The sequence below is a fragment of the Mobula hypostoma genome, chromosome 6 (assembly GCF_963921235.1).
Source record: "Mobula hypostoma chromosome 6, sMobHyp1.1, whole genome shotgun sequence".
Lineage (NCBI taxonomy): Eukaryota > Metazoa > Chordata > Chondrichthyes > Myliobatiformes > Myliobatidae > Mobula > Mobula hypostoma.
Window position 1 is genome coordinate 139,870,377 of NC_086102.1, and position 418,319 is coordinate 140,288,695.

At 42.0% G+C, this 418,319-nt stretch overlaps 2 protein-coding genes across 11 annotated transcripts; one reads left to right on the forward strand and one right to left on the reverse strand.

The window, feature by feature from the left end:
• Nucleotides 1-112,433: 112,433 nt before the first annotated feature.
• On the reverse strand, nucleotides 112,434-191,085 carry LOC134348439 (collagen alpha-3(VI) chain). Of its 3 annotated transcripts, none has more exons than XM_063051810.1 (10): nucleotides 190,963-191,085; nucleotides 183,692-183,787; nucleotides 150,930-151,532; nucleotides 148,231-148,839; nucleotides 146,869-147,471; nucleotides 138,938-139,552; nucleotides 133,689-134,294; nucleotides 128,795-129,379; nucleotides 116,529-117,113; nucleotides 112,434-113,011 (listed from the first exon to the last, which is right to left on the reverse strand). In XM_063051810.1, the coding sequence occupies exons 2-10, from the start codon at nucleotides 183,762-183,764 to the stop codon at nucleotides 113,004-113,006; spliced, it is 4,287 nt and encodes a 1,428-aa protein (XP_062907880.1). In that variant the 5' UTR covers nucleotides 183,765-183,787; nucleotides 190,963-191,085; the 3' UTR covers nucleotides 112,434-113,003. The 3 variants fall into 3 exon arrangements, with proteins under 3 accessions (XP_062907880.1, XP_062907881.1, XP_062907879.1); XM_063051811.1 differs by having other exon boundaries at nucleotides 133,689-134,069; nucleotides 146,869-147,474; XM_063051809.1 differs by having other exon boundaries at nucleotides 146,869-147,474.
• A 2,349-nt stretch (nucleotides 191,086-193,434) lies between these two features.
• LOC134348440 (melanophilin-like) lies at nucleotides 193,435-395,884 on the forward strand. 8 transcript variants are annotated; one of them, XM_063051815.1, is made up of 16 exons: nucleotides 193,435-193,477; nucleotides 281,689-281,781; nucleotides 324,216-324,372; nucleotides 338,109-338,330; nucleotides 345,415-345,551; nucleotides 349,334-349,387; nucleotides 352,588-352,673; nucleotides 355,175-355,303; nucleotides 359,211-359,421; nucleotides 364,231-364,475; nucleotides 365,946-366,029; nucleotides 371,888-372,121; nucleotides 388,536-388,628; nucleotides 390,759-390,825; nucleotides 392,484-392,584; nucleotides 393,969-395,884. In XM_063051815.1, exons 3-16 carry the CDS (start codon nucleotides 324,263-324,265, stop codon nucleotides 393,993-393,995), a joined length of 1,800 nt encoding a protein of 599 aa, XP_062907885.1. In that variant the 5' UTR covers nucleotides 193,435-193,477; nucleotides 281,689-281,781; nucleotides 324,216-324,262; the 3' UTR covers nucleotides 393,996-395,884. The 8 variants fall into 8 exon arrangements, with proteins under 8 accessions (XP_062907885.1, XP_062907883.1, XP_062907887.1 ...); XM_063051813.1 differs by lacking the exon at nucleotides 193,435-193,477 and adding an exon at nucleotides 278,214-278,548; XM_063051814.1 differs by lacking the exon at nucleotides 193,435-193,477 and adding an exon at nucleotides 278,964-278,984.
• Nucleotides 395,885-418,319: the final 22,435 nt, after the last annotated feature.

Genomic DNA, 418,319 nt, shown 5'->3' on the forward strand with positions numbered 1-418,319 from the left:
CTATCTTTCCAACCACCACCCGTGTTACTGAAGACAGACTTTTGCTGACCTTGCAATAAGATTCAAGTTTGCTGATGACACCCCTGTCATAGGCTGATCAAAGGTGGTGTCAGATCAGCATATAGGAGGGAGATGGAAAATCTGGCTGATTATCGGCATCAAGAGGAGGAAGCCAGAGGTCTATGATCCAGTCCTCATCAGAGGATCAGAGATGGAGAAGGTCAATAACTTTAAATTCCTCAGTGTTATTATTTTGGAGGGCGTGTCCTGGGCCCAGCAAGTAAGTACAACTACAAAGAAAACATGGCAGCACCTGTACTTCTTTAGGTTTTGTGAAGATTTGGCATGACATCTAAAACTTTGACAAGCTTCTATAGATGTGTGAAACAGAGTATATTGACTGGTTGCATCACAACCTGGTATGGAAACACAATGCTCTTAAAATGAAAATCCTGCAAAAAGTAGTGGATACGGTCCAGTCCATCATGGGTAAAGCCCTCTCCACCATTGAACACATCTATATGAAACATTATTGTGGGAAAGAAGCATCCATCATCAGAGACACCCACCACCCAAGAAATGGTCTCTTCTCGCTGATGCCATCAGGAGAAGGTATAGGAGCCTCAGGACTCACGCCACCAGATTCAAGGACATTTATTACCCATCAATCTCAGGAATCAGGCTCTTGAACCAAAGGGGATAATTTCACTCACCTTCACTTGCTCCATCATTGAAGTGTTTCCACAAACAACAGACTCACTTTCAAGGACACTTCCTCTCATCTTCTTGAAATTTATTGTTAGTTTATTTATTATTGTTATTTCTTTCTTTCATTTTGTACTTGCATAATTTTTGTCTTGTGCACTTTGGTTGAATGCCCATGGACTTTCATTGATCCTATTGTGGTTATTATTCTATTATGGATATATTGATTATGCCCAAAAGAAAATGAATCTCAGAGTTTATATAGTAACATACATGTACTTTGATAACAAGTTTACATTGAACTTTGAGATTATTCAGCCACTTTAATGGATTCAAAGGATTATTAAACCATTTGAATTAAACAAATCTTGAAAATTGGAAGCCTGAAAACCTTTTAAGTAGTTTATTTAAATGAAAAGACAAAAGAAAAAAAATTCTAAACTAATCTAACAAATGATTGTGAGACCTTTTTTACTATCTTTTTACTTTAACAACCCATGGAAAGGATTTGAAAAATATTTTTAAATTAAACAGCTTTTGGTGACATTCTAAAAAAAACTTTGGAAAGATTTTAAAAAATTTTTTAAATCTCCTCCTTGCTAACATTCCACACAGACACATTTCAAGGATGCTTGCTTCATCCACTGCTCATGACTTACCACAATTATGAGTGATTTTTAATGTATTGCAACATACAAATTTCATGACATATGTCAGAAATAATAATCCTCATTCTGATTCGATATTAGCAAGTCATTGGAACGGCTTTTAAGAACGTTAAACAACAAGCCATTGTAAACCAATCACAAACAAGAGAAAATCTGCAGTTGCTGGAAATCCAAGCAAAACACACAAAATGATGGGGGATCTCAGCAGTATCTATGGAAAAGAGTCAGTCGGCGTTTTGGACCAACACCCTTTGGTAAGGCTGGAGAAAAAAAAAGTTGAGGAGTAGATTGTGAATCCAAGCCATTGTAAATGATTTTTTAAAGAAATATTTCCCTAATACTTGGTTAATTAAAATCTGCCATTTCTACCATTCTATTCACTTAAAGTCACTTTGAATGGCAGAACATAGAGGCACCTTCATAAACCTCCACAGCTCCCAACGCCGCATGATTTCAGTCTCTGAGGCTGAAGTAAGAGCAACCTTCAGGAGGATGAGTCCTTGAAAGCCATCTGGCCCAGCCAGTGTACTTAGCCAAGTACTGAAGACCCTTGCTAACCAACTGGTTTACTGACATCCTTAACCTCTTGCTTCGGAAGTCTGAGTTTCCCAGCTGCTTCAAACCGGCATCAACCACACTGGTGCCCAAAAAGAATGCGGTTCCTACCTCAATGACTAGTCCAGTAAAACGAGACTATCACAGTATCACTTACATCTACCAGGATGAAGATCTGAAGGAGATGAGAACTGATAGAGGAACCACAGAAAAAGGGCAAGGTCTTAAATGAATATTTCTCATCCGTATTTATTACAGAGAAGGACATGAAAGCTAGTGAGCTCAGGAGAGAGGACAATGATAAATAGAAATTCTGCTGCTCTTTCTAGCCATTTTGAGTTTCCATGTAGAGACCTGAGACAGTGCAGGGTGTTTTCTGGTTTTCACCTCTGTCATTATAGGGCGACTTTCAATTTACATTAGGCAGAACACATCAAGAGGAATGTCGTCTTTTGTAAATTTTTCCGATACTTTCTTTTCCAAGGGTAGACAGGACAATCCATCGGCACTTCCATGATTAGTCATCTTCTTGAATTCGATCTTGTAATTATGTCATTCAAGAAACAGATCCCATCTCTGCATTCGTGCTGCTGCTATTAGTGGAACATCCTTCTGTGCGTTGAAAATGGACACTAGTGGTTGATGATCAGTAATGAGGGTGAATTCTCTCTCATAAAAGTACTGGTTGAAACATTTTACAGCCCAAATCAGACTCAAGCCCTCTCTGTCAATCTGTGTGTAATTTTTCTCTGCAGTGGTAAGGGAATGTGATGCAAAGGCGTTCACTTCCATCACTCATCACATGTGACATGACTGCACCTGTACCATAAGGTGTCACAGACAAGCTTCACTGGATGATGTAGATCGTAACATGTGAGTACAGTGTCTGATGTTACTATTCATTTTGCCTTTTGGGAAGTCACCTCACACTGTATTGTTCATTGCTATTTTTTCCTGATCTGTAGTAATTGAATTCAAAGGGTGGAGCACAGTAGCCAGCTTTGCTAGTAATTGACAAATCCTAAAAAGAACTGCAACTGTGATGTGCCCTTTAACATTGGGGCATCCACCACTGCCTGAATTTTCTCAGCACACTTGTGCAATCCTTGTGTGTCAATGGTGTAACCACAGTAATGATGCTTGGTTTAAAGAATTCACACTTGTCATGTCGCGCTCTAGGCCCATAATCTTCTAATCTTCTTAACACTGTCTTGAGACTTTGGAGCTGCTCCTTCTCATGCTTACTGGAAACAATGATATCATCCAGGAGTCACTGAGTGCCTAGGTAGTATTGCAGCACCTGCACCTGTCAGATTGCAGGTGCAGATGCTACTCCAAAAATAAGCCTATTATAGTGATAAAGTCCTTTGTGAATGTTTATGGTGAGGAACACTTTGGACTCTTCTCCCATCTCCATCTGTAGGTAGGCCTCAGCAAGGTCCACTTTGTTGAAGTGTTTTCCTCCAGAAAGGTTTGCAAAAATATCTCCTAGTGTGAGCAGAAGGTATTGATCTACTTTCGTTACTCGGTTGGTGGTGATCTTAAAAGCACCACATATCCTTGACAGACTTATCCTTCTTGGTTACTGGGACCATTGGCATTGCCCATGGGCTCCACTCAACCTTGGAAAGAATTTCTTCAAACTCCATGTGATCTAGCTCACTGTCTACTTTATCATGGATGGTATAAGGAACTAGATAGGCTTTATGAAACGGGTGTGGCATTTTCATTTAACATTATTTTACCCTTGATATCTTTGAGTTTTCTGATGTTATCCTTGAACGAGGCTGTGGTATTATCCTGTACCTTTCTTAATTTGCTTTCAGTTGACTTTTTTTTTGCAGGAGATATGATATGCAAATAGTAGCTGGATCTCCAATCAAGTAGTAGTTGTCTCAGCCAATCACAGTCCCACATTGCTGGCCCTCCTGTTTTTACCTCATACAAGCACAATGTGGTGTGTGGTGGTTGTATCTTAATATTGCCAATGTCATTCCCACAGGAATTGTTTTTTCTCTAGTATAAGTTCTTTGTCAGATATCTGCAGGGTTCAGTTCAATATCTATGAAATGTCATTCCAGTTCATTTTGTGGAATGACTGAAATACCAAGCTAGTGTCCAATTCCATTTTAATTAATTTGACATTCACTTCTAATGTGTTATATTGCTTGTCTCTCGTTAGTTTTCACACTTTAAATCTCAAGACTACCTAGTCCTGTGTCACTCTCATCATTATCAGATTTTTCATCAACAGCATGCAGTTTAGTGCTGTTTTCGAAACTGTAGCTGGGCCTTTTATCCTTTTCTGTTCGCAGTGCAGTCCATTTATTTTTGTCTGCCTGACATGATCTTTGTATGTGTCCTGCCTTGTTGCATTTTCTGTAAGTTTCACCTTCAAACCTGTATTAGTTTTGTACGTGTGAACCCCTGCCACACTGGTAACAGAATTTGTTCAGCCAAGCAGGCTTCTGTTTCAATGTTACAATTTTGTTCACACTCACCATCAATCCTGACTGCAACTCAATTGTGTCTCAGGCTGCTATTTCCATTAATCCAGCGATTTCAAATGCTTCTTTAAATGTGAGATCTGCTTCAGTTAGGAGCCATTTTTGAATGCTTTCTTGTAAGATTCCACAAACTATACAATCTTTCAGTGCCATTGACCCCATCACTGAATTGACAACACTTATTCAATTTCTTCAGTTGAGTCACGTAAGCTGAAATAGTTTCCCCTTCCTTTTGATTACACTTATGAAACCTAAAGCATTCTGCGATCAACAATGGTTTGGTTTGAAATATTCCAACATTGCGTTCACAATGTCAGTAAAGCTTCCTTAAGCTTCCAAGCAAACTGATTGTGTTTCCACCTATTGCACTCAGCAACACTGGCACTCATTTTCCATTGGCTACTGGTGCTGATAGACATGATGTGATAGGTTGAAGGGCTACTTCCTCACTATACATTTCTATGACTTTATGATTTAAAGGGGATTATAGATTATGGAAAACAGAATGTGGGCAAAACAAAAAATCCTTAACATGACAGTGATATAAATCTGTAGACTAAATGTAGAAGAGTTCCAAGGAATTACAGGGGAACTGACTGGGGAGCACCTTAGAAAACAGAAGTGGAGGGGATCAGAGATTCAGGCTCAGGAGGCTGAAACTACAGTTATCATTAAACAACTCGTTAAATTCAGGTTTGATTAATTGGCCAGGATTAAAGGAATCCTAAATAATTTAGAGGAGAATTAGTAATACACCCTGAGCCAAATCGTAGCTAAAGCCAACGAAGGCTAAGCTCATGGACACTCAACTAGGCCATGGTGACATCAGTGAATAAGCTGTCTCTGGAGACAGAAACAGTGAGATCAAGAAAGGTATAGGTCCCTATCAGTTTTGCACATCTGGACACTGCAATTTTGCTCCATTGTTCTTTACAAAACTGCTCAAGCTCTGTCAGGTTGTATGGGAATCATGAGTGAGCAGCCCTTTTCAAGTCCAGCCACAAATTCTCAATGGATTGAGGTCTGGACTCTGACTTCATCACTCCAGGAAATTAACTTTGTGTAGCTTTGACTTTATGCTTGGGGTCATTATCTTGCTGCTAAACAAATCTTCTCCCAAGTCACATTTCTCTTGCAGACTGCATTAGGTTTTCATCCAGGATTTCCCTGTATTTTTCTGCATTCATTTTACCCTTGTTGGCACGTGGCCAGGTGGTTAAGGCATCGGTCTAGTGATCTGAAGGTCACTAGTTCAAGCCTCAGCTGAGGCAGCGTGTTGTGTTCTTGAGCAGGGCACTTAACCACACATTGCTCTGTGACGACACTGGTGCCAAGCTCTATCGGCCCTAGTGCTCTTCCCTTGGACAACATCGGTGGCGTGGAGCAGGGAAACTTGCCTCATGGGTAACTGCCGGTCTTCTATGCAACCTTGCCCAGGCCTGCACCCTGGAAACCTTCCAAGGCACAAATCCATGGTCTCAAGAGACTAACGGATGCTTATTATTATTATTATTATATTATCATTTTACCCTCTACTTTCACAAGCCTTCCAGGGCCTGCTGCAGTGAAACATGCCTACAGCATGATGCAGCCTCCACCATACTTCACCAAAGGGATGTTGTGTTTTTGATGATGTGCAGTGCTTGGCTTACACCAAACATCGCATTTACTCTGATGGCCAAAAAGCTCAATTTTGTTTTCATCAGATCACAGAACCTTTTTCCAGCTGACTTCAGAGTCTCCCACGTGCCTTCTGGCAAACCCGAGCTGAGATTTCATGTGAGTTCTTTCCAACAGTGGCTTTCTCTTTGCCACTCTCCCATAAAGCTGTGATTGGTGAAGCACCTGGGCAACAGTTGTTGTATGTGCAGTCTCTCCCATCTCAGACATTGAAGCTGGTAACTCTTCCAGAGTTGTCATAGGTCTCTTGATGGCCTCTCTCACTAGCCCCCTTCTTGCACGATCACTCAGTTTTTGAGGACAGCCTGCTCTAGGCAGATTTACAGTTGTACCTTATTCTTTCCATCTCTTGATGGTTTGCTTAACTGTACTCCAAGGGATATTCAGTGACCTGGAAATTTTCTTGTATTGATTTCCTAACTTGTGTTTTTCATTAACCTTTTCGCAGAGTTGGTTGGAGCGTTCTTTTGTCTTCATGGTGTAGTTTTTGCCAGGATATTGACTCACCAGCAGTTGGACCTTCCAGATACCGGTGTATTTTTACCACAATCAATTAAAACACCTTGACTGCACACAAGTGATCTCCATTTAACTAATTATGAGACTTCTAAAACCAATTGGCTGCACCGGTGATTTGGTCTGTCATATTAAAAGGGTGAATACCTATGCAATGAATTATGCTGTGTTTTGTATTTGTAATTATTTTAGACCACTTTGTAGAGATCTGTTTTCACTTTGACGCAAGAATATTTTTCTGTTGATCAGTGTCAAAAAAAGCCAAATTCAATGTTGTAAAACAATAAAGCATGAAGACTTCCAAGGGGCAGGAGGTGAATACTTTTTATAAGTACTGTATATTTCAATCCCTATCATATCCAACAGGATAGGCTGATGGTTATTTGTGGGAACTTGCTGGGCACAAACTGACAAAGTTCATAGTAGCAGTATCTGCACCAAAGTAAAGTTGCTTCATTTGTTGTAAAACGATTCAGGAATAGGTCATGAAAATTCTGTATAAATAATAGTCAATTTTTCATTTCAGCAACAGGCTCTCTGAGTCTCTCTTTTTCCCAGGGCAAGACTTGGTTTCATTCACAGCAGAAGATCTCTGGTGTTTAAACCAAATGCTAATTTGCATCACTTGCCAATTAATATAAACTTCCAGAACTTTAGCCAGCTTTTTATCTGGCACACAGACACAGACCCAGACTGTCAAATATAGGCCTCTAAATTTACAGTGAAATTTATTTGCTTGTCAGTCTAGTTCAAACTTGTTAACTATAGTCTATGTGAGATCAACTAACAGCAATCGCTGGTGATTGAACATGGCACTTTCTCAAACTGTTTAGTTTTACTCCAACTGAAATGGTGCATCATGTGTAGACACAACATCACTTGGCCAGGGTATATTCAATGGTACACAAACTCTGATAATAAGTGGAAATGGATTGCATGGAATTTGGCCAAAATGCCTGTGAATATGACCACCACAGCACAAGAACAATATAAACATTCACACTTCAAGTTCAAGCTTAATTATCATTTAATTAACATACATGAATACTAATGAATACAGCTAAATAAAACAGCGTTCCTGTGGGGCCACGGTGCAAAACTCAGTGCCAACAGTCATACACTATACAAGGCACATACAGCACATATGAGATAGCAGTAAACATACAGCCACACACAGAAATATGTAATGTAACCCAAGTCTCCGAGTATCATGTCCTTTAGATTGGTGGTGCGCTGATGACTGTCGGCCAGAACAAACCCTCAGCAGTCCATAGATGAGCTCACGCCACAATCCATCTTGTCTTCCACCAAGCAAACACTGCTTATTACTTGAACCTGTTGTATCACTTTACATGGGATGGCATAGAATTCATGGAATATATCACACAGTATTTTTGGAAGCTATTTCGGAATACTCAGTCACCATGGGTTACTTTCATAATTTTAGTCTTAAATTATGTATGAATTAATACACAGTTACCTATAATGATATTTTATTCTTATTCCAGATAATTAAAGTTGTTCTTTTCCATTATTAACAACATTGTTCAGATTAAGTGAGCTCAAATGCTGCATGGGGTCAGTCTGTCTTACCTTGCTGAAGGGAATCAGTAACAAAGAATGAGAGAAGCAGACCATAGGTAGCTAGGAAAGTGACTGAGGGCTGCATTTTCATTGTTGGGTCAAACCATTGGCTGTGCCACCTGGAAGAGACAAGAATATTAACTGTACTTGAAAGTCAGAGGAATAGGTATTAGACAATAAAGGATTTTGGAAAACCAAAATGAACTAGAAAATGCTGGAAACAACTCAGGTAGTTAAGCATCATCTGTTAAAATGGGAAGAGAGTTAATAATTCATGTGAAAGATCCTTTGCTAGAACTGGGAAAGAGAGGTTTATGATTGCCAAATGTACCAAAATACAATGAAAAGCATACTTATTATACAGATAAAATCATTACACAGTGCATTGAGCTAGAATAAGGTAAATCAATAACAATAAATAATAAAGTGTAAAAGCTACCGAAAAGTGCATTGCAGGTAAACAATTAAGTGCTAGATTGTAACCGGGTAGATTATAGCTTGTGAGGCAAAGAGTCCATCGTATTGTACAAGAAATCTGATCAAGAGTCTGATAACAGTGGGATAGAAGCTGTCCTTGAGCCTGGTACTACAAGCTTTAAGGCTTTTGTATCTTCTGCCTAATGAGAGAGGGGAGAAGAGAGAATGTCCGGGCTAGCTAGTGCCTTAGATTATGCCGGCCACCTGACTGAGGTAGTAAAAAGTTTAGAGAGGCCATAGAGGAGAGGTTGGTCCCTGTGATGTGTTGAGCTGTGTCCACAACCCTCAGCAGTTTCTTCTGGTCACATGCAGAACAGTTGCCATTCCAAGACATTATGGATCCAGACAGGTTTTCTATGAATTGTTGATAAAAAATTGGTAAGGATCGACAGGGATATGCTGAATTTCTTTGGCCTCCTGAGGAAGCAGAAGAATTGGTGAGTTTTCTTGGCCATGACTTCAATATGGTTGGACCAGGACAGGCAATTAGTAATGTTCACACCTAGGAACTTGAAGCTCTCAATCTCAATCTCAGCGCCATTGATATAGACTGGTACATGTGCATGATTCTCCTTTCTGAAACCAATGAGCAGTTCTTTTATTTTGTTAACATTGACAGAAAGATTGTTGTCATGACACCACGCCACTAAGCTTTCTGTTTCCTTCCTACACTCTGACTTATTGTTATTTGAGATGTGGCCAACTTCAGTTGTATCGTCTGCAAATCTGTAGATGGAGCCAGAACAGAATCAGGCCATGTAATCACGAGTGTACAGCGAGTAGAGTCGGGGCTGAGGACGCACCATTGTTTACAAAAGTAGTGGCAGAGGTGCTACTGCCCATCCTTACTGATTGCAGTCTATTGCTCAGAAAGCCAAGGAATTGGCTATAGAGATGGTGAACCTGTAGGTGGGGAAGTTTTCCAAAATTCACTGAACTCTGGGATAGTACTCAATGATTGGAAAATGTAAATGTGACTCCTTTGTTCAAGAAGGGAGGAAAATAACAATCAGGAAATTATAATACATTGGTTTAACTTTATTGTTGACAAGATGATAGAGTCACTAATGAAAGAAACATGATTTGTGAAAGCTCTATCTAACCAAATCTAGATTATATGAATCTATGAAAGAAAAATCATATTTAAGAAATTTTGAGAGTGCAACAAACAGACTACTTAAAAGGGAATATATAGAAGGGGTGCATTTGGACAACCAAAAGGCACTTGTCAAGCCCTTTATTTGACATTCATGTATACTCTGGTATTCAATAGATCATGGCTGATCTTTTACCTCAGCAATCCTCCCCCACATTACCCTTCCCGTTCTTCCATTAATACCTACAATTATTTGGGTTTAGAAAGAGGAAGAGCACTCATCTCTCTTTAGACTGTGCATTTTGAAGTAGCTGAATATTACAACCATTTTTATTTGGCATACAGACCTTCAGGTGTAAATTTGAATATTGTGGTTTTCTGTATTGTTAAGATATTGTCTGAGGGACCAATAAAAGGTAAAATGGAGACCTCAACCCACAACTTGAATTCTGCCTCTACTTCTCCATAGCATTCAGAAATGAGAACTCCATTCCGTGTAAAACCAACGCACATTAGGATAGCTGTGTATATAGGGATTAAAAATATTGCAACATGTCATGTTCTCTGATTTTTTTAATGCCATGCATATTTTAGTATTCCACAAGCATTCTTCTTATCTGGCTGTGGTGTAAATAATGGTAAGCAGTCTGGTCTTTGCAGCATTGAATTGAGAAGAGAGGGTAAGACACCCTCTCTCTCTCTCTCTCTCTCTCTCTCTCTCTGTCTCCTAGAAAAGAGATAAATGCATCTATAAAGCCAGGGTTCATGATTCTACTGAACTTTGAAAGAAATCCATACCCAATACATCTTCACATCTGATTTTCATAAGGAACTAGGAGCAGGGGTAAGCAATACAACCCCTCTCACCTGCTGAGCTATTCAATAACATCAAAGTCTATCTGATCTAATCCTCAGCCTTAAATCCACTTTCCAGTGCTGATCCCTATAATTTTTTATTTGGGCCACGTACATTACTTTTGTGCAAATTGGATGCTTGAGATTATTTCACTGAGTGATATGTCAGACAGAGACACACACAGTCGCCACTGGAAGACTGGTGCATGGGAAAATCTCCTGCAGGGAAATTAAGCTTTAGAGGTCAAATCTAGAATCTGACTGAGTAAATTTTGTTATTGTTAAAGTGGTGCAAATACTAAGATATGAAGGTTATTGGTAAGTATCACTTGGTTTCATGAACCACTTATTCATGTTCTGTGAATAAAACTGAACGCCGCAAGGGAAGTGGTGATGTACTCGAAAGCTCAGTGTTGAAATCCATTACTTTTTTTCCCAATTCACATCAATGACTTGGATTCAAAACACAATGCGCGTTCTCACACAGGATTCAATTGAGAGGGAGGAAGTATCATGGTCACCATTTTATACATGCTCCTTTTGGTTTGACCAAGAGTGCACTTATATGTATAATCTAATTTCACACATAAATGCCAGGCTGGCGGATGTGCAGCTTATGAAAATATGCTCAAAGCATGGCCTTCACATCCTGTGAGCTCTGTCTTCTAACAATGCTAGAGTGGCACATGGTATGAATTTTACCTTCCATAAATACATAACCATAAATGTATTAAACACAGATGTGAAAAGATTGCTGGCTCCACACAATGAAGCCTTGACCAGAATTAGCTTGAAAACCACTTCTCTTGCTCAGCAACATTTTCAAGTTGTTTGTTCTCAGCATTTCCAACAGGAAAATTGTGCCAAGTATTCCACCAAAAATGCAAAGCTAACCTTAAAGAAAGATCTGTTCTGTATTACAGAGAGGCCACATGTGGCCCACATTTCCCTCTTTTGCAAAGGAAAGAACATTTTCTTTTTGAACACCACCATGAATGCTTTAGCAGAAATAATGGCAACTACTACTTCTATCATGTTTCCCATAAACTAGAATCAAATTGAACTATAAGTGCCAGTGTGCAGATCATTCATGTATTCCATATAAAGGGTTAAGAACGTTTTCCCATAAAATCCATTTTTCCCAATTTGGATAAATATTTGCCTCCTTCACTTTTTTAGCAGCCAGCCATACATTGTTTTGAAATTGAATGCCTAGAAAATAAATTGCATAATGCTGTGCTACACGGTCCAATGTCAATTTTACTAAAGTAAATCATGTGAGTGATGTGAAATTACAGCCATTTCAAATGTGGACAAAGCTTTTCAAGTCACGGTTCAAGTTGATGAAGCTGATATGTTTCCCCGGGAGAAAGATATTAATCGATGCACAGCATTTTAGTCCCTGCCCACATCCAGCTCCCAGACTGTTGACGAAGAGACACAAGTATCAAGGAGCACTACATAACATGTAGGTCATTCACCCCATTTAAAAAGACATCCTGCTTACATTAGGGATTTCAGAAGGCAGCTCCAAAACTCACTTGAAATGGTTTATGCCTTACTAAAATGCTTCTGTCAAATCTGAAACAAAAAACAAGTGTTTTCTGGAGAATATAACTAACAGGCTTGGAAGTCTGAGTGACCTACCACTGTTCCTAATTTATGCCTTTGTACAGTGTTAAAATGCTACATTTGACTCTGAATATCCCACACACAACGTAAGTGTGGAGTAGGTGGGAGAACCGATCGCAGGAGGGTAGCTGACTCCAGAGCAACATGCACAGAGTTGCATAACTTTAGAGACCCTCTCAGCTGCAACGTTCCAGACTGTGTGCTGTTGGTGTCTGGGTGGCATTGGAATCATGCTTTAAGAACTCTCTATTTTTAAACAGCAGTGTTCAACATAGAACTGAAAGCTGGTACCTCTCTCACCTGGACTCACCCCAATGGCAATATAATACACCTTTTGGGACGTGAATTATGTTAACAGTCTTGCACACTCTTTTTTAAACCAATTTCACTCTTTATGAGGGAAAGCTGAAATAACAGTGGTGTTAAGCCGGAAGGAAGTGGCCTTCAGGATGATGAATTTACAGTGGCACAACTGTACATTAGTAAATATAGTCTGAACTGAAGAGCATGGCAGAACACTATACGCAACTAAAGAGCGCGCACGTTGAGAGTAACCAGAAGTTAGAAAACAATGAAAGGGAACTGGTAGCTTGTCAACTTCAAATCTCTCGGATGATTGATGGAATAATTCAAGGATGGCTAGTTAATTTGCACCTTACTGAGAAAGGATGTCCAATCACAAACAAGAGAAAATCTGCAGATGCTGGAGGTCTGAGCAACTCACACAAAATGCTAGAGGAACTCAGTAGGTCAGGCAAAAGAGTACAGTCGACATTTCGGGCATTGGAGAGGGTCCAGAAGAGGTTCATGAGAATAATCCCAAGAATGAAAGGGTTAATGAATGAGGAGCACTTGATGGCTCTGAATCTGTACTTACTGGAAGTTTAGAAGAATGGTGGGGGGGGGGCAGGGAATCCTACTGAAACCTATCAAATATTGAAAGGCATAGATAGAGTGGACACGGAGAGGATATTTCCTATACTGGTGGAGTATAAGACCTGAGGGCACCTTCTTTAGAATAGAAGGATATCCCTTTAGTACAGAGATGAGGAGGAATCTCTTTAGCCAGAGTGTGGTGAATATGTGGAATTCTTTGCCGCAGCTGGTTGTGGAGGCAAAGTCAATTGGTATGTTTAAGGCAGAAATTGAAGGATTCTTGGTTAGTAAGGGCATCAAAAGTTGTAGGAAGAAGACAGGAAAGGGGTAATAAATCAGCCATGATGGAATGGCACAGTGGACTTGATGGGCTAAGTGGTCTAATTCTGCTCTAATGTTTTATTGTCTTAATTCCAGCTGTATACACAACAAATCATTGGAAAAGATGTGAAGCTACTTCTGGGAAAGATTTCCATGTCAATGTAGTGCAAATCACAACTGATTCTCAATCCCACCCAGTTCCTGCAGCAAACACTCCAAATCACACCCTATGTAATTCTATTTTAAAGACTGTACAATAAAATAAAACAATATTTAGATAGTAAAACAAAAATTTTGAACTATAAAAGTAAATCAACATTGTGTCTAATTTAAGAAATTAAATTTGAAAAATAGGAATACAATCTTGAACAGAAAACAAGAGAAACCAAGCCAAATATTTGTGTCATACTCAAGAGTTGTATTGCATTTCTATTTTTGCCCAATTGCTTTTTGCTCCATACCCCCTCCAAAAATGAGGTAATTATCATAAGAGATGTCAAAGGTTAATCATTGTGTCCAGAGGTTTGTTAAATTAATCCAGCTGTAGCACTCTACATATTGAGCCAAATAATGCAAGCTGTGGCCAGAAGTTCTGAAGGAAATTGCCAGCATTCAGTCATACACATGGAAGTAATCTCTGGATTTATGTGGACCCTCTACATCTCCAGGACCCGCTGAACAGCTGATGCCACCACACCTGTCACTCTGCTTTCTCTGGGCTCCAAATGTAATCTGACAACCGGGCACTCCCTCTGGGGTTTCCCTACATTACAGAGGAAACTGTCTCTCAAGACCCATGCCAATCAATCCTGCGATTGGGTCAGAGACACTATCATTTCACTTTTGATTCTTGGCCTGGAGAAAAAGGGACATAAAGATAAGTTTTTATTTAGAAACACAAGTAACTGCAAATGCTAACATCTGGAGCTGAACAACAGCTGCAAGAGGAATTCAGCCAGTCAGGCTGCATGTGAGGAGGGAAAGGAACAGTCAACATTTTAGGTTAAGACCCTTCATCTTTGGTACCTTGTGTTTCCTCTATGGAAAAAATGGACAATCGGTGTCAACATTCCTCTTCACCTTCCTTTCCTATCAGATTCCATTGCTTTTAGTCGTTTATTGTCTCCACCTCTCACTTCTCAGCCTCTGTCATTAGCGCTCTTCCCCCCACCTCAATATGACTCCATCTACCAATCAACCAATCTTCATATGAATCTACCTATCGCTTGCCTGCTTTTACCCCAACCCACCCACTCACCTCTTTATATTAAGTTTTATTTTAACCTGTTTTATTTTCTCAGGGCATTTAGCTACTTTTAAGGATTGTTTCTAGCAAACATAACTTCAACCCCTTTGAATATCTGAAGCATTTGAAAACTGTAAAAGCATCTCAGAACTCTGAGTGGGTGACAAGCCACCTCCTTTTAGGGGATGTGGCACCGGCTGAGACCAACTACCAGTTATGGCCTTGTTATCGCCTCTTCACCAGACTATCAGGTACAGAGGTATAACATTCAAAGTAAATTTATTACCAAAGTATGTAAATTTACCTTGATATTCATTTTTATCCAGACATTCATAGTAAAACCCCTCTTAGATGCACTGAAGAAATCCTGCTCCATCTAAGCTTCTTATATTAAGGAAGTTCCAATCAAAACTGGTAAAGTTAAAGTCCCTCACTATGACAACTCTGATATCCCTGCATCTTTCTGTAATCTTTGTGCAAGTTGGTTCCTCCATCTCTCAGTGGTTATGAAGGGTGTATTTTCACCTATCCTATTTCTGAGCCTCACCCAAATTGCCCTCTAGTAGTCCTAAGCATTGCTGTGACATTCTCTCTTATCAGCAGTGCAACCCCGTCAACTCTTTTGCCTCTCTTTTCTATCATATATAACAAACAAAACAGGAGAATTGAGCTGCCTGTCATGTCCTTCTCACAACCAAGTATTTATGATGGTAACAATATTGTAATTCCATGCTCTGATGGTGAATTTGTAGAATTTGTTGCCACATGCAGCTGTGGAGGCCAGGTCTTTGGATGTATTTATGGTAGAGATTGATAGGTTCTTGATTGAACATGCAATCAAAGATTACGAGGAGAAGGCCGGGAAGTGGGGATGAGGAGAGATTAAAAAAAAAGATCAGTCATGATTGAAAGGTGGAGCAGACTCAATGGGCCAGATGGCCTAATTCTGCTCCTGTGTCTTATGGTCTTATGGTCTGATCCAGGCTCCAAGTTCATACCCCCTTCCTTATCCATAATACACCTAATATTGAAGTAAACATTTCAATCCATTAATTCTACCATATTTATTAACCTGTCCCTTGCTGCCTTTCCTATCAGTCTGATTTGTCATACCATTTTTCTTGCCCTCAACCCTACCATCTGTTGCCCTGCTGCTGTGCTAGCTTAAACCTTCCAAATAGCACAAGAAAGTCTCCCAGCAAAGATATCTGTTCTCCTCCAGCTCAGATACCTGCTAACTTGTTTATATCATTCTTAATGCCCTGTAAGAGAGCCTGATCATCCATAAATCTATAGTCATCCCTCCGGCACCAGCTGCCTAGCCACATACTAAACTAACCTGTTTCTCACCTCACTAGCACACGGCTTTGGCAGTAATCTTGAGATTACAATCCTGAAATTTCTGCTTTATAAGCTGCCTCCTAAATATCCCTTCACAGAGCTCATCCCTGCTACTGCCTATTGAACCATGACCTCTAGCTAATCATACTATTTTCTCAGAATGTCTTGTTCTTGCTTACTCCTTGACCCTAGGACTATGGAGGCAACACTCCATCCTGGAGTCTCGGTGGCAGCCACAGAAACACTTATCTGCTCCTTTTACTATCAGGTCCCTTGTCACAATCATTCTACCCAACTTCATCCTTTCCTTCTTTGCCTCAGTGCCAGGCACAGTGCAACTAATGCAGCTACAGGTGCTGGTCTCTGAAAGGTCAACCCCCAACAATATCCAAATGGGTAGATCTTTTACTGAAAGCAATCCTGCACAGCCCGATAACTCCCCTTACTTCCCCTGGTGCTCACCCATTTATAGCCCTGGCCCCAGCCCTAGTTGGAAAAGCTTCAGGATACTGTGCTAAGGCCTGTAATATGTTAGAATTCCCAGCCATCTGTCATTATGTCTGGATACATTACCTTCAGGTTATGTTTAAATACTGTAATACTTGTACTATACACGTCTGAAATCTGTTCAGTGTTTGTAAACACAATTACTTTCAGACTTACATTACAAATAATGACCCTAATTTCAACAGCACAATGAATGGCTTAGTTGTACTGCAATTGTATGGGGATTAAAATACATTTTAAATTCAGTAACTATATGAGGGAATCACACTTAAGAGTATGTTATTCATTTTTAAAAAGAATGCATATACAGAATAAAACTACTTTTAATTCAGTGTAATTATTGGAATTACAAAGGATTTCGATACAATGTGATTCAGAACAGATTTGAAACCAGAAGCAACTGTGAAGAGTTCCAAATTTTATATTTTTCAAAAATTTGTGATGTTATCAACCTCTAAAAATGTGGAATATCCTAAAAGTTAAGTGTCCTAACTCCAGGTATGCTCGCAGCCTAAGTCCTGATGAAGGATCTCGGCCCAAAGTGTCAACTGTTTATTCATTTCCATAGATGTTGCCTGGCCTGCTGATTTCCTCCAGCATTTTGTGTGTGTTGCTCTGGATTTCCAGCACCTGCAGAATCTCTTGTGTTTATGTACACAGTCTACCTATGCAAAAGTCTCTAGATGGTTGCTATACGCAAATACTCCAGATGGCTCTTGATGTGAGTTGGCAACAGCACATGACGAACGTCGAGCTCTATGATGACCTACCGATGCTCACCACTAAAATCGAGGTGAGAAGACTGCAACTAGCAGGGCACTGACTGCACCACCTCGAGCTACCTGCCAGCCGAGCCATCATATGGGAGCCCAAGCATGGCAGGATGAACCCTGGGCACCCTCCCAAGACTATGACCAACACGCTCCTAGAAAACGGCGGCGCGGCTAATGTAGATGAACTGAACACACTAATGAGGGAGAGGGAGAAGTGTAGAGTCTGTCATTGTGCCCGACCCCAGCCTCTAGGCCTGAGTCGACGTAGTAGTACTACCTAATGGTGATTACCAGCAGTAGTTTAACCAGAGTGTGGGATCAAGAGACATTACACAACTGACTCATCGGAAAAGCTCCCAATTGCCTGATCAAAGATTGATCATGTGACCGAAAAATATTGTTGAAGTTGTGATAAATCTTTGGAAAGAGGGAAGAATTTCCTCCAATATCCCATTTTGCAAGAACATTGAAATATATGTATAAACACTCGAAAACTTCTATAGATGTACATTGGACAGCATTCTGACAGGCTGTATCACTGTCTGGTATGGGGGGGGTGGGGGCTGCTGCATAGGACAGAAAGTTGTAAAATTGGTTAGCTCCATCTTGGGTACTAGCATCCATAGACATCTTCAAGGAACAGTGTCTCAGAAAGGCGCTGTCCATAATTAAGGACCCCCATTACCCAGGGCAAGCCCTCTTCTCATTGTTATCATCAGGAAGGAGGTACAGAAGCCTGAAGGCACACACTCAGTGATTCAGGTACAGCTTCTTCCTCTTTGCATTCTAATTTCTGAATGGACATTGACCCATGAATACTACCTCTCTTTTCTTTATAATATACATTATTTCTGTTTTTGTACTATTTTAATCCATTCAATATACATATATATACTTATGCAATGTATTTGTTTGTTTATTTATTTATTTATTTTTTCAGCCCAGTTGCATTCACCCCCATCATTGCAAAGTGTTTTGAGAGACTGGTTCGATTACATCTGAAATCCTGTCTGCCCACTACCCTGGACCCCCATTAATTTGCCTATTGCACCGACAGATTTACAGAGGAAGCCATCTCCACGGCACTTCATTCTGCCCTGACCCACCTGGACAGCCTCAACTCTTATGTCACAATGCTGGTCATTGACTTTAGTTCGGCATTCAATACTGTGATCCCCTCCAAGCTGATTGCCAAACTTCGCCAGCTTGGTATCAGCTCATCCCTCTGTAATTGGACCTTGGACTTTCTGACTAACAGACCCCAATCTGTTAAGTTATACAACCTCTCCTCCTCCATACTTACCCTGAACACTGGCGTGTCTCAAGGCTGTGTGCTGAGCCCTCTTCTGTACTCCCTTTTCACCTATGACTGTGTTCCTGTACACAGTTCTAACTCCATAATCAAGTTCACAGACGACACCACGGTGGTTGGCCTGATCAGAGGAGATGATGGGACGGCCTACAGGGACGAGGTCCAGCACCTGACCACGTGGTGTGCCGACAACAACCTGGCCCTTAACACCCAGAAGACCAAAGAGATTATTGTGGACTTCAGGCATGCTAGGAGCCACACTCACATCCCCATCTACATCAATGGAGCTGCAATGGAGCGTGTATCAAGCTTCAAATTCCTTGATGATCTCACCTGGTTCTTGATCTCCTCCATCCTGATCAAAAAGATGCAACAGCGCCTTTATTTCCTGCGGAGCATCAAGAAAGCTCACCTCTGTCCCAGACTTTTACCGCTGTACCATTGAGAGCATACTCAACAACTGCAACTCAGTGTGGTATGGCAATTGTCCCATATCGGACCGCAAAGCACTCCAGCGGGTGGTGAAAACTGCCCAGCGGGTTATCGGCACCCAATTGCCCACCATTGAGAACATCTACCACAAACACTGCCTGGGCAGGGTGAAAAGCATTATCAAGGATGCATCTCACCCTAACCATGGACCTTTTACTCTCCTCCTATCCGGTAGGCGCTACAGGAGCCTCCGCTCCCACACCAGCAGGCACAGGAAGAGCTTCTTCCCTGAGGTTGTGACCCTGCTGAACCTCACATCACAGCGTTAAGCAGTATTGCGCCCATATTGGACTGTCTCAGTACTTCTATATTTGTGTGCTGTAGCACTTACTTTTTATTCGCAGTTATTCTGTAAATAATACTATTCTGTTGGACTTCTGGTCAGATGCTAATTGCATTTCATTGGCTTTGTATCTGTACTCAGCACAATGACAATAAAGTTGAATCTAATCTAATCTAATCTAATTTTTTCTTTGTATATTATTATGTATTGCATTAAACTGTGCCACTAAGTTAACAAATTTCTCAACACATGCCAATAATGATAAACCTGATGCTGATTCTGAAATGTTTCTCAACGCTTCTTGCCACAAAAGCCAAAAGCCCCTTCATCCTGTCATGTCTAGTGAGCATGACCTACTGAGCTATTTGCACGCAACACACTGGTCTGCTGCCCCTCTGACAGAGGGAGACAGAGGTATCTCTGGCATGGGAGATACTGTTCGGCTGTGTTCCTCTGGTATTATTGGAGAACAACCATACAAAATGTTTGCTGGAGCCAAGCATAATTGATCCCATAACTGATCTCATAATTTTCCACCATGCTCTTGCAATGGACATTTCAAAAATGCATCAAAATGTTTCCAGATTTCTAGCATCCATATGAAATGTGGTGATAAATTATTCTAATGTACTTCCTTAAAATAAATATTAGCACTACATAGAAATTTTCCAAATAGTATGTTAGTAAGATATAGTTACATTCATAGAAATTCTATTCCCCTTGACCTACCAACTGCATGTAGTGTTTAAAGTTACATGCTGCTGCATTTGATCCATTCATGTTTTTCCTTCAGATAAGTGCTAACTAAGCATAGAAACCCACTGCCAATGAACCGCAATAAGTTCTACTTCAGATAATGAGTCGGAAGATTAGGGTAGCTTCCAAATGCAATTTATATTTGAACATCAATCATTTACATAATCATTTAACCTTGCAGATTCTAACAATGATTTGTGTCTTTTGCCTGACCACATCCATGATAGTGTCTCCATTGCTTATGGCCAAAGCTTAAGTGCAATTTTATCAATGAACACCCTACATCTAATACACATGTAGGTGTTTTGCAAAGTCTGCTTTGATTTACTTCCATGTTAAGAAGTATGAAATAAAATGAAAATATTTGGTACTATAACCTGCAGGATTACAACTATCCTGATGTTCTGTGCTGGAGAGGCAAACATCAAGATTAATTAGTCCCAGTGCTGCTTATTACATATTGCCCTCTTACATTTCCAATGCTGGAGAAGCCGCTGAAGGAGAAAGCAAAAGCTTGGCTCTGGAGCAAGAAACCAAGGTTTCAACCATGTGATTATCCACAGCATGAACATTTATTGCAATCTTGGGCACACAAATATTTTTGACAATGACCAAGTCACCTGTTTTCATTTTGATGATGATGGTAGAGTGATTCATTTTGGCTTGGATAATGGAGACTATTCATCCACGCTTCTTCAAAACATTGCTACAGAATACCTTCACATTAATGTAAATGAACCTTGATGCCTTCCAAAAGGGAGTCCCGCAACACTGGAACACTCCATCAGCACAAATGCAACATTGGAATGTGACTTTGGAATGTTTGCCTAGACTTGATGCTCTAGTTTCAGATTGGTATGTCAGCCCACAAGCCATTGACAAGTGCAGATTGCCAAATTCATTGCAATGCCTCTAAATTAGGACTGGATAAGTTCTTTTCTTGGACTCCTATTACAATGTTTTGAAGGTATGGTTGGGGGAAGTCTTTAGGAATGCTGCTTCTGAGTGATACTCCAGAACTTCTATTAAACTTCTTTAAACATTAGATTTGTTTTCTCGAAATAGTGTATTTTATAAAATCTGTTCTGTTGCCTCTTCTGAGAAATTTTACAAAGGTAAGGGGAAGGTACTCTCAGGTTGGAGGAGCAACACCTCATATTCCATCTGGGTAGTCTCCAACCTGACTGCATAAACACTGGCTTCTATCATTTCTGTTCATTTCTTCGCCCTCCCTTTCTCTCTTCCTCCATTCCCCATTCAAATTCCCCTCTTACCCCCTCTTTTCTCTTCACCTGCCCATAACCTGCCTCCAGAGCCCATCCTCCTTCTCTTTTTCCCATATTCCATTCTCTTCTACTACCAGATTCCTTCTTAATAGCATAATTCCACATTATTTTATCATGCCTTATGTCAGGAAAGAAAAATATAACTCACTTTATTTTTCTAATACTCTGCGTTCATTTTGTCTAGCTCTGACACCTCTCTCTTGACGGCTGTAAATAGGTGACACCATGGTTTGAGACCTTGTCTTCACTACAACCTAAGCCACTCAGCTCCCCTGATATCCACCTCGGCTCACCGCCAATCAATCAGTGAATCACACTTGCAGCCTTCCACGTTAGCAAGGATCTTGCGATCACAAGACAAGTGACCAAGACAGTCACTCACTATGAGTGTACGTCTCCTTCGACGCAGGCAGCAACACGATGCGCACCTCCTTCATTTTCTCCTCCAATGAGTGACTCACCCAAGGGGTAGACCTGCCGTACTCTAAGTTTAATTAAGTCCAGCAGGATCTTGCGATCATAAAAAATACATTTAAAATGGACGACAGCACATTTTTTGACCTCTTAGAAGCGGCTGTGATCGAACATGCTGTCATTTTACCAGAAGCTGCTGTTATAATATAATTTTAAAGATGTAGACATATGAACTTCCACACACAAGAAGATATAAATATCCATGCAAACTGCCAACAGCCACTGAAAGTGTTTGTCTTCAATGACTTTGAAGGTCTGATTCTACATAAGTCAACTAATCTCCTATTAGTTGTACCATATTGCACTTTACCTATGTTATTTAGTGAAAACAATAGGAATATTAGCTCTCTAGTGAGCTTGTTCTGAACAATCTCTTACACTTAGATATCCAGTGATGATTTGCTTCTACCCCAATATTTTGAGGTTTCTGCACAGATTTCTTCAGCACATCAGCTACCACCACCTTAGTAAGCCCAAGTGCAATGGTAAGAGCCAAGGGCAATTAAAGTCTAGCATAGGCAGTCACTCACATACAGATTACTAGGTGCAGTCCAACACAGACACAAGTTTCTATGACAACTATATTAGCAATGAGAAAGCTTATAACAGAAACATATTGCTTCAATGATATACTCATCAAATCAAAATCCCAGCAAGATTTTCCTATGTTCCAATGAGAGTAAGCACATGAGGACTAAATACAAGTTTAGAAACTGTTCAGATCCATTGGCCTAATGAAAATATTATTTTTCAGATGAAAATGGTTAACAGCAAGAGGCCTCTTGTATCAATTTCAACTAATGAGTCTTTTTCCAAGCGCTTACTTAAACAGACCCAAACAGCTCAAAAATAGGGGAAGAAACTTTGAGTGGTTTTTCACACCAACAAGAATGAGTGCAACAAATCATCAATTTTTTGTTCAAATTTTAATAGTCATACTTTATTGATCCCGGGGGAAATTGGTTTTCGTTACAGTTGCACCATAAATAATTAAATAGTAATAAAACCATAAATAGTTAAATAGTAATATGTAAATTATGCCAGAAAATAAGTCCAGGACCAGCCTATTGGCTCAGGATGTCTCAGAGGTCAAAGCTCTACCTCTCCTCACAGAACTTGAAATCCACAGGGATACATCAGCATCGTGTCATGCTGCATTGGCACTATTGAGTGGAACTCTGAGCAATTGCAAGAGCTGAAAGTGAGCAAACATGAATGTTGCAAATTTGAATCAAGAGTGGGAAAGGATTGACCACTCAGTCAGTGTTCGGAAAGAAACAAGTATGTTAGCATCTCAAGGCAAGATTAGTAGTACTCCTTTGTAGAATTAGAAAAAACTATACAAGTAACCAACTGCTTTAAATATTATTTCTTGTTTTCTTTTACTTGTTACAAGTTTTCATCATTCACTGATTTTATTTTATTTATGTCCTTGAAAATCCAATCTGCATGTTTGATGCAAAATCTATATTGGAAGACAATATGTGTAGATGGCGCTCGTGCTTAAGAAACATCGATGAAGTTTTCGCAAACAGATTTTCCCACCATTTTCAGGAGAGAAATAATTAATAATCCAGGACTTAAACATGTAAATGCAATATTTCTGATTTATAGGAAAGGCTGTCTATTAGATGAGTTATTACAGGTCTCCATTGCAAATGCCATGGTGAGCTGAGTGATAGACACGCCCAGTGTAAAATGGAAATATTTTAACTTGAATGAGAATCCTCGCCTGGAGGTTAGAAAGGTAAAGATAAATTTTGATATTTTAGACATTTATTGCATTTTAATGTGACAAAAATGTATTCATATTTTAATGAGTTTCTTCAATTTTAATAACTTATTTTAAGTATTTAAATAAATATAAGTAGTTTGTGAATTTTACCCTCACTAAAAAACTTAGACAGAAGGCAAAACTCTGTCCCCAACATCGCCCCCCCCCCACCGTCCCGCCGAAAGATGTCAGAGGTTTCTGGAGGGGGTAATTGGGGTCCCAGTAGTACGCCATCTGAGACCCACTCTGCACTTGTGGGCTCACTGCTTGTAAAATGGCTCCAGGATCAGGAAATACTGAATAATTGGACTCAGTCTAACTGAGTATTTACCCTGACTCTTCCAACCCCAGTCAAGGCAGAGAAGTCAGTGGAGAACCAAATCAAGGGGAAGTCACCAATGAAACTAAAAAATTTCCATGTGGGAGAGAATGAGTTGGATGGAGGACAAAGCATTTGTTTTCCGTTGGCAGACCAAATTGAGTATGATGCTTTCCTTCGCAAAATCAGCTTAATATATTAGATCTTGTGGCTGTATTTCACAGAGATTGGGTAGATTTTCAACCAACCCAACATCTTTCCTCTGTCAAGATCACCATGCACAATTCAGCTCACTCATCTGGTTTTCTTTGCCATTTACAGGAGCTTGACTGATACAATCATCTCTAAAACTACATGATTCCACTTCAAAAATAAATTATTTTCATTCCTTTCTGTTTAAAATAGCAATTCAACATATTTTACAGTATTTAAAGTAATATGGATTAGATTGCATTCTTCATAACTTCCTTCAGATCCTCTGTGGTATCATGAATCTGACAGTGAGTGTTTCCACAGGAAGCTGTAATTCACGTGCACCTAATCCAAATGGTGCTAATTGACATGAGGGCCTAGATACAGTGGGGCTATTTTCCTCTTCAGTCGGTAGTGCAGAACAGGTGGAAATATTAGCTGCCAATTGTGCTCACTTCTGTTTGACAGCAATGGAGCCAGTGAAGGGAAGGTAGTCCATCAAGCAGCTGAAATTCTTGCACACATTTAGCACAAGAGATCAAAGCTGAAGTGTCCCATTTGAGAATTTTTAAGATAGCCAGCATTGGAATGCATTGTGGCTCAGCACAATCAGTTTCAGGCCAGCAACAACATTTGTGTTTTCCAGGGTTGACAGAAGTCAGGTACCAGAAACATGCCTGGCATCTTTTCTTTCTCCTTGTCCAGCCCTATGATGTTGTAGCCAACTGTAATGTGGTTACAGCTGAAATTCGGCAACTTAACGCACACCCCCTCCATATGACACACAAGGACAGTGAATGCAGAAGGAACACAATTTTCATTTTTCTGGCTGTAATGAAACATTTTTACACACTTGCTGCAAATAGCACACAGAGGCATCCTTGACCGCCCGTTGGTATGCTTCCCCAGGTTTCTGTCAGGACAGCTTTGTTTTTAGCTTCCTGCGTGCTCTTCAAACTTTATATATATATTTTTTGCTTCACTTAAAATGTAAAGATCCCAGCATTCGGAAGTAATCAGAATTATAAAATCTTATCAATAATGGAATCTCTGTATTAAAGTTAAAGATAACATGTTTATTCTTAAATGAAGGGAGATCTAAACGAAAAACACGGACAAGCCATGGTTTTTCTCAGCATTTCTTCATGGAGTTAATAAATACAGCTGGGTGCAATAAAGTACTCACAACTTGTGAAAAGAATACAACCAAAGATTTCAGAAAAGCACTCTAATTCATTGCATAATTTAAAGCTAAAAATAAATTTCACATAGCAGTGAAATGTTTTCAGAGAACTAACTTCTTACTGACTAGTCAAAGATATGAAATGTTCACTTACAGCTGAGTAAGTACGTGTAGAATGGAATTGTCCGTGTCATGTACAGTATGTGTTGCCACTCGATGTTTCTCCTGTACAGTGTACTATTCATTTGTGTTCATGCTTACAGAGGAGACAAGTAATGAGCTGAAATATCAGCCTACTCATTGGAGGATTTTGCTCCAAGCAAATGTAATTCTTCTGTTAAATGACAGATGAAATTCCATTTCATTGAGCTCGCCCATGTCCCTCCCCTTGCATCACTCTTTCCAAGGACTGCATGAATGTTGGATTTACTGTTGCCAGTACTTGGTCCAGGCCTGCCTGAAGTAATCAATTGAATCACTATTATCGGGATTTTTACGTCCAAAACAAATAGATGTCAACTGACTGCACAAAACAGCATATCGTCAAACTAAGCTGAACCGCAATCGATTTGTAGAAACTGTTACTATTTAATTATTTTAATCATCTCATGGACTTGTTCTCATTTTTAGAATGTGACGGTAGAACAAATAGTTCCTCATTTCCCTACCACATTTCCCTTCAACCCTTTACAGTCATCCTCCGCTGTCCTTTGCAAATATCACCCTAAGTAGTCACATTTAATGCAATGTTCCATTAAATGAAGCTAAATATGTTGCGCGGAGCACCACATTTGCTGATTTGGCACAATCTTGTTAATGCTGACTTCATTAACTTAGTTCGCTCCTTCCAGCACATCGTGCCAATGAAGGCCAGACTGAGAAGTCGAGGATTGGAAGGGAGAAGACAGCATGTGATCATGGTTAAGGCTATCAAGCCAGAGTCTGCGAGTTCAAATAAAACTTGCAAAGACTAACACCAGAACACATAACCATGAAGGCAACCGCCGATAAATCCTACTAATATCCACAAGAAAAAAAGTGTACTTGATTAAGGTACATGACAAAGGTAGCACGTTATTCTATTTAACTAGTAAAAGCACACTAAGCCCGCAAAAAAGTAATAGGAAATTCAGGAACAAGTTATCAATGACCTAAATCTGAATCTGAATCTGAAATTTGTACGTCATGCGTACTGGGGGAAGGACATCAGAATATAGTGCAGGTGATTGGACATCCTGGACTTAACATTGCCCTCACTCACCACTTACATTCTCTACCTATTAAATTTACATTCCCTAAAGGTTAAAGATCAACCAAGCTGACACTCTGCTCTCAAGAACCAGGATCCAAGTGCTGAGTAAGCCTCAGGCAGGGCATTGCTGGAGGCCGCAGCCAGAGCAACACCCTGAAAACTGGCAGGCAAAAGCATTTGTCAGAGATATTGAAACATAATCATGAAGATTTGCATAATTACAGTAATTATTTATGAAATGCTTAAAAATAATTCTATTTTGTAAGGTATCAACAAATATTTAAAATAAAATATAGAAGGATGTAAAGAAAGTAAGATAACTGAAACACTTCCCTGCAGGTATATTTCTCCATAGGGTCGGTAGCCCTATTCAGATGAATGGAATCACCATTCCCATACCAACTCCTGATGTCAAGCTGAAGTGTTGGACGAGGTCAGTTTGGCTCCTTTCTTCCCTTCATGACATGTCTGCTTTTGCATTTCAGTATACACATGTGAAATCCTAAATTTCCTGAACATGAATTGGCAGATAGCCAAAAGCTCCCTCTGGTTGGAGTAAGTTTTAGAGAGATATAACAAGGAAATAGGACATTCGACCCACTGAATCTGTGTTGAATATCAATCACTCATTCACAGAAATCCTACATTAATCTCAATTTTATTCCCCCCGACATTCCCATTAACTTCCCCGTTTCTACCACTCACCTACATATTAGGAGTGATTTAGAATGGCTAATCAACCTAGTAACCCACACATTTTGCAATGAGGAAGGAAACGTTGCAGCCACAGGGAGAAGTGTGAAATCCACACAGATTGAACCCAAGGTTCCGTAGTAGCGTAGAAGATGGTTGGATCACAAAAGAGTCAGAGGATCACATAGATTTAGACATCATTAGAAGTCAGATATAGTCAGAGATCATGCCAAGGTCATATGTTATGTGGGAGATTTTTTTTTTATTAAAGCATTATAAGTCAAGAGAGACCACAAAATAATGGCATCCGGGAATTTTTAAAAGGTGTGAAGAGCAGAAAGTCCCAGGGTTCTAAGCATGGCTTGGAATGAAGTTGTCACTCCTGCTCCTACTGACCCAGAAGCCATTCATTCCAAGCACTCACCCAGGGATTCAACCCTTCTCATCTTCATTCTCCTGCCTAGTATACTGAAGCCAGGATGAGTGACGTTACAGATTGAACAAACAATCACATTTTAGGATAATAAAACCCTCTCCACTCTGTTTTCTTTAACAGCATGGTAACTGGTTCTGAAGGGTAAATCAAATGGGATCCAGGATGAGATAGAAAATTAGATTAAAAAATTGGCCTTATGAAATGAGTCAATCATTGGTAGGGGAGACCTACGCCATTAGTGGGTCCTCAGGATCTGTGCTGGGTCCTCTAATGTCTGTCATATATATTAACAATTTTGATGAGAATTTCAGTGGTATGATTAGCAAGTCTGTAGATGACACCAGTACTGATAGTAGGCAGTTAAGAAGGTTTCTAAGATTACAACAGGACCTGGATCATCTGGAGTTGTGGCAAAAGGCTAGCAGCTAATTACATAGTGTCCAGTGAGGAAGGCTAACAAAGACTGCGGCGGGATCTGGACCAGATGGAAAAATGAGCTGAAAAAAAAGCAGATGGTATTTAATGCTGTCAAGAGTGAGGTGTTGCACTTTAGGAGGACAAACCAGCCAGGGACTTACACAGTGAATCGTAGGGCACTGAAGAGTGTGATAGAAATGAGGGATCTGGGAATTCCTATCCATAATTCCTTGAAAATGGTGTCATAGGTAAGCAGTGTCACAAAGAAAGATTTTGGCACATTGGTCTTCATAAATCAATTTGGATGTTATGTTGAATGTGTGTAAGACTTTGGTGAGGCCAAATTTGGACAATTGTATGCAGTACTAATCACCTACCTACAAGAAAGATATCAATAAGATTGAAAACATACAGAAACTTTACAAGGATGTTGCCATGACTGGAGGACCTAAGGGGAAGGCTGAATAGAGCATAAGAGAGTGAGGGGAGATTCGATAGAGGTATACAAGATTATGAGAGGTGTAAATAAGGTAAATGCAAGCAGGCTTGTTCCACTTAGGTTCAGTGACACTAGAAATAGAGGTCATGGATGAAGGGTGAAAGGAGAAATATTTAAGGGGAACTTCCTTACTCAGAGGGTGGTTGGAGTGTGGAATGAGCTGCCAGTGGAAATGGTGAATGTGTGTTTGACTTCAACATTAAAGGAAAATTGGGATAAAAACATGGATGGGTGTAGTATGGAGGGCTATGGTCCATGTGCAGGTCGATGTGACGAGGCAGAATAACAGTCCAGCAAGGACTAGATGGGCCAAAGGGCCTGTTTCAGTGCTGAGGTGTTCTATGACTCCATGGCATGCAAAGTAATGGATTTTGGGAAATTAAACTAGAGCGGGACATAAACAACGTCCTGAAGAGAGTTGTAAGGAAGAGAGACTTAGAGGGTACAAGGACATAGTTTCTTAAAAGTGGCAACACAGATAGGTAAAGTGGTGAATAAAGCATATGGTATGCTTGCCTTCATTAATCGGAACAGAATACAAAGTGGTACAAAGTGCTATAGCTGTACAAGATGTTGGTGGCATTGCATTGCAGCATTGTGTGAAGTTCTGGTCACTATCCAACAGGGAGTGTGTGATTAAGCTAGAGAGAATGCAAAAAAAAACCATTCACAACAGTGCTGGGACCGGGGAACAAAGAAGGCTGAGGTGATCTTATAAAAGATTTATAAAATCATGAGAAGCATAGATGAGGTGGGGGGGGGCATTGACTTAGTCCCAGTATAATTGAACCTAAAGTTAAAGTCAAGTTCTGAAAAGTCTGATTTTGACTTTTGAGGGATAGAGGTCAAATGCAGGCAGATGGGAATAGCTCAGACAGTAACATTGGTTGGCATGCACAAGTTGTCTCCATCCTTTATAATCTATGAATCTATAATATGTGTTATTTTTATCAAAATGATTTTCTAACTATCGTGAGTGAATTAACACACTTGATTTTCCTAAATTTCTTTGTGTACAAGATAATGAACAGTGGGTGATTGCATCAAGATTTAGTACACCTGAGAAAACTGTCCCATTTGAATGGATGAAGTGTCCTAGACCCCATCCCAATTTCTTGAGATGTACTCACCATGCCACAGTTGAAGTTCAACATTAGGAAACCCCCACATCATACCCCCTCAGCTCTGCTGTACTGAAACAAAGAGAGCTGAAAAAAAGACAAAACCACATTAAAAGCCAAAAAATAGGAGGATTAGAAACATGATTAAAAACAATCATAGTGATGGGGAGATTTGTTTTAGTGGGAAGATCTGGAAGATTATGGTTGAGCCAGAGAATATGATTTTGATTTTGGAAAGGTCAGAGAGAACAGAAGAGACAGAAGGGATATGCAATATTGACTAAGTAAGATGGAATGATTTACATAGAATTGCAGAACAATTACAACACAGACCCAAAAACCTCACATTAATTCTATACTCAAGCCTCTACTCATCTTTCTTGATATCACACAATAAACATATCTATTGATTCCGTTCCTCCTTTCCACCTATCTAGCTTCCTGTTCACGCTCTGGATTGTTTTCTTCAACTAGTCCTTGTGCCAAAAATTACATGTTCAATGCATTAGTCATTAAGTGCTGGAAGAACTCAACAAGTCAGGCAGCATCTATGGAGGGGAATCACCAGTCAACCTTTGGGGCTGGGATCTTGAGATATGTAGAGATACAGCATGGTAACAGGCCCCTCCAGCCTAACAAGCCTTTACTGCCCAATTACACACATGATATGGTGGTAGATTTGTGAGAAAGATTAATGAAATGGGCCTGTGGGAGGCAGATGCCATTATTGGGTGAAATCTGGTTCATGGGTTCAGTGAATGGGGCCTGAAGACACTCATTACCACTACATAAGTTAACTATTTATTCACAGTAAACCTGTCAAGTTAAATAATCAGAAAATCCATCAGGTTATACCCAGATTCAAATATCAATCCAAAGTGTGCCCTCGTACCCACTCCCACTGCAGCACACTTTCAATCAGAAGACAAGATTGACACTTACTGCAAAATTCCACACCTCAAAAGATGCAATACCATGACATTTGACCCGCAGGTTAATATAACCCCCATGGATGCCCCACTATACAACACACAAAACGTAACACTAGAATACCCTGAATTATCAGCCCACCATTTGTCTTTAAGTACAAAAGGAAGCTTCCTGTATGCATGGACAACAAGAGTCACTGTCTCATCTACATGAATTTTGTGTTCATCAGGTAAGCATCCAAGTCCCTCAAGGACATCTGCATACTCTTCTATGAGTGTTGTGTGGTCATCTTTGGTCCATGAAGCCACTACAAAAGTTCTTTTCACCAAGTTGAGTTGTTTAAATGCACTCAGACCGAATATTGGCTGTATTCTCTTTTCTACAATCAGCAGCGGTGACTTTAGGTGCTCTCCCTTGTGCTTGAAGGTCACTATACAGCCCCCTTCTACTTTTCTGTGAGAGTCTTGGAATCATCCATGGATAATAGATTCACCTGGGCTCCAGTGTCAAACTTGAATGGAAGTACTGTTTCATTCACAGTCATTGGAATGACCCATTTGGTTTTACCAGGACCTGCTGTCTGTAGAGAATCCTCCACTTCCTCATCACCTATGTGCACCTTGCTTTTGGTAGTCCCAGTTTAGCACTTCGCGAAATGGTTCTTATTCCCACAATTCAAAGGTTCAAAGGTTCATTTGTTATGTATCTAAATACAACTCTAAAATTTGTCGTCTCCAGATAGCCACGAAACAAACAAAGAACATGAAAGTCGTTCAAAGGGAAACATCAAACCCACTCCCCCCCACCGGCACAAAAGATCTGCATCTCAATCATCAACCCCCAAAAACCACCTCCCCTTACACAATATGGAACAGGAACTTTGACCCCCCCCCCAGAAAGCCACCCCTTCCCCACACAAAAAAAACTAACAGAACACAACTGAATATCCACCACCAAACACCCTCCCCTTACAAAGTGGAAAAGGAACAGGTGATAAAAAACACAGAATATAAAAACCATATGTCTATAAATGCAATAGACCAACCTACAAATGCAGAAGCACAATACTATCCTCTGATATCACCGATATTCATTGAAAGAGAGGAACACCACAGGAGTCTGAGACGCCCACCCGCCTGCCGCAGTCAGCGGCACAGCGATAGGCTACTCACAGGTTCCTTCTCTGGCAGCAATTAAAAGGAAGGCAGTTGGTACTGAAGCTCTCACGCACCTTCTACATTCACCTCCATGCCTCAATCTTCCTCAACACTTTAATCAGCGATTAATGGATGCTTTAACCAGTAAAATGGAGCTAAACATTGGCTCTTGCCCCATCTCAAAGTTTCTTCACGTTGAAGCCGTCTGAGTACGCACTCACTTCCCGGAATCTTCTAGAAGACAGCAAAGCACTGGATCATTCAAACAATCTTCAAGCTGTAAATTGCAGGCTCTGACTGTCCCAGATTACTGCAGGACTTTCGATAAGCGTCTTTGGAATATGACTACCTTCACATTTATTGCATTTGCTGTTTGAGCCTTCCTCTTTGCTTTGCTGTTGCTTTGGGAAATACCTTGTGTGCTGCTCCTCTGTTTCCACAGCATGCACTATTTATCCACCTGTGCAGCTCCTTAACTTGTGCTTATGTTTTCTCTGCTGCCCGACACAAACTCACAGTAGTCTTTCTCTGAGTCCATTATCAGGAATTCCACAAACTACTCTGTCTCTAACAAGTGAGTTTCTCAAATCTCTAAATTCACAGGACTTACTCAGTGCGAGAAGCTCAACTAAGTAGCTCACACCTCGAAGCTAACACCTTGCTTCTGGTCACAGGAAAATAAACTTATTTCTATCAAACATGATGCTTTTACTTAGAACAAAATACTCCTCAAATTTTGTCATCAGAGTGTCCAACATAAAAGCTGTCTCATCAATTTGAAAGCTGTTATAGATGTCCAAAGCATCTTTGCCAAATTCATTGCAGAAAAATACACTTACAATATTTCATCAATTCTTCCCACTCTGCTAGCAGCTAAATATATATTGAATCACTGTTTGAAGCATTTCCTGTTATCTGTTAGATTTTCGGTAAACTGCATAAGCGTGGGAAGACTTAGCCTATCCATGACAGAAACTCTTGGCCTCTTACTTGAATCCAGTGACTACCGAACTTCAGGAACAATGTGCTGTCTCGTCTCGCCTCGCTGGCCAACTTCTCTCTGTCACTTGCTGATGGCACCTTTCGAAGTCATGCAGTCTCTTTCTCAGTTTCACACGGTATTCATTTACTCTCCCTGTTTAGGCCTCACGCCTTCTTCTAACACCATGTTATGTTCATTCTTAAGAAAGCAAACTTGGCATGGGTTTATGTTAGAGCATTTTATTACTGAACTGTTGTTCAACTCCATGACCGCGCAACTGTTGCAGCTTCTGGTTCCGGGTGAAGCCCACACATTGGCCACTGAAAACTGAAGTTCTTTATTATGCACACATAATAACACAGTATGAACTATAATTAGTTAAAATATCAACATATTTACTCTTGAAAGTGTAGACTCCACCTTACAATGTCCAGTTCTAGTCAACATGAAGCATAGGATGCATTTCATCACTTGAAGTAACACAGAGAATAGCTATGCACCTCATTCTCTCATTAAGTATCTAGGTCATTAGGGAGAAAAAGACTAAGGTTTCATAGCACAGAAACAAAGCATCTGAAAGGTTAATAAACAAACTTTAATCAAAGTTCAAGTCAAAGTCAAAGTTGACTTTATTGTCATATGCATATGTAAACATAAATGCAGTGAAAAGTTACTTACAATAGCATCACAGGCATATAAAAATTCATATTAACTGCGTTTGCAAGAAAGATATAAATTAATCAGAATCAGGTTTAATATCACCAGCATATGTCATGAAATTTATTAGCTTAGCGGCAGCAGTATAATGTAGTACATGATAAATATAGAAAAAATTGAATTACAGTAAGTATATATGTATATTAAATAGTTAAATTAAAAATAGGACAGAAACAGAAACAATAAAAAAATTGAGGTAGTGTTCATGGGCTCAATGTCCACTTAGAAATTGAATGGCAGAGGGGAAGAAACTATTTCTGAATCGCTGAGTGTGTGCCTTCGAGTTTCTGTACCTCCTTCCTGACAGTAGCAATGAGAAGAGGGCATGTCCTGGGTGACGGGGTCCTTAATAACGTACGCCGCCTTTCTGAGGCACCGCTCCTTGAAGATGTCTTGGATACCACGGAGGATAGTACCAATGATGGAGCTGACTAATTTTATAACTTTCTGTAGCTTCTTTCAATCGTGTGCAGTAGCCCCACCCCACCCCACCCCCATACCAGACTGCAATGCAGCCTGTCAGAATGCTCTCCAAGGTACAGCTGTAGAAGTTTTCGAGTGTTGTTGGTAGCAACCAAAATCTCCTGAAACTCCAAATGAAATTAAGTATACGTTAAAGAATTTTCACAAGAAATAGAATTAGAACAAAAAAGTCCATTTTATTGCAAATTGATTAAGTGGTCATAGTGTTGTTTATCTGTAGCGGTTAGAATTTTACCAGTTGGTTCAAGAACTGAATGGCTGAAGGGAAATAACAAATCTTGGACCTGGTGATGTGGGACTTCAGGCTTCAGCACCTCCTTCCTGATAGTAAATGCAAAAAGCTGGCATGGTCCAGATGATGGATGTTGCCTTCCTCAGTCACAGCCTTCTGTAAATACTATCAATGATGGAGAAGGATGCATTGAGCGGAGTCCACATGTCTCTGCAGCTTTTTATATTCCTGCACACTCAAATTGCCATCGCAGTCCATGATGCAACCAGTCAGGATATTTTCAGCAGTACATCTGTAGAAGTTTGCTAGTTGGCTTCAGTAACAAGCCAAACCTCATTAATCTCCTAAAAAGTAAGGACACTGATGTACTTTTCTTATCTCTTGTGTTAGAGTCTGAGTCACAAAAGAAAAGAGGTTCAGATTTTATGATGCTGAAAGAAGGCATCAGAAAGCTTAATAGGTAAACTTAAATCCGAGATCCAACGTCAAATGAACCACAGGAGTCAAATGAAGGATTAGTTTAATGCTGTGGAAGATAATTCTGGAACTGATACCAAGAAACAGATCTCCAAAGGGAGTGCAATGAAAATAAATCTCAGAATAATGTAAGCACCAACTGGATGCAGCACCACGAAGAAAGGAAAGTTGTTCTGGATTGATACATTTATTTAACCCAGAAGGTCCACTTCCTCATCATCCTGTGATCAATAACTTGGTAAAATCTACAACTCTAATAACATATTGAGGATTTTATTCTGTGTCATTTGAAGATCATGTAACCGTGGTAAACAGAAAAGATCCTGCAGATTTTTCCACTTAATTACTTCTTCAAGACATCTGGAAAGCTTCAAAATAAAGCTATGAATAATGTCTCATGTTTGATTTCAAAAGACCAGTCCAGAAACATCTGCTAAATCTCAGTTAAGTATTAAATGAAAACAGTGAACAAGTTGCAGCAAGATCAAAAGAAAATTTAATCCAATTCTTTGCCAGTGAGTCAGAGATACATTAAAATAAAATTCTATTATGTGTCTCATTTTGTTAGTTTCATGACAACAGTCAATTACATATATGTCATTCTTCAGCCACCTTCAATTAAGTAAACAACATCAGCTTGTAGTTTTATCGTGTCTATCAAGCCTGATAGAGTTCTTTGAGGAGGTGACCAGGCATATAGATGAGGGTAGTGCAGTGGATGTGATCAACATGGATTTTAGTAAGGCATTTGACAAGGTTCCTGGGCATCAGTGTTTCCATAACAGGCCATGATGCAGCCAATCAGGATGCTCTCCGCTGTGCATCTATAGAAATTGGTCAAAATTGTAGATAACATGCTAAATCTACACAACCCTCCAAGAAAGTAGAGGTGCAGTCGTGCATTCTGTATGATGGCACTTACATGCTGATCCCAGGATAGATTCTCTGATATGATAATACCAAGGAATTTAAAGTTATTGATCTTCTCCATCTCCGGTCTGTTAGTGAGGACTGGCTTGTGGACCTCAGGATTTTTCCTCCTATAAGCAATAATCAGCTTTTCAGTTTTGTTGATGTTGAGTGAGAGGTTGTTGTTGTGGCACCATTCAGCCAGATCTTCAATCTCCCTCCTCTATACTGATTCATCATCACCTTTTATTCAGCCAACAGCAGTGGTGTTTGCAGCAAACTTAAATATGGTATTTAGCCACATAATCATCGGTATAAATCAAGTAGGGTAGGGGCTAACTACACAACATTTTGATGCACCTGTGCTGTTGGTGATTGTGGAGGAGGTGTTGTTGCCAGTCTGTACTGATTGAGGTCTGCAAGTGAAGAAATTGAGGATTCAGTTGCACAGGGAGGTATCATGGCCTAGGTCTTGGAGTTTGCTGATTATTTTTGAGGGAATTATATTGTTGAATGCTGAGCTGTAGTGAATGAAGAACATCCTGTTGTATGTATCTTCATTGTCCAAATGATCCAGAGCCAACGGAATTGCACCTAGTGTTGACTTGTTGTCATAGCGAGTGAATTGTAGCAGATCCAGGTCACAAACTGGAGTTGATGTGCTTCATGACCAATTCATCACGGTGGATGTAGGAACGACTGGATGACAGTCACTGAAGCAGATTACCTTCTTGGGCAATAGTATAATTGAAGTCTGCCTGAAGCAAAAGGTTGAAGATGTCCATAAACATTCTTATGTCTGCCTTAGAGATTGAAATCACAGGGTCGTCAGAGACTGTGGGGATTCGCGAAGGTGCCTCCATATTCTGTCAGTCAAAGGGAACATGAAAGGCATTGAGCTCATCTGCATGTGAAATCATATTGCCATTTATGTTGTTTGGATTTGTTTTGTAGGAGGTAACGACATTTAAGCCATGCCACAGCTGTCGAGCATCCTTTGGTGTTTCAAGTTTAGTCCAGAATTATTGAGGGCTTAGGGTTGGGAAAGACACTGAATAATTTTGACTGAGGGGACAAACTCGACCACAAGTGTCTTTATACAGTCTGTGACAACCATGGTATTTTCATTCAGGTCCTCTAATGAATCCTTGAATATGGCCAAGTCCACTGACTTGAAACAATCCCTTAGCTGCTCCTCTGACTACCTCCTTGTTGTCCTTATCCCTGGTGCCTTATTCCAGTATCTGCCTAGATGCAGGTAGGAGGAGGACAGCCAGATGATCAGATTTCCCAAAATGTGGTTTAGGATGGAACACAATGCATCCTTGATGTAGTGCAGCAGTGGTCAAATGTATTGGGTCCTCTGTTTCTGTAGGTGATGTGCTGATGGTATTTGGGCAGAGATTTCTTCAAGTTAGCCTGAGTGAAGTCCCAGGCAAGGAATAGCATCTCATCTTCTGACCAACCATTTATCAGCCCTTGGAATCAACGTTGAGTTCAATAACTTCAGGTAAGCTAGCTTTTCCATTCTGTAACATAGCGGTCGCCAACTGGTCGATCACGATTAACCGGTCGATCTTTGAAACTTTCCCAGTAGATCCCGAAAAAAATGAAAAATAAATACACAAATGCAGTTGTACTGTGAGCATTATAAAAATAAGTAATACTAATTAGGATAATGGTAATATAGCAATACTTCCACTACTGAAAGCCATTTGTAAAGAGTGATTCTTTCCGGGTTGTGGGGTTTTAGTTCCGTTCTTTCTGCCCAGCGCGCATGTGTGTAGCTCCCCCACCAGGCACCGCATTAGAAAAGACCAGAAGTAAAACCCCGCAACCTGGAAATACTATCATAATTAGTATTACTTGTTTTTATAATGCTCACATTACAACACCTTTAATTCCATGTTTCATTATTTAATTTTATTTCGACATGAATAAAAATTGACTGTTGCACTCAGTGTAATGACTGGGGCTGAATGCTTTCTGCTAGTTCCCTGAAATTTGACTCATAACTACAGACAGCCAGTTTGAGACAGTCTGTGAGGTGTCTGTCGGTAAGACAGCTCCTGTATTTAGAATTCATAATTTTTATCTGTTACAGCACAGTGACCTCGCAAACCTCCTGACAGACTGAATATTTGAATGGACAGTTTCCTTTGTTAGACTGAATGTTGAATCTGCCACGTTTTTCAGGTGTTTTGTATTGGTAAACTGTTACTGAGACATTAGTACAAGTTTCAGAGGTATGCAACATAATGATACCACTGTTTTTTGTTTCCCAGTTCTTTTACATTTGGGGAATGTTGGAATTTAAAGGGGGAGAAGTGTTGTAATGTGAACATTATTAGGGTAAGTTAATACCTGTGGGCACGTGACCAAGTGGCTAAGGCATTGGACTAGTGACCTGAAGGTCATGAGTTCGAGCCCCAGCCGAGGCAACGTATTGAGCAAGACACTTAATCACACATTGCTCTGCGATAACACTGGTGCCAAGCTGTATGGGTCCTAATGCCCTTCCCTTGGACGACATTGGTGTCGTGGAGAGGGGAGACTTGCAGCATGGGCAACTGCTGGTCTTCCAGAGTGAAGACTTTCCAGGCGCTGATCCATGGTCTCGCAAGGATGCCTTTACAATACCAATTAGGATAATGGTAATATAGCAATACTCCCGCTACGAAAAGCTGTTTGTAAACAAAGGTTGTTTCTGGGGTTGCAGGGTTTTACTTCCGGTCTTTTCTGCGCATGTGTGTATAAGCCCCTACGCTGCATTGGTTTTGCCATCCCAGATAAAGTTGTTCCTTTGGGCATGAAGTTGTCGAGTGGTCCTTTTTCAAAGTAGAAGTTACTACAAAAGGTATAAAGTATTGTAAAGAAAAACAGCTATGGCCTATCTGATATGCTAGTTACTGTGTTTCCTTGGTTGAATTAATTTGAAAGTTTGACAAAAGCATTTTATGTAATTCAAATATAATTAGCCCAAATTAACAGCCTCAAGTTGGAAGTACAATCTGAGTTGTTTTTTCTCTAAAGATTTAGTGGGTGGATCTTGCCTTTCACTAAGGCTGAGGAAGGGGATCTTGGGCTCAGAAAGGTTGGCAACCACTTCTGTAGCAGAAGGGTCACAGTTCTGATGAACATTCACCAACCATGTATTCTGTTTTCTCCTCTACCTGCAGAACCCCTCTTATCTGCTGAGTATTTCCAGCAATTATAGTGTTTATATTTCACAGCTCCAGCATTGTCTTTTACCTCTCCACTCTGCCTTCATTCATCTCCTCTGGTTTACATCTCCTCCAGACAGATAAGCTGCTGTTAACAAGTTTTCACCGTTCATCCAGAACCACCGCTACCTATGTCATTCAGACTCTCTTGCTCTCTACTTTATCGTAAACATTTACTTTGTTCTCTCCATCTTTCCCTCTCTATAGAATTTAAAATATGTTTGACTTCTAACTTATCCCAGTTCTGATGAAAAGTCCATGACCATAAGAAATAGGAGCATAATTAGGCAATTCAGTCCCTTGATTTTGCTCTACCATTTCATTCTCAACCCCATTCTCATGCCTTCTGCCTGTGACCTTTGATGCCCTTACTAATCAAGAACCTATCAACCTTCGTTTTAAGTATACCCAATGACTTGGTCTGAACAGCCATCTGTGCCGATGAATTCTATGGATTCACCACCGTCTGGCTAAAGAAATTCCTCCTCACCTCTGTTTTAAAGGGATGTCATTCTATTTAGTGGCTGTATCCCAGATCCTAGAATTTTACACTACTGGAAACATCCTCTCCGCATCCACTCTATCAAGGCCTTTCAATATTCGGTAGGTTTCAATGAAATACCCCTGGATTCTTCTAAACTCCAGCGAGTGCAGACCCAGAGTCATTAGGTGCTGCTGGAACCATTGAACGTCTTCAGCATTTTCTGTTTTGATCCCAGGTTTTCATCACCTGTTGTTTTTCTGCTCTTCAGACTTCTTAAGGAAATTGTATGCAGGTTGTAATTATCACACTCCTGTGGTATTTACTTGTGTTTCACATCTTTCTCAATTCTCACTTACTTTATTTCAATCATTTATTCCAGCACTAAATTGAGGAAAAATATATAGGAGGTTGTCCGAGTGGTAGAGAGTGCTAGCTGCTCAAAGAAGACTAAAAGAGATTGATAACTTCTTGATTAGTAAGAGCGCCAGACATTACCGAGAGAAAGAAGGAAAATAGGATCGAGGGAAAATATATCAGCGATGATCGAATGCCAAAGCAGACTCTGTGGTTTAAACAATGTTAATTCTGCTCCTATGGTTTATGATCTTAAACCCATTCAAGTCATTAGAAAATCTTATGACCATTTTATTCAATGCTTTCTGAGGTACAGTATATCTAAAAGCCATGGTCGGTAGAGATACCAAAAGGGCGAAGGCTGACTAACATCTTTCTATTGATACGGGGAAGCAGAACATTAAGGCAATGAGGTTCATTATGAATACAGAACTTCTCAAGTATAAGGAATGTCCTACTGTGACCATGCCTTTTGTTCCATTAAAGGCTATGCCACTGTGAGCAGGCTCCTGGTCACAATGCTGCAGCCTTATTGAACTGCAGAATATTCCATATTAGGAGCACCAGCTGCACTAGACCAGATTGAGCTGACTACGGCTGCCATGCAAACTTAACAAAATGCCTCTCACACAATATGATATAATTTAATCCCAGGCATTAAGTACAAATCTAGGTTTGAGGAAGCTGTTAAAGTAATAGCAACAGAACATGGATTTAAACTCCAGTAGAAATTTTGATTCAATTAGATTAATTTTATAAATGTCAGGCCTGCACATGCAGGCATCTCCCCAGTCTTTACTCAGCTAACGGGAGTCACCTGCCATTCAGTTCCAACTCATCACCTGCAGCCTACTTAAACCCAACTCTCATCCACAGTCTTCATTCACCCATCGAACCAGCCAACCTTAACCAGTTGCTCCTAACCATCAAGAAACTTTGTTGCCTTGTTGTGTTAAGTATCCACCCTCTCTTGTTTTGTGACCCGTCGTGTCTTGTTCTTTTGAAGATTCTTATTAAAGTAGTTTCTCACTGCTAAATCATCTCCATTGCTCTGTATTTGGGCCAAGACTCCTCTACATTTCCTGACAGGATGTGTGAACCAGCAGCTGACCCAGCAGAGTTTGCTCGCCTAAAGGAAGTCAGCTGCTGACATGAATACAGAATCCAGAAGCAGCAGGAAACCATTGACTTTCTGCTCGCCACTCTCTGTCTAGTTACAGCAACCCTGCTCCAGTCAACCTCTTCCCTCAAAGCCCTAGATCATGGTGCCCGAATGCCTCAACAGATCCTAATCTGATGCTGAAACTTCCTGTCCCAGTGCATTTTTCATTTCCAGCTGCAGCTATCTCCGTATTCTAGGGACCAAGCTAAGACTACCTTCTTCATCTCTCTCTAGACTGGGCAATTTCTAACGGGGACAATGAAACCACTGCCTGCAATAGATATCAGGAATTCACCGCTGAGGTGCGCCAGGTTTTTGACCATCTGAGAAGTGGAAGGGAATCAGTGGATTGGATATCTGCATGTGTCAGGATTCACAGTCAGTGCCGGATTACACCATGGACTCCAGGACACTCGCAGCAGAGTGCAACTGGAATGCAGGAGTGTTGCTGGTCTATTACCATCATGGCCTCTCAGAGTGCTTGAAAGATGAGCTCTCAACTTAGGTGACTCTCACTGACCTTGAAAGCCTCATCACTTTTTCCCTCCAAGTTGACAAGGGTCTGATAGAATGACCCTCCAAATCACCAGTTAGAACCCCAATTCTATTCCCAGAGCTATTTCAGGCTGGAGCATGAATGTCAGTGGAGAAACAAGTTGGGTGCTTACTGCAGAGCAGCTGATCACCCACACATCAAATGCCCACTGTGCCTAGAAAAATGGCTCCACCAAGTAAAGGCAAGGGGCCTTCTATCTAGTAAGCTTCCTCTGGCACCTTGTTCCAGTACCATAGCCTGACTCACTCTCTCTGTATGCCTGCACAACCTGGCGTACCTACACTGAGTCTCTGGTGGATTCCAGTACAGCAGGCAACTTTCTGGACCAGATCTATGTGTGCAGCTTGAACTCCATATTGAGTCTTTCTCTTGCCCCTTCTACATCATGGTCAAGGTATCATCATGATACATCATGGTACATATTGGTACCAAAGACATATCAAGGAAAAGGGAGGAGGTCCTGAAAGCAGACTACAGGGAGTTAGGAAGGAAGTTGAGAAGCAACACGTCAAAGGTAATAATCTCAGAATTACTGCCTGTGCCACGTGACAGTGAGTATAGGAATAGAATGAGGTGGAGGATAAATGTGTGGCTGAGGGATTGCAGCAGGGGGCAGGGATTCAGATTTCTGGATCATTGGGACCTCTCCTGGGGCAGATATGACCTGTACAAAAAGAACGGGTTGCACTTGAATCTGAGGGGGACCAATACCCTGGAGGGGAGTTTTGCAAAGGCTGTTGGGGAGAGTTTAAACTAGGATTACTAGGGGGTGGGAACCGAACTGAAGTGAAGGAGGAAAGGGAGATTGGCTCATAAATAGAGAAAGCTTTGAGACCGTGCGAAAGGGAGAATAGGCAAGTGATAGAGAAGGGATGTACTTAGACCGATGGTTTGAGAGGTGTGTCTATTTTAATGCGAGGAGTATTATGAATAAAGCTTGGAGCGTGGATCAGCACTTGGGGCCATGATGTTGTGACCATTACAGAGGCTTCGATGGTGCAGGGGCAGGAATGGCTACTTCAAGTGCTAGGCTTTAGATGTTTCAGAAAGGACAGGGAGGGAGGCAAAAGAGGTGGGGACGTGGCCCTGTTGATCAGAGATAATGTTACGACTGCAGAAAAGGAGGAAGTCATGGAGGGGTTGTCTATGGATTGTCTGCGGGTGGACGTTAGGAATAGGAAGGGGTCAATAACTCTACTGGGTGTTTTTTATAGACCACCCAATAGTAACAGGGACATCAAGGAGCAGAAAGTGAGACAAGTTCTAAAATGGAGTAATAATAACAGGGTTGTTGTGATGGGAGATTTTAATTTCCCAAATATTGATTGGCATTTCCCTAGAGTGAGGGGTTTAGATAGGTGGAGTTTTTTGGGCATGTTCAGGAATGTTTCTTGACATAATATGTAGATAAGCCTGCAAGAGGAGAGGCTGTACTTGATCTAGTATTGGGAAATGAACCTGGTCAGGTGTCAGATCTCTCAGTGGGAGAGCATTTTGGAGATAGTGATCACAATTCTATCTCATTTTTAGATTAGATAAGATTCAACTTTATTGTCATTGTGCCAAGTACAGGTACAAAGCCAATGAAATGCTGTTAGCATCTGACTAGAAAATGCAAAGAATTGTGTTATTTACAAAATAACTGCGAATAAAAAGTAAGTGATACAGCACACAAATATAAAAGTACTGAGACAGTACAATATGGGTGTAATTCTGTTTAGCGCTGTGATGTGAGGTTCAGCAGGGTCACAGCCTCAGGGAAGAAGCTCTTCCTGTGTCTACTAGTGCAGGAGCAGAGGCTCCTGTAGTGCCTACCGGATGGGAGGAGAGTAAAAAGTCCATGGTTAGGGTGAGATGCATCCTTGATAATGCTTTTCGCCCTGCCCAGGCAGCGTTTATGGTGGATGTTCTCAATGGTGGGCAATTGGGTGCTGATAATCCGCTGGGCAGTTTTCGCCATACACTGGAGTGCTTTGCAGTCCGATATGGGACAATTGCCATACCACACTGAGATGCAGTTGGTGAGTATGCTCTCAATGGTACAGCGGTAAAACTCCATACCATAGCATTGGAGAGGGAAAGGAACAGACAAGTTAGGGAAATGTTTAATTGGAGTAAGGGGAAATATGAGGCTATTAAGCAGGAACTTGGAAGCATAAATTGGAAACAGATGTTCTCAGGGAAATGTACGGAAGAAATGTGGCAAATGTTCAGGGGGTATTTTCATGAGGTTCTGCGTAGATACGTTCTAATAAGGCAGGGAAAGGGTGGTAGGGTACAGGAACCGTGGTGTACAAAGCCTGTTGTAAATCTAGTCAAGAAGGAAAGAAGAGTTTATGAAAAGTTCAAAAAACTAGGTAATGATAGAAATCTAGAAGAATATAAGGCTAGCAGGAAGGAGTTTAAGAATGAAATTAGGAGAGCCAGAAGGGACCATGAGAAGACCTTGGCGAATAGGATTAAGGAAAGCCTCAAGGCATTCTATAAGTATGTGAAGAGCAAGAGGGAAGCGAGGGAGGAGATTGCTGAGCCTCTGGCAATGATCTTTGCATCATCAATGAGGACGGGAGAGGTTCGGGAGGATTGGAGGGTTGCGGATGTTGTTCCCTTATTCAAGAAAGGGAGTTGGGATCGCCCAGGAAATATATAGACTCGTGAGTCTTACTTCAGTGGTTGGTAAGTTGATGGAGAAGATCCTGAGAGGCAGGATTTATGAAAATTTGAAGAGGCACAGTATGATTAGGAATAGTTAGTATGGCTTTGTCAAAGGCAAGTCGTGCCTTACGAGCCTGATTGAATTTTTTGAGGATGCGACTAAACACACTGATGAAGGTAGAGTCGTAGATGTAGTGTATATGGATTTCAGTAAGGCATTTGATAAGGTACACCATGCAAGGCTTATTGAGAAAATAACGAGGCATGGGATCCAAGGGGACATTGCTTTGTGGATCCAGAACTGGCTTGCCCACAGAAGGCAAAGGGTGGTTGTAGATGGGTCATATTCTGCATGGAGGCAGGTGACCAGTGTTGTACCTCAGGGATCTGTTCTGGGACCCCTACTCTTTGTGATTTTTATAAATGACCTGGATGAGGAAGTGGAGGGTTGGGTTAGTAAATTTGCTGATAATGCAAAGGTTAGGGGTGTTGTGGATAGTGTGGAGGGCTGTCAGAGGTTACAGTGGGACATTGATAGGATGCAAGACTGGGCTGAGAAGTGGCAGATGGGAGCTCATCCCAGATAAGTGTGAGGTGGTTCATTTTGGTGGGTCAAATATGATGGCAGAATATAGCATTAATGGCAAGACTCTTGGCAGTGTGGAGGATCAGTGGGATTTTGGGGTCCGAGTCAATAGGACACTCAAAGCTGCTGCGCAGGTTGACTCTGTGGTTAAGAAGGCACACGGTGCATTAGCCTTTATCAATCGTGGGATTGTGTTTAGGAGCTGAGAGGTAATGTTGCAGCTATATAGGACCCTGGTCAGACCTCACTTGGAGTACTGTGCTCAGTTCTGGTCTCCTCACTATAGGAAGGATGTGGAAACCATAGAAAGGGTGCAGAGGAGATTTACAAAGATGTTGCCTGGACTAGGGATCATGCCTTAAGAGAATAGGTTGAGAGAACTCGGCCTTTTCTCGCTGGGCACAGCACACAAGTGCAATTACGAAGATAACCCTGCAGCACCTCTACTTTCCTAGAAATTTGCAAAGATTTGGCATGACATCTAAAATTTTGACAGTCTTCTATAGATGTGTGGTGGAGAGTACATTGACTGGTTGCATCACAGCCTGGTATGGAAAAACCAATGCCCTTGAATGGAAAATCATACAAAAAGTAGTGGATATGGTCCAGCTGATCACAGGTAAAGCCCTCCCCACCACTGACCACATCTATATGGAGTGCTGTTACAGGAAAGCAACATCTATTATTAGGGACCTCCCACCACCCAGGTCATGCTCTCTTCTTGCTGTAGCCATCAGGAAGAATGTACAGGAGCCTCAGAACTGTCATCACCAGGTTCAGGAACAGTTTTTGCCCCCAACCATCAGGCTCTTGAATCAATGAGGTTATCTTCACTCAACTTCACTTGCCCCATCACTGAACTGTTCCTACAACCTGTTTCCTACGGCTCATTTCTTGAACTTCTCCAACTTTTACCACCATTTCATCAGGAACTACAGCCAAATTGCTGCTCCCTTCACATCCCTATGGGTAACCTGGTCTGCTGCCATAGAACATACTTTCAAGGACCTCAAGAGACACTTCACCACCACTCCCATTCTCTGCTATCCAACCCCCTTCGGACCTTGTGTGTAAGAGTTGGATGGATTTGCCATGGGCACTGGGGCCATCCTCAACCAGCAAGGAATGGATGGGAAGACACAACCATGAGCCTTCTCGTGCAAGTTCAACTTTACACAGTGCCACTTTGGAGTAGGAGGCAGGAGGCTACTCACCATTAAATGGGCCTTGGAGGAGTGGAGACATTGGCTGATGGGGAACACTGAGCCCATTCTGATCTGGACTGATCACTAGAAACTGATATCCATTCAGCAGACAGGCCATTTCAACCCACGTCAGGCTCGCTAGGCTCTCTTCTTCGAGCAATTAAACTGCACCATCTCCTCACTGACTCAGTCACCAAGAACACTAAGGTGGCTACCCTGCATTGACTGTTCAACCCAGCTGAAACTGAAACTGATACTCTGCCCATTATACCGTCCTTGCAGATGCTCACACCGGTCATCTGACATCTTGAGAACCAGATCTTCCAGGCCCTACAGCACATTCCTGCTCCAGCCAACACACCCGACAACCACATATACATGGTGGCTGTGTTGCACTCTGAGGCACTCCAGTGGGCCCACTCTCCAACCATCCAGGCGCACGGTGGCCCCTGGATTTTCTGCCATGCCATGTCTGGTGGCCCACAATGATCACAGAGGTACGTCAGTTAATTTCTGTCTGCCCTCAATGTCTTCCTGAGGAACAGGCACCCTGTCAGGCCACAGCCAAGGTGAGGAGGACTCTAGCCCAGGTAAACCCACGAAAAGCTGCAGGGCTGGACAACCTACGCCGGTCAAGTGCTGAGGGACTGGGTGGCCCCGCTAACAGAGGTCTTGTATTTATTTTTTTTTTAATTTAATGATACAGAGCAGAGTCGGCTGTTCTGACCCTTCAAGCCACGCCACTCCAGCAATGACACAACCCCGATTAACTTTGACCTAATCATTAGACAACTTACCCTGACCAACTAACCTACCCAGTATGTCTTTGGACCAGGTGAGGAGACTGGAGCACCCAGGATTAACCCATGATTTCCAAGGGGAGGACATAGAGAGACTCCTTACAGAACGGTGTCAGTACTGAATTCTGAAGTCTGGAATGCCATGACCTTTAATAGCTTTGCACAAACTGCTGTGCTAATGTGGCTTATCTCTCTGAATCATCCACTGTCCCAGCAGGCATCAAGGCAATCACCATCATTCTGGTGCCCAAAAGAGCAACAGTAACTGGCATAACTGATTACCACCCAGTGGCACAGACTTCAACAATCATGACGGGCTTTGAGCAGCTTGCAATGGATTGTTTAAAATCCCACCTTCCAGCTACATTGGACCCTTTTCACCTCACCTACCAATCAGACCAGACCACTGATGATGCCATAGCTTTGGCCCTCCTTTCTGTCCTGTCCCATCCAGAAAAGGATGCCTCATGCACCAAGATGTTGTTCATCAGCTTCGGCTCGGCATTCAACACAATCATTCTTCAGAGGTTGGTGAGTAATCTGTCCCTGTTGGGACTCAGCGCCCTTCTCTGTAACTGAATCTCAGACTTCTTGCTGGAAAGACCCCAGTTGGTCTGAGTTGGCAGCAACATCTCGGGCTCCTTCACGCTAAGCACGGGTGCACCACCCAGGGTTGAATGCTCAGTCCGCTACTGACTCATGACTGCACGGCCACATTTGCTAATGTTGCTGCAGCAGTTGGCCTCACCAGCAACAATGATGAGTCGGTATACAGAGGGGAGATAGAGAGGCAAGAACAACAACCTGATTCTCAACATGGACAAGAGAAAAGAGATGTTTGTGGACCAAGGAGGCACAGCTTGACCACTCTATATTGTACATCAATTCTCTGCCGTGGAAAGAGTGAAGAGCACTAAGTTCCTTGGGTGTGCATATAATAGATGATCTGGATCCACATCACTTCCTCGCTAGTCAAGATGGCACAGCAGAGTCTAAGCCTTTTGAGGAGATTAAGACAGGTGAAGCTCCTGCCTCCATTCTTTATACAAGAGCACCATCAAGAATGCCCTTCCTGACTGTATCATTGTGTGGTACAGAAGCTTCAAGGCAAAAGACCACAAGCCCCTGCAGAGGATGGTAAAAAAACGCTCACCCATATTTATGACATCTACCAGGAGCATTGCAGGCGGAGGGCCCAAAACATTGTTGAGGATCCCTATCACAATCTCTTTGACCTCTCCCCCCACCCCACTGCTGTCAGAAAGAAGGTACAGAAATATCAAGCAACATACATCAAAGTTGCTGGTGAACGCAGCAGGCCAAGCAGCATCTATAGGAAGAGGCGCAGTCGACGTTTCAGGCCGAGACCCTTCATCAGGACTAACTGAAGGAAGAGTGAGTAAGGGATTTGAAAGCTGGAGGGGGAGGGGGAGATGCAAAATGATAGGAGAAGACAGGAGGGGGAGGGATAGAGCCGAGAGCTGGACAGGTGATAGGCAAAAGGGGATACGAGAGGATCATGGGACAGGAGGTCCGGGAAGAAAGACGGGTGGGGGGGTGACCCAGAGGATGGGCAAGAGGTATATTCAGAGGGACAGAGGGAGAAAAAGGAGAGTGAGAGAAAGAATGTGTGCATAAAAATGAGTAACAGATGGGGTACGAGGGGGAGGTGGGGCCTTAGCGGAAGTTAGAGAAGTCAATGTTCATGCCATCAGGTTGGAGGCTACCCAGACGGAATATAAGGTGTTGTTCCTCCAACCTGAGTGTGGCTTCATCTTTACAGTAGAGGAGGCCGTGGATAGACATGTCAGAATGGGAATGGGATGTGGAATTAAAATGTGTGGCCACTGGGAGATCCTGCTTTCTCTGGCGGACAGAGCGTAGATGTTCAGCAAAGCGGTCTCCCAGTCTGCGTCGGGTCTCACCAATATATAAAAGGCCACATCGGGAGCACCGGACGCAGTATATCACCCCAGTCGACTCAAAGGTGAAGTGATGCCTCACCTGGAAGGACTGTTTGGGGCCCTGAATGGTGGTAAGGGAGGAAGTGTAAGGGCATGTGTAGCACTTGTTCCGCTTACACGGATAAGTGCCTGGAGGGAGATCAGTGGGGAGGGATGGGGGGGATCGCTCCCTACACAACTCCCTTGTCCGTTCGTCCCCCCCATCCCTCCCCACTGATCTCCCTCCTGGCACTTATCCGTGTAAGCGGAACAAGTGCTACACATGCCCTTACACTTCCTCCCTTACCACATTCAGGGCCCCAAACAGTCCTTCCAGGTGAGCCATCACTTCACCTGTGAGTCGACTGGGGTGATATACTGCGTCCGGTGCTCCCGATGTGGCCTTTTATATATTGGTGATACCCGACGCAGACTGGGAGACCGCTTTGCTGAACATCTACGCTCTGTCCGCCAGAGAAAGCAGGATCTCCCAGTGGCCACACATTTTAATTCCACATCCCATTCCCAATCTGACATGTCTATCCACGGCCTCCTCTACTGTAAAGATGAAGCCACACTCAGGTTGGAGGAACAACACCTTATATTCCGTCTGGGTAGCCTCCAACCTGATGGCATGAACATTGACTTCTCTAACTTCCGCTAAGGCCCCACCTCCCCCTTGTACCCCATCTGTTACTCATTTTTATGCACACATTCTTTCTCTCACTCTCCTTTTTCTCCCTCTGTCCCTCTGAATATACCTCTTGCCCATCCTCTGGGTCACCCCCCCCCCTGTCTTTCTTCCCGGACCTCCTGTCCCATGATCCTCTCGTATCCCCTTTTGCCTATCACCTGTCCAGCTCTTGGCTCCATCCCTCCCCCTCCTGTCTTCTCCTATCATTTTGCATCTCCCCCTCCCCCCCAGCTTTCAAATCCCTTACTCACTCTTCCTTCAGTTAGTCCTGACGAAGGGTCTCGGCCTGAAACGTCGACTGCGCCTCTTCCTATAGATGCTGCTTGGCCTGCTGCGTTCACCAGCAACTTATGTTGCTTGAATTTCCAGCATCTGCAGAATTCCTGTTGTTTACGGAAATATAAAGACTTGGTCTCCAGCCGGGATAACACCTTCTTCCCTCAGGCTGTGAGACTAATGAATACCCTGCCACCACTGATGTCTCGTCACCAGGACAGTGAACTTTTTACTGTAATGTTTACTGTTTACCTGTCCTTTGGCTTACTACATGTGTTTTGAATTATATTCTATTAACTTATTTGTAGAATTAATATTTTTAGTTTATGTGCTAAGTGTGATATACATGGTGTGGGTTCACCGTGGTCCAGAGGAATATGGTTTCGTTTGCGTTGTAGTCAGATGACAGTAAACATGAACTTGAACCTTCTGATTGGGCCATGGTGATCATGACAGTGGTGGACCGGTTTGTCACACTTCATTGCTCTCTCCAAACTTCCATCAGCCACTGAGATGATAAAACTGATTCTCGAATACATAGTTCACCTCCATGGTTTTTTTTAAGGCATTGTGTTGGACTAGGGCTCACAAATCATCTCCCCCACTTCTGGGATGCCTTCTGCTCCCTCCCTCCTCTGCACCTCAATGAGTTTGTCCTCCTGCTATCATCTACAGACCGATGCTCATTCAGAAAGAGCCAATCCTCAAGTGTAGAAGTTTCTGCACTGCTTCACAGCCTCTAAGCTTTCCACAAGGAAGGGTATCTGCTCTGGATCGAGCTGTCCCACAATCTACACACCTCCTGTGCCACGGGTATGTCACCCTTTGTAGTGCATCAAGGCTAGCAGCCCGCATTGTTCCCTGCAGAGAAGCCAGTGACGGAGGTGCCATCCGCCTGGGCCTTGGTTCACTGCTGCTGGAATGCTTTGAAGAGTGCACGGAGGGCATGCTAGCTGCCAATGGTGCCAGCTGCTGCCAGGCCAATTGCCATCAGCACCTAATCACACTATTCTGGCATGGGGACTATGTCTGGCTCTCCACAGAGATTCACCTGCAGATCAACTCCTGCAAACTCTTGCCCTGGTTCATCAGTCCCTTCAAGATCCCCCTTTGCATCAATCCAGTCACCGACCATCTCCAGCTGCCACCGTCCCGCAGGATCACACCTACCTTCCACGAGTCCTGCCTCAAGCCCGTGTCCATGGACCATTCAACACTCTGGAACCTAGGATGGTGGAAGGTAATCCAGTGCACACAGTTCGCAGATTGATGGATTCGCCTAGTCTTGGATGTTGTGTGCAGTACCTCATCAACTGTGAAGGGGTCAGTCTGGAAGAGAGGTCTCATCTTGTTTCATCTTGCATCCATCTTGTGGGGGGGGGGGTGACCTGTTAGAGTTTTATACACTGACCTCCCACATCATGAAGACTCCTGGAGAGACTTGTTCTGGAGCTGCTCTGGCCTATGGTCAGACCACACTTAGATCCCCTCCAGTTCGCCTACCAGCCCCGACTAGGAGTTGAGGATGCCATCGTCAACCTGCTGAACTGTGTCTATGCCCACCTGGACAAGCCAGCGAGCACTGTGAGGGTCATGTTTTTTGACTTCTCCAGTGTGTTCAACACCATCCACCCTGCTCCACTGGGGGAGAAGCTGACAGCGATGCAGGTGGATGCTTCCCTGGTATCATGGATTCTTGATTACCTGACTGGCAGACCACAGTACATGTGCTTGCAACACTGTGTGTCCGACAGAGTGATCAGCAGCGCTGAGGCTCCACAGGGGACTGTCTTGTCTCCCTTTCTCTTCACCATTTACACCTTGGACTTCAACTACAGCACAGAGTCTTGTCATCTTCAGAAGTTTTCTGATGACTCTGCCATAGTTGGATGCATCAGCAAGGGAGATGAGGCTGAGTACAGGGCTATGGTAAGAAACTTTGTCACATGGTGTGAGCAGAATTATCTGCAGCTTAATGTGAAAAAGACTAAGGAGCTGGTGGTAGACCTGAGGAGAGCTAAGGTACCGGTGACGCCTCTTTCCATCCAGGGGGTCAGTGTGGACATGGTGGAGGATTACAAATACCTGGGATATGAATTGACAATAAACTGGACTGGTCAAAGAACACTGAGGCTGTCTACAAGAAGGGTCAGAGCCATCTCTATTTCCTGAGACTGAGGTCCTTTAACATCTGCTAGACGATGCTGAGGATGTTCCATGAGTCTGTGGTGGCCAGTGCTATCATGTTTGCTGTTGTGTGCTGGGGCAGCAGGCTGAGGGTAGCAGACACCAACAGAATCAACAAACTCATTCATAAGGCCAGTGATGTTGTGGGGATGGAACTGGACTCTCTGACGGTGGTGTCTGAAAAGAGGATGCTGTCTAAGTTGCATGCCATCTTGGTCAATGTCTCCCATCCACTACATAATGTATTGGTTGAGCACAGGAGTACATTCAGCCAGAGACTCACTCCTCCGAGATGCAGCACAGAGCAGGAACAGGAAGTCATTCCTGCCTGTGGCCATCAAACTTTACAACTCCTCCCTTGGAGGGTCAGACACCCTGAGCCGATAAACTGGTTCTGGACTTATTTCAAAATTTACTGGCATAATTTATATATTACTATTTAACTATTTATGGTTCTATTACTATTTATTATTTATAGTGCAACTGTAATGAAAACCAATTTCCCCCGGGATCAATAAAGTATAACTATGACTATGACTATCTCTCAATCTCCACACAGCTAACAGGAGTCATCTGCAATTATTTCTAACTCTTTACCTGCAGCCTATTTAAACCCTGCTCTCATCCATACCCCTTGTTTTTCCATCAAACCAGCTAGCCTAGGTGGCTTCAAGCCTTCAGCTACCTTGTTGTTAAGTATCCATTCTCTCTTGTTTTGTGGCCTATCACGGCTTGTTATTTGCATTTTATTATCAAAGTGATTGCTCCCTGTTAATTTGTCTCTACTGCTCTATGTTTAGGTCAAGCCTCCTCTATAGTTCCTGACAATAAAAGGTTAGGGAGTATTTACCCAGGGATAATGTGAAACAGAGATATTTTACTTCTTTCTTCCTTCATTGTGAAATCCTGATGCTGTAAATGAAATGATTTTGGAAAATTCGGTGTCTAACTTGCACGATTATCCCCTCATAAATTGTAGTGATGTGTTCAGAAAGCAGAAAATAATATATCCTGAATATGTAAATGCCCCTTGGCTAAACTTGTAACTGGTACTCGTGCAGAGTGAAACGTCTCTGTTGTTTTTCTTTCCTTCTCACAGCTTTTGGGAATGGTTTAAAACCTCTGTGAATGACCTCATTTCTAGATCTCCATCTTCCAACAGTGCACAGCCGTACTATTCTACTCTGCTATGTGTGATTGAGAGGACCTTTGGCTCCTTGCTAATGCATTTCAGATGCTTTGACTATTTGCAGGATGTAGAATCATCAGATGTCTGAAACAAATTTTATTCCACGTAGATTACATTATCACCCTTCGGCAGAGTTAGAGGAGGACAACATTAATCAATCTGGAGTTGATATTGAAGGTAAGGGCATTTGACAAAAAACTGTGGCACAGTCTCCAAGGACAAGAAAGTTTTACTTGGACATTAGTATAATTAATGGGCTTTTTAACTGAAAAGATTACAGAAAACAGGAATCTAATGACTCATTCAGAAATCTTAGCTGAAGTGGAGCCAGGACTTTTGCAGTTCCTCTCTGGCTGGTTCCAACTCTGGAGAGTTGGTCTCATTCGATTCAGCAGGATCAGCTTTAAATATTTTAGGATACATTCACCTTCTTTAACATCAACCAGCAGCAAACTGTTAAGCAAAATGTACATTGTCTTCCTTTGGATAAGTTGCATAAACTGTTTTTTTCCAAGTACTGAGAAGCGATTTCAATAAGCTGTTTCTTATAAGATCATAAGACATGGGAGCAGAATTAGGTCAGTCGGCCCATTTAGTCTGTTCTGACATTCCATCGTGACTAATTTATTATCTCACTCAACCCTACTCTCTTGCCTTCTCCCAGTAACTTATGATGCCCTTAATAATCAAGAACATATCAACCTCTGCTTTAAACATACCAAATGAATTGCCCTCCAATGCCATCTGTGGCAATTAATTCCACAGATTCACTACACTTTGGCTAAAGAAACTCCTCCTTATTTCTGTTCTAAAGGGATGTTTATTTCTGCTGATCTGATAACAGCATCACAGGGGCATGTTTCCATATATCTACGTTATTTTTGATTAATGGAACAATTAGCTGTTTTACCCATTTTGTTTTATAATCCAGTAGAAAACTTATCATCCACAATTAGGTAAAGTGCATTATATCATTGAGTCTGCATTATATTCCAAATAACTTTCCAAGCAAGTTTCAGAACATTATTTGTCAAAGGTGTGAGTTAAAATATTTGAGCTTGAATTATCTAGTCCAATAAATCAAATTTTTTTCTCCTCTCCGTAAGATTCGCTCTTCAACCAAATCCTCTCGTTATTGGATGTGCACTTGGAAAACAATATTTTCCATTTAAATTCCTCAAAATTTAAAGCAAACTGTTTTAATTTCCCTTTGACCTTCAAAAAGAACCATTTCTGGTTTCCTAACCTTTCCACAGAACTGAAGTGCATATTCCTGAAATCATTCTAACAAATATTTCTCACATTATCTTCATGGAATTCATAAGCTTCCAACAATGTGGTGCTTACAAAAAGGCACAATGCTGCTTTGGGGACAAAAGCAATATATTCCAAAAGTAAATAAAAACAGCTAATGCTGGATAAAGTCAGTAGTCAGGAGTATTTGCACAAAGATAAACAGAGCGAATATTTCAGTTTCACAACCTGTCATCAGAACACCATCATTGTCTATTTTTATTTTCTATTCCATTTGAGATGTGACACTTGATTTATTTACATCTTGGGTAACTTTCTTGTTTTTGTATTTCACATCTACATTTATACATATAAAGATATATTTTCTCTTAACTGTTTTATCTACTTGCCCTGCCACTTACAAGGCTTTGTTCATGTTTTTTTCAGAATTCCCTTTATCTGTTCCCTTTTTAAAACTGTAGGATGTAGTTTATTTTCATCAGTTCCTTGTAGGATGCATCACTTCTCACTCTGTTATTAAAATTGATTTTTCTTCTGATCTATTAGTTTGAAAGTTAGTGTACCTTTATGATCCTGTCCTGATTGCTATTCATGAAATTTTCATGTAATGTGTCAATTGAAAAAAATTGTAAGCTCCCTGATCACTAACATGTATTGGAAAGTACAGAACTACTCTTTGGGGAGCACCTCTGTATAATTTCTCTTCAGACAAAGAAAACAACTATTCACCACTACTCTTTGTAATCTATCCCTTAACCATTGTTTTCCACTGTCTTTATAATCCTTTGGGGATCATGGATTGCTAATGTCTGTGCAATGATACTTCATCAATTATCTTTCAAGAGTCCACTGATTAAATTAACAAATGCTTGAAAACTGAGATATATGCATGAGCAGCTTTTTATTTCAGAGTCACAGTCAGAATCAGGTTTAACATCACTGGGATGTTTTGTGAAATATGTTGTTTTGCAGCAACAGTACATTGCAATACATAATTTAAAACATTATAAAATACAATAAATTAATCAATAAACAAATAAGTATTTAAAAATATTTATTTATTTATAATAAATTTAAAATTGGTGCAAATATAGAGTAAAACAAGAAAAATAAATAATGAGATAGTATACAGGAGTTCTTTGTCCATCACATGGTAGAGGGGAAGATTCAGTTTTATTATCACTAACATATGCCATGAAGTTTGTTCTTTTGTGGCAACAGTAGTTTTTAGTTTTTAGTTTTTCCACTCATATAAGCAACAAGTTCTATGGGGAAAAACTGTACTGAAACTATTAGATCTCATACACATTATCTTACAATATATAGAGACCTTCTGATCCATTGATTCTATGCTGGATCTCAGAATAATCCCATTGAACCCACTCCTCTATTTATATCCCAGCCACCTTTGTTGTCAATTTCCATCAATTCCACTCTGAATTTTTGACATCACTTATATTAAGAGTGATTTGGAATCATGAATTAACCTACCCACCACGTCTCTGGAATGTGGAAAGAAATCGGAGCTCCCAGGGGATACCTACACAGTTGCAGGGAAACTATGTCATCTCCACACAGCCAGCATCAGAGGTCAGGATTCAATGCTGGAGCTGTGGAACAGCGGCTTTTACTACTGATATCCAAACCTGATGTGTTCAACTGGCTGGGATTAATGCTACTGTCATTTTACTCTGTACTGACTGATCAGTCATAGCCCATTTTAAATCATTTTACCATTTCTTGTATCTCTGATATTGCAACAAATTCTTCTAGCTCATAATCTGCTTTGGGAAACTATCTGTAGTGAGGCTGCAGCGTGTCGGAACAATTATATCATTACATACTGCAGCAAACTATGTGGCTAGGGTGTTCTGGGATAAGCATTAAAAGCTGTTCTAGTTTTTAAGAAAGGACTAGTTACTTTGTTTTAGCTGGTAAAGATTTTAGCCATTTGTCAAAAAGTTAAACATGTTTTAATTAAATTAGGCTATCTAATTCTCTGTGACAGATAGTTTAATACTTACGTTGTGAATATTTTTAATGCTGAAAATAATTTGTCCCATTCATAGAAAATAGAGCATTCCTGTTTTTCAGAGACCATGTGGGCATTGTGAACTGCAGAAATTCCTCAGCAGGAAATTGCTGGGGATCTATACTAACAGCTAATAATAAACTAGGGCCATGCTGTTCCTTCACTGCTTACAACACAAGTTTCTTCCACTGGTACTTGCTTAATTTATATAAATGCAAAATCACAAATAGGGACAAAATTAGTTGATTCACTGATTACATGCCATTCAAAAATAGTGCCATCATACACAGAATTGATCCTTTTCCCACTAACCATACTTGAAACCTCACCTCTTCCCACCACTGCAAATAATCTCCTGCTATGCACAACTCATGAAATCTGGGAAATTAACTCTTTATGATCATGACCTTAGCAAATTCCACTCTGCAAGTGTAAATGTACATTTCATGCAGGAATAAGTCTGTTTCCCTTTTAATAATGTGCATTGAATCTAAAATCTAATTGCTAGACTTCTGTTTCTTCAAATATCTTTAATCATTAAAGAATCTCCTCATAAGTAAAAGCAATTAAGCTTTGGTATACAGTAGTCACAATATTCTTCACCCTCTGCAAAGTTCACAATTGGCTGCAATTTATTAAAACACATAATGCTAAAGCTGTATAATATAAAGGAGGGTATAGAAGCAATTTACAATCTCGATTTTCAGCACTGAAGTGTTTTTGTTTTCAGAAGTTATAGTGTATGTTTTCTTTCACATCAGGCAGACTGAAATGCAGCAAATAGTCAAGATCTCTTTCCTTCAACAAGAGGTCAATAACTACAGTATAGGGCTTTGATTGTAGTAGTTGATAGAAGGATTACAGGAATTTTCTGGAACTTGCCACCTAAAAGGCAGGTGAAGACAGAAATCCTAAAAATATTTAAAATTGTAGCTGGAGGAACACTTGGAGGGCCCTAACCTTGAAACTGTGCACTGGCTGGAACTGGTCTGAACAGCCCTTTTATTCTTACTAATAAACCTCCATTTCTATGGATTTGTGTTTAAATAAATGTTTAGATTAGGTTAGATTCAACTTTATTGTCATTGTGCCAAGTACAGATACAAAGCCAATGAAATGCAGTAAGCATCTGACCAGAAATGCAAAGAGTAGTGTTATTTATAAAATAACTGTGAATAAAAAGTATGTGCTACAGCACACAAATATACAAGTACTGAGACAGTACAATATAGGTGTAATACTGCTTAGCGCTGTGATGTGAGGTTCAGCAGGGTCACAGCCTTGGGGAAGAAGCTCTTCCTTGTGCCTGCCGGTGCTGGAGCGGAGGCTCCTGTAGTGCCTACCGGATGGGAAGAGAGTAAAAAGTCCATAGTTAGGGTGAGATGCATCCTTGATAATGCTTTTCGCTCTGTCCAGGCAGCGTTTATGGTAGATGTTCTATATGGTGGGCAATTGGGTGCCGATAATCTGCTGGGCAGTTTTCATCACACGCTGGAGTGTTTTGCAGTCCGATACGGGACAATTGCCATACCACACTGAGATGCAGTTGGTGAGTATGCTCCCAATGGTACAGTGATAAAAGTCAGTCAGTATCCTGGGACAGAGGTGAGCTTTCTTGATGCTCCGCAGGAAATAAAGGCGCTGTTGTGTCTTTTTGACCAGGATGGAGGAGTTCAGGGACCAGGTGAGATCCTCGGAAATGTTGACACCAAGGAATTTGAAGCTTGATACATGCTCCACTACAGTTCTGTTGATGTAGATGGGGACGTGAGTGTGGCTCCTAGCATGCCTGAAGTCCACAATAATCTCCTTGGTCTCCTGGGTTTTAAGGGCCAGATTGTTGTCAGCACACCATGCGGCTAGGTGCTGGACCTCGTCCCTGCAGGCCGTCTCGTCATCCCCCCGATCAGGCCAACCACCATGGTGTCTGCGAACTTGATTATGGAGTTAGAACCATGTACATGAATGCAGTCATAGGTAAAAAGGGAGTACAGAAGGGGGCTCAGCACAGAGCCTTGAGGCACACCAGTGTTCAGGGTGAGAGTGGAGGGGGAGGGTTGTCTAAATTAACTGATTGGGGTCTGTTAGTCAGAAAGTCCAAGGTCCAGCTGCAGAGGGATGAGCTGATACCAAACTGGCGAAGTTTGGTGATCAGCTTGGAGGGGATCATAGTATTGAATGCCGAACTAAAGTCAATAAACAGCATTCTGACGTAAGAGTTGGAGCTGTCCAGGTGGGTCAGGGCAGAGTGAAGTGCCGTGGAAATGGCGTCTTCTGTTGACCTGTTGGTGCGATAGGCAAATTGATGGAGGTCCAGGTTAGTGGGCAGACAGCATTTCAGATGTGATAGAACCCGTCTCTCAAAGCACTTTGCAATGATGGGGGTGAGTGCAACTGGGTGAAGTCATTCAGGCCCGTGGCAGTCGAATGCTTCGGCACTGGCACAATGGTGGTGATCTTGAAGCTTGTGGGGACAACTTTCTAGGCCAGGGACAGATTAAAAATGTCCATGAAGACCCCGGCCAACTGCCCTGCACAGACTCTGAGCACATGGCCAGGTATTCCATCCAGACCAGCTGCCTTCCGTACATTCACCCTGCTCAGGGTGGCGCAAACATCGCAGGTGGAAAGTGAGAGAGGCAGTTCACCAGGTGGGAGATCCGCATTGAGGGTGACCTCCTTGTTCTCTCGGTCAAAGCGAGCGTAGAAGTAATTGAGCTCATCAGGGAGGGAAGCAGAGCTGGAAGGGGGCACAGTACTAGATGGTTTGAAGTCTGTAATGCCAAGCCACATGCACCGGGGGTCCGAGGAGTTGAAATGCTCCTCGATTCTCTGTGTGTTTAGCCTGAGAGATTCCCCTCCTCAGGTTGGCCCTGGCTGAGCTATAAGCCTCCTGTTCTCCAGTCCTGAAGGCTGAATCTCTGGCTTTGAGTAGGAGGCGAACTTCTCTGTTCATCCATGGTTTCTGATTGGGGAAAACTTTTATTTGTTTTTGTGATGTCACTCTATCTACACACTTGTTGATGTGCTCAAGGACAGAGTTGGTGTATGTTAATCTGAGAGTCTGTGGTGGCATGGGCAGCAAACACGCTCCAGTCTGTGTGCTGGAATTGGTGCTGAAGAGCAGAGTCAGCACCCTCCAGCTAGATCTTAATAGTCTTCATTGTGGGTTTCACACGTTTAATGACCGGGCTATACTTGTGAATCAGAAACAATGAAAGATGGTCAGACTGTCCCAGGTGGGGGAGGGTAGTAGTTTTGTAAGCGTCAGCCACATTTGTGTAGACATGATCTGAGGTTTTATTTCCCCTTGTGGTGCAGGATACATTTTGGTAAAATCTTGGAAGCACGGTACATAGGTTACAATGATTAAAGTCCCCGTATGGATGCAATGTCTGCAGCTTGCTAATAGCAGCACTGAGGTCTTTCATGGCTACTTTAGCATTAACATCCGGTGGAACATTAACTGTGACAGCAATGATGCATGTAAACTCTCGAGGTTGATAAAAAGTTCTGCACTTAATTATCAGGTATTCCAGATCAGCAGAGCAATAAGTGTCAGCAATGGTAGAGTTAGTGCACCATGATCGGTTCACATAGATGCATAAACCACCTCCTCTACTTTTACCTGTCGCTGTTGCAGCTCTGTCAGCCCTGAAGACCATGCTCTCTTCCAGTTCCACCATGTTGTTTGGGACATCACTGTTTAGCCATGTCTCCGTAAAAAACATGATGTTGCAATCTTTGTGTGAGGGTCCAAGTCCTTTGTTCATCCAGCTTGTTCGTCAGAGATCGAACATTGGCGAGGTAGATGCTAGGTAGCACTGGCTGGTGTGGTTTAAAGGCTGATTTATACTTGTGTGTATTAGCTTACACCGTAGCCTACACAAGTGGGCTACGCCTTTGTGAACATTTATACTCGTGCGTTGGTGTGCCTGCGTCACTCTGCAATTCACCACCAAAACGTTAGTTGGCAGTGGGATTTCTATGCTACTGTGTTGAAACTCAACATGAAGAAACTCAAACTTCAAACAATGGCGACTGAAACTGAAGGAGGGTGAATTCTCTGTGCTTGTCCGGCCACTGAGAGACTTGGATGAGGAAATGCATTTCAAATATTTTCGGATGTCGGCAGGTAGATTTGATGATTTGGTTCATCATCTCCAACCATTTATTTCACATCAGTGTACGCACAGTATACTCAGAGACTGGCAATCACCATTCGAGTTTTAGCTTCAGGTGGAAGTCAACAGGCTGTAGCAGCTAGCTACAAACCGGCGTCAAGCACAGGGTCCTCCATAATTTCAGAGGTCTGTAAAGCTTTATGGAAAGCATTGCAGCCAGAGTTCCTTCCCTGCCCTTCAGTCACCCAATGGGAAGCTATTGCAACGTAGGAGGAAATGCAATGCTACCAAGTGGACCAATCACAGTTGTTGCGATCTGCGTCACCGTGACGCGTAGTTACATTTTTGGGGAGGTGCACGTCAGGCCACGGCGTAGGGTACGGTGTAGGGTATGCGGCTACGCCGTACCTACAGCGTTGATTTGACATACAAGTATAAATTGGCCTTTAGCCTTAGCCTAGCATGCAAACCTCCACACTTCCCCCGTCTTTGTTTACGGTCTTGACACTGACGCCGGGCCCTTCCAGTTGGAGAGAGAAGAATGCAGCTCTGCGGTGTCCTTACTGACTCCAGAGGTAGTTGGTCGAAGTTGAATGGATAGATCAAAACTGTGTCGGCACATCGATAGTTAATATGACTATTTACTACATATTAACATTTTCATGAAGACCTTAGAGTGTTAAAAAAAGAAATATGTTCCTTAATTGACCACAGACATTAGCTTAATTTCACTTAATCCTGAGATGATCAAAGTTTCCAAACACAATTGCTGTTTCTTTACATATTTCCATAAACAGTTTGCTCAATGTTTTGTGGCACATATCAAGAGCTATTAGCTCCACTTCCTATTTCTCGACTTATTCCATATGTTTTTTCTTAACAATCCTAAAATTCAGAGTGGTACTGTAGTGCATTGGTCAGTACAACACTTCACATTGCCAGCTGTAAGATCAGGATTCAATTCACACTACTGTCTGTAAGGAGTTTGAATGTTCTCCCCATGACCACGTGGCTTTCCTCTGGGTGCTCTGGTCTCCAACGACTTACAGGTTAGAGTTCGTGAGTTGTGGGCATGTCACACCGGCACCAGTGACATGGCAACACTTGTGGGCTGCACCCAGCACATCCCTGAGACAAGTGACACATTTCACTGCGTTTCCATGTACACGCGACAAATAAAGCAGTTCCCTTAATATTTTATTAATACAGGCACCCACCACGTATGCGATAGTTTAATTCCCTAAAATTTATGAATTTCAGCTTGGAGCTTGAGTGACATCTGCATTATCGTCGGTATAATCCAACCCAAGTTATTAATGATACTAAATCTTCTTTATATCTCTGAATAGTTTGTGAATTCACATATCTATCACTCAACTTAAACTCTTTTTTATAAAGAACATTAATTTTTTGTCCCCTGTTAATTCGTACAAGCATTTAATATTCCATAGCCATTTTCACAGTATTTTTATTGTGCTTTCACATCTGTTTCTCTCGCATTCCTCCTCACATATATTGTCCCACTGTTGATTTCAGATAAGCCTCCCGAGCCAAGAAGTTGGATATCACGTTCTTTTGGCACACTTAACTTGAGCTTTGTATAGCACTAATGCCCAGTCAAATCTCATGCAAAAATATGTGAAACTGGCCAGAAGTCATTTAAAAGCAGATCTGTGGCAGTTTGCACATAGAATCACACATTAAAACTGGACTTGCCCTGTTCCCATCAGGAATTGCTTAAAAATCTTGCAGCTGCTGAGTGATTACCTTGCTTATCCTGGGATAGGATCTGACCTGAAAGTAATGCTTCACAGAACACGCCGCTCAAAACCTGCCAGGCACGTTAGAGGACCTCGCATCTAGTGAGTAGTGAATAGCTGGAAGAACTAAGTGTGCGTCAAAAAAGTACTACAGGAGAAGCTGAGGAGCTAGCACATTGATAATTATGATTAAACTAAAGAAGGTCCAAAAAGGATTCACAGGAACGTTGTGGATGGCACAGGAGTATAGCAATTAGTGTAATCGTTTTACAGTGCCAGCAATCTGAGTTCGATTCCTGCTGCTGCCTGTAAGTAGTTTGTGTGTTCTTCTGGTGAACGCATGGGTTTCCTCTGGGTTCTCCAGTTTCCTCCCACATTCCAAACATGTCTGAGGCAGTACGTTGATTGGTCACATGGGAATTACAGGAATTATATTAATAAGGTTGAAAGAGTGCAGAGAAGGTTTACAAGGAAGTTGCCGGGACTTGAGAAACTCAGTTACAGAGAAAGGTTGAATAGGTTAGGACTTTATTCCCTGGAGCATAGAAGAATGAGGGGAGATTTGATAGAGATATATAAAATTATGATGGGTATAGATAGAGTGAATGCAAGCAGGCTTTTTCCACTGAGGCTGGAGGAGAAAAAACCAGAGGACATGGGTTAAGGGTGAGGGGGGAAAAGTTTAAAGGGAACATTAGAGGGGGTTTCTTCACACAGAGAGTGGTGGGAGTGTGGAATGAGCTGCCAGATGAGGTGGAAAATGCAGGCTCACTTTTAACATTTAAGAAAAACTTGGACAGGTACATGGATGAGAGGTGTATGGAGGGATATGGTCCAGGTTCAGGTCAGTGGGACAAGGCAGAAAAATGGTTTAGCACAGCCAAGAAGGGCCAAAGGGCCTGTTTCTGTGCTGTAATGTTCTATGGTTCTATGGTTCTATGGGAGCAATTGAGCAGTGTGGTCTCACTGGGCCAAAAGGGTCTGTAACTATGTTGTATGGACCAGCACCAATATGGCCTGAGTAACAAGCAGAAGAGACCAGCCAGTCTGTTTTCCCTAGAGCAAAAGAAGCTGAGGGGTGACAGTTCATAAAATCTGGGGCATAGATAGGGTAGATGGCCAAGACCCGTTTCGCAGAGTAGGGGTGTCTCAATCTAGAGAGCTAGGTGAGAGGAGGAAGATTTAAAGGAGACCTGAGTGGTAGATTTTTCACACAATGTATTATGGGTATGTGAAATGAGCTACCAGAGGAGGAGATAGAGGCAGGTAACAATTAAAATGTTTTTTAAAAATTTGGACAGTTATATAGATAGGAAGGGTTTAGAGCAGCCTTTCTCAAGCTTTTTGCCCTGGTGGAACCCTTGAAATAATTTTCAGGTCTCAGGGAACCCTTGCATAAAAATTATTATCTCTAAAACTCACAGTACATGAGTGTGAGCAGTAAATTGTAAATATAATAATCCAGAAATAATTTTCAGAGAATGAATTTTTAGCTAACCTGTCTTGAAAAAAATGGGTAGTTAAGCTTAGCTTACCTTTCTTGAAATTAATCTATTTCTTTCCCTTTCATAAATTCTAAAAACTCACAAGGCAAATATAATAAATTTCTATTAAATAACTAGCTTAAGCCAAAATGGGATTTAATTTTTCTAAAGGTACGCTCAGTAGATTTAATTTAAATAAAGGTTGTAAGTTGATTTTAATTAAAGCTATTTACAACATGAAAATATATTTGCAATGTTGTACCAGTGTGTTGTGACAACGTCAGGATTTTCTTTTTTTTCTTTCAAGAGAGACTAAACCTCTCATGGAGCCAAACAGTACAGACGCCAACACAGTTCTTCCAAGACAGAACTTTTGTTTCCAGATATGAAAGCAAGCCATTAAATATATCTTGGCCTTTGCTTGTTTTGGGAAGCTCTTTGCAAAAGAAAAAATTTTATTGAATTTCACCATAATTTACAAATCTTACAAATGTTACAACATGACATTTACTGGTGAAATCTGTTGACTCCTCAACCTGCATAGAGAAGCGGTTGTCTTCAGTTTATCACACAAAACTTCTTCAGCATCATGTGACATGTCATCAGTACGTTGTGCTGGCATTATTAGGTTCTCACCAACTCTGTGACTTTTCCTTTTCGAGGTAATAATTTCTACTACTCAATAACTTGCTTCCTGTTGTTTTTTTACTGTGATTTTATTAACAAAAGCTTTTCTCTGTTTGTTTTGAGATTCCAATAGCCATTTAAAATAATCAGCACTTTTACGTGCCATTTGGCTGTGATTTGTAGTTCAGTGTCTTTTCAATTTTGCTGGAGCCATTGCTGCATTTGTAAGTTGTTTACCACAAGACTAGGCACAATGGACTAGGACAACTTGGATCATCAGTCCATGCAAAACCCATTGATAAGTAGCTTTCATTGTAAATATTGACTGTCTTTGTGTCAATTGTTGCATAATAAGAATGGCATAATAAACAACTAAATGAGAAAACCACAAAAAATACAAAAACTTCACAATGCAATTTGCTTCTAACATACACAATCCACCTTTTGCAATGTTTACAACAACAGCAAAGTGGCAATTCAGCAGCTGCGTTGCAGTGCGTAAAAAATTCCTTCTTTAGAATGAAAATTTCCTTCCAATTTTCTTCTACGCTGGTAGAGTTTGTTCGCTCCCATAAGTCAGCTGGCAGTGTGTAAGAGGAAGCTGGGGGAGGAAATTCAGGAGGAAGAAGCTGACGTCACAGCCCAAGTTGGGCGAGTCCATTCAATGCTTGGAAAATGTACTTCACACTCCTCATGAGCCTACCATCCTCCCCTCCGTACAGTACTCACCAGTTCTCAGACTACTGTCCTCCCCTCCGTGCAATGCAGCGCTCACCAATTATCAATGGCCTCCCCTCTCACATCAAAAACAGAGAATGGACTCAAATAAACACAGTCAACTATGCACTATCATACTGAGCTCCAACGAGATTGCTAACAGAGCTGCTCGGTCACTGCTCACCACTGGTTAGCATTGTTAGCATCACACAATGCTCAAAGTTCAAAAAGTGATGTTTCATTTTAATCATGATCTCTCACGGAATCCCCAGTGACCTCTGCTTAGTGTTCTGGGGAAGCCCAGCTGAGAAACCCAGCTTTTGAGGGATGTGGGCCAAACCTTGAGCAGCTGGGATTAGTCCAGATAGGCATCTTGGGTGCTGCATTACTCATTGAATCTAAGAAATCTCAAGGACCTCCTGATTTGGAGACAATGTCAAAACAGGTCCTTCAGCCAACCCTGTCCATGCCATCCATGTAGTATCCACCTAAACTAATCCAATTTGCCAGTACTTGGTCAGTATCCTTATATGCCTCTGTGATTCGAGCACTCATGTTGTGAGATTCTCTGCCTCTACCATCCTCTCAGACAGTATACGCCTAACTCCAATTACTCTCCGGATAAAAGGAAATCTTCCCCCTTCTCCTCTCTGCCTTAGCTTCAAACTACTTCTCTGGTCATGAAGCTTCTGCTATGGGCAAATATCTGTTCTTGTGTACTCTATGTATGCCTCTCCTAATTATTACAGGCCCAGCAAGTGCTCTCTCAGCCTTTTTTGCTCCAAGGAAAACAAACCCAGTGTGTTCCATCTTTCCCCACAACTGAGGTATCCCAGAGTTCTGAAAGAGATGGCTTTAGAGATACTGGGTAATTTAACTATCAAGTCCTTTCATTCTACAGATTCTGGAATTATTCCTTTGGATTAGAAGGTGCGAATGTGACTCCACTATTTACGAAAGGAAGGATGGACAAAATGCAGATCTACCAACCTGTTAGCTTAATGTTGGTGATAGGGGAAATGCCAGGATCTAAAATGAAGTATGCAATAATAGGACTGATTGAAATAGATAATAGTGTAATGGGTGTTCACTTACAAAGGCCCCAAGGGGCTTATTGCTAACCTCAGCTTCCAGCAGCATGACATTTCTAGGGGTCAGAGTTGTTTTTGACAAAGTTAAACCTGGAGCCAATATTCCTTACTCAGCCTCTAGTCATAAACAAAGGAACAATGAGTTTCTTGTCCGCCCATGATTTAATCAATGGCCTAATTAAACATTGCATTCATTTGGCCTGACGAATGAAACTGAAAACATCACATGCAGGTGATGTCAATTAGAGGCAAAACTGTATAAATGTTAGAAAGTGGTTAGGAACAACAGGGAGAATGGCAGAAGCATAGGGTGATTAAAAAAAAATCTTGAACTCATTCCACAGCCTTTGTTTTCATGACAGATGACTTGTTTGCCTGAAACTTATTGGTACGTCCTTTTGATTTGCAAGAATTGAACCAGCGTTTTGAAATCTCTTTGCCTAAATTTAAATGTCTATCATGAAAACTGAAATCAACTATGTTTGAACTATGTTAGCTGGAAGAATCCTCTCATTGGTAGGGGGTGGTGAGGGGATGCAACACTTAAATGGTGGGTATTGGCAGCTGGACCTCCCAGAGAGACTAAACATACTTCAAAATTTGAAGTATAGGTTGATACATTCTAATCTCCCTACAGCGAGGGGGCTTGTAGATACCTATATTGGACAGGGGTTAAAAATTTCTTTATGAGTCTAGAACTTCATGAGCAACAAACACAGTATCATCACAATGGGTCTGAGCATCTCCTGGTGTTCTTTGAGAACGTGATGAGTAGTATAGATGGGGGTATGGTGCTTTTGGGGCAGGAGGTGGGAAACAAGTAAATGAGGTGCATTTGGATTTTCTTGGACTATTAAGTAACGCGGATAAGGTTGATCAAGGAGATGAGGGCACGTGGAATTGGGAATAATGTATTAACAAGAGTTGAGACTGGAATTGGTTTATTATTGTCCCACACCAATGCACATTGTAAAGATTTTATTTGCATGCCCTCTGGACAGATCACTCCAACATATTTACAACAAGCTAATAAAAAGAAACGTGTGGGCACGTGGCCAAGTGGTTAAGGCATTCGACTAGTGATCTGAAGGTTGTGAGTTCGAGCCCCAGCTGAGGCAGTGTGTTCTCTCCTTGAGCAAGGCACTTAACCACACAGGGCTCTGCGACGACACTGGTGCAAAACTGTATTGACCCTTGCCCTTCCCTTGGACAACATCGGTGTCGTGGAAAGGGGAGACTTGCAGCTTGGGCAACTGTCGGTCTTCCATACAACCTTGCCCAGGCCTGTGCCCTGGAGAGAGAAGACTTTCCAGGCGCAGATCCATGGTCTCGCAAGACTAACGGATGCCTTTAATAAAAAGAACAATAGAAAGCAGATATACACTCAGTGGCCACTTTATTAAATACACTGGTAAACCTGCTCGATAATGCAAATATCTAATCAGCCAATTTTGTGGAAGCAAGTTAACGCCTAAAAGCATGCACACATGGTCAAGAGATTCAGACCAGACATCAGAGTAGAGAAGAAATATGATCCCAGTAATATTGACTGTGGAATGATTGTTGGTGCCAGATGGGGTGGTTTGAGTATCTCAGAAACTACTGATCTCTTGGCATTTTCACACATGATAGTTTCTAGAGTTTACAGAGAACGATACAAAGAATATCCAGTGATCGGCAGTTCTGTGAGTGAAAATGCTTCGTTAATAAGAGAGGTCAGAGAAAAATAACTAGACTGGTTCAAGTTGACACGAAGGCGACAGTACTCATAACCATGCGCCATAACAATGGTGCGCAGCAGAGCATCTCTGAACACAGCACATCGAAACTTGAAGTGGATGGGCTACAGCAACAGAAGACTACAAACATTTTTATTCCCATACTTAATTACCTTATCTCTTCTAGTCATCCCGCTTAAAAAATAAATGCATTATGTATTTTATACAAAAATAACTCTTACAATCGCCGGGCTCTTTTCTCTCAAGTATTAATTCCAGTAAACAAAATATATTATGTGGTCTAACCCATGGCTGGATTTCCATTGAATCTGAATTTGCACACACCTCTGGCCTTCCACTCTTCACTGACCTCTCAGTCTCTCAGTCACTTGTTATTCAGCTTGTATTTTGCAGATCTTCATCAAATCAAGCTCGTGCTATAAACTAAAATAATGGGAAATCTGCTGTTAATTATAGCTCTTTTTCAATGAATTTGAAATTGACATGGTCTCTTTTAATATGAGTATTGCCTTTGGGTCAGCAACCTAGAAACTGAATTGCATAGTCTCAAATTTTTTCACTACAACATTTGATTTCAATCTGAAAAATCAATTGTGATGCAACAATCAGACCTCCTATTGAGTAATAGGGGCACCACAGTAACACTATTGCAGCTCAGGGAATTGGAGTTGTCACGTGATTGGCAACAATGAATTATTAATTGAGGCAGGTTTTATAAACAAACATTTATAAAACTCTGCTCAACAATAGCGGAAAAATATTTAAACGACTTACTTAACCGGAAGTTAACTGCTATACGGTAACTCTGGAACAGTTCTTAAAAGGGTAAATTCGAACACAGTCTTAAAAGGGTAAATTCGAAAGTCCAAGTGATTTACACAGTCAATAAGGAGAGAATTCTCTGGAAACGGATTTCTTCGAAGACGTGACGTTACTGCTGATTCTCCAAAGGATTCACGACGAAGGAAATAAAACGGCTTAAAGGAACTGACCTTTTTCTGGCGAGTGAACACTGCACAAACTTCCCTGCTCTTGCAGGAGTTATCTCAGATACAAGTCACTTTTCTGAACGAAGACTTAATAAGGTTGATCCTTCATCAAACCACCTAAAGACTCCAACTTTATTCCGATCCTTCAGGTTCCCGTCCTTTAGTAAGGTCTTCACTCTCCAATACTACTCTAAAGGAAAAATTACAGTTGCAACACACTAACCTGGCAGCAATTGACGAAACTGCCAGCACCAATCTTTGCACCTTGAAATAGAAAGGAAAACTCCGTTTTAAAACAAAACTGCGTCATGAGACAAATACGCAGCATAACGGAGTAACTGACGAACTAACACAAAACCAAACTGAAAACTGACTGCGTCACAACAGGGTTTCCCTTTATATACCTGTTGAGAACATGTCATCACATGACCTCACACTGGCGGGAAGATTACATCATGCGACCTCCACAAGACCATTACATCATGCTCATAAGACAGTCACAAGATACCCACGGGGTATGTAACAGAGTTCAGGTTTCAATTCCAGCATCCTCTGTAAGAAGTTTATATGTCCTTCCTGTAAATGTGTCCAAAGACATCAGTAGGTTAACTGGTCATGGTAAATTGTCCTGTAATTCAGTAGCGTTAAATAGGTGGGTTTCTGGGCAGTGTGGGTCATTAACCCAGAAGGGCCTGTTCCTCGCTGTATCTCTAAATAATAATGTAACGCCCTGGTAAAGGTTTTACTGCTAATGTTTTAAGGTATTTCCTGTAACATTCTTTCTGTAAAAACAGTGTTTGGGTTACTGTTAGAGACAAGGGATGCTTAGGAATCTGGGCCATCCGATCAGGAGAGTGGAACGGGGAGAAGGTTCTAGAGAAGGCTGGGGGTGCAGTTTTGTGACTGACACTGGTATGTGTCTTTGTCTTTGTTCAGCAGGAGATGAAGAGAGAAGACACTAGAGAGAACCAGTCATAGGATTGGATCTGGTGGGAAAATGCAATTCAATGGAGCCAAGGCATGGAGGTCTACCAAGGATTGATGAATATGGCTTTTGGAAGATTTGAGCTCCTACCTGTGCATGTTTGACTGTTTAATTATAATTGGCCCTTTTTGTTTTTTTACTTTCTTTTCATTACTAACTCTTTGGTTAAATTAACATTTCACAAATATACTTCTTTATAATCATATGCCGTATGCGATTTCTTATTTCCTGCCGATGGGCTATTGTAGGGCAGTAAATCACAAAGCATTCACACAGACTGGGGTTTGGATGGGCGAGACATCCCACTCTCACAGACCTGGTGGGACCAAAGTTGTATTCACCCTAGACGTACGAAGCCAGAGAAAGGTGGGTTTTCTCGGCACTGAATCCAGTAGCTGTGGGTGAGGGTCTAACGAGCCATTTCTAGAGACACCCAGGTAAAAAGTGGTTTTATTTTGGGGGCTTTGTCCTAGGATTGAGTTCGTTGGATGCCCTGAGCATTGATTAAGTGGGTTTGTGTTTAAACCTGTGTTAAACTATTGTCCTGGAAAGTGATCAAATACGTGGTTATGGACGCTACAGAGATTAAGCTTTGGTGCGATTCAAAGAGATTACCCGTAGCTAATGCTTGTGTTCTGAGCAAGGTGAATATCCGCAACCCAGATGAATTGTTGATTAGGGTTTTAAGCACTGTTAAAGCATTAGGAAAAGTTATGATCATAGAGTGGCAGTTTGACCAAGCAGCGAGGAAAAATGTAGTGTTGGTTCAGACTAGCACTGACGTAGCGGCGGTTGATCTTTTTGTTTCCACTGAGGTCCCAGGACAGGTAGGCCCATGGGTTGTCCATACTTTCCAAGAAGAGGGGAGAGTGGGCGAGGATGCTGGATTGGATGACGAGTTTCCCATACCTGAGGATGAAGACTTTATAGACAAATTGCTCTCATTTCTGCAGAGCGAGGAGAAGGCGTGGGCTGATGTGGAAGGTTGATTGAGTGCTCCAGCTAGGGGTGAAAATTCTGTGTTGGTATCGGCCCATACATCCCTGGCGGATAAATAGCAAAGTTCACTGGCGGAGAGTCGAAGTTATCATACGCTGAGGATGCTCTCGGGAGTGAATCCCATCCCCGAGGAGGAGGAAGAAATGCGACTTGGGTGGAGCAGACCTCTCAGATGCTGGGTGAGTGGCAGTGCTCTGGTAATGTGAAAAGAGGTCCGGCTGCTGAAATAGTGAGGTTGTTAAAGGCAGTTAACCCCTTAGCTACTTCTGTGGGCTACATGGAAGCACTAGAAAACATTTTTGGCATGACAGGAAGCCCACTTGAGCTTATGACGGGGTTTAGGAGCATGTTTCAGCAGAAGAGGGAGGAAGTCTCTGCCTGCATTTTTTGGCCAGAGAGACAGCTGCATTGCTTGCGGCCTAGGGGGGCCATCGAAATGGCTGAGAAGTGGCGAAAGATGCACGGTCACAGGACATGATCGCTTTCAGCCTCCAGATGCCTCCTAAGGTGCACCCCTCCTCACTTGTTGAGTTGATCAGAGAAGTAAGAGAGGAGGAAAATGCAATGGAGGACGGGGAGACCTCTGTCAGCAGGGTACAGTCCTCGGTAACAGCCTCTGTTCTGAAGTGACCCCTGATGTCCCACAAACAGGTGTGTTACAGGAGTTTGTGGCAGATTTTAGAGCTGAGGTATCTCGGTTGTTATCAGAGGGTGGGGCCACCAAGCATGACAAAGCCGATAGGAAGCCGGACCCACTGATGGGAAGTACTAAGCAGAGGGCTGCTAGGGAACAGGGTCCCTTGACAAAGGGGGCAGCCAGTATCGTCTATTACAAATGCAGTGCGGAGCAACACTTCAGGCAGAAGTGTGAAAGATGGGAATACCTTGGGAAAGTGAGCCCGTAGTTACTTCAGCAGAAAGGAAAGTCGGGAAACCAGGGAGACCCAGTGAAGGAACAGCCTGGCGTCTCAGGGGAACATGTTTCAATCAATGTGTCAAGGAAAACAGTAAAGTGAAAAACCCAATTCACTTTAACAAGGAACTGTGGGCACACCCAGTCTAAACCCATCGTGTTATGGCCTGGGAAAGTAGGTGGAGTGACAGGAAACGGCAAACTTCCTGGAATGCCTGATACCGAGGCACACTTGGTGGATGCTGCAGAAGTCCGTAAAGTGGAGTCACGCTTACCTGCTGGTGAGGCTGGCACTGGCGAGGCCCAAACTGCAGAAGCCATCAGTTGTACAGGTAAACAGGATGACAGTGATTGTCAGGAACACCTCGGAGAGGGAGCTCACCCTCAGTCTGGGAATGCCAATGGCACACCTTTTTCTAGTGATTGTAATGTCTAGTTTCCCTGTGAGACAAGCAGGAGAGAAACCATCTCATGGAAAGGGAAAGCTGACAGCCAAGTCATTCACCTTTGGTGACTCCCTGGTACCTGGAGGTTGGAAGAGGTGAATGACAGAGAAGATGTCGAAGTTCAAAAATGTCTTATCTACTGACGAGTTTGATGTGGGTTTTTCCCTGAGTGCTTGTCACACCATCCAAGTGACGGAGGATATCCCTTTCAGAGAAATGTCTCGGCAGCTGGCACCAGCCGAGGTGGAGGATGTTTGGCAGCATCTGTGGAAGCTGGGATTATCACTGAGTCCAAGAATCTCTATGTGTCCCCCATTGTGGTGGTGAGGAAGAAGAATGGGAAGGTACAGATGAGCATGGACTATCGGACTCTAAGCAGGAGTACAGTCCCCGACCAGTATGTGGTCTTGAGAATTGAGGATGCGTTGGCCTGCCTGAGTGAAGTGAAGTGGTTCAGTCTGCTGGACTCATGAGTGAGGCTGACAAAGAGAAGATGGCATTCATATGTCCACTTGGATTCTTTCAGTTTGAAAGGATGTCCCAGGGCATATCAGGAGACCCGGCTATTATCCAGCATGCCATGGAGAAAACTGCTCGGGATATGAACTTGCTTGAGGTGCTGATGTACCTGGATGATCTCATAGTGTTTTGGTCTAACTTGGGATAGCATGAGGTGAGGCTACTGAAGGTGTTAGGCTGCCTGAAAGCTGAAGGGTTAAAACCATCTCTGGACAAATGCCAGTTCTGCAAGAAGTCTGTCAGCTACATTGGGCACATAGTCTCACACAATGGAGGAGCTATAGATCCATCAAAGATGGAAGCGGTGACCACATGGCCAATGCCCACGAATGTGAGCGCCCAACACTCGTTCCTTGGATTCTGTGAGTACTATTGAGAAGGACTATTCTACAGTGAGTCACCCTTTCAATCAGCTTCTGTGCAGTTATCCTCCCTCGGGGAAGAATGGGAGCAGGATGAAAGAGAAGAAGAATGGGAGCAGGACGCGAGAAGATGGTAAGAGTATCTTAGCTCTTCAGAGTCTTTTGGAGAAAATGGGATGCAAAATATGAAGAGGCCTGTGACGAAGGCCCGTCACTGATTACGGACAGCATATGGCACACTCGGTAAAACACTCATTCCCTAGCAGTAATAGTGACTGGATCTGAAACAGAGCTGCTGCATAGAGCCACCTCATATAGAGGCAGCAGCAGCCTGCACAGGTGTGCTAATGGTGGAGGATACTATCTTTAATTGGATAATTGAGTTAATTAGCTTTTGGTTGGTTTAGGCGGAGGGGCTTAGCAATTATAAGCCTCAGGTTACCAAGGCTTTGGGTTTTTTTTTTCTTCTGTGTTTAGTCTGAGTGTGGTTATATATATATATTGTATTTTCCCCAGTTTTTTTTTCTTGTTTTGAAGTAAATAAAAGCACCTCAATCTATCAAGCCATCCTGTTATTTTTCTTAAACAGTTGACCCACAGTTTTTTGTGACAAGGCCTTTCAGTTGCTGAAGGAGCTGCTGATGTTAGCACCTGTGTTGGCTTCTGCAAACCCCCAATTTCTGTATATATTGCATATAGATGCCAGCTGAGAGGTCTTAGGAGGCATTCTGTATTAGGATTAGGACACAGGGTATGAATAGGGTTGTGACCTATCACCTTTTTCAGCCAGAGTGTGTCACCCTCCAAATGAAACTACCCCACGCACACAGTGCAGTTTCTGCTATTGAAATGGCCTATGGTGCATAAGTTAAGTGAATATGGTGTCAAGTTCAAGGGGAGGAAGGACAACAACCCATTTACTTATATCCTGACCTCAGCGGGACTGGATGTCACAGGCCATCGTTGGTCGGGATTTCAGCCTGAAGTACCAGCTGAACAGCCAGAACATTAATGCGGATACATTGTTCTGATGTGTGCATGAAAGGCTGGAAGTGGATGGAGAGTAGGAAAGAGTTCCTGCCCTGGAGTTGGAGCAATATGCCAGTTTTCCATCACAGGGAAGTCAGAGACAAGGCAAGGGCAGGATCGAGCGGTAGGTCATTTGGGAGCTTCTGGTTGTGCCTTTCACAACCTGACTGCTCTGAACACAAAGCAGTTGCCTGAGTTGAGTCCAGGAGAAGTGGCCACGACTCAGTGAGATGATCCTTGTATTGGTACCATTTGGTCAGCTGTTGCAGAAGAGGATATCAGCCAAGCTGAAAAGGTGAAACCCCCTGCCATATCTCTACTGCTGAGAGAATGGAACAAACTGGAGTTGAGGAACTAGATTCTAGATCGGGTCACATCTCCTCCAAACAGGCCTCGGCGTTTCCAGATAGTTCTGCCTAAGAAATAACGGAGGAATGTGTTGAAGTCACTTCATGATGATTCTGGTCATCTGGGGTTGGACAAGATCTATGGATTGGTCGGAGATTGGTTCTACTGGCCCAGAATGAAGCCTGGGGTCAAAGAGTACTGCAGGTTGTGCATTCAATATATTCAGAGGAAGATGCTGCCTATGAGGGCTGCTTCTTTATCCCATTTGCAGAGTGAGGGCCTCTTGATCTGGTATGTATGGATTTCCTCTTCATAGATTCTGATTCCAGCAACACAGCGAATGTCTTGGTTATTGCTGATCGCTACACCAGATATGCTCAAGTCTTCCCTGCAAAGGATCAGAGGATGTCCACCATGGCCAAAGTATTTTGCTCATTATGGCCTACCCAAATCATGTTTTTGCATGAAATTTAATCTATTCAATATATGTATACTGTCATTGATTTACTTATTTATTTATTAGTATTTTTTCTTCTTCTGTATTATGTATTGCATTGAACTGCTACTGCCAAATTAACAAATTTTACGACACATGCCAATGATGATAAACCTGATTCTGATACATAGCAATCAGGGAAAGGACTTTGAGAGTAGACTCATACATGAGTTACTGAGCATGCCTGGAGTAGAGAAGTCAAGGACTACGCCTTATCACCCTCAGGGTGATCTCCAGCCCAAGCGGTTCAACTTGATATTGTTAGACATGCTCAGAACCCTGAAGATCGGCAAGAAGAACAAATGGAGTCAGCATATTGGGCAACTGGGCCACTGCTACAACTGTACACAGAATGAAACTACTGGACACTCGCCGTATTATTTGATGTTTGGGTTTGAAGCAAAGTTACCTGTTGATCACTATTTTGGGACTGGTGGGGAAAATTTGCCACAGAAGACCTATCTGAAGTATGTGTCTGACATGAGGAGGGAATTACAATGGGCTTATGAACTAGCAGAGGCCTTTGTTATCAAGCAGAAACAAGGAAATAGGCAAACTCCCCAATAATTGACAAAGAGATTCATGAACTTCCCCACACTGATGTCGATGAAATGGAGGGGACTAGTAGTGGACAGGCAGGCTTGCAGCTGGACAATAAAGGGAGACTGGGTACTAAAGTGATTGGGAATGAAGTTGAGCTCAGCCATGTGATGGGGGACTTGAGTTGCCAGAAGGCATGAGTAATGGACAGGTAAAGCCTCTCCATGTAGACAGGAAAGATCCCAGGGAGTGTCTGAAACCAAAGAGTGGATGATGGAGTAAGAAGGTCTCAAAGAGTCAGGAAACCTCCGGATAGGCTGGCCTGTGTCACACTGAGAGAACAGAGTGCTGTGCCTATTCCCCTAGTGAGATATGTCACTACTATTTACAAATGGATTGGAGGTTCTGACAGCACAAAATTGCTTTGAGGAGATGATAACTTATTTCAAAGTCATGAGGACATGACTAGTTTGGTGGGAGGGGGGTGAGCGTAAGGTTTTAATGCTAATGTTGTAAGATATTTCATGTAATGATATTTCTGTAGAAACAGTATTTGGGTTTCTGTTAGAGATGAAGAATGCTTCGGAATATGGGCCATCCTATCAGGAGAGTGCAACAGGGAGAAGGTTCTAGAGAAGGTTGGGGTGCGGTTTTGTGACTGACACTGGTGTGGGTCTTTGTCTGAGTTTGATAAGTTATACATGGAGGAACTTGAATAGATACAATGCAAGGCACACTAAACTCTTCTGTGACTCTGATCCATGGTTGATTGTTAAAACTCTTCAGCTGACATCTGCTACCTTGATAGTTAAAGGGGATGTGCTTGAGCAGGCTCAAATTTGTGAAGACTGGTGACAGAAATCCACCTCAGAGAGATACTCTTTAAGCAAAATACTTGTTCTTCATTAGCAGAAGATCTAACCAGGTGAAGAAGAAAAGCAGTAATTGTGGTTAGATTAGAAATGTTAATCAGGATAGCTAATTTACTGGGACTGCACAGTACAAAATGTCAACCGTATCATATCTGCTCTTCCAAGGAGTTATCGTGGACCCAACAGGTGAAAAAAATCTCCCTCTGTCTTGTCAATTTTCATAATTCTGTTAATTATTTAACTTTACTTCATGCCAGATTATAGTTAATATAGTTTATTAATCTTCTTGTAGTTAATAATCTCTAGAAATAAATTAGAAGAAAATCAATTGGCAAAACAAGAAAAGCTCCATTACAATTTATATATTTTCTGTGCCAGGAACAGAGCACTAAATCTGTGACGTGCAGCTGGGCATTAGATGCATTGTGGCCTGTTGTTTATATTAAAAAAAGAATCAGGTTGGTTTATTGTTATATACACCAGGGTGCAATTACGTTCCTTGCTTACATGAAGCTTGCAGAATAAGCAGTATACATGGTTAAGGTAGTACTTATAAGAAATACTGTAAACAATACACATGGTCATAAAATTATAAGAGACACAAGAGATTCTGCAGATGTTGGAAATCTTGGGAACACACACAAAATGCTGCAGGAACTCAACAGGTCAAACAGCAGCCATGGGAGGAAATAAACAGTCAATATTATTTCCATCCATGGATTCAAATGGCCAGCTAAATTAATCCCTTATACCTACACACTGTTCATGTCCTTCCATTTTCCTCACATTCATGCAGCTATCTAAACATCTTTTAGAAGTCCTTAATGTACATGTCTCTAGCACCACCTCAGGTAGTGCATTCCGGTAAACCCATGACTCTGTTTTTAAAAAAGAAGAAACTTGCTCCTCACATCTCCATTGAAATTATCACTCTCACCTTCAAGCATGCCCTCTGGTATTTGAAATTTAGTTCGTCTTTTTTTAAGTTTGCAAGCTTGTAGGGATGGTTTTGGGAACAGAGAGGGGAGTTAGGGTTTGTTCTTCTTTTGCAGTTTAGGGACAGGGATATGGAGGAATCGGAGGAAAGGCCAGAGTCTAAGTTTAAACTCTGCTCTGCACTTAAAGGCCAGTGGCATGGGCATGGTTGGATGTTGAGCCGGCAAATTGACGAGGAAAGTTCAGAGTCCATCCTCTAAGAGATCAGAGTTCGAGGCCTAATTTTCAGGGTTCTGTCATCAGCAAGTACAGCATTTAGCTGGGAGCTTAATGTCCAAGGATACACATTATACCTAAAGAAAAAGCAGATAAAGGGGAGGGGGTGGCAGTGTTGGTTAAAAAATAAAATCAAAATATTAGAAAGAGGTGACATGTGGAAGATGTAGAATCTTTGTGGATAGAGCTAAGAATCTGCAAGGGTAAAAAGACACTGATGGGAGTTATGTACAGACCTCCAAACAGTAGCGAAGATGTGATCTACACATTGCAATGGGAGATGTGTTTTCTATCTCAAAAGGGTAATGTTAAGAAAGTCATAGGAAATTTCAATATGCAGATAAATCGTGAAAATCAGATCAGTGCTGGATCCCAAGAGAGAGACTCTGTAGATTGCCTACGAGGTGGCTTTTTAGAGCAGCTTGTGTTTGAGCCCACCATGGGATCAGCTATTCTGGATTATGTATTGTGCAATGAACTGGAATTAATTAGAGAGCTAAAGGTAGAAGAACCCTTAGGAGTAGGCGATCATACTATGATACAATTTACCCTGCAATGTGAGAAGGAGAAGCTAAAGTTAAATGTAACAGTATTGCATAGAGTAAAGGGTATTACGGGGCATTGGAGAGAGCTGGCCAAAATTGATTAGAAGTCAACACTAGCAGGGATGACAACAGAGCAGCAATGGCTGGAATTTCTGGGAACAATTCAGATGGCACAGGATAGATACATATCAAAGAAGAATAAGTATCCTAAAGGCAGGGTGATGCAACCATGAATGATAAGAGAATTCAAAGCCAACATAAAAACCAAAGAGAGGGCATATAATAAAGCAAAAAATAGTGGAAAGTTAGGGGATTGGGAAGATTTTAAACCAACAAAAGGCAACTGGAAATATCATAAAGAAGGAAAAGATGGAAAACATCTTTCAAAGGTAACTAAAAACAAAGGTAAGCTAGCCAATAATATTAAAGAGGATACCAAATGTTTCTTCAGATATATAAAGAGTAAAACAGAGGGGAGAGTAGATGTCAGACTACTGAAAATTGATGCTGCAGTAGTAGTAATTGGGGGGAAAGGAAATGGCCGACAAATTGAGCAAGTATTTTACATCATTCTTCACTATGGAAGACATTAGTAGCAGGCCGAAAGTTTGAGAGTGTCAGGGGGCAGAAGTGTGTGAAGTTGCCATTTCTAGGGAGATGGTGCTTGGGGAAGTGAAAGACCTGAAGATAGATAAGTTGCCTGGACCAGATGGTCTACAACCCAGGATTCTGAAGGAGGTGGCTGAAGAGACTGTGGCTGTATTAGTAATGATCTTTCAAGAATCAATAGATTCTGGCATAGTTTTGGTGGAATGGAAAATTGCAAATGTCACTCCACTCTTCAAGAAGGGAGAGAGGCAGAAGAAAAAATTATAGTCTGACCTCAGTGGTTGGGAAGATTTTGAGTCAAATGTTAAGGATGTGGTTTCAGAGTACTTGGAGGCACATGATAAAATAGGCCGTAGTCAGTATGGTTTCCTCAAGGGAGAAACTTGCCTGACAAATCTGTTGGAATTCTTTGAAGAAATAACAAGCAGGATAGACAATGGAAAATCAGTGGATGTTGTGTACTTGGATTTTCAAAAGGACTTTGACGAGTTTCTACATATGGGCTGCTTAACAAGTTAAGAGTTCATGGTATTACAGGAAAGATTCTGGCATGGATAGAGCATTGCCTGATTGGCAGGAGGCAAAGAGTGGGAATTAAAAAAAGCCTTTTTTTCTGATTGGCTACAGGTGACCAGTGGTGTTCCACAGGGATCTATGTTGGGACCACTTCTTTTTACATTACATGTCAATGACTTGGATGACAGAATTGACTTTGAAGAGGGTTCAAAGGAGATTCACGAAAATGATTCCAGGAATGAAAGGCTTATCATATGAAGAGCGTTTGATGGTTCTGAGCTTCTACTCACTGGAATTCAGAAGAATGAGGGGTGACCTCATTGAAACTTCATCAATAGAGTGAACGTTGAGAAGATGCTTCCTATGGTAGGGGAGTCTGAGGTCAGAGGACACAGCCTCACAATAGAGGGATATCCATTTAGAACGGAGATAAGAAGAAATCCTTTTTGCCAGAGCATGGTGAATCTGTGGAATTCATTGCCACAGGCAGCGGTGGAGGCCATGTCATTTTGTATTTTTAAAGCAGAGGTTGACAGATTCTTGATAAATCAGAGCATGAAGGGACATGAGGAAAAGGCAGGAGATTGGGGCTGAGAGGGAAATTGATCAGGTATGATGAAATGGTGGAGCAGACTCAATGGGCCAAATGGCCTAGTTCTGGTCCTATATCTTATGCAGTTATGGTTTGAGGCCTAGTGTTCAGGCCTTCATCCAGGGTGCTCATTTGTTATCATCCGTGAGTCTCAGGTCGAAGCCAAAGCCCAATGATCAATCTGATGTCTGGATTGAAGCCAAATGTCTGGAGCCACAAGTCTGTGAATCCACAAATCTGCTGAGAAAGTTGGGATCCAGTGTCTGCAAATCCACTGGTCTGCTGGAGGCCAAAGAATGCCTTTCCTGGGGTTAGAGGACTGTGTGTGTGTGGGTGGGTGGGAAGACATAACGGGGCTTGTTTCACTTTGTTGTTTTGCTGCATGTTATGTTGGCACTGGAATGTGTGTTAAACTTTGTGGGCTGCCCCACCACTTCCTGGGGGTGTATTGGTTGTTAAAGCAAATGATGCATTTCATTGTATGTTTCATTGAGCACATGATAAATGAATCTGAACTCTACCAATGTGATCATGATGTCATCACCCCAATTTACTAGTGCACTCTTGCACCAGTTAGTTTGGGGGGTGGGGGGGGGCGGTTGGATGCATAGGCTCATGATCACATTGGTTGAAAGCCAAGAAGGAAAAGTAAGTAAAGATTTTAAAGGGGGCTTAGAAGAACATGGCTCATAGACCTGGACTCCAGGGTCTTGGTCTGGTTTTCCAGTAAGGTTCTATTACATTGTGTATTAGGCATTATGCTGTGCAATAATTTCTAGTAATGCACATTATGCATTTTAATTGTCACAGAAGTTGCTATAATGTACGCAGCATTGAAAGAAGTAGTTTGCTAGATCACAACTTGCTGCTTAAGCACATTTCTTCTTGATTCCTTCCTTGATATTTTTTTGCCAATCACCTTTATTTCTATGTTCATCTAAACACAGGAAAAGGGATCCTATTGACTCTTCGTAATTTAGATCACCTCTAAACACCCTTTTCTCTACATTTTTGATCCCGAAGAGCATTGTAATAAATTTCCTTGGGATTACTTCTAAAGCTTTGGCTTCTCTAAAGCGCAGTGTTCAAGAACGGACACAATGTTCAGTTTCAGACAGGAAGAAAGAATACAAACAGTAAGTGGAATCAAAACATGAATTTATCTTATTGATGGAAGGAATTAGTCAGCCATCCTGGATCAGCACTGGAAAAGAAAAAAAATTGCTCCCCCAGTTTCCTGTCTCTGGTATAAAGTATCACAATAACATTCTCGTCAGTTAAATCAAAACCATGAGCATATAGTATACAAAGTAGCATTTTGCCGGGAAGTTAAGTGATTCTACCAGTTAAAAAACAAAATGACCATAAACTATTGGCAGTCTGTAATGAGCACCTGTTGCCGTAGCTATCCATTACATTAATTTCACAAAGCATAAATTTGCAGTTTTAAAATTAGCTGAACCGTAAACAATTATAAAGTTTGTTTTTGAGGGAAAGTGCATTACAGCTAGGTCAAGCATCTGAAACTAATAAAGTGGTCTTTATTTAAGTACTCTCGTCTAAGATTATGGATAAGAATGCAGTATGGAAGTTTCCAAGTTAGATTTTCCAGATGTCAGTATCAGTACTTCACTGACCCATGCACCTGTTATAAATATCCTGTGCACTGGATCCTAGTGGGAGACTGGGTGGTGCGCTATCTCAGAGTTATCCTCTTTTATGACCGAGAAGTTGTTCAGAACCTTAACTAATGAACTAAAGCTACTTATCACAGTTGCCATTAAAGTTTATGTGCAAACTAACTACGGAGTTAATCTTGCCTCAGTTTAAACTAGGCTGACAGCATACAACTGTCGATATAGTACAGGATTATTGTATATAATTGCATACTTTATCAGGGACTATGTCAAAACTGGTGTAAGAAATGGAAAGCTTCAAACTGGTGCAGAGCAGTGCTATATGGGGCAGGATATTTGATAAATAAGTTTTATCTGTAACTGACTTGAACCAGATGCTTTACAGGGCAGGTTTGAAAGACTTGCATTCCCTATCCATCTCATTCTGTTTCTGACAGTGCTGACAGAGGACATTCACCAAGTTAAGCCACCCCCAGAAAGGGTCTCTCCAATTTTGAAAATTCTCCCTACACACGTATTCGACTCCCCTTGAGAAAAGGTTGGGCAATGAATTATTATAGCGCTATAAAAATACTAGCATTAATAAGCAGCTGGAAAAAAGTAAATTGTCAGGGCAAGAATCCATAGTCAATTATTTATATTCTTCTAAAATACATAAAATTTCTTGTTTGTCCAGCTGTAAACTGTTTTATTTAATGAAGCAAGCAAATGCCTTACATCATATTTCCACATAATCTGCAAAAGACTCATTGCCAAAATTATTTGAAAAGTGGCTATATTGCATTTCAGTAGCTGACTTGATATAATGAAGAGGATAAGGATCAATTTCACTGTGATAATCCGGACAAATCCAATGGGGGGAAATCCTATTCCTGCAAGTCAGTATGTAAAATGTTAGAATGGACTCCAGGAGAAAACTGGGACGAGGTTTTCAACTGGGAATTCCATCTTCAGGTGCAACCAGTGAACCGAGAATTATGATTCCAACTCAGACAGCTCTCGCCAAAAACTATGGCACTCCACCTCATACTATAAAATGGCTAACATCCTGGTTTCCAGCTGTTGCGTGGACAAATACTGGTTAATATTACAGATGTGCTAATAATATAACAGTGACATGGGATAATACCCAGCCTTCTTCTCAGATTGAACATGCTGAATATTTTATTCTTCAAATCAGAAACTAGAACAATAAAGGGATTGAACATAGAGTAGGATTCAGAATAGACAGGTCAAACCCTGCTGTATGACTTGCTGGATGCAGACCACCATAATTTGTAACTGATCTCAACAGTGTAGCAATAATTTGTGCCTGAAGACAACAAACTGGCCTCTTTTAGATAGAAACAAGCACCCAGGTGGAGACCATATGCTTATGGGATAGAAACACGAGTAAATCTGCAGAAGCTGGAAACCCAAGCAACACACACAAAATGCTGGAGAGACTCAGCAGGCCAGGCAGCATCTATGGAAAAGAGTACACAGTTGGCGTTCTGTGCCAAAACCCTTCATCAAGAGTGGGAAAAAAGAGGAGATGTCAGAGCAAGAAGGTGACTTCTCATCTTTTTGTTCCAATCTTGATGAAGGGTCTCATCCTGAAATGTTTACTGTTTACTCTTTTCCATAGATGCTGCCTTGCCTGCTGAGTTCCTCCAGCGATTTGCTGTGTGTTGCTATATGGTAGAACCTGGTGACCCATTTCTCAATCTTAATGCATGGGGATATCATATATTCCTTCTGGGCACACGTAAGGCAGGGCCCACAGCATTAAACCACAGAGGAACTAATGAAGCCTGGCGAACAGATGCTTGGCAACATGCACTAGAATTACTAAAACGATTGACTATAGCCAGGAAAAGAAGAACGCAGGGATAGGTTTCTGTTCAGGGAGCCAATGCAGCTTTCCCAGGACAAACTTCCCTTCAAGTTTTCAGATCTTTGACTATTCAGAGTTTGCAGGCAGCATGTGCCACACCTCCAGTTATTCTGAAGGAATTCTGAAGTGCCAGGAGGCTACAGGCCTTCAAGACCACTCATACTCCCCAACATATTCAGCGGTTCTTATTAATGTTATTTCCCATAGCCTTGATACCACCTCCACGTGAATGGGAAAATCCATATCAGATCTACAAGTGGATTTATAAACGAGTAAATGCTGGAGATGTACGCAAAAGGCTTGGTACTGTATTGAGTAAAATAGTTCAAAGCCGAGGTTAATAACAACTGATATGATCAGGGAACAAATGGCAAGGGCAGGTTGGGACCTCGTTCATTCTATAATGTTACCCATTTAGCCTAGTGAAAATCTTTCTTACCATGTGCAGAATAACCCTTAATCAACACCCAATAAATGAACAATTTCAGGTTGTTGAAAAGTTTCTGTGCACCTAGGTAGTGGTAGCAGGATTATCACTCATTCCCACACAAGGGTGATGAGGTGCGGGCACAAAGTCTTCCCCTTTCCCCTCTAAAGGTAATGTAGGGTCAGTAACTAAGTTATCAAACCAGCTTCATTCCTCAGATCAATCACATTTGCAGCATTCCTCTATACTAGCCCCTCAGCATGGAAGATGTAATCAAGTAACCAAACAAGTTCCCTGGAAACTGCCTGCCTTAGGAAGAGATATTTATCCTCAACCTACAAGTTCAAAAAGTTAAAAGTTCAAAGTAAAATTTTACGTAGCAAATCTGTAGAACAGTAACGGTAAACTGTAAACATCAGGAACTATAAAACGTAAACAAACTGTGCAAATGTAGATATAAATAAATAGCAATAAAGAACAAGCATGAAGCAGCTATGTAACAGAGTCCTTTAATGACTGTAGGTATCCCCTTTTGTTCAAGCGTCTGATGGTTGAGGGGTAGTAACTGTTCTTGAACCTGGTGGTGTGAGCCCTGAGACAACTGTACCTTCTACCTGATGGCAGCAGTGAGAAAAGAGCATGGCCTGGGTGTGGGGGATATTTGATGATGGATGTTGCTTTTCTACTGCAACGTCTCATGTAGGTGTGCACAATGGTGGGAGGGTTTTACCCAAGATGTAGTGGGCTGAATCCACTACATTTTCTAGGATTTTTCACTTAAAGGCATTGGTGTTCCCCATACCAGGCCGTAATGCAGCCTATCAGCACACATTCCACCACACATCTATAGAAGTTTGCCAAGGTTTTCGATGACATGCTGAACCTCCGCAGACTCCTGAGAAAGTAGAACCGCTGTTGTGCTTTCTTCATAATAATATTTGCATAATGAGTCCAGATGGCTAAGTACTAGAAAAAAGCCAACATTAATGTAATTGAAACCGAACTGAAATTTCAGCAACAACTCTACTCAAAACGCTCCAACTGTCAAATAGGATACAGACATACCTAGTCTCACCTTTCCATATGCCAAAGCTCCTACTTCTGGCAACATTCAACCCTGCCATTTTGATATGGACGTGGACATTTCAATGCTCATTTCTGATGTTATTCAAGAATCATCTACTTTCTGATGTTTATATTGGAAATAACTCTTAGAGTAATGTGATGATTTAGTCTACGTTGCACAACTCAAACAGAAGCACAAGTCCGGTTTTAAGGAACGATTTATGATAGATCCTACAAAGAATGTTGTAGAAAGACTCGATATTCGTCAACAAAAGCTAGAAGAAACTCAGTTAAGTATTTCTCTATATATTACGGGAGTATCTAAATGGATAAAATCAGATGAGCAAAGCATCTCCTTTTCACAAGCTTCCTTTGCAGACTTGAACTGGGCCCCGAATGGCTTAATGCTCTAGCTGAAACCATATCTAAGACCTTTACAGCTGTTGCACATTTAGCTTCTGCAGTAGCAAATACAGTTTCCAGGTGGATTGGCACTACTTTAAATTGGATTAATGATTTTTTTGCAGTTTTCCAACAGACAATTCCCTTAGCCATAGGAATTATTTTTACCGTGCTCCTGGTGTTGAGATATTGAAGCCTGCAAAGACTGAAATTTGGTAACTTCTGCTTTTCATATAATGGCTCCACCCCTCAGACTCTGTTAACTCTACTGTCTGACCTGCACTACCATTGATTATTTCTTGTATGATTGCTTTGCTATACATTGCCTCATAATCGCCTCTTTCCCTGTTCCCCTGGTTTGCCCTCAACCCTGGAAGAGTGAAGAGAGGGACTTCCCTGATCCTGTTATCCTTGTTCTTCTCCTTTTCCTAGTCCTGATCACTAACGTAGCGTACGGGTGTTCATGACACTCACCTCATCTTGCGGGGGATGGGGAGAGGGACGATTGAGATGTGTCTGTCATGAATAATTAGTCTAATAACACAGTCCCATGGAAAGGTGAAACGACAAGTGTTATTTTTAAGCACCTTGATATTACATATTTAATTTTTAACATGAGTAACAGTTTATATAAATATGGTTCTTAAGATTTTATTTAATGTACTTTTGTAAATGTTCTGTTTATTTCTAATGATGACATTTTACTATCATGGTTTACACCTTTGACTTTCATATTCAAACCATCAATCTTACTGTATTTCTTGTGTTGTTTTATACCATGATAAAAAACTTAACAGGGGGAGAAATATAGCAACCCCTTTTACCTACTCTGTTGCAATTTCTTCGGAAATGGCAATGTAATCCTCGGGCCTCTAAGATCTACAAAGATTCTCCTTCATATATCCTGCTTGATATTTCTTCAAAGAATTCCAACAGATTTGTCAGGCAAGATATTCCCTTGAAGAAAGCATGCTGACTACAGCCTACTTGACCATGTGCCTCCAAATACTCCAAGATCTTATCCTTACTTAACAACTCCAACATCTTCCCAACCACTGAGGTCAGACTAACTGGCCAAAGGTTTCCTTTCTTCTGTCTCTCTCCTTTCTTAAAGAGTGGAATGACATTTGCAACTTTCCAGTCTCCTGGAACATTTCCAGGATCTAGTGATTCTTGAAAGATCACTATTAATGCCTTCACAATCTCTTCAGCAATCTCTTTCAGAACCCTGGTCACCATCTGGTCCAGGTGACTTATCAACCTTCATAGACCTTTTAGTTTACAAAAAATCTTCTCTCTGGCAATGATATCTGCACACACTTCATGCTCCCTGGCTCCTAGGACTTCCACCATACTGCTAGTGTCTTCCACATTGAAGACTGATGCAAAATACTTATTCAGTTTGTCTGCTGTTTCAATGTCCCCATTATTATCTCTCCAGCATCGTTTTTCAATACTCCGATATGCACTCTTGTCTTTTGGTATCCTCAAAGTTTCAAAGGTTCATTTATTATCAAAGTATACAACTTGAAATTCTTCTTCTCCGGGTAGCCATGAAACCAAGAAAGAAAAGAAAGGCAGCATGATATTCCACATGTATCAACCCCCAAAATCCCCTTCCCACACAAAAAAACAAACAAAACTGATACAGGCACATCAACCCCCAAATTCCTCATCCCTCACAAAAAAAAAGAACAAAATGGAACAGACACATTGACCCCCCCCCCCGCCCCACAAATCCTTCCTACCGCACAAAAAAGCGGACAAAACGGACCAGGAACATCAACCCCCAAATCCCTCTTTAATATTATTGCCTAGCTTACTTTTCCATTCCATCTTTACCTTCATAATGACTTTTTAGTGCTTTCTGTTGGTATTTAAAAGCTTGCCAATCCCTAAACCTCCAGCTAATTTTTGATCTCTGGTTGCTTTTACGTTGGCTTGACTTCCTTATTAGCCATGGTTGTGTCACCTTGCTTTCAGAATACTTCTTCCTCTTTGGGATGTACATATCCTGTTCATTTCAAATAGCTTCCAGAAATTCCAGCACATCCTTTCTTAGATGAGGAACCCAGAACTGTTCACAATACTCAAAGTGACACCTCCCCAGAGCCTTATAAGCGTCCTTGCTCTTGTATTCTAGACCTCATGAAATAAGTGCTAATGTTGCATTTGCCTGCCTCACCATGGACTTTACCTTCAAGTTAACCTTTAGGACTCCCAAGGACCTTTGTATCTCTGATTTTGGATTTTTTCCCCCATTTAGAAAATAGTCTGCTCATTTAGATCTACTACCAAAGTGCATGAACATGCATTTTCCAATGTTGTATTTCATTTGCCATTTTCTTGCCCATTCTCCTCATCAGTCTACGCCCTTCTGCAGCCTACTTGTTTGCTCAACACTACCTGCCCCTCCACCAATATTCGTATCATCCGGAAATTTGAGAACAAAGCCATCTATTCCATCATCTAAATCATTGATAAATAGCATAAAAAGAAGCTTCCCAACACCAGCCCCTACGGACACTGCTAGTCACTGGCAGCCAACCAGAAAAGGATCCTTTTATTCCCACTCGCTGCCTCCTACCAATCAGCCAATGGTCTAACCATGTTAGTAACTTTCCTGTAATACCATGGACTCTGTGTGGCTCCTTGTCAAAGGCCTTCTGAAAATCTAAATGTAACAACATCCACTGCATCATCTTTATCTATACTACCTGTAATCACCTCAAAGAATTTCAACAGGTTTGTCAGGCAAGATTTTCCCTTAAGGAAACCATGCTGACTTTGTTCTATCTTGTCCTGTGTCACCAAGTCCTCTATAACCTTATTCAAAGGTTCAAGGGTTCAAAGGTCCAACTTAATGTCAGAGAAATGTATACAATATACATCCTGAAATGCTTTTTCTTTGCAAACATCCACAAAAACAGAGGAGTGCCCTTAAGAATGAATGACAATTAAATACATGAACCCCGAATTCCCTTCCAGCACCCCTCCCTCCTGCATGTAAGCTGCAGCAAGCAACGATCCCTCTTCCTCCCACTGGCAAAAAAAGCATACCCATTACCAAGCAAAGCATGAGCAAGGCAATAGCAAAGACACAGACTTGCAGTTCCCCCAAAGACTTCGTGATTCACCCGATAAATCGACATATTGCAGGCTCTCTCTCTCTCTAATAAGGGAGAAAGAGGTGACTCCATTTTCCCAGCGAGTGGGGAGATATAACAAACAACTCGCTGGGCTTCGATGTTAAAAGTCCGTTACGTCATTTTTACCGAGCTCTGTGCCTGAAGATCACAAAGATCCCGGATCTCCAGGCACACAGCAGATATCCAAACTCCCTCGACGACACGTGGGTCTCCTGCTGTGACACCGACCCTTGATCCTCCCGTCTCCAGAACCCTGAGATCATAGGCTTCCAAATACGAGCGAGACTCTCAGGCCAAACGCTTGGCATGCCGAACAACAACGGCCAGTCCTGAAACCCTGAGAACCGGTCCCATTCCTGCAAAGAACGGAAGTCAGTGTATAACTCCAGGTCAGGGTCTTCAAAAGATCTCTAGAAGGGAAAAATGAAGATATTAAAGATGGAAATAGAGCTGTTTCCAAAGATGCAAGCAAAGGAGTTGCCATTTACCACCATCATAACTTCACTCCGCCTTAATAATTGACTCCAACATCTTCTGAACAACTGAGGTCAGGCTAACTGGTCTATAACTTCCTTTCTGCTGCCTTCTTCCCTTCTTAAAGAGTGGAGTGACATTTGCAATTTTCCACTCCATGTTTTCCATATCCAGAGGAAGAATCTGGGTTAGAATTCTTCAATTAGCAAGAGGGGATGTGATGGATATTCACTTCCTGGGTCAGTGGGCCTCTTCTTTTTGCCAAGCTTAGCTTTCTAAATATAGCCACTGCCACTTGCAAAGATCAAACAGTTGTAGTTATTTAGCTTCTGGTTGTAAAGAGGAGCCAGTCTTCAGTTAATAAAACATATATAGATGGAAAGCGGTAATAATCTAGAAGTTTGGAAATCAGCTCTGCAAACAAGCTTTGTAAAGAGTCATGGACTTGCTGGCTTGTAGCTTCTGTCTTATTGCTGAAGAAATGCAGTACAAGAGAATGAATTATTTAATTTGCTTTGTTTGAAAATGGACAATGCTGGCTAAGTTGCTTAGTTCAAGGAAGCTGGTTGACCAGTTGGAGACAAAAGACTTAGCATATTAGTAACTGATCTATTAATGTTGGAAGCACTCAGAAAATTTAGCTTCACAACATTAATTGCGGGTAGCTGGGAACTGTCTCCAAAAAACTTTTAGACCATAAAAAGGGCGTCTGTGGAAATATATACCTGTGAAGTCACCAAAGTGGCAAAGAAATTGCATCAATGTGGAGAGCAGTTCAGGCTTATTAGAAATGAGATAAAGAACATCAAAAAGCATGAAAGAAACACGGGGTGAATTAGAATCCATTCTTCTGGCTTCAATTTCTGCAATGGACAGTTCATTCATCTGCATCTTTGGTATGTCTATTTAGCTGATGTCCTTGTACCTATGTTTTAGTAATGGTTTATAATTTAAAAATGTTTGATAAGGCAGAAAGCCTGTGACCTCTAAATACATTTTAAGAATGTTTGGATTTAAATGTGTATCACTGAAAATAAATAAACTACTTTGTTAGCTGGAAGCATCTTCTCCTTGGCAGGGAGGGGGGAGCTACTGCTCAAGTAGTGGGTATTGGCAGCTAAACTCACCATGGAAAACATACTGGGAAGTGAACTAGTCTTTTAAGATTGGGTAGTTACAGCATAACCTCACTTTAGTGAGGGTATCCTTGAGCAAGAAGTGTCTAAGTCAGTCACTTGCTGTTAGACCGCACACCTCTTTCGTGCACCCACTCCAACGCCACTCTGACAAAAGCAACAGCACAGTCCGCACCAAGTCCAGCTCCTTCAGTTTCCCCGTCAATGAGTAACTCGCTAATGGGGTAGACCTACAGTATTTTAGGTGTTCAATGTCCAACAAGATCTTTTGATCATAAAACATAAGTTTTAGGAAAGGCAATAGCAACCTTTGGTTGGCCCTTGTGACGAGAATACACATAAAATTAAGATGTTTGCTGGCCTGGGTTAGCATCAGTGACATCAGCAAGTGGTCTGCCACCTGCCCTCAGGGGAAGGAGAGATAAGGAACAATGGAGCAGCGTCTGGAGATGTGTAATGAAGGGACGTGGGAGAGAGAGAGCTGTCTGGAGCGGCTCCTCCTTTGAACCCTGAACTGTTTGAAGTGATGGACAGGCGATACCCCAGCAGGGGAATAAAAAGGGACAGGTTCGCTAAGACAGACACACACACCACCCGAGGTAACGAGACCCTGGAAGCGGTGCGCCTCTCACGAGTGGGTGAGAAGTATCAGACAACGACCAGGGTGGAAAGGTACGATCAGCGGGAACCCGGTGTGTGTCTGCCCTTGCCTGAGTGCCGGGTTCACTGCAGAGGATCGACCGCATCTGGAGGAGGGGTCACAGTCGGTGACCTCAGGTGACATCACCAAGGACCCGCCCAAAAGCTGCTTGTGAGCAATCTCGCCGGTCTGTGAGTGAAGCCGTGTCTGAATGATCAGTTGTTCCTATTCTCTCTCTCTCTCTTCCCCCACGTTGTCCATCGCCATGGCAACGATTACTGCGAACTGAATTGGACTGAACTTTGAGTCATTTTGAAATTTGGTCATGTACCCCTAGACAACGATAGAGCTTGATTGATGCTGTTATCTTAATTCTGTGCACATGTGTGTTTATCATCGCTGAACTGTTGCATTTATTATCCTTTCGATTACTGTGTTGCTTGTTTCTTTAATAAAACTTTCTTAGTTCTAGTACTCCAGACTCCAACTGAGTGATCCATTTCTGCTGGTTTGGCAACCCAGTTACGGGGTACGTAACACCCTGTAGAAGCCATTGTGGCTGAGCATCATACTGGAAGAGACACACACCTGTCCATATAGAGACATCAGAAGCAGAAAGAGTGAGCAATTTCAGGTTCCTGGCTGTCAATATTTCTGTGGACCCAACATATTGATGCAGCTACAAGAAGGCATGACAGTAGATATATTTCATTAAGAGTTTGAGAAGATTTGGCACTATATTTCACCAAAGACACTCACAGATGTACTCTGGAGAGCATTCTAACTGGCCGCATCACTGTCTTTTATGGGGGCTGTGTCCTACTGCACAGGATTGAAATAAGCTTATAAACTTAATCAGCTCCATCATGGGCTCCAGCCTCCCCAGCATCCAAGATATCTTAAGGAAGCAATATCTCAAAAAGGTGGCACCCATCATTAAGGACTCCATCATCCAGGTCATGCCTTCTTCTCATTGCTGCTATCAGGAAGGAGGTACAAAGGCCTGAAGGCACACTCAACAGTTCAGGAGGAACTGTATTTCATGTTTATTTCTATTTCTATGTATTATTATGTATTGCATTGTACTGCTGCTGCAAAGACAACAGATTTCATGACATATGCCCGCGATATTAAACCTGATTCTGATTCTGAACCCTCACCAAAGAAAGCAGCAACAGCCAGATCTGTGACACCATGACTAATTTTGCTGAGCAGTAAGTGAGTGAGAAAGTCTATACCAGCAGCAGTGAAAGGTACTCAATAGTCAAGGTGGTGGTGGGGGTTGGGGGTTAGACAAGTGTTGCTATTGCTTCCAGCAAGATTCTAGGATGGTGGGTTGCCTCCTAGGTGCCAAGATCAAGGTTGGCTCAAAGCAGGTACAGAACCTTCAGAAAAGAGCTGGTGAGCAGCAGGAGCCCGTTGTTCATATTGACAGTAACGACGTGTGGGGAAAAGGATTGAGGTCTTACAAAGGGACTTTGGGAATTAATGTAAAAGGCTGAAAAGCAGGATCTCTACAGGATTTATTCCCTGTGCCACTTGCTAGTGAGTATAGGAATAGGAAGATGGGACAGATAAATGTTTGACAAAAGAGTTAGTGCAGGAGGGAGCGATTCAGGTATTTTTGGATCATTGGGATCTCTTCTGGGAGGGATGATCTGTACAAGAGGGTGACTGCACCTGAACCAGAGCAGATAAATATCTTCACAGTGAGGTTTGCTTGTGCCACCCAGGAGGGCTTCAATTAGTGATGTAGGAGAGTGGGACCCAGAATAGAGCAAAACAGGCAAAGAAGCTCACTTGTATGTAGAAAAGAGGTTCAATTGCTTTTTGATACAAGGGTCCTCACTGGTCAGTTGCTTGAGCTGAACATAAAGATCAGCTCATAGGATTAAAACCTGGTAAAGAGAAGATAGGACTGGCAGCTCATTCTTCTAGAATACATTTCCGGGGTGTGGAGGGGCTGTACTTGACAAAAAAGGGGATGTTGCTCTGTAAAAAGAGAGAATTATGGCAAAAATACATCACACTCAGATGTAGAAGGGTTCTTCATTGCCTCTGGCACAGAGTCTGGCCCTGTGGCTCAGAAGGGTAGGGAAAGGAAGACGATAGCAGCAGTGATAGGGGACTCCATAGTTAGGGGGTCAGACAGGTGATTCTGTGAACGCAGGAAAGAAACACAGATGGTAGTTTGCCTCCCAGGTGCCAGGGTCCGGGATGTTTCTGATCACGTCCACGATATCCTGAAGTGGGAAAGAGAACAGCCAGAGGCCGTGGTACGTATTGATACTAACAATATAGGTAGGAAAAGGGAGGAGGTCCTGAAAACAGAATACAGGGAGTTAGGAAGCAAGTTGGAATCAGGGCCACAAACGTAGTAATCACAGGAGTACTGCCTGTGCCACATGAGCAATAGAATGAGATGGAGGATAAATGCGTGGCTGAGGGATTGGAGAAGGGGGCGGGGATTCAGATTTCTGGATCATTTGGACCTCTTTTGGGGCAGGTGTGATCTGTATGTACAAAAAGGACAGGTTGCACTTGAATCTGAGGGGTACCAATATCCTGGCAGGGAGGTTTGCAAAGGCTATTGGGGAGAGTTTAAACTAAGATTGCTGGAGGGTGGGAACCAAACTAAAGAGACAGAGGAGGGGGCTATTGGCTCACAAATAGAGAAAGCTTGGAGACAGTGAGAGAGGGAGGATAGGCAGGTGATAGAGAAGGGACACACTCAGACCGATGGTTTGAGATGTGTTTATTTTAATGCGAGTATTATGAACAAATCAGATGAGCTTAGAGCATGGATCAGTACTTGGACCTATGATATTGCAGCCATTACAGAGACTTGAATAGCTCAGAGACAGGAATGGTTACTTCAAGTGACAGGCTTTAGATGTTTCAGAAAGGACAGGGAGGGAGGCAAAAGAGGTGGGGGCATGGCTCTGTTGATCACAGATGGTGTCACGGCTGCAGAAAAGGAGGAAGTTATGGACAGATTGTCTACGGAGTCTCTGTGGGTAGAAGTTAGGAATAGGAAGGGGTCAATAACTCCACTGGGTGTTTTTTATAGACCACCCAGTAGTAACAGGGATATCGAGGAACGGATAGGGAGACAGATTCTGGAAAAGTATAATAAGAACAGGGTTGTCGTGGTGGGAGATTTTAATTTCCCAAATATTGATTGTGATGTCCCTAGAGCAAGGGGTTTAGATGGGGTGGAGTTTGTTAGGTGTGTTCAGTAAGTTTTCTTTGACACGATATGTAGATAAGCCTACAAGAGAAGAAGCTGTACTTGATCTGGTATTGGGAAATGAACCTGGTCAGGTGTCAGGTCTCTCAGTGGGAGAGCATTTTGGAGATAGTGATCACAATTCTATCTCTTTTACCATAGCATTGGCGAGGGATAGGAACAGACAAATTAAGAAAGCGTTTAATTGGAGTAAGGGGAAATATGAGGCTATCAGGCAGGAACTTGGAAGCAAAAGTTGGAAATAGATTTTCTCAGGGAAACATACGGAAGAAATGTGGCAAATGTTCAGGGGATATTTGCGTGGGGTTCTGCATAGGTACGTTCCAATGAGGCAGAGAAAGAAAGGATGGCAGGGTATGGGAACCATGGTGAACAAAGGCTGTTGTAAATCTAGTCAAGAAAAAAAGAAGAGCTTACTAAAGGTTCTGAAAACTAGGTAATGATAGAGATCTAGAACATTATAAGGCTAGCAGGAAGGAGCTTAAGAATGAAATTAGGTGAGCCATAAGGGGCCATGAGAAAGCCTTGGCGGACAGGATTAAGGAAAACCCCAAGTATGTGAAGAGCAAGAGGATAAGAGGAGGAGGAGAGGATGGTGGCGCAACGCAGTGCGCGCGGCATCTCCGGTGAATGATATCTGTAATCTGTCAAGTAGGGGACCGTGCACAATTCTGATTTGATGGAGACAGACATGAGAGTACGGAGGAACATCTGGAGAAACTTCTGAAATGCCCGCTTCGCTGCCACTGCTACTGTGTGGTAACTGGCATCGCTGGAGCAGAAGGCCCTGAATCCTCGGCTTTGCTTGTTTCGGCGGCTGGGGATAGGTCAAGGGCACTCGGCATAGGATGGCGCTCGGGAGGCTGTACTGGAGGGGCTGGTTGGAGGCTCGAAGTTTTCGGATGGACGGACTCAGTGTCAGCTGTGGTCGACTGCTTCCAAGACATCGGCAGTTGTCGGTGCCTTGGAGGTTTATGGCAGGGAGTTTCTCCCTTTTGCCGCCTGCTACTGGGGACTCAGGAGTTGATGGGGACTTGAGACATTTTTTTACCGTGCCCATGGTCTGTTCTTTATCAAATTATGGTATTGTTTTGCACTGCTGTAACTATGCGTTATAATTATGTGATTCTGTCAGTGTTAGTCTTTGGTTTACCTTGTTTTCTGTGATATCACTCTGGAGGAACATTGTATCATTTTTTAATGCATGTATTGCATTTCTAAATGACAATAAAAGAGGACTGAGTGTTCTCATAATCTAATCTAATCTAAGATGTGAGAGAATAGGACCAGTCAAGTGTGACAGTGGAGAAGTGTGTATGGAACCGGAGGAGATAGTAGAGGTCCTTAATGAATACTTTGCTTCAGTATTCGCTACGGAAAAGGATCTTGGCAATTGTAGGAATGACTTACAGTAGACTGAAAAGCCTGAGCATGAAGATATTAAGGAAGAGGATGTTCTGGAGCTTATGGGAAGCATCAAGTTGAATAAGTCACTGGGACCAGACAAGATGTACCTCAGGCTACTGTGGGAGGAGAGGAAGGAGATTGCTGAGCCTCTGTTGATGATCTTTGCATCATCAAAGGGGATAGGAGAGATTCCAAAGGATTGGAGGGTTGTGGATGTTGTTCTCTTATTCAAGATAGGGCATAGAGATAGCCCAGGAAATTATAGACCTGTGATTCTTACCTCAGTGGTTGGTAAGATGATGGAGAAGATCCTGAGTGGCAGGAATAATGAAAATTTGGAGAGCCATAATATGATTAGAAATAGTCACAAGGCTTTGTCAAAGGCAGGTCATGCCTTACGAGCTTGATAGAATTTTTTGAGGATGTGACTAAACACATTGATGAAGGTAGTGCAGTAGAGATAGTGTATATGAATTCCAGCAAGGCATTTGATAAGGTACACCATACAAGGCTTATTGAGAAAGTAAGGTGGCATGAGATCCAAGGGGAAATTGCTATGTAGTTTCAAAACTGGCTTGCCCACAGAAGGCAAAGTGTGGTCATAAATGGGTCATATTCTGCATGGAGGTCGGTGACCACTGGTGTGCCTCAGGGATCTGTTCTGGGACCCCTACTTTTCGTGATTTTTATAAATGACCTGGATAAGGAAGTGGAGGGATGGTTTAGTAAATTTGCTGATGACACAAAGGTTGGGTGTGTTGTGGATAGTGTGGAGGGCTGTCAGAGGTTACAGCAATTCATTGATAGGATGCAAAACTGGGCTGAGAAGTGGTAGATGGAATTCAACCCAGATAAGTGTGAGGTGGTTCATTTTGTTAGGTCAAATATGATGGAAGAATATAGTATTAATGGTAAGACTCTTGGCAGTGTAGAGGATCAGAGGGATCTTGGGGTCCAAGTCCATAGGACACTCAAAGCTGCTGTGCAGGTTGACTCTGTGGTTAAGAAGGCATACGGTGTATTAGCCTTTATCAATCGTGGGATTGTGTTTAGGAGCTGAGAGGTAATGTTGCAGCTATATAGGACCCTGGTCAGACCTCACTTGGAGTACTGTGCTCAGTTCTGGTCTCCTCACTATAGGAAGGATGTGGAAACCATAGAAAGGGTCCAGAGGAGATTTACAAGGATGTTGCTTGGATTGGGGAGCATGCCTTATGATAATAGGCTGAGTGAACTTGGCCTTTTCTCCTTGGAGTGACGGAGGATGAGAGGTGACCTGATAGAGGTATACAAGATGATGAGAGGCATTGATTGTGTGGATAGTCAGAGGCTTCTTTCCAGGGCTTAAATAGCTAGCACGAGAGGACACAGTTATAAGATGCTTGGAAGTAGGTACAGAGGAGATGTCAGGGGTAAGTTTTTTACGCAGAGAGTGCTGAGTGCGTGGAATGGGCTGCCGGTGATGGTGGTGGAGGCGGAAACGATAGGGTCTTTTAAGAGACTCCTGAATAGGTACATAGAACTTATTAAAATAGAGAGCTATGGGTAACCCTAGGTAATTTCTAAGGTAAGGACATGTTCAGCACAGCTTTGTGGGCCGAAGGACCTGTATTGTGCTGTAGGTTTTCTATGTTTTTATGTTTCCATAACAGTTTTGTTTGACTAATCAGGGTTGTTAGTCCTGAATTGAACCCCCAAACCTAGAGGATCGGTGGACCACTAGTAATCTGACCTCTACCCTTTCAACTGTTTGACATGGGTGACCCTATCAAGAGCCAAAGCACAAAGCACAGACTCCAGCCAACAAAGCTCTCCAGATCATTCAGTCACACAAGCCTCCAAACCACACAAAGTTGTGGTCCTTTTGCAGGATTATGGAATTAAGTAGGGAAGATATCCTGGAAGGATTGGCCATTGTGGTCATAGAGGTAGAATTTTAGGAAGTGCGGTTACTCTAAGGTTATAATATAGGATTCCCAATGTTTAGTAAGAATCAGAAGAACAGAAAAGGGGAGAGGAGAAGATGGCAGCGCAATGCAGCTCACAGCTGCCACTCCGGTGTTGATATCTGTTATTTGTCAAGTAGGATGCCGTGCACAATCCTGATTTGATGGAGACGGACGTGAGAGCACGGAGGAACATCTGGTGAAACTCCTGAAATGCCTGCTTCGCTGCTGCTGCTACTGTGTGGTCCAGAATCTCTGAGGGGAAGGCCCTAAGTCCTTGGCTTTGCTTGTTGCTTGGCGGCCAGGGCGGGGTCGAAGCGCTCGGCAGAGGATGGTGCTCGGAGGGGCTGGTCGGAGGCCCAAATTTTTTGGACGGATTCAGAGTCCACTGTGGTCTGGTGCTTCCAATGATGCTGCATCAGCAAGTTGGCAACGCTTGGAGGTTCATGGCAGGGAGAGTTTCTCCCTTCTACCACCTGTGTGAGATAATGAGGCTATCGGGACTTTGAGACTTTTTTTACCATGCCCATGGTCTGCTCTTTATCAAATTATGGTATTGCTTTGCACTGTTGTAACTATATGTTATAATTATGTGGTTTTGTAAGTTTTAGTCTTGGTTTGTCCTGCGTTGTTTGTGATATCATTCTGGAGGAACGTTGTATCATTTTTTAATGCATGCATTTCTAAATGACAATAAACGAGGACTGAGTGTCCTCATAATCTAATAATCTAATCTAATGTAGGCAGATTGTAAGAAGGTGCAAGGGGTTTAGAAGGGCTGGAATTCATGAACTGCATTCAGGAGGGTTTTTTGAAGCAGTGTGTAGGGCAGGGGTCCCCAGCCTTTTTTGCACCGCGGACCGGTTTAATATTGACAATATTCTTGCGGACCGGCCGGCCGGTGGGGTGTTCAAGTAGGGTTAAACTCACCTCAACATGTCTTTTACAGTTAGGGTTGCTAATTTTCTCACTCCCAAATAAGGGGCAAAAGTAGCAGTCAAATCCCGGGACACTTTACCCCAGGAAAGACTACCATGACCATGAAGCCTTGCGCGGGCACTTGTGTGCGCATGCGTGAGTGACGTACGCATATGTGATGTGCGCATGCGTGTACGTGCTGATTTTTTTCCACAGATTGGTTTTGGTTTAATCTTCCCGACTACACTGTACATATTTTAGTTCTACTTTATATAGGCTGTGTATTTATCATATCATTCCTGCTTTTACCATATGTTGGTATTATTTACGGTTTTATGTGTTATTTGGTATGATTTGGTAGGTTATTTTTTGGGTCTGGGAACGCTCAAAAATTTTTCCCAAATAAATTAATGGTGATTGCTTCTGCGCTTTACGCCATTTCAGCACGAAAGGTTTCATAGAACGCTCTACCTTAGGGGGGGAAATACGGGACAAACCAATTTAGCCCAATATACAGGATGTCCCGGCAAATACGGGACAGTTGGCAACCCTATGTTCAAGTTCAACAGTGCGTGACAGGGAATGAGGAAGTGTGCAGCTGACTCACATCGTTTCCTCGCGGCCCGGTAGCACATGCTTTGTGGCCCGGTGGTTGGGGACCGCTGGTGTAGGGAGTCCCAATAGGGAGGGGTTTTACAGGGATTGAGCTTAAGGGAATTATGTCAGATAAGTGAATAAAGTGTCCGTGGAGAAATCCTTTGGTAATAGTGACCATATCTTGCTAAGGTTCAAGGTAATCACGTAAAATGTTAAAGCTTGCCTTTGAGTTAGGGAAGAAGGTGGATTTCAATTAGAATTAGGATCAGCTGCAGGGAAGCAAAACAACATCTGAAAAGTAAATTGAGAGGTGTTTAAAATGAGACGGCAAGAGAGCCTATCCCTGCAGGGATGAGAAGTTCAGAGAAATTTGTCTCAGAAGCCAACACCAGAACATCTTTCAAGAGGATGAACCCTTACAAGACATCAGGCCCTGATGGTGTACCTGGTAGTGCACCGAAAGCCTATGACAACCAACTGGCAGAAGTGTATAAGGACAGCTTCAGTCTCTCGCTGCAGTTAGAGGTTTCCATATGTTTCAAAAGGACGACAATCAAAACCAGTGCCCAAGAAGAGCAGGGTGAGCTGCACAAATAGCTATCGCCCAGTTGAACTCACATCTACTATGATGAGGTGCTTTGAGAGAGTGATCAGCTCCTGTAGGATCAACTTAAGCAAGGACCCAGACCTGCTGCAACTTGCCTATTGCCACAATAGATCTTCGGTAGATGCAGTCTCACTGGCCACTGTCAGTGTGGATCAGAAATAACATCTCGCTGATGATCACCCATGTCTGTGTGCCTATGCACAGCTCAAACACCATCTATAAATTTGCTGATGTCATAATGATTGTTGGCAAATTTCCAGATAGTGATGATGAGGTGTACAGGCACAAGATAGGTCAGCTTGTTGAGTGGTGTTGCAACTATGACCTTGCACTCAATGTCAGTAAGACCAAGGAATTGATTGTGGACTTCAGGAAGAGGAATCAAAGGAACACACACCAGTCCACATAGAGGGAGCTGCAATGGAAAGGGTAAGCAGTTTCAAATTCCTGGGTGTCAAGATCTCTGGTGATCTATCCTGGGCCAAATGTATTGATCCAATTATAAAGAAGGCACAGCAGCAGCAATATTTCATTAGGAGTTTGAGGAAACTTGATATGACACCAAAGATTCATGTACCATGGAGAACATTCTAACTGGTTGGATCACTATCTTGTATGGAGAGGCCACTGCTCAGGATTGGAATAATCTGAAGAGAGACATAAACTCAACCATCTTCAGCATGGACATCAGCCTCCCCGGCGTCCAGGATACCTAGCAAAAACACGGCATCCATCATTAAGGCACCCAGGGCATGCGATTTCCTCATTGTTACCAGCAAAGAGAAGATACAGGAGCTTTAAAACACACTCTCAACATTTCAGGAACAGCTTCTTCCTCTCCACCATCAGATTTCTGAATGGACAATGAACCCATGAACACTAACTCACTTTTTATTTTTGCTCCCTTTTTGCAATACTTATTAAATTAAAAGTTCTATATGCACAATAGATTCCAGTTAATTGGGTCATCACTTAATTAGAGCAGCCACTAATTTTGGAAAACAATTAAAAAAACAGAAATTAATCAAGAAAATATCTGGGATTGTGTTTGGGACACTATGCCATTTAATTGCTGAACAGTTTCTAACTAATGTCAGTTACACACACTTGTGTGGCCATTAGATACTATACTGTGCTTAGAGTGAACAGTTTTTAAATAGCATCACTTGCATGTGTTTCTGTTTAAAAAGAAGTGATTTTTATCACTCATAGTTGGCGCGAAATAAGCAGTAAGACAATTCAGAACTATTTTGCTTACAGTGGTTTTAAGTATTCAGGCTTGGAGATGCCAGAAACGGACAGGAGTGAAAAGAAAATTATTTCACAACTTCAACAAGTTAGGTACTACAAGGAATTTAAAGGTATCAATAATCATCTTGAATGTACAATGAAAATGAAGATCTGGAGGATGCAATCATCAACAGCATTGATTAAGGCAAACCATTATCTGCATTAGGTGTCTGCACAGATATTGTTCATTTACAGCCAACCAGAAAATCATAACAGCATCCACCAGATGAATTCCTCTATCAATAACTTAAGGGAACTAATAAACAATTTTATAGCACTGTGGTAGTATTGGTAGTGTTTGAAATTGTTCCGTATTTCATTTAAATACATAATTTGTTACTCAGTTAAATAGGTAGTAGTTTGTCTTTTTTTTAAATACCTTTTTAACTGTTTCCGTGGAACTTCAGCTAATTTGGGCAGCCACGTAATTGGGCCAAGTTGTACTGATCCCAATTAATTAGAATCCCTTGTACTTATTGTAATTTATAGTTTTTTCAATATTATAATTGGCAATGTACTGCTGCAACACAACAGATTTCACAGCGTAAGCCAGTGATATTAGACCTGATTCTGATTCTGATCATTTTCAGGAACTTGTGGAGTCAATAGGAGTTAAGTTTGAGATTCCAGCGATGAACTGCCTAAGAAGTACAACCATGCAGGGAAAAAAAAAGGTACAGGCAGGCATTAAAAGTAAAGTTCAGAAGCATTTCTGTGTATGAAAAAGGTCGAAGTCTGGAACCTTAATTATACCTTGGAAGTAGAGTTAGCCCACTTGGCCCTCTCAATCCTACTCCAGGATTCGAAAGATCAACTTTGATCTTCCCCCTAAAAATGAAAAAGTTTCATCCCTTTATTCACTGCCCTTTGAGAAGGAATTACAAAAAAAAAAGCATATCCTCCAAGAAGTCTTAAACGGGCATTAAACAATGACCCCTCATTCAAGATTCTGCCACAAGAAGCATTCTCTTCACATACACCTTAGAATCATTTGTCGTTTAAGCAACTCCAGTGAACTCAAGCCTAGACTCTTATAAACCAGTCTGCCCATTTCTGCCCTTCCTTAGAATGGTAAATCTTTGCTTAATTGTTTTCAGCAAATTTACATCATTGCTCAATAGAGTAAGCATAACAAGACAGTACACAGTGCTTGAGATGTTGTCTCATCAATACCTTTTATAACTGAAACTTAGCCTCACTACATTTGCATACAATGTCCCGAGCAATAAATGCTAACTTTATATTAATTTTCATGACAATAAATCTAACGTAGATTTATCGTTCCTTGAGGTTGTTATAACAGGGAGTGGCAATGGGGACAAGCTCCGACTATCTATTAAATGCTCCCAATGTCGTGCGCCTCCTGTAACCTCTAACAGCCAGGTCTAGCTCCTGGCCTTCGCGTGTGTCTTAGCTACTAAGCCTGGCAGAACCATTTCTTCTGACAGGAGAAAGGGTAAAGATGGGTTACTGGCGCCTTAAAACCAGTCACTTCAGGCAGATGGGGCCATGGCTGACAGCTCATCTAGGAGAAGGAAAACTCTGATCTCAACCCTCCACTGCCTTGCAGCTATACCCGCTTAAGGGGAAGGCTCCAGCAATTAGCCTTGAGGGAAAAAACCTGGAGATAGTCTCTAAGGCAGTCCTACATTGAGTTCAGTATTGACTGGCAACTCCTGCAATGGCACTGGAACCTAACTGTATCAGTCTCTGCCATTCCTTTGGGTTCATCAGATGCATGGAGAGGGGGAGCTTGCTACATGGGCAACAGCTTGCTCTCCATATCGTACTGCCCAGGCTTGCGTATCTAGACAGCTGGGATGCAACATCCGCAGTCAACTCTAACCGACAGAGCCCTCAGAAATCTAACGTAGATAGACTTCTGTTAAATGAAGTTATTTACATGATTTGTGGTAAAAACAGAAGTGAGTTACAAATTTGCCAAATCTCCTTGAATGGTGGGACACATGCAAGTAGCCCACTCCTTTCTCCATGTGTTTGGAATCATGGGTTAATATACAGGCAAGATTTAAAGGATCATGTTAGGTTATGAATCATTTGAGCTGTAGATAACAGCAAACTTACTTCAAATAATAAAGCAGTCCACCAGCCAAATAAGCCTCCAGATGTTCTGGATTGAGGCAGCCAATACCACAGGTAGTTTTAATTCAATCCTGAGCAGGCACCACAGCAGAGGCAGAGAACCTCCTGGGAGCATGTTGGCTGTAATTAATTACCCTGACTCACAAATAAGGGAAGGTGCAAACAAAATTCCTGCCACAATGTGGCTTCCAACAAAGCAATATTTCTCAGCCATTGGACACATTGGCGTAAGTATTTTTTCAGTGTGTCTTTGAATCATTTCTATCCAACACCAGTGCACGGAAATTAACGCACAAAGTTCCTGGCTCTTCTCCCTAGTTTCTATACAGAATGCTGATGTGGCCTTAATCATATCCTGCTGTATTTTCTCAATGTAAGCCCTGGAGATATCACTGTCAGATGGATTACAGCCTTTCACATTTGTACAATGTGACTTAATGTTCTATTTCATTTGCAGCCTCTTCCATCCCAGCACCCCTCCTTTTCATTAGTTTCCCTTGCATGAGCTTTCCACACAGAAGAATGGATACTTAAACAGTGCTGCCAAGTAGTCACCTGCAAGGAGGTCCACAAGAAGAAGCCAAGATTATTTCACCCTCTAAATTTCATCACAGAACGGGCTGAGGGCTGCAGGGTGAGGGAGGGAAAGAACTGGGTTACCAAGCACTTGGCAGTACATGCAAAATTAGGAAGTTAATGGTGAATCATTCTTCAACTCCGTACTGGTTTGCAAGGTGTATCTATCGCTTCTTAGTAAAAGCAGCAGTTATTGTCCATTATCAGTTATTTATAATAGTGTTTCACATAAGGCACTATAGCAGGAACTGTAAAAGCCAGTCTGAACACTGATTGCATAAATACATAACCTGCTTAATAACTCAAACCATGAAGATTCCATTTCCAAACTTTGACCTACATTTGGTTAAGCAACACACATCAAAGTCGCTGGTGAACACAGCAGGCCAGGAAGCATCTCTAGGTAGAGGTACAGTCGACGTTTCAGGCCGAGACCCTTCGTCAGGACTAACTGAAGGAAGAGTTAGTAAGAGATTTGAAAGTGGGAGGGGGAGGGGGAGATCCAAAATGATAGGAGAAGACAGGAGGGGGAGGGATGGAGTCAAGAACTGGACAGTTGATTGGCAAAGGGGATATGAGAGGATCATGGGACAGGAGGCCCAGGGAGAAAGACAAGGGGGAGGGGGGAAAAACCCAGAGGATGGGCAAGGGGTATAGTCAGAGGGACAAAGGGAGAAAATGGAGATAGAGAAAAAGTATTTGTGTATATAAATAAATAACGGATGGGGTACGAGGGGAAGGTGTCTTTCTCGTATTCCTGGTGTATACATTTGGTTTGCCAGTCTCAGCTAAGTTACTGGCTGGATTTCTGACAAGTAGCTGGAAGCTTCTTTACCAGGGTCATGTGTGTAAAATTGCTGTGGACAGATCTAGACATAGCTGAGTTTGCACTTGATTGAAGGTCAATTCAGTGAGGCAATGGAGAGCTGGAAAAACACTGTCATATCATGACCAGAAAACAAGGTGGTGTTTTTAAAGAAACTTTCAGTAGAGGGAGTCAGAGTCACAAAGAATTTTGAGCTGTTACAGTGTCAAAATGGGTTATGTTTCGTAAATCTGCTCACGAGGACACATCTTACTTTATTGAAAGCAGTCAACACTCAACTATCAACATGACAGTATATCAAAAGTCATACACACTCAGCGGCTTCTTTGTTAGTATTAAAGCCTACTGTTGTCTCTTGCCTCTCTCAATCGCCTTGGGTATATCCCATCAGGCCCTGGGGGATATTCATCTTCATGCTCTTTAAAAGTTCCAATGCTACCTACTTCTTTTCCTTGAAAATCCTAGTGTATTAATACACTTGGCACTGATCTCCTTATCCTCCACATTCTTCTCCTTTGTAAATACTAATATAAAGTACTCATTTAGGATCTCACCCACATCATCTGCATCCAAGCAAATATTTCCCCTCTTTAACTTTGAGTGGTCCTATCCTCTCTCTAGTTATCCTGTTCTTTTTGATGAATTTATTGAGTACGTTGGAATTCTCTTTAATCCTCCATGCCAAGGATTTTTCATGGCCCCTCCTGGCATTACTGATTCCCTTTTGAGTTCTTTTCTGGCTTTTTTATAATCGTCGGGGGAGATAGAGACACAATCAGATGCAGACCAGTTGTGGCAGGGTTTGCATGCTATTGCTTCCTGTAAAATGAAACCTAACACTATAAATGGTGATGCTCTACTCCCCAATAAGCTCAATGCCTTTTATGTTTGCCTTGAAAGTGAGAATAACACTATACTTGGGCCAATCCCCACAGCTTCCAAAGACCCTGTGAACTCAGTCTTGGAGGCCAAGGTCAGAAGATCCTTCAAGAGGGTGAATCCTCTCAAGGCATCCGGCCCCAATTGTGTAACGAGCACAATATTGGATATCTGTACTGGACAAACTGGTTGCAGCGTTCAAGTACATCTTCAACCTCTCACTGTTGTGGTTTGAGCTTGACTTCATCAAAAAGGTGGTAATCATTCTGATGCCAAAGAAGAACAAGGTGGGCTACCTCAATAAATATCTCTCAGTAGCACTCACATCTACTGTGATGAAGAGCTTTGAGAGAGGTTGGTTATGGCTAGAAATAACTCCTGCCTGTACAAGTACCTGGATCCACTGTGATTTTACAACAGCCACCACAGTTCTACAGTGGACACAATCTCACTGGCTCTCCACTCTTCTTTGGAGCACCTAGACAAAAGCAAAGCATACATCAGGCTGTTGAGCTCAGCATTCAAATCCAGCATCACCTCAGTGCTAATCAACAAGCTTTAAAACCTAGGCCTCTGTAAATCCCTCTGGAACTGGATCTTTGACATCTTTGTCAGGAGACCACATTTAGTGTAAATCAATAATAACATCTCCTCTTCACTGACTGAGTAATGTCTCCATTATTAAGGACCCCCAGCACCCAGGGCATGCCCTTTTCTCGTTGTTACCATCAGGTAGGAGGTAAACTTCATGAAAGATGCCAATGATAATAAACCTGATTCTGATTCTGAATCAACACAGGCATACCTCAAGGATGCCTACTTAGCCTACTGTCGTGCTGTCTCTACACTCACGCCTGTGTGGTTAAGCACAACTAAAAGGCCATTCATAAAATTGCTGATGACACTTGTTGTTGGTAGAAACTCAGATGGCAACAAGAAGGTGTACAAGAGTGAGATAGATCAATTGGTTGAGTGTTGTTGCAACAGCAACCTTGTACTCAATGTCAATAAGACCGAGAAATTGATTGAGGACTTTAGGACAGTGAAGTCAGAACAAGAACACACACCAATCCTCGTTGAGGGGTCAGCGTTGGAAAGAGTGGGCAGCATCAAGCTCCTGGGTGCCAATATTTTGGAGGATTTATCAACAAAGTGATGCTATTACAAGGAAGACACTCCAGCAGCTTTATTTCATTGGAAGTTTGAGAAAGTTTGGTATGTCACCAAGACCTGTTGAAATTTTTTACAGGTGCACAATGGAGAACAACCTGCTCTGGAAGATCCAATGCACAAGACTCAGACAGCTCCATTCTGGGCACATCTTTTCCCAATATTGAGTACATTTGCAAGAGCTGGTTTCTCAAGAAGGTAGCATTCATCACTAATGACTCTCACCATCCAAGACATGCTTTCTTACTACAACCACTGGGGAAGAGGAACAGGAGCATGAAGAGCCACACTCTAAGATTTAGGAATGGCTTCTACCCCTGCACCATCAGACTTCTGAACAGTCCATTATCTCATGAACACAACCTCATTATTCATAAACACAAGGCATTTTTCAGATTCTGGAGATCTTGAGCAATCACAAAACGCTGGAGGAACTCAGAAGGTCAGGCAGCATCTACAGAGAGAAATATACAGTCAACATTTTGGTCTGAGTCCCTTCATCAGGACATTGAAATATTAGGTGTCCATTTCCGTCCATCGATGCTGGTGACCTGCTGAAATCCTCCAGCATTTTTATATGTGCTCCTTCATTAGGGTGCCGATGCTTTTTTTTTGCCAGTGGGGGGGAGGGGGGGATTGTTGCTTGCTGCCGCTTATGCATGGGAGGGAGGGGAGCTGTGGGACTTTGGGATTCTAACACTTAACTGTCATTCATTCTTCGGGGCTCTCCTCTGTTTTCGTGGATGGTTGAGAAGGAGAAGCATTTCAGGATGTACAAGTCGCCCACCAACCCCTGATTTAACCCTAGCCTCATCACAGGACAATTTACATTGACTAATTAACCTTCCAACCAGTATATCTTCAAACTGTGGAAGGAAACACACATGGTCACAGGGAGAACCTACTCCTTAAAAACAGCAGCAGGAAATGAACCTGGCTCACTGGTACTGAAACGCATTCCAGCCTCACCTTGCCTCGTCTCCAGCCTCCAGCCTCACCTTGCCTCAAGTCTCCAGCTTCCAGCCTCACCTCGCCTCTAGTCTCCAGCCTCTAGCCTCACCTTGCCTCGTCTCCAGCCTCCAGCCTCACCTTGCCTCAAGTCTCCAGCCTCCAGCCTCACCTCGCCTCTAGTCTGCAGCCTCGCCTCACCTCTAGTCTCAAGTCTTCAGCCTCCTGCCAAGCCTCGACTCTCTCTTGCCTAGTCTCGAGCCTGTAGACTCCAGCCTCTAGCCTCTAGCCTCTTGCCAAGCCAAGCCAAGTCTCTAGCCTCTAGCTTCTAGCCTGAAGACTCCAGCCTCATCCTGCCTGCCTGCCAAGCCTCGTCCTTGCCTAGTTCTGGGGTCCGAGTCAGAGGCAAGACCCAGGTACTGGGTCCTTGTCCAGTCTCTGGCTCGGAGTCCAAGTCCGGGCTCCTAGCTCTCTTGTTCAGTCCTGTACCAGGTTCCTGGTTTTCCTGTCCATGTCTTTGCCACCGCCCTGTATCCTAGTCCTGTCCCTAGTACTTCAGTGTCTGTGTCTTGCACTTGGGTCCGTTCCCAGCCACCGCCCTTATGACAATTTCATTTCAGCATGGTCTCTTTGAAACTGCAACTTGACTTTTTATCTTTTATCTCTTGTGCGGTCCATATATTTTTACGTGCTCAAAATGCTCTTTCTATTTGCCCTACTTTGTTGTATTTTATGTAAGTTTTGTCTTTAAACCTTCCTTGGTTAGGTGTATGTGAGCCCCTGCCACAATGGTAACACAATTTCTTCAGCCAGCCTGGTTTCTGTTTAGACATTGCAATTTTGTTCACGTTCACTTTCATTCCTGATAACAAATCAATTGTCTCTCTGGCTGTGATCTCCATTGATACAGCAATTTCAATTGCCCTCTTAAATGTGAGTTGTTCTTCAGTTTGGAACCATATTTGAATGCTTTCTTGTAAGATTCCACAAACTAAATGATTTCTCAATGTGGCAATAAGCCCATTACTCAACTGGCAATGCCCAGAAAATCGCTTCAGTTCAGCCGCATACACAGAAATGGACACCTCTTCCTTCTGATTCCATTTAATGAAGCTTAAAGTGTTCTACAATGAACAATCAGTTCTAAATGTTCCTGCATTAGTTTCATGATAACAGCAAAGCTCATTACAGCTGGTTTGGTTGGAGCAGTCAAACATCGAACCAAACAACATGCCTTTAAACCCAATGAACTCAGCAAAATCGATACTTGTTTCTCATTGGATATTTAATTTGCTTCAAAATACTGGTCAATCCATTCAGTATTCAACATCCAAATACCTGTTGTGCAACCAGACATGTCTATCTTTTCATTGTAGCCAGCCATTTCTGCTTTTTAAAAATATTTATTATTATTATCACCCAGGACTCACTGTTTATGACCCGTTGGGTTTCATTCATTTTCTGCCTTCTCTCTCTCTCTCTCTCTTTACATATGAAACACTTTGGTTTCCTTGGCTGCATAAGTCTAAGGAAGACACCCTCAAGTCCCGCCAAACTCATGAGATTGAGAAGGAGGAGGGGACGCAGGGGGAAGTGATAAGCAGATGAGAAGAGCTAAAAGGTCAGAGTGGGGAATAGAGGAAGAGGGGAGGGAGGGTGGGGAATTTTTTTTAAAGGAAGGAGAAATCAATATTCATGCCATCAGGTTAGAGCCTACCCAGATAGAATATAAGGTGTTGCACTCCATTCTGAGAATGGCCCCATCTTATCACATGTCGGCATGAAAATGGGAATCAGAATTAAAATGTTTGCTCACCAGGAAGTTCCTCCTGTGGCAAAGGCAGCGGAGGTGCTTGACGAAGTAGTCCCCCAATATACGATGGGTGCACCAGACACAATTCCAGCAGATTTGAAGGTGAAGGGGTTCGGACCCTGAATGGAGGTGATGGAGGAATTGTATGGGCAGGTGCTGAATTTAGGCTGCTTGCTGGGATACGTGCCATGGAAGGGATAAATGGACAAGGAAATCCCAGTGGGAGTGATCACTGCAAAAGTAAGAGAGGGGTGGGGAGGTAAAAATGTGTTTAGTGGTGGGATCCTTTTCGAGATGGCGGAAGTTTCGGAGGGTGATATGTTGGATGTGGACTCTCATGGGGTGGTAGGTAAGGACAAGAGGAGCTCTATCACTATTAAGGCAGCGGAAAGTTAGAGTGAGCATGAATGCTCTGGAAATGGAGGAGATGTGTTATGTGACCACGGTTTCGTTTACTGTGGGTGTCACTTTAAAACCTGGATGAGGCAGGACTAGGACTTCAGTATAACAAGCTGCAACAGACCGCTGGGACTTTAGAGGAGAGGAGAGAGAGAGAGAGAGAGAGAGAGAGAGAGTGTGTGTGGAAGCTTTGGACCACAAGCTGCTGGAGTAGCTTGCTGTAAAAATGGGTAGAGTCTGATACTTCTTCATGCCCAAAAGATGGAGTTGATTAACAGCACACCGTGCACATTGGATGTGTGACTGTCACTTCGTATGATCCATAAGTGGATTTTGTTGGAGTATCCTGTGGCGACCACTGTTGTTAACCCTTACCTGGATTTGGGTGTGTTAAGTGGTAACCACTTGTGTGAAGGGATATTCTGCGACTGTCACCTTTGGGATATTTCTACGTGGATGGGAGATGTATGGAGGGATATGGTTCGTGCGCAAGTCAGTGGGACTAGGCAGAAAATGGTTCAGCACAGCCAAGAAGGGCCAAAAGGCCTGTTTCTGTGCTGTAGTTTCTATGGTTTCTATGGTTTCTATGGATTTCGGAATGACTCGACAGATAAGATCTTCGGCGACTGTTACTTCGTTTTCCCAGTGTGGAACCTGTGGAATTTTTCAGAATTGCCTCCTCTCTACATTTTAATGTGGATTTACAAGTTTCTCCCCTCATTTATTCCGTGGATTACTGTACCTTTCTAGTTTGCCATCTTAAGACTTTAAGAACTGTTCCTAAGCTTGATGGTTTGGGAGCCACACACACGCATAACACTGTCAATTTCTGTTTATTTTGTTTAAGTTTCTACATTTTTGAGCGGATACTAATAAAGATAGTGGTTTAACATTGAAACCCGACTCAATTTGTGATCTATTGCAGCTGGTACATAACAGATGTGTGTGTGGCTGTATCGATAGTGAAGGGAGGGAAACCCCATTCTTTGAAGAAGGAGGACCTCTCTGATGTCCTAGAACAGAAAGTTGTATCCCGAGAACAGATGTGGTGGAGGTGAAGGAACTGAGAAAAGGGAATAGAATTTTTATAGGAGATAGAGGAGGAAGAGGTATAATCATTATAACCGTGGGGATCAGTCAGTTTATAAAAGATGTCAGATGGCAGTTTATCTCCAGAAATGGAGGCAGAGAGATCAAGAAAGGGAGGGAGGTGTCAGAGATGGACCAAGTGAATTTAAGGGCAGGGTGCATAGAAGTTGACAAAATTGACAAGCTAAGTTAGGTGCATGAAGCAGTATCAATCCAATCATTAGTGTAGCGGAGGAAGAGTTGGGGAGTATTACAGGGAAAGGTTTCAAACAATGGACTGTTCTAGCTAGCCAATGAAGAGGCAAGCATAGCTGGGGCCCATGTGAGTATCCATGGCTACCCCACGTGTTTGGAAAAAGTGGGAGGAGCCAAAAGAAAAATTGTTGAGGGTGAGAACTATTTCTGCCAGGTGGAGGAGGGTGATGAGGAGGGAAATTGGTTGGTTCTTTTGTCAAGAAAGAAGTGGAGAGTTTTGAAGCCTTCTTGATGGGTGATAGACATGTATAAGGGAACGAGATGAAACAAGATGAAGGAGGGGTGGGAGGGTAGGCCAAGGGAGAAGAAACACAGGTAGAAAGGTATGTGGGTGATAGGAGGATGGAAGCGGCAGTCTTTGGTGAAAATGAGGCAGTCAATTGAAAGTTATTGAGGAGATCAAGCGCATGAGAAAGTGCTATGGATATAGGTGGGAAGTGAACGAACCAAGGAGAATAGAATGGAATCGAGGTATGAGGACACAGGTTCAGTGGGGCAGGAGAAGGCAGGGTTCTCCAGAATTGATGAGTTCAGTGATTGTGTTGGTTTTCTAGGGTAGGAGGTACCTTTTTACCTTGTCTCTTCTGTGGACCCAGGCAATTCCCCTTTGAAGCAGCAATTTACTTGCACTTCTTTCTGATCCAGATTCTTCCTACTGTATCTCCAGATTAGGGTTTCCATCACTTGTCTCTATTGACCATCCTAATTTGGACCTCCGCACACGAAATGCTGGAGGAACTTAGCAAGTCAGGTTTGGGGGGGTAGCGGGGAATAAACAATCGATATTTTGGCCTGAGGCTATTTTCAAAGACTGCTACTTCCATCCTCCCATCACCCACATACCTTTCTACCTGGGTTTCTTCTCCCTTGGCCTACCCTCCCACCCATCCTTCTTCTTGTTTCATCTCGTTCCCTTATTGTTCCCTTATCTTATACCATACCACCTTCCAGCCTTTTTGTCAACCCTATCTCTCCTCTACCCTTTTCCTGGCTTCGATAAAATACTTACATTAAGTGCTGAAGCGTAATATATTGTTTTAAGGAGTGATAATGACTGCATAATTGAGAATTATGTGAGAAGTCTCTCATTGCTTGATGATTGAACAGACAGCATCAGTAACATGAAAGTGAAGTAAATAAATAACAATTTCAACATCTTATTTGACACCTTTGTCCCTGAAGTCAGGTATTGAGAGTGCAGATGAACTGTATATTTATTTCATGAAGGAATCCCTATTATTCTCATTTCACACACCCAACATAGCAGTGAATGAGAGCTCCTCATTTCTTCCCTACTTTACGAGCATCAACATCAGACAAAGAAGTAACTGCAGAGTTAAATTTCATGTATTTCGGCATGCCAGTGTGAGGTTACCCCAATTTCGAGACAACGACTGTCACCACCTGCTCTGGCATTTCCACTTCTCATATACAGAAACTTAGTTTAAGTCTCTCCATCAACTTTACTGTTTATTTACACTTAGCATTAAAGTTAGTAAGTTTTTCGTTATCATAGGCCCACATTCAACTGATGATAGATTAGTTGAAACTATGCAAAATGACTTGGCAATCAAACCTTACAGATGGCATACTATAACCCTAGAGCTAGATTTAAATCCATCAACTGTTGGCAAATTGTGTCGACACAAATATTTATCGTATATCTTCTGTCTGACAGCCTCAGTTTTATTGAAAGCCAAATACATTAAAAAAAAGACCAGAAGTGATGGTTCAAAAAGCAATGTTTATTTTGGAAAAAAATCAACTCTATATATCAACTTTATATTTGTTTTTTATATATATTTATATTTCAAAACTTACTCTTCTCGGCACTCCTAGTTTAACAGAGAAGGTAAAACATTTGTTACAATTATTGTGATGTTCAACAACTATTATGTGTGAGCTCCTCTGACAGCACACAAATATAATCAGAGTGGGCCTAGCATTAACAGAGTACATGATCTTACATTGCATTTACATTGAAGCCTCTTGATCTCATGCACACTAGGTAAGTTGTGCACACCAGTTTTTCCATTAAGTACAGATTGTTTCTTTTTAAATATACAGAGAATAGATAATGTTCTAAATTTGTAGTAGCAGCAATCACTGAAAGACTAAAATTCTTAACACAACAACACTCAAAGACATGATAATCCTGCTGTTTGACTTGCAATTGAGTTTGAACCAATTCCTTTCTCAGTGATCGCCTTATTGGTCTAGTTACCACACAAAGTTTGGAGGTTGCTTATTATAAACCAATAAATTCACACAGCCACAGCCACCTGGAAAGTCATTTATTTGTCTGTAAAGAAGAAAAGAAATGAGTTACTCATAATGTTTTACTTATAGTTCCAATGCTTATAGCTAACTGTCCGAAATATTAGTGCCAACAGCAGTGCAGTTCATTGTTTATTTCCTGTCATGGAGAGGATTTTGAACCTGGGAAACAGGAGAAGGTGGTGGGGATGTAGGAAGTTGAGGGCTGAAAGCACATTTAAAAGAAAACTACACTTATCAGAAATTTAATAGAATAAAAAGAAACTGCTGGAAATGCATCATCAGCATTGCAAAAATAAAAGACAGATTTTGATGCCTTGAGGATCTTGGGGTCCAAGTTCATGGCTCTCCAAAAGTGGACATGCAAGTTCTGAAGAAGGCATAGGGAATGTTTGCTTTCATCACTAGGGACATACTGCATAAGCATCAGGAAGTCATATCGCAGTTATATAAAACTTTGAGGAGTCTGTACATTGAGTATTTGCATGCAGTTCTGGTCATCCTATTACAGGAAACATGGAAAGGATTTGGAGAGAGGTGAGTATGATGCCGCCTGTATTAGAGCGTACAAGCAATAAAGAGAAGCTGAATCTTAGATGGTTTTAGGGAAGGTGAGGGATGGGGAATAATGGAACATGTGCAGTCAGAAGGGATTCGTTTAATTTAGCCTCATGCTCAGCACAAACATCATGGGTTGTTCCTGTACTGTATTGTTCGATGTTCTGTGATGAATCTTAGTTGGATGGTTTTCTCTGAATCATTGAGGCTGAGGGAGACCTGATCAGTTAATAAATTTATGAGAGGCATAGACAGTGTAGATAGCCAGAGTCTACGTCCACATGTAGGAATGTCAAATTCCAAATGGCATAACATTAGGGTGAGACTGGGGGTGAGGGGGGGGGGTGGAAATAGATTAAGAGAGATGTATAGGGCAGGTTATTTTACATGGATGTATAGGTGCCTGGAACATGCAGCCAGGGGTGAATGAGGAAACAAGTGTAAGTCATAATCATGAAAAAGCTGGAGAAACTCATCAAGCCAGGCAGCATCTGTGGAAAAAAGAGCTGTCAACGTTTCAGACCGAGACTCCAAAACATCAACTGTACTTTTTTCCATAGATGCTGCCTGGCCTACTGAGTTCCTCCGGCATCTTGTGTGTGTTGTTTGGATTTCCAGCATCAGCAGATTCTCTCTTGTTTGTGATAGATGTCATCAAGAGGCTTTTTATGAATATGCAGGGAAGGTGAGGGATGGGGAATAATGGAACATGTGCAGTCAGAAGGGATTCGTTTAATTTAGCCTCATGCTCAGCACAAACATCATGGGTTGTTCCTGTACTGTATTGTTCGATGTTCTATGATGAATGCAAAATCTTTGTTTGGAACAGTATAATGACTGCAGTTTCCTACGGTGGCATTACTATTGCTGTGGTGATATGTTATACTTCTGTTGGTAAAGGGCAAAGAAAGCCAGTAACCATGAACAAAAAAGGTTAATTTCTATTGCCAATTTTCTTGAATCACAAGGATCAATCTGTGAACTTAACTCAAGTCTTTTCATTTTGATCCATCCACAAATACCAACTTAATTCTGCTGATCATTATACTTTTGTCACTGGCCAAACTTAGGCAATGGTACTGAGAGTGTAGGAAATCAAATGTTCAAAGCTGAGCTGGATGCTAACAGAACATTTCAAATCACAACAACCGAACTGCGGTAACCAGGCCCTTCCTATTGATGTCAATCATAAATGCTTTCTGAATGTTGGGAAAGAGGAATATTTAGTTGTTCTTATTTTCCTGCAGTTTCTATCTCACAACCGACAAGAATGTGACCGCTGGTGTAGCAATCTCTTTCTTTTTCTCAAAATTTTCTTTCCGATATTTCCTTCTAACTCTCCCGCTCATCATATATATTATAATATTCATTGGAATGCAATGTAGCTAAAGTTTCAAACAGTTACGAGAAAGGCCTCCTTTAACCATTATTATGGTCCCGAATGTTTGCTTTTCTGGGAAGCTGCTGTACAAGCTTCTTTTGAAGTAACTTTAACAGGTAGTTGAGCACTCAGTATATATCAACAACATAGTCTGTTTAAAAACATATTTGTGGTTGTGGCATAAATAAATTATTGTATTATAACCAAAGACGTATGACGGCTGTAAGATCACTAGAAAGACACAAGATGTCACCAGAACAGACTCACAGTCGAGGTCCCACATGGCAGACTGATCTGGAAGATTAGGTTGCATGGGATTCTGGGGGAGCTAGCAAGGTGGATTCAGAACTTTCCTGATGACAGGAGGCAGAAGATGATCGCTAAAGTTGATTCTCCAACTAGAGGCCAGTGAAAAGTAGGATACCCCAGTGGGGACCTCTGCTATGCATTAATAATGTAAATTTGCTGATGATACAAAATTCTGGAGCTTTGTTGACAGTGAAGTACATCACAGTGAATTACAGAGAGATCTTGATCAGTTAGGGAGATGGGCTGAGGAATGGCAAATGGATTTCAACATGGGTCAATGTGAAGTGATGTATTTTGGATTTTCAGATCAGGGTAGGACCTGAACAGTGAATAGCAGAGCACTGACGAGTGTTGAGGAAAAGAGGGGTCCTAGGAGTACAAGTGCCCATTTGTTGACAGCAGCTACACATTGTAGACAGAGTGGTGAGGAAAGCATTAAGCAGGCTGGCCTTCGTCATCAGGGCTTCGAGTTTAGGAGTAGGGGCATTATCTTGCCGTTGTTGGTGAAATCACACTTGGAGTATTGTGTATAGATTTAGTTACCCTGGTATAGGCAAAACATCATCAAGCTGGTGAGGGTGCAGAAGAGATTTATGAGGGTGCTGTCTGGGCTAACAGGCCATGTGGGATCTCTGTTCCCCGGAGCATTGGAAAATAAGAGGCTAATAAGAAAACAGTTGTTAATAAGATCACGAGGGCTACGGATGTTATAGCACAGGATTGAGGAATCCAAAACTAAAGTGGAACAGATACATGATAAGAGGGGCATGATTTAAAAGAGAACTGAGAGTTACCCTCTTTACAAAAAGGGTAGTGAGTGCCTGCACTGAGCTGCCAGAGTACATGTAATGAGCCTCTAGTGGAAGTGGTCGAGGCAGGTACAACTGCAACACTTAAGAGGCATTTGGATAGGTACTTGGAGGGGTAGGGCATGGAAGTTTTGGGCTGAATACAGACAACTGGGACTAACAGGGAGGATGCTGTGGTCAGCATGGAACATTTGGGCTGAAGGGCCTGTTTCCATGGTGACTCTATGACTCTAAGGTACATGAAATGGGAAAGAACCCTTTTTTGATGATTCTGTTGTGATCAGAGGGAACTAGATGAATTTTTGTAGTGACCTACGCTCAGCCCGTGGGTGGTTAAACGAACTGTGCTGACAGCCTAGCTAGAATTTGAGTCACTTTGATCACTTTGTTCACTCATCTGTTAGGCAAACAAATGCAAATACTTCTTTTTCCGTTTAAATAATTCATCCTATTTTAGAAAATAGAAGAAAATGTTGCATAAATACCTTCAACCAGAGTTTCAACAACTTCCACGGCTACTGTCTTTATTATTTGCTGGAGTTGATTCTGAATGTTGAGCAAACCCTGGAAGGTTTTCACAGGAAAAGCTAAGGTGGGGGAGTATACCAATGGCTCCAGTACCGTTTGGTCAGCCTTCTTTAGGCCAATCCCAAATAACACAATTCCAAGCTCCCTTAATTTATCTGCCTGCTGTGAAATATCATCATTCGACTTCCCAGAAGTGATGAGAACCAGAATCTGTGGGATAGCACTGTTGATCCTGCTTCCTGCTGAGCTGATAAATACATTCTTCATGACATGGTCCAGTGCCTGACCAATGTTGATTTTTTGGCCACGCTTCAGTTTGAGTCTCTTGATAGCGACCGAAACGTTTTTCTTAGTTGAATGAGTGTTTAGAAGGAATTCAGTTCTTGGATTTTCACTGAATTGGACCACACCAAATTGAACTTTTGCTTCTCCAACATCAAAGCTATCAACTGTCTTCACCATAAACTTACGAACTGCTTGAAATCCTTTTCCAATCTTGGAAGAACCATCGATGAGGAAAACTATATCTCTTCTATCGACACCTGAAACAAGTAAGGGTAGTAATTTGTTGAAAGATTATTGTGCTGTACTTGCCTAGTAACTTGCTAGAAGACTTTGTCCTTCTCTAAGTCACATGAGTCTTGATTCAACAGGGATAATTTACATTTATATACAAAAGATTACATAGATATTGCAGCACATTTAATACAGACCGTCAGTATTTATGCTGCACTTTTAGCCTGCTCCTGTCTTTCTCTACCTACTTCCATTTCCTTTTCTCATGAATGGTTCTCTGAGCCCCAACACCCACACCATTCATTGTGATAATTAGCTCTATAATCTCATCGCTCTTGATTAAAGAATTTCATCGAGGGACATGCAATTGATGTGGTACATATAGACTTCCAAAGGCCAATGTGACGAAGTGCCACCTAACAGGCCTGACCTCAATATTGAAGCTCATTGGAATAAAGGGGATATTGCACCCTGCATCAAAAATTGGTTAAGTAACATGAAACAGGAAGTTTGTATTTAGAGGAAGGAATTGTACATTGCAGACATCCAAAGATCCATTATACTCTTTAATATATACAGCTTATATAAAGGAATTGGACTTGGATGCAAATTCCAGATTTGCAGAATGAGACAAAATTTGAAGGCTCAGTAACAAATAGGACAGCAAACCAAAGCGATAAGGACAGTCTGATTGACTTAGCAAGTAGATGGCAGATGAGGTTTACTGCTGGAAAATGGAAAGAAGCAATACGAGAGGCAGAGTACTACTTTAAAAGGGGTATAAGAACTGAGTGATCTGAAGATATACAATATGTGTACAGTTTGCTAAATTTGTGTAAACAAGCATATTAGATATTAGGCTCTATAAAGCAAGGCATAAAGTGCAAGAACAAGAAAGTTATGAAGAAACTTTATAAAACTTTGATCCCATGTCCCATGCTTTAGAATGGCTTTAGAGAAGTGAAGAAGAGATTTACTCAAATTATTCCAGTGATGAAGGATATTAGTTATGCAGATAGAATGCAGAAACCTGGGTTGATATCACTGGAACATATGAACTATGTGGGATTCCAATAGCGATATTTAAAATCACGAAGGGTATAGAAAGACTAGATAAAGCAAAACTGCTAACATTGCTAAAAGGCCAAAGGAAAAGTTATGAAGGTTATTGGCAAAAGAAAAATAATGACCTGAGGATTTATTTTAAGTATTTATTAAGTAGTAGGAATCTGGAATACATTGCCAGAGTTAACAGTGGAGAAGGATTCAAATATGGTTCAAAAGAGAGCCAGATAAATATCTGACCATACAACATAGAACAGTACAGCACAGGAACAGGCTATTTGGCCTACAGTGTTGTGCTAAACCATCTGAAATGCAAATCAAAAACACCCAAACACTAATCCATCCTACCTACACAGTCCATACACCTCCATCTTTCTTATATCCAGGTGCTTATCCAAACACCTCTTAAAAGCCTCACATGTATTTGCCTCTACCACATGTCAGAGAGCGCATTTTAGACATCCATGACTCTCTGAGTAAAAAACAATTGTAGGGAGAAGATATGGGTGAGTGTATTGCAGTAGTTGTTTTACAGAGAGCTGGTCCAGACTCAATGGACCAATTGGTTTTCTTCTATACAGTAGATTCTGAGATTTTTGTATAAGTTTTAACAGATGATTCTATTTAGATGTTGATGCAATATTTGGAATTATAGCGAATTTAAAGTTGTCAAGTTTGAATCCTCCTCTGGGCTGTCCCAGCCTCTGTATTTACCTGCAGTCAGGTGTCCTACATTTTTTCCATTTCCATTTCTCTAATTCTGATGGTTTGGATATCCCAAATTTACTTTGCGCCACCATTGAAGATTTTGTGGTCTGTTATCAAATAGCTTGGTTACTGCTATTTTTTTTGGATGAGATACTCCAAAGAGAAAGATTTGAGGAGCTCCTGGAGAAGAGCAGTTAGCCATGTGGCCTAGTCTGGGTCTGACTGACTCCAGTCTCTAATTGCTCCTAAATGACCAAGACTGACTGAGATGAACCTGAAGGACTGAAGGATTGAGAGAAACTGGGGCATCCAAAAATAATAGTAGGGGAAAGGAGAAGAGAGACAGAATGAGGGGGGAAGAGAGAGAGAAAGAGAGAGAGGGGGGAGAGAGAGCGTGTGTGTGTGTGTGAGAGAGAGAGAGAGAGAGAGAGAGGGAGAGAGTGTGTGTGAGATAGAGAGAGAGAAAGAGGGAGAGAGAAAGAGGGAGAGAGAGAAAGGGAGACAGAGGGGAGAGAGAGAGGAGAGAGAGAGAAAGAGAGAGAGAGAGAGAGAGAGGAAGGGGGAGAGAGAGAGAGAGGGAGAAAGAGTGTGTGCGTGTGAGAGAGAGAGAGATTTTCTCATTCTACTTCTGCCCTTTTCACCTTTACTCCTGTCCCTTTGTTGATCAATCAGACCATCCCAATTTCAACGCTACGTCTTACCTGAAGTTGGACATCGAGTTGGACATCTGTAGTACAATAATGTGATCATGGCAGTGGTGCTGGGAGGTGTAGGAGGACCAAATTCATGATGAAAGGGAGGGTGTGTGATTGGTATATGCTGTGGCTTCATGAAGACAATGTCAAATGATAGAGAGCTAAATACTGTAATAATGTCATGCGGAACAGAAGAGTGTGATTGCCGCAAGCTGGACTGTAGTGCAAATTGGTAACATCAACTTCACTGTTGGGGTGCCTACCAGTGTGAGCACATTTACTTCACACTGGGAAGAAAGTACATACCGCATAAGAAAGACAATAGCTTGCAGTAGGTATCTATTACTGAGCTGCCTGTGTAGGGCAACACCGAGCCAAATGATTGCAAGATAGCGCAAGTGAACCCAGGTGACATTCTGTGGGCTACAATATGTCCAAATAGACAGGACCTCTTTTGAACTATTCTCACTGCAATCTGCAGCATGTAATTTCCCTTTAAGCAATGTACTTTTAAATCAACGTAATGAACTACAGATTTCACAATCTTCTGAATGACTTGGCGGACCAAGCAGGTACAGCACCTTTAAGCAGAAGAAGGTTCATCATCGTAGCCCGAAGTGTGGCAGGAGGGGGGGTCTCCAAGCCAAGCTGAAATACAGAGGAATGTGACCCCCTCTACCGAGCATCTGAGGGCATAATTAGTATATTGGAGGGAAATGAGAGATTGCTGTGTATTATGTGTGATCAAGACATGGCCTACTCCCAGCAGACCTAAAGGCACCAACATTCACAGGATGGACCAAACTACTGCTTTGGAAAAGGCAAGAGATGAAGGTGTATGTTTCATGATTATCTCTCAGAGGTGATTCAATGTGGCAGTTTTCTCAAACTCATGTCGAATTCCGACATTGAACATTTAGTGGTCAAATGCCATTTGTACTAATTACCTAGGGAGTTCTCCTCCATAATCCTAACCGCAGTTTATATCCCACCAGTGTCTGACAATAATCAGGTGCGTCAGATACTGCATGATGCCGTCTCCAAACGAGACAGTCCAGCCAGATGCATTTCAAATCATAGTTGGGGAATTTGACCCTGTATAATTACCATCAGCATATAACCAATAACACCAAAGGTTTCAATATACTTGACCACTGCTATATTAAGATAAGAGATGCCTACCATTCCATGTTCAGACCATACTTCAGTAAATTGGATCACTTGGCCGTCCTTCTCCTTCCTACCTATAAACAGGCAAAGGCTAAGGAGCAAAACTCCAGAGTAGGAAAACAAAGAGGTGGTCACAGAAGGTAGAGGAACGTCTATGGGATTGCTTTGGGTCGGTGGACTAGGTCATGTTCAAAGGTTCATCTGCGGATCTGAATGAATACACCATGGTTTGTCATGGACTTCATTAAAACAGTTGTAGTCAAGTGTGTCCCCATAAAATTATTCCGAGTCTTCCCCAACCAGAAGCCTGGATGAACCATGAGAGTTGCAATTTGCTGACAGCCAGATCAGAGGCATTCAAGTCTGGTTACCAAGGAAGTTAAAAGATGCCCAGTAAAATCTCTGGAAAGTCACCTCACAGGTGAAGTGACAATTCCGGACTAAACTTGAATCCACGAAAGATGTTCTACAGACGTGGCAGGGCTTGAATGATATTACCTTTTATAAATTTAAATCAAGTGACACAGGTGACAACAGAGCTTCACTTCCAGATGAGCGCAATGGCTTCTTTGCTCGCTTTGACTGTCAAAATATGAAGGAACCATCATAAACTCTCTCAGTCCCCAATGATCCTGTGATGTCTCTGAGGCTGACATGCAAGCAGCCTTCAGGAGGGTGAACCCATGAAAAGCATTCAGCCCAGACAGGGCACCTGGCCCAGTACTAAAGACCTGTGCTAATCAATTGGCTGGAGTGTTCATTGAGATCTTTAACCTATTGCTTCTGAGGAATGAGGTACCCACCTGCTTCTAGCGGACTTCTCTTATACCAGTGCCTAAGAAGAATATGGTAGCCTGCCTTAATGACTGTCGTCCAGTAGCACTTCCATCCACAGGGATGAAGTATTATGAGAGGTTAGAGATGAAACATCCCAACTCCTGCCTGAGAAACAACTCGGATCTGCTTCAAGCTGCCTACTGGAGCAACAGTTCCACAGCAGATTCCTTCTCATTGACTCTTCACTCAACACTGGAATATCTGGACAGCAAAGATGCATACGTCAGGCTGCTCTTCATCAACTCAGTTCTGTATTCAATCCCATCATCCCTTCAAAACTAATCAAGAAACTTCATGACCTTGGCCTCAATACCTCCTTGTGTCATTGGATTCTCAATTTCCTCACTTGTAGACCACAGTCAGTTTGGATTTGCAAAAACATGACCTGCATCAGCACAGGTGCACCAAAAGGCTGTGCGCTTAGCTCCCTGCTCTACTCGCAGTTCTGATGAAGAGCCTCAGCCCAAGATGTCAACTGTTTACTCCTTTCTATTGGTACTGCCTGGCCTGCTGAGTTCCTCCAGCATTTTGTGTGCTTTGTTTTGATTTCTAGCATCTGCAGATTTTCTCTTGTTAGTCATTTAGCTAAAATGTGTAAATGTCTTATCCTGCCATAATGTGATTATGTGCATATACAAGAAGGAATAAATAAATACTCCATAAAACAAATGGAAGAGAGTTGATAAGAGACTGGAAGTTTACTGAAATAAGAAACAAATGAGCTGAAAAATCAAGTGAATAATAAAACAGCAGCAGTAACCAATACCAAAATGATTTGTTTGGACATTCACAAGAGATTCTTTTTGAGAGTTTCAAGAAGTTTTGCAGTGTGGCTTGGAGTGCATGTAAAGCAAATAGAAATATAGAAACATAGAAAACATACAGCACAACACAGGCCCTTCGGCCCACAAAGCTGAGCCGAACATGTCCCTACCTTAGAACTACCTAGGCCTTACCCATAGCCCTCTATTTTTCTAAACTCCATGTAACATCCAGGAGTCTCTTAAAAGACCCTATCTTTTCCGCCTCCACTAACGCCACCGGCAGCCCATCCACACACTCACCACTCTCTGCATAAAAAATTTACCCCTGACATCTCCTCTGTGCCTGCTTCCAAGCACCTTAAAACTATGGCCTCTTGTGCTAGCCATTTCAGATCTGGGAAAGCCTCTGACTATCCATACGATCAATGCCTCTCATTATCTTGTACACCTCTATCAGGTCACCTCTAATCCTCCGTTGCTCCAAGGAGAAAAGGCCAAGTTCACTCAACCTATTCTCATAAGGCATGCTCCCCAATCCAGGCAACATCCTTGTAAATCTCCTCTGCACCCTTTCTATGGTTTCCACTTCCTTCCTATAGTGAGGTGACCAGAATTGCGCAGGGTACTCCAAGTGGGGTCTGACCAGCGTCCTATATAGCTGCAAGTTACCTCTCGGCTCTTAAACTCAATCCCACGATTGATAAAGGCCAAAGCACAGTATGCCTTCTTAACCACAGAGTCAACCTGTGTAGCAGCTTTGTGTGTCCTATGGACTCGGACCCCAAGATCCCTCTGATACTCCACACTGCCAAGAGTCTTACCACTAATTCTATATTCTGCCATCATATTTGACCTACCAAAAGGAACCACCTCCACTTATCTGGGTTGAACTCCATCTGCCACTCCTCAGTCCAATTTTGCATCCTATCTTGTCCCGTTGTAATCTCTGACAGCCCTCCACACTATCCACAACTCCTCTAACCTTTGTGTCATCAGCAAATTTACTAGCCCATCTCTCCACTTCCTCATCCAGGTCATTTATAAAAATCATGAAGCGTAGGGATCCCAGAACAGATCCCTGAGGCACACCACTGGTCACCAACCTTCATGCAAAATACGACCTGTCTACAACCACTCTTTGCCTTCTGTGGGCAAGCCAGTTCTGCATCCACAAAGCAATGTCCCTTTGGATCCTATGCCTCCTTACTTTCTCAATAAGCCTTGCATGGTGTACCTTATCAAATGCCTTGCTAAAATCCACATACACTACATCTACGTCTCTACCTTCATCAATGTGTTTAGTCACATCCTCAAAATATTCAATCAGACTCGTAAGGCACAACCTGCCTTTCACAAAACCATACTGACTATTCCTAATCATATTATGTCTCCCCGAATGTTCATAAATCCTGCCTCTCAGGATCTTCTCCATCAACTTACCAACCACTGAAGTGAGGCTCAGTGGCCTATAATTTCCTGGGCTACCTCTACTCCCTTTCTTGAGTAAGGGAACAACATCCGCAACCCTCCAATCCTCCGGAACTGCTCCCATCCCCATTGATGATGCAAAGATCATCGCCAGAGGCTCAGCAATCTCCTCCCTGGCTTCCCACAGTAGCCTGGGGTACATCCCGTCCAGTCCCAGTGACTTATCCAACTTGATACTTTCCAAAAGCTCCAGCACATCCCCTTCCTTAATATCTACATTCTCAAGCATTTCAGTCCACTGCAAGTCATCCCTACAATCGCCAAGATCCTTTTCCATAGTGAATACTGAAGCAAAGTATTCATTAAGTACCTCTGCTATTTCTTCTGGTTCCATACACACTTTTCCACTGTCACATTTGATTGGTCCTATTCTCTCACATCTTATCCTCTTGCTCCTCACATACTTATAGAATGCCTTGGGGTTTTCCTTAATCCTGTCCACCAATGCCTTCTCGTGGCCCCTTCTGGCACTCGTAATTTCATTCTTAAGCTCCTTCCTGCTAGCCTTATAATCTTCTAGATTCCTATCATTACCTAGTTTTTTGAACCTTTAGTAAGCTCTTCTTTTCTTCTTGACTAGATTTTCAACAGCCTTTGTACATCATGGATCTTGTACCCTACCATCCTTTCCATGTCTAATTGGAACGCATCTCTCAGAACCCCACGCAAATATATCCTGAACATTTGCCACATTTCTTCCATATGTTTCCCTGAGAACATCTGTTTCCAATTTATGCTTCCAAGTTCCTGCCTGATAGCCTCATATTTCCACTTACTCCAATTAAATGTTTCCCTAACTTGTCTGTTTATATCCCTCTCCAATGCTATGGTAAAGGAGATAGAATTGTGATCGCTATCTCCAAAATACTCTCCCACTGAGAGACCTGACATCTGACCAGGTTCATTTCCCAATAGCAGATCAAGTACAGGCTCTCCTCTTGTAGGCTTATCTACATATTGTGTCAAGAAACCTTCCTGAAGGCACCTAACATACTCCACCCCATCTAAAACCCTCACTCTAGGGAGATGCCAATCAATATTTGGGAAATTAAAATCTCCCACCACAACAACCCTGTTATTATTACTCCTTTCCAGAATCTGTCTCCCTATCTGCTCCTCGATGTCCCTGTTACTATTGGGTGGTCTATTAAAAAACACCCAGTAGAGTTATTAACCCCTTCCTATTCCTAACTTCCACCCACAGAGACTCCGTAGACCACCTATCCATGACTTCCTCCTTTTCTGCAGCCGTGACACTATCCCTGATCAACAGTGCCATGCCCCACCTCTTTTGCCTCCCTCCCTATCCTTTCTGAAATATCTAAAGCCTGGCATCTGAAGTAGCCATTCCTGCCCATGCACCATCCAAGTCTCTGTAATGGCCACAACATTATAGCTCCAAGTGCTAACCCACACTCTAAGCTCATCCGCTTTATTCATGATACTCAATACACAGCAGCACCACTAACAAGAGACAACCTGCAAACGCTGGGAATCCGAGCACGCACACAAAACGCTGAAGGAACACAGCATGCCAGACAGCATCTATGGAAAAAAGCACAGTTGATGTTTCATGTTGCCTGGCCGGCTGAGTTCCTCCAGTATTTTGTGTGTGTTACACAGCAGCATTGTCATAGACTGAAACTGCAGCAAACTAGGACAGCCAAGAAGGAGATGGTCTAGTTATCAATAGTTGGTCTAGTCTAGACTGCTCTGGCCCGGTATAACTGCTTGGATTAAATTCATTTTTCTTACTTTGTGTGTAGTGCAACTGTCATGACATTTGAATGTACTGATTTTAATATTTTATTCTCACCACTTGTTTGCATTACCAATCACTTTAACAAGCACTGCCTCATGCTGATGCCATACTGCTGATTTTCTAAAGTGTGTTTACCAAAGCCTTGATGGTGAACCGTGACTGGTTGGACTTTCATTCAAGGGAAAAGAATTGGGAAGATGGTCAGCTACTGGTTTGCTATGTGACCAGGACTGGATTGGGAGAGGTTGAATTTTGGGATGGTAAGGGGGTGTCTTGGTTTTTGGACCCATTGCTTATGGGAGTCAAGCAACATGCATCAAAGTTGCTGGCGAACGCAGCAGGCCAGGCAGCATCTCTAGGAAGCGGTACAGTAGACGTTTCAGGCCGAGACCCTTCGTCAGGACTAACTGAAGGAAGAGTTAGTAAGAGATTTAAAAGTGGGAGGGGAAGGGGGAGATCCAAAATGATAGGAGAAGACAGGAAGGGGAGGGATGGAGCCAGGAGCTGGATAGCTGCAAAGGGGATATGAGAAGATCATGGGACAGGAGGCCCAGGGAGAACGAAAAGGTTTGGGGGAAACCCAGAGGATGGGCAAGGGGTATAGTCAGAGGGACAGAGGGAGAAAAAGGAGAGTAAGAGAAAGAATGTGTGTATAAAAATAAATAACGGATGGGGTACGAGGGAGAGGTGGGGAATTAGCGGAAGTTAGAGAAGTCAATGTTCATGCCATCAGGTTGGAGGCTACCCAGATGGAATATAAGGTGTTGTTCCTCCAACCTGAGTGTGGCTTCATCTTTATAGTAGAGGAGGCCGTGGATAGACATGTCAGAATGGGAATGGGATGTGGAATTAAAATGTGTGGCCACTGGGAGATCCTGCTTTCTCTGGCGGACAGAGCGTAGGTGTTCAGCAAAGTGGTCTCACAGTCTGCGTCGGGTCTCGCCAATATATAGAAGGCCACATTGGGAGCACCGGACGCAGTATATCACCCCAGCCGACTCACAGGTGAAGTGTCACCTCACCTGGAGGGACTGTCTGGGGCCCTGAATAGTGGTAAAGGAGGAAGTGTAAGGGCATGTGTAGCACTTGTTCCGCTTACAAGGATAAGTGCCAGGAGGGAGATCGGTGGGGAGAGATGGGGGGACGAGTTGACAAGGGAGTCACGTAGGGAGCGATCCCTGCGGAAAGCAGAGAGAGGGGGGGAGGGAAAGATGTGCTCAGTGGTGGGATCCCATTGGAGGTGGTGCAGAGTGGTGGTAGAGGGGAACTGATTAGGTCTGGAATCCAAATAGAAGAGGGGAGCTTTGAGACCTTCCTGATGGGGGATAGAAGTATATAGGGACTGGACTCTGCTCCGCCTAGCGGAATTAGTCCTTACTCTTAATAATTTCTCCTTTGGCTCCTCCCACTTCCTCCAAACTAAAGGTGTAGCTATGGGCACCCATATGGGTCCTAGCTATGCCTGCCTTTTTGTTGGCTTTGTGGAACAATCTATGTTCCATACCTACACTGGTATCTGTCCCCCACTTTTCCTTCGCTACATCGATGACTGCATTGGCGCTGCTTCCTGCATGCATGCTGAGCTCGTTGACTTTATTAACTTTGCCTCCAACCTTCACCCTGCCCTCAAGTTTACCTGGTTCCGACACCTCCCTCCCCTTTCTAGATCTTTCTGTCTCTATCTCTGGAGACAGCTTATCCACTGATGTCTACTATAAGCCTACTGACTCTCACAGCTATCTGGACTATTCCTCTTCTCACCCTGTCTCTTGCAAAAACGCCATCCCCTTCTCGCAACTCCTCCATCTCTGCCGCATCTACTCTCAGGATGAGGCTTTTCATTCCAGGACAAGGGAGATGTCCTCCTTTTTTAAAGAAAGGGGCTTCCCTTCTTCCACCATCAACTCTGCTCTCAAACGCATCTCCCCCATTTCACGCACATCTGCTCTCACTTCATCCTCCCACCACCCCACTAGGAATAGAGTTCCCCTGGTCCTCACTTACCACCCCATCAGCCTCCGGGTCCAACATATTATTCTCCGTAACTTCCGCCACCTCCAACAGGATCCCACCACTAAGCACATCTTTCCCTCCCTCCCTCTCTCTGCTTTCCGCAGGGACCGCTCCCTACGCGACTCCTTTGTCCATTTGTACCCCCCATTCCTCCCCACTGATCTCCTTCCTGGCACTTATCCTTGTAAGCGGAACAAGTGCTACACATGCCCTTACACTTCCTCCCTTACCACCATTCAGGCCCCAGACAGTCCTTCCAGGTGAGGCGACACTTCACCTGTGAGTCGGCTGGGGTGATATACTGCATCCGGTGCTCCCAATGTGGCCTTCTATATATTGGCAAGACCCGACGCAGACCGGGAGACCACTTTGCTGAACACCTACGCTCTGTCCGCCAGAGAAAGCAGGATCTCCCAGTGGCCACACATTTTAATTCCACATCCCATTCCCATTCTGACATGTCTATCCATGGCCTCCTCTACTATAAAGATGAAGTCACACTCAGGTTGGAGTAACAACACCTTATATTCCGTCTGGGTAGCCTCCAACCTGATGGCATGAACATTGACTTCTTTAACTTCCGCTAATGCCCCACCTCCCCCTTGTACCCCATCCGTTATTTATTTTTATACACACACTCTTTCTCTCACTCTCCTTTTTCTCCCTCTGTCCCTCTGACTGTACCCCTTGCCCATCCCCACGTTCCCCCTCCCCTTGTTTTTCTCCCTGGGCCTCCTGTCCCATGATCCTCTCATATTCCTTTTGCCAATCACCTGTCCAGCTCTTGGCTCCATCCCTCCCCCTTCTGTCTTCTCCTATCATTTTGCATCTCCCCCTCCCCCTCCCACTTTCAAATCTCTTACTAACTCTTCCTTCAGTTAGTCCTGACGAAGGGTCTCGGCCTGAAACGTCGACTGTACCCCTTCCTAGAGATGCTGCCTGGCCTGCTGCGTTCACCAGCAACTTTGATGTGTGTTGCTTGAATTTCCAGCATCTGCAGAATTCCTGTTGTTTGCTTTTGGGAGTCAGTGGGATTGGGAGCTGGAGACAAGCCACTGATATTGGATTAGGATTACAAGTAGTCCAAGTTCTTGTTGCTCTGGAATAACATTGTTCCCCTAAAACTGACTATAAACAATTCATAGATTGCGTTCTTTTACCCCACTAAGCAAAGTTATTGCTGGCTTTCACAAGCTGTAAATTACCTGTGCTGATGGTAAGTGGTATGGGAACATTCTCAGTGTTCTGCGAGATGCTGAGCAGGTGCAGGTCTATCTCAGAAAGACCCCAATGGTCGTCAACCTGAAAACTCAGTTTGGGGGAATATGCAATTTGACGCAGTTCACTGGCCTCCACTGCTCCCACACCAATGGTGAATGGCACCACCCCAGCTCGCTTTAGCTCTTCTGAGGGCCGCTTCACATCATCCTGCGACTTTCCAGAGGTGATGAGTAGCAGTATTTGTGAGATGCCCAAGTGCTTTCTTCCCCCACCGGACTTGCTGAAGACGTTCCTCCTGACAAAGTCCAGTGCTGCTCCTGTCTTGAGCTTGCTCCCACCTTTGAGCTGCAGCCTTTTGACTGCAGCCAAGAGGTCCTCTTTAGTTGAGTATGCATTTAAAGGAAATTCAACCCTTACGTTGTCACTATATTGCACCACTGATACTTGATCTTTGTCCTTTGCAATATTGAAGTTTCGGATTAAGTTGATAGCAAGGTCTCGAATTAAATAAAAGAATGTTCCCACATCTGAAGAACCATCAATAAGGAAAACAATATCTCGCTTATGGCCTGCAATATGAAAGAAAGAGTAATTATTACCAAAGGCTACCCAGTGATGTTGCTCTTACTTCATAAAACTGCTTGTTCTGTCAGCTCCCAGATGATCATGAAGTAAAAATTCTTGTTTTATGTCCTTTCATTTCTTATCTCTCTCTTTTCCTTCCCAATATAGTTTGTAACCAGAAATACAGTGGGTAACCCAATGGTTGGGACATTCAATTGAAAACCATCCTTTATCATTTTCCTTTTGCAGCAAAATTCTGCAGCACCCAACCCATTCAGTCATCTTCTTCCAAACAGCAGCTGCCACTCTGATTTCTCCCTCAGTACTGCCAGAAGTAATAATATCTCCCTCAATGGAGCAACTAATTCTATTAATGATGGTTCTGAAAGAAAGGGCAGTCTTCACTCTCATTAAACTTCATAAATAATATTGATTCCAAAGAAACATCTTTCTATTTATTCCACTTTATTCTATTAATTTCACCATCATTCCCACCGCTGTTTTCATCCCCCTCATTTATTATAATCAAAGTAACATTTGTTTATTTTTTATTTTCCTCTTTCTTGTCTTTTTCACTCACCATGTAACATTGTTCCCTATGAGTTTCTGGCACTGAGTCTGGCTCTGTGACTCAGAAGGGAAGATTGGAGAAGATGCAAGCTATGGCAATAGGGGATTCATTAGTTAGGGGAACAGAAAGGAGGGTTCGTGGACAAGAACAAGATTCCTGGATGGTATGTTGCTTCCTGGGTGACAGGGTCCAGGACATCTCAGATCGAGTCTTCAGCATTCTTAAGTGGGAGTGTGAGCAGCTGGAGGTCACGGTCCACATTGTTACCAATGACAGGTAGAGAGAGTGACAAGGTTGTGCAAAGTATGTTCAGGGAGTTAGGTGCTAGGATAAAGACAGGGCATCTAGGGTTGTGATCTCAGGATTGCAAGCCATGACATGTGCTAGTGAGGCCAAAAATAGGAAGATCAGCCAGTTTAACATGCGGCTAAGGAGTTGGAATAGGAGGGAGGGCATCAGATTTTTGGATCACTGGGCACTCTTCCAAGCAAGGTGGGTCCTGTACAGAAGGGATGATTTGCACTTGAAGTAGAGGGGAGCTGATACCTTAGTTGGAAGGTTTGCTGGTACTGCACATTGGGGGGTGGGAGGGGGGAAGGGGGGCTGGGTTTAAACTAGAGTTTCAGGCAGATGGAACTGGAATGCCAGAACAAATAGCGGAGAGGTTGTGGAGACAAATGCTGTTAAGACCTCTGACAAAGTCAGGAATCAAAGCTTGAGCATGGTGCAACTAATGTTCTGAGCTGCATAGATTTCAAATCAGGAAGTATTGTAAGAAAAGCAGATGTGTTCAGTGCGTGGATCAACACGTGGCATTATGATATTGTAGCCATTAGTGAGACTTGGTCACTGGAAGGGCAGGACTGGCAGCTCAATATTCTGGGGTTCCATTGCTTTAGATGCAACAGACCAGAGGGCATTAAAGGGGGTGGGGTGGCATTATCAGTCAGGGAAAATGGCATAGCAGTGTTTAGTCAGGAAACACTCAAGAACTCACCTACTGAAGCTTTAAAGGTGGAACTGAGGAATAAGAAAGGTATGATGACATTAATGGAGCTATATTATAGGCCAGCCTGCAGGCTGCAGACTGTTGCAAAAAACATAAGATTGTTATTGTAGGTGATTTTAACTTTCTGCATATGACAGGGACTCCAAAATGGTAAAAGGACTAGTTAGACTTTGTCAAATGTGTTCAGGAAAGTTTCCTTAATCAGTACATAGAAGTTCCAATGAAGGAGTATGCCACATTTGATCTGAGGCAGGACAGGTGGCAGAAGCCTGTGTAGGGGAACAGTTTGCATCTAGTGATAATAATGCCATTAGTTTCAGAGATTGGTCTCATCTGTGGGTTGATACCCTATATTGGAGAAAGGCCAGATTTGATGTTATCAGGATGGATCTAACCAGAGTGGATTGGGACAGGCTATTTTCTGGCAAATGTGTACTTGGTAAGTGGGAGGACTTCAAAAGTGAAATTGTGAGAATATGAAGACTGTATGTGCTTATCAGAATAAAAGGTAAGGATAAGAGGTTCAGTGAAAGTTGGTTTTCAAGAGATGTTGAGGCCTTGGTTAAGAAAAAAAAGAGGTGCATAGCAAGTATAGGCAAGTAGAAACAAATGAGGTACTTGTAGAGTATAAGAATTTGTATTACAGGGAGTGCGAAGCGCAGAATCAAATATCGCTGTGATGATTTACGTTCTAGTATCAATTGTTTGGTGACAATAAAGTATAAAGTATGCAAGAGACACAAATCAGGAGGGCTAAAAAGGTCATGAGGTTTCCCTTGCAGACAAGGTGAAGTAGAATCCTAAGGGATTCTACAGACATGCTCAGAGCAAAAGGATTGCAAGGGACAAAATTGGTCTTCTGGAAGATCAAAATAATATATACATGGAGCCAATAGAAATGGGAGAGATCTTAAATGTATATTTGTTTTGCACCTGTATTTATTCAGGAGACTTACACATAGTCTGTAGAAGTGAGCAGAACAGCAGCGAGGACGTGGACCCAATACAGATTACAGAGGAAGAGGTGTTTGCTGTCTTGAGGCAAATTAGGGTGGATTAGGTGTTCCCTCGGACACTGTGGGAGGCAAGCGCAGAAATTGCAGGGGCCCTAGCAGAGGTATTTAAATCATCCTTAATGACAGGTGAGGTATCAGAAGGTTGGAGGATAGCTAATGTTGTTCTGTTGTTTAAGAAAGGCTCTAAAATAAACCCGAAAATTATAGGCCGGTGATCCTGACATCTGTAGTAGGAAAATTATTGGAAGGCATTCTCAGGGACCAGATATATGAGTATTTTCATTGAAAGGGATTGATTTTGGATAGTCATCATGGCTTCGCACACGCTACGTCATTTCAAATCAATATTATAGAGTTTTTGGAGGAAGTTTCCAGGAAAGTTGACGAAGGCAAGGCAATGGATGTTGTCTACATGGATGTTTTCAAGGCATTTGACAATTTCCCACATAGGAGGTTGGTCAGGAAGGTTCAGTCACTTGGCATTCAAGATGATGTAATAAATTGGATTAGACATTAGCTTTGTGGGAGAAGCCAGTGAGTGGTAGTACATGGTTGCCTCTCTGACTGGAGGCTCATGACTAGTGGAGTGCTGCAGGGATTGGTGCTGGGTCTGTTGTTGTTTGTCATCTATATCAGTGATCTGGATGATAATGTGGTTAACTGGATCAGCAAATTTGCAGATGACGCCAAGCCTAGGGTTTGGCGAGCCAGAGTATCAGAACTTGTAGTGGGATCTGGGCCAGCTGGGAAAATAGGCTGAAAAATGGCAGATGGAATTTAATACAGACAAGAAGGACTCACTCTGCTGAGGGTGGGTAGGACTTCAACTAGAGGTCATGGGTTAAAGGTGAAAGGTGAAAAGTTTAAGGGGAACATGAGGGGAAACTTCTTCACTCAGAGGGCCGTGAGGGAATGGAATGAGTTGCCAGCTCAAGTGGTGTATGCGAGCTCAATTTCAGTGCTTAAGAGAACTTTGGATAGGTATATTGGTGGCAGGGGTATGGAGGGCTATGGTTCGGGTGCGGGTCAATGGGAGAGGCAATTTAAGTGATTCAGCACCGGCTTTATCAGCCAAAGAGCCTGTTTCCGTGTTTGACTTTTCTGTAGTTCTATGATTCTAAGTTCTTTTCTGCTCCTACAGTGTGTTATGTTCTCTGTTTATTGATATGGTTCCTACTTTTCTCAGTAGTACTTTCTTGACAAGTTTCTTTCAGTAATGTTTGCATTTTTACTCCTTGGCACTTATATTGAGTATTTCTTTCGTACCTTTTAGTTCCCTTGGTTCAGGGTATTTCTGTGCTCAGTTTCTCTCTCAGTGATGTTTCTTTTTCAGTCTCTATGGAAAGCTTGTTCCTTTGCTACCACCATTTTCCCAAGTTCCTCACCTGTATCACCTCAGACACACTCCTTTCCATGGAATTTAGTGAGTTACTGAAATGAGCCACTAAATTCACTGCTTCTCGTGCTGGGCCTACACTACTTCCTTAGTGTGGCTATTCCCAATGTGTGAGCCTTAGCTGTGAGTGTTGGCAAGCTATTATACCTTGAAGGATGGTGCAGGATGCTGTCAGATTAATATCAGCTCAAACTGGCAACATTTCACCTCACTACACTGCAGGCTCCTTAAGCCAGTGCACTTAGAGTCTGTGTCATCACATCAGAATTAGTTACTTCATACATTTGGTACTGAAAGGCGGTTGAAAATTAATCAAATATACCTTCCTTAACTCCAGTTGGCATTTTAATGACTTCAATGATGAGTGTCTTCAAGGGCTGAAGCAGCTGATCCTGGATCTCATGAAGTGACTTGAAGTCTTGGACCACAAACAGCAGATTGGGAGAGTATGCAATCTCTTGCAGCTCCTGGCCGTCTGCATCTGCAGCACCTACGACAAAGGTGACGATTGCAGCTCTCTTCAATGCACCTGCTGCCTCCCTAACATTGTCTTTTGACTTTCCAGAAATGAGGAGGACCAAGATCTGTGGTATGTTGGCGACTTGCCTGCCCCCAGCGGCCGCGGAGAAGACGTTCCTGATGACATGCTCTATTGCAGCCCCTGTATTCAGCCCTCTTCCACCTACTGGCCTCAAATTCTCCACTGCAACCAGAACATCATCTTTGTTCAAGTAAGCATTCAGGGGAAACTCGACTCTTGCCTTGTCACTGTACTGCACCACCGCAACGTGACTCATGTTCTCCCCAATGTTGAGCTGTTCGATGGTGCCACGGAGAAATTCTCGGACAAAAGGAAATGAAGCAGCGGTTCCCAATGAGCCATCAATCAAGAACACAATGTCTCGCTCCTGGGTATCAACGTTTTCTCCTAAGACAACAGCCATTAGTTTTGCAGTTAAGATACATCTTTAAAAATGCATTGGTGAAGCTTGAACTGAAGTTTAGGCCACAGTTTAAGAATAGGGGTAGACCATTTAGAACGGAGTTGAGGAGAAACTTTTTCACACAGAGGGTTGTGGTTCTGTGCAATGCTCTGCCTCAGAAGGCAGTGGAGGCCAATTCTCTGGATTCTTTCAAGAAAGAGTTAGATAGAGCTCTTAAAGATAGCTGAGTCAAGGGATACCGGGAGAAGGCAGGAAAAGGGAAAAAGATTGTGGATGATCAGCCATGATCACAGTGAATGGTGGTGCTGGCTCAAAGGGCTAAATGGCCTACTCCTGCACCTATTGTCTATTGTCTATTGTCTATTGAATATTATTTTTGCTTCCTCATCTATACTAAGTTTCAAAGTCACGCTATATGAATATAAATCCCTTCAATCTGCCAGGAAAAAGCATGAGCTGAGGGTGTAGGCTTAGATTGTATTCTTGTATTCCATGCAAAAACACCATAGATGAGCCACACATTCAATTTGCAATGGGGCGTAGTTGCACCATTATTTGATTGAATGGGAAAGAAAGCTGTCAGATGAGTAAAAATACTAACTATATCCATACCTGTCTGAGTTAGAACTCCAGGAACAGAGCTGTATAGCAAGGAAGTATTTACCTAAGTAACTCTGGTGGCTGTGATATAGATTATCCTATTTTTCTATGCTCCTTACAATGAAATTTACTTTAGCTTTAACATGTAGCCATCAACCATTTCCTCACCAATTCTTAAAAAGGCATTTAGTACAAGTTCAAATAAAATAATTTATTCCACTATTAATGGTCCAATGATCTACTTGATGACCTTTCTTAAGTCTGTGTCTTCTCTTAATTAATCTAATGTCCCTTGACATTACAATGTCCATATATTTCTCTGAAGAAGGTAGGCCTATAAAACCAGCCTGCTCTAGTTACTTTTTTTTTCAAGTATTATCTGCTATCTATTTCCATCACACTTCATTGGGTAAATAAATTCACAGTGTGGCAAAATTGAATAAGTATTTACCTCTACCACAAGTTGGATTATGGACCTTTGTTTTGCATATTGCCAGACTATTGATCCTAACTGATGCTTGCAAAACCCACCATCTTAAATTTTTTTAAACTTTTAACTTTTCGATGATTTTAAGTTCCCTGGCCCCCACTGCTTTATTTTCACCATGGATGTCCAGTCCCTATACACTTCCATCCCCCATCAGGAAGGTCTCAAAGCTCTCCGCTTCTTTTTGGATTCCAGACCTAATCAGTTCCCCTCTACCACCACTCTGCTCCGTCTAGCGGAATTAGTCCTTACTCTTAATAATTTCGCCTTTGGCTCCTCCCACTTCCTCCAAACTAAAGGTGTAGCTATGGGCACAATATGGGTCCTAGCTATGCCTGCCTTTTTGTTGGCTTTGTGGAACAATCTATGTTCCGTGCCTATTCTGGTATCTGTCCCCCACTTTTCCTTCGCTACATCGATGACTGCATTGGCGCTGCTTCCTGCATGCATGCTGACTTTATTAACTTTGACTCCAACTTTCACCCTGCCCTGAAGTTTACCTGGTCCATTTCTGACACCTCCCTCCTCTTTCTAGATCTTTCTGTCTCTATCTCTGGAGACAGCTTATCCACTGATGTCTACTATAAGCCTACTGACTCTCACAACTATCTGGATTATTCCTCTTCTCACCCTGTCTCTTGCAAAAATGCCATCCCCTTCTCGCAATTCCTCCATCTCCGACGCATCTGCTCTCAGGATGAGGCTTTTCATTCCAGGACGAGGGAGATGTCATCCTTTTTTAAAGAAAGGGGCTTCCCTTCCTCCACTATCAACTCTGCTCTCAAACGCATCTCCCCCATTTCACGTACATCTGCTCTCACTCCATCCTCCCGCCACCCCACTAGGAATAGGGTTCCCCTGGTCCTCACCTACCACCCTACCAGCCTCCAGGTCCAACATATTATTCTCCGTAACTTCCGCCACCTCCAACGGGATCCCACCACTAAGCATATCTTTCCCTCCCCGCCCCTCTCTGCATTCCGCAGGGATCGCTCCCTACGCAACTCCCTTGTCCATTCGTCCCCCCCCATCCCTCCCCACTGATCTCCCACCTGGCACTTACCCTTGTAAGCGGAACAAGTGCTACACATGTCCTTACACTTCCTCCCTTACCACCATTCAGGGCCCTAGACATTCCTTCCAGGTGAGGGTAGACTTCACATGTGAGTCGGCTGGGGTGATATACTGCGTCCGGTGCTCCCGATGTGGCCTTCTACATATTGGCGAGACCTGACGCAGACTGGGAGACCACTTTGCTGAACACCTACGCTCTGTCCGGCAGAGAAAGCAGGATCTCCCAGTGGCGACACATTTTAATTCCACATTCCATTCCCATTCTGACATGTCTATCCACGGCCTCCTCTACTATAAAGATGAAGCCACACTCAGGTTGGAGGAACAACACCTTGCATTCCGTCTGGGTAGCCTCCAACCTGATGGCATGAACATCGACTTCTCTAACTTCCGCTAATGCCCACCTCCCCCTCGTACCCCATCTGTTATTTATTTTTATACACACATTCTTTCTCTCACTCTCCTTTTTCTCCCTCTGTCCCTCTGACTATACCCCTTGCCCATCCTCTGGGTTTCCCCCCACCCTTGTCTTTCTCCCCAGACCTCCTGTCCCATGATCCTCTCGTATCCCTTTTGCCTATCACCTGTCCAGCTCTTGGCTCTATCCTTCCCCCTCCTGTCTTCTCCTATCATTTTGGATCTCCCCCTCCCCCTCCCACTTTCAAATCTCTTACTCACTCTTCCTTCAGTTAGTCCTGACGAAGGGTCTCGGCCTGAAACGTCGACTGCACCTCTTCCTAGAGATGCTGCCTGGCCTGCTGCGTTCACCAGCAACTTTGATGTGTGTATCTTAAATTGAACTTCTTGGAAACTTTCCGAAGTGACAGCCTTACTTCTTACAAACATCATTGTGTGATGTACTCATCTGCAAATTAAACTCTTCTAAAATATTTACCAGAATGAAATACAACTCAGTAAGATGGAAAAGAAATTTGTGCTATGAACGGAATTGCAAGGAAGGGTCTATAGGGCTGTACTCCCTAAATTTAGATGTTTTGCACGGTTGGATGGGGGGAGGAATGGTAGGAGCAGTGGCTGATCGAAGTTTTCAGAACAATGAAGAGGGTAGATTGAGCAACAGACAGATCCATGAGCAGCACAGTGGTGCCACAGTAGAGCTGTTGCCTCACTACTCCAGGAACCTGATCTCCAGTGCTGACTGTGTGAACTTCCCATATTATCCCTGTGACCACCTGAGTTTTCACTGATACTCTGGATTCTACCCACATCCCAACAATGTGCAGGTTTCCAGATTAATTGGCCACTGCAAATTGCCCCTTACGTGCCTGTTACTGATGGAATTTGAGGCTTATTGGAATATGAGGAGGACAAAATGGGCGAGAAAAAATGGGTACTGAATGTTTGCTGAGGACTCAAAGGCTGAACTGTCTATTTCCATGCCATATCTTTCCCTGATTCTACAGATTTATGAGAAGGAGAGCATTTCTGTTGGTTGGACATTCTATTAACAGAGAACATAATCTAAGTATTAGAGCCAGGTCTTCAAGCTAAGGGTGGTAGAGGTTTGTAAACCTCATTTTCAAACAGAAAATGGTATGCTAATGTTGGTATTATTGCTAACTAACAAATTTTCAACAATTACCCATAATCCTATTGAATACTGGATAAGGGTTACAGGATGGATGGCTTTCTCTGGTATCTGTTCCCAAGTATTCAGAGAATAGAAATCACAAACATCTCAGTAGTTTCTAGTAATTTAACACTAAGATTATTGAAGATATTGTGGGCACGTGGCCAAGTGGTTAAGGCGTTCGACTAGCGATCTGAAGGTCGTGAGTTTGAGCCCCAGCTGAGGCACCATGTTGTGTCCTTAAGCAAGGCACTTAATCACACATTGCTCTGCGACGACACTGGTGCCAAGCTGTATGGGTCCTAATGCCCTTCCCTTGGGCAACATCAGTGTCATGGAGAGGGGAGACTTGCAGCATGGGCAACTGCCAGTCCTCCATACAACCTTGCCCAGGCTTGTGCCCTGGAGAGTGAAGACTTTCCAGGCGCAGATCCATGGTCTCGCAAAACTAACAGATGCCTTTTTTTTTTATGACACTAAGATTAAAATTAGCTTTATTTGTCACATGTACTGTACATTGAAGTATACAGTGAAATATATCATTTGCGTCAAAAAATCAAATCAGCAAGAATCATGCTGGGTACCATGTTTCACCATGTGTCGAAGTGTCGTCATGTTTCATTTGCCAATATATCATGCCTACAACTCACTAACCCTAAATGTACATCTTTTTGGACTGTGGGAGGAAACAGGAGCACCCAGAGGAAACCCAAGTGGTCACAGTATAGAACATTTAAAGTCCTTACAGACAGTGGCAGGAATCGAACCCCGATCTTACAACAGGCATTGTAAAGCATTGTGCTAACCATTATGCTACAGTGCTGTCAGGTTTCACAAGATATTTTGTCAAATTACAAAGAATAAAATTCAGATACCATTGATACTCTTTACTGTTGGCGTTTCAGAAATAATCTTCACACCGGAGAGAGTTGATAATGGCAACAGCACATCCTGCTTAATCTCTGGAAGTGATTTAAACTCCTTCACATTGAAAACCAAACTGGGTTCTAAAGCAGCCTCTTGTAGCTGCTGTCTTGTTGCATTCTTAGCTCCGATGGCTAAAGTCATCACACCAGCTCGTAGCAGGGCATCTGAAGGTCCTTTGATATTATCCCTTGACCGTCCACCTGTAATAATAACCAAAAACTGTGGAACACCTTCTTCTTTCCTGCTTCCTGCGTATTTGGTGAAGATATACTTATGAACGTAATCCAGGGCTGCCCCAGTCTTGACCTCGTTGCCTCCCCTCAGGGTGAGTTTCTTTACTTTAGCAATGAGTTCATCTTTTGATGAGTAGGTGTTTAGATAAAACTCGGGTGTTACGGCATCACTGTACTGTACAAGGCCTACTTGTACTTTGTCACTTCCAATATCCAGGCTCTCAATTATACTTGTGATAAAGCTGCGAATGGCTGGTAGATTTCTGTTTCCCACATGAAATGATCCATCAATTAAGAAAACAATATCTTTCTTGGCTGCTTTGGTTACAACTAAAAAGAGAGTTGCACATGAATAATGCTGTAAATTTGAGACATAATTTACTCTACGAAAGAAACAGTTCGATTAAGTAAAATTATGCTAATTTTTCAGAGATAGGTCATTAAAACATCAACACCTGTATTAAACTGATAAAAGGAGACACTAAGTATCAGAGTTAAGGTGGCATGTTGCAACTATACAAAATGTTGGTTACACTTCATCAGACTTTTGGGCACAATTCAAGTCACCATACAACAGGAAAGATGTAGCAGTGTAGAGATTGTAGATGAGATGTGTTATAAACTTGAGTTAGGTTAAATTAGATGTATTCTCACTGAGACATAGAAGACTGAGAGGGGTTTACAAAATTTTGAGGGGCAGAGATGCGTAGTCAGAATTTTTTTTCATATGAGGAAATCGAGAACTTTGGGGCACAGGTGTAAGGTGGGAGAGGATAAATTTAAAGGATATGAGGGGTAAGTCTTTCATATGGGGACGGTGAATATCTTGAAGGAGCTGCCAAAGCAGGTAGAGGAGGAAGATACAGACACAATGTTTAAAATGCATTTGGACAAGTACTTATATGGGAAGAGGAGAGGGATATGGGCCTAATGCAAGCAAGTGGGATTAGTATAGAAAGGCATAGCAGCCAGCATTATCAGGTGGGACAAAAGGCCCCATTGTATGGTGTGTGTTTCTACAATCCTATAAATTCAACACATTTCAGAGGCTCAACATCCAGCAGTGCAAGCATTTGACCAGTTCTGGCAAAGTCAGAGCAAATTAGTTTGGGGAAGCGTTACTCTGTCATTCAACCGAAACTTATTCTGCTCCAGCATTGGACAACTTTGTACTCTACAGCTCTGCTTCCAGCGAGTCCAGATTGCTGCTGCACATCCCAGGAAAATGGGCAGCTCATTCTTTGAAGTAGCCCATATCAACGGGTTTTTAGTAGAATTGTGTAAAAGAGAAAAAACATTGACAGATGTAACAAATGGATTCACTGAAGTGGGACTGGCCAGTGAAAATAAACATTCTTTCTCTTCTTCTTAATCGTCTTTTAACTGCCAAGATCACGGTTCAGGTCATGCTGCATTTGACTAAAGCCTTGTCCTTGCCCATGTAATCAGATAAACCTCATTAATCTTTTTGTAGCCCCATAGGTTCTACTGAGCTAAAGGGCTTACAATATGCAGCAGAGAGAGATTCATGTGCCTATTAGATCTTAGCTAGTGAATCCTAATTCTGCACTGATAAGATTCAAAGAGTTGTACAGCTCAGAAATTGGCCCATCAGCCCACCACATCTATGCAGCCCTATTCACCATTCTACACTACCACCATTGTTCCACATGACATCATATCTTCTTGTGCCTTGCCTATTTAAGTGTCTAAATGTCTCTTAAACACAATAATTGTAACTGACTCCACCACCTCCTCTGGCAGAAAATTCCAAACACTTCCTGTGGAAATAAAAAGCATTTCTCTCAAGTCCTCTTTAAAATTCCTTCCTTTCACACCCTTCCATGATTCTGATTATCTGCTCTATATGTGTTTCTTATGGCTTTATATACTTCTTACTTATCAGGTTATCCTTAGTCCCCATCATTTCATGGAAAATGAGCCCAGATTCTTCCCCATAATTAAAGTCCCACAGTCCAGGCAACATCCTGTTGAATCTCCTCTGAACTCTCTTCAACGCATCCATGTTGGCATGGTCGCGTATCAGTTAGTACAGCACCAGTGACCAGAGTTCAATTCCACACTGTCTGTAAGTGTCGGTATGCTCTCCCCGGGACTGCATCAGCTGCCTCTGGGTGCTCCGGTTTCCTACCTCTTTCCAAAGATGTACGGGTTAGTATTTTAATTGTTCACGCCAGTGTGATTTACAGTCCCAGCTCACTGGGCCAAAAGGGCCTGTTATTGTGCTGTTCCTCTGAATTAATAATAAATAAGTATCCTTTTTATTCACCTTTTGTTCTATTTACTTATTTGTTGTAAATTGTAGGGACTAATTTTTGTCTTGCTCTGTACCACTGCCAGAAAACAACAAATGTCACAGCATACCGATGGTAATAAATATGTTTCTGATTCTGTATTGTGGCATCCAAACTGTACATCATACTCCAAGTGTAGTTTCTTGTAAAGTTGCAACATTCTGCCTCAACTTTTATATTCTATGCCCAACTTATGAAGGCAAGCATGCCTTTTGCCTTCTTCATCACACTGTCTACCTGTTTCATCTCTTTCAGGAAACTTTGACACCTTTTACAATTTGTGTTGTCAAAGTCCACGTCACTATCTCTAAATATCCTTAAGATTCAAAGAATTTTAAAAATAGTTAAAGTAGATTTAAATAATTTAAAATAAGACAAACCACTTACCTTTACTTACGTTTTCTATCCAGATGGTGGACACTATTCAAGCTACGGTAAGGGGCCAGATACAAAGTGTATCCAGCCCCTCGGTACAATATAACTGAACTCTGATCCAGACTTGGGGGCTGAACTCGGTAGCAGAATAAGGTGGTTATTATCACGGGCAGGCACGAATATGAGGAATACACAGTTGGGTGCGATGCTGTTAATTCTATTCTAAATAAGAAAGAGGAGTAAAGTTTCCCCTTGTGCCTGGTCCACATTTTGAATATCACTGGGGAAGATCAGACCTTGTGCTCAGTTCCACTTTCCTGTCCCTGATTCAGCCATCCTCCCATATGAACTAAAAATCTACCTTGGTGTTATATTATTCAGCCGTCAACAGTTCTCTGGGATGGAGAATTCCAAGGTTTCACCAGCCTCTGAAGAAAAAAAATCCTCATCTCATATGGTGACGTCTTACTCTAAAATTCTCTCTTAATTCCAGATCTTCCTACAAAGAGAAACATTTACCTCACTACCACTACCCCTTCTCAGAATCTCACATTTGTAAGGTCACCTTTCATTCTTCTAATGAGTATAATAGGCACAGACCCCTCAGTTTTTGCCCCCTAAAAGATGCTAGGAAGCATGATAAAGGTGTATAAGATTTTGAGAGGCATTGATTGTGTGGATAGCCAGAAGCTTTTTCCCAGAGCTGAAATGGTTAACATGAAGGGCATAATTTTAGGGTGCTTGGAAGTAGGTACGGGGGGGGGGCGGGATGTCATAGGTAAATTTTTCACACAGAGAGTGGTGGGTGCGTGAAACGCACTGCCAGAGAAGGTGATGGAGGCAGATACAATAGAGTCTTTTAAGAGACTCTTAGATAGGTACATGGACCTTAGAAAAATAGAGGGCCATGCAGTAGGGAAATTCTAGGCAGCTTCTAGAGTAGGTTACATGATTGGCAAAGCATTGTGGGCCGAAAGGCCTGTAATGTGCTGTAGATTTCTATGTTCTATATTCTATATTCTATTCAGGGATCAACCTGCTGAACCCTTCTGAATTGTCTGTAATGTATACCACCTTTAATTAGGACATCAGAAAATACACAGTACTTCAAGTGTGGTTTCACCAATGTCCTGTTGAGTTGTAGCAAATCATATAACCATATAACAATTATAGCACGGAAACACTTTCTCCAGGTCTGCCCGCTAAAGAACAGCACAGTCCCTGTCCACAACCAGAAGGCAGAAACTAATGGTTTCCCTCCAGTTTGACATGGCTTTTAATCCATTCATAGAGTTTGTCACCTATTTTTCTGGAATACAATTATTTTCCATGGGAGAATGCAGCATTATAAAATAGCATCTGTAACAAAGAAGGAAAGCCATTCCCAACAATTAGAACTGGAGCAGAAAGCAATTCCTAGATTCACAAACATAAGAAGATCTGTAGATCTAGAAGTCCAAAGCAACACACACAAAATGCTAAGGAAATCAGCAGGCCAGGCAGCATCTGTGGAAAAGAGTGAACAGTTGACGTTTCAAGCCAAGGCCCTTCATCAGGACTGGAAAGGAAGGGAAGAAGTCAGAATTAGAAGGTGGGGTGGAGGAAGAAATACAAGGTGACAGGTGAAATGTGAAACCTGGAGAGGGTGAGGGGGTGAAGTAAAGAGCAGGGAAATTGGTGAAAGGTATAAACATAGAAACATAGAAAATAGGTGCAGGAGTAGGCCATTCGGCCCTTCGAGCCTGCACCGCCATTTATTATGATCATGGCTGATCATCCAACTCAGAACCCAGCCTTCCCTCCATACCCCCTGACCCCTGTAGCCACAAGGGCCATATCTAACTTCCTTTTAAACATAGCTAATGAACTGGCCTCAACAGTTTGCTGTGGCAGAGAATTCCACAGATTCACCACTCTCTGTGTGAAGAAGTTTTTCCTAACCTCGGTCCTAAAAGGCTTCCCCTCTATCCTCAAACTGTGACCCCTCGTTCTAGACCTCCCCAACATCGGGAACAATCTTCCTGCATCTAGCCTGTCCAATCCCTTTAGGATCTTATACGTTTCAATCAGATCCCCCCTCAATCTTCTAAATTCCAACGAGTACAAGCCCAGTTCATCCAGTCTTTCTTCATATGAAAGACCTGCCATCCCAGGAATCAATCTGGTGAACCTTCTTTGTACTCCCTCTATGGCAAAGATGTCTTTCCTCAGATTAGGGGACCAAAACTGCACACAATACTCCAGGTGTGGTCTCACCAAGGCCTTGTACAACTGCAGTAGTACCTCCCTGCTCCTGTACTCGAATCCTCTCGCTATAAATGCCAGCATACCGTTCGCCTTTTTCACCGCCTGCTGTACCTGCATGCCCACTTTCAATGACTGGTGTATAATGACACCCAGGTCTCGTTGCACCTCCCCTTTTCCTAATCGGCCACCATTCAGATAATAATCTGTTTTCCTATTTTTGCCACCAAAGTGGATAACTTCACATTTATCCACATTAAATTGCATCTGCCATGAGTTTGCCCACTCACCCAACCTATCCAAGTCACCCTGCATCCTCTTAGCATCCTCCTCACTGCTAACACTGCCACCCAGCTTCGTGTCATCCGCAAACTTGGAGATGCTGCATTTAATTCCCTCATCCAAGTCATTAATATATATTGTAAACAACTGGGGTCCCAGCACTGAGCCTTGCGGTACCCCACTAGTCACCGCCTGCCATTCTGAAAAGGTCCCGTTTATTCCCACTCTTTGCTTCCTGTCTGCTAACCAATTCTCCACCCACACCAATACCTTACCCCCAATACCGTGTGCTTTAAGTTTGCACACTAATCTCCTATGTGGGACCTTGTCAAAAGCCTTTTGAAAATCCAAATATACCACATCCACTGGTTCTCCCCTATCCACTCTACTAGTTACATCCTCAAAAAATTCTATGAGATTCGTCAGACATGATTTTCCTTTCACAAATCCATGCTGACTTTGTCCGATCATTTCACCGCTTTCCAAATGTGCTGTTATCACATCCTTGATAACTGACTCCAGCAGTTTCCCCACCACCGACGTTAGGCTAACCGGCCTATAATTCCCCGGTTTCTCTCTCCCTCCTTTTTTAAAAAGTGGGGTTACATTAGCCACCCTCCAATCCTCAGGAACTAGTCCAGAATCTAACGAGTTTTGAAAAATTATCACTAATGCATCCACTATTTCTTGGGCCACTTCCTTAAGCACTCTGGGATGCAGACCATCTGGCCCTGGGGATTTATCTGCCTTCAATCCCTTCAATTTACCTAACACCACTTCCCTACTAACATGTATTTCGCTCAGTTCCTCCATCTCACTGGACCCTCTGTCCCTTACTATTTCTGGAAGATTATTTATGTCCTCCTTAGTGAAGACAGAACCAAAGTAATTATTCAATTGGTCTGCCATGTCCTTGCTCCCCATAATCAATTCACCTGTTTCTGTTTGCAGGGGACCTACATTTGTCTTTATCAGTCTTTTCCTTTTTACATATCTATAAAAGCTTTTACAGTCCGTTTTTATGTTCTCTGCCAGTTTTCTCTCATAATCTTTTTTCCCCTTCCTAATTAAGCCCTTTGTCCTCCTCTGCTGAACTCTGAATTTCTCCCAGTCCTCAGGTGAGCCACTTTCTCTGGCTAATTTGTATGCTACTTCTTTGGAATTGATACTATCCCTAATTTCTCTTGTCAGCCACGGGTGCACTACCTTCCTTGATTTATTCTTTTGCCAAACTGGGATGAACAATTGTTGTAGTTCATCCATGCAACCTTTAAATGCCTGCCATTGCATATCCACCGTCAATCCTTGAAGTGTCATTTGCCAGTCTATCTTAGCTAATTCATGTCTCATACCTTCAAAGTTACCCCTCTTTAAGTTCAGAACCTTTGTTTCTGAATTAACTACGTCACTCTCCATGTTAATGAAGAATTCCACCATATTATGGTCACTCTTACCCAAGGGGCCTCTCACGACAAGATCGCTAATTAACCCTTCCTCATTGCTCAAAACCCAGTCCAGAATAGCCTGCTCTCTAGTCGGTTCCTCGACATGTTGGTTCAAAAAACCATCCCGCATACATTCCACATCCCGCATATAAAGGGCTGAAGAAGGAAGAATCTGATAGGAGAGGACAGAAGACCTTGGAAGAAAGAAGAAAGGGAAGGGGGAGGAGCACCAGAGGGAAGTGATGGGCAGGCAAGGAGATAAGTCGAGAGAGGGAAACAGGAATGGGGAATGGTGAAGGGTGGGCAAGTACCAAAAGTCCAAAAATTCGATGTTAATTCCATCAGGTTGGAGGTTACCCAGATGGAATAAATGGTGTTGTTCCTCCAACCTGAGTGCGACCTCATCATGGTAATAGAGGAAGTCATGGACTGACATGTCAGAATGGGAATGGGAAGTAGAATTGAAATGGGTGGTAACCGGGAGATCACGCTTTTTATGGTGAATTCATCTGTGCCAATCATTTTTGGCTGTTTTCGACCATACATCTACATTGTGGTTAGATGCCTGTAGCAGTTAGAGGGAGCTGAACAGCTCTTTACCAGAAACAATGACCCTATTAAGACACAACACATTGATAATTTTTACACAATTACAATAGGATCAATATCACTAAGAATTTTTGCAAAAGTTATGGTCAAAAGGGTATTATTGGCTTTCACCTTAACCCCTAGGCTATATGGCTATATCGCGCAACAAGAACAGAAAATGATGAAAACACTCAACAGGTCAGTAAACAGCTTTGATAGGCAAAAAGAATTAATATTTCAGGTTGCTTATTAATTGCTGAAACCTTTGGTTGCAATAAGAATATTATCATTTTACAGAATATTCAAAAAAGAGATTATTTAGAGCTATGATATTCCTATTTACTTAATTAAGTGTAAGAGAGTTTAACTGAAGCTCAGTAGTTCAAAAATCATTTACCTTTGGCAGTCGGAGATATCGGTAGGACAGAGGTTTGTGTCACACTATTTAGAGTTGATGAGGGGAAAAGCGCATCCCACTCTATTTCTTGTAGGGAACGTAAATCTTTCATATCAAGAGCCAAGCTGGGGTCCAAACTAACCTCTCGAAGTTGTCGCTTTATGGAATCCTCAAATCCAATGGCCAAAGTTTTAATGCCGGCTCGTGAAAGTGTTTCCGAGGCTTCCTTTACGTCATCTCTTGATCTTCCACCAGTAATGAGAACCAGGAATTGGGGGACACCCTCTTCGTGTCTGCTTCCTGAATATTTAGTAAAAAGATACTTAAGAACATATTTCAAGGCTTCTCCAGTCTTGAGAACAGTGCCACCTCTCGGCCTGAGTCTTCTTACATGAGAGATTATTTCATCTTTTGTTGAGTAGGTGTTTAAAAAGAACTCAGAGTCTGAAAGATCACTGTACAGTACTAGGCCTACTTGTACAGCATCACTTCCAATGTCAAAGGCATCAACTGTTTTTATGATGAAGTTCTGGACAGCAGGTAAAATTCTTCTTCCACTGCTGAATGATCCATCAATAAGGAACACTATGTCTTTCTTGTCCACTACTGACCAAATAAAATACACAGTTACTGCAATATAATATCAGCTACGTCTGAGATATTAAATAAAGGCATGCTTTCTTCTTAATTTGAAAGTAATTTGTTTCTTAAACTTTGAAAATAACTCTTCTTTGAAAGCTTAAAACACAAGCCACATGGACTTGTTGTTTTTATAGTTATGCTCATTGCCAATGAAAAAAGTCGTGGTATAACATGAAATGCATTGGTATTTGGGCATCACCTACTAATGTCATGAACTTTGTATTCAGCAGTCAATCAGCACTTGGGCCAAACAGTTGGCTGATTACTACCAGGAAGAACTTTTCAAGTGTTGCCCTGTATGAATCCAAACAGGCAGACAACTTAGTTAGGCATGTCCTGATAAGTAGCAATAACATGCCAACAATTGACAGCAAATACTAACGACAACAAGGGGGAATCAAACCAAGCACTCTTGACATTCAGAGGCATTGTTAGCATGAGAAACTAAAAGGACAATATCTATGGAACATATACAGTACATTCATTGGCAACAATTAGGACCTAACAATTTAATAATTACTTTAAAATACAGCTGTTATAAGATTTTGTAATGATGAAACATAATGGCAAATCAAAGAAAATGCAAATAATCCCCGACTACATTTCTTCTCATGAGATACTGCTTTATTTCAGCAAATCTGGGAAAAGAACTATTATATAATGTTCTGGAACATGTTTAATGAAAATAAAGAGATTCAGTAGTTTCTAAAGGTGAGATACCTTTTTTAGGTGGTTCAGTCGGTTGTTCATAAACAATAGTTACACCAGCCAGTGTCGAGAGTGGTGTCAGCACTTGTTCCTTTATCTTTGGGAGAGATCGGAATTGTTCGACATTGAAGACTAAGCTGGGGTCAATTGCAATTTCGCTTATCTCTGCTGGGTCTGCGTTATTTACTCCAATGGCCAGAGTCATTACAGCAGCTCGCTTGAGGGTCTCTGCAGGAAGCTTTACATCATCCAGAGATTTTTCTCCAGCGATGATGACCAAAAGCTGGGGAACTCCGTCCTCTTTTCTACTTCCAGTCGCTCTGGTAAAGTGGTTTCTGAAAACATAGTCCAGTGCTTTGCCAGTGTTGACTTCCCAACCGCCTTTCAATCTGAGTTTCTTTATTGCGGTTTGTAAATCAGATTGTCTCGAGTGGGTATTTAAGTAAAATTCAGTCCATGCATCACCACTGTATTGCACCAGTCCTACTTGCACAGAGTCTGGTCCAATTACAAATTTGTTGACTATATTTGAAATAAACTTGGAAATTTCCAAAAAGTTAGCATTTCCCACAGTGGAACTACCATCAATCAGGAATATTATGTCTCTCTTGCTGACTTGGGCTGCAAAGTAACATTGGATTAGATGAATAATGGAAACTTTTGCATCACATTATTTCTTTAAACCTAAAGAATAAATTTAGATCTTGTACTGGAACAATGATGGAGTTCAAAAGATTTAGTTATTCTACCAAAGACTGTTAGAACATTGAATTCTTGTAAACGTTAGCAGAAAATAATTTTTGTCATAACAAATAACCATCGAGATAGTTGTGTGTTTGTAATTTATAGGATCATAGCCTTGTGAGCAAATATCTGAAGGTTGAGATCATGTCAGCAGAGATGTGACAGCTAGCTCATGGATGGATTATTATTGCTTAGCAATATAAATTTTAAAATGAATCTGAACAATAATAACTACAATATTTTTTACTTTAGTTTTCCAATTTATATTCAGTGCTTCAGAAGAATGTGGTATTTACTGATTGAAGAAGCAAACAAAAACTCTAAAATGTACAAAATTCAGTGATATCTGCCAATGATATAAGTAATCGAATGATCGTAACAAGATTTTACCATAGATAATCAACATTCATTAGTTACTGTCCCTCTGTTAACTAACTAACAAATGGGAACTGAAGTCAGCAGGACTTTTGAAAGTTTTTAAGACCTGGAGGGGAAAATTGTGAAAGGGTTTATGCGGGAGGGTAGAGCAAGGCTTATCTGCCATCAATTTTCAGTCAGCTAAGAATCTTGCTACTGAAGTAATCTAGAACACTTCCAAATAAGCTTATTTCTTTTTGGTAAGCAGGCTGAGTGTAAACTGACAGGAAGCATTACTTCTAAGGAAAAATACTGGGATTACTGCAAATCTGCTATATATGGTCATATATAAGCTGAAAAGGGGCAGATGCTAAGAGAAAAGGAAACAAGAGCTATTGTTTCAATCCATGACTAATATGGAAACATTGAATTTTTCTCTCTCTTCAGATGCTGCCTGATGTGTTCAGCATTCATAATGTGTACTGCATGTATTGATAGATTCCAATTCATGGAGTGAAGTGATAATGGCGCTAAACAGCGACTCCTTTGTTTGCATCTTCGTTGATATCTCTTTTTTCCCTTTTCAAGCTTCTTTTGAAGACCCTGACCTGGAGTTACACTCTTGACTTCGGTTCTTTGCAGGAATGGGACCCGCTCTCAGGGCCTCGTGATCGGCCACTTTTTGATATCCCAAGGACGTGGCCTGGAAGTCTAGCATGCCTTCAAGGTGCCAGATTTTTGTGGCTCTGGATAAAGGCTGATTCAAGGCCGGTGCCCCTGACTGAGGTATCACAGGCAAAGACAGAACACCGGGAGCAGCGGGATAGCTGCCATGGGCTGTGTGTCCAGAGACCTGAGCTCCCCCGGGCGCAGAGCTCAGAAAAAATGACACAACAGACTTTTAACATCATAAATCAGAGAGTTGTTTGTTATGCCTCCCCTCCCGCTGTGAAATGGGGACACCCATTTTTCAGAGAGGCAGCTTGTGGTATGTTGAATTACTGGATGAACAAGTAGTCTTTGGGGTACTGCAAGTCTGTGTCTTTGTTGCTGCTTTGCTGCACACTTGAGTGCTCGGTGGGGGACGCCGATGCTTTTTTGCTGGTGGGAGGGGTTGGTCGTTGCTTTGCTGCTGCTTATGCGTGGAGGAGAGAGCTGGGGGGGCTTTGGGGTTCTAACATTTAACTGTCATTCATTCTTTGGGGCACTCCTCTGTTTTTGTGGATGTTTGCAAAGAAGAAGAATTTCAAGATGTATATTGTATGCATTTCTCTGACTTTAAATGTACCTATTGAAGTATTTGCTGCTAAAACCATTCAAAACCTAAAGTAGCTATTAAGGAAGGTAGAACAAATTAATTAAAATATACACAAACAGATTTGGAATCTCATTTTCATTTTTAACTTTACTCTTAAAGTTCTGAGAAGGCAAATGCAGATTTTCTATTTGCTGAGCTATTTAGCCTTGAACAGGTTGCTATCTCTCCAAACTGAAATCTTGAGTACATACAAAGCAGCTTTAATAGAAAGAAATTCATCTATTTTGTAGAAGATATTTGTCTTACATCTGCAAACAAAAAAAAATGCTTAGAAATATTGGAAGTTGCCCACCTTCTACCTTAGATTCTTGCACCTCGATCACCAGTTGTTTTTTGGCCACCAGTGAAAACAGAGGCATCAGTTGTTGCCGTGTTGAATCCAGTCGTCGGTAATCAGGAATGAGCACAGTAAATGACGGATCAGTGGCTATCTTATTAGCTTCAGCTGCATCAGCACTTTTCACACCAATAACAAATGTAAAGGTGCCCTGCTTTTTTACTGAAAATACTCCACCCCGGACATCATCGCTGGATGGTCTTGAAGTTAGAAGGATCATTACCTGGGGAACCTCCTGTGCTGCCCTGCTCCCAGATGGTGGAGTAAAGTGATAGTCAATCAGAAATTGGAGGGCCACTCCAATGTTAGCTTCACCTCCACCTTTCAGCTGAAGATTGTTTACGGCTTTCAGCACCTCTGTTTTTGTGTTATATGTGTTCAAATAGAACTCAGTTCTCGGGGTGTTGCTATACTGTACCACAGCAATCTGGATGTCATTGGGGCCAATATTAAAATCTTTAATGAAATTTTCAATGAATGATTGTATGAACTGAAATTCAGCTTGTCTCACATTGTTTGATCCATCAATTAGGAAGATTAGGTCAGCTGATCCTTGTGCTTTCAAGAGAAAAATAAGATGAACATGTTAAGACAGGTAGTTCAAAACACTTTTACATTTATGCAGTGCCATTCATGTTCTCAGGTTAACTAAAAAGGGCAAAATTGAATACAATAAAGTTTATGAAACCACTTAATATATGAAGTCTAGGAAAATAACAGGGGAATTCACCAGGTGTTATTTTGAAACCTGAGGAAAAGATATTACTGAACTAAGACTGAACAAGCAGAAAGCAGTCAAAATGTCAAAAAAAAATGTATGGGTATTCAGAGGACTGAAGAATGAAGTCATCAGGATTTCACTTGCATTCAAACCTAAAGAAAGAATAATTTAGTGTCGGGAGTTGAACAATTCGTGCCGACTGCAGATAAAGGGGGGAAACTGAGTAGAATAGCAAGTTGAGGCGGAAAGGAAAATAAATTCTGTGGAGCAGTCATGTGTGCATTGCTGATAAAAACAGAGAGAGAGGGCCAAGAGCAACTGGACTATAACAATTCCCAATGATAGGGGCTAGCCAGATATTAGGATTTTTTTGGTATCTCATTTAGTAAACAGTGCATTGCCCTAACATGGGAGAAATATTTAAGTCTTGAAGGGAATGAGTTTTATACAATTAGAAAGGTTTTGAAAGTAAAAGGACTGTGATCAATTTGTACAAGAAAATGCTCAAACTGGCGAGATAACATGGAGTTGCTTTTATTCCTAAGATTCTGTTCAAACTACTTTTAAAGAATACCAATGCGTCACCATCACATATAATTACAATGAAATCTTAATCAAATCAGGTGGCCATCTAGTGTTTAGGTAGAAAAATGCAAGTACTGTCAAAAATTACTTAATGTCAGAGACATAGAGAAATGCAACATGGATACGAGCCCTTCTACCCAACCAGGCCATGCCAAATACAATGCCCTCCCAGCCAGTCCCGATTTCCTGCATTCAACCCATATTTCTCTAAGCCACAAATCTCTATATTCCTTTCCTAGTGCTTCTTAAATGACACAACTGTACCTGCCTTAATATCTTCCTCTGGCAACTCATTCCATATACTCACCACCCTCTACATGTAAAAATTCCCCCTCGTGTCCTTTTTAAATCCTTCCCCTCTCACCCCAGATTTATCCCACTAGTTTTGGACTCCCCTACCCCAGAGGGAAAAACTGTTTCCATCCACCTTATCTATGCCTTTCATAATTTTAAACCCTTGAAATAAGGTTAAACACTTCTATAAGATTGTCCCTCATTCTTCTATGATATAGGCCCTCTAAACCTGGCCACATCCTCATTAATTTCTCTGAACTCTTTCTAGTTTAACCAGTCTTTCCTGACCAAAACTATAGAGTATTCCAAGTGCAGCCTCGCCAACATCTTGTAACAGCGGAACATGTCCCAGCTGTTAACTCAGTGCTCTGACTGATGAAGGCGATCAAAATCAGCGTTTTTCTTTGAAGTTGGGTATTAAGAGTGAAGATAAAGAGAATATTTCAAAATCAGAATCAGGTTTAATATCATCAGTTTATGTCATGAAATTTGTTGTCTTTGTGGCAGCAGTACAATGCAATATATAATATTAGAGAAAAAATGTGAATTACAGTAAGGGTGTATATATTAAATAGTTAAATTAAATAAACAGCGCAAAAATAAAAATAAAAAAGTAGTAGAGTAGTGTTCATGGGTTTGATGGTAGTGAAGCAGCTGTTCCAGAATCATTGAAGCTCCTATACCTCCTTCTTGATGGTGGAAATGAGAACAGGAAATGCTCTGGGCGATGGGGTCCTTCATGATGGATGTCACCTTTTTGAGGCTTCGCTCCTTGAAGATATCCTGGATACTACGGAGGCTAGGCACATGATGGAGATGACTAAGTTTACAAGTCTCTACAGCTTTTACCAATCCTGTACAATAGCACCCCCATAGCAGACGGTGATGCAGCCAGTTAGAATGCTCTCCACAGTACATCTGTAGAAAGTTGTGAGTGTCTTTGGTGACATACCAAACATCCTAAGCACTTTTTTCTACACCTCTTCTTCCTGTGACATGACTTACAATGACCTAAGCCCTTGTGCTCCCTACATTTATTACACTCCCTAGTTCCCTACTGTTAGTTTGACTTTCCAAAATGCATCACCTCTCACTTACTTACATTGAAATCCATTTGCCATTCCTCAGCCCAATTCATTGACTGATCAAGATCCCCTGTAATTCACAATAACCTTCTTCACTATTAATGAAGGGAGGAGAAGATGGCGGCACAATGCAGCGCGCGCGGCCTCTCCGGTGATGAATATCTGTAATGTGTCAAGTAGGAGGCCGTGCACAATTCTGATTTGATGGAGGCAGACGTGAGAGCACGGAGGAACATCTGGTGAAACTTCTGAAATGCCTGTTTCGCTGCCGTCGCTACTGTGTGATCTGAAATCTCCGGAGGGGAAGGCCCCGAATCCTTGGCTTTGTCTGTTGCTTGGCGGCCGGGGCCGGGGTCGAAGCGCTCAGCAGAGATGGTGCTCGGTGCTCGGTGTCCGAGGCTCGAAGTTTTCGGAGTCGGACTGTGGTCGGGTGCTTTCAGGATGCTGCATTGGCAAGTTTGCAGCCCTGGAAGCTCATGGCAGGGAGAGTTTCTTCCTTCTACCGTCTGCGTGAGACGTTGGGGCTATCAGGACTTTGAGACTTTTTTGTACCGTGCCCATGTACCGTGCTCTTATCAAATTACGGTATTGCTTTGCACTGTTGTAACTATATGTTATAATTATGTGGTTTTTGTCAGTTTTAGTCTTGGTCTGTCTTGTGTTTCTGTGATATCATACTGGAGGAACATAGTATTACTTTTTTAATGCATGCATTACTAAATGACAATAAACGAGGACCGAGTGTCCTCATAATCTAATCTAATCTAATATCACCTCCATAATGTTTAACAAAACATTCAAAATACCTTTAATATCAAAGAATGTATAAATTATATAACCTTGAGATTTGTTTTCTCACAGATAGCCACAAAGCAAGAAACCCAAAAGAACCCAATTAAAGAAAAAAACTAGAAGACCAACACTTGATGTGCAAAATAAGGGGAAAAAAACACACAAATCCTGCAAATAATTGAAGCGAACAACAACATTCCAAACCAGACTGAGTCCTCAGATCTGAACCCCGGAGCAGCCTAGAGTAGGCTCAAAGCCTCGATAATCAGTTCATCATATTAGCGAGCATGGAGCACAGCAGCCGGGGCAGTCTTCATAGCCTCGGCGCCATGGAAAGAGGAGTGACCATCAGGGAGAATGAGTGAAATCGGCTGTCACCCTGCATCCTGACACCCTGTCTTTTCAGTCTAAATTGGCGTTTAAATTGGCCAAACAATCGAACAGCGAAAGGCTCTGGCATCCTGGAGAGAGCAGGTGAACATCGCAGAGAGCAAGTGAAATCAGCTCTCGCCTCCAATCTGGCCCGGCACTTAAATTGTCTATATGTACAGTGGATCATACCTCGCTCTAGCACCCAGCTACTGCAAAGGGCTCGGGCCTAGACTATGTCACCTAGCCTGAAGCCGCTCTCAAGTTTTTCAAATCAGCTCGACGCCCAGAGCAATCCAACCTTGCACCTGGGCCATTTGTACAGGCACTGGAACTCCTCTGCCCGGGCCCCGACTCCTCTTGGCGCCCAGAGCAATCCAAGCTTGTACCTGGCCCAGTTGTACGGGCATTAGAACTCCATCTGCAACGATTCTGCAACACGCCATATCGGTTCATCCCCCGAACTCACTTCGCCATTGCTTACCCCTTTACTTTTTGCAGCGATAATTTAACACAATTTACCTCAGGAAAGGTATTTTTAGTGATGTCGTTAGTTGGATTTCTTAACTTTTTAACTACCAGAGAGCTGTCGCATGCATCCGGAAGCACCATCTCATCCAGAATTTATGGAGGCAAAATATATAGAACCAGTAGAGAAGTGTGCATTGTGGTGTTTCAAATCAGATGGTGGAGCCATAAATTTAAAACCTGAAGCAAATAAGTAGTCATGTATTAAATCTGAGATAACAGCTGAAGAATGTAAAGCTATTGCATCAGGAATGTCATTATAGAGGAAGGCAGATATATTTGGATGGTAAAGTAACATGCTGCAGCTGGAAGAAAGCTCCCGGGAGTGCAGCTGTGAACTGGTGATCAGATAATGGAGAATGTATTAAAAGGAGGGAATACATAAGGTTTGACATGCTGATGTACTGGAGAAAGACCAATATATGCATGATCTTCACTGCAGCAAGTGAGTTAGTGTGAGTAGACTATGCAAGAAAAATTAGCTCAATTGATGCATTGATGCAGTTGATCGAGAATCATGAATTCCCAAGCCTGCTTTATTATTAACATTCACACTTTTTAAGCACAGGAATGAAGACTTGCAAGCTTTACAACTGCTTAATGTTAAGCAAAATTAGTGAAGTGTTAATAGTCAGTGGAATAGGTGAACTTGCACCATGCTTTGCAATGAAAATTCTGGAGAACACATAAAACAATTCATTGAAGTTGGGAACAGCCAATGTTCCACTCCATGTTGATATGTTTAATAATGTGTTTTGGCAGTTAATAAATATCAGAGAATCTCAAATCTTTGTACGACTTATTGAAAATTTCTCTCCACTGAAGCCAGCATTAATGTTTTCCCAGGAGAGTAGGCAGCTATCAGGTACTGTATGGTGGTGCTTGAGTTCTTGAACAGTCATTATCTGTAAGTGGAGAAGTCACCATCAGAGCATTAACACCTAATATTTGTACGTTATTAGAGAGTGATAAGGAATAAGAATTGATATTTCAAAACCATCTTAAACACTTTATTTACCTTGAAAACACTGATTCAATAAGACAGTTTTATAAACCATTACCCAGCCAGACTGTACCAACTAAATGTACAGTGTTTCTTGATATCTTTAACATGCTGTTTCTAACATCTGTTATGAATCAAGAATCCAGGACTGAAAACTGCAACTTTCAAGTTATCTTCAGTGATTTTGACAGGTCCAAGTATTACTAGGCTGCAAACATTGAAAATAGGATTAGTGTTATTGAGTTCCCAAAGCGAAAAACTTTAGGTACTTTGATGTGAGAGTTCTTAGAGGGGATTTCTTAGAAATATCAGTTATGTGTTAAAATCAAATACTCCCAGTAACATCTGTATTGCAACTGGGAATCCAGGCTAAAGGACTGAGGTGGTGCAGCTGAATGATCGTTTCTCATCAGGTCTCGCAATGTCATCTGGAAGATGTCTATATGCATTCAGTCTAAAGCTTTCAATACCTTGAGTAGAATCGGACTACCGGCCTTCAGCTCTGCTGCATTATTCAATATAATCATGGCTAATCTGTCCTAGGCTTCAACTCCACTTCATGCCAGTTCCCCCATAGCCTTTGTTTCCACAATCTTTCAAAAATTAATCTACCTCTCTATTTATTTTAACTGCACAACCCTCCATATGTAACTCAATATTAAATCACAATTCTGTGGCATTATTGATTTGGGTAGCATGAGAAGCAGTTACCTAACAAGGAAGGAGAGATCCATTCTCTCTGTTAAGGATAATGAGAGGAAATCTTATTGAAACATGTAAGCTTTTAAGTGTGCACAGAAAGGAAAATGCTGTAAAGGTTTTTTCCTCCGATGGGGACAACCTAGCTAGAGGGAATTTTGCTTCTTTCCTATTCAGTCCCTCAGGGTTGAGGATGGTTCAGTTCCACCATGCCTTTGTGGGTTCTAAGGTAGCTGATGAAGTCAATATGGGAACCACAGGCAAGTGGTTGCTGTCAGGGCAGAAGGCAGGTAATTTGTGAGGTTGTCCACTCGTTCTCCAACTTGTACAAGGCTTGTGTGTGTTCCTGGTGCTCTCAACACCACCCTGACTATTCTTTCTCCACTATGAACTGTCATAGGCCAGAGGTTCCCAGAAATTAGCAGAATGTTACATTCCTCCAAGGAGTCTTTGAACACATCTTTGAATCATTTCTGCTGCCCTCCTGGATAAAGGCAAAGCTCTTCAAACAGAGAAGAAGAGGAATTTCTTTCCTGAGAATCTCACAAGCACTTAAAGTTCTCCACTCAAAAAACTATTGATGTTGAGTCATTAAGTATAGACGAGCCTAAGATTGATATTTAACTCATAATGGAATCCAGGTTCATGAGGATCAAGAGTAAAAGGAGACTGAGGCCAAGGTCAGATCAGCCATATCAGAATGAGCAGCAATGTTGGTTTGTGAAAAATTTCAGCAGCTCCTGCTCCTATTTTCAATTTTGTGTTTATATGCTCTACAGTCACAGCAGCAAGCTGGTCACTTTGCATGAGTTGCATTGCTGAGGTTAACGTGGAATGTTTACTGCTGGCCAGTCTGATCTGAGGGTACCTGATGACCCAGGAAGGAGGAGAGAGATTATCTTCACAGTTGGTCTGGATTGCATACACCAAGCTCAGGGTGGGTGGAGTTTGGGAACAATGATGGCACCTAACGGCAACTCCTTTGCTTGCATCTTCGGAAACAGCTCTGTTTCCACCTTTAAGGTCCTTACTTTTTTCCTTTCAGGGTTCTTTTGAAGACCCTGACCTGGTGTTACACGTAGGCTTCGGTTCTTTGTGGGAATAGAACCATAGAACCATAGAAACTACAGCACAGAAGCAGGCCTTTTGGCCCTTCTTGGCTGTGCCGAACCATTTTCTGCCTAGTCCCACTGACCTGCACACGGACCATATCCCTCCATACATCTCACATCCATGTATCTGTCCAATTTATTCTTAAATGTTAAAAAAGAACCCCCATTTACCACCTCGTCTGGCAGCTCATTCCATACTCCCACCACTCTCTGTGTGAAGAAGCCCCCACTAATGTTCCCTTTAAACTTTTCCCCCCTCACCCTTAACCCATGTCCTCTGGTTTTTTTCTCCCCTTGCCTCAGTGGAAAAAGCCTGCTTGCATTCACTCTATCTATACCCATCATAATTTTATATACCTCTATCAAATCTCCCTCATTCTTCTATGCTCCAGGGAATAAAGTCCTAACCTATTCAACCTTTCTCTGTAACTGAGTTTCTCAAGTCCCGGCAACATCCTTGTAAACCTTCTCTGCACTCTTTCAACCTTATTTATATCCTTCCTGTAATTTGGTGACCAAAACTGAACACAATACTCCAGATTTGGCCTCACCAATGCCTTATACAACCTCATCATAACATTCCAGCTCTTATACTCAATACTTTGATTAATAAAGGCCAATGTACCAAAAGCTCTCTTTACGACCCTATCTACCTGTGGCGACACTTTTAGGGAATTTTGAATCTGTATTCCCAGATCCCTCTGTTCCACTGCACTCCTCAATGCCTTACCATTAACCCTGTATGTTCTATGTTGGTTTGTCCTTCCAACGTGCAATACCTCACACTTGTCAGTATTAAACTCCATCTGCCATTTTTCAGCCCATTTTTCCAGCAGGTCCAAGTCCCTCTGCAGGCTCTGAAAACCTTCCTCACTGTCTATTACACCTCCAATCTTTGTATCATCAGCAAACTTGCTGATCCAATTTACCACATTATCATCCAGATCATTGATATAGATGACAAATAACAATGGACCCAGCACTGATCCCTGTGGCACAGCGCTCGTCACAGGCCTCCACTCAGAGAAGCAATTCTCTACCACCACTCTCTGGCTTCTTCCATCGAGCCAATGTCTAATCCAATTTACCACCTCTCCATGTATACCTAGCGACTGAATTTTCCTAACTAACCTCCCATGTGGGACCTTGTCAAAGGCCTTACTGAAGTCCATGTAGACAATATCCACTGCCTTCCCTTCATCCACATTCCTGGTAACCTCCTCGAAAAACTCCAACAGATTGGTCAAACATGACCTACCACACACAAAGCCATGTTGACTCTCCCTAATAAGCCCCTGTCTATCCAAATGTTTGTAGATTCTGTCTCTTAGTACTCCCTCCAATAACTTATCTACTACTGATGTTAAACTCACCGGCCTATAATTTCCCGGATTACTTTTCGATCCTTTTTTAAACAACGGAACAACATGAGCCACTCTCCAATCCTCCGGCACTTTACCCGTAGACAGCGACATTTTAAATATTTCTGCCAGGGCCCCCGCAATTTCAACACTAGTCTCCTTCAAGGTCCGAGGGAACACTCTGTCAGGTCCCGGGGATTTATCCGCTTTAATTTTCCTCAAGACAGCAAGCACCTCCTCCTTTTCAATCTGTACAGTTTCCATGGTCTCACTACTTGATTCCCTCAATTCCATAGATTTCATGCCAGCTTCCTTAGTAAATACAGACGCAAAAAACCTATTTAAGATCTCCCCCATTTCCTTTGGTTCCGCACAAAGCCGACCACTCTGATCTTCAAGAGGACCAACTTTATCCCTTACAATCCTTTTGCTCTTAATATACTTGTAAAAGCTCTTTGGATTATCCTTCACTTTGACTGCCAAGGCAACCTCATGTCTTCTTTTTGCCCTCCTGATTTCTTTCTTAAGTATTTTCTTGCACTTCTTATACTCCTCAAGCACCTGATTTACCCCCTGTTTCCTATACATTTCATACAACTCCCTCTTCTTCTTTATCAGAGTTGCAATATCCCTTGAGAACCAAGGTTCCTTATTCCTGTTCAATTTGCCTTTAATCCTGACAGGAACATACAAACTCTGCACTCTCAAAATTTCCCCTTTGAAGGCTTCCCACCTACCAATCACATCTTTGCCAGAGAACAACCTGTCCCAATCCATGCTTTTTAGATCCTTTCTCATTTCTTCAAATTTGGCCTTCTTCCAGTTCAGAACCTCAACCCTAGGACCAGATCTATCCTTGTCCATGATCAAATTGAAACTAATGGTGTTATGATCACTGGAACCAAAGTGCTCCCCTACACAGACTTCTGTCACTTGCCCTAATTCGTTTCCTAACAGGAGATTCAATATTGCATCCCCTCTAGTTGGTCCCTCTATATACTGATTTAGAAAACTTTCCTGAACACATTTTACAAACTCTAAACCATCTAGACCCCTAACAGTATGGGAGTCCCAATCAATGTATGGAAAATTAAAATCTCCTACCACCACAACTTTATGTTTCCTGCAGTTGCCTGCTATCTCTCTGCAGATTTGCTCTTCCAAGTCTCGTTGACTATTGGGTGGTCTGTAATACAATCCCACTAATGTGGCCATACCTTTCCTGTTTCTCAGCTCCACCCAATAGAATCTGTTCTCGGGGTTCCATCACTGGCCACTATTCGACATACCAAGAGTTTGCCCTGAGAATCTCGATCATGTTCGGAAGCCTAAGATCTCGGGGCTCTGGAGACGAGCGGATCAGGGGTCAGTGTCACAGCCGGAGACTTGTGTGTCGTCAGGGAGGCCGGAAAATCTTTTGCTGTGAGCCTGAAGACCCAAGGTCTTTGCAATCTTCGGACACAGAGTTCGAAAAAAGCGACGAAACGGACTTTTAAGATCGTAAAGCAGCTGGTTGTCTTTATGTCTCCTGCTCGCTGTGAAAATGGGGGACACCTCCCTCTCCCTTGCCAGGGAGAGAGAGAACCTGTGGGTTGTTGAATTCGGATGAAATGCGAAGCTTTTAGAGTAACTTTGGTCTGTGTCTTTGCTATTGCTTAGCACACGCTTGGACTCGGTGATTGTACCAATGCACGTTTATTTTTGCTGGTGGAGGGAGGAGGGATTGTTGCTCGCTGCCACGAGGGGGGAGCTGAGGAGGAATTTGGGATTCTCACGTTTAACTGTCATTCATTCTTTGGGGCATTTCTCTGTTTTTGTGGATGTTTTGTGAAGAAAAAGCATTTCAGGATGTATATTGTATACATTTCTCTGGCATTAAACTTGACCTTTGAACCTTTGAACCAGCAATCATCAGAAGAAAAGCAAAAAATGAAAGCCCTGCTATATGGCATGGTTATCCCTGAATTATAATGATAACAGAAATTCCTGGAGCTGTTGGTTGAATAATAAACACACAGTTCTTTTCCAAAAATGTTACTCAACCAATGTAGACTCTGGCATATTCTTGTCTTTTCTCATAGGTGAGTACAATAAAATGAATATACGTAAGTTTAAGTATTGTGTCTACAGTGCTGAATGAGATTTGATGCACTGTTAGGCCAGCTCCTAGTACTGGTTAAGTACAGACTGCCTTCCATAAAGGGTATTTTATTGGTAGCTCTTTCCTTATTTCTTGCCATAGTGAATGGCAACACAATTAAGCCTTTATGCAGCACACTGGCACCAAGTACATAGTGTTATTGTTTGGGAGAGTAGTTGAGCAGTTATCAAGTTGGTGATGATAGTGGACAATGTGGAGATAAAAGGTGGCAACCTAGAGATAAAATGAGCAGGGTTCTTGAAGGCAACATATTTTGCTGAAGTTTAAGGAGTGGAAACGGAACAGACAAATGGCACCACATGCCCAAAGAGAAGGTTGTTGACATTCCTAGTGATCAGATCTGAGACATGTGAGATGTTGCTGCATATGCAGTTACTGTGAACCATGTGCAAGGTCCCTTATGAGGGCATGAGAAAAGTTCTCAGGGACATTTCTCCCTAGCATATTCAGAGAATTTCCAGAGTTAAAAGTTTAGCAGCATGGACTCAAGGAGAAAATCTGAAAAAAAAGTGCAATTGTCAGATCTTTCCTGGATCATGAGCTGCAAGATCCTTTAAATCAAGCACTACTGACACACGAAGCAATGTGCAGGAGTGGTGCTGCAACATCAACTTTGCATACAATGTCGCTAAGACCAAGGAATTGATTGTGGACTTTATGAAGGCAAACTTGGGACAATACAAGCAAGTCCTCATTGAGTTGTCAGCAGTGGAAAGGATGAGCAGCTTCAAATTCCTGTGCATCAATATCTCAGAAGATCTGTCCCGCACTCAATGCATTGATACAATTATTGGCACTATCATTGGCTCCATCTAGCCTCCCCAGCATTGAAGACATCTTCAAAAGGCAGTGCCTCGAGAAAGTGGTGTCCATCATTAAAAACCATGACCTCTTCTCATTGCTTCCATCAGCGAGGAGGTGCAAAGCCTGAAGACCCACACTTTATTGTTTCAGTAACAGAGTTATCCCTTATGCCATCAGATTTATGAATGATCCATGAATCCATGAACACTACCGCACTATTCCTCTTTCATACCATTTTTAATTATATCTTTCAGTCATTTTTTTTTACATCTTGCACTATACTGCTGCCACAAAACTACACATTTCATGGTATACGTCAGTGATAATAATTCTGATTCTGATTCACCCGTTTAAAGATGTTTTGAGCAGAGAGTGATTGCAAGTTGCATGCAGGAATTAAGCCCACAGAAATGGTCATAGTAGCAGCAAACACACATCAAAGTTGCTGGTGAACGCAGCAGGTCAGGCAGCATCTCTAGGAAGAGGTGCAGTCGACGTTTCAGGCCGAGACCCTTCGTCAGGACTAACTGAAGGAAGAGTGAGTAAGGGATTTGAAAGTGGAAGGTGGAGGGGGAGATCCAAAATGATAGGAGAAGACAGGAGGGAGAGGGATGGAGCCAAGAGCTGGACAGTTGATTGGCAAAAGGGATATGAGAGGATTACTGCCTGTGCCATGCGACAGTGAGAGTAGGAATGCGATGAGGTGGAGGATAAATGTGTGGCTGAGGGATTGGAGCAGGGGGCAGGGATTCAAGTGTTTGGATCATTGGGACCTCTTTTGGCGCAGGCGTGACCTGTACAAAAAGGACGGGTTACACTTGAATCCTAGGGGGACCAATATCCTGGCAGGGAGATTAGCGAGGGCTACTGAGGTGACTTTAAACTAGAATGGTTGGGGGGTGGGAATCAAATTAAAGAGGCTAGGCGTGAGAGGTTAGTTCACAACAGGGGGATGGGAACCAGTGCAGAGAGACAGAGGGGTGTAAAGTGAGGGTAGAAGCAAAAAGTTCTAAGGAGAAGAGTAAAAGTGGCAGGCCGACAAATCCAGGGCAAGCATTAAAAAGGGCCACTTTTCAACATAATTGTATAAGGGCTAAGAGAGTTGTAAAAGAGCGCCTGAAGGCTTTGTGTGTCAATGCAAGGAACATTCGTAATAAGGTGGATGAATTGAAAGTGCAGATTGTTATTAATGATTATGATATAGTTGGGATCACAGAGACATGGCTCCAGGGTGACCAAGGATGGGAGCTCAGCGTTCAGGGATATTCAATATTCAGGAGGGATAGACATGAAAGAAAAGGAGGTGGGGTGGCGTTGCTGGTTAAAGAAGAGATTAACGCAATAGAAAGGAAGGACATAAGCCGGGAAGATGTGGAATCGATATGGGTAGAGCTGCATAACACTAAGGGGCAGAAGACGCTGGTGGGAGTTGTGTACAGGCCACCTAACAGTAGTAGTGAGGTCAGAGATGGTATTAAACAGGAAATTAGAAATGTGTGCAATAAAGGAACAGCAGTTATAATGGGTGACTTCAATCTACATGTAGATTGGGTGAACCAAATTGGTAAAGGTGCTGAGGAAGAGGATTTCTTGGAATGTATGCGGGATGGTTTTTTGAACCAACATGTCGAGGAACCAACATGTCGTGGAACCAACTAGAGAGCAGGCTATTCTGGACTGGGTTTTGAGCAATGAGGAAGGGTTAATTAGCAATCTTGTCATGAGAGGCCCCTTGGGTAAGAGTGACCATAATATGGTGGAATTCTTCATTAAGATGGAGAGTGACATAGTTAATTCAGAAACAAAGGTTCTGAACTTAAAGACGGGTAACTTTGAAGGTATGAGACGTGAATTGGCTAAGATAGACTGGCAAATGACACTTAAAGGATTGACGGTGGATATGCAATGGCAAGCATTTAAAAGTTGCATGGATGAACTACAACAATTGTTCATCCCAGTTTGGCAAAAGAATAAATCAAGGAAGGTAGTACACCCGTGGCTGACAAAAGAAATTAGGGATAGTATCAATTCCAAAGAAGAAGCATACAAATTAGCCAGAGAAAGTGGCTCACCTGAGGACTGGGAGAAATTCAGAGTTCAGCAGAGGAGGACAAAGGGCTTAATTAGGAAGGGGAAAAAAGATTATGAGAGAAAACTGGCAGGGAACATAAAAACTGACTGTAAAAGCTTTTATAGATATGTAAAAAGGAAAAGACTGGTAAAGACAAATGTAGGTCCCCTACAGACAGAAACAGGTGAATTGATTATGGGGAGCAAGGACATGGCAGACCAATTGAATAATTACTTTGGTTCTGTCTTCACTAAGGAGGACATAAATAATCTTCCAGAAATAGTAGGGGACAGAGGGTCCAGTGAGATGGAGGAACTGAGCGAAATACTTGTTAGTAGGGAAGTGGTGTTAGGTAAATTGAAAGGATTGAAGGCAGATAAATCCCCAGGGCCAGATGGTCTGCATCCTAGAGTGCTTAAGGAAGTAGCCCAAGAAATAGTGGATGCATTAGTGATAATTTTTCAAAACTCGTTAGATTCTGGACTAGTTCCTGAGGATTGGAGGGTGGCTAATGTAACCCCACTTTTTAAAAAAGGAGGGAGAGAGAAACCGGGGAATTATAGACCGGTTAGCCTAACGTCGGTGGTGGGGAAACTGCTGGAGTCAGTTATCAAAGATGTGATAACAGCACATTTGGAAAGCAGTGAAATCATCGGACAAAGTCAGCATGGATTTGTGAAAGGAAAATCATGTCTGACGAATCTCATAGAATTTTTTGAGGATGTAACTAGTAGAGTGGATAGGGGAGAACCAGTGGATGTGGTATATTTGGATTTTCAAAAGGCTTTTGACAAGGTCCCACACAGGAGATTAGTGTGCAAACTTAAAGCACACGGTATTGGGGGTAAGGTATTGATGTGGATGGAGAATTGGTTAGCAGACAGGAAGCAAAGAGTGGGAATAAACGGGACCTTTTCAGAATGGCAGGCGGTGACTAGTGGGGTACCGCAAGGCTCAGTGATGGGACCCCAGTTGTTTACAATATATATTAATGACTTGGATGAGGGAATTAAATGCAGCATCTCCAAGTTTACGGATGACACGAAGCTGGGTGGCAGTGTTAGCTGTGAGGAGGATGCCAAGAGGATGCAAAGTGACTTGGATAGGTTGGGTGAGTGGGCAAATTCATGGCAGATGCAATTTAATGTGGATAAATGTGAAGTTATCCACTTTGGTGGCAAAAATAGGAAAACAGATTATTATCTGAATGGTGGCCGATTAGGAAAACGGGAGGTGCAACGAGACCTGGGTGTCATTATACACCAGTCATTGAAAGTGGGCATGCAGGTACAGCAGGCGGTGAAAAAGGCGAATGGTATGCTGGCATTTATAGCAAGAGGATTCGAGTACAGGAGCAGGGAGGTACTACTGAAGTTGTACAAGGCCTTGGTGAGACCACACCTGGAGTATTGTGTGCAGTTTTGGTCCCCTAATCTGAGGAAAGACATCCTTGCCATAGAGGGAGTACAAAGAAGGTTCACCAGATTGATTCCTGGGATGGCAGGACTTTCATATGAAGAAAGACTGGATGAACTGGGCTTGTACTCGTTGGAATTTAGAAGATTGAAAGGGGATCTGATTGAAACGTATAAAATCCTAAAGGGATTGGACAGGCTAGATGCAGGAAGATTGTTCCCGATGTTGGGGAAGTCCAGAACAAGGGGTCACAGTTTGAGGATAAAGGGGAAGCCTTTTAGGACCGAGATTAGGAAAAACTTCTTCACACAGAGAGTGGTGAATCTGTGGAATTCCCTGCCACAGGAAACAGTTGAGGCCAGTTCATTGGCTATATTTAAGAGGGAGTTAGATATGGCCCTTGTGGCTACGGGGATCAGGGGGTATGGAGGGAAGGCTGGGGCGGGGTTCTGAGTTGGATGATCAGCCATGATCATAATAAATGGCGGTGCAGGCTCGAAGGGCCAAATGGCCTACTCCTGCACCTATTTTCTATGTTTTTCTATGTTTCTATAGGAGAAGACAGGAGGGGGAGGGATGGAGCCAAGAGCTGGACAGGTGATAGGCAAAAGGGATACGAGAGGATCATGGGACAGGAGGTCCGGGAAGAAAGACAAGGGGCGGGGGGGAACCCAGAGGATGGGCAAGGGGTATATTCAGAGGGACAGAGGGAGAAAAAGGAGAGTGAGAGAAAGAATGTGTGTATAAAAATAAGTAACAGATGGGGTACAAGGGAGAGGTGGGGCATTAGCGGAAGTTAGAGAAGTTGATGTTCATGCCATCAGGTTGGAGGCTACCCAGACGGAATATAAGGTGTTGTTCCTCCAACCTGAGTGTGGCTTCATCTTTACAGTAGAGGAGGCCGTGGATAGACATGTCAGAATGGGAATGGGATGTAGAATTAAAATGTGTGGCCACTGAAAGATCCTGCTTTCTCTGGCGGACAGAGCGTAGGTGTTAAGCAAGCGGTCTCCCAGTCTGCGTCGGGTCTCGCCAATATATAAAAGGCCACATCGGGAGCACCGGACGCAGTATATCACCCCAGCCGACTCACAGGTGAAGTGTTGCCTCACCTGGAAGGACTGTTTGGGGCCCTGAATGGTGGTAAGGGAGGAAGTGTAAGGGCATGTGTAGCACTTGTTCCGCTTACACAGATAAGTGCCAGGAGGGAGATCAGTGGGGAGGGATGGGGGGGGGGGTAACGAATGGACAAGGGAGTTGCGTAGGGAGCGATCCCTGTGGAAAGCAGAGGTGGGGGGAGGGAAAGATGTGCTTAGTGTTGGGATCCCGTTTGAGGTGGTGGAAGTTACGGAGAATAATATGTTGGACCCGGAGGCTGGTGGGGTGGTAGGTGAGGACCAGGGGAACCCTATTCCTAGTGGGGTGGCGGGAGCATGGAGTGAGAGCAGATGTACATGAAATGGGGGAGATGTCCATTCGTCCCCCCATCCCTCCTCACTGATCTCCCTCCTGGCACTTATCTGTGTAAGCGGAACAAGTGCTACACATACCCTTACACTTCCTCCCTTACCACCATTCAGGGCCCCAAACAGTCCTTCCAGGTGAGGCAACACTTCACCTGTGAGTCGGCTGGGGTGATATACTGCGTCCGGTGCTCCCGATGTGGCCTTTCATATATTGGCAAGACCCGACACAGACTGGAAGACCGCTTTGCTGAATACCTACGTTCTGTCCGCTAGAGAAAGCAGGATCTCCCAGTGGCCACACATTTTAATTCCACATCCCATTCCCATTCTGACATGTCTATCCACGGCCTCCTCTACTGTAAATATGAAGCCACACTCAGGTTGGAGGAACAACACCTTATATTCCGTCTGGGTAGCCTCCAACCTGATGGCATGAACATCGACTTCTCTAACTTCCGCTAATGCCCCACCTCCCTCTCATACCCCATCTGTTACTTATTTTTATACCCACATTCTTTCTCTCACTCTCCTTTTTCTCCCTCTGTCCCTCTGAATATACCCCTTGCCCATCCTCTGGGTTCCCCCCCCCGCTTGTCCTTCTTCCCGGACCTCCTGTCCCATGATCCTCTCGTATCCCTTTTGCCTATCACCTGTCCAGCTCTTGGCTCCATCCCTCTCCCTCCTGTCTTCTCCTATCATTTTGGATCTCCCCCTCCCCCTCCAATTTTCAAATCTCTTACTCACTCTACCTTCAGTTAGTCCTGACGAAGGGTCTCGGCCTGAAACATCGACTGCACCTCTTCCTAGAGATGCTGCCTGGCCTGCTGCATTCACCAGCAACTCTTATGTGTGTTGCTTGAATTTCCAGCAACTGCAGAATTCCTGTTGTTTGCGTCATAGTAGCAGAGTCACTTTCTCACGTGGATGTAACAGGTGGCTTTGATGCAAACCAAAGGATCAGGCTGAGTAGCACAGGAATATGGATGCAAATGGCAGAAGGCCTTGCCAAATATGATTTGAGAGCCACTGACTTCAAGATGACTGTTTAGATAACCAGTGTTCATATCATCACCGGGGAGGAGGACACTGCACAGGGGTACATCTCCCTAAACATTGTAACTGCTGGAAAACACGATGGATCCACTTGCCTTGGATACAAGAGGAAAGGCTATGGAAAAGTCAAAAGAAAACAAAAAATACAGATGATGGAAATATGGAAGAATTATTAATGACTACCATTTGAATATTAGTTACATCTTTCTCACCACAGTTACTGCCTGGTTTGCTTAGTATTTCCAGAATTCTCTGTTTTTATTGAATCATTTCTCTGGGTACTATCCACGTAGTAATGAAGAGTTGGAATTTATTGCACACCTCAGAAGATCAGTAATATTCAAGAGCAATTTATTAACTGCGAATGCCAAGGCAAGTATCTGTATTGACTTTGCTACATCAGAATGTCCATAGGAAGCTCCTCAAATTCTGTCCCATTGAGGTGGATAAAATCCTTTGTAGGAGCTACTTTCCAATTTAAGAGGCAAGTACACAGTTGGATTGTCAGTGAAGACCAACCAGTCACATATCATGGTTATGGGCTCACAACCATATAGACAAATGATCATGGATGTTGGTGGACAGAGTTCCTCAGATTGAATGACTGTGTGGGAGAATCGCATTGTGGGGCAGTAAAGAGATCCAGTAGCCACTCGTGCTTTAGAGTGCATTGGTCCTGTCCAAATATACCACTGGTTAATGATTCTTGAAAGGTATCAAGGCGTCTGTAATTCACACACACAGCCAGATTGGCATTACCAACAGCATTTCTAACAGAGTAGTCATATTATACAAGAGATTGACAGCTACTGTTTCAATATCTGAGAAACTGTGAGAAAATGAATCAAGGAATGAGAGTGTGGATATTGTAGATGGCTCTTTCCATCAGGGTAAGTTTGACAATCAGGTACGATTATCCAGCACCATTGCAATTGTAGTTTACTGACTGGTCATTGCAAAAGGCTGTGATGCCTAGGCAGAAAGCCAAACTGAGCAGCTCATTGCTTGACCTTCCCACAAGGAGGTATGCCAGGGTTGCTCCAATGCATGCAATAATTGCATGCCAGAGTGATCAAAAGAAGATTGAGTGATATAAAACCAAGATCCGTCGTGTAATCACTTGGAATAATGCCATTCCCAGAAGTGGAGCTATACTGGGTTAGTAATATCAATGAAGAATACACCTTTTGGGACATAAGCAGAATTTTAACAGCACTTTTTCAATGTTGTGTGTTTGTGTTGTTAATTGAAGGAGTTGAACACATTTACTGTATTCTATCATTTAACTATAATGTATGGGTCAACTAATTAATTTAAAAGAAATATAAACATTGTGCTATGTTTAACCACACCCAAATTCACACAGTCTCTTTATCTTCTCTGCTACAAAATTCACTGCAATCTCTACTAACACCCACAGTCAGAGAGTGACACAGTATAGAAACAAGCCCTTAAACTCATGAGTGTGCACCAACCAGTCAATTTACACTAATCCACAGTAATCCAACTTAATTCTCCCAACATTCTTCTCAACTTCCCTCAGATTTTACCACTCACCTACACAATTAGGGGTGTTACGTACCCCGTAACTGGGTTGCCAAACCAGCAGAAATGGACCACTAGTTGGAGTCTGGTTTAACAGAAACTAATAAAGTTTTATTAAAGAAATAAGTAACACAGTGCTTAATCGTAAGGATGTAAATGCAACAGGTTAGCAATGATAATACACACGTGTACACAGAACTAGGGTAACAGGAATCAACCAAGCTCTATCACAGTCTAGGGGTAAAATGATCAGTCTTAAGTGACGCAGAGTTCAGTTCGGCTTAGTACAGTTCGCAGTAATCACTGTTGTGCCATTACAGAGAGAGAGAGAGATGCAAATTGGATTCAGGCAGACCTTTGATGTTCACAGGTAGTTTCGGGCGGACCCTTTTATGTCTTCTGTGGTCACCAACTGTGACCCCTCCGTTCTGGATACGACCGTTCTTCTGCGGTGAACCCAGCACCCAGGCAAGGGCGGACACACACACCGGGTTCCCACCGATCGTACCCTTTTCACCCTGTGCGTCTGTGGTCGGTTCCCGCGTACCAGACCTCCAACTCCCACCAACTTGTGGGGGCACACTACTCTTCCAGGGTCTCGTTATCTCATGATCTCGTGGTGTGTGTCATGCCTTAGCAAACCTGTTCTTTTTATCCCCCTGCTGGGGTATCGCCTGTCCATCAAAATTCAAACAGTTCAGGTTCAAAGCAACTGGTCTGTCAATACTCTGAATTGTGTCTCTTTTCGTTATCCCTCTCCTCTCTCATTAACATTTTGAACGTTTCTCCATTTGTCTCCCTTATCTCCCTCATCATCATCAATCTTCTAATAACTTGGTTTTTCGTCACAGGGGCAACTTACAATGATCAATTAACCAACTAATGGAGAAAGCAGAGCACTGGGGAGGACCCATGCCATTACAGAGAGAATGTACAAACTTCACATAGATAGCCTCAGGTCTTTGGATTGAACCTGGCTGGAAGTGTGAGGCAACATCCCTATGAGCTGCAACAATACGCCAACCAAAAGGTACAGATATGTTCTGTAAATAACTTCCCCTCAACAAATATTCACTCATACTAATCTTGTCACTGCAGTTATTGCCTTTACTACATATAAATGTGCCTGTAACACGCTACCAGGAGCAGTGGGAGGAACAGATACAGTCGGACATTTAAGAGACTCCTAGGTAAATGAATGTAAGAAAAATGCAGGATTATGGACTGTGCTAGAGGGAAGGGTGAGATTGATTATGGTGTGGTTTTATATAGGTCAGTACAACATCATGGGCCAAAGGTCCCGTACTGTGATGTACTGTTTTAACTCTAGGTTATAAATATTAAAAATTGTGTAACATATTTTCTAGATTTCAACTACTGTTTAACACTAAACTATACATATTAATAATGTTTGTTAACTACAGCAGCAGTTGTATGATGCTTTATATTCCAGTTTGTTACTAAGTACCATAAACACAATCATCACTTTTGACTTTCGCTACACTGTATTGAGCTGACATCAGTGTAATACTAGTTGTGCGATATTTGGAGCTCTTGAGGTGCCTTCTTCCTCCGTGTCACTTAACTCAACCGGCAGTACACCTGATTCGATCTGATCACTAATTCTGTAGGCAATAGAACTATGTAAAAATCAAACTCTTTCCCAAGACTTGAGCAGCCTCATTCATTCCAGTGGTTTTCTCCAACTTACATTAAATAGTTTCACCATGCTGAGCTTCCTGTCTTCCACTTCACTGTAGATCCTTGCAGTGGTACAACCATTGTCTGGAAACCTAATGATCCAGTTGCCTCGTGATGTCCAAAACGGTCATGGACATTTTCTCCAAATCACTTCTGATTGAGGACTACACATATTCTTCTTGTTCTCATACCAAATCACTACCAAATGGTACTCTAACTTGTCCTGAGCTCTACATTTTGGGACATCTTGTCGTGGCTGACCTCTCTGGAATACATAATCCTTTTCTCCATAGATTTGTCTTTTCATATCACAGTGGCCTCTGCAGGCTTCCAGAATGGACACTTATTGTCCAAATGTCTCATAGTTTTATTTTCAGTCCATAATGAAATATAGTAACTTTATATAAGTAAATAACTAATGAGTATAATCTTAAGAGGAGGTAATATAGTGTAATGGCTAAGAAGTTTGTGTACCATATTATTATTACATTGATAAACTGTTGACTATCTCCAATAAAGATTGTTTTGGTGGTAGATCTGTACTTGTTATTTAATGAAGAGCAACATAAAAGTGTCTATGGGCATTACAGGCGGGTATGGTAGTGTACAGGGGGGCATGGTATCATATCAGTTAACATAATGCTTTACAGTGCCAACTGTAATATCTTTGTTCAATTCCCATTGTTCTCTGTGAGGAGTAGGTACATTTTCCTTGTGACCAGATGGGTTTCCTCATGGTGCTCCAATTCCCTCCCACATTCCACAGACAGACGCTTTGTGTACTTACTATTTCAGCAATATTTGAGTAATATTGTAAATATATTGTTCAATTAAACATTCTTTGTTTTTTTAAATAATTCATCAGGGGTTAAATGTAAAAGTATGTGAATGGCATACATTATCATGCCACTATTTCATAAGTGTGTGTCTCACAAAAGTAAGAACAAAGTAAACACATTATTCCCAGCTCCGCGTTTATCTGCCAATTAGTTCTATGATTTGGATTTGCAAAACATAAGTGGCAATAAGTAAGTTTCAAAGCCACCCCTAGACAATTACCTACCTGTTGAAGTGCAGTGAGACATTTGAGTTTAAAAAAAAGTGCAGCATGTTTTTTTTTTCTTCAAAAGAGAACAGAGACATTTGAGTTTTAAAAAAGGCAGAAAATGTTTGAATAATTCATCATGGGTTAAATGTAAAAGTACATGAATGGTATACATTATCATACCACCACATCATAAGTGTATGCCTCATAAAAGTAAGAACAAAGTAGACACGTTATTCCCAGCTCCATGTTTATCTACCAATAAACAGTTCATAAACAGTGAGTACCAGATGATAGTAATCATAAATTTAAAAGAGCAGAAATGGCTGGTTACATCGGAAAGAGAGACACATTCCATTGCGCAACAGATAACAGGCTGATGTATACTGAGAAGATTGAGCAGTATTTTGAAGCAAATAAAATACCAAAGCCAATTTTGCTAGGTGCAATAGGTAGAAGAGAATACAGTTTGCTTAGAAGTTTAACTGCTCCAATCAAACCAGCAGAAATGAGTGTTGCCGATATAGTGAAAGTAATGCAGGAACATAGAGAATCAAAACCATTATTGATTGCAGAATGCTTCAGATTTCACAAGTGGAATCAAAAGGCAAGGGAGTCTATTTCAGTGTACATGGCTGAAATGAAGAGATTGCCTAAGCATTGTCAGTTCAATGATGGGCTTAATGATGCACTGACGGATTGCTTAGATTGTGGAATCATACAAGAAAGCATTCAAAAACGGCTCCTAATTGAAGCACAACTCATATTGAAAAGAACAGCTGAAATTGCTGTATCAATGGAAACAGCAGCTAGAGATGCAACTGAGCATGAACAAAATTGTGACATCCAAACAAAGACCAGTCTGGCCAAACAAATTGTGTTACAGTTGCGGAGGGGCTCATATACACAGACCAATGCAGGTTTAAAGACAAAACTTGCAGAAAATGCAACAAAGCAGAACACATGCAAGCAGAGAAAAATAAATGGACTGCACAATAAAGAGAAAAAGATAAAATATCAAGATGTAGTTTCAAAATGAGCACTAATCTGCATTTTATTGATGAAAAATCCGATAAAGATTAAAGTAACACAGGACTGCTTAGCCTTGAGACTTACATGTGAAAACTTACAGATAAGCAATATGACTTACACCAGAAGTGAATGGCAAATTAATTAAAATGTAATTGGACACTGGCTTGGCTATTTTAGTCATTCCACAAAATGAGTTTGAACAGAATTTCAAAGATACTGAACTGAAGCCTACAGATATCCAAATAAGAACTTATACTGGAGAAAAGATAACTCCTGTGGGAATGACATTTGTAACAGTGAAATACAACAACCAACAAGCCACATTGATCTTCCAAGTGCTAAAAACAGGAGGGGCTGTGATTGGCTGAGACAACTAAATCTTGATTGGAGATTGAACCATCATTTGCATGTCATACCCCCTGTAATAGAGTCAACAGAAAGTGAATAAGGAAAGTTACTGGATGATGCTACAACAGTGCTCAAGGATAGCATTGGAAAACTCAAACATATGTGCTCAGTTCTGTCGCCTCACTACGGGAAGGATGTGGAAACCATAGAAAGAGTGAAGAGGAGACTTTCAAGGATGTAGCCTGGATTGGGGAGCATGCCTTATGAAAACAGGTTGAGTGAACTCGGCCTTTTCTCCTTGGAGCGATGGAGGATGAGAAGTGACCTGATAGAGGTGTATAAGATGATGAGAGGCATTGATCATGTGGATATTCAGAGGCTTTTTCCCAGGGATGAAATAGTTGCCAAAAGAGGACAGAGGTTTAAGGTGCTGGGGAGTAAGTACAGAGAAAATGTCAGGGGTAAGTTTTTAACGCAGTGTGTGGTGAGTGTGTGAAATGGGCTGCCGGCAACGGTGGTGGAGGCGGATATGATAGGGTCTTTTAAGAGACTTTTCAATAGGAACATGGAGCTTGGAAAAATAGAGGGCTATGGGTAACCCTAGTAATTTCTAAGGTAGGGACATGTTGAGCACAACTTTGTGGGCCAAAGGGCCTGTATTGTGCTGTAGGTTTTATATGTTTCTATGTTTCTATATCCAAAAAATAGTGTTAAATGAAAATGCCACACCCAAGTTTTACAAAGTCCACCCAGTTCCATATACCATGCAAGATAAAGTAGCCAGTGAGCTGGACTGCATGGAGGCTGAAGGAATTATTTTCAAGGTTGAGTGGAGCCCGTGGACAACACCAGTGGTCCCAGTAGCCAGGAAGAATGGGTCTGTCAGATTCTGTGGTGATTTAAGCTCAGCACTGAAAGTAGATCAATGCCCTCTGCCCCTGATAGAGGACATCTTTGCAACTCTTTCTGGATGGAAACACTTCAGCAAAGTGGACTTATCTGTGGCTTACCTACAGATAGAAATGGGAGAAGAGTCTAAAGTGAGTGTCCTCAAACATAAACACTCACGAAGGGCTTTATCACTATAATAGGCTTATTTTTGGAGTAACGTCTGCACCAGCACTCTGGCAAAAAGCTATGGACCAGGTTCAGTAGGGCTGCCCAGACACTCAGCGTTACCAGCATGACTTCATTATTAACTGGTAAGGTTGACAAGGAACATCTAAAAAATCTCAAGGCAGTTGAAGATTAGAAGATTATCGGCTCAGAGCACAAGGGTGAATGCTGTGATCACATGATTCACGCACAACAATTACACAAGTGTACTGAGAAAAGTCAAGCAGTGGTGGATGGAGGACATGTCACGGATGCAGTCTTTTTTGATGATTTGTCAATTATTACAACAGGTTCCTGCCAAACCTGGCTACTGTGCTCCAGCCTTTGAACTCATTGCTACAGGTAGGGAAGAAATAGCAATGGACAAAGTAGTGTGAGGTGACTTTTAAAAAGGTAAAAAGAAATGGTGCTGGCAGACACTGTATTGAGACCTTATGACCCACATTGTCCTAGTGAAGCTTGCCCGTGACACTGTGCCCTTTTGAAGTGAATACCCCATAGCCTTTGCGTTACATTCAATTATTGCTGCAAAGAAAAGTTATGCACCGATTGACAGAGAGGTTTGATTCTGGTTTGGGACGTAAAACATTTCAACCAGTTCTTCAGTGGGAGTGAGTTTGTCCTCATTACTGATTATCAGCCACGAGTGTCCATTTTCAATCCAAAGAAGGATTGCTGCTAACAGCAGCAGCACAAATGCAGATATGGGCTGTGCTTCTTGGCGGACACAATTACAAGATCAAATTCAAGAGGACAACTAATCAGGGAAACGCTGATATATTCGCTGTCCTATTTACCCTTGGTAAAGGAAATATCTGAAAGATTTACAGAAGAGAACACTCCTCTTGAGATATTAACCCTAATGCAAATTGGAAGTCTCCCTAATATGGCAGAGATGATCCAAAGGGAAATCAGAAAAGATGCCACACTCTCTCAGGTCTACGAGGCAACCCAAAATAGTTGGAATGTGCAGTAGAAATCCCAGTTCCAACATTTTTACCAGTGCTGGGATGAACTTGCCCTTGATGGGGGTTGCCTTATATGGGGATTGAGAGTTGTACATTCCAAGCTGACAGCTAAAGTGTTGGAAGAGCTGCATTGTGGTCAACTAGGCAGGTCAAAATAAAAAGCATTGGTCAGAGCTTTTTCTCATGGCCTGGGATAGATCAGCAGATTGAACAGTTTGTCTTGCATTGTCTGAAATGCCAACAAATCCAAAAGAGCAAATGCCAATGCCATTCCATCCCTGGCAATGGCCAGTATTGCCCTAGAAGGGGATTCATGTGGATTTTGCCAGTACATTCATTGGCACAAATTTGTTGGTAGTAGCGGATGCATTTACAAAGTGTCCAGAAGTGTTCCCAATAGTCTCTAATACAGACTCACATGCTGTTGATGTGTTGAGACATCTCTTTTCAAGAAGTGGTGTTCCAAAACACTTAGTCAGTGATAATGGATCACAATTTGTTGCACAACAGTTTCAGTCATTCTGAATGGAAAAAGACATTTTCCATTCATTCCACATCTGCAGCCAGCTACAAAAGGCTTGGAGAAAATGTTTGTCCAGAGTCTAAGAACACACTTCTGATGCAGTGTTAGAAGAACACACTACACTGACACTGAATCAGAAGCTCGCCAATTTCCTCCTTGCATATTGCAATGCAGCACACTCCATAACCAGCAACTCCCCAGCTAAGCTGCTCCTGGATCGTCCCTTGCATGCACACTTGGATCTCTGCAAACCCTGTCTCAGAAGGAGTATGCACACCAGACAGCTGAGACAAATCAAGGGTTCCTCAAACAAGGACGTTCAAGGTTTGACTCCTGGACAAGCAGTTCTGGCGAGGGACTACAGAGCCAATCAAGCGTGGGTAGTTTTGAAAAGATTAAGGATAGAACTGGACCACTCTCCTACACAGTGGAGATTGTGTCTGAAATCATCTGGAGATGATACATCAATTAGGTGAAGAGAGCAGAGTCATTTTCTAGAGAGGAACGGTAGCTGTCAGAACCACTTCCTGCAGTCCCAGAGTCAACTCCTACAACCACTATGTAGGAGGTTCCAGAAACGAAGAGTATTCCACAGCCACAAGTTTCACCAGCTAAGCAGAGTGACGCCCCTTTGTCAAGAAAAACATTTTCCCACCAGAGTGAGAAATCATCCACAACAATTAAATCTTTAGGCTTGAATGGGACAATTAAAGTTTACTATGCTGTGGATGTCTCTATAGTAGTTGTATTATACAGTATTCTGTGTCTATATATATATATATATACACACACACATACACAGACACACACACACACACATACACAGACACACACACACACACACACACACACATACACACACACACACACACACACACACACACACACATACAGATATACAGATATATATATATGTGTGTGTGTGTGTGTGTGTGTGTGTGTGTGTGTGTGTGTACATATATAGATATAAGTTCTGACCACATGCTTAGGCAATCGGCTGTCTGTTATTTGGGCTGGACATGTGGTCAGAATGCCAGACAGCCGATTGCCTAAGCAGCTGCTGTACGGAGAACTGTGTCAGGGCAAGCGCTCAGTAGGGGGGCAGAAGAAACGTTACAAAGACTGCCTCAAAGCGTCCCTCAAAGGCCTGGGTGTCGACATCAACACGTGGGAGACGCTTGCCCTCGACCGTCCAGCTTGGTGCAGCAAGATCACCACAGGAGCCCGTGCAGCTGAAGTCAGGCGCATCATCGAGGCGCAACGAAAGCGTGCTGTGCGCAAGACCCGAGCAGCATCTACTGCCACGACAGCACCCACCCACTTGTGTCCCACATGTGGGCAAACCTTCAGGGCCCGGATTGGCCTCATCAGTCACCTCCGGACCCACAGCCACCAATCTCCCATTTGACTTTGAATCCATGGTCATCTTCGACTACGAAGGACCAACAACAACAACAACAAATATAAGTTGAAATGCATTCTCTGCACATTGAATTGGAGTTTTTAAATAAGCAAGGAGCAGTGTCATGTTTTTAACATTTCTGTAATATGTGAGTAATATTATAAATATATTGTTTGATTAAACATTCTTTATTTAAGTAATTCATTACGGGTTATAAGTAGAAGTGCGTCATTACGCCACCACGTCATAAGTGTGTGCCTCACTAAAGTCAGAACAAAGTCAACACATTATTCCCTGCTCCAAGTTTTTCTTTTGATTAGTTCTATGTTTTGGATTTACAAAACACAGCTGTATGTATTAGGGTTATTAAGTTGTGAACATGCTAGGCTGGTGCCAGAAGTATGATGATACTTGTGGGCTGCCCCCGCAAAATATCTAGGACTCTGTCAGTCATTGACACAAACAGTACATTTCATTCCATGTTTCTATATACGTGTGAAAAATGAAGCTGATCTCTATTCACTTTAGTCAGAGAGTATTACATATTGAGAAGTTGTGCAACAAATCAGTGCATGGAACCACGACAGGTTACTAACTTCACATAGTTCGCTCTGACCACTTATGCAGTTTCTCCTTCCACTTCAAAACATGCACTCAGTATTGTTACGTACCCTGTAACTGGGTTGCCAAACCAGCAGAAATGGATCACTCAGTTGGAGTCTGGATTACTAGAACTAAGAAAGTTTTATTAAAGAAACAAGCAACACAGTACGCTAATCAAAAGGATAATGAATGCAACAGTTCAGCAATGATAAACATACATGTACACAGAATTCAGATAACAGGATCAATCAAGCTCTATCGTTGTCTAGGGGTAAATGACCAGTTTCAAAGTGACGCAAAGTTCAGTTCAATTTAGTTCAGTTCGGTTCGCAGTAATCGCTGCCGTGGGAGATGGACAGTGTGGGGGAAGGAGAGAGAGAGCAAAACAAATGAATATTCAAGGCTTCCACACAGACCTTCGCAGTCAGCTTTCGGGCAAGTCCTTTGTGATGTCATCTGAGGTCACCAACCGTGACCCCCTCCGTTTCTAGATACGATCGTTTCTCTGCGGTGAACCTGGCACCCAGGCAAGGGTGGACACACACCAGGTTCCCGCCGATCGTGCCTTTCCACCCTGTGCGTCTATGGCCTGGTCCCACAGCCGGCCTTCCAAAACTTCCCACCGACTTGTGAGAGACGCACTGCTTCCAGGGTCTCGTTACCTCGGGTGCCGTGTGTGTCCTGCCTTAGCAAACCTGTCCCTTTTTATCCCCCTTCTGGGGTATCGCCTGTCCATCACTTCAAACAGTTCGGGGTTCAAAGGGGGAGCCAATCTTGACAGCTCTCCTTCCCCTTCATTAACATCTCCAAATGCTGCTTCATTGTTTTCCTTATCTCTCTCTCTCCTGAAGACAGGTGGCAGACCAACTACTGATCCCACTGGTGCCAGCACAGGCCAGCTAACATCTTAATCTATGTGTATTCTCGTCACAGTATGTAGTCTTCTGAAACTATGGTATTGAACCTTTTATTAAACACATCATATATCATTTCTGTTCTACTCAGCAGTTTTCAATTGAAAGGAATGAAATTTAGCAAAAACCAACCTGTTGGAAGAACTGGCTGTTACAGCATCAGTAAGAGGAGACATTAAAAATTCCTTTTCTCCCACAGATGCCACTCAACCCATTGAGTTCCTCCAGCAGACTGTTTATTGCTTCAGATTCTGGTCTTTTGTGTCTCCACTGGATTTTAACAAATTGATTTCTATTTCTATCAGGGCAAAGATATTTCATCAGCATTAGTTGTCAAGAAGAGTATGTGAGTGATCAGCAAAGACATCTGCATTTTTATCAGATAGCTGATGATGTATAAATAATGAGTACATTCAATTTCCCATTATGCTGTTAAGTCATGTTTACACGTGTGTGGGCTACACAGGCCATTAAGCACAAGTTTTTGAACTCAAAACTGATTATATAATAAGGCATTCGAATTAATATGAAAGTATAGATTTTCTGTTATACCACTTTTCTGTTCAGATCGTCAGTTATGAATCTTTTGGCTCAATTGTGAAGACTGCAGGAGCCATCCTTTAACCACAGCCTGTTGGTGTCAGCCTAGTAATGTTGATCTCTTCCTGTTCACCTCTGATCTTGGCAAAAGCCAAAGAGGTTGCAAGAGGCAAATTGACTCAGCAGCATTAAATGATTCCATATCCGCGGGCTTCAATAGTCTTCTGCTTTCTGAGCTAGATCATGCAAGAGTGTTTACAAGTGTTGCTATGGATTTGTAATTTAGTGGAATTTAAGTCATCTCCCCTTCCAGCTGCTCTGACTTGTTGCCATAAAAGATTTGACTTATTCCAAACGATAATTACAGGGGAGGAGAAGCCTTGAGGATGGGGGATATTAAGACTCTGGTCAAGAAAACAGAGGCATATGTCTGGCATAGGCAGTAGCAATCAAGTGAACCCTTGAGGAGCGTAAGGGAAGAAGGAACATACTTAAGGAAATCGGGAAGAGTAAAAGGGGACATCAGATATCTCAGGTTGATAAGATCAAGGATAAGTACTGCTTATTAAGGGAAAAGGGGTAACAAGGGAGAGAATAGTTCTCCTTCAGAAGCATGGTTTCTTTAAGGGAAAGTCTTGCCTGACTAATCTGTTGGAATGCTTTGAGGAAATAGTGAGCAAGATAAACAAAGGAGAATCGGTGGACATTGTGTAATTGGATTTTCAGAAAGCCTTTGACAAGGTGTCAAACATGAGGCTGCTTAACAAGTTAAGAGCCCATGGTAGTACAGGAAAGATACTAGCATGGGTAGAGCATTGGCTGATCAGAAGGAGGCAAAGACTAAAAATAAAGGGAGCCTTTTCTGGTTGGCTGCCGATGAACAGTTGTGTTCCACAGGGGTCTGTGTTGGATCTGCTTCTTTTTTACGTTATACAGTATGAAAATGATTTGGATGAAGGAAGTGATGGCTTTGTGGCTAACTCTATAGACAATACAAAAATAGGTGGGGGGGTCAAGTAGTGTTGAGGAAGCAGGAAGGCTGCAGAAGAACTTAGACTAATTAGGAAAATGGGTAACAAAGTGGCAGATGGAATACAGTGTCAGGAAGTGTATGGCCATGTACATTGGTAGAAGAAATGAAAGGGTTGACTATATTCTAAATGGAGAGAAAATACAAAAATCTGAGGTGCAGAGGAATTTGGGAGTCCTTGTGCAGGATTCCCTAGGTTAATCTGCAGGTTGGATCTGTGAATCTGTGGTGAAGAAGGCAAATGCAATGTTAGCATTCATTTCAAGAGGACTGGAATATAAAAGCAAGGATGCGATGCTGAAGCTTTATAAGGCACTGGTGAGGCCTCACTTGGAGTGTTGTGAGCAGTTTTGGGACCCTTATTTAACAAAGGATAATTCCGGGAATGAAAGGGTTGTCATATGAGGAGTGTTAGATGGCTCTGAGCTTTTACTCTCTGGAATTTAGAAGAATGAAGGGGATCTCAGTGAAACCTATTGAATGTTGAAAGGTCTAGATAGAATGAATGTGGAGAGAATGTTTCCTATAGTGGGGGAGTCTAGGACCAGTGGCAAAGCCTCAGAATGCCCATTGAAGGAGGAATTTCTTTTGCCAGGGTATGATAAATCTGTGAAATTTGTTGCCACGGGCAGTTGTGGAGGCCCGGTCATTGGGTATATTTAAGGCAGAGATTGATAGGTTCTTGATCAGTCAGGGAATGAAGGGTTACAGAGAAAAGGCATGAGAATGGGTTTGAGAGGTAAAATGGATCAGCTATGATCAAATGGTGGAGCAGACTCAAATGGCCGAGTGGCCTAATATTACTCCTATCTCTTATGGTCTCAGCAATCAGTATGGTCATCTATGTGTGGAGCCACAGAGATGGAGAAGGCTGCTAAATGTATTCTTCTCAATTCTATTTACCAAGTAGAATGTCATGGAAGCTACAGGACTCAGGAAAGAGAACAATGAAGTCCTGAAAGATATCAGTATTATGAAAGAGATTTGGCAGTCTTCAGGCACATTCTGTTGGATAAATTCCCAGTGCCTAACTAAGTGTTCCCCCATCCAAAAGTATCATTAACCACTGAAGTGATTTCCTGGTAAATAAAATGGGTATTTATTAGTGTGAAGGCCATCAAACAGTATACAATTCAAATGCCAATAAGCACCCCTGAGCATACAAAATATTTACTATTTCTCTTTATTTTTACCTCTAAATGACGGAACACTTGCTTGAAACAGAATGTAAAGTGAAGGATCTTGTGGTTCCTCATGCATATTTCTGAGCTACATATGGGCTTCAAGCAATAGGCTCAAGAGGACTGTATATGGTTATTGCCATAAAGAGTTATAATATTAGACCATAGGTCCTCTCCGAGTTCTGAACACCTGACCTATTGACACAAGCATTTGGATGGCAGGACGAATGGGGATGGATTTGACTGCTGCTGTGGGACTGCAGTCATCTCTGCCAGGTGAGGAGGAGACATTTCCACGTTTCTTCTCTCCACTTACCCCCTCCACCCCACTCCAAGCCACAACATTTGGGGACTGGGTTAAGCTACCAAGAAAAGCTGAGGGAGCTGAGCACGCACACTCACTCATTCACTTGTTCACTCCCTTCAGTGAAGTTGGCAAGTAGGCAGTCTTCCTGCACCTCCTCACTCTCCCATCACCACTGTTTCTGTGATCCCCTCCCATATGTCTCAGATAGGAACAGTTCTCAGGAATGGAGCCCTGTTATAATCTGAGGATGGTCCATGTCTAATGTTTCGTTGTTGATTTGCCAACTATTGATTCTCAGGGTTTTCAGAATCAGAATCCTTTATTATCGCCAAGTATGTGGACACATGCAGGGAATTTGATGCCGATTTCCCTGAGCTCTCGCTGTAGAGAATCAAAAAGCAAACAAAACAATAGTGCAAATAATCGTGAACTATATACAATGAGGTATACCTGTATATGTACAGGTGGACTTGGTTTATAATAAACTAAAATTCAAGTGTTCATAAGACTGATGGCATACGGAAAGAAGCTGTTCTTGTACCTATTTGTCCTGACATACAGAAGTGCTATTGGGTACCTTCCTACTTCAAACCTTCTTTAAAAATGTAAGTTGCCATTTTTATTTTGATTGAGTAATGAGCTTGCTCACTTAAATGCCATGCTTCAGGAAGCAATGCATTATCATTGGCCTTTCTACATAGAATTAACTAGATGAAACTACAATTAAGGGTTTCAGATAACTAAATGGATATATCAATGTACAAGCCTTGCACTCCTGACTGTTGTACATCATGATTCTGCTCCCTTTATTTTGAATCTGTTAAAAAAAAAACTTTAGCAAGCTTCATTTGCAAAATCTTCAATGTCCAGCTTTGTTCTTGACAAGCAGTGAAGCACAGAAAGTGATTTTTACTCAGGACTTCCATTTTATTGTTTTCTTACCTTGTTGTGCTTCAGTCGCAAAGTGCAGGAGGACTAGACCGAGCACAGCCCACAGGGACACAGTGCACTTCATTTTTAATGATCTTCGTAGCAGACCTGCAACAAACAGAAAAATATGTCACCTCAAAACTGCACCTTTAATAAGTAGCAGCCATTTTGTTACTGTGTTACAAAGGTATGGCTCAGATGAAAAAACATTCACAAACAGATCAAGTAAAGAATTTGAGAATCACTGCATCTCTGTGTGTGATGTAAGCTCACAGGCACCCAACATAGTTGAAGCAGAAAGAATAAAGAATTTCAAGGTTAGCCTGCAAACATATGAAGGTTCAATAAAGTTCATACTTTCTGATCTTTATCCACATTGTGCACTGCTCGGGACACATGAACACTCCCTGACTAGTCTTCTATATCTGTGCTCTCCTTACTGATTTTCCAACAGTTTCTTGCCATGTATGGGTAAGTTATAATGTTGCAATGTGAACAATTTATCTTCGGGAAGTCACAATGGCAGGCTTTATCAGTCTACTTTCCACTGTAAATCATAAATTGTCCTTCATTTATCATGACTTAACACTAGTGCAAGTTCTTGGCTAGTAGTTTTCAATGTCTGTACCTTCTAGTTTGGGGATTGTCTTTATTTAATTCTTTATAGATGAGAAGACTAATACAGAGCATATTGTTTCTATTTAACCTTCTAGAGATAGGAGGATAAATATTCCACACCAAAACTCGAGTTATTTCTTATATCCTAAAGACCAGATAGAATTGACTGGTTTCTAGGATGATGGGGATCCTAGGAAGGGATAAAATGGATCATCAGCTTGACACGTTGGACTGAATATGATTGAAAGCTATGACTTTATATCTCAATGCCTCACCAAATTGATGATTGGGATGTTCTGGAGCCGAATCTTGCCGTAAGCTTTATTTATTTTGTATACCTCGATTTGCAACTAGGTGGCTGAACTGTGGTACTTTGATCTGATTCTTCATCTCGGGATCTCTTAGCTCCGTCCACTGAATGTGGTTTTGCTGTCCAGTGTGCATCTCAAATCTTCAGTTTCCTTCTTGCTATTTTTGTTTTTTTTTTGTTTTTTGACTGTTATGATAGGGAATAGTGTGTGGTGAGAACTATTGGATACTGCTTAAAAATAACAGCAGTGGAGATATTGTAAATGCAAATAATAAAATGTCAAACAAGCAGAATTACCATTTTGCAAGGATAGAGGAAGAAGATTGCATCTCAAAAGATCCAAGGAATGAGTAATAAAGCTCTGCAGCAGAGAAACCGGCCCTTTGGCCCTGCTGAAAAATGTAATGTTGAATCAGTGACAAGAAAGAAAGCACCAACAAGCCCTCAGGAGCAGATGGTTCTCATCCTAGAATTTGATATGGGCAAGGATAATGTAGAACTATAATCTTCCAAAATCTCCTCAAATTAAAAAAGCTCTGCATCAGTCAACTGCTTAATGAAGGGAAATAGCAAGAAGGAAACTGAGGAGCAATTGGTAAAGAAGTGATTTTTGAGAATACCTGGAGTTTGTAATTAAGGATAATTGAGTGTTTTCAGTTGATTAGAGACATACAGTATAGATAAGTAAAAGGTAGATTGTTTTTGATGAAGCTGAATGGAATTTCTTAAGAAGACTAAAATAGTAGTCACAGAGCATGGGAGTATCTGTGGATGTTATTTACGCAAAATGAACATCCGAGTTTAAATTTATAATAGTTATTCACATTCTACGAGATCAGGTACAAAGCCCCCTATCCAAATTTGCAGAAAATGAAGATGGAAGCATTAAACTGAAAGAGTTATCACTTTCCATTTCAAGGAATGGCCAGATCTGTGGCATTAAATTTGAATGTGTGAGTAAATGTGATGTTATTAATTTCAAATCAAAAAGTGATGGTGTTCTAATATCTTAAAGATTTTAAGCCAGAAGCAGTAGGTGTGTAAAGACTTGAACAAAATGTGATTGATCATTAACATTTCCTGCAGGCACAGATTCTTTTTAAACGTTAGTGAAAGGCTGACCATATCCAGAAAACCTGAGTAAAAGAAGAAAGAAGTTATGTTACAGAAATACAAAGTCTTCGTTAGATTACATCTACATTAATATGAGCCACACTGGAAACAGCTCTTACTGACAAATATATTGACCTCGTGGGAAAGATTTACCAGAATCCCCTCTGAACCTTTGGAGTAAATTGCAACAAAAGTTTATGCAACTAGGGTTTTAACTTGCTGGAATGTAACAGAATTATAGGAGGGTGGACGTAATTGACCTCCTTAGGATAGATTGTTAAAATAAACAATTCTTCTTGCTGAGGTGCAGTTAAGGCATAATAGTCCAAAAACTACAGGCAAGCCTTTCATGTGTGAAATTAAAGAACATAGTCACATGGTGGTCAGTAGCAAGTTGGACTTTTCCCTTGAATCTGTCAATTGATCCCAGGATAATTGTTCATTTTAAACTTGTGATTGATTGATTGATACAAATCCATCAAAGCTGTTGAAGGCTATGTGGATACAGCAAAGCAGATCAAGTTCGATGACAGATTAGTAATGATGACACCCACAGGCATACACCTGGATTCTTGAGATTGTCTTCGAATTTTTAAAAATTTTAACCTTTGGACATGCCTAAAGTAGCAATCTTTGTGTGTTAAAATGTATGTTATACATTTCAGGGAAAATGCATTTCAGTTAATAATTATAGATACAGACTGGTACTGGACTGCAAATTTGACGTTGTCATTTAGCAACACCTTCAAGTCTGTTTCGATTGGGATCTGTGTAAAACCCGGTGAGAAATCTGGGACATTCTCATCAGGATATGATGATTCAATAGGCCTATGACACCCTCTCTGTGAATAAGCAGAAATTTATACTTCAAGAAGAAATACAAGTCAAGTAAAAATATTATCCTGAAATCATTGCAAGCTACTGCTTTAAAAATTCTTGGCATTAGAGATAGATGTTCAAATTTCATAGTTGAAAGTACATTTTTCTCAAAGTATATGTACTTTATGCAACCTTGAGGCAGCCACAAATTGAGATTTTGACTTTAATTTTACTGAATGTATTTGGGGATTTGTATGAACTCCTGTTTTAAATTATGTTAATATGCAAAATTCTCCTCCCTAATTGAGAAGTTTTGTTCATTGCAACCACTATCCTAGCATCAATAAAGCACGGAGAAATTCTGATTAGTTATCATTTTATGGATTATTCACTGGTGAAACAGTTGCCTGATTTCAAATTTCATACTCTTATCTCTGAATATGTGTGTGTGGGAAAGAAAACATTGCACTAAAACATAACGCAAGTGTAAAACATTACTCTATAGATGCTGTTCTGCTTGCTAAGAATTTTCAGCATTTGATCATCAATGAGCATTCGCCTCAGGGAGATGGGCTATGGTATTGATTGCCTGTGTCTCTCAAATCTCCAATGCTGAACTGCTGTTTCAATACTGAATCTCCTCCCTTTAGTCAACTCTTTGTGTTCTGTTCTGGATTCATGTTAGTGAAAGGGTAATAGAACAAATGGTGTTGGTTACAGCCACCCCCAGATATACGTAGCGCCAAAGTGAGGCTCGGACAAGCAGAGTCAGAGATGCCAGTGCATCTCTCAGTGCTTTCCATTACTGTACTCCGTTTGGAGTCTAACAGAGTCCTGGATGTGCTAGCATTTCCAGTCATTACCCAGGAGAATCCACTTCCCTGATCCCAAGGCAGCAGGCCTGGTATAGGATTCAGATTCCACCCTTGATTTTGGAGAGATTCCCTGACCTGGATGTTGTTATATATTTATATTATTTTTAAGATTTAAAAGATCTAACTTTGTTCTAAAATGTTTTTAGAGTAATTTTACAAACTGGATCACACGTGATCCAGTTCACACTGGCCTCCAGGCGATTTCCGTGACCCCTGGTGACCATAGGGCCTCGTTGCTACAGCCACCTTACAAAGTGTGATCTGTGCAGAGGATGGGGTGCAGGTTGCAGATCCCAATGCCGCATTCCCAGGCTGCCCTGATGGCTTTCTCAGGGCTTGGGCAGGGAAGGCTTTTCAATTGTTTCAAAATTCATTTGATAGCATTTTTAGATAGTTGACGTATCTTTTTAAAACTATATAAAAATAAATTTTAAAAGTAAAATATCAAGTAAAAACTCTTATCTAGAGCAATTTAAGCAAAAATATTATTAAGAAAAAAAAACTAGGCCACCATCCTTCTTTCACTGGTAGACAATACTATAAATGAATGGAGCCAGGCTACGTATGCCACCTAATGGCCCAGATATGATGTTTACTGGCTGCTCAGCTCAGACAGTGAGTGAGTCCAGTGCATTCACTGCTGCTGAACCGAAGGGTGAAGGTGTGGGAGTATAGTATGCACTGAACTGAATTAGTGGCAGGGTTGAGAATGCTTCAGACCAATGATTTTGAAAAGCCTCCTTTCGAAGGCTATCTGGGCAGAACCATAGCAATGACTGAGACATCCCATGACCGTCAATCTTCACACCATGCCACTCTGGGACTTGTGCTAATATTACTTTGTGACTCTATGTATTATCATTACTATACTGTATGAGACTGTATGCACTTGTTTTGCACCTTGGCCCCAGAGGAATTCTGTTTCATTTACTTGTATACATGTGTACAGTTGAATCACAGTTAAACTTGAACTTGAACTTGACCTGGTCGTGGCTGAGGACTCATCATACCTCGCTACTCAAATCCCAGGAGCAGGGCGCCAACTGATTCAGCCCTCTGCACCCAGACTGGTATACGTGGCAGGCAGATGCTCCTGGTGGGGATCATGGGCAGCAAGCTAAATCCAGCTTCATTCAGCCCATTTCTGGAGCCCTCCCTCATTCCATCTTTATTATTTTCATCATGAGTGAACCCAGTAGCAATCAGTGGAAAGAGAAAGAGGATAATGACATTTTTTATTAAACAATCCGTAGCCCTCTAAATATAACTTGCAAAGTAGAGGGCTTTTTGTCATTTGTAGGCCCTCTAAATTCTCTTTGTAGTTGAAGCTCTCTGTTGGAGCTTTGCTTCCTTGATCAAAGCTCGGTTGTTAAAGAATTTTTCATATTTCATACTCCAATTATGGTGTGAGCAGCATGGATGAATTGTTTTGCTGTAAACCACCCCAGCATGTATTTGGTAATAACAAAACTGGAGAAAGCAATCAAGATACAGTTTTCTCCAGTTTGCATTTGCCGCAGAATTGGCACTTCCAGAGACATGAGTTCCATCAGCAGCTGGGCTACAAAAATGAATTGAGCAGACAATTTTATGCTAAAATATGTAGCAAGAAACTTCCTCTTGGAACACTTTTCAAAACCACTGTTTGTTTATTACCAGAACCCTTCACAGCTGTTGCAGTTGCTTGAGCTCCTGGTGTTTAACTGAAACTATTAAACACTGCAGTCCTATACTGAAGAGAATGCAGGATTTCAACCTGAAATGACAGGAATTGCTACAGATGCTGTCCGACTCCATGAGTTTCTTTTCTCTCTTTTCAAATCTTTTTATTATTGCATTATTCAAAAAAGATACACGAGTGCATCGAAGTAACAACACTTACAATGTCTCAAGGAGAAAAAACATTATCTTAAAGATTAGAAAATCTTGTGATAATAAAAAAAACCCTACTGAGCAGAAAAAGTTGGGAGGGAGGCCCATTAGGTGTACAACCCCAGAGCCATGCATCATACTAAAAGCTTCTAAAAGTAAACATCAAACCACCAGCAATAAAGAAAAATATACCAAAAAATTTACTGTTAGATCGTGGAGAAAATCTATCAATTAGCTCAAATGATAATAACGAGCAAATGAGCCCCATCTTTTCTCAAAATCAAATAAAGGTTCAAAGGTTCGACTTCTAATTTACTCCAAACTAAGGCATAGCATCACTTGAGAGAACCATTTCCTGAGTTCCTTCAGCACATTATCTGTTACATGGTGAATCATAGCTGATAATGATCTCACAGACACCTGACTGGTAATTTGAGTGTAACTGTCAAGGTGGTTGAGCTTAATCATGTCCTTAGAGAACCTCTCACTTCCCAACAGTTATCTGACAATAGACCACAAGACATAGCAACAGAATTAGGCCATTTGGCCCATCGAGTCTGCTACCCCATTCCGCCATCTGAAGTGAGAGTAGTAAAGACTACCTCCAAGAGAGAGCACTGCTGCTTTTTGGGTGGTGGAGGGGATATTTCATGCACACCTTGAAGGGCAGACTGAGTCTTAACATCTCACCTGAAATACAGTAGCTTCCTTAGAGCTGTTGCGAAGCAGATTATGAACTCAACTCTCTGTTGTAGTGCAAAGTCACAGTAAATTAATTATCAAAATATGTACATGTCACTATTTACCACTTTGAGATTAATTTTCTTACAGACATTTAGAGGAATAATAAACAAATACAATAGAATTTATGAAAATTGTGCATAAACAAATTCTGACAAACATCTGGTTAAATCTTGACAGGATATATGCCAATTTATCTCCACCTTTGATTTGGCCAACAACAGTGGTGTCATCAGCAAACTTAAATACACCATTAGAGCTGTACTCAGCCTTACAATCAAAGGTATAAAGTGGGGAGAACAGCGTTGTGGTGCACCTGATGCTAATTGTGGAGGACTTGTTGCCAACAAAGGAAAGCAGTGACAAAGCTAAGGTGGGATCCCACTTTCATCCATTGTTTTGCTCAACATTTGATCTCAGTGAGAGACAATAGACAGGCTCAAGATATTTCCCAAAGAGATTAGGTTCACCTGGCACTACTGGAGTTAACGGACCAGTTGGTGAGTACCACTCTCAGCCGCAAACTGATAGGTCATGAATAGCCACAGAGTTCATGATTTTAAAATTAATTAATTTCTGTCAAAGAGAAAAGAAAAAAACTATGGGGGAACAATCTACTTATTTAACAAAAGAAATCATCTTTAAAGCATAGAGTAAGATTTATTTATTTCATTTATTTTAGGACCAAATAATGTCATCAGTAACAGAACATTGCCTTGTGCAACATAAATAAATTACTTTAATAGATCACTATCAAATTAAGTATTTCCTACAGGGAATAAATCCCAATGTATCCCAGGTAATGGTGATAATAGTATATTTTTTTTAAATGAAGGTAAAATAAAACAAAATTATAAACTCCCTTGTGGTTTTACAGCCATCATAAAAGGAATTAGTTTCTGTAGCCTGATTAGAATGGTGAAACAAGCACTTACCATCAAAGCTGTTATAATGAAGTAAATGTGTACAAGATGTTCATCTGCTGATCTCTTCTGGTGAAGTAAGTGGAGTCAAGCTAACTCTCTCTATTTGAAAAATACTATTTACAGTTTTTTTCCACTTTACTCAGTACAGGAGGCATGTACTAGGATGTGTGTGATAATCCATCCACTCATTGGTGGATATTTTGGGAATGTATGCAGTACTTCTTGGTTCAGTCAGAATTAATTTTTCATTGTTTTTTTGGTTGCTTTGAAATTTTGCACCTTAGACTACTTTTGTCTATTGAAAAACATTCCAGATTGGGCAACTGGTACATAACAAACTGTCCATTTGGAAATTGCTGAATCAATACCTGCTAAAAGCGAAGGTATCATTTTTAATTTTTCTTTGTTGTGGTAATCAACAAACTAAACCTTCTCTCACTCATGGTTTTAATTATTTTGCTCTTGACTTTGTATTATAAACTTTTGTTGCTGGTGAGAGATTCTGTTCAACTGGCAGGATCTTTTTTTTAAATATGCATGTTGATGCAATTTGTGATTACCCTTCGGGTAAGGCTGAGAGAGTGCAAACTTTGTATATTTTTATTACTTTCCTATGGAGTCTAGAGGATCAGGATGCTTCTTTGGGACAGTGAGTTGGAATTAGTGAGTCTTCCCTCCTTTATCTCTTCCTCATATCCTTCTCCACCCATCTTCCCACACTCTGGAAATCCTCACAAAATTACTTTCCTGCAAATATGTGGGTATGTACCTTCTGTTCTTCCTGTTCCCCCTGTTCCCTGGATGATGCAGACGGATGGACAAAGCCAGGAGAGCTGAGGAGTCTAAAAGACATGGCCCGGTAGTTAAAGTAACTCGACTCTCACACTGCCAGCTGTTTCAGCCTGTACACAGCTTTGTATTGTCATTTCTATTGATATACAGTAGAAAAGCTTATTTTCGTTATTTTTGTTGGCGTGCCATCCAAACACATGAACCCATCCATAACTGCACTGAAGTACTTCAATAAGGTAGAATAAAACTGATGTTGCAGTCATAGGAAAGTGCAGTGCAGGCAGATGAACAAAGTGCAAGGCCCATGACAAGGTAGATTGGGGGAATCAAACTTCATCTTTTAGCATATGAGGAATCTGGTAATAACAGGATAGAAACTTTCAAGGTTGTGTATCTTCTGCTCAGCAATAAAGGTGAGAAGAGAGAATGTCCAGTGTGGGAGAGATCTTCAATTATGTCAGAATGTTCGACAGCCCTTCTCAGTCCCCAAATTATCCAAGGTCCAGTCTTGATCAGCTGTAATTTCTTCCAGATAAACACTGGGAAGACCAAAACCGATGTCTTTAGTTCCTGCAGCAAATTTGTCGCAACCACCAACTCGATCCTACTCCTTACCTACTCTCTGAGGCCAAGTCATACTTTTCACAACTTTGATGTCATGTTTAACTTATCCACCCCAACGCTAAAACCAATTATTTTGCCCTCTGTAATAATGCCCTGCCCTGCATCTGACTCAACTTATTGTATCTGCTAACAAAATATTTATCAGTGCCATTTTGCTACCTCCTGGGGTCCTAACGTGATAATCACAGTACACCAGGTCAACTTTCCCCAATTTACCCTCCCAGAACTTACTGTCGTTCCAAAACTTGCACCAGATTCCATTCATCCATCATTCCTGCAGGATAACTAATGCTTTGATCTCCGTATTCTTATCCTTGTTTTCAAACAATTTCTTGACTTCACCTCTGCCCATCTCTGACTTTTGTTCATCTGCCTCTTAGGAGACAAATTTCAAGGTTGTATAATGTATACCCACTTTGATAATAAGTGTACTTTGAACTTTGAAATTTGAATAGTTCTCCAACATAACTGCATTCCTTGAATTCGGACCTATTAACATTCCTGATTTTAATCATGCCAGCGCTATTAGTTGGCCTTTTAGCAGTCTTTAACTCTTGAGTTCTCTTAATGAACATAGTTCTTCCTCTATGTCTTTTTTTTAGAAGTCATCTCTTCAACCAAGCTTTTATTCACGTGACATGATATTTTCTTAGGTGAATGGGTTAAGTTTCATTTGATAACAGGCTCTGTAAAACATCTTGTGACTATTTAACTATTTAAAATGCATTATATAGATACAAGTTGTTGTTCAAACTAACAATTCCAAAATCATAGAGCACTGCCTTCAACAACAAACTCTGAGATGCAGAAAACCAGCATGAAGGAACTTAATTTATTCTGGAGTGAATTTTCAGTGTATTTAATGGAAACAAGAGGAATTCTTCGTTGCTAATGACAATCATAAGATCTATACAGTTAAGCTTATGGAAGCCATGAAAACATTTCTCTTTGCTTTAGTATGTAGCTTACCTAGTCACGCCATGGTGATGCTGCTAACAATCCAGAGACCAGAGGTCAACCTCCGATGAAAAGAGGAATAGATAGAGTGGATAGCCAACGCCTCTTCCCCAGGGCACCACTGCTCAATACAAGAGGACATGGCTTTAAGGTAAGGGGTGGAAAGTTCAAGGGGGTATTAGAGGAAGGCTTTTTGCTCAGAGAGTGGTTGGTGCGTGGAATGCACTGCCTGAGTCAGTGGTGGAGGCAGATACACTAGTGAAATTTAAGACTACTAGACAGATATATGGAGGAATTTAAGGTGGGGGGTTATATGGGAGGCAGAATTTAAGGGTCAGCACAATATTGTGGGCCAAAAGGCCTGTACTGTGCTTTACTATTCTATGTTCTATGTTCTATAGTAGTCTTTTTTTCTGCAAAATCATTAGTAATGACCAAGATCTTACAAACTGTTGGACTAGATTATTGCAAAATCCCATCTGGTTCATTACTGCTTTACTTCTATCTGCCATCTTTAACCAGCCCAAATAGTACCCAAGAGACGCCAACACACTTGCCAGCGTGCCACTTATTTTTATTTTATTTATTTAAATATACAGCACAGAACAGGCCTTCCAGTCCAACAAGCCATGCTGCCCAGCAACCCACCATTTTAACCCTGGCATTATCACAGGACAGTATTCAATGAGCAAGTAATCCACTAACCGGTACGTCTTTGGACTGTGGGAGGAAACCGGTGCATACTGGAAGAAAGTACAAACATTCCTACAGAGGACACTGGAATTGAACTTCAAACTCCGACACCTCGAGCTGTAATAGATTTGCTGTAATTGTTACACCGCTGTGACAGCCATGCTTCAAGGGCTATTAAGGATGGTCATTAAATGCTGGGATTTCCCATCACCCAGTTCCCTAAAAATAAATAAATATATATTAACTTTTTAAAGACTATTCAAAAACACCTGCCCTGAAGAAAAACACAAACAGAAATTTTCACCTTAAAGCACACTTATTGATAAGCAGAAGGAGACCTTTTAGCTAGCAGAGTCCATGTCACTTCCCAGCAGAACAACGACATCAATCCTATTACCATCTCCTTTCCTCTTTATTTCCCAGTGACCGTCCGATTTACACAGCATTTCTATAAGGAAATTGCTGGGGTATCCAATCTGGCTTGGAGTGCCCATTCAAGTCAGGTAGTCGAAAGGAAACAGGACAGTCTGCTAATAGGATTCCGAACCTAATGGCTGCAAAGCTTGTGTTTGCAGACCCCATTGTTGGGACAACACAGATTCTGATTTGCTGTCCGTTGTGCAAATGTGCACTCATGCAATGAGTATAGTGTTTTAGGTGTGCTGCTCTTACACACTGGGGATATACAGAATAGAACAACTGTGTTATGTGTCTCTGCACGACACTGGGTTGCCATCACCACTGCTCAATGATGCAGCTAATGCCATGTGTGGAGGACCAAGTCTTTAGTATCAAGAAGAACCAAGACCCTCAGCTACAGTATTTCAATTACTTGATGGTTTGCAGCAGGGTGACTTGGAGAATTCTGGTTGGAATGGCTTACAAGTTAGTTGTCTTTTCTCAGTCCCTGCACCAGTTTTGTGATCTGCATCACAGAGTCAAAGAGAGACATCACAGAAACAAGCCCTTACCTCACTGAGTTGCAGCAATCATTAATAATCCATTTCTTACATTAATCCCACCTATTCCATTTTATCGCTTCCCCGCTACCAGTAACTTCAAGATCTGATAGACGTTTATAAAAATTGTGAGAGGCAGAGATGCAGTTGAGAGCTGGTATCCTTTTCCCAGGGTCAACATTTCTAATACTAGAGGAAATGCATTTAAGATGAGAGGGGGAAAGTTAAAAGGAGATGTGTAGGGCAAGCTTTTTTACACAGAGATTGATAGGTGATGGAAGCTTGGTGGTGGAAGCACGTATGATAGAGGCTTTTAAGATGCTCTTCCGTAGGCAAATGGATATACAGAGAATGGAGGGATATGGACCATGTGCAGGCTGAAAGGAACAGGTGTCATTACTTCAACAATTTATTTAGCGTCCTTAGAACACTTAGGCATGACCTTTGCTTTTGACAAGTAGTCTGTCTGAATGATTATATAAAGACAGAGTCATACAAATATACAGAAAAGAAACAAGCCCTTCAGCCCACCTAGTCCATGCTGAACCATTCCAACTGCCTATTGCCATCGACCTGCATCTGGACCATAATCCTCCATACCCCAGCCATCCACTTACTTACCAGACTTCTCTGACAGCTCATTCCACACTCTCACAACTCTCTGAGTGAAGAAGTGTTCCCTGATGTTCACCTTAAACTTCTCATCTTTCACCCTTAACTCATGATCTCTAGTTATAGTCCCACCCAACCCCAGTGGAAAAAGCTTGCTTGAATTTATTCTAACTATACACTTCATAATTTTGTATACCTCTATGGAATCTCCCCTTAATCTTTTGCATTCCAAGGAAAAAAGTCTTAACCTATTCAATCTTTCCTTATAACTCAAGTCCTTCAGTTCTGGCAATATCCTTGTAAATTTTCACTGTATTCTTTCAACCTTATTTACATCTTTCCCATGGGTACATAGGTGACCAAAACTGCAAACAATATTCCAAATTAGGCTTCACTAACGTCTTACTAACTTCAACATAACATCCCATCTCCTGTGCTCAGTACTGTGATTTTTGAGGACCAATGTGCCAAAAGATTTCTTTACAACCCTATCTACCTGTGTCACCACTTTCAATGAATTATAAACTTGTATCCCCAGATCCCTTTGTTTTACCACACTCTGTGCAAGACCTAACCTGGTTGGTCTTACCAAAGCGCAATACCTCACACTTCTCTGCATTAAATTTCATCTGCCATTTTTCAGTCTACTTTTCTAGCTGGTCCAGATCTCACAGCAACCCGTGACAGTTTTCTGTTATGACACCCCCCAATCTTGCTGTCATCCACAAATTTGCTGATCCAGTTAACCACTTTATCATCCAGATCATAGATATAGATGTCAAACAACAACAGACCCAGCACCAATCCCTGCGGCACTCCAGTAGTCAAAGGCCTCCAGTCAGAGAGGCAACCATCTTCTACCACTCTCTGGCTTCTCCTATAAAGCCAATGTCTAATCCAATTTATGACCTCATCTTAAATGTCAAGCGACTGAATCTTCTTATCCAATCTCCCATGCAGGACCTTGTCAAATGTCTTGCTAAGATTCATGTAGACAACAGCCACTGTCTTTCCTCCATCAACTTTCCTGGTAACCTCCTCAAAAAACTCTATTAAATTGGTTAGACATGACGTACCACACACGAAGCCGTGCTGACTATCCCCAATTGGTCCATGTCTATCCAAATACACATATATCCAGTCCTTTAGAATACCTTCCAATAACTTTCCCACTACTGATGTCAGGCTCACCAGCCAATAATTTCCTGGATATTTTCAGAGCCTTTCTTAAAAAGCAAACAACATTATCTGTGCTCCGGTATCTCACCTGTCACTAAGAATGATTTAAATAGCTGTGGTCGGGCTCTGCAATTCCTGCACTTACCTCCCAAGGGACAAAGCACCTTGTCAGGCCCTGGGGATTTATCCATCTTAATTTGCCTCAGGAGAGCAAACACTTCTTCCGCTGTAGTATGTATAGGGTCCATGAATTCTCTGCTGCTTTGCATCACTCTAAAGTCTCCATGCCCATCTCCCAAATAAATACAGCTACAACAATACATTTAAAATCTCCTCCATCTCTTTTGGTGATCTATCCACACATAGATTACCATCTGATCATCCAGAGGACCAACGTTGTCCCTTGCAATCCCTTTACTCTTAAAATATCTATAGAATCCCTTAGGATTCTCCTTCACCTTGCCTGCTAAGTGTTCTCTTGCATTTCTTATATTCCATAAGGACCTCATTTGTTCGTGCCTGACTATACCTACAATGCACCTCACTGTTTTTTTCTTAACCAGGTCCTCAATATCTCTTGAAAACCAAGATTCACTAAACTTGTTATTGTCACAATGGGAGCATTGGTGGCAAGGGTGGTCCCAAATGCAAGTCACATCTTGTGAGGTTAAGTAAATTGGGTTTATTGTTTGATACCAGGAGAGCAAAGCAGAAGACAGAATAGCGAACTGGATAAGGTCTCAGGACTACAACTTGGCAGGGACAAGGGTCTGGGCTAGTACTCGGAATTGGATCCCAGAACTAGCGGCGACATGAAGAGGCTACGGTATGGACTCCAAGCCAGAGACTGGGTAAGGACCCAGTACCTAGGTCGTGCCCCGAGCTCAGATCCCAGAACCAGGCATGGACATGATGTGGGCTAGGGAGAGGAGGAACATGAAAAGACAAAGGCTTGGTTTCGGGAGAGCAGGTACATGGAACCATGGACACATACACAGAACACAGAGTCGGGACCCCTCCTTGGGTACAGGACATAGGGCCGGGACTCACACACAGAACAGAGAGCCAGGACCCCTCCTTGGGTACAGGACATAAGGCCAGGACTTATGACCCCCCACAGGGCAACGGCAAGACGGCCTGACTTATCCCATGGAGGCGAGGACAAGACGCGACAAGACATGACACCCCGCGGGGCAACGGCAAGATGGCCTGACTTACCCCACGGAGGCTAGGACAAGATATGACCCCCCGCGGGGCAACAGCAAGACGGCCTGACTTACCCCACGGAGGCGAGGACAAGACACAAGAAGACATGACCCCCTGCGGGGCAATGGCAAGACAGCCAGACTTACCCCACGGAGGCAAGGACAAGGCAAGACCAACACGAAAGAACAGCAGACAGTACCTATCTAGCTCTGGCGATAGAACTAGACCGAGGTGCAGACCAGGGCTAGAGGCGAGAGGGGCAGAGAAGGGATTCAGACAGTGGGGTAGGACAGGAATCACAGACCGCCAGAGCCAGGACTTGACTCGGAACTTGGATGCCGCCAGGACTGGGACTTGACTCAGAACTTGGATGCCACCAGGACTGGGACTTGACTCGGTACTTGGATACTGCCAGGTAGTGGTGAGCTCTCGACTCGGCCCAGGAACAGCAGTTCTTGATTCCCTCCGGCGGGTTAACTAATGGACCCATCTCGGTGAGGAAACTTCGCAGGCTCACTTTGGCGAGGTAACTTGACAGGGTTGCTCTGGTGAGGAAAGGCAAATTACTGGCACTCGCTTCGGGCGGAGACTAGGCTGGCTCCGGCCAGATGACATTGGCACGCTGTACCTTGGTGACTTTGCAAACACTCTCGCGCCGAACAGCTGAAAGCCGGAGACTATAAACTACCGGTTCAGCTGAGAGTAAATTACCTCTAATCACCAAGGCCAAGGGACACGGGAAAACAGGGAACCAAAGGGATACAGGGAGTCAGTGGTCCGGATCGTAACATAAGCAAAGTAAATTTAAAGAGACCCCGATCCCGACCATGACAGAACCCCCCCTCCCGACAATGGGAGCCTCCAGGCAACCAACAGATTTGCCTGTATTATCGATGACCCAGGTGGGTGGAGGGGGTTTTGGCTGGCGGGCGAAACAGAACAACAACACCTTGACTTAAGGCTGACAAGAGTTTGAAAAAACAGTGTTTGTGTCTGCTGGGTCTATGTTTGGTGAGAGCGTTCTGTCACAATGGGGGGCATAGGGAGCAAGGGTGGACCCAAATGCAAGACACATCTTGTGAGGTTAAGTAAATTTAGTTTATTGTTCGATACCACGAGAGCAAAGCAGGAGCAGGAATAGCGAACTGGCCAAGGTCTCAGGACTACGACTAGTCTGGGACAAGTGTCTGGGCTAGGACTCGGAATCGGCTCCCAGAACTAGAGGAGACATGAAGAGGCTACGGTATGGACTCCGAGCCAGAGACTGGGCAAGGACCCAGTACCTGGGTTGTGCCGCAGGCTCGGACCCCAGAACCAGGCAAGGACATGACATGGGCTAGGGAGAGGAGGAACATGGAAAGACAAAGCCTTGGTTTCGGGAGAGCAGGTACATGGAACCATGGACACATACACAGAACACAGAGTCAGGACCTCTCCTTGGGTACAGGACATAGGGCCGGGACTCACACACAGAACAGAGAGCCGGGACCCCTCCTTGGGTACAGGACATAAGGCCGGGACTCATGACCCCCTGCGGGGCAACAGCAAGACGACCTGACTTACCCCACAGAGGCGAGGACAAAACAAGACAAGACATGACCCCCCCCCCCCGTGGGGCAACGGCAAGACGGCCCGACTTACCCCACGGAGGCAAGGACAAGACACGACAAGACATGACCTCCCACGGAGCAACAGCAAGACGGCCTGACTTACCCCACGGAGGCGAGGACAAGACACGACAAGACATGACCCCCCGCGGAGCAACGGCAAGACGGCCTGACTTACCCCACGGAGGCAAGGACAAGACAAAACCAACACGAAAGAACACCAGATAGTACCTATCTAGCTCCAGCGATAGAACTAGACCGAGGTGCAGATCAGGGCTAGAGGCGAGAGGGGCAGAGAAGGGATTCAGACAGTGGGGTAGGACAGGAATCACAGACCGCCAGGCCAGGACTTTACTCAGAATTTGGATGTCGCCAGGACCGGGACTTGACTCGGAGCTTGGATGCCACCAGGACCAGGACTTGACTCGGTACTTGGATGCTGCCGGGTAGTGGCGAGCTCTCGACTCAGCCTGGGAACAGCAGTTCTTGATTCCCTCCGGCGGGTTAACTGACGGACCCACCTCGGTGAGGAAACTTTGCAGGCTCACTTTGGCGAGGGTTGCTCCGGAGAGGAAAGGCAAATTACCAGCACTTGCTTCGGGCAGGGACTGGGCTGGCTCCGGCCAGATGACATTGGCACGCCGTATCTTGGTGACTTTGTAAACGCTCTCGCACCGAACAGCTGAAAGCCAGAGACTATAAACTACCGGTTCAGCCGAGAGTAAATTGCTTCTAATCACCAAGGCTGAGGGACATGGGAAAACAGGGAACCAAAGGGAAACAGGGAGTCAACGGTCTGGATTGTAACATAAACAAAGTAAATTTAAAGAGATCCCGAACTGGACCATGACAGTTATCTTTAGCTTTTATTCTGAAAGGCGCATACAAGTATTGTATACTTATAATTTCACATTTGAAGGCCTCTCCCTCACCAAGTATACCCTTGCCAGAAAACAGCCTGTCCTAATTCACACTTGCCAGATCCTTTCTGATACCATCAAAATTGGCCTTTCTCCTGTTTAGAATCTAAATTTGCAGGCTTGACCTATTTTTTTCCATATTTACTTTGAAACTAATGGCATTTTGATCACTAGATGCAAAGTGGTCTCCTACACAAACTTGCCCGCTCTCATTTCCAAATAGGAGATCAAGTACCACACACTCTCTCACTGGAACTTCTATATACTGATTAACGGACTTTCCTGAACACATTTGACAAACTCTATTCCATCTGGTCCTTTTAAAGATAGGAATCCCAGTCGACATGTGGAATGTTAAAATCACCTACTATCGCAACCTTATGTTTCTTGCTACAGTCTGCAATCTCTTTACAAACTTGTTTCTCTAACTCCCACAGACTGTTGGGTGGTCTATAACGTAACCCCATTAATGTAGTCATACATTTCTTTTTCCTCAGTTCCACCCATAAAGCTCACGAGATGAATTCTCCAGTCTGTCCTGACTGAGCACTGCCGTGACATTTCCCCTGACTATTAAGTCCACCCCTCCCCCTTTTATCCCTCCCATTCTGTAGCGTCTAAAGCACAGAACTCCAGAATATTGAGCTGCCAGTCCTGCCCCTCATGCTATCAGGTCTTTCTATGGCTACATTATCATAATTCCAGTGATGATCCATGCCCTGCGGTCACCTGCTTTTCCTACAATACTTACAGAGCTCAGAATAATTGATGCATCACGCTCAACCTTTTGATTCCTGACTTCGTCCGAGGTTTTAAGAACATCTTTCTCCACAACCTCTCCGCTATTTGTTCTGACATTCTGTCCCATCCTCCTGCAACTCTAATTTAACCCCCAACCCCCACCACAAAGCAGCGGTAGCAAATTTCCCGTTAGGCTTTTAGCTCCCCTCCAGATCAGTTGCAAACCGTTTCTTTTGTACAGGTCCCAGCTTTCCCAGCAGAGAACCCAACGCTCCAAAAATCTAATGGCCTCCCTCCTATGCCAAATCCTTGGCCACACATTAAACTGTATGATCTTCCTATTCCCGGTCTCACTAGTGGTTGGCACAGGTAGCAATCCTGGAGGTCCTGTCTTCTAACTTAGCACCTAACTCTCTGAACTCACCTTGCAGAACCTCATCACTCTCCCTACCCATGTCATTGGTACCTACATGGACCACACCCTCTGGCTGCTCACCCTCCCACTTAAGAATGCTGAGGACTCGATCTGAGATGTCACAGACCCTCTCACCCGGGAGGCAACATACCATCCAGGAATCTCTTTCTCGTCCACAGAACTGCCTTTCTGTTCCCCTAACTAATGAATCTGCTTGCCTTTTCTCTCCACTTCCCATCTAAGTCACAGAGCTGGACTGCTATGACTTTCCTCTGCTAGGTCATTACTCCCCGACAGTATCCAAAGGGTTTTCATGTTCTAGATAGTTTTGGAATTTTGGATCAGCATCCCATCATTATTCCAGTCACCAAAGTTAAACTGTTTCTTCCACTTTTTTTTTAGATTATGAGGACACACAGTCCTCTTTTATTATCATTTAGTAATGCATGCATTAAGAAATGATACAATGTTTCTCCAGAATGATATCACAAAAACACATCACAAACCGACTGAAAAACTGACAAAAATCACATAATTATAACATATAGTTACAACTGTGCAAAGCAATACCGTAATTTGATAAAGAACAGACCATGGGCATGGTAAAAAGTCTCAAAGTCTCTCGAAAGTCCCATCATCTCACGCAGACGGTGAACCTCCAGCACCACAAACTTGCCGATGCAGCATCCTGGAAGCCCCCGACCACAGTCCAACTCCGAGTCCGTCCGAAAACTCCGAGTCTCCGACCAACTCTCCAACACCGAGCACCGTGCACCATCTCTGCCAAGCGCTTCGATTCTGGCCCCAGCAACAGGCAATAGGCAAAGCTGAGGCCTTGGGGCCTTCCCCTCTAGAGATTCTCGATCGCACAGTAGCAGTGGCAGCGAAGCGGGCATTTCAGAAGTTTCTCCAGGTGTTCCTCCGTGCTTCTCACGGTCGTCTCCATCAAATCAGGATCGTGCACAGTTCCTAGTTAACACATACGATATCATTCGGAATGGCTGCGTGCTCTGCGTCGCGCCGCCATCTTCTCCCCCTCCTCTGACTCTAACTCTTTCTCCTTCAAAATATTAAAGGGGTATGTAATTAGTTTAACACAACATTATGGTCTGAAGGGTGTGTTCTTGTGCTAAACTGCTCCGTGTATCTAGGTAGCTTCCCTTGGATTCCACCACTCGCCTCATCACTGAGTAGAATCCACAATAGCTAATTAACATAGCGATCCGCACATTGAGAGGAAGCCAAAGCATCTGGAGAAAACCCGTACAGTTACCAGGATGTGCAAAACTGTACAGCAACAACAGCAAAGATCAGGAAACAAAAGCGAGGTCACCGGAGCTGTGGAGGAGCAGCTCCACCAGCCTTGCCACCATAGCACCATGACAGGTGGGCCAGAAGGAGGTGGTAGCATGTGGGGACTGCAGCTTAAGAAGATTTCTCTTGCTTCCACCTAAGTGTATAGATAGTCATTGTCCTAGGAGTCCAACATAAAAGGGAGAATGAGGAGGGAGCACACAACTCATGGAAATATACCAGAGAATGATCATTTGCAGATTATAGATCAGAATAAGGGAATAATTCTTCTAGCTGCAGTTCAGCAAGGAGATGTGTTGAAGGAAATTACACTTCATTAAGGGAGTCCTGATAAAATTATGGTATGTACTGCTGTAACCATGAGCAGGATCAGAATCATGTTAGCAGTAGCTATAATGGTCAGCTGGAAAGCAGGGGCAGTGGCCAATTGAATTTAATCCAGATAAGTGTGAGATAGTGCACCTGGAAAGGTCAAATTCTAGTTGAGCATATAGAGCAAATGACTGGAACCTAGAAACACTGACGTCCAGGCCGATTCATGAGTGTCAATGCCGATAGTGTACTACATTCTCATTATTTCTGGAGGAGGCACGTTTCAGCCACTTCCCATTTCCACATTTACCTGTACATGTGTGGCTGCTGAAAATTGCTCTCCAATCAGCACACAAGTTAAAGAGGAAACCATAGAGGGTTCTTTTTTCTCTCACCAAGTTCATGTCGGTGTTTTCTGTTGATCCACTGACAGCAGAATTTATGCCTTGGATTTCACAAAAGTAAAGTCGCAGATGGCTTTAGCTCATTAATTCCATTGACTCACAAAAATTATTATCAACACCTAGGACCTAGGAACACTGTGTATTGCTGGTATTAAATTACATGTGCTTAACACTTTCTCATATATCTCCTGTGAAAGGTGGCTTGAATAAACTAAAGCTGGCCGCCTGGCAGGCCTGATATTTGAAATATATTTCTTGGTATTGTGGGAATCTTGGGCGACTTTATTTAAATAGCAGATTTTATGAAGATGCTTTCTTGAGTTTCCTGCAGTCTCCATATTGAAGCAACTACCACAATGATCTAATGTTTTGCTTCAAAGATAACAATTGAAAAAGAAACATTAAGAATGGCCAACATGAACTGACAGATAACTAAGATATTTTATAGTTAGTTTGCCATAGTAATTATCGGGAGAGAGCGCTAATAAAGCAGATGCCTGAATAGGAAGAAAGACAAGGGTTCCGGCCCGACACGTTGACCGATCTTTTCCACGGATGCTGCCCGACCTGTTGAGTTCCTCCAGCGTGTTGTGAGTGTTGCTATAAATTATCAAGCTAGCAAGTGGGATGTAAGTGGAAAATTAAACATGCTTTTTACAGAATATAAGCCTTGTTTTGGCTGCATTGCACCCACATGTATTGAAAGAAAGCAAAAACAAAATAATTAACTGGAAAAAGGAAAAATATCAGAGGTCTGACGTATAGCTACTTTTAGAAGAGCATCAAAGTGGAGGAGTGATAGACCAGCCAGGTTATCTTTGATGACAGGAATGATGATGAGATGTTTATCCACGGATTCCAGTACCACCTAGAACCTGAAAAAGTGCCTGTTCAGACAGAATATATTTCAAAGCAAAGGTCATGCCCAAGTTTTCCAAGGATGTAAAAGTGGAGATGTGTAATGATGTAAATGAAATAGATTTGAATTTTCTAAAAACCTTTACTATATGACAATACTAACTTCAAACCAGATGAATAATTTGACAATACCGGAACAGAGTGCCGGAATAGGGGAGCTATCCAGTTTGGTAATTTGTCAAAATTGATTTTCTACAGGGATAGGCATTATTGACATTTTTGTTTACACTGTAAGTCGAATTTTGAAAATTATAGTCAACATAAGTAAACAGAAAGACAGAATATGATAATAACAATGAGCCAATAATAAATGTGAAGGTTGTGCACTCTATGTACAGTATGTTTTGCAATTTTTTAAAATTTATTCATTTACGGGCGTGGGCTTTGCCAGCTAAGCCAGCATTTATTGCCCATCCCTAGTTGCCCTTGAGATGATGGTGATGAGCTGCCTTCTTGAACCACTGCAGTCCCTGAGGTGCAGGTACACTCACAGTGCAGTTAAGGAGGGAGTTCTATGATTTTGACCCAGCAACAATGAAGGAACGGTGATATGTTTCCAAGTCAGGATGGTGAGTGACTTGGAGGGGGATTTCCAGGTGGTGATGTTCCCAGGAATCTGCTCTTCTCATCCTTCTACATGGTAGCGGTCGTGGGTCTGGAAGGTTCTGCCTTAGGAACTTTGGTGTGTTGTTAAAGTGCATCTTGTAGATAGTACACACTGCTGCAACTGTTCATCGATGGTGGAGGGATTGGATGCTTGTGGAAGGGGTACAAATCAAGTGGGCTGCCTTGTACTGGATGGTGTCTAGCTTCTTGAGTGTTGATGGAGCTGCTCTCATCCAGGTGAGTGACAAGTATTCCATTATACTCCTGACCTGAGCCTTATAGATGGTGAACAGGTGAGTTACACGCTACAGGATTCCTAACCTTTGACCTGCTCTGGTAGCCACGGTGTTTATATGGCTAGACTAGCTCAGTTTCCTGTCAATGGTAATCCCCAGGATGTTGATAGTAGGGGATTCAGTGATGGTGACTCTACTAAATGTCAAGGGACAATGGTTAGAGCCTCTCTTGTTGGAGATGGGCATTGGCTGGCACTTGCCTGGCTCGAATGTTATTTGCCACTTGTCAGATCAAGCCTGGATATTGTCCAGGTCCTACTGCTTTACCATCTGAGGAGTCACAAGTAGTGCAGAACATTGTACAGTCATCTGTGAACATCCCCACTTCTGACCTTATGCGGAAGGAAGGTCATTGATGAATCAGCTGAAGATGGTTCGTCCTGAGGAACTCCTGCAGTGATGTCCTGAGGATGAGATGATTGAACTCCAACCACCACAACCATCTTCCATTGTGTCAGGTATAATTCCAACCAGCGGAGGGATTTTCCCCTAATTCCCATTGACTCCATTTTAGTTGGAGCATCTTGAAGCCATACTCAGCCAAATGCTCCTTTGATGTCAAGGGTTATCACTCTCACCTCACCTCTGGTATTTAGCTTTTTGGTCCATCTTGGACATAGAAAATGGAATAACATGCCACTTTCATGAAGCACTTCTAAAGTAAAGTTACCAGTGTGACCCAGTAATATCTCCAACAAAGTACTAAACTGTAGCACATAGATTAAGAAGGCTTTTAAAAACAAACACTGGTGTTCATTCCCAAAGGGGAAGATTTGGAAAGCAGAGAACCCGTATTGCTGGTTAAAATACCTTTGGAATGGCTAGTTTAGAGGACGTGTTGAAAGGTGATAAAGAAGGCACAAAATGATTCTGAATGATGATTCTGGAAGCAAAGTACTAGTCATCCCAGTAATTCTTCTCTGGAAAAGAGAATTTCAGTGGATAACTAAATAAGACAACCAAATAGTTAGTAACAGTAGATGCAGAGAAAATGTATCCTTCCCATTGGGAGTCTAAAACTAAATGTTGTAAGTACAAGGTAGTCCATAATAAATCCAATTAGTAATTCAGTAGATTCAGGAAAAGGCATACAGTACAATTTTTATATGTAAGGAGGATTGATAATTTAGTGATGAACTCATTGGAGAGAAAGCACTTGATGGGCATGCTAATAGTTAAGCAGTTAGGAATTCTGTTTTAAACAGAAAAAATGGTGTAGGCCTAATGGATTATTCCTTTATTATAGGAATTGTAAGCCATCATAATAAAATAAGAAATTGAAATTGCAATGCCACAAGATTCCATAACAAACATTTAATTCTAAATCCCAGACATTTTAGAATTATTACGTCTGTTTTGGGAATAAGTTAACCTCGTACAATGCCAATTACAAGGGGTGATTGATAAGTTTGTGGCCGAGGGTAGAAGGAGATGAGTTATACAGCTCTCATTACATGCACATGCAGTTCAATTCCTTGAGTAACTATGCAGAAAGTTTGAAGTTAATAACTCATCGGCTAATAACTCATCAGGGGTAATTGATAAGCTCATGGCCTAAAGTAGAAGGAGATGAGCTATTAACTTCAAACTTTCTGCCTAATCACTCAGAGAGTTGAAATGCATGCGCATGTAATGAGAGCTGTATAACTCATCTCCTTCTACCTTAGGCCACAAACTTATCAATCACCCATCTGTGGACACTTTCTGGGGGTCTAAGACCCGTATGCTCCACGACTGCTGGACTAAGTGTGTAAGCGTAGGAGAGGACTATGTTGAAAAATAAATGTGCTAGGTTTTCTAAAATTGACTCCTTCTACCTTAGGCCACGAACTTATGAATTACCCCTCATAGTTTAAGTGACACACACAAAATGCTAGAGGAACTCAGCAGGCCAGCCAGCATCTACAGAAAACAGTATAGTCAACGCATCGGGCTGAGACCCTTCATCAGGACTGAGTTCCTCTAGCATTTTGGGTGTGTTGCTTTGATCTTCAGCATCTGTAGATTTTCTCTAGTTTCCAAATAGCTTATGTTACTTTTCTCATTACATGGTAGGAAAAAAAAAGATTAATTATTCTGTCTGGGATTAGTTTCAGATTTCTATGATGCAATATCCTTCTAAACAGTGGAAAATGTTCTGATTTGAATTACTGGAAGTAATTGCATTTATTCGTTTGACTACACTATTATCAGATTTACTTAAGCCTCAATGCCAATATTACTCAAGATATTATTGAACTGAATATTCTGATTAAATGTTATTAAATGTTTTTAGTCTCCTGGTGATCCAAAGCAGTGGCTAACCCTTTCATTTCAAAAACATTGTAAAATCTGAATTAGTGATCAGATGACATGAACAAAATTTATAAGATTCCCGGAACAAGGGTATTTTTTGGGGATCCATTGTATTGGTGACAATGTAGCAAAAACTTACTTGTATCTGATTAATTCTGATTCATTGCAGCAAAGATCCAGGATGGAACCTGTATCTGTGGCTCAAAAAAACTTTTTGAATAGACTTTGCTTGGAGAGGTTCGATCTTTAATCCTACATTTTACAAAATGTTTAATTTCTACTTAAAGATAATGGAACTTCTGCTGTCAGCTTCTAATACAGGGGATGAAGGCTTATAGTAGATGGATGAAGCAGACAAATTTTAAGGCTGTATATTTTTGAGACTCTAAATGTGTAATATATGTATGGGCTACATACTATAAAAAAGGCAGAGGTTATCTGTTAAAACGTATACAACTTTAAATAAAATTGAGCCCTATTTCATGCAGATGTTATTGTTTGTCCAGTGAGCTGAAAAAGTACTGCTGTTGAGATGATATTGCAGTCTTAAGTTGTATCAATATATATAAACAAAAAATATAAAGAATGACTTTCTTTACTGCTCTATCATGCATACACAGAAAATGCTCAACATTTGAACCCAGCACCTGTGTATTTTCGTAAATGTTTTTAAGCAGACCATGGATAAGAAGCTTTCTGAGAATTTGACAGAGTAAATACAAAGCAAAGCAAATACAACTATAATCAAACTGTAAAGCAAGAATTGTACTCCCTGGCAATCCTGCAAATTCAATTTCTCTTTACTCATACTGATGCCTCTGTCTCCAAAGTTTGCATTCCTCTGTTTCTCCATTTGGAGGGTGTGATGCAACAGCTGAAATCCTATGAATTGATGTTTTTCCCCTGTTTTCCTTTCTCCATGACTACATGTTGCACACCAGTCATACACCACTTAAAAAAATTTGACTTCTAAAGCCCAGAAAAAAGATACTTGATGCAAGACGAACAATTTAAGTTCCAGCTTAACAAACACTTTTTGAAATAAGAGAATTCTCAACTTCTTTTAAAAATTCCTTCATTTTTTAGGATGTGGATATCTCTGACAAGAGCAGCATTTCTTGTCATTTAGTTGTAAGACACTGGTCATTAGTGCTATAGTCAGGATATTATCTGGCTTCATAATCTTTGCTGCCATCTGTGCCTTCAGCCATTTCTTGGTAATACGTTGAGTTAATTGGACTGATTGAAGACTGTCTTCTGTGATAGTGGAGGTCTCAGCAAGAAACTGAGGTGAAGCATCCACTTGGCATTCATGGTTAAGCAATGTGGCTGACACGTCGACCTGGTCTCTTCTATTCAGTGCTAGATCCCATCACCTTTAAGGATGAAGATGTTCTCTCCTCCTCCTTTCTTTAATTACTGACCACCATTCAGAAGACATGGTATGACCACATAGTATGATCTAATCCATTTAGCTTTGTCTGTTAAGCGCGGTTTTTGATGTTCGGCATACCTGCAGTTCTGTGTTGCAGCTTCAGAGATAAGCATCTCATTTGTCCCATTAGATTTACATCGCCATCATGAATCGTAATTCTGGAAATAATGAGCCAACTGCCTGTTTCAGCCCAGTGATCTGCATGACTACAATCCAACCAATTTAATTTTTCATGGTTCACTTTAGCCAACCATGGACAAGTGTGATTATGACTCAAACTTGGAACCATTTTTGCCTCTCTTGTTTGCCCAGATAACAGATCCTATGAGACAAACACATGCAAATGGGGTTAGCTTAAATGGATATCTCAGTCAGCATGGATGAGTTGGCTGACGAATCTGTGTCCGTGTTGTAATACTCCATGACTCCTTGACTCTATTCTTCAATTCATTGATCAATACCAATTTCAGCCCACACTGCCCAACACTACCACCGTTCCTAGCAATATCTACTTAAAACCAAGCAGATACTCGAATATGCCCAGACACAGTGGAGGTACTTTGGCCACAAGTGAATTCATAAAATCATAAGCAATCTGTCCAAAGTTAGTAACTTCTGAAATAATTGACCTTATATTGCATGAGTTCAAAGTAAAAATATGCCACAATTCCTCCAGTTCTTAATTATTACACTAAAAATTAAACATCAATTGGAATGTGGCTGGCTCCAAATGTTGATGGTTTGTGGAGGGACTAAATAGGCATCCCTCTCTACTTCACCTGTCAGCTCATCATTATTTGCAAGCAACTACGATTCTTTTGGAGATGTTTATTTTCTTTTTTTGAAATACCTTCTGATCAATGTTTATTCTTTTCTATTTGGGATGATGATCACTCAGCACCTTTTGGAACCAGATGTCATCCTAAACTCTCATGTTGGATATCCTATAGGAAAAATACATAATATATCTCTGTTTCTCTGTCCCAACTATGCATTAGCTGTGACTCATCAGGTTACAAACTTACTTCTAAGTCAGCAGATTGTGCTGAAACTTGCACGGTAAAGACCTAAGAACAATGGCTTAAGTTGGCATTCTAGAGCAATGCTCAAGAAGTGTTGGTCAGTCAGAGGTAAGATGTCTTTTTTTGTTTGAGATATTAGATTAACCTCTCAGGTGGACATAACACATCCCGTATCACTATTTCAATAGGTCAATAGGTACATTTAATGTCAGAGAAATGTATACAATATATATCCTGAAATTCTTTTTCTTTGCAAGCATCCATGAAAACAAAAGAGTGCCCCAAAGAATGAATAACAGCTAAACATTAGGACCCCAAAGACCACTCCCCCAGCTCCCCCCTCCCATGCACAATTAGCAACAAGGAAATGGCCCCACCCCATCCCCACCAGCACCAGCAAAAAAGCATCAGCGCTCTCTATCGAGCACTCAAGCGTACAGCAAAGCTTCAATAAAGACACAGACTTGCAGTACCGCACAGACTATTTGTTCACCCAGTAATTCGACATACCACAGGCTCTCTCTCTCTCGCTCTCTCCCTAATAAGGGAAAAAGAGGTGTCCCCGCTTCACAGCAAGAGGGGAGACATAACAAACAACTATCTGTTAAAAATCTGTTGCATCGCTTTTTCCAAGCTCTGCACCCAGAGAGTTGGCCCCAAAAAGGCGCAGCTCTCTAGACACACAACCCCCGGCCGCTAACCCACTGCTCCCAATGTTCCGTATTCTCCCATGATGCTTCAGTCAGGGGCACCGTCCTAAGACCAACAAGCCTCCAGAGCAATGAAAGTCTGGAACCCTGAAGGCACAGTAGTCTTCCAGGCTGCATCCATGGGATATCAAAAAGCAGCCGGTCATTAGGCCCTGAGAGCGGGTCCCATTCCCACAAAGAACCGAAGTCAGAGTGTAATGCCAGGTCACGGTCTTCAAAAGAACCTTGAAAAAGAAAAAAGGAGATTTCAAAGATAAAATTTGTATTAAAAGCAGATGTGTAATCCCTAATGTGCGGACCAAGTTATCACTTTCAGCCAATATCACCAAAATCTGATCTTCGGGTCATTATCATGTATTGTCTATGGGACGAATAGCAAAATCAGTTCCTGTATTTACTATATTACAACAATCAAGTGACCATACATGAAAATCTGTTCCTATATCTACCATATTACAACAATAAAGTGAGCATATATGAAAAAACACTTCATTGTCTGTGTCATACTGCAAAGTACCCTGAATTTGTGTTTTAAAAGATCATCTAATTTCATGCCATTCTGATATAAAAACAGAAAATGTTGGAAATAACTTTCAGGTCAAGCAGCACCTGTGGGGAGAAAGATGTATCTACAATTTCTGTTTTTATTTCAGATTTCCACCATCATCAGTTTTTGACATTCCTTTCTGCTCCCAGCACAATCCAGGTTCAAGTTAGTGCAAAAGACATGCAAGGAGAACCATAGCACAAAAACATAGTTGCATCTCACTCTTCTTATCAGGGATCATTTCCAGGAAGCAGTCATCCAAAGAACAGATACAAGGAAGGAACTACAGAGCAGCTCCAGGTGCTGTCAGCTTCTTAAAGACAACCGACTGTTTTGCAGGTTAGTGGGGAAGAGCAAGAGAAAACAAATCTCCTCTATGGAAACAACTATATGACCAGCTTCTCAGCAAGGATGCAATCTGCTGGAGGAAATAAATCTGAGGGTCTAACAGCATCTGTAGGTGTAAAAGAATAGCTGATATTCTGGGTCAAAATCCTGCATCAGAACTTTTGATTCAGGGTTTCATCTGGAAACATTTACAATTCCGTTCCTTCCACAGACGCTGCTCCATCTGCTCAGTTTCTTTAGCAGATTGCTTGCTGAGCCAGCTTCCAGCATCTGCAGTCTCTTGTACATGGATACATTCTTGTACATTCTAATCCCTCAAGCCTGCCAGAAATGTTATTGTTAGTAAGATGACTACATTTAAACCTGCCATTCCAAACTGAATTCTGTGCAACCTTCCCGTCTGCTGCCGGTGAACGGTCTGTGTGTGTTGAGTTGGAGGTGGAAGAGTGTGCGCACGTGCGTGTGTGTGTGCACGTGTGTGTCTGTGTACGTGTGTGTGTGTGTGTGTGTGTGTGTGTACCTATCCATCAGATTCCATGTATGTGCATGACTTTCTATATGTGATCGTAGTTTTGTAGACTGGTGGTTAGGAAATAAGGAAGGATCAGCTTGAGTAAGAGAGCTTTTACATTTAATTGATTCTGGAATTAACGTCAAAGGCCAGTTATAATAGGCTGGCACTGTTATCCAGTATAGTGCAGTTAATTCAGTCAACAATAACTAGACAGCAATGAATTTCTAGGCACTAGTTTCCAAGCAGCTTTTCAGAAATTGATGGTGATGGATTCCAGTGAGATCCTCTCCCCCAAAACCTGCCCTGCATTATATTGGAGGAAATCCGTGCACTGGGTCTCTAAAGTTTGAAGTTCAAAATAAATGTATATCTAAGTACATACGTATATGTCACCATATACAGCCCTGAGATTCATTTTCTTGCAGGCATACTCAGTAAATCCAATCCTCTTGCTCACATTTGCATAATTACTGCATCTTCCCTTGGTAATCCAGAAGTCCAAAGATGAATCATAGAATCACAGAGTCGTTCAGCATAGAAATAGGGCCCTTCAGCCCACTATGTCCATGACAACCAGCACTTGTCTATGCTTAAACCATTGACCTACACTTTATCCATAGCGTTCTATGCGGAATCTTCTTGGTTCAAAATGAAATGAGAGAATAGCAGAGGAAAGTTCACCCTATCGTATTACTTACCTTCTAGAATAGCATCATCATAGAGTAATATAGTCATAGAAAAATACATCACCGAAACAGACCCTTCAGCACATCTACTCTGTGCCAAACCATTTAAGCTGCCTACTCCCATCAACCTGCACCGGGACCCTAGCCCTCCAACTCCCAACTATCCAAACTTCCCTTAAACCTTGAAATCGAGTTCACGTGCACCACTTGTACTGGCAGCTCATTCCACACTCTCACGACCCTCTGAGTGAAGAAGTTTCCTCTCACGTTTCTCTTAAACTTTTCACCTTTCTGCCTTAACTCATGACCTCTGGTCATAGTTCCACCCAACCTCAGTGGAAAAAGCCTGCTTGCATTTACATTAATTATCTATACCCCTCATAATTTTCGATACTTCTATCAAATCCCCTCTCAAGCTCCTGCGTTCCAAGGAATAAAGTCCTAACCTATTCAATTTATTCAATCGTATCACCATGCCATTTCTACTTTCTGCATGTTAGTAGGAAGGGTGTTAAATGAAGGAAATTAAATGCTTTTTTGTTCATTTCTTACAAGAACTGAGATGTGTCAGATCCCCTCTCCATTCCCCACATTTCACTTTATTGCTCACAAGATAGGGATGTTTCCCACTTGAAAATAAGAGGAATGAAATAATGAACCTCTTGTGCCAATAGGTTCAATGGATAAATCACAATAAGTAGAACAGTCATGCGCTTAGAGCTATACTGGTCTGCTGACTTTGCCTTATTCAGCATGGCTAACTGAGTTCAATCAACATTAAATGTTCTTTGCTGGGTAACACTGAGCACTGCAATTGAAGTGGCAGTTACAGACTAATGTGAAATCAGGCTGAAGTCAGGCTTTAATGCTCATTCTGTCTGTAAAACATGCAACGTAAGGTCCATTTTATACTCCCAGGGATTTATCGATGTTCAGCTCTTGGAATAAGTCATGCAATATTCTCCTGACTTTTTTTAAGGTTAGACTAAATCAAATAAATTGGCTCCCATTTTGATCATAAAGCGAGCATGTGCCTCAGCTGAAATGCTCCATCCCTATTGAAATTCCACACCCAATATATCTCACTCAGTGTGATGACATCACTGCAGAGTCACATTCCCTTGCGCTATCTATCCCTAATGCTGTATATAATGCAAAGCACATCAAACATCTTTTATAGAAGCTTGTGATAGTCAATCATAGTTATCATCTATGGTGTAAACTGTACTTCAAATTGGACACTAACATTGTATGGTCATACACTTTGGTAGAAGGAATAATGGTGTAGACTATTTTCTAAATGGGGAGAAAATTCAAAAGTCAGAGGTACGTGGCAGTTTGTTCAAGAGTCCCTAAAAGTTAACTTGCAAGTTGAGTTGGTGGTAAGGAAGGCAAATGTAACGTTAGCATTCATTTCAAGAGAGCTGGAATATAGATGCAAGGATGTAATGTTGAGGGTTTATAAGGCAATGGTCAGACCGCACTTGGAGTATTGGGAACAGTTTTGGGCCCCTTTTCTAAAAAAGGATGTGCTGGCGTTGGGAAAGATCCTGATGAGGTTCACAGGAATAATTCTGGGAATTAATGGGTTATACTTATGAGGACTGTTTGATGCCTGTACTCACTGGAGTTTAAAAGAATGAGGGGAGAAACTCATTGAAATTGTAGGGTATTGAAAGGCATAGATAGACTGTAGGTGGAGAGCAAGTTTCCAATAGTGGGGGAGCATAGAACCAGAAGGTACACTCTCAGAATAGAGGGAGATCCACTTAAAACAGATGAGGAGGAATTGCTATGGACAGCGGGTAGTGAATCCGTGGAATTCATTGCCACAGACAGCTGTGGAGGCCAAGTCGTTGGGTATAATTAAAGCGGAGGTTGATAGGTTCTTGATTAGTCACTGTGTCTAAGGTTATGGGAAGAGGGCAGGATTATGCGATTGAGAGGGATACAACTCAGCCACGATGGTATGTTGGAGCAGACACAATGGGCCGAATAGCTTAATTCTGTTCCTATGTCTTATGGCCTTATTTTTGTCTGGAAGGTACTTGCTCATGTAACAGAGGAGTGTTGCATCAATGAAGATGTCCATCCCTCAAGTAGACGTAAAGTATCCCAGAGTATTTTTCTTCTAAAGTGTAAGCAAGGTACCTGGTCAATATTTATCCCTAACTCAACAGCACTAATAAAATCAGATTAACTAGCAATATGTCTACTGTCACACACTATCTTTCTCCAATAATATGGCTTGTGGAGTAGTGTCGCTCTCTCTTCTCATGAGTGATGTTCATGGAGAATTACTGCACGAAGCCTGAGAAATTGTCCCAAAAATATTTGATTTCCTCCAAAACCTTCTTCAAAGGCAGTGTATTCTCTAGTGGGACATTCAGTAGAATACTAAATTCTCAGAAACAGCTTGACTGTTTCCAATCATCTAGCTGCTCTTATGCAAGATTATTGGGTAAAATGTCAGCCTGATAAGACGGTGTCAGCAGGCAGTTAACTTTCCACCAGCCCGTTTCCTGTACTCTCTTGGCTACAGCTCATAAGACTCATTTAAAATCCCTTTCCAAGGCAGCCTCTGGCACTAAATGCAGGTAAAGCTAGTTCAGCAGCTGAACATCAGATTAATGTGTCAGTTATTTAAATCCTGAGATATCCAAGAAAAAGGCCTTAAATCAGAAGTACTCAAGACTGGTTATTCAGACACCTGCACCTTGAGGAGAGATCAGGAATCAGGGAAAATGGTCAGAGCAGCGAAAGAGGAAAAGGAAAGGAAAAGTCCAGGACACTGGAGATGTTAGTGATTGGGAGAAATTAACTATACAGAGAGGTTGACACTGGCAGGTCAGCTTAGAGTTTTGGGAAAGTGAAGAAACCAAAGTAGCTGAGGGTTGAAGATCCTGTGCACACCAATAAGATCAACACTGCAGAAGCACATGTGGGAGGGCAGAGATCAGCAGAGAGAAATCAAGGAAAGGGAGATGTCAAAAGAATGGGACACATACAAGAGGTAAGAGACATCATAGGGAAGAGGAAAGGACAGTAAAGATGGTAAGAAAATGGCAAAAGCTAGAGGTGGGCAGAAATTTGGTGGGAAAAAGACCGAAGAAGGATGAGACATCAGTAAGAAAATGGGGAGAAAGGAAAGACTGAGGGAGAGCAGTGAATGTTTGGGGTAAGAGAGAGTAGTATGCAAGAGAAAATTGGGATTTACACGTAGGCAATGGTGCAATTACTTCAAAGGAAACATTAAGTGGAAACAGATGAGTGGGTGAGAAAAGCTGGGTATAATAACAAGGAAGGAAACATTTAGAGGAGAGAACAATGGAAAAGATAGGTGTAAAGATTAGGGAAAGTGAGGGGAGAGAACATGATGCTGATCATGAGGGGACAGAAGGTTTAGTTGAATCTGAGGGAATAAGGGAAAAGAAGTGGGCAGGGGAAATGAAAATGAAAGAGATTAGTTTTAGTGATTGATATGATGGGCAATGGATGATTCACGGAGGTGGATCACTTCAGTGGGATTCGCGATCATACATGAAGGGAGGGTTGGTCACTGATCAGTGTGGAGGAGATAGAGATGAATTTTACGGTGAGTGAGAGGTTTGATGATTACAGGAGGGCTCAGTGATCAGTGGTCATGTTCTCAGGGATGAGAAAGGGAAAACTTAAGAACAATGAGGAATGTCAATGATCATGCTGGGGGAGATTAGTAATGGAGGTGGGAAGTCAGAATTGCACAGGGTTGAAGACTGATGTAAGGCGGTGCTCAATAATCAGTATGAGGAGGTGGGATTCATCATTGTGAGGGTTTGGGTGATCACATCAGTAATTATTGATGGAGCAACACACATAAAAATTGCTGGTGAATGCAGCAGGCCATGCAGCATCTATAGGAAGAGGTACAGTCGACGTTTCGGGCTGAGACCCATCGTCAGGACTAACTGAAAGAAGAGATAGTAAGAGATTTGAAAGTGGGAGGGGGAGGGGGAGGTCCGAAATGATAGGAGAAGACAGGAGGGGGAGGGACGGAGCCAAGACCTGGAAAGTTGATTGGCAAAAGGGATATGAGAGGATCATGGGATGGGAGGCCTAGGGAGAAAGATAAGGAGGTGGGGGGAACCCAGAGGATGGGCAAGGAGTATAGTGAGAGGGACAGAGGGAGAAAAAGGAGAGAGAGAGAGAGAGAGAAAAAATAAAAATAATAATAAAAAATAAATTCATAAATAACGGATGGGGTACGAAGGGGAGGTGGGGCATTAACGGAAGTTAGAGAAGTCAATGTTCATGCCATCAGGTTGGAGGCTACCCAGACGGAATATAAGGTGTTGTTCCTCCAACCTGAGTGTGGCTTCATCTTGACAGTAGAGGAGGCCATGGATAAACATATCAGAATGGGAATGGGATGTGGAATTAAAATGTGTGGCCACTGGGAGATCCTGCTCTCTCTGGCAGACAGAGCATAGGTGTTCAGTGAAACAGTCTCCCAGCCTTCGTCGGGTCTCGCCAATATATAGAAGGCCACATCGGGAGCACTGGACGCAGTATATCACCCCAGCCGACTCACAGGTGAAGTGTCACCTCACCTGGAAGGACTGTCTGGGGCCCTGAATAGTGGTGAGGGAGGAGGTGTAAGGGCAGGTGTAGCACTTGTTCCGCTTACAAGGATAAGTGCTGGGAGGAAGATCAGTGGGGAGGGATGGGGGGGACAAATGGACAAGGGAGTTGCGTAGGGAGCGATCCCTGCAGAAAGCGGGGGGGGGGGGAGGGAAAGATGTGCTTAGTGGTGGGATCCTGTTGGAGGTGGCGGAAGTTACGGAGAATAATATGTTGGACCTGGAGGCTGGTGGGGTGGTAGGTGAGGACAAGGGTAACCCTATTCCTAGTGGGGTGTCGTGAGGATGGGGTGAGAGCAGATGTGCGTGAAATGGGAGAGATGCGTTTGAGAGCTTTCCCATTCCCATTCTGATATGTCTATCCACGGCCTCCTCTACTGTCAAGATGAAGCCACACTCAAGTTGGAGGAACAACACCTTATATTCCGTCTGGGCAGCCTCCAACCTGATGGCATTAACACAGAGTTCTCTAACTTCCGTTAATGCCCACCTCCCCCTCATACACCATCCATTATTTATTTATACACACACATTCTTTCTCTCTCTCTCCTTTTTCTCCCTTTGTCCTTCTCACTATACTCCTTGCCCATCCTCTGGGCTTCTCCCCACCCCCTTTTCTTTCTCCCTAGGCCTCCCATCCCATGATACTCTCATATCCCTTTTGCCAATCAACTTTCCAGCTCTTGGCTCCATCCCTCCCCCTACTGTCCTTTCCTATCATTTTGGATCTCCCCCTCCCCCTCCCACTTTCAAATCTCTTACTATCTCTTCTTTCAGTTAGTCCTGACGAAGGGTCTCGGCCTGAAACATGGACTGTACCTCTTCCTAGAGATGCTGCCTGCCCTGCTGTGTTCAGCAGCATTTTTTATGTGTGTTGCTTGAAATTCCAGCAGCTGCAGATTTCCTTATGTTTGCTGGATTATTGATGGAGGTTCGTTTTGAGGGTGATCATAGATCACAAAAGATAATTAGGAGAGTGGTGATCAGTAAGTAGGTATCAATGATTAGAATTAGCTCTGATTACTGGGGTGGGGAAGACGGTGATAGCAGAGGCTTGACAGTGATGCACAGTCAATCTGTGAGGGAAGATCCTGCTCCTCTTGGCCCTCCAGCACTGCTCTCAGGGATTTAACTGATCCAACCGTTCCATACACTTACTTCCAGAGATGCCCAGGTCCACCAACATAGGTTAAAAATACAGGTCAGGATAAGACTGCAATATGTGATTGTTTTAAAAATTTGTGTCAGGATTAGCCACCATTCCACCTCCATTAAAATCGGAAGCGGGCAAGTTTAGGATGACTAAGTTAGGCTTTGAAATTTTGAACATTTCAATTTACCACCCAACTTAAACCCACTCATTTCAGCTTATTAAAACTTGCCCCAATATATCCCATAATTTTAACACACATAAGAGAAATATGTGCTGTGGAACCAAATGTTAAGTCAGACTACAGCAATACAAGCCATGCTGTTTGAATCAACCAACCAATTAGGGAAAGATACAGCATCTTAAGCTGTTTGCCCTTTGAAAGCTCACAAGATAAGCAAAGCTCGTTAATACAAATGGAAATGTTTAATAAAGCCGTAATGTCAGCTTGAGCATCTGAAAGCAATATCCTTTCTATTCACATTTCTTGATGTATGATAATTCTTAAGCACCCCATTGCTCACTAACTTGTAGAATGCATTTTCCAGATGTTAGAACATTAAAATTTTACAATTGTTTATGCACATTTATATTTTCAACTTTGTTTAGGCTTTGTTTTGTAATGAAGATAAGTGCATTTTTACCATCCATCATGTCTCACCACACCACTATCCATGCCAATATTTTCTTTCTTTTGCCTCACAACTATGACAATTATTCTTTTCTGTTCCTCCTTGTGATTGTCAGCTCATAAGCATTTACACCTCTGGCCATTGGTGTTCATTGTACCTGGACATCTCCAACTCCTTTCAATACTTATGTCCTATACTTTGCACTTAACTCCTTAGTGTTGCAATTTATAGCATTAACTATTCAATACCTTGAGCAGACAAGTTAAAAAAAACGTTTAATTGGACTAAGGGGAAATATGAAGCTATGAGGCAGGAACTTGGAAGCATAAATTGGGAGCAGATGTTCTCAGGGAAATGTACGGCAGAAATGTGGCAAATATTCAGGGGGTATTTGCGTGGCGTTCTGCATAGGTATGTTCCAATGAGACAGGGAAAGGATGGTAGGGTACAGGAACCATGGTGAACAAAGACTGTTGAAAATCTAGTCAAGAAGAAAAGAAAAGCTTACGAAAGGTTCAAAAAACAAGGTGATGATAGAGATCTAGAGAATTATAAGGCTAGCAGGAAGGAGCTGAAGAATGAAATTAGGAGAGCCAGAAGGGGCCTGGAGAAGGCCTTAGTGAGCAGGATTAAGGAAAACCCCAAGGCATTCTACAAGTATGTGAAGAGCAAGAGGATAAGATGTGAGAGAATAGGACCAATCAAGTGTGACAGAGGAAAAATGAGTATGGAACCATGGGAGGTAGTGGAGGTACTAATTAATACTTTGCTTCAGTATTCACTATGGAAAAGGATCTTGGCGATTGTCGGATGACTTACAGTGGACTGAAAAGTTTGAGCATATAGACGTTAAGGAAGAGGATGTGCTGGAGCTTTTCGAAAGCATCAAGTTGGATAAGTCACCAGGACCGGACGAGATATACCCCAGGCTACTGTGGGAGGCGAAGGAGGAGACTGCTAATCCTCCGGCAATAATCTAATAATCTTTGCATCATCAATGGGGACGGGAAAGGTTCCAAAGGATTCGAGGGCTGCTGATATTGTTCCCTTATTCCAGAAAGGAAGTAAAGATAGCACAGGAAATTATAAACCAGAAAGTCTTACTTCAGTGGTTGGTAAGTTGATGGAGAAGATCCTGAGAGACAAGATTTATGAACATTTGGAGAGGCATAATATGATTAGGAATAGTCAACATGGCTTTGTGAAAGGCAGGTTGTGCCTTACGAGTCTGATTGAATTTTCTGAGGATGTGACTAAACACATTGATGAAGGTAGAATAGTAGATGTAGTGTATATGGATTTCAGCAAGGCATTTGATAAGGTACTCCATGCAAGGCTTACTGAGAAAGTAAGAAGGCATGGGATCCAAGGGGACCTTGCTTTGTGGATCCAGAACTGGCTTGCCCACAGAAGGCAAAGTGTGGTTGTAAATGGGTCATATTCTGCATGGAGGTCGGTGACCAGTGGTGTGCCTCAGGGATCTGTTCTGGGATCCCTACTCTTCGTGATTTTTATAAATGACCTGGATGAGGAAGTGGAGGGATGGGTTAGTAAGTTTGCTGATATCACAGAGGTTGGGGGTGTTGTGGATAGTGTGGAGGGCTGTCAGAGTTTACAGCGGGACATTGATAGGATGCAAAACTGGGCTGAGAAGTGGCAGATGGAATTCAACCCAGATAAGTGTGAGGTGGAAACACAAGGAATTCTGCAGATGCTGGAAATCCCAGCAACACACACAAAAACTGCTGGTGGATGCAGCAGGCCAGACAGCATCTATAGGAAGAGGTACAGTCGATATTTCAGGCCAAGACCCTTCGTCAGGTCTTGTAATCTTGTAGTCAGGTAATCAACTAGTCATAATCAATTAATCAATCTAAATTAGGCTACATGCTGACTATTTTACTTAAGCTAAGCAAAGCTGAGATTTTGAAGTTAGATCCAAGGAGCATTAGCACATTTCTAATGATTGATGTATAGGCACCATTTTTGGGGTAATTGGTTTGTTATTGTAGCATATACTGGCATACAATGATAAGCTTGTTTTGCAGGCAATCCATACAGATCCTTCTGAACCCACAACATAAATACATCAACATAATGCAAAGGGTGGGGGTAAGCACACAGCCCTGCTTCACACCGCTGCGAATGTTGAAGGCCTCCGAAGAAGAGCCGTCGAACTGAACGACGCCCTTCATGTCTGTGTGGAATGACTGAACTATCCTGAGGAGCCTTGGGGGACAACGAATTCTGGTGAGGATTTTGAACAGGCCATCTCAGCTCACATCTTCTGTTTGGCATCTTCTTCGCAGTCATGCTGAAGCACGCCTTTGGAACATCAACTGATGGTGTCTACCTCCACATCAGATCGGACGGGAGGCTGTTCAGTCTGTCCTGGCTGAGGGCAAAAACCAAGGTTCGCGAAGTACTCATCAGGGACATGTTGTTTGCAGACGATGCGGCACTGGCAACACACTCTGAAGAGCAGCTGCAATGCCTCATGGACAGCTTCTCCAGAGCTTGCCAGGACTTCAGCTTGACCATCAGCCTGAAGAAAACCAATGTGTTGGGCCAAGGCGTTGAGCACCCCCCTGCCATTACCATCAACAACTACGAGCTGGAGGTAGTTCACGAGTTTACATACTTTGGCTCCACCATCACGGACAGCCTCTCCCTAGACCCCGAGATCAACAGACGGATCGGACAAGCAGCCCCAACATTCCCCAGGCTGACAAAGAGAGTCTGGGAGAACAGAAAGCTGACGACGCACACCAAAGTCGCAGTCTACAGGGCCTGCGTCCTCAGCACACTGCTTTACGGCAGCGAGACCTGGAGCCTCTACGACAGACAAGAGCGGTGTTTCATTGCCTTCCACCTTCGCAGCCTGAGACGCATCCTGGACATCACGTGGACTGACCGAGTCACCAACAATGAGGTCCTGGCCCGCGCCCAGATACCCAGTCTCTTCACCCTGCTCCAACAACGCTGTCTCCACTGGCTGGGCCACGTACACCGCATGTCAGACGGGAGGATCCCCAAAGACCTGCTGTACGGGGAACTGGCCTCCTGCAAGAGAGCACAAGGGCGGCCCTATCTTCATTTCAAAGACGTTTGCAAGAGAGACATGAAGTCGCTGAAAATGAACGTCGTGAGGTGGGAGGACATCGCAAGCGATCGCTCTCACTGGAGACTGGAACTACACAGAGGTCTAAAAAGAGGAGAGGAGAAGCTGAGACTTGCTGCTGAAGAAAAGCGCACTCGTCGGGAAAACAGCATCAAGACGACGCTGGAGGACAGCGCCTTCAAGTGCAGTCGCTGCAGCCGAGACTGTCACTCCCGTGTGGGCCCCTACAGCCACAACAGACGCTGCTCTAACACAGACTGAAGCAAGACTTTCCAGGCGCAGATCAATGGTCTCATGAGACTAACGGATACCACCACCACCACCACCACCAATGCAAAGGAAAGGACAATAACAGTATGCACAATATCATGTTAAAGTTACAAAGAAAGTGCACTGAAAGGTAGACAAATAAGGTGTCAGAGCCACAAAGAACTAGATTGAGAGATCAAGAGTTCCTCTTCATCGCACAAGAAGGCCTTTTGAGAGTGGGATGAAAGCTTTCTGTGAGCCAGTGCTTTGTGTTACCGTTAAAATGGCTGAGGAGCTGCACGTCCGCTGAACTGTGGCAGCATTCCCGACCAGAGAGAAGGTGATGCGCAATTTAAAGTATCAACAATTAGATTAGATTATATTCAACTTTATTGTCATTGTGCCGAATACAGGTACAAAGCCAATGAAATGCAGTTAGCATCTAACCAGAAATGCAAAGAATAGTGTTATTTACAAATAACTGTGAATAAAAATTAAGTGCTACAGCACACAAATATAAGAGTACTGAGACAGTACAATATAGGTGCAATACTGCTTAGCGCTGTGATGTGAGGTTCAGCAGGGTCACAGCCTCAGGGAAGAAGCTCTTCCTGTGCCTGCTGGTGCTGGAGTGGAGGCTCCTGTAGTGCCTACCGGATGGGAGGAGAGTAAAAAGTCCATGGTTAGGGTGAGATACATCCTTGATAATGCTTTTCGTCCTGCCCAGGCAGCATTTATGGTAGATGTTCTCAATGGTGGGCAATTGGGTGCCGATAATCCACTGGGCAGTTTTCACCACACGCTGGAATGCTTTGCGGTCTGATAGGGGACAATTGCCATACCACACTGAGATGCAGTTGGTGAGTATGCTCTCAATGGTACAGCGGTAAATGTCCGTCAGTATCCTGGGACAGAGGTGAGCTTTCTTGATGCCCAGCAGGAAATAAAGGCGCTATTGTGTCTTTTTGATCAGGATAGAGGAGTTCAGGGACCAGATGAGATCCTCGGAAATGTGGACACCAAGGAATTTGAAGCTTGACACACGCTCCACTACAGTTCCGTTGATGTAGATGGGGACGTGAGTGTGGCTCCTAACATGCTTGAAGCCCACAATGATCTCCTTGGTCTTCTGGGTGTTAAGGATCAACCACCGTGGTGTCACCTGCGAACTTGATTATGGAGTTAGAACTATGGCTAGCTGGTCATGCCATATGTGGAAAAGAAACACCTTTGCTGTTTGAAAATGATCAGGAAGAACCTGCAGGTCAGTTACTGGATTATTTCTGCTAGATATTAGTGTAATTTTTACATGTTTTTAGAAATTGCCTATACTTGAGTTGTCTCTGGAGAGTGGGGCTGGTTGGTCCATGTGTCATGTACTGATCTGAAGTTGCTGTGAGGTATGGGTGAACTAGCAGAGTTCTTGAGTATGACTGAGAGTGACAACTAGCAATGCAAGTCTGCCAGAGAGTCAGGCAGACAGCTGGAAGAGTGACGACTGAGTAAAATATATGAATTAAAGGGTGGATGCTGAATAGTAGAGGTCATTAAGTGAGAAGGGTGCAATGAGTTCAGCTAATGCTGCAGCTTGTAGGATTTCTACAGAATCACATTAACAGCTGTATTGTGATTGAATTTATTCCTCATTCTCAGAACTACATTCCTACCATTGACCTCTGTTGCCTCTGCATGTTTTCATATACTGCAATTCCCCTTTTATTGGGTTAGTCAAGTTAACCAGCATGGAATCTAGATTTTCAAGTCCAAAGTCTATACTTTCATTTAGTTATCTGGATTAAAATAACATGTCATTTAAAAAAAAACAATGTTTGGAATACTCTTAATTCTGAATAATTGTGAACACTCCATAAATGGTTTTGAAATTTGAAACAACTGGTGAAAGCATTAGGGGAGTAAGCAAGCAATGCCCACAAAATGCAGGAGGAACTCAGTAGGCCAGGTAGCATCTGTGGAAAAGAGTAAATAATTGAGTTTCAGGCCAAGACTCTTCATCAGGACTGTGATAAGCATAGCCTTAATTTGCTTAAATTAAAACGATTTCAAAGTATACTGAAAAGCTTCTGTCCAATTTCAATGCAGAATATCAAAGGAATTACTTGATAGCAAACTCAGGAGGTTCTGTGCTTGTGTTTGTAAATGGTTAAAACCAGTACTGCTAAGGTTCCAAATCTCTCGGTGTTGAATACATTTTGACGGATCCTGTTCAGACTAGCTGGCATACAGGCCCTTTTGGTTGCAGTCGTGATTTGACCTCATTCAGTTCTAGCCAAGATGATAAATTGCCATTTCACAATCCTGTGTATCATAATGGATAAAGCTGGATATGCTTCTCTGCGTCAGTGGTTACTGACAAATGGAACAACTCTGCCAGACAGAGGGATAAAACCCAGAACCAGTGACTAGGCTAGAAGCAGGAATGTTTCTTAATGTTGTAAAGATGTTTTCCTGCTCCTGGTTCATGGCTGCCCTCAACGCCCTTCACAAAGTTTGTGCCGAAGTGCATGCCCGTTCCTTCTTACGTTCCTAACAGGCTATATTTCAAGAGAAAGGCTCTTCTGAAGTGCACATATCTCTACTGCCTCCTCCAAATGCTGGCATCTCTGCTGCTCCATCACTTTTTTGTTATGGAGATAATAACTTGGATTGTGTTCCGGAGAGAAGCAGGGTCTGAGCCCACAACCTCATGACATAGAGGAGAGCTGAGCCCCGGACAAAATTAAAGAGCTACCGTCCATCAGAATCCACCATCCAGGCCATGCTCTCTTCTCACAGCTACCATTTGTCAAGAAGTGCGGGTGCCTTAGGTCCCACACCAACAGATTCAGGAACAGTTATTACCCTTCAGCCATCAGGCTCCTGAACCAGCGTGGATAACTTCATGCACCTCAACAGTGAACTGACTCCACACCTCACTTTGAAGGACTCTACAACTCATGTTCTCAGTATTAAGTATTTTTTTTAAATTTGCACAGCTTGTCTTCTTCTGTGCATTGGTTGTTTGTCAGTCTAGTTTGCTGGAAGAGATAATTCCACATGTAGTGAAAACATCCATCAAATACTGTCTGGAGATCAGCTTTATTAGTTAATGCACATCGAAACATTAAAGCATGCAGTGAATTGCGTCATTTGCATTAACAACCAAGGCAGTCGAAGGATGTGCAAGTAAGTGTTGCCATGCTTCTGCAGCCAACGTAAGCGTGCCATCAACTTAACTAACTCTAACTCATACGTGTTTGGAATGTGGGAGGAAACTGGGACACCCAGAGGAAACCCAAGCCATCAAAGGGAGAACGTACAAACTCATTACAGACAGTGGCAGGAATTCAACCCAAATTGCTGGCACTATAAAGCATTAAACTGGCCACTACACGACCATGTCCCACCCATTGTTTGGACAGATTAAAGCTTAAACTGTTGTTTGTTGGTTTTTTGACTCAGATCTCAGAGGCCTCACTGCTCAATCTCATGTAGTGTATATTAACTATTTAGATTTAAATGTAGAGGGTACGATCAACAAGTTTCCAGATATTGCAAGAATTGGTGGTTGACAATGAGGAGGAAAGCTGCAGCCCACAGGAGAATGGGCAGAAAAATATTAAGTGGTGTCGAACCACAGAGGGATCACGGAATTAATGTGTACACAGATCCTTGCAGATAACAGAACAGGTTTGTTAAAAAGGAATACAGATGCTTTATGGCAAAGGATTGGAATGAAAAGGTTTCACCAGGTAACCAATGTTCCAGTAGGAGAGCAGTTTGAGAACAAAGATCTTAAGTTTATAAGTTTTAATATAAATATTGATAAGGATAAGACTGAATCTTGGGGCAGAAGAGGTTTGGGAGCTCCATCTGAGGGTATATCCATATGAGACATGTGGGAGTCAGCTAGTTAGAGCTCAAGGCCAGCATGTTCCTGAGAGGATGAAAGGTGTGGATAGCTAGGTATGGGGACCTCGGACGAAGTGTCTTGGTCCAAAACATCAACTGTTTATTTCCCACCATAAAAGCTGCCTGACCTGCTGAGTTCTTCCAGCAACTTTGTTTGTGTTTTTCTGCATTTCCAACATCTGCTGGATCTCTTGTGTTTATCATTAGTGATCCAGATGGTTTTCATCAACATTCCTGTAGTTTCATTGTCATTGTCACTGATACTGGATTTCTTTAATATTTATTCAGTTACTTGGATTTAATTTCCCTTTTGCCATGTTGGGTTTTGAATTCAATCAATAGTTCAAACCTTATTATGCTAGTCCAGTAACTTAACCACTTTCTTTTTAGGCAGTCCCTAGTAAGTGAGAATGACATGCTTCTGCTTTGGTCTTGTGATTCTGTGGTAGCTTATGAGGCAGACATGGAAAACGACAGACCCATACACAGTTTGGCTGGAGGTACTCTGTGACAGATGGGTGTGTAGTTTCAATAACATCCCCCCTCTCATTCTTCTAAACTCCAGTGAGAACAAGCCCAGAGCCATCAAACGCTCCTCATATGTTAACCCTTTCATTCATGGAATCATTCTCGTGAACCTCCTCTGGACCCTTTCCAATGGCAGCACACCTTTTAGATAAGGGTCCAAAACTGCTAACAACCCTCCAAGTGCAGTCTAACCAATGCCTCATATAAGTGTAGCCCCCTGGTAAGCCTCAGGCTCACTCAGCTCGCTTTCATCTAGGGGGAGTAGCCTTTGGCCCCGCCAAACTGGGTAATCAAGTTTATGTAGATGCTGTGTGATGTACCCCACACCGCCAAATAACAGGACAGTACACCATATGCGATTAAATGATTACACTTTATAGCTCTTACTTTGACTATGTAGATAGTAAAGGAACAAAATAAGAACTGTTTAACTATTTTTAAAAAAAGAAAAAGGAGTCATTATTATTAACCAGTTTGTGCACGCATCGTGGGAGCTCTTACAGAAGCGGGTACTCTTTCCACCATGCATCCTTCTCCGACCCCCTCGACTCGCTGCCTGGGACCAACCACAGTGGTCAACCAGAGCGCGTCCAGCACGTCCTTCCTCTTTGGTTCTCCTCCCAAAAAACCCTGGGCCTCGGGCTCCCGCTCGGGGTCCGTTCTGTCGCCCAGTTTACAGCATCACGTCTCCTCTCTCTGTCCCCATCCGCCTTCTCCTCAAAACCCGCAAAAACAATAGCTTATAGGTACATAAGAAAGAGTAATATCTATCCCAATTGGTTAGCAAATAACAGGGTGACCAGGGATGGGAGCTCAACGTTCAGGGATATTCAATATTCAGGAGGGATAGACATGAAGGAAGGGGAGGTGGGGTGGCGTTACTGGTTAAAGAAGAGATTAACGCAATAGAAAGGAAGGACATAAGCCGGGAAGATGTGGAATCGATATGGGTAGAGCTGCGTAACACTAAGGGGCAGAAGACGCTGGTGGGAGTTGTGTACAGGCCACCTAACAGTAGTAGTGAGGTCGGAGATGGTATTAAACAGGAAATTAGAAATGTGTGCAATAAAGGAACAGCAGTTATAATGGGTGACTTCAGTCTACATGTAGACTGGGTGAACCAAATTGGTAAAGGTGCTGAGGAAGAGGATTTCTTGGAATGTATGCGGGATGGTTTTTTGAACCAACATGTCGAGGAACCAACTAGAGAGCAGGCTATTCTGGACTGGGTTTTGAGCAATGAGGAAGGGTTAATTAGCGATCTTGTCGTGAGAGGCCCCTTGGGTAAGAGTGACCATAATATGGTGGAATTCTTCATTAATATGGAGAGTGACATAGTTAATTCAGAAACAAAGGTTCTGAACTTAAAGAAGGGGAACTTTGAAGGTATGAGACGTGAATTAGCTAAGATAGACTGGCAAATGACACTTAAAGGATTGACGGTGGATATGCAATGGCAAGCATTTATAGGTTGCATGGATGAACTACAACAATTGTTCATCCCAGTTTGGCAAAAGAATAAATCAAGGAAGGTAGTGCACCCGTGGCTGACAAGAGAAATTAGGGATAGTATCAATTCCAAAGAAGTAGCATACAAATTAGCCAGAGAAAGTGGCTCACCTGAGGACTGGGAGAAATTCAGAGTTCAGCAGAGGAGGACAAAGGGCTTAATTAGGAAGGGGAAAAAAGATTATGAGAGAAAACTGGCAGAGAACATAAAAACGGACTGTAAAAGCTTTTATAGACATGTAAAAAGGAAAAGACTGGTAAAGACAAATGTAGGTCCCCTGCAGACAGAAACAGGTAAATTGATTATGGGGAGCAAGGATATGGCAGACCAATTGAATAATTACTTTGGTTCTGTCTTCACTAAGGAGGACATAAATTATCTTCCAGAAATAGTAAGGGACAGAGGGTCCAGTGAGATGGAGGAACTGAGTGAAATACATGTTAGTAGGGAAGTGGTGTTAGGTAAATTGAAGGGATTGAAGGCAGATAAATCCCCAGGGCCAGATGGTCTGCATCCTAGAGTGCTTAAGGAAGTAGCCCAAGAAATAGTGGATGCATTAGTGATAATTTTTCAAAACGCGTTAGATTCTGGACTAGTTCCTGAGGATTGGAGGGTGGCTAATGTAACCCCAATTTTTAAAAAAGGAGGGAGAGAGAAACCGGGGAATTATAGACCGGTTAGCCTAACGTCGGTGGTGGGGAAACTGATGGAGTCAGTTATCAAGGATGTGATAACAGCACATTTGGAAAGCGGAGAAATGATCGGACAAAGTCAGCATGGATTTGTGAAAGGAAAATCATGTCTGACGAATCTCATAGAATTTTTTGAGGATGTAACTAGTAGAGTGGATAGGGGAGAACCAGTGGATGTGGTATATTTGGATTTTCAAAAGGCTTTTGACAAGGTCGCACACAGGAGATTAGTGTGCAAACTTAAAGCACACGGTATTGGGGGTAAGGTATTGGTGTGGGTGGAGAATTGGTTAGCAGACAGGAAGCAAAGAGTGGGAATAAACGGGACCTTTTCAGAATGGCAGGCGGTGACTAGTGGGGTACCACAAGGCTCAGTGATGGGACCCTAGTTGTTTACAATATATATTAATGACTTGGATGAGGGAATTAAATGCAGCATCCCCAAGTTTGCGGATGACACGAAGCTGGGCGGCAGTGTTAGCAGTGAGGAGGATGCTAAGAGGATGCAGGGTGACTTGGATAGGTTGGGTGAGTGGGCAAACTCATGGCAGATGCAATTTAATGTGGATAAATGTGAAGTTATCCACTTTGGTGGCAAAAATAGGAAAACAGATTATTATCTGAATGGTGGCCGATTAGGAAAAGGGGAGGTGCAACGAGACCTGGGTGTCATTATACACCAGTCATTGAAAGTGGGTATGCAGATACAGCAGGCGGTGAAAAAGGCGAATGGTATGCTGGCATTTATAGCGAGAGGATTCCAGTACAGGAGCAGGGAGGTACTACTGCATTTGTACAAGGCCTTGGTGAGACCACACCTGGAGTATTGTGTGCAGTTTTGGTCCCCTAATCTGAGGAAAGACATCTTTGCCATAGAGGGAGTACAAAGAAGGTTCACCAGATTGATTCCTGGGATGGCAGGACTTTCATATGAAGAAAGACTGGATGAACTGGGCTTGTACTCGTTGGAATTTAGAAGATTGAGGGGGAATCTGATTGAAACGTATAAGATCATAAAGGGATTGGACAGGCTAGATGCAGGAAGATTGTTCCTGATGTTGGGGAAGTCCAGAACGAGGGGTCACAGTTTGAGGATAGAGGGGAAGCCTTTTAGGACCGAGATTAGGAAAAACTTCTTCACACAGAGAGTGGTGAATCTGTGGAATTCTCTGCCACAGCAAACTGTTGAGGCCAGTTCATTGGCTATGTTTAAGAGGGAGTTAGATATGGCCCTTGTGGCTACAGGGGTCAGGGGGTATGGAGGGAAGGCTGGGGCGGGGTTCTGAGTTGGATGATCAGCCATGATCATAATAAATGGCGGTGCAGGCTCGAAGGGCCGAATGGCCTACTCCTGCACCTATTTTCTATGTTTCTATGTTTCTATGAATACAATTCTCGTTATCAGTAATTATAATCCAAGCAAGCAGCTATAGAGAAGCACTTTCTCAGCAGTTAACATAACAAAGAAGCCATTTTTATTAGCCTTAGCAGTAACATAAAAGAAGAAACCCCCTACATAAGGCTTCAGCAACACATCCTTGCTCTTATATTTTATTCCTCTCAAAATGACTGTTAACATTACATTGCCTTCTTTACTGCTGACTCATCCTGCAGGTGGACTTTTAGGAAATCCTGCACAAGAACTCCTAAATCCCTTTGCACCTCTGATTTCTGATTCTCTCCTGGTTTAGATAATAGTCTGTGTCTTTACTCTTTCGACCAAAGTGCATTACCATACACTTCCCTGTACTATATTTCATCGACCACTTCTTTGCCCATTTTCCCAATCTGTGTAAGTCCTTCAGCAGCTGCCTTTTCCTCTGACTACATGGTAATCTCTTTCCATGACAGAGTTCAGAATAGAATATGTTTTATGAGTCTGGTGAGAGTGAGCAATATGGCCTGTCTAAACCAGTCAACTAAATGTAACCAAGGCCTCATGTTGTGGACGTTACTCTAGGAATGTACACTGATATTAGCTTTTGGGTCCTTGGAGAGAATTTGGTAAATTTTGCAGAGACTGGGTGGTGGTGGTTTTCCAGTGCATTGAGATGCCTTCTGTAGTTTGTCCATGTCTTAAAAAACATATAGGAGGGCAGGGAATCACTGCTACTTAGTAAAACAAGAGTTTTCTGCAGATGTGAGACCATGCTTCATCTGAAAATGCTTTGTCAACAATCCAATTGAAAAATATAGATCGCTTAAAAGGTTATCAAGTTTTCTAATATTTTCAACGCATTTCATTAAGCATCTGTTATTAATCACGATTCGAGCTCTCATGAAAACAATTTAACATTCCACTTGTTTTGAACACTTTGACAGCCCCAGAAGCCATCCAGGTTTCAAACAATGAATAAAAAGGATAAGAGGCTGGAAAGTCACAGTCATAGGGTTCAGATAATATGATGAATTTAGAAGGTCAGCTTCTCAATCACTTCTAGCTGAAGTATTCACTGCAGAGCTCAAGCCAAGATAAAGAATCCAGGCAGAGTGACAGGAAGGAACTGCGCCAGAGTTTAGCAAGCTTTATAACCCGTTTAACCAAGCAATTTCCTTGGTTATTTGGAGCCATAAAATGAAGGAAAAGCTGGTTGTTGAAAATGACTGTTCACGTAGCCGCAAGAGACATGCTATAATGTCCTTAAGAACTATGATTGCTTCAGCATTTTCCACTCTCTCGATGCTGAGGTGGACAGCCAGCTGTTCAGTCAAGTATCAAGGACAACTTTATTTGCCATAAGCAGTACATATACATGTATTGTGAATTAGGAATGAGCTTGTATTTTGTTAACTGTTCTGCCCTCTTCATGAACTGAGCTTTACTGGTTACCCTCCTGAGTGGCACAGTGACACAGTTGCTAACACGATGATCTACAGCGCTAATGATCAGAATTCAATTCTCACCACCGTCTGTAAGGAAGTTGTATGTTCTCGTATGACTGCATGGGTTTACTCTGGTTTCCCCGGCATGCTACATTGGTTGATGCGTAGCAGGAGAACACGGAACATCGGCAGCAGCAGGTTAGCTGCAGTGGGCTGTGTGTCCAGAGATCTGCACCTTTCTGGGGCCGACTCTCTGGGCGCAGAGCTCGGAAAAAACAATGCAACAGACATGTAACATCATAAATCAGTGAGCTGTTTGTTACGTCTTCCCTCTGGCTGTGAAATGGGAGCACCTCTTTTTCTCTTATTAGGGAGAGAGAGAGCCTGTTGTATGTCGAATTACCGGGTGAACGAGTAGTCTTTGGGGTACTGCAAGTTTGTGTCCTTATTGATGCTTGCTGCACGCTTGAGTGCTCGGTGGAAGGTGCTTTTGTTGGTGGGGGTGGGGGGGTTGTTGCTTTGCAGCTGCTTGTGCGTGGAGAGGGAGGGGGGAGCTGGGGGGCTTTGGGTTCTAATGTTTAACTGTCATTCATTCTTTGGGATACTCCTGTGTTTTTGTGGATGTTTGTGAAGAAAAAGAATTTCAGGATGTATATTATATACATTTCTCTGTCATTATGTGTACCTACCTACCTACCTACCTCAAACAAGAGAAAATCTGCAGATGCTGGAAATCCAAGCAGCACACAAAATGCTGGAGGAACTCAGCCGGCCAGGAAGTTTCTGTGGAAAAAAGTACAGTGTGGCCTTATCCCAACATTGGATATGGATGGAGATATCGGAATGGGAAGTGGCCCCACTTAGGTTGGAGAAACAACACCTTACCTTCTGTTTGGGTAGGCTCCAACCTGATGGCAGGAACATTGATTTCTCAAACTTCTAGTAATGCCTCCAACCTCCCCCCAGCCCTCACCATTTCCCATCCCCTTGTCCGTCTCTCATGTCATCTCTTTGCCCGCCATCACCTCCCTCTGATGCTCTTCCTCCCCTCCCCCCCACCACCATCACCTTTCTTCTTTCTTCCTTAGCCTTCTGTCTCTTTCACCAATCAACTTCCTAGCTCTTTGCTGCATCCCTCCCCCTCCAAGCTTCACCTGTTGCCTTAAGTTTCTCTCTCACCTCCCCCCACCTTTCAAATCTACTCCTCAGCTTTTTTTCTCCAGTCCTGCCAAAGGGTTTCAGCCCAAAATGTCGACTGTACTTTTTTCCATAGATGCTGCCTGGCCTGCTGAGTTCTTCCAGCATTTTGTGTGTTGCTACCTACCTACCTATTGAACACTTGTGCGCTGCCCCTTGCACATTCTCAGACTGTGTTGGTCATTGATGCAAACAATGCATTTTACTGTATTGTTTGATGCTTCAATGTACATGTCAACAAAAAAAATATAAAGCTAATCTTTATCTTTGTAGTTGTGGAGTTAGCTGGTTACCTCCACCAAGGCATCTGTAATTGGTAATCAGGATCATAATACAGAACAGTGAAGATGCTGGAAATCCAAATTAAAAACAAGAAATTGCCAGTCAGACAGAGAGAGGAAGATGTGTTAATGTTGCAGTTCAACACACAAAATGCTGGAGGAACTCAGCAGTACAGGCAGTATTTATGGAGAGGAATAACAGCCAAAGTTTTGGGCTGAAACCTTTCATCAGAACTGACCTTAGTCTGAAACATTAAATGTTTATTCTTCTCTATAGATTCTGCCTTGACCTGCTTGAGTTCCTCCAGCATTTTGTGTGTGTTGCACTATGTTTCCAATATCTGCAGAATCTCTTGTGTTAATGTTAGGATTCTGAAGGATAGTCATCCAGCTAAAATGTTGACTCTGTTCCTTTCCCCATGGGTGATACCTGATACATTCAGTTGAAAATGGAGAGAAATCTGAAAAATTCTGGCTTTTTCACAATGTGTCTTTTCTATCCTAACAGTAATTCCAATTCACCCTAACCCTACCCCAACCAAGGCACACCTAGAGGACAGAAAGACAAGGAAGCCTCCAGATTTGCTTGAATCCCCTGACGTTGTAGCAGTCCAACTTTGTAACATTCCTCATTACTTATAATAAAATTATCCTGTTTATTGCTGAAAACGATAGTTAGTATATTGATAATAACAATTGGGTCCTTGTAATGCAAACAGCCAACTGAACACAACTTTCTAGTTTTAATTTACACCAAAATGCAACAGGTCAGGATCAGAATCAGGTTTAATATCACCTGCATATAGAACATAGAAATCTACAGCACATTGCAGGCCCTTCAGCCCACAATGTTGTACCAACCATGTAACCTACCCTAGAAACTGCCTAGAATTTCCCTACCACATAGCCCTCTGTTTTTCTAAGCTCCATGTACCTATCTAAGAGTCTCTTAAAAGGTCCTATTGTATCCGCCTACACCACCGTCTCTGGCAGTGCATTTCACGCACCCACTACATATGTCATGAAATTTGTTGTCTTTGTGGCAACAGTACAATGCAATAAATAATATTAGAGAAAAAGTAATTAACAGTAAGTGTGTGATTTTATGTGTGTGTGTGTGTGTGTGTGTGTGTGTGTGTGTATGTGTGTGTGTTTATTTATTTACTTATTTGCATTTTATTATTATATATGTGTGTGTGTGTGTGTATATATATATATCTAATAGTTAATAAATAAGTAATTCAAAAATAGAAATAAAAAAGTAGTGAGGTAGTGTCCACAGGGTTCAATGTCCATTCAGAAATTTGATGGTAAAGGAGAAGAAACTGTTCCTGAATTGTTGAGTGTGTGCCTTTTAGCTTCTGTACCTCCTTCCTGATGGTAGGCATGTCCTGGGTGATGGGGGTCCTTTCAGGCATCGCTCCTTGAAGATGTCCTGGATACTATGGAAGCTCGTGCCCATGATGGAGCTGACTAAGTTTACTGCTTATTTTGATCCTGTGCAGTAGCCGCTCCCCCCCCACCCCGCCATACCAGATGGTGATGCAGCCAGTTAGAATGCTCTCCTCAGTGCATCTGTAGAAATTTGCAAGCGTCTTTGGTGACATACCAAATCTCCTCAAACACCTAATGAGGTGTCATTCAGGACAGAAGAAACTGCCGTGCTTCCCTTGCAGCTGCATCAATATGTTATGTTCAGGTTAGATCCTCAGAGATATTGCCACCAGGAACTTGAAATTGCTCACTCTTTCCACTTCTGATCCCTCCGAGAACTGGTGTGTGTCCCCTTGTCTTACCCTTTCTGAAGTCCACAATCAGTTCTTTGGCCTTACTGACATTGAGTGCAGGTTATTGCTGCGACACCACTCAACTAGCTGATATATCTTGCTCCTGTAAGCACTCTCGTTATCATCTGAAATTCTGCCAACAATAGTTGTATCATCAACAAGTTTATAGATGGCATTTGTGTTGTACCTAGCCACACAGTCATGAGTGTAGAGAGAGTAGAGCAGTGGGCTAAGAACTCATCCCTGAAGTTGATTGTCAGCGAGTTGGAGGTGTTATTTCCAATCCGCACAGATTGTGGTCTTCTGGTTAGTATGTCAAGGAACCAGTTGCAGAGGGAGATACAGATGCTCAAGTTCTGGAGCTTTTCAAACAAAACTATTGAAATGATTGTGTTAAACACTGAGCTGTAGTCAATAAACAGCATCTTGATGTAGATGTATTGTCCAGGAAATCCAAGGCCTCATGAAGTGCCAATGAGTTTGCATGCACCGTAGAACTTGTCGTGGGTCCAGTTCCTTGCTGAGACAGGAGTTAATTCTGGCCATAACCAACCTCTCAAAGCATTTCATTACCACAGATGTGAGTGCTACTGGATAATAATCATTAAGTTAACTCACCCTGTTCTTCTTGGGCACTGGTATAATAGTTGCCCTTTTGAAGTAGGTGGGAACTTCTGACTGTAGCAATGAGAGATTGAAAACGTCTTTGAACACCGATGCCAGTTAGTTGGCATAAGTTTTCAGTGCCCTACCAGGTACTTCATCGGGACCTGTCGCCTTGCAACACCCTCCTGAAAGACAGCCTGACATCACCCTCTGAGACAGGGATCCACATAGCTGTAGTTTTATTCTCCCTTCCAAAGCGTGCATAAAAGTCGTTGAGTTCATCTGGGAGTGAAGTATCACTGCTATTCATGAGGTTAGGTTTTGATTTGTAAGAAGTAATGGCCTGCAAACCCTGCCAGGGTTGACGTGCATCGGATTCCACCTCCAACCTCATTCAGAAATGTACCTTTGCTCTTGAGATAGCCCTCCACAAGTCGTACTTGGTTTTCTTGTGCAGACCTGGGTTGCCGGACTTGAACGTCAGCTGCATACTCTTTCTGATATTGGGTTTGAGGAGATCCAAGGATGAGCTCAGGGGATGACCCAGGAACAGTATAGCTGGTTAGTTGTTAATTGTAGAGTGTGCTGCATTGAGATAAGCAAAGAGGAAGTTGGCGAGCTTCTGATTCAGTGCAGTGCGTTCTGCTGACACTGCTTGCAGTGCATTCTTTAGACTCTGGACAATGTGTCATCTCCAGAGGACATCAGCCTTTAAAGAGTTCACTGCGAGCTCTTGCGCTCATGCTTGGATCTCCTCAAACCCAATCTTAGAAGGAGTAGGCGGGACAAACCGCTGAGAGAAATTGAGGAGGTTCGATGTTTCACTCCTGGACAAGCAGTCCTTGCAAGGGAGTGCAGAGATGACCAAAATGGATACTTGGAAAGGTTAAGGGCAGAACTATCTCTACACAGTGGAGATTGTGCCTGATGTCATCTGAAGATGACACATCAATCAGTTGAGAACAGAGTCAATTATTAGAGAAGAATGCTGTCCAAAACTGTCAGAAGCTTTTCCTGCAGTCCCAGAGTCAACTCCCACAACCACAATGGAGGAGGCCTCAGAAGCTGAGATTGTTTCACAGCCACAGGTCTCACCTACCAAGCAGAGTGATAGCTCCCCTTGTCAGTAGAGACATTATCCCACACAAGAAAGAAATCTTCCACAGTGATTATATAGTAGTTGTATTATATAGTATACTGTGCATAAATACATAAGATGACTGGAGAGACAATGTGTTACATATAGTATTTGAGTTGAGATGCATTCCGTATTGAATCAGAGATTATAGCTGAGCAGGGAGGAGTGTAGTGTATTTAATATTTCAATAACCTTTGATTAAAAATTTGTGTGTGTGAGTATAGTTTTATTAAGCATTCTTTGTTTGTCTACATAATTCATTATGGGTTATATGTAAGAAGCACACGAATAGCATATGTCATTATGCCACTACATCATATGCGAACGCCTCACTAAAAGAAAACTAAGTAAACAAGTTATCCCGGGCTACTGTGATTTTCTTTCAACTAGCTTCTGGAGTTACAAAACTTAACAGCTTCCTCAAAGAATTCCAAAAGAATTGTCAACAAATTATACATGCCACAATTTGCATAACAAAGTTTACGTCTTAAGTTCCTACTGAATCATTCCCCTCTCACCTTAAACCCTAATTCTTGATTCGCCAACCCTGGGAAAAAGACTGAGTGCGCTCACCTTGTCTATGCCCCTCATTACTGTCTTGCAGTGGTTACTTTTTATTTGCAATTCTATTATCCTGATTTCAGAGCACAATCTAAATGAGTGTAAAATAATAAATATTAATAAAGATTCGATTCTACTATATTCATTATGTCATTGAGATGTGATAGAGTAATTAGCAAGGTCTAGATCTGGGAAAGTAAATGTGCATGTTACTTCACAGACAATTTATGTAGTGTGTTTAAATTAATTCATTCAGTTATGCTGCACTATTCCCAATTATTCTCTTTGAACCTTAAGGCAAATTGCAGCAAATCTTATAACTGTACAGATACCTACCTCAGAGCTTGTGTTCCTCCAATAGTTTAAACATTGTGAGAAAGATTCTTAAGGCAAAGAGCTATTGATCTTTTTGGTGGCATGAGATACAAGCCCATAGCTCCCTAAAAGTAGCAACACAAGTAGATAGGGCAGTAAAGAAGTGGTACTATGACCTACTTGCCTTCATCAGTCTGGCCTTCGAGTATAAAAGTTGGACAGTAAAGTTGCAGCTGCATAAACCTTTGGTTAGGCCTCACTTGGAGTATTGTGAGCATTTTACTCACTGCATTACAACAAGGAAGTGGAGCCTTTGGAGAGGCTGGAGAAGAGTTTCACTGGGATGTATCAGCTGCAAAGAGAGGCTGAACAATTTTAGTTTGTTTTCTCCAGAGAATCTCAGATGGTCAATGAACTCAAGCATTGGACAGAAAACAGTTTGCTACTTCATTTATTCCTGTTGCATATATAATCAATAGTTTCACATCCAACAAATGCTAGGTTTAGATTACTTTGAAAGAAACATGTACAGTAGGTATGCATATATGTTATTTCTAAGGATATGAAATTTGGTTGATCAGAAATTCAACTGTCATTTGAGAAGCTACTCCTGTTGAAGAAATGGACAAGATAATAAATTCTCATACAGAGAACATAAGTCCTGTCAGTGGGAGCTTGGTGTATGGCTTCACAGTAGAATCATGCAGCTCCTGCCACTAATTTTACCCACCGCTCAGAAATCTGATTGCAGAGGGGAAGATGCTGTTCCTAAAATATTGAGTGTGTATCTTTAGGCTTCTGCGCCTCCTCCCTGGCAGTAATACCGAGTAATTGTATTTAAAAAGTAAATTATTTGTTTATTTATGTTTTTTAATTTAAAATAAGCATATTGTACTTAAATATTGGTTATACTTCGCAATAATTTAAAAAATATTTTCATTGCTTATGAGTGGAAATATCTCAAAATCAGTCTTACTTTGCCTTTGGATTTATATATTTTAGTAAGATCACTTCTCATTCTTTTAAGTTCTACACTGAATCATATGGCATAGAAATAGGCCTTTCAGCCCATCGTGTTCATGCTGACCTTTAAACTCATCTACACTAATCCAATTTCCCTCTATTAAGACTGCATCCTTCTATGTTTTACCTATTTAAGTGTGATAACCAGTCTTTAATTCACTTTATCAAAACACTTCTGACTCGTACTATTTACAATTAGACCAACCAACCTGAGAGCTAGAATCTGAAAGCCACAAACCTATATACACTATATACATTGTATGTGTATTTATCTGGAAATGTTCTAATTGAGAGTCCTGCACTGTTTGCCTCAAATAGAAAAATTATATTATGGATCATGTTGATCACACACAAATCATTCATCATCTTGAAAAATCTTGGCTACCATGCTCATTAAAGATGTTTTTGTTATGAAATTTGTACATATGATCCCTTTGCCTACATGTATCTGCCATTTCAACTTTTAGCCTTTGTGTGAATCATCTTGTTATTGCATTGAACATCTCCCAGAATTGTTTGAAATGATCTTTCTCTGAAGCTATGAACTTGATTACATAACTTCTGCTTATTGTTCCCTGCTGTCATTGTTGGCTTCAACTTCAATTTCCATTAATTTAATTGTCTCCAAAAGATCCATTATCCTCTCCCACTTTGTTCTCAGTGTACAGTACTGGTTTCCTGCTTTCATCTTTATTTTTCATGAAATTTTTCTGCTCTTATTTTGCTCAGATTGCAAGGGGAACTGGAGCAATAAGTAATCTCCTGGAGGAATCCAAACCCGGGTAGATGGGACTCATTAGCCTTGCCAGACAGTCTGTCTAGAAGAAGGAATAATACAATACTCAGCCTACAGCCTTGCAGTTCCAGTCATCTCAGTTCACTGTGTTATTGTGGAATGTCCCCCAGGCTAAAAAGTGGAATCAGTCCACGCACACCGATCCTCACTGTAAACCTATGCAGCACAGAGAAGGGGAGTAATGATTGGTCTCTACAGTCACCATTGATAGTGCTATCACTCCTGAGGATGCTTCTTCCCTCCTGATCTTCGCAAGCGAAGAACCAGCTATCATCACTTAATCTCGAAGTTGTTTCTTAACAAGCACCTTCTTACAAGAAAGCTGGGCTTGTTTTAAGTCAGGCAAGAAAGTAATATTAATGCAGAGGCCTTTCTTAAGTCTACAGAGATGAAGAGTACTTTGGAGAATGTTGTCAACAATTGTAGTGTACTCCAAGTTCCTCTGTACTGGTCTTCAGAACAAAGTATCAACATTATTAACTTTCATAATCATGGAGCTTCAAGGGAACACAACTAATCATTAATGCAAACATGACAAAGTCTGCAGATGCTGGAAATCCAAAGCAACACACACAAAATGCAGAAGGAACTCAGCACGTCAGGCAGCGTCTATTTCTTCAGGTCCTCAAGAAAGCTCTCAGCCTGAAATGTCGACTTTTTACTCTTTTCCATTGATACTGCCTGACCAGCTGAATCATTAAAGCAGTGAGTTTTCACTTTTGTTGCTTAATACTTCCATTAAACATGCAGTTTCTTTTCATGGTACTATGTCTTTTGACTTTGTGTATAGAAATAAGATTGACATTATAAATTTATTCATCAAAATCATAATTTCTACACTGACCTATTTCAAGTTAGCTCCCCAAGGCCTATAATTCTCCAAGTTCCTTCAACTTTAGCCCTTTGGGCATATCCCATTTCCTTCACCTACCAACAGTTCCTGAGCCTTCAGCCAGTTGGCTCTGGAATGTGCTTTCTGATCATCTCTCCTTCTCAACTTCACTATACACTTTAAAATCTGCATTAAACAAAATGAGAACAAAAAATAAAACCATAAGATATAGGAGCAGAACTCGACCATGCGGCTATCAAGTCTGCTCCATCATTCCATTATGTCTGATTTATTATCCCTCTCAACCCAGTTCTTTTGCCTTCTCCCCATAACCTTTCACACCATAAATAATCAAGAACCTATCACCCTTAAGCTTTAAATATACCCAATAATTTGGCCTCAACAGCTTTCTGTGGCAATGAATACCACAGATTCACCATCTTCTGGCTGAAGAAATTCTTCCCATCACTGTTTTAACCAGAAGTACTTTTATTTTGAGGCTATATCCTCTGTCCTAGACTTCCGCGTTACAGGAAGCATCTTTTCCACATCCACTCTATCTAGGCCTTTCACTATTCAATTTCAATGAGAACACCACCCCCACCCCCCCACATTCTTCTAAACTCTAGCACATGCAGGCCCAGAGCAAGCAAAAGCTCTTCATTCATTAACCCTTTCATTCCTGGAATCATTGTCATGAACCTCCTCTGGACCCTGTCCAATGCCAGCACACACTTTCTTAGATAAGGGGCCCAAAACTGCTCACGATACTCAAAGCATAGTCTGACCAAAGCCTTATAAAGCCTCAGCATTATATTCTACTCTTCTCAAAATCAATACTAACATTGCATTTGACTTCCTTGTCACTGACTCAGACAGCAAGCTAACCCTGCACAAGGACTCCTGTCCCATTGCACCTCTGATTTCTGAATTTTCTCCCCATTTATAAAAATAGGCAACACATTTATTCACTGTGCATGGCCATACACTTCCCTGCACTATATTCCAGTGATTCTCATTGGGGGCAGTACTACCCCCCACCCAAGGAGGCGGTTATGTATCCTAAGAGGGCATTAGGGAAATATAAGTCATCAGAGGGTATTCAAGGTTCTTGTGGTGGGGGGGGTGGGGAGAAGCAGTAAGCAGCACCCTAACTTAAGATACGAGACATGGACTGTCCGTGTCAGCTCACTGTCATCATCAACATCTGATAGGCATTCCCAGTTTGTGTTCATTTTTTATTTTAATTTAGCCCTGTTAATGATGGATAAATACATATAGCACGATCTCTGAGTCTGAAGGCAGTGAAGCCTTCAATTCTAATCCTGCTAGGGAACAGAAATTACGAAAGTGTGTCAATATAATGTTACATACCTGGAGTATGGCTTTATTCTGTTCCCGTTGGATCAGTGACGTCCCACGTGTCTTATTTGTAATATTGAACTATCTAATGTAGCCATGAGACCATCAAGATTGCAGGAACACTTCTGTAAAAGACATCCTGAAAAGGCTAATTGTGGTATTACTCAGTTCCAGAAGATGAAAGAAGCATTTGAAAAGCATTGCACATTGGAGTCATTTGCCAAGAGAACTAAAAATGACCTTGATAGATGCAGAACTCGTTGACTTTATTAACTTTGCCTCCAACTTTCACCCTGCCCTCAAGTTTACCTGGTCCATTTCCGACACCTCCCTCCCCTTTCTAGATCTTTCTGTCTCTGTCTCTGGAGACAGCTTATCCACTGATGTCTACTATAAGCCTACTGACTCTCACAGCTATCTGGACTATTCCTCTTCTCACCCTGTCTCTTGCAAAAATGCCATCCCCTTCTCGCAATTCCTCCGTCTCCGCCGCATCTGCTCTCAGGATGAGGCTTTTCATTCTAGGACGAGGGAGATGTCTTCATTTTTTAAAGAAAGGGGCTTCCCTTCCTCCACTATCAACTCTGCTCTTAAACGCATCTCCCCCATTTCACGTACATCTGCTCTCACTCCATCCTCCCACCACCCCACTAGGAATAGGGTTCCCCTGGTCCTCACCTACCACCCCACCAGCCTCCGGGTCCAACATATTATTCTCCGTAACTTCCGCCACCTCCAACGGGATCCCACCACTAAGCACATCTTTCCCTCCCCCCCTCTCTCTGCATTCCGCAGGGATCGCTCCCTACACAACTCCCTTGTCCATTCGTCCCCCCCATCCCTCCCCACTGATCTCCCTCCTGGCACTTATCCGTGTAAGCGGAACAAGTGCTACACATGCCCTTACACTTCCTCCCTTACCACCATTCAGGGCCCCAAACAGTCCTTCCAGGTGAGGCATCACTTCACCTGTGAGTCGACTGGGGTGATATACTGCGTCCGGTGCTCCCGATGTGGCCTTTTATATATTGGTGAGACCCGACGCAGACTGGGAGACCGCTTTGCTGAACATCTACGCTCTGTCCGCCAGAGAAAGCAGGATCTCCCAGTGGCCACACATTTTACTTCCACATCCCATTCCCATTCTGACATGTCTATCCACGGCCTCCTCTACTGTAAAGATGAAGCCACACTCAGGTTGGAGGAACAACACCTTATATTCCGTCTGGGTAGCCTCCAACCTGATGGCATGAACATTGACTTCTCTAACTTCCGCTAGGCCCCACCTCCCCCTCGTACCCCAGCTGTTACTCATTTTTATGCACACATTCTTTCTCTCACTCTCCTTTTTCTCCCTCTGTCCCTCTGAATATACCTCTTGCCCATCCTCTGGGTCACCCCCCCCCCCGTCTTTCTTCCCGGACCTCCTGTCCCATGATCCTCTCGTATCCCCTTTTGCCTATCACCTGTCCAGCTCTCGGCTCTATCCCTCCCCCTCCTGTCTTCTCCTATCATTTTGCATCTCCCCCTCCCCCTCCAGCTTTCAAATCCCTTACTCACTCTTCCTTCAGTTAGTCCTGACGAAGGGTCTCGGCCTGAAACGTCGACTGCGCCTCTTCCTATAGATGCTGCCTGGCCTGCTGCGTTCACCAGCAACTTTGATGTGTGTTGCTTGATAGTGGTCTCATTGCTTCTTATAACATTTCCAAAATGATAGCAAACTGAGGAAAATCTGATACAATCAGTGAAAGATTAATCATGCCTGCCGTATCAGAAGTGCTTACCACTGTTCTCAAAATGGATACCAGTACTTTAAAATCAATTTCTCTGAGTAGTAACTCTGTAGCTTGTCATATTGACAAAATGAGTGAAGACTTGGAGTATCAACTAAGCATGGAGCTGCAAAAACCAGAATTTGTGATACAATTGAATGAGTCAACTGTGCAAGATAATTGGGCATTATAAATCGCATACATATGGTTTATCAAAAATGGAAGTTTACGACGAGAGTCTCTTTTGTAAAAAGTTAAAAACAAATATCAACATTGATCTATGGAAGATAAAGATATTCTGATTAGGAACGTGATTTCCTGTGGTCTAAATGGAGCACAATATATGACAGGTCACCATGCTGGTTTAGTGCCATCTATGAAAAAAAAATTCCAAGTCTGTTTGCAATCCATTGTGTAATTCATCGTCAACATCTCACAGCCAAAAACCTCAGCCAGTGACTTTTTTCACGCATGAGTTTTGTGGTCTTATCAACAAAATTAAAGCTCATTCATTAAATAGCAGATAACGATGAAGAGTTTGAATGTTTGCTTCTTCACACTAGTTTATTTTCCTGTTGTGCTGCCTTTGACTTCCCTTGTCAACCACAGTTGTCTCATCTTCTATTAAGAATACTTGTTCTTTAGGATAGATCTATTTTGCGTCTTCCATATTATTCCCAGAAACTCCATTCTGGTGTTGTCCCTGCTAGTGTCCTCTTTCAATCAACATTGGCCTGCTCCTCTCCAAGGCCTCTGTAGTTTCTTTACTCTATTATAATACTGATACATCTGACTTTACTTCATCCTCTCAAACTGCAGGGTGAATTCTATCATATTATGATCATTGTCTCATAAGGGTTCCTTTACCTTCAGCTCCCTAAACAAATCTGGTTTATTACACAACACCCAATCCAGAATTGTGTTTTCTCTGGTGGGTTGAACCACAAATTGCTCCATTTAGGCATCTCTACAAGTATGTTCTCTAGGAATTTAGCACCAACGTGATTTTCCCAATCTACCGGTATATTGCTCTATATTGCCCATTCTTTTTCTATTTCCCATTGTAATCTGTATCCCAAATCTTAGCTACTGTTCAAAGACCCATGTGTAACTTTTGGAGACTTTTTGCACTATCACCTTCTATCTTGTATTCCTTACCTTCCCCACCATCTTCTTATTCTGGCTTCGTCTCCTTCCTTTCCAGTCCCGATGAAAGGTCTCGACCTACAATGTTAACTGTTTATTCATTTCCATTGATGCTGCCTAGCCTGCTGAGTTCCTCCAGCGTTTTGTGTGTGTTGCTCTGGAGTTCTTTCAACTGCAGAACTGCTTTTTACCCTTGCAGTTTCTTAACTCTACCTATATGGATTCTACATCTTCCAATCTTATGTCACCTCTTTCTAAGGATTTGATTTATTTTTGTACAAACAGAGCCACCCTGCCCACTCTTCCTACCTACCTCTCTTTTCGATGCAATGTGTATCCTTGGACCAATTTTGTCCTTGCTGTCCTTTTGCTCATAATATATCTGTAGATGCCCTTAGGATTCTCCTTCACTTTGTCTGGTAGTGCAACCCCACGTTTTCTTTTAGCCCTTCTGTTTGCCTTCTTAAGTGTTCTCTTATATTTCTTATACTCTTCAAGTATCTAATTTGTATCTGTCTGTCACACCTACTATGCACCTCCTTTTTTCTTAACCAGGGCCCCAATATCTCTTGACAATAAAGGTTCCCTAAACTTGTTATTCCTGCCTTTTATTCTGACAGGAATGTATAAACTCTGTACTCTCAAAATTCCACTTTTGAGAGCCTCCCACTTACCAAGTACACCTTTGCCAGAAAACAATCTGCCCCAATTCAGACTTGCTTGATCCTTTCTGCAACCATCAAAATCTGTCCTTTTTCCAATTTAGAATCTCAACTTGAGGACCAGATCTATCCTTTTCCATAATTACCTTGAAACTGAAGTCATTACGATCACTAGATGCAAAGTGTTCCCCTACACAAACTTCTGTCATTTGCCCTGTCTTATTTCACAAAAGGAGATCCAGTATCGCACTCTCTCTGAATGGGACTTCTGTGTACTGATTAAGAAAACTTTCATGAACACAATTAACAAATTCTTTCCCATCCAGCCTTTTTGCAATATGGGATTTCCAAACAACATGTGGAAAGTTAAAGTGATCTTCTATCATAACCTAATGTTTCTTGCAACAGTCTGCAAACTCTCTACAAATTTTCCCCTCTAAATCCTGCAGACTGCTGGGTAGTCTATAATATAATCACATTAATGTGGTCATACCTTTCTTATTCCTCACTTCTACCCATAAGCCTCACTAGGTGAGCTCTCCAGTCTGTCCTGATTGAGCACTGTCACAACATTTTCCCTCACCAGTCATGGCATCCCTCCTCCTGTAACCCCTCCAGCTCTGTCACATCTAACACAACAGAATCCTAGAATATTAAGCTGCCAGTCCTGTCCCTCCTGTAACCATTTCTCACTAATGGCTACAATATCATAATTCCACGTACTGATTCATGCCCTAAGCTCATCCTCCTGCCTTACAATACTTCTTGCATTGAAATATATGCAACTTAGAACTTTAGGTACACTATGCTCAACCTTTTGATTCTTGACTTTATATATAGGCTTAACAACATCTTTCTCCACAACCACTCCACTATCTATCCTGGCACTCTGGTACCCATTCCCCTGGAACTCTAGTTTAAACTCCCATGCAGCACTAGAGAACATTTCCACTAAAATATTAGTCCCCCTTCCAGTTCAGGTGCAAACCATCTCTTCTGTGCATCTTCCCTGGAAGAGAGCCCAATGATCCAAAAATCTGAAGCTCCCCCCACCCCAGCACTATCTTCTTAGCTACATATTAAACTGTATGATCTTCCTATTTCTGGCCTCACTAGCACGTGGCATGGATAGCAATCCTGAGATCACAACCCTGGTGATCTGTCATTTAACTTAGAACCACAACTCCCTGAAATCACTTTGCAGCACCTACCCAAGTTATTGGTACCTACATGGACCACCAGCTCTGGCTACTCACCCTCCCACTTAAGACTGCAGTGGCCCTGATTTGAGATGCCCGTGACCCTAGCACTTAGGAGGCAAGAAACCATCTGGGAATCTTGTTCTTGTCTACAGAACCTCCTTTCTGTTCTCCTAACCAATGAATCCACTATCACTGTAGTGCCCCTCTTCTCCCCTCCTCTTCTGACCCATAGAGCCAGACTCAGTGCCAGAGAGCTGACCACTGTGGCTTTCCTCTGCTAGGTCATTCCCCCGCAACAGTATGCTAAACGTGACTGTTATTAATGGGAATGGCCACAGGAGTGTTCTGCACTGGCTGCCTATCCCCTTTCCCGTTCCTGATGGTTATTCAGTTACCTGTGACCTGCACCTTGGGTGTAACCACCTCTCATCAGCCACCTGAATGATCCAGAGATCATCCAGTTCCTGCTCCAACTCTTTAACATGGTCTGCTGGAAGTTGCAACTGGATGCGCTAGGGGTCTCCCTGCCTTCCCACATCCCTAAAGAGGAGCATTCTACTATCCTGTCTTGTGTCTCCATTGTGCTAAATGTGCAGGAAGAAATCAGAAATGAAGAGAGAATCAATAATGAAAAATAAAATCTACCTATGGCCTACCCTCTCCTCGCTAAAGCCTCGATGAGCCAAAGCCTCAACTCCCCACTCACACAATGCCCGTTCTCAAAATAGCTGCTCTGCTTAAACCTAATTTCTTTTTATTGGAACTTACCAAGTGCCTAACTATGGGCAATCCAATGTCTCCTTGGGACTATCGTTCACAAAGTGTGCCAACTGTCCCCACTTGCCTCTTTTGTTGTCTCTCCAGCCAGAGAAAATTTGTAACAAACCCAGGAGAGGTAAACATCATATGGGCAAATTTGCAATGTCCTGGGGAAGGAATGCTACATCTTTGAGTGTACAGAGATATGGATTAAAAGGTTGAAGTGCTGGAAATAGGGCTGGGGAATTTTTAAACTGTCTAACGTTTATTTCTTAACAACATGAATAAACAGATTTACTGTCCCCCAGAGCTTTGACAGTTTAAAAGCAAGGATGTTTTGTGATTTTCACATTGCATTCCATGTGATTTGGCTTCATCTTCCACTCAGTAATTTGTAGTGAAAAAAAATTCAATTCACATTCCAGCTGGAATCTTTCATCTAATTGCTGTAAGGTTTTTTGAAAGAACTTGTTTCCAGTTCCACCCTCTTCAGACAAACAGCTGGGAATCAGAAGGGAAATAAAGACAGTGTAGTCAGTTGTGATTGAGGCTGGCAAGAAGGGAGAAGTGTAGATGAATCTATAACCTATTAACCATATAACCATATAACAATTACAGCACGGAAACAAGCCATCTCGGCCCTTCTAGTCCATGCCAAACTCTTACTCTCACCTGGTCCCACCGACCTGCACTCAGCCCATAACCCTCCATTCTTTTCCTGTCCATATAGCTATCCAATTTAACTTTAAATGACAACATCAAACCTGCCTCAACCACTTCTGCTGGAAGCTCGTTCCACACAGCTACCACTCTCTGAGTAAAGAAGTTCCCCCTCATGTTACCCCTAAACTTTTGCCCTTTAACCCTCAACTCATGTCCTCTTGTTTGAATCTCCCCCACTCTCAATGGAAAAAGCCTATCCACGTCAACTCTATCTATTCCCCTCACAATTTTAAATACCTCTATCAAGTCCCCCCTCAACCTTCTATGCTCCAAAGAATAAAGACCCAACTTGTTCAACCTTTCTCTGTAACTTAGGTGATGAAACCTAGGTAACATTCTAGTAAATCTTCTCTGTACTCTCTCTATTTTGTTGATTTCTTTCCCATAATTCGATGACTAAAACTGTACACAATACTCCAAATTTGACCTCACCAATGCCTTGTACAATTTCGACATTACATCCCAACTCTTATACTCAATGCTCTGATTTATAAAAGCCAGCATACCAAAAGCTTTCTTCACCACCCTATCCATATGAGATTCCACCTTCAGGGAACTATGCACCATTATTCCTAGATCCCTCTGTTCTACTGCATTCTTCAATGCCCTACCATTTACCATGTATGTCCTATTTTGATTAGTCCTACCACAATGTAGCACCTCACATTTATTAGCATTAAGCTCCATCTGCCATCTTTCAGCCCACACTTGTAACTGGCCTAAATCTCTCTGCAAGCTTTGAAAACCTACTTCATTATCCACAACTTCACCTATCTTAGTATCATCTGCATACTTACTCATCCAATTTATCAACCCATCATCCAGATCATTAATGTATATGACAAACAACATTGGACCCAGTACAGATCACTGAGGCACACCACTAGTCACCAGCCTCCAATCTGACAAACAGTTATCCACCACTACTCTCTGCCGTCTCCCATCCAGCCACTGCTGAATCCATTTTACTACTTCAATATTAATACCTAACGATTGAACCTTCCTAACTAACCTTCCGTGTGGAACCTTGTCAAAGGCCTTACTGAAGTCCATATTGACAACATCCACCACTTTACCCTGGTCAACTTTCCTAGTAACCTCTTCAAAAAATTCAATAAGATTTGTCAAACATGACTTTCCACGCACAAATCCATGTTGACTGTTCCTAATCAGACCCTGTCTATCCAGATAATTATATATACCATCTTTAAGAATACTTTCCAACAATTCCACCTCTTACTCTCTGTTTATCACTAACGGTGCAAACAACTACTATTTTCTTTTTCAAACTTCTCCCCGACATCTGTTTCTACACTCTGGTTCCCCTCCCTCCTTGTATCTAGTTTAAATCCACCGGAACCTCTCTAGCAAACCTACCTACAAAAATATTTGTCCCCCTCCAGTTCAGCTATAAACTGTCCCGTCGGAACAGGTCCCACCTTCCCGGGAAAACTGCCCAATTATCTATAAATCTGAAGCCGTCCCTCCTGCACCATGTCTTCAGCCACGTGTTGATCTGCACTATCTTACTATTTCTAAACCCGCCTGCACGTGGCACTGGTAGCAATCCTGAGATTGCTATCCTGGAGGACATAGAAACATAGAAACATAGAAAATAGGTGCAGGAGTAGGCCATTCGGCCCTTCGAGCCTGCACCGCCATTTATTATGATTTAACTTGGCGCCTAACTCCCTAAACTCACCTTTCAGGACCTCTTCACTCTTCGTACCCACTTTATTGGTCCCTACATGGACCACGACATCCGGCTGCTCACCCTCCCTCTTGAGAATACAGAGAACGCGATCCGAGATATGACGGACCTTGGCACCAAGGAGGCAACAGACCATCCGGGATTCTCGATCTCTTCCACAGAACCTCTTATTTGTCCCCCTAACTATCGAATCCCCTATCACTACTATCCCCTATCCCCTATCACTATTCTATCCTTCTTTCCTTTAATAAACTTGCTCCAAAATACATCCCCAATATATTTGCTTGATTGACTGCATTTTACCAAAATGGATTACAAATAATGAATCACTTAATGAACAAAGGTTTGTCAAAGCTTTAATATGCAGGAAAGGATATATGCAGATAGGAATTCTAAAGTTCTGTATGAGATTTTTTGCTGAATGCCAAAGTGGTGGTAGTTGAAATACTTTTGGTCTCAGTTTTAACATGGAAAATCAGATGGGCTTTGCAATATTAATGCCTTTTCATGTAGATAAAGTTGATTAACATTGAACAAAAGAAAAAAGTTGCCTCTATCAAATGGTCGTAACAACCTGTGGATATCCAAGAGCTCTTTCTAACCAATGAGAACACTCTGGATGCTTATCAACTGTAAATTGATTAATAGATCAGAAGACCAGGTGTAGGCCATACTCAAGGCCAGATTCTTGAAGCCTGCTCTAACAGTTTGGTTACATATACAAAGTACAACTTGGTGGATGAAGAGAAGCCCTGTGGATGACATGCTGGAGAAAATCTGAACCTGATGATACAAAGGTAAGAAGAAAAGCAAGGTATGCAAAATGCAAATGACTTACAAGGATTTGGAAGATAGATTGGGGAAATGTAGTATTTGCCATTTGGTAGGAAGGACAGAAAACCCATTGACTAAGTGCATGCTTAGCCCACTGCTCTACTCTCTTAACATTCGTAGTTGTGTGGCTAAGCACAGCTCAAATTCCATCTATAAATATGCCTGTGATACCAATATTGTCAGTAGAACCTCAGATGTCAGCAAGGAGGAAAACAGGTGTTAGATAGATAGGTTGATTGGTGTGTAAGGGGGTTTCGTCTCTTATGTTACTGTGTAGGCTAATTAAAATGGCTTCTTTGTTATGTTATACTTGGGAATACTTCTTTGTTATGTTAAACGCTGAGAAAGTCCTTCCTGCTAGCAGTTTGTTGAATCACATTACTGATAAGAAAATGTTATGAACCAATTGGGATAGTTGTTATGTTTTTGGTGTATTCGAAGATACTGTATGCGCGGGGTTTTGGGGGAGAAGGCGGGAGAGAGAGAGAGAGGATGGACCCGGTGCTGTGATGTCCGCTAACGGGGTCAGACCCCAAGGAGGGCGTTCAGTGAGGAGAGGTGACGGAAACGGACTCGTGTGGAGCGTCTAGTCGACCACCATTGTTGGTCCCAGGCGGCCGGTCGAGGTGGTCCAAGGGGTAGCAACGCAAAGAAGAAGGGTCCTGAGCTCCAACTGTGTGCACAAAGAGATTGAACTTTGATAAGCGTGGCGCCTTTTAGTTTCCTTTTATATTTTATTCTCTCTTAATTATATAGTTCCAGTAATATCTATAAACTGTAAATCATTTAATCGTATCTGGTGTATTGTCTGTTATTTGGGCGGGGTGGGGTACCTCACACAGCATCCACACAAACTATTACCCAGTTTGGCGGGGCCGAGGGCTGTTTCCCTAGACGACAGCGAGCCGAGCGACCCTGAGGGTGGCCAGGGGGGCTACAGGTGTAACATCAACAACCTCACACTCAATGTCAGCAAGACCAAAGACTTGATTATGGACAAGTAGGGTGAATTGGGAGAACACACACCAGTCCTCATTGAGAGGTCAAAGGACAAAAGGGTGAGCAGCTTCAGGTTCCTAGGTGTCAACATCTCAGAGGATGAACACATTGATGGAAACATGAAGAAGGCACACCAGCAGCTCTAACGTATTAGGAGTTTGAGTAGCTTCAATATATCTTTGAAGACTATTGTATATTTTTCTAGATGTATGGAGGAGAGCTATCTGACTAGTTGCATCACAACCAGGTATGGAGTCTCCATTGAACACGATCACAAGAAGCTGCAGAGGGTAGTAGCTTCGTCATGGGCAAACCCTTGCCATATTGGACATCTTCAGGAGGAATGCCTCAAAACAGCAGCGTCCATCACTGAGGACTCTCACCATTTAATATATGCCTTCTTCCCATTACCACCATCGGGGAGGAGGTACGGGAGACTGAAGTCCTGCACTCAATGACTCAGAAACGGCTTCTTCCCTTCTGTTATCAGATTTCTGAACAACTCCTGGACACTACCTCATTATTGTCTTCATTGCACTATATATTTATCCTTGTAATTTACAGCCTTTGCACTGTACTGCTGCTGCAAAACTACAAATTTCTAATCATATAAGTCAGTGAAAATAAATCTGATTCTGATCCTCAGAACATCGGCAGAACACTGTGGTAAGGGTATCTGGCTGTTCTCATACAGGAACCACAGAAAGTTACTCTGCAGGTAGATAAAAGAAATAGGAAGACAAATGGAATGCTGGTCTTACAGAAGCAGAAAGGTTTTGCTACAACTGTACAGAACATTGGTGAAAGCATGCCTGGAATGCTGTATATTATTTTGGTTTCCCTTGTTAAAAAGGGAGATAATTGCATTGAAGTACAGAGAAAGTTCATTACATACCAGATTCATATCTCCAGCTTCAAATATTACCTTATGAGGAAAGGTCGACTAGGTTAGGCCAACACTCACAGGAGTTTAGAAGAATGAGAGGCAGTTTCTTTGAAAGATGTCAGATTCTCAAAGGGATTGAGTAACTGCTGAGGGGATGTTTCTCTCATGAGGGATTCTGGAGTTAGGAAGCACCATTTTCTAAAGTTCTCTATGAGATTTTTTGCTGAATGCCAGAGTGGTGGTAGTTGAAATATTTTTGGTCTCAGTTTTATCATGGAAAATCAGGTGGGCTTTGCAATATTAATGCCTTTTCATGTAGATAAAGTTGATTAACATTGAACAAAAGAAAAAAGTTGCCTCTACTAAATGGTCTTAACAACCTGTGGATATCCAAGAGCTCTTTCTAACCAATGAGCACACTCTGGATGCTTATCAACTCTAAATTGATTAATAGAACAGAGGACCAGGTGTAGGCCATACTCAAGGCCAGATTCTTTATGTCTACTCTAACAGTTTGGTTACATATACAAAGTACAACTTGGTGGATGAAGAGAAGCCCTGTGAATGACATGCTGGAGAAAATCTAAATCTGATGATATAAAGGTAGGAAAAAAAGCAAGGTATGCGGAGTGCAAATCACTTACAAGGATTTGGAAGATAGATTGGGGAAATGTAGTATTTGCCATTTGGTAGGAAGGACAGAAAACCCATTGACTAAGTGCATGCTTAGCCCACTGCTCTACTCTCTTAACATTCGTAGTTGTGTGGCTAAGCACAGCTCAAATGCCATCTATAAATATGTCTGTGATACCAATATTGTCAGTAGAACCTCAGATGTCAGCAAGGAGGAAAACAGGTGTTAGATAGATAGGTTGATTGGTGTAACATCAACAATCTCACACTCAATGTCAGCAAGACCAAAGACTTCATTATGGACTCCAGTAGGGTGAATTGGGAGAACACACACCAGTCCTCATTGAGAGGTCAAAGGACGAAAGGGTGAGTAGCTTCAGTGTTCCTAGGTGTCAACATCTCAGAGGATGAACACATAGATGGAAACATGAAGAAGGCACACCAGCAGCTCTAACGTATTAGGAGTTTGAGTAGATTCAGTATATCTTTGAAGACTCTTGTATATTTCTCTAGATGTATGGAGGAGAGCTGTCTGTCTAGTTGTATCACAACCAGGTATGGAGTCTCCATTGAACACGATCACAAGAAGCTGCAGAGGGTAGTAGCTTCATCATGGGCAAACCCTTGCCGTATTGGACATCTTCAGGAGGAATGCCTCAAAACAGCAGCGTCCATCACTGAGGACTCTCACCATTTAATAAATGCCTTCTTCCCATTACCACCATCGGGGAGGAGGTACAGAAGACTGAAGTCCTACATTCAATGACTTAGAAATGGCTTCTTCCCTTTTGCTATTAGATTTCTGAACAACTCCTGAACACTACCTCATTATTGTCTTTATTGCACTATATATTTATCCTTGTAATTTACAGTCTTTGCACTGTACTGCTGCTGCAAAACTACAAATTTCTAATCATATAAGTCAGTGAAAATAAATCTGATTCTGATCCTCAGAACATTGGCAGAACACTGTGGTAAGGGTATCTGGCTGTTCTCATACAGGAACCACAGAAAGTTACTCTGCAGGTAGATAAAAGAAATAGGAAGACAAATGGAATGCTGGTCTTACAGAAGCAGAAAGGTTTTGCTACAACTGTACAGAACGTTGGTGAGAGCATGCCTGGAATGCTGTATATTATTTTGGTTTCCCTTGTTAAAAAGGGAGATAATTGCATTGAAGTACAGAGAAAGTTCATTACATACCAGATTCATATCTCCAGCTTGAAATATTGCCTTATGAGGAAAGGTCAAGTAGGTTAGGCCAACACTCACAGAAGTTTAGAAGAATGAGAGGCAGTTTCTTTGAAGGATGTCAGATTCTCAAAGGGATTGAGTAACTGCTGAGGGGAATGTTTCTCTCATGAGGTATTCTGGAGCTAGGGAGCATAGTTTTAGAATTAGAATTAGAATCAGTTTTAATATCACCGACATATGTTGTGAAATTTGGCCCCTCCATACCAGGTAGTGATGAAACTAGTGAAAATGTTCTCCATGGTACATCTGTAGAAATTTGCTGGGGTCTTTGGTGACACACCATATCTCCTCAAAATCCTAATGAAACAGAGCTGCCAACATGCCTTCTTTGTAATTGCATCAATATGTTGGGCCCAGGATAGATCTTCAGAGATTTTGAAACCCAGGAACTTGAAACATTTCACCTTTTCCACTACTGATCCCTCAATGAAGACTGGTGTGTGTTCCTTCAAATTCCCTATCCGGAAGTCTACAATTAATTCCTTGATCTTACTGACATTGAGTGTAAGGTTGTTGTTACAACACCACTCAACCAGTTGAGCTACTTCACTTCTGTACTCTTCCTTGTTACCATCTGAGATTCTGCCAACAATAGTTGCGTCATTGTCAAATTTATAGATGGCATTTGAGCTTTGCCTAGCCACGGTCATGGCTGTAGACAGAATAGAGCAGTAGGCTAAGCACACATCTTGAGGAGCACTGGCTCTGGTTGTCAGCGAGGAGATGTTATTTCCAATTCGCACTGACTGTGGTCTTCCCATGAGGAAATCAAGCATGGGAAAGTACAGGTTTTGAAGTTCTTCGATTTGCACAGAGGGTAGTTGGTGTTGAACACTGAGCTGTGATCAATAAACAGCAGCCTGACAAAGGTGTTTCTGTTATTCAGGTGGTACAAGGCCATATGGAGAGCCAGTGAGATTGCATCTACTGTAGATCTATTGTGGCGATAGGCAAATTGCAGTAAGTCCATATCCTTGCAGTAAATGTTAAAAGTTCGAAGTAAATTTATTATCAAACTACATGTATGCCACCATGCACCACCCTGAGATTTGTTTTAGTCTGGGCATATTCAGTAAATCCAAGAATCGTAATAGAATCAATGCAAAACCATATCCATCAGGGCCGACGAGCAATCAATATGCAAAAGACAACTGCAAATACAGAAGAAAAAAATAAATAAACAGTAAATATCGAGAACATGAGGTGAGGAGACCTTGAAAGTGAGTTCATGGGTTGTGGGAACTGTTCAGTGACGGGGCAAGTGAAGTTAAATGAAGTTATCCCCACTGGTCCAAGAGCTTGTTAGCTGAGGTGTAATAGTTGTTCCTGAACCTGGTACTACAAGTCCTGAAGCTTCTGTACCTTCTTCCTGATGGCAGCAGCAAGCTATCACACCGGAGGAATATTGTATCATTTCTTAATGCATGCATTACTAAATCACAGTAAAAGAGGACTGCGCGTCCTCATAGTCATAACCAAGGGTTGGTGTCGCCACAGGAGATCCGTGTGTCGTTGGGGGAGCCAGAACCTCTGCTGTGTGCCTGGGGACCAGGGATCCTTGTGATCTCCAGACACGGAGCTTGAAGAAAGCGATGTAATGGACTTTTAGCATCGTAAACCAGCGAGTTGATTGTTATCTCTCCCGCTCGTTGGAAAATGGAATGGAGTCACCTCTTTCTCCCTTATTAGGAGAAAGAGAGCGTGCAGCATGTCGAATTATCAGGTGAACAATGTAGCCTTTGGGGTAACTGCAAGTCTGTGTCTTTGCCATTGCTTTGCTCACGCTTGAGTGCTGGTAGCGGGTGCCCTTTATTTTTGCCGGTTGGGGGAGGGGGATTGTCGTTCTCTAGCGCTTACGCGTGGGAGGGAGGGAAGCTGGGGGAGGGACTTTGGGGTTGTGACATTTAACTGTCATTCATACTTTGGGGCACACCTCTGTTTTCACAGATGGTTGCGAAGAAAAAGCATTTCAGGATGTATATTGTATACATTTCTCTGACATTAAATGTACCTTTGAACCTTTGAACTTTGAACATCTTCCCAACCACTCAAGTCAGACTAACGGGCGTATAATTTTCCTTCTTCTACCTCTCTCCCTTCTTGAAGATTGGAGTGACATTTGCAATCTTTCAGTCTTCCAAAACCATTTCAGAATCTAGAGTTTCTTGAAAGATCATCACTAATGCCTCCACAATCTCTTCAGCCACCTCTTTCAGAACTCTGGAGCGGTCACCATCTGGTCCTGGTGACTTATCTACCTTCAGACCTTTCAGTTTCCCAAGAACTGTCTAGTAATGGTAACCTCACACACTTCATGACCCCTGACACCTGGAACTTCCACCATACAGCTCATGTCTTCCACAGTGATGATTGATGCAAAATACTTATTTAGTTTGTCCGCTATTTCCTTGTCTCCCATTAATACCTCTAGCATCGTTTTCCAGTGGTCAGATATCCACTCTTGCATTTCTTCTAAACTTTATGTATTTGAAGAAATGTTTGGTATCCTCTTTCATATTATTGGCTAGCTTACTTTTGTAATCCATCGTTACATTCTTGATTTCCTTCCTCAGATGGTCAGAGGTCCTCAAAATTCTTTACTATAGAGAACTGTCAAATTGTATATATCAAAGGCTTAGTAGCCTCTTGGCCTTTGTGAAGTGAGATTATGTTAACAGGCAAGAAAATGGAGCTGTGGTCAAGATCAGAATAGCTATATTTTATTGGATAGTGGAGCAGGCTCTAGAGTCTGTACATCTATTCCTGCACGTATTTCTTACGTTTTAGAATTGAGTTAAAAATACACTTGGACTAAGATGTTAACTGTCCTGTGCTATCACCAGTGGGATCATCAGTTGATCTGCCACCTGTCTTCAGGAGTTTCAGTTTATGATCAAGACTCCCTCAAGGTGGTGGGTCAGCAGTGCTAAAGCACCACCTCCCACTGGTGAGCTTAAAAACTTGGCATCTGCCTCTATCAGTCACTTCCCTCCAACAGATAGTCTGCTCTTCAGGTGTCTATGCAACTACTGAAGGGTTTGCAAGATATGTATACACTGTCTGACTATCTGCCCCTCTGGACATACTTGGTCCACACCCATGCTGATCCTTTCTCTGCTGCCTCAGCTACAGCCCTGCTGGTTGACTTGATCTCTCTTCTAGTGAAGCCAAGGTCACGCAGCCACTTCTGGAGATTGAACGCAATAAACCCACGGCAGCCTACTTTGAATGGATAGCATGAGACCTTCCACCCTCTGTCTCTGCACTCTGATCTTAATTCTGCATACCTGGTTAATTTGCGCTCATGGGCTTCATCGATGTTGTCTTCCCAGGGGACTGTGAGTTCACCAGTAACCACTTCTCTACTGGTGTCAGACCATACAATTATATCTGGACGCAATGTGGTGAAAGCTATTTGCTCCGGGAAACTGCCTTTCCCGTCCAGGTCGGCCTTGACACACCAATCATTGGCTGAAGAAAGTATGCTTGATCGTGAGCCTGCGCTGTACACCCTTGACTTGGAGCCTTCTTTCACAAATGATATACGATGCTCTGTGCAGCATGGGGCATGAGATAAGTTGTGCTGCAGTACTCCCTTCTCAACTGCTTCTGTCACAACTTTGAGAACGTTGTTATGTCTCCAAGTGTACATGCCGCTGGAAAGATTGACTCTGCATGCACTCAAGATATGTTGAAGTGTTCCCTTCTCGCCACAAGCAGCACACCTGTCTGTCTTACCTTCATACCAGGTGCTGAGGTTGGCAGGTGTTGGGAGCAGATCGTACGCTGATCTGCATAGAAAAGAAATGCGGAGCGGTTCCATCTGCCACAGAACATTCCAAGATAGATGTCGTTGTTCAACACTTTCCCACCGGGTCCAAGCCCCTTGTTTGGCCAGGCCAGCTGTTTTAGCTAACCTCTTCTCCTCTTCTACTTCTCGTATTTCTTGTGTAAAATGTAAAGGAAAAAAATACCAGGCAAGATATTTTTTTGTTAAGCTGAAAGTTGTATCATTGCTTCCATTCCTTCACTTTTTACTTTGTAAATCACATCTCCAGACACTTTGATCTAAAGAATTCCTTCTACACGACAGTTAAATCAGACTTTTGTATAGAGTCATAGGTCATAGGGTCATAAGGTTATACAGCACAGATACGGGCCTTTCTACCGAACTGGCCCATGCCAAACAAGGGTCCCCTTTCAAGCTAGTCCCATTTGCTAATATTTGGTCTGGAAAGGAAAACCTCACCTGGGAATGGATGCAGCAGAGACAAAGGAACTGAGAAAAGGAAATTGCATTTTTACAAGAGAAAGAGTGGGAAGCAGTATAGTCAAGAGAAGTTTATAAAAGATGTCAGTAGACAGTTTGTCTTCAGAGATGGTGACAAAGAGATTGAGAAAGGGGAGAGAGGGTGTCAGAAATGGACCAAGTGAATATAAGGGCAGGGTGTACACAAAAAGCTGGAGGAGCTCAGCAGGTCAGGCAGCATCCGTGAAAATGAATAAACAGTCAGCAATCTTATTCTTCGCAACTGCCACCTTAAAGTTCAAGAGTAAAATTTATTATCAGAATTCATACATGTAACCATATACAGCCCTGGGATTCTTTTTCTGCAGGCACATTTAGCAAATCTATAGAACAATAACTTGCAAAGGATTTAATTAAGTTTCTACATTTGAACTCAACATTATTGTCCATTCAGTTTGACAGATAAATGGTTTCCAGTATTATTTATTGCTAATGGATGCTTAGACTATCTTTTCTTCACTGGACTCATAAGTCAAAAGATTAACTTGAACATACCTTTTTAAATATTATTTGTGGTATATTGCTTTCTGTACTAAAATGAGATTTTTCATCCATTTTCACAAAAAAAAAACAGTGAGTAGTGTCAGGGAAAGTTCTTGGATCTGACTCAGATGGTTGCAGGCTCGGTCAAGATTCTTGAGTCCAATCTGGGTATTATTTCCTTGCCAAATAGTGAGTGATCCAAATGTGAACTGCTATCTTCTGCCTGAGATCTCAAGCAAGCAGGACATAAAAGGTAACACGGCATCATTGAAAGAACATCAGAATAGTTCTTCTCCAGAAAAAAGCTGGTCTATATTCCCCAACCAAAGATATACTGGTCTTTCATTTCCTTAATATTTGAGGGAACTAGCTAATTGGCCTCTATATTTCCTGCAATACTTCAAGAGAGTGCTACATGGGCAATAGAATGCTCTAGATATTATTAGGTGTGGTGGGAGTGCAATTTTTATTTTTGTGATATGCCAACCAGATCTGTGAAAGTACGTATGGTACCATATTATGGTATAGAAATGGGAGAGGGCTCAGGTATGGTATTCTCTCAGGTGTTCAAGTGTTCAGGTTAAAATTTGGTTTTCAATATGAATTAAGTAGCCCAGAGTGACAGAAACCATTTAGCATTTCAGGATTAATTTCTTCTTAATAACCATCTTATTGAGGTTCTTCCAGATCTGCTTGTAAATAGTGCCTTCATCAGAGAGAGTTGTAAGATGAGAAATAAGACTTCTTTGTACTCTATCACTTACTTTATTTCTAGGTTCAGAAATTAAGAAATTAATTCAACATGTTAAGGCAGAAATAAAAATATAAAATATTGGAAATGCTCAGCAGGACTGACAGCATTTGTGGGAAGACTAATATTTAAAATTTCAAGTTGAAAAATCTTTCATCTGAACTTCAAAAATAAAACAATATATGCTGGAAATACTCAGCTGATATTTGGTTTTTGACACAAACCATTCACGCCATTTCTCTTCTTTCAAATATTGCCTTACTTGCTGAATTTTCCATTTTTATTTTAGATTTCCATCATCTGCAGTTTCTTGAATCACATTAAGAATGCAGGTTGAACAAAAATTATTGCTGCTTCAGGAAAAAAATGCAGTTATTACGGTCTCCAATTTAAAAAGTTTATCATCCATGCTGTTTGCATTCCTTTCTTAAAGCAGGAATTTAAATAGTATTTTATCCCTTGTGCATCCTACCAAGTTTAAACCATGTAGACCGTTTCAATTATAAATATTATTATAAAAGCAATTTTCTTGTATGGTTATTGCACTTGAGTCAGAAGATTGAGTGTTCTCGATTGCCTCCCAAGTAGGCTGTCACTTTCTTGCTAAGTGGTGAGTGATCCAAATTGAAGCTGCTATCTTCTGTCTGGGACTTCGAAGAAATAGCATTAAAACTGTATGGGTGAAATACAATTTTTAATCAACATCCCTATTTGTGAATATTATTCAAATAGGATAAACCCCTTGTGGGCCTCTGAATAGCAGCCAAAATGTGGGGTTGAGATTGCAAGGGGAGATGGAAAAGTCATGTGAAAAGAGAATGACACAATTGTAGTGGGGGACTTCAATATACAAGGGGATTGGGAAAATCAGGTTGGTGTTGGATCACAAGAGAGGGAATTAGTTCAATGCTTATGAGATGGCTTTTGAAAGTGGCTTTTGTTTGAGACTACTGGGGGAAAGATTATCTTAGATTGGGTGTTGTGTAATAACCCAAATCTTATTAGGGAGCTTAACATAAAGGAATCCTTAGGGGGAAGAAAACATAATATGATTGAATTTATACTGCAATTTGAGAGGGAGAGGCATAATTCACATGTATCTCTATCGCAGTGGAATAAAGGGAATTACAGAGGCATGAGAGAGGAGCTTGTCCAGGTGGATTGGATGAGGACAATGGCGAGGATGATGGCAGAGCAAAGACAGCTGAAGCTTCTAAGAATAGTTCACAAGGTGCCATATAGGTATGTCCCACAGAAGAAGTTGTTCTCCAATGGCAGGGGTAGGCAACTGTGGCTGACAAAGGAAGTTAAGAACTGCATAAAAGCCAAGGAAAGGACATATAAGGTAGCAAAAGTCATTGGGAAGTTGGATGATTGGGAAGCTATTAAAATCGAACAAAAGGCAACTAAAAAAGTTATAAGAAGGGAAAAGATGAAATATTAGGACAGACTAGCCAATAATATAAAGCAGGACCAAATTTTTTTCAGTTATATGAAGAGTGAAAGGGAGGTGAGAGTTGATATTGAATCATTGGAAAATGATGCTGGTGAGGTAGTAATGAGGGACAAAGAAATGGCAGATGAACTTAATGGGTACTTTGCATCAGTCTTCACCGTGGAAGACACTAGCAGTGTGCAGTGGTCCGTGAGTGTCAGGAAGCAGGAGTGAGTGCCATTGCTATTACAAAGGAAAAAGTGCTAGGCAAACTCAAGGTGGATAAGTCACCTGGGTCAGATGGACTACATTCCAGAGTCCTGAGAGAGGTTGCTGAAGAGATAACAGATGCATTAGTCATGATCTTTCACTTGATCCTGGTATGGTCCCAGAGGACTGGAGGATTGCAAATGTCACTCCACTCTTTAAGAATGAAGGAAGGCAAAAGAAAGGAAATTATAGGCCAGTTAGCCTAACCTCAGTGGTTAGGAAAGTATTGGAGTCTGTTATTAAGGATGAGATTTCGAGGTACTTGGACACTAATGATAAAATAAGTAAAAGTCAGCATGGTTTCTGTAAAGGGAGATCTTGCCTGACAAATCAGTTAGAGTTCTTTGAGGAAGTAACAAGCAGGGTGAACAAAGGAGAGGCAGTGGATGTCATTTACTTGGATTTCCAGAAGGTGTTTGATACCAAGATAAGATCCTATGGTGTTACAGGAAAGATACTGGCATGGATAGTGGAATGGCTGACAGGCGGGAGGCAGCGATTGGGAATAAAAGGGGCCTTTTCTGGTTGGCTGACAGTGACCAGTGGTGTTCCTCAGGGGTCAGTATTTCGATCTCTGGTTTTCACATTGTTTGTCAATAATTTAGATAATAGCATTAATGGCTTTGTGGCAAAGTTTGCGGATGATACGAAGATAGGTGGAGGGGTAGGTAGTGCTGAGGAAGCAATACGATTGCAGCAGGACTTTGACAAATTGGAAGAATGGGCAAAAGAGTGGCAGATGGAATACAGTGCTGGGAAATGTATGATAATACATTTTGTTAAAAGGATCAATAGTGTGGACTATTTTCTAAATGGGGAGAAGGTTCAAACAACAGAGACGCAAAGGGGCTTAGGAGTCCTCGTGCAAGACTCCCAGAAGATAATTTACAGGTTGAGTCTGTGGTAAAGAAGGCAAATGCAATGCTTGTATTTATTTCAAGGGGAATAGAATATAAAAGCAAGGAGATAATGCTGAGCCTTTATAAGATACACAGAATATTGTCAACATTTTTGGGCTCCATATCTCAGAAAGGATGTGGTGTCATTGGAGAGAGTCCAGAGGAGGTTTACAAGGATGATTCCGGGAATGAAGAGGTTAACACATGAAGAGCATTTGGCAGCTTTGGGCCTGTACTCACTGTAATTTAGGAGAATGCAGGGGAATCTCATTGAAACCTACCAAATGTTGAATTGACTAGATAGGGTAGATGTGAAGAGGATGTTTCCTGTAGTGGGGGTATCTAGAATTAAAGGGCACAGTCTCAAAATTGAGGGACAACCCTTTAGAACAGAGATAAGGAGGACATTTTTTTGGCAGAGAGTAGTATATCTGTGGAATGCTCTGCCATAGACTGCGGTGGAGGCCAGGTCCATGCATGTACTTAAGGCAGATGTTGATCGTTTCCTGATCGATCAGGGCAGCAAAGGATATGGCGAGAAGGCAGGTGTATGGAGTTGAGTGGGATCTGGGATCAGCCATGATAGAATGGCGGAGCAGACTCAATGGGCTGAATAGCCTAATTCTGCTCTTATGTCTTATGGTCTTATGGACATGGACAAAGTGGGCCATAGGGCCTATTTCTATGCCATACAATTCTGTAAATAAGACATCAACAAAAAGGATGGAATAAGTGAACATTTTATAGAATTATCTAGATTCTATATGTCTAATTCAAAAGATAAAGTACAAAATTACCTTTCTGATGCTGGTGTGAGGTAGGAGGAAAATCTCATCATGCTGAATGTTTAATTGTTGTCCTGCACCATAAACCACACCATCAATCAAGTAAGGATATGATTCCTGTTAAGATAAGTTTGAAAGAAATGATTGCAAGTACGTTATTCAGTTAAAAATTAGACTTATGAGCTTTTAAAATGTTCAATATTTTAAGCCAAAAACTGAACTATTTGTTTATAAAGCTGCATTGCCAAGGGGAGATTACACAAGGGGTGAGGTTTTAAGATCTTGGAAAGTCTGTATAGGGGAGATAAAGACTGATATTTTCCATAGATGAATGAGTCACACAATACAGAGGAGAAGTTCAGAAGCACTGATTCTTACCACAAATGGTATTACAAGTGAGGATTAATGAAGTTTTGTTAGTGGAGAAGTCAAAATAATGTGAAGCCAAGAGAAGAGGATGGATTTAAGATACAGATCAGCCATGATCTCATTGAATGGTTTGGCAGACTCGAAAGGCTAATGTCCTACTTCAGCTCCCACATTTCTGTGTTTTAATAAGTTCACAAATGATGTAAATAATTTTCCATAATTTCTGCCAAAGTCAACAGTTTTGTTTATTTTTTTTTAATTGTCTGCATCAAAATGCAACAAAATTAAATATTTTAAAAATTATGTCTGGCTAACTTGGAGGTGAAGTGTTGTCCCATGGACATAGTAACATTGCCCTTTTGACATGCATTTTCTATCTCCTATCGTAATTTATAGACCACATCTGTACTACTGTTTGGGGGTCTGTATATAACTCCCATCAGGGTCTTTTCACTCACTCTTGCAGTTTCTTAGCTCCATCCATAATGATTCAGTGCCTCTTCCTAATGATTTGATTTCATTTTTTACCAACAGAGCCATGCCATGTGTATCTTTGGATATTAAGCTCCCAGCTATAACCCTCCTTCAACCTGATTCAGTGATGCCCACGATATCATACATGCTAATCTCTAACTGTGCTACAAGTTCATATATCTTATTCCATATACTGTGCATTCAAACATTTCACCTTCAGTCCTGTACTCTTCAATTTTGTCCACCTTTTACATTGAACTCATTCCATTGACTGCAGTGTTGTCCTATCATCAGACCCTCCGCAATCTCACGACACAATGCCTCTGTTTGTAAACCAACTACCCCATCCTCAGACCTATCACTCTGGTTGCCATCCCCTTGCCAAATTAGTTTAGACCCTCTTGAACAGCTCAAGCAAGGATATTGGTTCCCCCTCCAGTTTAGGTGTAACTGGGGAGAACGAGGGAGAGGGAGAACCACTCGAGGAAAAAGGGGGAAACATTTGCTTGGATGCAGAGGTTGCGGGTATACTAATAAGTATTTTACATCAGTATTTACCAAGGAGAAGGATGTGGAGGATAGGGGGATCACTGATATGCTAGAGCATTTTGAGGTAAAGAATAAGGTAGTGTTGGGTCTCTTAGAGAGCATTAAGAAGAATAAATCCCCAGGGCCTGATGGGATATACCCCAGGCTAAACTCCATTTGTCATTTCTCTGCACATATCTGCAACTGATCTATACCCCATTGTATCCTTTGCTAGTCTTCTATGTTATCTACAATGACACCAATCTTCGTATCATCCACAACTGCTTCACATGCCTCTCTCAATAATCTGGGGTATATCCCATCAAATGCTGGGATATACCCCAGGTTATTGAGCGAGGCAAGAGAAGAGATTGCTGGGACCTTGACCAATATCTTTGTGTCCTCTTTAGCAACAGGCAAGGTCCAGGAGGACTGGTGAGAAGCTAATGTTGTTCCATTATTCAAGAAGGGAACAAGAAATAATCCTGGAAACTATAGACCAGTGAATCTCTGGAGGCAAACTGAGCGCCATGATTGGAGACAAGTTCCTGAGGGAAACCGTAAATCCTGAAGACATGCTGTAAAATCAGCTTGGTGGTCTCTGAAGCCAGTGGTAGCTTGGGAAGGAGTATGACACGGCAGGCCTTGGAGAATAGGTCTACAACCACCATGATTACTGTATTACCCTGAGATGCCGGAAGACTAGTGACAAAATTTATAGAAATGTGGGACCAAGGGTGAGTAGGAATGAGGAGAGTCTGAAACTTGAGCCTGTCCTCGGGGTTCTATATTTTGTTTGCAGACATCATATGCTAAGACATATTCCCGGACATCTTTATTCATGGCAGACCACCCTGGTCTTGACGAAGGGTCTCGGCCCGAAACGTTGACTGTTCCTTTTCACAGATGCTGCCCAACCTGCTGAGTTCTTCCAGGGTTTTGTGTGTGTTGCTTTGACCCCAGCATCTGAAAAATATTTTGTGTTTACCTGTAATGTCTCTTGGCAAACTCTAAGGTGTGAGCCATGCTTGGATGCCTTGCTAGGTTCGAAGCAGATGAGCACCTCTGAACGAACAAAGATACATTCAGGAAGACCATTACACAGGTCTTCCTTCTCTCACCTTATCTCCTTACCTACCCATCACCTGCTCCTAATGCTCCTCTCCCTTTTCCTTCATCCATGGCCTTCTGTCCTCTCCTATCAGATTCCCCACTTCTCCAGCCTGTATCTCTTTCACCAAACAGCTTTCCTGCTCTTTACTTCACCCCTCCCCCATCCCAGTTTCGCCTATCACCTCGTGTTTCTTCCTCTCCCGCCACCCCTCACTTCTAGCTCAAACTCTTCATCTTTTTTTCTCCAGTACTGATGAAGAGTCTCAGCCCAAAACGTTGACTGTTCACTCCTTTCCATGGATGCTGCCTGGCCTGCTGAGTTCCTCCAGCATTTTGTGTGTGTTGCTTGGATTTCCAGCATCTGCAGATTTTTTTCTTGTTTGTGATTATAGTTGAAGGTTCATTTCCCTGTCAGGTGCTTCGAACTGTTGAGAGAGGGCATCTGGTTTCTCATTTTTTGATCCTGGGTGGGAAGATGTATGAGGTAGTCTCGGAAGTAAACTCAGGATGCAATTCGAGAGGTAACTCGGACAGTGTCTTTGGCCTATTTTGGAGGCATTTCTTTTTAAGAGTAGAATTAGGCCATTCAGCCTATCGAGTCTTCTCCACCATTTCATTGTGGCTGGTTCCTTTCCCTCGATTTCATAGAAACATTTCGAATGTTAAAAGTTCTGAACAGATTAGATATGGCAAAGTTATTTCCATGGTAGGGGAGTCTAGGACAAGAGGACACGACTTCAGGATTGAAGGACGTCCACTTAGAACAGAAATGCGGAGAAATTACTTTAGTCAGAGGGTGGTAAATCTGTGGAACTTGTTGCCACGGGCGACTATGGAGGCCAAGTCATTGGATGCACTTAAAGCAGAAATTAGCCAGGGCATCAAAGAGTATGGGGAGAAGGCAGGGGAGTGGGGATGACTGGAAGAATTGGATCAGCCCATGATTAAATGGCAGAGCAGACTCGATGGGCCCAATAGCCGACTTCTGCTCCTATATCTTATGGTCTTAAGGTCCTGTCTTTTCCCCATAATCTTTCACGCCCTGACTAGTCAAGAACCTATCAGCCTCCACTATAAATGCAACCAGTGACCTGGCCTCCAGTGGCAACAAATTTCACAGATTCACCATCCTCTGGCTAAAGAAATTTCTCCTCATCTCTGTTCTAAATGGACATGCCTCTATTTTGAGGCTGTGCCTTCTGGTCCTAGACTCCCCCACCATAGGAGGCATCCTCTTTGCATCCATTCTATCTAGGCCTTTCAACCTTTGATAGCTTTCAATGAGATTCTACCCCCCCCCCACCCCACCCCTTCATTCTTCTAAATTCCAGTGAGTACAGGCCCAGGGCCTTCAATTGCTGCTGATATGATAACCCTTTCATTCCCAGAATCTTTCTCATCAACCTCCTCTGAACTGGTGCACTGGTTTGACCAGCCCAGAACAACAAAAGTAGTCCAAATGACTCTCAGGCTGTGGGATGACCCAGAATCTGTGGTATTTCTGAGGCACGAATGAGGAGGAGCTAGTTTGATTCAACATCCTGGGCGATCTTGAGCAGGGGTGTTTGGTGATTGATCTGCCCAGCCAAAGGTCTCTTGATGAGCCACTGATGGAAATGCTAAAAGGGGATTTTCAATCTTCTGGGCAGTCTGAGCTGCAAATGAATCCCCACTGCACCAGAGTCAATAATGGCATCCAGGGAATGTTCTTGGTCTCCCCATGAAAGCGACACAGGGAGCACCACACCAAAGGCAGCTGACCTGGGAGTGAGGCTAGCAACTGTCACAGACCTCCCTACATTAGACTGTCCCAGGAGTTTCCTGGCAGCTTGAGACAAGAGGTCCCATGATGTCCGGCCTGTCCACCATAAATGCAGCTCCTGTCCCTCCTTCAGTTTGAGAGAGCCTGGTCCAGCCCATTTGCAGGGACTCCTCAGAGGCTGGGATCTGTGGCCGTTGAAGAAGAATCCTAGCCTGGGAAATAGGAGAGGACAAATGATAGTCAGGGGGTGTCTCTTTGGTATAATCCCCTTTATTCATTTCTTCTCCTTTCCTTAAGTTAGTTATCGAGTCAAATCTAGAGAATCCATAAGATCCTAGATTTTCCATTGAGTCTCAGACCGCAAGGGGATCCTTTAGCTCATCACTCAATCCCTTAAGGAATAGAGCCAGTTCATGCTTCCATACTCCGTCTGTTCTCTGCGGCCAAGGTACAAAATACTATGGAATATCAGCCACAGACTGATTACCCCCATGCAAGTTGAAGACCCATGTCCTCTGGCAAGATGCTAGAACACCCTCCTCAAAGTATCTGAAAAGAGTTTTGCACTGGTACAGACAGTGGAATAGTTCTCCTAGAGTGCAGTGGCCCAGGCAAGGGCTCTTCCAGTAAGGAGCAAGATTATATAGACTACCTTACTGTGGTCCAACAGGAACTTGGATGGTCGTAACTCAAAGGCCAAGGAGCATTGTACCAGGAATCCTTGGCATACTTTGGTGTGGCCATTGTACTGCTCGGGAGCTGATAGGTGGAGTATTGACGGGATCACCAGCTTGAACAAGCCACACCGGCCAATCTCAGATCCTGCCTACCAGAGTCAGAGAGCTTCTGGATAGTGGTGAGGAGCTCCTGAGGCATGTTGTCATGTCTGCCCACAATTGCTCCCTGGTAGGCCAACACAGTTCACAGACATCCAGACTCTGCTGGATTCATGAGAGCTCAGTCGTGCTGTAATGAGAGACTGACGGATGGTGGTGAACCCGAATGCAGACTAAGGTCTAGATTTAACTCGCACTCAAAACTAAACAAGGCAACCCCAAAGAAATCCAAAGGTAAAATCACAAACAATAGTACTAGAACTCCTACAATTCAGCACTGAGTGCTCAGCATGAGGCCTTTAAGTACAGACATTCCACGAAGGAACGTGGTGGGAGTCTGGTCTTAAAGAGTCTGCGGCAGCTAACCAAACTCCAGGGAATTAGCGTGCCGAAACTTGGATGCCTGCCACTGTTCAGTCAGGACCATGATATTTAAGATTATGAGAAGTATAAATAGAGTGGACAGATGATATCTTTTTCCAAGGGTTGAAACGTCTAATACCAGAGCGTATGCATTTAAGGTGACGGGGGTAATTTCAAAGAAGATAATTTCAAAGGAGCAAAGTTTTACACAGAGTGATGGATGCATGGAATGTGAGGTGGTAGAGGCAGAAACCTTACAGACACTTAGATAGCCACATGAATATGAGGAAAATGGAATGATATGAACATTTTGTAGGCAGAAGAGATCAGTTACTAATTCAAACAACAGGAATACTGCAGATGCTGGAAATTCAAGCAACACACATCAAAGTTGCTGGTGAACGCAGCAGGCCAGGCAGCATCTCTAGGAAGAGGTACAGTCAACGTTTCAGGCTGAGACCCTTCGTCAGGACGAACTGAAGGAAGAGTTAGTAAGAGATTTGAAAGTGGGAGGGGGAGGGGGAGATCCAAAATGATAGGAGAAGACAGGAGGGGGAGGGATAGAGCCAAGAGCTGGACAGGTGATCATGAGAGGATCATGGACAGGAGGTCTGGGGAGAAAGACAAGGGGGTGGGGAAACCCAGAGGATGGGCAAGGGGTATAGTCGGAGGGACAGAAGGAGAAAAAGGAGAGTGAGAGAAAGAATGTGTGTATAAAAATAAATAACGGATGGGGTATGAGGGGGAGGTGGGGCATTAGCGGAAGTTACAGAAGTTGATGTTCATGCCATCAGGTTGGAGGCTACCCAGACGGAATATAAGGTGTTGTTCCTCCAACCTGAGTGTGGCTTCATCTTTACAGTAGAGGAGGCCGTGGATAGACATGTCAGAATGGGAAAGGGATGTGGAATTAAAATGTGTGGCCACTGGGAGATCCTGCTTTCTCTGGCGGACAGAGCATAGGTGTTCAGCAAAGCAGTCTCCCAGTCTGCGTCGGGTCTCGCCAATATATAGAAGGCCACATCGGGAGCACCGGACGCAGTATATCACCCCAGCCGACTCACAGGTGAAGTGTCACCTCACCTGGAAGGACTGTCTGGGACCCTGAATGGTGGTAAGGGAGGAAGTATAAGGGTATGTGTAGCACTTGTTCTGCTTACAAGGATAAGTTAGATGTCCTCCTTTTTTAAAGAAAGGGGCTTCCCTTCCTCCACTATCAACTCTGCTCTCAAACACATCTCTGCCATTTCACGTATATCTGCTCTCACTCCATCCTCCCACCACCCCACTAGGAATAGGGTTCCCCTGGTCCTCACCTACCACCCCATCAGCCTCCGGGTCCAATATATTATTCTCCGTAACTTCCGCCACCCCCAACGGGATCCCACCACTAAGCACATCTTTCCCTCCCCCCACCTCTGCTTTCCGCAGGGATCGCTCCCTACGCGACTCCTTTGTCCATTCGTCCCCCCCCATCCCTCCCCACTGATCTCCCTCCTGGCACTTATCCTTGTAAGTGGAACAAGTGCTACACATGCCCTTACACTTCCTCCCTTACCACCATTCAGGGCCTTAGACAGTCCTTCCAGGTGAGGCGACACTTCACCTGTGAGTCGGCTGGGGTGATATACTGCGTCCGGTGCTCCTGATGTGGCCTTCTATATATTGGCGAGACCCGACGCAGACTGGGAGACCGCTTTGCTGAACACCTACGCTCTGTTCACCAGAGAAAGCAGGATCTCCCAGTGGCCACACATTTTAATTCCACATCCCTTTCCCATTCTGACATGTCTATCCACAGCCTCCTCTACTGTAAAGATGAAGCCACACTCAGGTTGGAGGAACAACACCTTATATTCCGTCTGGGTAGCCTCCAACCTGATGGCATGAACATCAACTTCTGTAATTTCTGCTAATGCCCCACCTCCCCCTCATACCCCATCCGTTATTTATTTTTATACACACATTCTTTCTCTCACTGTCCTTTTTCTCCCTCTGTCCCTCTGACTATACCCCTTGCCCATCCTCTGGGTTTCCCCACCCCCTTGTCTTTCTCCCCGGACCTCCTGTCCCATGATCCTCTCGTATCCCTTTTGCCTATCACCTGTCCAGCTCTTTGCTCCATCCCTCCCCCTCCTGTCTTCTTCTATCATTTTGGATCTCCCCCTCCCCCTCCAACTTTCAAATCCCTTACTCACTCTTCCTTCAGTTAGTCCTGACGAAGGGTCTCGGCCTGAATCGTCAACTGCACCTCTTCCTAGAGATGCTGCCTGGCCTGCTGCGTTCACCAGCAACTTTGATGTGTGTTGCAGCTACTAATTCAAATCGTTTGGCACAACGTTGTGGGTCGAAGGATCTGTTCCTGTTCTGTACTGTTCTAAGCTCATGTTCTGTAACAAAGCTATAACTAACACAAGAAACTCTGTAGATGCTGGAAATATGAAACAGAACACACACGCACACAATACTGAAGAAACTCAGCAAGTCAGGCAGCATCTGTAAGGGAAATAAAAGCTAGCAATTTCCTTTGTAGGTGCTGCCTGACCTGCTGCGCATGTGTGTGTGCGCGTGTGTGTGTGTATTGCATAAACCTATAATACTTTCCGCTATCTATGCTAAATGCACTGCAGAGTAATGCACTTGTGTTTTCTTTTGTTAATACCTGGGATGTTGATATTACTGGCATGTCATGGTAAGCATTTATTACCCATTCCTAGTTGCCATTGAGAAGATGCTGATGCTACCTTGTAGCACAGAAGTTGTTCCTGTAATGTCATTGGGAAGGGAATGGTATTCCTAAATCATGAAGGTATGTGAGAGGGGGAAGCCACAGATGCTGGTATTCCCATATATGTCCCGTCTTGTTGGTAGAAATGTCTGTTTTCAGAAACGGATTCCATTGATCTAGTGTACATCTGTATATGAGTATGTGATAGACTCCAATTGGATATGATATTTCTGCTGTGCAACAGTAAGTGTTCCTGGATCACCAGCCCAGAGTATTTTGTGTGATCTCTCAAGCCGAGTATGATGTTCTCCTTGGGGATTATGTATTGGTAGGCCTTGAGGGGCTGTAGGCACCAGTCAAGGATCCACATATTCTGCACCACAGGACTTAATTCAGAATATTCCCTCAGTAGAGAATGCCGGTGTGTGGCATTGCTTGAAATGGGAAGCTGATGTGCCAGCAGCCACCACACACTGCTTGACAGACCGGGTATGAAAGATAATTGGGGACCTTTCACAGTTGCAGCCTTCCTCCACCTTCATTGCCATTGTGATGTGTCATCATCTACCACCAGCCCCACCAGATCTTGGTTGGATTGCCCTTTGTCTCGAGCCTTCCCTTTGTGTCACATGCAGCGTATCACCAAACTCACAGCTCTATTTCACCATCCCATCAACTGGCTCACCCTGCATTCCACCGACTCACCGCATTTCCCAGCCTGTGCACTGCCATCCCACTTCCTTGCTCAGTTTGTGTTCCACCATATCCCCACAAGGTCCAGCCTGCTTGCTACATCCCAACCACTAGCTCAGACCACCAGGCACTTTCATGTGAGGACTGTCAGGTTTCCTACTGAGGATGTGATGCACATGCAGAGCTCAATGAATCTATGCATTTGACACATGGCTTTAACATGGCTCTAGCCTTGGAGAAGAATTTCACAAAGGCTTCCTCCACAGTTAATGCCTCAACTTATATCATTTCAACTGACCAGAACTGTGAGTGGAAACGGATGTCACCATCACAAATATCAATTCAAACTAAACTGCTGTTCCTTTAACACTAATCTGGATATACTGTGAGAGAAACTTTACAGAGTAAACAGTGGAATTATAAAAGTTTCGTTTCATTTTATGAGCAACAACAGACTGTCAAGAAATGCCAGACTTGCCAACAATGCACATGTCAAAAGCCTACCTCTGCTGCCACCTGATGGACAGCAACTCGGTACTCTGTCACCAAATCTAAATACAACTCTCACCTCTGTATAAACCTTTATGCAAACTGTTGAATATATTACATAGACAGTACAGCACAGTATAGGCCCTTCATCCCACAACTCAAAGATCAATCTACCCCATTCCTACCACATTTCCCTCCTTTTTTTCTTTCATCCATTGCTTCTGAGATACAACCTCTGTAGAACATACTTCCACCTCTACTATTAACCCACCAATCCCAAGTTCTAATCTCTGTATTACTCAAAGCACATTAATAATCTAGTTCTCAGTTAGCCGGTGCAGATCAATCTTTCTATTTTGAGTTATTCTGACATACATTCAACTCCTGGCCCTGCGTTACTCCTTTCAGGTTAATTCCAGGTGAATCATTCCAGTGCATATGGAATTCCTGCAATGTCAAAGAGAGGACATGGTGGGTCATCCAGAGCAAATTTTCACATCTCCCGTGGTCTTTCCATGGGGGCTGTAATCAACTGCACTGATAATACAGGTGACAAGGGTCTGTACATCATCTCTGTCAAGGGAATTAAGGGCCAGATGAACAGGTTACCAGTTGCTGGTGTTGGAGACATGATCATGACCACGGTGAAGAAAGACAACCGGAGCTCAGGAAAAAGGTGCATCCAGCAGTGGAGATATGGCAGCGAAAAGGATATAGGAGAAAAGATGGTGTTTTCCTTTACTTTGAAGAAGTATCGTAAACAAGGCGGATGAACTTAGATTGTGGATCAATCCATGGAACTATGGCGTTGTGGCCATTACAGAGACCTGGATGTCTCAGGGGGCAGGAATAGCTGCTGAGTGTGTCAGGCTTTAGATGGTTCAAAAAGGACAGGGAGGAGGCAAAAGAGGTTGGGATAGAAAAGGAGGAAATCATGGAGGGATTGTCTACTGAGTCAGTGTGGGTGAAAGTCAGAAACAGGAAGGGGGCAATAACCCAAATGGGTGTTTTTTACAGACCCTCCCAATAGTAACAGGGACATCGAGGAGCAGATAGCCAGGCAGATTCTGGAATAGTGCAAAAAAAAATAGGGTTGTTGTGATGGGTGATTTTAACTTTTCTAATATTGACTGGCCTTATTAGAATAGGTGTGAATGAATTTGGCTTTTTCTCCTTGGAGTGGCGGAGGTGAGAGGTAACCTGATAGAGGTGTATAAGATGATGAGAGACATTGATCATGTGGATAGCTAGAGGCTTTTTCCCAAGGCTGAAATGGCTAACACGAGGATGCATAGTTTTAAGGTGCTTGGAAGTAGGTACAGAGGGGATGTCAGGGGTATGTTTTTCACACAGAGAGTGGGAGTGAGTGGAGTACACTGCCGGCGATGTTGCTGGGGGTGGAGAGTATTTTAAGAGACTCTTTGATAGATACATTGAGCTTAGAAAAACAGAGAGCTATGTGCTAGGGTAATTCTAGGCAGTTTCTAAGTAGGTTACACGGTCGGCACAACATTGTGGGCCGAGGGGCCTGTGAGGTGTTGTAGATTCCTATGTTCTATATGCCACAATATACCACCATGAGATTTATTTTCTCGGAGGCATCTACAGTAGAACAAAAAAATAAAATAGAATCAATGAAAAGCTACACACAAAGAAAGATGAGAAAATCTGCAGATGCTGGAAATCCAAGCAATACACATAAAATGCTGGAGGAACTCAGCAGGCCAGGCAGCATCTGTGGAAAAGAGTAAACAGTCGAGGTTTTGGGCCAAGAACCTTCATCAGGACTGGAAAGAAAGATCAAACAAACAAAGACTGACAAACTGTGCAAATACAAAATAACAATAATAATAAATAGTAAATAAATACTATAGTACTGAGAACATGAGCTGTAGAGTACTCAAAAGTGAGTCTATAGGTTGTGGAATCATTGCAGCACTGAGGCGAGTGAAGCATCTTGGTCCTGGAGCCTGATGGATGAAGGATAATAACTGTTCCTGAAACTAGTGATATGGCACCTGAGGCTCCTGTATCTCCTTCCAGACTGCAGCAGAGAGAAGAGAGCAGGGTCTGGATGTGAGGGTACTTGATAATAGATGCTGCTTTCTTGTGACAGCACTCCTTGTAGATGTGGAGGGGAAAGCTTTTCCTGTGATGGACTGGGCCATATTCAATACTTTTTAATGGAGTTTTCCATTGTTGGGCATTGGTGATTCCATACCAGTCAGGATGCTCATCCAAGATGTCCTCAATTTACAATAGAAGCAGCCTTTTCCAGCAACTGTGATTGCGGGAGGAGAGAGAGCAGCGCGCCGCACGTGCGCAGCCCTCCGGTGAAAAATGATATCATATCCGTTAAATAGGGGCCGTGGACAATTCTGATTTGATGGAGACAGATGTGAAAGCACAGAGGAACACCTGGAAAAATTTCTGAAACGCTCGTTCACTGCTGTCATTACTGCGCGATCGGGTATCTTTCAGAGGGAAGGCCTCAAAATCCACGGCTATGCCTGCTGTTGGTGACTGAGATGGAGGTCGAATCGTTCGGAGAGAGATGGCGCTCAGTACTCGGTGTCGGAGAGCTGATCAGAGCTTGAAGTTTTCGGATGACTCAGAGTCAGACCGTGGTCGGGTATGGCAGGGAGAGTTTTTCTTCCTTCTCCCATCTGCGCCAGATCCCCTCCTCTAATTTACCCTATCTATACCAATCTCCGGTTGTTCATTCGGCTTTGTACATCACATTCCCAACTCTACTGTTACACTTGTGTCACCATGTCCACTGGCAATAGTCCTCAGAAAGCAGGAGGGCCATGGGAAACCTGGACGAGCTTAAGAATCTAAGAATCTTGACAACCTTGAGAAATTTGAGAACCTTGGCAACTTTGACAACCTTGGGAACCAGGGATACTTAGACAAAGGATGCTTAGTCCAGGGATGCACAGACCAGAGACGCATAGACTGAGGATGCATAGACCTGGGAGATTTAGACCCGGATAAAGCCTTGAGACCTGGAAAAGACCTAAAGCATAGACTGGAGAAGCTCGGAATTTGGACTCAGAATGCAGACATGAGAAATTCAGAACATAGGCAAGAAAAGTTCAGAATGTGGACTTGAGATACTTGGAATGCTGACGAGGGACACTCGATGTCATGGTGTGCGCGGGCAATGTCGGAACCCAAATGTAGAGGAAAGACAGACTCTGATGTAGAGAAGGCAACCGGTGTTTATTCATGTGAATTCCAACAGAATGTTAATGGCTTGGCCAAGCGACAATGCAAGAAGTAACATGCTCAAAACTAGGACCCCACGATTAGCACTAATCAGGCATCCTTTTAAATAAGTAACATGGGATCCCTGAATCTATCAAAATAGTCTTAACAAGTTTAAACAGTAGGCACAAGGAGACCACATTACAAAGAGCGAGACGCTCGAGAAAGAACACAAGAACTCTAAACAATTAGTAACTCTCATTAAAGAACAATTAACCAATTCAGTTGCTCTAAAAACCTCAGAGCCCTACACTGTCTGGCTTGCAACACAAGCCCAAAGAGCTTTTTGCACACTTGCCTCCATAATATTAGTATAATATCATATTAATACACCAAGGCATCACAAGGCTAACACATACAAAGTGCTGAAGGAACTCTGCAGAACAGGTAGCATCCATGGAAATGAATAAACAGTTGACGTTTTGGGTCAAGACCCTTCTTCAGGACTGGAAACGAAGTACTGTAATAGCCATGTGGCTAGGAATGGTAAATGGCTAGAGAAGAAGGGTTCTGATAGGAGAGGAAAGTGGACCATGGGAGAAAGGAAAGAAGGAAGAGTCTATGCCAATGCTTTACCAAGCAAGAAGCAATTCAATGCTCTGGAAGGAGATATTAAGGTTATTAAGACACTCTCAGGTGGATAGATTTTAGGAAATTTCTCAATGGAGTAAACAAAGATATGATTGCAGAATGGTAGTAAGTTGGTATTCCAGCTGAATGCATCTGCCGCAGTGCTGGAGTGATTAAATTTTGGGATGAGCTGGAGATCAGAATGAGGTAGCACAGAGATCCTGGAAGATTATTTTGTGTTACTGGAGGAGATCGTGTATGAGGAATGAATTGAAAGGGATATCCTCGCTCAGAGGATCTGGTCTGAATCGCAGGCACCAGCGTGTTGATTGATCTAAGGTTTGTTGAAATAGAAGGAGCTTGGCTCCCCATGAGTGGGTGTAAGCATGAATTGGACTTTCAGCGGTGTTTGGGTCAAGGCAGGACTGGAATGAGGCAATCTTATAGACTTAGAAACAGGTTGCCTTCGTGATGATTGTGATGTGCGACCAGACCTGTAGGCGACATCAAGACAGCTCCCGTGGTTGCAAGCGGTCTGGCTCAGTTCCTGACTAATGGAGAACATCACTTGCGGGTTCGTCTCCAAGCTGCGTGGCATTATAATCAGGTGACTCAGCTCCTTCATTCACGATGGATTGAATGCCTAGATCTCCCTACCCTACTAGGCACTTTTATGCCAGGGGGATATAGTGGTTCAGCTTCGCCTCCGCGCCATCGCCTCCCCCTGGATAATAATGGGCTGTGAGTCGTCCCAGGACATCAAAAGCCCACGAATGAGCACAACAGATTCTGCAGCCGCTGGAGATCCAGAGTAACACACACAAAATGCTGGAGGATCTCAGCAGGTCAGGTACAGGTACCATCTATGGCGAGGAATAAACAGTGGACGCTTCGGGCCGAGACCCATCGTCACGACTTTCAGGGTGAAGGGTCTCCGCTCAAAATGTCGTCAATTTATTCCTCTCCATTGATGCTGCTTGACCTACTGAGTTCCTCCAGCATTTTGTGTGTGCTCCCATGAATGAAGAGAGTGTTGGCGGCTAGAGGGGCAGCTCATGACGGAGAGGCGGAAAGGAATAGATTTCCATTTTCCAAATTATTAAAGGATGGTTTTTGCTCATTTACTGTGGGATATCAGTAAGTCTGACAAGTGAAAGTCATTACAGACGTGGTGGAATAACGATAGACTTCCAATTTCGCTTGTTATCCTGCGTGTTCGTTTCTGAGTTAGCCTGTGTACTCAAGGCTGTCGCTCTGAATTTATCCGGTGTGTCCTGAAAGCAGCTGTCCCGAACCTGCAAAGATCGATTGTTCACTCATTTACTCCGTGTCCACAATCAGCTCTTTCAACATCATGTGATCGTTCCTTCAGTCCCATGTGATAATTATTTTTCCCGGTGTCTGGAGAGGCTGTGAACCAGCTGATCGAGAAAGATAAAGATCTCAATTCATCCGTGACATGTGATCGATCAGTATGGGTAAAGTGCTCGGCGAGTTGACGTTAATGGTAACACCGCCGGAGCGTAGGACGGCAACTGGACAATAGACGGAGACTTCCTGCGCTGAAGTACACTCCATCCATTGTGAAAGGAAACTCCGATTTCGCACTTGATTGCAATCTGTTGAGTTCAGCCTCTGATATTGGTAATGTATGGCGCTGCACTGTTAAACTTTGTCTGTATTGATACAGCATGTTGGAGTCACTAACTACTCGCCCCATCAGTGTTTGGCTTTAAAATGAACCTGAAGTGCGCGGTGATAAGCGAGGAATTAATTCAAACAAAATCTTAATGCACTGTAGAATCATGAGCTTCCAGTAATGTTACTGTATGGCTTCCTGAGTATTATTAACCAATTGGCAAACTGGTTTATTTGTTAAACGTATCGACGAACAGCAGATAAACTTGTCTTGCTGCATTCTCTTCATTTCACAGTACTTTGAGGAAGCACAAAGTAACTGTTGCAGAGTACGTGCTGTTCAACTAGGTGCAATGTCATGAGGAGGGAAATTGTGAAGTCAAGAATCCATTTTATAGTAGTAGTCTTATAACAGGAGGACAATTTGTCCTTTAGCCTGGTGGTAAGCGTTTTAAAAGCTTTGTATCTTCTGCCCCATGGGAGGGGGTAAATGAGAATGTCTGGGGTGGGTGTGATCTCTGGTTACGCTGGCTGCTTTACTGAGGTGTGAAGTAGAACAGCCAGCGGGGAGGATGGGTTCCATGATGTGATATCAGAATCAGATTTAATATCACCGGCGTATTGTCGTGAAATTTGTTTAACTTTATGGCAGCACTACAATGAAATCCATGACAAATAGATATAAGAGGAAAAAAAGCTAAGTTATATTAAGCATCTCTATTTGTCTGTTAAATGGTTGAGTTAAAGTAAGTAGTGCAAAAACAGAAATAAAAATGTAGTGAGGTAGTTCACGGCTTCAATCTCTATTTAAGAATCTGATGGCAGAGGGGGGAAAGCTGTTCCTGAATCGCTGAGTGTGTGCCTTCAGGCTTGTGTGCCTCCATCCTGATGGTAACAGTGTGCATGTCCTGGGTGTTGGGGATCCTTAACGATGGACGCCGCCTTCCTGATGCTCCGCTCCTTGAAGATATCATGGATACTACGGAGGAAAGTACCCATGATGAAGCTGGCTGGCTAATTTTACAAGTTTCCATCTTGTGTAGTATTCCACCCCCCACCCCCACCCCATAAGAGTGATGCAGCCAGTCAGAATACTCTCTTCACGGTACATTTGTAAAAGTTTTCAAATGTTTTAGTTGTCAAACCAAATCTCCTCAAACTCCTAATGGAATATAGCCACTGTCTTGCCTTCTTTATAGCTGCATCAATATGTTGCGTCCAGGTTAAGTCCTCAGAGATATCAATACCCTGGAACTTGAAATTGCTCACTCACTCTCCACTTCTGATCTCTCTATGAGAATTGGTTTGTATTCTTTCCTCTTACCTTTCTGAAGTCCACAAACAGCTCTTTGATCTAGACATTGAGTGCAAGGTTTTTGCTTCATTGCCACTCAACTAACTGGTTTATCTCGCTCCTTTATGCCCCTTCATCACTATTTGAAATTCAGCCAACAATAGTTGTAACATAAACAAATTTATCGATGGTATTTGAGCTATGCCTAGCCACACAGTCATGGGTGTAGAGAGAGTAGAGCAGTGGGCTAAGCACATATCCCTGAGGTGCACCAGTGCTGATTGCCAGTGAGGTGGAGATGTTATTTCCAATCCATACAGATCGTGATCTTTTGGTTAGGAAGTCGAGGATCCGGTTGCAATTGGTACATTACAAATCTCAATATTTACTGAATGTTAAAATGAGTGATAATGATGGTTTTTAAAGTGCTCCTCGTGAATTTAGGTCTTTAATGCCTTTCGCAGAGATACGTCTTGGAAACAGGCCACTTTTGCCCCATGCCCATGGTTAGACTATTTTTACTTTAACCAATTTTCTGCCCACATTTTCTATCCCCCATCCAACTGGATTCCATTACTCACTCACTAACATAGACAATTTACACTGACAAATTATAGAAAATAATGAATAATTATGTGGGAGAAAAATGTAATGTGGAGTTTACAACCACTTTATTTAGAATATTGTAGTATAATCCCAATGGGAATTCTTACCATACAATCTACCAGCAAGTCAAAGTGGATGACATTAAAAATTCAAAATTACTATTCAAAGGCGGATGACATAGGTGTTACATGTTGGAAAGTCAAATCCAAGTAGGACTTGCACAGTGAATGGCAGGCCCCATGGGAAGTATTGCAGAACAGAGGGTGTTAGAGTAGAAGTACATAGTTGACTGAAAGTGGAGTCTTGGGTAAACAGGGTGCTGAAGAAGGCTTTTGGCACACTGACTATCACAAGTCAGAGCACTGAGTATAAGAGTATAAAAGTTAGGAGGTTGTGGTGCATTTGATGGTACAGGATGGTACAGGAAGGGTCTCGGCCCGAAATGTCTACTGTACCTCTTCCTATAGATGCTGCCTGGCCTGCTGCATTCCACCAGCATTTGGTGTGTGTTGCTTGAATTTCCAGCATCTGCAGATTTCCTTGTGTTTGTGTTTTTAAATTTAGCAGACAGACATTTGTTTAAACAAAGCACAAAGAAATTTGTGCTTTTTTTTCTAGTACAATTCAGAACATCCCAAAGCTGCTAAAGTATTTGGGAAGTGTTTGTATTGTGGAACCCCAGTAGAAAAAAGAAAAACGTTCAGAAGTGGAATCACAATATAAGAGTACTATATGTGTGTTTTTCCACATGACCTAACCTGTTGGTCTTCCATAGTATGCACCAGAACAACACAAGTGGTGTGGAAAGTGACCAAAATAAGTGTTTCTTTGGCTCTCCTGTCCAAAGCACAATCAATGCATACAGAAACTTATTTTGTGTTTCCTCATTTTCAGAAATTAGATATAAATATTTATTTATTTTACTGGGTCTGAAATTTAATTTCATAATGTCAATAGTAATTATATTTTGTGACATATCTGGCTTACGCTCCAAGTGGCAATCGTCCAATCCAACCACTTTCTATTATGCATCAATTGCTGGCTGTCAGCTTAATTTCAGTACATTAAGTAAGAAAACTCAGAACCAACAACATTTTAAAGGGGAATAAATAGGCACTGTGCTCAGAATATCGAGCCGGAGGGAAAATGTAGCGATGGGTTTATTTTAGGAAGAAATGTAGAAAGAGGATATAGAAATATAAAGAGTCCATATGCAAGGTTTCAGCACCTCCTGTTTCCTCCACAGATGCCGCTCGACCCACTGAGTTCACCCAGCAGACTGTATTGATGATATAAAATTAAGGGAGACGACTGCAGACGGTGGGGAGCAGGGACATAGGTATGTGACTACCAACAATTATGTAATGGGCAGCTGCCATAAAAGCTAAAGACGCCACTGGTTGACTCAGAGCCTCAAAGCATGGGAGACTGGAGTTTAATCCTAGTCTTAGCTGTTAGCAGTGTGGAGTTTGCATATTCTCCCTGTGACTGTGTGAGCTTCCTCCAGTGCTTCAGTTTCTTGCTGTATCCCAAAGATGCACCGGCTGGTGGATCAAATGGCCTCTGGAACTTGGCCCGAATGTGTGAGTAGGTGGTGATGTCTTGGAAAACTGATGAGAATGTGTGAATGGGAGGTGGCGAGGCATGGACTCAGTAGACTGAAGTGCCTGTTTCTCGACTGTATCTCTCTTTGACACTATTGTTACGAGAATACACCTAAAATTAAGATGTTTGCTGGCCTGGGCTAGCATCAGTGGCATCAGCAGTTGGTCTGCCACCTGCCCTCAGGGGAAGGAGAGATAAGGAACAATGGAGCAGCGTCTGGAGATGTGTAGTGAAGGGATGTGGGAGGAAGAGCTGTCTGGAGCGGCTCCCCCCTTTGAACCCTGGACTGTTTGAAGTGATGGACGGGCGATGCCCCAGCAGGGGGATAAAAAGGGACAGGTTCGCTAGGACAGACACACGCCACCCGAGGTAACGAGACCCTGGAAGCGGTGCGCCTCTCACGAGTGGTGAGAAGTACCGGACAACGCACAGGGTGGAAAGGTACGATCAGCGGGAACCCGGTGTGTGTCCGCCCTTGCCTGGGTGCCGGGTTCACTGCAGAGGATCGACCGCATCTGGAGGAGGGGTCACAGTCGGTGACCTCAGGTGACATCACCAAGGACCTGCCCAAATGCTGTTTGTGAGCCATCTCGCTGGTCTGTGAGTGAAGCTGTGCTGAATGATGAGTTGTTCCTATTCTATGTCTCTCTTCCCCACCTTGTCCATCGCCATGACAACGATTACTGCGAACTGAACTACCAACTGGACTGAACTTTGAGTAATTTTGAAATTGGTCATTTACCCCTAGACAACGATAGAGCTTGATTGATGCTGTTATCTTAATTCTGTGCACATGTGTGGTTATCATTGTTGAATTGTTGCATTTATTATCCTTTCGATTACTGTGTTGCTTGTTTCTTTAATAAAACTTTCTTAGTTCTAGTACTCCAGACTCCAACTGAGTGATCCATTTCTGCTGGTTTGGCAACCCAGTTACGGGGTACGTAACACTATGTACCGGGAGCAAATTCAGAGGAGCATTGACACAGGTGGAGCTAGAGTTGTACTGTTCATGGCATCTATTGGGAGTGATAGAAAAGATGAAGCAATTGAAAGATAGAAGCATATCTAAAAGAGTTTTAAATTTGCCAGAATTTTCACTAAACTTCAATAATAAAGGTCACTCATTCCAATTAACCTTTTAAAGGAAGAACTTACAAAAGACGCACAAGTACCTGTTTTGGTTAGTTTAAACATATTAAGCATAACAGGGCTACCTGCTGTAGATGTCAGTCTCATGTTAGTGATAAGGCTGTAAGTCATGAGAGCAGATCTATGCCATTCAGACCATTGAGTTTGCTCCAGCCTTTGATCATGGGTGATTTATTTTCCCTCTCAGCCACATTCCCCTGCCTTCTCCCCGTAACATTTGACCACCTAAATAATCAGGAACATATCAACCTTTGCTTTAAGTATATACAATCAATCATGTGGTCCAGATATCCAGATGTTAGCCCACCCCGGAAATAGGAGCATAAGATTTTAATTGACCATACTTAGCAATGCCATGGGGTTGTCTTCCATGAAATATTAAATGAAGCACATCTATCATCTGAAGTGAATGTATCAATTTCACTGACCTTCCAAGGTTGAGAGGAGATTTATACCAGTGTTCAAGGCAATATTTAACATTTATCAATGCCATTAAAAGTTATTGAATGATTTAGCCATTGATATTTTGGTTGTTTGATATGCATAATTTTATTGCATATCCATACTGTAATGATTATTTCTGCTTCAACACACATCATTGGCTGAGAAAGACACTGGGGAATTCTGAGGTCGGATAATGTAAATGCAAATGCACAAATGCAAATTTTTCCTTTCTTTATGTTTTTGATTTTTAAACCTCAGAGAGATGTTGGATTAATTATATCAACGTTTTCCTGTAGTCTTAAGGCTAAGTGGGCAGTATTCAAAAGCTTGGAATTATGGATCTGGCTCAGGTGAAATATATCACATCAGTTTTGATAATGAATTCCAAAAACATTTACTGAGGACAATAAAACTCACAAGTGTGCAGAATACAGAGAAAAAGTTCATTTGATTTAATTTGTGTGCTACCAGCAATGGTTTTGGTTCATGTTACAGAATTGTGTTTGACCCTTATGAACTTCTCTAGTAATGCTGTTCTCTCCCAGTTGAAACAACTTAGCATGTGATGTAATCCCCTGTGGCAAGAGGCTGTGGCAGACCAGTAATCTTTATTTCTTTATTTATTATTCACTTTATTTGCTTTATGATCTGTGACCAACCCTGGATTATTAGCAAAGGAATTTAGAGTCTTTCCTTAACAAGGTCCCAAGTGAGTTGCAACTGGTCGTTAATCTTTGTTGAGTACATAGGTACCCAATGCTGAATGGTACTGTTTAAAGTATTGAGAAGATGTGTTCAAAATATGCCTATACAATTGGAGCTGAAGTACAAAGCCAGTAACTTCTTCTGTAGGTGTGAGAGGTAATTCTGCATTTTGTACTTCTCCAAAATCGCAACAATTTCCTGTAATCCACATGGGGATTCCTGAACGATATTCTGGTGGATTTCCAGCCACCATGAGAAATCAAATGAATAAAGTCCATCTACACCCTCTCTGTCTGTGCTCAAACTTGCTAACATATGCTAATTGTAGAATTTCCAGCTGAAGTGGCTGTCTCGGAATTTCATTCTCCTTTCAGCCCTGACAACCCTGGACTTTTGAAGTTCTCGCTGCTTTCCAGGCCTGAATGTTTCGCAGGGCTTCTGGCTCACAGATTAAGAGGGAATACAAACTGTTTCATGCTAACATTTCTATATATTTGCATATTAGGGAAAGAAAGAGCCTGTGGTTTGTCGAATTACCAGGTGAACGAGTAGTCTTTGGAGTACTGCAGTTCTGTGTCTTTCTTGATGCTTTGCTGCATGCTTGAGTGCACGGAGGGGGATGCCGTTGCTTTTTTGCTGGTGGAGAAGAGGGGGTCATTGCTTTGCTGCTGCATATATGTGGGAGGGGGGAGTTGGGGAGGCTTTCGGGTTCTAACTTTTGACTGTCATTCATTCTTTGGAGCACTCCTCTGTTTTCATGGATGTTTGTGAAGAAAAGGAATTTCAGGATGTATATTGTATACATTTCTCTGACATTAAATGTACCTATTGACACCTATTGAAGTATCGCGGCATTGGTGACTAAATTACCATTTGTGTGGAACCAAAAGAAATAGGAGAGATTTTTAATACAAGTGCCTCTTTAGTTTTACTGTGGATTAAACAATGGAAACTAAAGAAATGAGAAATTAGTGATGTTATCTTTTGGAGTACTTGGAGTATCATGAGTGTTTGTGTTCCTTATCTAAGAAGGGATATGTTGGCATTGGAGAAAGTTCAGAGGAGCTTCACAAAAATGATCCTAGGAATGAAAGGGTTAATGTATGAGAAGCATTTGATGGCTCTGGGTCGTCTCATTGAAAGCTATCGAATGTTGAAAGGCCTAGACAGAGTGGGCGTGGAGAGGATGTTTCCTGTAGTGGGAGAGTCTAGGACCAGAGGGCACAGCCTCAGAATAGAGATAAAGAGGAATTTCTTTAGCTAGAGGGTGGCAAATCTGCAGCGTTCATTGTCACAGATAGCTAAGGAGGCCATATCACTCTCACGGATGGTTGTGACAATCTACTGTGTTATTTGCCCCTATTTCATTAGGAGTTTAAGGAGATTTGGTTTGTCTCCTGAAACACTCGAAAACTTCTGCAGATGTATTGTAGAAAGCATTCTCACAGGCTGCATCACCGTCTGGTATGGGGGTGTGGAGAGTCTGTTGCACAGGATTGAAAGAAGCTACAGAAAGTTGTAAAGTTAGTCAGCTCCCTCATGGGTACTAGCCTTTGTAGTATCCTAGACATCTTTGAGGAGTGGTGCTTCAGAAGGCAATGTCCATTATTAAGGACCCCCATCACCTAGGACATGCCCTCTTCTCATTTTTACTGTCAGGAAGGAGGTACAGAAGCCTGAAGGCACACACTTGGTGATTCAGGAACAGTTTCTTCTCCTCTGCCTTCCGATTTCTAAATGGACATTGAACCCATGAACACTACCTCACTTATTTTATTATTTCTGTTTTTGCACTATTTCAAATCTATCTATTTTACAGATATATACACACAATGTAATTCAATTATTTTTATTGTTTATTGCTTTGTAACGCTGCCACTAAGTTAAAAGGTGAAATTAAACCTGATTCTGATTTTCTTATTTCACTTCAGGAAGCTGTTCAAGTTTCTAAAATTGTTGGGACAATGAGCATTTGGCACTTAGCATAAAATAAAATGGCAGATTGGAAGATTTCAGATCAAAATGTGGCTGAAAGATGAGTGCTGTATGAGCAGCAGGATAAAGTGTTGCAGTTGACACAGGGAAGTAGTTGAATCACGGTTTTACTACCTTTCTTTAGGTCACAGTGAGGAGCTTTTCAATGCAGCATATCTCATAAAAGAGACTATTGATGAAAGTGCAAATGGACAGAGAAAGAGAGGGAATAAGGAAGTGAAAAACTTGATATGTTACAGGTTCACATATCCTGCACCACTCTGGATGTCAAACTTTAGTGACTCATGCCTCTGCATAAATGTACCTAATCTATTATCAAGAATTTGTTTTGTGTAATCCTAAAGGGTGGGCTTGTGTTTATCCAGTGAATTATATCCATTTTCATCCAATGAACACTTTGCAAACAAACACTAAGCACGTTGTATTTTCTGATTACTCCCAGGGAAATTTGCATGTAGGTAGAGTGAGCCATTCAAATGGTATGTGGAATGGAACCTATATTCAGGAATGCATTTTGTCTAGTTACTGTTAAGCTCAAATATGAATCATTCCTAACCAAACACAAAGATTATTAGGCAAAGTGTTTTTTTTTAATTAGTTCCTTAAGGGTGGGAGAAGTTGTAGTGGGGATAAGCTCCCACTACTTATTAAATGCTCCCAAAGGTGTGGTCTTAAATCGCCTCGGACAACCAAGTCCAGCTCCTGGCCTTCAGGTGTGGCTTAGCTACTAAGCCCGGCAGAACAGTTTCTACTGACGGGAGAAGGAACAAAGGCAGGTTACTGATGCCTTAAAACCAGGCAGATGGGGCTCATCAGCCGTGGTTGGCAGCTTATCTAGGAGAAGGAAAACTCTGATCTCAGACGTCCGTTGCCTTGTGGCTATACCAGCTCATGGGGAAGACTTCGGGAGTAAACTCCGAAAAAAATCCAGAGCTGAAGTCTCTAAGGCAGTCCTATATTGAGTTCAATGCTGACTGGCAACTCCTGCGATGCCACTGGTTCCAAGTTGTGTCAATATCTGCTCTTCCTGGCTTGCGTACTGGCTTGCAAATCATGTTGGCAGCTAGGACGCAACTTCCATGAAAGACCATGACCAATGGAGTGCCTCAAAGGTTTTTGATTCAACGAGGGGGTGGAAATGTCATTGTCTCTTTAAAGCTCTGTTCATACTAACAGTTCAAAAAACAGTCATATATACCATGTCCATTGTCCTCAAGATTCTGTATGTAAACATCATTCCTTGTCAATATTTCTAAATGGGAGTTTATCCTCTATTTGTGCAGTAAGATACAAATGTACTTGTCCACCTCGCTCAACCTTTCCACTTCATTTGATATATAAACAAACATTGAAGATACAGCATTTATGATTTTTGTCTCCAAATTGCTGACTCCCTTTTCATTTTCTGGTTCTTGCAGTATCAGATTGTTCAAAGCTATGACACTGTTTTAAACCTTTTAACATTATACTCTGAATCAGAAACAGATTTATTATCACACATGAAATTTGGGGTTCTGTAGCAGCAGTACACTGCAAAGATATAAAATTATGGTGAATTACAAAATAAATAAATAGTGCAACAGGAAAAATGAATCACGAGGTAGTGTTTATAGACCATTCAAAATCCAATGGCAAGGGTAAGAAGCTGTTTCTGAAACAAAGATTGTTTTTCACCCTCATAGAAGACACATAATGCCCAATCACTGCCTGCAGTAACTGTCAAAACCAATTTCATAGGTCCTGGTTGATCCAAAACTTCTAGTGCCACTGGAAAATTTTGTTTTTTTTTCAAAAACATATTTTGGAAAGCAAGCTATATGACTTCCTCTCCTAACCTCATGAGAATAGAAAGATGGCTTTGTCCCAATAGACTGCGGAAAATTGAAATTCATGTTCATACTTAAATTTAATCAACACTTAGCAGAAATCCTGCTGTTTCTTTATCACAGCTCCAAACTAATATTTCTGGCAAGAACAGTGACAGTAGACACTAACTTTGAATCTTTAAAACTGGTAAAAATTATAAATCATCTGTGGAAAAGAATGCAGTCGACGTTTCGGGCTGAGAGCCTTCAGCAGGCCTGAAGGAAAGAAGATGGTGAGGAAGAGTCAGATTTAGAAGGTGGGGGGAGGGGAGGGAGAAACGCAAGGTAATAGGTGAAACTGGGAGGGCTGAAGTAAAGAGCTGGGAAGCTGATTGGTGGAAGAGAAACAAGGCTGGAGAAGGGAGATAATTGAAGAGGACAGAAGGCCACAGAAGAAAGAAAAGGGGGAGGAGCACCAGGGGGAGGTGATGGGCTGGCAAGGAAAATACGTGAGAGAGGGAAAAGGTGATGGGTAATGGTAGGGGACTGGGCATTACCAGAAGTTCAAGAAATCGATGTTCTTGCCATCAGGTTGGAGGCTACCCAGACAGAATATAAGGTGTTGCTGCTCCAACCTGAGTGTGGCCTGATGGCATGAACATTGATTTCTCGAATTTCTGGTAATGCCCCCTCCCCTTCACCATTCCTCAACTCTTCAGATTACCTTTGAGTATCTCCCATTTCACTTTAAACCAGTGTTTAAAGTGAAAGGAGAGAACCTCGAGTTTTAGAATCCTTCACCCTCAAAGAATGTCTCTGAATATCTAACCTATAACTTTAAAAAGTTCACATATCAGACTCCTATGTTCTAATGAGAATAAACCCAACTGATCCAATCTCTTATCTCTTCACTACCCTATCTACCAGTGCTACCATTTTTAGGGAGCTATGAACTCCAAGGTTCCTCAATATATCAACACTCCTATATTCCTTCAGTTTAAACGTATGTGCCTTGTTAGTATTTGACATTCTGAGGTGTATTATCTCACACTTGCTTGAATTAAATTCCATCTGCAACTGATCTATGTCCCTTTATCTTTTTACAACCTTCTTTGCTATCTACTATTCCATCACGTTTTGTGTTTTCAACAGACTTATTTATCAATCCACCCACATTCTCAGTGGTATTGCTTTATTATTGTCACAAGTGCCAACATTGTCACAAGTGTAAAGCTAGTCTTGCTTACAGATCAAATCATTACACAATGCATTGAGGTAGAATAAAATAGAGCAATAACAATGCAGAACAAAGTGTAAAATCTACTGAAAAAAGTGCAGTGCAGGGCAACAATAAGGTGTAAGGTCATAATGAAGTACAATGTGAAGCCCATAGCCCACCTTATCATATAAGAGGACTCATCAAGAGTCACCAAAGTCATTTCTATATATGACAGGGAATAGAGGTCTTTGTGGTACAACACTGGTTACAGACCTAATTCGAAAACACCCCTCCTCTACTTCCATCTGCATACAGTCAACAAACCAATTTTGGATGCAGTTTTGGCCAACACACTTTGGACCCATGTGCCCTAACCTTCTGGGCCAGGCTACCACTGAGGATTTTTTTTCAAGGGTTATCAAAGGGCACAGAGTCCTGTGGAACAACTTCACTAGAATGTGCACTGATGATGATAGACAGACGTTTAGGTATGTTGGCCAGAGTGACGAAGTAACAACACATTGTTTTTTATTCATGAAGAGGTATTGACAGCCAATGAATTGTCTGCAGAGCCTAGCCATATTCGCATGACTGATTAAAACTGAAACTTGTAGAAATAAGTGCCCTTAATTCTTGCAGCGTTGTTGCTCTAATGTAACCTGGACGGAGCTTTTCTGTGTCAAAGGAAGTCTGCACTGGTAGAATGCTTTCAAAGACCTCTGAGCTTCCCTTTGCAATTGTATTCTTGCCCTTCTCATCAGGAGACCACCACAGCTCGTGTGGATCAATTAATCCAAGAGAAGACATACCAGCAGCAATACCTCATTAGGAGTTTGAAGAGATTTAGTATGTCACCAAATACTCTAGCAAACTTTCACAGGTGTATCGTGGAGAGGGTTCTGACTGATTGCATCACTGCCTGGTATGGAGTTTCCAATGCACAGCATCTAAGAGGCTCCAGTAGGCTGTGTGCTCAGCCAGCACCATCATGGGCACATGCCTCCTCACCATTGAGGACATCTTCAAAAGGCAATGCCTCAGGAATGAGACATCCATCACTAAGGACATGAGCATTTATTATTACATCAGGAAGGAGGTACAGGAGCTTGAAGACCCACGCTCAGTATTTTAGGAATAACTTCTTCCTCTCTGGCATCAGATTTCTGAACCCGTAAACACTGCCTTGTTATTCTTTTTTTTTACTGTAACTTGTGGTATTTTTTATATCTTGCACGGTACTGCTGCCACAAAACAACTAATGTCATAACATGTCAGTGATAATAAATTTGGCATGATTCTGGTGTTGAAGATTTAATAGGGCTCACCAAGTTTCTGTGTCCAGCAGATAAATTTGACCACTTCAGTCATGTCAGTCCCTCTATTAAAGGAAGAGTATGCAGTGTTTGAAATGGCAAACAAGTTAATAGCTTTAAAAATTAAGCTTAAAGTCTGCAAAGAGTCAGGGGAGTTGTCTTAATATGTTGCCATCTTTTGCAGCAATGTCTGTTGATGGCAATATAGACATCAGTTGCATCCCATTTAAGATGAACTTTTTAAAAGTAAGAAGTGTGCCCCACTGATTCTGAAACACAGAAAAAAGCAGTGTATTTATGACACATTCTCATCTTCAGACATTGAGACCTCACTGTTGCCAGTTTCAGAGGCCTGTTGTTGGAGTTATCAGCTGATTATGGCCTGCAGTTACAATTTCAAAATGTGCTGATGGACAATAACCAGTGCGAAATATATAGAGGAGATTTAGCATTATGGTGCCTGGATTAGAGAGCATGTTTTATGAGGATAAATTAAATGAGCTGGGGCTTTTCTCTTTGGAGAGGAGGAGGATGAGAGGTGACTTGATAGAGGTGTACAGGATGATAAGACACATATGTCGAGTGGACAGCCAACAACCATTTCCCAAAATGGAAGTGGCTAATATGAGGGGGCATAATTTTAAGGTGATTGGAGGAAAGTATAGGGGGATGTCAGAAGTAGTGTGTTTTTTTTCACAAAGAGTGCTAGGTGCATGGATCACTCTGACAGGGATGACAATAGAAGCAGATACTTTAGGGACATTTAACAGACTCTTTGATAGGCACATGGATGACAGAAAAGTGAAAGGCGATGTAGGAGGGAAGAGTTAGATTGACTTTAGAGTCCGTTAAAAAGTCAGCACATGCATTGTGAGCCAAAGGACCTATATTGTGCTGTGCTGTTCTGTGTTCTACATTCTGTACAGGACTAGGTGAACATGTAGTCAAAACATCACATCCATTCTACTTATCTTTGTAAATGAGTATTTTCAGCAATGCTTGTGAGTAGAACCAAGTACTAAAGGAGACCATGTGCTTGAAGGGCACATTGAGTGTCTATGTGCAGGATTCATTCCCAGATTGAGAAGCTTGTATTGGCAAACCAGGCACAGATACTGTGTAGCATTTGGCTATATCATTTCTTCCACAAAATTATCTGTAAAAGAGTACACCAAATCCTGTTATTGTGCCTCCTGTCGTTGTTTTATAAAGATGGTATATTACCTTCTGCAGTTTACACTGGGAATAGATTATGTTTAAAAGTTAAAACACTCTCCATCATACATGCCAAAAGAACTAGGACCCATATTTAAAAAGGTTCACTTTGCATCACAGGATTTTTTTTCTAACATATTAAATTTCGATGGAGATAAAGGGCTATGGCCTGTGCAGCAGGGAAGGGTGTGATTGATCGTGGAATCTGTTTACATATGATGGTACAACATCATGAGCCAAAGGGCTCATAGTGTGCAGTATTGTTTTAAAAGAAACCTTTATTTTTATTTCACTCTCATCTGTACTAAAGTGCATGATTTTTATTGAATTTAATAAAAATCATTCTGCACTTTCATTTAATTTCCAGCTCAAATCTCCGTATCTAGCAGTAAAAAACAGACAAAAATAGTTGAAACCTTTTAAAAAAAACTCTCAACTATGAAGGAAGATAGTAAGCTTGTCTCTGTGTTCAAACAATGCTTTAGGCTACTGAAATCCTGGCAAAATCCTCGGGTTTTATAAGTCAGCTGGTAGTCATGCTCATGGTTTTCATTTTCAAAATCTAAAAACTACACTTCTTCATGAATAAATTAATTGTTTCCCATTCTTTTCAGATGTTTGGGAATCCAGTAATTTTCCATGGAAGGTTTGCTCATTGAGAGGCCTCTTTATGGTTCTGTGTTGTGTGTTAAAGTCTTTAGCTTAGGGAAATTTGGAATATTGGAAGTATGCTGAGATTGAAGACTTATTAGACAATGGGGTATATTGGTTTGGTGCAGCCATAAAAACAACCGTGCTGGATTTTAGCGAGCTTAGAATGAACACTCCTCAACAACAGGACTAGAAGTGAAAGAGGTTAAGGGTAGAACATACATTTATCAGCAACCTCCATATCTGAAGTTGTCTCAAAAGTTCTTCATAACCATTGAGGTTATACTTGAGTATGTTTACTATTTCAAAGAGGAGCAATGCAGAATCTGCACACAGTCTCGTTTCAGTAACTAAAAGATTAACTTTACTTGTCGCATGTAAATCAAGACATGAAAATGTCCAGTGAAATGCATTGCTTATGTCAATGACCAACACTGTGTGAGGATGTGCTGGGGGCAGCCTGTAGGTGTAGCCATGTTTCTGGTGCCAGCATCACATGTCCACAACTTACTAACCCTTACTTACTAACTTGTATGTCTTTGGAATGAGGGAGGAAACTGGAGCACTTAAATAAAATCCAAGTTGTCATGGGGAGAATAAACAAACTCCTTTCAGACAGTAGCGGGATTTAAACCCTGATCTTCTGAACACTGGCTATCGTGTCATGCTACTGGATTGCTGTAAAAACTGCTGTCCTTCAGTGAAGGCAATCTGCTATCCTTACTTTGTCCAGCCTAGTGACTCCAAAACCATCAATATGGTTGCCTCTTAAATGCCTTCTCTTTTCAGTGACATTTAGGAAAGGACAATAAAGTTTGCATTGCCAATGATGTCCGCATCCCAAAAATTGTTAAGTTTTAACAAAGGAGGATTATAAACAATACTGAAAAAGAAACGAAAAAAATAGAATATCTACTCAGCATGTCCAGGCAGCATTTATTCAAGTCTGGCATCAAAGAGCCCTGGAAGCTCCATTTTCAGAATCTTTTCCACTTCACCCAAAATATCACCCCAATATGCCTGAAGTTTGGGACAAGTCCAAAAACAGTCGGTAAAAGTTCCAGTATTTACTTTATATTTAGAACACATTGGAGAAACCCCCATCTTAGATTTCGGGAGACTATCTGGAGTCAGATGGGCTCTATGCAGAATTTTGAGTTGCAATGCTCTAGCTCTATTACAAACTGAAGTCTTCTTTGCATTATCACAGATGTCTTCCAATGTTTCAGCTGTTATTTCTACTCCCAGCTCTTCCTCCCAGACCCTTCCCAACTGCTCAGCCTCTCCACAAGAACATTCCCTCAGGATGCTGTAAAAAGCATTAATAGAAACTTCACCCTTAGAACAAAACACCCTCTTTTCTATGTCAGAACTATAGAAATCAGTTAACAATGATGTTTTTTTTCTGTATATAAGTTCTTATCTGAAAGAAACAAAAAACTGGACCCAGTGTCTTTTCTCTTGGGCTTACCCAGCAGTCGTTTCATTAATGCACATCAGAAAAAACTTTTTAACATCCTGACATTTTATGTGAGGAAGAACATTTTACTTTGTTCGATAAGGTCCCTGGACTTTTTGGTTGGTGTAAGTTAATCATGGAATACATTCCTTTGGACTTTTTGACATGTATGGATAGTTTTCATAAAATATGGCAACCTTTTCTGCAGTATATGGATATAAACCTGTCTGCTATACTAATAAGGGATTTTGTATAGGATATTGTGGCGATGTCTATATTTTGATGGAAGTGTTCTGATACCTGATATCTGTGAGGGGAAGAAATGTAAATGTAAGTGTATCTGGAAATTGAAAGTTTTGTAATGCTGAGCAAAAAATAAATTAATTAGTTTTAAAAAAACCAAAAAAAAAAAGAGCCCCGGAAAAAAATAGACTCATTAGTAACTGGTGAAAGGATCCCTGCCACTGGTTGGAATCATTACTAGCACAGAGGAAGATGGTTGTGGTGGTTGAAGGTCAATCATCTCACCTATGGGGCAGCTCTGGAGGAGTTCCTCTGGATGGTGTCTTGGATCCAAACATCTTCAGCTACTTCATTGACAACATTCCTTCATTTCTAAGGTCAGAAGTAGGAATGTTCGCTGATGATTGCACAATGATCATAGGATTGATGACTCCTCAGATAATGAGGCAGTCCACCAGCAAAAGCAGCAAGGTCCGGGCAATATCTAAGTCTAGTCTGATAGGTAGCAAGCAAGTCACATTTGCACAAACAATGGCAGTATCAGACAAAAGAAAAACCATCTAACATCCCTGACAATCAATATTGTTGCTGTCACTGAGTCCCCCACTATCAACATTCTGGATGTAACCAGAAACTGAATTGGAGTAGCTATATACACAATGTTGCTAAAGGAGCAGTTGTAAGGCTGGGAATCCTACGCAAGCAACTTAACTCCTAACTCCCAGCTTGTCCACCACTAACAAGGATCAAGTCAGATGTGTGGTGGTAAATTCTCCATTTCAACATCACTCAAAGTTCATGTCACACACGATGTAGCAGCCCATATGAAAGGCACCCAATCCATGTGTGGTCACTCACTACCATCTTCTGACTCCTTCCAATGTTGTAACCTTTTGGCTAGTTCACACTGGACTCCATGTGATTTCACCTTCCAGACCAGTCTTGCTAAAGTCTATGTACCACCCTGCCCTCATTAATCCTTTGGATAACCTCTTCAAAATCTCAGTCAAATTCATGAGATACAATTTCCCTCGTACTGTATTTTAGTCAGTCTCTAGCTTTCAAAATGCAAATAAAACCTGTCTCTCAGAATCTCCTCCAGTAACTAGCTCATAGTTGTTGAGCTGAGTTACTGGAGGCTGATATTAGGCTCACTGGCCTGTGGATTCTTCCTTTGCCTTTGATGCCTTTCTTAAATAGAAGCACAACATTAGCCACTTTCCAGTCTTCTGGTACCTCACCCATGGCTCACAAAAGTCTCTGCCAGGACCCCACCAATTTCTTCCTGTGCTTTCCTCACGGTTCAAGGATACGTTTAGTCAGGCCCTTGTGACTTATCCAACTTTATGCAGATCAAGAATGCCAACACATCCTCTTTTGTAATGTATTAGGACATTTCCCTTCCCTGAGGTTCCATGAGGATTCATGAGGTTCTCCATAGTAAATACAAATGATAAATATTCAATTAATTCCATACCCATCTGCTGTGGCTCCACACATAGACAACCATGCTGATCCTCAAGGTGATCTATTCCCTCCATAGTGACCCTTTTGCTCTTATATAGAATTTCTTGTGATTCTCCATAACTATCAAAGATAGCTCATGTCCCCTTTTTGTCTTCCTGATTTCCTTTTCAAGCGTACTCCTCCATCCATTATACTCATGGGGTTTACCTCATCCCAGTAACCTATATGAGATATATGCCTCCTTTCTTTTCTTGACCAAGCCTCAATATCCCTCATCAGTCAGGGTTCTCCAATCCTGTCGGCTTTCCCTTTTGCTCTAATATGAATATATTCACCCTATGTGCTCCCTATCTCACTTTTAAACATCTCCCACTTGCCAGGTATCACTTTACCTGCCTAAACCTCTCCCAATCAAATTTTCTAAGTTCCATTCTAATGCCATCAAAATCAGCTTTGCTCCAATTCAGGAATTTAACTTGTGGAGTTGTCCTACCTCATTAGTTAACTATTTAAACCTAATAGAATTATGGTAATTTTTCCTAAAGAGCTCCCCCACTGACATGATCCACTTGCCCAGCCTCATTTTCTAAGAGCAGGTTGAGTGTTGTTGCTCTCACGCAAGGCAACCTACGTACTGCTTGAGAAAACTTTCCAGGATGCACTTGACTAATCCTGCCCTATTTAATTATTAGCACTGTAGCAGTCCTAGTCAGCATTAGGGAGGGCAAGATCGCCTACTATTTCAACGTTATTATTCTGACAGCTTTCTGTGATCTCTCTACATGTTTGTTCCTCTAATTTCAGCTGACTATTTGTGATGCCAAGGGTGGGTGGAGGAAGTGCAGTCAAATAGAACACTCCCATCAAGGTGATCACATTCTTCTTATTATTCTTATTATTCTAAATCTGCCCATATTGTATCCCGGGGGAATAACCTCCCTAAGTACTGCTAGGAATTTCTGTCCAATCAATAGCACAAACCCCTCCTCTCCTTTCCTCCTCCTTTATCATTCCTGTAGCATCTACACCTCAGAATACTGAGCTGCCAGGCCTTCCCATTTTTTAACCACGTTTAATAAGCTAGACAATCACAATCTCATTTGCCTATCATGCCCTGAACTCTGTATATCCTGCCCATTGGACTTGCTTGCACTAATTTCTGTATCTGCCCCAACTTTATTCTCCCCTGCACTGCTACTTTGCATCTCATCTCCCTGACAGGTATTCAAGTCCCTATCTCCCTGAAAGTGGTAATAGACTGTAGATAGATAGAATAATGAAGGTATATGGCTTGTTTGTTGTTCACAGAGAGGCATAGAATAAAAATGTTGGGACATGATGTTGCAACTTTACAAAACATTCGTTATATCACACTTTGAACACTGCGCGCGGTTCTGATGAACACACTATAGCATGGTGCGTTGCAGAGGGTGCAGAAGAAATTCACGAGGATGTTGCCTGGACTTTAGACACAGGGAGAGATTAGATAGATTGTTTTCCTTGGTACAAAGGAGGCTCAGGGGTGACCTGAGAAGAGAAAGGGTAGATGGTCAAAATTGTTTTCCCATGGTAGGGGCATGTAAAGCAAGGAGGAATAGCTTTAGATTGTGTAGGATATGTTTTAAAGGGGATATTTGCCAAGACATAAAATGATATTGACCTAATACAGGCAAACGAGATTACTATCGATGGACAAAATTGTTGGCATGAGCATAGTGTGTGAAGGGCCTGTTTTAGAGGTGTACAACTGTAAGAATCGTTGACTTTCTCTATATTTATTGTACCATAAACTCAGCACATTCTCACACAATGTGTTAACAACACTTCTGTCTCCTCCTTAAAAACACACTTGTGATGCGTTAAAGAGGCTGTCACATGGGACCAAGGTTTCAGTGTCCAGTGGAGCAGAATCCCGAGCCGTGGTCCTTCCGTACCGAGTCGATAAAGTAGCTGCACTGAGCTTCACTGCGTCACCCAACACATAATCCGACATAAGATTGGCTTTATTTGTCACATGTACTTCAAAAAATGCAGTGAAATGCACTGTTTGCATCAACAACCAACACAGTCGAAGGATGTTCCGGGGTCAGCCCACAAGCGTCACCACGTTTCCAGTGCCAACATAGCATGTCTGCAGCTCACCGCACGCCTTTGGAACGTGGAGCATCCAGAAGAAACACACGCACGCAGTCCCAGAAAGACGCACGGGCTCGCTGGAACCAGCCACAAGAACTGAACCCCACTGTAAAGCGTTACATTCGCTGCTGTGCTCTGATGCAGCCCGAGATTTTGGAAAGAATCAGTTGAGCAATCGCTTGAAGACATTTTCCTTACAGTGGGGAAAGAATGTGTGTCTTACACCAAGCTGATGATCATCCAGAAACAGTTGAAGATCATCACTGTCTGTCTCGCTGGGTACAGCCTAACTAAAGTGGCTGGCATGATATGACAATGTGCAATTACAAGCCATGTGACACAGCTGTCGTTGAACCACCCAACCTTTAAGTAACAATTACCTTTACAGTTAGTGTCTCAAGTGAAGATGACATAGTGACTCTGATTGCTTTGATACATATGGATTTGAAAAACACATAAAATACTGGAGGCACTCAGTTAGTTAGGCTGCACCTATGAGGGGGAGCAAACTGTCGATGTTTCGGACTGAGAACCTTCATCGGCTCATAATAAAGGGTCTCAGCCCAAAATGTACAACTGTTTATTTCCCTCCATAGATGCTGCCTGACTTGCTGAGTTCCTCCAGCACTGTGCATGTGTTACTCAAGATTTCCAGCCTCTGTAGAACCCCTTGTGTTTAAGAAGGCAGACATGACACCGTTAATTTTCCATCTCTATGAATCAAAGAGTCATAGAGTCACATGAGCACTACATCACAGAAACAGGCCCGTCAGCTCATGTACTCCCAAAGTGCAACACCTCGCACTTGTCTGCCATTTTTCAGCCCATTGTTCCTGCTGCAAGCTTTGATAGTCCTCCTTCCTGTCCATGACACCCCCAATCTTAATGTCATCCATAAATTTGCTGATCCAGTTAAACATATTATCATCCAGATCATTAATATAGATGACAAACAGCAACGGTCAGTACCAATCCCCGTGGCACACCACTAGTCACAGGCCTCTATCTAACACTCTAGCAACAGGCCTCTATCTAACACCACTAGTCACAGGCCTCTATCTAACACCACTAGTCACAGGCCTCTATCTAACACTCTAGTCACAGACCTCTATCTAACACTCTAGTCACAGGCCTCTATCTAACACTCTAGTCACAGACCTCTATCTAACACCTCTAGTCACAGGCCTCTATCTAACACTCTAGTCACAGGCCTCTATCTAACACCACTAGTCACAGGCCTCTATCTAACACTCTAGTCACAGGCCTCTATCTAACACTCTAGTCACAGACCTCTATCTAACACTCTAGTCTCAGGCCTCTATCTACTACTACTCTCTGGCTTCTCCCACAAAGCCAATGTCTATTCCAGTTTGTTATCTCATCCCAAAAGCCAAGTCACTGAACCTTCTTGGCCAACTTCCCATGTGGGATCTTGTCAAAAGCCTTGCTGTTGTCCATGTGGACAACATCCACTGTCTTGCCTTCATCAACTTTCTTGGTAACTCCTCATACAACTCTACAAGTTTGGTTAAACATGACCTACCATGACAAAGCCATGTAGACTATTCCTAATTAGTCCTTATCTATCCAAATACTGATCTATCTGGTACCTTGGGACACCTTCCAATAGCATTCCTATTACTGATGTCAGGCTTACCAGTCTCTAATTTCATAGCGAGAACATTTCTTAAGCAACGGAACAGTATTAGCTATCTTCCAATCTTCCAGCTTGTCACTTGTGGCTAATGGTGTTACAAATGTCTCTGCTAGGGCCCTTGCAATTTCTGCACTAGCTTCCCACGAGGTCTGAGGGAACGGGAACACCTTGTCAGGCCCTGGGGATTTATCCACCCTAACTTGCTTCAACACAGTGAACATCTCCCCCTCTGTAATCTGTATATGGTCTATGAACTCACTGCTGCTTTTCCTCACTTCCAAAGACTCTGTGCCCATCTCCCAACTAAATACAGATGTAAAAAAATCCGTTGAAGATCTCCCCCATCTCTTTTGGCTCCACGCATAGATGATCATTCTGATCTTCAACAAGGCTAATTTTGTTCCTTGCTATCCTTTTTCTCTTAATATATTTGCAAAAGCCCTTAGGATTCTCCTCCAGCTTGTCTTCTGGAGCAACCAAATGCATTCTTTTAGCCCTCCTGATTTCCTTCTGAAGTGGTCTCTTGCACTTTTTATACTCAAGTACCTCATTTGTTCTTTCCCGCCTCCACCTGCAATACACCTTCTTGTTCTTCTTAACCAGGGCCTCAATATCTCTGGAAAAGCTTGGTTCCCTAAAACTGTTATAAGACCTGAGGTCCATAAGATATAGGTGTAAAGTTAGGCCATTTGGCCCATCAAGTCTGCACCACCACTTCATCATGGCTGAACCATTTCCTTCTCAGCTCCAATCTCCTGGATTCTCAACATATCCCGTCATTAGATTAGATTATGAGGACACGCAGTCCTCTTTTATTGTCATTTAGTGATGCATGTGTTAAGAAATGATACAATGTTCCTCCAGTGTGATATCACAGAACACAAAACAGACAAAGACTGAAAAACAGACAAAAACCACATAATTATAACATATAGTTACAACGGTGCAAGCAATACCGTAATTTGATAGAAGAACAGACCATGGGCACGGTAAAAAAAAATCTCAAAGTCTCTCGAAAGTCCCAACATCTCACACAGCTGGTAGAAGGAAGAAAACTCTCCCTGCCATGAGCTTCCAGTGCCACAAACTTGCCGATGCAGCATCCTGGAAGCATCCGACCACAGTCCGACTCTCAGTCCGTCTGAAAACTTCGAGCCTCCGACCAGCCTTCCGACACCGAGCACCGAGCACCTTCTCTGCCAAGCACTTCGACCCCAGCCCCGGCCGCCAGCAACAGGCAAAGCCGAGGATTTGGGGCCTTCTCCGGAGATCCTCGATCGCACAGTGGCAGCGGCAGCAAACTGGGCATTTCAGAAGTTTCTCCAGATGTTCCTCCGTGCTTCTCACATCCATCTCCATCAAATCACAATTGTGCACGGCCCCCTATTTAACAGATACAATATCATTTCACCGGAGAGGCCATGCGCACTGCATCGCGCCACCATCTTCTTCTCCCTCCGGTGAAATGTAACCCTCTGGCCTTGACTTATCAAGAATTTATCTTAAATATACCCAGAGACTTGGCCTCCACAGTCACCTGTAGCAAGGAATTCCACAGATTCACCATTTTCTGGCTAAAGAAATCTCTCTTCATCTCCATTCTAAATGGACATCCCTCAGAATAGAGGAATGTGCTGTGTCCTCTGGGCTTAGACTCCCCCACAACAGGAAACATTGTCTCCACATCTACTCTATCGAGGCCTTTTAATTTTTGATAGGTTTCAATGACAACACCCTCACTCTTCTGAATTCCAGTGAGTATAGGCCCAGGGCCTTTCAATCCTGGAATGATTTTTGTGAACTTCCTTTGAACCCTCTCCAATGTCAGCACATCCTTTTTTAGATGAGCGGCCCAAAACTGTTCACAATAGTCAAAGTGAGGCCTCACCAGTGGGACCTCTATATATTGATAAAGGAAACTTTCCTGAATAGATTTAACAATCTCTATCCCGTCCAGCAGAGTCCCAGTCAATATGTGGGAAGTTAAAATGACCTACTATCAAGTTTTCTGCAACTATCTGCAATCTCACTACAAATTTGCTCCTCTAAATCACACTGACTGTTGGATGGTCTTTAATATAATCTCATTTATGTGGTCATCTCTTTCTTAATAGAATGTTAGAATGCTCTCCATGGTACATCTGTGGAAATTTGTGAGAGTCTTTGGTGACAGGCCAAGTCTCCTCAAACTCCCAATGAAATACAGCCACTGTCATGCTTTCCTTGTAATTGTGTCAATATGTTGGGCCATGAGTAGATCTTCAAAGATATTGACACCCAGCAACTTGCAACTGCTCACCCTTCCACTGCTGTGGAATCAGTGAAGACTAATGTGTGTTCCCTCGACTTCCCCTTCCTGAAGTCCACAATCAATTCCTTGGTCTTACTGATGCTGAGTGCAGGGTTGTTGTCGCGACACTACTCAGCCAGCTGATCTCTCTCGGTCCTGTACACCTCCTTGTCACCATCAGAAATTCTGCCAACAATAGTTGTGTTATTAGCAAATTTATTCGTGCCATTTGAGCTGAGCCTAGCCACACAGTCAGGGGTGTAAAGAGAGTCGAGCAGTGGGATAAGCATGCATCCTTTTCAGTAATTGTGTGTTTGGCTGAGATGGTGCGATGTTTAAAAAGAGATTGCAGCCTTCAGGGCTTTTTAGGCAGGCTGCACTCATAATGATCTCTTAGGCATTCAACAAAGGCCACTTAAAAGAAGCAGGTGTAAGCAAAGTGGCCATTGTTGGAATGGACAGTGTTAGAATGGTCATGCTTTGGCTCAGTGGGCTTGGGCAAGAACATGTAGAGGCTTTAAATAAATTTCTGGTAAGTTTTTTCCCCTTTTTTTGTCTATAAGTACATAGCTAGTGCAGTGAGAATGGGTCCAAGGTTAGTGGTATGCTCTTTGTGTGAGGTGTGGAAACTCTGGAAAACGTCCAGTTTCCCTGATTACTACATCTGCACAAAGTGTTCTGAGCTGCAGCTCATTAGAGACTGGGTTAAGGAACTGGAGCTGCAGCTTGATGACCTTTGGCTCATACGGGAGAATGAGGAGAAGATAGATTGGACCTACAGGGAGGTAGTCGCCCCCGAGCTGCAAGAGGCAGATACCTGGGTGACTGTCGGGAGAGGGAAAGGGAATAGACAGCTAGTGAGGATTACCCCTGTGGCTGTTCCCCTCGATAATAAGTATACCACTTTGGATACAGTTGGTGGGGGAAGCTGTTATGCCAAGTTTTGGCTCTGTGGTGCAGGAAGGAAGCGGGGAGAAGAGGAGTGCGGTAGTGATAGAGGATTCCATAGTTAGAGGAGCAGACCGAAGATTTTGTGAACATGAAACAGACACACGGATGGTATGTTGCCTGCCAGGTGCCAGGGTTAGGAATGTTTCATATATGGTCCACTACATTCTAAAAGGGAGGGTGAGCAGCCAGAAGACATAATACATTGTAGTACCAATGACATAGGTAGGAAAAGGGCGGAGCTGCTGGGAAAATTTGTTTAGTGCAGGATCCTAAGAGAGGGAATCTGTAGAATGCCCACGAGAAGCCTTTATACAGCAGATTGGAATTGAGCCCGCTAGGGGAAAGGAAATCCTGGAATGGGTGTTGTGTAATGAGCCAGATTTGATTAGGGAGCTTAAGCTAAAAGAACTCTCAAGAGGCAGTGATAATAATATGATAGAATTCTCCTTGCAATAAAGTCAGATATATCAGTATTTCAGTGGAGTAAAGGGAGCTACAGAGGCATGAGAGAGGAGCTGGCAAGGATGATTGGAAGAGGACACTGGCAAAGATGATGGCAGAGCAGCAACGTCTGGAGTTTCTACAAGCAATTTGAAAGGTGTTCGATAGATGCATCCCAAAGATGGGGAACTCTAAAGGGAGGATGATGCAATCATAGCTTATAAGAAAGTGAATGACAGCATAAAAGCAAAAGAGAGGGCATATAATATAGCAAAAATTAGAGGAAAGTCAGTGGAATGGGAAGTTTTTAAAAACCAACAGAAGGCAAATACAAAACCCATAAGGACAGAAAAGATGAAATATGAAGGTAACCTAGCCAATAATATAAAAGAGGATACCAAATTTTCTTCACAAATATAAAGGGTAAAAGAGAGTGGTTATTGGACCACTGAAGAGGTAGTAAAGGGGGACAAAGATAACTATTTTGAGTCTGTCTTCACTGTGAAAGTCACTAGAAATTTGAGTGTGTCAGGGGGCAGAGTGAGTATAGTTACTATTACCAAGGAAAATATGCTTGGGAAGCTGTAAGTTCTGAAGGTAGATACTGTAAGTCACCAGAACCAGATGGCCTACGCTTCAGGGTTTTGAAAAAGATAGCAAAAGAGATTGCAGAGGCATTAGTAATGATCTTTCAAGAACCATTAGATTCTGGAATGGTTTTAGAAGACTGGAAAATCGCAAATGTCACTCCACTCTTTAAGAATCGAGGGAGACAGAAGAAAGGAAATTATCGGCCAGTTCACCTGACTTCAGTGGTTGGAAAGATGTTGAAGTCTATTATTATGGATCAGGTTTTAGTGGTTTCCTCAGCCATTTGTGTTGGGACTACTTCTTTTCATGTTATATGTTAATGATTTGAATGATAGAATTGATGGCTCTGTGGCCAAGTTTGTGGATGATACAGATAGATGGAGGAACAGGTAGTGACAAAGAAGCAGGGAGTCTGCAGAAGGATTTAGATATATTGGGAGAATGGGCAAAGAAGTGGCAGATGGAATATAGTGTAGGGAACTGTATGGTCATGCACTTTGGTAGAGGAATAAAGGAGGGAAAATCAAAAATCAGAGGTGCAAAGGGACTCGGAAGACCTCGTGCAAAATTCCTTAATGGTTAACTTGCAGGTTGAGTCTTTGGTAAGGAAGGCAAATGCAATGTTCAAAGGAAGGATGTAATGCTGAGGTTTTATAAGGGATCATTCAAACCACACTTGGAGTATTGTGAACAGGTTTGGGCCCCTTATCAAAGAAAAGATGTGCTGACATTGGAAAGGGTCCACAGAAGATTCACAAGAATGATTCTGGGAGTGAAAGAGTTAATGTTTGAGGAGTGTTTGATGGCTCTGGGCCTGTACTCATTAGAGTTTAGAAGAATGAGGGAGGATCTCATTGAAACCTATTGAGTGTTGAACAGCTGAGATAGAGAGGATGTTTCCTATTGTGGGGGACTCTAGAACCAGAGGGCACAGCCTCAGAATAGAGGGACGTCCATTTAGAACAAAAATGAGGATGAAATTCTTTAGCCAGAGGGTAGTGAAACTGTGGAATTCATTGCCACACCACAGATGACTGTGGAGACCAAGTAATTGGGTATATTTAAGGTGGAGGTCGATAGGTTCTTGCTTATTCAAGATATTGAAGGAGAATAGGGTTGAGATGAAAAATAAATCTGTCATGATGGAATGGCGGGACAGACATGATGGGCCAAATAGCCTAATTCTGCTCCTATGTCTTATGGTCCTTGAGGTTCGCCAGTATTGTTTGTCAGTGAGGAGGAGCTGCTCCTTCTGGTCTGCACAGACTGTGATCACCCAATCAGGAAATCAAAGATCCAATTGGATCCTTTGGAGGTACAGAGGTCCAGGTTGAGCCTGACATTGCTATTGCCCAGGTGATCCAAGGTCGATTGGAGAGCCAGTGAGATTGCATCTGCTGTAGACCTATTGTGGTGATAGGCAAATTGCAGTGGGTCCAGGTCCTTGATTAGGCAGGAGCTGATTCTGACCATGACCAAACTCTCAAGCCACTTTATCTCAATAGATGAGAGTGCAACTGGATAATAGTTATTGAGGCAGCTCACATTGCCCTTCTTGGGCACTGGTATGATTGTTGCCCTTTTGAAGCAGGTGGTAACCTCCGAATACAGCAGTGAGAGATCGAAGATGTCCTTGAACACTCCCACCAGTTGGTTAGCACAGGTTTTCAGTGCCCTACCAGTGACACCATCAAGGCCTAAATCCTTGCGGAGGTTCCTCCTCCTGAAAGGTGCCCTGAGGTCAGCCTCTGAGACAGAGGTCACAGGGTCACGAGATGCTGCAGGGATTCACATGGATGTAGTCTTATTCTCTCTTTCAAAATGTGCTTAAAAGGCATTGATGTTATCTGGGAGTGAAGACTCACAACTATTCATGATGTTAGGTTTTGCCTTGTAGGAAGTAATGGCCTGCAAACCCTGCTAGAGTTAACATGCATCTTCAATCAGCATTTTTTTTCTTCTGAAAGTAGCCTTCCCTAGATCATACCTGGATTTCTTGTATAGTTCTGGATGCCACAGATCTAGCCCTCTTCCATGAATCTTCTTGTTCATTCATGGCTTTAGGTTTGAGTATGTTCAGAATGTTCTCAAAGACACACACTCATCTACCCAGGTGGCAACTGTGGCATCTTCATTCTGATTCAAAGATGAATCCCTGAATATTGTCCAGTCGTCTGACTCAAAGCAGTCCTGTAAGCACTCCTCCACTTCTCTTGACTTCCTTGGTCCTCATCACTGGTGCTGTAGTCTTCGGTCTCTGTCTGTATGCCAGGAGTATAAGTACAGCCCAAGTGAGCAGACTTTCCAAAGTGCGGGCATGGGATGGCATGGTAAGCATTCTTGGTGGTGCTATAACAGTGTTCAAGTGCGTTGGCTCCTGTGGTTGACAGGAATACATTGGTGATAGTTGTTCAGAGACTTAGTCAAGCTGGCTTGGTTGAAATACCCTGCAATGCTAGGGAAGGCATCAGGGTGTGCTGTTTTGTTACTGCTGATTGCGGTGTTCAGTGCCTCATTGAAGTCCCATACACCTCGATTACAACCTCCGACACCGGTTTATGCCCTTTCAGATAAACGATGCAATTTATAGAGAATAAAACATTCTCTGCTGCAGTCAGGAAATACAGTATATCAATATCACTGGACCAATAGCCCAAAACTGTTCTAATTAACAACATTTTAAAGGTATATTCAACAGATAGAATCAGAGGTCCCAGAAGGTGCCACACCAAGTTTCTAAAAGAGTTAGGGATGGAAATTAAATGTTGCTCTTGTCCATGCTGCATTAATAATAGTAATAAGTACTTTATTGATCCTGAGTGGGTGTTAATAAAAGTCATAATCTTTGATAAACGGAGTGCCTTCTTTTTAGATATGGATCACTTCTGGGAGCAACTTTCAAAGACTTTAAATGGCATTCTAGCTGGAATTTAATTAACTGAGAGGAAGTTTTCAATTGAAACATTAAAAAAAGCATTTTACAGTTTTAGCTGAATGTCTGTTTTTATAAGCAGCGATCATTTCCTTTACAGTTTAAACCTGAGAAATTTTATGATATTCTCTCAATGTGTGATTACAGTAAAGTTACCATTTCCAAATGCATTGTGCAATCATTAATGAACATGCCACCATTTGATGCAATAACGGACAAACTATACAAAAACAAAAATTAACCAGGCCAAGTTATTTGCTATTGCCCAATGCTAATGATTTGAGCTAGACAGTAACAAGATCTGGATTCAGCTGATGCTGGCAAAGTCCAAACTGAGTACGTTCGAGCAGATGATTGTTGTGTAAGTATAGCTTGATAACACTGTTGTCAACACCTTCCATCAGTTAGTTGATGACAGTGCAGACCAATGAGTGGTGAGGCATATCTTTTGCACTCATGTAACGGCTGCACCATTGATAAAGATGAGTATCTACATTATGTGGAGCCACTTCCCTCTGTTGGCTTTTTAATTGTATACCACCACTCATGGCAGGAATGAAGGGCATTGATCTGATCTGGCAGATGGGTCTGTAATGTGCCAGATCAGATCAAACCCCCATTTTACCTTGAAGGGCATGTTGTAGCATCATCAGGTTACATTTCTTCTGGTAGCCGATGTCTCCCATTGATTTTAGAAGCCCCCACAACCTCCGCCAGGTTAACAAAATGCATATTCAGCAAAGGATTTTCCCAGCCCGAGAGCAGATCTCAGCATTTATTTATTTATTCTTTTATTTACTTAGAGATACAGTGCAGAACAGACCCTTCCAGGCCAACAAGCCACACTGCCCAGCAACCCACCTGTTTTAATACTAGACCAATCACAGGACAGTTTACATTAACCTACCGGCCAGTACATCTTTGGAGTGTGGGAGCAAACTGGAGCACCTGGAGGAAACCCACGTGGTGATGGGAAGGACGTACGAACTTGTTACAGATGGCCTGAGCTGTAATAATGTCACACAACCATGGTAGTGGTTATGTCAGTTAAATACCACGTTTTAAACAAACACTTATATCTTCCTCTCCTTTCTAACATTATCATAAAATCATGTAGCACAAAATTTTGCAGTAGTGTATTTTACTTAAAGTTAAGAACATGCCGCAACCACCATTTTATTTACAAATTATAGACTGTGTTCACAGAATGAACACTCAAATTCTTATTGGATAAATTAATGGAGCGTTGTCCCTTCAGTCCTGAAGTGCTGAATTCCAGAATTAGGGTGAAACGTTGATTGTGTGGTATTATGACACCTTAGAAAAACGATCTGTAAAATGCTGGAGGAACTGAACAGGCTAGGCAGCATATATGGAAAAGAGAAAACTGTCAACTTTTCAGGTTGAGACCCTTTATCAAGACCTCAGCTGTCTCCTGTGGTGCAGTTCACTTTGATACTGAAGAATATTGTTGATGAAGGGTCTTCAACCAAAACGTCAACTGCTCTTTTCCATAGATGCTGCCTGGCCAACTGAGTTCCTCCAGCATTTTGTGTGTGTTGCTTTGGATTTCCAGCATCTGCAAATTTTGTCATGTCTATATCAATGTGAGTCTAAAGCAGTGGTCGGCAACCTTTTTGCCTCTGTGGGCCGGATCGTGTATTAATGAGCGGACAGTGGGCCAGATAAATGCCATAAAAAAATTGAAATATGGGAATTATCCATTTAAATACATCTGGTTATGTTTTTCCTCAAATTAATGAATAACACATGCTATAAAGTCATTTCTGTTAACCAAGGATGCCAATTAGTAATCAAAGAACTCAGTTTAGTTGCAATTTATTTCAATCAAGGCATCTTTTGAATCTATTAAAAGGACACAAAGAATCTTTAAACATAAAACGTATGAACATGATGCATTGAATGGTGGTAAATTAAGTATAACAAAAAAGAAAATTTTAATGCAAACAGTCAATAAATCAACGTGAAACTTGATGCTGTTTGTTGCTTGAAAGCTTCTCAATATTGGGTGTCAGACTTGTTGATGCCAAGAGCAAGACATTATCCAGATGTGCATCAGTCAATCCTGTTCTCAAATGGTTCTTGGTGTGCTTCATTTTTGAAAATAATTGCTCACACAGATAAGTGCTGCCAAACAATGATGCCATTTTTTTTTTGCATGGTCCACTAAGTTAGGATACTTCCCACTCGGATGAAAATATTTTCTATAGAAGTCAAGAACTGACACATCTTCAGAATGAAATTTCGATCTCAATATTTCGTCACACTGCATCTCAATCAATTCCATTGGAAAAAATTTCTGATGCAGTGTCCACTTCCACATCAAATGGAGCAGCAAACAACTTGAACTCATTTGCATGCAAGCAAAAATCGGCAAAACAAGATAAAAACTCTTTTTCTCAATTCTTGGCCCTTTGTCTCATTTTCTAGGCAAATGAGACAAACTGGTTTCCCAGCTTGCTCGATGAAAAAATAATCTAGTGTCCAAGTGTCTTGGAAATTTGGGCACTCAGTGTCTACCTTCCTGTGTTTTGCATTCATTGCCATTGGAGTTTTTTTCTTCGATTATATTTTGAAACGCGAGTTATTCAACAAGTATCGTAGCACATGTAAATATCTGGATATTTAGCATGGATTTCTAGTTAAAACACAGTGACGCTGTTTCTGTTTACAAATTTGAACGATCCCATCTGAAAACCTGTGCGTGCACAGAGAGTATCTAATACATATTAATAAGGTAGTCTGCCTTCCCATCATTCGTATATACCAGCGTTTGGTTTGGAACAAAACAGAACCTGGGGCCAGTGTAACAAGACACCGTGCATGTCTGTCAGTGTGGTCACGTGAAACACTCAGAATAAGGAAAAATCGCTCATGGGCCGGATAAGCATAGTATCCCAATATTTGCTCGTGGGCCGGTCAAAACACCTTCATGGGCCAGATCCAGCCTGTGGGCCTGATCTAAAGAGAACTTGCTATTATAGAGAAAGGTGGTTGGGTTCGGTGTCGGTCCATTATATTGTTGCAGTACTTCCTCGGGCAATGTCCTCAGCCCGATCATCTTCAACTAGCTACTTCACAATGACTTTCTCTCCCTTGAAAGGTCACAACTGAAATGTTCCCTTATGATTTCACCATCATCAGTTCTGTCCACAAAAGACAATGAAGCAATTCATGACTACATACAGCAAGACCTGACTAGCAGTAACTGATGAATAACAAGTAACATTTGCGTTACACAAATTCCAGACTATGATAATTTACAGTGGCAGAGTCTAAGCATTGGATCTTCACGTTCAACTGGAGCACCATCCTCAAACCCACAACCATAAAAATTCTGATCCAAAACATGATCAGTCAAATGCAACAAAGGTATGTTGGACAGCGGACATTATATACCGTCACTGTCTTCCTGCGATTCTTGGAAAGATAACCAATCATATTATAATGCAGATGTTTTGTTTGAGAAGATGAGTTCACTGTCTGTTAGCTCCTTCCTTACTGCATCAGCTTATGAAGATTAGATGATTATGATACATGGTGTCATTCTTGTCACTCTAATTTCTTACACATTTCTTAGAGTTTATACAAAAATATAATCTTCCTAATAGAATCTCAGTTGTCTCCTGTGGTGCACTTCATATAAATAATGCAGAATACAAAAAACAAATTCTCTTGTCTCTTTTATGATTCATCACATACAGAATGTAATGTATCATTGGGTATAAAATGATGACTATAAAGTAGCATATAGAAAATGACTGGGAATGGACTAGCAGGGTACAAAATAACAGGATAATGCCAAGAATTTGATCATCATTGATTCCAATTGGTTCTATCATCACTCAGAAAACAATCTGCTGAAGGAACTTGGGCAACATCTGTAGAGGTAGAAAGGTGGTTGAAGTTCTGGTACTGAGATCTGATATCAGGATCGAGAATATAGAGGGGAGATAGCCCGTATAAAGAGGTGAGAGGGAGTGGCAGGAGAGGGTGAGAAATGGAACTGGGAAAGGAGTAAGGGCAGATGGAGCCGGGAAGAGCAGGAAGAAGAACGGAGTGGGTAATAGGTAGAGTCTCAAGACCGTAAAGAATGATACCATTAAGGAAGTCTTTGACTACAAGTACCTCAGGTCAAGAATGATGAGTTCGGAGAAGGACATAAAGATATAGAAGGCGCTGGCGTGGAGGGCTATGAACAACATGAAGGAAATCTGGAAGTCGAACCTGACTTGAGGGCTTAAAAAGAGGATTTCCATAGCAGTCATAGAGTCCATTCTCACGTACAGATGCGAGACGTGGACACTCACCAAGACTATGCGAAAGTCTCTAGATGGTTGCTATACACGAATGTTCCGGATTGCTCTTGATGTGAGTTGGCAACAGCACATGACCAACGTCGAGCTCTATGATGACCTACCGATGCTCACCACTAAAATTGAGGCGAGAAGACTGCAACTAGCGGGGCACTGTCTACGCTACCCCGAGGTACCTGCCAGCCTAGTCATCATATGGGAGCCCAAGCACGGGAGGATGAACCCTGGGCGCCCTCCCAAGACTATGGTCAACATTTAAGGAACAGCTCCTTCCCTTCTGCCATCAGAACCCATAAACACTAGTTCTTTATTCACTTGTTCACACTATTTATTGATTTTTTTAAAACTTATACATCTTTTGCACTATACTGCTGGTGCAAAACAAAAAAAAATCATGTCATATGCCAGTAATAATAAACCTAATCCAATGTTCTGAGATTTAAGTATCATGACTTATAATGTGTGCCTTTTCGGAAAGGAAAACATTGCAGTGTTAGAAAGGATCTATGGCAGATTTAGAACAAAGACCTTCTTTAACTCAATTCAGTCACAAGTTGAATGCATGTTTTTCATGTTTGTTCATAGTTCTAAAAGTGACCAGAATATAAAATGGACCAGAGTAAAGCAAATTTAACATCTATAAAATAGTCAACAAGAAATAAAATCACAACTTTCAGGGAGGTCCTTTCTGTGTGGGCTGTTCTGTGCACAAATTGTTATAGCTGAGAGCAAGAGGACGCTGTGAAAACACAATACAGATAACTGGAATACCTGCATACATGTATTTGCCCTTAATACTAATGAAGCAAGCTTGCATTTTGTCAAAAGCCAGCAAAATTATTTTTTTATCATTGAGACATAAGATATAGATAGAATTAATGGAAAAATAATGAGACTGACAAGAATGATATGGGAAAACCAAAAAATGCAGATGCTGGAAATCTGAAGTCAGAAGAGTAAATGGTGGAAATAGCGGCTCAGGAGGCAATTGTAGAATGAGAAACAGTTAACTTATTAAGCTGATTCAAGATTTAAAATATGTTTATTTATCATGAGTATATCGGAACATGCAGTGAAATGCATCATTTGTTGGGGGCAACCCCGAGTGCCAACACAGCCAACATTCCAGTGCCAACAGAGCCTGCCCACATTGCTCAGCAGAACAGCACAGAACACAAGCAACAACAAACCAAGTCCCATTCCTCCCTCTCACCCATGCCCAGACACAGTCCTCTAACCCCAAAGACAGTCCATAGTCTTTGGCCTCCGTCCTCCAGTGGACCAGGATTTGGACTTGAATTTGGATGCAGACACATAGACAGTGGATCTTTGATGATCCCAGTGGACGTGGAGATTTACAGACCTATCGCTCTGGCCAACGAGTCTCAACTTCCAGACTTCCAATTAGACCTTCAGGCCTAGATGCTCAGCATCAGCCACAGGGCTCGCCGATTCACCGAACACAAGGCCTCAAACTCCAGACTTGGTAATGACATGGCCCCGAATGCTAAGCTTCGTGTTCCAATCTTGCTGATTTTGTGAACACAGGGGGTTACTGAACCTTGTTCCTCGTGCCCACGTGGAACTCTGACTCTGGTACCCACCAGCAACTTACTGACCCTGAGGGAGCCACCCTCCTTCATCCATGCTGGTCATGTCAACTGGAGATTTTGGCATGGACTGTGGATATCCCCCATCCATGTTGCTGTCCTTATGATGCAAAGCGGAGTCTCAAGTCTTAAGACTCCAGCCTGATCTCTAAGTCCACCACATCCTCTCCCTAAAACCCTCACCTGACCCCTAACCAATGTTCCCTCAAATTGTAATGACAACTGTGCACAAAAATCTTGAGCTGTGCAATTTTTTACTCAGTGACAACATGTGTGCACTGAATAATTTCTTCAATAAAAACAGTATAAATAAGCTAGTTCTAAAATCTGCAGACAAATCATTGTGTTGTCAACACCTTTCACATCAGAAACTGGAAAACAAAAACGTAATTGTGTATAATCGTGAAGTATACTTAACATGCCACTGGTACAGGGTGGTAACCTTTTGTGCGTAGTTTAAGTTCCTTTGTATACACCAGTAGCAAAAGATGTGTGCGCATACACCTTTCAGGGGTTGTTCCTAACTCCCATCTTGTTCCCAAAAATCATCCTGATGAACCAAAAGAAGCACTAAAAAACAATCAAAATCTGAGCCGCAGAATCAATGGAGGTCGCAGCTTGGCACCATCTTGAGCATGTTTTCAATCAGTAATTTTTATAAATGATTTGGATGAAGAAGAGGAATGATGGTTAATAAGTTTACAGATATCACAAATGTCAGTGCAGTTGTGGATAGTGTAAACAGTTGTAGTAGTTTACAATGATATATTGATAAGATGCAGAGTTGGGCTGAGAAATGGCAGATGGAGTTCAATCTGGAACAGTGGGAAGTGATTAATTTTGGAAGGTTGATCTTGAAGGCAGAATAAAGGGTTAATGGCAGGATTCATAGCAGTGTGAAGAAACAAAGGGATCTTAGGGTCCATGTCCATAGATTTCTCAAAGTTGCTGTGCAAGTTGATAGTGTTGTTAAGAAGGTGTATTGGCCTTCATTAGTCGGAAGATTGAGTTCAAGAGCCATGAGGTAATGTTGCAGCTCAATAAAACCCTGGTTAGACCACGCTTGGAATACTGTAATCAATTCTAGTCACCTCATTATAAGAAGGATGTGGAAGCTTTACAGAGGGAGCAGAGGAGATTTACTAGGAGGGTCCCACTGAAGGATCTCAGCCTGAAATATCGACTGTATTCTTTTCCATAGACTCTGCCTGGCCTGAGTTCCTCCAGCATTTTGTGTGTGTTGCTTGGATTTCCAGCATCTGCAGATTTTCTCTTGTTTGAGATTTACTAGGATGCTGCCTGGATTAGAGAGCGTGTTTTATGAGCATAATTTGAGCGAACCAGGGCTTTTCTCTTTGGTGTGAAGGAGGATGAGAGGTGACTTGATAGAGGTGTCCAATGTGAGAGAGGATGGATTAAGTGGATAGTCAAAGACTTTTTTTCCCAGGGCAGAAGTGGCTAATACAAGGGTGCATGTCTTTAAGGTGTTTGGAGGAAACTATAGGAGGATGTCAGGAATCGATTTTTTTACCCAGAGAATGGAAAACCCTGCCAAGGGTGGTGGTTGAGGCAGATGCATTAGGGTCATTGAAGAGAAAGATGCTCAGTTTCTGTGTGTCACCAGTGAGGAGGCAATACATGAGGCTTGCTGCTGGAGAGGAGGCCAGGTGCTGGCAGTGAGAGACTTATGCATTCAGCTTTCCTTTTTGCGAATCTGCTAGCCAGTGGTGGAAGCCGAAAGCGAGGGTGACAAGCAGTACTCTCTACACGACCACATTAGATGCATCACAACACCTATTTAACACACCCTTCTCTATTCTATGTTCTAGCACTAAAAAGGAAAAAAAAACACATTATAAAATGCAGAGATGGGGAGGAATAGAGAAAATATCAGGGAATGGGGGAAGCTCAAGGTTGTGAAGACAGTGGTACGGATGTTAAAAATGTTGCCACCTAAGAGAGCGTGATGGAGGCTTGTTGATCACAGCTGATCTGTTTGTCGGATTATAAAGAGGACAGTGATTGAGGGTAGTGGAAGGAGAAAAGGAGATGCTGGAATTACAAGATACAGGACCATGGCTGAGAAAGGTAGTCAAGCAGCATAAAAGCAAAAGAAAGGGCATATAATATATCATAAGTTACTGAGATGTTAGAGGGTTGAGAAGCTTTTAAAAGCAACTGAGGGCAAATTTTTAAAAAACCATAAGGAGAGTAAAAATGAAATATGAAGGTAAGCTAGCCAATAATATAAAAATGGATTTTAGAAGTTTTTACAAATGTAAAAAGTACAAACGTAAAAGAGAGGCAAGAGTGGATATTGAACCACTGGAAAATGATGCTGGAGAGGTGGTAATTGGGGGGGGGGGTAAAAGAAATGGCAATCAAACTTAGTAAGTATCTTGCATCAGTCTTCATTGTGGAAGATATCAACAAATGCCAGAAATTGGAGATTGTTGTGGGGCAGAAGGAGAAGAAGCTTGGGAAGCTAAAAGGCAACCTGGACCAGATGGATTATACCCCAGGGTTCTGAAAGAGGTAGCTGAAGAGTTTGTGGGGCATTAGTAATGATCTTTCAAGGATCACTGGATTCTGGAAGCAGAAGAAAGAAAGTTAGCCTGAATTCAGTGGTTGGGAAGAAGTTGGTGTCCATTATTAAGCAAGTGGTTTTGGGGTACTTGGAAGCACATGATAGAGTAGGCCAAAGTCAGCATGGGTTCCTTAAAAGAAAACCATGTCTGATAAAACTGTTGGAATTCCTAGAGGAAGTAACAGGCAGGATGGACAAAAGAGAGTTGGTGGATATTGTTTACTTGGATTATCAGAAGGCCTTCAACATGGTGCCTCACTTGAGGCTGCTTAACAAGATAAGAGCCTATGGTATTACAGGAAAGATACTAACATGGACAAAACATTGGCTGACTGGCAGGAGGCAAAGAGTGAATAAAGGGTGCCTATTTCCTATTCTAGCTGGCTGCCAGTGACTAGTGGTGTCCTGCAGGGGTTGGTGTTCGGTCCACTTCTTTTCAAGTTATTTGGATGATGGGATTGATGGTTTTCTGGCCAGGTTTGTAGATGATGCAAAGACAGGTGGAGGGGCAGGTAGTGTTGAGGAAGCAGGGAGACTGCAGAAGGACTCAGACAAATTAGGAGAATGGACAAAGAAGTGGCAGATGGAATACAGTGCAGGAAAGTGTATGGTTATGCACTTTTGCTGTAGAAATAAGGGCATAGACTATTTTCTAACCAGGAAGAAAATTCAAAATTCAGAGGTGCAAAAGGACCTGGGAGCCCTTATGCAGAATTTTCTAAGGGTTAACTTTCAGGTTGAGTCAGTGGTAAGGAAGGCAAATGCAATGCTACCATTCGTTTTCAGAGGAGTAGAATATAAGAGCAAGGATGTGATGATGAGACTTTATAAGGTATTGGTCAGATTGAACTTGGAGTATTGTGAGCAGTTTTGGGCCCGTTATCTAAGAAATGATGTGCTGACATTGGGAAGGGTCTGGATGAGTTTCACAAGAATTATTCTGTGAATGAAAGGATTCATGTATATGGACTGTTCGATGGCTCTGGGCCTGTGCTCACCGGAGTTTAGAAAAATGAGGGCTACCTCATTGAAACCTATCAAATATTGAAAGGCCTAGACAGAGTGGACAATTCCTATAGGGGGTGAGACTCGGACCTGGGAACACAACCTCAGAACAGAGGGATCTCCATTTAGAACAGAGATGAGGAGGAATTTCTTTAGCCACAGGATGGCGAATCTGTGGAATTCATTGCCGCAGACAACTGTTGAGGTCAGGTTATTGAGTATATTTAAAGATAAATAGATACTTTATTGATGTCAAAGGAAATTACAGGGTCACAGTAGCATTACAAGTGCACAGATATACAAATATATAAATATTAGAAGAGAAGTAAAAAAGAGCTTTAAAAAAGTTACCACAAACAGTCTAACAGAGGAGATCAGCATAGGTTGAGAGCTGTAGGTTGACTCATTTTCGAGCCTAATGGCCGACAGTAAGAATGACTTCATATAGCGCTCTTTGGAGCAGTACAGTTGTCTTAGTCTATTTCTAAAGGTTCTCATCTGTTCAGCCAAGGTGGCATGCAGAGATGAGAAACATTGTCCATAATTGCCAGGATTTTCCATAGGATCCTTTGTTTTACCACAGCCTCTAGTGTGTCCAGTTTGATTCCTAGAATAGAGCCAGCCTTTTTCATCAGTTAATTGTCCCAACACACCACCGCATAGAAGATAGCACTGATGACAACAAACGTGTGAGGGAGAGGCCTGCATACTCCAAAGGACCTCAGTCTCCTCAGGAAGTAGAGGCGATTCTGCCTCTTCTTGTACACAGCCTCTGTGTTGGTGCTCCACCCAAATCTGTTATCCAGTGCACCGTCAGGTACTTGTAGGTCCTCACCACATCCACGTCCTCACCATCAACAGTAACACAGAGCGGTGCAGGCTGAGTCATCCTAGCGTCCATCACCATCTCCTTTGTCCTTACTGATGTTGAGCTGCAGATGATTCAGCTTGCACCATTTGACAAAGTCCTCCACCAGGATCCTGTATTCATCTTTCTGTCCTCCCTTTATACACCCAACTATTGCTGTTATCAGAGAATTTCTGCAGATGGCATGACTCAGTACTGTACCTAAAATCCGAAGTATACAGAGTAAACAGGAAGGGAACCAATACAGTCCCCTGTGGGGCCTCAGTGCAGCTTAGAGCCAAGTTTGACACATAGCTCTGAAGCCACACAAACTGTGGTCTGCCAGTCAGGTTATCCAGAATACATTGGAAGTGCCATCCTGCATTGAATGGACTAGGCTCTGTTCAGCTGGTAGATGGCAGCATTGTCAACTCAAATACGTTCCTGGTAGGCAAACTGCAGGGGATCAAAGGCTGATCTGGTCAGGAGTCAGAGGTGAGCGAGGACCAGCCTCTGTCAGGTCTTCATGATGTGTGAGGTCGAGGTCACGGCCACTGAATGGTAGTCATTCAGGACTTTTGGTTGGCCCTTCTTGGGTACTAGAACCTCACATGATGTTTTCTATACAGCTGGGATCCTTTTAAGGCTGAGACTCAGATTGAAAATGCACTGGAGAATTTCACAAAGCTGCTTCAGGACCTTGACGTTCACACCATCCAGTCCCAATGCTTTGCCATGTCGGAGTTTCCTCAGAGATCATCTCACCTGCTCAGTAGTGAAGCTGAGTCCATGATGACGGAGGGGTTGGTGGAAGGTAGGGACTGGGGGAGGTGAAGATCAGGATGATAGTTGCTATGTGGAGGTGTGGTTGGAGAGGAAGTAGACAGTGGTTCTGTGTTGTTCATCCATGTGTTGAAGTAGAAGAGGGAGGAGGAGAGGTGTTTATGCTGAGGGAGCATTAGGTGCCTCGGCACCTAGACTGGTGTGCTGAGGGGGGTGTGAACAGGAGGGCGGTTGTCAAACCTATTGAAGAATTGGTTTAACTCATTAGGCCATTCACAGCTGCATTCAGAGGCTCTACAGCTAGGCTGATTGAAGCCACTGATGTTCCTCATGCCTGTCCACACCTCCCATGTGCGACTCTGCCCAAGCTTGTTCTCCAGCTCTCCCCTGTGTTCCTCTTTAGCCACCCTGATCTTCTCCTTTAGCTCCCTCTGCACATGTTTCAATTCCTCCCTGTCTCCTGATCTAAAGGCTGTCTTTTCGTTGTTGAGAAGAGCCTTTAGATCACTGGTGACCCATGGTTTGTGGTTAGGGAAGCAGCAAACAATCCTTGATGGTATTACAGTGTCCACACCGAAGTTGATGTAGCCAGTGGTGCAATCAGTAAATCCATTCATGTCCTCCCCATTTGGTTCACAAAGCACATTCCAGTCAGTAACCTCAAAGCAGCCCTTAAAGGCCTTGATGGCCTCTGGACACCATTTCTTTACTATCTTGGTGGTAACCAGCTGATGCCGTGCTTTGGCCTTATACAAGGGCATGAGGTGAACCAGGTTGTGATCTGATCGGAGAGAGCTGTGGAGCTGGATGCATCTTCAACATTGGTATACAAGAGATCCAATGTTTTGTTTTCACTTGGTTGACACTTGACAAACTGACCAAAGGTGGGTGGGGTTGTTGAGGGTGAAACATGGTTGAAGACTCCCAATACTGCAATGAACATTTTGGGGTGCTGAGTCTGGAGTCTCAGGTATTGGAGTCACAGTATTTAAAGCATAGTTTGACAGGTTCTTGATTAGTCAGGGCTTTAAAGGTTACGGGGAGAAGGCAGGAAAATGGGGATGAGGGGGAGAATAAATCAGCCATGATGGAATGGCAGAGCAGACTCGATCAGCTGAGTGGGCTAATTCTGTTTCTATGTCTATGGTCTTATTATCTTGCAGTTACAGGCAATTTTGAATGTTTGTGGAAGTCAACGACAGGACATCCAGACAATGAATGCTTTGACAGTCAGCTTGCCAGGGGAACAGGGCCTCCCCAGCTGTGAAAGACATTCTGTTGGTGGAGTGGATGACTTGAGCTGGGAATGGCCCTGCATTGCCCCCTCCTGTGAGGCTGAGAGCACAGCAAGCAGTGATCCCGCAGGCCAGCAGTCACTGGTTGCCTGTGGCAGTGTGGACTTACACCCATCCAGTTCAAGGGGCTAGCCACACTGACAGAGAAACTTCACAGCTAGAGAGACCTATTCCACCCCCCCTGCCCCCACCCACACCATAATTCCTTCCCCACAACCCTATGGCTGAGTGTGTCTGTGCACATTCGTGTGTATGGGGACATATTGTGGTGAATATTTTTTTGAAATATTTCTCAAATGTCAAATAAATAGCTCAGCTCAAATGCCATCTATAAATTTGTCGGTGATACAATTATTGTTGGTGAAGAAAGGACGTACAAGAGTGAGATATATTAGTTAGTTGAGTGGTGTCGCAGTAACAACTTTGCACTTAATGTCAGCAAGACCAAAGCGCTGAATGTGGTCTTCAGGAAGAGTTAAGACGAGGGAACACAAACCAATCCTCATAGAAGGATCGGAAGTTGAGAGAGTGAGTAATTTCAAGTTTCTGGGTGTCAATATCTCTGAGGACCTAACCTGGACACAACATGTTGATGCAGACATAAAGAAGGCAAGACAACAGCTATATCTCATTAGGTGTTTAAAGAGATTTGGTTGTCAACTAAAATAGTTGAAAACTTCTACAAATGTACCACAGAGAGCATTCTGACTGGTTGCATCACAGTCTGGTATGGGGTTGGGGGGGTGCTACTGCACAGAATTGAGGTAAGTTGCCGAAACTTGTAAAATTAGTCAGCTCCATCATGAGTACTAGCCTCCATGATATCCAAGACATCTTCAAGGAGCGGTACTTGAGGAAGGCGGCATCGATCATTAAGGTCCCCCACCACCCAGAACATACCTTCTTCTTATAATTACTATCGGGAAGGAGGTACATAAGCCTAAAGGCACACACTCAGTGATTCAGGAATAACTTATTCCCTTCTGCCATTTGATTTCTAAATGGACATTGAAACCATGAATAGTATCTCACTAACAAGAGAAAATCTGCAGATGCTGGAAATCCAAGCAACACACGCAAAATGTTGGACGAACTCAGGCGGCATCTATGGAAAAGAGTACAGTCGATGTTTCAGGCCGAGAGCCTCCATCAGGATGAGAAAAAAAAATGAGGATTCAGAGTAAGAAAGTGGGATGTGGGGAGGAAGAACCACAAGGTGATAGGTGAAACCGAGATGGGGGAGGGGTGAAATAAAGAGCTGGGAAGTTGATTGGTGAGAGAGATACAGGGCTGCAGAAGGGGGAAGCTGATAGGAGAGGACAGAAGGCCATGGTAGAAAGAAAAGGAGGAGGAGCACCAGACGGAGGTGAGAGAGGAAAATGGGAATGGTGAAGGGGGGTGGGGGCCATTACCTGAAGTTCAAGAAATGGATGTTCATGCCATCAGGTCGGAAGCTACCCAGATGGAATATAAGGTGTTGCTCCTCCATCTTGAGCATGGCCTCATCATGACAGTGGAGGAGGCCAATGACTGACATGTCAGAATGGGAATGGGAAGTGGAATTAAAATGGTGGCCACTGGAAGATCCCTCTTTTTCAGGTGGACAGAGCATAGGGCCCAGCAAAGCAGTCTCCCAATCTGCATTGGGTTTCACCGATATACAGCTGGCCACACCTGTATATACCAGATACGTTAGATGACCCCAAATGACTCACAGGTGAAGCATCACCTTACCTGGAAGGACTGTTTAGGGCCCCGAATGGTAGCGAGGGAGGAGGTATAGAGGCAGTTGTAGCACTTGTTCTGCTTGCAAGGATAAGTGCCAGGAGGGAGATCAGTGGGGAGGGACAAATGGACAAGGGATCCCACTACCAGGCACATCTTTCCCTCCTCCCCACTTCCTGCTGTGGGTCTGTTGGGGTAACCTATTGTATCCAGTGCTCCCAGTATGGCCTCCTGTATATTGGTGAGACCCAACACAGATTAGGAAACTGCTTCGCTGAGCACCTGCACTCCGTCCACCAGAAAAATCAGGATCTCCCGGTGGCTACCCATTTTAATTCCACTTCCCATTCCCATTCCAACATGTCAGTTCATTGCCTCCTCTACTGTCATGATGAGACCACACTCAGTTTGGAAAAGTAATACCTTATATTCTGTCTGGGTAGCCTTCAGCCTGATGGCAAGAACATCAGTTTCTCAAACTTCCAGTAATGCCCCCCCCTTCGCTATTCCCCATTCCCATTTCCCTCTCACCTCCCTCTGGTGCTCCTCTGTGAGTCTGTTGTTTCTTCCTACCATGGCTTTCTGTACTCTCCTAATCAGATTCCTCCATCTCAAGCCCTGTATGTCTCTCACCGATCAATTTCCCAGCTCTTTACCTCACCCGCCCCCTCCCGGTTTCACCTATCACCTTGTGGTTCTTCCTCCGACCTCCCTCACCCCAGCACCTTCTTACTCTGACGCCTCATCTTTTCTTCCCAGTCCTGATGAAGGGTCTCAGCCTGAAGTGTCGACTGTACTCTTTTCTGCCCGGCTTGCTGAGATCCTCCAGCATTTTATGTGTGACACTACCTCACTACTTTTTTATTTCTGTTTTTTCTCTGCACTACTTATTTCAACTGAACTACTTATTAGACATATATATGCTTACTGTAACTCAGCTTTTTCTCTATATTTATTTACTATGTACTGCTGCCATAAAATTAATGAATTTCACGACATATGCCGGTGATATTAAATCTGATTCTGATTCTAAACTTTTGCACAAGTGTTATAAGTATATAGTGCTTTGGGTGCTGGCATCTGTTATATCACTGGTTCCTCTTTTTCTATTTATTCCTTTACTATTTGTGTTAGAGTTTCTAAGAGATGCTTTTACTTTAAAGATTTAATTGAAACTAACTCAAGAGACTTGTTTGTGACCAGAGCGGACTGGATTGAAGAATATTGGGATAAGCACAACAGACTCACAGAGGAGAATCCATCCAGTATAACAAAGCAATGTTGAATAAAGATGATAGTCATAATCTGTTCCCCAAAATCCCCGGATCCTTTGAGGCTCATCCTCCAAGTCACTGTGGCATGGGTCCCCTTCCCAGCTGCTGCATCTTGTTGACATTATCTCTCTTTCTCCAACTACATATTTTAACTACTTTTTCTCTTTTGTCTTATTAATAATTTTCTAAGCCATCATATCCCAGTCCTGTACTTGCCATCTTGCCTCTCCACTCTCAGTCCAGATGCAGGGTTTTGATCCAAAATGTCAACAGTTCCTTTCCCCACACATGTATTCTCAATTTTCTGAATTCTTCCAGTGGATTTTTTTTTGTTGCCCCAGCTCTTCAAATTTAGATTAAACAATACCGTTTTGGAGAAAAAAAGTGTAGATGGTAGAAATCAGAAACCAAAACAAAATCTATATTTATTCTTTCACACCTTGAGCTAACCCTTGAATGGCATCCTTATGTCAGTTGTCTAGGATTCTGTTACAAATGTTCCTTCTTCAGCAATGTGGCTCTTTGGATATTTCAACTTTGCTTTCTACCATCTCCTAGACAGGATTCTGCCTTTAATTACCCACTGTAGGTGCTACAGTTCATGTTAGAGTCATAGAGCTATTCAGCATGGAAACAGGCCCTTCTGCCCAACTCATTCATGCTGTCCAAGGTGCCTTCCTGAACTAGTTCCATCTGCCTGCATTTGGCTCATATCCCTCCAAACCTTTCCTTTCCACGTATCTGTCTAAATGTCTTTTAAACATTGTATTTGTACTTGTCTCTATCATTGTGTCAGGCAGCTAGTTCTGTGTACCCACCAGCCTTTATGGGGAAACTTTACCTTTTAGGTCCCTTTTAAATGTTTTCCATCTCACGTTAAAACTATGCCTTCAAGCTTTAAGCTCCCCTATCCAGGGAAACAGACATGACTGAAAAACCTTATGCATTTGAAACATTTTATTATTAGTTTAAGGTACCCCTTATAGCTACACAAAATGGTAGTTGACAGAATACCCAGGGATCAAAATATTTTTGACCACTCCAAACCAAGGAAACTAATTCAATCAAATTCATCCCTTTTTTATCTGAACACTCCAACAAAAAAAATGCATTTCACCCTCCCTGCCACCCCAGCCACCAGTGCTGTCCCTATACCTCCCTCCACTGACCCTGCCTGCCTTTAGCTCAGATCAGATAACCAGATGTCATTCTCCAAAACTCACTGTTTAATCATTTCCATCATATCTTCACACTGGGTGAAGTTCACTGCCAGGTCCTATATTCATTAAAAGTAAACTTATGGCCTCTGCTCTCTCAGCAACACATAGCCTTGATTTACAGGGAATCCTAAAACTCATTTAGTCACCTCAGTCCAACGTCTGGTAATGTTATTAATATTAAATTTATTCATCTATTAATATTTTTGGCCTTGGGAAGTTCAAAGGCATGTTTCAAAGTTGGTTTTGCTTACATGTCATTTAGATTATGATCAAATTTAAAGAGAAGGCCATACAGGGATTTGATGTATTTTATGTCTTCAGATCTTTAAGAACATCCCATTTGCAATACTTCAGCGTGATCCAATTTAAAATTTTAGACCAATAAACAGCGTTGAGAATACGGTTCCAGACTGATCCCAAATCCTGACGAATAGCTCAAATATTGCGTCACTAGTTTCAAAGGCAGTATTTAGGATTAAGATCTCAATTTTCATCCAGATGTTATTACTCTTCTGATGTAAGTTAATTCAGGTGCCTTTTAAAGCAAAAAATGCTGCAAACACCCAGCAGGTCAGGCAGTCTTTGAGGAAAGAGAGGAAGTCCTAACATTTCAGGTGTGAGACCCTTCAGCAAAATTGAATGCATTTTTGAAGAGGGACAAGTTCAAAGAATGTACTGAAAAGGGTAGAACCAGGCTGGTGGACTGAAACATTTTTGTCCAGATCCCATAGATATTTATCTATTATGTGATTTAAAATGCATAACCCAGAACATGTATTGCTGCTATCATGAAATGATTTGAAATGTGTGTTCATGCAGATTTCTTCATTGGTTCCCTGGTGAATAATAAAGAGACTTTACCAAGTATGGCCAGGAAGCTGGATCTTTCACAGTTAACAGAAGAGGAACTCCAACATGTCTTACATGTTGTTCAGCGAGATATGAATCTGCGGAAGAAAGAAGATGAACGGCTTGGGTAAGCAGATGCAAGTTTTCCACCTTAGTAGGGAAGATTGACCAAGATGATGGGCCATATCACATACTGTAACAAAATTTGCCAAGAGCAAATTAGCTTTGATTACTTCTTATATCAGGATCCATGAAGCTTTCTTTATTATTATTACTATTCACTTTTTGGATGAGTTTTTTTTTACTAAAATCCATATTTGCCTTGGAGAAGGTGTTGGTTACTTACCTTCTGGAATCAAAGTGGTCCTTTTGTTCCAGCAATGAAAGTCAATGATGTGTAAGTCAGGGTAGAATGTGAGTGAGTTTGAGGAGAACCTGCATACATTGTTGGTCCCATGTGCATTCTGCCCTTGTGCTCCTTGGTAGTACCATTGGAGTAATCGGGACAGGTTAACTACAGTACATTTTGTGGATGTAACTTCCATTCCTAAGCTCTTTTCCCACAGGGCCGCAAATTTTCTGTGAGTTTTATGTTATGAAAATGATTTTTTTCCCAAGAATCAAGTTGTTTACTAATGGGCAAAAAAAATTGAGCAGATGTTGGACAGATTAGTATTGATCAATGGCAAATCTATTTTTCTTTTCCTATGCTATATGCTTCCACATTTTGTTTGCATCTTTTCATGATCTTCTCTCTATGTCTCACAGCATAATAATGGGCAAGGGAATGGCTTGCAACTGTCTGAAACATTGTTCTTTTTTTCTTATGCTGTATATTCCATTCTAATGGGGGACATTCCCTTGACCTCCCCTTCCCTACCCTTGGGAAAGCTCCTCTTACAGTGGGACAGCCAACTGGGAGGCTGGCTGCCAGTTCCATTCCAACAATAGCTTTTAAAGCTAGCAGGTAGTGACCACAACGTAAAGAATTCCTCTCTTCTGCTTAAAAATGAAATGTTTTAAAGTAGTTGAATTACATTAAATTTTTAAAAAAGGAGCTAACTTGTTTGAATCAGCCTGGTGGAATTGCCTGGTGTAACAGCACAATCCAATGGGCAGATTTCTCAAACTGTGCTGCAAAGTCTGGTAAGTATGCTTTTCCCATTGGGTCTCATGAGGGGTTCACTGATTCGAGTCCTGAAACAGGCAAGGTTAAGTGAAATGTCTGTGCCTGAGAGGGCCAATCTGCCATCCAAATAAATGGTCACGTCCATTGTATCAGTTCTTAGACAGAAGACTGGGGCCATCATAGCCTTGAGTAGCGAGGTGTCAAAAGTTTACAATTACTCCTGAGGTTTTTCAATTGGTTAAAAGTGCCATATGAATGCAACCCTTTGGTGGTGTTGTGCTACCCAATATTATCCTGCATGTGAATGGGTAAGTGGTGATCTATCATTCTAAAAATGGACCCAAAATCCTCGGCTTCAGCCTTTTGTCATTTTCACTGATCACTTCCCATCCTCTGCTGCTACTTCCACTCTCCACTCCCCTAACTGCCTAACACCACAGCTCCTTTCACCTCATTCACCTGTCACCTATCGGCATGCCCTTCACCTTTCCACTTTTTTTATACTGGTTATCTTCCCTCTATCATTCAGTCCAGGTGAGTGCCTTGTCCCAGAACGCTGACCAGGTGAGTGCCTTGACCCAGAAGGCTGACCAGGTGAGTGCCTTGACCCAGAATGCTGACTGTCCATAGATGCTGCCTGGTCTGCTGAGTTCCTTCTGCACATTTGTGTGTTGCTTAAGATCAAATCTGTTTGTTTTAGCATTTAAAGCCTATATGGATCAATGTACTGTGGACAAAGGAATGAGTTAATAAGCAAGGCGACACACTGTTTACTAAATCTTTTATCACTAGCGTTGAATGTACAGGAATCAAAACCACCCATTGAGCAAATAAAAATGCTTCATTGTGTATTTGGGATAGGCGTGAGTTGTTAAAATGCATCAGAGGAATGTTTTAATATTCCTTAAATTTGAAGATCTCTGGATACTTCTTTAGAAACAATTTGCCTGCTGACAAACTCTCAGATATTGTTTTGTTTTAGCAGAAAATTAATATCTGCAAAAATTTGATTGCTACTACCAGATGATGGGACATTTAGATAATTCATTAAGCAGCAACTTCTGTTACCTTGAATCAGTTATAGTGCTCTTGCATGTATGTCAAGGAGTGTCCAGTGGATTAGGTATGGGTGGGGTTGTAAAACAGACAGGAATGCAGAATTTGACTCAAACATACCTTCAATTAGTTAATGAAACTAAGATTAGTGGAAAACTGAACGGGTGACCGACAAGAAACCTCCATTGTTGTGCCCCACTAATGTATAAATCACTTTCCAGGTATTCAAACCTAATACTAGGAATCTAAATCGACTTCTCCTAAATGCTTGTCTAGTTCAAAAAGGCTCTATCAGTGTTACCTATGAAATATATATATTTGATAGAACAATAATGGAAAAGACATTCAGAGCCAGTCTCAAACTATATAATTATAATTATTAAATATGGTGCACACACATTCCCTATCCACCTGCATTAGTAGAGGTAAAAGTAGTTTCTTTTCACTTTCATCAAGAATTTAAAATAGTTCTTCATATGCCAGAGAACTTAGATTGAAAGGTTCAAAGGTTCATTTATTATCAAAGTATACAACTCTGAAATTCTTCTTTTCTATCCATAATACCAAGAAAGAAAAGAAAGGCTGCAGGATCATCGACCCCCAAATCCCACTTCCCCGCACAAAATAAAAACAAACAAAAACAGAACAGGCACATCAACCCCCAATTCCCTCCACCTGCACCAAAAAAAAAACAAACAAAATGGAATAAGCATAGCGACCCCAAATCCCACCCCCCACACAAAAAACAAGAAAGATTGGGCGAAAAACACAGAATACAAAAAAACTATAAGACTGAAAAACGTCTATAGTCCAAGTCCTCACCCTGGGCAGAAAACCTGGGCGACACTTCTGGGCACAGCAGCAGACTCTCCCCTCTCCCATACAGAGCGATCAAAAGACAGGTAGCCGGCGGTCTCCGCCCGCACTCGCCTTGATGTCTCAATCTCCCTTGACACTTTAAGTGCCGCACATTGGAAGCTTTAATCAGTGAAATAGAGTCGAACATTAGCTTGCGAGCCACCCCTCAGCCTGCCCACCATGAGATTCGCTCACGCTGCCTCTGCCTCCCAGAAACCTCTCAGAGACTGCAGAGCGCTGAAACACCCAAACAATCTCCAAACTGCAAATCACAGGCTCCAACAGTTCCAGAATCACATTCAAGATGAAAAACAAATATAGAAGTCATAAAAGAAATGTTATAGAAGGTTTCATGGTCTAGCCAGAAGATGTCGACAAAAGGAGCATTGTATGCAGGCGCCATCTTGACCAGATTTAGATATTTTTTCTTTGTTTATATGGACTAGATCATTATTAAGAGGTAAAGTGACATCTCTATTAAGTGTAGAAGAGTTCTGGGTAGGCGCAAATCTAAGGAGGTTGAAGATGTCTTCGATATATGACATTTGGTCCCAGCATCCAAGTCAAAGAATTAATTGCAAACAAAAAGGGTTGAGAAGCTGTAACTACTGTGTGTCAGGCCATTCAACCACTACAACCATGCAGATCATCAGTACTTGTCTGCACTAAACCCATTTACTAGCAGTTGGTCCATATCTTACAATGCTTGACACTTCAAGTGCTTGTCCAGATACTTCTTAAATGTTATGAGAGTGCCTGCCTCCACCTCCACCTCAGACATTTTGTTCCAGATTGCAATCACCCTCTGGGTGAAAAATTCCTTTCTCAAACCCCTCCAATTCTCTTGCTTCTGCCTTTAAGCCATTGTGTTCTGGTCTCAGATGCCTCTGCCATGGGAAATTGTTTATTATTATCTACCTGTCAATGTCTCCCACAATTTTGAATAAGCCTCCTTCGATCCAAGAAAATCAAACACAGCTATTGAGTCTCTCATAAACTTCACAGTTCAAAATTCACAGTAGATTTATTGTCAAAGCACATATATATGTCACCAAATACTACCCTGAGAAACATTTTCTTGCAATCATTCACAGTAGAACAAAGAAATACAATGGAATCAGTGAAAAACTACCCACAAAAAAACTGACGAGCAGCCAATGTGCAAATACAAAGAAAGAAATAATAAATAAATAATACTGAGAGCATCAGTTGTCGATTCATTGAATGTGAGTCCATGGGTTATGGTCAGAGTTCAGTTCTGTGCTGTGGTGAGAGAAGTTGCCCACTCTACTTTAGGAGCCTGATGGTTGAAGGGTAATAACTGTTCCTGAACTTGATGATATGGGATCTAAGGCTCATGCAATTCCTTCCTGATGGCAGCAGCAAGAAGAGAGCCTGGCACGGATGTGGAGGCTGATGGATGCTGCTTTCTTGTGGCAGTGCTGTTTCTAGATATGCTTATTAGTGAGGAGAGCTTTTCCTGTGTTGACATGGGCTATATCCACCATGTTTTGTAGGCTTTTCCATTCTTGAGCGTTAATGGTTCCATACCAGGCCGTGCTGCAAAGAGTCAGTATACTCTCCACTGTGCATTTAGAGATGACATGCCAAAAATGCGCAAACTTCTAAGAAAGTAGAGGGCTTTCTTTGAAATGGCATTTACATGCTGGTCCCAGGACAGATCCCCCGATTTATTATGATTTGAATTTGAATTTATTGAAATCTTACATCCGTCCCAAAATGTGAGGGAGTTAAATTCTTTGCTTTATGACTCCGTCTTAATGTACAAACATGTGAAATTAGAAGTCTAATTACTTATAGAAAGAAGCTGTCCCATAGCCTGTTGGTCCTGACTTTAATGCTTTAGTACCATTTACCAGACGGAAGCACTGAAACAGTTTATGGTTGGAGTGGCTAGTGTCCCTGTTGATCTTCCAGGCCTTTTTTTACTTACCTGCTGCTGTAAATGTCCTCAGTGGAGGGAAGTTCACATCCACAGATGCACTGGGCTGTCCGCACCACTCTCTGCAGTGCCCAGCGATCAAGGTTGGAGCAGTTCCTGTACCAGGTGGTGATACAGCCAGTCAGGATGCTCTCAATGGTGCCCCTGTAGAAGCTCTTGAGGATTTGGGGGCTCATGCTGAACTTCTTCAGTCGCCTGAGGTGGAAGAGATGCTGTCGTGCTTTTTTTGCCACGCGGCCAGTGTGCACAGGCCAGGTGAGATTATTAGTCATTTGTATACCGAGGAACTTCAAACTACTCACCCTCTCAACTGCAGTCGCATTGGTGTTGATCGGGGCGAGCCTGTCTCCATTCCTCCTGTAATCCACTATCAGCTCTTTTGTTTTTTGATGTGATTATGCCCATGAACTTCAAGTTACTTGCACACTCCACCTCTGATCCCCTAATGAGCACTGGCTCATGTACCCCAACTTCTTCCTTCTGAAGTCAATAATCAGCTCTTTGGTTTTGCTGACGTTGAGTGAGAGTTTGTGGAATGGCACCATCCAACCAGATTTTCAATCTCCCTCCTACGTGCTGATTCATCCCCACCTTTGATTCAGCCAACAACAGTGGTGTCATCAGCAAACTTAAATATGGCATTGGAGCTGTACTTAGCCTCACAGTCATAAGAAAAAAGTGAGTAGAGCAGTAGTCTAAGCACACAGCCTTGTGGTGCACCTATGCTGATGGTGATTGTGGAGGAGATGACTAGGCAACATCCCAGTGAATCTCCTGTGCACCTCCTCCAATGCAAGCACATTGTTCCCATAGTGTGTTTTCATTCCATTAGCCAACTCGCAAGTTGTGCCAATGAATTGTTCCCATTACCAAATTCTCTAATTTTCTTTAATAATCTATACATGGCACTTAAATACAGTCGTACCATATGGATTAGATGGGTAAACAACAGGAATTCTGCAGATGCTGGAAATTCAAGCAACATACATCAAAGTTGCTGGTGAACGCAGCAGGCCAGGCAGCATCTATAGAAAGAGGCGCAGTCGACGTTTCAGGCCGAGACCCTTCGTCAGGACTAACTGAAGGAAGAGTGAGTAAGGGATTTGAAAGCTGGAGGGGGAGGGGGAGATGCAAAATGATAGGAGAAGCATTCCGCAGGGATCGTTCCCTACACAACTCCCTTGTCCATTCGTCCCCCCCATCCCTCCCCACTGATCTCCCTCCTGGCACTTATCCGTGTAAGTGGAACAAGTGCTACACATGCCCTTATACTTCCTCCCTTACCACCATTCAGGGCCCCAAACAGTCCTTCCAGGTGAGGCATCACTTCACCTGTGAGTCGACTGGGGTGATATACTGCGTCCGGTGCTCCCGATGTGGCCTTTTATATATTGGTGAGACCCGACGCAGACTGGGAGACCGCTTTGCTGAACATCTATGCTCTGTCCGCCAGAGAAAGCAGGATCTCCCAGTGGCCACACATTTTAATTCCACATCCCATTCCCATTCTGACATGTCTATCCACGGCCTCCTCTACTGTAAAGATGAAGCCACACTCAGGTTGGAGGAACAACACCTTATATTCCGTCTGGGTAGCCTCCAACCTGATGGCATGAACATTGACTTCTCTAACTTCCGCTAGGCCCCACCTCCCCCTCGTACCCCTTCTGTTACTCTTTTTAATGCACACATTCTTTCTCTCACTCTCCTTTTTCTCCCTCTGTCCCTCTGAATATACCTCTTGCCCATCCTCTGGGTCACCCCCCCCCCCCGTCTTTCTTCCCGGACCTCCTGTCCCATGATCCTCTTGTATCCCCTTTTGCCTATCACCTGTCCAGCTCTCGGCTCCATCCCTCCCCCTCCTGTCTTCTCCTATCATTTTGGATCTCCCCCTCCCCCTCCAACTTTCAAATCCCTTACTCACTCTTCCTTCAGTTAGTCCTGACGAAAGGTCTCGGCCTGAAACGTCGACTGCGCCTCTTCCTATAGATGCTGCCTGGCCTGCTGCGTTCACCAGCAACTTTGATGTATGTTGGATTAGATGGGTCCTAGTCGGTAACCATGGTAAAAGGAGTTGCCATTTAATGGGATAAGGATGTGCAAAATCAACCAGACTGCCTGTCCTGATTATCATTTAGTGGGCTTTCTAGCATAAAACATTAGCCACAGACAGGATAAGGAAAAATAATCATTCACAAAGATTTAATCATCTTGGCATATTATTTTACTAGAAAGGAACTGCTTTTTAGTAACAGTCCACTCCCAGAAAGATGACCTTAACCACTGTTACGAATGTTAGTGGATCAGAGAGATGGAGTCCTCATAGAACACTAACATCTCAAATATGAGAAGATGAAGACATCACAGAAAGTAGTCACTTTGCCTTTACGGCTGTGACAACTGATTTTGTATGTGCATTTGACAGCAGGCAAGTGACAGCCAAAGCATCCATATGGTGAATATGGCAGAAAGTAAAATCTCTTGAAATCTAATTTCAGGATTCATATTTTTAAAAAGAGGCATAGAAAGCAGATACAAAGTCAATACTAATGAGTCCAGATATTAAGATGGAATTAAAATGTCATTTCTTTGGCAAAGAGAAGTCTTTGAGGTGATTATATTTTTTTTTGATATTCTGAAAGAAATTGGCAGAAAAACATGTAAGTTCCTACTTGTGGAGTGAATTTACCACTAGGCAGAAGTGTGAATGAGACAGTTATAAATGGGGCTAATAAATCACTAAGGAAATGCATTGAAGCTCTCTGTGTAAATGTGGGCAAGACCCAATAGGCTGTGGCTGTATGTAAAAGTAAAATACTTTAAGGATTCTGCTGAAGAAATTGGTGCATTGTGTTGATTCCCCTCCAAGCAGGTTTTTCATGCTGCAGAAAACATGTTCCTATTATGTATTTCTAACTGATCCTAGTTATGATGAGTGCTCTGCGACGACACCGGTGCCAAGCTGTATGGGTCATAATGCCCTTCCCTTGGATAACACCGGTGTCGTGGAAAGGGGAGACTTGCGGCATGGGCAACTGCCAGTCTTCCATACAACCTTGCCCAGGCCTGCGCCCTGGAGAGTGAAGACTTTCCAGGCGCAGATCCATGGTCTCGCAAGACTAGCGGGTGCCTTTATTATTATTAGTTATGATCAGATTATGTTCCCATCTCATAATGATATTAGGACTTGATTTTTTTTTCCATAGTAGAAGATAGCCAAAGCACAAGCACCTACTTCCAATTCCCTATTTGTAATCTTTACTCCAATATATCTGTATAAATATATTTTGTAAGTCAAACATGCCTTTTGTTTAACTGTTTTGTGCATAGAGGACTGATCAGTCATATCTATTTTTATAATAGCCTACATGGCTGTGTCAATGGAAACAGTAGACAAAGATGCAATTGATTTACAGCCAGGAATCAAAGTGAGCGTGAACAAAATTGCAACGTCTAAACAGAAGCTGGCCCGGCCGAACAAATAGTGTTACAGTTGAGGCAGGGGCTCACTTACACCAGACCACAGCAGTTTTAAAGCCAGAGTTTGCAGAAAATGCATCAAAGTAAAACATAAAAAGAGCACGTCAAGCAGACAAAAATAAGAGGACTGCACAGAGAAGACAAAAAGTTAAAGAGTCAAGATGCAATTTCAAAAAGAGCACTAATCTGCACACTGTCAATAAGAAACTTGGTAATGTGAGAGTGATGCAGGACGAGATAGCCTTGAGATTTACAATGTGAGAATTAAGAACAGTCAAGCAAAAAGAAGAGAAAATCTGCAGATGCTGGAAATCCTAGCAACACACACAAAATGCTAAAGGAACTCAGCAGGCCAGGCAGTATCTCTGGAAAAGAATAAACAGTCGATGTTTTGGGCCGAGACCCTTCATCAGGACTGGATAACAAAAAGATGAATGGTAGAGTTAAAAGATGGAGGGAGGGGAGGAAGCAACACAGGATGATAGGTAAAACCGGGAAAGGGGAGGGGTGAAGTAAAGAGCTGGGAAGTTGATTGGTGAGAGAGACGGTGCTGGAGAAGGGGGAATCTAATAGGAGAGGACAGAAGGCCATGGAAGAAAAGAAAAGGGAGGAGCACCAGAGAGAGGTGAAGGGCAGGTAAGAAAATAAGGTGAGAGAGGATAAAGGGAATGGGGAATGGTGAAGGTGAGGTGGGGGCATTACCAGAAGTTCAAGAAATTGATGTTCATGCCATCAAGTTGGAGGCTACCCAGACGGAATATAAGGTGTTGCTCCTCCAACCTGAGTGTGGCTTCATCACAACAATAGAGGAGGCCATGGACGGACATGTCGGAATGGGAATGAGAAGTGGATTAAAATGGATGACCACTGGGAGATCCCACTTTTTCGGGTGGACGGAGCTTAGGAGCTCAGTGAAGCAGTCTCCCAATCTACATCAGGTCTCACCAATATACAGGAGGCCACACTGGGAGCAACGGATACAGTCTATGACCCCAAGAGACTCACAGGTGAAGTGTTGCCTCAGCTGGAAGGACTGTTTCAGGTCCTGAATGGTAGTGAGGGAGGAGGTGTAGGGGCAGGCGTAGCACTTGTTCCACTTGCAAGGATAAATGCCAAGAGGGAGATCAGTGGGGAGGGACGAATGGACAAGGGAGTTGAGTAGGGAGCGATCCCTGTGGAAAGCAGAAAGCGGGGAGGAGGGAAAGTTGTGCTTTGTGGTGGGATCCTGTTGGAGATGGCAGAATTTAAGGAGAATTATGTGCTGGACTCGGAGGCTGATGAGGTGGTAGGTGAGGATAAGAGGAACCCTATTCCTGGAGGACTGTCGGAAGGATGGGGTGAGGGCAGATGTGGCTGAAATGGAAGAAATGCGTTGAGGGGATCTTTGATGGTATAGAAAGGGAAGCCCCTTTCTTCGAAGAAAAAGGAGGACATCTCCTTCCTTTAGAATGAAAAACCTCATCCTGAGGGCAGATGTGGAGGAGACAGAGGAACTGAGAGAATGGGATGGCATTTTTACATGTAACATGGTGAGAGGACATATAGTCTAGGAAGCTGTGAGAGTCAGTGGGTATGACAAGCAAGATGGCTTGTTTTAGAAGTGCATGACAAATTAATTAAAGTGGAATTGGATACCAGCTCAGCTATTTCAGTCATTTCACAAAATGAGTTTGAACAGATTTTCAAAGATTTTAAACTGAAGCCTATAGATTTCCAACTAAAAACTTATACTGGAGAAAATATAACTCCTGTGGGAATAACATTTGTAACAGTGAAATACAACAACCAACAAGCTACATCGGGCTTGTATATGGGAAAAACAGGAGGTCCAGTATTGGGGGGCAAAATTGGTTCAGACAACTACAAATTGGTTGGAGATCCATCCATCATCTGCATGCCACTTTCTCTGTAACAACGGCAACTGAAAGCAAATTAAGAAAGGTACAGGATGATGCCACAGCCTTGTTCAAGGATAACAATGGAAAATTCAAACAGATCAAGGGAAAAATAGTGTTAAATGAAAATGCTATATCCAAGCCAGTCCAGTTTGTTATACAATCCGTTATAAAGTAGCCAGTGAGCTAGATCACATGGAGGCTGAAGGAATTTTTTCCATGGCTGAGTGGAGCCCATTTTCAAAGCCAGTGGTCCCGGTAGCCAGGAAGAATGGGTCTGTCAGGCTCTGTGATGATTTTAAGATCACCATCAACTCAGTACTGAATCAATACCTTCTGCCCAGAATAGAGGATATTTTTGAAAAACTTTCTGGAGTGAAACACTTCAGCAATGTGGACAGCTGAAGTCTACCTACAGATGGAGATGGAAGAAGAGTCCAAAGTGTTTCACCCTCCGGATGAACCGGACCTGGTGGCATTGAGGTTCATTGTCACCGAGGAGGACGTTAGAAGGGCCTTCCTGAAGACAAATCCAAGGAAGGTGACGGGCCCAGATGGCGTCCCAGGACGGGTTCTCCAGGCCTGTGCAAGTGAGCTAGCTGGAGTGTTTGCTGACATCTTCAACTGCTCCTTGTTTCAGTCTAAGATCCCCTCATGTTTTAAGAAGGCAATGATAATCCCGGTGCCGAAGAAGAGCAAGGTGGCATGCTTGAATGACTATCAACCTGTGGCTCTGACATCAATTGCTATGAAGTGCTTCGAGAGATTGGTTATGGCACACATCAACCACAGCCTACTGGTCAACCTTGAAGCTTTGCAATTCGCCTACCAGAGCAACAGGTCAATGACAAATGCCATCTCTCTGGCCCTACATTCCTCCTTAGAACACCTGGAGAATAAAGAGGCATATGTAAGGCTCCTTTTCATTGACTACAGCTCTGCCTTTAATACCATCATTCCGAATAAACTGATTCCTAAGCTCCGGAACCTGGGCCTCAGCACTCAGATCTGCAGCTGGATCTTCAACTTCCTCACAGACAGGACCCTGGCTGTAAAAATAGGGGACAAGCTGTCCTCTACAATCACTCTGAGCACCGGTGCCCCACAAGGCTGTGTACTCAGCTCCCTGCTGTACTCACTGTACACCCATGATTGTGTAGCCAAGTTTCCATCGAACTCAATATATAAGTTTGCTGATGACACCTCAATTGTAGGCCGTATCTCGGGTAATGATGAGTTTGAGTACAGAGAGGAAATTAAGAACCTGGTGGCATGGTGCGAAGACAATAACCTATCCCTCAACATCAGCAAGACGAAGGAATTGGTTGTTGACTTCAGAAGGAGTAGTGGACTGCATGACCCCATTTACATCGGTGGTGCGCAAGTGGAACAGGTCAAAAGCTTTAGGTTCCTCAGGGTCAATATCACAAATGACCTGACTTGGTCCAACCAAGCAGAGTTCACTGCCAAGAAGGCCCACCAGCGCCTTTACTTCTTGAGAAAGCTGGAGAAATTTGGCCTGTCCCCTAAAACCCTCACTAAGCACGTCACACAAACCAATCTTCCGTCCTTGGACTCACTTTACACCACACACTGTCGGAGCAGTGCTGCCAGGATAATCAAGGACTCGACCCACGCAGCCAACACACTTCTCGTCCCTCTTCCCTCCAGGAGAAGGCTCAGGAGCTTAAAGACTCGTACAGCCAGATTTGAGAACACCTTTTTCCAACTGCGATAAGACTGCTGAACAGATCCTGACCCGGATCTGGGCCGTACCCGCTAAATATCTGGGCCAGCCTCTCAGTTTTTTTGCACTACCTTACTTTCCCTTTTCTGCTTTCTATTTATGATAAATAATTTAAATTTTTAATATTTACAATCTATTTGTACTCCAGGGAGCGCAAAGCGCAGAATGAAATATCGCTGTGATGATTGTACACTCTAGTATCAATTGTTTGGCGACAATAAAGTAAAGTTTCCCATCATAAATATTTTTTGGGGTAGCATTTACACGTGCACTCTGGCAGACAACTATGGACCAGGTGCTGTAAGGCTGCCCAGGCACTCAGTTGTACTTGGATGGCATCATTGTTACTGGTAGGGATGACAAGAGATATCTCCAAAACCTCATGAGAGTGTTAAAAAGGTTAGAAGATTATGGTCACAGAGCACAACACAACAAGTATGAATTCTCTAAACCTAGTATCATTTACTGTGGTCACACCACTAATGTACAAGGATTACTCAAAAGTGTGCCGAGAAAATTCAAGCAGTGTTGGATGCCCCAAGACCAAAGGACGTATCACAGTTGTAGTCCTTTTTAGGATTTGTCAATTGCTATAACAGGTTCCTGCCAAACCTGGCTACTGTGCTCTACCCCTTGAACTCATTACTACAGAAGAAATGGCAATGGACAAAGCCATGCGAGGTGGGTTTCAAAAAGGTAAAGGAAATAATAACGTCAGACACTGCTCACACAATATGATCCACACATCCAGAAGAAAGGTGTTCAGATCTATCAGAACCACTTCCTGCAGTTCCTGAGTCAACTCCTATAAACACCACAAGCGAAAGACCAGAACACAAATTGTTTCACAGACACAAGTCTCAATTGCCAAGCAGAGTCAATCCCCTTGTCAAGAATAATGTTATCTCAGGAGTAAGAAAGCCTCCACAGTGATTAAATCTTTATCCCTGAATGGGGCAATTTAAAATTTATTATGCTGTGGATGTCTGTGTAGTATTTGTGTTATAAAGTATACTGTGTCTATAGTTGAAATGCTTTCGCTGTTGAGTTCATAGCTAAACAGGGAGGAGTGTTGTGTATTTAATATTTCAGTAATATTTGAGTAATATTCTAAGTATATTGTTTGATTAAGCTTTCTTTATTTGTTTAAATAATTCATTACGGGTTGTACGTAATGCATACATCATAACACTACCAAGAAAGTTTTGAAAAAGATCCTCTATTCGGGCCAGAGAGTATTGATCTACTCTCAGTATTGACTCACATTCCCAGCTTCTTGTTTCCTCTGAATTAGTTTTATGCTTTGGAGTTACGAAACAGCAGGTATCTGGTTCTACAAATTTTAAAAACTGCTTAGAATATGCATCACACTTTCATATGCAAGGCTGGATTTTCCTTCATTTTAACAGGGTTTTTACACAGTTACTTTACACACTAATTCCTTGGGAATTTGGGTTGCAAGCTCAGGCAATCCTAAAGGAATTTGCACCCGAATTCCTTATCAGTCCTACAAATACACAAATTTTACTTTCCCTCAGTTTGGGAACAACATTGTACACAGTGTTTAATATTTACTTTTCTATGAAAACCATCAGATTGCAGAATGAATTGTGCATTGCATCAGACTCCATGTCAGATCTTCTGATAAGTGCATCTATTTTTCTTTTGGTTTGACTCACTCACCTTTTTCTCTATATCTCCACCCTGTCCTTTTACCTTCTGTCCTATCATCCAGGGAACTGAAATGTAAGATTGAGGAAGAAAGGTTTAAAAGGAAGTTTCTAACAAGGCAAGTGAAATTTAATGAAGGCCATTGCATTCTCTGCCTGGAACCATTTCAATTTTTGATGAATGGCAAACGTCGATGTCTGGATTGTTCTCTCAACACCTGCAAAAGGTGTAGCAAATTCAACAAAAAAGAATATGGCTGGGTGTGTGATTCCTGTCGGATTGTCAGGTGAGAAAATGCATAAAACCTGTCATCTTTATGCATGAACCACTTGTACCTTTCTCCCTGTTCAGAGTTTCCCTGTTCTTAATGCATGGTCACCTCAAGTTTTCTGCACTCCCATGCAATACCCTTTTTTAATGCAGGTACCTTTCATATACAAACAAGTGTAGCCAATTAACTCACACCCCCTTCCCGCCCCCCACATCTGCTTCTGTAATCAATAACATTGTAGCTGATCTAACTCGTAGTGTATTTTTTCTATATTAACCCCATACAGAATCTGTTAATCTTTTTATTATGAAAGCTTGCTTATGTGCTCTAGGTTTTTTTTTATTCCTCACGGAATTGAATGATTGGGAGAATTGGGACCTGCTCTTCAGGGTGAGGTGAAAATCAGGGGTAAGATTGAGGTTTGGGAACTGAGTTTGATATTTTGTAAGAGTAGGAATTAAGGGTAAAGCATGAGACAAACGTCATGGAGTTCACAATCCAGCAGTCTGTTCATCAAATTTGCTTTTGTATTAATTACATCAACGTTTATGCCAGATTTTGTAAAAGACCAAAGAACTGATTGTGGACTTCAGAAAGGGTAAGCCAAGGGAACACACACCAGTCCTCATAGAAGGATCAGAAATGGAATGAGTGAGCATTTTCATGTTCCGGGGTGTCAGTATCTCTGAGGATCGATCCTGGACCCAATATATCGATGCACCTGCGAAGGAGGCATGACAGCATCTATATTTCATTAGGATTTTGAGGAGATTTGGTATGTCACCATAGGCACTTACAAATTTCTACATATGTAACATGGAGAGCATTCCAACTGGCTGCATAACCGTCTGGTATAGTGGGGGTGGAGGGGGGCAATGCACAAGATCGAAATAAACCGCAGAGAGTTGTAAGCTTGGACAGCTGCATCATGAGCATTAACCTCTAGTATTGAGGTCATCTTCAAGGAGTGATGGCTCAAGAAAGTGGCATTCATCATTATGGACCACTATTACCCAGGTTATGCATTGCCCCCCATCAGGAAGGAGGTACAAAAGCCTGAAAGCACACACTCAACCATTCAGGAACAGCTTCTATCCCTCTGCTATCCACTTTCTGAATGGACATTGAGCCCATGAGCACTACTCAGTATTTTTTTATTTTTGCAGTATTATTTAATTTAACGATTTTATATACTGAGTACTATATATTTTTTTACTGTAATTCACGTATTTTCCATTATTATGTATGGCATTGTACTGCTGCACAAAGACAACAAACTTCACAACATAGTGTGGAGCACTGCTCTACCTTGCTGAGGCCAGGTGGCAACTCTCAGACACCTCCTCATCCCCACCCCTTGAAGAGGACCACCCCCAACTCTGGACCATCAGAAATCTGTCTCTGACACCATCACTGATCTCATCAGCTCTGGAGAACTCCCATCTACTGACACCAAACTCATAGTTCCCTTACCCCACACTGCTCACTTCTACCTCCTACCCAAGATCGACAAACCTGACTATCCAGGTAGACCCATTGTCTCTGCCTGCTCCCACCTCACTGAACTCGTTCCATTCTATCCCCTTTGGTTCAGTCCCTTCACACCCACATCGGCGACATTTCTCATGCCCTCGATCTGCTCAATTCCCTGGCCCTGACCGCTTCACCTTCACCATGGATGTTCAGTCCCTATACACTTCTATCCTCCATCAAGAAGGCCTCTAAGCTATCCGCTTCTTTCTTGATAAAAGAACCAACCAATTCTCCTCCACCACCACCACCACCCTCCATCTGGCAGAACTGGTCCTCACCCTCAACAATTTTCCTCCCACTCCCTCCAGATTCGAGGGGTAGCCATAGGCACTCGCCTGGGCCCCAGTTATGCTTGCCTCTTCATTGGCTACAGAGAACAGTCCATGTTCAAAGCCTTCTCTGGTAACCCTGCCCAACTCTTCCTCCGCTACATTGACGACTGCATTGGTGCTGCCAGTTGACTGTGCCTCTAGCTTCCACCCTGCCCTTAAATTCATTTGGCCCACTTCTGACACCTCCCTCCGCTTTCTCCACCTCTCTGACTCCATCTTTGGAGATAAACTGTCAACCAACATATTTTATAAGCCTACTGATCCCCACAGTTATCTTGACTATACATCTTCCCACCCTGTTTCCTGTAAAAATGCTATTCCCTTTTCTCAGTTCCTTTACCTTTGCCGCATCTGTTCCCAGGATGTGGCTTTCCTTTGCAGGACATCTGAGATGCCTTCCTTCTTCAACGAATAGGGTGTCCCTTCCTCTTCTATTGATTCTGCCCTCACCCATATCTCCTCCATTTCCCGAACATCCACATTCACGCCATCTTCCTGCTGCCTTAACAGTGATAGAATTCATCTTGTCCTTATCTACCACCCCATGAGACTCCACATCTAACAGATCATCCTCCGCAACTGCCGCCGTCTCCAATGGGATCCTACCACTCAAAATACCTTTACCTTCCCACCCCTGCATTCCTCCAGGTTTGATCCCTCCTTGAATCCCTTGACATCCCTTGTCCCCACTAAACTTCCTCCCGGCACTTAACCCTGCAATGGGTCTAAGTGCCACCCCTCCCTCATCTCCATTCAGAACTTCAAACAGTCCTCCCAGGTGAGGCAAAACTTCACCTGCAAATCTGCTGGGGTCGTCTATTGTGTCTGGTACTCCCGATGTGGCCTTCTCTACATTGGTGACACCAACCGTAAATTGGGAGACCGCTTCGTCAAATACCTCCGCTCCACCCACCCCAAGCGGAACTTCCCGGTGGCCGAACATTTTAATTCCAATTCCCATTCCCATTCAAACATGTCAGTCCTTGGCTCCTCTTGCGCCAAAATGAGACCACCCTCAGGTTGGAGGAGTAACACCTTGTATTCCATCTGAGCAGCCTCCCACCTGGTGGCATAAATATAGATTTCTCCTTCAAGTAAAAAAATACTCTCTCCCACTCCCCTCATCCTCTATTCCCTATTCTGGCCTTTTACCACTTCTCTCCCTGGGTCCCCTCCTCTGTCCCTGTCTCCTATGGTCCACTCTCCTCTCCTATCAGATTCCTTCTTCTCCAGCCCTTCACCTTTTCCACCCACCTGACTTCATCTGTCACCTTCCAGCAAGCCTTCTTCCCCACCCCCCACCTATTTATTCTGGCTTCTTCCCTCTTCCTTTTCAGTCCTGAGGAAGGGTCTCGGCGTGAAATATCGACTGTTTATTCATTTCCATAGATGCTGCCTGACTTACTGAGATCCCCCTGTATCTTGTGGGTTGTATTGGCATGTCGGCACGCTTTTAATTTTTTTTTTATATTTGATACAGTGTAGAATAATAATCATCAGTGAACCTGATGAGTTTAAAAGGGAGCACAAGAAACAGGGCCCTACTGAGTTTAAAGGGAGTGCAGGAAACAGCCTCAGTGAGTTTAAAGGAAGAACAGGAAGCGCAGCTCCGGTGAGTTTAAGGGAACCATTGGAAATAATATCTGATGATTTAAAGAGAGCGAAGGAGATGCAGATTAAGTAGTTTAAAACGTAGCTTGGCAACTGAGGCTCCAATAAGTTCAAAGGAAACAACAGCAGGTGAGTTTAAAGGGAGCATAGGGAACATGGCCTGGTGAGTTTAAAGGGTGAAAGACAACATGCGAAAAGGGGTCCTGGAGTGTTTTCATATCTAATATTACTGATGTCACTTTAAGAATTGTGTTATATGACCAACTGCTCTCTGTTCTTTCCACGTTGTCTAATGTGGAACTTGCCAGAGAGCCTCTGTCTCTGTGAGAGTATGAAAATTGTTTTCTTTTATATAATAAAGTACCTGAGATATTAGTTTGATTTATTGACTAGTTTCCAATATCTTAGAAAGAAGGAAGTATATACCTAATCACGAAATCTCTCAAAGTTTTGATTGCTTCATACCCATTGCCATAAGTCAAATTTGAAGAAACAGGAGATAGAATATCGGCCTCAGTAAATCAGTACAAATCGGGAAATACAACTTCGGTCTCAGTAAATCAGTACAAATCATATTCAAGATGTTAATTGAAAGGAATTTGATTACATTTCCTATTGCATTTAACATTAAAATTTTAATTTATACCCTTAGAAGCAAGATTAATCCAGGAGTGGAATTATTTGGGTGAAATCAGTTCAGTCAGTTTTGATACATTTGGTGCAAAATGAGGAAAATTGAATGCATTTGGATTACGGGCACAAGTAACTAGTACCTATTTTGCTTACTGTTACGAGGTTGCAAGATGTCTTGTTTCAAACAGTAGAGAGAATTAAGGTCTGGTTTTCTGGTCAGAGAGAGAATTAAGGTCTGGTCAGCTGAAAACAAGTCTGTAATGTGTCCTTGATAGATATGTAAAGTGCTGTGCAGCACCTTAACAGAAATTGTCCTGTAGCTTGATCACCATCTTGTGGTGGGATGATAGAACGCCTGTCTGTAAATGAAACATGCTGATCTTCATTTCTAATCAGATGGAATTTTTATTGGACTTTCAATATTGTTCAGTCTGCTCAATATTCATTATTTTTCTTGAATCCAATATAATAACTGTCTGTTGTTCTTCTAAACTTTCTTTACCTCCCAAGCTCCAAATACGTTGTCCTGCATGTTGTTTTACTTCCTTATTTATTTCTCTCTAACCCCTTTTATGGATGTGAAAAACTTTGAACTTCAGTGCCTCTTTCGCGTGACCTTTCTGTTACAAGCTGTTAATTCAAAAGGGCCAAGTTTGTGATTTCTTAGGTGAGATCTAAGAAATTTCACCTAAATTTTGCCTCCCTTTAATTCACCAAGAGTTTCTCTCTGCCTCATTAAATTTTGTCATAGATTTATACAATATGGAACTAGTCCTTTTGTCCAGGTCATCCAACCCAACAGCTGTACTGTTCTGTGCTAGACCATTTGCCTGCATTTGGCCCATATCTCTTTAAACCTTTTCTAATCATGAGCCTGTGCAAACGTCCTTTGAACATTGTAATTGCACCTGCCTCTAACATTTCTGCTGGCAATATAATTCACATACCCTCCCATTCTGTGTGAAAAACATCAAATCCCCTTTTAAGTTTTTCCCCTCTCATCTTAAATCAGCGTCCTCCAGTTTTAGGCACTCCCTACCCATCTACCCTCCCTGTGACCATCCACTTTATCTATAGTAACACACACAAGCTGCTGGAGGAACTCAGAACCTATGGAAAGGAATAAAGCGTCAACTTTTTGGACTGAGTCCCAATGAAGTCTTGGCCTGAAACATCGACTGTTTATTCCTCTCCATAGCTGCTGCCTGACCTGCTGAGTTCCTCCTGCATTTTGTATTTTGTACTCTGGATTTCCAGCAACTGCAGAATCTCTTGTGTTCACCTTATCTATAACCTTCATGATTTTATAAACTTCTATAAGGTCACGTCTATCCCCCGCAGCCTATCTAGTCTCTTCTAACTTAAGCTATCCAGCCCCAGCAACACTCTTGTGAAGCTTTTGTTTGCACCCTCTTTAGTTTGAGTAAAATATTCCTATAGTAAATCGAGGGTTGCCTGTTAACAGCATCACTACCTACCTCTGTAATGAATTTATTTGATTTCAAACCAACCAGAAATGCATTTCTAAACATTTTAAATGAAGTTTCAACTAGGTTGTAAACTGAATTCCTGTTAAATCATAAAATGGAATTCTGTATTAGAATTGGTTTATTGTGGAATTACTTTCTTATTGTCATAGAATACATACCAAATCATTACACAATAAGATAAAGATAAAATGATAACAAAATGCAGAATAAAGTGTTGACAAAGAATTTACATTATGAAGAATAGAACAATAATAATCTAAATAATGAGTGGATTTGCAGAGAGCAGCTTACAAGTTGCCATGCTCCAGCCCGATCTTGATTACTTATGTTACCCGCTTTGAAACATGTTGAACTGTAGCTAATAAAATTCTGGATCCTTTGAACAATGAATGTGTCTTATTTTGCATAGCATGTCGAGTTTCGGAAAATCAAACAGTCACCATGGGCAAAATTGTGTTGGCAGTGGCTGCTAAAGGGAATGGCCATTGCTGTGAGTGTCTGTTCTGTTCTAAGACACTGATTGATTTTAAACATTACATGAAACTATCTGAAGAGCAGCAGCAAGATCTCTCAATTTTCTGTCTGATCCAACACCTATAAATATATATATTAATGGCCAAGTACCTCCATGTTGATGTGTTCTACACAGAACAGTTGTGATGTTCACCCACAAATATTAAGTGAGTAATGTACTTCCATTACTGTGTGCATCTAGAATCACTGCTCACATTCTATCTTCAATTGTAGTGATGTGAAGGTTGGTGAGGAAGCAGATAACATTTGTTTTCATATCTGCAGAATGGCACTTCTGATTTTACAATACTGAGCTAGGAGATAAACCTACATTAATGTGTTCAATTCCTGGCAAAGAATACACCGTTCTGATTGAGTATCTCGAGTGAAACCAGTTGACCAACGCCATGTACAATTCCTGAAGCCAGGCTCTGTTAATGCCTAATTAAATTTAAGGATTATAATGCTCCATAACTTCACACAGAAGAATAATTTGCATAGTGATTTCTTATCTAAAGAACGCTCATGTCGAGCCAGCCAGGTTTTGGATCAGTTGATTTTTTTTGAATCGTTAGGTTAGTCAGGAAGAAAAAATCCTCCTGATTTTGCAGTGCAGCTGGACCCTGTGCATAAAGCCCCAAATTCATTCCTTGAGATAATTAAGAGGTAATTATGCAGAATCTGACATCTTAAAAGTCTGTTGACTGCAGGAAGAAAAGACAACTGAAAAGTAAGAAAATTGGACCAAGATTTGCAACGCTGATGTTTATGGAAATGAAAAGACAACTTGAGATGCATGAAAGAGAGTGAAGCTATATTTGGTACCGTAGGAGTAAATTTGGCAAAAAAAATTTGGCACTCGGTTCTTGAAGACACATCATGCCATTAAGAGTTGGAACTGATGGTGCTGCATCTGAGTAATTTAAACATGGATTTTTGCCAAAGAATTAACTTCTGGTCGTAAATTCAACCGTGTGTTTTTTTCAGGATTGTGAAGACTGGGTCACTGGACTGGTTTTATAACCATGTGAAGTCTCGTTTCAAAAATTTTGGCAGTGCCAAGGTGATGCACTCTTTGAATAAAAGGCTTCAAAGTGGAGAAAAGTATCCCCTACCGCACCTAGGTATGCTTTCATTCCTTCTGACTGTGGTTATCACAATCTATCTAATGTTACTTTCCAAACAACAATCCAGTTCATGTTTTTGAATGAACTGCGTTAAGAAACTGAACAAAGATAAAATGAATGATGATGATGATAAAAATTAAGTAGCAGAGACTTTCATTAAATGAAGGAGAAGAATCATAAGTTTTCAATGATGTGTCTATTTATTCATCCGAGATATCTTAAAGTATTTTGGTCTAAATTTTCTAATGTTGGCTATTGTGTACACTAGATAGTTAATGTGGAATGCATATTTAATGTGGAATCCATTTTAAAGAGCTCACATCAAGGTAAACTTCAGTATTTCTTACTAATGGTAATCTTATAGCACAATAGGGCCAGACAACTCAGGACACTGAATATTCCCAGAGTGAGTAGCCAAAGCTGAATGTATCAGTGACATGGGTAGGAAAAGAAGTAAGGTCCTAAGGAGTTTGGAAGAATCTTTAAAAAAAAAATGGAACCTCAAGAGTTGTAATCTCTGAATTACTCCTGATGCCACCTGCCAGTGTTGGAAGGAATTGGAAGACATGGCAGATGAGTGCACGGCTGAAAAGCTGGAACAGGATAGAAAAATTCAGATTCTTCGGCCATGAGATCTCTTCTAGGGCAGAGGTGACCTGTACAAAAGGGACAGGTTGCACCCGAACTGAAGTGGGGCTCATAATCTAGCAGCATCTAAACTAGTGATTCCTAATGGGGACAGTACCACCCCAAAGGGGCAATTACATGTCCTAAGGGGACATTAGGGGAAATAGAAGTCACTGGGGGCCATTCAAGATTCTTGGGGGGCTAACTTGAGGCATGAGACCTGACTGACCGTGTCAACTCGCTGTCATTGTCAACATCTGCTAGGCATTCCCAGTTTGTGTTAATTTTTTATTTTAATTTAGCCTGTTAATGATAGATTGATATGTACAGTGCGATCTCTATGAGTCTGAAGGCAGTGAAGCCTTGAATTCTAATCCTAAGACACCAAAACTACAGAAAGTGTGTCAATACAATGTTACATATTTGGAGCAACACACACAAAATGCTGGAGAAACTCAGCAGGCCAGGCAGCTTCTATGGAAAAAAGTACAGTCGACATTTTGGGCCGAGACCCTTTAGCAGGACTGGAGGAAAAAAGGTGAGGAATCAGAGTTAAAAGGTGGTGGTGGGGGGGGAGGAAGAAACACAAGGTGATCGAAGAGGCCATGACTGACATGTCAGAATGGAAAAGAGAAGTGGAATTAAAATGGATAGCCACTGGGAGATCCCGCTTTTTTTTGGCGGGCGGAGTATAGGTGCCTGGTGTAACAGACTGAGGCAAATCATAGATGTATATCATACAGCACAGAAAAAGGCCCTTCGGCTCAACTTGTCCATACTGACTGAGATGCCCATCTAAGCTTGTCCCATTTGGTTGTATATGGTCCATGTCCCTCTAAACTTCAGTTATCCTCATAGCCCATTTCGTCTCTCCTTCTGGCCCATTTACTCTTGTAAACACACCTCCCTATTCCTTAGAACTCTGCTAAACTGAAGGAGCCTATTTAACTTCAAACGTCTGCAAAGGCTCCACCTAAATTTGTCCCCAAGTTCATTGCTCTTTCCTTAGAGACCTGAATATTGCTCCTTTTCACTCAGAGTTCTGATTCCTTCCAGCCTACTGTGAATACTACCAGAGAATGCTGAAATGCTCAGCAGGTCGAGCACCATATTTATTAACCTTGATAAAGAGGTTGACGCAAACAAGTCCAGCAGTCTGGACAGGTGCGGGAAGGACGGGGAGAAAAGAAGAGTTGCCAGGCTAAATTGCATTCATTCTAATATAAGAAACCTGACATGCAAGGCAGATGAACTCAGGGCATTGAAAGGTATAGTACATGGGCCTGGGGTATTATAGCTATTACAGAAACATGGTTAAGGATGGGCAGCTTAATGCTCTGGTGTACAGATGCTACAGGCATGATTGAGGTGAGTGTAAGAAAGAATGGTGAATTCCTTTTTTAATTAGAGAATTTATCATGTACATAGAGGGGATATTTTGAGGAATAGTTATCTGAGGTTTTATGGTGGAACTCAGAATTAAGATGGGTGTGATTACTTTGATGGGATTATATCAGAGCCCCCCCCCCCCGCCCCAATAGTCAGCGAGAATTAGAGCAACAAATATGGAGACAGATTGTAGATAACTGTAAATATAATAGGGCTGTAATAAAAGGTGATTTTACATGAAGAGTTGATTATCCACTTAATAGAAGCTTCAATAGAACAAAGTATGGTAGAAAAGAGGAATATATTGCCTGAGCTGATGAGAAGGCTTCACTTAAGTAGTTCTTATTGTCACTCAGCCTGGTCTCTGTAAAGGTCATGAAGTTGATACTAAGACATTATCAAAGAAAACCTTGTCTGTGACCCACACAGGGCAAGTAGCAAGGTCACATTAAATGGGGAGCTACAGGAGCTTTCCATATAGAAGATATGAATGCAGTAAGGTCAGGGATGATAGAAAATGATAGAGGTTGAAATCATTTAGTACAGTGGTAGCGGGGTGGAAGGAGGAAGCAAGAGACACAGCAGTGAATGAGTCTCAGTGAGAAAATTTGATCTTCCTTAGCTAGGTAGTAGAGAATGAGCATTTAAATGAACTGTGCAAGGGTGGAATAGGGTGAGAAGATCAAAGAAGGAAAACTCTCCAGAAGAGCAGAGGGATAGATAAAGGAGCAATTTTATGATGAGTACTGAGTTATCATTATGGAAGTTGATGGAAGAGGGGGTGGGTGTGGTGGAGAGGCAGTATTACTGTTAGTTTGGAAGTACAGCCAGCTGCAAAGGAATCACTTGAAAAGAGCTTATTGTCATTCTTCATCCTGGGTTCACCAAGAGTGTGAAGGTGATCAAATTGGAAAAGCACTATGGAAGCAGATAAAGCTGTAGATCCTACAAGGTCAACAGTAACTTGTGTGAGAGAAGCAGGAGGGAAATGGACACTGATGGGGCCCACAGACCATTCAGACCTCCCCCCAACCCCAGATTCTACCACCCAACTACACTGGAGATTACTTAGAACAGTTAATAATCTACCAACCTACACATCCTTGAGATGTGGCAAGGAGCAGATCACTCAGACCAAACCCACGTAGTTTCAGAGAGAATGTGCACGGTCCACACAGCCAGCACAGAAGGTCAGCATCAGACCCATGTTGTTGGAACGATAAGGCATCTGCACTACTTGCTGTGCTACACTGCTACCCCATTTTTCTACATCACGTTACATCCACCTTCTTCTCATCCTCTCACTCAGCTTGGTTGTATTCTGTTGATGTGTTTTTGTATCCCATTCCTACCCAGCTTTGTACCATCAGAAAACATGTAAACTTGGAAAAATAATACTTGGTACAAACTGTTGATACATGTCAGGAATAGTTGGGGCCCAGGTATTGATAATACATTCCTGGAATTAATTTGGGATTTTAATATTACACCACATGTTGAAATAGTGCCAATTTTTCTGGAATTTCACTAGATTGGGTTGGACAATATTTGGTGGTATTTGTAGCTGGTTTCAACTGGAGCAGTCTTTCCAATTTTCTTGTTGGGCAAAATCTAGGCCCTATTTCTTCCTGAAATATGGCTCTGTTAAGTGTTTTAAAGCTTTTGCCAAGCAGTCATTGGAATTGTATCTTGTGGTACAATTAACTATCATATTGAGGAAAAGAGTTAAAATTTTATTAAATTTTATTTGTTATCTCTCACAGATTCACAAAGTGAAGAAGGTGAATTTGACGATGGATCAGACAGTTATTTGCAAGGTGAATAAGCAACAAAACATTTTATTTGTTTTCCACTTTACAGCAATCCTTTGACACGAGCATCTGACTCCTGGGTAGTAGCCAGAGTTGACCCCCTCATCACCACTCAGTACTGCATCCCCAACTTCTGAGTGTAGCCCAGACTCCTGGGTCCAGCTCCCATTAACACTGATCAGGATCATAATTCATGGCAGAAAGGGCAAACAATAACACTGAATTAAATGTATACCTGTGGACTATCTTATCAATGAGATCTAGTGTGACATTGAATGTTGAAGACATGCAGTCATGAGAGGCATGATATAAATATGATTTTTTCCACAATTGAGAAAAGAACCTTAAACAAGATTAGATATACTGGATATACAGCATAGAAATTATCCATTCAGTATAACTTTACCACACTGTGGTTAATGCTCCATGAGTGCCCTCTACTTACCCCACCTAAATCTATAAGCAGAACTCTCTAGTTCCTTTTCCTCCACATGCACACTCTCCCTCCAAAAAAAAATCCTATAATACTCATTTCACACACTTCCTGCAGCAGTAAATTCATTTTCTCAGCACTTTCTAAATAAGTATGTTGCTTTTCCTGAATTCTCACTTGGATTTCTTGCTGAGCCACATAATTAGAGTCTTGAATACTGTTCTGCACAAATGGAAATATTCTCTCTGCATCTTTTTTTTTTACAGAACCCTTCTTAATTATAAAGATATTAGGTCACTCCTCAGTCTTTTCTCGAGAGAAATGAAACCCAGTCTGTTGAAGTTGAAGTTTAATGATCATTCAACCGTACATAAATACAGCCAAACAAAACAGCATCCCTCTGGGGCCAAGGAGCAACACACATTACAAATAGCGTAAAGCACACTGCACATTACACAAACAGCACATATGGTTACGATTTCGGAAAAACATATAGTTGCAAAGAAGAAAAAATAATCTAGTCCAAGTCCCTAAGTGGCATGACTGCAGAATGGACAGTAAGTTGTCCTGGTCCAGCTTGTTCTTCTACCGAGCAAACATCGGAGGATATGTATACTCTTGTCTTTACGGTATTATCCTTGAAAATCTTCTCTGTATCCTCTCCAGTGTATTTATATATTTACCATAATATAGGCAACAAAAATATACACAGTTCTCTCAATAAGCTCTAAGCAAGATTCAAACTGGGCAGCATGAACATCGATTTCTCGAACCTCTGGTAATGCCCCCCTCCTTCACCATTCCCTATCCCCTTTTCCCTCTCTCACTTTATCTCCCTGCCCACCCGTCACCTCCCTCTGGTACTCCTCCCCCCTCTTCTTTCTTCCAAGGCCTTCTGTCCTCTTCTATCAGACTCCCCTTTCTCCAGTCCTGTATCTCTTTCGCCAGTCAACTTCCCAGCTCTTTACTTCATCCCTCCCCCTTCAGGTTTCACCTCTCACCTTGTGTTTCTCTCTCCCCTCCCCCATCTTTTAAATCTACCCCTCAGCATTTTTGCTCCAGTCCTGCCAAAGGGTCTCAGTCCGAAACATCGACTGTACTTTTTTCCATAGATGCTGCGTGGCCTGCTGAGTTCCTCCAGAATTTTGTGTGTGAAGCAAGATTTAATGCATATTTAACATAATTTACCTATTTTTAATTTCTATACCTTCAAAACTAAGTCCTCATGCTCAGTTTGCATTTTAATGGCCTTATTAACCTGTGGCATAAATATTAGTGACTGGTACTTTTGTACTTCCTGAATCTCCTTTGTTCTCTAACCCACCTAGACATCCTTTCCTTCCTATTGCCTTCCTGCTTTTCTGACTAAAATATGTTATCTTGCTTTGTTAAACCTTATATGCTAATTATTTTCCAATTCTGCAAGTTTATTAATGTAGTAGTTTGTGGGCATCTTCCTCCATACTGATTTTCCCCTCTCAATTTGGTATGATCCATAAATTTAGAACTTGTGTTTTTGATGACAGAGTTCAGATCATGAACAGGAGTGGATTCAGTACTGATCCTTATGGAACACTACCCCACTGTCTTCACTGTAAATACCTACCCTCTACTCACACTCTGTGCTCTCTTGAGTTGAAGCTCACAAGCAACTCGTTCTGCTATTTGTCCCTGTCTCTGCGCTCTTTAACCTCATTCGTTAGGGTTTTATGGGTACCTTGTCGAAGGCTTCTGAAAATTAGACAGATTTCATCCACTGCATTCCTGTTGTCACCCAAAAAAAAATCCTTGTTATGATTAGTCTTCAGTGATGTTCAGCACTGTAACACTCAACATAAAATGCTGGAGGAACTCAGCAGGTCAGGCAGCATCTATGGGAAGGAATAAACAGTTGATGTTTCAGACCGAGACCCTCCGTCCGGGTCCAGATCACAATCACCTGTTTTATTCTGCCACATGAAATCAAGAATAACCACAATGAGTCCTGGCTATCATTGCTTCTACTGCCCTGTTGCCGATTGCTGTAACAGTAATGGCAAGGTTTCATTCATTTGCAGTTCACCTAATTGTGAATGAAAGATACGCAGGCTCCTGATAGATTCAAATATACTCCACCCCCTTACCTAAATACTTTACCCCTCTTAGTACTGCTTAAATACTTCTTAAAAACTCTGAACCCCCTGCCCCATCCACCCTCTCCACACACATAGTCTCTTGTGGATCTCTTTCTCATCTTCGATCAGGGCACTGGACACTATCCTGCAAAGTGTTTCTCTGAATTAGAAAGGACTTTCTGCTGAGAGCTCCTGTTTCACTGTATTCTCCACAGTCTACTATCAAGTTGGTGGCTGCTTCATATGCCAGGTCAGATAAAATGGATTGATATTTCTGCTTAATTAAAAGCCCCCCCGACCTTCTCCCCCACCACCCCCCCCCCACCAACCTTTGCTCACAACAGGACCAGAAGTTGTCTTAATTTTATTGTGTTCACCAATTAGACATGGAGTTGGTTTCTTCCAGTTTGCATCAATCATTTGTATTGGATCCTGTGAAATGGCCCAAGTATGTACTGTCTGATTTAGTGTATGTGTCAGAGGAAGACTACCACGCTATTAAACCATAAGTGAAATTGATCTTCAATATTATTCTTCTGAAGTTCACCACTCTACGTGATCCCAGAACACACGGCTTTATATGGTGTTGACGTTTCACAGCAAGAATACATTTGCAGCATTATTGATGTGTTTTTCTCTGCTGTTTTTCTTACCTGTAGGTGGATACGATCCACAGATGATGGCAGAGGTCATTGAAGAGGATGAAGATACTTTAGATAACTCAGAAGTTCAGCACTATAGTACAGTAATATCCCTTCCACTGTTCGCTTTTGAAAATATCACTAATTTCTACAATAAGCTTTTACTTTAGACATTGAACTGTGACTTCTTTAATCACGCTGTTTACATTTATTACCGGAGATGTTGGCCAACAATTCCAAGTACAAGATATATAAATAAGTGCAATATTGCTAAACCAATTGCAGTGCTCGAGATGGAGCCTTAATTGAGGCAAGTGTAAAAATATCTTGTGCAAAATATAGTCCAAGGAAAATCATGGCAAGGAAATAAATTGATATGCACTTAAGCTGAATTGGCATTACTATGAACTAAAAGCCATAAGAGCATCATGTATTGAAAGGAAAATTAGCAGTTTTATATTCCACGCTGATAGAAAGTATTTCTTACAAATCCCTTGCTGTATCTGGTTCTACTGCGAGATAAGAACATAAGAAATAGAATCAGGAATATACCATTTTACCCCTCATCATGTTGTATTGCTCCAATGTACAATAAAATCATAGCTGTTAAATATACTCAACATCTGAACCTCCATAGCCATCTTGGGCAGAGAATGCAAACTGATGTTTTAACATAAATTGGATACAAATATTGGAAATAAAGGTCACTTCCTGCAGGCCCTCTTTCAGAAGAATATCTTTTTGTAGACAACCCAGAAAATATTCCAGCTGTGTCCACACTAGGGCTCTGTACAGCAATCCAGTTCCTCTTTCGTTTATCTGGCTTGTATAAGTAACAATTTTCCCAATATCCTTCGACTTGGTTTGTGGAATTAACTACAAAAGTTCCAATATTTACATTTAGTATCTCTAAGTAACTTCTTTTCCATATCTCTATATCTGTTTGTATTATCAGCTTTTTTTCATTTATACCAACATCAGTATCTTATTTATATTACTTGTTCTGTTTGCCCACCTTATATAAGCAACATCTTTTTTCCAGTCTCTTAACAGTTTGAATTAATCATTCTATTAGCTCATTTATGTATTGATAACTAATTGCACTCTCTAATTTCCACATTGGGTTTGCTTCACATGTTAATCATCTCTTGTTCCTCGTCTAGCTTTACTTCATATCTGGTTTTGCATCAAGTGGTGTCTGGATGCCACTCAAAGCAGATTTTCAGCTCGTGCCATTCTCCGTCTCAGTGTAGGTGGGATAGCTCTATCACAGGTACAACACTGCACAATCAAGGGCATCTTTAGAAGGCAGTGCCTTGTGAAGGCAAAATCCATATTAAGGACCCTCTCAATTCAGGACATAACTTCTTCACTATCTGGGAGGAAGCACAGTGGCCTGAAGACCCACACTCAATGTTTTAAGAACGGATTCTTCTCCTCCGCCATCAGATTTCTGAATGGTCCATAAACCCATGAACATTAGCTCATCATTCCTTTTTTGCACTATATATTCTAACTTACAGTAATTTTTCTATCTTGCTCTGTACTGCTGCCTCAAACCAACAAATTTCACAACATTTGTCAGTGATAATAAATAATTCTGATTCTGAAGGAAGCTTTTTACCACCCTCACTAAAATGTAAGCAAAATATTTGGTTCAATCCTCATCATGAAGCATCTTCCCAGTGACCCCTCTAGCCCATCAGCCAAGATTAAGTTTTAAAATTCATCTTGGAGTTGCATATGATTTCCAAACATTCAGTACTCAGAACAAAATGGGGTTTGTTTATTAATTACATATTTGGGTGAGAATAGTGATAAAATCAAAATGTTTTCTCATGTCTCAAATGTGCTCACCCTCCATGCATCAGTGACCAAATAGTTAAATCACCTAGTGCTTGAATTTTCAAATCCTCACATGAATCCCTCCGCCTTTCCATCTCTTCCCACTTTTGAAAGTCTCCTTAAGTCTGCTACGCTGTCCTTTAAATTCTCCTGAATATCCAGTTAATGTTCATTGACTTACTATAAGTTGCCTTGATATGTTGGTTAGCTGAGAAATAGTAATTAAGTTTAAGCTGCTGATCGTACAGATGGAAGTTTGTACAGCATTTGTGTATGTTGGCTAAGATGTGGGAATAATTCAAGTAAGATTTTACATGCCAGACACCATAAATAGCCTCCTCTGCAAATGGAAGTCATGTGACCATCACCTGTGTCTTTACTGATTGAATGAAAATGCAATGCATTACCCTTTTTAGGTTGTTAGTTTATTAATTTTTCCATGACGTACTTCCATTAGCTTTCTCCCCTAACCCTGAAATCCACGGGGCATAACAGTGAATAATTCCATTAACTAAAGCATACTCAGCGAGCATTTTAATGCTATACTCATTCTAGATTGTCACAAAAGGCATTGCATTAAACAAAAAAGGAGGCAATTCAACCCAATGGCTTTTAGGAAAAAAGCACTCAGTTAGCTGCTTCTACTTGTTATTCCTTCAAAACTCTGATTAAAGTATTTATATTTTTAAAGAAACAAATATATAAGAAATCTTGAAATGAAAAGTACCTAAAGTATTTTCTATTCCTCGTATACCCATAGCAACGTAGAAACAAACGTCTGCTTTCGGTGCATCTTTTTGACTTTGATATGGACTCAGAATACTCCTCCCAATCTCGTCGTCCTTCTCTCCAGGTTCCGTCACCACATTATGAGGGGAATGACTTCCAGGTAACTCCTGCAATTCTTCAGCTGTACTGCACAATTTGCCAACTGCCTCCACAAGCAATTTTCTTTCATTGAAATACAGCACAGAATAGGCCCTTCCAGCCCTTCGAGCCACGCCACCCAGCACTCCCCCGTTTAATCCATTCTAATCATGGGACAATTAACAATGAGCAATTAACCTACCAACTGCTTCATCTTTCAAATGTGGGAGGAAACCAGAGCACCTGGAGGAAACCCACGGGGTCAAAGGGAGAACAGCAAACTCCATACAGGCAGTGGTGGGAATTGAACTAGGGTTACCTGTACTGTAAAGCGTGCTAACTATAAGCAGCTTATCCATAAGTGGATTCCTGAACTTTGCTGGTCAGGGATTTGTTGAGCATTCCTTACAGATGCTGAACTAGCTGAGGTCAGTTGGGATCTCTCAATTTACTGTGTGTGCCAGAGTGGCAGACTTACACCATAAAATGCATTGTGCCAATGCTGCCTCTTCAAATGCTGTCAACTGGTTCCACTGCCTGCTATTACCAAATACAGAGTCATAGGAAAATACATCACAGAAATAGGCCATTTGGCCTATCTAATTGGTGTCAAAAAAATTTAAACTGCTTAGTTCCATCGATGCACTGGGACCATACCATCCATGTACCTATCCAAGGTCTTAAACATTGAAATTGAACTCACATGCATTGTTCCTTTTTCAATTAAGTATCCAAATACTTTTGGTGCAATGCATTGCAATTTTTAAAATCTCTATTGTTCGTTTCAGTCATTTAATTAAATCTGTACATCCAGCTACTCGCTAGTTTCCTGTTCTTGATTTTTTTTCAAATTTGATCCATGCTTAGCAGTTAGAACATTGAAAGCATGAGTAAGCCCCAAATTTGATCAGTGATTTCAATATCATACCGCACAATCTGTTTGCTTATTCAAGCAGGGATTCACAGCTTTAACCTTAGGTTTTTCAAATGTCTTGCATTTTTATGTTGGTGTAGATAAATATTGATATTTTCCAGAGAGTAATCTGAGGTTAGAAGTAAAGCAGTAGAATGATTTATGGAAATTTGTTTCTCTTTTAATATGCATGAAAGCAGCAAAGCAAAATGGAACATTATATTATTCCCAAAGCATACATCATCAGTTTCGAAAACATTCTAATACACTGTACACATGATTGCATCTGTAGACCACAAGTTCTTGTGATGAAATTTGTGCCTCTCAGCGTGATGCATTGTAATTCAGGGAAATTATATATTTCTCCACTCTCCAATGCAGGGCTCAATCTGATCTCCCACAGATATGGGTGGGTGAAGACAAGTGGTAAATTTCAACAAAGTTAATCCAGCAACCCAAGCCACACAAAATTCCCGTGTCCACTTTTAATGAGCATAGGCAGCTCAGATCAGTTAGTGAGAGGCAGGTTAAAAACAGCTGTCAATTTAAAGCACAGAACTGAGTTACCCAACCCTTGAGGATGCCCAGTAGTTGGAAGCAAACAAATAATGCTGCTGTTTAACTTTATGCATTGGCCTGAGTCAGGAAGAAAAACACGTTTCCTTTAGACCAAACATGTTACGCTGTAGACATCTATACTGTTCCTCCAAACCCGATATTCTCCAGTTATATATCTCCCCAAGTGAACCGATCACCTTCAAAACCTGTCCCCTCAAATTAATCATCCTCTGACTTATTCTTGTACACAAACTTCTGAAATAAACCTCCCATTCATAGGGCCTCCAGTCGATCAGCAGGATGCCTTTGGCAAGGAATATCACTTTAGAGAATTATAACAAAAGCAAGAATATCTGCAGATGCTGGAAATCCAAAGTAATGCATGCTAAGTGTTGGAGGAACTCAGCAGGTCAGGCAGCATCAATGGAAATGAATAAAGAGTCGACGTTTCAGGCCAAGACCCTTCATCAGTGCTGATGAAAGGTCTCGACCCAAAACATCGACTGCTTATTCAGTTCCATAGATGCTGCCTTACCTGCTGAGTTCCTTAGAGAATGATAACATAAATTTCACAGGATTTTTGAAACATTAATTTTTCCAGGTTACCTTTCTTCAACCCTGAGCCCCCAGAAGATACCCATCCATGCTAAACCCCACACACCACACTCAGGACTGAGGAAACTTTGCTAGGCTAGAAGCAGACCTGAATTCCTCTGGCTCTAAATTAACAAGGCTGTTTACACTGTCAGAATGCAGCTCCCGCTAACTTCAAAGCTAAAGTTGTTTTATTTGCCCCAATAGAATTTCTAGAAAATTGTGCAGTCACAGGAACTCACCCTATAATGCTGTTCCACCTACTCAAAACAAAAAGCCTATCCTTTCTATTTGTTCCAATTTTCTCCCTCCTGAAAGCATTCATTCAAAATGGCTATTTACAGAAGATATCAGTGCCTTTGGAGCTGTTGGATCCAATGTAGATTAGCAGTAAGACTGTAGCAAGGGCCATGGAGAATTTTCTTCTGCGCCACTTTATTGTATTTTCATCTTGAAGATCTCAGTGTTGTTGCCAAGGCTGGAATTTATTGTCCATTCCTAATTGCCCTTGAAAAGGTGATGATAAGTCATCTTCTTCCGTCACTGCAATTTTCCTGGGAAAATGTCTCACAGAGAAATTGGAGAAGTGTTTCAGGATTAGAAGGAAACTGCGGGCAGCAGTGTTCCTATCTGCCTATTTCCCTTGTCCTTGGCGACGGAGATCGTGGGCTTAGGAACTGCTGTTGGAACAGCCTGACTGAATAGAACAGTGCATGAGATATAAGATTTATTTGTCACAAGTATGTCAAAACATACAGTGAAATGCATTGCGACAAGCACAAAATACTGAAGGAACTTGGCAGGTCAGGCAGCATCCATGGAAATGGACAGACAGCCGACCTTTCAGGCTGGGACCCTTCCTCAGAATTGAGAAGTAAGGGAGAAGATGCCAAAATAAAAAAATTGGGGAAGTGGAAGGAGGCTAGCTGGAAGGTGATAGGTGAGGCCAGGTGGCTGGAAAAGATCAAGGGCTGGAGAATAAGGAATTTGATAGGAGAGGAGAGTGGACAATAGGAGAAAGGGAAGGAGGAGGGGACCCAGTGGGAGGTAATAGGCAGGTGAGAAGAGGTAATAGGTCAGAGTGCAGAATACAGAAAGTGGGGGGTGAAATTTGTTTATCAGAAGGAAAAATCGATATTCACACCTTCAGGTTGGAGGCTATGCTGATGGAATATAAGGTGCTGCTTCTCCAGCCTAAGGGTGGCTTCACCTTTGCACAAGAGGAGGCCACGGACTGACATGTTGGAACATGAATGGGAATCGGAACAAAAATGTTTGGCCACCAGGAAGTCCTGCTTGTGGCAGATGCATTGAAATCCATCCTTTTGCATCAATGACCAACACAGTCAGAGTATTGTGTTGAGCGAAGCCTGCAAGTGTCACCATGCTTTTGGTGCCAACATGGAATGCCCACAACTTACTAACCCTAACCATATGTCATTGGAATTTGTTAGAAAATCAGAACACCCGGAGGAATCCCTCACAGTCACAGGGAGAACATACAAATTCCTTACAGACAGTGGTGGAACTGAACCACGATTGGTGATCACTAGGGCTGTAAAGCAATTACACTAACTGTGACACTACCATGCTTTCCCCTGCCAATGCTCCAAATTGCATCCACTGTGTGCCAGTGGTGGAGTGAGTGACTATTTAAGAAGGTTGGTGAATTCCAGCTCATATCCTGTGGATATTCACAGGGGCTCTTATAGACACGAGCAGTAGGCTCACAGTCTCAGGAGTGATAGTTCACTGGTTGATGTTTCAATTCCAATTGGGAATTTCCTTTAAAATAGTTTTATCAGCACAATATTTGGGCTTTGGAGAAGACCATTATTTTCCTTCATTTCCATTTTTCTCACAGTCATTTTCAGAGTTTTCTTTTCCTGGCAATGGTGTAACAGGAGAGGGTTCCAGGAAAGGATCCTTAATTGACAACCCAGAGCTTTCCTCGGTATTTCGGAGCATCCTGCAGGAAAAAAGTCAGAACTTGACGCCAGATCAAGTGTTCAGCACAGAAGTCCGAGTGGAAATTAATTCAAGAAGGAAAAGCTTGGACAGATCTTGCAAACCTGGTATGCTTCCATTTTCTTCACTAGGTACTTCACGCGCTGTGCAATACACTTCATTTGTACCTAACTCAGTGGCCATTTTATTAGAACAGGAGTAAACCAAGTGCAGTCTTCTGCTGCTGTAGCCCATCCACTTCAAGGTTTGATGTGTTGTGAGTTCAGAGATGCTCTTTTGAACACAACTGTTTGTAACGTATGGTTATTTGAGTTACTGTCACCCTCCTGTCAGCTTGAACCAGTCTGGCCATTCTTCTCTATCTCTCACATTAACAAGGTGTTTTTGCCCACAGAACTGACACTCATTGGATGTTTTTGTTTTGTTTTTTGCACCATCCTCTGTAAAATCTAGAGACTGGTGTTCATGAAAATCCCAGAAGATCAGTAGTTTCTAAGATACTCAAACAACCCCATCTGTCACTAGCAATCATTCCACAGCAAAAGATATTTAGTTCACATTTCTTCCCCATTTTGTTGTTTGACTTTTATGCATTGAATTGCTGCCACATGACTAACAGATTAGATATCTGCATAAAAAGCAGGTGTGCAGGTGTACTTAATGAAGTGGTCACTGAGTGTACATTCCATGGTGAAATACAGAGCTAATAATTGGCACCTCAGCTTTGGGATCTACATCAATTCCAACTTTAAGTGCAAGTCTCATTATTCAATATCCAGTATCCCTGGCGTTCATTCCTTGACCATAAGTATCCTTAAGAAGGTAGTGTTTGTCCAATTTCTAGCCCTGCTTTGTTTTATTGTTCTTTTCTTGTTACCTAATTTTTTATAGCAAGGGAATTCACTATCAAGTTTTATTTGCTATGATATCTATTCAAACATCAAAATTCATTATTGGATTAACTCATATCCCTCAAAAGATGTCCTGGGATAATATTGCTGGCAAAAACATGAACATAGAACAGTGCAGCACAAGAACGCATTCTTTGGCACATGATGTCTATGCTGACCATGACAGCAAATTAAACTTATCCTATCTGCCTGCATGTGATCCATATGCTTCCATTCTCTCTGTCTCTTTATGTATTGGCTAAACCCCTCTTAAACATTGCAATCACATCTGCTTCCACCACTTCCACTGACACTTACTACTGTGTGCCAAAAAACTTGCCTTGTAAATCTCCTTTAAGCTTTTCTCCTCTCACTAAAAAGTTATTCCTTCCAATATTTAATAATTCCACCCTGGGAAAATGACTCTCACTATCTACCCTATCTATGCCATATTTTTATATACAATATTTCTATCAGATTACCCCTAATGCTCCAGAGAAAACAATCAAAGTTTGTCCTTACAGCTAATACTCTCTAATCCAGGCAACATCGTAGAGTCACAGAGCAATACAGCATTGGTACAGGCTGTTTGTCCCAGCCACTTCATGCTGACCATTGTGCCCATTCAACTGTCCCAATTTCTTATGTTTGCCCTAAGCCCTGCTCCTCCATGTACTTCTCCGAATAGTTCTTAAATGCTACTATTACACCAGCTTTGACCACATTCTCTGGCAGCTCGTTCCTTACACCCATCACCCTCGGCATAAAAATAAAATTGCCCCTCAGATCCCTTTTAAGTCTTTCCCATCTCATTATAAACCTATGCTGCTAGTTTTGGACTCTCACGCCATTGGGAAAAAACTGTTATCATACCATCTTATCTATGCCTGTCACCATTTTAAACATTTCTATAAGGTTGCACGCTTATTCTCCTACATTCCAGGGAATAAAAATCTAGCCTGACTAATCTCTCCCTAGTACTCAGGCAGCATCTTGGAAATCTTTTCTGCACCTTTTTCATTTTAAGCACATCTTCCCTATAACAGGGTGACCAAAACTGTACATAGTACTCCAAATGTAGCCTTACCAACAGCTTATATAACTTGCAACATAACGTCCCAACTTCCACACTCAGTTGCCTGATTGAAGAAGGCCAATTTGCTAAATGCCTTTTTCACCATTCTGTCTACCTGGGGCACCACGTGCAATAAAATGTGCACTTATACCCCCCAGGTCCCTCTGTTCCATGACACTCCATAGCGTCCTACTTTTCATAGTGTAATTACTACACAGGTTTGATTTCCAAAATGCATCACCTCACACAAACCTGTTTTGGAATCCATTTGCATTGCTTAGCCCACTTCCATGACTGATCACGATCCCCAGTCATCTACAATAGCCTTCTTTGCTATCAACAACATCTCCCAATTCTGTGTCATCCACAATCTTATTTACCAATCCTTGCATATTTGCATCCAAATTATTTATATAAATAGCAAATAACAAGGGTCCCAGCACCAAACCTTACAGCACACCATTAGTCAACAGCCTCCATTCCAAGAAACAACATTGAATCCCTACAATTCATTTCAAACCTCTGAACCATTTTTTAATTCATATACCTAACTCCCCCTGGATTCCATGGCAAATCTTAATCTTCCAGACAAGCCTACAATGTGGGAATTTGTCAAAGGTCTTATAGACAATCTCCACTGCCCTAGCCTCATCTATACTTTTGGTTCCCTCTTCAATAAACTCTAAAAAATCCATCAAGCATGCATTCCCATGCGTAAACCTAAGCTGACTCCTCCTAATCAGACTGATATCCAAATGCTGGTATTCTCTGTTCCTCAAAATACTAGTGGAGTTTTTCTGCATCCTTTCCAAAGCCCCCACAACCCTTTGACAATGCGGCAACCAGAACCATACTCAATACCCTGAATGTGGCCTAACCACAGTTTAATACAGGTGCAACACGACTTCCCTACTCAACTCCACAACCAATGAAGGCATGTATTTGCATGCTTTCTTTACCACCCTGTTTACATGCTTTGCCACTTTCAGTGAGCCGTGGACTTACATGCCAAGATACTTTTGTATATCAATGTTCCTAAAGACCCTGAAATTCACTGTATACTTTTCTCTTACATCTAACTTCCCAAAGGGCAACACCTCACACTTTTCCAGATTAAAACTGTTATACCAGCCACAATTTACTAATCAGCCTTCATATAAATCGTGCCACAGACCTCGAACAATAGAGGTCCCAGCATTATTTCCTACAGAACACCACTGGTGATAGACCTCCAGTCAACGTAACTCCCTCCACCACCGTCCTCTGTCTACCATGGCCAAATCAGTTTTAAATCCAAACTGCCAAGTCACCTTAATCTCCTGGATGAGTTTAGCACAAATGACCTTTTACTGAAGTTTTACTGAAGTCCATGTAGACATCATCCACTGCCTGGCCCTTATGAATCTTCTTTATCACCTCTTTAAAAAAACTCAAATCAAGTTCAGAGAAAATGACCTCCTGTGCGCAAATCTATGCTGGCTATCCTTAATATGTCCATGGTTTTCTAAATGTGAGTAAATCTTGTCCTGAACAATCTTATCCAGTAACTTCCCTACCACTAATTTGAGGCTCTTTGGCCTGTAATTTGTTGGATTATTCCTACTGCCCTTCTTAAACAAAGAAACAACAATGGCTATTCTCCCGTCCTCTAAGACCACACCTATATCATGGAAACATAGAAAATTCGTGCAGGAGTAGGCCATTCGGCCCTTCGAGCCTGCACCGCCATTCAGTATGATCATGGCTGATCATCCAACTCAGAACCCTGCACCAGCCTTCCCTCCATACCCCCTGATCCCTTTAGTCACAAGGGCCATATCTAACTCCCTCTTAAATATAGCCAGTGAACTGGCCTCAACAGTTTCCTGTAGCAGAGAATTCCACAGATTCACCACTCTCTGTGTGAAGAAGTTTTTCCTCATCTTGGTCCTAAAAGGCTTCCCCTTTATCCTCAAACTGTGACCCCTTGTTCTGGACTTCCCCAACATCGGGAACAATCTTCCTGAATCTAGCCTGTCCAATCCCTTTAGAATTTTATACGTTTCAATAAGATCCCCCCTCAATCTTCTAAATTCCAGCGAGTATAAGCCTAGTCGATCCAGTCTTTCATCATATGAAAGTCCTGCCATCCCAGGAATCAATCTGGTGAACCTTCTTTGTACTCCCTCTATGGCAAGGATGTCTTTCCTCAGATTAGGGGACCAAAACTGCACACAATACTCCAGGTGTGGTCTCACCAAGGCCTTGTACAACTGTAGTAGTACCTCCCTGCTCCTGTACTCGAATCCTCTTGCTATGATTGCCAGCATACCATTCGCCTTTTTCACCGCCTGCTGTACCTGCATGCCCACTTTCAATGACTGGTGTATAATGACACCCAGGTCTCGTTGCACCTCCCCTTTTCCTAATCGGCCACCATTCAGGTAATAATCTGTTTTCGTGTTTTTGCCACCAAAGTGGATAACCTCACATTTATCGAAAGAGGATCTAAAGAACTGTTAGTTTTTGCACTTGCCTTTTAAAATACCATGGGATAGATCCCATCAGGCCTTGGGAATTCATCCAGTTTAATTTTCTTCATGAACTCTAACACCTCCTCCTTCTTCATATCAACATGCCTGAGAAAGTCAGCCAATCCTTCCCTTATCTCATTATCCTTTTCCTTGATATGAAGTACTTAGTGTCTCTGTCAACTTTCCTCTTTTAACCTTCAGTGCATCAACAGGTTCATGGCCACACTCTCAATATGCCTTGGGGATCTCCTTAACTCTATTTACCATGGATATTTCCCAGCCCTTTTTAACACCCTGGATCCCTGTTTAAGTTCTTTTCTGCCTCCTTTTAATTCTTCAAGGTTCTTTTCTAATTTTTCTACAGTAAATGGGTCCTCTAAGTTCACATTAATGTCTTTAATTTTCCATGTCCTTCGCGTCCACGTAAATTGATCTCAGAGGAGCTTATGCATTGTGAACAGAGGATTCCCCACGTTCAGTCCGTTCCTCCAATTTGCATCTCCAATGAAGAAACTGAGGTGCAGAAGTATTTGCCACAACAGAGGCGCAGGGCCCAGTCCTACACGGACATGGAGAGTTCTGACAACGATGAGGCTCCTGAACATCCAATGTATCATCGCCACTTCGTACAGCATCGGAATAAAGGCACTTCACTGGAGAATTCTGGCGCTGGTGGAATTCAGGTAAACAAAGAATTCAAGCAAACAAGCTCGCACAAATGAGCACAATTATGTGTTAAACACAACTTGCCATATACTGCACATTGGAGTTTTGCCTTTATGGTCCACAGTTTTAAACAATATAGCGTGCAACATTTGGTAGCCAGTAAATTCCAAAAATTTACTGTCTTCTGAATAAAGAAATTTTATCTCATCTCAGTCCTAAATAGTCTACCTCTTACTCTGAGACTCTGACCCCCAGTGCCAGATGCATCAACCAGGGTTTGCATCCATATCCATCCTGTTAGGATTTAAGAGAATTTTGTAAGTTCAATAATATTTGTAAGATAAAGACCTAGTTTATTCCATCGTCCATCAGCCAAGGAGTCAAGCTGATGGATCTTCATTGCATACCCCCAGTGGTAAGTATACCATTCTGTAGATAAAGGAAACAAACAGGTACTCAATACTCTAGGTGTGCTGTTAGCAACTTACAGTATATAATTACAATTAGGCACCTTTGATCATGTACTCAATTCCTGTCATAAATTTGCCTTTGCTGATTTTCCTCCAATTATCTTCTTTTTAAAATTAATTGTCTAGTTAGTTTCTGCAACTCCACTTTCACACATCACAACTTTATGCTATATGTAATACAGATTCTGACAATAACTTTGAAAGGGGATATTTAGTATAACAGTAAGGATAAGAAATGATGCATACATGGCATAACAATAATTCGTTGGAATTGAGGATGAAAATAATGCAAGTCTACATTGCTCTCAGCATCCAAAATTGGACTTCAATTTGCATCTTTTAACTTGATACTGAAGTTCCCTTTGAAACTGAAGGGAAAAAAAGACTGCGAGAATTCAGCAGGTCAGGAGCATCTGTGAAGGGAGATAGACTGTCGACGTTTCAGGTTGAAAATTCATCTGGACTGAAAGAGCAGAGGGGAGATATAAAGAGTCAATATAAAGAGATGAAAGGAGGAGATAGGCAAGAGTCACAAGTGTTAGACAGATCCATGTGAGGAGGGATAATTGGCAGGCGGAAGGATGAAAAGTGGAAATAACAACTGAGGCTGGGAGGTGATAGGGTGTCGGCCAAGGGCTGCAGATGATGGAATCTGAGAGGAAAATAAGGTGGAGCATGGAACTAAGTACGGGAGGTGGTGTGGGCAGATGGGAACAGTAAGGGGAAGGGATCCAGTGCGAGGAGTATGTGGGTAATGGGTAGATGTATCGCCCTTGTTGCCACCTACCTCTACTCTTTCAATCCAGCCTAAAGGGCTTGTCTTGAAATGTTGACTAATTCCCTCCACAGATGCTGGCTGACCTTTTGAGTTTCTCTTTTTTACTTAATCAGCAGTCTCTTTTGTCTCCTCTTTAAGCTGGATGAATTTTAAAATGCTTTCACCTTTTGATGGTGGAGGTGGTGGGTGATGGTGGTGGTGGTGAGCTGGTGGTGGTTTGACCCTAATCTTACCTACAGATTTCAGACCTATCCAAGCGCATGTCTTCCATTGAGCAAATGCTAAGCAGACTGGAGAAGAAGATAACCCCCAGCTTTTTAAAGGTAACCATTGGAATGCTTAATTGCACTGAGGAAAATGGCAAAAATTCTGAACTATCATATGCATTTTCCTATTATCAATAAATGTTTTCTGTTAAACCCAGGGCAAGTGATAATTTAAGCAAGCAAAAGGAGTACATACTGATTGGTTGTTGGAGTTTGACACAGAAAATGGCCTCTGATCATCATCATGAACTCCTCCTAAGTACCAAATGACTTACTTAGGCAACCAGCCATCAAAAAGAAACTAATCTCACCAAAGGATACATAAACCAAGATTATAGGAGATAGCTGGATAAAGCTGGACTCATTTGCATGTTCAGCAATAAATTGTTTGTCCCTAACCAATCCTGCATTGTTACTCTTTCTTAATATCTCTCCCCTCTTAGTTTCATGATACTACTGGCCAAGGAAATGTTTGTAAAATTTTAAATCCTTAAAAGGGTCAGAGTTATGAAGAAGAATTATTTAATGTTGCCAGGATAGTCTGTGATTTCGGAAAAAAGGAGGGGAAAAACAGTGGGTGTGGGTAAATGAGAGGGGAAGCAGGTTATGTTTAGTGTGGGACTGTCTGAGAAGAAGAAGAAATATCCTTAAAATAATCATTAACAGGTGCACCTGTCAAGTATAAAATAGGAAAAGTTGTCATAATATATCCTCATTTTCCTTGTTCTTGTACATAGTTCAGATTAAATGCTGGATCCAAGCAAGCTGACAGTAATTACCGAACAGTAAAGCCAGGCATCATAACATGGTGGGATCTAACGCCACAATATCAATAATTCGGACTTTTAAAGTAAAGGTTCTATAGTATTGTAGGTTAATTTTTTCCCAGTTACACATAGTTTTTGCTTTCTACTGGTCTCCAAACCATTGTACTGAGAGAGGACACTGTAATGATGGGCAACTGTTATACACAGATGGTGATATCTATGTAGAAAGAGCTCCCTGAGGAAGTGGTTGAGGCAGGAACAATAAAACTTCTAAAGGGAAATTGGATAGGCACATTGATAGGAGGGACTTGGATGACTATGGGTCAAAAGCAGGTAAATAGGATTAGCTTGGAAAGGCACCTTGATTGGCATGGACAAGTTGGGCCAAAGGGCTTGTTTCCATGATGCAAGACTCGAAGACTCTATGAATACACCTTATGAAATAACTAAGGAGGCAAATAAAACAGCTTGTGGCTGTACTGTAATATTTCGAAAATCATTTTTTCAAATATTACATCATTTTTAAGTAACCGGTTTAAGTTTCTGTAGGAAGCCCCTTAAAAGATAATGTCCTCGCCAGTTGCCCTTTTTACCAGAATCACTCTCTGAAAATGTAGAAGGGATTTAAGTTCTCTACAGTACTCTACCATTCACTGGGTAAGTCCTATGCTGGTTTGTCCTCTCTTAAGTGCAACACCTCACACTTGTCTCCATTAAATTCCACCTGCCATTTATCAGCTTATTTTTCCAGCTGGTCCAGATCCCACTGTAAGCTTTGACAGTCTTCCTCACTGTCCTCTACACCTCCAATTTTGGTGTCATCCGCAAATTTGCTGATCCAGTTTACTACATTATCACCCAGATCATTGATATAGCTGATAAATGACAAAGGACCCAGCACCAATCCCTGTGGCATACTATTTGTCAGAGGCCTCCGGTCAGAGAGGCAACCAGCTACTACCAGTCTGGCTTCTCCTGTAAAGCAAATGTCTAATACAATTTACTACCTCATCATTATGAACAAAGCAACTTATTCTGGTAGGATATTAATTCTTGAACCATCAGCAGGTGCTTCTAACATTAAATGCAGCCATTACAGTGCAGTGGAATGGCGCAGATATGGGACACCAATGACCTTTCACTCCAACAGGTTAAACTACAATTGAGTCCCAGCTTTCAGCACAACAGATCAGGTTTTCAAAGTTAAAACGTGCTACCCAGCACGCCCTTTGCCAAGGCTGGGCTCAAGTATTCATCCCTCCCTGTTTCAACTGCCTCCTGCGCACTTTTGAAATATCTATTTTCCTCCAATTGAGACTTCCCACATATCTCTGATTTTAATTTCTCCATTACTGATAGTTGTGTCCACAATTGACAAGGTCCTTAGCTCTGAAGTACCATCATAAACGGGTCAAGCTCTCCTTACAAGCTCCTCCATTAAGATGTCCTTCATTTTGCCTGACAGCTGCTTAAATATCAATTTTAAAACATAGAACATAGAAATCTACAGCACATTACAGGCCCTTCAGCCCACAATGTTGTGCTGACCATATTGTACCTACACCATGTTGTGCCTACACTAAAAACTTGACTAGAATCACCCTACCACATAGCCCTGTATTTTCCTAAACTCCATGTACCTATCTAAGAGTCTCCTAAAAGACCCTATTGTATCCACTTCCACCACTGTCGCCAGCCGTGCATTCCACGTACCCACCAGTCTCCGTGTAAAAAACTTACGCCTGACATCCCCCCCAATACCTATTTTGCACATTAACATTCCTGTGGAGCACATTGAAACATTTTTATGAAGTTAGCGGTGGTATGCAGATAAGGGCTCTCAATATATTCCCAGGTAATAATACCAAGTGTAGTGGAAGTACCTCTATCATTGCAAAGGCAGCAGTGTTTCCAGGGAGATGGGGACTACTTTGTATTTCCCAGTTAGTTTGTTTTTGTTGATGTGAATGTTCTTCACATTGTCATTTGCTTAAGAGGGAGAGAAGTGGGATTGAAGGAGGAGTGTCCATCACTTTCCTATTTGGTGGTTGACTATGAATGAGGATGCATCTCAAATGTCTGTTGACATAATCAGAGCAAATGCAACATTGCTAGTCTTTGGCATCCAAGGGTCTTGCAGAAGGCTTTTTTAAATGATCATGGAAATTTGAAAGCTGAATTTAATGTCTGTGTAGGTAACGTTTAATGCCCTGAGGGAATTACCTCCTGAGTCGCTTTAACCTGCATGGTGATTTGTTGGGATCGTAGGTTCCATTTGCTTTCTGTAGACCACATCATCAAACAGGAAATTTACAGAAGGCAAAAAAGATGACTCAATGGCAAATTGATCAAATCAACATGCTCTCATGATCAGGAAATCATTACGTGGCATTTGTTTTGCAATCCTTCTTAATGGCACACACAGCTCCCTTGATTGTACACCAAGTTGTTTACTGAAGGGACTTGTTGTGAAAAATGTGATGCCGTGCACATTTCCATATCAAACTAATTAGTTGCATCCTTTAAATAAACTCCTGGAAAACTAATAGCTATTTGAGTAACATGTGAGTTAGTTGCTGCAGATTTTCTTCACCACACTGGGTTGAATCATTCTCTTTCACAGCATTTTAGTTCAAGGTTCAAAGTAGATTTATTATCAAAGTACATATAAGTCACCATTCTTGTGGCACCACTCAGCCAGATTATCAATTGCCTTTATATATGCTGACTTATCACCACCTTTGATTCGGCCAACGACTGCCGTGTCGTCAGCAAACTTAAATATGGCATTGGAGCTGTGCTTAGCCTCACAGCCATAAGTGTAAAGTGTTGAGAATATTGACAGACATTGAATTTTCATTAAGACAGAAAGAAAGACATAGATTTCAAATAAACTAATAAGGTAATGCTAATGCAGCTGGAAAGCTACATGCTGGGATAAAAGAAACCTTCTTCCTTGTTTTGGTTGTTTAGGGCACTTACCTCTTCGAAAAAGTGAGAGGAAACTGAGCTGCTGATTTATGAGTTGGACAAATTTGACAGCACATTTAAAAAGCAAACATGAGTGATAGGCACAAGGTCCTCCCTTTCTGTTAGACTTTACAACAAATGAACATCAGCAAGTATCTACAATACAGAAACAAGCCATTCAGACTATCTGATCTGTTCTAACATTCATGATCACCACAAGCCTCTTTCTAATATCATCACTTAAGCCTATCAATACATACTCTTTTAATTTCTCCTTCACGTATTGACTACTTTTTCATTAAAAGTACTAACATTATTCATCACATCCATACCTTGAGGTAGCCCTTTAGGTTCATATTCAGTCATCCCATGATAAAGAGCTTTTTTACTGATGTGCCTTTTGTATATACTAATAGACTACATTATTATTTTGACCTTTTGTCCTGCTATTTTCTGCAAGTGAAAATAATTTTTCCAGCACTCCTATTGAACAATTTAATCTAACTTTCCTTTAATAGATCACTTATCTTTTTCTAGGAGAAGAACCACAACCTCTTTAACTTGTCTTCAGCTATAGTATCATTCTAGTACATCCATTTAGCACTTTCTGCAATGCCTCCATGTGAAATGGAGATCAAAACATTTCTCAACACTCCAAGAATGGTAAAGCATATCCTACATATTAACACAACTTAGTCTGCTTTTCAACTCTACGGATGAATCCTATTGTCATCAATAGAATGTGGTGCAATAACAAAAGGGAAAATGAGACTTCTCAAACTAAATTAACTTCTAATATGTGGTTGGTTCAAATGATAATGTCCAACAAGCAATCTACTGGAAGAACTCAGTGAGCCAAACAGCATTTGTGGGGGGGGGGAGAAATTATTGATGTTTCAGATCAAAACCCTCGTCAGGGCTGAGAGTGGAGAGGCAAGATTTCCCATATAAGGAGGAAAAGGTGTGAGGGAAAAGATTCCGAGCACATCTCCTTCATCCACCAATCACCTTGGGAGCCTTTCCCCTTCTCCTCTTTACACTAGCCATCTCACCTCTCCACTCACAGTCCTGAGAGTTTAAACCCGAAACATCGACTATTCCTTTCCTCCCACATATGTAACATAAAGATCCACTCAACATCTCCAATAGATTGTTCATTGTACCAGTTTCCAGCATCTGCAGCCTCTTATGTTGACAATGTCCAACATTTCAAACTGGTGGCAACCTGAGAACTAGTTGAGGTGGTCTAGTGACTTGGAGAAAGTAAATCAAGTCAAGGCCATGGGTTGCATTGATTAAGCTTTGAAAATTGAAAGATAGAGGTTGTTTAGGATAGTAAGTGGAGGGAATCTTTGTTAAACTGATGAATGGTAGAAGTCTGTAACAAGGGGTGTACCACTCAGATTAGTGCCGGGTAACAGGACATATAAGGTAATTGGCATGGACCACAGCAGTTTTGCGAGCTAATGCTACAACAGAGCGACGTTGGGAATGCAAGTTCATAAGTTCCTGAAAATAACGACACAGGTAGATAAGGAAGTGAAGAAGGCATGTTTACCCTCATAGGGCTGAGTATAAGAGTATAAGAATGTCATATTGGACTTATACAAAAGACCCTACTTGGAATTATTGCCACACCACAGGAAGGATGCGATAACATTAGAAAAAGTGTAAAAGAGATATCATCTGAAATGAGGGGCTTCTCTTATAAGGAAGAGAAATTTGGATAGGATGGTTTTTTTCTCACTGGAACATAGAACTCAAGAGTGACTTCATTGAAGAGTGACCTTATAGCGATTTATAGCATTAGGAAGGACATGGATTGGGTAGATAGAGTCTTTTTCTTAGGTTTGGGATGAGGGGAGTGGAGGGGGTGGAGTCTAAAACTAGAAGGCATAGGTTTAAGATAAAAGGGGAGAATTTAAAGATCTGAGGGGCAAGTTTTCACTCAGACGATGGTGGCTAACTGGAAGTGGTAGAGAAAGTACAACTACAATGTTTAAAAGACATTTTCACAAGTTCAGTACAGGAATTGGAAAGAAGCAGAGGGATATGGGCCTAATGCGGGCAAATGAGATTAGCATGGATGAGTTGCTTCTGTTCTATGAAAAGAATAGCTGGAATAAATTGCCTGCTTCTGTGCTTTAGCTTTTTAAATATCTTTCATTAATTTTGTAGTCACCAGACAACAAGGGAAGGCCTCATGTGTCATCTCCAGCTAGGTCCATGGCTTCTGGACTTGATTTGACAGATGTGGACCTGGAGGAGGAAAAGCTGAAAAAAAAGTTGGATGAGTTGGCCTGCAATATAAGTGACAGAGGCCCTTCGTCTGAAGATGAGCAGAAAATGAAGACTGAAATTTCACAAGAAATGAGCTCATCCGGTGAAGACCTCCAAAATAAGACTCTAAAGGTATGCCATGAATGTTCAGTTGAGGTCACAGTAATTCCCTGAGGTGTTTGTATCTTTTGGGTTTGGTTCACTTAGTAAATAATGTTGTCAGCTGTTGACTGTAATGTTATGGTGCAGTGATTTAATGGACCATCTGTATTTCTAATTGAAAGCAGACTTAATACTGGAGCAGTTCTGAGGAATGGTTATAAACACTGACTCCTTCTGGCCACCAATAAATATTCAAAAGTTGGATGGTAAAAGGCAGTGCAGTGGCACATCTCTCATGGATTTTATTATATTTTATCTGAACATGAATTCTATCCCACTCACACCTCATATCTCAGAGCAGTGTCTCTGTTTTGTAATCTCCAGTCAGAGGAAGGCACCCTCTAAGGCTAGGCACCAACTCATAGGGTAAGAAGGAAAATCAGATATGAGTCCCTCTCTAAGGCACCCATGAGCCAATTCAGTGGAGAGATGGGATGTAACTACTGCCCAAACTCTCATCTTGGAATGATTTTGGTCAAAAGATGGACGTGAGGAACACTAAAAATTTAAAATAACACTATTAAACAGACCAAATGCTATTTTTGTGACAATGGAAAGAGAAAGCAAAAAAAAAGAACAAAATTAGAAGTCTAGTGTAAAACTAAAGGAATACTGTAAGTGAAGTGAATATTTTATATAATATGAAAATAATTGTCTAAGTACACAATGCTAGAGTGATGAAGACTGTTTATCATTGTTTTTCTTTCTGGCTCACTAAGTATATGATACAAGTACAAGCACTGCAGATCAGAACTGCCACATGTTGAGTTTCTGACATTCTTTGTTCTCTGATATCGGCCAATTAGACATCCACGTGTCACAATTGACATCAGTATCTCAGTTGGCCAGTGCAAAGAGAGAAGGAAATCAGCTGCTCTGATGGCCACTGACACAAACCGTGTATGTTAATATTAAGCTAGAATATGTTATTCGAACAAGAAAGGTGACTGGCTCAAGCATCAAGCTGAGAGCCTGCATCATTTTCACAACATAGTTGCTCCAGAAGTAATGGAAGAGCTTATTGGTGTGAAGTTCAGCTCTGCAACACAAACTGTGGTCTTCCTTGGTTGCAGTGGATGACCATGATGTCTTCTGTGCCTTCGCTCTCCATGGAGCATTGCAGTACCTCCTTCCTGGCCATTGGATCTCACTGTAGATTTAATCAGCCCAGTCTGTCAGAGCTAACTTCACATGCTCGGACAGGCATGTTCCTATCTCATCTGATTTAGCCTACCTGTCAAAGCAGTGTGCCAGGGTGTGACTGTTATCACATGCAAGCAGCAACTTAGAGCCACAGATGAGAGCTGAGTGTCCAGTGGGGACCAAAGGTGAGTGAGCTGCCCTGGACGGGACACAACAAGCCCCTTCACCAAAGGCTCCACCTCTCCTTGGACACCCCATACACACCACCTCCCCACCCTTTCTGTTTAGCATCTGACTAATGCTTCACAGAAAATCACAACCCATAATTTTGTGCAGTTTGGCGAGCTCAGTCAGTGGGACCCTGGAACAGTGAATATTGGCAATGAAATAATGTCATGCAGTTGCCTTCAGAATGCTGTTCTCTGGAGGAAGCTAATAGAGAGATTATGTCACAGTCAATAGTCAGATGCAGACTGCACTGATTTCCCAAAGGGCCATTCACATAAGTTCCTCAACAAGTCTACTCCAACAGCACCTCCCAAACACACACAGACTCCATCTCCAACGAGAACAAGGGCAACAAGTGCAGGGAAACACCACCACCTCATGTTCTCCTCCTAGTCATAAGCCATCTTAATCTGAAAATATTTTGCCATTCATTACCATTGGGTTTAAACCCTACTCAGTAATAATGAGGGAGACACAAGAAACTTTGAACTTTGTAAAGAGGACCAAATACAAACTGCTGGAGAAACTTACGTCAAACAGCATCTGTGAAGACCGTTGGCATTTCTGGTCGATTTCCTCAGGACTGTGAAAGTGTCTTCACCTGAAAGACTCCAATTGTTCAAAAGGGTGGCTTGCCTCCAACTTCCCAAAGGCAATTAGGGAGCAGTGATAAATTCTGGTACTGCTGCAATCCCCACATCCTGTAAATGAATAAAAAATCCATACAAATTCATTTGCACAATCATTACATAAATTTTTACAAGAAACTACATCTGCATAATTTGTAACATCTGCATAATTTGTAACTTTGGCTGGAATTTGTTCATATATTTTACCCAACAAATAAGTCATTGGTTTAAGGGTGATAATCTAGTATAGTTTTGCAAGTGGAACCAAAGATTGTTCATAACCCAAAATTAGTCTGTGTTAATATTGCAAACAACAGGAATTCTGCAGATGCTGGAAATTCAAGTCCTGACGAAGGGTCTCGGCCTGAAACGTCGACTGTACCTCTTCCTAGAGATGCTGCCTGGCCTGCTGTGTTCACCAGCAACTTTGATGTGTGTTGCCTGTGTTAATATTCTTGGTTTAATACCTGAGTACACACATTCTTTCTCTCTCTCTCCTTTTTCTCCCTTTGTTCCTCTCACTATACCCCTTGCGCATCCTCTGGGTTTTCCCCCCCTCCCCCTTTTCTTTCTCCCTGGGCCTCCTGTCCCATGATCCTCTCATATCCCTTTTGCCAATCAACTGTCCAGTTCTTGACTCCATCCCTCCCCCTCCCACTTTCAAATCTCTTACTAGCTCTTCTTTCAGTTGGTCCTGATGAAGGGTTTCGGCCCGAAACGTCGACTGTACCTCTTCCTAGAGATGCTGCCTGGCCTGCTGCGTTCACCAGCACCTTTGATGTGTGTTACTTGGAGTATTGTGTCCATTTCTAGTCACCTCACTATAGGAAGGATGTGGAAGCATTGGAAAGGGTACCGAGGAGATTTACCAGGATGCTGCCTGGTTTAGAGAGTATGCATTATGATCAGAGATTAAGGGAGCTAGGGCTTTACTCTTTGGAGAGAAGGAGGATGAGAGGAGACATGATAGAGGTGTACAAGATATTAAGAGGAATAGATAGAGTGGATAGCCAGCGCCTCTTCCCCAGGGCACCACTGCTCAATACAAGAAGACATGGCTTTAAGGTAAGGAGTGGGAAGTTCAAGGGGGATATTAGAGGAAGGTTTTTTACTCAGAGAATGGTTGGTGCGTGGAATACACTGCCTGAGTCAGTGGTGGAGGCAGATACACTGGTGAAATTTAAGAGACTACTAGACAGGTATATGGAGGAATTTAAGGTGGGGGGTTATATGGGAGGCAGGGTTTGAGGGTCAGCACAACAATGTGGGCCGAAGGGCCTGTACCGTACTGTACTATTCTATGTTCTATGTTCTATAACTCAAGTAGACCTTCGAAGACAATAAAAGTTACCAGGATATTGTTATAGAAACAGGGGATTGTGTCCCTGAAGTGGGGAAATACAAGATTTACAACATAAAAGACAACCCTAGAATGCCAAGGGCACACATTTCAAGGAATAGAGAAACCAGAGAGATGGGTATCATTCCAAAACTTAATTATATCACATCATATAATTATATCAAGTCAGAACAACTCTCTACAGCTAAGATCCACTCTTAAAATTGTGGCATAGTTCAATTCAGTTCAATTCAAATTTAATTGTCATTTCAATCATACATGAATACTCATGAATTCAGCCACATGAAACAGCATTACTACAGGATCAAGGTACCTTCTTGGAGCAAACCTGTGAGTAAATTGATATCTTTCTGACTATTTATGTAGTTTAGACAAAGCATTCTCACATTGAACAAGTCAAAACCCAGTGAAATATACCCTAACACTTTGTTAGTGTGTTACGAATCTATTCCTGAATTACATTTTATAATGTAAGGAGCATTCTTCAAATAACGTGCTGCTGAGATGATGTGTGCATATTAGGTACAAACCTTCCTCTTGATTTTATTTGATTCCTCTCCCCCTCAAAATACCGACATGGTGGTTCAACTGTATGTAATCTGGATGCCACATTATCTACATATGTATGTATCAGTGACTTGACCTCAAAAATTAGTCACTAGATATAAATACTTGTAAAATCCTGGAGACTAAGATAAGACTCAGTCTAAATGACCAATGCTTCAATTACATGTTTGCTCACTTGGTTTACTTTCCACTTACTTTGTGTTCTTTTCAACCAGAGCAAACCTGTTAACACCATCAACAACACTGCACCTGTTTCTGACCCAAAGAAGTTAGTCTTACATATAATAGTCCAGAAATATTCACATTTTCTGGAACTGGTTTATTTTCAATTGAGATGGCACACTTTTAATGTAACACCGTAAGGCTCATATATTAATGGATGCAGCAACTGAAAGGTGCCTTTATTGGTGTTCCATCATCCCAACTATTAAAAGGGAAAAGATGTTGACCCTCCACCTCATTAATGTGAGCAGCATCTCTGCTTATTTTGGTTCCTTAATGGCTTTTTTCACTCAGTTTCCTTTTGTTCTTAAACAGCAATAGCACAAATTTGAACAAATAGATGTATTATGTCAAAATATATTTTCTTGCTTGTTTTGATATTAAGTAAAATGCATTACAAGGATATTAAGCATCACAAATATTTCCTTCAGATCTATTTCAGTATTGAAATAGCACCAGGGAGTAAAAGCTATTAACTGGATCAGAAATGAATAACATATTTCTCAACATCAATCTTGCCTCTCCCATATTTCTCTTCAGTCTGGTTGCTTTGAGCATGAGGGAGAAGTAAGATTCATTCATTTAGAAGTAAGCATAAACTGGAGGTGTTGGACATTAACAGTGCAAAGAATTACAAGCACAAAGAGGCATCACAGAACCCTAATGATTCTGCGTGGTGTGAATTATCAAGATAAGACGTGACACAGACCTCGGCTAGTACACCAGAGTTATCTTCCTGGGTAGGATCACATTTTCAGGGCTTCATCACCACCAATAATACCTAGATAGTGTATGGAAGTAAGATGTGAATGTCTACATGACTCAACACCCTGCTGATGCTACTACCCCTGCTCACACATGAGTCACCACTGTGGACGATGGAATAGTGGACCTTAGTACAAGTTGGTAAGTGTGATAACATGGTGGTTAGTTTACAAGATTAGGAATACCATTTAGAAGCATGCGTTTACAATCAATACTGGGTTTAAATTCTACTATGGCTGATGAAATTAAGTTGAATAAATTTGGCTTTCAAAGATCTGGAGTAAGATTTTACCATCAATGAAGCTACTGGATGGCTGTAATAGCCATGCTATTATTTCAAGAAAGTTGCCCTTGTCACACTTTCCAATGTATAGATAACTCCAGACTCAGATTAAGTGGCCTAGCAAGTCATTAAGTTCTGGAAAACTATTGAAAAACCAGAACATGTAAATTCAGATTCCGGTATGACAAAAGCATATTCCCTGCAACATCATGCTTTTTAATATCTAGGGACTTGTGCTGAAATTGCTGATTCCTACTCAAGTAATGGCAAGGCATTGATATATCCATGGAATCATAACTTTAGGTCAGGTTCAGTTGCTAGTATTCTGGCTTTTGAGTCAACAGGTTACAGGCTCTCACTCCACAGATTACTGAACTGACAGCGTTGCATTTTAGAAAAGGGTTGTTCACTTAAAGCCATCTCTAGTTTCCCGTATGATGTAACACTTCCCAAGGAAACCTCCTGAGAAAACATTGTTAACCTACAGGATTTAATTGGTCAATAACTTTCCTACTACATGCTCTTGATAGAGTAATAATATTGCCTGTGTCACCAACATGTTTGTGGTATCAATAATGGATTCTGATACTGCTGAACTTGGAAATACCTCGATATGTCAGAAGCCAGCTTCCAACAAAGACAGGTGTCTGCAACAAAATGCCCATTCAGTGCACCAGCAGAGCCATGAGCCATCTGAAGAAGTTAGTGTTAGAAGATCAAAACCCAAACTTCAATAAAAACCTGTTGGCCAGCAATGATTCTTACCCTACTATTTGCTTCTGAGACGTGAATTATCCAAAGCACTGAAGAAGTACTCCTAATTCTATCCTAACAAAATATTACTAAATCAATCAGCAGAATATGAACTAACATCAGCATCCTCTCCTCAGCCAATTCTACAGCATTGAAGCCGATTATTACACTTGGCTCGGCCACAAAGGGCTGGACATGTCATTTCTATGTCTAACACCAGACTCCTGAAATGCTCTACCCTCAGCTCCATCAGAACAATGCATTTCCATGCAGGCAGAGGACACAGTTCAAAGCCTCGCAACATTAACTCTGATTATAAACACAAGAAAGTCTGCAGACGCTGGAAATCCAAAGTAACACACACAAAATTCTGGAGGAACTTTGCAGGTCAGACGGCATCTATGGAAATAAATAAACAGTTGACGCTTCAAGCCAAGACCCTGCTTCAGGACTGAAAAAGAAAGGGAAGATGCCAGAATATAATGGTGGGAGGAGGGGAAGGAGGATAGCTAGATGACGATAGGTGGATTGGAAAGATAAAAGGCTGGAGAAGGATTCTGATAGGAGAGTAGAGTGGACTATAGGAGAAAGGGAAGGAAGAGGGGACCCAGGGGAAGGTGATAGGTAGGTGAGAAGAGGCCAGAGTGAGGAATAGAAGAAGAGGGGAGGGAGATGGAAATATTTTTACTGGAAGGATATTCATACCATCAGGTTGGAGGCTACCCAGATGGAATATAAGGTGTTGCTCCTCCACTCTGAGGGTAGTCTCATCTTGGCATGAAAGGAGGCTTTGGACCGACATATAGGAACAGAAACAGGAATGGGAATGAAAATGTTTCGCCACTGGGAAGTTCCGCTTTTGGCGGATGAAGCAGAGGTGCTCGATGAAGTGGTCCCCCATGTAGAGAATGGTGAACGCAGCAGGCCAGGCAGCATCTCTAGGAAGAGGTACAGTCGACGTTTTGGGCTAAGAGTCTTCGTCTGTGTGTTGCTTGAAATTCCAGCATCTGCAGATTTCCTCATGTTTGTCCCTTGTTGAGAAGGTCGCTTTGGGAGCACTGGACACAATAACACTGATTAGTGGGAATCTCTAGCCCATTTTCGTTCAAAATGGAAAAAGGAACATTCAGGATAGCATTTAGCGCCTTGACTCCATTGTTGGATAGCTCATAGAAGTATCTGGCAGAAGTTTTCAGCACCTTTATCAGATTCATAGGCCAGCTCAGAATTGCCCTCAGTGCTGATGGACTGCCTTAGAAGTGCACACCATACTAAAGGGTCTGCTGAAGGATTTCAGCCCGAAACGTCGACTGTAATGTTTTACATGGATGCTGCCTGGCCTGCTGAGTTCCTCCAGCATTTTGTGTGTGCAGCTTGGATTTCCAGCATCTGCAGATTCTCTCTTATTTATCACCGTACTAAAATGTTACATTTCACCCTTGCCAAGACAAAGCAACAAAAAATGCATTATAGCAGAAATCAAAATATTAGTAGGCTGCTAGGAAAGGCAATTTTGCTATAATCAGCCAATCTGTCATTTAGTTGTGTGCCTCCATGTTATACTTTATGTCACTATCATTATCCCTATTGTCCCTTTTAATGAACTCCAATTCTACTGACAATAATTCAATATTGTTTTTACAAAGTTTATATACACATTGGCAGCAGTACTTCAGTTACATCAGTAAATTAATTTTGCTGGTTAAACATGATTTTCTTCAAGAAACCTATGCTGGTTGCCACTCACATCCCCCGTTTATTTTCCAGGTGACAATTAATTTTGTCATAGATTATTCCCAAGCTTAAAGGTTCTGCATCAGAGACAAGGCAAATTGCTTCATAGCATTGTGCATCCCTCTTTGAATATATGTCAGTGAAGTGGCCCCAAACAAAAGCAGAGCACAGCCGGAACACGCCATTGATGTTTCGCCTTCACCTTCAGAAAATGTTTTACTCTGCTTTCAGTCTACACATTACACAATTCCCTGGAGTTGACTGATTTCATTAAAGTTTGTCTCAGCAAGTAACTCATTTATTTGTCTACAATTTACTTTTCCTTGTGTGCCAGAATTGGCTTGCTGCATATTAGTTTAATGCTCTTGTGAAGTGTCTTGGGATGGCTTTGTTATACTAAGGTTGTAGGATAAACAGGGATGGTAATAGTTGTTATTCTTGATCTCATTGCTTTTCCACTGGGGGAAACTTGCCTTTTGATGGCACAGCTCTTACTGGACAAGGCCTGCACTAGAGGCATGATCCCGTGCTTAAAATGGGGAGTAATGTTTTCATGAAATACCTAATGGGAAATCTTGAGCAGGTAGCATTTGTAATGATGGAAGTTCTTAAAATCTCGTTATTAAGGGATGATATTGGATGTATAACCAAGTCAGGATGGCATGTGATATGCAGGGTTAACTTCAACCTGATGATTACTCATCTCCTTCTACCTGAGGCCACAAACTTATCAATCACCCCTGATGAGTTATTAACTTTAAACTTCCTGCATAATCACTCAAAGAGTTGAACTGCATGTGCATGTAAAGACAGTTGAATAGCTCATCTCCTTCTACCTTGGGCCATGAACCTATCAATCACCCCTGCTGTGGACACTTTCTGGAGGTCCAAGATCCGTATGCTCCATGACCACTGGACTAAGTGTGTAAATGTAGGAGGGGACTATGTTGAAAAATAAATGTGCTAGGTTTTCTAAAATTGACTCCTTCTACCTTAGACCACAAGCTTATCAATCACCCCTCGTACAGTACTCCTGAAACATTACTAAAGTTGATGAACAAAGCTGACACATATGAAGTTAGAGAGGGCTATTGGGAACCTGTACCTTGGAAAAGAATAAATAAATACTCCATTTTAGCATCTGTGTTGGCAAGTGAGAAATGCAGCAAAAAATGAAGAAAAAACAGATTTTTCCTGCTGGTTTAGCTGATATTCCTGCTTTACATTCCTTTTTGCATCTGCCTCTATCAAATGTGTTGCTGCCTTAGGCAGAAAGAGGGAGTAAATTAGCACATTATGTTCCGGTAGGTGTATATAACTGCCAGCTCAAATTGCAACTTGGAGAGGCAGCTGAAGGAATTGGAAGAACAGGGGCAAAGCAGGCAGAGTCTCACCACCACCACAGACTGAACTGTCAGAGTTGGAAGATAAAGCGGCTTCAGCTGCTGCTAAGGTTTAGTGCACTGAAAGTGCGGTACAGTGTCCATCTTTGGAGATATGAAATGCAGTTTAGTGGCTACACATTAAATCTGAAGAGGGATGCTTTGCATTTCCAAAGGCTCTGTTTCCAGCAACAATGGGCATTGCATATAAAGAGCTCATTTTGATCTTTGGATCTGTGCTGATGCATCTGGAATCAGCTGCATTTTTAGAAGAGAAATAGCAAGTGGCTTGAATCTCTTCTGGGTCAACAACAAATTTCAAAACAAAAGGCTCAGTTCTCATTCTTACTCACTGTTTAGTTGTTTCTACTCAAATTGTGGTTTAGTAAGAAGAATAAATTGCTTAGTTCTTTGTTGCAAAGACAATCCTAGTCATGGTCATACTTTACTGATCCCGGGGGAAATGGGTTTTTGTTACAGTTGCACCATAAATAATTAAATAGTAATAAAACCATAAATAGTTAAATAGTAATATGTAAATTATGCCAGTAAATTATGAAATAAGTCCAGGACCAGCCTATTGGCTCAGGGTGTCTGACCCTCCAAGGGAGAAGTTGTAAAGTTTGATGGCCACAGGCAGGAATGACTTCCTATGATGCTCTGTGTTGTATCTCGGTGGAATGAGTCTCTGGCTGTATGTACTCCTGTGCCCAACCAGTACATTATGTAGTGGATGGGAGACATTTTCCAAGATGGCATGCAACTTGGACAGCATCCTCTTTTCAGACACCACCGTCAGAGAGTCCAGTTCCATCCCCACAACATCACTGGCCTTACGAATGAGTTTGTTGATTCTGTTGGTGTCTGCTACCCTCAGCCTGCTGCCCCAGCACACAACAGCAAACATGATCGCACTGGCCACCACAGACTCGTAGAACACCCTCAGCATTGTCCGGCAGATGTTAAAGGACCTCAGTCTCCTCGGGAAATAGAGACGGCTCTGACCCTTCTTGTAGACAGCCTCAGTGTTCTTTGACCAGTCCAGTTTATTGTCAATTCGTATCCCCAGGTATTTGTAATCCTCCATCATGTCCACACTGACCCCCTGGATGGAAACAGGGGTCACCGCTACCTTAGCTCTCCTCAGGTCTACCACCAGCTCCTTAGTCTTTTTCACGTTAAGCTGCAGATAATTCTGCTCACACCATGTGACAAAGTTTCCTACCGTAGCCTTGTACTCAGCTTCATCTCCCTTGCTTAGTTCTTTGTTGCAAGGACAATCCTGGAAAACTGCTTCCTTGTTTGTTATTCCATTCACTGATGGAATCAAATTGAAATTAGGTTCACCAGTTTGTAGTTACCTGGCTTATCCCTGCTGCCCTTTTTAAATAAGTGAATTACAGCAGCGATCCCCCAGTCTTCTGGTACTTTTGTCACTAATAAAGATGCAAATACCTCAGCTGGAGCTCCAGCAATTTCCTCCCTTGTTTCCCATAGCATTCTATGGGAATCATAACAGATGATTAGTTAAGGAGCTCAGATGACATTCTACTAATTTAGCACAAGCAATAACACAATGATTTTACATATGTTAGCTTCCAACTCAGAAAAAGTCACACGATGCGTTCTGCCTATTTTTGATATATACAATAAATTCTTAAAGGTCCAAATGGGTCCATTCATCTAGTGTAATGAAGTGGGAGTCCTTTCCTTGAATGAAATTAGCAAAATAAAATCTACACTTCTCTGACATGGTTGTCAACAACAGCAGCTTGATTCTAGATCAGAATATTAACACAGTAAGCCACACAGGACAGATAGTCATTGTGATATATTTGTGTTGCACTGAGCCATGTTCCTTTCTCAAGGATGGTCTTTTAACAGAGACCACAGTGCTCAGCTGATGCTGGTGGAAACTTTCCTACCATGTCAGTACCTCAATAAAAGGGATGACTACCCCCACCACAAGATAAGTGAATGAATATACACTCAGTGGCCACTTTCGTAGGTACCTCCTGTACTGAATAAAATTGTCATTGAGTGCATGATTGTGGTTTCCTGCTGCTGCAGCTCATTCACTTCCAGGTTAGATATGTTGTGCATTCAGAGATGCTCTTCTTCACACCACTGTTGTAACATGTGGTTACCTGAGATATTCCCATCAGCTTGAATCAGTCTGGTCATTCTTCTCTGACTTTTCTCATTAACAAAGTGTTTTTGCCGACAGAACTGCCACTTACTGGACTTTTTTTTGTTTCTTCACATCATCGTCTGTAAACTCTAGAGACTGTTCTACTTGAAAATCCTAGGAAATCAGCAGTTGCTGGGATACTCAAACCACCCCATCTGGCAGCAACAATCATTCTACGGACAAAGTCACTTAGATCACATTTCTTCCCTATTCTGATGTTTGGTCTGAACAACGATTGAACCTCTTGACCATGTTTGCATGCTTTTATGCATTGATTTACTGCCACTTGATTGGCTGAGTAGATATTTGTATTAATGAGCAGGTGTAAAAGTGTACCTAATAAAGTACACTTACTGAGAGTAAGTAGGCTGCATTAGATCAGATATTTTAAAAGCTTTGGAAATGTGTTGGCTCAAAGGGATAAGTAATCTATGTTAGATTACAGATATAATGAACAAAACTTTGAAACTGGATTATTTTCCATTTTAAAAAATCCACCTGACATTTTTTTGACATTTGGCAGTGACATGACATCATGCCTTACTGCATGTGACGTATCTTGATTGGCACACTCAGTGCTCCTTAGTTTGGCAAACACAAAAGGTGCATTCAGTCTCATCTGTGAAGGACCTGTGAACACAAGGAGTTCTCAGTTCTTCCTCTTCAATCAAGATGCAGAGACTAATTCTGACCCTTCCCCAAACTTCGTTCAGCAGTAGTAATGGCATTCAGGTGTGTGAAACTTTTTCTTATAGCATCCACCTCCAATATCTCAGACCCTGAAATTTTGACTTCTATTTTATCCTCATCACTTCCCTTTGTATAGGGGCATCCTCCTGAAAATCAGTTCCATAGCTTTGAAGCGTGCTATGCATTTCTCATTTGACTAATCAGAATTTGGTAAACCATCTCAAAATCTTGTTGAAACAGTTGTTACTTAAGCCTGAACCTTGGCAGTAAATATTCACCAGTAATTTTGGAAGAGGCTGATTGCGTCTTCAGTTACTTACAGTGGGAACATTGGATATTGATCGGTAATAGGACGCTGACTAATATTCCTTTTCTGAACACAATTATGGTGCTTCCATTAACATCCCAAAGATGAAGGTCATGACTGAAGAATCAAGCTGAATATGACTGAGCTATTCATGCAGAAACTTATGAAAACTTCTGTCATCAATTTTGTTGACATTTTCAAAGTCAATATTAAATGGCAATTGTGACTATTCATAGCTCAGAAATATCCAGTTGTATGTTTGGAGTGACAACACATGGAAGTTCATCACGTTCCTGAAGGCTATAAAATGAGAGTTCTGACCTAGAAACATTTCATGATGCACAATATAGGTTCAGGCCACAAGTGCCAAAAGAAAAATGCAGCATGTAGGCCGAAGTATCAAGGGTGAGAGAAAACCGTGGTCTGGAGCCATGATTAGAAGTATTGTCCACAGCCCACAGAACGTCAGCAAGGTTGACCGGTGCCATTGTGATTGTGCCAGCAGTATGTGAATAAACAGATATCACATCGGAGCCTATGATTGACTGTTGAGGGAATATATGGCTGGCTACAAATTAGTGCCTTGTTAGCAGGAGGCAGGAGACTGGGCTCTCAACTAACAGGATAGGGTTGAGTCTAAGAAAACTGGAAGGAGTCTGGGAGTTAGGGATGGGTTGTGCAGGTACGGATAGACAATCTTAGGTCAGGGAGCTGGGATCTTGGGTCTTAAGCCAATGAAGAAATTGTAGAGGGGGGGGCGCAGAAGTGTGAGAAGTGTGGGAATTAATGAAGTGAGAGACCCAATGCACTGCAATAAGTATTGTGGTTTACCCAAGTAGGTTCCCGCACTGAGTGCCATTACTAAAACCTTCACTGACATCTCCGGCAACGCTTCATAAAGGGCAATAGCTGGGAAAAATTATGTCATTAGAAATATATCTATTACAGATATCACATTAGATGCACAAAGTTCAAAGTAAATTTATTATCAAAGTATGTTTGTGTCACCATATACAACCCTAAAATTCATTTTCTTGCTAGCATTCACAGTAAATACCAGAAACACACTGGAATCAATGAATGAACACTCCCAACAAGACAGACAAACAATCAATGTGCAAAAGACAACAAACTGCAAACTTTGCAAATACAAAAAGTAAATAAAAGAAATAATAATAATAGTAAGAAGAAATAAACAATAAGTATTGAGGACATGAGATGGAAAGTCCTTGGTGAGTCCATAGTTTGTGGGAACAGGTCAGTGTTGGGGTAAGTGAAGTTGAGTGAAGTTATCCCCTCTGGTTCAATAACCTGATCGGTGAAGGGTAATAATTGCTCCCGGTGGTGTGGGTCCTAAGGCAACTGTACCTTCTTTCTGATGGTAACAACGAGAAGAGAGAATTGTCTGGGTGGTGAGGTTCCTTGATGATAGATGCTGCTTTCCTGCAATGGCACTCCATGTAGATGTGCTTAATGGTGGGGCCGATTTTACCATGATGGGCAGGTTCAAGGACATTGGTGTTTCCATACAACGAAATGATGCAACCAGTCAATATACTCTCCAAAAACCAATCTGTAGAAGCTTGTCAAAGTTTTAGATGTCCTGGCGAATCTTCTCAAACTTCTAAGGAAGTAGAGGCATTCCATGCTATCTTTGTAATGGCACTCACGTGCTGGGCCCAGGACAGATCCTCTGAAATTATAACACCAAGGAATTTAAAGTTGGTAATGTTCTCCACCTTTGATCCCCTGATCAGGAGTAGCTCAGGACCTCCAGTGTCCTCCTTTTGGAGTCAATAATCAGTTCCTTGCTGACATTGAGTGAGAAATAGTTGTTGTGACATGACTCAGCCAGATTTTCAATTTCCCTCCTATATGCTGATCCATCACCACCTTTGATTTGGCTAACCAAAATGGTGTCTGTCATAAGCAAACTTAAGTATGGTATTGGAGCTGTGCTTAGCCTCACAGTCATAAGTATGAAGCAAGTAGTGCAGAGGGGTATGCACACAGCCTTGTGGTGCACATGTGCTGAGGGAGATTGTGGAGAAGTTGCTGTTGCCCATGTAAATTGAACAAGGTCTGCCAGTAAGGAAGTCAAGTATCCAATTGTACAAGGAGGTTTTAAGGTCAAGATCTTGATGCTTATTGATTAGGTGTGAGGGGATGTTAGTATTGAATATCGAGCTGTAGTCTATAAAGAACATCCTGATGTATGCATCTTTGCTGTCCAGCATCTGCCGTTGACCTGTTGTAACAATAGGCAAATTGGAACAGATCCAAATTGCTTCCAAGTTGATATGTTTCATCACCAACCTCTCAAAGCACTTTATCACAGTGGATGTAAGTGCTACTGGATGATAATCCCTGATGCAAGTTACCACATTCTTCTTAGGCGCCGGAATAATTGAAGACTGCTTGAAGCAGGTGGGTGTTTCAGATTGCCAAAATAAGAGGTTAAAGATATTGGTGAACATTCCAGCCAGTTGATCAGTACATACTTTAGTACTCAGCCAGTTACCCCATCTTGCCCGGATCCTTTCCATGGGATGCTCTCACATAGGCCTCAGAGACCGAAATTACAAGGTCATCGAGATCTGTGGGACTCAAAGTAATCCTGTAGCTGCTCCTCTGCCTTGTGTGTCCAACTCTTTGTTGTCTTTATCTCTGAAGCCTTGCACTTTAGCCTCTGTCTGTAAGCAGGTAGGAAATTTATGTTAAGACAGCTAAGAAATCAGATTTCCTGAAATGCAGTGCATGCATGGAATGGTAGATAATTCTAATCATAGTATAGCAGTGGTCGAAAGTATTGGGAACCCTGGTCCTGCAGGGAATATGTTAATAATTGGGCAAAGATTTCTTTAAACCAGCCTGACTGAAGTCCCTGACAATTATTTCAAAGGCTTTGGGGTAAGCTATTTCTTGTTTGCTGACGGCAGCACTGAACATATCAAGTGCCTGTTTAATGTTGGCCTTTGGCATTATGTAAACTGCGGTCGGGATCATGGGGGAAGAACTCCCTTGATAAGTAGAATAGTTGGCACTTCATCATTAGATATTTCAGGTTGGGAGAATAAGAGTGCAACAAGACTGCCGCATCCAAATTCCTCAAAGAGTTTTTCATGGAACACAGACCCTCACCTTTTGCCTTCACTGAATCAGCAGTCCAGTCCATCCTGTGTATCAAGAAGCTCTCGGGTCTTATCGGTATTCACAACAGAATGTGTCCATTTGAATTTCACAACTAACATAAATCAACTTAGTAATGGTTATTAACGGTGTACCACATTGGCGAAAATTGATTTCAGGTCAAGTCCTGCTACGAGTAACACAGAAATGGGCTACTTAATTTCAAGCCTGTGGTTTCTATCTCTCCAACTAGAGAGTTTTGTCTATGACTGCATTTTCATAGTATCTTGGTGGTTGTGTGCATTCCATAAATAAATACCATTAACAGACATATTCTGATTAGAGCAAAATGCTATCTGTTACAGAAACTCAATGGGTCAAGCAGCATCTGTGGGGGAAAGGAAATGTCAATATTTAGGGTTGAGACCTTGCATCAGGATACAAAGTGGAGAGAGATGTTAGCTGATATAAAGAGAAGAGGTGGAGGGCTGAAACGGGGATAGGTGGGCCAAGAATCAGCTGAAAAATCACCCTCTGGTCCCTGTCGTACCCTTTCCCCCTCTCCTCTGCACATTGCCTATCTCCCCCTCTCCAACCCTCAGTCCTGATACAGGGGTTCAACCTGAAACATTGAAAAATTTCTCACCACCACCCCGCCCCCCACACCGCAGATACTGTTCGATCCACAGTGAGTTCCTCCAGCAGATTGTCTGTTGCTCCAGATTCCAGCTTTGGGATTCTCCAGTGTTGATTCAATTTTCTCTCTTCTATAATATCTTTATTTTTCTCTCGGCTGTTCCCCATAATGACGTTGTAAAGAGTTGATCTAAGGAGGCTGTGACGATAAGTTTGGTTGTAACTCAGAACTTGTTTGTCAGTTTATCAAAGTATGGTGCATGAGTAACAGCAGGGGAACAAAAAGGAAAAGGCATACAGTGTTGCTAAACAAGAAAGCTCAATATTACCGCTGTTTGAAATGTCAGTGCAATTTTGTACTGCAGGTTTCAGAATTAGAAAACCGGATTGCAGCTCTGAGTGCTGCTGGGATGAATGTCTCAACTGTGGAAAAACCCAAAAGCAACCAGGATGGACAGGTGTGTGTGTGTAAGTGAAAAGGGACCACCACCACTGATAGTCACGGGGGAAACATAAGTCCGGAAACTGGAAGTGTCTGTTTCTATTGATTAAAGCAATGCTAGAAGTTTTCCCAACTACTTTAGTAACTGAAGGTGTTATAGTAAGGGTGACTACGATGTCATGATTCGATTTCTGGCCTTTACTGATTTAGCTGATCACGGCCAGGTCGCATCTGGGGCAGTTACAAATTGTTGAAAGGTCATGTAGAGGGAAAACCAGCTATCAAGAATTACTCTCTGCCTTCAAGCCAACTATATGAAATATGTGCTTGGATATCAGCTAAGGAAATGCTGGAACTCAGTGACACCTTTCCGGTCTGGCAGGCTGTTTGCATTCTTTGCCTAAGTCGATCATTTAAAAAATGATATCAAATAGGAGCCAGTACCTAACTTCAAAACAAAATGTTGTAATCAGAGAAAATTATCATGGCAGACAAACAGTTCAGGATGTATTTCTCAGCCAGAGTTTGAAGAGGTACTGAGAGGATGGAGTAGGAGATAAAAAGTTGTGAAGGACTTATTACTCAACTGAAACAGATTGTTAAAAATGGTGGTCTTTGTTCTGTATCCAATGTATTTGTTGACCATAGTTTAATTCACTTATTCAGAAAATAATTGAATATTTATGAATACATGAGGCATTGCTTTGGCAAGTGGTATAATATGTATGTGCCTAATTATTCTTAGAAAACTGCAGTCATTGTAGTCTCCAAATACAAGGTAAGGCACCAGTGCCTTAATCTGCTTTCTACACGAAAGTGTACAGTAAAATAATAGTTAAATCACTAAACTATTTTCTAGAGTCATAATTATTGATGTGAGGCAAGTGGAGAATTTAAATAAATCCGGATTAAAACACTAATATAAGCAACCGTGACCATAAACCTGCAGCACTATAAAAACCCAACTGGTTCAATCTGTCTTTTAGGGAAAGTAATCAGCCACTGTTACCACTCTAGTGTACATGTAATTCCTGGCCTATTAACTGTTCATATTCAATGAACAAAACAATATGTTAGCTACTTCAGCACACACAAAACTTTGGAGGAATTCAGGTTTTATCTATGGTGCGGAATAAACAGTCGACATTTTGGGTAGCGTCTCTTCATTGAGACTGTTAACCAGTTTCACCTACTGTATTGAATCTTATAAAACAAAATTACTGAAATACTCTGCATGTTTCATCAGAAAGACCAAGTACGACATTTCAAAGTAACTGTAAATATTATATATCCATGATAGAAGTGTTGCTGCTATTCAGATAGACACCATAATAATAAAAATTTGGTTGTATTATTTCTGTGGGTGATAAATCTTACATCCACTTGTGGTCTGAATTACAATATGCAACAATATGTAAAGTTCAGTTGCTAATGATTAGAAGAAGACTATATGATGAATTTGTTTAAAAAAAAAGACCCATAGCACTTGCTCAGTTGGGTTCTAAACTACCAAGAGATATGAAACGTTTCAGTAATGATCCCCTGTTGCACAGAGGAGAACTCTTTCAACTGGCTTAGTACTTGAGTGCTACGGTAGGAAAGATCAGTGTGGGTCTGTTCTCCTGATCTACAGATAGTGGCTTTTGCTGGAAAATGCGCTCTAAATTGGGCTTAGTTGTGGCTCTTAGTATCTCAGTTTAAAATGAAAAGAATGGTAGCATAGGTAAGGTGGGATCATAGTCTTCGTTTAGGTGGGGGGGAGAATGATGGAGCCTACAAACAAGAGAAAAATATTGTTCAAGTCTAAATTGAGTACAAATTTGCTTAACCTAGGAGAATTGGAATACTGTATTTTTGCGCAAAGTCAAATTCTCTGCCACTCTCTGGTATTTTTCTTAAGATGTACATTAGCAGTCTATTAGGTGTGAACCATAAATTAAATACAGTATTACCATAAATTAATCTTATATTAAGGATAGATCATGCTATGGGTCCCCAAGGGCACAGGATGCTTCCAGAAATCACTGGTCACATTTATCATTCTGTTGGAGCTTCTAATTGTGCTCAGAAATTGTTTTGATTGACATGTTTGAATGGTAATTCATCCAACAACCAACTGTTTAACCAGACTATTTGTCTTTTACAGGCAATGATGATGCAGATGCCTCCTCGGAGAAAAAGCAGAATTTCAAATGGAAATAAGGAATCAGAAAGTCAGTTAGGAGTGGTAGTGATTTTGACTGAAATATGCATGCATAGTGCATTACTAAAGATTTTGATTGCAATATTAATTGGTTGTATGAGTCTTCAATATCAATACCAAATGAACATCTTCAGATGTATTATAAAAAAAGAAAATGCTGGAAACTCAAAAGGTCAGACAGTATCGTAAGTTTCCAGCATTTGCATTTTTTTAGAGTCGTAGAGTTATAGAAAAGTACAGCACAGAAACATGGTCCAAGCTGAACCATTTGAACTGCCAGTTCCCATCGACCTGCACCCGGATCACAGCTCTACCACACATGTACCAATCCGAACTTCTCTTAAATGTTGAAATCAAGCTTGCATGCACCAGTTGTACTGGCAAATGGCTCCACACTCTAACAATCCTCTGAGTGAAGAAGTTTCCCCTCATGTTCCCCTTAAACTTTTCACCTTTCACCCTTACCTGCGACCTCTGGTGCAGTCCCACCCAACCTCAGTGGAAAAAAGCCTGCTTGCATTTACCCTATCTATACCCCTCATAATTTTATATAGCTCTATCAAATTTCTCAACCTTATACCAAAGAATAAAGTCCTAACTTATTCAATCTTTCCTTATAACTCAGGTGTTCCAGACCTGGCAACATCCTTGTAAATTTTCATCTTAACCAGGGGTTCTATATCTCTTGAAAATCAAGGTTTCCTATGCCTGTTACCTTTACCTTTTATTCTGACAGCTGCGTACAAGCTTTGTGCTCTCAAATTTTCATTCTTGAAGGCCTCCCACTTACCAATTACACTTTTGCCTGTCCCAATCCACACTTGCCAGATCCCTTCTGATACCATCAAAATTAGCCTGTCTCCAATTTAAAATCTCAACCAATGGACCAGACCTATCTTTTTTTGTATATTACTTTGAAACTAATAGCATTGTGATCACATTCTGATGATGGGCCAAATGGCCTCATTCTGTTCCTATATCTTATGGTCTTTTCTTATCTAAGACTGCTACTTTCCCTTTCCCCTGTTCTATCCCCTCTCTCACACAATACTGATTTGTTGCTAGTCCTTTATTTGACTTTTCCTGCTTGAGGTCACCCTACCAATTCTGACTTTCTTTTCCCTTGCTGCTTCCGTGGCTTCTTCTCTTCAATCTTCTTTTACACTTGTCTTCCCCCAACTCCTCTAGGTGTTATATCATACAGTTTCTTCCTGAGATTCATTTCTATACAACAAAACTATTGATTTTCCTGTTCCTAATTTTTCTTTCCTCCTGCATTCAGCATATTTGATATTGGACTGCAATTGCTTCTAAACATGTATTTTTTAAACTATGCTTTGTCTCCATTAATGTGCTTGAAGACAAATTCCACATTCCCATTAATCTCTGGATAAAGATATTAATCCTAAATTCCCATTTGTCTTTATTAGTGTCTGAGAATAGACACTAACGGTAGATAATAGACAACAGTTGTAGATAGATACACTTAAATAGATAGATTTCTTCAATCCATCTGCCGATTCCCCTTCTATCTAAATAAATAGCAAATTACTTTCTCTTTAGCATTCTCTTCCATTTAGAAGGTAATGTCAGTCTAATTAGCCCTTTCTGATGCTAAAGGATATACAGATGTTTTGAGTTGTATTAAATAATATTCCTTTTATGCAGCTTTCAAGAATGAATCACATGAGCAAAATATACAACACAAAGGATCACTCACTCAAAGGAATCCGAGCAAAAAGAATAGAAGATTGGACCATGTTTTTGGGGTATGTTAAAGATCTTGTCGACTACCTTGAGGGTGTAAGTAAGTACAGATGTAAATATAACATTGCTAGAGATTTTTGTGGTCTGCACCACCTTCATGCTGAAACTCTCAGAAGACTATGTAACTGCATGGTTCTCAACCCAGTTTCATGCCCTGCTAAACTCTCAGATTATGCCGGAGCTGGAATTCAGTTCCCTCAACAACTGCTCAAATCCAGAGTTAAACTTCAATTGTTGTGAAGAGCGTCATACATCTTTTTTTGTACTGCAACATTTTTGAGATCAGGATTTCTTGTTTGAGCATGTGTTTTTTTCAACAGAAAATTTGGAAATAGTCCCTACATTAAAAATCTTCTTTCTTACCGCCAGACATTGCATTTGTACTGTATGTAATTTGAAGAGAATGTGCCTCTGCTCTTTATTTGCATTCCACCCTATGCCTCTAATCTCTTGGAGGCTAACTGGGCACCAGTTGGAAAATGGAGATCCCTGCTGAAGGAAGATGAGCAGGGTTTGCCTATATAGGAGGAAGGTGCAAGTTTGTAACGCAGAAAGAAGATAGTGCTTGACTCTTATGTTGCTAAACTGGGAAACATAAAAGCCTGCCGAAGGGAAACTGGGAAACATAAAAGCCTGCCGAAGGGAAACTGGGAAACATAAAAGCCTGCCAAAGGGTCTCGGCCCGAAACATCGACTGTACTCTTTTCCATAGATGCTGCCTGACCTGCTGAGATCCTCCAGCATTTTGTGTGTGTTACTTAGATATCCAGCATCTGCAGATTTTCTCTTGTTTGTGAAACATAAAAGCCTTGCGACTTAAAAAAATGTAATTTAAAATAAACCTGTATTTGAGCAAGCACAGAGCACAAGTATTGCAAAAAATAATATTCTGAAATCAGGTTTGTGATTTGTTAAGACCAAACATTTTTAAAAGCTTTTAATAAAGCTTTTTATTATTTTTCAGTGAATGCAATTCTGAATGGGCAATTTAAGTTAATAAGATAAGGAAGCATTAATGAGAGTCAGGATCAGACCCCTACCTTTTACCATTTTATAATATTTTACATATCTATTTTGAGCTGTGGAATAAAAGTATCAAAGGTTTTTTTTTTAATTATGTGTTTCCATTACAGTTTTGCCCTCCTTTCTATGATAAAGCACAGAGCTCTTGCTAATCTAATTCATTTTTGTTAAGAAAGAAATTTGTGTTCCCAGTTATGACAAAAATTTTGAACTAGATCTGGTTCTTAAAGTGTGGCCTGACTAATAGATTTGTGAAAGGCAAATAGTATGGCCAAAAACTAGGATGGAATAGCTCTCCTGTAATTCATACTCATTACTGTTCTCCATAAATGTTCACACATTATGTATTTGTTTGCTGAACAGAAGCCAGTCGTGTCTATGCAACCATAAAGAGAACAGCCATCAGCGTGACATGCCTACTACTGCAGCTTTCAAGATTCACAAGTTTCCAGAATGAGCATAAAAATCCTCATTTTCAGAACAATCAGCTTGCTAAATGATACATCGTACAGAGGAGCTTGTGTGCTATATTATTTCTTTCATGCAGTGTGCACACAATTGATCTTTTGAGTAATCGATATCTTTTGCATGAAATATATGCATGTGCAATTGAACATGTTGTGACAGCTTTGATACTCATAAAAATGTAAATGTTTTTAAACCTAAATGTATTGCATATTACACATTTTCAAAACTACTTTTGTCATAATTTTATACATTGTGCAGATGCTACCACAATCCAATTGCTAAATATACTGTTCATTGTGTAACTGAACTAAAAGAACGATTAAAACCTCAGTTCCTGGTAAATGACCTCAATTTGGATGCTTTGAGCTATAGTTATATATTTGCCACCATTATCCCAGGCCATTTCCAGGGGAAGATCTTTCACAATATTCAATCAGTGATCCGTGCTATAAATTCTGTACACTATATTGACCTTAAATATATTGCCTTCAACGTACAGACCATAAGCTAAAATGATAATTTAAGATCTATTTTACTTTCTTATTTCTAACAGTGGTTAAATATCTCATTTGATTTACCTGAAGATACTTAGTAATGTTTGTACACCTTTTGCAAACAATCAACTCAAGACTCATTCCTGATATATTATCTACAACAACTACTATTATCTGAGATGAAACTGCCCTGAATTTCCTGCCCTTTGCTTAATATCTGCCATATACTGCCACATTCGTTTAATTTACCTAAATCAGTCTATGACCTCTCGTTGGTCATTTATCAAACCATATATAATATTCTTGAATTTAATAAATCTTCTATATTAACTACTAAAAATGTGTTAAAATTAGCCCTATATAGTCAGTCCCCTTCAGAATTTGTGTTACCAAAGGCATACACGTATTGACATTTTACATTGACATTGTACCTTACATTCTTATCCAGGGTCAATAATACCTTTCCCAATCAGGACTTGTTCATCAGACAGTGAAAGTTCCTCTGAACCCTAAAATTATTAGAACATTCAGTGAAGCAACTGACAGAGGTACATTTGAATAACTCTCACCAAGCATCTGATTCCAGTCTCTTTGATTTTTTTATTCGCTCAACCAAGCCCAAGGTGATTAAGGATTTTAGATTTATGGAAGTCTGTGTGGAACTGATCTGGCCTTTTGTTATGGATTCTGTTATTTTTAATAATGTTGCACTTTTGACATCAACTGAAAACTATTTAATTGAAGTTCAGGAAAAGTTTAGAATTGAGATGGACATCTACAGGGAAATCCAAAACGGGATGCATTGAGAAACTGCTGAAATCATGGAGAAAATTTCAATTTTTTCTTTAAAATAATAATTCATCAAGAACAACTATAATTAAGGAATAAATAGATGGCAAAAATTGTCATCAAAAAAGTTCCTAGAAAATTGGTCTTTCAGTATATGTTTTATCTTCTAGAAATTATCAGTCCGCATAATTAAAGTGAATAAATTGGTTTAGCATCATAACCTGAAACTGACATACAGCAAAATAGGGTTAAGTCATTGCAAGTGCTTTAGTAATAATATTGACCCATTACAGAGAAAACTGAGTCTCTATAATCTGACACAATCCAAGAGTTTATCAATGTTACTGCTCGGGAGAAGATAAGATTCTTGCCATGAAGAGATAAGTGCTTTGATGATTGTTGAATAATCCTAATGATTGTTATTGTAATCCTGATATAATGATATATTTTGTTTCATTCTTTGATAACATGCACAATAAAAAATCATTCCCAATTTTGCACCATATTGTTATTTTAGATATTAAATAAAAATATAGTAAAGGGCAGAATCAGTGGTTACTGTGTGTACTGTGGTCACGCTGATACGCAACGAGTGAAAGCAACACACTGAGTCGAGCAGGGTCTGGTTGAACTGTTTACTGTTTTAAATCCGCGCGCACACTTAAGTGCCCGCTCCCAGCATCCCCCGCTCTTTGCAGGGCGGAAGTGACGTCCGGTTCCAGGCAGAGGTCTGCCCTGCACTCAGAGCCCCCTCGGTTGCCGCAGGCTGCAGACTCACCCGCGACTGCTAGAGCCGGTTCGCTTGCCGCGTGGGCGAGCCACCACATGACCCCACCCCAGAACCGGCGCTAGGCGGTGTAGAGTCCACAGCCTGCACACTGTCAGTTCTTTCAGGTGGCCGGCCTCGTCGTCGTGGGGGTGGCACAGCAACCGGGCGTTCAAGGTCTAGATGCACCGATTTGAGAAGGTCAATGGTAAAAGTCTCTTCGCGACCACTGATGTCGAGAACGCAGGTCGCCCCATTATGGCGCACCACTTTGTAGGGTCCTTCATATGGTCGCTGCAGGGGTGGTCTGTGCGCACCTCGGCGAACGAAAACATACTTGCTCTGTTGTAGGTCCTTGGGTACGAAAGAGGGTGTAGTTCCGTGATGGGACGTCGGGACTGGGGCAAGTGTTCTAAGCCGTTCCCGGAGTTTAGTTAGGACCACCGTAGGTGTGTTCTCCTGGCCACGGGGTACTGGCACAAACTCACCAGGAACTGTGAGCAGAGCACCGTAAACAAGTTCGGCTGATGATGCGGCCAGGTCCTCTTTGGGTGCCGTGCAGATGCCAAGCAGCACCCAGGGGAGTTTGTCAACCCAGTCTGGCCCTCGGAGGCATGCCATCAGGGCTGACTTCCAGTGCCTGTGGAAACGTTCCACCAGGCCGTTGGACTGCGGGTGGGAAGCAGTCGCTCGGTGGTGCTGGGTTCTGAGGTGTTGTGCCAGCGCAGACCATGAAGCCGATGTGAACTGCACAACCCTGTCTGAAGTGACGTGGGCTGGGAGTCGGAACCGTGACACCCAGGTGGTAATCAGGGCTATGGCGCATGTCTCCGTGGCTGTGTCAGCGAGTGGGATAGCTTCCGGCCACCTCGTGAACCTGTCCACCATGGTAAACAGGTGTCTCGCTCCTCTCAAAACTGGCAGTGGGCCGACGATGTCCACGTGGACATGTTCAAACCTCCTATGTGTCGGCTGGAAGGGTTGCAGTGGGGCCCTCACGTGCCTCTGGATCTTGGAGGTTTGACGGTGCGTGCATGTCCTGGCCCAGTGCCCGACCTGCTTGCATAGGCCGTGCCACACAATCCTGTCTGTGATCAGCCGGATGGAAGGGTGGGCTAAACCGTGCAAGGCGTCGAAAACACGGCACCTCCAAGCGGTCGGGACAATGGGCCAAGGTTGCCTGGTGGACTCATCGCAAAGGAGCTTCTTACCCTTCGGGCCCAATGGGTATGTCTTCGAGACGGAGTCCTGAGACTGCAGTTCAGTACACCGGCATCTCACTGTCCAGTCGTTGCGCCTTAGCTAACGCTGCATAATCTGCCCCCGGAGACAGAGAGTGCACTGATTGGACGGAGGTGCGTGACAGCGCGTCAGCTACCACGTTGTTCTTCTCAGAGATGTACTTGATCGTGGTGGTAAACTCCAAGATGTATGACGGGTGGCGTTACTGGCGGCCTAACCATGGGTCCGACACTTTGGCAAACGTGGAAGTGAGGGGCTTGTGGTCTGTGAAGACCATGAACTCTCTCCCTTCCAGGAAATACCTGAAGTGCCGGATGGCAAGGTACAGGTCCAGCAGCTCCCTGTCAAAAGCACTGTACTTAAGTTCCCGGGCTCGTGGGTGCCAGCTGAAAAAAGCGAGCGGCTTCTGCTGGCCTTCAATGAGCTGCTTCAGCACGCCGCCAACTGCCGTGTCGGAGGCATCCACAGTGAGGGCAGTGGGGACGTCGACCTGGCGGTGGACCAGGAGGGTGGCGTTTGCTAGTATGTTCTTGACTTGTTCAAAAGCCACCATCGCCTCCTCTGTCCAGGTGACCTTTTTGACCTTTGTGACCTTGCCGGACATTAAGCCGAAAAGGGGACGTATGATCCAGGCCGCTGAGGGCAGGAATCGGTGATAAATGTTAACCATCCCAACAAACTCCTGCAGGCCTTTAACAGTGCTGGGTCTGGTGAATTGGTGGATGGCTTCAACTTTTGCTGGCAGGGGCACAGCTCCAAGCTGGCCAATTCCGTGTCCCAAGAAGTTGATGGCAGGTAGGCCGAACTGGCACTTGGCGGGGTTGATAGCCAGGCCGTAGTCGCTTAGATGGCAGCACAGCAGGCATAAATGTGCTAGATGTTCCTGGCAGGAGCGGCTGGCGATAAGTATGTCATCCAGGTAGATGAACAGAAAGTCCAGATCTCGCCCTACTGCGTCCATCAGGCACTGGAACGTCTGCACCGCGTTTTTGAGCCCAAACAGCGTCCTGAGGAACTTGAACAGGCCAAAGGCAGTAATGAGGGCCGTCTTGGGTACATCGTCCGGGTGGACTGGGATCTGATGATACCCTCGGACCAGGTCAATCTTTGAAAAGATGCGCGCCCAGTGCAGGTTGGCCATAAAGTCCTGGACGTGTGGTACCGGATAGCGATTGGACATGGTGGCGTCATTCAGCCTCCAATAGTCGCCGCACGGTCTCCACCCTCCCGCGGACTTGGGCACCATATGGAGTGGGGAGGCCCACGGGCTGTCAGAATGCCGCACAATCCCATCTCCTCCATCTTCTTGAATTCCTCCTTCGCGAGGCGGAGCTTGTCGGGCGGTAGCCTGCGGGCCGGGACATGAACGGGAGGTCCCTGTGTGGGGATGTGGTGCATCGCGCCGTTTTTGGGGTCTGTTGAGGAAAACTGCGGCGCGATGATAGACGGGAACTCCGATAACACTCTGGCGAACTCGTTGTCAGAGTAAGTGATGGAGTCCAGGTGCGGAGCCAGTAACCTGGCCTCACCGAGGGAGAAAGTCTGGAACGTTTTCGCATCGACCATTCGTCATCCCTTCAAATCCACGAGCAGGCAGTACGCGCGGAGGAAGTCCGCACCCAGCAGTGGCTGTGATACTGCGGCCAGTGTAAATGTCCATGTAAAGCGGCTGGAACCGAACTGCAAGGGACTGGTTCTTGTGCCGTAGCTGCGGATGGTGCTGCTGTTGGCTGCTGTAAGTTCCGGTCCTGTTCTTCTAGTTCAGGTATCGTGGCGCGAGGGGGGTGGGGCACTGATTTCCACCCCTGTGTCCACCAGGAATCTACGCCTGGAGTGCTTGTCCCAAATGTAGAGGAGGCCATCACGGTGACTAGCCGCTGTAGCCATTAGCGACAGCTGGTCCTGGCATTTCCCTGGAAGGAGCATGGCGTCGGCAGCAACAGGCCCTAGAACCCCACCTTAGATGATAAAAACACCAAGACTCAGAAGTGGTGTCGTCCCTTGGTGTGGGTGTTCGGTGCTCCGCTGCTGGGGTGTGGGAGGGCTGGGCTTTCGGCCGTGCCGCAGCATTAATTTCGATGGTGGTTCCGCCATTTTGTTTGGAGTGCCAAAGCACGTCTGCGCGGGCAACCACCCTGCGCAGGTCTCTGAAGTCTTCATCAGCTTGCAGGAGGCGGATGTCTTCTGGCATTTGCTCCAAGAAAATCTGCTCAAAAAGCAGGCAAGGCTTATGGCCGTCTGCCAATGCTAGCATGTCACTCATCAGGGCTGATGGCGCGCGGTCGCCCAGGCCGTCCGTATGGAGTAACTGCGCAGCTCTTTCACGGCCGGAGAGGCCAAATGTGTGGATTACAGGGCCTTGAGTGCCTCATACCTGTCTGTTGCTGGGGGCTGATGCAGAAAGTCGATAACGCAGCCCACTGTCTCCTGGTCGAGGGCGCCCACCACGTAGTAATACCTGGTGGCATCTGAGACAATTTGCCTGACCTGGAACTGGGCCTCTGCTTGCTCGAACCAGACCAGGGGTTCCAGGGGTTGAGTGGTCCAGAAGGTTGTCAATTTAAGGGAAACCGCATTCTGCAGAGCTGAGTCGTTCATGCTGGGTCCAAATACCGTTGGACCGTCGGGGTCACCAATATGGTCGCGCCGATACGCAACGAGTGAAAGCAACACACTGAGTCGAGCAGGGTCTGGTTGAACTGTTTACTGTTTCAATCCGCGCGCGCTTAAGTGCATGCTCCCAGCATCCCCTGCTCTTTGCGGGGCGGAAGTGACGTTGGCTTCCGGGCCGAGATCTGTCCCGCACTCAGAGCCCCCTCGGTTGCCGCTGGCTGCAGACTCACCCGCGACTGCTGGAGCCGGTTCGCTTGCCGCGTGGGCGAGCCGCCACAGTACAATTAATGCATCCGCTACGTGTCTCATTTTATATATTTTTTATTTTTATTTATTTATTGAGATACAGCGTGTAATAGGCCCCTCTGGCCCTTTGAACCTCACTGCCCAGCAATCTTCCGATTTAATCCTAGACTAATCACAGGACAATTTCTATGTTCTGCAGGCTGTTATTATTCTGATTGTTTATTACATTTCCAGGTTATATATATTTTCTGAAAGGTTTGAAATAGTGTACTGTATAGCTAAAGGTTAGCATAAACTAAATAGACAAATGGGTCTAATCCCAGCTTTGCATTCTTCCTTTTAAACTGAGAAAAAATGCAATTCATTCACTCATTTTCTGCTTACTGTCCCTTATCCAAATATGGTACCGTTGTACCTTTAATTTTGTTCACTCCTCTAATGTGTAAAATTGCCAGAGGTCTCTTGAAAGTCTTCATTCAGAATAACAATTTTACTATCAAGAATTTAAACTCTCTAGGCCTCTGACATCATCTGCTTCTTTAAGAAGGATCAGGACCTTTGTTAGTTCCATCCCTCAATAATTCAAGATTCAAGATTGTTTCTTGCCATTTGTCAGTACACAAGTGAAAAAGACAACCAAATGATTGTTACTTCAGATCTGATGCAGCATTAAAAACACAATAAGCATAAAGAACACAATAAAAACACAATAAACATAAATACATAAAATTAGCTTATATACATAGACTAATTGTATGTACATAAAGTGATGCTAGGTTCAAGTTTAAGTTCAAGTTGAATTGTCATTCAACCATACATGAATATGCATAAATACAACTAAATAAAGCAGCATTACTCCAGGGCCAAAGTGCATGACACAAGTACCAAAGGTCATACACAGCATAAGGCACATATAAGATAGCAGTAAAACACAATCACACAAAAAATATATATAGTCCAACTCACTGAGTGGATGAATGTTGCAGCAGTGTGCAGTTGAACATAATACAGCTTGTCTTCTGCCAAGTGAACACTGGCGGGCAGCACCAACTCCAGCACGGATGCCGTGCCACACCGCCTCTGGCACTCTGGTGCAACACTACAGTTTGAGGCCGAGTCCTCATTACCACCAAGGCCATGCAGCTCCCCTGCCATCCACCCCGCCGTTCGCCAATAAACTACTGAATTGGACACCGATGTCCAACATGGTCTTGCAATCATCAGAAAAGCGACTAAGATCATCACTTGATGTTAGATTGCACACCTCCTTTGCAGACAGACACCTCTCTGTTGCACATAACATAACCGTCCACACCAAGTCCAGCTCCTTCAGTTTCTCTGCCAGTGAGCATCTCACTTATGGCGTAGACCTGCCATACTTCAGGTTCTTAATGTCTAGCAGGGTCTTCCAATCTAAAAATATACTTTAAACAGATAATAACACCTTTGGTTGATCTCATAAAAACTGCTGCATCCAAATGTGCTTTCGTCTTACCAGAACTGAAGCACATCATAGGAGATAGAGGAGTATTGGTGCATAGGGTGATTGACAAGGAAAGATAAAGTAATGGTGGTGGGGAGTGTGGTGGGAAACTAGGATGCATCTAATCTGGAGAGAGTAACTTTCTTTTTTTGAAGACTAGTTGCCTATTAACAGGCTCTTTATTTTTTTCCTTTCCAATTTTCACTTCCTCATCATAAGACCATAAGAAATAGGAGCAGAATTAGGCCAGTTGGCCCATTAAATCTGCTCCGCCATTTCATCATGGCTGATCCATTTTTCCTCTCAGCCCCAGTCTCCTGCCTCTCCCCAGGAATCCCTTCAAATGCTCTTCATATGACAAGCCGTTCAATCCTGGATTCATTTTCGTGAACGTCCTTTGAACCCTCTCCAGTTTCAGCACATCCTTTCTAAGATAAGAGGCCCAAAACTGTTCACAATGCTCCAAGTGAGATCTCACCAGTGCTTTATAAATTGTCAACATTACATCTTTGCTTTTATATTCTAGTCTTCTTGAAACAAATACTAACATTGCATTTGCCTTCCTCACCAACAACTCAACCTGCAAATTAACCTTTAGGGAATCCTGTACAAGGACTCCCAAGTCCCTTTGCTCCTCAGTTTTTTGTATTTTCTTTCCACTTAGAAAGTAGTCAACCCTTTCATTTCTTCTACCAAAGTGCATGACCTTACACTTCCCAACACTGTATTCCATCTGCCACTTTGCCCTTTCTCCTAATCTGTTGAAGTCCTTCTTTAGCCTCTCTACTTCCTCAAAACTACCTGCCCCTTCACCTATCTTCATATCATCTACAAACTTTGCAACAAAGCCGTCAATTCCATCATCCAAATCATTAACATACAACGTAAAAAGAATCGGTTCCAACACCGACCCCTGTGGAGCATCACTAGTCACCAGCAGCCAACCAGAAAAGGCTCCCTTTAATCTCACTCTTTTCCTCCTGCCAATCAGCCACTGCTTTATCCATGCTAAGATCATTCCTGTAATACCACGGGCTCATACCTTGTTAAGCAGCCTCATGTGTGGCACCTTGTCAAAGGTCTTGAAAATCCAAGTACACAACATCAACTGATTTTCCTTAGTCTATCCTGCTTGTTATTTCTTCAAAGAATTCCAACAGATTTGTCAGGCAAGATTTTCCCTCGAGGAAACCATGCTGACTACAGCCTATTTTATCATGTGCCTCCAAATACCCTGAAATCACATAATTAACAATTAACTCCAACATTTTTCCAAACACTGAGGTTAGACTAACTGGCCTATAATATCCACTCTTCTGCCTCTCTCCCTTCTTGAAGAATGGAGTGACATTTTCAATTTTCCAGTCTTCTAGAACCATTCCAGAATATAGTGATTCTTGAAAGATAACTACTAATACCTCCACTATCTCTTCCACCAAATCTATCAGACCCCTGGGGTGTACACCATCTGGTCCAGGTTTCTTATCTACCTTCAGACTTTTCAGTTTCCCAAGAACCTTCTCCCTAGTAATAGTAACTACACACGCTTCATGACCCCTGAAACCTGGAACTTTCACCATACTGCTAGTGTCTTCACAGTGAAGAGTAATGCAAAATACTTATTCAGTTCATCTGTTATTTCTTTGTCCCCCAATACCACCTCTCCATCATTATTTTCCAGCAGTCCAATATCCACTCTCACCTCCCTTTTACACTTTATGTATCTGAAGAAACTTTTGGTATCCTCTTTAACGGTGGGAGGAGAAGATGGCGGCGCGATGCAGCTCACAGTGGCCACTCCAGTGGTGATGTCTGTTATCTGTCAAGTAGGGTGCCGAGCACAATCCTTATTTGATGGAGACAGACGTGAGAGCACGGAGGAACATCTGGTGAAACTTCTGAAATGCCTGCTTCGCTGCTGCTGCTACTGAGTGATCCGAAATCTCCGGAGGGGAAGGCCCCGAGTCTTCGGCTTTGCTTGTTGCTCGGCGGCCGGGGCGGGGTCGAAGCGCTGGGCAGAGGATGGTGCTCGATGCTCAGTGTCGGAGGGCTGGTCAGAGGCTCGAAGTTTTCGGACGGACTCAGAGTCCACTGCGGTCGGGTGCTTCCAATGGTGCTGCATCGGCAAGTTTGCAGCGCTTGGACATTCATGGCAGGGAGAGTTTCTCCCTTCTACCGTTTGAGAGATAATAAGGCGATCGGGACTTTCGAGACTTTTTTTTACCGTGCCCATGGTTTACTCTTTATCAAATTACGGTATTGCTTTGCACTGTTGTAACTATATGTTATAATTACGTGCTTTTGTCAGTTTTAGTCTTGGTTTGTCCTGTGTTTCTTGTGATATCATTCTGGAGGAACATTGTATCATTTTTTAATGCATGTATTTCTAAATAACAATAAACAAGGACTGAGTGTCCTCATAATCTAAATCTAAATCTAATATTATTGGCTTGCTTACTTTCATATTCCATCTTTACCTTCTTTATGACTTTTTTTGTTGCCTTCTGTTGGTTGTTAAAAGCTTTCGAATCCTCTAACTTCCCACTAATTTTTGCTCTATTATATGCCCTCTCTTTGGCTTTCATGTTGGCTTTGACTTCCCTGTTAGTGATAGTTGTGTCATCTTGCCTTTAGAATATTTCTTCCTCTTTGGGATGTATATATCCCGTGCCTTCTAAATCGCTTCTGGAAATTCTTGTCATTGCTGCTCTGCCATCATCAATTGAAGCTTTAATAGCATTTCTTTCTTGATTGAGGACACCTACTTGGTGCTTATTTCATTTGGAAGCCAAATCACCAGCCTTCATTGGAAAGTGTATTCAGTCCATAATTGGACCATCCTTCTTCTGAGTATCATTGAAAAGTAAGCTTAGGATCCCATTTTATATTATTTGAATTATTCTCATGCTCTTTCTGTATAGCCTTATTTCATTTTATGGGTCTCTGTACTCTCATGAGCTTGGTTTTCAGTTGTTTGATGAATACTTTTGATGAATATGCCTGCTGTCTTCTTCATCTTTAGTCATTCATGGATTCTTTTTTAGCTTTGGATGACCTATACTGTCTCTGTATAGTTACACATATATGTATTTTGTATTCAAAATCCCAAATTTTTAAGGACCCCATTGGTCAATAATCCTTTCTTGCCATTGTTGATTCAAACCCATCCGCACCTAATCTACTTTTAATTCATTGATGTTATCTCTCCATCTGTTAAGTACTTTATCATTTTATTGCACTATTGTCCTTTCCATTGCTGCTTTAAATGTGATGATAAGATGGTTGCTTTTCCACAAATATTCTCTCTGAATTATTTTCTATTTGCCCAATTTCATTCTCCAACCCTAAGTGGGGTAGAAATATTAAGCGAGAATGATTTCTTGTACACAATTCAGGAAATCTTGGCCTTTGATTGTGTTAATATTCCAATCTTTATAAACCAAATTGAAGTCCTCTTTCTGGAACTATTGCACCTTTCTATAATTTCCATGAACATTTGCAACTCTGACTTATCAAAGGTGATCTACAGTATTAATTTAACAGCATAATAGTGCATATTTGTTCTCAGATGGACTCTATTTTGGCCCAATGCCACATTTTACTATACCACTGCCACGGTCACTTCTGTAATTCATAATTTCCTTTGTTTTCTCCTGAATTGCTTGGAATATTAACTTCATAATCAAGTGCTTCCTTGTGCCTAGTCTCTACTGGTGCCAGTAGAGTACTGTATATTGAAGATCTATGTGGGTGCATGTGCTAAAACTCATCAGCCAGTAGATCTTTCAGTGACCTCAGGAAAAGGAAAAGATTAGGTTCAAATTTAACACCTTCATTTTAAGAACCAGTGTGAATAGTGATTCAACTGTTAGTAACAGTTAGACCCCAGCTGATCCACTTCAACACTATATCACCCACATTTTCCTATTATCATTGAGCTGGAAAAAATAACTATTTTAGTATTTTCACTTGACCTGCAGCTCAAAAGGTAAGGACCAAGGAAACACCACCTCTGTTCTGGATGAGGTGAGATGAGATGTAGCAGAAATGTGGACAATGGGAGAGATGCAGGTAAGAGCTGACACACAACACCCAAGGTCAGGAGACTTTGCTGAGAGACAGTAGCCTTACCATTTGCATCACCATGTGTGCTACCGCTACAGTGACCTTGTCCAGTTCAACAAGCCTCCAGTGGATTCCCATTTTGTAATTCCTCTCTGTCTCCCTTTTCATCTACTTATCAATGGAACCCTGTTCAGTGCAAATAGGTTGCCATATTTCCTATATCACAACTTTGTAAATATTAAATTTATTTTAAAGCTCTTTGTGGTGTCATTAAAAAAATATACATAAAAGTCGTAATTTTACCTATTCTTTTTTTAAATACAAATTTTTATTATTATTTATTCTTATTTTACAAAGCAGCACAGCATATCACAGAGTAGATACAGTACAGCATATTGACACAGCCATCCCATGACAGTAAAACAAATAAAACTTAGAGACAGAAAGAAGTTCTCATTTAAATAAGTTTAAATTAACATACAACCAAAATTGATCCCACACGTCTTGCACTTTTCCCTCACTGCTAATTCTTCCCAACATGTGTCCATATGATGAAATCTTAATCATTTCCTCAGTCCATTCCTTCACAGTGGGACATCTGGGTTTTTTCCAGTTTTGCAATATAATTCTTGCAACTGTGATGAGACCCACCTTTAAAATAATAAATTTGGCATTGTTTACATTATGTATCATTGTCCTATCACCCAAGAGACAAAGCCATGGGCACAAGGGCAGTGTGGAACCCGACCAGTTCCCAACAAATCAAGAACTTTACACCAAAATGGACGAGCCATGGAACACTCCCAAATCATGTGAAAATATGTGCCCACATTATTTTTACATTTCCAGCATAAATTATTATCAACAATCTTTGTACAGTCTAGTTAGTGTCCAATAATATCTGTGTACTTTCTTATACTGAATAAATTTCCCTTTCACTTCCCTAATGTGTCTACCCACATTTGATAAAATATTTGACCACTCATTATCTTCAATATCGCTTCCAAGATCCTTCTGCCATACCGCTTTGAGATTGTTACACAACTCACCCACAGAGTGCTTGAACATTTTATAAAACACTGATGCTTTATGAACTTCCTGTGGTAATGTAAAGTATTCAGTTAAAGAGTTACTTTGTGGGTCACTGTTCTTAAATAAGTTACTAATGCAACGTGTTATTTGTAAATACTTCCGAAAATTCCCTTTATCTACAAAGTTAGATTTCCTCTGCAAATCCACATATGACATAAAAATCCCATTCTTGTAGAGATCACCTACTGTATTTACACCTTTAATCTTCCATTCTTTCCAGTACCCCATTCTTTTCCCAATACATATCTCAGGGTTATTCCAGAGCGAGGACTATAACTGGATTAAATGTGACATTCTACAGGCTTTATGAATTGTACTCCACACAGTCTATGAGTGAAATAGTATAGGATTTAGATTAGTCTTGTTTTCCACATGTTGTGAGAGGATGTTAAGGGGTGAATGTGGTGCAGCCAGGCTCCGTTCTATAATTACCCAATCTAAATCAACATCAGCCCTGTCCCAGTGTTTAGCTAATTTGGTCATTTCAAAGGATAATTTATATGCCCTGACATCAGGTAGACTGAGCCCACCCATGTCCCTGGACATACACATCTTACTCATTTTAATTCTGATCACTGATAATTTTGTTGTATTGCTTGTAGATCAAAGCTGATATATTTAAGGGAAGCATTATAGAAAGATAAACTGAGGTGCTATGACCATTTTAACTACATTGACTTTACCCCAGAGTGACAGTCTCAGTGCCCTCCACTTATCCAGATTATTTCTCATCTTACTCAATAATTGAACATAATTTAAAGTGATTATTTCATCCAAATTCTAACTGAGTTTGACCCCTAGATACTTCATTCCAACTGGCACCCATTTTACCTATTCTGATGTCTCACTCAGGTCCTAATCCAGGTTTAATCCTTAAACCATTCAGCTCGGAAAAGTTGCTAAAATGGTTTCCCATTACCATCCACAAGGTTTGTTTTATTTTTAGGGCACCTTTTCCTGGTTTGGATATAAGCAAAGCTGAAGAGGCTCACTACTTCCCATCAAAATCATGTTGTATGCTTGAGATTTAGGGGGATTGGAAACACAAGTAGCCATCAGATTCACGTTCTTCTTCTGAATGCCCTCAATTTTCGATGCCAGAGCTTAGGCCTCAGTAGTCTGGGCTGTCAGGAGGGTGATTCCACTCTAACCATAAAGAGTTAAAAGTGGGAAATCTACCAATGAGCCAGTGATTCCACTAGGTGTATATATTAGACTGGTGGTCAGTCTGATACTTAGACACCACGTCATAATTTACACTTACTGTTCTGATCTAGGACTTGAACTTATCAATTGCTGACTCAAGGAATAGCACCAGCAATCTAATCTATATCTATAATGTATAGGAAAAGGCATCTCATCACGGGGACTATGAATCTATTTGAAGTCTGGACCAATTAAAATGCCTAACAATTTCCTTTTGTGTACATTCTAACATAAATCGTTAATAAATAAATTTGGCTCTGGTCTTATCATTCAATACTCAGCATCCTCTAAGAACAAAAAACAGATGCAGAACTCAACCACGAAGTTATGTTCTATGTATATATATTTAATTATTGCAAAGCTGTAAGATAAACAGAAAGGTAAACAAAAGATAAACTTTATGTGGAGATTTTCAGAACACTCAGAACTCATACCTTTTTAATAAATTATTGAACTGCCCTGCCGAGGACAATAAAGATTTTTGGAGTGTAGCTATTGTTTGAATATTGAAATACCGAGGTAATATTTCATGTAGTAGGTTTCCAAAAAAAGCATTACATATCTATCAATAACCAAATAGGTATTAGTTGAAGCATAAGTTGTCCGGGTAAACCCAGGTCCAGTTTTTTAAGCAATCTACCAGGAAAGTAGATGAAGGCATGGCAGTGGATGTTGTCTACATGGACTTTAGTAAGGCATTTGACAAGGTCACCCATGGGAGGCTGTTCAAAAAAGTTCAATCGCTCAGCATTCAGGCTGAGGTAGTAAATTGGATTAGACATTAGCTTTGTGGGTGAAGCCACAGTGGTAGTACAGAGTGCCCCTCTGACTGGAGGCCTGAGACTGGTGGTGTGCCATAGGGATTGGTGCTTGGTCCTTTGTTGTTTGTGACCATATCAATGACCTGGATGATAATGTGGTAAACTGTATCAGCAAACTTGCGGATGACATCTTGATTGGGGTTGTAGTGGACGGTGAGGAAGGCTATTATGGCTTGCAGAGGGATCTGCATCAGCTGGAAAAATGGGCTAAAATGTGACAGATGGAATTTAATGCAGACTGGTGCGAGGTTTTGGTACGACCAACCAGGGTAGATCCTGCACAGTGAGCAGTAAGACACAGAGGAGTGTGGTAGAACAAAGAAATCTGGGAATACAGGTACATAAGTCATTGAAAGTGGTGTCACAGGTAGATAGGGTTGTAAAGAAAGCTTTTGGCACATTGGCTTTCATAAATCAATATACTGAGTACTATAAATAGGATGTTATTTTAAAGTTGTATGAGATGTTGGTGAGGCCTAATTTGGAGTAATGTGTGCAGTTTTGGTCACCTACCCACAGGAAAGATGTATGCAATGTTGAAAGAGTACAGAGAAAAATTACAAAGATGTTGCTGGGTCTGGAGGACCTGAGTTATAAGGAAAGACTGAGTAGATTGGGACTGTATTCTTTAGAACATAGAAGACTGAGAGGAGATTTGATAGAGGTATACAAAATTATGAGGGGTATAGATAGGGTAAATGCAAGCAAGCTTTTTCCACTGAGGTTGGGTGGGACTACAACTAGAGGTCATGGCTTAAGGGTGAAAAGGGAGATGTTTAAGGGGAACATGTGGGGAAACGTCTTCACTCAGAGGGTTGTAAGAGTGTGGAACAAGCTGCCACCACAAGTGGTGCATGCAAGCTCAATTTCAACATTTACGAGAAGTTTGGATAGATACTTGAATAGTAGGGCTATGGAGGGCCATGGGCCTGGTGCAGGTCGATGGGAGTAGGCAGTTTGAATAATTCAGCATGGACTAAATGGGCTGAAGGGCCTGTTTCGTGGTATGCTTTTCGATGTTTTGGGATACTGGGGTAAACTTCAATGGAACATTGCTGATGAAGTCTGTTTATATTCATCTATGAGAGCAGATGGGAACCTTTTCGACAATTTCATCCGTAAGGCAACTCTCACTTAATACCACACTGCAATGCCACTTTAGGCAATTGTACTCATGCCTCAGGATTGGGAATTCAATCCACAAACATTTAATGAAAAATGCTAACACCAAGGGACGTGACACCATTGGAAGAACTCAATGACTGACTCCAGTTTTAAAACATTTCTGATAGTACCTTTAGAATTAAAGAATCTACACTATAGGTCATTCGAACTAACATGTCTGCACCAGTCATAATAAAGAACTCACTCTCACCTTCCAGCATTAGACTTGTACTGTACCCCTGCATGTTACAACACTTCAAGTACATTTCCAAGTATAGCTTAGAAATGTTGAGGATTTCTAGCTTTCCTATCCTTTTAGACATGAGTTCCATGTCCCTGTCTTCCTCTGACTAAAAGCCTTTTATCCTTGATTTCCCTTAATCCTTCCAACATTGACTTTAAATCTCTACCATCTGGTATTTGGCCCCTCAAATAAGGGAAATGCATTCAGTGGCAACTTTATAGGTACACATGCACACCTGCTCGTTAATACAAATATCTAATCAGCCAATTATTTGGAAGTAACTCCATGTATACAAGCATGCAGACATGATCAAAATGTTCAGTTGCTGTTCAGACAAAACATGAGAATGGAGAAGGAATGTGATATAAATGACTTTGACCATCGAATGGTTGTTGGTGCCAGATGGGGTGGATTGATTATCTCAGAAACTGCTGATCTCCTGGGATTTTCACACACAACCATCTCTAGAGTTTACAGAGAATGGTGCAAGAAATAGAAAACATCCAATCAATGGCAGGCAGTTGTGGGGGTGAAATGCTTTGTCGGGGGAGGTCAGGTAGAATTGTCAGACTGGTTCAAGCTGACAGGAAGGTGATAGTAATTCAGATAACCACATGTTACAACAGTGGTCTATAGAAGAGCATCTCTAAACACACAACACATCGAAACTTGAAGTCGATTGGCTACAGCAGCAGAAGACAGTGAACAGGAGGTATCTAATAAAGTGGCAACTGAGAGCAGGTTCTTCCCACTTATCTATTTTTAATATATATATTTATTGAGATAGAGCATGGAATAGGCCCTTTTCATCCTTCAAGCCTTGCCTTTCAGCAACCCCCAATTTAACCACAGCCTAATCACAGCACCATTTACAATAACCAATTAACCTACCAACCAGTATGTCTTTGGATTGTGGGAGGAAGCCCGCTCAGTCACAGGGAGAATGTACAAACTACTCACAGCCAGTGGCAGGAATTGAACCTGGTTTGCTGGTACAGTAAAGTGTTGTGCTAATCACTATGCTACCATGCCACGACTAGCCCCCCGCTGTTAATCTTATATATCTCAAATAAGCCAACCTCCAGATTCTTCAGTCTGAGAGGATTTCCTAGTGTTAAAATTTTCCATTCCTGGCAACATCATCAAGAGTCTCTTCTGCATCCTCTCCAAGACAATCATATCTTTGTAGCATGGTGATGACCAAAGCAATAAGCAGTTATCAAGCTGTGGCCTAATAACAGGTGTTATATACAGTTCTAACAAAACTTCTCTGTTATTATACTCTCTGTCTCAGCTAATGCAGGGAAGCACCTCACATGCCCTTTTAATTGTCTTGCAAATTTCAGTATCTGTGGACATACATTTCAAGGTACCTGTTTTCCCTCACATCTCCCGGAAACCTTTCATTTATTGCATACTCTCTTGCCTTGCTACGCTTCCCCAAATATATTTCCACACACTTCTCCCAATTGAATTCCATTTGCCATTTATCTATCCAGATGACTAAACCATGAGTATCTTTTTGCAGTCTAAAGCTCTCTCTCACTGCCAACCAAAGGCTTAGTTATTGTATATTCTGCAAACCTCCTTCTACTGCTCATTATCTTTAAGTCTGAATCAGTCATACATAGGAAAAGTATAGCACACAGAAAATGCTGGAGAAACTCCAAGTAAACAGTTGACGTTTGGTGTGGAGACCCTTCATCAGGACTGCTTACTGATTTCTATAGATGTTGCCTGACATGCTGAGTTCCTCCAGCATTTAGTGTGTGTTGCTTTGGATTTCCAGTATCTGCAGATTTTCTCGTGTTTGTGAGACATACAAAAAGAAAGCAAGGGTGTCCGATGGAGCTTCATGTATTGATCGAGAGAAGATGGTGGGGGTAGTATAAGATAAAGAAGCTAAGGAAGAAGAAAAGTAGTATGAGGTTGGGGGGAAAAGGAATGTCAGGAAGCTAGATGGGAGATCATATTTTAAAGATAGGCAAACAGTGGACGTTCGTTTAACAATTCGTTATAGAGGTTATGGGTTTCCATATTCGTGGAAGACTGTTTTACCTGTGGATGGTACTATGAAAACAGCGGAGGAATGGCGTTTAATTACCTTATATGTTTGTTCACTATGAGCAATAATGGTTATTTCAGATTATATAACAGAACACAATAACATAGTTTGCCATAGATCACGGAAGAGACACCAAATCTACCTGCAAAGTTCAGAACTACCTTTATAAAGGTGCTGAGGGGTGACGCCTGCCAACGGAAACTGAGCAAAGTCGGTTCGGCCAGTCACCGACGTCATCACAAAATCGTGGAATAAAAAGCAGGTCTTGGGGAAGCGGGCCAGTCTCCTCACGGAACACCCTACCTGGAACCGAGCGGCTTGTAGCCCCTGCTCTACAGCCTTCAGCCTCTGGGTAGACCAGTTTAGGTTAGATACATTTTTAATTCTGTGATTTACGCGGAGCATGCATGCATTTTAACTTCGGGTTTGCAGTTTAGAACGATTCAAAGTTTCTGTTGTTTTTGTTTAAAAAACGTTTCCTGCAGTTTGTTGGGAGTTCGTACTTTTTATAATGTAATCTGTGCATATATCCATGCAAGATAACTGTTTATTGCTGCCGTTAAAGGAGGATTTTACCCAAATCTCTGTGGAAGAATGAAGCTGCTGTCGGCTTGCTGTGTCGTTTGCTTGCTGATGTGCATCGTCTACCCAGATGCGTGCTCCCGAGTCCAAGGATTCCCGGTGGAGATCAGGAGTAAGTGATCGCTTTGCCCGGTGACTGAGGGCTGGTCATTCTGCAATTCTAAATCGTTTCAGTCTGTCTTGTTCGGGTGTTTGTGTGTGATCACAGTGAAAGTATGGAAAGGCGACAGAATAAACTATAAACACGAGACAATCTGCAAATGTTGAAATCCAAAGCAACACAAAATGCTGGAGGATATCAGCAGGTCAAGCAGCGTCTATGGAAAAGAGTAAAATGTTCCGCCTTTTCCGCAGGGGGTGAGCTGGGGGGCTTGTTAAAGCAGCTTGTAGTTAAGAGGGAAGTGCTCGGCTGGTCAGAACGCATCCATGGAGTGGGTAACAGAATTAACTTGTACTGGCCAAATTTGTTTCAGCTTCGATGTTTGATGCAGTCTTCTCTCATCTGGGTGGAGGGAAGAAGGGAGGGTGAGCATGCAAGACCGTGATGTACCCGTCAGTGGAGCTTTGGGGGTGGGTTTTACTTGTGTGCTTCCAGCTTTTTTGAATTTGTTTTCTTTAACTTTGGCTACTACACCTACGCGATGCATTTGCAAACTATCTATTGAAGCTATCCTAATTTTAAAATATAAAGAGAGTGATTGCGTGTGTGATGTGGGGACGAAAGAGACAAAAACTCAAGTTTTAAATATTTTTTCTAAAGCTTGTCAACTGTGAACTTTAAAGTTTTCAGAAGTGTTTAGGGGATGATTCTCATTTTCTGCTTTAAATGTGCTAATTTCCACGCAGCTCTATCAGATTATTGGTTAGCCAAAACTTGTCCGTTGTATAGTCACACTGTTACAACCCGTATTAATAGCGAGAGCACAAAAACACTTCAAAACAGTGCAGCGTTCTAATGATTGGGATATAACACTGCCTAAACTCATCCTTACCAAATGAAATTGTTCTGTGTTGCTTCATATCAGTTAATGTGCTGACCCACAATACTAAATTACACCCACCCGACAATTCTGTACTGTACTGTTCTTCAACAACTAAAGACAAGTGCCAGTGTATAGTTTTAAACAGGATGAGCCAAGGATGATTCTCCTTGATTGGGGTAGAGAATTAATACAGAGTAGGATGGACTTCACTGAAGTTGGAAGCCAATAAGACATCCACATAATTCTAAATTGTGCCACAAGAATATTGAACAGTGTAGAATTGTACCAATATAGAAGGATTCTGGATAAAATATAGAGACACCATGATCCTGAATTGAAACAATGGTATACTCAATCTTGATATGTTTAACAAAGCACCATAGTTATAATTCTATAATTATAACCACAATGCTATAATTTGATTATGTAGTCTATGATGAACCTGACCTAGGAGTGCTTGCTGTTGACAGTAACTTTTAAATATTATACTTCCTTCCCAGGAAGAGGCAAAATTTGTTAAGGAAAGGTTAAAGCAGGAAGAAAATTACTGTATTACTGTATTTGATGTGAAGATTGCTTCAGTAATTCTTTCTCCTGTTCTCTTTCCACTTCACACCATGGCTAGTCGTAACTTGAAGTGAGTGCTGAGCAAAATGCTTCAAGGGAAGAACAATATTCATTCATCTGTGGTTGTTGGGATGCAAGTGAAGAATGGAATCTGGGGAAATGCACAAAAGTGCTTCTAGTATTACTGGGATAATTTTAAGCTCTGTCTTTATAGCAAAAAGGAAGAGAGTTTTGAAATAAAACAATTTTTTCTTGCATCTCTAATAAAGGAATACAATGTGCTGTAAGCATAAATTATTGTGCTTTGGTTTGCAGATGCTGATATTGATTCATCTTGGTATACTGGACGTGGGATCAGGCCCGTGGGGCGTTTTGGAAGGCGAGGATTAACCTTAGAAAACATCAGAAAATATGAATTTGGAACACGTCGTGTTTGCACCCCAGTTCAAGAGAGTGAAGACTCCAGCCAGGATGAATAATTGACACCTTGCCTACAACTCTGTAAACATACAAAGCCAACTTTTTAAATTGTCTGCTTATCTTCTATTTTTGTGCAATCATAACAAATCACAAAGTAGTGATTACCTGTCAAGCAAGAATCGTGTTTAAAAAGATGATAGCCATCTTGTAAAGAAATCTTAATGTTAACTATTAGAATTGCAGGTAAAATAGGATTTTGGAGTGTCAAGCCAACTCATAGTCAACTACTGTAGAAACTGACATAACAGTTTTATTTGGAAGACTCCAAGGAAGTATTTAGGAAGTAGAATAGTCATGTAAGGGACAATTAATCTACTATTCTCTAAACCTGTAGCTCCCCCTCAGCAACAGCTCCTATTCCGTCCCTACTTTCCTGATTCCTACCAGATCCTTAGTAATTCTTTCCTGGATGATTTACTGCTTAGCATTCTCTCTTACTTTCCCTGGTCTCTTTGTAATTTCTCATTTTCTTCTGTTGAATTTTGTGTTCCTTTTGCATTTTGCTTCATTCTAAATGTGCTTTTCAAATTCAGTTCAGATTCTGTATCAATATCTTTTAATAATGGTTAATGTCTTTTTATGATAGTTATTATATACTTTTTATTTTAAATTACCTTAATTGCAGGTTTTAAATTTACTTTAAGAATTTAAGAGTAATCTTAGTGAGATTTAACATTACGGATAAAACAAGGAGGAGGGAATATTTAGAACAGTTTGGTAAGATATAAAAATCACTGCCACATTGATCAAAAGTGAAATCATTTCTTTGGGTAGAAATTCATAAAATTAATCATTCTAAAAACTGTAGAAACTGGTAACATTTAAAATTTGGGGTGTTTGATGATAAGATAGCAATGGATGTGGTGAATAAAACTTAAGGTGCAGATCAGTAATGATTTAACTGAATGTCAGAAAATTCAAGAATTTGAATGGCTTTCTGCCACTCTCTTCAGTGCCCTCCCAGACTGACTCTGTTTTTGGCCATATCAAATGATTCTGACTCCATGCCATCTTCAATTCTAAGAACTCTATTTTCCATCTTTATGATAGTCTCAACTCCCTGTGCATCCCATTTCCTGCTAAGATTCATTTTTATTTGTATCTGGCTTTCCATCTTCATTTACAAGTAAATATTATATTCTACACCAGGTCTGGAAGCAGCTACTAGTCTGCAGTGACTGTCCACTTGTTCTTAATTTAAAATATTAACTTTATTTGAAGCCTCATCCTTCCTACAATTGAGCCTGTTTCTCCATTCTCACACAGCACTAAAGGTTCAGCGATATAGAATCCCCTCTCTACATCCTCCTAATTTTATATCCACATAAAACAAACCAGTTTGAACTTTTAATTGCCCTCAATTTTGGTTTTGTATCAATTTTTTACTATTTAAACCTCATTGACTTTTTTTCTAAAAGTGATAAATAAATGTGAATTATAGTCGAAGCACAATCCTCCTTTTGCATCTACAAATGATTTTAGTGTATATGGAACATGAATGATCAATTTTCAATTCATTTTGAAGTCTAGGTTATCCAGAATGAAGTTGAAAAGTATGAATTGAATGGGTGGTAACTGTCTTCATTCTTAGAATTTGGTCTCCTGATTCTAAGTTCCTTTACATTGCTGAACTGAGTAACATGGCACAATATGTGTTATTAATTGTATCACTTCAATGCTTGACATCCAGTGGAACTTGAACATTGTTTTCAGACAAGATAGTTTCAATTCCTGTATATTTATTAATATACAAGTTAGAAGCATTTTACACTTTGTGTCATTTAATAAGGCCATGACTGATTTGACTATAAACTCAACTCTGCACTTCTGGTATCCATTAAACCCTTCTGTTTACCCACAAACTATCTACCTCTGTCATGCAAAATATTTAAAGACTGCCCTTTAAGGAAGAGTTCCAAATACAATCCTCAGGTGGAAAACATCTGTCTCATTTTATCAAAAGTGATGGACTCCTTATTTTTAAACAGGGACCCTTCTCCTAGATTCTCCCATAACAGCAGACATCCTCTCCTACCCACTAGGATCTGATATAATCACATTCTATTTTTTTTCCTTATTGTCTGATTAGTATGATTTTACTACTAAGCAATCCCTTGAGATTGAAGATAACTTGCTTCCATTCTAGTTTTTAAGGTGGGCTATGAGGCTGATGCGGGACCCATTGCTGAATCATCAGATGAAGTAAAACTTGTTTTTAAACTCTGGTCTTGTGTGATCCTGACTCATGGACTCCAGGTTCTCAATACCATCCACATTATGCTTTGAGGTAGTCTGTAGTTTATTTACATATCCCTTGGAGTACAAGGGCCACAGTTGTCCAGTACACCATATGGTTTGAGATCTTGATCTTCAAACACACTTTATGGCACAGACCATTATCAATCATTAACTTTGTCACTGAGATGGCTTTCATGATAATAAGAAGTTGTCCACCTTTTCCCTTGTCTTGTTGTTAGAGGCAACCTTTATTGTTGGAGCCCAATGCAGGAATCCTAGGCAAAACACTTTTTGTTTTATGAATGTTAAATATAAGGCCTCATTTTTACAGATGCTCAAATTAACAGGTTAATGATGGCATAAATTAAACTACTAGATTAGCTCAGTTCCAGCAGGAAGTTTATATGATAAACATTCTTGATAGTGACCAATATTTGTAAATTTGGTTCCATGCTCTGTTGAGATCAGTAATGCTCTCTTAATAAACAAAAAGGAAGGACAAATAGAGCAAGCTATTTTTATTTGTGTGAAATCTGTCGGTAGCATGTAACTGCTTGATATGGGGGAAGTGTTTCTGGAGTAGTTTATTTACAGAATGGTCAAAAACATTAGTAATGCTTACTTGTATACCTGAACAGAATTGACTGGCACTACAATTTTGTCTTGCACATCTTTCGTTACTTCACATACACACGGCATCTAAAAACAGCATTAAAGCTTTGGTGCATTCAAAATTCAGAGTTCATTTCGTATCTTGAGACACGGGTGTGACACTGTTGCCAAAAGTATTTTATACTACCGAGCTTTAAATGCACTGTAGTGCAGGTAGCAACACTCATAGGATTTAACCTTTTAAGAACAAACTCTTCCTAATTTCAACAATCTACAATGTTAGAGTTAACGTTTCAGACTTTCGGTTCTCCCAGTTATCAATGCTGATTGCACTGCAGGTAAGATAAAACCAAATATAGCCTTCTATCCTACTGCAAAGAGGCGGTAAACTTCCACGAGCAGATTGGTAGAAACCTGGCGCTGCTTGTGCACAGGACTGACAAGTTCGCATTCAGATTAATTTATAATTATAATATAAAGGTGCAATTAATTTC

Coding starts and splice junctions, on each gene's coding strand:
- LOC134348439 (XM_063051809.1), bottom strand. CDS start 183,764: ATGAAGTGCACTGTGTCCCTGTGGGCTGTGCTCGGTCTAGTCCTCCTG. Junction 151,533..183,691: donor TGCGACTGAAGCACAACAAG/GTAAGAAAACAA, acceptor TTCTCTTGAAAG/CACAAGGATCAGCTGACCTA. Junction 139,553..146,868: donor GATATCTCCGACTGCCAAAG/GTAAATGATTTT, acceptor CTCTCTTTTTAG/TTGTAACCAAAGCAGCCAAG.
- LOC134348440 (XM_063051815.1), top strand. CDS start 324,263: ATGGCCAGGAAGCTGGATCTTTCACAGTTAACAGAAGAGGAACTCCAA. Junction 355,304..359,210: donor ATGAGGGGAATGACTTCCAG/GTAACTCCTGCA, acceptor TTTTTCTCACAG/TCATTTTCAGAGTTTTCTTT. Junction 372,122..388,535: donor TCCAAAATAAGACTCTAAAG/GTATGCCATGAA, acceptor TTTGTACTGCAG/GTTTCAGAATTAGAAAACCG.